This window comes from Dasypus novemcinctus, chromosome 13 (assembly GCF_030445035.2).
Source record: "Dasypus novemcinctus isolate mDasNov1 chromosome 13, mDasNov1.1.hap2, whole genome shotgun sequence".
Taxonomy (NCBI): Eukaryota; Metazoa; Chordata; class Mammalia; order Cingulata; family Dasypodidae; genus Dasypus; species Dasypus novemcinctus.
In genome coordinates, this window is record NC_080685.1 from 64,948,197 (window position 1) to 65,465,863 (window position 517,667).

The following is a 517,667-nucleotide window of genomic DNA, read 5'->3' on the forward strand; positions in this document are numbered from 1 at the left end:
TCTGCCAACGACCTGAATGAGCTTGGAAGGGGACAGCCTTAGATGAGAACCGCAGCATGGCTGGTGCCTTGATGACAGCCTGGCGAGGACCTGAGCAGAGGAGCCAGCGAAGCCATGCTTAGACTCCTGCCCCAGGGAAACCATCACGTTGTACATTTGCATTGTTGTCATCTACTAAGCTTGTGGTCTTTCATTTGCAGCAGTAAAAGATTTATCTACTACCTAGAATTAATCAACACCCTTTCTGTTTTCTTGCTGGGTCCATTTTTGTTGCTAATTGCTGTCGTCCACTGTGATACTTTATTGCACAAGCCATGGCAATGCAAGAATACAAGCAGTGCCCTTCTTCAATACATCGTCCTTAGGTGGTAAATATTCTCCATGGCTGTCTTTTACTGCTAATGGGCTGTGATGGTAAAGGGAAGGTGTGGTTTGTAGACCTCTGTGGCTTTAGAAACGATAAAAATATCATCCAAGCTGTGTCTTTCCTAGAAGACTCAACTCATTATGCAAAAGTCCTTTTCTTTATAGTTGTTTCCTGTTTGACACTCCATGTCTCTGTACTGTGAAGGGCTTATCAGAACTGCAGAAGAAATAGACTAATGATCTGTCAAATAGTGTTAGGTCCTCTCTAAGCTTACGGTGTATTAGGAAAAGCAGACATTAAGCATGTAGAATATAAAACCTGTTTTGTGCCTTAAAGAGGCACAGTGCAGCTGAGAAACCTGAGATCTGAAGGATGAACAAGAGTTAACTAGGCCAAGGCGTGGTAAAGAGCATTCTGGAAAAGGAAACAGCTTGGGAAAAGGCCCTGAGGCAAAATGGTCCTGGTCATTTTAAGGAACAGAAAGATAATTGAGCAAACAAAAGAGAAAGGAGAAGAATGCCAAGAGTTGGAGATGAAGAGATAGGGAGGAGCTGGATCCTGCAGGGCTTGTTTGGTTGTGCTAAGGATTTTGGTGTTGATCAAGTTTTGCCTTTAAAAAGGTCACCTAGGCTGCAATCTAGAAAAGGGATTATAGCGGAGCAGTCAGAGATGAAGAGATACTAGCAAGGAGACAATTGCGTCTATCCAAACTGGAGCTGAGGGCAGCTAGACTAGGGTTACATTGGGAGAGAAGGAGAGAAGTTAGATTAAACAAATGTAATTTGAGGGGTTTTAACTTTTGTGATTTAAAAAAAAATTAAGAAAACATTTTCCCATCATTTCTGCCATTCTTTTCTATATTCATCCTTGGCTCCTTTGGCAGATATTATGTCACACAAGATTTCTTGAGGCTTGGAACTGAAACATCAGTTTTGCCTTATTCTATTGGCCAAAGCAAGTCATAAAACCAGCTTCATTTCAAGGGATGGGGAAATAAACTTCACCTCCTTATAGGAAGAGCTTCAAAGTCACATTCACAGGATATGAATAGAGGGAGGAGTAGAGAATTAGAACCAATTTTTGCCATCAGTCTACCATAGTGAGTTAGAAGGGACAAAACCCAAGCGAGGATAGGTGTCTAGATAGTGCGGGCCTGCAGGCCGGTGTCGGCGCTTTGGCTTTCACTCTGCGATGAGACGCCCCTGGACGGCTCCCAGGAGAGGAGCAGTGCAGTCTGACTTCCACGCTGATCCATCCACTCTGGGCGCTGGGTTGAGCACAGGCTCCTGGGGGCCAAGGAGACCATCAAGGAAGCGCTTGCAGTGATCCAGGGAAGAAATGATGAACCAGGAAAATAGCCATGGAAGCGTGAGAAGTGGTCAGATTCTGGATGTGTTTTGAAGTACAGTAGCGAGGATTTCCTCACAATTCAAATGTGGAATATTAGAGTAAAAGACAAGAAATGGATGGCTCCAGTGTGGGTGGCTAAAGTAAACAGACCCCTTCATTACAATGTACTGAGATGATTAACACTACGGGAGGAGTAAGTTGCAGGGGAAATGGTCTTCAAAAATCCCTACTGCCTGCCAGATTTTTTTAGTATCTTTGGATGCAATTAATTTAGACCAGAAGATATGACTTCACCCAGAGCAGTCAGGGACTCTCCTACAGACAGACCTTTTCTACCTTCTTAGACTCAGGCTCTCACAGACCCAGAGCAGGTGTCCAGCTGGAACACTTGTACAGACTAATAAACTGTTTACAGCCCTCACCTCTGCCATTTGCCATGGCATCTGTTCCGATTGGGTTGTGGCACTCAGTCTAGTTGTCCTGTCCATTCTGATTGATTGGGGCCCAATTTGATTATCCTTCTCCAAGAGTCAAGAGAAGCACAATAAGAAAAAAGGTGTATCACTTTTTAAAAGGCAGAGACCATATCTTATCCACCTTTGTACTTCTAGATAAAAGAAGGTAGATAGAGCCTCTTAGATCACCCTATTCATAGCAAAATCTTCTAGAGGTGTAGGCTTTACCGAGGGTTGATGTTAGGTTATCTTTTTTTTTTCATGTGAAAAAAGGCACTTTGAAAGATATAAATGATTCCATGTGATTAGTATAACTAATCAAATACTCTGTGCTGACTTAAAAAGAAACCAATTTGGATTGGTAAGGGGAAAGTAACTGTTGGAAGGGAGGAATATTTGTGTTCCTTTTGTCTTCCTAAATCCCCATCTTGGCCCAGGAAAGAGGGAATCAGATCCACTCTACACTCTTCATATGAGGGACTGCTGGGGAAGCAGGTTCCATCCCTTCCCCATTAACAACTCCCCTCAGGCAAAAATGGCAAATCTGTTTGGTGAAAGTCATTCACTAGGCTTGCCTTACTAATGAGTAGGGATTTATTCTGCCCAGCAAAATCAGGCCAGTGTGTTCCCTTCAGTTGAATGTGCTACCAGTGCCGACTGCTCCCTGAGGTGGGTGTGGGAGGCAGTTGGGGTCCTCACAGCTGGTGCACGAGGGAACATGGGTCGGCTAAGCACACCGACTCTCCTCTCAGGTGTGTTGGATGACCAGACCCCAAGGTCTGGTTTTGGGTGGGACTAGAAGGCCTCATTTTGACCTCAGTTACATTCCCAACTCTTCACAATCACTGAGCCAGAACGCCATTTATCTCCCTCCATCCGGGTTCAGCCCAGTCGAGGGTCCTGAACTGGTGTTTGCTCTCCTGTTAATCCTCAGTATACTTTTCCTTCCTTCTTTTTTCCCCCTGCTTCTAGAATAATACTTGTTTATCCCTCTCTCCTTTTCTCTGAACCATGTGTAAGAGAATGTGAAATTGCGTATTTATTTACGATAACTCTAAGTAACAGAAACATGCTTAAATTCCCTTAAAGCAAAGAGATAGAATTTCTTTTAGGAAAACAGATTTGTCTCTTAGAGCCCAAAGATAGGTAGAAATAAACTGAACCCAGGGCCTGGAATGCAGTCAGGCCCTCCCTCCCCTCTCTAGGGTAGGTGACCACCTGTTCCGGTTTGCACAGAACTGTCATGCACAGCTATAAACCTGCCCCCCTGCCCTCCTCACCCTTGCATGGGTTCGGGTCCAGTGAAGAGGCAGAAATGACGGAGACACGTACACAGGGGATGTTTCACATAAAGAAGCATTAAACTATGGCAGAGAGCAGGACACCCAGCTTCTGAGTGCCTTGCACCACAAGAGAGCGAATCCAAACTGGAGCATGTTGAGAAGGGCGGGAAGATTTTTGTTCAGCTCTGTGCCCAGGCACATCATGGGAAAGTGAGGCAAGCACAAGACTAGCCCAGATGTGCATGGTCTGTTTGGGGGGAAGTCAGGTCAGGCACCTGGACTCTCTTTTGCAGGTGCCAATAAGAACAAAGGCATCATGTGGGGAGAGGAGACACTGCTGGAATAGTGGAGACTCCCAAGAAGTACATCCCTAGAACAAAAGTGATCTTTCCAGGCATTCAGAAGAAGGCAGAAAGGGCAGACTTGATAGCTTATCTCAAAAAAGCTACTAATGAGTAATAGTTGGCCACGGTGCTATTTATTACAAAACAGAAATGGCTTGTGACTGTTTTTACATGTATTATATATATATATATATATATATATATATATATCAATCATACTTTTTTAAAAAAAGAAACTTAGATTACATAAATTTTACACAAAAAATATAGGGGATATCCATATGCTCTGCTCCCTAGCCCTGCCACATTTTCCCACATCAACAACATTCTTCATTAGTGTGGTACATTAGCCACAATTGATGAACACACCTTGGAGCATTACCACTAAGCGATGATTTTATTTTACATTGTAGTTTACACTCTCTCCCGCACATTTTTGCCAGTTATTACAAGATATACAATGGCCTATATCCGTCATTGCAATGTTATTCAGGATAATTCCCAAGTCCCAAAATTGCCCCTAAATTACCCCCCTTTTCCCCTCTCCCTTTCCTCAGAACCTCCAGTGGCCACTGCCTCCACATTCATGCTAAAAGTTCTTCCATTGCTAGGATTCACAAGTCTACATTAGAACAACTGTAAGTTTACTCTAGTCCATCATCCATTCCCCAATCCTGAGGATTCTGGGATGGTGACGCCCACTCCACTTCTAATTGAGAGGGTGTTAGATCCCATGGGGAGATGGATGGGGCTTTCTTGCTTGTAGCTGCAGACTCTATCTGTTCCTTGAGATGGCTATTGTCAGTCATTACCTCCTTGTTAGTTGTCCTGGGTGAGTCCAATGAACTGGAGAGCGGGTGTTGCAAGTCTGTTGAGATTCAGGGTCCAACTGGCACATGGACAAGTCAACGATTTAAGTCTCTTGGACATACAACTATCAACTCTGGTACTAACCATAGGTTCAAATAGAGGGACAGCAGAACCATGTGTAGGGAAAACATAACTCAGTCCAACTCTGAGTTCACTCTGGGGAGCATAAATTCCAAAATAGGGCCCACTGGCACTGTGCCAAACTCCTGAGTTGTCTGCCCTGCCTATAGTGTCTGCATGTCTCCAGAACCCTCAGGAGCCCCGCTATTTGAGGTAATATTTTATGTACCATATTTAAATTGATCTAAAAAAAAGGAGATCTCATGCACTGGAATTCAGATCATGAATGACTGATAAGACATTTTTGTTGGATATTCCTGTGTTGCATAAAACTGACTTTTAGTTAAATGAATATGATCAAGCTTTTTGAATTGTGAAATTCTGGTTCAGCAAGCACTATCACTATTTCCCCCTTCTAAAAAATATAATTGGGCTTGAGGCTAGGTTGAATTAGTAATGTTCAACTTTTCACAAAGTTAGTGAATGCCAACTCACAACACATAGGAGATTAGTTTTATATTTAGATTTATATAACTGGTTTTATGAATATATTTAAATACTATGGGAATCCTTTCACTGTCTCATAGTATAGAACAAGACTCACCTGTGCTTCAACTGGTGTTCATCGGCCTGTTTAAAGGCAGGTGCTGAAAATAAGATAGCTATACCCACTTTATCTCTTTGGTCTTAACTGCATCAATCTAAGTAAAATTCCCTGTATCTAAAATGTTCCTTTTTTTCCCCCCAAATTGATTTTATGATACATATTAATACATCGTACAATTCATCCAAATAGTACAATCAGTGGTATCTGGTATAATTACATAGTTGTGCATTTATCACTTCAATCACTACTAGGGCATTTTCATTATTTCAATACTAACAATAATAATAATGAGAGAACAGACAAACAAGAAACTCCTTCACCCCTCAATCTCTCTGTCTCCCACACTGTACATAGTTGCTATTTCTGGTTATTCTTGCACAATTATGTATTTTATTAAGCAGTTTTATTCAGATAAATGAAATAATTCTAAAACTTTTTGTGATGGTGAATGCACAACATTGTGATTATACTAAAAGCCATTGATTATACACTTGAGATAGATTGCATGTTATGTGAATAAATTCTTGCTTTTAGTTAACAAAAGATATTTTGGTGTGGTTTGTGTATAATACCAAATAAAGAATGCTGAACACTTCTCAACAAGAAAAAAAAACAATCATTAAACTGTGATAAATGAGCAATTATAAGGTTAAGAGGACTCTGAATGGGTAAGATTGATGGACAAATATGGGAGGGGCACCCCTTCCCCAAGGCTGGGGTTGCAATCTACTGTATGATGGAGAGATTTGCTCATTTTTCCCAGCCCAGAGTTGTTCTGCAGTCACTGAGCAAACAGGAAGCTCCCTGTGGGACACAGGTGGGGCACCGGCGAACTGCAGCCAGGGGCCTGGCTTGAGGGTATGCAGAAGGAGGGGTGCATTGGTGCAGGCAGGAGGCCTAGAGCATGAGGCGTCCGTGCCAGGAAGGCCATTGGAGGGCCATGGCAAGGCTGCGCTGGGACTGCGAGGTCACTGAGGGACTGCAAGTTCTGAGCCTGTGATGGGCCAGTGCACCACTGCTGTCCTCACAGCCCCACTTCCACTGGTACGGTTGCTGGAATCAGAGAGGACCCCTTCCTCCTCCCATGCCCCTCCAGTGGCCTTCCTGGCACTGCTGAGAAAAGTTAGCGTGGTGCTCCCTGCGAAGGAGAAAGGTTTTAAGAATTCCGTTAATTATCGTGGAGCATGTATCGAAGGGTGAATTTGGAGCTGAGAGGCAATAAATTGCTAACTGGGACAACTCTCAGCAGTACCCTGGTAAGAATGATAAATTCATGGTCCCCTTTTCATCTCTCACCTTTGCTCCTCTCTGTGCATCTGTTTTTTTCCCTCTCTGTTTCTTAGGCCACCAAAGCTCCTGGCTCTACCTTGCCTTTATTAAGAAGCCAGCCAGCCAGAGTCTGGACTTTCATAATTCCCTCTTCCTAATTCCCCTGTAAGGTCTACAATGGCTTTTTAAAAAGTATTTTTAAATTTTCACACATCAATTTTATTACTACATATTAATAAAGCATTAAATCCATCCAACGTGTACAATCAGTGGTATCTGGTATAATCACATAGCTGTGCATTCATCACTTCAATCATTATTAGAGAATTTTCATTATTCCAATAATAGTATCGATAATAATAAAAAACCAAAAATAGACAAAAAACTCATCAGTGCTCAATGTCTTTATGCTCCCCCTGCTTTACAGAGCTACTATTCTGTTTCTGTCTCTCCAGTTCATTCTTGTTTATATTTTTGACAGTAGCTTTTGTCCAGGGCTCGCCTACATTGCAATAATCTTTGACCATTTGGGCCAGTATCATCTAGAATAGACCTGTTCTTAGAAAAGTGAGCATATGGTTTTGAGAGTGGGATGGAAAGGAGAGGGAACAGTACAGACACAATAAGAGGAATCTACTGTAGTTTTTCATGATTCCTGTGGTAGGCTGAGTTATGTTCCCTAACAAAGGGCATGTTCTCCATCTTCATCTGCCTTCCTCTGGGTGTGACCTCACATGCATAGGACCTCTTGAAGATGTCACTTTTAGTTAGGGTGTGGCACAACTGGATCAGGCTGGGCCTTCATCTGCACTACTGGAGTTCTTTATGAATGGAAGAAATTCGGGCACAGTTATCCAGAGAAGACCACAGGGAAAAGCCGGAAATCAGTGGAAACTGCGAGAGCGACAAAAGGGGAGAGTCCCATGTGACTAGACTTAGAAGTGCAAGCCGAAGAACCCCAAGCTTGCAGCTTGCCAGCACCAGAACACTAGAGACTTTGGGGGAAAGCGTGGCCTTGCCGACATCTTGATTTTGGACTTCTAGTCTTGGAAAATGTGAGGTAAATTCTTATTATTTAAGTCAACCCATTGTGTAATATGTGATAGTGGCCTGGCGAGCTAAGATAACTCTCCTTTCCTCCAGAGTTCTAACTAAATAGGGAAGTCAGGCCAAAAACAAATATAAAAAAATTCATATTAAGAGAGAAAACAATAGATAAAATGATGCCAGATCAGTCAATTTTTTTTTCTCATTACCACCTGTGTTAGTAGTCTAGCTTGATAAGAGAGGCATATGGCAGAATTATCATAATTATTTATCAGGCTAATTAAATTGAGATTTTTTTTTCCTAAGAGGCCACAAAATGACAGAAATCTTTGTGTATATATATATATATACACACACACACACACACACACATAGGGAGATAAAGACATTGCATTAAGTTGTATTAAGACACTTAAAATTAATTGTGGTTATTACAGTCATTGCCATGTTTTATCTTTGTAGTTTCAGCTCCTTCAAATGTTATATATTCCCATCAGGTGCTTCAAAGAAGCATTGGTCTTTTTCTTGACAGGCAACATGCATTTTGGCACTGGATTATTGGAAGGAAAAATACAGGCATTTTCCAAGCCCTAAACACAAAATGTGCCAGCTATTAGTTTGGATTTCTTCCTCAACTATCGTCATACCAATATGTGGTGATTTTTTTAAGGAGAAGTCAATCCAAATCTGTCTTTGGATCCAGAATCCAGGAAACCTGGGTTTTATCTCTGGCTTGGTCACAGATGCACTGAAAATGGGCAAGTCACTTCCATCTTTGTCTGAATTTCTCCATCTGGCAAATGTAGATTCTGACACTCACCATCAGATAATGTTTGCAAAATGTTTGATGGTCCTTGCTGGTAGACAGTATGTAATTGCAAATTGTTGGATCATTTTTTCTGTCCTAAAAATTCTCTTTCTCCAGAAACTATTTTTAAAATTAAAAATGTCACTTTTAAAGTACAGGCACATGGCAAAAAAGTTCAGTTGATACTGAAGAGTATTTTTTTTAATAAAGGGCTTTCTCTATGGCACTTCAAGGCGTGTCCACAATAATAATTTATTTTGCCTTTCTATTTGATGACACCCACCAACTTCAAACTTATACCTGATGGGACCTTTTATGAAAGATGACTTTTTATCCTCCCCCTCAATAGCCCTTGCCAGATATATTTTGTTTACTCTGTTGGATACTTCTACAGCTTTACAGAATACATTCAACCCTTTGTTTCTCAATCCGCCAATATTAAACAGTATTTCTTGACTTCCCTTTAAGAAAAGGAGGGATTAACATGCTTACCTTTTCCTCAACTGCCTCTCCCCTCCTGGCTTCTCCCGAAAGCCACAGCTTCAGTTCATCATATAAATAATTTTACATTGTCAAAATTTATAGCATTTATACTGTCTTCTATATAATTAAATTTTCTGTGTTTGGGGTTTTGACTTAGCCAGAATTTATATTTTAGATACCTATGTGTTTTTCATTATAGAATCAATTCCATTCAATTAAAAAAATATTGATTACATACTTTGTGCCAGGCACTGTTCTAGGTACTAGGAATACATCAGTGAACACAACAGATGAAACATACCTGCCTTCATAGGGTTTACATTTTAATGTATGTTTGGATTTATAGAAGAGGTGATGTGACTCTATGTCATTTAAATTGTGCCAGGAGAAAAACATTTCTACCTACCTAAAATGGGAGGAGGAGGGAGGAAGTTAAGGGAACAGAGAACTAAATATCTATAAATGTTTTATAGTATTTTTACTTTCTCACTGACATACCCCTGAATCCTCAGCATTTTAGAGGAAATTTATGTTCTTCCAAAAGATATTCTTTCCAGAGTCTCCTGACTTGCTAATCTGATTTGGTTGCTAGCTTTTGAAGCCTGTTTTTCTACTACTTCTCTAGCTTACTGGTTCCTTCTCTTTCTCTGACTCTAAGCATTACAGTGCCCAGGGCTTAGTCACTGCACCCTCCTTTTCTGTAACTATACTTACTGCCATTATGATTCCTTCTCGTCTAGTCTGTAACTATACTTACTGCCATCATGATTCCTTCTGGTCTTGTGGCTTTAAATATGATTCCTGAATTTATATTTCTAGTAAGGATTTTACCCCAGAACTCCAAACACAGATAGTCAGTTGCCTACTTGACATCTCCACTTGGATGTCTAAAAGATACCTCAAACTTATAACAAAAACCAAAGGTATGATTTCCCCTACCAAATCTGTTTCTCCCACAGTCTTCTCCACATCAGTAAATGACAATTCCACCCTTCCAGTTGCTCAGGTCAAGAACAACTTGATGCTTCTCTTTATTCCCTATTCCGTAAGAGCAAATCTTGTGGCTCTGCTATCAGCATACATGCACAGTTCAATGACTTCCCACCACACAATTATTACTCTAAGCCTACACCATCTTGTCTTGATTATGGTAATAACATCCTAACTGCTCTGTTCTTCCACCTCTGCTCCCTGTAGAAGCTAGAGTGATCTTTGAAAACATAAAATTCTCCAGTGGCTTCATATGCCACCCAGAGCAATAACTAAATCCTTTCAATGGCTCTTACTCTGTGTGCTTTGCAGGTTCCCAACCCCACCCCGACCTGTCTCTCCTACAACTTCTCTTCTCATTTGCTCATGCCTTTGGTCCTCTGGCTGATATTGAACTTATCCATCATGCTTACCTCAGGATCTTTGGAAATGCTAAATCTGGGTCTGGGACACTCTTACCCCAAATACATGTGTGGCTGGCATCCTCTCTTACTTTAGGACTGTGCTCAAAAGTCCTCTTATTAGAGAAGCCACTTAATATAAATAAAAATCTATCTTTTCTGCATTCCTGACCCCCTTTATCCTGATTTATGAAAGCTTTAACAATTTTGACCAATTGATTAATTATATGCTTATTTTTGGTCTATCCTATTTAGCTATAGGCCATGTGAAGGCAGGGATTTTGGCCATTGTTTTTCATCGTGATATCCCTAGTACTTTGAACAGTGCCTGGTACTGTTGAATAGATGAATGAATGAAGTTAAGTCAATCTGTTACATTTCAGAGGACTATTTGTAATTAAGACTTACCTGTCATTGCAGAAATAAAGGCATTCCTTCTGTCAAGGAACTTCAGGACTTAGATATGGTGAGGGCTTTTTCATGGGACACCCAACACTGCCTCCATATGGACCCATCCCAGAGAATTGTTCAAATGTCTCCTCCTTAAAAAAGCACACCACACATACCCACTTCTGGGTCATCCAACTACAATAACCACGGAGACCCAGCTGCATCACAGACCTCCTGCCAGATGCGCAGGCGGTTAAAGGAAGGAATCTGTTAAAGAGGCCAGGAGTTTGGTTTGTTAGTGGATGGCTTTTATAACCTTTGTCTACTCAGCTGTTAATAACTATTTTGTATTTCCCCTCACCCCATGGTAATTTGCAAGGTCAAGCTTCCATTAGCAAACACCTGACTTACATTGCCTTTTTCCTTGTTGAAGTTACTGTGGGTGGGCTTGAGTAGGGTAAACAGGGAGAAAAGTCAATCAATAGAAACAGATGCAGAGGAGGAACGGAGGACTCTGCCGAGACTCTGTCAAGGCCCCACCCATAACCCTTCTACCTACCCTGAAATTACCTGCCAATAGTTCCTACACCTCCCATGGCTTCAAGTGTCTCTCTTCCCAAGAGCATTCTCTAGCTGCAGGACTAATTTCTTATATGTCCTAAGAAATGGGGCAGGCCAGCAGAGGCAGGGAGCTCGTGCTCCAGAAGCAGCCCTCAGCAAATGAGGAATGGGAGTCTGAATAAATAACCCAGCGTTCTTTCCCCTCAGAGGCATCGCTCTGAGATGTGTTCCATCCTTTTATGTTTTTCAGAATGTCCTGCACAGGATTAAGATTCATTTACCCATAATGGCAACCAGCTCATTAACTCACTATTGATTTCACTCCCTTCCATGTCTCATTGTCCCATTCCCTCAATATCCTTCGCGGATTCACCTCCCAAATAAACTACCTGTACTAAAATTCTAGTCTCAACGTCTATAATAATTTTGGGGAACTTGAACACAGATCGAGCATCTATTGCCACCTGAAGTGGCCTGGGCCTAGGCCTGTTCTTGAGGCAAGTATGGACCTGACGCTGTAGAAAGTCTGAACCAGCAGCAACTTCCCTCTGCTAGAAATAGTCACTGAGCTGCATGAAACTGTTTGGAAGGGGTGAGACTGCTAATATTCTTAATCACTTGAATAATAATAACATTACTGATGGTTAGTAAGTGCTATAAGAGATGATACTCATTTCTTCCCTTACTTTATTGACTTAAATATACATATTATCAATATGAATTATCTTGCAATGCATGTTATCATATGAGTGGTAATCACATTAGTTGTTTACTATAGAGTAATTTTAAGAACTAGTGGTTACCTACGAATCTAATTTATTGAATTTTATAAATATATTCAGGGAGTTTCAGAAATTAAGGAGCTATGCAAAAACAAACAAGCAAACAAACTCCAAACTCCAGAAATCTGCATGAGAGTCCTCTTGAGTTTTTGCTTTATACTGGGCTACATACTCATAGAGTGAAGTGCCACACAGCTGGGCAAAGAATGTTGGAACTCCCAGTGATTCCATAGGGCTGGAGGCTTTCAAACTCTGATCAGCCAAGGTGGAAAATATTTGGAGATCAACCTGAACATTTAGTGGAGATTCCAGAGTAGTCATACCTTAGGAGTAGGGCTGAATTATTCTTGGAGAGCTATGTAGAAATGCTTTAAAAAAGTTCTCATGAGGATCATTTTGATCCAACAACATGTTAACTACCTACTGATACAAAGCCTACCCTCTTTAAAGAAAAAAAAAATCCAGACACCCAACCAATGTAAAGTCCAATCATTTTTTGAACTGGGCATGTCTACAAGGAAAACATGGCCTTTAACAGGGAGGAAAGTCAATCAATAGAAACAGATGCAGAAAAGACAGAGATTCTGGAACCAACAGAAAAGAGTGATAAAGCAGTTATTAATATTATGTTCAAATATACAGGAAAACATGAACATCTTTAAAAGATAAATGTAAGCTATAAAATAAAAAGGAATCAAGTAGAACTTCTGGAGTTGAAAAATAAAAAAGTAAAATGAAAAATTCATTGGATGGGATTAACAACATATTAACCATTACTGAAGAAAAACCTAGTGACTTTGAAAATATAGAAAGAGGACCTATCCGAAATGGAGACAGAGAAAAATGACCAAAAAAGGGAACAAAGTCTGTGGGACAATATCAAGAGGTCCAAGATACACTGGAATTTAAGAATAAGAAAAAAGGAGACAGTAAACATATTGGAAGGATCAATGGCTGAAACATTTTCAAATTTGACAATAACTATAAATCCATATTCAAGAAGCTCATGAACCCCAACAAGAGAACATACACACATACAAGCACATGCATAGTCATACAAGGCGCGTCATAAAGTGCTGAAAACCAGTGATTAAAAAAAATATCTAAGAAACTGCCTATATAGAGGAACAAAGATAAGAATTACTGGATAACTTGGTCAGAAACCATGCAAACCAGAAAACAGTGGAATGACACCTGTAAAAGACTAAAAGCAGGAATATACTATCAACCTAGAAATCTATATGCAATGAAAATATCATTCAAAAATGAGGTCAAATAATTTTTTGAGGCAAATAAATCCACGTATGTCATCAGGATACCTACACTAAAATACATGTTGCAAGTTCTTCAAAAGAAGAAAATGATATGAGATGGAAATTTGGATTTACACAAAGGAATTAAGGGCACCAGAAATGATGAATATAAAATTAAATATGAAAGATAATTTTCCTATTTTAAAATGTCTTTAAAATAATAACTTTTATAGCAAAAATAACGATGTATTCTGGGGTTTATAATATAGGTAGAAGTAAAATATGAAAAATAGCATAAAGTACATGAGGAGATAAGTGGACACATACTGTTGTAAGGGAATATGGTATATGTGAACTGATATAATATTTGAAGATAGTTTTGTTTGTTTGTTTGTTATAGGAGATACTGGAAATTGAACCCAGGACCTTACATATGGGAGGCAGACACTCAACCACTTGAGCTACATTCACTCAATGAAGATAGTTTTTGATAAGTTAAATATGCACATTATAAATCCTAGAGCAGGGGGAAGCGGACACGGTCCAATGGATAGGGCATCTGCCTATCACATGGGAGGTCTGCAGTTCAAATCCCGGGCCTTCTTGACCCATGTGGAGGTGGCCCATGCGCAGTGCTGATGTGTGCAAGGAGTGCCATGCCACGCAGGGGTGTCCCCCATGTAGGGGAGCTCCACGTGCAAGAAGTGAGCCCTGTAAGGGGAGCTGCCCAGCGCGAAAGAAAGTGCAGCCTGCCCAAGAATGGCACTCTTCACATGGAGAGATGACACAAGAAGATGACACAACAAAAAGAAGCACAGATTCCTGATTCCCGGTGCTGCCGGTAAAGATAGAAGTGGTCACAGAAGAACACACACAGCCAGTGGACACAGAGAGCAGACAACTCGGGGTGGGGCAGGGAGGACGTAAGGGAGAGAAATAAATACAAATAAATCTTAAAAAAAAAAATCCTAGAGCAACCACTGAAAAAAAAACAGAAGTACAACTAATAAACCAATAGTGCAGATAAAACTGAATCCTGAAAACATACTGAATTAATTTTAAAAACATGAAAAAGAGAACAAACAAATAAAGAATAGGCAGGACAAATAGGAAAAATATGACTATATTGTAGATGTATACCCAAACATATTGAAAATTACGTAAATGCTCCAATTAAAAGACAGATTCTCAGGTTGAATAAAAAAGCATGACCTACTTAAAAACTATCCACAGGAAGCCCATTTTAAGTGTAAGAACACAGATGGGTTAAAAGTAAAATGATAGAATTTATGACACCAAAAGCACAAGAAACAAAAGAAAAAACAGATTAATCAGACTTTGACAAAATTGAAAAATACACTCACAGCATGAAAGAACATATCTATAAGTTGTATGTTTAATAAGGGACTTGTATTTAGAATATATAAATACCTCTTTTTACATTTTAAAAGCAATTTATTGTAGCATGCATCATACATGAACATACATAAACAAGAGGTGTATAGTGAAAGTTGTGAAATACAAAATAAACATGCATAACATCATATAGGGTTCCCATACAAATATCTTGCATTGTTGTGAAATATTTGTTAAAAAAAAGAAGCATCATCGAAGCATTATTGCTACCTAGAGTCTATATCTTACATTTGATGTATTTTTCTCCAAAACCCACATTATTTTTTTTGTTTATAAACCATATAATTTATCTAAAGTGAACAATCAATGGCATTTGGTATAAATCACTGAGTTGTGAATTCATACTTTAGTCAATATTAGAGCATTTTTATTACTCAAGGAAAAAAAAAAAGACAACCCCCATCATACTCATGTTAGCACTACTAATTACTAAACCTATGATGTGCTTTCACAATTTCTATTCATTTCCAAACATTTGCGAATAACTTTTTATCAATTCTACACAGATTAAACCTCAATTCTCCATTCTCTAACCACATTCTATTTTCTGGTGACTTATATTCTAGCTATTAACTCCATGAGTTTCCTTATTAATAATTTAGTTCATAATAACAAAGTCATACAATATTTGTCCTTTTGTGCCTGGCTTGCTTCGCTCAACATAATGTCCTCCAGGTTCATCCATGTTGTCATAGCTTCATGACTTCATTTCCGCATACAGCTGAATAATATTCCACTGTGTGTATATACCACAGTTTGTTTATCCATTTGTCAGTTGATGGATATCTGGGTTGTTTCCATCTTTTGACAATTGTGAATAATATTGCTATGAACATAGTGTGCAGAGGTCTGTTCGTTTCACTGGCCTCAGTTCTTCTGGGTATATACCTACTAGTGGCATTGCTGGGTCATGTGGCAGATCTATCTAACTTCCTTAGGAACTGCCAAACAGACTTCCATAGTCACTGTATCATTTTACATTCCCACCAGCAAATAAGCTCTCCTATCTCTCCATATTCTCTACAACACTTGAACTTTTCTGTTTTGTTAATAGTGCTCATTCTAGTAGGTATGAAATATCTCATTGTAGCTTTGATTTAGATTTCCCTAATAACCAGTGATGCTGAACATTTTTTCATATGTTTTTTTCACTATTTGCATTTCTTCTTTAAAAAAAATTGTCTATTCAGATCTTTTGCCCATTTTTTAACTGGGTCATTTGTCTTTTTACTGTGGAATTGAGGGTCTCTTTATATATCATGGTAATAGACTTTTGTCATATGTGTGATTTCAAATATTTTCTCCCATTGAGTTGGCTGCCATTTTATCCTCTTCACAAAGTCCTTTGGGATAAAGAAGTGTTTAATTTTGAGGAGGTCCCATTTATCCTTTTCTTTTACTGCTTGAAGTTTGGGTGTAAGGTTTAAGAGATTCCCAACAACTACAAGGTCCTGTAGATGTTTCCCTATATTGTCTTCTAAGAGTATTATGATCCTGACTTTTATATAATATTTAGGTTGTTGATCCATTTTGAGTTGAGTCTTGTATAGGGAGTGAGATAGGGGTTCTCTTTCATTCTTTTGGTTATAGATGTTCAGTTCTCCCAGCACCAATTGTTGAAGAGACTGTTCGTTCCCAGAAAACTGGACTTGTAGGCTTATCAAAAATCAGTAGGCTATAGAAGTGAGGGTCTATTTATGAACTCTCAGTTTGATTTTATTGATCAATGTGCCTGCCTTTATGCTAATACCACTATGTTTTAACTGCTGTAATTTTAAGGTCAGGAAGTGTGAATCCTCTGACTTTGCTCTTCTTTATTTGATGTTTTTGGCTAGTCAGGACCCCTTTCCCTTCCAAATAAATTTGGTAATCAATTTTTCTATTTCTCTAAAGTAGGCTGTTGAAGTTTTGATGGCTATTGCATTGAATCTATAAATCAATTTGGGTAGAATTGACATCTTCACCATATTTAGTCTTCCAATCCATGAACATGGAATGTCATTCCATTTGCTTAGGTCTTCTTTGATTTCCTTTAACAATGTTTTGTAATTTTCTGAATACAGATCCTTTACATTATTGGTTAAATTAATGCTGAGATATTTGTCTTTTTGTTGCTATTGTAAATGGATTTTTGTCTTGATTTCATATCCAGCTTTCTCATTACTGGTATATAGAAATGCTACTGAATTTTGCACATTGATCTTGTATCCTGCCACTTTGTGAACTCATTTATTACCTCTAATAGCTTTGTTGTAGATATTTCAGGATTTTATAAGTATAGGATCATGTCATCTGTAAATAGAATTTTACTTCCTCTTTTCCAATATTGATGCCTTTTATTTCTTTTTCTTGCCTAATTGTCTTAGCTAGAACTTCTAGCACAATGTTGAATAACAGTGGGGACAGTGGGCATCCTTGTCTTGTTCTGATCTCAGAGGGAAAACTTTTAACTTCTCCCCATTGAGTAAGATGCTGACTGTAGGAATTTCATATATGCCCTTTATTGTGTTGAGGAACTTTCCTTCTATACCTATCTTTTGAAGTGTTTTTATCAAGAAATAATGCTGGATTTTGCATTATTTTGCATGTCTGCATTAGTCAAGATGATCATGTGTTTTTTTTCCCTTCAATTTGTTAATGTGGTATATTATATCAATTGATTTTCTTATAGTGAACCACTCTTATATACCAGAAATAAAACCCACACAATCATGGCATACAATTCTTTTAATATGCTGTTAGATTTGATTTGCAAGTATTTTCTTGAGAAGTTTTGCACCTATATTCATTAGAGAGATTGGTCTGTAATTTTCTTTTCTTGTACTATCTTTATCTGGCTTTCATATTAAGGTAATGTTGGCCTCATAAAATGTGTTGGCTAGTTTTCCCTCCTCTTCAATTTTTTTTGGAAGAATTTAAACAGGATTAGTTTTAATTCTTCTCAAAATGCTTGGTAGATTTCATGTGGGAAACCATCTGGTCCTGGTTTCTCTTTGAAAGATTTTTCATGACTGATTCAATCTTTTTGCTTGTGATGGGTGTGTTGAGTTCCTATATTTCTTGTAGAGTCAATGTAGATTGTGCATTTCTAGGAATTTGTTTATTTCATCTAGGTTGTCTAATTTGTTGGCATACAGTTTCTCATAATATCCTCTTATGATTCTTTCTATTTCTATGGGGTCAGTTGTAATGTTCTCCTTTCATTCCTGGTATTATTTATTTTCACCTTCTCTCTTTTTGTCTTCGTCAGTCTTGCTAAGGGTTTGTCCATTTTATTGACTTTCTCAAAGAACCAGCTTTTGGTTTTGTTAATTTTCTCTATTGTTTTCTTTTTTCTAAATTTCATTTATTTCTGTTATAATCTTTATTATTTCTTTATTTCTGCTTACTTTGGGATTGGTTCCACATTCTTTTTCAAATTTCTTAGCTCTTCAATTTTTAGATCTTTCTCCTTTTTAAATATAGGCATTTAGGGCTATAAATTTCCCTCTCAGCACTGCCTTCACTGTAACCCATAAGTTTTATTAAGTTGTGTTCTCATTTTCATTCATCTTGAGATACTAATTTCTCTTGCAAATTCTTCTTTGACCCACTGATTATTTAGGAATGTGTTGTTTAGCCTCCATATATTGGAAATGTCCCCCTTTTCTGCCTATTGTTGATTTCCAGCTTCATTTCATTATGACCAGAGAAGGTGCTTTCTATAATTTCAATCTCCTTTAATTTATTGAGAGCTATGTTGTGGTCCAACATGTGGTCTATCCTGGAGAACGATCCACAAGCACTTGAGAAGAATATATAACTGGCTGATTTGTGGTGCAATGATCTGTATATGTCTGCCATTTACCATATTGTTTAAGTCCTCTGTTTCTTTGTTGATCATCTCTCTAGTTGTTCTATCTATTGAAATGAGTGGTGTGTTGAAGTTTCTATTACTATAGATACATCTATTTCCCCTTTCAGTTTTGGCAGAGCTTGCCTCATGTATTTTGGGGTACCCTGGCTAAGCAAATAGATATTTATGTCTGTTACCCCTTCCTAGATTGTTCTCTTTATTAGTATATAATGACTTTCTGCTTCTTTTATCACTTATCCCATAACCTGTATGTTGGTTTCCTTCATGCTATTATTCAAATTCCTGAGCCCTGTTCAACATTTTTCCATTCTTTTCTCTCTCTGTTCATCTCTCTTTTTAAGTTCAGTTTGTCTTTCTTTTACCTCACTGATTCTTTCTTCAATGATTTCAAGTCTGCTTTTGTGTGATTATTTTTAATCTCACTTATAGTGCCTTTCATTCCCATGAGCTCTGTTATTTTTTTTAAGATTTCAATTTTTCTTTGTGCTTACCCAGTGAGTGTCTTCTTACAGTCTTTTATTTCTTTTGCTATGTTATCCTTCCACTCCATGATTTGATTTAGGTGATTTGTATGAACCTCAATGATTAGCTGTTTCAAGTCCTGTGTCTCATCTGGAGCTTTGATATGTTTCTTTGCCTGAGCCATATTTTCCTTTTCCTTTGTATGGCTTGCAATTTTTTGCTGATGTCTAGTCATCTGATTCTGATGCAGAATTAACTCTGATGTTAAGTTTCTCTCTCTTGACTATTAAGTAGCTGTGGGTTTTTGACTCTTGGTTCAACTTGCTCTCGATATTTAGGATTACCCCTGTTTAACTGCTCAACCAGGGCTGAGGACCCAGTAATGGAGCACATGCCAGTTTCCAAGAGCCTTGGAGAGGGTGGCAGTAAAAGGACCTACTTGCCTCTTTTATTTACTTATTTTTTCCCTTTTTCTATACTTTTCTGTTTTTCCAGCAGATTGTGCTCTTTGGCAGACCTCTCAGCTCAGACCTCAGTTCCTAGGGGAGAATGCATTCAGTGGAACTCCACAATGGGTGGTGCAGGAGCATTGTCCTTAGAACTGGCCAAGCTTCACAAACAAATTTTCTCAGAAGCTGTTCTCCTCCATTGACCAGATGCACCCTTCCTCCCTTTGCCTCCTCAGCAATTAGTCTGGGGCAGTAGAGAGGGTGTTTGAAGAGGCAAATTGTCTTTCACTCACTGCAATCTCATGGCCCCATCTGATCTGGAAGTATGGAACCCCTCCAATGCAACAGACCATGTTGGCTGGCCAACGTCTGAATTTGCTGTAGGCTGTGTCCCTTCCTCTCCCCTCTCTTGGGGAAGAGGACCCCTGCAAACCCCTCAGGCTACAGCCACTACAGTCCACAATTTCTGCAGTCTGCAGACTGCTGTTTGCTCTGTAGGTAGGGGGAGAGGTACCAGCTGCTGCTTTTACAGCCTTCCTCATGGGATTTTTCAGCTGGCTGAAAGTCATCCTTTGTCCTTCTCTCTTTTGGGTGGTGTCTCACCTTCCCCTGGTGTTCTGATCCCCATAGAAACCCTTCAGACCTGTCGTCTAGCTATTGTTTTCTGGGAGAGAAGTGATCCTTCTGCCTCTCTAATCCTCCAGCTTTCTGGAAGTCCTATATAAATACCTCTTACAACCAAATAGCAAAATATAAATAATAAAATTTAAAAATAGGCAATGAATGTGAACAGACCTTTCTCCAAAGATATATAAATGGCCCATAAGCACATCAAAAGACGTTCAACATTAGTAGTCATCAGGGAAATGCAGATCAAAACCACAATGAGGGGAGTGGATGTAGCTCAAGTGGTTGAACACCCGCCTCCCACATGGGAGGTCCTAGGTTTGGTTTCCAATGACTCCTGAAAAGTCAAAAAAATAAAAACAAAAACAAAAACAAAAACAAAAAAAAAACAAGCAAAACAAATGAATGAACCCTAGGGAACTGATATTGCTCAGTGGTTGAGCATCATTTTCCCACATACGAGGTCCTGGGTTCAATCCCCAGCCCCAGGTACCTGAAAAAATGAAAAACCCACAATGAGATACTACTTCATAGCCACTATACTGGCTGTAATAAAAAAGACAGCTATAATATATGTTGAGAAGAGTAAGGAGAAATTGGAACTCTTAGGTACTGTTGGTGGAAATGTGAAATTATGCCACCACTTTGGAAAATATACTGGTTTCTCAAAATGTTAAATATAGAGTCAATAGAAGACCCACCAATCCCACTCCTAGGTTTATACCCAAGAAAAAGGAAAACATATGTCCACACAAAAATTATTAACAATAGTTAAAAATACTGGAAATCACCCTAATTTCCATCAACTGATGAATGGCTAAATAAAACGTGATAAATCCATATAATGGAATATTATTCAACAGTACAAACAATGAAATACTGATACATGGTACAACATGGATGAACCTTGGAAGCATTATGCTAAACAAAAGAAGCCAGATCAAAAGTTTGCATACAGTATAATTCTATTTATATGAAGTACCCAGGATAGAAAAATCCAGAAAATAGATTTCTACTGTTTGCCTAGGTCTGAGGGGTAGAGGGGATGCAGAATGACTGCGAAAGAGTAGTTTCCTTCTGGGGTAATGAAAATGTTCTATAATTGACTGTGGTGATGGTTCTGCACATCTGTGAATATACTAAAAACTGTTGAATTTTACATTTTAAGTGGATGAATTATATGGTATGTCAGTTACATCTTAATAAAATGTTATAAAAAAGTAAAATGATGAAAAAAGTTATACCACACAGGCTCTAATAAAAAAAAGATGAAGATTTCAGAAGAAAAGTATTACTAGGGATAAATGGTATCATTTTTAATGATAAAGGGATCAGTTCATCATGAAGATATAATAATCCTAAATAGGTATGCATCCAGTAAAAGAGCTCCAAAATACATGAAACAAAATCTGATTGAATTGGAAGGAGAAATAGACAAACCCACAAATATGGTTGGAGATTTCAACATTCCTATCACAGTAATTAAGAGAGGCTGTATACAAAAATTAATAAGGATATTAAATTCCTGAGCAGCTTTTTCAATCAATTTGACCTAATTGAAATTAATTCCACCAACTAATAGAAGAATACACATTCTTTTCATATGTAATTGGAACATTTACTAGGATAAATAAATCTCAATAAATTTAAAAGGATTGAAAGGATATAGAGTATGTTCTGTAATCACGATGGAATTAAATCAGAAATCATAAAAAGAAAGTATCTGGAAAATCTCCAAATATCTGAAAATAAAACAAGCATTTCTAAACAACCTGTGAGTCAAAGAAGAAATCACAAAAACAATTAGGGGACATGGATGTGGCTCAACTGATAGAGCATCTGCCTACTACCATGTAGGAGGTCCAGGGTTCAAACCCAGGCCCATGTGCTGAGCTGGCCTACGTGCAGAGCTGCTGCACACGAGGAGTGCCATGCTATGCAGGGACGCCCCCTGCATAGGGGGGCTACATGCGCAAGGAGTGTGCCCTGCAAGGAGAGCTGCCCTGAGCAAAAAAAGCGCAGCCTGCCTAGGAGTGGTGCCACACACATGGAGAGCTGATGCAGCAAGATGATGGAACAAAAAAGAGGCACAGATTCCCAGTGACATCAAGAATACAAGCAGACACAGAAGAACACACAGCAAAGGGACACAAGAGTGCAGACAATGGGGCGGGGGGCAGGGGAAGGGAAGAGAAACAAATAAAAAAATAAAATCTTTAAAAAAATCAGATAAAAAAATTAGAAAATATTTGGAACTGAATAAAAATTAAAACATAACATTTCAAAATTTGTGAGACACAGCTAAAACAATGCTTAGAAGAGAAATTTTTGCTATAAAAGCCTAATATTAAAAGAGAAGGAAGGCCTAAATCAATGTTTGAACTTCCAATGTAAAAAGTTATAAAAATAAGAGCAAATTGAAATAATAAAGGTATAGAAAACAGAAAAATTCAGATAAAATCAGTAAGACCAAAGCTAGTTCTTGGAAATAATCAATTAAATTGATAACCCTTTAGCCAGACTGATCAAGATAAACAAGGGAAATCACAAATTATCAATATCAATAACAAAAGAGAAACCATCACTATAGATCCTTCAGGTATTAAAAGAATAGCAAGAAAAACTCTCTAGAAGAGAGTATAAGAGAAAATCTTCATGACCTTAGGATAGCCAGAGATCTCTTAAGTCACAGAAAGCATGGATCCTAAAAGCAAAAGTGATAAATTAGACTTTATCAATTCTAAAATATTATTTTATTTTCTCTGAATTGAGGCCCGCCCTGGTTCAGCTGGGCCACATCTTAACTAAAAATTGCATCCTCGAGTGGTTCCACTTGCAAGGGGCTCACGCCCACTGCACTGCGGATTAAGACTGAGAACATGCGTTTTTCTGGGTCTGTAACTCAATCAGCACATGGAGCTACAGGAATTCTTACGTATGACTGATGGGACAGTAAATGATATGAGCTCTTGGAAGACAGTTTGGCAGTTTCTCATAAAGTTAAACATGCACTTAGCATACAAACCAACCATTCTACTTCTAGGTAATTACCTAAGAGATCTAAAAACATATTTTCCCAGAAAAATTCTTACGTAAATGGTCATGGCAACTTCATCCACAGTAGCCAAAGTTAGGAAACAACCAAAAAGTCCACTAACCAGTGAATGGATAAACAAATTGTGATGTATTTACATAATGGAATAGTACTCAATAGTAAAAAGGAATTAACTCTTACTATACACAGCAGCATAAATGAATCTCAAAAACATTCTGAGTAAAAAAAGTTAGACACAAAAGAGTACATAGTGAATGACTCCAGTATACAAAACTCTAGAAAATACAAATTCGATCTATAGTGACAGAAAAATGATCAGGGGATGCCTGAGGCTGGAGAATTGGGGGCGGAGAAGAGAGACTGACTGAGAAGGGGCACAGAGAAATTTCAGGGTAATGGAAATCTTCTCTATCTGGATTGTGACAGTGTATACATGAGAATATAAATGTCAAAACTCATTGAAATAGACCCTTGTGTGCATCTTACTTCATGTAAATTATACATTAATAAAATCGATTTAAGAAATACAGTGGACAAAGATTTTTATGAACATGCATGTGTCCTTTCTAAGGAATCTATTCAGAAAACTAAATGGCCAGATGGATATTGGAATAAGAACTGAGTAACTGGAATATTTACTCACAGAACGAAGTCTATATGAGGATTTAAAGGAAAGATTATAGTGTGAAATGCTGATATGATCCTAAAATGTAGATATAGTATAATCATAAAAAATGAGGGAAAATAGGAATTGCCTATGAAAAACATTTTAAATTATATTTTAGTAATCATAATTGATGGTGGTTTTTAATATTGCTTTCCTTTGACTGTTATGTGCGTCATATGAGATAAAGTAAATTAATAATTTTGGAACATTCTAATTCTATTTTCCCTTGTATACTTAAGAGCCAGGATTTTTAGTAGGGGAAAAGTGAGATAGAGATGTAATATAGAAGAGACTAAATAAAAGGTCTTGTAGTTCTGAATTTGATTCAGAAATACCAGAATAAACAATATAAACTCATAACATATCTATCTACCTACCTACCTAAATGTCTGCCTATCTTTGTATCTATCCACTAAAAAGGCCTAGAAACAATGACCTACCCAATAGCATTGAGCATACCTATAATCGGATTGTAATCTTGAAATACCATTTTCTATTTACAGAAATCAGGGATTCTTGGAAGAAATGGCTGATTCCAGGTAGGCGGCAAGAAACAAACGAGATGAATCTGGAACATTCTGACTTACTAGATAGCAAGGAAATTATTAAAGATTAGTACCGTCCATGTCAAAAGGACTCAGGGGCCAACTAGAAGAGGCTCTTATTGGCCAAAGGTAGAGCAATTTGAGCTTCAGCAAGGATAAGAATTGCAATGGATCGAAACTCATCAAACATGTTTGTCTAGGCATTTCTGGTGACATTTTAAAAAAACTAATTGAATGACGTTTTCGTTTCTTTGTCTGCTCCAGCAAATACCATGAAATGGGTTCACTTAAGCAATTTAAATTTACTAGCTTAGAGTTTTGAGGCCGAGAAAATGTCCAAATCAAGGCATCACCAAGGTGAAGCTTTCTTCCCAAAGACCAGCTACCAGCGCTCTTGGCTCCTATGCCCCATGACAGAGCACATGGCATCACCTCCTGGTCTCGTCCTTCTCTTCTGGGTTCTGTTTCAGCTTCTTGCTTCCTGTGGCTTTCTTTCTTTCTGTCTGAATTTCATTCTTTTATAAAGGAACCCAGTGATAAGTTTAAGACTCATTTTGGTTGAGGTAGGACATACCTTAACTGAAATAACCTCATCAAAAGGTCCTACTTAAAATGGAGTTGTACCCACAGGAATGGATTAAGCTTAAGAACATGCTTTTCTGGGGTACATAAGCTGCGAATCAGTACAGATGATAAGGACACAAATAATTATCTTTAAAATAGCTTAAATAAAATGAAAGAATCGAATGTTAATTCTTCTTTTCCTTTATGACATCTACCACTGGAAAACAAAATAGTAGATGAGGAGAAGTGTCTCTTTATAAGATTATTCCAGTCAATAAAACGAAATAATTAGAATATCACCATTTTGCTAGTTTCATAGAAAAGGAAAAAACAACCATCATATGCTTATTGATGAAAGAACACACCATCCTTTGAACCCCCCAAAATCAAACCTGAGTCTGATCAAGTCTCTGGATTCAGTTTCTAATTTCTAAGACATATATGGGATAGAGGCCATGTAGAACTGTACCATGGGTAGGCAATTAGCAAAACCCAAACTGTGAGGAACTGTACAGTTCAAGTGGCCTGAATTCTTCAAGAAAGGCCTGGAGGAGTGAAGTCTATGCTCTAGTGTTTAGGGATGCATACTTGGGTAATAAAACTATAAAGAAATGAGGTAATTGCAATAAAAATTAGATTAGTAGTTACTTTTGAAGGGAGGAGAAAACTGTAACTGGAACATGGAGGGGTTTCTGAAGAACCCTGAATTCTACATTTAGTAAAACAATCTTTACAAAATAAGGGCAAAATAAAGACATTTTCAGACACAAAAACCTGTACTGCTTACGACGAACACACCTTCACAAAAAGAACTTCCGATGGATGTACTTCAAGAAGAAAGAAAATTTTGCCAGGAAAAAGAGCTATGACATAAAAAATCAAATGTATAACTGTTTGTACATTTGTACAAATGTTTGCACAATGGTAAAAATTATGTCTATTTTGTGAGGTTAAAATATCAAGAGAAGAATAAAGGTCTAGACAGTAATAGCATATAACTTAGGGAGGACAATGATTGGAGTGAAAGCACTCTAAGATTTTTATATAATTGAAAAGGAGAGTAAAACTATCAATATTAAACTCTGTTAATTATGCATGTTAAGATTTCTAGAGTAATCACAAAAAGAATAGAAATAGCTATAAATGTTAGCTATTATCTTATTATTGCTATTATGATTCTTATTATGTTCCAAGGATCTTTAAAAAGAAAGAGAAAAAGAGAAAATGGGAGAGAAGGACGGGAGGAAGGAAGGAAGGAAGGAAAAAAGGAAGGATAGATGGAGGGAGGGAGGGAGGGAGGAAGAAGGCAGGAGGGAGGGAGGGAAGGGTGAAAGAAACAGAATTCGTTAATTAAATCAATTTTGGAAACTGTGCTGAACCTAATTAAATGTATTTCCTCTTAACATGTCCAAGTTTTTTTCTGCTAATATGCTTTATAAATCTCTGAGTGTAGACTGTAAAGGGTGTACAGTATTTTCTTCACTTATTTTTATTTTTTAAAGATTTTATTTTTTATTTATTTCTCTCCCCTTCCCCCAGTTGTCTGCTCTCTGTGTCCATTCACTGTGTGTTCTTTTGTGTTCGGTTACATTCTTGTCAGGCAGCACCAGGATTGTGTGTCTCTTTTTGTTGTGTCATCTTGCTGCATCAGCTCTCTGTGTGTACAGTGCCACTCCTGGCAGGCTGCGCTTTTCACACGGGGTGGCTCTCCTTGTGGGGCGCACTCCTTGTGCATGGGACACCCCTATGTGGCGGGCACCTCTGTGTGGCATGGCACTCCTTGCGCGTGACAGCACTGCGCGTGGGCCAGCTCAGGACACAGGCCAGGAGGCCCTGGGTTTGAACCCCGGACGTCCTATATGGTAAGTGGATGCACTATCAGTTGAGCCACATCTGCTTCCCTCCTTCACTTACTTGATATCAGAATCCTCATTTCAGGTAATATCTATGAACATCTTGAGAAACTTGGCAGGTTAGGAAACACCTTTTATGTTTGAATCTGAATCTACGAGAACTTGATTTGCCAGTGTAAGGAAATACAACCAAGAGGTTTTGAAGAAAATGACAGACTAGAATATAATACAGCCTTAGAAATACCTCAAACTTAGAAAAATAAAATATTAAGAGACAGTTGAAAATACTATTGTCCAGCAATACCAGGAAGGGTAGGACATAATGCAATCTGTTAAATTGGAAGGTTAAAAAAAAAAAAAAGAAAGAGCTATCATACAGGCTGGAAAGCTTCTGCTTCAACTGGGCACACTGCCAAGCAATTCTGGGGAACAGATTTGGCACTGATTGTGGCCTTGTGTTCTTTATGAAAGAGAAAATATTAATTTATTTTATAAGCCATAATACATTACCTAGAAGCCAAATTGCCGGTTAAAATTCTATCTGCAGCAGGTGTAAGGTTTCAATATGACTTTCACCTAACATCATAGAATGTTGCCTCTTCATAATCAAATATAATGTGAACTATCTTTTCAGCTATATTTGCAGTGTTTCAAAATGTTCAAAAAAGTGGCAGGTTAGGAATGCATTTAATTATAATGGAATCTTATGCACCTGTTTTAAATGCAGTTGTTTGGTTTGCACAGTATTAAGAGAAAAATCACTACATATAGAAAAGAGCTTTTGTTTTTACAAATCCAATTAGTTGTTTCCTCAAGAAGTTGACATTTTAAATGTGTCCAAGCAAAGAGAAAGGTAGAAGGTATTTGCTAGTTTTTCTAACTCCATGTTGTTTAGAATATAGGATGCTATCTTTTATTCCAGACCATAATATTTTAATTGCAATTGATGTAATTTAATTCAATTGATGCCTTATGTAACTGTGCATATACCTCACTTGCTTTCTCTAGAGTCTTAAAGGAATGTACAGGCATTAATCTTCACAGTTCTCAAAGCAGAAGACTGAACGGGTAAGCCAAACCTGAGCAGGCCAGGAAACACGGAAGGATGAGAAATCTCCTACCTACTTCTTGGACATGGAAATGCCCTGAGCACACTATTCTCTTGGTCTCTAAATCCTAACAAGCTCAAAGCCTGCCTCCTCCATGAAGCTTCCCTTGAATCCTCTGGTCTACCTTAATTTTTTTGCTTCATTGAACTCCTAGAGCCCATATCTCTAATTCTCCTCAAGGTAGCTTTCAAATTATACTGCCAGGCATTGTCTGCTATTCATTAATCTGATCTCCTCTAAACAGTAAGCTTCTTGAAGGTAATTCTAACTCTTGTATTTCCAATTCCTGCTCAGTTCAATGGTGGGTAGCCCATAAATACTTGTTGATAAAGTGACTAAAGAATTATAGTCAATTCAATAGTTAAGGAAACAATTCTGGCTGCTCCTAGAGGGTGGAGTCCCTGACAGGAGGGAGATTTGGATTATCTGTGGTTCAGAGGTTACCTGTATGTCCTCATTCTTATCATCCATTTTCAAGGACCTTAGGAAGCACATTGCTTCAGAGAGCACCTAAACCCTCACATGCTTTTTTCTTCATCTATGCTTATGATTAGACCAAAGGCAAAATAAGGGATCTTTCCCTTGAATACAAAACTCTTATATGCAAGGAACTTCAGTGACCGGATGGTGGAAGAGAATCAGCTGGAGACATATACCCTTTTCAGCTTCCTCTTCCCTCCCCAATCACCACACCTTGCTGCATCTTTGTTCTTCCATTTCTCCCTGCATTCTCCTACACATTTTTATCTTAAAGGGCAGCTTTGAAGATAAGGATTTGGAAACGTATGTTTAGCACTTGTAAACTCCTCCTCTGAGGCTCTGCAGAGTCAACAGGAGGCATTTTGATTATAGCTATTTGTTCTGGAACACCCAGCGAGTTGCAGAAAATTAGAGATCAGACCCGGCTCCATCCTTGCAGCTCAGGACAAACCAGCTCAGCCAGGCCAGATGGAAGGGGCCTGGCTACTGACCCCTGCTGAGCATAGCAGCACAGCCCTGAGCTCTACAGGCTCTGGGAAGCCTTGATGGCCCAGAGGAGATCCCCCCTCCGTAGGGGGTGTGGATGAAGCAGGGGCTGCACTGAAGAACGTGCAGGCTCCCCGAACGTGGTGCTGACTAAAGCGGAGGATGGTTACAGCGGGAACAGCTGTCTGATTTATTTCAGTGGCAGTGTTTCCACGGAAATGACAATTATTTCGTCCGAGATCCTTAGCTGGTTTCCTTTTACATCACTTCTGTTTCTTTCAGTTATTTGCACAATTGGGGAGCTCTAAGAACCTCCTTGATAATACTGGTGTGTAATTTTAATGAAACACAATTTATGAACATCTGAGTCAACAAGTTGGATAAATTCTGGGGATGGATTATTTTTACCACAAAAAGATTTTGTGATCAAATTCAGGTTTCCTCTTATTAGCCAATAATTCTCCCAGTGTTCATAGTGTTGTATTTATGGAGTTCTTTCCCTGACTTCAGAAGTAATCCATGTTCCCAGCTACAGTATTCTAGGGTAGCTCAAACCCTTGCTTTAACTTCAGAGGAGACCTAGGTGTGAGATCAGGCTCTGCCACTTGCTTACTATGTGATTTCTGATCAGTTTTTTTAACCTCTCAAAAAATGAGTTAAGGTTTTTGCAAGGATTAGATGAGATAACCCATGGAGGCACTGGGCCTCTCCTACATTTAATGATTGGACGCCACCACCATTACTTGCCAAAAGAATCCAAGTTATGAATGATTCAGTTGGTTTAGGTCAATTAACACAGTACTTCCTGATAACATTTCCAATTTCTATAGATATAGATGTATATATAGAAACACACATGCATATGTCACAACTAAAAATTTCCCACATTATTTCTCTGCTTAATATCCTGGTTCTCATATTTTCATAGTATTCACCTACTGGAAAGCCACTGCATTCCTCATTTGAATTCCTTTCTGGCTTAGACTTTATCTTATTTATCTTTGGATTCCCCTCTGAGTCTAGCCTGCAGGAGGTCCTCACTCATTAAATGTTTGCTGGCTGGATTGTAATGAAACAAGCTAAATGAAGGACTAGGTGTTATCCAAGTCTTCCTCATGGTGAAGCTCCATCAGCCTTTGGGACAAGCTAATGCCAACAAGAAGGAGAAGGAAAAAGCAGGCTTGTCTCAAGGGAATGGGCCCAGGCCAAGAGTAATTGAAGACAAAACTACAGAACTGTCTCCATGTGGCTGGTGGTTAAGAGATGGAGTGAGGCCAGGATCTGCTGGGTCACAGGCAGCTTCCCCATTACTGGAAAGAAGGAGACAACCATGGAGAGGGGAAAAAATATACCAAGAATGAGCTTCTCTACACTAGATTTTTTGCTCTGGCAACCATGTATCTGTTAATAAAATGTGAGGTAGAAGGATTTCTGTTTGACCTGCCACAGATGAAGACTTGGCACAAAACAACAGTAGGTCATCACTGAGCAGGTGTTGCTGGGGGGAAGCAGGGACCCCTCATGAGCCCCTCAAGGAGGCAAGGTGAACCCTGAAAGAACTAGTGCATCACTGGAGCTGGTTCCAGAGGTGCAGAAGGAGGGCAGGTGAGGTGCAGATCAGTCACTGTCACCAAATGTCAGCTCTGCAGGGTAGGGCACTGTTTTGATTAAAGCCATTTGGGTTATACACCGACCAGACTGCCTTTAAGAAAGGAGGCCACTGGGGGAAAAGAGATAGGCCAGAAGTGCAGCCAGGCTCTCAGAGAGAACCAGGAATCCTGGTGTCATTAGCACCTATTCTTTCCACTTATCCAATGTGCCATGATCACACATCTGGGATTGCTGGTCCGTGCCCAGTGCTTCCCTATTCATTCTTCGACTTCTTGTTGTCCAGATTGGCTTAGCTTGGCTTTCTCCACTGTGAAAACAGCCTCTCACATCTGAAGGAGATGTTGTAAAGCCAAAGACAGTTCTCACGAGGGGGGGCTCGACTGTTAACCCAAGTCAACCTCTGGATCATTCTAACCTCCCTCCCCTCCCTAATCACTGCCCCCACCCCTTTACTGCTACCATCACCACAGCTGCCACCGCCACCACCAGTCACGTCATTGCACAGTCATTCTAGAGCAGCATTTCCTAGACTTGCCAGTGTATCAGAATCATTTGGTGATACTTATGAAAAATATACATCCTCAGGCGACCCCACTGGAAATTCTGGGGTGAAGCCCAGAAACCTCTATTTTCAATAAGCATCTGTAATAGGTTGAATTCTGTACCCCCATCAAACACAGGTGCTTAATCTTAATCTGCCTTCTGTGGATGTGAACTCACTGTAAATTGTACCTTTAGAAGATGTTATTTTTAGTTAAGTTGTGGCGAATTGAACCAGGATGAGCCTTAATCTGGATTACTGGAGGCCTTTTAAAGAGAACCCTGATGGCTCAGAAGCCAGAAAAGAGAGGACATCGCCATGTGGCAGGAGACAGAAGCACAAGCCAAGGAGCCCCAAGGACTGCTGGCAGTCAGTACCAGAAGATACAGACTCTGGGAGAAAGCAAGTCTTGCTGATATCTCGATTTTGAACTTCTTTTAGACCTTTAAAACTATCGGCTGATAAATTCCTATTGTTGACCCAACTCACTGCATAGCATCTGTCACAGAATCCCAAGGCCATTCTATAATTGGGTAAGCGTGAGGACTGCACTGAAGCAGTTATCAAACTTTAGTTAGCAATAATCTGGGGAGTTTTAAAAAATGTAGATTCTTGCCTCCCCTAAAAAGAGTCTGCTTAAAAAGCCCTGGGATCAGATCCCAGGAATCTGCATTTGAACAGACACTCCTAAGTGACTCTGATAGAGGGGTCCATGGGCCATACTTTGAGAAACATTATTTTAGAGATAAAGCCCATCTAGCATCAGAATTGCTGTCTAAAGCCAGTGAGCCCTGAAGGTACTTTTCTACCCCATCCTATGGTAGGTGGATGAGAGGACAACTTAGGTCCTCAGGGAACCCTGTAGCCATAGAACAAAATCCACCGGACAGGAGAGGCAATGGACAGGAAGGCTAGGGGAAGGGTCACAGCAATAAAGGTGGATCTCACACTTAAACAAAAGAAACAGAAGAACTGAGTTTAAGTCAGATGTGGGTCAACCAAGCTTTATCATAAATAATACAGCTAAGCAGGAGTCCATTTGAATAAACTTATTTGGAACTCACAGACAAAAGAGCAGATAATATAAAATTTGTTTCTGATATTCAACACCAATCTATTAAGAAGCATCACATTTTACCAAGGAAAATTACTTTACCTTGGTTCTAGCCAGATTCTCATCCTTCATCATCCAGATTTGTGTAGTCATTCATTTTTTTCTATTCATTCCATTGACCAACATTTACTGAGTCTCTCTTCTATAAAGGTGAATGCAAATGTCACTGTTCCCTAGAAGCCCCAAATGCACTGGAGGAAGCTGGCTTATAAATAGGTGCCAGAAGTGGGACTCCCATGCCATCAACTCAGGTTAGCAAGAATTGTAACTTTTCCTTCCACAGCCACATTTAATGTCTATCTTGAGTCCTCATTAGGCTTGTAATGAGTTTACTCCTAGCCCATTCAGTATCATCTCAGACAATTTAAAATGTCCCCTTTGGCCTTCTCCCTGGGGCCGCATTCAAATTCCAGTTTCCACAGCATCAGTGGGGACATCATGTGGGCATCTGCTCTGGTGTCTGTGCTTGTATCTGATTTCAGGTTACCAATTCCTGCAGGACACACAGTACCCTCCTATTCCCCACAGAAAGGCTGCTCCAGGGCGGCCAGTGCCCCGCCCCCGGGTGTCGGAAGTGAAATTGTTAGGTGTCCTCCTACTCTGACAGCCAGCTCTGCATAGCCCTCCTTCCTACCCTCACCCATCATCACCAGTTCCTTACTCTCTCTTGCTTCTACCTCCCTTGTCTTTGCCCTCAGTACATAGAACCTTACAAATCAGTTGTAGAGGGAATAAAATTTGTGCTGTAAGACATTCAGGACCCAGGTTTTTAAGATCCTCAAAAATCATCTCCTTTAAATGATGAACTGTCAACTGGAGTCTATTTGGAGAAACTCGAAAAAGTTAATATCAACTCATTTCCTGAATTTTTTATTTAACAGCCCCACTCTGAGGGGATGATAGACTGCCCTTCTGCCCTAAGTGGGAGGAAGGAGAGGAATATCAGAAATACTGGGGAAATATAGGGATCTAAGAAAATGCTAAGGAAAGGAGTACAGTATAGGTTAATATTTCTAAATACTTTCTCTCCGTACAGGCAATTCTGGTAGAGCGTGTGAAGCTAGATTTGACCATGGGGTGATATGGGAGCCTGTGAGAGGGGCTCTTAGAGCAGAATGGGAGGCTCAGGAAGGCCTGGAGGAAGGCACATGTATGTGTGTTACCGGCTTGGGAAGCTGCTGTCTCGAGTTTTTCTTGGGGTTTCATTATGTAGGTACAACTGATTGAATCAATGCCCAAGTGGTTGAGCTCGATCCCTGGAGGTCAAGATCACATCACAAGCCTCAGTGCTCCAACCTTTTAATCCTATGATTGGCCCTTCTGGTGCGGCCAGTCACCACCCTAAGACTACCAGTGAGACTGGCCCATCCTGAGTCATCTCCTTAGCAAAAACTATCAGGTGTGGTCTGGGGCCCACCATGAGTAACAAAGAATGTTTAAAGTTTACCTCCCAGGAGTTGGGACAAAGGCCAGATCTCTTGGGGAGCCCAAATTCCTTACTATACAGGTACCATTCTCCAAGAGAGAGAATATAAGGGACAGAGCCTATTTGGGGAGGGGGCAGGGAGGTCGAAATGGCAATATTGATGTCTGTGCCACATCCAGACAGAGGTGCCCAGCAGGATCTGGAGCTCAAGCAAGAAATCTGGGCTGGAGTTGGGATTTGCAATTCGGTTCCATTAAGATGGTGGCTGAAGTCATGGGAGTGAATTAAGACCATGGAAAGAGAGTATACAAAGTAAACAGAGAAGAGGATAATTCCAGAATTACAAAGATCACCAGCGTTTAATATTCAGTCTCATGTGTGAATGTATTCTCTTCTATTTCCCAAGCTAGTCTGCATCAGAATAGTACTTCTCTTGTTTCAAGAGTTTTAATGCCAATTGCACAGAAATATGTCTTTTTCTTTATGATTATTTTCACTCAGACTACACCTTCAAGAACTGTTTGCAATCAGATTCAAAGATCTGGTTGGAACATAGTTTTTCTCTTAAACCTATTGTTCATGAAAGGCCTGGCCTCGTGATTACTGGCATATGGTATTCCCCTCTTAGTCTGCCCTGAGTTAGGGGTGAGGGACAGGAAATGTTTATGGCTTTTGTGCTGCTGAAAAGATCTTCGTTATCTCTTCTCAGAAGTCCTTGATTCTTGTAATTTATTACATTATGAGGTGTCTCCTGGGCTGTAACAGGGCATTTCTTAAAGGTTATTATATATATGTATAAAACATATGCTTATAACTTTTTTCTTTAAAAACTCTGTTTTTATAGAACAACAAAATTCCCAAAGTAACTGGTAAAAACAAAATAGAGTCATTTGATCTTACAAGGTAAGGAAATAAATTGCCTCAATATTTTCTACTATCATCATAAGAATGGTTATTTATTGTAAGACCTGAATGGTTTTTTCCATTTACTAACAGCACATCTCTAGGTTGTTCACAGTGTTCCTTGGCATGCTACATGAGAAACACTTTTGAGGTGGTTTAATTGTGATAGTTCACAATTCCATGCTCACGGTGTGGGACTGGACTGTCTTGAAATCTGAAAGGCGATTACAGATAGGAAGAGGGATGGCCCCGGAAAGGTGGTTAGTTCTACCCTTCCACCTCCCATTTCCTTGAGCTCAGTGCTTTTTGGAGAGAGCAGGGCTCTGGAAGCCCATCAACAGATCCTTTGAAGGACCCAGCAAAGTAGGTGGCAAGGTTGGATGGTTCTCAGCAGCAGCTGCAGCGGCTGCAGCAGTGAGGGGTGTAGAAGCAGTCTTTAGGGAGGCCCCCCAGAGGGCAGAGTGGGCGTGCCTCTGACAGCACCCAGCGTAGTTAGCGCACCACTTCACGGACTGGGAGGAGGTGGATTGTCCTGTCCTCTTCTCATCTCCTGCTGTTTTCAGATACACCAGCAGCAACTGCAGCACTGCAGAGCTTTCTTCCTCTTTGTGTATAAGGGAATAAGCGTGTATGTGAAATATCTTGCTAGAGGATAATTTTTTTAAAAATGGTAAAATCATGACTTACACACATATAAAATGAACACATGTTGAATATTGTGCTTGAGAGAACCAGTAGGATTTTACAGCTGATTTAAAGATTTTGAAAACCCACACATAAATAGAGAATAAGGAATTCTGAAATGAATTTACAAATAGATGCAAGATAAATATACCCACAGGACAATACTCAATTAATTTGTATTTCTATGCACAAGAGTCATTTGAATTATTATCAGTGATTTACAACTTAAAGAGTTGTAAAAAAATCAGAGACATGAAAAGCAGAGACAACTTAAGTGAATGAGATACTTAGAATACTTTCTAGTTCATAGTATTATATAAGTTTTAGCTATTATGTATTATTATTACAGAAAGAGTGCCTTTGGAATCATGTAGGCTGGGGTTTGAATCTCACCTCAGCGACTCTCAAATTGGGTGACTCTAGGCAAGGGAATTGCTCTTCCTCAGTCCAACTTTCTGATCAGTGTGGACAATATCTATTTTGAGAATAACAAGGAATAAATAAAATAATTTATGCAAAGTACTCTGCACTACATTGTCTAATATTCTTAGTACAGAGTAAACATTCAATAGTAGCAACTACTATTCTTACTATTAATAATTTTGAGATTGGCAATTTTAACAAAGCTGAAACGTCTGTTTATGTAACCAGCTGTTACTGTTTTCATTAGGGGCATAGTCAGTTAAAATTCCCTTTGGATGTCGTTAAAGGTATATTCATAAATAGATAAATAAATGGACACCAAATATTGAGTTGGGCAAAGTGGTGCTTATAGCTTTTGTGCTTGTTTCCAAAGCTAATTATTTTTTTTTCTCTTTTTTTTTTTTATTGACTCTGTAATAATATTACATTAAAAATATATATGTGAGGTCCCATTCAACCCCACCCCCCCACCCCCCCTCTCCCCCCCCAACAACACTCGTTCCCATCATCATGACACATCCATTGGATTTGGTAAGTACATCTTTGGGCACCTCTGCACCTCATAGACAATGGTCCACATCATGGCCCATACTCTCCTCTATTCCATCCAGTGGGCCCTGTGAGGATCCACGATGTCCGGTGATCACCCCCGAGGCGCCATCCAGGGCAGCTCCACGTCCCAAATACGCCCCCACCTCTCATCTCTTCCTGCCCTTCCCCATACCCATCGTCCACCATGTCCACTTTTCCCAATCCAATGCCACCTCTTCTATGTGGACATTGGATTGGTTGTGTCCATTGCACCTCTATGTCAAGAGGAGGCTCAGATTCCACATGGATGCTGGCTGCCATCCTCCCATTTTCAGTTGTAATCACTCTAGGCTCCATGGTGTGGTGATTGTCCTTCTTCAACTCCATCTTAGCTGAGTGTGGTAAGTCCAATAAATCAGATTGTAGGTGCTGGAGTCTGTTGAGGCTCAATTATTAAGTAGACCTATGGTTGTTTTTTTTTGTTGTTGTTGTTTGCTTTTCTTTTTTCTTTTTCTTTTTCTTTTCTTTGTTTTAAAAATAGGCATTAGTGGATCCTTGTCCCGAGGCAGGAGGAAGGAAGGGCAGGAGTTGGTGGTCTATGCACTCTAGAAACAAAGCACACAGCACAGAAAGTTTTATCGATAATTATGTATGAAACTGACCTCTCAACATCATGATCCATTGACTTTCACTTCAAAAACTCATTGTTTTAGTTTCCTCGTTGGTAGAGCAAATATCATACAATGTGTTGGCTTAAACAATACATGGCAGAGTACATTATGGCCTCTCCTGGTCTTTCTCTACTCTTCTGGGTGCTGCTGACCTTCAGCTTCTGGCGCTCCCTCTGTGGCTTTTCTCTCTCTGTGACCTTCTCTATAAGGCCTTCAGAAATAGGATTAAGACCCAACCTGGGCCACACCTTATCTGAAGTCACCTCATCAAAGGTCCTATCTACAAGGGTTCACATCCACAAGAATGGACCAAGGTTAAGAACATGTTTTTCTGGGGTGCATAGCTCTAAACCATCATACTTATTTACTCATAAGATGATAAAGCAGGCAGGGACCTTCAGTTCCACCAGTCCATTCCTTTAATTTAGAGATAGGAAACTGTTCTTTAGAGAGGTTAGGTACATTGCCCAATGCCACACAGCTAGTCATCAGCAGAGTTGGGAACAGGAGACAAATTTCACTCTCAAGATAATACTCTCTGAATTTCCCCATATCATAGCCACCTCTGGTTGATGATAGCTAAAAATAGAACTGCTAGTCTTCATCTGTGCACATTTGATTGAGAGATCAAGGTTAGTGGTTCTATTTTCAGCTATTGTCAGCTATATCAGTATATGCTGTGGGGAAATTGAGAGAGAATTAACTTGGGAATGAGTTAATTTACATGCTAGCAAAGGAGGGTCCACTTGCCAGAGCTGAGCGGTTGTCCAGGGTGGGACAAGCGACCTACGTGTCTGCAGCACCTCATGATTTATTAACTGCTACTGGGGCCCATGAAATATTCATTCCCTCTTTTCTGCAGTTACTGCTCCACTGCATCAATAAACCATTGTTTCCCCATCTGTTTAGGTCTGCAGCTTGGAAAAGAAAAGCTCCACACAAAATTGGAAAAAGGATTCTTTTCATGTTTAGCTTACAGGCAGACACCAATTCACTTCTTGGTTTGTTGCTTTTTCCCCAAAAGCAGTCAGGGTGTCTCCTGAATAGAAAGAAGCCCTGATACCTAGGTAAGCAAAGGCTGAAATAGCTAGAGTGAAGGGAAGACTTCATGTGGTTGGCTCACTGTTGTCACACTTTCTGTTCCAGCCTGAGCTTATTATCCTTAAAAATAGGAAAGCAGGACACAGGGAGCCAGGGCTTGCCTGAAAAGAAGGATCCCTGTTTCTAAGGTCTAATGTCAATCATTGAAACTTGGTTGTTCCATGCAGCCTGCCCTTTTTGATCCATCTGATTCACCTGCCCATAATTTGATCAGAACTGTGGCTTGCCAGCATCAGAAAGACTAACCTTTATGTTCCATTTCTCTACTTTTGTTTCTTTTTAGGTTCCCATGTAGACCTCTCTTCTTCTGCATACCCCTTAACCATGAATGTTCGCCTTCAGTCCTCTTCTCTTCTCACTCTCTCTATATTACCCATAGGTGTTTGTATTCACGATCACACAGTCTTCCTCCATCAATAATCATTCTCAAATCTGTAGCTCCAGTCGAAATCTCTCTCTCTCTTTTCAGATTTAAAATCTACATGTCTAACTACACTATCTATCTACACCTGGATGGCTAATTGCACCTCAAACTCAAGATGTCCCAAACTGAACTTATTATTATTAGCTTTCAATCCCCCCTCCTCTTGCTCACCAAACCTGCTCCTTACTTTCAAGAAAGGAACTACCATCATGCTAACTAAACCTGGATACCTGAAAGTCATCCTCAAGTCTCTCCTCTTTCTTACCTCCATGTTTCAGTAATCTATCACAGCTAATTATTAAAGCAAAAATGAATGACTTAAAACAATTAATTTTGCTCATGAATTTGTAATTTGACCAGAGCTCTGCAGGAATGGCTCATCTCTCTTCATCTAGTGTCAGCTGGAATGGCTTGGATGTGGATCCATTTCCAAAATAGCTCACTCACATGGCTGGCAAGATGGTTTTGGTTGTTAGCTTGCTGCTCAGCCAGGGCATTTGGCCAGAGAGCCTCAAGTCCTCTTCATTTGGGCCTCTCCATGGGACTCCCTGGGCTTCCTCACAGCATGGTGGCTCATTCCAAGAAACAGAAAGAGGACACTGGTCTCTAAGGACTTAAGTCTGAAAATGGCAAGAGTGTTACTTCTGCTGTATTCTATTGGTTAAGCAGTCACAGAACCCACCCAGATTCAAGGGAAGGGAACAGTTCTACCTCTTGAGGGGGCATGCCAAAGGATTTAGGGCCATTTTTAATCTAATACACTCTACATCCAGCCGAACTTCATGCAATTATCTGTTTCTGTGCGTATTCACATGCTATTCCTTTGGTCTTGAATGCCTTTCTTCATCTTGTTTTATTTCCTGCTCTATCTTTAAGACTCTACTCAAGACTTAACTCCTGAACACTTTCTTGATCCTACCCCCTGTAAGGTATAACATAACATAATAATAAATGCTAATATAATCCTACATTAGCATTATTTATTCTGTACCATAACTATTCTTGAATATATGTTTCCTATTAGATGGTGAGTACCAGGAAGGCAGGGAATGTGCCTTATTTATTGTTGTATCCCTAGAACCAAGCATGGGGCAGGCAGTGAAAAGGACCTCAGCAAATGTTTATTGAATGAGTAAATGTTTTCTTACTTTAACCTCTCATTGGCCCTGTAAGACTGCAGAAGCTGGGTGTGATTCTTCTTTCATTGCTCCAAACATCTTAGATAAGAAGAAACAAACAAACAAGGCAAAGAGTAACTGAAGACATTACACCAGGTCTCTCAGCCAGGAAGATAACTTAATAGAACTGCACTTCCCTAGGTTAAGCACCATAGATCCAGGGACAAGGTTGGGAAGGCTAAGAAAAAGCCCAGTTATGAATGGACTCAGTTGTTGTTTAGAAAAAAATGCCTCAGAGGTAGCCCAACCTATTATTGTGTTTACTGGAGGAATACAGATCTCCTCTGTACACTCCCAGGAAATAGTTAAATAACTCCAGAAGAGATGCAGACTGCTATGTCACAGTCTGCTAAAATAGAAAATGAGAATGGTACAGTGCTTTGTGCAAATAGGAAAGGTGGTTCTAATATAGATTCACAAAATGGCAGTGGAAGAGTGAGAGTTTCCTTGTGATTCTCAAGTGACTCTTCAGGGCAGAGAAAGCCACCTGTTACTGGAAAGAGAGGCTGTGTCTAGAGGGCCAAATGCTTGGGTCAATTGGATAATTCATTGGAGTCAAAACCTCTGTGCGAAGATAAAACTTGCCTCAAGGACACCTGCCTTCCTGTGCTCTGATTTCATGCTTAACAAGTCCCTTCTGCTCACTAGTTTGATTTCTTATATAATTTTTTTTATTTGGAATGTTATCCTGATAGTAGATGGGGGTAATCCAGTCACTACAAAGAAATCTTCTTAATTCTAAATTCATACATTGGTGTTGAAGGTTTTAAAACAGTTTCTACACACATATGAATGGAATTTTGATTTGGGTTTTGATTACCTTCATGTGGTAAAATCACGTAAATAATTCATATATACTTTCTCACTGCAAAAGATCCAAATAATTGATGAAAAGTATACATGAGGTGTCCTTATTGCACTCCCATCCTCAGAGAGAATCATTGCTATGTGCTCAAATATGTGGCTTTCATTCCATTTTCTACACTTTTACTTCCAGAGACGTGCATGCATTTATATATTTATAAATGTTCCTTTTGATTTGTATACAAAGTGGATCATATTACATATTGTCCTTTTTCACATATGCCATATGTGAATATGCCATAAAGATACTTCTATTAATACATTGACCCACATTATTCTGTCTTATTGTTTTTAGGGCTGCATACTTTTCCTCCCATAGGATTATATAATTATTTCACGTTTGGTGGATGGTTAGGTTTTATTGCTTTTTTCAATTTTTTACTATTACAAACACTGCTGCAATGAAAAATCTTTGAGCATACATTTCTGGGCTCATGTGTGTGTTTCAATAGGACATATTCCTAGAATTGGCACCGCTGGGTGTGGGAGTCCTCATTCTCAGAACTAGTGAATATATTGGGGTACATGGCAAAGGTGAATTAAGGTTAAAAGTGGAATTAAGTTTGCTGATTGGCTGACCCTAAAATGAAGAGTTTATATAGGATCATCTAGGTCAGCCCAAGGTCCCAAGAAGTGGAAGAGGGAAGCAGAAGAATCAATGTCAGAGTGATGCGATGTGAGAAAGATTTGATTAGCCACTGCAGGGTTTGAAAATGGCCAATGAATGTGGCCTAGTAGGTGGAAAAGCAAGGGAATGGAGCCTGCCCTGCAGCCTCCAGAAAGCAACAGAGCTCTGCTGACACCTTCATCGCCGTCCAGTGAGACCCATGTCAGACTTAGGAGCTTTAGAACCATTATAAAAGAAAATAAGTGTGTGTTGCTTTAAGCCACTAAGTTTGTGGTGATTTGTTATCGCAGTCACAGAAAACTAACATACTGGTCATAGGGAATGCATATTTAAAATTTTGATAGATAAAGCAAATGGCTCTCACAGAAAAGCTTTTCCAATTTACAATTCTATCACCAGTGTACAAGAAAGTCCATTTCCCTACCCCCTCACCAACACTATATTTTACAATCCTTTTAATTTTTAGTAATTTAATGCATGAAAAATTATCACTCTGTGTTGAGGTTGATGATCTTTTTATATGCATACTGTCCTATTTATGAACTGGGCGCTTGTAATTAATCATTTACATTAGATTGATTTTTTTTTTTTTTTGCTTATAAGTGCTCTTCAGATAACAAGGCTTTTTAGCCTTTGCCTGATATATACATCGCAAATATTTTCTCCCAATCAGTCACATCTTTATTATCTTCGACAATGATGTCTTTTGTCATATAGTTGTCTTTTACACTTCTTTCATTTGTTCTCCCACACATGCCCTTTATGACTGGGTTTTGTTCTTGTTTAGGAAGGAAAAATGAATATCTAACTACAAAAACTGCAGACACTTCTGCCTGACATGAGCAATTAATTGTTTGAGTGACTAAGCAAACTCCAACACTCTTTAAGCCTTGGTTTCCTTTACCAAGTAACAACTTTATTCAATCAGATATTATTTACTGTGACCCATCTTATGCCATGCTCTGCCTAGATGCTGGGGAGGCATGAATAAAGACAACCCTTAAGAATATACAGTCTAATGGGAGAGAAGACGATGAAGCAGCCATAAGAATAATCGCATGTGCTGTGACTGAGCATGTGCAGAATCCCACAGGAGTGCGCCAGGGGGGACCCCTCACCCAGACCACAAGCTTTCACAGGTGTTGCCTGGGTGCGGTGGGCAAGCAGGAGGGGCACACGGGGCTGGTGGAGCTGCAGGGAAGAGACATGGAGGCAAGAGCAAGGGACTGCAAACAGTTCACAGAATGGGGTGATGATGGAGGTGAGTTATGAGCCTGGAGAGGTAGCAGGGCTATTGTAGCCTTTTTCCCAAGGACACTAGAAAGCCTTTGAAATTGAAGCCAGGGAAGTGAGATGATTGGACTGGCCTTGAGAATTCAGGTCTTTCTTGAGATTTCAGCAGAACAACTGCCCCTCCCTGCCCCTCTCAGCTCTGCTATTGGCCCCCAGTCATCTCACTGCTGTTCTCTGACTGGAAATCCTGGACCTGTTGATAAGAGGTTGTTTCTTTGACCAAGGAGTTAGTAAAGGTGTGAATGTGGGAGAAGAAAATTCTTTAATATTTTTCCATCCATTTCTTCTCTTCACGGCTTCACAAAGTGGTAGAAGGGCTTCCCACTTTACTGAAGCATTACATTAGCCAAAGGGGATTACAAGACAGAAGAGAAAACCATTAAAACTATAAGTGAAGTATGATTTTCACCTTGCTCCAAAGGACAAGTACTTCCCCCCACTGTGTCCCCATCCCCAGCTCTGCCTCCTGCTCCCTGTTCCTGGGTGACCAAACAACATGGGGGAGAAGACTTGCCCTTTGCTAGGAGCAACACTTTCTCAGCTCTTTGTTTCACTTAGAAATGGAAAAAAAATATTGAATGGCATTTCTCATGCCCACTGAGGGCTAATAGCATCAACTGCTAATGCTGTATAGAATCCACCCCAGCCAACGTGGTGCAATAGACAGAATCCATGGGTTAACGTTTGTGCCTCTTCCTGGTCACTCCTGCTTATGGAGCCTTCCTGCTATTTCATGAAGGAGCTTGTTCCGAGGACCCTAAGTTCTGTCTGTGCTCAGCGACAGTGACTGGAAAGGAGGGCTGCCTTGAGGCTACCTTTTGCCATCTGGGGCTGACATTTCGGTGGGCCTTCCAAAGCAAACAGTGTGTTTCCTGATATCATGAATTTGTTTAGCCCCCACTTCTCTAGGATCAAGCCCTGAGGCAGCCGCGGGTTCTATTTAGTCAACATTAGTTTCATCTATTTCTTTCTCCTGGTTAAAAACAGTGGTTGAGTCATCGGTCCTTTGGCATGAAGATGTCCACTCCCACTCACAGGGCATCTGGTCTTTGATGGCAACTTGTAGAAAACCAGCAGGTAGAGGAAGGAGGCAGAACTGAAAATTCATTCAGAAAAGTGGTGTTAATAACCATAATATACTTACATGGGCTGTCTTATTTGATCCTCAAATGAGGTGGTAGGTATTATTATTCCTGTTTTAAAGATGAAAAAGCTGAGGCTCAAAGATGTTAGTAGCACTTGGGGGGAGGCAGTGGATAGATTTATATGATTCAAGGCCTCATGTTTCAGTATCCCCAGCTGTATCCCATTATGCCCCACTGCCCCTAGCCAAGGGGATCCGTCAATCATGAAGGTCGGTGACCGGGTCCAGATGAATTCTGAGTTTGGGTTTCATGAAAGGGATAAACAAGTTCTGGCAAACAGGAAGGAACAGCATTCATCTTGGGGAAGGTGGGAACAACGACTTAAAAAATCCTGGGTAGGGAAGCAGACTTGGCCCAGTGGTTAGGGCGCCCGTCTACAACATGGGAGGTCCTTGGTTCAAACCCCGGGCCTCCTTGACCCGTGTGGAGCTGGCCCATGCGCAGAGCTGACACACGCAAGGAGTGCCCTGCCACGCAGGGGTGTCCCCGTGTAGGGGAGCCCCACGTGCAAGGAGTGCGCCCCGTAAGGAGAGCCGCCCAGCACGAAAGAAAGTGCAGCCTGCCCAGGAATGGCGTCGACACATGGAGAACTAGCACAGCAAGATGACGCAACAAAAAGAAACACAGATTCCCATGCCGCTGACAACAAAGAAGGCACAGCAAATAGACACTGAGAACAGACAATCAGGGTGGTGGTGGCATGGGGGGGGGGGGGGGTTGGGGAGGGTAGGAAGGGGAGAGAAAAAAAATCCTGGGTAATAAGTGCATCTGATGGGGAGGTGGCGTTAACCCTGAGGGGTCTACTATGGGATGAACTCCTGCATTCCCGGTTTTCCTTAGGGAACTTTAGCATTTAACTGTGATCAGCTCAGAATTAAGGACTATTGACCTCCAGGTCCCTCAGCAGCCGCAACCTCCAATAGAGTGGTCTCACGTTCCATTAGGGATTGGGAGTTGAGGAAAGACAGGACCGAAATGGACTGGATGATGGAAACCTGACCTTTTAACTTAGTGCTTAAAAGAGAAACCCATGTCACAACCAGGAGCATCAGCTGGCACCATTGGGCTATTTGCAGCTTGACAGCCTCTGCTGAATTATCGATGATCCTCACTACCCCAGGACCGCCCCCTCGTTAACAAATCATACTCCGTATTAAAATTTAAAGAGGCAAATGAGTGCAGTCTCTCTGCCTATTACTCCGCTCTTCTTTGCCATCTGAGCTCTAATTTTTAAGTCAATCACCCTGAAAGGGTTCTCCTGGGAGACAGCACAACACAGAGAACCAAGTCCAGGACAGGAAAACAAAGGTCATGAATGAGACCGTGACCCGAGTCCTGAGTCAATTCATGACATCCGAGTGACTCTGGACTGAGCGAGCGCTGACTTCTTCTGAGGCACTGAAACACAAAAGAAAAATAGGTGTTTGCTCCCATACTGGAGCAGCAATATCCTTGCCCAGTTTGCCACACCCCAGGTGTTTGCAGAATGTAATCTGTTTGATTGTGGGTCAAATTTGGATTTGGGATGTTTGCTTTGGCCTATGGAGCAAGTGCGTTTTTGTTTGTTGGTGTAAATGAAAACAGGTGCCAACTTTTTTTCTTTAATCAGGAGGGTTTCTATAAATATCTGATTTTTTGGCTTCGCTTGAGAAATCAGAGGACTTGGGCTTTCATTTGTACATGGTAACATTCACTGGAACTGATAGTGGTGGCTCTGTTACATAAGCTGTGGCTCCTTTGCTTTGCCACAGTTCGCACCATTCCCCATAAATGTTTTTTGTTTGTTTGTTTGTTTGAGGTACCAGGGCCCGGGGATTAAATTCCATATGCGGGAAGCTTGAGCAACCACTGAACCTCACTGGTTTCCCTGAGTTGGCTTTTTTGTTTGTTTTGCTTGTTGCACATTTTTGTTTTTTCAGGAAACACTGGAAACTGAACCCGGGAGCTCCTAAATGGGAGGTGGGAGCTCAACTGCTTGAGCCACATCTGCTCCCCTCCCCATAAATGTTTGATTCTGTGACCACTGGTCTCAAGCAAGGGTGGGAAAAAAGTTTTCCTAGGTGCTAACTCCAGGCTGTTTGTAGGACTACCTGTAGTGCCATATCGGATCTGAGATATGCTGTGGTAGAGTGCAATAATTTGCAGTTAATCATTCCCCTTCTCTGTAAGATTACACATCTCTGACCATTACCATGTGACTTGTTGTAGAGAGATTATCCAAGAAGAAGCTTTAAGAGGCATTATGGGTTCCTGCTAGTTCTCTGGCTCCTTTCCTCTGCTATGCATACCCCATGGCCCTCAGCCTAGATTCCAGAAGGAAAAGTACATATGGAGCTGACTAGCAGTAGCTTACAGCTTGGAGCTGAGCTACAGCCAATGCAGAGCCTTTGCTAACATGAATGAACAAAAAATGTTATTGTTAATCACTGAGAACCGGGCATTATTTGTTACTGCAGCAAAGTTGACTGGTACAGCAAGATTAGGCTTTGTAGGAAAGAGTTCTATGGTGAAAAAAGCAGTGCTTTTCTATATTCTGAGGCGAGAAAAAATGGTGGCATTAGGAAAATCCTAAATGTTGAACTAAATTGCCTTCAATTTAAAATAGCACTTCAGAGAATTCTGGGAAGATCATGGCAGTGGCCGCAGAAAAACTGTGTGAGTTCCTGAACCCAAATGTAAAGTCTATGTTATAAAGTTATGAATTATTTGCCTTTTATCTTAGAGCATTATCCTTGTTAAAATCATATGTATATTGAGGTTATATTATCTGATTATTTCATTTTGTGATTGTAAATAAAGCACTACAAATATTTATTATGTAAAAGGAGTCTAACATCAGATAGGTTATTAGCCGACTGCCTTATTGTGAGGGTCAAATGGCCTAAAATATTTGGAAATGCTTGTCACTGTAAAGTGGTTACAAATTCTAGCTTTTACTAGTTTTGTAAAGATGTGACATCTCTTTCTCACTTTCTTTATTACTATCCCCGATAGGATGCAGGTCAGGCATTATTCTCCCCATTTGACATACTTAGAGCCTGAGGCAGGGAGGACTGAAGGGACTTGTCAGCAAATCATCAACGGGAGAACTGAGGGGGACTCAGTTTATCTCACAGACACCTGGCCGCTGGCTCTGAGATCTTTGCCTTACACAAAAAGGGGGCCGACCAGGGGCTTTTGAACCAATTTGCTAATATGCATATTTATAGTCTAACAGTGTCAGTATAATATGATTTGACCTGTTCTTCTCAGAAGTAGTCAAAACCTAATTAATGATATCTACTTTGCTATTTACCTTCTAGTAATGCGTCCTTTGACCTATAGCATTGCTTTTAATTTACATTTTCAGTTAACAATGTTAATATTCACTAGCCCCTTACAATCCTTGATTAACCTTGTCATCCTCCAAACCATTTAGTGGTAGGCAAGATAGTTATTCTTATTTAAGATATTCAAGGTTTATTTTGCACGTGGATCATGTTTGAAAATATCAGTGGTATACAAAGTCAAATTCTAAGAGCCAGGATTTTTAAAGCTTGGTATCATTCAGTAATTTTGGACTATGTGGTTTGCTACAACCCTTTGGATATCAAGGGAATTTTTAACATCTGGGAGACATCTGCATATTGTTTTCCATGAGCTGCCAGAGTACTCTGAAGTGCATGGACCTGTACTGAGCGCCTGGAGCTAGCTGATGTTGCATCACCCTTTAGGAGATGTTGGTTTGAGGCCAAAGCTGGCTAACTGGTGAGATTTCTTCTGCTCTTGAGATCCCAGAAGTCTGCTGTTGCAGCTGTACACTGGCATCCTCAAGGGTTTGGGAATGACATGTCAGTTGTTCATGAGTCATATGGGCAGGTTATAGGGTACATACAGTCTTTGCTTTGGAACTTCTATAATATTTTGTTAATTTTTTTATTAGAGAAGTTGTAGGTTTAAAGAACAATCAGGCATAAAATACAGGATTCCCATACACTACCCCACCACCAACACCTTGCTTTGGTGTGGAGCATTTGTTTCAATTGATAATAGCAGTTTTTGTCATTGTACTGTTTTTTCACAGTAGTCATCATTGTTACATTTATTGAATGATTAATAAAATAATACTATTAATTTTGTCCATAGTTTACATTAGGTGTATTTTCCCCATACCACTCTATTATTAACAACTTATGTTATTAATAGTATCATATATTTGTTATAATTTATAAAAGAGCATTCTTGTACTATTAACTATAGTCCATCAACTGTAGGGTTCACTGTGTTATACAGCTCAATGTTTTATATTTTACTTTTTATTCAAGTAACACATACAACTTAAAGTTTCCCCTTTTAACCACATTCATCTATATAATTCAGTGCTATAATTACAGTCACAATAATGTGCTACCATCACCACCATTCTTTCCCAAACCTTTACAATCAACCTAAATAGAAATTCTGTACAAATTAAGGATCAACTCCCAATTCTCTGCCCCCAAGCTATGCCCTGGTAACTTATATTCTAGATTGTAACTCTATGAGTTTGCCTATTATTATCAGTTCATATCAGTGAGATCATACAATATTTTTCCTTTTATGTCTGGCCTATTCCACTCAGTATAATGTCCTCAAGGTTCATCCGTATAGTTGCATGCATCAGGACTTCATTCCTTTGTATGGTTGAAAAATATTCCATAGTAGGTATACACTACATTTTGTTTATCCCTTCATCAGTTGATGGACACTTGGGTTGCTTCCATCTTTTGACAGTTGGAATAATGCCACTATGAACATTGGTTTGCAAATATCTGTTTGAGACCCTGTTTTCCATTCTCCTTGGTATATACCTTATATATACCAGGTCATAAGGTAATTCTATAATTAGCCTTGCGAGGAACTGCCAAACTATCTTCCACAGCTGCTTCACCATTTTACATTCCTGCCAGCAATGAATGAGGTGTCCTATTTCTCCACATTCTCTCCAACACATAGTTTTCTGTTTTTATTTTAATAGTAGCCATTCTAGTGGGTGTGAAATGATATCCCACTGTGGTTTTGATTTGCATTGCTCTAATAGCTAGTGAGGATGAGCATCTTTTCATGTGTCTTTTAGTCATTTGAATTTCTTGTTTGGAAAAATGTCTATTCAAGTTGTTAGCTCATTTTTTAATTGGGTGGGTGTTTTATGGTTGAGTTGCAGGATTTTTTTATATATTCTGAATATTAAACCCTTATTGGATGTATGGTTTCCAAATATTTGCTCCCACTCAGTAGGTTGTCTTTTCACTTTCATAACAAAGTCTTTTGATGCACAAAATTTTGTAATTTTGAGGAGGTCCCATTTATCTTTTATTTTTTTCATTGCTTCTGCTTTGCTTGTAAAATCAAAGAAACCATTGCCTAACAAAGATCCTGAAGATGCTTCCTTATAGTTTCTTCTAGGAGTTTTATAGTCCTGGTTCTTATATTTATGTCTTTGATCCATTTTGAGTTTATTTTCATATGTGGTATGAGATAATGGTCCTCTTTCGTTCTTTTGGTTATGGATATCCAATTCTCCCAGCACCATTTGTTGGAGACTCTTCTTCACAATTGAATGGGCTTGGAAACTTTGTCAAAAATCAATTGGCCACCAATGTGAGGATCTATTTCTGAACTCTTAATTCAGTTCCATTGGTTACTTTATCTATCCTTGTGACAGTATCATGCTATTTTGACCACTATAGCTTTATAATATGCTTTAAATTTCAGAAATGTGAATCTTACAATTTTGTTCTTCAAGATCTTTTTGTCTATTTCAGGCCCCTTACCCTTCCAAATAAATTTGATAATTGACTTTTCCATTTCTGTACAGAAGGCTGTTGGAATTTTGATTGGGATTACATTCTATCTGTAAGTAATTTTGGGTAAAATTGACATAGTAACAATATTTAGTCTTCCAATCCATGAACAGGGAATGTCCTTCCATTTATTTAAGTCTTCTTGCATTTCTTTAAGAAATGTTTTGTAGTTTTCTGTGTGTAAATCCTTTAAACCCTTAGTTATATTTATTCCTAGATATTTGATTCTTTTAGTTACTATTGTAAATGGAAATTTTTCTGTATTCCTCCTCAGTTTGCTCATTACTTGTGTATTGAAATACTACAGATTTTTGAATATTGATCTTATACTCTGCCTCTTTGCTGAATTAACTTCTTAGCTCTAGGAGATTTGTTGTAGTTGTTTTTGTTTTGTTTTGTTTTTACTTTCTATTTGTAGGGTTATGTCATCTGCAAATAGTACAAGTTTTACTTCTTCCTTTCCAATTTGGATGTCTTCTATTGCTTTTTTGCCTACTTGCTCTGACTAGAACTTCTGGTACAGTGTTGACAGTAGTGACGGTGGGTATCCTTGTCTTATTTCAGCTCTTAAGGGAAAGCTTCCAGTCTTTCCCCCTTGAATATGTTAACTGGGTTTTTCATGTATGTCTTCCATTATGCTGAGGAAGTTTCCTTCTATTCCTATTTTTCAAAGTGTTTTTATCAAGAAAAGATGCTGGATTTTTCTAAATGCCTTTTCTGCACCAGTGAAGATGATGATGTTTTCTTTTCCCTTCATTTTATCAATGTGGTGTATTACATTAGTTGATATTCTTACATTGATACACCCTTGTATACCTAGAATAAAACCCACTTGATCGTGAGGTGTAATTCTTTTATGGTGCTATGGGATTTGGTTTACAAGTATTTTGTTGAGGATTTTTGCATCTATATCCATAAGTGAACTTGTTCTGTGATTCCCTTTTCTTGTAGTGTCTTTATCTGGCTTTAATATTAGGATGATGCGGACCCATAGAATGAGTTAGGTAGTGGGGATCTACTACACATTTAAACCAATAGCTTTCATTCCCTGTGTTTCTTGCCAGCTTCCAACTTCTTTTTGGAAACTGGGCTCATGACCCCTTTGCATTATAGACTTCCTTTCCACTGACTTCAAATTTTTATTCTTTTTTAAAAAAAGAGAATTGTCTGGATCAGAAACCTAAACTAATGAAGTAGGTCAGTGACCACCAGGTCATGGAGATGTTTCCCAGGGGTTTGAGAGGACTCAGAAGAGCTTTTGGATGGAAGCAGTGACGCCAGATGTTATCCCTGTTCCGCGGAGGATGCTGCAGCAGAGGCACCAAATCGTTCCCACTGGCAGGCTGAAATCTCTCCTCCTGCCAGCTGCACCCCGAACCAGTCTTGGCTTGTTTTGTGTTTGTGTATTTGTTGTTGTGGTGTTTTTTTAGAGCCTCCCTAAGTTAATGTTTCTTAAAGGCCCAAAACCTTTGGTCAATTTTTCTCAGAGGCAGAGCATGACAAGGGCCCGTCAAAGCACCACACACAGCACGGTGTGCCCAACCAGGAGCCGTCTTCCAACTCCTGGCCACTCTCCCCCGTCAGCAGGCATCGACAGTTTTCCATCCAACAGGAGCGGAGCTACTCCGTGTTCAAGAGGCCCCACTTGCAGCGTTTCTGATCACCTTTTCCCCAGGAGGCTTCCTGAGCTCTTAGGTGAGATGAACCAGTGCCTGGGCTGCCCGCAAGGGCCCTCAGCACAGGAAGCACATGGCACCTCTCCCAGCCCTCCCCCGCCAGCTCCACAAGATAAAATTAGTTAAAACACCGTTCCTAAAATTTCACGTACAGCGAGGGGTTCATACACCTGAGCATGGTTGGCTTTCCCTCGGCATCTTTCGAGGCAGAGATAATTACTGCCACCTTATGTATTAGAACACCCAGGCTCCCGCAGCACCTGCCTGAGGCTGCACCAAGAAGAACCGGAAGTGGCCGAGCAGGCGTGATGAAGCCGTGCCTTTCTCCCCCAGGCCTGCCTCTCCCTACTATGCAGGGCATGTGAAGGCCAATCTCCTCACATGCCACAAGGCGCTCTCTTCCGGCTGCCCTTGCCCCCGCTCTCCCATCTTCCTCCTTAGTCTGGCTTCAGACACATGGGAAATGTGTTCCTAGCGGTGTCTCCCTTCTCCAGGACTTACAGAGCTATGCCTTTTAAGAATTCTGTTTCTTTTCCAGTCTTCTCTAATGGAAGGTTAAGAAAGTGAAGGCTTTCTCTCTTCCCCCACACCTCAGGAAAGAAGCAATAATTTGTGGCTTCTTTTCCCCAAGAGTTTTCAATGACTCTTTGATGGACCTAATAAACCCATACTCTTTCGTCCACCACACAAGTCATTCTTCCTAACCTATTTCCATTCTTTCTGCACCTCCTTAGGATCTTGGCATTCTATTCGTCTTTCTTTTTGTTCCAGCCTCATGTTCAACTCTAAGTCCTTCCTACACATTCTTCAGGGCTTAGAGGACCCCCTCCTGAAGGGAGCTACCCTGCCCGTCTCCCTCTTCAGGGCTGGAGCACTTGGTTTGTGCCACTTCTAAGATAGCACATTCTGGGTTGTCTGGCTTTGTGTGTGTGTGTGTGCACGTGATCTCCACTGCGTGAGGACGGTCCTTGAGTGAAGGGGTCCTATCTGATACACCTTTGTGTCCTGCCTGACGTTGTCCCTTGCACACAGCTGATGCTGAGTAATTACTGGCTAGATGAGGGACTAAATCGTATTCACGAGGTCTGCTCTGGCTCTTGTTTCGTTGATGACCTGTCATTAGCCATGGCTCAGCCCGATGCCTCGTGCCCCAGGAGGACTCCCCCAGGTGCCCACAGGGTGAGGTATCCATTACAGAGCACTCAAGGCCCAGATGGGCTCACTTGCTCATGGATTATGCAAAATAGTAAGGAAAGCAAGGAGGAAAGATTTTAAATTTCCATTTGAAGATTGTCTGAGATCTGAGTAGGTACTCAGGAAAAAATAAGTTGTAGTTAAAGTATGGTATCATACTTTATGGTATCATATTTCAAATGTAGTTAATGTATGGTATAAACATGTAAAGTACAGTATTGTACTTTAAAGTATCATACTTTATAGTACCAAGATTGTACATATTATGATCCAGGGACAAAGTGCAAAGGCAAAGCCAAATTGAAAGGAAAACCACTTTCCACTCTTCCTCTTAATTCCCTCCTGCTAGGAAGGTAAAGGCAGAAGGAAACACATTACTTAGAGGAGGAAGGCAGAGAGGCTGAGAATAAGGCACAGGTACACACATGTGCACAATAATTGCCTCATTAATATCAAAACCAGTAGGAAATGGCTCATTCCCAGGGCAGGGCCTCCCTCCCTCCAGCATGCAATTCCTCTGAGGGGTGGGGCTGCCCATTTTGAGGCAAGCCTACTCTAAACCAACCTGAGAGACAAGGATGGACACCGGGAAATTCTGTGAGCTGCCAAAGCTGTTTTGTGGTACAAAACAGTGGAGGGGAAAAAAGTGGAGGAAATCAAGCTCTCTGGTATACGATCTGCCCTCAGAGGAATCCAGAGTAAACTTATTTTTTTTAACTCTTCTCTACTGTCCACTTCACTTCCTCAACTCCAGCCTGCAGGAAGGCCAAGTGTTCCCACATCTGTAGGGTAATCAGAGCCTGCTTGTACTTTTTCTATCAGACCATGCTGATTCCCTTTAATGAAAAGCTACCTGGAGGCCTCCTCACACAGATATGGGAATAGAGACAGGCTTTAGGGAGAGACTTGCTTAAAATCACCAAGCACACTGGTGGTCAAATGCTGCTGACAGAAAGATCTGTCCTCCAACCAGCAGCCTGGGTCAATGAGCATCTCTTTATAATGTGCTTTTCTCTGTGGCTCCCTTGGCAGTATGAAACTGATGGTTTCTTATTTAATTACTTGCCATGCAATCTGTTCTTGCAGACGTGCCCTCACTATTGCCAGCATTTATAGCTTCCTTCATGGATTTCCTAACACGTGCCCTGTCATTTGGTGAGCACTGTCACAGGTAGGAGAAAGCTCTGCTGTGTTTGTCAGTCTCCACTCCCACTTCACTACTGAATTTTCAAAACAAAATGTGTGTTACCAAGCGCAGGCTGAAGAGGCCACTTCATCTCTTGGGTTGTGCATTTCAGTTGTCTGACCTGCAAGGGCCAGTGGCAGTAGCTGAGGGGAAGGGATAAGCAGTGGGAGTGGAGGCAGGAGCTTTCATACAGGGAAGGTTAAGGGACTTAGGTTAGATTCTGCAGTGGATGTTGCATGGGATATTAGACAAACCCCGTACCTTGTCTCTACTTGAGTTTCGTGTTTGGTAAATTGAAGAGGATAGTAATTTTGAATTGCTTGCTTTGCCAGGAAGTGCAAAATGTTTTTTTAAGGCTTTGGATATCCAAGTAAATCCTGATGTGTGATTAGAATGGGTTTACAAGGGTGTGTTCTGTCTATACATCATAATAACCATATGACCTTGTCAAAGTACTTAACCTCGCTAAACCCCAGTTCCCTCAAGTAGAACAGCAGGATAATAATTACCTCATAGGGTGGTTGTATCTACCTCATAGGGTGGTTGTAAGGTTTAAAGGAATCACTGTATATAAAGCACTTAGCCCATGCTTGGTGTTTCTTGAGTGCACAGTATGATAACAGCTATCAGAGCAAAGACGAACTTTGTCCTGTGTCTAATGTTCCTGGGCTAGTCTATTCCCTGCCTCATGGCTTTGACAAGCTGATCCTAAAATTTATATGGGGGGCCAAAGGACAAAGGACAAAGAATAACGAAAGGAAATTTTGAAAATTACCTCACTAGGTATCAAAACTTAAAGTGCTATAGTAATTAAGTCAGATGGTAAATGGTGTGGGGATAGAAAAATAAACCAATAGAATTGACAGGGAAAAAAATCATACTATACTTAAGTAAAATTTTTGATCTGAGTAGGAAAAGGATGGACAATTAATTACCCATATGGAGGATAAAAACTCAAGACATAAAATACCCAATTCCCTGGAGTATGAATTAGACTGGACTTTCTGATATTCTATTCATGAACTATTGTGATTAGTAATCAAAGAAAATGTGACATTGGTGTGGAGAAAGTGGTCATGGTGGCTGCTGGGCGTAGGGAGTGGGAGGAAGAGATGTGATGTGGGGGCATTTTCGGGGGTTGGAGTTGTCCTTGGTGGTGCTGCAGGGACAGTTACCAGACATTGTATGTCCTTCCATGGCCCACTGGGTGAACTGTGGGAGAGTGTGGGCTATGGTGTGGACCACTGACCATGAGGTGCAGCGGTGCTCAGAGATGTATTCGCCAAGTGCAATGAATGTCTCATGATGATGGAGGAGGTTGTTGTTATGGGGGGAGTAGTGGGGTGAGGGGGTAGGGGGTATATGGGAACCTCATTTTTTTTAATGTAACATTAAAAAAATAAAGAAAAACACACACCCACACACCCACACACACACAAAATCAATTCCCAGTGTTTTAAAAACCTCTGAGTGAAAACAAAAACAGAATACTTTTAGAAGAAAATGCAGGAAAGCACCTTCGACTTAAGAGCTAGATAATACACGTATTAGTCAGCCAAAGGGGATGCAAAATACCAGAAATTGGTTGGTTTTTTTAAAGGGTATTTATTTGGGCTAGGAGCTTACAGATACCAGACCATAAAGAATAAGTTACTTCCCTCACCAAAGTCTATTTTCATTTGTTGGAGCAAGATGGCTGCCAATGTCTGTGAGGCTTCAAGCTTCCTGGGTTCCTCTGGGCTCAGCAACTCTGTTTTCTCCACAAGGTCAGCTGTAGACTATCAGGTTAATGGCTCTCTCTCCCTCCCTAGGTTTTCTTTTCTTTTCTTTTTTGTCTTTATTTATTTTTATAACAACAACCTCCTCCATCATCATGAGACATTTATTGCACTTGGCGAATACATCTCTGAGCACCGCTGTACTCATGGTCAGTGGTCCACACCATAGCCCACACTCTCCCACAGTCCACCCAGTGGGCCATGGAAGGACATACAATGTCTGGTAACTGTGCCTGAAGCACCACCAAGGACAACTCCAACCCCCAAAAATGCCCCCACATCACATCTCTTCCTCCCACTCTCTACACTCAGCAGCCACCAGAGCCACTTTCTCCACACCATTGCCACATTTTCTTTGATTAGTAATCACAATAGTTCATAAATAGAATATCAGTAAGTCCACTGTAATCCATACTCTATTCCTCCATCCTGTGGACCTTAGAATGGTTGTGTCCACTCCACATCTATATCAAGAGGGGCCTTAGATTCCACATGGATGCTGGATGCAATTCTCCTGCTTGCAGTTGTTGGCACTCTTGGCTCCCTGGTGTGGTGGTTGACCTTCTTCACCTCCATGTTAGATGAGTAGGATAAGTCCAATAAACCAGAGTGTAGGAGTTGCAAGTCTGTTGAGGCTCAGGGCCTGGCTATCACATGGTCAGTCCAGAGATTCAGGTCCCCTGGGTATACATTAAACCCCAACACCAACTACAGTTCCAGTAAAAGTAACAGGAGAGATTGTGAACAAAGATCACATCTGAGTCCAGTTCCATCACACAGAAACACAAACTCTAAAGTAGGGCCAACTGACATGGCACTGAACTCCATCTGCCATGACCACAGAACCTGTGGGTCTCTGTAGCCCTCAGAAGAACCAATACCTTGGGTTGTATCTACTTTATCTGTCTCTGGGACTCTGCTGAGGTGTGCATAAGGGTGACCCCTCTGATAACCTCCCAGCTCTTTTTGGAGACTCATAGCCATATAAACTCATTTGTCCTTTCCATTTCCCCCTTTTATTCAGGTCCAAAAGAATTTTTAACTTCTGGTATTATATGTAGGCTGAGATATTCTGCTGGTCCAAGTTGACTTTTATTCAAGGTCATTTTCTAGTTACATCATCAGCTGATACTTGGTAGTAATCCCTCGGTGCCAGGAAGGCTCATCCCTGGAAGTCATGTCCCACGCTGGGGGGAATGGCAACACATTTACGTACTGAGTTTGGCTTCAAGACATTTGAGCAACATGGAGGCTCTCAGGAGGTAACTCTTAGGCACCCTGCAGCTCTAGGCCTTGTTCTTATTTCTGGCACACAGGCTCACAAGCATAGTCATTAGTATCAAGGGCTCATTGTTGGACCTTCCTTCTTTTTTGGTCTTTGCCATTGCACTCAGGGGATTGTTGCTATTCCTTTAGGGACTGTGATAGAGCTCCCCTGGCTAGGAACTCAGCACTCCCTCAGTTGTTGTTTTTAATTGTAACCACTATGAAAATATCCAAACCTTTTTATTACCCTGGATGTATGCCCTGGAAAACTCCCTGCCAACCATGTGTCTCCTGTCAATAACATCCCACACCAGTATTCCTCCCTTGCCATTGTTGAACCTCTCTGTGATCCAAAACTTCTTCAAAAATGAAGCCCAATATATTGCCAGGTTCCATTAATAGTAAAATGGAATATAGTGATGAGTTTAAAGGTTAGATGTAGGATACATATTAATTTAGAAAAATTAAGGTAAAAATAAATTGGAATATCAAAAAATTTAAAAATGCAAAAGCTTTGTTTTTGATGTTTTGCCTTCCATCACTGCACTAAGTGTTGCCCTGTATGCAAATTGACAAGGCAACTTCTTCCATCTTTTCCTCAGTGTCTACATCATTTCTTTTTCTTTTTTTTCCCCTAATTATTAAGCTTATCTTCACAAAAGTTTTGGATCACAGTAATTCATATATACAATATACAGTACTACTACATATCCAACATAAAACCTTTTTCCCTTCCACAGCAATAATCTTTTTACATATTCATACTATATTTACTGAAACTGATGTACAGATATTGAGACAATAGCTTTCAAACAAAGTAACATTTGGGTTTACATTGTGGTTTATATTTTAGACTGTATAATTTTCTAAATTTTTAGTTATCTTATGTTTTACATTATGATTTACATTTTAGCCTATCAGCCTCTATATATTTTTGGTGTAATTTAACATGTCTTATATCCATCCTTGTGTAATCTTGTGGAACACTTCTGTTATCCACACAGTTACAACTCCCTAGGTTTTCTGCCATGTCTAAGGAGCCATCTCTATTCCTCTGTGTTCTCCTGGCTCAGGTCCTCTCTTCCCAGGGTTTGCTTCTGTTTCCTCTGTGAGCTTACTTCCCAGGGTTCCAACTTAAAGCCTCAGCATCAAACGCCAATATCAAAAACCCTTGCATCAAAAGCTCCAACTCTGTCTGTTGTCATGCCTTTTATCTGTGAGTCCCCACCCACCAAGAGGCGGGAACTCAACACCCTAATGATGTGACCCAATCAAAGCCCTAATCATAACTCAATCATGCCCAGGTACAGACCAGATTACAAACATAATCCAATATCTATTTTTGGAATTCATAACCATATCAAACTGCTACCATACACACACACACAAATACAAATCTTGAAGGAAAATAATGACAAATCTGACAATATTAAGTTTAACAAAACACCATAAACAAATACACTCTGATTTATTGGACTTACCCCACTCAGCTAACATGGAGTTGAAGAATGTCAACCACCACACCATGGAACCTAGAGTGCCTACAACTGAAAGCAGGAGGATTGCATCCAGTATCCATGTGGAATCTAAGCCCCCTCTTGACATAGATGTGGAATGGACACAACCAAGCCAAGGGCCACAGGAAAGAGGAATACAGTAAGGATTAGAGTGGACTTAAGGATATCCTATTCATGAACTATTGTGGTTAATAATCGAGAAAACATGGCATTGGTGTGGAAAAAGTGGCCATGGTGGCTGCCGGGTGCAGGGAATGGGAGAAAGAGATGAGATGTGGAGGCATTTTCGGGACTTGGAGTTGTCCTGGGTGGTGCTCCAGGGACAATTGCCGGACTTTGTATGTCCTCCCATGGCCCACTGGATGGAGAGTGTGGGAGAGTGTGGGCTATGGTGTGGACTACAGGCCATGGGGTGCAGTGATGCCCAGAGATGTACTCACCAGATGCAATGGATGTGTCATGATGATGGGGGAGAGTGTTATTGTGGGGGGGAGTGGTGGGCTGGGGGCAGTGGGGGTGAATGGGGACCTCATATTTTTTGAATGTAATATTTTTTAAAAAATAAATAAATTGAGTAGAATTTGAAAAAAAAAAGACTTGGAAAAAAATATCCAAAATACAAATAATTGATAAAGGTCTAGCATTCAGTATTTTAAAAGAAGTATAATTCTATAAGGAAAAAAAAAATAAAAAAGAGGCAAAATATAGAATGATAGTTGTAATTGCCAACAATCATGTGAAAGGATGCTCAAGGCCCCTGACAATGAATAACCTATAAATTAAAACAAAAATATGGTACCATTAGTCCCTCATCAGGTTGGCCAAAATTTAAAAGTCTGATCATAACAAGTGTAAGCAAGAAAATGGATAGATAAAAATTTTCCAAAACTACTATTGGAACTCATTATAATCACTTTGAGCAAAAGATCTTACTTCTAAGTAAATAATCTAGGGAAATTCTTTCACATCTCCACAGTAAGATTTATAGAAGGATGTTAATTACGACATTAATATATGAAACAAAAAAGAGAAAACTACTTAAATGGCCATCAAGAGTAGAATAGTCATGAAACAGAATACCAAGTAGGAATTCAAATGAATGGACTGGAATTACATATATTAACATGAATAATGCTCAAAAACAATGCTGAATGAAAACAAGCAATTTACAGAAGGTAAACATCATATGATTCCATTTCTATAAAAACATGTAAAACAGTCCTATTTGTTATTTATAGATTCTCACATAAGACACATATGTGAAGAGCTGAATAAAATATGAATAGGAATGATAAACATCACATTTAGGATGGTGACTTACCTGTGAAGTGGCTTATAAGAGAGGTACCTTGGAGGCTTCAATTATAGTTGAAATATTTTATTATTTTAAAAAATCTAAAGTAGATATGTCAAAATGTTAACATTGAATAAAGCTAGATGGTGGATAGACAAGTGTTCAATATGTTATTTTCTCTGACTTTATACATTTTATAATACATTTTAAAAGATTTTAAATTGGCCTTTACTTCCAATCCAATGGACGTGAAGGTATCACTGTTGGCAGTTGTAAGTGCCCATGTGTGACCTGTCACCTCCTTCCAACAAGCCTAGCACAGTACCCATCCGCACATGAAGACATTATGAATGAAGGTGGAAAGAATAAATGGATGAATGAATGGCCTCTCTTAGGAAATAGAAGCTTGGTCATACATATACCATGCTCTTTCCATCATTAAATCACATTTTCAGAGTACTGAGTTGCCATCTAGTCTAATAATTCATGAGCATTGCAAATAGAGATCATGGCTTGTGGGACAGCATGGAGCTGCAGTTCAATCCTGGTTGTGCTCTGAATTTACTAGTGTTTTTCTAGCATCATGTGCTGCTCAGAAGAATGATTCTCTCTCAGAGCATGGCATTGCTGTCTTTCTCATATTATCGTAATAATGGTAACCAAAAACAAACCCAGAGAAATAAAATCACCAGGGAAGCTTTTCTCTTTAATTAAGGAGTTCTAATAGTCCCAGTCCCACCATGCATGGACTCATTTCTCATCTCTAAATATGGAACATGCATGCAGGGTGTGTTCTCTTTAGCTGCCCTGCTGCCGTTTCTCCTTCACTTCTTTCTCTTGGTGCTGCGGCTTTCTGAACATGCACATGCACTTATGTGAAATATATAACATAAAGAGAAGCTAAACTTCTTTGTTCACCTGGCCAGCTTGAGGCACTGAGGTGCTTTGGAGGACATCCAAGGAAAATTAATATGACTAGGTAGTTCGACTTATTGAAAAACAGTACTTTTGAAGGTAAAAAGTCTTAGGTTCCATCCCCAAAGAGCCAGATTGATTTCCTCTGTTCTTCAGAGCCAGAGAGCATCTAAAATCCTAGCAAATGTGTCATTATTAATATGGGTGGTGGTGGTGGCAGTGTCAGACACGATAGGATGGCATGAAGCATGTCAAATGTACCACCGCCACCGGAGCTCAAAACTGCTGCCACCCTGATGCGACTGTGGATTCCTTTTATGAAGGAAGGAGAGTGTCTTACATGAGTAGAAAAGGGTTAGTAATGTCTCAGCTCACCTACAAAATGTGAATCTGAGAAAGTGATCTGGACTGAGATTCCCAGCTTTATTGCTAGGAGGAGGAAACAGAGACTTGGTCGTTCTCACTGTCATTTTTGTGATTTTTCTGAATCCGAGGGTATTTAATGAGGAAAAATGAGACAAGCTCAAGCAAAGAGAAATTTGGGCTGAATCTCAGGGAAAAAAAATAATCATGGCAAAATCCATTAGGCTGTGTAATAGCTTCCCAAGGGGCATGACGTAAACCTCATAGCTGCAGTCATTTAAATTTAGACTGAACCTTGCATTTGTGAACAGACCCCAGGGGACAGTCCTGCACTGAAAAGGGGCTAGGGAAGGTGATAGGCCAGATGACCTAATAGATCTTCTCTAACTTAATTTCTGGAATTGTGGGGTCCTAATTAAAATGAACTATATTGCCTATTATGAACCCATTACATTAATATTCTGTACGGTCTCCAGGCAAGCCAAGTGGGCTTTGGCATATTTTATTTCAATAGCTCCAGAGTCCACAAGCCACCTTAACTACATCACCCCTGCCCGTGCACAAGCTTCTTGCAGCTGACAGTGCTTAACTCAAAGGCTGTGAAAGAAGTTGGAGCACATAGTATGAACCAACATTTATTCAGAGTAATCCAGTGGAATGAGGAGAATGCTTGGTTGTCCTTTGAGATGTGCTGCAACGATACATATTTTTCTGGTTAATAACGCAATGGTGAACTGGCCCTGTGATGGCAGCAGTTGTCTCCAGGTAACCCCCAGAGCTAAGATCTGCTTTCTCATATGCAGCTCTGGCTTTTCCATTTTGCTTTGACTGATATTTGAAAGGGAATGTTGATAACTGGAGAAATCCTACCAGAGGTTCTGTCCTCACAGAGCAGCCCAATTCTCAACTGAGAGCCTTACTTTCTTGACCATCCTCTGAAAATGGGCTCCAGTGAAGTGATTCAGACAAGGCTGCTGGTGGGCCATCCAGACTGGTCTGAGAACCACCAGTGAGGCAGGGGGCATTGTAGTTCCCAAAATGACGGCAGTGTGGAGCAAGTGGAAGAGCTAGGTGGCTCAATTCCCCCATGCAGTGTTTCAGAAGAATGCAGCTGCTGGGTAAGAAAAAGCCTTGGTGAGATCCAACTGGGAAATTGTTTTATCAATCTTGTCCCACACTGAGCATCCCTAAAAGATTCTTGATGGACCACAGAACTCTGCCAGCAGGAAATAAACACTGACATGCATCAGAGATATCAAGCTCTACATATTTTAAATTTATAACCTAGACTCTAATTATCCTGCAGGAGTTTCCATGGAAATTGGTGATATCACTTTACAACAGTATAGGATTACAGCACCAAGTAGTCGAGAGGACCCCAAATCTTCCCTATTCCTTCAAGGATCCATTTGTGTTACCTCCACTATGACCTGTCCCCGACTCCAGGACGACTCCAGGTACTCTCTTTCCCATAATAGTGTTTCTAATGCATAATTGTCAATGTACAGTCTACAGATGGGAAAGTCTGTGTCATTTCATCTGTGTCCTCAGAGTGCAGCTCAGTGCCTGGCATAGAAGGCACTTCCTAAAAACCTGCTAGATTTTTAGAGTAATATCTTGGACTTCAGTTTATTTATCTGTAAAATCACATTATAATACCAAATACAAATGGCTGTCCTGAGGATTAAATATATGAACAAATAAAGTACCTAGGACAGTGTTCAGCACTTAAATAATGAGAAGTTTCTTTCCCTGACTTTTTTTTTTTTTTTTGGTATGAGAGGGTTAGCTGTTCTGATAGATATCAGACAAAAACTTTCTTAAAATAACAGTTGAAATATTGAGCCCAATGTTCCACCACACTTGTGCTCTGAAATTTGTGGTTTTGTAGGCCTCTGGAATTGGCCAGTGTTCTGTACACTGAAAGCATGGTGGAGATTATCCCAGCTCCAGCACCAAATTCCTGGGCATTAAATATTATCCTCATTGCCCACTTGGCCAGACATACACCATAAATGAGTAAGACTCCTGAGATGTCCAGACTTGATTCTATTGCAGACATTCATGAGATAAACTTGGAGAATGCGTGATTATCATCAGCAATGCTACAAATGAATATTGTAAGGTGGCCCTGTTTGTTGCTCATTAGAATTTCACCTCTGTTGTCCCAGAACACTTTCAGACATTCCCTGAAAACTCCTCTGGAGGTTCCTCAATTCTTCTCAACTTCTTTATTATTTGCAATTTTGCAAAACAGAAAATACCTATATAGTAACTTTTAAAGGGGGTTTATAAAGTTCAGACCCATCTGGAGGGTGAAGTTGGGTCTGCAGAGCCAATAGGAGAACTCATACGTGGAATTGCCTGCGGCCAACCAATGCCAGGATTCGACGTTCCCCACCAGCTCTGAACTGACCTCTGCCAGGTGCACACACATCGTTGCATTCCTTGGAGGTCAGTCCTTTCAGTTGTTCCTCGATTGCCATAGTAGGCACTGGACCTATCTAAAAAGCAGAGTGGAGGTCTGGGGACAAAACCCTGCCAACACCCAACTGCCACCTGAAGCAGTTCAGGGCGCTATTCTGCCCTTGCTCTCTGGTGAACCCCAGGCCCTGGCAGTGGATCAAGTGCTCCCACCCCAAGCCCTGTGCTGACGCTGACCCCTCATCCCTCAGCCTTGGTGTCCTGGATTCCCCAGTTCTTTCACAGTCTCATTTCTCTCCCATGTGTGGTCCTGGAATCAGTGAGAAATTGACTTCTTTATTTGGTGTTGCTGATTTCCAGTTGAACTCCTGGCCTCTGACAATAATGATTGTCATCTTTGGAAAGGCCTCATTTAGAAGGCAGAAATCCCCCGGTTCTTGCTCAGTCATTCCAGATGCCCCCTGCTGGTGACCATGGGTACTGCATTCAATTCCAACAGGTCCTTTTTTTAATCCATGACCTGTAACAGGAGCTGTTTCTTGACTCTTTCCTAATTCTCTTGCTTTTTTCCTTTTGCTGCTCTTTTAAAAAAAAATGTCATATTCTTTCAGTGCCTTCCAAAAAGACATTGAAGGAGCCCTTTTGTCCATGCTCCCACAGATCATCTCATGGAACTGCCATAAATCTTCCCTCAGAGCATATGGCCCTGGCCAGGCACTTGGTTAGGTAGATCCTTGATGACCGAAACGGGACCTTGCTGAAACGGTTCTGCTTTGAGTTCCCCAGAGTATTGTGTGGGGTTTGTGGGGATTGGGATTGCAAACTGGAGGGCTTTACATTAATTAGAGCAGGGTTTCTGATCTTCACTGTTGACATTTGGGGCAAGCTAATTCTTTGTTCTGTGGATCTCTCCTGTATGTTGTAGGATGTTTAGCAGCACCCCTGGCCTCTACCCTGTACCTGCCAGTAGCACTCCCTCTTCCCAACTTGTGACAATCAAAAATATCTCCAGACATTGCCACATGGGCCCAAGGGGGTTGGGGGAGGTGGGTGGGTAAGGAATGGCTCCCTGTTAAGAACCATTGCATTAAGGTGATGGGGCAAAAGACCCTTGTAACATGGAACGAGTCCTAAATGCTAGAAGGTGCAGGTCTGTTCTCTGGGGGCTTTCAAAGTATTGAAAGACACCCTAATTTATTTTCAAGATTGACACTCAGCTGCTGAATATGCTGGAGGGAAGGCTTTATGTGAATTGTCCTGTTCTCTGTTGCTACCATACTTTCAGCTTTCAATTCTGTTGGTCCTAAATTTTGACTCCCAAGTCTTACTTCTCGATCTTCTCCTCCCCTTACTTTCCTCTCTCACCACCCAGCTTTTGGTGCTCTGAGCAGCTGCTTCCCCCATCCTGCTTCCCCAGTACTGTGCCTCCACCCTCTCTTTCTTCCATAGCTTTGTTAAAAGTCCCTGATTTGAATGCACCTCTCCCCTTCTTTCCATCATTGTGGGTTTCTGTTTTCATTACTTCTGTTACAATCATTGGTTGTAATCCATTCTTTCTTTCCTGAGTCTCAGGAAAGAGAGAAGTCCACCATGGGATGTGGATCAGTCATCTTTATGTCAGCCTCACGTAGGCGCCCCTCCTGTTGCCCACAGCACCTGGAGCTTGCCTCTGCACAGCTACCCTGAACTAGGATTATCTGTCTCTTGTCTGTCTCCCTGTCTGGACTGCAAGTTCCTTGAATGCAGGCGACATATCTTTTTTATTCTTCACATCTCCAGTACCGAGCAGAGAAGAGCTCACAGTGCAAAGGATGGGCTTCATAAAGGGCTATTGAATGCATGAATAGCTTCAGCCTTCAGAGGAAAAAAATCCCATAATTTAAATTCATCAGAAATAGACTTTCTTGGACTTCAAGAGAACTGGGGACAAAAAGCTTTTGAACTTCTTATGTATGTTTCTCCCCAAAGAGCACAGCTCTGCCTTAATTTGTCAGAACCTCACATTTGGCCTGTAGGCTTTATCAGGATCTTGAGCAGTAAGGCTCCTAGACTGTTTATGACCGGCTGCCTTCCACAGTGGGGTCGAAGCCCATTCCAATGACATCCATTGGTGCATCAGGCTGTTATTCCCCCAACACTGGTGCTGTAGATTAATGGCATACCCCGAGATAGAGACTCATTTTTCCAAGTTGTGACTAATGGAGTATATAGATGGTGTCCCTTTAGACAGGCATCTAAATATAAAGCAGTATGAGCTAAGAGAATAAATTGAAAATATTACTCTCTTTGTGTAATGGCTCCGCAACCTCATCTGGGAACCAGCCCAACTTTATGGAAATCACTCAGAAAAATCAGACAAGCTTTTCTTCCCAGGGTACTTTCATATTTGCAAAACCATCGTCATTGTCAGCCACAATTAATATTTATTGGAATGCATCACAATTCATTTTATTAACTCTCCCCAGGACTATTAGCAAAGTCCAGAACTGTTATTTTACAGTCAAGGAAATAAGAGCTATACAGTTCAGTAACTTGCTTTAAGGCCACAGAGTAAATTCTTTGTAAAGCTAAGACCAGAACATTTAGATCCTTAATGTCCAGTTACCTCACTGAGAAGAGCTGTGTCGCTGGTGTCAGCTTTGTGGGATTCACCTCACCTTTGTACATCTGTCAAACGGAGCCACCTGGTAGCTGTTCCCAGACACTCAGCAAGAAGCAAGCTTTTGAAAGGAAGAGGGAGTCAGCTCGTTTCCCTGACACATGTCGCATCTCTCGCTGAAGAGAGAGACCCATAGCTGCCTGGATTGTCCATTGGGGCATGTCACAGCCTAGATGGCATATGAAAGACAAAAAGGCTCACTTGTCACCTGCCTCTCACAAAAGAGACAGCCCCGAAAATGCTGCCATCCTAGCTGTGAGACGCTGCGTCACATATTAATTAGAAAGAGCATATGTAGCACTTCTGAGCCAGAGGCCATTTGTGGCAGCCACAGAGGAGGGAGGGAAAACATAGCTTAAAGGAGATTTGATCAAGGTTTAGAAGCCAGATTCTAGGCTCATGTGCAGAGACTGGAGCAATAAGATAGCTCGTGCCTGTATCATTCATTCTTGCCCTGCTGCCCTCACCTTGTGCCTCACTTCCCACAGGTGCTCTCATTAGGTTCCCCACCCATGCAGAAGCTTCCTGGGCTGGAGCTAATGTTCTCATCTTCTGTTCTGTAGTACTCGAGACCCGCAAGGAAGCAGATGGCCTGTCAACAGGCCTCCACCGAGATCGTTTTCAAGATGGAGACCGAACTTATTATACCCCTTGTAGGAAAGAGCAGTGACTTTGCCCCCTCCTTCAACAAAAACCTGGGCATGGCCAAGGGAAATAGCATGTACCACTAAGCTGAGACTCAACACACACCTGGAAATGCTGCTAAATGATGAAACAATCACATCCCAACCCTTGCCCCATCTCCTCCTGCTCCCACCTGTGGATGTGGTTTTCCATGCTTGCTTCTGAGAGAAAACTTAACCAAGGTCTGGGACAAAAGTTGGAAGGCCAGGTTGCCCCTTACTACCTGTGTGGTCTTAGACTAGTCCCTTAACCTCTCTGAGCCTCCAAATCCTCATTACAATGAGAATGACAGTGCAGGTCTCACATATGATGCAGGATCCAATGACATGCTAAGTATTGTATAAGAAAACATGGCATACAAATACGAATGATGATGTTGAAGGTTTTATATTTAGGTTTCTCTCAAGCTGAAGTTAAGGGAAACAACCCCCATTAGGAACCCATGTACCATGATTATCCAAAGTTATCATGTTTATGGGAACAATTGCTGCCCTCTTTGGTGTTATGACTTCTCTGGAGGTAAAAAGAAGAAGGAGAAGGAAAAGGAGAAGAAGAAGAACTAGAATGTGCAAACCCATACCTGAGCAGCCCTTTACTTATTACCTCTGGTGTTCCTTCCACTGGGGTAGACCTTGTGGAGGATAAAAGTATAGACGGAACATAATCCCTGCCCCTGGAGAATGAGCAGTCTAGAAGCTAGAAAAGAAGTTTTGGAAAAGCCATATCCCTTAGGAAAGCTCCATGTCTAGAAAGTATATTTTATATTGACCTGCAACTCGGTCTCCTGTACACCACCTTAACAGAGGTGAGGCACAGTACAAGCCTCAGATCTCCCCAAGTCAAGTGACCTCCCATTCAGCTACTCAAGACGTCCCTGTGGATCCTGCTTCTCCTCATCTTGAAGCCGCATAACAAGTCCTTTCTCTTCCTCAGGTCCATTGTCTGGGCACTGGTGACAGCTCCCAAGTCTACTGCTGTGGAGTCTGCTGGTCACCAGGACCCTCCCAGATCCTTAAACAGACGCCCTGTCTGTCACACCCGGGGGTGATTTCTCTACTCTCTCTGAAGGTTCTTTATTCCAGCAAAAAGCTAAAACCAATAGAAGATTTACTCAACAGTAAGGACAACAGAGGATATGTCAGAAGGCAATATATGATTGTCAAATGAGCTGTACAGGCAGCCTCATTGCTATAGAGGTTGAGCCTCCTCAGGTCCGTTTTGGAAGCCAGCGGAGATGCATTATGAACAAGCACAAGTGAACAAGGTGGCTGAGAGGAAAGAGGATTGCCTCCGTCAGAGTGGACAAAAGGCATCTAAGGACTCTGCCTCTGATGGCCCAGAGACTAATTGAAGTATACAAGGAAAAACGGCCATAAAAGGATGTTACCATTTTAATAAGTCAAAAACCACTGAACACTGGCCATTTCTTGTGGTTGAACCTAAACATTTTGGGGTTTGGTAAATGCTTTTATACTTATATGAAAAGTTAATGTGGCTCTCTGTTTGGATTTGAAGATATATCTAGAGCATTGATATCCCTTTTGACCAGTAGTACTGATAGCTAACATTTATCACATCCTTACTATGTACCTTACATGCCCATGAATGATCTCATCTAAAACTCATAATAATCTATGAATTAGATATTTCTTATTTTCATTTTATATTGGAAACAGAGGCTCAGAAAGGTCAAGTAGCTTGCCTAAAGTTACCCAGCTAGTAAATGGTGGAACTGAGATTGGGACTTGACCCAAGGATTTATCAGGTTCCAGAGTCCACACTTTTAATACAATATGGATTTATAAAGACTAATCATGAGGGCCTTAGTGCTTAACCTCAGCCACTCAGCCAGCTTTCCTATTTATAGCTGATGTTCAACAAATATTTATCGAATTCAAAGGTCAGTCACTACATCTTCATCCCAAGCACATGATTCTCAGACACATACAATAATTGTCCCTGTATCCCGTGCCCCCCTCTTCCATTTCCCATACCCAGTTAAGGGGATTCTCAGTTTCCCAGACTGCTGTAGCAAAGTACCACAAACACAGTGGCTTAAAACAACAGAAATTTATTGTCTCAGTTCTAGAGACTAGAAGTCTGAAATTAACATGTCAGCAGAGCCATGCTCCTCCTGAACTTGTAGGAGAGAATCAATCCTTGTCGCTGCTAGTTTCTGGTGTTGGCTGGCAATCGTTGGAATTCCTTGGCTTATAGATGTAGCACTGCAATCTCTGCACCGCCCCCCCCCCCCAATGTGGCCTTCTCCCCTGTGTCTGTGTCCAATTCTCTCCTTTTAAAGACACCAGTCATATTGGATTAGGGCCCATCCTAATTCAATTTGGCTTCACCTTAACCAAATTTTCAAAGACTCTCATTCCAAACAGAGTCACAGCCATGGGTGTAGGGGTTGGTGCTGGAACATATCTTTTGGGGGTCATAATTTAACCCATAAAACTGGGTACCTCTGTCCTTTTATTCTTTCATTAAATAAATGCTTGCCAAAAACTATGTGAAAGGCCGTGTTCTATGTGCTCTTTCTATTCTTTACGTCCTTAGCTTATTATATATCTAATATAATATCTCGATACTCACTGTGTAGCCTGTGTCCTGAAGTAAAGGGATGAATACATTAGGTCTCCTGCTTTCCATGAGCTTAGGCCTAGGATACAAATAGAAGCAAATCCCTGTCCAGCAGCCAACAGTGTAGATTGGAACAAACCATAGAGGACCATGAGATACCAAGTAGCATATAGGGAGAAGTGACTAACCCTAGGGGAGCCAAAGGAACTTCACAGGGAGAGCTAAGCTTGGCACCTCTGTTACCCTGGACGCAGTGCCAGGCCTGTCATAGGCATTCAGTACACTCTTATAAACGGGATCACATTAACTAATCTGAAGACATCAGAAGGCCAGCATTTTCCAGATGGACAAGAATTAGGGAAATATTCCAAGCGGGTAAAATAGAAAAATCTCAGAAGTATGAAATAATATGATAGGCTGAGGGACTAGGGAATTTTAGGATTGTTGTGGCATAAATTGTGGAGTAAGGATGGCATGGATTGTGGCTGGAGAGTTTATGTGTCTTGATGGATTTTCTCCGATGGGGGAGTCCTGAAGGGGTTTAAATAGAAGAGCACAGGACATGTGGCTGATATGTGTGATGTGGCAAAAGAAGTGGAAGGAAATCAATGTGCCGAATGGGAATGCTTGCCAATCCAGAGCAAAGGCCAGAATTGGAGGAGAGTGGAGGGACTAGGAAGGGGGAGGAATTCTTCCAGGGCCAGCAGCCCGACCTGCCTTGCCTGGTTCCAGTCTAAAACAGTACCAGTGCTCAGAGCTAAAGGAAACATGTGCTCTGATTCCATGCCTTCTTGTGGTTAGAATTTAAAATTATATCCTCAGTTCCTGTCATCAGTGGATGTGATCAATGGCCTCTGTCGATCTTTGTGCATCTTCTGAAAAAGTGCTGTTGGAGTTGTCCACTGGTCATTCAACAATGCTTGTTGAGTGCCCACTCTGATCAGGACACTGTTTTAGGCAGGGCGCATTCAACAGGGAACCAAGCAGATAAAGTTCTAGTCCTCATGGAGCCATATTCTTGTGAAGGAGAGAGACGACCTCAACAGACATAGGTATTGTAGTACGTCAGGTAGTGACGGGCCTATAAAGGGCAAGTGGAGAGCATGGGCTATTATAGATGACCTACTCAGGAAACCCCCTCCTTTACATGGCTCAACTTTCATTTTTTGCCTTTTTATCTGTCTACATCACCTTTTCCTTAGCAACAGAACCCAGAATAAACATTACAGAGCCAAACACTTTTCACCAAGTTGACCACTGAGGATGGCAGGAAAATATTCTGCTACTATTCAAGGCAGAGGCTTTTGCCAAGTTGTTCATAACAAAAATAACAGTCCACGCTAGCCAAGTCATTTCAATAGTAAATCTAATCTGAACTGACACCACCAATTCCCAGCTCTTTCTGAATCCCCTTCCAGGGTGCCAGGTTAGCAGCCATTTATGCAGCACTTATATGGGCCCTGCCCTCAAATTACATCGGCTCATTGAGTTAGACTCCTGGTAACCACATAAGGAAAGAGGCAGTTGAGCAAATGGTGAGGAAGCTGGACTTTGGAGCCAGACTCCCTGGGGTTACATGCTAACCCTATGATATCCTACCTAGTTGGGTGATCTTAGGCAAGTTATTTAACCTCTTTAATACTAGTCTCCTTGTGTTTAAAATGGGAGTATATTAGTGAATACTTAACAGGGTTGTGTGAACGTTATACTAGTCTAAATGACATGTATGCCATTTAGAACAAGCTTGGCACATAACACTCAATAAATTTTTACTAATATCATACCTCAAGGCTACAAATGAGGATATCAAGGTTCCCAGAGTTTAAGTAACTTGCCCAAAGCTATAGAGGTTGTGAGTGACAGATTTTGGATTTGAACCTCACTTTCCCTGACTTTAAATTCAGACCTTTCTGCTATGACTACTTCTATCACCCTTAATAGAAATTAAAATAATGTTACCCATAGAGATCCAAACAACAATAGCATGACAGCCAGGAGCAGTTAGGGGAAACAGGGATTATAAATTGAACTGGTTAGTTGATCAATCGGCATTGTTCATCAAGTGCTATTGTGCTCGAGGTTTCCTACTCAGTGAGCAGCGGTAACTCGAAGCAAATGGATTTTCCCTTTATCTGATTATTCCCTTTGTTTCTTCATGTTTGTTTGTATAATATTTACTGAGCTGTGGGGGATTCACAGAAACTGATGAAATGATCCTGCTCTCAGTCTGGTGGAGGAGAGGGCAGAAAGCAGGGCAAACCAGGAGAGAATCTGACCTGATACTCAAGGCACTGGGCCCAGTCACACAGGCCTGGAAGGAGAAGTAAGTGCTTGGTTTTTCCAGGTCTGGACTGGTCACAAAGAGCTTGATCTAGGTCCTACAGGAAGAGATCAGCATAAAATCTGCAGCTGCCTAAAGCAAAAAGGTCAAATTTATGACCCTGTGAGGGCGTCCTGGTGAAAAATGCACCTGCTAAACATTACAAATTCAAGGAGATTTTGGATGTAAGTTTTAGGCAATGACTCTATGCTTTATAAAATGTTTTTAATCTATTAGTATCATTACGGGAAGAAATCTGAATTTGACTCTCTCACAATAAAGAATTTCCTCCTTTTTATGGCAAGTGTATGGGCTGGAATTCAGTCAGGAGACATAAACCATGCCAGCAAGTTTAACAGCATAAACAACATAAAGAATCCTTAATGAGGTGTAGTTGTTAACTAGGTAGCTAGAAATATGAACACAGAACTCTAAAATATCATTGAGGGTAGCAATTGCTAGAAGCAGCTCCCACCTTAAGAGTTGATAGAATAAGGGAAGAGGTTGGAATTTTGAAAATTTATGGACTTGGAGGAGGAGCCTTGAGGAAGTCAGATCTCTAGGGAACTGGCCTGTGCTGGTATCTCTTGGGGACACAATGAATTCATTTTGCAAAGGTGGGAGAAGTTTCAAACTGGATTCAAATGCTGCTGTGGGAAAGTGAAGAAGCATGACTGCAGTGATGCTCAAACAAACAAGAGACAGACAAGAAGCCCCAAAGAAGCAGACAAGAAGAGCAAATCTCTACTCCCTCCTCCAGGCTTGCAGCCTCTTTCTATCACTCCCTTTGGCAAAGACTAACATGCTGGCCAAACGGATAAACAGAGATGCATACAAATACAATGCAGAGACAGATATGGCATCATTCGTCATCTTTGGTCTAAAAAGGAAAACAGATCTGTAAGCCAGAAAGCACAATAGGCGTAGTGATACTGAAAGACTGATACAGGCTGTTGGGGTCCTGAATTCAAAATTTTTCTTCTTAAGGCTGCAGATAGGAAATATTTCTTAGATATTTCTTGAGCTGAGCTTTCAAAGATAAGATTTGTTGGCCACGTAGACATGGTCACGGAAGAGAACATTCCAGGTAGAATAAGCAGCCTGAACAAAGACATAGAAACAGGAAACAGTGGGATACATTCAGAGAACATGCAAATAATGTGGCATGGCTGAATTGTGGGGCATAATACATAGAGGATGTGTCAGGAGATATGGTTGATGATCACAAAGATTTTTCTATGCCAGATGAATAGTTTGAACCTTATCCTATAAGCAGTGAAAGATTTGTTAGGGAATTAACATGAAGAGAGTGGTGTTTTTGAAGGATAACTCCTAATTCATTTCACAGAATAGATTATAGGGGAGCAAAGGCATCCTGTTAGGAGATGTTGTGATATTCCACTTGAGCAATGGTGAGAGCCTGATCTATGACAGTAGAGTTAGGGTGGGGCATAGGAATCAGACTGGAAAAATGCTAAGGAGGAAATGAGAGAAATGGGAATGTGGTCAAGGGAAAAGTAAGGGATCTGGGATGAGTCCGGGGTTTCTGGCATGGCTCACTGGATTGGTGGTAGTGCCATTCTCCCGGACAGGAGATTGGCAGGCATCCTACAGATGAGAGAAGAAATAAAAATAAGATCATGACTTAAGCTTTGGAGCTTTGGATACATTACTTGAGCATTTCAAGTAATGAGCAGGTTATTACCTTAAAAGGCAGTTGAGTTGATGTTGAAATCATCTTTAATAGGCCTCTACCATCCAGATGGCATCATTTACTACCTTCATTAAGAGGTGTTGCTTATTAAGAAGATGGAAACCATTCAGCAATTCTGATCTCGGGGATCTTTGACACATGCAGGAGATGTCATCATCTTTTCCCGTATTATCTCATTTTCCCTTCTGAGTCCACATGACGATGTTGGGGTGTAGGTTGGAAATTGGCAGATGACAACACAGACAGACAACTTTATCCTGGAGCCTGATGACTAATTCCCTAATGTAATTTTCTGATCTGAAATCTTCTCCTAAGAAGATGTCCAGAAAATTCTTTTTAAAATGTTTTATATGGTACCTGAATTGAATTCAGATCTCAGATGCTGGTTTACTGCTCCTTCTTAACTTCATAGAAATGGCTGCTGTTGTGTTGCAGTCAGCTAATGCTACTATCATGACTAGAACTGATAGTTTCCTTTTTCCCCCTGTCTTCTGCATGGAGATTACAAGTCTACACATAGAAGTAGTAGAAAGCCAGCACTTCAATTGAATTGTTCTCTTTAAGGGTTTCTAGAAAGCCTCCATGGCATTCTTTTTATTCATTCAAATCATCTTCCTTTACATACAACATGGTTGCTTGAAAAGATGAGATGTGAGAGTAATTTGTTAGCATTCAGGTATCTGTGGATGTCCCAGAATCAACACAGAGCCACCTCACCTGTCCTTTCCCTTTAGCCCTCTGATTTCCCTTCACACACATTTTCACCCACCCAACCAGTTAGCACTGCACATTCTGCAAAGGCCAGCTCAAAACCCCCTCTTTAATCTCCTACTACCCAAGCCCACAGCAATTCTCTGAGCTCCTGCAACATCAGGACTGACTGTAACTCCTTTAGCATTTAGGTGTCAATATCAGGCATCGCATACCATCTCCTATGTGCGTAGCCTGTCTCCTAAATAGAGTATAAGTAATAGGGGGGCAGAGTTCCTCTCGTTACCTCTTTATGTAGTTTGTGTATGTACTGCCAGGCTCTTGAAAAATTACTTCAGTAAGAGCTTCCACCCGTGCTCTCACAGGGTAAGCCCTAGAGGTCACAGATATTTTAGTCTGTGACTAATCTCTGGCCTTTCTGCTGTTTACCTCCAGGTAGTGACACCAGTGCCTCCTTATAGCTCTTGAGAGTCTTGCCTCAACACTGACAGCTTCCAGTAAGCTGCTTCCTTTAATTACCCTGTTCATCTCATTTATTCCTCCCCATAGGTGAAACGCTTTCTAATTTGCACCATATTTATTAACTATCTGTCTCCCAGTAACACAACACAAGCCCCTTGAGACTACACATAGTCTAGATAAATAGGATGCAGTATTCCTCTCAGAAGGAAATCAGCCACCATAAAAGTTAATGAGTTCAGTCTATAAAGAAAAAGCCTTCCCCCCCACACACACACAATGGTAGCTTGGAAACTGGTATATCCACTTTATGACCTTGTTTATTAGATATTTACCTGGGTGGACATCAGAATTCATCCCAGTTATTTTATAGTTTACACTTAGAAACCACACTCTAGTTTCCTGTGTGCGAAGTTGCGCTGGAAGTGACTATTGGCTGAAGAAGGCCTGATGACCAGGCCTTGTTTGATTTCTGAAATTTGTTTAGGATCATTAGCAAAGGGCTCCTGGGTGTCACTCGCTGACCATTTTTCCACTAGCCTTGCACACGAATGAAGATGAAGAAAAATGCGGTTTTTATTTATTCTAAGGTGTCATTTCTTCTCTCTTATTCAGCGAGTACCCACTTAGTTCTTGAGTAGTTTGCACTTTCAGATTTTCCAAGCAACTCAGCAAGGTCGTGTTAGTTTATTATCCCCAGCTTGGTAAGGGATGGCAGCTACCAATATTTGAAAGAGACTATTTGAGGCCATGATGGTTCCTTAGAAGAGAGTCTCAGAAATGAGCTCTAATATGACACACATTATAATATTATTTTCCCTTTAAGGTAGTTCCTCTGCCCTGAAAAATATAAAGAGAAGTACATTAGCTTCTTCCTTGCTAGAGGGACTGATGCCAGAAATAGAAATAATTTGAAAGAGTGAACAAGGAAATGTGACAAAACCTGTGTACGTACCACTGTTTCTTCCTCCTCTGGTGCTTTTTGCTTAGACTGGTCACAGAAGGTAATGAGATGAAATTTTTCCCTGACTCCTTCTTCCCTCTCAGGGCTACCACATCACCATCACCTCTTTATTAACAATACAAACACATGGTATCTAACCCTGTTTTATAGCAATAGTATGTGTCCAGTGATATGAGAATTTTTTTCTCCATCCTAAATTTAATTGGGCATCTCATATATGCTAGGGGATATGCCAAGAGATTATTCTCTAACTGGGGAGCAGGTGGGAATCTGTACTCTTTATGCTGTTAATAGTAAAACGTTTAGCATAAAGCTAAACCAGCATCACTATCATTTTGTTGCTTTTTACTGTTGAGGTGGAATTTGGTAAGTCCACGCTTGTTTGGACTTCAGTGGAGGTTGATCCAGTGGTTCAATATTGTCCTCAGTGATCTGATTTTTTTCCATTTTGCCTTTGATGGAAAAAACTTCATCATAATACTATTTTCCCTCATGGTGTCAACATGGCTACAGCAGTTCCAAGTTTCACAACCATAGAGCATGTCATCCAGAAGGAAAGAGTACTTTTCTTTCCAAACAATTCAGTAAAAGTCACATGGCCATCTCTGAACCAATGATTGTGGCTTGGGGTGGAGTTGGGAGAGTTGTGCTGATTGGCTTAAGCAAACCAAAGCCCATCCCAGGAGCTGGTGGGGAGTGGGGAAGTGGTCAGCTTCTCCTGAGGTATATGACTCCCTGAGGGAAGGTGAACACCTGAATAGTAGTCTAGAATATATTTGGAAGAGATGATGGAGGGAGGGCAAACATTTATAAGTAGGCCGCCAAACAAACCAAATGTCTCTAGTAACTGTCCCTTCTTGAGCATATTCTAACACCTCAGGCCAGGCCTCATGCATTATGCCTAGGTTTATTTGAAAATTTCCCAGCTGAACTCACTGACGCCTATTCCCCACTAGGTCTGTATTAGTTTAGTTAGGTGTTGCTCGTGATTTTCTCAAATACTGTTACTTACTTTTCATCTTCCTCTTCTTTTATTTTCTGTCTTTTGTACTTTTTTTTTCCTTTTTTAAAAATTACTCATCTTCCTCTTCTTTGACATAGGATTCTATTTATATTCTAATTTTTTTGTCATACAAATTAGACCTTCCTTCCCCTATTGCCAAGTTTATCCTTCCATCTCCTTTTTTTCCCTCAGCCACCTGCCAATTCTGCCTTCCTATAATACTCCAAAAACATGCCTTTCCATCACTCCTTTTTCATCAAGATGAAATACAGATTATGAAGTTGCATGTCAGAAGACAGATAAATGGCACCAAGACTAGATGCTCCTTGTTTTAGAGCTGAATCTAAACTGCCTTGTGTCTATAAACAAGAAATGGCCTCGATGTGTTTCCTCTACTTTACCATCATTGCACCTAGAATTTGACCAGCGCTGGCTCAAAACATCCTTTCAACAAGAAAGCCCATCAACAAGAACCCAAATGCTTGAATCTTGAATTCAGGGCTTGAGCAAGAACCACAAATCTCATCTAGTCCCTTAAGAACCAAATGCAATTTGGGTATGTAAAATATCTTGGTTTTCAAAAAGTCCTGCAGGGTCGAAGTGCTTATCTGATGGTAAATATTAGAAGTTTCACTCTTAGGATATTAGACTCCTTCAGGATTTGGTGATCAGATGTGAAAATCTCTTTGGTAGTTTTCAGACATTTTTCAAAACCTAATATTGTTATTATCATCATCCAGGAAATGCTCCTTCTAGAAAATCATACCGTTTGGGGTCACTTCAGTCTGTGAATTTTTCCTGAGGACTCTTCCACATCATTCCAAAAGCAGTTCTCTGGGGGAAAAAAAAATATTTTAGAGACATAGCTAGGAATGATAGGAGTCAAGGAAGCTGCCAGAAAAAAAAAAAAAAAAAAAAGAAGGTTGTTTTTTGTGAGAAACAAATTCTTTAAAAACTTCCTCTATTCAAAGCATTAACCAAGAGAAATTTGTACAATAGGATCTAGGAGTTGGTCTTTTGTTAACATTAATAAAAAATATGTGGGTTTATTATAAAAAAAACTTTGTAAACTCATTAAGACAATGCTTAAAACAGGGGCTTAAAGATGGATGGATGGATGGATGGATGGATGGATGGATGGATGGATGGATGAATGAACAAGTATATGATAAAGCAAGTAAACTAAAATATTAATGAGAGAATCTGGATGGTATGCTTGTTCACTGTTTAATTCTTTCCAACTTTTTGTATATTTGAAAAATTATTGGGGTGGGGGAGAGGGAAGCAAGGTCTTAAACAACAGTGAGATGGGCCAGACCCTTGGAAGATGCCTGTGGGCAATAGAAAGGAAATCCATGTAAGCACCGTCATTGTGAGGCAGGGGCTAGCAACTGTCCCTCAGCAGAACAAGAGGAAAGGAAACATCAAACAGTTCCCATGAGAGACTGTCAGAAGGGAGGCAGTAGATGCAGCTATTAGAGGACAAGTTCCCTTACTGCCATTCCTCCTGGTACAATCAAGCTCTCTTTCTTGGAAAGTCCTGGGAAGAAGGAAGAAAAGGCCCTGAACCCTGTGCCAGTGCTTTCCCTAGATTATCTCCTTTGCTCTGTGCAAAAAGCATGAAAGAACATTTTGTGGTGTTTTTTCTTTGTTTTTGTTTTGCCTTCACTGCATCTCTTATCCCTTGCTCAGGTAAAAATCACTCTGATTTTCCTAGGGAGATAAACCCTGCATCGCTGAATGCAGTTTTGGTATCCTAACCTGCCTAATTAGGAAGGTGGACAAGTAACACAAGCAAGCCCAAGACACCCTTTCCAGGGAATCCGAATCTGGAGAACAGTCAGTCATGGATGGAAGTGGTTGGCACTAATTCATCTCAACGTGGAAGCCGGGGAGAAGCATTCACTAGCTGCTGCCACCTGGATCCTGTAGAACTCTCCTGACTCCTATCATTTTTATCGGCAAGTATTGCTTCTATTGCTTGCAAACAAAGAACTCTACCTGGCAGAGGCAATGTAATTCCCATTTCAGAAATAAGGAAACATAAACTCAGAAGGATTAAGTGTCTTGACTCAGGTCACCACTTGATATTTTTACCTGAGGCTCGCAGACTTCAAAACCTACCTTTTCCTACACTTACTCATGCTGCCATGCACCTTTAAGTTCTACAGGCTGGGTTCAAATCCTGCTTCAGGCACTTCCTAGCTGGATAAATTTAAACTATGTGTCAATTTCTAAATTCCAATTTTCTAATCTGGAAAATCAATAGTAACAATACTATTTATCCCATAGAATTTATGCAGGCACAGTGCCTGACACAATAAGTGCTCAATATATGTTAGCAGTGATGATAATGATGATGATTGAGGTGATGATATCACCAGTCAGGGTTCTGGCAAGAAAAAAAGGGGTGCTTAAAGAGAGTTTCATGAAGAGACTATTTACAAAGCGAGGGCAGGATTAAGGGAAACCAGTGAGGGATCAGCGAAGCATCTCAGGACTAGAAACAGCAGCAGGCTGTAGAAGAGGCCTGCCTGGCAAGGGCTGGATTCTCTGTCTCTAAATAGTGGCCATGACAGACACCGTCAACTGTGGCCTGGCAAGGAGGGAGCCAGAAAAATAAACACCCTGCTCTTCCTCTCGTAGCCAGTGCCTCTAATTAGCCAAATATAACCAGCAGGGGGAGGACAAGGAAGCCTGCGTGATGCGGTCCATACAGGTCAGCTCCCAAGGGCACAAAGCAGGGTGAAGAAAGGGGAAGGTTCCTCCTGGCGGCACCCCTCACCTCAGCATCCTTTAGACTGGGTAGAAAACTCGTCACCAATACAGAGGACCCACAAAGTCCCACCAGCTGCCTTTTGTCGTAGGTGTTATGAATTCAGCCATAATCCCAGCTGAACCTAAAATGTTAGCCACTACCAGTGCCTTTTATATATGATAGCAGGGAACTAAGGTAGAAAAAGGAACAATTGACATAAAACTTAGTCATGTTCCTGAGGCTGCTCATGGGAATTAAGTTGTAAAGCATAGCTCCCTTCATCCACCATCAATTTCGTGTTCTCCTTGTCATCTGCCTGCCTCCGCTGCAAGGGATTCTCCGTCTGCAAAAAGAATTTGCGGGTTCGAAGTTCTTAGTCTGATTTGTGTCACAGGGTGTCAAATATTCTCACCCCATGTCTCAAAGTCCCATTCCGTCCACTTGTCCTTACTTTAGAAAAGCAGACATTGGCACTGCAACTCTCAGCACCTGGACTGATTCTCTCCCATATCTACTTCATCCTTTTATATGAGGGAAGAATTGCATAGATTCATTCTTCCACTATCCTGGACCAAAAAGGAGTTCATCCCATTACAGTGATGATCCCACTGACTCAGAGGGTGTAGCCACAAAGGTACCATGATTTTCCCATCACTTCACTAGGAATTTATAAATAAACCTAGTGGCAGTCATCACATTCAGGATGAAATGCTAGTCTGGCAGTGCACAAAGGTTATATAATGCTTTGCTAGTGGTTACCTCAGACACAAACACAGAGTGCCACATTTTCCTGTAATGAAAAGGCAGATGCAGGTCCAAAACACAGAGAAAACAAGGGAACCAATATATTAATATATATGTCAGCCATTCACATGCCACAGGCATGAAAAATTACAAACCCACTAAAAACAACAACAAACCCTCACCAGTTTGGCTAAATGCCAGCCCAGGAAAGGAGTGTCCTTCACAGTGGAGACATTTCCAAAGAGAGACAGACACAGTTGTCGAGGAAGAACATTTCAGTAAACAAAAGACTCTTCCAGGGAAAACTCAGTGAAGGAGAAATTCTTTTTCCGTCCTAAAACCACAGAGGTCTCTAACAAGAATTCTTACCTCCAAGGTGTCTGGAAGGAGAGAGCATTGCAAAGAGTAGTTGCTTTCTCATTCAAAGTAAGAAATACCAAAAGTAGAAGCTGTTTCGGAAAGGACTAAGCAGCAACTAAGTGGGGATAATAATGAGTAAAAATCCAAGGGCGTTCATGATCAGCTACTAGTAAGACATTTTCCTTTCCAGAAATTTATTGCCCACAGAGGGTGCAGTAGAGTGTTCTGTTTATCTATTGCTGTGTAACAAATCATCCCCAAACTTAGTGCTGCAAACAGCTGCAATCACTTTATTAACTCTCATGGTTGGTTGAATGAAACCATCTAGGCACTGCTTGCTCTGTGGTCATGTGCATGCAGTCAGATGGTAGCTGGGGCTGGAATTGTCTTGAAATCATCCTCATTGGCATGTCTTGCTGTTGTTGCTGGCTGTCAGCTGGAGCCCCACTTGTGGCCTCTTAATGTGGCTGGGGCCACCTCACAGCATGGCTCCTGGGTTCCCCACTCAGTTGCTGCTCATTCTTTATGGAATATCAGTTTCTGATGGGAGTCCCGGAGGGTAGTTGCCTTCCTTTTTCTACCCTCTACTCTCCCCATTCAGGGAACATGCTCTTAGCTCCATCTGGGAAGGTTCCAGTGAGTCCACTTGGTTGTTCCATAGAGTGCTTAGTAGAAGGTATTTTTCAAATTGTCTCTAGAAGACAAAATTCTAGCTTGTTAACACATATTGCCTCTTATCCCAAAACATAAAAGATCTCCTTTCCTTCCTACCAGGAGAAAACCCTTCTTGAGTCAGAAATACAATAGCTGTCAGTAAACAGTATATAACCCATGCGGTTGTGCAGGGTCTGTTCTCCACAGACGAAGTCCTTGAACTAGTCTATCAGGTTGACATTAAATGTCACCTCCTATACAAAAAAATTCCCTGGCTCCCTATCCCTGCCCCAAGGCTGCAGCTGCATTAAGTTTCCAGCACAGGTTCCCCAGCACCCTAAGAAGCCCCTCCCTACAAGGTATTACAGTTGCCTTGGTTGTCTCTCTCCTTCACTGGCCATAAGCTTTCTGAGGGCAGGTCCTGATGTTTCAGGTATTCATTATATTGTCCAAACCAGGCATAGTGCCTAGCACCTAGTATGAACTCAATAAAATTTTCCCAATGAAATAATAAATTTTAGAAACCACTATGCCATTCCTCTCCTTTGGGTTAGGTGCATATTGGCACTAGTTTTAATGACCTCTAAAAGACATACTCTCATTTTGCTTGGTATATACTTTTGTTACTTTGATCCTAATTGTAGGATTCAACAAGACCAAAATTGCACCCAAACAAGAATATTCGCTGCAGAGTGATAGCTGTCACATCACTTTGCAAAGCACTGTCTACTATTTTTTAATAGCTCAGTTTGTTAAAAAGACTTTTTACATATTTGGCATGGGCCTTTCTTTACTGTCATTTCTACCCCATTGACCCCAATTCTGGTCTTTGAAGTGATAGAAATTAGGTCTCAGTCCCTCCATTTGGAAATGATTTCCATTAAAATGACAATTTACCTATAAAAGAATAATGGTCAAAATTTGGCTCAAAATTTCTAATCAGGGCAGGCACATTTTGGAGGGGCATGTATATGGTTGGTGGAGAAAGGGTCAATCTGAGGTATAGGTTGCTACAGAAAGAGGTTCTCCAAATGGGCAGAAAAGCAGGTGCCCCTGAAAATTTTGGATATCTCTAAAAGGGATAAGGAGTCACAGGAAGGGGAGGTGGACAGCTACTGAATACAGGCTTTATCTATAATCGTTTTGTTAGTGACATGCCTCATCCCCATCAATGGGAGGTTGACCAGCAGCTCCACTCAGTTTGAGAAGCTAACTTCAGGCCATCTCCTCTTCCACTGAGACCAGAGTACTATAGAAGCGCCTGTAAAGTAAGCCTCCAGACACTTTCTGATCTCCTGGTGTTCCTGGTCATTTCAGCCATTTTATGCTCATTTTATTTCAGTGATATTTTGGACAAATATCTGGTGGCCTGAGGTTAGCACCTTTGCTTAGGGGAGGGGGGCAGAGAAAAAGTCCTAATTCTTGTCTTTCTTATCCTGAGAACCCCAATCCTAACAAGCTCAATGTCTAGAAATTCACCCTCCCAAGTTCTTGGCATCCTGAGCGTACAATATTCTCTAGGGAGCCAATCCAATCCTGAGTACAGGAGAACCTTACCCACGATAACATCAAACATCCCCTATCCGTTTCACTTAGGTGGCTATAAGGAATAAACATCAGTCTTTTAAGAAACCAAACCATTTTGGAAGATACTATTCAAAGCTAAACCCCAGGGTTCCTGCTGTGGAGTACTTTGTGTTTGTGCAGGTTTTTCTTCTCCTCTGGGCTGTGCAGACTTGAAAAGAGGAAAAACTGCGTAGGATAGGAAACATACATCCATACGTAAAGTCCAGCTGTGTTCATTGACCTACAAAGGAAAACTGAGTGTGATTCAAGTCCCATGAGTTGATGGGTACCTGCTTTTTCCCTGTACTGGAGCAGGAAGGTATTGCTTGTTCTCCATCCTCCCTCCCCCATCAGGATTGTGTAAATTTCCCAGAGGCCAAGAAAGCTGTTTTCCACATCAGGGTCCTCTGGCAACTGCCCTTGAAGAACTGTGAAATCAGCTGTTTTCTTTCCCCACCAAAAAGAAGACATTGGAAGATAGTAGAGAAATTTAAATATCCTTTGTCTAAATACGAGTGCAAAGAAACATGATTCTTTTGTTTCTCTTCAAGTACCTTTGGTCTCTCCTCCAGAGTTGGACACTGAATAGATACTCCACAAAACTGTTTGAAAAAAGGCTTGGTACTAATTTATTGGGAAAAAAAGCAGGAGAAACTTATGGAATACTCCTAGGAAACAAAGCTTCTATTATCCTTACCTAGTGCATCAGGTCCAACTCAGTGCTGACTTGACTAGAATTTCAAAAGAAGTGAGCTGTCATTCTGTAAAGATGGCTCTTTCAGTATAGTGTTAAAGCTCTTTAATGTTAGTCAAAATGCATCACTGACATAGGGGAAGATAGAACTAGGAAGGCCAATTTCCTGAATGGGAAAGGAAGAGACTGTGCCAGGCTACAGATGGGGTAAAACACCCATTTAGTGCCTAATCAAATAGCAATGAAGGTCCAAAAAAGGAAGATTATCTATTTAAGGAAAGCAAAAAAAGTGATAGAGCATAAAAAATTGGTAGCAAATGGCTGACTAGTTCATACATGTTTTCCTCATTCAGTGACATTAGAGAAATGAGAAGTGTAGCACGTCCATTGATAGAAGGGGGAGGGGCATGTGTGTCTCTCTGTGAGAGAGACTTTTCCTAGATGGTTAGGTTCTTGGAATATTTTGGGTGCCATACTTTCCCCTCTTCCCTTTCCTGTTCTTTATACATCTTTCTCAAAACATTTAGGAATATATAAAACATAGGAGCAAGCACTTTTGTACTTTTGCCACAGAGGCAGCAAACCTGCCTGATTCCAAAGGAAGGATGAGTGTTGCCTTCCTTCTTTCCTCTCTCTTATCTTTTTCTTTAAGTGACCATACAATAATTGCTCGCCCATAATGGGTTTTATTTTCTCCAGTTAGACTGCCCAAAACATTTAGACACAGTCATTCTTTCAACTTCACCACTTTATGTGGTACATTTCTGACTGACACTTACATTAATGGGGAAAAAAAATAAATTGTTGATAGCTATTCATCTGCTAATTCTTTAAATAAAAAATAAATTAGAAATAAGAGGGTATATAATTCATGTTTATTTCTGTTTCCTGTGAAAGAATACCAAATCTGGCTAAAGCAAGGGGGAGAAAAAGCAAAAACTAAAGGATACTTAAAAGGTACTTATTGGTTTAAGTAATTGGGAATTCTTAAGGCAAAACTGCAACCAAGAGATAAAAATTTGTCAACAGAAACCTCTATCTCTTTGTAACTCTCAATTTCTCTTACATCTACTTGGCTTTGTTTTGTATGCAGTCTGTATTATCCAGGGCTCATGATTGCAAAAATCAGAAGATAAATATAGCTACGCTAAGCAAGAAGGTTTATTGGAAGGAGACTAAGTAGTCTCCTTCCAATATGAAGGGAAAGGCAGAGAAGCAGTCTTGGAACTAGGTAGCAGAAAGAGGAGGCTGGAAGGCAGAGAGCACTACCAGGAGCAAGCTACTCCCTCACCACTGGACAGTCGCTAACAAAATCTATTTCACATCTATAGTCGGGAACTGATAAACAACCATGATAGGGGTCTGAAGTTATTGTGGTGGACCTAGTTTGAGACTCATTTTATAGCTTACCTCTAAGAACCCCACTCTGACCAGTGGATAGCAGAGGCATTCTGGGTCCTCAGGAATGAATGTTCAGAGCCAGGGTCCAATAATCCCCTGCCCTGGAGAGTGGCATAATACTTCTCCTCTACTATTGTGGCAAATAACCATTACTCTTTCTGTATCTTCGCATCAGAACCTTCCTATGTGACACCTTGGGTGAATACTCAACTGAGACTTAGTCAGACTGACTGGATCATAACTTAGAGAGGATGGGGAGAGAGTAGATTTGGTCCCTGTTGCTAAATTGGGAGGCAGGATCTTGGCTCTCTGCCAAGGGTCACACAATAGGGATCTCAAATTGAAAGAAGGTTTGGCTCCTCGGCAGCCAAAGAGAAACAACATCCATTATACAGACTCTCTCCTTGTGGTGAGCGAGGTGTCTGTCAAGAGGTTCAGCTCATATCTTCTCAGTTAGCAACCCCAGAAGAATGAGAATGTCACTCGAACAATATCCATATTCTATCTGCAATAGATGCCCTATACATTAAAAATATACAAATGGGTTAAAATTTATAAGTTTTACCATGTAAATACTAATCATAAGAGAGCAAAGTGCCTATATTAATATCAGAGTAGACTTCAAGATTAAGAATGCTAAAAAAAAAAAACAAAACAAAAACAAAACAAAACAAAAAAAAAAAGAATGCTATCAAAGATAAAGCAATGACTGGATAACTAAAGGGAGAAAAAGACAAATCCAAGGGAAGTGGATTTGGCTTAACTGATAGAGCATTCACCTATGATATGGGAGGTCCAGTGTTCAAACCCAGGGCCTCCTGACCTGTGCGGTGAGCTGGCCCTTGCACAGTGCTGATGTGTGCAAGGAGTGCTGTGCCATGCAGGGATGTGCACCACATAGGGGAGCCCCACGCAAAAGGAGTGTGCCCAGTAAGAGCTGCCCCGCGCGATAAAAGTGCAGCCTGCCCAGGAGTGGCACCACACCCAGGAAGAGCTGACACAGCAAAAAGAGACACAGATTCCCAGTGCTGGTGACAAGAATGCAAGCAGACACGGAAGAACACACAGCGAACGGACACAGACAGCAGACAATGGGGGGGGGGGGGGGAGCAGAGGGAAGGGGAGAGAAATGAAATAAAAAATAAATCTTTTTTAGCATCTCTCTTTCAATTGATAGAATAAGAAATTAGAAAATCAGCAAAGACATAGATCATAGAATATCTGAAAAACATTGCCCACCAACTTGCCCTAATTGACATTTTCAGAACACTACATCAAACAACTGCAGAACATAAATCTTTTCAAGTCCACAAATAATGTTCAACAAGATGGACCATATGATGTATTATGAAATAAATGTCAATGCATTTCAATTAATTTAAAAGATTAAAATCATTCAGATACTTACCTGGCAGGGGAGGTACCATGACCGCAAAGGTGGTTTTCCCAAGGTGAGGCTTATCCATTGCACTCCAGATGTGCTGACCCCTGTGATTTCCCCAAATGCGGGAAACACGACAGCATAATATGTGGTAGTGAGAGACTGTATTCTCGCTTTCCCCTATTAAAAAAGTCATGCAGAGTTTGCTTTCTAGCCATAAGGAAATTAAGTTTAAAAATAAAACCCAAATGTAATCTAGAAACATTCAAAATAGTTAGAAATTAAATAGCACACTTCTAAATAATCCATGAATTTAAAAAAATCACAAGAGAAATTCGAAATTATTTTTAACTGAATGAAAAATGGAAACATAATGTATCAAAATTTGTGGAATGGGGAAGCGGACTTGGCCCAGTGGTTAGGGCATCCGTCTACCACATGGGAGGTCTGTGGTTCAAACCCCGGGCCTCCTTGACCCGTGTGGAGCTGGCCCATGAGCAGTGCTGATGCGCGCAAGGAGTGCCCTGCCACGCAGGGGTGTCCGCTGCATAGGGGAGCCCCATGTGCAAGGAGTGCGCCCCGTAAGGAGAGCCGCCCAGAGCAAAAGAAAGTGCAGCCTGCCCAGGAATGGTGCCGCACACACGGAGAGCTGACACAACAAGATGACACAACAAAAAGAAACACAGATTCCCGGTGCCACTGATAAGGATAGAAGGGGTCACAGAAGAACACACAGCAAATGGACACACAGAGCAGACAACTGGGGTGGAGGGGGAAGAGGAGAGAAATAAATAAAAATTAGAAATTAAAAAAATTTGTGGGATGCAGTTAAAACAATGCTTAGGAGAAATTTTATAGGTTAAATGCCTATGTTAGGAAGGAAGAAGGGGATAAGATCACTGATTCAATTTTTCACCTTAAGAAGTTAGAGAAAGAAGAGCAAATTAAACCCAAAGGATAATAAAAACAACTTTTGCCAATACATTTGGCAAATTAAATAAAATAGACATATTCCTTGAATGAAACAAATAACAAAACATGCAAAAAGAAATGGGAAAATCTTATTAACCTCATACTCATTAAAGAAATAGAATTTGTAATTAAAAGCCTTGCAGGAGAGAAAACTTCAGTTCCAGATGGCTTCAGCAGTGAATTCTGTTAAACATTTAATACCAAACCTACACAAACATTTGAAGAGATGGTAGAAACACTTCTAAACTCATTTTATGGACCCAGAATTACCCTGATATCAAAACTTGACAAAGACATTGTAAGAATGTTATAGACCAATATCCCTCATGAACATAGAGGTCAATATCCTCAGCTATATAAATTGTGAACATTCACATGTCATATTTGCTTTTTTCTCTTATTGAACAGCAGGCCTCAGTTTAATTGAGTTCACTACCCCCCCCCAAAAAAAAATCCACACAACTACAAATTTCTCCCATCAACAAATCTTTAATATCTTAATAGTCTTCCTCAATTTCTTCATTTAGTCACTGGCATATATATCCCTGCTACCATATATCAAAATGCAGATTTTTTAAAATTCCAAATAAAATGCTGTTTTAAACTACTCATGCATTATAAATGAATACTAACATGCTATAATAACAGCATGTTGTGTTTATAATTTGCCATTTTGTTCCTTGCCTAATTATTTTTAAAAAATTAAAACTTTGCTATTTTGAATATGATGCAAAATTTCATTTTATTTTAAACCAATGTGCTGAAAATTTTATCCAATACAGGTAAGTTTAAGGCAATTCATTTGAGAGTAAAATGTTTCAAATTACATAACAGCTATGATTGTTTGGAATAATTCTGTCCTTCCAAAGAAATGTGTTAGCTGTGGATGAAGGTAGATCCTAGTTGAGGCTTTGTGATGTAAAATTAATGATCAATAAAATGCTAATAAAAGATGGAAGAGATATAGTCCCACAACATAGCACAGTGATAGCAACTGAGCCTGTGAGGTTAATTTGGTTAGTTCTACCAAAAAAATTTTTTAAAGAAACGAGTCTATAGGAATAAAATAAGACAATAGTAGACTTACTGGAATTCTACTATAGACTTATTATGATTCTAGCAAATGGAAGAAATTTTATCATTGATGTGGAGACAGTGGCCACTTGAGGCTCTGGAGGTAGGGAAAGGGAAAAACAGGCATAATATGGGGGCATTTTCGGGACTTGGGAATTGTCCTGAATGACATTGCAATGACAGATGCAGGCCATTATATATCTTGCCATAACCTACAGAATTGAGTGGGAGAGAGTGTAAACAACAATGTAAACTATAATCCATGCTTAGTGGCAATGCTCCAAACTGTGTTCATCAATTACAATGAATGTGCCACACTAATGAATGATGTTGTTAATGTGGGTGGATGTGGGAGGTGTGGGAAGCAGGATATATGGGAATCCCCTATATTTTTTATATGACATTTGTATAATCTAAGTATCTTTTTTAAAAAGGAAAAAAAGGGAAAAAGGATAATATAAGCAAAGAAGAATGGTACACTTGATAATGTATCTTCTGAGGTGAAGGTCTTTCATGTGAGGTAATATAGAAGAAAAGAAAAACAATGATAAGCCAGACAAGACGGGAGGGTTTTTAGAGCACAGGATTTGGAACCAGGCAGATAGGCCTGAAGTCCTGGTTTCATTGCTTACTAATTGTAGCAGTTTGATATTATTGATGAATTCCAAAAAGAAATATTGGATTATGTTTGTAAACTGGTCTTTTCCTCTGGGTGTATTAGATTATATTGTGCCAGTAGGGCATTGAGTCCCCGCCCATGAGGCGTGGATAAAGGCATGGCTAAGGACAGAGTTGGGGCTTTTTAATGTTGGAGTTTGATGTTAGAGTTTGATGCTGAAGTTAGAGCCCCAGGGAGAGAGACAGAACCATTCGCATGATAGTCTACAGCTGACCAAAGCCTTGAGAGCCTCATAGCCTACAGTTGCCCTTGTGGAGAAAACAGGAGCTGAGCCCAGAGGAACCCAGGAAGCCTGAACCTTTGCAGATGTTGGCAGCCATCTTGCTCCAACACATAAAATAGACTTTGGTGAGAGAAGTAACTTATGCTTTATGACCTGGTATCTGTAAGCTCCTACCCCAAATAAATGCCCTTTATAAAAACCAACCAATTTCTGTTATTTTGCATCAGCACCCCTCTGGCTGACTAATACACTAACTATACGACTTCTCTAAGTCTCAGTTTTCATATTTGAAAAATGACTCTAATAATAGTTCTTGCTTCCCAGGATTATTAGGAAGATTCAATGAGATAATACGTGCAAACTGCTGAACATGGTACATGGCACACAGATACTCGATAAACGTTTATGCATCCCTCAGCAGAGACTAAAAGAAAATGTTTGGTATCCTTTTAGTAGATAAAATCTCAGTACAGTGTGTTGAAAAGAATTTCTTTTGTGCTTCTACAAAGTTGTAAAAGTCAAGATTTTTGGAAAGGATGACAGTCATTGTACTAATTATGCTTCAAATAGCCCAAATGCCCCAATGGGAAATTTATACTTTATATTTTCTTGGATCCAATCATTTATGGTGTCGGAAGAAGCCAGAGCAAAGTGAGCATCTTCCGAATAGTAGGGAAGCTGTTCTTATGTGCTGTGACGATGAAGTTAGCCATGGCACCGGTCTCCCTAACCAAGTGGACTAGTGACAAAAAGTGAGATGAAAACTATATATAGGGAAGCAGACTTGGCCCCGTGGATAGGGCGTCCACCTACCACATGGGAGGTCTGTAGTTCAAACTCCGGGCCTCCTTGACCCGTGTGGAGCTGGCCCATGCGCAGTGCTGATGCGCGCAAGGAGTGCCATGCCATGCAGGGGTGTACCCCTGCATGGGGGAGCCCCACCTGCAAGGAGTGTGCCCCGCAAGGAGAGCCACCCAGCATGAAAGAAAGTGCAGCCTGCCCAAGAATGGCGTCACACACATGGAGAGCTGACACAGCAAGATGACGCATCAAAAAGAAACACATATTCCCAGTGCCACTGATAAAGATAGAAGCGGTCACAGAAGAACACACAGTGAATGTGCACAGCAGACAAGGGGGGGTGGAGGGGAGAAGAGAAATAAATAAATAAATAAATAAATAAATAAATAAATAAATAAATGTTTTTTAAAAAACTATATATTTCTATGTTCTGAGAAGCCTGAAGAAAGTGCTAGGAAAAGAAACAGGCTTGAGATCTGGGTAACGTCCAGATCAGTGATTATAGAATACCTTCCTAATCGCTATGTCACTAGAAATTAACTTTAATGCTTACAATATGCCAATGTCTGCACATGTTTATTTCTGGCATGAAATAATTTAAATATGACAAGCAATTAAAAGTGGTGACTATTATATTTGTGTCTTCTTAAGAGACATGCCAATTTTCACATCCATTCTGGAATGTTGTGTGTATGAGAGAGAGAGGGGGAGGGAGAGAGAAAGAGACAGGAGTGGGGGAGTAAATGGGAAAAAATTGGACAGATGATTCACACAACCTTCTGCCCCACTGATGATGCCTAGAGACTGAAAATATTTAAAATCTACACTTCTATGAGTTATAAAATTGCTATGACAACCACTATTTCCTTAAGTGATATGAGAATTGAGGGGTTTCTTTTGTTTTTAATTTTAATCAAAACAATACTTGTACTTGGTAAAAATCAAATAACACAACAGAATTTATAAACAGGTATTTTTCTAAGCCTGCCCTTGACAGATTCTCATCTCTTTGAATGGTTTCTGTATTAGTTCTTCAGCTAGTTATTTCCACATGTATAGATAACATACTTCTATACCATTTATTGCCGTTACCAATCAACTCAAGAGAAGTGAACATTTATCTCACATTAACCTCTTCTCTCCCATCCTGTTCTGCTTCCCATGTTTAGTATTCATGTCATTTTTAATTCTTCTACTAGGTACTTTAACATTTTTTTAAAATTTTGAAATGTGCTCTTTGAACACGTAATACTTCCATGTACATTTCCTGAGAATAAAGATATTCACTTATGTAAAAACCTTAAGCTGTTGTCAAGTTCAAGCAATTTAACATTGATATATACCTTACAATCTATACTCCAGTTTTTTCATGTCCAATAATGTCCCTTTAGACCCATTAGCTATTTTTGTAACATTAAATAATATGATTAACATTATTTGTTTCCATCAATTTCCTATTGTATCATTCCAATTTGAAAAGTGACCCTAACCTTTCCTTTATATTTCCCCCTCTGCCCCACATTCCATCTTTGTCAGATGCATATCATTTTATAGTGCCAAGTGTTAATTAACAATTATGTTTCATCCTGCATTGCACCAATATTCCTGCTTTGTCCACGGTTTGACTCTGAAATTTGAAACTGATTAAATTGTGTTTGCATTAGTAGAAATATGTAAATATTGTTTACTGCTTAGCCAAGTAATATATTAGGACTACTTTTCATTCTGTAGGTTCAATGCCAGGGTTCTTGAGCCACTTGAAAGAGACTATTCCTAGCATCAAAGCAAAAATAGATTTTTTCCCACCTTATCATTTGCCTAAATCAATGCCACATTTTTGTTTGCTTCATATTGCACTGTACATTTTCTTATAGAGTTTTTATTTTTCCTAGATTCCCTCTTGGCCCTCCCTTATTTAGGGAGTGGATCTTATCAGTCTTTCATTACATCCTCAATTATCACCAGTTTCCATCATGTGTTATTCCATTAAGACCTAAAACCTGGTGCCCTCTAGCTTCTTACACCAATCATAACTGGCACTCTTTAGCTCTACTGTAAATGTCATTCCCATCATTGTTTTCCTTGGTTGAATTCACTGTTTCTTAAATCCCATGTTTTTCTTTTTCTCATTTTATTCCAGTTATGCTGGAGTACATCCTCCAATAGCTTTCTAAAACAAGTTGCTTGTGAATTACATTTTGAGTACTTTTGTGTTTGAAATATCTTTAATGTTCTCTCATTACTGGCTGGATAGAGAATTCAAGGTTGAAAATAACTTTCTTTAGGGTCGTTAAAGCTTTGCATCATTTGATGACAGTCTGCTTCTCATTCCTTTGTGTATGACCTATTTTATCTCCATGAAAGCTTTGGGGGTCTCTGTCTGTAGTGTCCATAATCCTATGAGGATGTGTCCAAGTGTAGGTTGTTTTTTTTTAATTCGTGGAGCTGAACAGTCAACATAGTTTTCAGTTCTGGAAACTTCTATTTTTCATATTATGCCCTTCTTTATGACTTCCATTTTTCTGAGACTCCTAATAATAGGATAATGAAATTCTTGGGTTGCTCCTTTAATGTCATATTTTTTATTTCATATATTTTACACTTTCTATCTCTTTAACTTCTTATTCTACTTTCTGAGCGATTTCCTCAAATTTAATTTTCCATCCCTCAATTGAATGTTGAATTCAGTAATCATTTTTAATTGTTCAGAGCTTTCTTTCCTTCTCTGTTTGTTCCATTTAGTAGACCATCGGTGCCAACTATGGAGGCACACCACTCAGATCTCACATCAAAGAGAAGCTGCTGAAGAGAGTACAGTTCACTGACAGCCACATGCAGTACTGTTGTAATCCACTACAGAATTTGAGCTAAAGCCCTGTGCTCCCTGGGAAGCTCCCAGCCAATGATTGATCATGGTGGAAATTCTAGAGCCTGACCATTTCTGCCGAGAAGACTCCTCTATGGGTAATCTTTGTACTAGAGCTTCGCATTGGGCTATCTGAGACTTTCTCAGAGCTGTACTATAGCCTGAAGCTCTTCCTATTCAATTCCATTTCCTTCCCCCTCTCCTTTGGAAGCTGTTAGACCAGCATCACTGTCTGAAAACTTTCTCTGACTAGTCCTGTTCCCTTTCACTTTTGTCTTCCATAAGCATTGCCTGTAATACACCCCTTATACTTCTAACTTCTTGGTTTCTGCTTCCCAGAGGACTAGAACTGACACAGCAGCCTATTCTTGCTTTATGAACACATTATCTCCTCATATCTCTCTGAATGTATTTTACTTATTCTTATAACTCCTAATACATCTAACATAGTGCATTTTACCTGAGACAGTGCCCACGAGTGGATGGTATTGTCACAAGCCAAAGTTAGCTAGAAAAAAAGGATGCTATCAATACATCAAAAAGGTGAGAGGGCAAGGTGCACTTCTCTCCAATTTTTCAGAGGAGGAAAAACTTTTAATAATTCTAAGAAATTAAATGGAATAACAATAGTATATGAAGGTATGATTCTCTTCCATCAGCTACTGCTTAAAATTGCCAGATTTTGTGGAGAGGTATACCACGACCTCTTCCAAATAATCTGCAGCAGGAATCATGCATTACCTTGCACTTTTAGTTATCATTTTGCATTCCCAAATCTTATCTTGCCCCTGCATTTTGGGATTGTTGAGAGTAGGGGCCATGTTTTCTCCTCAGTACCAAATAATAATAACAATAATAATTGCTGTTTATTGTGCACTAAGTATATACCAATAAAATAGTAAGCACTTTGTAGCCATTGCTTCATTTAATCCACGCACACACACTAGATTTTAGAGATGAGGACACTAAATCTCAGAGAGGTGATGGAAACAGCCCAAGGTCCCACAGCTGGGAAGAGGTATACATCTGCCTGCCTTCACAGTCCATGCTTTTACTCATTTCCCTATCCTGCTTCTTCCTGAGTCTGTCTCCTAGAGGGTGCTTAATAGCTTCTGGTTGGTTGATAGAGCTACCCATACAAATAAGTAAGAAAAATCTCATTTACTGTCATGTGATAGGTGTTCCATAATGGGTGATGGGGAGGGATGGAGATGAAGGGCTCAGGAAGGCACATACATTCTGAACTGAACTTTCCTGGGAGGAAGCACATTGTTTGCCAATATCAAATCTTTCATTTCACTTGAAATTTCCTGACCTTGTAGAGCTCTAATAATAAGTTATTTTTTTATCTTTGAAATACAAATGTTGATTAGGAAGCAGAACATAACAAGCCTCTTATCTTCCCTCTTATAGTAAGTTGTTTCGGGCCTCTTGTGGGAGAGAAAATAATGTATAAACCTTTGCATGCTTGCTCTTATAGAAAAAACAACTCTTTATTTATCTGCACTTCTCCTGATGCACCTGAGAAGTAATTGAACCAAATCATTGACCTCTTCTGGAGTAGCCGGTGAATCAGTTTTCTTTGAATGAAAGAAAAGGTTTTGGGAAAAAGAAAATGTCATTGGCCCATAATCATCATAACTCATTTTAGGCAGAAAATATACATAGGAACTTTGGCAGTGTTTTTTGTGTAATTTTTTCCCCAATATTTAGAAGCATGAACTTTTATAATAACAAATTTTATATCCTTTTAGCTCTTGGAATTCCTTTGTATGTTGCACATAGCTCATCAGGGATTGCTTGTCATGACAGATACACCCTTGCATTCAGTTGTTTATCAAAGGCTTAAGAATTAAATATGTGACTCCCTTTCCTCCCCCAGAAATAGTGTAGTTATTTGGAGGCAAAATTCCATTTGTTTTTGTCCTAGTCTTTTCAACTGCCAGCCCATAATGCTATAATATGGTATTTTCTTCCCTCAATTCACCCCTTCAGAAGTTACAAAGACAGTGGTCATAACTCCAGAATATAGAGTGGTGATTCCAATCTTTAGACTTGAGCTGTGACATGGCCAAAGGACTGGCATGCAAAGGACATTAGGAAACGGAGGCTGACTAGTACCTGGGAACCATTTCGGTTGGTGGTCAATCTCAGTGTCTATGGGAAACATATAAGTTGAGGATCTTTTGACTCCAGATATTAATGTTCAGGTTTTATCTTTCAGAGTTGCATGTCCCCTAATCCAGAACCACACAAAGTTTTCTTTTTTCTCACTTGGCTCAATACAAGAAAGACTTGTAAAAATCATTTTAAACCTTTTTCTGAAAGGTGGAATTATCTAAAGAACATGGAGTCATTTTTGTCCGGTGAATCTGAAATTTCATTCATTCATTACACAGATATTTATCAGCTAGCCACTGGGCTGGGCACTAAAGATACAGTGGAATAAGCTGAATAAGAAAGGCACAGTCACTGCCATATGGAGCAATGACGGAGAAATCATTGTGTCCATAAATGAATTAGAGTGGTTGTAGATGCTGCAAAGTAAGCTCCAGGGGCATATGAGAATTACCACAGCTCAGGGGAGGTAGCAAGGAAAGCGAGATTGCTTGGAGGAGACAGGGAAGTTTTCCCTAAGAAGAAGACATTTAGGCTAAGCTGGAGTTAGCAGGGAAGGAGTGAATGGTCCGGCCTATGAGGAAGCCCAGAGGTAAGAAGAAACTGAAAGGAAAGCCAGTGCATCTGGAACAGAGCAGAAAGCAGAGTCTGAAGTTCTTCCCTGAGGGTCCCCAGGTAGTCTCTGAAAGGCAGAAGCTTCTATGACCACACAGCATTAAATCCAAGTTACAAAACACTTGAAATCCACATACTATTAGACAGGCTATAAGCAACACTTGCCAAGGCAGAGCATAGTGGTTAACATATGGTCCTCTCTTACACATTTGCATTCAAATAACATGACATGTATCCAAGGTTATTCATTGCAGGGTTATATGTCCTAGGAAAAGATTAAGAAAAACCCAAGTGTCTATCAAAAAGTTGAAAAGAGTAAGGTCCAGAAAAACGTACACAAAATGCTCCCATGCATGTAAAAAATGTTAAAAGACTACATTTGCATTTGGTTATATTTTCACAAAGGAATTCTTGAAGGATACCCAAGAAGTGAACAAAAGTGGGCCTTTGGCATTAGAAGGGGTAGGGACCTGGGGCAGATGGAGAAAAAGGCGGGAGCAAGGCCTTACATTATCTCGTTCTGATGAATGAACCATGTGAATGTATCATCCATTCAGAAATAAAATCATATAAAGTGGATACACTAGAGTCAAATCACCTTGTTTTGATTCCTGGCTCCACCATTCATTACCTGTGCAGTGTTACCTAATTCTTCAGTGCCTGAATTTCCTCATATGTAAAATGGGTTTAATAATACCAATCTCAGGGGAATTTTTTGATAATTAAATGAAGTGATGTCTGTCTATCTATCTATCTAATTATCAATTCTATCTCATGTAAAGCCCTTATCAGCACATAACAAGGTGCTTAATAAATCACAAGATGATCATGGTGCTGGTGTTACATAGAAGTATATAATATTTCAAATGCTGAATGTGACTTACTCTGGTGATTGGGTAGAAAAATGGGTGATTTAAATTTTCTTTGTTGTGCTTACAGTAGTTTCCAAATTTTCTACAAAGATAATGCATGTGAGATGAGAGAATCAATGTTTCTAAAAATAAAAGCTAGTCTGTCATTGATCAGTTCTCAGCCCTGCCACTGGGCATTGTCTTTACCCGCATTCTCCTCCAGACCCTTTGAGTCAGCCTGACCCACCCTGCACTCTGGCTTCTGGAACAATTCCTCCTCCAGGCCACACCCTCATTTCCTGGCTCACCTGGCTACGTGGAAGTCCCTCTTCTGGCTTTAGGATCCCAATCTCAGCCCTGCCTCTGACCTTTAGGATCAGCATTTTTATTTCTTTACCATTTGAGCATTGACTGCCCTTACCTTTGGGTAGGAATTCCATCCTAGCTCGGTTCCCAGGAAATTACCCCTGCCTACTCTCACTTAACACCGTGGCAACATCAACCCTGGCTGCCCTCCAAGTTGGGGAAGGGGTTGGCAGATAAGAAGTTAAGATGATTCACATTTTATGCAGAAGACACAATTATTGGCATGGTAAAAGAGTTGGCATCTGGGCATGATTTCCAACCAAAGAAGTATAGAATTTACAGGAGAGGGATTTGACTTTCTAATGTGACATGCTAAGCATGCCTTCTTGTAGAAGCATTTTACAGAAAAGTAGAATGGGCCAACACCAGGCTGACAGTAAAGACAATTGCATCAACAACAGCTGGAGCAGTTCCATGCAGCATCAAGGATTGCTTGTTTCAGAAAAGCAAATGATGTAAAACAAGCTATGCAGAAGTATAAGGATGAGAGCACCATAGGCTGATTTCTCAGGAGTTTTAAGGAAAGAAGTGTGGTTGAGGGTACATTTCTAGCCAGAGGTGAACACTGGACTTGCCAACCAGGGAGAACTCGTGCCAGCCAGGAAGAACTCCTATCCAAGATCTCAGCCACATTCTCTGCACTTCCAAGAGGCAGGGTAAATAAGTTGTCATTACTGTGTTTTATGTTAAATATGTTGACCAATAGGCAGAATTTCTGCACCAATATGTGCTTAACATTCAGCATAGGTCCCTTTAGGCTGACATAGGAAAACAAAACGAAAGGGTAAAATTAAAAGTTAACATTTCTGCTGACTTGAGCCTATCTGTAGCTTGGTATTTCTAGACACCACCAAGAAAATATCTGCCTTTGTATTCCTTTGCATCATTTTAATGCTTACAGAATGTGCCAAATTTTCTAAAGAATGTTTAACTGTAAACTGATAATGGGATTTTCTTTTCCTATTGGTATAGTTTCCCTTGGCATAAATGCAAATCCAGACATTATGAAAATAAGTATGTATGCCTTTGTTTGTGTTTTCTTCTTCTTATATATTTTTTGTTTTCTTTAAATTTATTATAGAATAAGAGTAGAAGAAAGTATACCTAATAAGGGGAATTATGGTCAAGAGGATGCAAAGCCATAGAAATTCAAAATTTGATGCCCAACTAACAATAATTGTGGTAAAAATTAATCATGGGTTTTAATGTGATCTGAAAATACATGACCCATAAATGTGAACTGTAGTGGGTTTTACTTTGCAGCTATTTCCTGAAGGTCCTCCATAAAAAAGGAACAACATTAAAAGCCACAAAAGAGAAGACATAAGGAAATAACATTTACCAAATGCCTAATGTATACCAGCCCTGTACTAAATACATGATAAACCTTAACTTTTTTATTCTCCATAGCATCCATATAATATGTCTAGTATTCCCATGATGATGGTGGTAGTGGTAGTGATGACTACAAATTATTGAGCACCTTCTGTGCACAATCTTCATTGAACATTTATTCATTCAACAAACATGCATTGAATGTACTGTGTGCAAGGCACTGCTCTGGGCACTTGATATACATCAATGACTCCTTGCCCTCTGAAGCTACATTACGGGGTGAGGGTATCAGTGGAGACTACAAGGCAATATGAATAGGGAAGTTAGATCATACATTAGAAGGGGGAAAATGCTACGGAAAAATAATAGATCAGGGTACAGGGGATGAGGATGCAGAGGGAGCAGGATTTGGGTTGTAATTTTAAATCGGGTGGTGGTGCTGGGTCTTACTGAGAAGGTGACACCTGAAGCGGCTGAAGAGGTTGGCCACATGGATATCTTGGAAAGAGGGCTCCAGGCAGAAGAACAGCCAGTGCAAAGGCCTGAAAGCAGAAGATGCTTGGAGTGTTCAAGGAAGAGCAACAAGCCCAGCGTGGCTGGGCAGAGGGGAGAAGAAGAGAGCAGCAGGGAAGAGGTCAGAGCTGTTGGGGGGCCAGATCCTGTAGAACTTTGCAGTCCAACGGAGAGAATTTGGCTTTCATCATGAGTGAAATGGGAACTCATTGGAGAGATGTGAAGAATTAGAGAATCACTGTGGCTGTCATGTTGAGAATAATATTCTGTCTTCCTTACGTTTTTCATTTAATGTAATAGTTCTCTGAGTTGCCTGGTGGTGTTCTCATTTTACAAATGAAAAGCTGAGAGGAAGAAAAACCAATTAACTTTTATGTGGAAGAGCCAGGAGCTAAACCCAAGAATGTCTGACTTCCAAGCCTGGGTTCCTTTTATAATTGCTTTATAAGAATATTCTAGGTTTATATTAGCTAGTGATGACTGAAATATGGATTTCAAGTATTGAAGAAGCAATGTATTCTATCTGGCATGACAGATGAAGCACAGCAAAAATAACAAATTTATGAATTAATTCATCAAGTGACTATTGAATCCCTACTAGGCATCTTCATAAGCACCTTGAGAAGTATTGGAGGTACAAAGTCATCCGTTGGTAACTTATGGTCTAAAAGACAAAATATGGATGGGTGCACAATGCAGTATTATAGGAATCATTAAAGAAGAATCTATAAGCTTCAGTTGGGAGCCAAGATGGAAGTGGTTAAATTTTCAGATGGAGAAAGGGTTATGGGAAGTGGTTCTTTGCACTTGGTAAAAACCCTTTCTCACAAATAATGTCTAATTAACTAACTCTGAGTTTAATTCAAAAGGCTTGAAAAGGAAGTTTTATTTTTTTTTCCCCTCTTCAGGTGCTTTCCAGAAAAAAGTAAATATTTTCTCATTTGAGACAACTCCTCTGGACCTTCCCACTAACTTTAGTTTTGTCATTTCAGTATGTTGAACTTTTCCATATGGGAGACATTGCAGAGAGCCAGAAATCCAGAAAACAGAAGGGAACAAAAGCTGATCTGTGTCTTTGATGTCAATGACCTCTGTTTTATGCTGGATGTGTGTGTGTGTGCGTGCATGCACACATCTCAAATTCTTGGGGATCCTGTCACGATTTCATGCTCTATCAGAGGGCCTCCCCTAGGAAAGCTTTTTGTTTGAGAAGCTTAATTAGTATCGTGTCACCATGTTGGAGCTGGTGCCTCTGATGGATAAAGTATTCCCCTGTATGAACTCTTGACTGCTACTTTTCCATCCTGCTTCCTTGGTGATTCCTCTGGGTCTGACCCTCCCTAGATTCCCTCACAGCCATCAGGAAGGCAATGTTGTAAATGGGAGCATGATGGTCTTTGGGCACTTAGCTTATCTTGGGTTTGAATTCTTGATTCTATAGTTTATTAAAACTGTGTAACACTGGGAAATCTATGTACCCTCCTCATCTGTAACTTGAATATAAAAATACCTACTTCTTAGGATTGTATTAAATAAGATAACTCCTGTGATGAGCCTGGCTCAGAGCCGTTGTTCCATGAGTGTTAACTATTTGTAGGCTTATTTTAGCAACCTTATCTTCTCATATCTGAATCTGTGGCAGTGCTGAGCATGGGGATTGCTTTGGCCAACAATAATTGTCATCCCTTCCTTGGAGAAGGAACTCTAGAGAGTTAGGCTTCTGGCTTTATTTATTTTCACTGCTGGAAGGACTGGGGGAGAAGGCTGGAGAATCACAAGCCCCTTGCTGGAAATTCACCTCTTCTGGTTCCATCAGTAGCTTCACCCCAGGGATTACGTAAATATTTTGTGTTCCCAGAACCTCACTCTGGGCACTGTCCCAAGGGAACGCAGTGTTTAGAATGCTGTGTCCTCAGCAGTCTGGTTTTAGACTTTGCAAGGCAAGAGAAACTGCCCCAGATAGGAGCTTTCCTTCTAGTGATTCTAGGGAGATAATAATGAGGATATCATCATCACCATCAGCAATAAGCATTTACTGATGGTGTCCCATCTCCAGGGCCATTTGCTAGGTGCCAAAAAATCATCTAATCCTTGGTTTTGACTTAGCATCTACTTACTCCCCGCTCCACTTTGTGATCACAGTTGCTTAATATTTCACCCCATGGCCCTTTGTCCTAAGACAATAGGGACAGACATCAGCCCTTAGTGTTGGAAATGGCTGCTTCCTGACAGAATTGACCACAGATGAACTAGAAGCCTGGGCTTGAGAATGAAGCAGAACCCACAAGCTCCATAACAGGGGAAGGTTGGAGCTATGGAAAACACCCAGGTAAGCAGAGTCATGGCCCACACAAGCAGGGGCAGGGGTCTGCAGAGGGAGGCTTAGGACACGCATCCATTCTACACACCTGAATGGACCTTCCCTAGGTGCCAACCCTGTGGGCCGTGGTGCTCCTAGAATGGAGCCCAGAGTAGGGAAGGAAGTGAGTAAGTATAAGACAATGGAATATATGTAATAACAAAAGAGAATATACAAAAGGCTCAGGGAACACAGTGGACATGGCAGTTTTTCCTAGTCTTACCCAAAGGGGTCTAAAATCCCTTCTTTAAGAATGTAGCTTGGGAAGCAGATGTGACCCAAGTGATTGAGCTCCCACCTACCACATGGGAGGTCCGTGGTTCAGTACCCAGTGCCTCTAAAGAAACAAGGAAGACATAACAGACGCAGCAAGTACAAAACAACAAGAGGGTGGGGAGAAATAAATAAATAAAATAAACAGATCTTTAAAAAAAAAAAAAGAATTTAGCTTGGTGGGATCTAGAAAATAATTTCCCCTAAAGATTAAAAATTGTTGAATTGTAAACTCCTTCAAGGGCAAGGATTAGGTATCTTTGATTTGCTTTGTATCATCTCTATCATGGAATTGAAAGCATGTGGACATTGTAAATAGTAAATATTTACAAATATTTATAATTTTTAAAATATTACAGATATTTTTAAATGATTATGAATATTACTATTAGTAATTACTATTAGTAAAGGAAGTGAAAACCCCAGCTTGCAAACTGGAGGCTGGAACTGAGAGTAGTATGGACTAATTGGCTCAGTACTGACTCGAGATTTCTGCATCTCTCTGTTCTCCAGAATAATTTTCCTCTGTCTTCAAAGGTGACTCAGACTAAATCAATTAAACATTGGGCTTCAATCTACCTTTCTACAAAGTTAGAATTTGGCATCCCAGCCTCCCTTGTAGATGCACCAAGGTGGCTGATAGTCATAGAAAGGTCCTTTGTGTTTCTAGAAAGTTGTTTTAAAAATCTGAGGTGTTTTTCTTTTGCAGGGGGTGACTCAAAAAGGGCATTACACTTGGGGAAGAAAACCAAACCCCAGATATGGAAATGGGAGAAGATGTTCAGACATGTCAGAAATAAACTGGAGGGTCATCCTCAGAAATAACCCTCTGGAGCTACCGTAGTGTTGGAATGCATACCTAGAATGGAGGAATACTAAAACAATCATCTCTTAATACTCAGATAAAATCAGACCCCTCTGGGGTCATGTGTCTAATTCTGGGAGCTACAGCTGAGAAGGGCAGCAAATTTGGACAGGCTTCAGAGGAAAGTTGTCAAGATGATTGAAGGGCTGGAAAATAATATCTGCAAGTGAAGGTTAAAGGAGACTGGTCTGGCACCAACTAGTTGTGCAATTTTAGACAAGTCACTTCAACTCCAAAGAGCTCCATTCCCTCCTCTGTAAAATGAGGATAGTGGCTTGGCCGAATGCTCAGGTCCTTCCAGGTCTAAGAGTATTTTTTATAGTCCAGAAGGAGAGAAATCTAAGTAATAACTTCATAATCCATTTCAATTATATGACTCTCTTTTATAATCCCTCTCTTCCTTATGGGATACAGAATAAGAGAAAAAGGCTGGGACTACCAATTAAGATATTTTGCTGAAGCAAAAGCGATGTAGTAGAGGGTTTCTTCCCATCAAACACAGAGAAAGATGTTCAGAAAAATTAATGAGTTAACCTTTAAAGTGTTCTTTTAAAATGTTACTTCTGTCCTTACGTTTTCAGAAATTATAAGCTGATTCTTCCCCCTGGAGCCACCTTCCTCTTTCTCCATCCCCATTAGCAGGAGATCTTCCTGTTTCCTCTACTTGGGTCAGGTGAGATGGGAATGGTAGTTTGTTTTTGTAGGCACCCATGAATGCTCTCAAAAGAGATACCAGTAATCTGTGCCCACATGCACTGATTACAAGTCACTCTTAGGACACTAAATTCCATGTAAAATTGGGAGGAAAGAAGCACATACTGAAAAGTCCTTTCTTTCCAATAATGATGCAGGGTTAATCAGAGACTGCCTGTCAGCTGCTATCTGTATGTCCCCAAGAGGCCCTAAAAGGTGACACTCTTCCTTAGAATTCTACCTTCAATCCCTCAATCCTTCACCTCCAAGCCTCTTTGGAGGAGCTAAGGATTAGGAGGAAGAGCAGAAGAAAAGTGGAAGGGTCTGAGACAGTAGCTGGAAAATGGAACTCAAGAACCCATGGCTCCCATCCATCACTGCCTGGTGTGTGAGTGGCTCAGCCTGGTTCAAAGGCACAAGATCCAGCTGGATGTTGTATGGGAGCCCAGGATGCAGATCTTCCCTTGTGGGGCTAACACCCAAAGTCTAAATATCCACCTTCTAGAAGAGCTCTTGTTCTGAACCAGTGGTTCTCAACCTTGGCTACATATTGGTATCACCTGGTGAGCTCTTTTAACACCACTGATGCCCAAGTCCCAGGAATAAATTGAGTCAGGGTTTCTGAGAATCCAGGAAGAATTTCCTTACACTATAAACTATATCAGTGATATATAACTTAAAACACAAAACTTGGAAGAATCCCGAAAGAACAGAAAAACCCCAACTTGCAATACCACGTCCCCAACAAACATGACACTCCTTAAGAAATCTTCATCTTGTGGAAATGCCATGTTTCTTTATACCTATGTTAAATGTGTTTTTCTGAAATATCTTCTGATTACCTTTGGAACTTCTATCCTTGATGAATTGTCTGCAGAGTAAAAAATCAGTTACATATTGCTCTAGACACCCACTTACTCTAGCACTATTTCTCCCAACCACCGTGGTTTTTCACAGTGCCTGGTACATAGTAGGGGCTTGGTATGTTTGGGTTTTTTTTTCCAGTATGTTTTTATTAATGGATGGACAACCTCAATCTTAATCCCCTGGAAGTTTCAGCCCACTAGATGTTTAGATGGTCTGAGAGTAACTTAATCAGAACCTAGAATGGTGACACAACTAAATGAATAGTTCACATCCATAGGGGCTACTGGCTATGATGTAGATTTACAGTTTCATTTCCAACTATAGTTTTCCTGCCCTACTACATCTGTCAGACTAACAAAGAGCTCACATTTGTATTCTCTTTGCAGAATGTTTTCACCTTGTCTGTATATGCATCATTAAATAATTTAAGACCAATTGCATATGATTCAACTATCAATCTCTTTCACTATTAGGGCAAATTGAGGGCTGAGTTCTTTGATTCTATTTAAACCTGACTTTTGTTGTTGTTTAACATTCCTTTGGAGTCCTGCTATATGTACTGGATGATGGATGGGGCAGCAGTGCAATTTATCAAATCATGGTGCTGGCCTACAAATTGCAAAACATTATGCCAATCATCAATATCCGCTAAGAATCCCTGTTTCTCGGCCTTATTCATCTTTGCTCAAGCTTCTGCTTCTATCTGAAATTTTCTCTTTACAACTCCCCAGTTCCTCTCGCCATCTCCTCATCATTTTTAAGGCAACTCCTTCACAAGACCTTCCTTACAACTTTGGTGTCCTGATAAAACCTGCTCGTCTTCCTCTGACCACAGTTAGCACTGAATTTGAAGTCCTTAGGGGCAGAAATTGGACTTAGTTCACTTATGAATTCATAGCACTTAGCAGATTATAGACACTTGAAAACTTTTTGATGAACATATAAGCTCAATATTTAATTGCCTTGCGTTCATAGAAATATATAATGGTTCCAGAAAAGATATTTTCTCCCTATCACACCCCACCCTCCCAAAAAAACAGTCATTCTGGTTCCTTCTTTGACGCTTCCTTTGGAATGCCTTGTAGTCATACTTAACTCTCTGTTCCTCCTCCTTCCCCTCAAGGCCAGGATCTCTTCACCACCCCCTTTCAGCACTGCTTTGGTGTCCTCACTTGATTGCCCTGTTAGTAGTCTCTCTCTCACCTCCAGCCAATTTTGCAGTCACCTTCCACAGTAATCTTCATAGATGGAAAAGCTTGCTCTGGCCTTGCCCTTGCTGAAGAACCTACAATGCCTCCCTATTGCTGTTTATTTTCCTAAAATACTTCTTTTACTCATTATCTGACCATTTCCTATCTACCTATGCTAAACCTATTCGCTGCTCTCCTTCTTGCTCTGTCCAAACATCACAGACTGTCTATTGTCCACTCCAATTTTGCCAGTTATTTACTTTTCCATCACATCACCATACCCACACACCTCCTGTTCTATTTGCAGCAGATAAGCCAGGGTTAATTTTCAGTCGTGTGCCTTTGTCCACATTCCTCACTCAGCAGACAATGCCCTCACCTCTCTTGTTGGCCTGGTATTCTATCTAGTCCTCCCTCTTTCAGGTACTCTAGGACTTCTACTCCAGCCCCACTCAGCTCCTCTTTCCCTGATTTCTACATTATTAGCTGGTAACATGATTACTTTTCGTTCCTTGTTGCATGTTTTAGTCTTTTTCCCATCTTGATTGTAAGTCTCTGAGACAATGTCTAATATTTCATTTGTTTCCACATTGCCTAACATCTGCAAACTTGTTGATGCTGTCTCTTAAAGAAAATATACCTTATTCACTATGACTGATAGGAATGTTATATGAGGCCAGTTTGAAAGCATTTAAAACACTAAGAAACAAGCTCTGAATTTGTGTAGGGAAAATCAAATTAGTCCATGTAGAAAGATCATGCATATGATTATTTGATATATTTAAGATACTTATTAGATCTATTATTTTAATGAAGTTCTAAATAATAATGGTAGTAATAAACTATAACCATAATTTCAATTAAATTCAGCACTCACGAGATCATTTAATGAGTATATACCATGTGCCACCCTTGGGGTCAGATAGAGGTGGAGAATCTTAAAAGTTAACAAACTGTAAGCAAATAATAATAACATCAGGTAGACTGTGGGTGATATTATAATAGCAGTAAAAAACTTTAAATTTTATTTCTGCTTATAGTTTATGGAAGGATTCGTGGAATCAGGGCCTTGATACATGATACAGGATTTTGACAGGGAGAGGTAGGGCCTTACAGGGTATTGCGCAATGAGGGGAAAGGTAGAGTGGATTAATAATGCTAAGAGGAGCAAATTTCATGGCATTTGAAAGTACAGGATGTTTTTAGAGAATTGTCAATGCAATGCATTTAGTTGGAGCATAAAGTACTGGAAAAGGGGAGGGAGGGAATGGCAGAAAATGCAAGTATACAAAGGCTCATTGGTACCTGATAGTGTAGGTCTCAGGGAAAACATAGGAAAAAAGAAGCCATTGAAAGTTTTTGAGCAAAGTCCTGGTAACTGATTCTTGCCAAAAATGTGTGGCATAATTCCCTTTGGAAGGTTGGAAAAGTAAAAGGTTGGCCTAAGGCAACCAATTTCCTTTTTGCTTGAAATGCTAGACCTGAAAGAAATATGTCAAATAAAACTGAAAATTGTCAAACATCTCGGATAGCCAGGAGTTTGCTCCCTAATGTGTGGGATTTTGCTAAAATGTGTAATATTTGCATGTCTCCAGCGTTGTCATAGAAGCAAACAGTGTGTTTTTTTAGAATGCAGATTTCCGTTGATGTTCCTTGGCTAGTACAGGGTGTACTTTCATTTGGGGGCTTGGACATCTGGAACCCCCGTTGTGGTGCACTTGCACCTCCCAGGGTTGAAACGATGGAGGGTGAGAGGCAGCCATCATCTCCGATGTGATCAGGTCTTGCAACCTGTGGCAAACATCCCTGCTGGTGTAACAACAAATCAGGGAGGCTAGAATCAAAAGGAATGCATTTTTCACTGACAATTCCATTTGCATTTACTCATTCAGAATTAATATTCACTGGAAATGAAAACTTGTGTTCATCTTCTTTGAATCATTAAAAAAAAAAAGTGCTCATCTGAACCATAAACCAAGCCAGGGATGCCCAGGTATCAACTGGAAAAACTCAGTGATAATTGCGTCACACCTCTCCTGAGGTATTCCACAGAGGCTCATTTAATTACAGTTACTAAAGACAATCCTGGCAGCTGGAGGGACTGGACTAGTGGTTCTTAGTGGTTTCCACCTTCAGACAGCCTTGAGGGGGAAAGGTTGCTGCAGTGCTATTTCTCTACCTCGAAAGCACCTGAATTAGTGTGGAGAACAGGGTAAAATTATAAAAGTGTTAAGTTTTTAAATATATTCTGGCTTATGGTTTGTGGAAGGACTCATGGAATTGGGGCTGTAATACAGGACACAGGATTTTGACAGGGAGAGACTGGACCCTGCCTGGAACTGGGCAATGAGGAAAGAGCATAGCAGCAGAGTGCTAAGAGGAGCCAATTGCCTGGGATTTGAAGGTACAGGATAAAAGAAGCAATTACTTGTGTGCTATGAAAATGTATTGTTGTCTGATTTTAAGCAAGAACACTTTAAATATTGAGGAACTGGTCTTAACATCAGAGTCCCAGAAATTGTATTTTGAGAGCTATTTCTCAGGTAATTGAAAAATGAAAACAAAATGAAAGGATTGTATATAATAAGGCAAGAGGGAGAGGTGCAAGAATGGGTAAGAGGTGGGTCAAGTGTATGTTTTGGAGTGTGTCAACCCAGGGTCTGGCTTGAGGTGCTTCTTGGAAGAGAACAATTCTGGGCCCATGGGGACTAGAAGAAGCTGTTCTTGAATTTTTCAGATTCTTGGCTGGAAATGTCTTGTGTTAAGAGTCCCTGAAGTTCAAATATGACCTAAGGTATATCCTCTTTCTCTACAGTAACTGCACCCTGCTGTGTCATACACATAGCAAGTGTTCAAAGATCATTTATTGAAAGAATCTGTGAACGAGTGCTCACAGACACTTCAGTGTCACACATTTAAATGTATCTGTACCTAGAGGCAGAGGTGGCCACGTCTGCCTCTGGTCCTCCCTGTTTCCAATAGGAAGTAAAACTGGATCTTGACAGAGATTCTGTCTTTGTTCATTTGCTCGTATCTATCTGTTTTTGAAAGTTTGGTGTTTTTTTTGCCTTGCTTTTTATAATGTTGAATTAGTTGCAAAGGTAAAATAGGAATTTCATCTTCCCCCAAGGTTATGTCCATTCTTCCAAATTGAGCTGGAAAACGCTATTATTGGTTTTAACAAGGCTTGAAACATCTTTCTCCTAATATGTTGTTTGTAGAGGATGCTGGGAAATTCCTAAACCATGGTTAAAGATCTGGAAGGAATCAAGTAAACTGAAAATGTCTGAAACACCGTGTTCTCTTGAGTACATTGGTCCATCATAAGTACTAGGCATATTTTGAATAGGGGAGTTCCTTAATCTCTGCATGCCTCAGTTTTCTCATCTGTAAGTAGGGATAGTAAGCATTGTGAGAATTAAGAGTTAATACATGTGCATGCTTAGAAAAGAGCCTGGCACATGATAAGTCCCCAATAAACATTAGCAATCGTTATTTTCATTAACATTACTTTTCTGGGACTTATAAAATAAATTTATAAAATAGCAATCCCCTTAGTGATTTAGAAATAATACCCAGCATTTACTGAGCCTTTGCAAAGTTCCAGTCATTTGGCACATATCTAATTTAATCCTCACAACAATCCTTTGAGAAAGGTTTTATTTTTACCATGTTCAGTCAAGAAAAAGAAGGTCAGAGAAATTAAATAACTGGGCCACTCTTAGTAAGGTATGGAGCAGGAATCTGAACTCAGGATCAAATCACCCCAAAGCCCATTTCTCCACCCTATTGAGCTACCTCTCTAAGATACAAAGAAAAACTACTTTGTATGTCAACATAAAATCAACCTCGATTAAAGATAAACACTCGAGTCAAAGACCCCTTTCCCTTGACTCATCTGGCCCGGGGTGGAGTGCTTGGTGACTCTCGGGGAACTTGAGCTCAGCCCCGCCGTGAGCGGTTACTGTTTCTGGTCAGCGGTGGTCTGTTTAATTCAAGTCACGTGTGGGCACTTTCACCCCAATGGTAACGTCAGATCTAAATCTGCTGGTATGTCACCAAGGCACAAGTTAAAACCCAGGGAAGAACTTGATCTGTTGCCGTTCCCAACTAGAAACATCCTCCAAAGCTTATCTGAACAGAAGGCCAATCTGAAACCTTGGAGGCCGGCCCAGCAACCGTTTCCTGTTGAACAGAAAGCAGAGAGACCCAGACACGGAGCCAAGAAGTTCAAGCTTGTGGGATCAGCAGCCTAAATTTGAGAATTTGGATCAGGTAGGCCAAATGCAGCCTGTAGCCTGCAGCCAGAGCTGTGCTGGAGTCACCAGTCCAAAGGCCAAACAGAGGAAGGAAAAACTTAGAAGAAAAATAAGATGAGTATTATAAATGAAATAGAAATACATCTGTCAAACCAGCCTCCCAACTGGCAAAGTGGAGACAAATCCTCCTGGGATTGTTTTTATGGATTCTTATGTTGTCCTTGGCATCCAGAAAGGATTCTGGCTGTTGGTGATAATGCTAGTCTCTAACATGCACTGAGCGCTTAGCATGTTCATGATACTGTACTGATAAGCACTTTACACCTGTTATTTCAGCGGTGAGTGATTAACAACCAAGGTATACGGTTGTGGCTGAAAAGACTAGTAGGCAGTTTAAGGGCTTCCATGGATGGTGCTATTTTGGCAGAGTTTCAGCTAAAAAAGGAGTTGCCCCACTCCTCATTCTTATGACTGCCCCTTCTCACCTGTCTGCATTGTTTTCTATATCCACCACACAGTGACTTTAAGTCCAAATGCTAGTTGCCACCATGCCCTGGCCATGACTGCATTGTATGTCACCTAGCCTGGAAAGCAGAAGGTTGATGCATGTAAGTTCCTGTACACTCCATCTCCAGCAGATATTGCCAGCTCATCTCCAGCAGATATTGCCAGCTCATCTCTAGCCACTCCCAGTGCACATTTCATGCTCTGGCTATAATTTCTTTAAATATTTTTTTAAATTACCGGAGTTGTAGATTTACATAAAAATCATGCAGAAAATACAGGCTATAATTTCTTTAAATATTTTTTTAAATTACCGGAGTTGTAGATTTACATAAAAATCATGCAGAAAATACAGAGTTTCCATATATTCCCCCATTATTAACACTTCACTTTAATGTGGTACCTTTGTTACAATTGATGAAAGAATATTGTTATAATTGTACTATTAACTACAGTCCACAGTTTATATTAGGGTTCACTGTGTTGTCTAGTCCTATGGCTTTTTTAAAAATTTTATTCTAGTAACATAGGTACAACCTAAAATTTCCCTTTTTAACCACATCCAAACATATAATTCATTGCTGTTAATTATATGCACAATGATGTGCTACCATCACTACCACCCATTATCAAAATTTTTCCATTATCCCAAACAGAATTGCTACAGAGTTTCTGGCTACACTTTAATGCCACAATCAAACCACATCATGCCCCCGCTGAAAACCCTCCCATTTCCTTCCATGTACCTAGAACAAAACTGACAGCCTTGACATGGCCCATCATCTGGCCGCCGACCTCTGACTCATCTCCAAATAGTCTCCTCTGGACTTACCTTGCTCCAATGTACTGGTCCCTTGAACACAGCAAGTTTGTTTCCACATCAAGGCCCTGGGTCCTCACATGGCTGACTTCTTATCACTCAGTTTTCAGCTCAAATGCCCCATCCCCTTCCCTGACAACTCTGTGGTAAAAAGAGTACCCTCCTAGGAAAGTTGCCCTGTACAACCTTTTACTGTTTCATTTCCTTCAGAGCATCATCACCATATCTTGCATATTTATTTGTGTATTCATTTATTATCTGTCTTCATCCCCACTGGATTGTAAACTCAGGAGGGAAAGACCTGGTTTATCTTATTCATTCATGGTCTATGTGGCCCCACTACCTAGGATGGCACCTAGCAGCTAAGCGCAGGTGCTCAGAAGTGTTGAAGGAATGAGCAGAATTACTAGTGCACTGTCCTCTGGACATGCCATGCCTCTTGAAGTTTATATCAGTCAGGAGGCTTTCAACTACCAGAAAAGCTTGATTCCCAGTGGCTTAAAGAGTAAGGAAAGATATCAGCTCACATATTAAGAGGTTCAGAGTTTCAGGTCTGCTGCTTAGCAATTCTTTTGTATCTTTCTCCATGTATTAGCTGAAGTTCCAGGCATCATATCCTGACTCTGTGTTGCTTCCTTAGGAGTGAAGAAACTTTCCTAGATACCCCACAAGGGACTTACCTTAGTGCCTCATTGACCAAAATTTGGTCATGTACCCATTTCTATATCTAACAGTCGCAGGAAATAAGACTGCCATGATTATTTTTAGATTGATTGGGATCTGCACCTGGAGCTGGGGACGGGATTGACATGTAAGCAGAGAAAGATACCTGAATGAGGTGAGGAAGGAAGAGTGGGGCGGGGGTAGGGGTGGGGGTTGGGATTGGACATTGTGTGGCAGGCAGTGTCCCATGCAGGCCTCCGAATTTCACATATGTAGTTTCTTCAGCTAGGACTTTCCTTCCTGCCTTGCGCCCCAGAGGAAGTCCAACTTGCTGTCAAATATCACCTTTCCAGTGTTCCCAAGGAAAATGTCAGCCCCTCTTTATGTTCCAACAGCACTTTGTACCTACCTCTACAATAGCACTTACATTTTCTTTTTTATATATACATGTCTTCTTTTTATACATAACCCTTCCAACTAGACCATGAATCCTCAGATCACAGAGACCATATGTTATTCAATTTTGTATTTCTAGCACCTATTCTAGCACCCTAGAGCAAAATAGGTATTCAGTAAGTGCTGGATTGCAATGCTTTCTGAGTATCTTTTTAAAAGTCTATTTTAGCATTTACTAGAGGAGAGTTGTTCAGGTCTAGTTTAAGAGATAGGAGGGAGAGAAAGTAGAATGACTCCATTGTTCAGGGTTTGTTTTTTTGTTTTTTTGTTTTTTATTTTAACCTGCCTAATCCAAAAAAAAAAGGATGTACGGGAACAGGGGTAAGCTCTGTAATGTATTGTGCTTAATGTCACATTTCCTGTACTCCCCCAGCACTTAGGACATGGTGGGGGTGCAGGGTTTCCCACCTATACAGTCTATGCTCTAATTCAAAGACAAATACGTTCCCCAATTTGTCCAAGACTGGCAGGGAAAACACAGATTTCCAAACTCAGGTCATCCTAATACAGCAATAACCAGCTGGGATTTTAGCAACTTGGATGGAGCCATCTGTTTCCATTGCCCACATAAAAATATGCACGAGCAGGGTGCAAATCAGCAGATCTTCAGCTTCCCAAGGACCCAGCTGGGATGCTGCCTCCTTTTGGGTACTATGGAAAGGTAGATTCAGTGTGGAAAGACAAAGGGCCAGCAGCAGGGCTGAGGGAGGGGCTCAGTAAAGCCAGCCTCTGTTCTGTCATCCTTATGGGCAGTCCTTGGAATAAGGCCCAGCTGGCTCCTCAGCCACGTTGCCATTGTGCTTGCACCACGGAGCGTGCCGAGTGGCCGGAAAATCACCAGGGGCCCCCTGCCTCTCCCACCTGGGGCATGAGGAACTGGCTGCACAGGAACCCTATTCTCTGTGGCTCCTGGCTCCACTGGCTGCCTGGTCAACCCTCGCATAAAGAGCCTGGTGAGCCCAGGTGGTCCAGAATAGAGGGGCTTTTTGTTTCCTGGTCTTAGAGAAGGGAGCCCCTCAGCTTTTCCCACATGCCACCCCCTTCCTTGGCTGCAACTTCTGCTTTTCTACCACTCCACATCACAGAAGGGAATTTAGAGCCTTCTTGGCTCCCCAGCTAAGAAAGAGGACAGTGGATTCCACATGAAAAACCGAGTAAAATGGAGGTGCTGTTAGCCAGCCACCCAGGTGCAGATGGCTTTTGGCAGCCCAGGACCCAGCGGTGATTTAGAGGGGTCTGTCTTGATGTCATTACAGTTAATTGTCTCAGAGTTACAGACTCATCAACAGACAAAGAGCCAGCTCAAAATCCCAAGGGAATTTCAGATGGATTAATAAACTAAGTGGCATGCATGGAAGAAGGCTGATCTCTATAAAGAAAAGATGTCATTATTTCTTTATGCCTCACTCCCGGACCCAGTGCTTATTTTACACTTTTCTTCACGTTTTGGAAGGCATTGTCTAACAAGGCTCTAGGTTTTATTCAGAAAGGCAAACACACAAACCTGATACTAAAGGCTATATGGCTCCTGAGCCAGTTCAGAAAGATACATTTAAAACCTGGTCATTTCGTTGACTCAGTGGCATTCTCTGTTAAGTGGAAATTCTACATAGAAACATTGGTGCAGTTCTAACAGGGTAGCTTGAATGGCATCAATACCTGCTTACATTTAGTGTTTAGGAGCTGGCATCAAAAGCAGAATTAGGAGATCCCTTAATTAGAACTGGTGTTGAGGAAGAAAGAAACAACCACTGAGCTTAACTTCCTCTTCCAAGTTCTTTTTCTTTGGTTCATATACGTAGGTTTACATCTTTAAGCCTGAGAAGCAAGAATTCTCTCAGAATTCTCTTTGTAGAGGAAGAGAGCTGTGTATGTGTCAGTGCCCCTCCACCATCAATGATCTGTGCCTGGATTTGGTTTCCTTGCTTGTGAATTTCATTTCTTGTGAATTTTCATTTCCTTTAAGCCCTCGCGATTTTACATAGCTCCAAGAATTATGGATTAATGAGAAATGAAGAGCTTAACTTTACAAATGAAGAGGAAACTGCTTTTTTAATGCACAGGGAAAAAACAGTTTTTCTGAGCTGTTTGAGAGTAGCAATTTAATTACCCTGCTACCACTTGAAGATCTTCTAGTTTTGCTTTTGAATGCTATTTCCTATTTAAATATGTTGGCATGGCTGAAGACTCTATCATACCAAGTCCAATATTCCAGTATTTAAAACTGCAAGAAAATAATGAAAAAATAATTTAAGAGTGGAGTTGCTCCCAGGATTTAAACTGGTCAGGCAATACCTCTGAGGAATAATACTATATAGCAGGGATTAACAAGCTTTTTCTGTAAAGGGACAAAAAGTAAATATTTTAGGTTTCACGGGCCATGTGGTCTCTGTTGTAACTCTTCACCTCTGCCCTTGTAGCATGAAAGCAGCCACAGATGACATGTATAGGAACGAGCGTGAGCTGTGGTCCAAAAAAACTTTATTTATGAAAGCAGGCCACAGACCAGATTTGACCCACCGGTTGTAGTTTGCCAACCCCTGCTTTATAAGAAAGCTCTACTTTGGCTTACTAGCAAGTGGGAACTTGCAACACCAGATTCATCCCTGTATGAGATGGTAGCCAGCACATACTATCTGTTTTTTGCCTTCTATTTTATAACAATAATAGTAACTAACCATTTTACAGTTATTTTAAGCTTACAAAGTAGGTATTAGCCACTTGAACTCCAAATTCTGTGAATTAATATCATCAGTAATACAGATTATTTATTATCCTACATTTCCAGTTTCTGGTAATAGCAGGTAAGTTATCCAGGCCAACCATTTTATCAAAAACAAAAATGCTGGGAACAACCAGCAAAATGACAGTGGAGTAAGGAGCTTCTAGAGTCAGCTCCTGCTACAGAGCAGTTAGCAAACATGGAAAGCTGTCTGGAGCTAGCTGAAGCACCTATTTGAGGGCTTCAGAATGCCAGAAAAGCATCCTGCAACACCCTTGAAGGAATGGAAGGAGGAAACAGCCCACCTGCAGAGAAGACTAGTAAGTAGAGAGCACCATGCCACAGAGGCCGGTGCCCATCCTCCACTGGAGGCACAAGCTGCCTCGGGAGCTGTTCTGAGGCTGGAACTGAAAGCTCCACTTCCCAAAAACAGGGAAGGAAGAGATGGTTGGGTACCAACTTCAACTACTGATGAGCAAATTCGGCAGGCTAAAGTACAATCCTGAGAACAGCTGAAGTTTGAGCCTATCAGAAAGAGGCCAGTAGCCACCATCTGAACTCCATGCCTAGCACAAGGAGAAGCAGGGAGGACTGAAAATCACAGTGCTGGTGGGGACCATCTTCTTTCTAATCAGATCAGATTGTAGCTCTATCCTAGGCCCCAGTGCCACCTCTAGCAGGGAGGAGGCTGCGGGGACTGCACCAGCCTCTCCAGGAAATTACCGGCCAAGCCACAGAGGCTGGTGGTCATCCTACTCTGGTGGCACAAGCTGCCCAGGAGCAGTTCTGTAGCTGGAATTGAAAGCTCCATTTCCCAAAAACAGGAGGAGGAGATAATTGGCTGCCGATTTCAGCTACTGATTGGTAGGTTCAGCTGGCCAAGTATAACCCTGGGAACAGCTGGGGTGTGAATCTGCCCAAGCTGGAAAGAGGCTGGTGGCCGCCATTTTGACTCTGCCCCCCAGCACAAGGGGAAGCGGAGGTGAACAAAAATCACAGTGACCATAGGAAACAGTATCTTTCACCCAGATCAGCTTGCAGCCCTAGACTAGGCTTCAACCCTGCCTCTGGCAGTGAAAAGGCTGGTTGTCCCTGCACCACCCTATCCAGGTAACTGCAGGTACCTTTGGCTGACACAACTGAAAATTGAATGTGTACTGGGGCAACTGCAGTCATCTTGGACCCACACTGCATAGATTGCTGCCCACTCTTGTCCCAGCTTCATCAGTCTCTCTTGGCAACTATAGTCTATACCTGCATGACTTGGATTATTCCACACTGTGACTCTGTCCCTAACCCTGGAAAAGGAGAAAGTTGGGAGAAGCCTTGTTGGTCCCTGGCACAATGAGGACAGCCTGAGTCTCCACAGCTTATAGCACCAATTACAACCTTGGTTCCTACTGTACAATCATCAGGGGGAAAAGGTCAGGAAGCCCTAAACTTTAAAAACTACACAAAAATAAATAATCTAGTAATCTAGATGCCAAGACACCAACAAAAAATTATAATCCACACCAAGAAACAGGAAGCTATGGCCTAGTTAAAGGAATAAGATATGCCTCCAGATGACATAAAGGAGTTGAGATAACTAATCATAGATGTTCAAAAAATAATAAATTCAATGAGATGGCTAAAGAGGTTAAATATAGTAAGAAGACACTGGATGAGCGCAAACAAGAATTTGAAAGCATACATAGAAAAATAGCAGATCTTATGGGAATGAAAGGTGCAATTTAAAAAACATTGGAATCATATAATAGTAGACTTGAGGAAGCAAATGTAAGGATTGGAGAGCTTAAAGAAATGGCATCTGAAAGTGAACATACAAAAGAACAGATGAAGTAAAGAATGGAAAAAATTGAACAAGGTCTCAGGGAACTAAATGACAGTAAAAGGCATGTGAACATACATGTCATGGATGTCCCAGAAGGAGAAGAGAAGGGAAAAGGGGCAGAAGGAATATTTGAAGAAATAATGGTAGAAAATTTCCCAACCCTATTGAAGGATATAGATATCCATGTCCAAGAAGCACAATGTACTCCCATCCAAAAAAATCTGAATAGACTAACTCTGAGACACATACTCATCAGATGTCAAATGCCAAAGACAAAGAGAGAATTCTGAGAACAGCAAGAGAAAAACAATTCATAACATGTAAGAGATTCCCAATAAGATTGTCAATTTCTCACCAGAAACCATGGAGGCAAGAAGACAGTTGTCTGATATATTTAAGATACTTTAACATTATTGTTATGGGGGGAAGAGTGGGGTGAGGGGGGTGGGGGATATATGGGGACCTCATATTTTTTGAATATCACATTAAAAAAATAAAGACAAAAAAAAAAAAAAAAAAGATACTACAAAGAAAAACTTCCAACCAAAAATCTTATATCTGGCAAGACTGTCTTTCAAAAATGAGGGCAAGATTAGAATATTCACAGATAAATAGAAACTGAGAGAATTTCTAAGCAACAGACCAGATTTCAGGAAATACTAAAGGGTATGCTAGAGCCTAAAACGAAATGACAGGAGAGAGAGACCTGGAAGAGAGTCTAGAAATGAAGATCATATCAATAAAAGTAACTAAAAGTGTCAAAAGAGTGGTAAAAATAAAATATGACAGGTAGAACTAAAATCATCAGGAATAAACTTAACCAATGATGTAAAGCACTTGTATTCAGAAACTGCAACTCAATGCTAATGATGTTTATGTGTGATGAATCTGGACTCAGATGGGATCTCCCTTCATAAGACTTTCATGCTAATGTGCTGGAGGTGCAGTTAATGTTGGGGTTTAAGATATATTTAGGGGATTTGAATCTCTGGACTGACAATGTGATAGCCAGGTCCTGAGCCTCAACAGACTCCAGCACCTACAATCTGATTTATTGGACTTACCACACTCAGCTAAGATGGAGTTGAAGAAGGACAATCACCACACCATGGAGCCTAGAGTGATTACAACTGAAAATGGGAGGATTGCATCCAGCATCCATGTGGAATCTGAGCCTCCTCTTGACATAGAGGTGCAATGGACACAACCAATCCAATGTCCACATAGAAGAGGTGGCATTGGATTGGGAAAAGTGGACATGGTGGACGATGGGTATGGGGAAAGGCAGGAAGAGATGAGAGGTGGAGGCGTCTTTGGGACATGGAGCTGCCCTGGATGGTGCCTCAGAGGTAATCACCGGACATTGTAAATCCTCACAGGGCCCACTGGATGGAATGGAGGAGAGTATGGACCATGATGTGGACCATTGTCTATGAGGTGCAGAGGTGCCCAAAGATGTACTTACCAAATCCAATGGATGTGTCATGATGATGGGAACGAGTGTTGTTGGGGGGGGGAGAGGGGGGGTGGGGGGGTGGGGTTGAATGGGACCTCACATATATATATTTTTTTAATGTAATATTATTACAAAGTCAATAAAAAAAAAAAAAAAAAAAGAAATTTTAAAAAGGCCTAAATAACTGGAAGAACATTCCATGCTCATGGATTGGAAGATTAAATATCATTAAAATGTCAATTCTACTCAAATTGATATACAGATTCAATGCAAACCCGATAAAATTTCCACCAACATTTTTTTAAAAATTGAAAACATGATCATCAAATTTATTTGGAAGGGTAAGGGGTCCTGAATAGCCAGAAACATCATAAAAGGGAAAAGTGAACCCTTATCTCCAGACTTTAAATCATATTACCTAGCTAGAGTTGTAAAAATAGCATGGTACTGACAAAAAGCCAGACACATAGACCAATGGAACCAAATTTATGGTTCAGAAACAGACCCTCACAAGTATGGTCAAGTGATTTTTGACTAGCCTGTCAAACCCACATAACTCAGGCAGTCCATTCAACAAATAGTACTGAGCAAATTGGATATTCATACCCACAAGAAAGAAATAGGGTCCCTATCTAACACCTTATCCAAAAATTAACTCAAAATGGATCAAAAACTGTTGGGAGCAGTCAATACGAGTATACACTGAGCTCAGCAATGCTGGTAACATGGCCGCCAGAGCAGAGCCCACTTCCTTGTTCTTCTTCCTCCCTGCTCCTTTGTTCTCCGTTTCCCACCACTACCCAGACTGATAAGACAGTACGCAGGTGCAAGGCGCGAAACTGAAGTCTGCCTTCCACCCCAGCAACAGCAGCTACCAATCCCTGAACCCTGCCACTTACCCCAGCAACAGCGATAGCCAATCCCTAGCCTCCACCTCCTCGCCTACTGCTCCTCCCCTTCCCAAGAGTATATATGCTTTGTTCCCTCAATAAAATTTTGCAGCTTGATCAGAACACTGTCTTGCTGTCATTCTTTGTGTCTCTTGTCCCACCATTCTTTCTCGGTAGGTTTTGAGCCCTCGTTACCATCCTGCGGGCCGGGACAGACTGGCGCCCAACGTGGGGCTCGACGATTCCCTGTAATCGAGAAAAGAACACCGCTTCATCCAAGGAGGGGAGCGCTCCCTGCATATCGGCCGACGAAAGGCCACATCTCAGCGGTGGAAAGGAGGATCTCAGCATCAACCCGTGAATTCTTCAGTCACTGGCGGTGGCCAAATGGGTAAGTGAAATACTTCATTTCACTTCATTTCTTTATAATCATGGGACAAGCAGAATCTTCGCATTCATTGTTTATTAGCCAGGTAAAAGAGGCACTCAAGACATGAGGTGTTAAGGTCAAAAAGAAAAGTTTGGTTGAATTTTTCAAGTTTATTATCAAAACCTGTCCATGGTTTCCCGAGGAGGGCACAATAGATGCAAAGTGTTGGAGTAGAGTAGGTGACTGCCTGACTGACTATTATAAGACTTTTGGACCTGAAAGGGTCCCCGTCACCACCTTTAGCTACTGGCGGCTAGTACAAGATGTACTAGGAATCACCCCCCAACCTCCTGATATACAGAATTGAGTTACAGAAGGAGAGACTGCTTTAAAATTAAGTTCTCGACCCCCTTCGGGTTGCAGTAAAAAGTCCGAACATCACTCGCAACCCCATCACTCACGCCCAGACTCACCCCTCAGCTTAATTTCCTTTGATGACAAATCCCCCACACCTTCTGCCCCTCCCCCCGAGGATGAGGTCTGCGAAAATGACCCTGAAACTCCCAATGAAGATGCAAGTTGTAATCTTGAGCCGCTCTCACTTCCACCCTTTAAGCCCCCCCCACGTAACCTCTTCCAGCTGAGATCCCCCACTTGTATATCCAATGGCTTTAATGCCCTCTCTTGTTGATGCCAGAACTCTTCCCCCTACCACTCACTCTTATACATCAGAGGTTAGCGAACTTCGCGCCGAAATGCGCAGCATTCAAGAGCTCACCCAGGCTCTCATAAGTGTTTCGCTTCCTAAAACTAGAGACAAAAACCCTCAGCTCGCTTTTCCCATTCTTCGGAGTCAAACCCGGCACTCGCCCGCCACATCTGACCACACCCGCCAGCCGTTAAGTTCACAAAATGGCGGCGCAGAACAGCCTAGTCCCGGCACACAAAATGGTGGCGCAGAACAGCCCAGTCTCAGTTCACAAGATGGCAATCATACCATCATAGTCATAAGCGACTCTGATGATGAAAATAATAACTCCGATTCTGATGAAGAACGCAATCAACCCACCAGCAGTGTTACTATTCCTCCCTCGGTCCTTCAGTTCCGGCTCCAGCTCCCGGAGCCGCCGCTGCTGCCACAAACTATAAATCCCTCAGTTTTAAATACCTTGAAAAATTAAAAAAGGCAGTACACTCCTACGGTGCTACTGCCCCCTTTATGCTCACCCTCATAGAAGGCTTGAGTGACCAAGAATTAGTGCCCAATGACTGGTTTCAGTTAGCCAGAGCTGCCCTAACTGGCGGCGTCTTCCTGCTGTGGAAGTCTGAATACGAGGAAAACAGTAAAAATTTTGCCACTTGTAACAAAAAAAACTAAAAATAAAAGCAAGAACCATAAAACTTCTAGAAGAAATTGTAGGAAAATATCTTCAAGACCTGGTGGTAGGTGAAATTCTTAAAGGAAATAAGAGGAGGACTGAGATGGACTACTGATGTTTAAAGTATGTAGAAGTTTTAATTAGCTTTACTGTAAATTGTGGAAATGTATAGAGTGGATGGTAATAGATAGTGAGTAACAGCTAGTTTATAAATGGGGATGTGTCTGAAAATGGTAGTCCAGGTATGTAATTGACAGAATGCTAGAGAATAATCTAGGAACTGAATAGCACAGTAAACCAAGAGGTGGATGAGAATTGTGGTTGATGGCATAGATGCAAGAGTGTCCTTTGTGAGCTAGAGGAAATGTACATCACTACTGCAGGGTATTGGGAATGTGGAGAAGCATGGGGAAAATATAGCTGGAGTGACCTATGGACTGTCATTAGCAGTAATAATATAATATTCTTGCATCTATGCGAAGATGTACTGTGTTTATAATGAGACAGTATGGAAAATGTGAGCCAAATGTACACTATGGACATGGTAATAATCAGATGATATTATCTTATCTGTAGCAAATGTTCCACCAGTGTAGTGTGTTGATGGATGGGTGTTATTTGGGAATTTTGCATGTGTGCATGATTGCTTTATAAGTTTACAAATTCTGTCATAAAAATATATTTTAAAAATAATAATGGTGTGAGTTGGGGGGAAAACACACCAAATGAAAGATAAGAACTATGATTAGTAGTAAGGTTTTGACAGTATTCTTTCATAATTTGTAACAAACATCTCACAACAATGCAAGGTGTTAGCGGAGGGTTGATGTATGGGACCCCTGTATGATATTATGCATGTTTGCTTTGTAAGTTCACAACTTTTACTATACACTTAATTGCTTATGTATGTCCGTATATACATGATATAACGATAATAATAATAGGGTTGGTTGGGGGAAAAATACTTTGGTTAGTAGTAATATTTTAACAATGCTTTTTCTTTATTTTATTTATTTATTTTTATTTCTCTCCCCTCCCCCCCCTCAGTTGTCTGCTCTCTGTGTCCATTCACTGTGTGTTCTTCTGTGACCACTTCTATCCCTATCAGTGGCACTGGGAATCTGTGTTTCTTTTTGTTGTGGCATCTTATTGTGTCAGCTTTCCATGTGCACAGCGCCATTCTTGGGCAGGCTGCACTTTCTTTCATGCTGGGCGACTCTCCTTATGGGGAGCACCCCTTGCAGGTGGGGCTCCCCTACATGGGGGACACCCCTGCATGGCACGGCATTCTTTGCATGCATCAGCAGTGCTCATGGACCAGCTCCACATGGGTCAACGAGGCCCAGGGTTTGAGCCGTGGACCTCTCATGTGGTAGGCAGACGCCCTATCCATTGGGCCAAGTCTGCTTCCCGAACAATGCTTTTTAATCATTAGTTAAACAGGTTTAAGAGCAATGCCAGTTATTGGTGGTAGGGTGAGTTATGAGAGTCCTGTATGATGTTATATATATTAGTTTTGTAAGTTCACAACTATTATTATACACTTATTGTTTATATATGTTTATGTATGAGTGATATACTTCAATAAATTAATTTTTTTAAAATACAAAAAAAAAATGCTGAATATAATACAAAAAGCATCTACCCAAAAACATCCAAGAACTAACAAGGTAGAAAAAAATTACCATAAATAAATGGAGGAGAAAATTTTAAACAAGCACAGAAGCAACTTTTGCCCTGACTATATTTGCTGATCCTGGCAAAACTGAACTTCCATTTTGATGACTTTATGGGGTGAGCAGGACAGAAATCAAAGCCCAAGACCTGTACAAAGTAGAAAGTCTACTAAGAAATCCTTCTCGCAATAAACTTGAACCTCAAAGGAATACACCCTGGAGGGTAGGAAGTCTGGTTCTCTTCTCTCTCAGAAGAGAACCAGGGAAGTGGATGTGGCTCAAGTGACTGGGCTTCTGTCTACCATATGGGAGGACCCAGCTTTGATCTCCAGGGCCTCCTGGTAATGGTAGGCCTGCATGGTGAGCAAGGCCTGCACGGCGAGCCATGCAGCAAGATGATGTTGCAACAGAAAGAGAGACAAAGGGGAGAGTCAAGGTGAGATGCAACAGAAACCAGGAAGTGAGGTGGTACAAGTGACAAGGAACCTCTCTCCTCATCAAAGGTCCCCAGGATTGAATCCCAGTTAATCCTAGAGGAGAAAAAACAAGAAGAGAAGATAAAAAGAGAAATAGACATAAAAAATCACATGGCGAATGGACACAAACAGCAAAAACAGCAGAGTGGTGGGGAGGGAAGAGAAAAAAAATAGTATAGTTATAAAAAAACAAAACAAAACAGAACCAGACTTTCTGCAAATAAGCAGGTGAATGTCACATTCCCAAGTGAATCAAGGATCCTCAAGCCTTGAACTTGGTGTAAGGTGGTAGCTCGTCCAGTTATCTTTCAGAAGCAAATACAAATCCTCTCTGGAGGAAGGTACATACATCCTAGATCTCAAATTATTCCTACAATGATTTTTCAAACAAATGGACCCACAATATAGTAAAAAAGAAATAGGGGAGCATACACAGCTCAAGCAGTTGAATGCTCACCTCCCACATGGAAGGTCTGGGTTCGGTTCCCAGTGTCTCCTAAAGAAGACAAACAATGCGCTTACAACGAGCAAAACAGCAGACAATGATCAAAAACAAAAAAAGAGCAGAGAGGGGTAGCCAATATGGCTTAAGCAATTGAGCACCTACCTCCCACATGGGAGGTTCCAGATTTGGTTCCCAGTGTTTCCTAAAGAAAAAAAGAAAGAAAGAAATAGGTACACAAGTAAACAAAGCACCATGAAGTCATTTAAAACAGATTTCCAAATACTTCAACTATTAGAATTATCAGACACAGGCTATAAGCAGGAATGTTTACTATGACAAAAGGAAAATGTAACAAAAAGCAACAACAAAAAACAGACCTAGTAGCTGAAAACAATAAAAACTGACAGAGTGGATTTTTTAAAAGAAGCAATAGAAGGTCTTAAAAAGAAAATGAAACAACCAAAAAATTAAAAACATAATAGTTGTTTTTAATAGTAGGTTAGACACAACAACATAGAGAAATATATATTATTAATTCCATTTTTGAAAAGAAACTGTGCCTACTATCCCAGAAATAGGATATGACAGAGCTTAATAAATGTTAAGTTTATTTACTCTAGCCTAAAATCCCATAAATGTTTCAATATATGGCCAATTTTTAAGTAATATGCATGCAAAAAAGGAGAACTTATGTCTTTTTCTTCCCCATGTTAAACTGATAATTTCCAATCCACCTTTGCAGCCACATTCTGCCTCCTAACTACAAACTCCCCATGATGTAACTGGGACATTACTACCTTTGTCCAATCTGTCAATTTTGTTCCTAAGGTCAAATTCACATCTGCCACAATGAAATTCAAGTTCTTACCTTTAGTTTCAGTTTGTTCTAGATAAGGAAATTAAAATAAAGCTACTAAAGATCAAAGGGCCCTTGTGTTTAATAACCAAACATGAACAAAGTTGAAAATAGAGGGGGAAAAAAATTACAGGAGTATTAACGATAATACTTCTTCATTTAACATTATCTAAAATAATAATGCATGAGAATTTTAGTTCCGTCTGTAGCCCCACTGTTCAAGGAGAGAGCTTTTTATCATGTTTCCCAAACAGCCCTGGACACTGGACACTGCCCTCAGCCGGATGGTTTTTGTAGCTCCTAAGGTCCCCTAACTCCTCTTGTGACTAACTTCACTGTGTGATCTTGTACAGATGTCTTCACGAGGGCTCTCAGATTGGACTGAAGACTTCGATGGGATTCTTTTTTTGCTTTCTACTTCCCGTAATAGACTATACAAAACTTTAACTCTGATTGATACCCTCCCAGCTTTATCACCGTTTTCATGAATTTAAATTCTACATGTATTTGAACCTCCGTAAAACAGTGATTATGCACTATATTTACCATTTACTCTTTCTATTGCCCTACATCCCTTCCTGGATTTCAAGGATAACTTCCCTTGTATCCAAAGAACTCTCTTTAGTATTGCTTTTAGTGCAGGTCTCCTGGTGAAGAACTCACTGTTTTTGCTTGTCTAGAAAGATGATTATTTTACTTTCACATCTTAAGGTTATTTTCACTGCATAAACAACTCCAGGTTGGCAATTTTGTTTTTGTTTGTCTCTTTGTTTTTTCTTTCACTTTTTTAAAGATGTCAGTCCATTACCTTCTGGTTTTATTTCCCGTTTGAGAAAGTAGCTATTAGTCTTATTAATTTTTACTGCTCCTTTAAAGGTAATGTGTCATTTTTCTCTGGATGCTTTTAAGGGTTTGGTTTGCAGAAATTTTACAATTGCAAGCTAAGTTGGGGTTTCCATTGTATGTATTCATGTTGGAGTTTGTAGCACTTCTTTGAATCTCTCATCAGCTATATCTCTTCAAATATTGCTTCTGCACTACTATCTATTTCCTCCCCTTCTGTGACTCCAATTGTATGTAAATTGGACTTTTTCTCCCTTTTGCATATATCCCTTTTACTGTTTTCTGTGTTTTCTAGCCTTATGCTCTTTGTACTTCAAACATTTTAACTTACACATCTTTCAGATCTCAAATTCTTCCTTTTGTTGTGTCCAATTGCAGCTGAATCCTCATTTCAATTATTGCATTCTTCAGTCCCAGAATTTCCGTTTTATGCTTTCTTTCATAGATTTCTCTTCTCTGATGAAATTCTCTCTCTTGACATCTATTTTTCTTAAGCATATTAATCAGTATTTTTAAAATCCACATCTCATAATTCTAATATCTGGATTAACTGGGCAATCTTTTCTTTTTAATTCTGTTTCTTTGTATGTCTGATAACATTTTTTTAAGATTTATTTTATTTACTTCTCACCCTCACCCCCATTGTTTGCACTCACTCTCTGCTCTCTGAGTCTGTTCGTTGTGTCCTTGTCTTCTTTTTAGGAGACACTGGGAGCCAAATCTGTGACCTCTCATGTGAGAGGGAGGCACCCAATGACTTGAGCCATCTCTGCTCCACTTGTTGTATCTCTCATTATGTTTCCTCATTGTGTCTCTTCATTGTGTAATCTCTTTGGGTCATCTTGTTGTGTCAGCTCATCATGCCAGCCCAACATGTCAACTTGCTGTCTTGATTGTCTTCTTTTTCAGTGGGCACTGGGAATTGAAACCAGGACCTCCCATGTGGTAGGCAGGCGCTCAACTACTTGAGCCACATTCACTTCCCAATTTTTATTGGATACATATATTATAGTGAAAACAATTGTAGAGGTTCAGGATAATGTTATCTTTTCCCAGAGAAGATTTATCCTTTCCTCTGACAGGAAGCTATAGTAAAGGAGATCACCTCAAGGAAATCAGGGACTGAGCTGATCCAAGTGACTTGTTTTATGAGGGTTTGTATACCTCTGGCATACCAGTTGAGAGCATACAGTTTTAAGTAGAGATCATTCTCTTTGTCAGGTTCTGAGCTCCAATTTTTATCTCATCATCCCCATAATATTACCCCAAAATCTCTTGCTTCTTGCCTGCTTTCTGTTTGACTTTTTAGCTTCCTGCCCTGTATGCCTTAAGAATTTAACAAATGCCTCTAGGTGAAAACCAGAGACAATCAAGACAGCAAGTACTGCCCAGAAATTTTGGCCCCTCAGTTCCTGCCTCCTTTGGCAGTCCTGGACTCCAGTTTTTGCCTCCTAAGAGTCACAGCCCCTTTCCTTTCATGCCAAAAGCTGGCAAATTCCCTGAACACAGCACGGAGAATATTGACCTCACCTCAGTGAATTTCTCTCCTCTCTGGGCTCTTGGTCTCTCAAGTCTTATCTGTTTTGGCTGCTTCTTGATGCTTTATAAAAATAGTTTTTTAAATTTTGTGTTTTACATGGATTTTCTAGGTGTTCTGAACAGGAGACTTGGTCTGCTATGAGATACTCTGTCATAATCAAAGATAGTTTCCTGGAATAGAAGCAGATATTTTTGTATATCTCTGCTCCTATTTTTCTTCTTTTGCCAGGTACAAGACAATTTGGCTCTAGGTACCTTCTCAGATACGTAAGAATCATCTTCCAGTACCACTTAAGTGTCTGAGGGCTTCGTTACTTTCGAGCTGAACCTTCACAGCTCATACTTTGTAATATGCCTGGTCCTTCTAGTAAGAAAATGTGGCTTTCACAGGTTTCCTGAGCCATGAGCTTCGAGTCCAATGTTTAAGAAGACATATTCTTTATTCTGCGTTTTCAAGTTTCTAATTAATGTCTGCTAATTTTTAAGTCTCCCAGTTTAGTGAGGCTCTCCCTGCTGTCTGGGAGGGGGTTTCCTTACTTATACTGCACACATTTATGTATTGCCAATAGTGACTTGGAAATTTTCTTTTTGAGCCTGCTCTTTTGTTACAAAACACCTCAAAATGAGGAAACTATGAGAGGATTCTATGTAAATCTCTTTCTGTGTACATTGTTATCCTTCCCTTTCTTTTGTGGCTCCTTTAAAGAGTATCTTTTAACTATATTTACAATCCACCCAATGAGGCCCACTTATTACACCTCACATTAGGCATCATTAAATCAATTTAAAAAATCATTCATTTGACACTGCATTGAGTCTAGTTTAAAATGCATATATTGGAACCACAATGTATTGCTGTGTTTTCAAGATGTGGTAGCTCTTCATCCGTTGCCCATTAAGATGAAAATGTTTTTTTGAAAAAATAAAAGTCATGGGCAACTGCTTTGAAAGTTACCTGAAATTTTGCTAATTAACATTTATTTGCAGCAGTTGGATAACAATATCAAACAACAAGAAGGCATGAACAGTCTGAGGAATGTCTGAATGCTCATTTTGCCAGAGTGGGTGGCACCATTGGGTAGAGACCCAAGTAGTGAGTGGGTCTCTCACTCAGGTGGACCCACATCCTGGGGAGGACTAATGCCATCAAATAGAGGGAACTGTATCTCTCGAGAGAAAGGGTGGCTCCCAGGGCATTGGGGCAGTTGAGCAAGTTAGGCCCTGAACACTATTCCAACTATCTTTAGACGTTGCTCCTCGGGAAACGGAGGTTGGCTGTCACTGTGGGCACAAAGGTGGATGGGAAAATGGATGTTAAATGTGTGGAACCAAGGTAAATGGGGGGTAAGAGAGGAGTTTTGCGAGAATACACAAGGATGGATATAAAACATGTAATATTACACCATAACATATAGGAGATGACAGACTGATAATGTAAACCATAATGTAAAACATAGAATAACTAAAAAATTAGAAAACTGTGTATCCTAAAGTAAGCACCACAATGTAAGCACAGATGTCACCTTGTTTGAAAGCTATTGTCTCAGACTCTGTACATCACTTTAAGTAAATATGATGTGAATAGGGTGTAAGAGTATCGCTGTGGAAGGGAAAAGGTTTTGTGGTGGATGTGTGGGAGTGCTGTATATTATATATATGAATTGCTGTGGTCTAGGGCTCTTGTTAAGAGAAGTTCAATAATTAGGGGAAAAAAAAAAAGAAAAAGAAAAAGATAGGATGTAGATTTTTTTCCAAGTCAACTCGTATTCTATATCTAACCTTTAAACCCATCGCTATATGCCATTTTGCTAGTAAGGGATCCTGACATTATATTGGGCTTCAATTTTCAGGAAGTTCTGGATCACAGAGTGGTTCAACAATGGCAATGGAGGAATACGGTATAGGATACTATTGACAGGTGATATATGGCTGACAGGGAGCTATACAGGACATATGTCCAGGGTCCATGGTAATGTTTGGATATACTCATAGTGGCAACAATTAAAAACTACAGCTGGGGGGGTACTGGGTTCCTGGCCGGTGGTGCTCTGTCGTGGTTCCTAGGGGAGCAGCAACAGTCTCCCAAGTGCAGCGGCAAGGACCGGGAAGGAAAGAGGGTCCAACAGTGAGCTCCTGACGCTAATGACTATACTTGTGAGCTGATAGGCCTGAAATAAGAACAAGGCCTAGAGCAGCATTGTGCCTGGGAATTTCCTCCTGTCAGCCTTCATGTTACTCAAATGTGGCCAGTCTCGAAGCCAAACTCAGCATGTAAATGCAATGCCTTCCCCCCAGCGTGGGACATGACACCCGGGGATGAGCCTCCCTGTCAACGAGGGATCACTATCAACTACCAACTGATGATGCAACTGGAGAATGACCTTGAATGGAAGGTTCAATGCAGATCAGCAGAATATCCCTGTCTACATAAAATAACATGACTTTAAAATGCTGTTTGACCTAATCTAAGGGGGAAATGGAAAGGAGAAATGAGTTTATATGGCTACGAGTCTCTAAAAAAGAGTCTGGAGGCTGTCAGAAGGATTGCCCTTATGCACAACTGAGCAGAGTCTAAGAGACAGATAAAGTAGATACAACCCCCAGATATTGGTTCCTTTGAGGGCTAAAGAGGCCCATGGGTGCTATGGTCATGGCAGATGGGATTAACTGCCATGTCAGATGGCCCTTCTTTGGAGCTGGTGTTTATGCGTGATGAATCTGGACTCAGATGGGACCTCTCTTCTTAAGACTTTCATGCTACTGTGCTGGAGTTGTAGTTGGTGTCGGGGCTTAAGATATATTTAGGGGATCTGAATCTCTGGACTGACAATGTGATAGCCAGGCCCTGAGCCTCAACAGACTCCAGCACCTACAATCTGATTTATTGGACTCACCTCACTCAGCTAAGATGGAGTTGAAGAAGGACAACCACCACACCACGGAGCCTAGAGTGCCTACAACTGAAAGCGGGAGGATTGCATCCAGTATCCATGAGGAATCTGAGCCTCCTCTTGACATAGAGGTGCAATGGACACAACCAATCCAATGTCCACAGAGAAAAGGTGGCATTGGAGTGGGAAAAGTGGACATGGTGGCTAATGGGTATGGGGAATGGCAGGAAGAGACGATATGTGGAGGTGTCTTAGGGACTTGGAGCTACCCTGGATGGTGCTTCAGGGGCAATCACTGGACATTATAAATCCTCACAGGGCCCACTGGATGGAATGGGGGAGAGTATGGGCCATGATGTGGATCATTGACCATGAGGTGCAGAGGTGCCCAGAGACGTACTTACCAAATGCAATGGATGTGTCATGATGATGGGAATGAGTGTTGCTGGGGGGGGGAGTGGTGGGGTGGGGGTGGTAGGGTTGAAGGGGTCCTCATATATTTTTTTGTAATGTAATATTTTTACAAAATCAATTTAAAAAATTAAAAAAAAAAAAAAAGAGGAGCTGGGAAGCAGATTTGGCCCAATGGATAGGGCGCCCGCCTACCACCTTGGGAGGTCCAAGGTTCAAACCCAAGGCCTCCTGATCCGTGTGGTGAGCTGGCCCATGCGAAGTGCTGATGCGCACAAGGAGTGCCGTGCCATGCAGGGGTGTTCCCTGCATAGGGGAGCCCCATACACAAGGTGTGAGCCCCTGAAGGAGAGCCGCCCTATGCAAAAAAGTGCAGCCTGCCCAGGAATGGCGCCACACACACAGAGAGCTGATGCAGCAAGATGAAGTAACAAAAAGAGACACAGATTCCAGGTGCTGCTGACAAGAATATAAGCGGACACAGAAGAACACACAATGATTGGATACAGAGAGCAGACAATGGGGCGGGGAAGGGGAGAGATAATTAAACAAATAAATAAAATAAATTTTTAAAAAAAGAGGAACTGATGGCATTGTTTCTTTATTTGACATCTAGTTAAAAACAAATTCTTTCTGGAATGCAGAAGGGGAATCATTGAGGTCTGTTTAAATGTAAAGTAAACTGAAAAAGGGAGTGAGAGATTCCAGAGCAGTGGGGTTAAGTGTAGCTTTTAAGTCTTAGAATGGAACAGATACACAAACCATTAGTTGTGTGGTCAGTTAAGCAAAAGGGGAGGATAAGAACAAGTAGATGAAATTGTTTCCTTATTAGTGGCTTTTTAATACATACAAATCATCACTGGAATTTTGGCAGTCAGCAGATTCCAAATGACATGGATGATCAAATTAAGATTCACATTCAACCAATGTCTGTGCATGAAATAGGCAGGGAGTGAGGGGGGAAAGATGGCCTAATTTTATCAGAAATGTTCTGATGTATAGAATTAGACATCGGGAAGAAAAGTGCCCCCAGTTTTTATTTCTTTCTTATTTTCTTCCCTCCCTATCACACCCAGGAAAAAAGAATGTAAAAACTAAATGTGAGTGAGACACTTTCCTAAAAAACAGCCAGCAATATGTTACCAAATTTCCTGTTGATCTTAAGTGCTGTTATCAGAAAATAAATACATTTTTAACTTCACCATAACTCATAGAAAAACTCATTTTCCACCTCTTATTCAGCCCTTGTAATTAACACCAATGCTAAAAGTTTGTTGACAAATGAGAAAGAAAGAAAAAAAACTTCCACTAGTTTGTCTTTTAAGACAAAAGCCAGAGGTCTAATGAGTCAAAACTTCCATCTTGACAAGAAAGGCACAGAACTGTTTCCTCTCTCTTGAAAGTGCTGACAAGCTAGCTCTGCTCACACTTAGACTACTCTGTTGAAGCAGGTTAGATAGGGCATCAACAGACGGAGCTGGAACCTGGCAGAAAAACCACTGCCCTTGAACCTGTGTCCTTCAGGACCCCCAGATGGCTGCTGGAAGACCCTCATGAAATCCTGCCATTCGGAACGAGATTTCCTCCGGAAGCCAGGAGGAGCCCCAGATATTCTCCAGGGGCCTTACCATTGAGCCCTCATGGGGGACTGACGAGGGGGAGGTACTCAATCAAAACAGCAAACAGCTGGGACTCCTCCCCTGCCATTACAAAGGGGCGGAATAATTAATGGTTTAAAAGGCAAGCGGGAAAGCCAACTGGCCCTGGCCTGTGCCTGCGCTGGCGCTGGACCGTGTGCCTGTTCCTGCCTTCTGTGCCTGCTCTTGCCATTTTCCCCCTGCCATGACAACCACACAAGTAAAACCTGGGCACTTATAATCTATCATGGGGAACTGTAGTCTACAAATCAGCCTTCTTTATCACTTGGGATCCATGATCTGTTATCTTCTCCCATTTCTCTTCCCTCCCTACCTTAGTAAATTCCTGGCCTAATCAGTGTGGCTTGCTCTTGAAATTCATTTCTTGCAGTTTAGTCAAGAGCCTAGACAAAAATCCAGCTACATTGTAGTGTTATTACTTTCTTCCAGAAGGATAAGACAACAAAGCCTATTGCTTGTAAACAGTTAATGATTTCCATGATTGTAAGACTGCATTATGGAACAAAATATTTCTACAGAGTTGGTATGATTTTCTGACCCATCACTGATTTCACTCTGGGTAGGAATGAGTAATTAGTGATGTGGAAGATTGCCTGACAGTACTAGGTAGAATATGCGATTCTGCTTATCTCAAAGCTTGAGTATACACTAGGGATGCAGATATATAAGAGTTTAACAACAACAAAAAAAAATCTTTTCAAATTCTCCAGTTCAATCCCACTGGGTAAAATGACACTGACCAGTTCAGACCAGATGCTCAAAACTAGTTTTTCAAACCATCTGCCAGTTTGATGAGACACTCTAAAGTTCAGTTACTTTAAGAGTTTTCCCTCCACTGAAGCCAGTAATTATAACTTAAAAAGAAGTAAAAGGAAGCAGATCAAGCCTCCACCTACCACTCAGGAGGTCCCTGGTTCAGTTCCTGGTACTTCCTGGAGAAGACAAGCAAGACAGAGAGCTGGCGCAACAGGCAGGCAAAGTGAGCTGACGCAACAAGGTGATGCAACAAAAAGAGACACAAAAAGGAAAGACAATGAGAGACAACAAAAGCAGGGAGCTGAGGTGTCTCAAGTGACTGAGCACCTCTCTCCCACATGGGAAGGTTCCAGGTTCTGTTCCTGGTGCATCCTAAAGAGCAAACGAGCAGACACAGAGAGCACACAGCAAATGGACACAGAGGGCAGACAGCAAGTGCAAACAATAAGAGGGGGGGGAACGGGAATAAATAAAAATAAATCATAAAAAAGAAGTAAAAGTTTCATATTTTAATTATTTATCTCACTTTTACTAGATGTGTTCTGAATCAGTCCATCCAGCTGCTGGTGTCCTCAAGCCAAATGAGTAATTTCCTTTGCTCTGCCTGTGCAAAGTTAGTAAATAAAATATTTGTGCTACAAAATATTTCCTTTGTAAAATGTGACTAGTAATACCCATTAGTTTTCCTATAGATTTTAGATGTTTGTTGTTATTATTTTTAGGTAACCAACCTAAGTTAGATGGCAGAGTCGCATCTTATTTTGCTCATCGGGCCTCCTACATATGTTTATTTGGTATTAACATTCTTCTAGTGTCCCTTTTGTTTCAAGGCATGGAAAGGCTTAACTTTTTATCCAATAGTTCCTTTCCTTACCAGCAACTTCTGTCGAAGATCCACATAGACCTGAACTTGCTCACTTTGTTCTGACACACAGGAGACCAGTTTCTTGAAAATCGTTTTTTTCCACACTGAATTAACAACCACTTCATATTAAATCAAAATGCGTGAAACAATCTAATATATCTGCCTTCTTAAATGTAGTGCAATCCTTCGACAATATTTTAAATTAGGCATTTCTATTCCTGTTTTATATATTAGGGATCTGAGGCCACTGAGGTTGAGAGAGGAGTTCAAAGTGACACAATCAGAAATAGTGATTTCAGATGGCTCAACCCTCATTCTTACAACCCCAGTGCCAAAGCTTTTTCTACCACACTATATTTTACTCAGTTCATTAAGACAAGCAGGAAAATAGCTGTATCCCTAAATTTCTAATTCAGTTTTGAGCAGTGCTGTCTTTTATTTAAAGTGGTCTTTTCTCTTAAAATTGAGACTATGGCCAACCCCTCATTTATCATAATAACGGCCAGAAAAGGCCAGCTTTGGCCAGTTTAGGAGGTATGGGAATAAAGTAGGCGTATCTGCTCTTCAGCTTTCAAATTCAGAAGTCAAAGCACATAAGCAACCCCAAATAATCTCCAGGAACTAACAAGAACTTTCTTATCCTGACATACAGATTATCCTTCTCATTTTGTTAGACATAATTTCTTCCTGGTTTCCCTTCCCATAACCAAGCAATGTTTTCATTTTCTTAAAGATTCTTACTTTTGGAGTTATGATCTTCAGTATTTCAAACTCAATGATATCTGGCCCTTTAAATAAGCGCTGCATGCTAGAGGGTGTGGGCTCTGTAACAAACATAACAGGCATTAAATTCCTTCTCTGGCCTTCCCCCAGATGGTAAAAAAAGCAGCTACTTAACCTCTGAGCCTCAGTTTCCTGATATTTGCCCTACAGAGTTTTCCTGAATGAGGTAACATTAACATAACATATGAGATAGCCAGAGCCTTTCATAACGAAACTTACTCCCTTTCTCTGTACTTCCCCGTGTTATCTAGAGGCCCCTTACTTTTTGTGGAGAGTGCTCCACTGAAGCTCTCTCTGGCCTGTGCAGGTAGGTTTGACCACATGGGTGCTCAGGCAAAATGTGTCTGTGACTGGGACCACCTTCCTTTGGAACGCCACCAAGGGTGGACAAAGCTGGATCGTCCTCAAGTCCTACCTTTTTCCTCTCTCACCCAGCACATTTTTTTTCCTGCTTATTATCTTTTCCTTCTTCTGTATTGTGTGTGTCTTTTAAATAACTCTGACCTAACCTTAACCCTAAGCTTTTCATTCCAACATTAGACAATCATCTGGCAGCAAAGTATTTACTTTAAGTGTAGAAATCTTCCCTAAGCATACCTTAGACTTGGATGGTTCAGGGTTCACATGGCCCTGGAGACTAGAGCAAGAAAAGAATTGATCTTCATTCTGCTGTGTCCTCTCTCTCCCTTCTCCCCTCCTTCCTTCCTTTCTCTCCGTTGCTCATCTTTCATGCCCCAGGCTCATGACACTTCGTTTACTGCCATGATGCTCTTGACTCTACATTCTTTCCCTGATATGAGCGTGTTTATGCAAAGAACGTGGGACTAACCTAACAAAATAATTTTTCTACTTGAAAAATATTCCTGAGAAATTCTTCTTTTTTGTTCATTTTGTTTTATATCTCAAGATCCTCAGATCCTAGGAGAAAAAGAATAGCTAAGCACTAAATAACCACAGTGCAATATTGTGTAGTTCAATGGGAATGTGAAATAATGGAAAACCTGGTACCAAATACAATTCACTTACATTAAGCTTCCAAATTAGTCCTCAAGACATATATATATTTGAAGAATTGTTTCAACTCCAAATCTGCAGTAATATATATAGCACATGCGGGGGGAGGCAGGTGTAGCTCAGGGGTTGAGCACCTCCTTCCCATGTACAAGGTCCTGGGTTCAATCCCCAGTACCTCCAAAAATAAATAAATAAATAAGTAGCACACAGAGAGTCCATCCTTTTCTTTAGAAAATGAAGGAATGTAAATCAAGCCAACTCTCTTGCTTTCGAGCAATGTGAACTATCAGAGTTGGAAATTTGTGTTCTCCCAACCTGGACAGCTCTCTAATTCTTCCTTAAGAAAATTCCATAAGGGATCACTTTCACTATAGGGAATGAATGATTTTGTTCAGAAGCCGTTTAAAGCCCAGGTGCTAAAGCAAACTTTTGTATAACTAAACTGTCACTAAAAACACTCTCTTCCATCATGAAGGCTGGATGATCTGGATCCATGAAAAAGAATTGCAGAAGTTTAAAGATGAAAGGATGTTGGTCCAAACTTCTAATCAGATCTTTGTCTCTAGTTCCCAGGATAGAATAAATACCCCCAAAAGAGTCGGGACTGCAGCTTATGCAGCCCATGATCATTGTAGGATGCCAAAAGTAGGACCAATGGATGGGGCAGTAGATGATGGGATGAAAGTACGAGAACAGAAAGAGAGGGAAGGAAGGAAGGAAGAGAAAGAATGGAGGGGTCAAGAGAGGGAGGAAGGAAAGGGGTAGACAGGATGTGGAATTTATTGCCTTTTTTGAAGAGTGTTTAGAAACTTTATAAGAATTTTACAGAGTAAATTTGTGTTATAGATGTACAAAATTAGGATAAGTTTTTTTTAAATAGTAAATTTTATTTTCAGAGCAGTTTTAGGCTTACCAAAAAATTACACAGAAGTACAGAGTTCCTATATACTCCCCTAGCACATACATTTTTGCCAATAGCATTTATTCCTTAGATTATCTAATAGAATTATCTCTACAAACTACTAATAAAAGTACCACTATCTTATATTTGGAGTCCAGGACACTGAAGTTCAAAGAATGTAAACTCATACATCTTTCAGTACACAAGGAAGCCTTGACAGGACAGTCAGAATTCCTCTTGAATGGGACACAGGCCAGAGAAAGGATGTGTGCGACAGGTTGACACTTAGTAAATGCTTCCCACCTTTGACTAGAGGACTAGAGTGGAGAGATTATAGCTGTGCCAAAGAATTATACAAATCTGTCTGTGGCTCTGGATTAGCATGGACAGGAGTACATTTCTTCCTTATCTGTCACATTTGGCAAAGGTATAAGAGACAGTTGGACATGTAATGTTTTCTCTTCCACAAGTTCTAAGTATGACATAAATGTCTCCACTAATCCCTCACCAATTGTGTTAGTAAGCAGATTATAGAAACATAGTAGGAAATGGCCTAACAGCGTATGAGATGCTAAGAAGGAGAAAAGCATCTCCTGGATCCAGGCTGTGTTTGTAACACAAGATGTGAGTTGTGATTATTCTGATATATGCTTCAATTGTTATATGTCTGATTGGGCTAATAACTCATTTCAGGAGAAGAGAAAAGACTCCTGAGGTACATTATGTCTGAAATTTGTATGCAGAGCTTTGCTAACACACTATCTAAATAATTTAGAAGAAGTGAAATGCTCTCAAATTCACCAGCATCTCTTGCCTCAAGATGCACGTTTCTCTTTTTTTCTGTCTCAAATGTAATGTTCTGATGCTTCATGCAGACTTTCTGGAAAATTTTAGACAAATATTTAGCTTCTCTGTGTCTCAGTTTCCTTCACAATAAGTCAAAGAAGCAAGAGTGGGATCCCTAAGGCCCATGCCAGCGCTAGCCTTCTATACTTCTGTGATTCTCTGAGAGGCCATTGTATGGAGGGCTGGATTCACTCTTGATTTTTCAGTATCAGTTCAGAGAAGAATTTATACACAAATGTTCCTCCTCATCATCATCCCAGTCACTGTCACAGAGTAACAGTTGTGCATGAAAACTACATTTATATCATTGGTAGTTCTCACTCTAATCCTTAAGGTAAGCATTATCTTCAAAAGACTAAGGAAGAAACTGCACCAGCTCAAGAACTAGTCAACAGTGAGGATTCATTTGGGGATGAGTTTAATGGTATCTTTTCAATGCTGAGTCACCTCAAAAGTGTTTTTTTTTTTTTAATCTTAACTCTTTCTCTTTATCTAAAATTACTTCCTTAGCCAAATTTATGAGAATAATTTTATTTTCAAAGATATGAAGATGAACTCTTTATCGAGCCATTCCCACTATCATGGTGGACCTAAACTTATCTTCTCCCCCAGACAGAATGGACGCCCTTCTTGGTGTATCCCTTTTAGACTTTGAACATATTTCACTGTCACAGCACCTATAACACTTCATGGAATTGAATTGTCACACACCTATTTCCCCTTACCAGATTCTACCTGTGAATCCCTAAGAAAATTCTTTTTTATCTTTATTGAGAGAGAAGAGAAATTTTTTTTATATCTTTATTGCTCCCTCAACTCAATAGTGCTAGGTATATAGTAGGCATATAAAATATCTTGAATGAATATATAAATGAAATGTTGATAAATTAGCTTTCAAAATACTGAATAAACTTAAAGTACCAGCCAAAAAAAAAAAAAAAAAAAGGTGTGACCACATTACATTGTTATGGACTGAATCATATCCATGGCATGTGTCCTAAGCCCCATCCTGAAGATATAATCCCACTTGTAAATAGGATCTTTGAAGATGTTATTAGTTAAGGTAAGGTCAAACTGAACAAATTGAATTGGGGTGGGCCTTAATCCAATATGACTTATCAACAAAAGGAATTTGGACATACGTAGGAGGAGACGGAGACAAGGAGAGAGATGGCTATGCAACACAGGCATAGGTTGGGTTTTAGATTACTGGTAAGCCACCAACAGAATGATACAGATTTTGTAGAAAGCATGATCCTGCCAACACTTTGATTGTATACTTCTAACTTCCAACCAAAACTGTGAGACAATAAATTTCCTTTGTTTAAACCAGCCAGTCTGTGGTATTTGTTATAGCAGCTATAGCAAACCAAAACATGTATCTTTTCTATATTCACGTCAGTATACAGCATACAGGGAAAGTGCCCCTAAGAATTCCTTCCTTTTCTAGGTCCCACACTCTCTATAAAAGATTTTTGCAAGTACCCTCCTTTTCCAGTTCAGGAAACTCTCCCGCTTCTGCTTAACTTCAAACCATGTAGCTCTGACCTGGCTCCCAGTTTCTGCTTTACCCCTATCCTGTATCTCCCTTCTTTGCCTAATTTTTCACTATTGACAGCCAGTTGGATGGTTAAGTATTGCTCTACGATTTCCATTGACAAGATCATAGGCACTGGAGATGAAGATGCATACCATCATATCTCAACTTATATCATTATTTTCTTGATTGAGCAACATTGGACATCAGTTATATGCTTTCTGTTAAAGTAGGACTGTGATTCAGTTTAGTTATACCATCCTCTTAACCTCTCATCTTCTCTGCTTCCTATATACTTATTATTTTTACTTCCTCTATTGAGTATCCCAAATCAATTTTTACATATAGCACATCCTTAATTTGCTGGAGCACATCCCAAATAAACTTTCTAATAAGGATGTATGGGAGGTAGATTTTCAATATACAGGCACATCTGAATAATTTTTATTATTGGATTGATAATTTGTACATACAGCATTGTATTCTAGATTGAAAACATTTCCCTACTAAGTCAAAAGCATTGATCCATTTTCTTTCAACATTCACTGTTACTGTTTAGAAATATGCCAATCTGGCTCTCATCCATTTGTATGTAACCTCTTCCCTATCCCCCAATTCTGCACCCACTGCAGGAAACTCTCTGATCTGATATTCTGAACTTCACAAAGATATGTCCAGATGTGGATAATCTTTCATTAATCCTTCTTGGTAACCAATAGGGTCTTTTAATGACAGTGTTGATTCTCTGGTATCTTTGCACAGATGTCACCTCTCAGTGACATTTCTCCTGACCACAAAATTGAAAGATGTGCAACTGACCCACCACTTACTCTCTCTTCCTTCCCTGCCTTCTTTTTCTTCATAACTCATATCAACCTCTAAAATATGGAATAATTCACAAACTTATTTTGCTCATTTCTTTTTGTGTTCCACCACTAGTATGTAAGCTCAAGGAGGGCAGGGATTTTGTTTTGTTCACTGTTGTATTCCCAGTGCCAAGACCTCTGTCTGATACATAGTAGGTGCTCAATATATAAATAACTGTTGAATAAAACTTTGCTTTGTATTTAAGAAAGAGGCAATGAAAACTCCATCTGCATGTGCAGGGCTTCTCAACTGTCAGATTTTTTAAACTGAGAGCATGAGCAGTTGTCCGTGAGTGGAGCCATGGGGAATCCCCAGATGAGAGATTGAATAAGAAATTAACCTGGGGTTGTGCAAACACCCAAATTCTCCCCAGAGAGGTCATTCAGAAAAGCAAAAGCAAATGGAATGCGAAATTTTATTTAATGAGTAAATATCATTAAAAAGTAGTGTGTGTGTATGTGTGTATGTGTGTATGTGTATGTGTGTGTAGAGAGAGAGAGAGAGAGAATAGAAATCAGGAGTAACTCCATCTGTGATGTATTGCTTTGTGTTTCCAAGACTGGACATGCTCTTCATCTTGCTGTGCATTCTGGTGGGTGTAGACCCATTGTAAATAGGAACTCTTCCACAAGTTACTTCAGTTAAGGTGTGGCCCAACAGAATCAGGTTGGGCTTTAATCTGGATTATTGGAGTCCTTTGTAAGCAGAGTGAAAGTCATACAGAGAGAAGTCTACAGGAAGCACCAGAAGCTGGAAGTCAACAAAACCCAGAAGAGAAAAGGGAAGATGCCTCCACCTGCATTGCATGTGACAGAAAAGCCAAGGACCAAGGAGAGCCAACAGCCAGCCCCAGAAAGCCACAGTCTTCTGAGGGAAAGTATCACCTTGCTGATGCCTTGATTTTGGACTTCTATTGCCTGAGAATCCATGGGCCAATAAATTACCATTGTTTAAACCAACCCATTGTTGGTATTTGTTTTAGGAGCTAGGAAACTAAAACACCAATTAGATGATGGCATTTTTGGTGATTATTTTTTTATCTTCTTTTTATTTTTCCTGTACTGTTCAATTTTTATATGTATTATAAAACTTTATGAAATTTGAGAATTAACAAAATATATTTTCACTATGCCAGTGAGGTTTATCTCAGTGTTTATTGAGCAGTGTGAACTACTCAGTAGTTTCTCTTCATTCCACGTCACTACCAGATTCTCCTCTTCAGCTCTTTCCATGTCCTTTTAACTTTTTAAACATTTGGAAATACCACTTTAATTTAGGCATAGGAATCATTAGCATTTCTGCTACCCAGGCAACAAAGAATGGTACTGCCACTAAAATATGTTAGCAAAGTTTTAGCAAAGTGAAATCTCAACATCTCATAATAAATTTTTAAAAATAAAAGTCAAACTTAAATATCTTCTTTTCTTTTAAAGAAAAGGGAGTAAATATAAAGGGCTTCATATCTGAGTACTTCTTGGAGAAAACAGAATTTGAAGAGGGAGAGAAGAGTACATATTTCAAAATAAAACAAAACATTCTGACCTCCAATACAATCCATTTTTAATTTTCAAAGTTTTATTAATCCCTTGGAGTGCATACTGACCAACTAAACCAATTTTATCTTAAATATGCATTTATGCACACACACTATTTTTTAGATATGGGCACAATGCATCTTACTACAGAAAATATGAGAGTAGTAAAAATATAGAGTACTAAGAATCCAACTAAAATACCCTAACCTGAATACCAGAGATAATTTATCTAAGATGCAGTTTTGAATTCTACACTTGTACTTAAAAATTATATTCTGAATATTTACCATCCTTAAAGGTTTTCAAAATCAGAATTTTTGTGACAACAAATATTCCATCTCATCAATGTACCAAAGCTTGTTTAGCCATCCCAATATAATTTGTCACTTCTTTCCTGGTTGTGTTATTAACATTATTAATAGAATCCAATGAACATCACTGTGCATAAAGCATTGTCCACATCTCTTTTCCATTCCTAATGACAGACTTCTAGACGTGGAATCCTTCAAGCAAATGAGTCAAGGTTTTTAGGTGCCTGTAACACACCACCATATTAGGCAGCACTGGACACACGCCTGTGTCACATGACAGCATTTACCTCACTAGCCTTGAGCTCACAAGTAAATCAGTTCAATAAGATATTTAGATTTTTGAGATTATTAGGAAAATTGAATTTCTCTCATCTTTATTGACTATTTGTAATTTCTCCATAAATTATCATTTTTTTCTTTAAAAGTGTTAGCATTTTTCTTAGAGATTTTTAAGCACTCTGAAAATAAATGTTACCATCTCTTTGCTTGTCTTCAGTGGCAAATAGTTTTCCATTTTAATGTTCATTATGATATTTTCTTTTTATTTTAAGAAATGGCACTTTTCAGCTGAGCCCTGAATCTCAGAAGAATTGCAACACCTATTCTCCAGTTCATTGGACTTACCCAGGCCAACTAGCGGGGAGATGATGATGGACAGCGACCATCGCAAGGAACTGAGAGAGTCTACAACTGCACGCAAGAGAGTCCCATCCATTGGCTTTATGGGACCGAAGCCCCCTCTCAATTAGAGGTGGAGTGGGCACCACCATCCCAGAATCCTCAGGATTGGGGAGTGAATGATGGACCAGAGTAAACTTACTGTTATTCTACTATAGATTTATTGTGATTCTAGCAATGGAAGAAATTATATCATTGATGTGAAGGCAGTGGCCACTGGAAGTTCTGAGGACAGGGAAAAGGAAAAACAGATGAAATATTGGGGCATTTTCAGGACTTGGGAATTGTCCTGAATGACATTACAACGACAGATACAGGCCATTACATATCTTGCTATAACCTACAAAATCATGTAGATGAGAGTGTAAACTATAATGTAAACTATAACCCATGCTTAGTGGTAATGCTCCAAAATGTTTGCATCAATTGTATCGAATGTACCACACTAATGAAGAATGTTGCTAATGTGGGAAAATGTGGGAGGTGTAAGGAGCCGAGCATATGGGAATACCCTATATTTGTATGTAATATTTACGTAATCTAAATATCTCTTTAAAAATAAAATAAAAAATAACACAGAAGAGGTGGCATTGGAATGGGAAAAGTGGACATAGTGGACGAAGGGTATGGGGAAAGGCAGGAAGAGATGAGAGGTGGAGGCGTCTTTGGGACATGGAGCTGCCCTGGATGGTACTTCAGAGGCAATCACCGGACATTGTAAATCCTCACAGGGCCCACTGGATGGAATGGAGGAGAGTATGGGCTATGATGTGAACCAATGTATATGAGGTGCAGAGGTGCCCAAAGATGTACTTACCAAATCCAATGGATGTGTCATGATGATGGGAACGAGTGTTGTTGGGGGGGGAGAGGGGGGGTGGGGGGATGGGGTTGAATGGGACCTCACATATATATTTTTAATGTAATATTATTACAAAGTCAATAAAAAAAAATCTGAAAAAAATATATATATATTTAAATAAAATAAATGGTACTTTTGATGTACAGTGTTTAACACTTCATATAGTCAAACTTATTGATCTTTTCCTTGCTCTGAGGTGCATTGCCTAAGGGTCACTCTTATTTTCTTCTAATATTTTGTTGTTTTGCTAAATATATTGTGTTATTTAGACATATCTGGAATTGAGTATTATGTGTGACATCTGGGATAAGGTAAGGCTCTAGCTTGATATTTTTCAGATTTCCACTTATCCATATTACATTTACTAAATAATCTAGCTCTTCCTTTGTTTTATAGTATCACCTTGATAATATTTTAAGTCATTGTATATAATAAGGTGTTGTGTTTTTTTCAAGGCTATTCTCTTATATTGATCCTAACTTGTGCTAGTACCCTCTCACAAGTAGCTTTGCAGTATACATTCTATCTGGTAGAACAAATTCACTCCTCCTCATTAGCCTTCCTTTTCAGATTTTCTTTTACAATTCTCAGACATTTGTTCTTCCAGCAAAACTACCAAGGAAAAATCCCATTGGGAGTTTAGTGGGTTGCATTACATCTATAAATTAATGTGGGGATAATTGATATATTTATGAGTCTACACAGATACATTGCATATCTTTCCCTTTATCTAAGCCTTATTCTGTTTCTTGGTATGTTTTTGTGGTATTTTTTTTTTCATAGAGTTTTGAAAGTTTCTTATTAACTTCATGTTTGTGTTTCTGTTACTGTTGTGAAAGAGTTTTCCTCATTATATTTTCTGATTGTTGCTGGCATGTTTGATATCCATTGATACTTGCACTCATTCATCTTGCTGAATGCTCTTCTAATTATTTTTCAGCTGATTCCCTAGGGTTTTCTAGGTATATGATCATAGCATCTACAAACAATGCTAAATTTTTACCTCTTTCCTGGTAATCACTCTCCCTGTTTCTATTTTCTGCCGTGACCAAAATTTATTTTTTAAAAATTATCAAACAATAGGGAAGATAGCAGACATCCTTGTTTTATTCCTGATGGTAATGGAAAGGTCTCTTTTGGTATTTTTCCAATATATAATGATAAGGGCTGTCAGAGTAAGTCTTTAATGTGTTAAGGAATTATTATTCTATTCATGGGTAACAAAGACTTTTTTTCCATTAGAAATGATATAATACTTTTACCAACACCTTTCAAAGTTTAATGATTGTATAATTTTTCTTATTTGACCTAGCAATATGATATAACCATAACTTTTTCAATATTAAACAAATATATTTTCTACTTGATTGTGGAAGATTATTCTTTTCAAATATTTTGTAGTTCAATTGGCCAGCAAGGTATTTAGCATTTTAAAATATATTCATTCTTTTTCTTTTTATACTACAGTTTTTAATGGTTTATTATCAGCAATAGTAACAGTTATGATAATTTCTCAGGCTCATATAATGTTCCAAAAACTACACAACATACATGAATTTTCTCATATAACTCTTAAAACAGTACTACAAATTAAATATAACATTTTCTATATTCTGCAGATGAGAAACTGAGGCTCCAAAGGATTCTTAACTTGTCTAAGATCACCCACCCAACTTGAGAGGAGAACGTGTCACTACAGCCTGTGCTACAAATTATTGGGAAACTAATAATGAATTAGGTAGTTTTCCATGCTCTCAAATAAAGTACATAGAATAGGAAAAATGTGTTCCTTGAAAGTATGAAAACACTGACTGATATATGCACAGGAGGTAAAATGATGCTGGGAAAGTACATGAACTTTAAAACCAGACAATTGCTGACTTGAATTCTAGCTTTGCCTATTACTTATAGCCCTCAATAAATAGAAGCTATAAGCATTATAAGAAACATCTTGTCCCAGAGCCTTCTTTACAATATTTCCTGTCTATGCATGCAGTGGCTCTTTTTCCTAATAACTTTTCCATAACACCCTGTTGCCCCCCAAAATGAGTTCATCTAGATGATGAAATGTATTATTTCATAGTCAAATATACTCTCGTAGGCTTAAAATCTCCATATCTGTTGCTATATCCCTGTTGTCTTATTGTATGTAATTGTGCACTCCCTTTTGTCTTAATTAGATTTTTTTAACACTTGTTTGCTTCTTTGTTTTGCTTGTTTTGATAAACTTTCTGTTTCAGCATAGTGTAGGCTGAAAAGTGACTTTGCAAAAATTTCTACATCCTAATCCCTGGAAACTGGGAATTTTACCTTATATGGCAAAAGGGACTTTGCAAATGTAATTATATTGAGAATCATATGATGGGGATTGCCCTTCATTATCTCAGTAGGCTTGGTGTAATTTCAGGATCCATTCAGAGGCTAGCAGGAAGGTCAGAGAGAGAAGTCCATGTGATCACAGGAGAGATTGGAGTAAGGCAGTCAAGTGCCAACAAATGCTGGTAGCCTCTAGAAGCTGGAAAAAACAAGGAATAGAATCTCCTCTGGAGCCTCCAGAAGGAACCAGCCCTGCTGACATCTTGATTTTAGCTCCATAAAACTCACTTTTTTTTACTTCTGACCTCTAGAATTATAAGAAAATAAATCTGGGTTATTTTAAGCCACTAAGTTTGTGTAACTTGTTACAGCAATTGGATATAGTACAAATAGTTTTAGATTTACATTTAATATGCAAAGATAGCACAGAATTTCCGTATATCCCACAACCAGTTTCCCCAATTGTTAACATGTTACAATCCTAAGATACATTTGTCACAATTAATGAAACAATATTGATACAGCATTAATAACTAAAGTCCATACTTTATTCACATTTCCTTAGCTTTTACCCAGTGTCCCTTTTTCTGTTCCAGGATCTCATACAGGACACCACATAGCATGTTTCCTTAGGCTCTTCTTGGCTGTGACAGTTTCTCATACTTTCCTTGGTTTTGATGACCTTGACCACTTGCGGCATACTGGACAAGTATTAGTTAGAATATCCTTCAATTAGGATTTGTCCGATGATGATCTTTTTGACATGATTAAACTGGAGTTAAGGGTTTGGAGAGTGAAGATCACAGAGATAAAGTGCCATTCTCATCCTATCATCTCAACACATACTATCAACATGACATCACTTTTAATATTGACCTTGATCATCTAGCTAAGGTAATGTTTGTCAGTTTCTCCACTGTAAAGTTATTCTTTTCTTCCTTTTTTAATTGTTTTTCAAGCAAGGAGTTTTTTATTTATTTGTCATTTCTATTTTTTTCTGCATTATAATTAATTTTGGCTTTTATCTTAATTCCTTCTGTCATGCTTAAGGTTCCTTTTCTTTTTCTAATTTCTTGAGTTAAATAGGATTTCTTTATTTTCCTTTTTTAAAAATACTTAAAGCATTTAAGGATGTGTGACCTCTAACAAGGGTTTTTTTTTTTTTTTGGTTTAAACATTTGTATTAATTTCCACATTTACAGCATAGTGGTCAAATAGGGTACTTTATATAGCTTCCACCTTTTGAAACTTAGTCATTTTTTAAAATGTTTGGCCTATCATATGGTTACTTTCTCTAAATATTCCATGGATAAATTTGAAAGAAATTGTTTTCTGTTTCCAGGGTATAAACTGGACTCTCAAAGTTGTTTTGGACGGAAATGTATCTGTTTTGCTTACAATTGAATACCCAGTTCCTTGAACAGGGCCTGCTGTGCAGTAGGATTTCACTAAATAATTGGTAAATAAATTAGTGCAAAACTGTGACAACCCCAGTTGTCACAGCCAAAATGTCTCCAGACATGGCTAATTGTCCCCTTGGGAACAAGTTAGCCCCAGTTATTAACTACTGCTCTAAGATGATATGATTGTCCACGTAGAAAATCCAAAAGAATCTGCATGAAAACTATCAGAGTTATTATTTTAGTTCAGCAAAGTTAGTTGATAGATATAAATCAATATATAAAAATATTTCACTCGTATACAGCAATAATAAATATTTAGCAAATGTAGTTTTATAATAAATTGCATTAATAATAACAACAAAATTTTAAATAATAAAACCAATAAAAGACATGCAAGGACCTTCTTAAGAAAAGTACAAAAATGTGATGCAAGACATTAAAGATCTAAGAGTGGATAATTTTGCTATAATTATGTATGAGAATTCTCATTATCATTGAAATGTCATGTCTTCCCAAACTGATCTATAAATGCAATGCAATTCTAATAAAAACTCAACAGGGAGAATGAAAAGGTATGATGTCATCAACATGGTGATGTAAGCTATCCCCTGAAAAAACTTTCCCAGAGATTCAGCAACTAAAGGGAAAGATCCCACTTGTTTAGAACTTTGGAGAATGATAGAGAATGGAGGAGGACTCCAGAAATGCAGACCAAAGAAAAAAGAAAATTATCAGATAGGAAATTTCCATCCTGGGTCTGCTGATCTATGCTCCTTCCCCTCATTCAGTCCCATGGTTCTTGGGATTCACTCGGCAGCAGTGGCCTGGATCCCTCCCACCTCCCATCTCCCACCATGGACATAGACTAAAGAGCCACTCACAGCAGCAAAAGAGAACCCCACACGTATCCAGGCACAGGGACCCAAACCCAGAGAGACCCAGAGCAGAACACAAGCCACTAGGAGTGCTGCATGCAAAAGAGCCCCTGGGGGGGGGGGGGGGGGAATAAAAAGAAAGGGACCATGGTAGAACTGTGGCAGGAAAGTGGTGCACTCACTTAGTCCAGTATTTTATTGGATGGACCATCTAACACAGAAAACAGACATTTCTAGAATGACCTACCTTCTGGATTGACCCTATCTGGCTTCCCAGGGTGGGATACCCTAACAGGGAAGAAACCAGAGGCACAAAAGCCAGGAAGGAAGGGAGGGAGGAAAGAAGAGAGGAAGGGAGAAAGGAAGGATGGAAGGAATTGAACTGCTGTAAGACAGGAAGTTACCAGAATTGAAAAGAGTAAGGAAAATGGGGCAATAATGGAGGGAGAGAATTTAAACAAATCATAAGAGCTAGGGAGAAAATCCTGCACAGAAAGAAACCCAGAACAGATCAAGAGTCCCAGAGAAAGAACAGAGAAAAGGAAGCTTTCTTCTGGAGGTGAAACATTATGCAAAAAGTAGAATCTTAAAAAGTGTACTACATTTCCAGGGCAAGAATCAGATGAAGAAAAATTGAGAAACTCTGATCAGTTAAACAAAGGCCTAGAATAAGTTGGGTGAATATGAAAGGTCTAGAATAAGTTGAGTCAAACATGAAAGAAGAATTTTAACACAAAGCCAGTCAACAATAAATCCTAGACAAGAGGAAAAAACTGACCTTCAGCACTAACTCACTGAAATAATCAGATACCTAGACAGCAGCAAAAGATTACAGGTTGTACTAAGAAACAAGAAGATATGGCTCAGTCAAGGGGACAAATGAACACTTCAGAGAGACAAAGAATTTTGAACAACTAATCAAGGAAGTTCAAACAAATCTCCTGAATCAATTCAAGGACATAAAGGAAAATATGTATAAAGAAATAAAAGATGTAAAGAGGAGAGTGTGAGCATAAATAAAAATTTGAAAGTTTAAAAAGAAGCATAACAGAAATTATGGAGCTGAATGGTACAATAGTAGAGATTAAAATACACTAGAGGAATACAATAGTAGATTTGAATAGGCAGAAGAAATAATCAATGAACTAGAAGACAGGATAATCAAAATAATACTGTCAGAAGAACAGATAGAGAAAATAATGAAAAAAATTGAGCAATGTCTCAGGGATTTGAGTGACACACAAAGCATACACAATATACATGTCATGGGTATCCCAGAAGGGGGATAGAAGGGAAAAGGAGCAGAAAGAGGAAATAATGGGTAAACATATCCCAACTCTTATGAAAAACATAAATATACATGTCCAAGAAGCACAATGTATTCCAAACAGAATAAATCCTAATAGACTATGCTGAGACATGTACTGACCAGACTGTCAAATGCCAATGATAGAGAATTCTGAAAGCCACAAGAGAAAAACAATTTGTCACATACAAGAGACCCTCTATAAGACCAAGTTCCAATTTCTCATCAAAAACTATGGCAATTGTATGATATATTTAAGGAACTGAAAGAGAAAAACTGCCAGGCAAAAATCCTTTATCCAGCAAAAACTGTCCTTCAAAAATGTGTGAGAATGAAAAATAGTCACAGATAAACAGAAACTGAGAGAATTTGTCAATAAAAGACCTGCCCTACAAGAATTATTAAAGAGAATACTATTCAGCTGTAAGAATAAATTAAGTCATGAAGCACATGACAACATGGATGAACCTGGAGGACATTATGTTGTGTGAAGCAGACCAGTAACTTAAGGACAAATATGGTATGAATTTGCTATTATGAGCAAAGAAGAATGAGAAAATTCCACAGAACTAATAGCTAAAATATGTCACCAGAGAAAAAAATGTGTTAGATTTTGGAAAGTTGAGGTTCATCTGTGCAGAAATGGTAAAAGGTTGTTTGTAAATATTTGGAAATGAATAAAAATTTGAAAGTACATCATAGGATTTGTAATTAGTAGTGCTAACATATGGGCATTATAGTGGTTTGTTTTTTGTTTTCCTTTTTTGGAGTAGTGAAAATGCTCTAAGATTGGTTGAAGTAATGAATATGCAATTTGGTGATTAAACTAAATGTCGTTGATTGTACACTTTAAATAAATTGTATAGTTTTTGAACAAAAGAAAATAGGGTGGGTTGGGGTAAAAATACACCAAAAAAAAAAAAAAAAAAGAATTACTAAAGGGAGTTTTGCAGATTTAAGGAAAAGACAGGAAAGAGTGGCTAGGAGTAGTGTAAAGAAATGAAGGTTATCAGTAAGAGTAACTACAAAGGTAAATGCAAAACCTGATGTTACTGTACCCTCAATATTCAACACTAATCTTTAATTCTTAAAAGAGTCAGAATACAATTGAACAAGAAAAAGACATATTTTCAAAAAACAGAAATGAAAAATATAAAGTGTTAAAGTGGAACTAAAATGATAAACAGGGGAAACAGAGATTAGGACCAGAGAACATGTATGCTATTAAATCTAGGTTGGTATCCTTTCAAATTAGTAGATTATGGATGTAAGTTGCATAATATTAACCCCAGGGTAACCATAAAAAAAGTATTTTTAAAATATGAAGAAAAAGAAATGAAAAAGGGATTGTTCAGATACATCACGAAAGATCAACTATACAGAGAAGGAGGTTGTAAAAAAGGAAAAGAGAGAATATATATATATATATATATATAATGACATATAAAGAATAAAATAGCTGAAGTAAGTACTGCCTTTACAGTAATTCAACTGATTGTTTAATGAGTTAAACTCTTCAACAAAAAGACACAGATTGGCAGAGTGGCTCTAAAAGCATGATCCAACTATACATTGCTTACAAGAAACTCACCTTAGACCTAAAACACAAAAAGAGTGAAAGTTAAAGGTTGGAGAAAGTTATTCCATGCAAATAGTAAACAAAAAGAAGCTGGCATAGCTATACTAATATTTGACAAAACAGACTTTATGTCAAATGCTGCTATAAGAGACAAAGGACACTATATATTAATGAAAGCGGCAATCCACCAGAAGAAATAGCAATCATAAATATTTATACACCTAACTATGGTGCCCCAAAATACATGAGGTAAACACTGGCAGAACTGAAAGGAGACACTACTACAATAATAGTTGGAGACTTCAATATCCCACTCAAATCGGTAGACAAAACATCTACACAGAAGGTTAATAAGGGAAAAAAGAATGTGAATAGTATAATAAATGAACTATACCTAACAGACATATATAGAGCATTGTATCCCAAAACAGCAGGGTATAAATTCTCAAGTACACATGGATCATTCTCCAGGATAGACCACATATTGGGTCACAAAACATGTCTCAATACATTTAAAAATATTAAAATTATACAAAATATTTTTTTCTGATCACAATGGCATGAAACTAGAAATCAATAACAGGTGGAGAAATGGAAAATTCAAATATATGGAAGTTAAACAGCACACTCTTATACACCCAGTGGACCAAATAAGAAATTAAGTACAAGAGAAATCAGTAAATATCTTGAGATGAATGAAAATAAAGAACACAAAATATCAAATCTTATGGGATGCAGCTATGGCAATGCTGAGAGGGAAATTCATAGATTCAAAGGCCTACATTAAAATGAAAAAAAGAGTTAAAATCAAAGAACTAACTGCACACCTGGAGGAACTAGAAAAAGAGTGCCAAACCAGCCCCAAACCAAGCAGGAGGAAAGAAATAACAAAGATTAGAGCAGAAATAAATGAAATTGAGAACAGAAAAACAATAGAATTTTTAAAAGCATAAGTTTGTTCTTTGAGAAGATCAATAAAATTGACAAACATGTAACTTGACTGACAAAGAAAAAAAAGAAGATGCAAATAAATAAAATCAGAAATAGGAGGGGGGATATTACTACTGCCCCCAGAGAAATAAAAAAGATCATAAGAGGATCCTAGGAACAACTGTATGCCAACAATTCAGACAACCTAGGTGAAATGGATAAATTCTTAGAACACACAAACAACCAACACTGGCTATAGAAGAAGTAGAACTCAACAGACCAATTACAAGTAAAGAGAATGAATCAGTCATCAAAACTCTCCCAACAAAGAAAATCTGGAAGTATGAGTCCTCCAACTTTACAGGGAAGAGGGCTTCACAGGTAAATTCTACCATTCATTCCAAGAGAATTAATACCAATTCTATTCAAACTCCTCCAAAAAATGAAGAGGGGAGAACACTACCTAAATCATTCTATGAGACCATCAACACCCTAAAATCAAAGCAAAATAAACATACTACCAGAAAATAAAATTAACAACCAATTTCTCTCATGAATATAGATGCAAATATCCTCAACGAAATACTGCCAAATCAACCAACAGCACATTAAAAGAATTAAACACCATGATAATTGTGTTTTATCCCAGGAATGCAAGGTAGTTAAACATAAGAAAATCAATTACTGTAATATACCACATTAACAAAACAAGGGGGGAAACACATGATCATCTCCACTGGCAAAGAAAAGTCTTTTGGCAAAGTCCAGCATCCTTTCATGTTAAAAATAGGAATAGAAGAAAAATTTCTCAACATGAAAAAGGCAGTTATGAAAAACCACAACTAACATCATACTCAGTAGTGAAAGACTGAAAGTTTTCTCTCTAAGATCTGGAACAAGACAAAGATGTCCACTGCACAACTGTTATTCAACGTTGTACTGGAAATTCTAGTGCAGGCAATAAAAAGAAATAAAGGGTATGCAAATTGGAAAGGAAGAAGTAAAACTTTCACTATTTGCAGATCACATGATCCTGTATACAGAAAGTCTCAAAAAATATCTACAACAAAGTACTAGAGCAAATAAAAGAATACATCAAAGTAGTAGGGTACAAGATCAGCATGCAAAAATCTGTAGTGTTCCTGTACACTAGTAATGAACAATCTACAGAGGAAAAAAATTTTAAAAATTCTATTTACAATAGTGACTAAAAGAATCAAATATCTAGGAATAAATTTAACCAAGAATATAAAGGACTTGTACACAGAAAACTGAAAAGCATTAATAAAAGAAACCCAAGAAGACTTAAATAAATGGAAAGACATTCTCTGTTAATGGATTGGAAGATTAACTATTGTTAATACATAAATTCTACCCAAAACGACTTACAGATAGAATACAATCCCAATAAAAATTCTACCAGCTTACTTTGCAGATATGGGAAAGCCTATTATCAAATGTATTTGAAGAGTAACAGGCCCCAGATAGCCAAAAAACATTGAAAAAGAAGGACAAATTTGGAGGAGTCATACCTCCAGCCATTAAAGAGTATTATAGGCGGCGGACTTGGCCCAGTGGTTAGGGCATCCGTCTACCACCTGGGAGGTCAGCAGTTTAAACCCCGGGCCTCCTTGACCTGTGTGCAGCTGGCCCATGCGCAGTGCTGATGCGCGCAAGGAGTGCCGTGCCACACAGGGGTGTCCCCCGTGTAGGGGAGCCCCACGGCGCAAGGAGTGCACCCCATAAGGAGATCCGCCCAGAGCAAAAGAAAGTGCAGCCTGCCCAAGAATGGCGCCACCCACATGGAGAGCTGACGCAACAAAAAGAGACACAGATTCCTGTGCCGCTGACAACAACAGAAGCGGACAAAGAAGACAACGCAGCAAATAGACACAGAGAACAGACAACTGGAGTGGGGGGGAAGGGGAGAGAAATAAATAAATAAATCTTAAAAAAAAAAGAATATTACAAAGCATGGTATTGCAACAAGGATAGATATTTTGACCAATGGAATTGATTGAGAGTTCAGAAATGGACCCTCACATCTCTGGCCAACTGACTGATTTTTTAAAATGTTTTTTTAAACTTTGTTTCAACTTCAAAAAATAAAATAGCAGACAGAAAACAGCAAATTATGGAAGCATTACTTAAAAATTTCCTGTCCAAGCACTTTTATTTTATTTAATCCTAAAAACAAACTCAATTGTTTCTCCAATGTTCCAATTGACTTTTTACAAGGTTGCCAAGTCCACTCAATTATGAAAGATTAGTCTCTTCAACAAATGGTGCTGGGAGAATTAGTTACCCATAAGCAAAAGAATGAAAGAGGTCCCCTAGCTCATACCATGTACAAAAATTAACTCAAAATGGGTCAAAGACCTAAATATAAGAACCAGGGCTATAAAAGTCCTAGAAGAAACTATTGGGAGGAATCTTCAGGATCTTGTGTTAAACAATGATTTCTTGGATTTTACATGGAAAGCACAAGCAATGAAAGAAAAAAATAGATAAATGGGACCTCCTCAAATTCAAAAACTTTTGTGCATCAAAACATTTTGTCATGAAAGTGAACAGACAACCTACTCAATTGGATAAAATATTGAAAAATGCATATCTGATAAGGGTTTAATATCCAGAATATAAAAAGAAATCCTACAACTTAAAGACAACAATAACAACAAAAGAAAAATAGCCCAATTTAAAAATGGGCAAAAGACTTGAATAAACATTTTCCAAAGAAGAAATACACTAACTAAAAATCACATGAAAAGCATTTAGCACCCTGCCAGTGGAACTTACCTTAGAATATATGTTCCCCAATGTAACAGAGTTGGACTTATTTATAGTTTCCCTATACATGGCTCTTCTGCCCCTTTTATTTGAACCACAGTTGGTATTTTTTTAATTTATCTCCCCTTCCCGTCCCCCCTACTGTCTGCTCTCTGTGTCCATTTGCTGTACATTCTTCTGTGTTCGCTTGCATTCTTGTCAGCGCCACCAGGAATCTGTGTCTCTTTTTGTTGCATCATCTTGCTGCATCAGCTCTCCATGTATGCAGTGCCACTCCTGGGCAGGCTGAGCTTTTTTCATGTGGGGCAGCTTTCCTTGCAGGATACACCCTTTCCCATGGGGCTCCTCTAAGGGGGAACACCCCTGTGTGGCAAGAAGCACATGGGCCAGCTCACCGCACAGGTCAGGAGGCCCTGGGTTTGAACCCTGGACCTCCCGTATGGTAGGTGGACACTCTTATCAGTTGAGCCAAATTTGCTTCCCCATAATTAGTATTACACTCACTAAATACATGTTCCAAAGACTTAAATCTTCAGTCTGTTTATATACCAGTTGAGCCCTGAATTTCAACAGTGTTGCAATACTTACTCTCTGGTTCATTGGACTTGCCCAGGACAACTAACAAAAGGATAATGATGGACGATGTCCATCCCAAAAAACAGAGTTTTTTGCAATTGCAATTGCAAGGAAGACAGTTCCCTCCATCTGCCCCATGGGATCTAAGCCCTCTCTCAATCAGAAACAGAGTGGGCATCGCCATCCTAAATCCTCAAGATTAAAGAATAAACATAAGAGGGGAATGCAACTTGGACTAAATTAGACTTATTATTATTCTAGCAATGGAAGATCTTGTAACAGTGATAAAAAGGCAGAGGCTCTGAGGGGAGGGAAAGGGAAGAATTGGGGTAACATGGGGCATTTTGGGGACATTGAAATTGTTCTGAATAACATTGCAATGATGGAAACAGAATAAGAATAGCTTTTGTAGAAGAATTAGTTGTATTAGATCAATTTTTACACTAAATTTATAGTAATCAAGAATGTAGGCAAACAGAAAAAAGAGAAAGAAATAAGGAAAAATAAAAAAGAATGTAGGCAAACAGAAATAGACAAGTAGAAACGGAATAGAATAGGTATTTCATTTATAAACCTATACAAATATGGAAAACTGGTATATGATAGACATGACTTTCGAACAGTGGGCAAAGGATATAAGATCCTGATGTGGAGGCAGAACTGGAGGTTCTGAGGAGAGGGAGATGGAAAAATAGGTTTAATTTGGAGGGACTTAGGAATTGTCCTGAATGACATTGCAATGATAGATATAGGCCATTATATATCTTGTAATAACTTACAAAAATGTACAGTAGAGAGTATAAACTACAACATAAACTATAATTTATGCTTAGTGACAATGCTCCAATATGTGTTCATCAATTGTAATATATGTACCATGTTAATGAAGGATATTGTTAATATGGGAAAATGTGCAAGGGCTAGGGAGTGGGGCATATGGGAATGCCCCATATTTTTAATGTAACGTTTATGTAATCTAAGTATCTTTTAAAAAAATAAAAAAGTATATTTTTAAAAACTCATTATATACTTTAAAATTTTGTTTTTATTTGGTTGTTTATTATCTGTCTTTTTATATTAGAATGCAAGCTCTATGAGGGCAGGGATTTTGTCTGTTTTCTTCACAGTTTTATCTCTTATGTCTCAAACAATCCAAGTGTGTAGTAGATGCTCAGCAGATATTTTTAAAACTAATGAATGAAAAGATCCATTTTATTACCTTTAATAATTTTCCCTATTATCATGTAATACAATATGCAGTGTCTGTGAAAGTTTGGAAAAACTATTTCTCTATTTTTTAAAAAAATATTTCTCAAGAGCAGAAGGAAGTCACCCAAAGCTAAATATAGCAACAAGGTGCCTGAACGCCAGATGCAATTATTCAGCAAAAAGTCTTATATTTGTATGCCCCTTCAATTAAACTCTCCATGAAAACTTCTAAAATTAATAAACAAACAAGTGAGGAAATTGTAAATTATTTTATAGACTTTATTGCAAAAATCACAGGTTTCTTTTAAATATTCATACTAAAATATGATTCAACCCATAAAAACATCAGAGTATGTCTGATGCAGAGTAAAGTAGCTCACCTATATTTCTTTTTTATATAAAGACAGTTCTATTGAGATATTCTCATACCACACAATCCATTCAATGTGTACAATCTAGGGCTTTTGGTATAATCACAGAATTGTGCATTCATTACTACCCTCAATTTTAGAACAATTTCATTACTCCAAAAAGAAAAGCACCATATCCCTTAGCAGTCACCTCTCAATCCCTCTATCCTTCCCCAGCTCTACGTAACTGCTAATCTAATTCTGTACCTATAAATTTATTTATATTTACCCTTTATAAAAATGGAATCATACAATATATATGTAGTACTTTGTATCTGGTTTCTTTTACTTAGAAAAATATAGGGTTTTTAAATTATTGTATGTTTTTTAATTAGGGAAGTTTTAGGATTATAGAAAATTCCTATAAAAAATGCAACATTCACATATACCCCCCTATTGTTGATACTTTGCATTAATCTGGCTCCTATGTGAAAATTTACAGAAGAATATTACAATATTACTGTTAACTATAGTTCATAGTTTACAGTAGGTGTATTCTTCCCATATACTACACTATTTATTATTAACACCTTGTAATAGTATTGTATATTAGTTAGAACTCATGAAAGAACAGCCTTGTATTTGTCCTATTACCTGTAGTCCATCATCCACAACAAAGTTCACAGTTAATATAGTTTCATGCTTTGTACAATCCATCCAGGATATATAGATGGCCCTTAGTTTAATCACAGAGTTGTGCACTCATCACCACAGACAATTTAAGAACATTTTCACTACTTAACTATAGTCCATAATTTACATTGGTTGTATTTTTCCCATCTATCACAATAAGATTATATTAACACCTTGTAATAGTGATGTAATTTGTTGTAGTTCATGGAAGAATGTTCTTTTATTTGTACTATTAACCACATTCCTCATCTCCCACTGGGTTAACTATGTTATACAGTCCCAAGTTTATCCTCTAGCTTTCCTTCTATTGACATTTACAACCCCAGACTTCCCCTTTCAGCCACAATCACATCTATAAATCAGCACAGTTAATTACACTTGCAATAATGTATTACCTCTATTCATTTCCAAACATTTACACTCAATCTTATTAAGAATTTTATAGACATTAAGTATCAGCTCTCCCTTCTCAACCCTCATTTTATTTTTACTCCATGAGTGTAGTCATTGTAATTAGCTCATATTAGAGAGACCTTACAGTATTTGTGGGGTTTTTTTTGTGCCTGGCTTATCTTGCTCAACAAATGTCCTCAAGATTCATCCACTTTGTTTCTTTTTTTTTTTTTTTTTTACTTTACACGCATCTCAATTTATTCAAACTAGAATTTTAAAGTGCCATTGCGTTTACTAGGTTCTCACCTTTAGCAAATAATTAATAGCTTGTGACTCTAGGGTAGTGTTAACAGAAAAGGTTTGACTTTTATCTACATATTAATCTGCATAAGGTTGTTTCATTATCCATTTACAAAATTAAAAATCAATGTCTTAGTAAAAACAGATGATGCATGTATGTTTCCTTTCCATGTCTGTAAAATGAAGGGCTTCTTTTGGTTGATTTTCATTGTCAGTTTTTCAAAATTAACCTCATGGCATGAGCCTTCAGGAAGGAACTTCACAGTCAGCTGGCCTCTCGAAAGACAACTATTCCTCTTGGAAATGAAGCTGCTATTTAGTACATCAATATCCTCATTGGACGTCAATCAACCCAAAGGATGCTTTATTTTTATTTTTTTTAAAGATTTTTTATTTATTTCTCTGCCCCCCCCCCTCAGTTGTCTGCTCTCTGTGTCCATTCGTTGTGTGTTCTTCTGTGTCCGCTTGTATTCCTGTCAGCGGCACGGGAATCTGTGTCTTTTTTTGTTGCATCATCTTGCTGCATCAGCTCTCCATGTGTGCGGCACCATTCTTGGGCAGGCTGCACTTTCTTTCACACTGGGCGGCTCTCCTTACAGCGGGCACTCCTTGCGCGTGGGCCTCCCCTATGCAGGGGACACCCCTGAGTGGCAGGGCACTCCTTGCACGCATCAGTTTGAACCTCGGACCTCCCATGTGGTAGGTGGACGCTCTATTCATTGAGCCAAGTCCGCTTCCCCCCAAGGATGCTTTAAAAAGTGTCACGTCTTTACTAATTTTCATCAAATATTCTTCTGCATTCTGCAACTTTTGTTTTGCATCTATATATGCTAGCCACCAACATTAAAGTCCCTATGTAAAAGACCCCCACATTGCTATATACGACTTCATTTCTTCTTACAGTTGAGTAATATTCCATCATATGTATATACCACATATTGTCTAGCCATTCATCTGTTGATGGACACTGGATTGTTTCCATCTTTTGGCAATTGTGAATAATGCTGCTATGAACATCGGTGTGCAAATGTCAGTTTGCATTCTTGCTTTCAGTTCTTCTGAATATATAGCTATTACATATTTCTTAATATAATGTATTTCTTATCAGAATTTGGATTAAACTGGTACTATCATATGGGGGTTTATTTCTATGCAGATCTTCCTTGGACAATGCCAATGATATCATTCTATTTTTCAATGCCTTTAGCATATCAAGTATTCTTAGATGTGCTTCCTTTGTGACAGTCCAAAGATAGCCCTTGCTCAAAAAAAAGTCCTCTTGTCCTATTAGTCCATTCAAGGTAAAACAGCATAATATAGCACTTAAGGGTATAACTCTGGAATCAGAATGCACTTGCTCACTGTGTAACTGGCTAGTTGTTTAGCTCTCTGGGCTTCCATTTCCTTAATTCTAAGATGGAGATAATCGTAGTACCTACCTCTTAAATAATTGTGACGATTAACAGGGTAATAATACTCGCAATCCAGTATTCTAAATTCATGTTTAGAAAATTGCCTAGAATAAATCAAATGCTTAACCAAATATTAACTAGGAAAAAAGGAACAGTCATAACCAGATAACTACACTTCAAAAACAGGTGGAACTAAACAATAGTGGTGAGACAAGCCTTGAAAATGAAACTCCATGAATCTGTCACTAACGTAATAGTACTAAGACTGATTCATGCTGTGCTTACACAGTGTCAACATTTGATTGCAATTCCAAAAAAAATTCAGTCAACTACATTCCTTTTTCCCATATCCTTATGTATGATGTTAAGAAGTCAAAATTCAAACATCTAAAAACTGAATTAACATTTCTGTTGTCTTAACAGTTCATGCGAGTGTTTCCTCACAGATCCAAAAAGATGGTCTTATCCATGTTTTGTACCCCTAGCAACAAGCACAGTGCCCAGACATAAACCAGAGTTTGTTGTGAAAGACAGATCTTGCAGGTAGTAGCTATGAGGTGTTTTGCACCATTAATGCCTGCACTCATTCATTAGCCATTCGTTAGATGTTTATTGAGTATATATTCAATAAATACTCAATATATACCTATGCTAGGTACATACATAAACTTCCTATTTATCATGAATAGCTGGTTTATCCCTGTTGACATCTCACGGTGGGAATTTGAGGGGAGCTATGCATGTATGAGCCAACCTGATCCTAGCATCTAAAAACCTTGTAATCTCTGCCTTCAAACTATACCCAAATGGTTGCCAAAGGGTTAAAAGAATCTTATTCATTGATTGAATCACTCATTGACTCAACAGGCATTGGAGCATTGACACTGTTCCATAAATATACTGGGCGTGCTATAGATTCAAGGATAAGTACCAATGGGGGAGACAGACAAGAAAACTATCAGAGTGGGGAGGCCTTCCCTGAGGAGGGAACACTTGTGTTGATGTATAAAAAGAGTAGAACTTAGCCAGCTGAAGAGAGAGAAGGAATGATGGACAAGAAATACTCCAGGCAGAGAAAACTGTAGGTCTGAGAGAACGTGATATGTTCAGGAAGCTGAAAGAAGTTCGTAGCTGAAGAGTGGAGGATGGGAGACGAGACTGGACCTTGACTATAAATAGCTGAAAAGCTGGTAATGCATTTCATCATTTTAATGAGGAAGCCTTGGAATTATCAACTCTAAAGTATTGTATAAAAGTGTTGTCAGGGATAATTATTGTCCACTTACATGATAGTTCCTCAACGTAAGCAATTTGCTTTTATTTTTTGTGAGGGCTTATGGCATTTATTCTCAAGTATTCCTCACACTGTGGAAACCTAAGGAACAAAGTGTTACTCATTTAGCTCTTCTGCACTGCTTTCTGAGTGGGTAGGCCAGTGATCTTTTGACTGCATGAACAGAGGCACTTGGTTACTGACTGATTATGTCCACCTGCAGGTCTTCCACTAAGCTAGCTAGAGAATGGTAGTCATCAGACCATCACCAGGCTGAGCCCCTAAATGGGCCAGTCACTTCACACAGATAAAAGACATTCATTGTCACATTCCACCCTCTCAACGAGGCCCCTCTCTCACATGTATAGGTCTAAGAGAGTTGGCCTAGGAGAGCCAGGTGATATTGGATAGCCCAGGGTAAATCCATTAACTCTTCTGGAATATTGCATCAATCTACATGCCTCCCTGACATTATTTATTCATTTACCAAGGATTTATAAGTTCCTATTGCTTGTCAGGCACTACTAAATCATTAATATTTCTGATTCCAAGAGTTTTCTGTTACAGGGTCTGAGCACCTTAGCAGTTTATCAAGTTCATGTTCTTTTTTTTTTTTTTTAAAGATTTATTTATTTATTTAATTCCCCCCTCCCCCGGTTGTCTGTTCTCTGTGTCTATTTGCTGCGTCTTGTTTCTTTGTCCGCTTCTGTTGTCATCAGAGGCAGGGGAAGTGTGGGCGGCGCCATTCCTGGGTAGGCTGCACTTTCTTTCACGCTGGGCGGCTCTCCTTACGGGTGCACTCCTTGCGTGTGGGGCTCCCCTACGTGGGGGACACCCCTGCGTGGCAGGGCACTCCTTGCGCGCATCAGCACTGCGCATGGGCCAGCTCCACGTGGGTCAAGGAGGCCCGGGGTTTGAACCGCGGACCTCCCATGTGGTAGACGGACGCCCTAACCACTGGGCCAAGTCCGTTTCCCAAGTTCATGTTCTGAAGCAGTAAATAACAATACTGTGATTTGGCAAAAGTCTTGAAATGGACCTTTAAGCCAGGCCATGTCGGGTACAAGGATCTAGTACAAGCACCTAGTTGGGTCCTCCTTCATGGACCCAATAAATCCTCTCCTCATACTGCGTAATAGGCTTCTTACCTCTTCATTGGCTGCCGCACAAGCCAGTATCATTCCAGACTCCTTGATATGACTCTGGCTCTTCCCTCAGTCTGGAAGGGCCTTCAATTCCTCTGTGCCTATTCAAATCCTACTTTCATTCAGGTCCCAGCTTCCCAGTGTATCTCCAGTGAGAGGAGGACTCTCCACTGGCCCCCATCCTGAGCATGGAGGCTGGTGACCCACCTGACATCCTGTCTGGTGTCAGACTCTCAGTGCTTCAGGGGTGAGTCTAAGGACAGTAGAATGAATGTCCAACTCCTGGAAAGGAAACTTTTCATTTCATAGACTAGGAAACTAATTTCTAGAACCATTGAGTCACTCGTTTCAGGAAAGAAAGTGATGGTACTGGTAATAGGAGATAGTTGAGTCGGGCATAGTGGAAAGCACTTGGTTCTCTAAAGTTAAAAATCTGAATTTGAATCCTGCTTCAGCAATATAGTAGCTGAGTCACCTCAGGCAAGTTACTATACCTTCTGGAACAAACTTTTCCTCACTTTTAAATGGGGAAGGACAATATTTTCTTTGTAAGATTGTTGTGAAGATAAGAGAGAAAGTATATAAACAGTCTGACACATAATAAATTTAATTGTAGGATCCCAGGTCTTTCCCAGTTTTATTATACTGCCTCTGTTCCATTTTACAGCCTCTTTCTATAAGACTGTCATCTCCTTGAAAGTAGGAAGTAGGGTATATCAATCCCCTAAATCCTCCATAACACTCAACACAGTGCAGAGTATAGCGTGGGAGCTTTAGAAATACTCATTTGAATGAAAAAGAGTTTTCTGGACACACAAATTGACTTATGTGAACAATGAATTTAAGTCTATGCTCTTGTTTGTTTGTTTCATTCTTGCTGCTTTATCATGTCCTCATCTTTTATACACAGTTCCACATCACAAAATATTGCAAGAACAATTAAAATGTTAGTAATGACTGAAATTTCTAGCCTATAAGAGGGTAGCGTTCTTGAAGAAGATTCAGGGAGTTATATAATTTTGTTTGTTTTTTAGTAAGTAGTAGGATTTTTGTTGTCAAAACAAGTCTAAGGGAAATATGCAAAACATAAGACATAAATAAATTTTTTTTAAAGATTTATTTTTATTTATTTCTCACCCCTTCCCCCCCCCCCCCCCATTGTCTGCTCTCTGTCCATTCACTGTGTGTTGTTCTGTTGTTCTTGTCAGCAGCACCGGAAATCTCTGTCTCTTTTTGTTGCATCATCTTGCTGCATCAGTTCTCTGTGTGTGCGGAGCCACTCCTGGGCAGGCTGCACCTTTCTCGCACAGGGCAGCCCTCCTTGCAGGACGCACTCCTTGTGCGTGGCAGGGCACTCCTTGTACATGACAGCACTGCACATGGGGCAGCACACCACACGGGTCAGGAGGCCCTGGGTTTGAATATGGACCTCCCATATGGTAGGCGATGCTCTATCAATTGAGCCAAATCTGCTTCCCTAAATAAATTAATTAATTAATTGTTCTGATCATCCTAGACTCCCAGTTCTCTCTATGGGAAAGGTAGCTCCTTAGATAGACAAAATCCTATCCGAAACATAAAACAGCAGGTATTTGAGACAGGGTTCAAGACAATGACTGAACATATAGCAGTGGGGAGAAATAAATAGGCAATTTCCCTCTTTCCTTCCTCGGAAAGGTATGTAGCTGTATAAAGGCATGAGGCTCTTTTGCAAGGACAATGCTTTCATGTAGAAAAAAGTCTTAATTTTCTCCACACCCTAGAGAAAATGATTTAGGGTCCAGGGCTGAACAAGGAAATCAAAAGAGGATGAGAATAGTTTCACACTATCCAAGACTAATCTAACTGTAGGTACCATCTTCTATACTTCAAAAATGTTTAACATCCGTTTATCTATACCAAACCAGTACACTGAATGTATTCCCTTATGAAGTTTCCAGCCAAACTGGAGTTAAATTGATCTCACTCTAAAGTGCAAGAAAGGATATGGGAGACTAGTGTTTGCTCTGTGTGACACATCAAAGAGAGCATCCCTCCAACAGCACTGGCCCAAGAAGTACTACGTGAAGCACTGGCTGCAGGATGCAAAGATCAATTAGATCTGCCAAAAAAGGCGAGGAGAGTCCAGTTTCATCATAGGAAGAGCGGTCCCTTCCAAGTCTGGCTTTAATTGTACTGAGATCTCACACAGATCACAGGTCCCCCTCACTGGCAAGGCCAGAGCCCAGTACCAGCACAGCGTCAAGACAGCCAAGGTTGGTTGAGCTCACCGCTGAACACCACTGCTCCATGGTTTCAATGCCCATGTTGCTACTGGTAAAGGAATCAAGGAGCCTGGGTTTTGGAGCATCACAAACATCATTTAGCTAGCAAATAATTAAAGTTCTTGTCTACATCTTTAAGGACACAATACCTCACTGCTGAGATTAGTCTAACTTTAAACTAAAGCACTTAGTTTAAAATGGCTTCTTCCACACAATAAAGACAGGCTGTGCACTAACGTTTCTCAAAGACCAGTTGTATCTCCAGCTCCAGCCTCAGTTTAACAGGTTGTTTGGTTTTTTAGTATATACTTCCTATGTCAGAGCCAAGGGGGTGGGGAGCAAGACACCCTCTAGCCAGAGTCCCTGGAATAGAGAGCGTTCAGGAACCCAGTGGGCCTGAGCACCGTCAAGTCCCGGGGCCAGTGGTTTCTCCCCTTTCATCGCTAGCACACCTGCCTTGGGCGACTTGAGCACTGCTGGGTCCAGCCATCCACGTGGCCTGGACACGGATCAGCTCCATTCGTGACAGCTTCTGAGCTCCTCTAGAGGCCTGGTTGGCAAAGCCTCCGGATCAGGCTTCTGGATGGATCTGGTCCAAAGGGGCTCCATTTTTCTGACGAGTTTCTGTTCTTACCTCACTTCTGGAGTCCAGAGTGTTAGAATTTCAGTTAGGTAAAGCTGTAGGAGAACCAGAGGTGAACCAGCCTCGTTTGTGCCTAGGGAGGGCGTGAGGTGCTGCTTGGAGTAGACTGAGCTGAGGCAGGCCGATTTTCTTCTTTTATTTTATTTATCAGGTATTTCTGGTTGTCTTGAAGCTACTGAAAGACTGGGATCAAGATGCTTTTTCTAGATAGATCTCCAGAGCTGAGTCCCTGCCACCACAGTGTAATAAGATGATTATGCTGACAGACAGATAGCAATGAGAAGCATTGTCCAGCTACTGCAAATCAGCAAAGCTCAAGAGAAGTCCATTCAGAAGTTGTAATAAAATAAACAGTCAGCATTTGAACAGCTCTTCGGGATTGCCAAGCACTTTTCAAGACATTTTTTATTCACCATAAAAACCTTGCAAAAGAGGTATTATACCTATTTGATTTTTAAATAAATTAAGTCTCAGGGTCAAAATAACTTGACTCACAGCAAGAGGCCAGGTACCATAGAGGGCAAATTCATTCACTGACACTAATATATAAGCATTTAAACAAACAAACAAAAATCATATTTTAATCATCACAGCAACCCTGAAAAGCAGGTATTATTTATCCCCAATTTAAAAACAAATGGGGAGAAGATTCTTGGTTCCTCCTAAAAAGTCAAACAAGCAAACAAACAACAAGCAAACAAATGAAAAAATCAACTCAAGGGAGCTGATGTGGCTCAGTGGTTGAGTGCCTGCCTCCCAAATACTACATCCCAAGTTCAATCCCCAGTCCCGGTACCTAAAAAATAAAATAAAATAAAATAAAATAAAATAAATAAATAAAAACAAGGACACTAAAGTCAGAGGAGGTAAGTGATTTGTCCAAGGTTACCGATAAGTGGCCCATGTACAAGGGTGGTCATTTCATCCCCATTTCATGGGGAGTTAAAACAAGGCCCCGAGAAAGCCAAGTTATCTGCTTTTGAACTGGCTACACTGCCCCTCTACCCTGAGTAGAGCTTAAGTGGGCAACATGTCAGTTCCTCACTAAAGAGCCTCCCAGAACCCCAATGTAGCCATCTTCCATCCAGGGCACATTCCTGACCCAGACACCAGTGCCCGCTCCCACATCCCAGAGCCCACAGCTTACATAGTTTTAATCTGTGAAAAAAATTTAAGTTCTCTCAATGCTAGTGTCTGTTTTAGTATATAAACTCCAGATATGAGAACCAATGACATTTCCAGAATCACACCAGAGTGTAGCTTCTAAGTGTACTCTGGCACAATGCCACTTGCAGGGTGAGGAAAAGTTCCCATTTCCCATCGTGTGAAGTCCTGTGAAGTCATATGCACCAAGTTCTTTTGTCCAAGTGGCCTTGTCATGTGAGGCTACGAAATATTTTTCACTTAACCTTCCCCTCCTGTCCAAAGTGTCACACCCCTAGGAGCCATTTGATGTATGAATAATGGAAACTGGAACTAAAGTTCAGAAGTGTTATCAGTTTATGAGAATCGTAGTGTGACCAGTGAGCCAAATGTGTACATCTCCAAAGCTCACTTAGAATGTGAACACAATGAGGAAAATTCAAATTAAGATCCTAAGTCAATTCAGGGTAAGGGGTAAGAGGCTGGGTTATTAGAAGATAGTGAACATGTTTATTTTGTGTGAGAACAGATTTTGACTCAGAATAGAGTTCATGTCATTTTAGACTTTGTTCATTTTTACATAGAAGAAATAAAAGCAAACTGATAATTTATTAGAAAGTTGAAAGCATTTAATTTCTTACATGGCATGGGAATAAAAACATGTACCATTTCTCCTGTTTAAAAAAAAATCAAAGAGTTGTTTAGAAGGAACACTGTTTGATGCTGCATGGTTTTTGCCCTCCAGAGCAGTCCCAGCCTCTCCTACCAGAGCTGATTCTCCTGAAACCCACAAGGGCCTGTGCCCACGTATTTTATTCTGCAGATCCTCCTCCAGCACTCATGAATGGTGTTTCCACACTGTCCCTTAAACAATCCTGTGTGCACTATCCAAGCCCCTTCTTTCACCATTCACAAAACTTCATTCGACTTCAATTTTTAACCATTTAGACCCTGACTAAAATTAGTTGGTAATGTTCATGATAAAAGATACAATTATTGTGACACCTCCACCATTTACATGTGTTAAAGTGAGATTCTGCTAAGGAAAATATTGGCATTCATTTTATATAACTATCATGGAGGGGCAGGGCGTTGTTATTTGCTTTAAGAATTTCTTAAGAGGCCATGGTCTGAGTCTTTATTACATTCTCTAATAGAAATAGATGAGACTGAAAGAAAGTTTATATAGATGAAATGTTTCTCTGGTATTAATCAAAATTATTTTGGGGGCCCTGATGAAATCTACTCCATTTCACTTGTTTTCCTGGCTCATGGGATGAATAGATCCGAGGCCACTTTATGAATTGAGTGAAGGAAATGCAACACAGCTCTTCCACAAATCTTTAGAGGAACTTCCAACATTCCTAATCATCTAGTACTTTGCCGTTACCCAGGAGGTCTTTGAGAACTCAGATTCTCTTTTCAAGGTGCACTTCGAATATTGGTCCTTTTGATTTAAAAATGATGGCCTCATGATCTCTAAACAGAATGGTACCCTGGATGGGAAAAGCGGTACTTCCTAAAGCTGTACAAATTTTCAAAGAAGATTGAAAATTTATCTGTTGTCTACTTTGGAGAATGGTGTTCGAGAAGCTCGCAGAGATTATGGGAATACTAGAGACCCCGGTATCTCCCATGCTCATAAACTGGCTTTTATTCCTCTCCACTTATTTCTCCTTGATAATACACTACCCACCTCCCCCACAAATCAATCAGACTGAAAAAGAAAAACATGACTTCACCACAGTTCGAAGAACAGGTCATATCATATTAATGTAGGTAAATTCCAAGAATCACATATTTTTGCAGAATCCTGCTTTGCCCAGCTTCTAAAAATACAGCCTTTTCTTTTCTCCTTAAACTCACCACACAGAGCTAAGACCAATGTGATTCTTTCAATATTTGATATTTGAATCTTAACAATATGAGTTCTTATTACTTATTACAGTTGACAGCATGCTTTCTTCTTTATAGCCTTGTTTCTCAAACAGAGATAATCAGAGTTGTAACAGGGTAGATGTAAGACCAAAGAACAAAGAGTATCAATTTATTGCAAGACATTTAAAATGTTATTTATGCCTTAAAACAAGCATAAATCTATTATGAAGCATAATGTATAATTTACATGGGTTTCTCAGCTAAAACATGTGACTTCAAAAACTGCCATGCCTGAAACTTGTAGCTATGAGTTTTGCCCTCAGTTTCCTAAGAGTAGTAAGGCTGATTGGTGGATAAATTTGAGTAGCATAGGTAAGCATTTTCCTTATTTTATCTTCCCAACTAAATGTACAGTTAATAACGTTCATAATTATCACCCTTGCTTTACAAAACAGAAAACTTAGGCTTGGGCGGTTTTGTACTTCTCTGAGTCACTCTGACACTTTCTATTTGGCAGGGCCCTTTCTGGCCACTTCTCTGTGAGTAAACCCTTAGTCTATGCTGGTTTCTCTAGTGCATTAGGCTGAATAAGGGTCCCACAAAGATGTCCAGGGCCTAATCCCTGGAACCTGGTGTATTAGTCAGCCAAAGGGGTGCTGATGCAAAATACCAGAAATTGGTTGGTTTTTATAAAGGGTATTTATTTGGCATGGGAGCTTACAGATACCAGGCCATAAAGCATAAGTTACTTCCCTCAGCAAAGTGTATTTTCACATGTTGGAACAAGATGGCTGCTGATGGCTGTGAGGGTTCAGGCTTCCTGGGTTCCTCCCTTCCAGGGTCTTGCTTCTGTCTGGGTTGAGGGCTCCTCTCTTCCCAGGGCTTGCTTCTCTTTCCTCTGTGGGCTTACTTCCTGGGTCTCCAGCTTAAGACTTCAGCATCAAACTCCAACATCAAAACTCCAACATCAAAAACCCTCAACTCTGTCCTTTGCTATGTCTTTTATCTGTGAGTCCCCACCCACCAAAGGGCAGGGACTCAACACCCTAATGACGTGGACCAATCAGAGCCCTAATCAGAACTTAATCATGCCCAGGTACAGACCAGATCACAAATGTAATCCAATATCTATTTTTGGAATTCATAACCATATCAAACTGCTAGTTTATTTTATGTGGCCAAAGGGACTTTGCCAATGTGATTAAATTAAGGATCCTGAGATGGGAAGATTATTCTGTATTATCTGGGCAGACCTAATATAATCACAGGTGTCCTTATAAGATGGAGGCAAGAGGACCAGAGGCACAGAGAGAGATGTAAGGACTGACACAGAGGTCAGAAAGGAAAGACGATGACATGTTACTGGCTTTGAAGGTGGAGGAGGAGGCCACAAGCCAAGGAATATGAGTGACCTCTAAATGGTGGAAAAGGCAAGGAAACAGGTTCTTCTCTACAGTCTCCAGAAAAGAAAGAAGCCCTGCCAAGGCCATGAGTTTAGCCCATTGGGATCCATTTTGGACTTTGACCCCTAGAACTATAAGAGAATAAATATGTGTTGTTTTAAGCCACTTCATTCATGGTCATTTGCTAAGGAGCAATAGGAAATTAATATATCTGGTAAGTCTCTGACAGTCCCCAAATCCTGTTTTCTCACATCCTTGTGCCTATGTGGTTAATGTTATCTATCACTTTATAGTTTTATTTTAATAATTTTATTTTCTCAAGTACTACATATTCAGTTTTTAGTTCCATTAAATGCTCATAGGTTTTTAGTTCCACTGAAAGACAAATGGAACTGAAAAAAATGTTAAAGTCAAAATGTAGTAAAATATCAGAGCCCTACCCACCACTCTCTACCTCCCAATTCTGCTGTCTAGGGACTACCACTTACAACTATTTGATTTATGGATCCTTAATTATTTGGATATTTTCTGCATATTTCTAAATAACATGTGTATTGTATACTGTCGTCTATCGATTTATAAATTTTGCTGTAATCTATTGACCTCTAATATAGTAGATGATAATTTAGCTCTATTTTCAGAAAACTTTTGTGCTTTTACAGAATAATCCTCTTTTGAATAGATGCAATATCTTTTCTTCTCCCTATGAAAATGTAAATTGTAATTACTTCAAATTTTATTCTGTTCCCTCCTTGCCTCTGTTTCATGCACATTATTTTCTCCTGTTGATTTGCTTTCTTCTCCATCCTTCATGTTAAAGTTTTCTTCAAAGGTCTATGGCCTTTGACTGGCTGCTCATATTTAGGAGTGAAGCACTAATGTGTGGCTGGCAGGGCATATCATTGCAGGGTGTAGCAGTTTGATATTATTGATGAATTCCAAAAAGAAATATTGGATTATGTTTGTAAATTGATCTTTTCCTCTGGGCATATTAGATTATATTGGACTCATAGGTTTACTTGATTAAGTAATTATGTAAACCTTTTGTGCCAGTAGGGCGATGAGTCCCCACCCCACCAAGCCATGACAAGAGAAAAGATATGACAAGGGACAGAGTTGGGGGGTTTTGACGTTGGAGTTTGATGCTGAAGCCTTAAGTTGGAGCCCTGGAAAGTAAGTTCACAGAGGAAAGAGAAGCAAGCCCCAGGAAGTCTGAATCCTCACAGACGTTGGCAGCCATCTTGCTCCAACACATGGAAATAGACTTTGGTGAGGGAAGTAACTTAGGCTTTATGGCCTGGTATCTGTAAGCTCCTACCCCAAATAAATACCCTTTATAAAAACCAACCAATTTCTGGTATTTTGCATCAGCACCCCTTTGGTTGACTAATACAAATGGTAATAGGACTGTTTAGCCCTTCTGTTAGGGAAACTCATATGTCAGTATTGTAAAGTGGCACTCAGTTTTTGCAGAGAAAATATCTTCAAATTCCAACCTGATTTGTGCCTGTGTGTGTGGAAAGGATAGGGATAATATACCTGGCTGCTGACCATCTAGGTGTTTCACCATTAATTATTTCTCTGGCCCTCCATTGTGCACCTGTCTGGTTCAGTTAGTCCCCTGCAGTCACCTGGTTGCTAACAGGCCAGAAAAGGATATGGGGGCTTAACAGATTTTTCACCAGTCCCCTATTTCCAGCCTTAGCTTTCATTTCCACCTTCCACAGCTCCAGCCTTCCCAGAGTTCTACCAGGCAAACAAGCACATTTCTCAGTGGCATTCCCTTCTATTGGGAGTTGAGTTTCTGCTTTCTTGCCTCCATTATCCACTCTAGGCACAATTTGTTGGCATTTCTTGCTCACTTTTTTATTCCTTTACTGCATGTTAGTAGGGTTCCTATAGGGAGATAAGATAACCATGTGCATTTAATTCACTAGTTGAGATGGAGGTCAAATGTGTATGCCTTGTGTGGGGTGTACAGCACTCTCCTTATCCCACCTTATGTATTCTTCACAAAAATTCTATAAAGATGGGTAATTTGATTATCTGGAATTTCACCACTAAGGAAACAAAAGTTAAATAGAATAATTAACTTGCCCAAGACCACACAATCAATAAGTAGAGAAGCCAAGATTTGTCAATGATAGTAATAAAAACACAAAGAATACGTACCACATGTGGTAGGCAGAATAATAGCCTCCCAAACGTGTGCACATCCTAATCCCTAGAACCTGTGAGCATATTAGGTTACATGGCAAAGAGAAATTAAGTAAACTTAAATTAAGTTTAATAAACTGACCTTAAAATAGGGAAATTATTTTGGAATATCCAGATGGGCCCAGTTTAACCATACGGATCTTAAAAGTGGAAGAAAGAGGCAGAATTGATGCAATGTGAGAGTGACTCAACCCAACATTGTTGGCTTTGGAGATGGAGGGAGTCACAAGCAAAGAATGTGGGCGACCTCTACAAGCTAGAAAACCAAAGGAACTGATTCTCCCCTATAGCCTACAGAAAGGAACACAGCCCTGCCAACACCTTGACTTTAGCTGAGTGGGATCTGTGTGCAATTTTGACCTGCACAGCCGTAAGATAATAAATTTTTGCTGTTTAAGCCTCTAAGTTTGTGATAATTTGTTACAGGAGCAACAGAAAACGAATACACTATGTATCATAAATTGTTCTGGGTGCTTTAAATATATAAAATCATTTAATTCTTACAACATCTTAAAGGTATGTACAGTTACTATTATCACATCTCTCTGATGAGAAAATTAAGGCATAGAAAATAATAAAAATACATCTAAAATATTTCGGCAGACAATTCACAGAAGAAGATAGTGCCAATGGGCACATGAAAAGAAGCTCGACATCACTGGTCATTAGAGAAATGCAAATTAAAATAATAATGAGGATCCCTACACACCCATTAGAAGGGCTAAAATTTAAAAGACTGACAATATTAAGGGTTGACAAGGCTCTTTAGCCAATGGTGCTCTCATATAATATTGGTATGAGGCATAAAATGGTAAAAGTCACTATGGAAAACATTTTTGCAGTTTTTAAAAAGGCAAACATACTTACTGTTAACACCCAGCAATCCAATCCTAGGTATTTACAAAGAGAAAGAAAAACATGTCTACAAACAACTTGATCATGAAAGTTCCTAGCAGCTTTATTCATAACAACCCAAACAAAATAACTCAAAAGTCCATCAGTGAGATTTCAATATACCACTTACAACACTGGATAGAACATCTAATGGAAGATCAATAAGGAAATAGAGGACTTCAGGGAAGACGGCATCAGAGTAAGCAAGCAGGGCTCAACTCTCTCAAAGAAACAATGGAGAAAGGGCCAGAAGCCATCTGAAGGCCCTGCTTTAAGGGTCAGCAGACCAGGACAGTGCTGCACAACTCCCAGGAGGGTGAGGGACAGAGAGATGAAGAATCCAAAACAACAAACATGAGTTACAAAACACTGGTGGTGGCAGGAAGGGCTCCCACCCCCCACCCTCAAGACATTAAGCCTGTATAAAACCCTTGGCTCACTGCAGCTGGCTGAGAGGGCAAAAGGTGCCTTCCTCCCTGTAAGCTGCTACAAGGAAGAGGTAGGGTGAGTTGGAGGCTTCTCTTCAGTGAATTTGGCCAGCAGAGTCCACCTTGAATCTTGGCTCTGGCCAGACCAGAAACATCTGAAAGCAGAGACTGAAAGAAACACCTCCATGGAAGGGTTCCTTAAGGAACATCATCTGTTGGCCAGCCAGGAAATTGCAAAGAGAAAACTGCTTTCAGGTCTCACTTTAGCCCTACCCCTGGGAGAAAAGCTGAAACCCATTAGTGAGTCCCTGGCCTGATTTTTATAACTTAAGCTGGCTGATTTAAAGACTTATAATAAGCTAAACCAAAAATCAAAGAAAAGCTATGGGAAAAAGAAACACTAGGTAAGAGGAGAGAAACCATCAGAGTAAATTCACCAACATATTCAGATGTCTAGACCTTAGCAAAAATAAGGAAATAGAGGGAGTGTGTATTTTTAAAAATAAAATAAATCTTTTAAAAAAGAGAAAACATCAGACAACCCCAAATTGGGTTTTTCTACCAAAGAAAAGAAGTCCTTTGACAGGTATGTAACGGAATTACCTCTTAGCAATTAAAAGTAATATTGAAACATGCTACAAAATGGATGAATCTGAGAATCATGCTAAGCAAAAAAAAGTCAGAGACAAAAGAGATATACATTATAATTCCAATTATGTAAAACTCTGGAAGAGAGAAATTTAATCTATAATGATAGAAAGCAGATCTGTGGTTGCCTGGCTTGAAGGATGGGGGAAGATAAACTGGAAAGCGGTCGAGGGGTCATTTTATTTTATTTTATTTTATTTTAAAGATTTATTTATTTATTTATTTCTCTCCCCTTCCCCCCCACCCCGGTTGTCTGTTCTCTGTGTCTATTTGCTGCATCTTCTTTGTCTGCTTCTGTTGTTGTCAGCGGCACGGGAATCTGTATTTCTTCTTGTTGCGTCATCTTGTTGTGTCAGCCCTCCGTGTGGGTGGCGCCATTCCTGGGCAGGCTGCACTTTCTTTTGCGCTGGGCAGCTCTCCTTACGGGGCACACTCCTTGTGTGTGGGGCTCTCCTACACGGGGGACACCCCTGCGTGGCACGGCACTCCTTGAGCGCATCAGCACTGCACATAGGCCTGCTGCACACCGGTCAAGGAGGCCCGGGGTTTGAACTGCAGACCTCCCATATGGTAGATGGACACCCTAACCACTGGGCCAAGTCTGCCGCCAAGGGGTCATTTTAGTATGAAGGGAATATTACTTACTTAATGATATTGATTCTTATACTAGTATATAAAGCTAAAACTCATAGAAATGTACATTTAAAATTAACATACTAAATTGTAAGTTAACTCACTGAATGTAGATTATACTTCAATAAAATGGACTTAAAAGTTTTTAAAGTTATGAAGTCATGCAGCTGAAGTGGTTGGCCTGGAATTTGAAAATAGGCCAACTCTAGAGTCTCACCAATGTATAATGGTACCCATCAGTGTTTTGGGGGCACTGCAAAACCAAGTAATTGTCTGTGATTGTGAGGATTAAAATTCTTTTGCATGCTTCCTATCAACAGGTGGGCTCTGTTTTTCCTCTCTATGGGCCTGGGCTGGCCTACTTTGACCAAGAGTGTACAGCAAAAAATGAAACTATCCCAGTCTGAGCCTAGCCTTTAAGGGACTGGAAGTGTCCACTTTGGTTTCTTGGGGACTTGGGCTGCCTTATGAGAAGTCCAACTATCCTGCTTGAAACTTCACAGAGTGGGAGAGGGGCCCAGTTGAGCCCAACTTCCAGCTGTCTCCCAGAAGACACCAGGTACTTGAGCAAAAATGTCTTGAATCCTCCAGACCAAACCAGCCGCTGGATGAATACTACTGAGTAACCCTAGACAGGACCACATGGAGTAGTAGAACCATTCAGCTGAGCCCTGTCCATATTCTTGACCCTCAAAATCATGTATAATGGAAGGATTGTGTTGTCAATCACCAGGTTTGAGGGAATTTTTTACCCAGCAACAGTTGACTGATCAAAGGGCCTTTCCTATTTCTCTTGCCACTAGGATTTTCTAGTCTTCCACCTTTCTTTCTAATTTTCCAGATGTGATGTCATAATTGTCACACCCATGGGCTTAATAAATGATGAACAGCTGAAAGAATTATGGAGACCCAGTCTCATTGGTTCATCAAGTCTCTGAATAAAGAGAAACCTGAAATCAGAACCACCAGGATCTCCTGCCTAGGATACAGCATCTGGGCTTCCGATGGGTATTCTCTGCATTTAAGGTAAAGTATAGATGATCCATGGCACACCTAATGCCAACATTAAATAATCTCAAATCTTCACATAGTAACTAGGTATTTGAAGGATGACCGTTTCTGAAACACTGTCATTTACTGCATACAGGCAATCCACCGGATGTATCAGAATGAAGATCTTTTCTGAAATGCTGGGAAACATCCGAATTCTGCATCTGTGTTAATGCATTATGATAAATAGAAAGCACTGATGCTTCACTTTGTGGGGTAGGAATTCTGCTTAGCTACAAAATGCCAGCTGTCCCTGAGGCTCCAATTGCTTACTCCTCAAGAACAGAGTCAATGAACAAAATAGAGCTATGCATAAACTGGGAAAGAGGCCCTTGACAGTACTGCAGATTCAAGAATTGTCAGGACAATCCCTAATGCCTTTCAGATAAAAATGCTTCCATTTGTTATATTTCTAAGCCTATTCTCATAAAAAGCAAAACACAGGAGGGCTTTTGTTTGTTTTTGTTTTGTTTTGTTTTGTTTTTGTGTATGTTTATGGCAACCTGCTTATATACAGTCTGAAAAAACAATGTCAAATGCTAATATTTAAATGATCTACCAATGCTATTAATAAAGACAGATCATGTTGCTCCCTGCATAAAAACCCCTAATGGCCGCCTATTGTGAAATATTTACCAAGGACTAAAAATTCCAACAGAATATTCCCACTGCCAATATCTTTCTTCTGATGTTGTCTCTCTCTTCTCTATTCTCCACCCACAGGGACCTTTATTAAGCACTTACCATGTCCCAGGCTTCGTGCCAAGTTCTTTAGATGCATTATCTGATTTAGTATTCATGACAGTCTTAGATGTTAGAGATGTTATGATTTCCATTTTATAGATAAATAAATTGAGGCCCAGAAATTATGTAAGTTGGACAAGGTGACATAAATATTGAGTATTTGGCTCAGATATTTAATGCTCTCTGAGTACTGATTCACCACCCAAATGTATATCTTTACTGAATTGTAAATCATATATCTAAATATCTTTCTGATATCTCCACTTCAATATCTAATTTAGCATGCTAAGTAAGTCCAAATCATTGTATGTCCTCCCATGGCCCACTGGGTGAAATGTGGGAGAGTGAGGGCTATGATGTGGACCATTGGCCATGAGGTGCAGCGGTGCTCAGAGATGTATTCACCAAATGCAATGAATGTCTCATGATGATGGAAGAGATTGTTGTTATGGGGGGAGGAGTGCGGGGAGGGGGGTGGGGCGTATATGGGGACCTCATAATTTTTTTTATGTAATATTAAAAAAAGAAAGAAAGGAAAAAAAAAAAGTCCAAATCAGATGTTGTGAATTCTACCTTGTCACTCTTATCTTCCCAAGTATGGTCAATGGCACTGTCCAATTGTTGAAGACAAAAGTTTAGGACTCATCTTTTATTTCTCTCTCTCAACTCCCCCATCAATTTCTCAGCAGCTCCCATCAGAATTCTCCTCAAGATGCATGCTGGATCTACCCACTTCTCTCCATCTTCATTGTTACAATCTAATTTGAGGCATCCTCATCTCCCACCTGAGCCATTACGAGAGTCTCCTGATTAGCCTCCTTGCCTTCTCTCACCCTTCATTATACAGTGGCTATAGTGGGCTTTATAGAAAGAATTAATACTCACACCTTAAAACCCTCCAGTGGCTTCTTCATTACACTTAGAAAGTTATACTCAATCTAGCATGTCTTACCACTTTTTATCATCACGTAATCTGTGATTGTCATTTTTGTTATTGTTACTGCTATGACTTGGAACAGGGAACCCAAGTGGAGAGGGTTGAGTCCATCATATTCCTTACTACACAGTGACTTATCACCTTTGATCCACATAAGATCTTTCTCTTGTTTGTTAGTCAGTTGACTTGTTTATTTCCTTGTATCCAAATTCTCCACTTGCGTTTCCTCTCTCCAATGTAAACAGCCTATTCTATTATGTTTTGTTTGTATGTGTTTTTATCAATTGTGTGTTGCTATTTTGGATACATATATTTTTTGATTTGTATAAATGATACTGTGTAATGAATCTCATTCTGATTCTTGCTTTTCTCACTAAATGTCGTGTTTTGAAGATCCATCCTTGTTGCTGTCTGTCCATCTAGTCCACGACTTCTGCTCCTATGTGGCACTGTATGGGATATCCAACACCCTTTGAATTTCCTTCCCATGACTGATGGACACACAGATCACATTGTCTCCCACTCCCCACCACTACAGACAATAAACATCCCATTGTGGACTTGTGTGAAAATCACTTTGCAATATATACTGGAGTGAAATTTCTGAAAATTTTGAAAGCATACTCCCTGATTGCTCTCCAGAATGCCTGCAGCCTACATTCCCACCAGAGTGGCAATATTCCCACTCCCATATTATCCAGCTTTCTGAATTTGTCACTCCAGTAGTTGTAAAGTTTATGATAGCTAGTGAATTTGAGCTTCTCTGGTTCTCATTAGTCTTTTGTGTATTTATCTGTAAACTGCCTATTCATGGCCTTTGTCTATTTTTCCCACTAGGATTCCTGAAAATTTCCTGCTGATATTGCAAGAGCTCCTTGAAGGTGCTAGGTATTAGTCCTGTATTGGTATTAGACAATGTAGATGTTTTCTCCCAATTTTTCTTCTGTCTGTTGACCTTATCCATGTTATTCTTTATTGAACAGCAATCCTTCACTTTGATAAAATTGAATTCACCAATTTCTTTTGCTTTTTGGTTTGTACTGAACTTTTTTAGGGAGTTCTTTCTCATCCTTACAATGCAAATAATGAGTATTGTTTTCTTCCCTTTCAGTGCTTACACCTCTCTTTTTATTTTCTTTAGCATTGGAATGCTAAAAAGCAGCAGTGATGTTGTATATACTTTTCTTGTTCCCAATCTTAAAAGGACTGCATCTTGTGTTTCTCCAAAGTATGAGGTTTGTTGTGGGTTTTCAGGAAAAAAATCTTTACTATATTTAAGAAGTTCCCTTAAGTTCTTTGTTTATTAATAAATTTATCATAAATAGGTATTTACTTATTTATGTTTTATCAAATACTTTTTCTACATCAGTTGGAATTATTGTATAATGTTATTACTTCAGTCTACTAATATGTTGAATTATGGTGGTAGATTTTCTGATGTTAAACAATTCCTGTATTCCAGGAATTAAAAGGCTAGCTAATCTTTATTTAAGAATTTTGCATCTATGATCAAGTAAAACAGTCTTTAATTTCTTTTCTGCATATGTGTGTGTGTTATTCATATCTATGTATGAGTCAAAATTACATTAACTTCCCAGAATAAGCTGGGTAATTCCTTTCCTATGTTGTGAAAGTACTTGAATAAAAAAGAATAATTCCTTATAATATTGATAACACTAATGTGTAAAGCTATCTGTACCTGGGATTTGAGGAGATAGCTTGTTTTTAAATACCATTTCAATTAGTAATTATTGGTATTTACTGGTTTATTTAAGCCCTCTATTTTTTCCTGTGCCAATCTTGGCATCATGTATGTTCTTGGAACTTGTCTACTTCATAGAGATTTTGAAATATTGGAAAATATTCTTTTATTATTTTTTAAACCTCTGTTTAGTCTAATGTTACTCTGCATTTTGTTTTTGTTTTTATTTACATTTTCTCTTTTATCTTTTATTAAGTAAATCTTTTCTTAAAATGTATTATACAAGCAGAAAAGTATATGTATTGTGTAGCTCTAGAAATTTTTATGCATTTCTGTTAGGCACATATCAATGAGTAGAAAATCTGGATCTAGCATAGACAAGTACATAAAAAGGCATGTGCAAAACTTATCACAGCAACATAATTTATAATTACCCCAAACCAAAAATAACCTAAACATTTATCAACAATAGGATGGATAATGAAATATTAGCAATTCTATACAATGGAATGCTATATGCAATAAATTTTTTTAAAAAAAGAATAAGCTACTATTACATACAACAACATGGATAAAATACACAAACATAATGTTAAACCAAAGAAACCAGACACAAGAGAGTACATACAATATGATTTCATTTATATAAAATTAAAAACAGGCAAAGCTAAACTATGGTTATGGAAGTCAGAATACCAACTACTTTTAGGAGGGGAGAGGCTGGGAAGGGAGGCTTCTGGGCTGCTGATAATGTTCTATGTCTGGATCTGGGTAGTGGTTACAAAGGGTGTCTACTTTGTAAAAATTAAATGACGTATATTACACGTGATTTGTGCACGTTTTTTAGTGTATATTCTGCTTTCATAAGATGTTTACAAAAGAGACTATGGCCATCAAAATAGGATAATTAAAAGCCTTAGGAATATCCTACACATGGTAAGAGCATTGCAAACAAAGTGATTTCAAGAAGTTGTGAATGAAGACACGGGCAAAGAGTTACATGACAAATTAAAAATAAAAAGTCAAGAGTGGCAATATTAAGACCAAGCAAGGTGGAAGGTAAGGTTAAATGTCCTAAACAGGACGCACATGAGCATAATGTGATGCTATAAAGCATGGTACTTATGAAGAAGTTATAATGGTCATAAGCTTTTTACACCAAATAACACAGGCACCAAATACGTGACCCAAACTTATTAGAAATACAAAAGAGATTATATTTAAAAGGCAATTAGATACAGAAGGGCAAATATTGCATCATTTCCCTGATAAGGAATAATTAGAATAAGCAAACTCACAGAGTTAGAATCTAGAATATAGGCTACCAGGGGATGAGGTAGGATAGGGAATAGGAATTAAAGCTTAAAATGTGCAGGGTTCCCTTTTGAGATGATGGAAATGTTTCAGTAACGGATGGTGGTAATGGTAGCACAGCATTATGAACATGATTAACATCACTGAAATATATATCTGAATGTGGTTAAAAAAAAAAAGTAAGTGTTAGGTTGTATATATGGTAAAAATAAAGAATTTTTTTTAAAAATCCATAGTACTGCACAAAAAGTGAACCCTAAGTTAAACCATGGGCTATAATTAATAGTAAAATTATAAAAATGTGCTTTTTGTCAATTGTAACAAATGTACCACACAAATGCAAGGTGTTAATAATAGGGTAGCATATAGGAATCCTATGTTTTATGAATGATGCTTCTGTAAACTCACAACTTCTCTAATAAAAAGGGGGGGGGAGTGGGAGCAAAAAATTTTTAAAGGCAATTAGAGTGTAAAATTATAATATACTTTCAGAATCAGAGACTCTAGTACTCAAAAATAAAGACATGGAGAAATTGAATAGTTTATCAACAAATCTGAATTGATAAACATAAAGAACAATTTTAGCAAACTCTAGTAAAAAATACCCAATTTTTTCATACGACCATAAAATATTTACAAAAATCAATTATATACATAACCATTAAAAAACTATAAATTAAAATGTATACATAATCCAAAAAATAGGAATAAATAATGAAATGTGACTGAAATCAAGAAATGAACCCATGGGACACAAAAAAGATGTATTCAGAGGAAAAATATACATAACCATAATGCCTTTATTAATAAGAAAGATAAAAGATGAAGAAATTTGGTATCCATTTAGGAAATTCGAAAAAGAAAAGACAAATATTTCTTTATAATTTAAGAAGAGAGAATTTATAGAGATAAAAATTGAACTTAACCAATTGGGGAACAAAAATTAGAAGAAAGATAAATGAGTCCAAAAGCTGGTATTTCAAAAAGGTCAATAAAATACAAAAACCTTTTGCAAACTTGACTAAGGAACTAAGAAAGTAAAAATATAGGAAATTAAGAATGAAAAATCAACCAATTATAATGGAGGAAAGTTTAATTATAAGAAAGAATTACATGCTACACCATGGCAACAAATTTGAAGTAGAGAGGAAATGAATAATTTCTTAGTAAAATAAAATGGCAAAAATTAACCCAAGAAGGCATGAAAAGCTCTGAATACACCAATTTCACAGAACATATTGGAAAGGTCAAAAAAAATCTTTCACTAAAAATGGTACCTACTGGTTTTATATCTGAAATCTATCTAACCTTTAAAGAACAGCTAGTTTCTATATTGCTTAAATGATTCTATACCATAAAAAAATATATAGAAATTTCTTGATTCATTTTATAAAGCCTGAACAATTTTAATACCAAAACCTTGTAAAGAATGTACAGAAGTAAAAACTGTAGAGTAATCTTACTTTATATATTTAGATGCAAAAATTCTTTTTAAAAAATTAGAAATTGAATCCAGGATTATAATCAAAGAATAATACAGCATGAATAAGTAGGATTTATTCAAGGAATGCTAAGTAGTTGCCCATTAGGAAGTCTATCAAAGTAATTTATTAGAGCAAGAAGGGGGAGAACATACAATCATTTCAAAGGGTGCTAAAAGGCATTTGATAAATTCAACAATCATTCCTATAAAACTCTAAGTAAGAGTTGGGATCTCCAGAATGGCTGTGAGAAGCCTGGAAAATGCTCTCCCCCGAAAGCAATGATTAAACTGGACGAAAATGTCAAAAGCAATAATTTCTGGACTCTAGGAATTAAGCAAAAGCATACAAAAAACTGAGAAATGTTATTTACTCTTGTTAATGTTCCTTGTTGTGAAATCTATTTTGTCTAAAATTATTACAGCCATTCCAGAATTCTTTGGATCCACGTTTTTCACTTTTCACTTCTAACCTCTCTGTGTCTTTTTATTTCAAGTGGGTTTCCTGAAAAAATCTTTTATGTCATTTATATTTAATGCATTTCATTTTAGATAGTTTCTAATGCTATGCCTTCAAGATCACTAACATTTTTTCCTGTGGTGTCCAAGCTGCTGCTAATAATTTCAGCGTAATTTTCATTTTAGATATTACATTAAGAAAAATAAAATAGGGAAGGGAGATAGAAACTAGGTAGGGGGTTGCTAGTTGAAATATGGTGGTCAGGAAAAGCCTTACAGATAAGGTGAATTTGAGAAGGAACCTAAAGATTGTGAGGCTCATGAGCAGATTCAGGACTTTGTCACCCTCCAGACTTTTTCTCTTATACCTTTATGAGTTTTTTATTTTTTTCTTTTCTTCAAGTATAGCAATGATAGCTCTCCATTGTTCTCTTTATCTTCATTTAATATTTCTTAATTCTGCCTATTTTTTTTTCTTTTTTGTAGTTGTCTCTATTCTGTCTTCCCTTCCCTTATTGTGTTTTCCACAGGATTGATTCCTTTTTTTTCTGCTTCTCTTGTGGCATCTATATCTATAATGATTATATTTTTCTTTTCATTCTTTCCAAAGTTTTACTCATCTTCATCTCTTTTACTAATCTTTCCACCTTATATTTGACCACTTTTATCTTCTCTTTCAGTTTTTATTTCAAGAGACCACATTTATTTTAATTTATTTAGTATCAGGAGGAATCATATATTCTGTGGCATGTTTTCTGGTGAAACAGCTTTTTGCTTGTCATGTACCTTTTTCTTTGTGGCTATTTCCTGATTATTACTCAACTTTGAATGAGGCCAACCCTTTCTGGTCCAGTTATTTGTAAAAAATTCCTTGGAAAGGGTTTGGGAAGTGAGTTAAAATAGAAGGTAGCTTGAGTTTAGTTTATGGTTTTAGGACTTTTGCACATTTCCTTATCAGATACATGTTTCCACGTTATACTCTCAAATTACATGTTCTGGAGCCACCTTTTGGGTAAGCAGAAAGTTCTCTAGTCTTCTGTATGGCATGCTTTTTAATGGTGATTTGTGATTATTTTTTTCTTTATCTTTTATCTGTGGTAACAGAGCTGATTGTCCCTTACTTTTTCTAATCTGCCCTGTCAAACTGACTCCTTCTTTTTTCCAAAGACACAGATCCCCACAGATTACCAGTTAGCACCTCCTCTTCTGCCACTCTCTGATGTTAACCATGCTTCAGATATGCCTGCAACCCTCCTCCACCCAGCCAGGCCTATGATAAATAATGACTTGGCCCCTTAGCATGGGTCAACTACATTAAAGTAGTCCATATGCTCCCCAAGATCTATCAAGATATGTGTCCATTCTTGCTTTGCTCCTTGTCTTTGACCCACATAGTGCTGTAGTTGATTGCTACCCTTCATAGATTGTAATTTCCTGATATTGCTCATTCCTTATTCTATTTTCTTCTCTGTGGCTTGTTATTTTGTTTTGGTTGTTGTTGTTGAGGTGGTGGTTTAACAGAGAAGAGTGGAGTAGAAAAGACTTCATTTCAATCTTTATCTGGATGTCTGTACTATTTATTTTAATTCAGTTCAACTCAATAAGTGTTTATCAAGTGCCGGTAAAGAATAAGGTCTGAGCTGAATGCTTGGGAGACTACAAAGATGGAGGCAGAAAATTACAGCAAATATTTGAAGAAAACAAGCAATCCTGTTCAGTTGGTACATGGGTGTAAGGAAAGAATTCCTCACCTATCACAAGGCCAGAATAGGAGTGTTGTTTCAGCAGAAATGTCTATGTTCTTTGTTTAAGTGAAATTGTCCTTTTTATGTTCTAGGGGTCCTCAGAACCATTCTGATAATAGCAGTGCTTGGAAGTATTAATAAGTGGTACTGAATGTGATGGTTTGAACCTATATGGACCCCAGAAATGTATGTTCATAAAGTTAATCCATTCCTGTGAAATTCAGACAGGAGAAGAGAAAGCCATGAAAGCAAGAAGCTGAAAGCATTGAAGCCCCAAAGAGAAAGGAGAGACCAGCCATGTGCCTTGCCATGTGGCAGAGGTGTCCAGGATCTCTGGCAGCTGATCATTGAAGACATTGAAGACATTGCCTTATGATGCCTTGATATGGACATTTTACTCAACCTCAAAAATGTAAGCTTGGAAGTTAATAAGCCCTCTATTGTTAAAGCCAACATGATATTTCATGGTATCTACTTGAGCAGCTTAGCAAACTAGAACACTAAACCATACAAATAATTAATAGTAACTAATAGCATGTTCTTTGGGAGACACTTTCATATCAGAACTATTTGGGCCACTTAGAGTTGAATTTCAGTTGGAAAAAAAAAAAAAAAAGACCAAATCTAGGATAAGCAGTTCTCTGGAGGGGCTCCTTGACTAACTAAGAGTATGGCTATGCCCTGCAGACTAGATATAATTGTAATTGTGGTAATTAAGTAAAAGAAAGACTTTGTATCTCTTCAGGAGGTCAGGTAGAGAACAAAAAATAATTGGGATAAAAGGCTTTGGGAACCATGGTGATGCCCCAGGCAAGGAAGTGGATTTAAATACAACTAATCAGAAAGGGGAAATGGTAGCCACTGAATATTTTCTTTTAAGTCTGGGATGTTAGAACCAAGAATTTAAGTTTGAGAATTCATAGGATTAAATTGTTTCTTTCTTTTATCCCAAACCATGACAAAAAGTCTTCATCTCGCCAAAGAGTATTTGGCTCTCAAAGCAAACACCAATCTGATCCTGACCGTCCTGCCCATCCCCTCTTCTCTGACTCCTCTGTACCTCCCCAAGAGGCATAATTTGTCTGGTGTCCCTTCACTCTTGGTTCTGATCCCTGTGGGATGTCCTACAGATGGACAACCTATGGCAGCCCTGGAACTGGGGAGGGGGCCTGGCATGACAAAGTTTAAGACCTTGGCTTTCAAAAACATCAGTATATGCCCTTGTCAAATTGTTGATGATTCTGATTCAGAAAAAAAACTGTATATAAGCAAATCTCTAGAAAATATATTTTATCAAATTAGCAATAAGATTCAGCTGGATCCAATTTGGAGAGAGAAAAAGGAAGAGCATTGATAGTCATGGAGCTAAAACCTCTGAGGTAATGGTTCTCTGAAATGTATTCCCCAGGCCAGCAGCAGCAGAGTCACCTGGGAAATTGTTAGAAATGTAAATTCTCAGGCTTCTCCCAAGAGAATGAGAAATTTTGTGGGTGGGCAAACAATTTGTGCTTTAACAAGCCCTCCAGTTGATAATGATGCATGCTAAAGTTCAAGAACCACTATACTAGGGAAAGAAAAATAACTCAAGGTATATAGTTCAGCAGTTCTAAAGTTCATTTTGCTTCAGGGTCACCTGGAGAATTTATTGAAACAAAGATCACTAGACCTTACTCCCAGGAGTTTTTTATTTAGTGGGTATGGGGAAGGGGAAAGATCATTTGTATTTCTAACAAGTTCCCATTGATGTGAATGCTACTGGTCCAGGAACCACTCTTTAAGCACCATGGATATACATAAAAGATTTGCAGAAGCGCAAGCCTTCCTTGTCCCGAAACTAGAATATGGATTTTCTGGGCTGAATGGGAGGGAGAAGAGGAGACGTGATGACTACGTAGACATGCCAGCGATTTTTATAGAGAAAGGCCCTGTCCTCTGTGAGAGGCAGCGAAGCTCAGGCAGTCAGGCCCTTAGGAGGACTCACTGAGTTTCCTGCTCTCTGGGTATGAAAGTGACACAAAATTAGCAGAAATAGCAAACAAGCAGATAGGGCCGGGTGAACAAAAACAAAGGAAACTTCAAAGTGGCCTGCATGAATGAAGGTGCAAGAACCAACCACATCTACTGACACATCATTAGATGTCTACATGGAGAGATGAGAGTTCATGGAAAAAATCCCCCTGTCCAAACCAACCCCACTAAAAATTTAGCACCTTGGAAGGCTCTAGAACTTGACCGTGAATTGGGAAAAAGTCCAAATGGACTTAGACTGTTTTCATCATCATGGAGGAATAAGGCCAATGCATTTCCTGGAAAGGGGTAGCATCTGGTGGAACACAACCAAGATAGTTTATTTGGAAGGAAACTACCCTGTTAGCATCTGTTATAAGCTTTTTGGGATGTTGTGAAATACAAAAATTTTGAAATTTAATTTTAATGATGTTTAAGAAACATGTGTAATGTGCAGTGCCTCATGATAAACCATGCAAGCTTAAGCCTGAAACGGCCACCTCATTGTCCTACCCCATTAGGGGATCGGCCCGATGGGGGCATAAAACAGAAATTTAGTTATTATAAAAATAAAATGACTAATGGTGAGGAAACAATCAGTAAAACTCAAATTGAAGGATATTCTACCAAACAATTGGGCTACATTTTCATGTGTTGAGCACTTATTAGGTACTGGAATTGTACCAGTCATTTCCTATATTTGAACAAAAATGAATATGACTTTGTGGATTGAGATTTGTAGCCGCTATACCCATACCCATATTGTATTGGTCAGATTTGACAAGGGATATCTGAAAATAGTGTGAGATTTTATAAAATTCTCTCATGTGGCCATGGGGATGCACAAGTCCAAATTCTGCAGGCAGGCTGCAAACCAGGGGCTCCAAAGAAAGAACTTGAGTTCCTAGGGGACATTGGCTGTCCAAAATCGAGCTGGAAATTCTCTGTGAATGCTGAAATCACTTCCCTTTTTAAGGCATTCAACTGATTTGATAAAACCTCACTCACTGCTGACAGCAATCTCCCTGGTTGATTGTAGCTGTAATCAACCATCTATGCAATCAACTCACTGATGATTAAAGTCTATAAATGTCTTTGTATTACAATTAGCCCAGTGCTTGCTTGACCAAACAACTGGGCAAATTACCTGGCCCAGTTGACACATTAGCCTAACTGTGACAGTCATCCTTTGTTAACTTAGCAGCCATGCACATCACCTTAAACCATATTTAGTCTCTAAATAGAAAAAATAACAGATATATTTATATATTCCCACCTAACAATATTCAATTGTCATATGTACAAACAGAAACACATTAATTCCTTACAGAATAGGGTAAAAGTCCTCGGGTAATATTCAGTCTTACACTTGACATCCTTAAATATTATGATGAACTACTACAACTTATTTCATATGATAAGAGAAAAAGTTAGGGAAGAAAACAAAGATATTCATTTTATGTACATATACAATCACAATCATAAAAAAGCAAGGAAGAAGTATCCATTACAGTCCTTGTATCTATACCTAACTCACATGGTCGAAGTTCATGTTTATTGCTACCCTCTTCCACTACCCATTCCATGTTTCCGTTACCCTCAGCAAGCACCTCAGCTGGCCATGGTTCTTTGCCTGGTGGGGTGACCCAAACTTTCATTCCTGAAGATTCTGGTCCATTGTTAGTCCTGCTTGAATTGGGTTGTTGCAATTTTCCGTTGACTTTAATCACAGGGCATGGCAGTAATAAGAAACACGCTAGGGGATCTCCTGTATTCCAGGCAAACTCTTCTTCACCCACATTATGTAGGTGCAGTTCTATTTCCCCTTGATAGTCAGAATCCATCCCCCCTGCCAGTACAGTAATTCCCTTCTTTGCCTCTTGATTCAGAGGCATGAGCAGCCCAAAGTGGCCAGGTGGCAGTCTTAACTTTCAGTTCAATGGAATCGTTGTGTTTCCTGGTGAAAGCACCCCTCCTTTTGGAACTAATAACTGAAGACCAACAAAACTTAAAGTTGCAGGAACAGGAAGCAAAAATCTCCCTAGTGGATCACTAGGGGTAATAGTGAATGGTGTCACTCTCATTTTCCACTGCCTGATTCCTGATCCCATGAATCCTGGCTTTGGGAGAAATAGCACCATTGAGTGTTCACTGACTTAGAGCATTTACAGCCTCCCGGATTACATTGCCCCAGTCCTGCAAGGTATTACCACCTTGTTGGCACCAAAACTGAGTCTTCAAAAGGTCATTCCACAGTTTTCTCAATCCAGCTGTTTCAGGATGATGGGCAACATGGTCAGACCAGTGTATTCCTTGGGCATATGCCCATTCCTGCATATTATTTGCTGTGAAATGGATTCCTTGATCAGAAGCAAAGCTGTGTGGAATGCTGTGGTAGTGGATAAGACATTTGGTAAGTTCACGAATGGTAGTTTTTGAAGAAGTATTGTGTCAGGGAATGCAAACCCATATCTGGAGTATGTGCTTATTCCAGTTAAAACAATTTACTGCCCCTTCCATGATGAAAGTGGTCCATTGTAATCAACCTGCTACCAGATAGCAGGCTGATCACCTTGGGGAATGGTGCCATATCAGGGGCTGAGTGTGAGGTCTTTGCTGCTGGCAGGTTGTGCAGTCAGCTGGGTATTTAGCCAAGTCAGACTTGGTGAGTGGAAGTCCATGTTGCTGAGTCCACACATAACCTCCAACCCTATCTCCATGGCCACTTTGTTCATGAGCCCATTGGGCAATGACAGGAGTGGTTGGGGAAAGAGGCTGAGCACTAGCCACAGATCAGATGATCTTATCCACTTGATTATTAAAATTTTCCTCTGATGAAGTCACCCTCTGGTGAGACTCACATGGGACACAAATATTTTCATGTCTTTTACCCACTCAGAAAGGTCTATCCACATGCCTCTTCCCCAGACCTCTTTGTCACCAATTTTCTAATCATTTTCATTCAAAGTCCCTGACCACCAAGCCAAACCATGGACAACAGCCCATGAATCAGTGTACAAACACACTTCTGAACATTTCTTCTTCCAAGCAAAATGAATAATCATGTGCACTGCTCAAAGTTCCACCCACTGGGAGGATTTGCCCTCTGTCCTTCAGGAACATCCCCAGAAAAGGGCTACAGTGCTGCAGCTGTCCACTTTGGGTGGTGCCTGCATATCATGCAGAACCATCTGTAAACCAGGCCCAATTTTCCTCTTCCTCAGTCAACTGATTTTTTTTTTAAGATTTATTTTTTATTTATTTCTCTCCCCTTCCCCCCCTCCTGGAGCAAAGGATGGCAGGGCTTTGCTCCAAAATCCTAAGGGTCGGCATTGTCATTCTCCTATAAGGGCCTGCTAAAGGCTCCAGATGGCACCTCTATTTGCAACTGACACTTCCAGCACCATTGGATCTATTGGATCATATGGCCCAAGTAGTAGTGCAGCTTGCTGCTGCCTGGACCTGTTGTAGAGCCTCCTCTTATTCTGGTCCCCAATCAAAACAAGCAGCTTTTCTGGTCATTGAGTAAATGAGCCACATCCAAATGAGGAAAGTGTCTCCAAAATCCAAAGAGACCAACTAAGCATTGTGCCTCTTTTTGCTCATAGGGGGGACAAAATGCAACAGCTTATTCTTCACTTTAGAAGGGATATCCTCACTTTAGAAGGGATTCCACAAATCACTGGACATCTAGAAATTTTACTGAGGTAGAAGGCCCCTGTATTTTTGTTGGATCTCCTATTATCTCTCACACAAATGTCTTACCAATAAGTTTAGAGTCATTGTTACTTCTTGCTCACCAGGTCCTAGCAACATGATATCATCAATATAATGGACCAGCATGATGTCTTGTGGAGGGAGAGCTGAATCAAGGTCCCTGTGGACGATATTATGACATAAGGCTGGGGAGTTGGTATACCCCTGAAGCAGGACAATGAATGTGTATTTCTGGTCTTGCCAACTGAAAGCAAACTGTTTCTGGTGGTCCTTACTAATGGCAATTGAGAAGAAAGCATTTGCCAAATCAATAGCTGCATACTAAGCTACCAGTAGATATGTTGATTTGCTCAAGTAATAATACCATATCTGGGACAGCAGTTGCAATTGGGGTCACCACCTGGTAAAGTTTACAATAATCTACTGTCATCCTCCAAGATCCATCTGTTTTTTTCATAGGCCAAATAGGAGAATTGAGTGGGGATGTGGTAGGAATCACCTCCCCTGCCTCCTTCAAATCCTTGATGGTGGCACTAATCTCTGCAATTCCTCCAGGAATCCAGTATTGCTCTTTATCATTTTGCTAGGTAGGGGCAATTCTAGTGGCTTCCATTTGGTCTTTCCAACCATAATAGCACTCAATCCACAAGTCATGGATCCAATGTCGTCATCTGCCAATTACTGAGTATGTCTATTAGAGTTATTCACTCTGGAACTGGGGAAATAACCACAGAATTGGTCCAGGGACCCACTGGACCCACTATGAGATGGACCAGAGCTAAAATTCCATCAATCACCTGACCTCCATAAGCCCCTACTCTCACTGGTGAGCCACAGTGACATGTGGGGTCTCCTGGCATTAATGTCACTTCTTAGCTAGTATCTAATAATCCCTGAAATGTCTGATCACTTCCTTTCCCCCAATGCACAGTTACTCTGTTAAAAGGCTATAGGTCTCCTTGGGGAAAGCTGGGAGGAAGATTAATAATATAAAATTTTGGCAGTGTAACAGGACCCTTCCTCAAGGGGACCTGGCCTTCTCAATATTCAAGGGTCTCTGAGTCTGTAAACTGTCTCAAGTCTGGGAATTAAGAGGCCATGATTCTCTGTGTCTGTAATTCAGGTTAGGGTTTTGTTCACTTGACCCAGAACTCTTCTGCTTATACAGATCAACTAGGAACCTATTTCACTGCCAATCTATATCACTTCTAGGTATTCTATGATCTATTAGCCAATGCCATAGCTCTGTGTGATTCAGACTCTTTTGATTGCTGATTTGAGTCTGACTTTCATTGAGGTAGCCACACTCACCTTGTCTTTGTTGATACTTGACTTTTACTGGCATGAAATCCCATTATCCCTGTAATGTTAAAGGATTCTAGTTCCATTACAGCAGTTCCTATAGTAATATCTGGACTACAGAGAAGAGCAACTGTTACTGGATTTCATTTAGGTTCTTTGACTATGCTGGAGAAATGAATTTCAAGAGCATGTTGGGTGAGTTAGGCCAGTAATTTATTTAGGTAGGGAAGGAAGAGAAATGAGAGAAAATAACAGATCAGGGGTCCTAGGTAGAGAGGAAGGAGCTGAAAAGTGATAAAGAGGGCTGATTTACAGGCTACAATTTTCCATTATAGGTTATAAATGCCCAGGTTTTATTTGCGTGGTTATCTAAGTGGGGGAGAAGGAAGCTGGAGTCCAGGGTCCAGAGGCAAGAGCACAAGAGAGCAAGAGAGCTTGTTCAGGCCCTGTGCCTGGCTTTTGAACTGTTAATTATCCTACCCCTTTACTAATGGCAGGGGAGGAGTTCCAGCTGTTTCTTGTTTTGATTGCTTATTTCCCTCATCAATCTCCCAGGAGGACCAATGATAAAGTTCTTAGGGAATATCCAGGCTTCTCCTGGCTTCCAGAAGAAATCTTCTGAGTGGCAGAATCTTGGGGAGGGTTTTCCAGCAACCATCTTGGAGTTGCTGATGACCATGTGGACTTCTTGCCCAGTTCCAGATCCATCTATTGATTTCCTATCTTACTAGCCTGCTTCACAACCACAGAGCTCTTCAGGAAAGATGGAGTTAGTCTTACAAATTCATTCCTCACAGGCCTGGTTAAAGGTGTGTCCTCTGAGCATTCCTAGGGTAGGTGGGCAGGTCTTAAATGGTAAATCCATTCTAGCATTCCAATCTCTCTAAGTCTTTGAATTCTCTCTTCTAATGTATACAAGGGTGATACCCAGGTATCCCACCCTCATTCTAGGTCATCACTGGTCTATGTTTCTGTCAGCCACCCAAACAGTTAGAGCCCTTTCTATCCCCTCGAGCTATAGCATTGAATCTAGAATTTTGGCTTAGTGAACCCATATCAATAAATTCAGCCTGATTCAACTTTATGTTCCTTCTACCATTATCTCATACACTTGGTATCCATTCACACATATTTTCCTGATTTTTATCTATATAAGTTGGAAAACTCATGTAGTTCTTTTTGAGTATAGCATACTTCCTCATGAGTCACACTTTGTACTTTACCTTTGGGATTTTTTTGTGTGATTTTAGTCTCATAATAGATCTTGAAGAGGGTTGGTGGAAGTGGGTAAAGAGAAGGATTAGAAATACCTTGCAAACTACTGACCTCAGGACATTCCTTTCCATTTTCATCTGCTGAAACAGGATTAATCTCTTCAGGCAGAAGTTGGAAGGCAGATTCCTCAGGGCTTGGTGAAGGTTGGGCAGTACATGCTGGAGTTTGGCTGGTAACTGCCTCAGGGCTAAGAGGAGGAGGTCCAGACTCCCTGGGGAAGGCTGGAGGCTAGGTGGTACAAGTTTGTCATTGCATGCTTTCCATGGGGCAAGCCATCATAGGTTTATCTGGCAAAGTCTCAGCAGAATTAGTGTTTCAATGTCCCCATTGATATCATCATCAACCCATGTATCTCCATCCCAATCCTCAGGGTTCTACTCCTTTTCAATCAATGCCTTCACTTTAACAGCAGACCACCCTGTAAGTTTGAGATCTTGGTTTCCTTTGTAACTCTGCTATTCATACAATGAGACTCTGAATCTGGTTTTCAGAGATTTCAAGTCTGTGGCTACATGAAACAATATTTTCTCTCAGAGAACACATAGAAACTTTCACATAATTGATGTGGCATTTAAGTTGCAAATTTGAAGACTTTAAATCATCCCTTTCTTTCATAACTATATGGAGTATCTAGGAGGAGCCAGCCAACATTTTTATAACTTTTGATTCCACAAAACTCTGTTAAGGTGTTGAAAACACTCTCGCCCAGATCCTTGTCTCTTGTAAGCATGGAAACAGGGGAGTCCAGTGGTAATATTTTGTGTATCTCTGTTGCCAACTTACACCATGGACTGTTAGTGGCCTTTTGATTATTGGAAAGGGAGTCATTAGGAACCCCTGAGTCCAATTAGAGTGGAGAGCCAATTGTAAAACTCCCAGAACTACTTCAGAAATCCTGTGTATAATTTCCTGTTCTTAAGAACCACTCCTGGTAATCAGGGTTCTCTAAGGAAAAAAAATCAATGAGAGATACCTGTAAATAGCATGAGATTTTATAAAATTCTCTCACATGACCATGTGGATAAACAAGTCCAAATTCTGCAGGTAGGCTGCAAACCAGGAGCCATGATGAAAGTCCTTGATGAGTTCCCAGAAGACACTGGCTGTCAGAAGCTGAGCTGGAAAATTTTCTCTGAATGCTGAAAACACTTCCCTTTTTAAAGTATTCAGCTGATTAGATAAAACCTCATTCATTGCTGAGGGCAATCTCCTTGATTGATTGTAGATGTAATCAGCCATCTACGCAATCAATTCACTGATGATTAAAGTCCATAAATGTCCTTGTATTATAATTAGCCCATTGCATGCTTGACCAAAAACTGGGCACAATCTCTTGGCCCAGTTGACACATTAGCCTGACCATCATACATATGTTTATGCTTGATGCTTTCTACAGAATTGTGGTGACCAGCACTTGCTAAAGTTCATAACTCACTACAAAGAACTTATACACCAAGAATAAGAGTCATTCAATTTTTCAATTGTGAATGATTTTGGAACTTTCAAGAGTCCATGACTGATTTCCTCCTCTAAATAGTTAATGGATGTTCTTGGAGTTAGATGCTGCAATTGTCCAGGGCAGGTGTGCAATATCACACTGTATTGATTTCAGTCTTTCCCAAGGTGACAGCAATCAGAGTTTACTGCTGACACCTGAGACAGGAAGAGTGGCTTCTTTGAACTCCTTTTCAAAGTGACTTGATTTCTCTCCTTGTGTGATCTTTCCTGTCTCTGAATTTCTATAGTCCTTGCAGTCTGAACCAAACACCTTCACACTTGATTTTATCCTGCCTGGTATTGTTCAGCTGTTGTTTCATGTACATATCACTCATCTCTCAGCTCACATGCAATCTCCTCAGAGGCAGGAACTGTGTCTTCCATTACTTTTGGTTCCTGGATAGTGTTGTACCATGCCAGACACCTGTAAGCACAAAAGAAACATTTGTTTATTTACTAACAGACTGCAGTGAATGAATGAATGAATGATTAAATGAATGCATTACTGAATTTTAGTGCCCAATTCTCCTAATATGCAAATTAAGAAGCAAGCTTCCATAGACACCTGTCTATTAGATTTGAGAGGAGTTGAATAACAGTTTTGTTTTTTTACCAAAAAACTTAAGAATTCTGAATCTGCATGTGGAAAGGTCTCTTGTGTCATTAATAGTTATATGTATGTTCCATTTAACTCCTTATTAAGAATTACACTACGTCTCATAATTTAGGGCCAACAATGAATCACCTGAAAACTCACTCATTGCTTATCTCAAGAAAGCTGTTGGGGGGAAGCGAGGTCCGCAGTTCGAACCCCAGGCCTCCTTGACCCGTATAGAGCTGGTCCATGTGCAGTGCTGATGCGCGCAAGGAGTGTCATGCCATGCAAGGGTGTCCCTCGCGTAGGCGAGCCCCATGCATAAGGAGTGTGCCCTGTAAGGAGAGCCGCCCAGTGCAAAAGAAAGTGCAGCCTGTCCAAGAATGGCGCAGCACACATGGAGAACTGACATGGTAAGAAGATGCAACAAAAAAAAACACAGATTCCCGGTGCCACTGATAAGGATAGAAGCAGTCACAGAAGAACACACAACGAATGGACACAGAGAGCAGATGACTTGGGGGGAGGGGGAAAGGGGAGAGAAATTTTTTTTAAAAATCTTAAAAAAAAAAAAAGCTGTTGGGGAAGCAGATGTGGCACAACTGATAGAGCGTCTGCCTACAATATAGGAGGTCCAGGGTTTGAACCCAGGGCATCCTGGCCCATGCAGTGCTGCCACATGCAAGGAGTGCCATGCCTTGCAGGGGTGTCCTCTGTGTAGGGGAGCCCCGTGTGCAAAGAGTGCACCGCACAAGGAGAGCTGCCCCACGTGAAAAAAGCGCAGCCTTCCCAGGAGTGGCATGGCACACACAGAGAGCTGACGCAGCAAGATGACGCATCAAAAACGAGATGCAGATTCCTGGTGCTATCAAGTATGCAAGCGGACCCAGAAGAACACACAGTGATTGGACACAAAAGAGCAGACAACAGGGTGGGGGTGGGGGAGGGGAATGGGAGAGAAATAAAAATAAATCTTTAAAAATAAAATAAAATAAAGCCTTTGGACTAACCAGGCAAGACTGAAAAATAAGCAAAATCCAGCCCTGCTGTCCACCTTCTTAGAACTTTTCACATCTTCGCATTTAATACCCTCATCTCCACTTCCCCATCTCCTTCTTAACTAAAAATCAACCAATTGGTTAACTGGTAAGAGCTAAGTTATTACAGCTTTATAGGACTAGTTGTCTTTTAGTAAAGGACTCTTGAGGAGCTGGCTTTGAGAATCTAAAGAAATGAATCTCTAATTATAAGCCTTTATAACTTGAAAAACATATAGTAGGAGAGAGGTTTAGAGACCACATTCCTTCTCTAAATCAACCTCTCTAGAGAGGTCTGTTTTCACCTATCCTTGAAGGTCAGTGCTAGTGAGATTTATGAAAGATGCCATTTCTATGTGAAGATTAGACACTCAAATTATTCATTTTATGTAGGTATATTCTTGCTTTGGGAATGCTTTTAGGTTAACAAAACTCACTATTTTATAAGTCAGAAATTAATTTAACTTGTTCATGTCTTTCTTGTCATTAGAATATTCATGTGTTCTATTTAAGTCATAGGTGTCCAATACCTGAGCAAAATCCCAGTAACTTTTTCCTACCATGCTCAGGGCAGATGAGGCTAATTGAGTTTAGCACTGTTTCCTTCTGTGGCAGTTGAAATTATGAATCCCCAAAAGAGAAAGATTATCTGTTTGAACTAATTCATTCCTGTGGCTAAGATACCCTTTGATTGCATTAAATTTGGTTGAGGGGCCTTTGATTAGATCACTTGATAAGATTGCTTTAGGACTTTTGATTGGTCAGTGAGGCCTGAGCCAGCTTGGGTCTCCTCCCTCTTGATGGGTCTGATACAAATGAAGATAAAAAGAGAGACAGAAACAGACATAATCACAGGTAAAGGAAGCTGCCATATTTGATCTGGCCGTGTGAAAGAAAGGACAACAATTTTGCCCACAGCTGAGCTACAAGGAGAGAAGGCCTCAAGAGGCTCAAAGAGCTGACACCCAGGGAGAAATAAGCCATGTGCTTGATAGCTTATAGCTGAACTTGGGAAGAAAGTGGGGCTTTAGATACTGAGAGAGAAGGCTGGGAAAGAGACAAGCCCTATACCACGTTTACCTACAGGGGCAGAAAGGCAGAGACCTCAGAGAGATCAGTGGCCATCTTGCTTTACCACATGGCAGCTGACTTTGTGAGAAAGCACCTCTTGTGGTGCCCTGAGTTGGACTATTCACAGCCTTGGATCTTTAAGCTTTTACCACAAATAAATTCCCTTTACAAAAGCCAACCCATTTCTGATACTTTGCATCAGAAACCCTTTGGCAACTAAAACACCTTAATACCCAGTCCAGGTAAGCATCACCATCGATCTGTGCTGGCAAGCAAAATAAAACCTTTTCTGCCATTGTTGTTCTTTCTGATCCACCAAGGTGCCTGGGAAATCATAATTTATTAGAATATTATTTGGTGAAAATGGACTCAGAACAAATGACCAATTAACAAAAATAATGCATTTAGGAAATTAAAGTAACACAAGAGAAAATAAACTAGAATTAGGAAATTAGGAAAAGGAATAGGAAGTCAAGATGGAAGAGGTGCTTATATTTAATATCCTTAGGACTTAATAAGTTCTAAATTACTGGCATCAGAAGTTTAAAAAATAAAGAAAAGGAAAAGATTGAAGGAACAAAGGAACAAAAGAAGGAAAGAAAGTTTTCTGTGGAATGTCACATAAGAGACAACAAATGATTTGTTAGACAATGTCCTCTTTTCAAATTGAGCAATGAAATTCGTAAGGCTATTGCTTGTACTATCCCTTAGTAAATGCCAAGGGCATAAACTGTAGGCATAATTCAATGAAGGCAATTCCCATAGTAACTCAAGATAATGTATTCTAATTTCATCCACAAAAAAGAACCTAGACTACTGAGAAGTGTGGCTAGATAATCCCAAAGGGAATTTGACAGTTTTGCAGAATATTTCTAAACCTGGTATATTAGTGACAACCCACGATATGGTATAATTTTCTAATGACTGTAATGCCAAAAAAATACTGTCATCCTTCAGCAAGCCCTGACAAAATATTATTCTTCCTCTCTTCTATTTAAGTAGTCTTTAGAGTTTGCCAGACACTTCTATCATTTCATTCCCTCATAACTTTGCTATGTCCTGTATTAAGGCGTTTCTACATTTGTTATGTTTTAGAAGAATTGCTTTTTGCAAACATGTGAAACATATTAAATTGGCAATGTATCTCTGCTCCACAGAGTAGGCTATACCAGTGCTGTGTCCTCAAGCATAGCAACTGTAATTCCAATCCTTTCACAATTAAGAATAGTATCGGGCACACATAGGTGGCCAATAAATATGCATTGAATAAATGAATATCAAGGACCTTCTTGTATTATGTATTATTTTCTTACGCATACTCCAGATTTTGAAAGTTTGTCTGGTAAGCAATTTGCATTTGAATAATAATACATTTGCTTTTTCAAATCAGCATGATATAACTGCTTTTATTTTGGTTTATGATGTGAAGTAAGGATCCTGCGCATATCATTGAGTGAGGTGAAGAATGAAAGACACATTCTGGTTCTTGGAATGGTACCTTGTTTGGGAGCTCCTCTCTCAATGATATGTGCCTCACACTGTAAACAAAATACATTCCAGAGGGATTTAAGAAACTAATGTTTTCTAATGAAACAATTTTTAAAAACCCAGCAAAAAACTCAGGTGAATGTTTATCTTACCTACATTTGAAAAATAAATCTAAGCATCAAAACAATTGAGAAAAAAATTGCAGATTTTATAACACAAAAGTTAAACACTTTTGCACATAAAAATTAAAGCAAATGAAAAAGTAAGAATATGTTTTCTTAACACATAAAGATTTAAAAACGGTCATTTATAAAGCACTCATTAAATCACTAAGAAAATTAATTCCTCAAAAGTAAAGTTGGCAAAGGACATGGACAAATTTTAAGAAGAAAAGATAAAAATAGCCATTAAAAACATTTAAAAATTGTCAGCATTAATAGTAATAAAGAAATGGAAATTAAAATGAGATATTCAGTTGTATCTGCTGCTTTAGCACATATTTCAAAAATAATACTGGGAAGGGAATAGATCTTTAGGAAAGCACTTTGGCAATATGTACCAAAAACCTTTAAAAAGTTCCCAGTCAAACCAGGGCAAAGAGGTTTGTACAAAAATATTTCTTATCACATTATTTATAATGTCCAAAAACTGAGGAAGTATCTAGATATATAAAAAGAAAAGAAATGGTTAAAATAATTAAACCATATAATGGGAGAAATGGTGATGACATCAAGAAAATGTGAGAAAACTCACATGAAATAATGTTAAATGATTAAAAAAACCTTTGCACATAGCTGTATATACAGTGTAATTTCAGTTATCTAAAATCTATATATCTCTATATGTATAGAAATGTTTTTGAAAGATATATAACTTAACTTTTCAATATTTAGTGTGGGTTGTGCTAATATAAATGCTTTTTTCTTCTTTGTACGTTTCCTTATTTCCTAAATTTGCTACAATATCCACATACTACTATTCTTCAAAGTTTTAAAATGTACCATATGAAATAAAAACATGGAATGCCTAATCCAAATAGCTGATTTCTTTGGAATACTTCCATATGAACAGTCAACTTTTTCTAGATAAGTTCTCTCCCAGTACATGCTCTGGGTTCTTTGGTACTCTGGTCGCACACCCACAGACTGTTTTCAACTCACCTCCCCAGGGGCAGGTGCATTTTCAGCGGTGGGTGGTAAGATTCCTCTAAGTCTGTACCTAAATTACTAAAAAGCGGGGCCAGATCTGAGGGGTCAGATTAGTGGTCTGTAGTGAGTGAAAAAGGACACTCTGTCATAAAGAAATAGTCAAAGGGATCACCGTCAGACTTCAGAAACAAAATTTCTGCTCACTATGGTTGTTCCCAGAAGTCTTCCTTGAATGCCCCGCCCACCCGATGCTCAAGTTTCTCTTTTGGGCTCTGGGCTGCTAGTCTGACGTGACCTCAGCATTCCACTGCTTTGTACTGAGATAATCCATTGTGAATTCTTTGTGCACAAAAAACTGTTTTACTCATGTCTGCAGCCTCAGAAGACAGTTGGACAACCAGAAAAATTTTTCTTGCCTTACTGTTTTCCTCCAAACTTCAACCCTTAAAAGCTACTTCAAATGGGAAGTGAAAATATCAGTCTCTTGAAACTAGGATCAGTGCCTGCTTCCTCAATCCAGCATGGCAAATCACACACATATATAAATATGGTGGTTTCAGACTGTTCTGGCCAAAAGTGGCTGCGTGAAACCCAACCCTTGTATCATGAGCACATGTTTGCTTACAGTCCCTACCACCACCCCCCTCCACCAACAGACTAATCATTAACTTAAATAAACCCTTCTTTTAATAGTCGTGCTTGGAAAAAACTGCGCAGAGCCATGAAATAGCATTGGAAGTTTCTCGTTTCACTGAAACTGGACCATCCTTCCCTGGCACACACTAACTGCTGTGGTCACAGGCTGTCCTAGCCTCTCCAGCCAAGGACCTCCCCTTTGTGAGCTGCCTGGTTGGCTCGTAATGTACAGGCAGAGGTGATGTTGAGCTCAACTCTGAAGGAACCCCGGGAGACTCTTCAAGCAAATACGGTCCTTCCATTTGGGGGTTGCTTATATCGGAGCATCCGTACCACTTGTTCCACCAAGAAAACCTTCCCACGCCTGCTCCATCTAGACAATGGGCTTCCTTAGGGACCCCTTTCCTCGTGAAGCCCGGCCTGACCCACGTCCCTTCCGTGATCACTCTCTCCTGTGATCCCTACAGAACTTGTATGGGTTTCTTCCCATGTCTGTTTCTCTCACTAGGCTTTAAGTTTCTCGAGGGTAGGGAAACTATTTCACGTAATTTTTGTAGCACAGTGCCTAGCGTGGTGCCTGAAACACAATCAGTCAATAACGAATTCATTGAACCACTGAAAAAAATGGATGTTTTTAAAGCTTATTATATAATTTTAAATCACTCTGGGAGTTACAGCAAACTTCTGAACAGAACTTAGTTTTTCTAGGACATATGTGGTTGGTAGAAATAACTGAGTTTGAATCCTACTTCTATCACTTTAGTAAGTATATATAGTAAGCTATATAGTAAGTATATAAAGTAAGCTTTACATACTAGCAAGGTAAAGTCCCCCAAAATGGGGATAATAATAATATTGTTGTCAGGTTTAAATGAAATTATGCCTCTTTCCTGGTACTTGGTGGGGGTTTACTCTCTCAACTGTGTTTAGTTTCCCCTATGTCTATCCAGAACGACTTTTTCTCTTTTCCTTTAGGATTCTTACCTTTTCAGTCAGATACTCTAGAGCAGGGGTTGGCAAACATTTTCCGCGGAAGGCCAGGTATCAAATAATTTTGGCTTTGCCTGCCACAAGGTCTCTATTGCATATTCTCCTCTCTTTCGGTGGTGGTGGTGGTTTGTTTCTTTACAACCCTTTACAAATGTTAAGCCATTCTCAGCTCAGGTGGCTGTACAAAAACAGGCCTCTAGCCAGATTTGGTCCATGGCCTACAGTTTGCCAACTCCTGCTCTAGGCCAGCGTGGCTCAGAGTGTGGTTCCTGACCAGCGGCATCCGTATCACGAGGGCATCTGTTAAAAATGCAAATTTTTGCCCCCCTTTTCCCCTTCCTCAACCACAACCATATCAGAAACTCCTAGGTAGACCCAGCAATGTGTTTTGACAAAGTGGTTTTGATGCAGGTTCTCAACCTTGGCTGCACCTTAGAATCACTTGGGAAACTTTAAAACCGTCCGGTACCTCACCTTATTATACCGATTAAAGCAGAATCTCCGGGGGTGGGAGCCAGGCATCAGTGTTGTTAAAAGCGCTCTGGGTAATTTGACGTGTACCACACTTTAGAACCTCTGTGTAGGCCGCGGGGGATGGCTTTGGCATAAGCAAAGAAGGATTTCATGCTAATGATATTGCCAAGGTAGCCATTGTTTGGCAGCTTCTTCTTGTTTTGACAATTTCTTAAAGGAATCTCACTAGTCAATGAATCAAAAGATAGCTATTCTATGCTACATCCAGCACTGTGCTAGGTACACTGGGTTACAAAAAAAAAAAAAAGTGTATTAATAGGGCTCCTTCTTTCAAGTAAGTTGCAAATAAAAAAGGAAATGACTCCATTTTAAAGAAGGTCATAATTTCAGTTTTATGAGGAAGGACAAAATCAAGAAGTACCACCCATACTTCCTCTTTCACTGAAGTTAAATCTGAAGAACACCTTCAGTGGTCCCCATTATCTTACTTACCTCACTATATCACAAGCTAAGTCTCAGCACCTACGTCCCACCTGGAGGAAGCCGTACAGTGTTTTTGTTCTTGTTTCTAAAACACATTTTCAAAATAAATATTCTGTGGAAAAGCCTTTGTATGGTTTTGTACTGGTAAGATAATTCTAGTGTCACATTTTACAAATGACATCAGCTAGCCTGCCCTAGCCATAAACCATTTTAGATCTCTTATGCATAATTTGGCTTCAGGTCAAGGTGGTGTAATATGAACTGGCAAAATATATAGCACAGTGTGTCCTTAGCAGCTATCCTAAAGATCAGCAAAATTCATTCCTGTAAGAGGAGCTCACATGTGAAGCAAGGTCAAGCTCAGTGGTCATCAGAGAAAGATCCCCTAACTGGAGCTGCTCCTTGCCTAGGAAGCTTCCGCTTCTGTCTACCTTATATCTAATCCCACCTACCACCGCCCCTGGCCCCTCTTTTTTGTTACAAGCATTTCCATTTTGTTTAGGAATCATATAGCCTTGTTCTTCAGGGGAGGTTGGCCTCCTCTTCAGCCCCAGGGGTTGAATCTTGAAGGTTTAGACAAATGATGATAATTTCGCTTTTCCTTTGCTTGGGATGGCTTTAGGAAGAAGCATGTGACCTACAATACTGGCCTATGAAGTCTGCGGGGGTGGGGCAGGGCAGCTTCTGGGAAATTCTCCTTTCTGTCAAAAGGACACAAAGAAAAGCATGTTTCTTCTTAGGCCTTCGGATGTAGTTTTTTGAGGCTGCGACACGTGGAGCTGTTGCAGCCATCTTGTAATCATGTGAGAATACGTCTGTGGCCAAAAGCCAACACAATGAGGATGGTGTAATAAAAGATGGGAAGAATCCGGGTCCCTGATGAACTCGTTGAGACCATAGAACCACCTCACCTTCAGATTTCGTTGTTATATGGGATAGTAAATGTTCCTATTATCTAAGCCACTTTTGGTGGATTTTCTGTTCTTACAGCCAAAAACATACTAAATACATTTTTAATGGATGTGAAAGGATCTCATGGTTCTTTAATTACTCCAAGAACATGCATATTAGTACTGTGATTTTTCTGTCAGGAGAAAGATTTCTTAGTCATTCCATTTTTAGTTTTCTCCATTAATAAGACAGCTTTTCTCCAACAAAAGGTAATATCTTACTGAGTATATCTACCACTCTTACTCATTAAAACCTGATTGAGGGAAGCAGATGTGGCTCAAGCGATTGTGCTCCTGTCTACCATATGGGAGGTCCAAGGTTCGATCCCCAGGCCCCCCTGGTCAAGGCAAGCTGGCCTGCGGGGCAAGTTGGCCCGAGCAGAGAGCTGGCACAGTAAGATGATGCAGCCAAAAGAGACACAGAGGAAAGACAATAAGAGATGCAGCAGACCAGGGTGCTGAGGTGGCACAAGAGATTGAGCACCTCTCTCCCACTCCAGAAGGTCCCAGGATCAGTTTCTGGTGCCGCCTAGAGAGAAGACAAGCAGACACAGAAGAACGCATAGCAAATGGACACAGAAAGCAGACAATGGGGGGCAGGGGGGAGCAGAGAATAAATAAATAAATCTTTTTTTAAAAAAGACCTGATTGAGCCATTCTCCTGAAACAGAATGAAACAGAATGGTAATCACATCCACACAAGGCATAGATATAATAAAGGACCAGCCTTTACCCATCCAATTGCTAGCACTTTTGTCTGTTTGTTGTTAACACTGTCATTGTCATCACCATAATCATCGGTTTGTGCTCCTCAAAGTCTTCTGTGTATACCCAGTGGTCGGCCTATTATAAGCATCAATAAGTGTTTGTTGAATGATGCATGAATGAACTCTGATTATTTGCACATAATAATATGTCAAGGAGGATTTAGAGAACTCGAGGATATTTGAGGCTCCATTTTGAGATAGAAACCTAAGTACTAACTAAACTCTTGTCTGCCATGTCTAGCTAAAACTGGAGAGTGAAATGTATTGTAGCTCTAATTTTAAGAATGAAGTGCCCTCTCCTTTTCTCTGGTTCTGACTCTCATGGTTGCTCTTTCTAGAAATTTCAGAATCTAAGTGATCTATCTGATCCTGTGAATATTTTTAAGACAGGCATTTTCATGTCCACAAGATCTTTCTTTGAAGCGCAAAGAATTCCATCATTTCCATTTATGAGTTTCTGACACACAGTGTGTGTGTATGTGTGAGAGTGTGTGTGTGTGTTAAGAGGGATATTCAGTTATGTCAGTTCTATAGCAACTAGTTTATTGGATAACTTCAAAGGCCTGGCACTGTAGAGAACACTGCTTTGAAGAAGTGCCTTCGTCGAACATATTTCACCCAGCAGACTGACTTTGGTAGTTAGGGTAAAGAAAATACTGGCTTTATTTGCCCTCCTGTACCTTTTCCCAGAGAAGAACAGATTTGTGACATTCAGGGTGAGCCCCAGCAGGGGAAAAAATGTCCTCCTGCTTTCTTGTTGAAATTTCATCATCTGTCTCAGAAAAGGAAGACTGCTTCATGCTAAAATTAAATGTCTCCAGAACCAGATCCTCTTCACGGAGAGAGATTGAATGACCTCAACAGAGAGAAAGAAGCATCAAACTGAGACCAAACTTCTCCAAAGCTAATTCAGCTTTGGAAATGAGTTCCTTGGTGGATAGTAAATCTGCAATAGGCCCATGTGTGCAAAGGAAGGAAGTGTTAAGTGTACTTCTTGAAGTCCCTTGTCAGGTGTGCAAGGATATAAAACTTGATGACTAAATCCTATTGATTACTATTAATATCCCATCACGTCAGAGTTATTGAATCCCTTTTAATGCTTGCTTAATGTTTCCTTATAAAATAGTGACTTGCTTTTATGTCTGTTTCTTCCATTAAATTCTAAGTACCTTAAAGCCTGGTCCATGTTTCAAATCATCTTTGAAGCCCAGTGACTGAAATACTTACTTATAGTGAAGGCACTCTGTAAAGGTGTGGAAATTGAACTAAATCATTATATAATAGTGAAAAGGCCCAGATTCTATCAGTTGACAGGTATTTACTAAGCCTAGAAGATGTAAGGCTGAAGCAGTATATAAAGGTATTTTGCTTATTTAATGGGAAGAGGCTGGGATTTGGAATCAGACAGACCTTGTTTCAAATCTCAGCTCTGCCACTGACTGTTTTATTTTGATTTGGTCACTTAACCTAACTGAGATTCAGTTTTATCCCCATGTTTTGTGGGGAGGATTAAATGAGGTGACTTAAATAGTACATAGTGAGGGAAGCAGATGTGGCTCAACCAGTTGGGTGACTGCCTATCATATGGGAGGTTCTGGGTTCAGGTTCCTGTGCCTCCTAAAAGAAAATGAGCAGATGCAACCTCACCATAAATGAGCTAGACTCCATCCCTGCCACAATGAGCAGATGCCACAAGCCAGCAGATGCTGCAGCCCGGGGGAGCGGAGGTGGCTCAGGCTGTTGGGCATTCCCTTCTCATTTGGGAGATCCCAGGTTCAGTTCCCAGTGCCTCCTGGAGAAGGTGAGGAAACAAATGAGCAGACCAACCAGGGGAAGGGGAGGAATAAATAAAAGAAAAATAAAGTAAATAAATCTTTAAAAAACATAGTACATAGTAAAAGTAGTATCTGGGATAATAGATACTCAGATTATATACCTACTATGTTCTCTTTCTGTGTTACACTTTTATGGAATTTTATGTTTAAGAGTGACTTCAGCTGCAGGTAAGCATTTGATGATCCTAGGAAAACTTTTGATGATGGTAGGGATGCCTGAAACCAGTAGAGGCTTATGCTGTAATAATTTATGTTAGAAAACCAGAGATTGGCTAATATGAGTCAGAAAAAAATGAGAAGAAATGGCATTAGGTAGAGGAATGCTACATGGTTTGAGGAAAATGTTGTATTCCTCTTTCAAGAACCACATTTTTGGAAGTTATTAAAAGTTTCTTCTTTTTTTCTGTGTTTTTATTCTTCTTAAAACTAGAAGTAATGACAACTAGGAGCACTCTTCACAGTACATCCTAAGAGTCAAAAGATAACCAGCCAACCAAAACTGAGATCAAACAGAGCACAGATGTCTTCAAGGACTTACATTTTATAGGCTGGGAATAAGACCTTTTATGGCTTTTATGGGACAAGATAGTAAACTCTTCCTCTATTTCTCTAGAAAACAAGGGCTTCTTCTTCCCACATCCAAATTTAAAAACATTGGGCTTGAGATACATCCATTCGTTTATTCAGCAAGTGTAACTTCTACTCCATTATACTGGTGTGTGTGAAAGAAGTTGTGTTCTCCTCCCTTGAGAAGCTCTTAGGCTACTAAGAAAGGCACATGGTTGAACTAATAATTTCCTCACAAAGGGAAAAGAGCATTGAAAGATTCAGGAACATGATGCTGGAAGAAGCAACCCTGTTTGGGGAAAAGGAGGAGAGGGCTTCACAGAGTTTATGTGAACTCCATCATGAGGGATGAGTAGTAGTTTGTCTGTTTAAATGACAAAGAAAGCACAGGCAAAAGGTGTTAAGTTTAACATGATGAATTGGACATACTTCTTATAGGAGGAAGTCTGAGTTGAGATTTGAAGGAAGAAGGGGCCACGGAACCCCATGATAAAGGGAGGAGTGTTCAAATGCCTTATCACAGCTGGGCTGTAAAATGTCAGGATGAGAGACTCTAGAGATGAAGCTGGAGGTATCGACAAAGGTGAAGACATGACAGGTCTTGTTGGCCATGCCGAGAAGACTGGACCTTATCCTCTTGGCTGTAAAGGATTTTTAAGCAGAGAATGGGCATTTTTCAGACTGGTGGTGGGGGCAGGGGGGACTTGAGTAGAGAAGGTGAAAGGGCTGGAAGACTAATTAGGAAATTACCACGATATCCAAGCAAGAGATGGTGGGGGTCTGAGAGGAAACAGGATGAATGGAACTGAAGACTTATCTAGTAGGTACAAGCAACAGGATTCTGCGGCAGTGCAGAGAAGAAGGGGATGGAAGGAGGGAGAAATTTTGGGAAATGACTTCAATATTCATCAAGATGTTATGAGGGCCTAAATTGAGGGAACAGCAGTGGGAGCAGAGAGGAGGGACCAATTTTTGGAGAATTAAGTTCTCATTAATTGGACTGACGAAGGAAAGGGAGGAGTTAGCAGATGGCTCTGGTTTCTGGGCTTCTAGGTTCTTGGCTTATGACACATAAAATAATCTAAGGACATGTCACAGGATAGGCAAGGGAGTAAAGAGTTTAATAGGAAATAAGAAAACAAGAAAAGTACCTAGTCCTGGGCACAGACCACGGGCATACTGCAGAATGAGAAATGCACCTGTGTCCCCAGATCAGGCCTTTTTAAAGTCTTTCCTCTTCCCCCTTCAAAATTGCTGGAGGAGGGGCCCCAGCTGTTTGCTGTGCTGATTGGTTGCCCAACCTGTCAATTAGTATTTGATACAGACAAACCAAATGTGTTGACTCCTATACTAAGTTTCGACTGACCTGCCCTAAATTTTCCCTCTTATTCTCACTTTCTACTAGGCTTGTTTCTGTTTGAGTTTGCTGAAGCTGCTGGGAGTAAAATACCAAGAACAGGCTGGCTTTATAAAGGAAATTTATTAGGGTAAAAACTGTAGTTCCAAGGCATAAAAGTGTCCAAATCAAGGCATCATCAGAAATGCTTTCTCACCAAAGGTCAGGTGATGGCAGATCCTGGACTCAGGCTATAGGGTAAAGAAAATGGCAGCCAATCTCTGCTTTCTCTTTCAGGCTCACTTTCTCCCTGGACTCAGCTTGAGCGATCAGGCATATGGCTCATCTCTCCCCAGGCCTCCTATCTTCAGCTTCTGCTACTCCACTAATTCCTGTCTCCAGCCTCTCTCACAGCTTCTTAGGGTTTCTGTCTTCCTGCAGTTGTAGTTGATCCTTGAGGCCTTTCTCACGTGGCAGGGTAGAAGCGGTGGCTGTCTTTGTGTTTTTCTGCTTTCAGTTCTCCGCTTATATAAGCCTCCAGGGAGAGGGCAGAGGCCCAACCAGGGTCACGGCTCACTGACTTAGTTCAAGCAAAGGCCCTAAAATGACCTAGTCAAAAGTGATCTAGGGGAAAAAATGTGGCTCAATCAGTTGGGCTCCAGTGTAGGCAATCCAGGGTTCAATACCAGGGCCTCCTGGTGAGGGCCAGCTGGCCCACGCATCAAGCTGGCCCACACAGAGTGCTGGCCTGCGCGGGAATGCCACCCTGTGTGGGAGTGCTACCTGGCGCAGGAATGCTGCCCCGTGCAGGAGTGCCAGCCGATGCAAAGAGCTGGTGCAGCAAGATGACTCAACAAGAGACACAGAAGAGAGAAAATAAGATGTAGCAGAACAGGGAGCTGAGGGGGCACAAGAGCATAATCACCTCTCTCTCACTCCCGAAGGTCCCAGGATCGGTTCCCAGAGCCGCCTAATGAGAACACAAGCAGACACAGAAGAACACACAGTGAATGGACACAGAGAGCAGACAATGGAGGGGGGTGGTGGTAAATAAATAAATAAATCTTTCTTTAAAAAAGTGATCTAATACTTCCAAGAAAATGGAGCAGTAGTGTGGTGGAGTGATCAATTCTTCCCCAGAAAAAATAGCTAGAAGACAGGCAAAGACTGTCTGGAGGGCTGCTCTGGGGCTCAGGACACCATGGGAAGGCAAGACACCATCCAGAAGAGGGAGGGGTGAGAGAAATGAGGCTTATCTGGTGGAAAAATTCCATGAAAAGAGCTGCAAAAGTGGCAGTGGGCATCCACCCCTCTACCTACAGAGCAAATAGCAGCCTGCAGATTGCGGCAGCTGTGGAATGCAGTGGCTGCAGATTGAGGGGGTTGCAGGGATCTTATTCACCAAGAAGAGGGGGCGGGGCACAGCCTTCAGCAAATTCAGATTTTGGCCAGTGAACTTGGTCTGCAGCATTGGATGGGTCCCATACATATAGATTTGGGGTGGGGGTGGGGTGGGAGGTAATGCATTGTTTTCACTGAGAGCCAGTAAGGAGCTAAAGATAATTTGCCTTCTCAAACACAGTCCTTACTGCCTCAAGCTAGTTGCTGAGAAGGCAGAAAAAGGAAAGGTGTCCCCAATCAAGGGTGGAGAACAGCTTCTGAGAAAAGTTTGTGAGGCTTGGCCAGCCCTGAGGACATTGCTACTGTACCTCCCACCAGCCTTAGGAGTTACTCTGAATGTATTTCCCCCTAGCACCTGTGGACTGAGCTGAGAGGTCTGCCAAAGAGAATCATCTACTGGCCAGACCAGAAAAATGCATGAAAAGGGAAAAATAATAATAAATAAATAAGAGGCAAGAAGGTGCCTTTACTGCCACACTCTCTAAGGCCCTTAGAAACTGGCCTGCACCCACTACAGGGTCCATACCCCTGTTGTACCAGTTCTATGGGGGCAATCCTAAATATCTAGAACAAGTTGGACCAAGAGTCAAAGAACAGTGGTAGCCATAGCTGCTTAACAGTAAATTCCTAGGCAAGAAAGAGAAATTGAACATCAGACTAAACCCAGCATCAGAATCAGAAATCTAGACATCAGCCAAAAAATTACAAGCCATACAAAGATAAAGGAAGACATGACTCAGGCAAAGGAACAAATGAAAGCTCCAAACAAGACACAGGACTTGAAACAGCTAATTAGTGAGGTTCACACAAATCTCCTAAATCAAATCATAGAGTTGAAGTACAACGTGGTTAAAGAAATAAAAGACATTAAGAAGGTGAGCACAAAGAAAAATTGAAATCTTGGATTAAAAAAACAGCTTATTGGAATGAAAGACACAATAAATGAGATTAAAAATACAAGAGGGGGAAGTGGATGTGGCTCAAATGATAGAGCTTCTGCCTACCATATGGGAGGACCTGGGATTGATCCCTGGGGCCTCCTGGTGAAAAAGAAGAAAAGAAAGCATGCTGCATGGTGGCCAGTGCCCACACAAGTGCCCACATGGTGAGCCAGTGCCTGCTCAAGTGAGTCATGCAGCAAGATGATGACACATCAGAAGAGAGACAAGGGGAGAGTCAAGGTGAAGCACAGCAGAAACCAGGAACCAGGAAACCAATTGACAGGGAACCTCTCTCCATATCAGAGGTCCCCAGGATTGAATCCCAGTGAATCCTAGAGGAGAGAAAATGAGAAGAGAAGACAAAATAAATAGCAAAAACAGTAGGGTGGGAGGACAGGAAGGGGGAAAGTAAATAAATCTTTAAAATATATTTATAATAGAGGCATACAACAGAAGATTTGAAATCCTGGAAGCAAGAATCAGTGAAGTAGAAGAAAGAACAACTGAAATTGAAAAAAGGCAAAGAAAGAAAATAATGGGAAAAATTCAATAGGGGCTCAGGTTGTAAAATGATAAAACAAAGCATTCCAACATATGTGTTATGGGAGTTCCAGAAGGAGATGAGAAGGGAAAGGGGGCAGAAAGAAGATTTGAGGGCATAATGACTGAAAATTTCTCAACGCTCAAGGAAGACATGAATGCATGTGTTCAGGAAGCACAGCATGCTCCAGTTAGAATAAACACGAATAGATTTACCCAAAGACACATAATATGCAGAATACCAAATGCGAAAGATAAACAGAAAATTCTGATAGCAGCAAGGGATAAGCAAAACATCGCATACAAGGGATGTCCAGTAAGACTTAGTGCTGATTTCTCTTCAGAAGCCATGGAGATGAGAAGGCAGTGGTAAATACAATTAAGTTCCTGAAAGAGAATAACTGCCAGCCATAATTCTTTATCTGGCAAAGCTGTCCTTCAAATATGATGGTAAGTTTAAAATATTTATAGATAAACAGAAACTAATAGAGTCCATCAGTAAGAATCCAGCTCTGCAGGAAACACTAAAGGGAGTTCTGCAGAAAGAAAAAAAGAAAAGAGTGGCTTAGAGGAGAGTGTAGAAGTGAAGGTGATCAGAAAGGGTAAGCAAAAAAGTGAAAAGATGGACAGAAATAAGATATGACATTTAAAAGCCAAAGGATAAAATGGCTGAAGTAAGTAATGCCTTCACAGTAATAACATGGAATGTCAATAGAGTAAACTGCCCAATCAAAAGACATAGACTGATAGAATGGATAAGAAAACAGGAGCTATCTATATGCTGTCTGCAGAAGACTCACTTTAGACACAAGGAGGCAAATAGAGTGAAAGTGAAATGTTGGAAAAAGATATTCACACAAATAGTAACCAAAGGTGAGCAGGGTAGCCATGCTGGTATCAGACAAAAGAGACTTTAAATGCAAAAAAGTGATAAGGGGTACAGAAGGACATTAAATATATTAATAAAAGGGACAATCCACCAAGAAGTAGTAAAGTCATGAATAACTATGTACCTAACCAGGTGCCCCAAAATGCAAACTCTGGCAAAACTGAAAGGAGAAAAAATATCTCTACAATAATAGTTGGGGACTTCAACACGCCACTCGCTTCAATAGATAAAACATCTAGACAGAAGATCAACAAGGAAACAGAAAACTTGAACAATATGATAAAAGAGCTAGACCCAACAGACATACACAGAACATTGTACACCATAAACAGCAGGTTATACATTCTTCTCAGGTGCTTATGGATCCTTCTCCAGGATAGATCTTAACACAGCTCTCAATAAATTTGAGAAGACTGAAATTATACAAAGCACCTCCTCTGATCATAATGGAATGAAGCTAGAAATCAATAATTGGTAAAGGGAAATTTTGCAAATATATGCAGGCTAAACAGCACACTCCCAAATAATCAGTGGGTCAAAGAAGAAATTGTAAGAGAAATTAGTAGATATTGAGATGAATGAAAATGAGAACACAACTTAACAAAACTTATGGATACAGAGGGAAATTTATAGCCCTAGATAACTAAATTTAAAAAGAAGAAAGAGCTAAAATAAAAGATCTGGCTCTAGATCTAGTGTCTAGAGAAACTAGAAAAGGAACAGCAAACCAATCCCAAAGGAAGCAGAAAGAAAGAAAGAAAAAACAAAGATTAGAGCAGAATTAAGTGAAATTGAGAAGAAAAAAAATAAAGAAAATCAACAAAACCCAAAGCTGGCTCTTTAAGAAAATCAATAAAATCAACAAACTCTTAGCAATACTAACAAAAAGAAAAACAGAGAAGATGCAAATAAATAAAATCAGGAAGGAAGGTGGGGCATTATGACTGACCCCACAGAAATAAAAAAGATCATAAGAAGGTATTAGGAGAAGCTGTATACCAACAAATTAGACACTTAGATGAAATGTACAAATTCCTATAAATGCACAACCTTCATTGATTCTACAAGAAACACAGGAAATCAACAAACCAATCACAAGCAAAGAGATTCAATCAGTCTCAAAATTCATCCAACAGTGAAAAGTCCAGGACCAGATGGCTTCACAGGTAAATTCTACCAAACATTTTTAGAAGAATTAATACCAATCCCGTTTAAACTTTTCCAAAAATTTGAAAAGGAGGGAAAACTTTCCAACACATTTTATGAAGCCAACATCACTCCAATATCAAAGCCAGATGAAGATACTACAAGAAAAGAAAATTACAGACCAATATTTCTAATGAACACAGATGCAAAAATTCTCACCAAAATATTGCAAATCAAATCTAACAGCATATTAAAAGAATTATACACCATGATCGAGTGAGTTTTATTCCTGGTATGCAAGGGTGGTTCAACATAAGAAAATAAATTAATGTAATACATCTCATTAACAAATTGAATGGGTAAAAATGACATGATCATCCATCTCAATTGATGTAGAAAAGGCATTTGAGAAAATCCAGCATCCTTTCTTGGTAAAAACACTTCAAAAGATAGGCATAGAAGGAAAGTTTCTCAACATAATTAAGGGTGTATATGAAAATCCCACAGCCAACATCATACTCAATGGGGAAAGGTTGAACATTTTCCTCTAAGATCAGGAGCAAGGCAAGGATGCACACTGTCTCCACTGCTATTCAACATTATACTAGAAGTTCTGACTAGAGAAATTAGGCCAGAAAAAATAAAAAATAAAAAGCATACAACTCAGAAAAGGGAAAGTAAAACTCACTATTCACAGAAGATTTGATCCTATATTTAGAAAATCCTGAAATATCTATAACAAAGCTACTTGAGCTAATAAATTGGTTCAACAAAGTGGCAGGATATGAGATCAACAGGCAAAATTAGTAGCATTTCTATTCATTAGTAAAGAGCAAGCTGAGGAGGAAATCAAGAAAAAAATTCCATTTATGATAGTAACAAAAAGACTCAAATATCTAGGAATTAATTTAACCAGGAATGTAAAGAATCTGTATTCAGAAAACTCAAAACACTGCTAAAAGAAATCAGGGAAGATCTAAACAAATGGAAGGGCACTTAATGTTCATAGATTGGAAGACTAAACTTTGTGATGATGTCAATTCTACCTAAATTGATTTACAGGTTCTGTTCAATACCAATCAAAATTCCAACAGCCTTCTTTACAGCAATAGAAAAGTCAATTACCAAATTTATTTGGAAGGGAAAGGGATCCCGAATAGCAAAAAACATCCTAAAAAAAGTTGAAGTCAAAGGACTTCATGCTTCCTGAACTTAAAGTGTTTTATGTAGCTACAGTGGTCAAAACAGTGTGGTATTGGCATAGACACACTGATCAATGGAATTAAATTGAGATTTCAGAAATAGTCCTGCAATTCCATGGTCAACTGATTTTTTTTAAAGAATTATTTATTTCTTTATTTCACCCACCCCCACCCCCATTGTCTGCTCTCTGTTTCCACTCATTGTGTGATCTTCTGTGTCTTCTGGTATTCTCATTAGACAGCTCCAGGAACTGATTCTGGGACCTTCCAAAGTTTGAGAGAGGCAATCATTCTCTTGTGCACCTCAGCTCCCAGATCTACCACGTCTCATATTATCTCTCCTCTGTGTCTCTTTTTGTTGTGTCATCTTGCTGTGCCAGCTCTCTGTGTAGGCCAGAATTCCTGCATGGGGCAGTACTCTGCGTAAGCCAGCACTCCACATAGGTCAGCACTCTGTTGGGCCAGCTTGCCACACGGGCCAGCTTGTCTTTCACCAGGAGGCCCTGGGCATCAAACCCTGGACCTCCTATGTAGTAGATGGGAGTCCAATTGCTTGAGCCACATCTGCTTCCCTCAAGTGATTTTGATAAGCCGACCAAGCTCACTTTTCTGGGACAGAACAGTCTCTTCAACAAATGGTGCTGGCAGAACTGGATATCCATAGCCAACATAATGAAAGAGGACCATTATCTCACTCCCTATACAAGAATCGATTGAAAATGGATCAAAGATCTAAATATAAAAAACAAGGACCATAAGACTCCTGGAAGATAGCATAAGGAGACATCTACAAGACTTTGAGGGTATTTTAACCATATACCCAAAGCATGAGCTACAGAAGAAAAAATATGTAAATGGGACCTCCTCAAAATCAAACACTTCTATATCTCAAAGGACTTTGTGAAGAGGGTAAAAAAACAGCCTACTCAATTGGAGAAAATATTTAGAAATCACATCCAACAATTCTTCATATATCTATGATATATTATATAATGTGATCCTACAACTCAACAATGAGTAGACAAATGACCTGATTAAAAAATGTGCGAGAGTCAGAGAGACAGATAAAGCAGATACAACCCCCAGATATTGGTTCCTTTGAGGGCTAAAGAGACCCATGGGAGTTATGGTCATGGTCGATGGGGTTAACTACCAGGGCAGATGGCCCCTCTTTGGAAATGGTGTTTATGTGTGATGAATCTGGACTCAGATGGGATCTCCCTTCATAAGATTTTCATGCTAATGTGCTGGAGGTGCAGTTAATGTTGGGGTTTAAGATATATTTAGGGGATTTGAATCTCTGGACTGACAATGTGATAGCCAGGTCCTGAGCCTCAACAGACTCCAGCACCTACAATCTGATCTATTGGACTTACCACACTCAGCTAAGATGGAGTTGAAGAAGGACAACCACCACACCATGGAGCCTAGAGTGATTACAACTGAAAATGGGAGGATTGCATCCAGCATCCATGTGGAATCTGAGCCTCCTCTTGACATAGAGGTGCAATGGACACAACCAATCCAATGTCCACATAGAAGAGGTGGCATTGGATTGGGAAAAGTGGACATGGTGGACGATGGATATGGGGAAAGGCAGGAAGAGATGAGAGGTGGAGGCGTCTTTGGGACATGGAGCTGCCCTGGATGGTGCTTCAGAGGTAATCACCGGACATTGTAAATCCTCACAGGGCCCACTGGATGGAATGGAGGAGAGTATGGGCCATGATGTGAACCATTGTCTATGAGGTGCAGAGGTGTCCAAAGATGTACTTACCAAATCCAATGGATGTGTCATGATGATGGGAACGAGTGTTGTTGGGGGGGGGGGGAGGGAGGGGTGGGGGGTGGGGTTGAATGGGACCTCACATATATATTTTTAATGTAATATTATTACAAAGTCAATAAAAAAAAATCTAAAAAAAAAAAATGTGCGAAAGACCTGAATAGACTTTTCTAAAGAAAAAATACAAATCCTGAAAAAATATACATGAAAAATATTCAACATCACTGGCTATTAGGGAAATGCAAATTAAAGCCACAACGGAATATTTTACACCTACTAGAATGCCCAGTATAACAAAATCAAAAACTACAAGTGTTGGAGAGGATGTGGAAAGATAGGAATATTTATTTACTGTTGGTGGGAATTAGAATGGTAAAGCCACTGTGAAGTCTGGCATTCCTAAGGAAGTTAGATATAGATCTGCCATGTGACCCAGCAATACTGCTACTAGTTATATACCCAGGAGAACTGAAAAAATGATACAAACGGACATCTCCACAAGAATGTTCATAGCGACATCATTCATGACTGCAAAAAGATGGAAACAACCCAGGTGTCCATGAACTGATGAATGGATTAAAAAACTGTGGTATACACACATAATAGAATATCACACAGATGTAAGAAGAAATGAAGTTGTGACACATATGAGAACATGAATGAACCAGGAGGACATTATGTTGAGTGAAGCAAATCAGGCATAAAAGCACAAATGCTGAATGACTTTGCTATTATGAAATAAATATAACGAGTTAGAATATAAGGCACCAGAGAATAGAATGTGGTTAGAGAATGGAAAACTGAGGCCTAATCTGTGCAGAATTGGTAAAAAGTTGTTTGCAAATGTTTGGAAATGAATAGAATTGGTGAAAGCACAACATAGGATTTGTAATTAGTAGCATGCTAGTGTATGGGCATGATAATGGTTTGTCTTTTGTTGTTTTCCTTTTTTTTTTTTTTGAGTAATGAAAATACTCTAATATTAATTGAAGTCATGAATGGGAAACTCAGTGATTATACTAAATGCCATTGATTATATACATTAGATAAATTATATGGTTTATGAACAAAAAAAATAAAAGGGTAGGTTGGGGGAGATATACCAAATGTAAGATATGAACTATAGTTAATAATAATACTTGGACAATGCTCTCTCATTATTGTTACAAATGCTTCAAAACAATGCAAAGTATTTGTGGTGGGGTGATGTATGGAGCCCTGTATGATGTTACTTATGTTTGTTTTGTAAGTTCACAACTTTTACTATACACTTATTGTTTATGTTCATATATGACTGGTATCCTTCAATAAATTGTTCCTAAAATGAAAAATTTTAAGAAGTGACCTACTAAAAGTTGCCTTAACTGAATATAATGCAATCACAAGGTCCCACACCCATAAGAATGGATTAATTCAAAGAACATGATCTTTTCTGGGATTCACAGAACTTCCAACTGACACACTCCACCCTCTGAATCCCAAAAAGACATGTTCTTTCCATATACAAAATACAATCATTCCATCACAATATTTCAAAAAGACTTCAGTCATTTCAGTAGCAATGCTGAGTATAAAATCTCATAATGATCAGATATAAGCATGTAGTCTGTTTTGGGTCAAACTTCTCCCCCAGTATAGACCTATGATACTTAGAAAACAAGTTATCTTCTTCCAATATACAAAGAAGGGACAGTCACAGGATAAACATTTCCATTGCCATAGGAAGAAACTGGAATGAAAACAACAGGCATCATGGGTCCCAAACAGTTCCAAAAACCTGCAGGGCACGCTCCATTTCAAAGTCTGAGAGTCCTCTATAGAATGATGGTTTCTTCTCAGGACTTGCAGTGGAAGTCTCACACCTTTCAAAGGCTCACCCAGCAGCTATCTTCTCGGCTCCATCCTCATCAAGCATCTGGGTGATGGCCAAACTCTAGACCTCACCCTCCAAGTATATTGGTGTGAAGGGCACACTCACCATAATCTCTGGCAGACAGGTCCAACCCCCTCAGAACAGTGGTGTGGAGACCTAACTCTCTTCAGTCTCTTGTGAATGTGCCACACCGTCTCTGTAGCCTGGGGCAGCCAAACTCATCTGGAACAGGGGACCTGGAAACCAGCCATCTCCAAGCCCTGGGGTATACTTACCCTCTCTGCACACGTGGGTGGGGTCCCTTTCTTGGCCCAAGAAGGTGTCTTAAGTCCAGACCCCAGCTTCCACGGTTTTGCTCTTGAAGTCATTTTTCCTTCCATCTCTCCTTTTTCTGTCCCTTTAAATTCAGGCTGACAACGGTCTCATTCATACAGTTCCCGCAAATAGCTCATTGGTTTTGCATGAGTTCACAGGGGTCCAAGACATCAGACATAAGACTTTCCACAAATCCTTCCTGGATAACTGCATTTCCAATCCTGACTTGCAGGAAATATCTGCTTGTTTCCCTTTTCAGTTAAATTCTCACAGTGGGCACCATCCTCTGAGAACTTGCTTTCTGAAAGCTCAAAATTTCCCTAACCATCAGCTTCTGGTTTCTTTGTGCCCAGGGGTTCAGTGTTCACCTTATCCATTTCTTCTCTCATGTTACTGTAAGCTGTAAGGAGAAGCCACACTGCATTTTCTATATTTAGTTTGGAAATCTCCTCAGCTAAATGTCCTAACTCATCACTTCCATCTAAAATCAGGAGTCAATTTTGCCAAGATCTCTGCCACTTTAAAGCAAGGATTGGCTTTTTTCCAGTTTCCAATATGCTCATCATTTCCTTCTAAGGCCTCATCAGAAAAAACTTTAGGGCCCATATTCCTACTAACAGTCTCTTCAGATCTATCTAGGCCTTTTCCATCAAGCAGCTCACAATTCCTCCAAAATCTTTTCCTTACTCACATATAAAAACTGTTCCAGCATTTTAGGTATGTGCAGGCAGCAGCGCTCCACTCTGGTACCAATTTCTGTTTCATTTTACTAAAGCTGCTGGGAGCAAAATACCAGAAAGGGGGTGGCTTTATAAAGGGAATTTATTAGGGTACAAGCATATAGTTTTTTTGTCCCCCTGTCCCAAGATGGCTCCCTTGTCTGTTTACTCATTTGCTTTTGCTCCTTGTTTTTTCTCACTGTTTGCACTTGTCTGCCCATTGTTTTTGCTCATTGTCTGTTTTTTCTTTAGGAGGCACTGGGAACAGAACCCAGGATCTTCCATGTGGGAGGCAGGCACTCAACTCTTGACCCACATCTACTCCCTGCTCATTTGTGGGTGGTTTTCTTTTTTGTTCATTGTCTGCTTGTTGTTTTTGCTTGATGTCTGCTCATTGTCTGCTCACTGTTTGTCTTCTTTAGGAGGCACTGGAAATCAAACCTGGGATGTCCCATGTGGGAGGTGGGCACTCAACTGTTTGAACTGCATCCACTCCCCAGAGCATACAGTTTTAGGGCCATGAAAGTATCCAAATCAAGGCATCATCAGAGATGCTTGCTCACCAAAGGTCAGCTGCTGGCAGATTCTGGACTCCTGTCACAGAGTAAAGCAAAATGGCAGCCAATCTCTGCTTTCTCCTTCAGGCTCACTTTCTCCCCGGCTCAGCTTGGGTAATCAGGCATATGGCTCATCTCTCGCTGCGCCACCTCTCTTCAACTTTGGCTGCTTCACTGATTCCAGCCTCACCTCTTTCTCAGCCTCTCTGATTTTCTCTGTCTTTCTGCAGCCATAGACGATCCTTGAGGTCTTTCTCATGTGGCAAGGTAAAAATGAAGACTTTCTTTTTCTGTGAGTTTCTGCTTTCAATTCTCGGCATATATAGGCCTCCAACAAGAGGGCAGAGACCCAACCAGGGTCACAGTTTACTGATGTAATCCAAAGGCCCCAGCAATCTAGTCAAAAGTGATGTGATCAAAATTTCCCCTCACTGAATCTAATGTAATTAAAGGGTCCCACACCCACAAGAATGGATTATTCAAAGAACACGATCTTTTCTGGAATTCACAAAACTTCAAACTGTCACCGTTTCTTCTTATAAAAGTAGCTTCTGTGATTTATCACTGCTAACAATACCAAGATCAAACCCTTTTTGCAAGGGTAGGAATAATAAATAAATGTAAAAAAAATAAATCTAATTGGAGTGTGACTTTGAGTAAGTGACAACTCCATGTGCTTTCACGTCATTGTCTGTTAAATGGGTATAATAATAATACCTTCCTCATGGAGATGCTGTGAAGAGCAACATAAATGATTTAGGGCAAATACTTAGCACTGTGTCTAACACAGAGAAAGCCCTCAAAGCATATATACTGTTCCAGTCATTGCTAATCTACCTCCATATCCAATGGCAAAGTCCAACCGATCTAAAAAACTTGAAGGCTGTGGAGAAAGTGGGTTACAGCTGCAGTGAGGGAAATACCTGAAGGCTAGTCTCCTTCACCCAGTGACCATAATGAAAGAACCATAGCTCTGGAATTAAAAAAACCCAGGTTCAAATACCAAATCTTCTATTGTCTGGCTTTATGTCTCTTCTACTTAAGACTGGAGAGAGGGTGGCAGCAAGCCAGTCCCCGTGGAGTAAGGGCCCTGGTCATAACTCTCTTACAGAAGTTTGTCACAGTACTCTGTATGTCTTCAGGGGAGTTACAAAGAGTGGAACTGGCAGCTCCACTCACTTGGAGCCAGACCCGCAGAAACAGTGTGGAATCCCCACGCACAGGAATGCGGTCATGTCCACCTGGGTGATGCCCAGGATTGCACTCCAGAATATTTATGGTAGCAAATAATAGAACTAGCACATATTCCATATCAGAGCCCACTGATCATTGTGTATGTGTGTTGAGGGGAGAGGGTCTTTCTACAACGTGCATTCACTGTCACCCGTATGGTTGATGAGGGTGGAACCAAGAAGATGGCTGCTGGGCAAGCCCTTGAAATGTGGGAGACTTCTGCTCCAAGTCCTGAGAAGAAACCATCATTCTATAGGTGACTCCCCAACTTTAAAATCTAATGGAGCATGCCCAGAAGGTTTTTGGAACTGTTTGGGACCTGTGATGCCTGTTTTCCTTCCAATTTCTCCCTATGCCAATGAAAACGCTTATCCTGTGACTGTCCCTCCTTTGTGTATTGAAAGCAGATAACTTGTTTTCTAAGCATCATAGGTCTATACCGGAGGAGAATTTTGACCCAAGACAGACGACATGTCTATAACTGATTATTATGAGATTTTGTACTTAGCATTGCTATTGAAATGATTTAAGGCTCTTTGAAATATTGTGATATTTTAGTTCATTTATGATCATACTGTATATACAATTTTATATCCTCATATAAATAGTGTATCCCAAACATTTTTGCATATCATTTAAAACTCCTTAGCATGTCCTGTATTAATGTCCCTCTCTGACTTGTTTCTTCTGATAAATTCCAGGAAGGTGTTTATTGCAAAGGCAAAAAGTATACAAACAACTAATGCTTTTATATATATATATTGATAAATTACTCTCTCAGCAGGGTATGAAAGTACCTGTTTTCCTGAATTTTCCTCTACTTCAGACATAATTTTTCAAAATCTTTGCCAATTGGATAGGGAGAAAATAGCATCATTTTCATTTTATTTGCTTTAATTACTAGTAATATTAATTTTTAAAACTTATTTGTAAATGTTTTGTATTTCTTCTTCTATTTTTTTATTTTTTATTTTTTAATTTATTTCTCTTCCCTTTCCTCCCCCCCCTCTCCCCACCTGCCCCAGTTGTCTGTTCTCTGTGTCCATTTGCTGTGTTCTTCTGTGTCTGCTTGTATCCTTGTCAGCAGCACCGGGAATCTGTGTCTCTTTTTTTGTTGTTGTTGCGTTATCTTGCTGTATCAGGTCTCCATGTGTGTGGCTCCACTCCTGGGCAGGATGGATTTTCTTTTGTGCAGGGCAGCTCTCCTTACAGGGTGCACTCCTTGCACGTGGGGCTCCCCTATGCAGGGGACACCCCTGTGTGGCACAGCACTCATCATGCTTATCAGCACTGCGTGGGGGCCAGCTCACCACACGGGCCAGGAGGCCCTGGATATGAACCATGGACATCCCATTTGGTAGGCGGACACTATCTGTTGAGCCAAGTCCGCTTCCTTTTATTTCTTCTTTTGTGAATTATTTCCACATATCCTTGACTGGTTTTCTATTGAATTTACATTTTTTCTTATTGGTTTACAGAACTCTTTATATATGAAGTGTATTAACTATCAACAATATTGCAAATATTATTTCAATGTGTCATTTACTTTTCAATTTTGTTTATGTTTTTCTGATACAAAACTGTATCATTATGCATTCAAAACTAGCTATCTTTTCATTTATGGTTTCTGTTTAGATAAGCCTTGCCTATTTCAAGATTATATAAAAACTTTACCTGTAATTTTTCGTCTACTAAGAAGAAAATGAGAATAATTTTATTTTGTACATTTAAATATGACATCCAGCTGGAATATATTTTTATATATTGCTCAAGGTAGGAATCTAATTTTGTTATTTTACAAATTGTTACTGTTTTCTCCCTACACTATTAATTGCTTAACCTATCCTTTCCTATCTTATTGATTTGATATTTCACTTTCACTATACACAAGGATAGTGTTTTTAAATTTTCTGTAGGTTTTTTAAAATCCCTTTGTTATTCATTATTCATTTCCAGTTTTATTGCATTGTCATCAGAGAATGCCGCCTATACATTTTTCCACTTTGGGAATATATGGAGATTTTTCTCTGTTGCAAAGTACAATCAGTCTCAGCTACTATGGACTATTGTGAGTTGTGTTGCAGAGTAAATTTTTTCTTCTTCTAAATATTTAAATTGTGAATGGTGAACCTTTTTATAAATTAGAGTGTACTTGATGTGTCACCAATAATACTAATAACAGCATACTTATTCATTAGCATTGCATTTCACTTCAGTGGGACAGACAAGTGGAAGCTTTATGGAATATGTCAGTGCTGGGTTTTGTTTGCTGAAGTACCTTAATTAGTGTCTATGAAGTCTGGTCATTCTAGAGTTCCTGTTGTTGAATTTCCTGAAGGACCCTGCTTCCCAAGGTGCTTCAAAGAGTCTTGCAATAACTGTCCCTGGTTCCTCTGACTGGAGCTAGTATGATTAAGTCTCTAGTCCTTACAAGTTGAAAAGCATAACTGAAACACCATGCATATACTTCAGGGCTGAAAGAAGGGATCATTTCACATGTATTGTGTCAGATCAGTAGCCTGAGCAGGCTACATGTTTGAATAGCATGGAATCACACAGGTCTCTAAAGGAGACAGCCCTTTGTCATTTGTGGGGTAGCCTACAGTAAGCTGACACAGGTCTTCTCTCCAATGTGTCCTTTAGGTCATGAGCACTGCAGTGATATCTGCACTCTGAGCTTTGCTGCTGGGTACACTTCCAGAAGGCTTTCAGTAAGTCGTGATAAAGTATGGATTATCTCCCCCTGTCGGACGTTAGCTCCAGCCTCTCCAATCAGGTTTATAGTGAGATGCCACTACAAATGCCTTTCTCTGCTCCTGGGGTCTTCCTTTTGCGTTTAATGAATTGACGGTTGCTCTTCCTTGTTTGCAAATGAACCTCCCTTCAGTAAAAAAAAAACAAAAATCTAATAAATGTTCTTTAGATTTTCTGGAATGTGGTAGCACATTAATTGAGATTCTAGAATGGCTACAGAGTTTCCACCTATTATTTTAATTCCTTTGAAAATGGACCTTTGATGGGAGTTAAATCCCTGTGCTCCAAGTACCATCATAAGTTGAAGTTTAGATTTTTCCAGTTTGTTTTTTTCTCATTCAAAACCAATATGCCTTCATTTAAAAATAATATCTCATTAATAAATCTTTCCAAGTAATCCACAAAAATTATAATAAGAGAATCAGGTGGTAGAAATAGCAGGATATAATTTAATAGTTGAAAAGCATTATTAAACATATAACTTGGGGAAGCGGACTTGGCCCAGTGGTTAGGGTGTCTGTCTACCACATGGGAGATCCGCGGTTCAAACCCTGGGCCTCCTTGACCCATGTGGAGCTGGCCCATGTGCAGTGCTGATGCGCTCAAGAGGTACCCTGCCACGCAGAGGTGTCCCCATGTAGGGGAGCCCCATACTCAAGGAGTGCACCCCGTAAGGAGAGCTGCCCAGTGTGAAAGAAAGTGCAGTCTGCCGAGGAATGGTGCCGCACACACAGAGAGCTGACACAACAAGATGACACAACAAAAAGAAACACAGATTCCCGTGCTGCTGACAGCAACAGAAGCGGACAAAGAACACGCAGCAAATAGACACAGAGAACAGACAACTGGGGCAGCAGGGAGAAGGGGAGAGAAATAAATAAATAAATCTTAAAAAAAAATACTCATTGTGCTTTAAAAAAGAATTAAACATATAACTTGGGTATTTCAGAATAATAATATATCTGAACATTGAGCCAAAAATCATTTTATTATTTTTCTATTCTTGGCCTTGCTTTTATATAACTTAACACTTTTTAACATAACAAGATCGAAGGTGTCAGGAAAGTGAGATAAAATACATCTTTATATAATTTGAATATAATAGTAAACAACAGGACAACAGAAATTTTCAGACATGACATACAACTGTTTACTTTCTTTGTAATCTATAACTAACCTTTCATCCCACATATGAAGTGAAACCAAAAATTTCCTTTTTTATTGTTTAAAAAACATTAAAGTTCAGTAATTTGAACAATGTGCAAGATATATTGCCAATGACCACAGAAGAATTTTGAATTATATGGGGACAGATAGCAGTATGGGAGAATTGTAAAATGCCCCATACAGGTATATTAAGTACTTCATTCATGATTAGAAGTCCAGGGAATCAATTCTTAGTGCCTCTTTCTTCTAAATATGTCTTCCTTCTGGGTTGTTTCTTGTGGATGCTGAGCTATCAACTATCAATTTTGTGATCAGTTTTTAAACCTGAGCCATTTAAAGAGCTGTAAACTAATGCCTGATGAAAATGGACCAAAGATATATTACCAGGTTCTTGGTCTAACTAAAAGATAAACCAAACAGCGAGTAGCTAAATGAGATCATTTAGTCATCTCTGAAAATTAAAGTGTGCGTGTGTATATTTGTGTAGAATTTTAATGCTTGTAAATTTTAAATGATCATAGAGTTTCCAGAGCTAGTAATTTTCTGGGTTTCCCACTGTCTTTTGATGTAGAATAAGAGAAAAATTGAAATGTCAGAAAACTCTTACCTAGGTTTACTAATTATATTTAGGTAAGAAGACTGAGGAAAACAGGCAATTTTTATAGTTCACTTTCTCCTCCACATAAGCTATAATTTAACAGCAGGATAAAAATCGAGTGCATTCACATCTCCCTGGCTTCCCGCCATCATCGCCCCTCTATTCTTCTTGTTAAACTCTCATTTATCCAACAAGAATTATTTCAAATGCCTCCTTTTCTGTGATGAGTTATTCTCTTCCTCCTCTATACTCCCAGAGCTCTTTGTATAGTCATTCAATCATTCATTCATTCATTCAATCATTTATGAGAACAAGCTATGGGCCACATACCATATATTTTCTCTATTGTTGGAAGATTTTGTCACATATTTCTGCTTCCACCCTCTTGATTGTGAGCACCTGAAGCAGAAGTCCCATGTTCCCTCCTTAAAAGTTGGTAGAGTGCCTAGAAATCCGGAAGTTCAATCTTTGTATCAGAATCCATTGTTCTTATTGACAGTGAAAATCTGGGGTAAAGTAAACATTGGATTAGAGATCAAGAGCTGGGCTTGAATAAAGTTCTTAATGTTCCTGAGCCCTAGTTGCTTTCTCTCTCATGGGAAGTCTCTGAAATAATATAACTGAAAAATAGTTTGTAGTATAAGGTATAATTTTGCCTTTTATGTGTAAAATAACAAAGATTGTATATGGAACTACCAAACAAATGGAATTTAACACTACAGTTGAGGTTTAAATCATGATGTGTAAAACATTACTTCAATGTTTGGAATTAAATAACATCTTTAACCTGAACTACTTGCAATTTGTGTGGCTTTTTAAAGTTACGTTTTTCAAACACACAGCAAAATTGAAAAAGTGTTTTGTTCTGATAATCATGATACATCCTTAGATTGAGAAGTGTCCTGAAGAAAAAACACAACTCTTAAAAGTCATCACATTTTAAAACCAGAAGAAAATTGAGACCATTTGCCAAATGACCTTGTTTTTCACACACACACACACACAAACAACCACAGAAGTTGCATAATGCTCCAAACCACCCTGCTGCTTCCTAAGAGTGTTGAGATTCCAAACCAGAGACTCAGGTTCTTAGCATAGGCTATTTTCACTATCCAAGACAGACTCTTAACCAAAATCACATAACGCAGCAACATGTAGATTCTTTAATTAAGATCTAGTGGGAAAGGCAATAAGAAATACTCTATTAATAGTTCACACTATTCTTTTATCTCTTCTTTCTTATAGTCAATTCATATCAGGATACATAGTAAATGATATCAGGAACAAATAACTCATTCAATAAATATATTTTGAGCCCTATAATTTACAAAGTTTTGAGAAAAGAGTTGCAAGAGATGCAGAAGTTTACAGAGTGCTGGTTATAGTAACTCCTGTCGTTAAACTATAAGCAAACATCACAGAATGTATATGAAAAGATACTCAACATCATTAGACATTAGGGAAGTGCAAATCAATCAAAACATGAGATACTACTTCACATCCATTAGGATGGCCATAACAAAAAAGACAAACAATGATAAGGTTGGTGAGGATGTGGAAAAACCAAAATCCTCATACGCTTTTGGTAGGAATGTAAAATGGTACAGCATCTTTGGAAAACAGTTGGGTTCCTCAAAAAGTTAAGCATAAAGTTACCAAATGACTCTGCATTCCACTCCTAGGTATATAGCCAAAAGAAATAAAACCATATACTCACGTAAAAACTTGTATACAACATTCATAGCAGCATTATTCAAAAAGTGAAAACAACCTAAATGTTCATCAACTGATGAATGGATAAAGAAAATGTGGTATATAAATACAATAGGCGGAAGCAGATGTGGCTCAACTGATAGAGCATTTGCCTACCATATAGGAGGGCCAGGGTTCAAACCCGGAGCCTCCTGGCCCAGGTGGTGAGCTGGCCCATGTGCAGTGCTGCCACACACAAGGAGTGCCTTGCCATGCAAGGGTGTCCCCCATGTAGGGGAACCCCATGCACAAAGAGTGCACCCTGCAAGGAGAACTGCCCTGCACGAATAAGTGCAGCCCACTAGGAGTGGTGCCACACACATGGAGAGCGGGTGCATGCAGCAAGATGATGCAACAAAAAGAGACACAGATACCCAGTGCCACTGAGAATGCAAGCAGACACAGAAGAACACACAGTGAACGGACACAAGAGAGCAGACAACAGGGGGGAAGGGGAAGAGAAATAAATAAAATAAATCTTTAAAATAAATAAATAAATACAATAGGATACTATTCAGCCATAAAAAATAAGTAAAGTACTAATATATATATGCTACAACATTGATAAACCTTGAAAACATTATGCTAAGTGAAAGAAATCATACATGAAAGGCCATATATTGCATGATACTATTTATATGAAATGTACAGGCAAATCCACAGAGACAGAAAGTTGATTAGTGATTACCAGGGGATGGGAAGAGGGGAGACAAGGGAGTGACTTTATTTCTAATTCTAAACATCTATTTTCTATGGTCCCTTATTGCAGTTGAAGAAGCTAAGCCTCAGAGAGTTCAAGATGGCTTGCCGGGGCCACAGAGCTAGTGAGTGATAGGGAAAGGACTGGCTCAGAGGAAAGTTCTTGAAATGTATTGGTGCTTGAGTAGTCCCCGTGGAGAGAATAACATGTGCAAGAGCCTAGAAGTACAAACCTCAGAATATAGATGGGAACTAGTTGGGCCATCTATGGAGTCGAGATTTGGAATGCTGGATGATGAGCCTGAACAGGTAGGCAGAAGCCGGTTTGTGGAAGGTTTTGTGTGAGTGACCTGGACGTCTAGACTTCATTCTGTACTCACCAAAGCCTGGAGACAAGCCTCTGAGTCAGAGCATGAGATCTCTGCTTTAGAGAAAGACCTCTGACAAACAAAGAATGATAAGCAGCCACAGAGCAGAGTTAAGGAAACAAGTGTGAGCCAGAAGAGAGGAACTGAAGGCCTGGAATGGGGTTGGAAAAGTAAACAGGGAAAGAAGGAAACTAACAAAACCAGCATTTCAAAATGGGGGAATTGTGGGAAGATGGCATTAGAGTACACAAGCAGGGCTCAACTCCCTCACAAAAACAATGGAAAAGACCCAAAAGCTGTCCAAGGGACCTGCTTGGGGGATCAGCAGACCAGGAGAGTGCTACACAACTCCCAGGAGACTGAGGGACATAGAGACGGAGAACCTGAAACAACAAACAACAAATGTTAGTTACCAAACCCCCCATGGCAGCCAGGAATGGCTCCCCTGCCCCAACTGCAAGATATTAATCTGGGATACTTGGTTCACTGCTGCTGACTGAAAGGGGAGCAGATATCTTATTCTCTGTCAACTATTATAAGGGAAAGGGTGGTGAAGATGGGGTCTTCTTCCGCTTTGAAACTCGGCTCTGGCTAGACCAAAAAAAGGGGAGATTGATAAACCTCTGTGGAAAGGTGCACTGACAAGTGCTATCTGCTGACCACTCTGGAAATTGCATGGACAAAAACTACTTTGAGTTCTCTCTACCCTAAATGCTGGGAGAAAATATGTGCCTTATGAGTGAGTCCCTGGCCCAATTTTCATAACCTAAGCTGGGCAGTTTTAAGGACTTAGAATAAGTTGAACCAAATATTAAAGAAGAGCTGTGAAAAAAAAAAAAAAACAATAGAGAAGAGAGAGAAATTGGCCATCGGAGTAAATTCACCATATTTAGATGACTAGACATCAGCAAAAAAATTATAAGCCATAATAGGAAACAGGAAGAAATAGCCCAGCTGAAGGAAAAAAAACCAAATATCCTGTAGAGACACAAGATTTAAGACAATTTATCAATGATAACCACATAACGCTCCTAAATCAATTCAAAGAAATTGAAAGAAAATGTGACTAAAGAGATAAAGGATATTAAGAAGACACTGGGTGAACATAAAATGCAATTTGAAAGCCTGCAAAGAAAAGTAACAGACTTTATGAAAATGAAAGACATGATGGATGAGATTAAAAATACATTAGAGGCACATAAGAGCATATTTGAATTGCTTGAAGACAGAATTAGTGATTTCACAGACAGAACATCTGAACTGGAAAAGACAGGACAGACAAGAGAAGAGAATGGAAAAAAATGGAACAGGATCTCAGGTAATAGAATGACAATGCAAAATGCACATATACATTATCAGTGTCCCAGAAGAAGAAGAGAATGGAAAAAGGGGCCAAAAGAATATTTGAAGAAATAATAACTGAAAACTTCCCAACCCTTATGAAAGACATAAATATCAATATACAAGAAGGGAAATGCACCTCAAACAGAATAAATCCAACTAGACCTAACCCAAGCCACCTACTATTCAGAAAGACAAACATCAGAGATAAAGAGAGGATTCCAAGATAGACCATATGTTGGGTCACAAAATGAGTCTCAATAAATTTTAAAAGACTGAAATTATGCAAAACACTTTCTGTGATAATAGAATGAATCTGGAAAACAATAATGGATGGAAAAAGGGATAATTCATTAATATTAACAGAGATTAAACAACACACTCTTAAATGATCAACAGGTCAAAGAAGAAATTGCAAAAGAATTCAGCAAATATCTTGAGATGAACGTATATGAGAAAACAACCTGAAACCTATGAGACACCACAAAGGTGGTGCAGTGAGGGTAATTTATAGCCCCCAAGTCTTACATTTAAAAAGAAGAGGGAAACGGACTTTGGCCCAGTGGTTAGGGCGTCCGTCTACCATATGGGAGGTCCGCGGTTCAAACCCCAGGCCTCCTTGACCCGTGTGGAGCTGGCCATGCGCAGTGCTGATGCGCGCAAGGAGTGCCGTGCCACGCAAGGGTGTCCCCCGCGTGGGGGAGCCCCACGCGCAAGGAGTGGGCCCGTGAGGAAAGCCGCCCAGCGTGAAAAGAAAGTGCAGCCTGCCCAGGAATGGCGCCGCCCACACTTCCCGTGCCGCTGACGATGACAGAAGCGGACAAAGAAACCAGACGCAGCAAATAGACACAGAGAACAGACAACCAGGGGAGGGGGGCGGATTTAAATAAATAAATAAATCTTTTAAATAAATAAATAAATAAATAAAAAGAAGGAGCTAAAATTGAAGATCTAGTAAAAGAAAGGCAAACTAATCCCAAACCAAGGCAAAAGGAAGAAACAATAAAAATCAGAACAGAAATAAATGAAATTGAGAACAAAAAGCAATAGAGAATCAACAAAACTGAAAGTTGTTTCCCTGAGATCAACAAAATAGACAAACCCTTAGCTACACTGACAAAGAAAAAAATAGAGAAGATGCAAATAACTAAAATCCAAAATGAAAGGGAGGACATTACCACTGATCCTGCAGGGAGAAATGAGATCATAAGAGGAGACTATGAACAACTGTATGCCAAAAAACTAGACAATGTAGTTGAGATTGACAAATTCTTAGAAACACGTGAACCACCTACACTGGCCCTAGAAGAAATACAAGACCTTAACAGAAACCAATCACAAGTGAAGAGATTGAAACAGTCATCAAAATCCTCCCAAAGATGAAAAGTCCAGGACCAGATGGCTTCACAGGTGAATTCTATCAATCATTAAAAGATGATCTAATAACAGTTTGCTGAAGCTATTCCAAAATATTGGACAGGAAAGAACACTACCAAACTCCTTCTATGAAACCAACATCATCCTAAAAAAGAAAATTACAGACCAAGATCCCTAATGAACATAGATGCAAAAATCCTCAACAAAAAAATTTGCAGGGAAGCAGACTTAACTCAATGGATAGGGCATCCACATACCACATGGGAGGTCCGCCGTCCAAACCCAGGACCTCCTTGACCCATGTGGAGCTGGCCCACGTACAGTGCTGATGCATGCAAGGAGTGCTACGCAGGGGTGTCCCCCCCCACCCCGTAGGAGAGCCCTACATGCAAGGAGTGCGCCCTATAAGGAGAGCCACCCAGGGTGAAAGAAAGTCCAGCCTGCCCAAGAATGGCACCGCACACACGGAGATCTGATGCAGCAAGATGATGCAACAAAAAGAGACACAGATTCCAGTGACGCTGACAAGAATAGAAGCAGACACAAAAGAATACACACAGCAAATGGACACAGAGAGCAGACAACTGTGGGGGGGGGGGGAAGGGAGAGAAATAAATCTTAAAAAAAAATTTGCGAACTGAATACAAAAACATATTAAAAGAAATATGTACCATGATAAAGTGTGTTTTATCCCAGGTATGCAAGGGTACTTCAACACAAGAAAATCAATTAATCTAATAAACCACATTGATAAACTGAAGAAGAAAAATCACATGATCCTCTTGATTGATGCAGAAAAGGCATTTGTCAAAATACAACACCCTGTCTTGATAAAAAAAAAAAACTCCAAATATAGGAATAGAAGGAAGCTTTCTCAATATGGTAAAGTGCATGTAGAAAAACCTACAACTAGCATAGCATTGGACTCAATGGTGAAAGACAGAAAGCTTTCCTGCTGAGATCAGGAACAAGACAAGGATGCCCACTCTAACCATTGTTATTCAATAATTTGCTAGAAGTTTTCGCTACAGCAATCAGACTGGACAAGAAATAAAAGCACCCAAATAGGAAACGAAGAAGTAAAACTTTCTTTATTCACTGATGATATGATCCTTTATCTAGAAAATCCTGAAAAATCCATAACAAAGTTACTAGAATTAATAGATGAATTCAGCAAAGTGGCAGGATGCAAGATTACTATGCAAAAATCAATAGTGTGTCTATACACTAAAGATATGCAATCTAAGGAGGAAATTAGAAAAAAAATTTTCAATTTATAAAGAGTGACTGAAAAAATCAAATATTTAAGCAGAAACTTAACCAAAGATGTAAAGGACCAGTATTCAGAAAACTATAAAATACTGCTAAAGGAACCCAAAGTAGACTTAAATAAATGGAAGGACATTCCATGTTCATGGATTGGACGACTAAATATTGTTAAGATGTAAATATTGTTAAGATGTAAATTCTGCCTAAATTGATTTACAGAGTCATTGTAATTCCAACAGCCTTTTTTGCAGACATGGAAGATGGAAGAAATAATAATCAAATTTATTTGGAAGGGTTGAGGCCACTGAACAGCCAAAAATGTAATAAGAACAAAGTTGGATGAATATCTGTTCCTGACATTAAAGCATATTATTTAGCCACAGTGGTAAAACAAACAAACAAACAAAAACAACAGCATGGTTCTGGCATAAAGACAGACAGATTAACCAATGGAACTGAATCCAGAACTCAGAAATAGCCCTTACATCTACAGTCAGGTGATTTTTGACAAGGCTGTTAAGCCCACCCAGCTGGGGCAGGACAGTCTATTCAACAAATGTTGCTGGGAGAACAGGAAGGCATAGCCAAAAGAAAGATGGAGGACCCCTACCTCACACATTATATGAAAATTAACTCAAAATGGATAAGGACCTAAATATTAAAAGTGATAACCATAAAACTCCTAGAAGAAAATGTAGGAAAACATCTTTAAGATCTTGTTACAGGCAGTAGTTTCTTAAACCTTACACCCGAAGTATGAGCAACAAAAGAAGAAACAGATAAATGGGACCTCCTCAAAATTAAACACTTTTGCACCTCAAAGAACTTTGTCAAGAGGGTGAAAAGACAGCCAACTAAATTGGAGAAAATATTTGGCAATTACATATCTATTAAGGGTTTAATATTCATGATCTATAAAGAGATCATACACCTCAACAATAAAAAGACCAACTATCTGTTTAAAAAATGGGCAAAAGACTTGAAAAGGCAAATGTCCAAAGCAGAGATACAAATGGCAAAGAAACATATGAAAAACTGTTCAACATCACTAGCGATTAGGGAAATGTAAATCAAAACTACAATGAGATATCATTTCACACCAATTATACTGGTTGCTATTAAAAAGTCAGAAAACTGTAAATGTTGGAGAGGATGTGGAGAAATAGGAACACTGATTCACTGTTGGTGGGAATGTAGAATGGTACTGCCACTGTGCAGGACTGTTGCAAGTTGCTAACGAAGTTGAATATAGACTTGCCAAGATAATGAAGCACAAAAAAAAAGAAGAAAAAACAGACTTGTTGTGAGACCCAGCAATACCATTGCTAGGTATATACCCAGAAGAACTGAGAGCAGTGATATGAATAAACATCTGCACACAGATGTTCACTGGTGCATTATTCACAATAGCCAAAAGCTGTAAACAACCCAGGTGTCCAGCAACTGAGGAATGAATAAATAAATTGTGTTATATACACATGACTGACTATTAAGCAGCAGTAGAACTAAAGTTGCGAAGCATATGACATCATCGACGAACCTGTAGGACATTAGTTGAGTGAAGCAAACCAGGCACAAAAAGACAAACACTGTATGATTCCACTATAATAAACTAAATATATTATGTGAATTTATGAAATTAATAATTAGACTATAGGTCACCAGAAAATAGGATGAGGGTGGAAAATGGAAAGCTGAGGTTTAATTTGTGCAGAATTGGTTAACAGGTTGTTTGTAAATCTTTGGAAATGAATGGAAATGGTGAGAGCAGATCATGGTGTTTGTGACTAGCAGAGGTATTAGATAGGTATTCTGTGAGAGTGGTTGAAAGGGAAAGTCTAAGGACATGTATACTACTAGAAGGAAAGCTAAAAAATTTAACATGGAACTGTGACACAGTGAAACCTCATGCAAAATACGAATATGTGTGATATTGCATATATAAGACTGTTTTTACAAAGTATTTTACAAATAAACTTAGAGAGAAGGAAATAGAATAGCAGCTATGTATGGCAGGGGAAACAGAGATTGAGAAATGATGAGTTTTCTTTGTTTAGTTTTTATTATTATTATTATTACTGGAATAATGAGAATGCTCTAAAAATGACTGAAGTGATGAATGCACAAATAAGTATTATACCAAATACCATTGATTATACACTCTGGATGGATTTATGCTTTATTAATATGTATCAATAAAATTGATTTGTTAAAAAATCGTTCAAATCATTTTAAATGTTTACTCTGTTTACCTTCCATTGACATTTTGAATAACGCAAGATTGTTCTTCATTGACAGAGTAATTTGGTCCAGGGACCGAAATAATTAAACCAAGGGCTGAAGCGCGGAAATGGTACCTTATTCCACGCCACCTTTGCTCTGTAATCTCTCACCTGGGTTAATAGTCTTCTGGCTAGGAGAAGCTTCTGATTAGCTGGAGAGGTCATGCTCTGACAGTGCTAACCTCCTTTCCTCCTGCCCCTCACAGGTGAGAAAGACCACAGTGGGGGACCAAGGAGATGGAAAGTATACCCAGAATATCTACCATTCAGCAGATCCAAAGACAAAGTTGTTGTTTTCTATTCCTACCACCCAGGGTCAAAGTTTTTGTAGCCACCATCGGTATGGGGGAGTGCTTAAGCACATGGCCTAGGATCACATCCCAGCTCTGTCATTAGCTGTGTAGCCTTGGCCTTGGCCTAAATACTTATCCTCACTGTTCTTCAGATTCTCCATCTGTACAATGCAGACAATAATTACAGTGTCTTCATAGTATTGTTGAGAGGCTTACATCAGTTAAAACATGCAAGAGATTTTAAAACATGGAGATATATGTAAGTGCTAAAAAAATTAGAAATTCCTGTTCTGGAATTTTCCATTTCCTTCTGTTTCTCCATTTATGACACCATCTGAATAGAGTAGTTTGTTTATATTTCTATGGTAGCAATCTTTTCTATTACCTCTTAAAACGATTTAATTCTTTTTTAAAAAAGATTTATTTTATTTATTTATTTCCCCACACCCTTTTTCATTGTGCTTGCTGTCTCTTTGTCCTCCTTTTTTAGGGGGCACCGGAAACTGATCCAGGGGTCCTCCATGTGGGAAGGAGGCGCCCAATTGCTTGAGCCACCTCTACTCCCTGCTTTGCTATGTCTCTCATTATGTTTTCCCCTTGTGTCTCTTGTTGCATCATTCTATTTCAACAGCTCACCATGCAAGCCTGTTGCATCAGCTCACTGTCTTGCTCATCCTCTCTAGGGGACACCGAGAACTGAACCTGGGACCTCTCAGGTGGTAGGTGGGAGCCCAATCACTTGAGCCACATCTGCTTCCCACGATTTAATTCTTAATGATTATACCCGAAATCAGCCCATGACATGAGAAACATAGCTTTTGAAAAATATAACATAATCAGTGCTAATGACATATTGGGTATTTCAGGGGGTTTTTGCTTAACTATAGTGAATGGAGATGCAGAGTTACTCTTGATTTTACTTCTCAATATTGTTTCAGTTTCTGAAAGGGAATAGGGGAAGGAGTGGGCATTTTCAACAGGTAAAGTAGAGACAGAGATGAAAACAGTATTTTTTGCTGTTTCTGTTCCCCTTCAGTGGCAAAATATTGCTGAAAGCAATATACCAGAAAGGGGTTGGCTTTTATAATGCAGATTTATTAACTTAGAAGCTTACAATTCTGAGGCTGAGAAAAATGCCCAGGTTGAGTAATCAGGCAATGCTGTCCCTCTGAAGAGGCTGCTGGTGATCCTGAACTCCTCTGTCAAGTGGGAAGGCATGTGGTAATGCCACCCTTCTCCCAGTCTTGTCACTTTCAGCTTCCTGGATTCTGTGGCTTCCTCTCTCAGCTTTTGTGGGTTTCTCTCTGCTTCTGCAGCCATTTATTTCAGTTTCTGGCTTCTGAGACTCTCTCAGCTTTTGGGGGTATCTCTCTCCCTCTCTGTATTCGTCCCACTTATGAAGGAAGCTAGTAAGAGGATTAAGACCCACCCTGGGTCATGCCTTATTGAAGTACTCTAATAGAAAGGTCCCTCACTGACATGACCTAACTGAAAGGTCCCACCTACAAGAGGTTCACACCCCCAGAAATCAACCAGGTATAAGGATATGATTTTCTGGAGTCCACCCAGCTACAAACTGTCAAACTGTCTCAATTTATTTCTCTTTCTTTATCTGTATTTTCTCTGGCTATGTCGCAGTTACTAAAATTTCTGGATGTTGATGTTTATTTCCCATCACCACTAAGAAGAGCCCACATAGCACCTTAACTGATTTATTCATCAATTGCTTCCTTGCTTTCTACCCTGGGCTCTGTAGAAACAGCAAAACCTCCTGTCCTCATAGAGCTTACCATCATTGGGGAGAGAACTTACACATGAAATAACAATGCTAGTAGCACATATAAGCAATGAGTGGGACACTAAGCAGATCTCAGAACTAGATGATTTGAACGTCTGGGGCTTCTTCTATGGTACACACAGTGGTGAAGCTGTTGTGTAATCTGTAAAAAGAGGACCCTACACTAGAAAGCTAACTTTCCATCTCTGGGCAAAGCAAAGGCCATGAAATGAAAAAGGGAGGATACAGACAATAGGAGAGGCTTAGCTTGAGCCTCAGGGGGGTCTGCAATTTTCCCTCTGCTTCATTTTTCTATCTGTGGCTTCCTTCCTCCTTGATTATGAGTTTTTTCAATTCCTTGCTTCATGCGACGGCATTCCATATTTTTATTCCTAACTACCCAACTTTTGGAAATGAGATAAAAGAAAATACATAAAGTAAAGAAAAATCCAAGGAAGAAATAAATAGATGTAAGTAAGAACTGTAATTTTCAGACCTAGAAAGGCAGTCTACTGAGAGTAATTCACACATCATTGAGACCAATTAGAATTGTTAACAAGTTGTTAGCACTGACTTAAACTAGCTGCTCTGATTTAGGGAACCATTCATAAGGAACTTTGTGGTGTTACTGGAATTAACCATTATAAACAAAATATATAAACAATCTTCAATTCATAATTACTTTTTAGGTGTTTCACCTGTTAGGTCGGGAGCACATAAAAACACACACACACACACACACACTATCCAGTCTTGAACCTCTAGCTACCGATCTTTTGGTGGAGCTAACATGAAAGACATGGAAGTATCCCCAACTAGGTAAGGCCTACAAATTCAGGAAGTGAGGAAGGCTATGAATACTCCAAAAGTTTAGGAACTCAGGGGGCTGAGATTGCTCAGAAAGGTCTTTAAGGAGTTACCATTTGAGCCTAGCCTTGAAGAATGAATAAGATTGAGGCAGAAAATGGAAGAGATAGAAGAGAACATATTCCTACCAGTTAAGAGTGTGGGCTCTGGCATCTGACTAGTTAGAGTGAATCAATCTTAGTTCGACCACTTGCTCTTACACTGTGCCTTGTTTCTGCATTTCCACGGGAATGAGGATAATATTAGAATCTGTTTGTATCATTGGATAGAAAAAGTGAGTTAGTTCATATAGATTATGAATTACATAATCTCATGTTTGACACACAGGAGATAATCAGTGTTAGGTGTAACTGCATGGAGGAAATGCAAAGAAAGCGCATTTCAGAGTAGTGCTTATTTTGGAATTATTTATTTGTGAATAATGTTACTTTATTGATTTGATTATTCAGAAAAATTAACCTGATTGGAAAACCTTTAAAAAATGTCACATTAAATTTGATTCATTTAGATTTATGAGAAGATATAGTAGAAGGGTGTATGGCTTCTACCATCATTTTTCAATCAGCTTCCATTTCCCTTGGTTTTCTTTTTAGTCAATGGTAAAGGGAACCTATACTTAAAAGGAAAATAAGAAACAAAACATTCAAACTTAACATGTTAAGACTGGTCCTATAGAGCTAAGTTGCCCTATAAAACCTGCATTTCTCCTTGTCCACACTGTTGTTTAATTGTGGTACTATTTTCATGGGCTTTTGTGGGCTACCCTAAAAACCTTACCACCATATAAAATGCCGCTTCCAAGGAGTAGTTTCAACTGAGAAACAAACAACATTGACAAACAATAGCCAATGTTCTCAGCCTTGGAACATTGTCTGTTCTGTAACTAGGCATTCAATAAATGTTTACTAGTTGAATGATGATGAAATGAATGAAGAGAAAATGCAAATACTTGGAGCACTTATTAAATGCTTCTCCTTGAGTGGTGGGATTGTGATGATTTCTGTTTTCTTCATACTTAGTTGTGCTTTCCAAATATCTGCATGTATCAATTTTTTTCTTCCTTCCGCATGTATCAATTTTAAAAATTTAAAACTAGCTTTAAAAGTTCTTCGTATGACTGTTTTTTTTTTTTCATCTACACATGAAGCTCTTGCTCTGTGACCTTCTGCTGGTTCTGAGGCTACCAAGTCAAATCAGACCTACACAGTCCTTGCCTTCAAGAAACCTACAAATCCAAGCACTACTCCTCGCCCTGGAAGTATAGAATGCATCACAAGTCAAGATTTAGAGAGCTTGGTCTTGGTAGATGAGGAAAGGACAGAGCAGGGGAAAGATAAAGCTTGTGGTTTTCAAGGTTCCTTTTATGAAGCTACATGCACAATTTTACCAGAAGAGGATTTCAGATATGGCCTTAAAAACTTGACAGAAGGTTGACTACATTTGGATAAATCTAGCAGCTTCTCCTCAACCCCCAGCCCTGACTTTAAGAATGAATGTGAACAGAAAAAAAGAAGTCTGCTAAATTTTGGGCTAAATATTTTTCAAATAATAGATCATTTACCATGTGCAGGCACTATGCTAAATGTTTTACATACGTTGCTGTCTTAATTTTAGTTCCCTTTACACTCATCACAAGTCTATGAAACCATTATCATTCATCCATTTTACAGTCGAGGAAAGGAAGGCTAAAAGAAACCCAGTCGTCTGAGGATAAAAGAGATGGCTAGCAGCGTCTGAATCCAATCCCAATTTGCCTACCCTCCCTTCTAAACCACTCCTCTTCAATGCTAGACTACAAAGATTTCCGTTTCCAAAGAGAAAAATGAACTAAAATATGGACCATTTAAAAAAACGAAATAAAAATGAATGTCAAGAATAATGTGATATTGGTGTTTTAAGTTTAAAAAGGGAAAGCACTGGAAAATCATTTTTTTAAAAAGGCCGACTTCCTAGTCAGTAATGGGTAAATACTAATTTCTTTAAAATAAATTAATTTTCAATTAAGTGTCTCATCATGGTCACAGCTCTGGTGTGTCTTCTCCATTTTTCAACTTCATCTTGGAAGCAAGTGAGACATGATTCAGTTTGTGTGTAATTCCCGAGAGCTGGGGAAGGTCTTTTGCCCCTATTGTTTTCTTGAGTGTCCTCACTCGAGTTCTGACGTTCCTGCGTGTCTGGGGCAATGAAGGAGCAGCAAAGCGCGGGGAAGCCACACAAAAGACATTCAAATGCTATCAAGGTAGATTAGAAAGATCAGATCAGAGCTTCTAACGAAATACCCAATATAAAACAGGAAGAGAAGAAAAATATGGTGGGAAATAGCTTGACCACTTTTGAGGGTTCACAAAGAATTGGTGGTGGATAGCGATATTCCTGGACTCGCAACTATCCAGGACGAGCCCTGCAGGCGTGGCCTCGGCCCTTTGGTCCCAGGAGGCCGGAGAGAGGGGATTGAGGACGCAGGGCGCGAGGTTTCGACCGGCAACGAGTCCGGTCTCTTTCTGCCTTCTGCTAAGAGCCACCAAAGCTTCATTCATCCTGCAGGCGCAGCAGCTCTCGGGCAGGGCGGAGGCGGTTTGTTGGCTGGGCCGCACAGCTCAGCCGCTCCCGCCCTGCAGCCCCGCCTGGGAGAGGAGGGGCCACGCGGTGTGCGGAGAGTGCCGGCCTTGCCTCTCCGTCCCCGCAGCTGAGCCTAGGGGCTGCTCGGGGTCTCCTGCCTGGCCCCCGGGCGACGCGCCCTGTCGCTCCCACGCCACCGCCCAGGTGACAGGCCCGGAAAGGCCGGACAAAATGCAGCCTTCCCGCCAGGGTCTCCCCTCAGGCTCGCCTGCTGGGGCGGGATGCGCACACACGGGACCGCGCGCGCGCACACACATACACACACACCCTCACCCTCCTTCCTCCCTGCAGCCCGGGACGCCTCGAACCCACTGCTCTTCGAGTCCCTTCCTCCCCGGTGCGCAGCGCCCAGGCCGCCCGCACAGGCCCCGCCCCAGCGGCGAGGAGCAGGAGGCGCGCGGGAGCCCGGCGCGGGGAGGGGCCGGCGGTGGGGGAGTGTCTGGCTTCCCCCGCCCCTCGAGTGAGTGACTGGGCGAGGAGGTCCCCTCCCACCTCCCCTCCCTTCTTCCTGGTCCCCTCCCTCGCCCGCTCCCCACCAGCTCCCGCTCGCTCCCTGCCCACTCCCGGGGGGACGTTCCGTGCCGCCGCGGCCGCCGCTTCTTTCACACTTTAGTTGGGAGCCGCGCGCCGCGCTCAGTTACTGGAGAGCTGGCCTCACGCGGCCGCCTCCCGCACGCACGCACGCGGGCCCGGCTTCGGTGTTTTCTGCTCTTACTTCAAGCAGCAAGGAGCAGGGGGAGACCCGGACACACTGTGGGGAGGAGGAGGAAGAGGAGGAGAAGGGAGGAAGAAAAAAAAGGCGAGGAGGAAAGGGGCGGGGGGCGGGAGGCTTGCCACCTTCAGCCCCCCCTCGCGAGCACCCAAGGTAAGCGTGAGCCCGTCGCCAGCCCCGGGGAGGGGGGAGTTGGCGCAGCCCTCCCCGGCTCCGCTCCGCGGGCATCCCTAGCTCTGCAGGGAGGGAGGCCTGCGGGGTGTCTGCCGCGCGGAAGGGATGGGAGCTGCGATCGTGACGCTGCCGGCGCGGAGCCCTGGCCGGGGCTGCTGGTGCGGGTTGGTGGGGCTGATGAAGGGACGGAAGCAGGGGTGGGGAGAGCTGGTGGAGGGCGGGGGGTCTGCTCTCCGGGACTGTGGGGCAGGGATGTGGTTGGGGTTGCTGACGACTCTTGTCACATTTGAGGCCTGGGTGGCTGGTGTTAGACACCCCTCTCTTCCCACCCGCACCCCCGCTGCTCTCAGCCTTCCTGCTCCTCTCTAGCTTTGCATGTAGCGACCGTACTTTGCAAGCCAGAGCTTGAAAGGAAAAAGCAAAAATCAGAATCTTCTGCTAAGTCTCCAAGTCCCTTCAACCGCTCCAACTGATCGACGTGTTTGTGTGGGTGGTGTGATCCCCGGGATTTCTGAAGTTTTGACCTTTTTGGGGTGGCTTCTATGGGTGCATTTGTTTGCCTACCTCGGTGTACTTATTATTCGTGCCCATGCGAAGCAGCCGGAGGGTGCTTGGTGATTGTACGTGGTACAGATTTCACTCCCCTCTGCAGGCAGTTCGCTAAGTGCCGCGGCGGCGGCTGCCTTTGGTCTGCTGGTTAATGTCCTTCCCCTATCATCCACCCTGCCTCCTCCCTCCACAGAGGATTTTTTTTTCTTTATTTATTTTTCTTCCTTCCTTCCTTTTTCTTTTTCTTTTTGCACTTACTGTTTGTGTGGGCGAAGTCTCTGGGTTTAAGAGATCTCATCTTCCATTCATTCCTCTTCTAAAGCTGTGAATCGACTCAATAACATTGGTAAAATTTGGGTGGCTTTCTTTGCATCAGAGAATTACGTCGTCAAAGATGTAAATACATGCACATAAACACGAGTTAATCCTGGGATAGGAAGCACAGTGTGAAAGAGAAGTAATTTTGTTTTCAGTAGGAAGTTGACGACCTGTGAGGTACCTTCCATTGCATGAGTGTATGGAAAATTGTTTTAAAATAGATAGTGCTTATGTTGTGCGTGGCTGAAAGCTAGCCATAAGTTCAGCTATTGGAGCAACTCTGAAAGTGATACACAGGGGTCACCCAGAACCTCAGTAAAGACTCTGACCTGGGGGTGGGGGTGGGGCAGACACCATAGACTCCCTGCAGCCTTTTTTTTCTTTCTTTTTTTAGGAGACAGTAAAGAAGCTTTGGGGAGGTGACAAGTACATTACACAGACAGGTGTAAGGAACACCTGCTAGCAAGAGGGTGGGCTCACCTTCCACCTTACGAGAAGAACCTTTCAGTTTGGTAGAATTGGGATGAACTAGGATAGAACAAACAAACAGGCAGAGTGGGCCTGGGCTACTTCAGCTCTGTTATGGGGAGAAAGTGATGTTTTTGAAGGGTCTTTAAATCCATGGTGCTCAATGGGGGTTTTTCTCTGCTTTTTCATACACTTAGAGCCAGTTCGTACGGTCATCGAACACATTCGTGATGGCTGTTTGGAAATGCAGTTGATCAGACATGGAAATTAATTAGGGCTTGATCACCTAATTTTGTTCTCCTTCTTTTAAAGTAGAATGCCAATGATAGGACAACTGAGTATATTTATCTGCTAAATACAGATCACAAATTTAGCGCTGAAATATATCCTCCTGTGACGTTTCCTACACAGGTTCAGAGAACAGCCTGAGAGGGCTCCCAGAGCAAGCAACCAAGACAAGTGGTGCACTCAGCACTTGGGGTGGGTAGATGCCAGAGGAAGGTCGAGGTGCTTCTGTTGCCAAACATTATTTCCCATTCAGGCATTTTCCCCTCCTGGGAAAAACCTCCCCCCCTCAAAACAAATGACTTTGGTTGGTAGGGAGGTCTCATGTACTCTGAGTACTCAGGTTCTAGTTTCCCTTTGTCAACACTGAGTTTCACTGTGAGTTGAGACAGCTGATGATTTTGTTTTCCTGGCTAGTGATTTATCTTGCTCTCCTTTCCATCTCACTTTATCATTTAAGATGGGTTTCTGGGAATTGATAGGCTACTGTCTGAAGTGGTTTCATCTTCTGAGAGAAGCAAAGGATCTAAATTAAGAGCTTGCCAATTAATTGGTACTATTTGCTGGGACCGATTCGAAAACCCTACCACAGCAAGTCTTTTGCACTATGTTGAGGACCATTTCCGTGTTGATGGTGCTTCAGCACTGCTTTGGGTTTGTGACCCGGAGGGGCTTGCTCTACTCTCTTAGTGCCCCCATCTCTTGCTAGATATTTGTGTCAGAGAAGGAGACACCTAGGCTGGAAGAAGGGCTGAAAGGGCACCTCCAATTAGAGCAGGATATAAAGTGGGAGACTCCTTCTCATTGGCAGAGGATACTAAGCAGCTTCACCTGAACCTACCAGTACAACTTGGCGCCTTATGAGGCCCCTTCTGTGACCCACTCATTTTAGTACACAGGCAATGGGGCTCTAATCTTTGAGACTTCCAGCTCTCCTTCAAGGGTAAACTTAAGGAGATAGTATGAGAGTTATTCTAGAGCAGGGGTTTGTTCTTTTTGTTCCATGGGCCCCTTTGCCAGCCAGGTGAAAACCACAGACCCCTTACTAAGTTGGCACTATACTGTGTATTATTTGATAAATATATCTCACCTGCACCAACACATCCCCACAAGAATAATATTTTGAATTTCAATTCAATCTCTTATTAAGAACCCCTGTTCTAGAGGGAGTTGTAGAAGAATGCTAGTTGGCAGAAAAATAGGTTAAACCTCACTGTCTATGATATTTAGTTTTTCTCCAACTTTTTAGAACTAAACATAAAGGAGGGTGGGGAGAGAGGGCATAGATTTACATTTCATGTATTTCCCCTCTTACTGTTTTGCCAGCATCCATAGTTTCGGGGTATGGGTCCTGTATGTTTTAGGTGGTTTAAGTTATTTAATTCTGGATCTCCACAAGTAATGAACTCCAGATTTATCAGAGAGTTTTTGGGGATGGATGCTTGTACTACGATGGGCTGCAGTGAGCCCTTTGAACGGCACATTTCTGATGGAGCCTCATTCAGCAGGGAGGGTATGGCACGATTGACCTTATGATGCAAGTTTAAGTGAAAAAAATTTATATATAAAAGTTGAATTGCCTCCTCCTTTTCAGGAACACTTTGCCTGGGTAAATCAACTTAGACCACTAGTGAATAAGAATTCACTCAGAGGTATTGGATGATTCAGTCTTGTTTCATGAAAATATACATCATTTAAAAATACATTATTTTATAAGTGAATATGGCGTAGCTTTCCCCCCTCAGTGCTGAGGGAGGGTTATATGAGATAAATAGAGGTGTGAGGACCCAGACGGCGTATAGGATACTCAGAGGTTCCCTTAGAAGTAAGTGCTCAGTGATCTTTGCTTTTTCAGCTTTACTTTGTAAAGATATTTTTATTATATTAATATGTTTTTAGCAAGCAGGCGCATTTTTTACCATTTTTTGGCCCTTCTGTGAGCTTCAATTTTAGAAGTTCTATTGCATGGGGGAAGTAGAAGTTGTGTTCACTTGGGTTCTTATTAAAACATGAAAAGCAGATCACAGTAAACCAGTATAAATTACTTGTTTCGAAAACTGAGAAGACAGGGATAGGGCTTGTTTGCTGGAAGAATTGCGACATTGAACCAGTATTTTAAAAAGTAGTGACAGTTGTGACTTTAAGAGATCATAATTCAAGAGCTTATCTTAAGTGTCATGTAAATTATCTCTATACATATATATTTTTTAATGTACCTAAATAAAGCTTGACTATCTCTGTTCTGAAGTGTAGTTTTACAAGTTACAGTTGCAATAAGAAACTACAGGACACGCTATGGTTATACAATTATGACAAGAGTGGTCGGACGCAAACTGGGCGAGGATGCCCTAGTCAAGAGCAGTTAACATACAAGTGTCTGCCCTCACGAGATAGTAAGGAGTTCCTTTACTTTTTTATTAAATTATTTTCTTGGAAAATGTATTTCTTAAGTTGTAGTATATTAATTAATTTAGCATAAAGATTGCTTTCTCTCTACATTTATGAAAGGAGATGCAGCTTCCCCAATCTGAATGGAAACTGGGAAGATTAATTGACCAAGTTACTGAAAGGCAGGGCTGTCTTGCTCATCTCTGCAACTCCACAGCAGCCAGCACACTGACTTGCACTTGGAAGTCACTCACGGAGTGATTGAATTGGATGAAATTAACCTAATTAGCTTGGATCTCTAATGTGTCAGAAGCTCTTTGGAAATGCATTGGATGCAGACTTAATTTTTAGTAAATCTGTACAGTAGTTTATTAAGAGCTCCACATTATGCCTCATATAGGATTCTAAAAGTGTATACATATATATTTTTAAGTTTTGAATATTTTAAAGTGGTGTTGAAAAATATTTTACAGGAAGTAAGTATGCCACATGTGATGTCCTCTGAAATTACTGGAAGTTCTAGTTAGGGGCATCTTATTTTGGACAATGTATAATCCCCAAACTTGACAGGTATTCTGTGGAAACTATTGTCTTCATCTCAGTTGTTGGAGGGAATTAACAGATAGCAGTGCCTCATATTTGTAGCTGTGCTTTAGGGTTTTCAAAGTCTTTTCATGTTACGCTGCCTCCTTTGACATTCTGCTGCAGTCATAGGAATCAGGCTTCCATTCTAGGATTTCTCCAAGAATATGCCTGGGTCAAGGAGTGCTGGAGAGTTCCCAGAGAAGAGGCTCAGGTAGCCCATCTCTTGATTTATTAGATTTTCCCAAGAGAGGCAGTAATCAATATCCACTGCTTCTCCCTCTAAAAATCACTTTTTTAACAAAAGGAAAGTCAAGACTTGTCTCATGCAGTAAGTACACCCAAGCTCCTGGCATCCTGAGGCTCTCATTAAAAAAAATTTTTTTAATAGGTCTTCTCCTCCCCCACCTCCAGCCCCAAGATAGATCCCTTGTCTGTTTGCTTTTTTGCTCATTGTTTGTGCTTGTTTTCTGCTTATTGTTGTTTTGGTTTTTGGGTTTCTTTGCTCTTTATCTGTTTGCTTTTTCTTTAGGAGGCCCTGGGAACCAAACTGGGGACCTTCCCTGTGGGATGCAGGTGCTTAACTGCTTGAACCAGATCGGTTCCCTGCTCATTTGTTTTTGCTCATTGTGTGCTTGTTGTCTTGCTCGTTGTCTGCTCATTGTTTTTGCTCGTTGTTTTGTCTCATTGTCTTTTTTTGGCTTTGTTGTCTGCTCATTGTTTTTGCTTGATATCTGCCCATTGTCTGCTCATTGTTTGTCTTCTTTAGGAGGCACTGGGAACTGAATCTGGGACCTCCCATGAGGGAGGCGGGCACTCAACTGATTGAGCCACATCCACTCCCCTGAGGTTCGCTTAAATCTATTTTCTCTTATGCCTCCTTTGCCAATTGCCCCTTTTACCTTCCTGTCCTTTCTGAAGCGTTTTCATGGGTTTCTGTCCCATACATTTTCATCCGTAGACTCTCCTGCTGCTTCTCCTCTCACTTTCCTTTTGCCTGCAAGACTTAGGTTTGATGAGTGTGAATAACCTTTTCAAGTATTTTAACCATATCTCCAAACTCATTTTCTCTCTGTCTCCACCCACCTCTGCCCAATTGTAGACTCCTTACCCCAGCCCAGTTTCTCCCTTCTGCCCTCAGGACCCCTCTGCTTTTGTCCTACTTTGCCCCACACCTCCTCCTTTCTTACTCCCACTCACTTCTCTCCACCAACCTTTAGATCTTCCAGCACCACAGACCTGCCTCTGCCTGTTTCAGAGGTTCCTGCCATCTCAGCCAATCTGTTAATGGCATTATGAATTGAAGTCCATAGTCATTATACCTTGTAGAAAAATGGAATTAGGGTATCCCCAAGTTTAGAGCATTTTCTGTCTTCTTTTTTTTTTTTAATTAATTTTAAAATTTATTTCTCTTCCCTTCCCTCCCCCAGTTCTCTGCTCTCTGTGTCCATTTGCGGTGTGTTCTTTTGTATCTGCTGTGTTCTTGTCAGCGGCACCGGAAAACTGTGTCTCTTTTTTGTTGTGTCATCTTGCTGCATCAACTCTCCATGTGTGCGGCACCATTCCTGGGCAGCTGTGCTTTCTTTGTGCGAGATGGCTCTCCTTACGGGGCGCACTCCTTGAGTATGGGCTACCCTATGCGGGGGACACCCCTGCATGGCATGGCCCTCCTTGCGTGCATCAGCACTGCCCACGGGCCAGCTCACCACACAGGTCAGGGGGCCCTGGGGATCAAACCCTCGACATCCCATGTGGTAGGTGGACACTCTATCATTTGAGCCAAATCCACTTCCTGTCTACCTTCTTTTTTAAATCACGTTTTTGTACCGGGGGCTGGGGATTGAACCCGGAACCTCATATGTGAGAAGTTGGCACTCAACTGCTGAGCCACATCAGCAATGCTTAGTTGGTTTCTTTTCATTTGTATGCTTCTTTTGTTTTGTTTTTTTTTGTTGTTTTTTTCAGGAGGCATTGGAAACTGAACCTGGGACCTCCCACACATGGGAAGCAGGCGCTAAGCGCTTGAGCCACATCTGCTCCCTAAATCACTTTTTTTTTAAGATTTGTTTTTTATTTATTTCTCTCCCCTTCCCCACCTCCCTGTTGTCTGCTCTCTGTGTCGATTTGCTATGTGTTCTTCTGCATCCGCTTGGATTCTTGTCAGGGGCACCGGAATCTGTGTCTCTTTGTGGCGTCATCTTGCTACATCAGCTCTCTGTGTGTGCAGCACCATTCCTGGGCAGGCTGCGCTTTTTTTGTACGGGCAGGTCTCCTTACAGGGCACACTCCTTGCACATGGGGCTTCCCTACTTGGGGGACACCCCTGTGTGGCACGGCACTCCTTGCGCGCATCAGCACTGTGCATGGGCCAGCTCATCACATGGGTCAGGAGGCCCTGGATTTGAACCCTGGGCCTCCCATGTGGTAGGTGGACACTCTATCATTTAAGCCAAATCACTTCTCCCTAAATCACTTTTGATTAGGGGGGCTCTAAAACCATTTAATAATAGCTGAACTACCTTGCTCCTTCACTTAGCTAGTATATACTCTATTGGATAATAGACAAAGGAAATATCTTGATGATTATTGTTATTTTTAAAAGTTTGGATGACAAATCCTGGAAAGCATTTCAGAGATTTTCATAATAACACCATTATGAAAGGTTTATTGTATGCCAAAATCTGTTTACTACTCGCAGAAGTGGAATGGTTTATTTGATTTCAAGTGTACCCACAGTCATCCTTATTACCTTATGCTTTTATTCCCCTTTGTTAGATAATGTTATCTTAACTTGAACCAACATTTTTCCCCTTCATTTTTTGTGATATTTTATTGCTTTCTTTGAGACTTTTATAAGCTCATGGGATGCATTAATGCCAAACAGTTTTTTAGCTAAGAGCTATCATTGTTGGTTTCCCCTATAAGTTTATAGCCTATGTTGGCCCTGTCAATAGGGTCAGTGGAAAAAAGATACTACTACTGGAAAAACATATCCCATTGACTCACTACATATGAGTTTGGATTGGTCTTTTGTAAAACTGCCCTTCAAAAGCAGATCCAACACCAGTTATACAATATCCTGAGAGCTCCAGGGCTTCCGATAAAGGTGTTTTAAGAAAGAGAAAGGAGATGATGGCTTTTAAGTAAGAATTCTCTTTCTTTCAATTTGTATTTTGAGAGTGGTGGATTTTACTATAGTTTCAGTGAATTGTTAATCCTATGTCCAGACATATTCCAACTCACTTGGCGCCTTATGGTTTTGCCCACATGAGCTGGGAATGGGAGTGAGAAGTTGGTATCTTCACTGCAGCGTGGAGATGTTTTTCATACCCCCTCACCACAGATGCCAGTGGTGGGTGAGGCGCAGTCCACAACCCAAGAAATTCAGTGTGCATCACAGCCACTGTTCAAACTTCCCTCTGAAGCTCAGAGCTGACGAGGAGTTCTACACATGGCTGTTTACAGTGCGGCAGAGTCTCTATAGTAACACTAATATTTCCTTTGGGAGAAGATTGAAGGTCCAGGGGTGGAATAAGGAGATTGCTGCAGCTGCCAGGCTGTGGTTTGCAGGGGCCTCCACAAGAGAACTTTTCAATACACAGAGAGTTAATACTTGCCAACGGGTGACTTCAGCAGTTCTACCTGAATGTTCTGCCAAAAGCAATTTTCTTAAGATAATTTTGTGACAATTATTATAGTTAAAAAGTTATAAAGGAAGAAGGAACAAATATCTCCTTGTATGTCTCAGGCAGATACTATTTTGATGAAGATAAGAATCCACGAACCTCTCTGAGTTGTTTAATATTTGCTGAAAATTCATATGTTCTTGTTTCTGTGCCAGAAATTCACGTCTATCTAGATACAACTCCTAAAACAAGTCTGATGCTTGCCCTTGGTGGCCTCCTAACATCCACCCTCTTCTGCCTTATGATATCCTCCCTCTGCTTCTTCTCTTGGTCTCCAAGCCATTTCTCAAGTCTCAGTTCAAATCGCACCTCCTCCAGGCAGCCTTTTTGCTGTGGAGTGGTTCCTACCTCCCATGAACTCCTCCTGTAACTCTTTGATGTCTGCCCATTTTCTTTCATTATTAGTTTCAGTTTTCATCTGTGTATGTTACTTGTCCCCATCCAAACAATAAACTTTTCTAGCAGTTCCTCTTGGCTGTATGAGTAGTTTGTGTTGAATAAGTAGCTATTGGTTGAATGGCAGCTGGTCAGTGGCAGCTGGTCTGAAGCTTGGAACTTTTTTCTGTCAAGACCTTGGTCTATTTAAAACTCTCCTTTACCAAATGAGAAACTGTAGAGTGGAATGAGGAACGGTAATGGGAATTATTTTATTCCTTTGTTGGTCAAAGTTAAGGCATCTAATATTTATTTACTCACTCAGCTAATTTATTGACTATTTACTTTGTGCCATCTCTGGGTCTGGCACTGGAGGGATGCAGAAGGTACAGAGATGAAAACATGGTCCTGCTGTTGTGGAGTACCCAGAGAGGTGGGGGAACCGAAATATAAATACATGGTGTGTGGTAAATACTCAGAGGTGTGTCGGAAGTTGAGAGAAGAAAGCACCCAACTGTGCCTAGAGGTAGGCTGACCATGCATCCCAGTTTCCCCGGGACAGTCCTTGTTCGTGCCCATTGTCTGACACAGTTACTCTCAAAAAGGTCCCAGTTGGGACCATTTATGTTGGAGTCCAAGAAGACTTTAGAGAAGGAAGTATTTGGACTGACATTTGAAAGATGCACCAAAAATTCCCTAGGGTCCCGGTTAGGATTCCAAAAATGTTGAGGGCTGAAATTGGTTCCCTAAGTTTTTATTTTTCTCAGTTTACTGTGGGCTCAGTGACAGTGTCACTGTCCACAGACAAGTTCACAGACTGATATTTGGGCATGACGGGGTTTGGGGGGCAGAGGGAGGGAGGAGTAGGGCGTTTCGGGCAGATGACGCACACCGGTGTGGAGACACCTGGATATGGACCAGGGGATGGAGTTTCAGCATGTGATGAAGAGCGAAGGGAGTCAAGGCTGAGCGAACTTTGCAAAGCCTCATAGGTCATGCCACAGAGTCTGGTTGTATTGCCCAAAATATAAGCAGTGGGAGGGATTGAAAGACTAACAGGGAAGAGACATAATTTGCATGATAGATGATTCCTGTGTGAGTCATAAGAGACTGGGGGGGAACAGTCTTGAGTTCCCTCACTCTGACTCTAGTACCAATGCAGGTGAGAGATGCTGAGAGCTGAATCAATGCCTAGAAAATGGGGAAAAGGAACAGATACGAGAGGTAGGTAGGAAGCAAAATTGACAGGACTTGGTGACAAATTTGGCCTGGAGAGGAAAGGTTAATCCCCAAATTTCTGTGTGATCATATTGTCACTTTCTAAGTTAGGGAATCTGGGCTTTGGGAAGAAAGATAATTAACTCAGATTGAGTTTGAGTTTTATATTCTCTTAGATGGAGATACTTCACAGGCAGCTGAAATTCTGGGCTTGAATGCAGAAGAGAGGTTTGGGATAGAATTTTGGTTTTGATCTCAGCTGGGTCATCATATTCTCAGGGAAAATCTCCCTGTTCTATTCACTTACGGCACCACGCACCTTGCTTGCATGCACTTAAAATTGTACATCATCTGTGTGATTCTTTGATTAATGTTTACCTTCCTCCCTGCTCAACTTCTTATAAGCTCCACAAGAACAAACTTTATCTGGTTTTGATCCTCTGGTATTCCCAGGACATCTCCCATATGATAGGGGCCCAGGAAATATTTCTTGAATGAATGAATGAGCAAAGAGATTTCAGTATTTGTAATGCCTGTTTTTAAATTGAAGTGTTTACCTTATGAGAGATATCAAGGTGTTTCCTCACTGTTAAAAACAGCTTTTTATTATTTTATTATTATATTAGACTGCACTGCATTCAAAATTTGATGTTTTATCATGTCATTAGTTTTGTACTTTTGGAATATGAGTTTAGCATTATACAATTTATGCTAGTGCCAGATGTAGTAAAAAAATTGGGGCCATGCTTTGAGAGAAGGAAACAGCACAGTTTTTTGTTTTTTTTTAAAGATTTATTTTATTTCTTTCTTTCCCCTTCCCCCTGTTGTGTGCTCTCTGTGTCCACTTGCTGTGTGTTCTTCTGTGTCTGCTGGTATTATCAGGTGGCACCAGGAAACTCCATCTCTTTTTTGTTGCGTCATTTTGCTGTGTCAGCTCTATGTGTGTGTGTGGTGCCACTCCTGGGCAGGGTGTGCTTTTTTTTCATGCAGGGCGGCTCTCCTTTGTGGGGCGCACTCCTTGCGTGTGGGACACCGCTACACGGGCGCGCCCCTGCGTGGCACGGCACTCCTTGTGCGTGACAGCACTGTGCGTGGGCCAGCTCACCACATGGGTCAGGAGGCCCCGGGTATCGAACCCTGGACCCTCCATATGGTAGATGGACTATCAGTTGAGCCATGTCCACTTCCCAGCACAGTTTTTAATCATTGTGAATTTGTGAGTGTATATTAATTTGTAAAGGGATTAAAAGACTTGGGTATTTACATTGCACAGATGAAAAGGGCCATCAGCAGTTACAACAGATTAAGCTACAGTGTCGTGACGGAGGATAGCCACCTGTCCTGTTCTAGAAGTGGAGGTTGTGAAACAGTGTTATCCAAGGTTTTAGTACAGACTCTTACTGCAAAGGATAATTGTTAGCTGTCCTCAGTCTCTACTGGGAGACTCAGGGTAGAGGTGGAGAAGGCATTATGATGCAGTGGAAAGAACACAGGCTTTGGAGTCAAAGATTCTATTCCAGTTCTACCACTTCCTAACTCTAGTTTTATGAACTTGAATACCAGTGGCAACGATTAACATTAGTAATAACAAAAGTTAATGTGAAAAAATTAAAAAATAAACAAAACACCAAAACTAAAAGAAATGAAAACAAAAAGCTAATGTGTACTGAGTGGATACTCAGTGCTCAGGGACTGTGCTAAGTACATTACATACATCATTGTACTTTTGCAACAACCTTATGAGGAACCTACTACTGTTACCTCTACTTCATAGAATAGGGCGACCTGGGACTGTGTTTAGGTCCTTGACCAAGGCATGATAGCTAATAAGTGGTAGCGTTGAGACCAGTCTCTCGTTGGTCTAGGCTTGCAGACTCAAAGTCAGGGTTTTAATGATCAACTCATGACCAATCTTGATTTCTCTATATGCCTCCCTCCTCGCATTTTCCTTTACCACCTGGTTCTTTTTGAAGCAAATCACAGATATCATATCATCTTGTCTCTAATACTAGATTGTATTTCTAAAGTTAAGGACTCTTTTATTTTTAACATAACTACAATATCATTATCATTCTCACAGTAATGCCTTAATCTCAAATATCCAAGAGGACAAATTTCTCATAATTTTAAAAAATTATTAATTCACTGCATTCAGGATTCAAACAAGCCCCACACCTTTTATTTACAGGTTTCCTTCCCTATTTTCTATCTTCTTTCCATAGTCTGGGTGTCAGGGGTTTTCATTACTTGTCGACTGGTCATTATTTCTAGGTCTTTTCAATGGACAGAATTAGGGAAAGGTATGCATATCTATCATAGATATGTATGCATATCTATCAAGATATATAAATATATTTGTACCTTTTGTGGGTGCATGTGTATCTGTGATCCGTGTGTACGTTTATATGCATATATACTTATTACATTTAAAAATAATGCATCAAGAATTCTTCTATTTGCTATTTAAATTTCAGATTTTAAAGTTTTTACTTAACTTCTTTGATTTTATGTTTGAATCTTGGTTCCTAATGAAATTAACATAATTACTTATTTTGCTATTCGTCGTTCTATCTTTCTATCTGTGGCATAGTTTCCAAATAATAATGGCAATAATTTTGTAAATGGTATGATTTTGGATAAAAGTTTAAGATCTCTTTTCAGTTCTTTTTACTTTAAGTTATATCCCACTTGGATGCACAGTTAAATTACTAGGTTTTAACGTCATTTGAAATAATGCTTGTGAGGGTAGTTAAGCCATTGTTTGAAGACACAGTTAAGTCTATTTGTTTCATTTTGCTTTTGAGTTTAGAGATGTCTATTTTTTAAAAATTTTTATTTAATTTTTATAATTACATAAAGCATTTGGTTCTAAAATTAAAGTCTCCCAAACCAGGCACATCCAGAGAAGTCTAGCTTCTATCTCTGTCTTCTCTACCTTGTTCTGTTCCACATCTTATTGATAATAACAATAATGCATTATTAGTTGTTTTTGGTCTAGCCTTCCATTGTTTCTGTTTATTGTTAGTGAATGAGTCTTAATTTTTATTTCTTCCCTCTTGGAAAAAAGATAGCGTACTATACAAACTGTTCTACAGCTTGGCTTTTTGTTCTTAACAGTATATCTGGAACCCTATATAGAGAGTTGTCATTACTTTTTCCAACAGGAGAGACTCCATTGTGATATACCAAACTTTATTCATTTAGATACATGGTTGGTTCCAGTCTTTTGCAATTACAAACAGTGCTGTAGTGGTTAGGGTTGTGCACATTTATGTTCATATTCTTGCCAGTTTATCTTTTAGGTAGATTCCTAAAAGTGGGATTGCTGGGTCAAAAGATACAAACATTTGTAGTTTTGCTACATACTGCCAAATTCCCCTGTGGGTGCTGTAATACTTGGCATTTCCACCAGCAAAGTATAACAGTGCTTCCTAAAGCCACTGCCTCACCAATAGATAGATAAATTGCAAAACCTTTGGGTCTTTGTACTTCTTGTAGGTCATAAATGATCGTCTGTTGTAATTCTAACTTGTGTCTCTTATGATGAGCTAGGTTGAGCTCCTTTCATATGTTTCAGAGCCCTTTACATTTCTTTTTTCTGTGAACTGACTATAGTTTGCCCTTTTTTATAGAGTTTTCTGTCTCTTTTCTATTTAAAGAAGATTTAACATACTAGGAATATTAACACTATATTTGCCAGTTTTCTCCCAGTATATCATTTGTCTTTTTACTCTGCATATGGGGTTTTATATGCATTTTTTCCTTTGATATAGTTAGTTTTACCAGTCTTTTTCCTTATTGTCTCTTGGTTTTGAGTCACTGTTAGAAAAGTTCTCCTTCCTCCCAGGTTGTAGAGCAGCACTGTCAAATAAAAATATAATACAAGCCACATATGTACATATTTTAGTAATCACATTAAAAAAGTTTAAAAACAGGTGAAAATTTTAATAATATATTTTATTTACCCCAATATATCAAAATTATTATCATTTCAATAAGTAATTAGCATGTTTAAATTGAGATATTTTGTGTTCTTTTTTATATATAAAACACACCCAGGTGTGTTTTATATATTTAGCACATCTCAATTCAGTCACTAGATCTTCATCATAAATACTTGATCTGCGTTTAGGTTTCATACAATGTACAATTGAAAAAGTAAATTCACATTACCAAGTTGTTCCAAGTATACTTAAAAGTTTTTCAATAATGGAATTTTTTTAAAAAAATTTATTTCTCTCTCCTTCCCCCTCCCCATCCCACCCCAGCTGTCTGTTCTCAGTGTCCATTTGCTGCATGTTCTTTTTGTCCGCTTCTGTTGTCAGCAGTACATGAATCTGTGTCACTTTTTTGTTGCATCATCTTGCTGCATCAGCTCTCCATGTATGCGGCACCATTCCTGGGCAGGCTGCACTTTCTTTCACGTTGGGCGGCTCTCCTTACGGGGCGCACTGCTTGCGCATGGGGCTCCCCTACACGGGGACACCCCTGCGTGGCACAGCACTCCTTGCAGCATCGGCACTGCACATGGGCCAGCTCCACACAGGTCAAGGAGGCCCGGGGTTTGAACCATGGACCTCCCATTTGGTAGATGGACGCCCTATCCACTGGGCCAAGCAATAATAGAATTGAGTATCGTTTTTTCTGTTTTAATTTAAATTAATTAAAAATAAATAAAATTTAAAATTCAGGTCCTCAGCCACACTAGCCACATTCTAAGTGCTCAGTAGCTACATGCAACTAGTTGCTTCCATTTTGGACAGCACAATTATGGAAGGGAGTCAACCATAGTTATCTTTTAGTACTTGTGGTTTTATCATTAACATTTAGATCGCTACCCATTTGGAATTTATTCTGGCATATGGTATGAGGAAGGGATCTAATTTTATCTTTTTCCATATGGATATCTGGATATCACAATAGCATTTATTAAAAAGTCCATCTTTTCCCTACCGATTTGAGATATTCCCCTATTTTATACATACTTTCCGTAAGTAATTGGCTGTATTTCTGGATTTTCTTGTCTGTTCTCCTGGCCTGTGTCTTCATGTGTCAGTATTCTACTGTTTTAATCAGAGGCCATATAATTTGTTTTAATATTAAAGCCACGGTGAAATACCATTTTACAACTACCTGCTTGGCAAGATGTCCATCGATACAGTGTTGAGCAAGGATGTGGAGGCAGTATAAATTGGCACAATGACTTTGGAAAGAAGTTCGGGATACCTTGTGAAATGGTACTGGTCCCCCTTAGACTTCAGGGTAGTAGAGTGACCTGGAGTGGGAACAGTCTTGACTAATAACTTCAGTTTGCAGCACCAATATTACTATAGAAGTTGGGGTATGAAAAGGTGGGAAGCACTTCCTTAGAGAAACTCTTGGACACCAGTGCAAGAATGCTCGTAGAAGCACTGTTCATAATAGCAAAGCACTGGAAACAACCTATGTATCTGTCAACAGTATATTAAATAAAGAAGCCATGGTACCTTCATACTAAAGAGCACTGAGAGTGACCTATAGCCATGTACATCAACAGGGATGCACCTCACAAGCAAAATGTTGAGTGGAAAAGCAAAGTACCATTTATGTAAAGTATGATTCTATTTATGTAATGATTCTATTTGTGTAAAGCCCAAAAAATGCTACACTAAAACATGGTATTGATTAAAGATAGATTCATATGTAAAAAGACTTCTTTAAAAAGCAAAAGAATGATGAAAATGCAGGAAGACAGTGGTTACATCTGAGTGTAAAGGATAGGGTGTAATTGGGGAGGGCTACATATGGGACTTTAAGGTACTTGCAGTGTTTTGGAGGTAGATACATGGATGCTCATTTTACTTGTATACACTAAACTGTACATGTGTTATATGATTATTTAATAACAAAAGAGAAACAAAACAACCTCTAAAAATTCAGACCCAGGAATAAGCTAACCAAAGGTCAGATCATTAAATTTATGCTTGAGGGAAAACTTCAGTTAGCTAGGAAATACTTGGGTCTTTTTATTTATTTCATGAAATGACTTTTTAATTGGTTCCAAGAAAGATTGAAGCCAGATATTTTCTTTGAGTGATTGAGTTAAGCATCAGGAAATATGCTATTGTAAGGTATAAACAAACAAGGGACCATTATATCATCAGGCACAATTATAGGCCGAGTCTATAATTTTGTGTGTACCATTTAGGTAAAATATCATCATGGCCACATTTAAACTTTAGTCAGAGAGAGAACATTTTTGAAGGAACAGTGTCATAAATAACAAACACTTATAAAGCATACCTTATATGCCAGATAACATGGGCATTAATTCATTTACTCTGCATAATCACTCTTTGAGGAATTAGATACAGTTTTCATTTTATAGTGAATAAACTGATTACTCCGAGAGATTAAGCAGCTTGTCCAAAGTCACAAAGTCACACAGGAAGTACATGATGGATTTCTCCTATGAAGCATTCCCCAGTTTTCCATCATGATTACCCTGAACCCCAAAACCTCGCTTAGCCATGCTTGTGCAAAAATCCCAGCAGCCCATTTTCCTTCTTGCATTAAGATTTTATGCATCTATTTCTCAAACTTGTCAAAATTTGAAAACCTTTTCCTTTCTTGGTTCTTCAAGGGTTACCCCATGTATCTCAAACTGTGATATCAATAATATGAAACAGGGAATACCTGATCTGAGTCTTTATTTGGTATGCTACTATCAGATCTAGTGCTACTAATTCTTATTATGCTTTGATGTTACATCATGTTTATCTTCATAATTCCCCCATTCCTATTTCTCCTTCTTTCCACTGGTATTTTCACCAGAAAATCTATTTGATGAAAGGAATCGGGTGGGGGAAGGAGCATTCAAATAAGCATTTGGTTGCTAGGGAGCCCGACTTACTCAGGAATTGTGACTTCCCAAAATTAGTAGAAATGTGGCACAGCTCCTCCAAAGCTCTGTCCGATCACGTATGCCTCCTCAAGAGTGGTGAGCCTTCTGCTTTGGAACTTATAGAAGCTTTTAAAGCTGCTCAGCCTCTTTCCCTGGGGCCTGTGAGACTTGGCTGTTTCAAGTGTGTGTATGTGGCAAAATATTTTTCCTGTTCAAAATGAGGTCAATGTAACAGTGAAGTGGTGAATCCCGAGCTCCTCTTCTGATCTGTAGATTTTATGTGTGCCTCTCCAACCCCCAAAAGGATAGTTTTTATAATGATATGGAAGCCATCTTTATATCTTCCTTTTATTTTTATTATCTTTGAGTTTCTACCAAGTTTGCTCTAGGTTCATATGTCAAGAAAAATACTTTCTCTTCATAAAATCTACAATGAGAGTTTTATGATGTTCTGTCTGAAGGTAAACTCCCATACAGGTGTTTCAATTTCTGCACTTTTTCTTTTATATCATTTTATCTAATGCTAACCATGCTAAAAATATATCAAATAGAATAAACTTCCATGATGAGCAAGGAATAAAATGAGTATATCCAGAAGTGAAATGCATGTGAGACTCATCTTCGTTTTCAACTACTTGGTCAGATCGTGTAATAACAGTTTTTCTGGGCTCTTTAGGTCTTAAGTGTGGTTTGTCATAAAAGTGGGGAGTAGAGTGATGGTGAGGGAGCAATGCCTATTGAAGAAAATGAAAAGAAATACTGATATTTATGATCATGTGCTGTTCTTCGGAAAATTTATAGTACGTTTGTTGCATATTATTTGTTAAGTGGTGCAGAGGATTAAAATTTTAAGGGAAATGCAGTTTGGTTAGTGCTGCTTGTCTTTGCCATGCAGGCTGCAGACAACCTCATTATCTACAGAAATATATTCAGAGTATATCTTCCTGGTTGCTCCTTGAAGGGCTATTCAGGAAGGACTTAAACTTTTCTCTTGCTGTACCATTGTGCTTTAATGGCCCAGCTGCATGTGTGTGAAAGAGTAAGGGAAACATGAAGAGGCCATGGTCGTCTAAGTTTTGTGGCATTTGTGTAAGTGGAGTTTTCCTCCTTGTCAACTGCCACCCATCGCCATTGCTCTGTGGAATTGAGTTTTGTTGTGAAACTAACTATGGCGATCACATTTCATACGCCTAAATGAGTGGGAAAAAAATTAAATAGGTACCTAAATGGTATTTCCCATAATTGAATGAATATACAAGTACATTTGCCTGGTAACATTTAATATGAAAACCTTAGAAAATCTCTCAGGTAAGATTTTCTTTCTAACCTAAATGAAACTTTCCCCGTGGGCCACACATCCTGTGCCTCCCGCACATCTACTTGGTTCAGTATATCCATCTATTACATAAATGAATGCGCATTAGTTTAGAAATCCCCAAACATCTCTTTTTCCCTGCCCCCCACCCCCAAGCAAATAAAATACATCCTGTGTTATTTTGATAGCTACACTAAATCTCTTACCTGCTTAACTTTGAGGTATAACGTACCCCCCTGCCCTGTTGTTGTTGTTTTTAATGGAGCATATATATATATATATATAAATCTACCAGGTCTCTAGCAAATCATTCATGGCTGTTGGGTTGCAAAATGAAAATTATATTTGAGATGGCTGTTTATCATTTTTATTACATGTAAAGAAGTCTACAATGAAAAGTTAAATATTTTTCTTGCACTATATAGCCATGGTAAATAGGAAATAGTTTGAAGAGAACCCAGCTGCTGGGTATTGCGCTGTATGGACATAGGGATACCGCTGCAGATGTGCTGATATTTATCAGGTGAGGAAGGAGTGATAACCCTCCTCTATGAAGGTAAAAATCATCACGTGGGCCAAGAGGAGTCTGCATTCTCATTTTCACCTGGCCTCTTAGTTACCTTAGGTGATCGACACAAGAAAGAGCAGTTGGAGAATTCCTCACTCAATGTCAATAATACTGAAATGAGGCAGGTAAAAATGAGAATGGAAGTTGTAGCAATTCATTATTTCCTTGCTGAGTAGGTAGAGGATTTAATGAACTTGGTAGACCATTAAAATTGCTCTGTTAAAACTGGAAAGTGCTTAATGTTAGTGTCGTTTCCTTGCAGTTGGGGATGGTTCATTTTAGTTGGTGGTGACTTCTTTGCAAATCAAACATAAAGACTGAACTGAAACGTTATTCTTAATTAACTAGATGAAAGCTGAGTGAACAGAGAAGGTCAGTGAATTTATTCTGCAGCAGCAATCTGGGGGAGTAGAGGGTTTGTGCTTGTAGGCAAACCCTGCCCCCAAAGAGACTTCTGCATCCCATGAGTGGTGCCCATCCTATCAGGGAGAAATCACTGCGACTGAACTTTCTATTGCCTTGATTTTTTTCAGTCATTATTTTGAATCCACAGCAACAAAGTGTTGTCATTTGGATCATTTACTAGGACCTGGCATGAGCTTTGCCAAATTAAACTATAAGTTAAAATATTTATCATTAAGTGAGAATTTCTATCTGTGTTGAGCTATTTATGAGGAATGAGGATACCCTGATAAGCACTTAGAAATAGTAATGCTCACTGAGCTGCTAAATAATGACAGAATGTGAAGGCATATTCCCCGAAAGGCTTTGCCATCCTTTGAAGACAGTCTGACATTTGGAAAAGTGGTTGTGAGCTGGTCAGGTTTCACTGCCTTTTCTCTTCCATCCCAATCTGATGAAGTCTCACGCATAACTAAAATGGTAAGTTAGGGTCCTTTTATTTATTTCTAACAATGCCCCATCAGAAAATTTTAGAACAAAGTCTGTACCTTAATCACACAGCTATTCCCTCAGTGATCTAATGGGTTTGGATGTCAACATTCTTTCTACTAGACTTTCAAGAATTATTTCAGCTGAGAAGGTGAAATATGGGTGCTATTGAGCACTTTTTTTCATTCTTACTCAATTTTCAAAGAAAGTTTCCTTTGGGATGCTTTGTAATGTTGGGATAAGCTCAGGTCAGCAGTTGGCTAAACTATGATGGGATCTTGCTGTTGTTTCTTCTTGGTTCAGGTAAATCAGAGATGAGGGACCCTGAGATAAATCTGCTCTATTTTGTACTTTTTGATGAGTAGGTTCCTCTTATGTTTGAGGGATTCAGGTCTTCAATTTTTGCAGGAAGAAATGAACTCACAATACCAGCGAGGAAATAATTGAAATGAGGTAAAGATGTGGGGGCCTTTTCGGGACTTGGAGCTGTCCTAAATGATATTGCAGGGACAGATGCTGGACATTATATATCCTGCCATAACCCACTGAATGGCCTGGAGGAGAGTGTAAACTACAATGTGAACTATAATCTATGTGGTGCAACAGTGCTCCAAAATGTATTCATCAATTGCAGTGAATGTGCCACAATGATAAAAGAGGTTGCTGAGGTTGGAGGAATGGGGTGGGATGGGGGTGGGGTATATGGGAACCTCTTATATTTTTAATGTAACACTTTTTTGTGATCTATGTATCTTTAAAAAAAACACAATAAAAAAAACTTAGGGAAAGAAAAAGATGGCATGTATGAGGGGTATGAGAGGGTGAGCTTGAGGTGGCAGGTGGAAAGACTGCAGAAAGTGGTAGACAGGTGGGTTTTTTTAACACCAGCCCTCTTTCAGTTGTCCCATTGGAATATAGGATTCATAATGGATCTTGGTGAATTAAAACAGAAAGAATTAAAAGAAAAGAAAAGATCTTTACCATTAGAGAGTAACTTCAGTCATGAATTGTAAGTAGCTCCTTACAGACCATGAATTAGCAATAATTTACAGAGCAAAGACTGTGGTCCGTATGTCCTGTTCCATCTTTGTTTGCTTCATTGTCTACCTAGCACATTGTCTGGCTCACTGTGGGCCTTGGCAAATTGAATTAACTGTTATGGAGACTTCAGGGGCTCTCTATATATTCATTGTTTCATTTTCCTTCTCTGTGGGTTCCTGAATAATATCTTACTGTTTTAAGCTATAGACCCAGTTGGCTTTGCTCTTATTTATTTCTTTCCCTAATCAGCACTGTAGAGTCTTGACCAACAGAAAGGAATCAAAACATTTATATACATTTGTATAATGACAGGGACATATAGCAAAATAGAGATAAAGTATGAGAAAAATGATAGATTAGAAATGCTTTCTGGAGAAGAAAATGTAGGGACAGTAAGAAATTTATTATTTCAATATAATAGATATTAAGTGTCTGCTCTTGTATTTAAAAATATTGTAATATCTAGTAAATATATTGCATAGTTCTTATTTAAAAATTTATTGTTCTGGTCAGTGAAAGAAAAAAATAAGTATATTAGATATAGGATCTGTGATTAGTTTGTTTATCTAAGAAATATAACTTTGGAAGCAATGTTCCAGTAATTAGCTGTGTCTGGATAGGATAGATGAAGATGTTTCAGGAAGTTAGAATTTATCTTGGGTGAAATGGTTTTGCTAAGAGAAAGGATTTTTCAGGTAAATGTCTTGATTTCATACTTTCATCATAACTTTTTTTTTTAAGATTTGTTTTTTATTTATTTCTCTCCTATTCCGCCCCTCCCCCTCCTCCCCCCCCCCCAGTTGTCGCTTTCTGTGTCCATTTGCTGTGTATTCTTCTGTGTCCGCTTGTATTCTTGTCAGTGGCATGGGGATTCTGTGTCTCTTTTTTGTTGCATCATCTTGCTGCGTCAGCTCTCTGTGTGCGGTGCCACTCCTGGGCAGGCTGTGCTTTTTTCACGCTGGGTGGCTGTCTCCTTATGGGGTGCACTCCTTGCGCATGGGGCTTCCCTATGCGGGGGACACCCCTGCATGGCATGGCACTCCTTGTGTGCATCAGCACTGCACGTGAGCCACCTCATCACACGGGTCAGGAGGCCCTGGGTTTGAATCCTGGACCTCCCATGTGGTAGGTGGATGCTCTATCCATTAGCAAAATCTGCTTCCCCATCATAACTTTTTAAAAACATTTTTTTCTTTTTAATTAAAGTTAATAGATTACAAGGAATGTTATATTAAAAAACATAAAAAAACAAAAAACTTAAGAGGTTCCCATATAACCCACTCCCCACACCCCACATCATTTTTGTAAATTGTATTTTTTTGAAGATATATACATCACAAAAAAATGTTACATTAAAAAATATAAGAGGTTCCTGTATACCCCCCACCTCCCCACCCCACTCCTCCCACACGAACAACCTCCCTCGTCATTGTGGCACACTCATCGCACTCGGTGAACACATTTTGGGGCACTGCTGCACTACACAGATAATAGTTTACCCTATAGTTCACACTCTCCCCCAGTACTTTCAGTGGGTTATGGCAGGATATATAAAGTCCAGCATCTGACCTTGCAATATCATTAAGGACAACTCAAAATCCCAAAAATACGCCCACATCACATCTCTTCTACCCTCTCCCTGCCCTCAGCAACTACTGTGGCCACTTTCTCCACCTCAATGCTGAAATTTCTTCTATTACTGGTCACAATAGTTTTATAGTAGAATATCAGTAAGTCCATTCTAGTCCATATTTTATTCCTTTATTCTATGGACCCTGGGGTGGTGATGTCCTCTCCACCTCTAGATCAAGAGGGGTTTTAGATTCCTCATGGAAGATGGATGCAATTCCTCTGTTTACAGTTGTAGGCACTCTTGATTCCCTGGTGTGGTGGTTGACCATCTTCACCTCCCTGTTAGCTGACCTGGGGAAGACCAACAAACCAGAGAGTAGGAGTTGCTACTCTGTTGAGGCTTAGGGCCCAGGTCATATTACCACTTGACAAGAATACTTTATTACCCATTCCACTGTTAGGTTTATGCCTGATGATTACGACTCTATCCCTGGTGATTATCAGCAGGCCAGCAATGGACTTTCTTGTGTAAGGAACATGTGCATGAAGATATATATTATAGATTCAAGGTAATGCAAATATGTTTCTATGCTTGGGGAAGTTCCCACAGGTGGTGAATGCCTATTAGGGGAAACCTCTGAAAGGATAAACGATGCCTTGGTACTCAATTTTTTTTTAAAGAAGTACGATAATAGAGATGAAGAAATGATAAAAGATGGTAAATGGCTCAAACAGATGAAACCACAGGAGAGTTAATATCCAGAAATACATTTTGTAAGCCCTGCCTAATTATATGAAAGGTATTCTGCAAATCTGGCCCACGGTTCACTGTAGCAACTATCAGTTATGTGATTCACTTACAAGATAAAAATATAACATTGCTTTGGATAAGTGCAACTGTTCCTGCTACTCACACAGAGAGAAATTTTTCCTTGTGAAGGGGACACTGACTGATGACAGTTTAGCTTTGTTTAGAAAAATCCACATTTCCTCCTGAGCCTTTTCTAGAAATAATTCTGTTGATTACTACAGTCAGAGAGCAATGTAAGATGCTACACTTTATGCATCTAGAAGAGTTAATTCTTAGGACATATTCATTGTAAGACCTGGAGAGCAAATGAAAGAAATGCTAACCTCTGTTTACTTCCTGTTGCGTCTTGCATGGCCTCGTGTTGCTGGGCTGACCCTGCAGTGTCTACCATGAGTAATTTTTCTAAATTCTTCAATGAATGTCCCATATAATGGGGCTTCATGTGTGCAGCAATAAATACGTATGTTCATGTTTAACAAAATGTATGTGGGAGAAATTCTTAAAATGCTAATTTTATAATCAAACTCCAGATGTGAATTTCATCATCACATCCTAATAAAAATGACAGTGTATTTGCAGTGAGTTCTAGAATTTATATGAAGTAAATCTCACAGTGTTCATAGTGACCAAAGTAAGGGAGTGAATAGTTTGCTTTGGACCAGGATAGATGTCCTATATTAAGATGTTAACAATCACTTTGCTTTTTGGGTTCACAAATGTGTTTGAAGGCTGTAGACTATTTCTGTCATTTTAACTGGTTACAGAGGCTGGCAGTAAATCTCTGAAGTTGCTATGGGCAGAGCTAAGTTACCAGGGGAGTGTTTCTGAAAAACACCCAATAACCTGAGGCATGGAGTCTGTGGACGTGGTTGGCTGTTTCACTGACCACTTGTTTACAGAGAACATCCCTTAGAGAGGGATGTAGGAAATGAAGTGAGAGGATATATCAGCCTTGCCCTTATTCCTAGAGCCACGTGAGGAAGTGCCTCTGCTCTTGAAAATAGTACATGTGTTTATGCGTGTGTACACTTCCCAGGGAAGGTAAAGGAAAGAGGATGGAGGACTCCCAAGTCAGAGAGGAGGGGCAGGGAAGGTCATCCTGCCTTCAAATTTGTGTAGCTCTCTGAAAAAAAGTTTTCTTTGTAGTTTCATTGCAGTTGCTTCCTCCTTCCTCCCAGTTAATTCTTATTGACCATTATATACCTTCTTCTGTGATTTATAATGATGACATAATACTTGTATAAGCATTGAGAACTTTTGCCTTAGAAAATGTGGCTTGAGAACTGCAGTCTTATATCTTTTCTTATCCCTCTAGAGGCTAACACTGCTTCTAGAGGTTAATAGGAACTCAATAAATGCATATTGAATTAATTTGGTTTTAGTCCCTGGGAAAACTATGTTTGGGCTGCTTCTGGAAGAGAGGGCAAACATGACCCAGGAGAATACCCAAAAGCATTGGTCATATTATGGAAATTACTATAATGCCAAAGCTTGAGCATGTGAACCTAAACTAAACGGAGAAGCCCTTCCAATGGAAAAAATGGTATTAGAAAAGCAACATTAGAAAGCCTAACAAAATTATGGATTTGGCAATAGATGTCCCAATTCCGTGGTCTGTTATTTTTTATTCTCTTATGCATAGCGTTATTCAGCATCCTAGGCTGCCTTGCTTTCTGTTGATATTGTTTCTTTGTTAAAATCAGGGAAAATTTCTAAGTTTTGTGGTTTAGGAAATAAAAGCGATGCTTCTAATTATTAGCTCGTTGAGTCTTTTAGCCACCTCTGGATCATTTATATATTGTTTTCTTCTTAGGTTTGTGGAGGGAAAGCAAAGTATCTTTGCTTCTGTTATTTCATTTTTTGACCCTTCAAATAATTTGTTAGGTCAGAAGTGTATTTTATGACGATTAATTCTGATTAAACAGTGTGTTAGATGTTTGCTTGGCGGTATGTGTGATTTGGCCCCTACCTTCTTGGAATTTTCGTTTTGAAATGGTAAGACATGCAGCTTTATGGTTCTTGCTACCGCTCACCCACACATAGTGCTGTTCTTGGTACTGGATACTCAGCCATAAGCTTGACAGTCAATGTTCTTGCTACATGGAGGCTGTGATATGCTTGTTTGAGTCTAGGTTTCTTTGTTATTAATTACTTTTGGAATTCAGTGTGGCAGGAAAAGTATCTTGATGATGGAGTAAGGTAGTGGGATTGTGGATCAGAGATGGGCATGGGTGGTCTTATGTACTAAATATACACTGGCCAGGAAGATAGGGAGAGAGGATCCAGTGTTAGCTTGATACTAGGTATTAATATGAACTTGAGAAGTCACTTAGTCTCGCGACCTATTTTTCTTAAGATTCATGAGTAATGATGACGGTCTAGTTTACCTGATGGTTTTCAAATTTCAGTACACATCAGAGTCACATGGGAAATGTATTAAATGCGAATTCCTGGGCCCTACCAACAGATATTCTGATTCAGGAAGTCTGGGTTAGGGCCCTCAAATTTTTTCCCCCACATGTTCCAGGTGATTCTGATGCAGGTAGTCTGTGGGCCACACTGTCAAAAACACATGCTTGATGCTACTGTTTTCCAGACCATGTCAGGTAACTCATGAATAAGCCATGAAATCAACTTAGTGGGTTTTGAAAAGTCTTTTAAAAAATGAAACAAACAGAGAAAGTTCCAGAGACATCATGAGGTAAAGTTAAAAGCCATCTTCTACATTTTTAGGTATTTGTTGTAGCAGCAACCCATATCCAGGTAAATAGAAAAATCTATTATGCCAATTGATCTGAATGTGCTAATAGGAGATTTGAAATTCATCTTTCTCCCAGAGCACTGGTTATTTCAAGGAGGTGAAATTACCTGTGGTAGGATTTTTTTTAAAAATTGAGATAAAATTCACCTAACATAAAAGTAATCGTTGATGATTTTAAAATGTACAATTCAGCAACATGTAGTATATTCAAAATGTTGTGCAAATCATCACTCTCTCTATCCTAGATATTTCCATTACCCCAGGAGGAAAACTTGAACCCATTAATAAAGTAACTCCCTATTCCCCTCTCATAGTCTCGTAGTCCCTGGCAGCCACTACTCCGCTTGTTGTCTTTTATGGATTTACATATTCTGGATGTTTCCAATAAATGGAATTATACAATATGTGACCTTTTGTGTTTGGATTCTTTCATTTAGCATAATGTTTTCGAGGTTCGTCCATCTTGTAGCATGTATCAGTTCTTCATTCCTTTTTATGGCTGAATAACAAATATTCAATTGTATGTATTAATATATACCACATTTCATTTATCCATTCATCAGTTGATGGATATTTAGATTGTTTCTACTCTTTGGCTTTTTTTTTTTTTTTTTTTTTTACATTTTACTAAAGGTTTTATTTCAAATAGCATTATAGTTAGGAGTTGTTACTATTTCCCCTAAATAAAAATTTTCAGTACATTATATCACCTGTAAAATTAAAATCACATTATATATATATATAAACCATAAAATGAAATGTCATTGGCCAAATTGAGAGAGACAATTAGAACAGGTGGGGGGTGGGGGATGAATTGTTAGAAAATTCTTGAAATTTCTTGACAAAAATTTAACTAAGATTCTGCCTCTGATTCACCATCATTAACAACTGTGTCTTCGGTACTGTGTTTGTAGCTCTTTGTTTTAAAGATCATTAAAATGAGAACAGTGCCTTTGTGTTTTATACAAATAGATATTTTTTTTTTTAATTTTTTTATTTTTTATTGACTTTGTAATAATATTACATTAAAAATATATATGTGAGGTCCCATTCAACCCCACCCCCCCACCCCCCCTCTCCACCCCCCCAACAACACTCGTTCCCATCATCATGACACATCCATTGGATTTGGTAAGTACATCTTTGGGCACCTCTGCACCTCATATACATTGGTTCACATCATGGCCCATACTCTCCTCTATTCCATCATGTAGGCCCTGTGAGGATTTACAATGTCCGGTGATTACCTCTGAAGCACCATCCAGGGCAGCTCCATGTCCCGAAGACGCCTCCACCTCTCATCTCTTCCTGCCTTTCCCCATACCCTTTGTCCATTATGTCCACTTTTCCCAATCCAATGCCACCTCTTCTATGTGGACACTGGATTGGTTGTGTCCATTGCACCTTTATGTCAAGAGGAGGCTCAGATTCCACCTGGATGCTGGATGCAATCCTCCCATTTTCAGTTGTAATCACTCTAGGCTCCATGGTGTGGTGGTTGTCCTTCTTCACCTCCATCTTAGCTGAGTGTGGTAAGTCCAATAAATCAGATTGTAGGTGCTGGAGTCTGTTGAGGCTCAGGATCTGGCTATCACATTGTCAGTCCAGAGATTCAAATCCCCTAAATATATCTTAAACCCCAACATTAACTGCACCTCCAGCACATTAGCATGAAAGTCTTATGAAGGGAGATCCCATCTGAGTCCAGATTCATCACACATAAACACCATTTCCAAAGAGGGGCCATCTGCCCTGGTAGTTAACCCCATCGGCCATGACCATAACTCCCATGGGTCTCTTTAGCCCTCAAAGGAACCAATATCTGGGGGTTGTATCTGCTTTATCTGTCTCTCTGACTCTGCTCAGTTGTGCATGAGGGCAAACCTTCTGCCAGCCTCCAGACTCTTTTTTAGAAACTCGTAGCCATATAAACTCATTTCTCCTTTCCATTTCCCCCTTACTTTAGGTCAAACAGCATTTTAAAGTCATGGTATTTTATGTAGACATGGATATTCTGCTGATCCGCATTGAACCTTCCGTATAAGGTCATTTTCCAGTTGCATCATCAGTTGGTAGTTGATAGTGGTCCCTCGTTGCCAGGGAGGCTCATCCCCGGGTGTCATGTCCCACGCTGGGGGGAAGGCATTGCATTTACATGCTGAGTTTGGCTTCGAGACTGGCCACATTTGAGTAACATGAAGGCTGACAGAAGGAAATTCCCAGGCACAAAGTTGCTCTAGGCCTTGTTATTATTTTGGGTTTATCAGCTCACAAGCATAGTCATTAGTATCAGGGGCTCACTGTTGAACCCTCACTCCCTCCCGGTCCCCACCACTGTACCTGGGAGACTGTCGCTGCTCCCCTAGGGACCACGACAGAGCACCACTGGCCAGGAACCCAGTACCCCCCCTACTGTGGTTTTTAATTGTTGCCACTATGAGTATATCCAAACATTACCATGCACCCTGGACATATGTTCTGTACAGCTCCCTGTCAGTCATATATCACCTGTCATTGGTATCCCATACCAGTATCCCTCCATTGCCATTGTTGAAACACTCTGTGATCCAGAACTCCCCGAAATTTGAAGCCCAATATAATGTCATGGTCCCTTACTAGGGAATGGCATATAGCGATGAGTTTAAAGGATAGATAAAGAACTTGGATAAAGTTAGATAAAGAACTTAGATAAAGAATGTTGACTTGAAAAAATTCCACATCCTATTTTTTTTTTTTTTCCCCCCCCCCCCTAATTATTCAGCTTTTCTTCACAGGAGTCCTAGACCACAGCAATGTATATATATAATATACAGCACTCCCACACATCCACCAGAAAACCTTTTCCCTTCCACAGTGATACTCTTACGCCCTATTCATATCATATTTACTTAAAGTGATGTACAGAGTCTGAGACATTAGCTTTCTAACAAGGTGACATCTGTGTTTACATTATGGTGCATACTTTAGGATACACAGTTCTTTACATTTTTAGTTATCCTATGTTTTACATTATGGTTTACATTATCAGTCTGTCATCTCCTATATGTTATGGTGTAATATTACATGTTTTATATCCATCCTTGTGTACTCTCAAGAAACTCCTCTCTTACCCCCCATTTACTTTGGTTCCACACATTTAACGTCCATTTTCCCTTCCACCTTGGTGCCCTCAGTGATAGCCAACCTCCGTTTCCTGAGGAGCCACTTCCAGAGATAGATGGAATAGTGTTCAGGGCCTAACTTGCTCAACTGCCCCAATGCCCTGGGAGCCACCCTTTCTCTCGAGGGATACAGTTCCCTCTATTGGATGGCATTAGTCCTCCCCAGGATGTGGGTCCACCCCCACTCTCACTACTTGGGTTTCTACCCCATGGTGTCACCCACTCTGGCAGAATGAGCATTTAGACATTCCCCAGGAGCCCGTCCTGCATCAGACCCTCCCCTCCGAGCATTCTAAACAGGTAACCCTCTTTATTATATTTTGATATGATTTTCTCGGCATTTTACTCTCCACCAACACCTGACCCTCTCCTGGTTCGTATGCTACCCCTCCCTCCCCCCACTTTTGGGCAACGTTACCCACCCGTCCCTCCCCAGCCACCCTCAAACCCGCAAAGCCCCAAGCAAAGGCAACCCCTTGCCCCCCTTTTATCTCTTCTTTGTGTTCATACTTACCACCATCTCGTCTTAAATTCCACCCCTGCAGACATCGGCTTATATCCTTCCTCCACCCTCCGATTTCCTGCAAGCCTATCGTTCAGTCTCTTGCTATCTAGGGCAGCTTGTTTATTTCATATCATTGAGGTCATGTAGTATTTGTCCTTCAATGTCTGGGTTGCTTCACTCAACATAAGGTTCTCAAGATTCATCCATGTTATCACATGTGTTTGTAGTGTGTTTGTTCTTACAGCCGAGTAGTATTCCATTGTGTGTATATACCACATTTTATTGATCCACTCGTCTGTTGATGGGCATTTGGGTTGATTCCAACTTTTGGCAATAGTGAACAATGCTGCTATGAACATTGGTGTACATATATTGGTTTGTGTTCTTGTTTTCAGTTCTGCTGGGTATATTCCCAGCAGTGGTATTGCTGGGTCATATGGCAAATCTATGGCTAGTTTTTTGAGAAACCGCCATACTGTTCTCCAGAATGGTTGGATCCTTCTGCATTCCCACCAGCAGTGGATGAGTGTTCCCCTTCCTTCACATCCTCTCCAGCACTTGTATTCTTCTGTTTTTTTCATAGCTGCCAATCTTATGGGTGTAAGATGGTATCTCATTGTGGTTTTGATTTGCATTTCCCTGATAGCTAGAGATTTGGAACATTTTTTCATGTGCTTTCTTGCCATTTGTATTTCTTCTTCGGAGAAGTGTCTGTTTAAGTCTTTTTCCCATTTTTTAAATGGATTGTTTATCTTTTTATTTTCAAGATGTAGGAGTTCTTTATATATGCAGGTTATAAGTTTCTTATCAGATATATGATTGCCAAATATTTTCTCCCACTGTGTGGGCTCCCTTTTTACTTTCTTGACAAACTCCTTTGAGGTGCAGAAGGCTTTAATTTTGAGGAAGTCCCATTTATCTATTAGTTCTTTTGCTGCTCGTGCTTTTGGTGAGATATTCATAAATCCATTACCTATTACAAGGTCCTGTAGATGTTTCCCTACACTGCTTTCTAAGGTTTTTATGGTCTTGGCTCTTATATTTAGGTCTTTGATCCATCTTGAGTTGATCTTTGTATAAGGTGTGAGATGGTAATCCTCTTTCATTCTTCTACATATGGCTATCCAGTTCTCCAGACACCATTTGTTGAATAGGCCACTCTCTCCCAGTTGAGAGGGTTTGGTGGCTTTATCGAATATTATGTGGTTGTATATGTGAGGTTCTATATCAGAGCTTTCAATTCGATTCCATTGGTCTATATGTCTCTCCTTATGCCAATACCATGCTGTTTTCACCACCGTAGCTTTATAGTATGTTTTGAAGTCAGGTAGTGTGATTCCTCCAATTTCGTTTTTCTTTTTCAGTATGTCTTTGGCTATTCGGGGTCTCTTTCCTTTCCAAATAAATTTCATAGTTAGTTTTTCTAGTTCCTTAAAGAAGGCTGCATTGATTTTTATTGGGATTGCATTGAATGTGTAGATCAATTTTGGTAGGATAGACATCTTAATAATGTTCAGTCTTCCTATCCATGAACAAGGAATAGTCTTCCATTTATTTAGGTCTTCTTTGATTTCCTTGAACAATCTTGTATAGTTCTCAGTGTATAAGTTCTTTACCTCTTTAGTTAAATTTATTCCTAAGTATTTGATTTTTTTATTTACTATTGTGAATGGTATTTGTTTCTTGATTTCCTCCTGATCTTGCTCATTATTGGTGTACAGAAATGCTACTGATTTTTGCGCATTGATCTTATAACCTGCGACTTTACTAAACTCATTTATGAGTTCTAGAATCTTCGTTGTAGATCTCTCAGGGTTTTCTATGTATAGGATCATGTCATCTGCAAATAATGAAATTTTGACTTCTTCCTTTCCAATTTGAATGCCTTTTATTTCTGGTTCTTGCCTCAGTGCTCGAGCAAGTACTTCTAAGACAATGTTAAATAGGAGCGGCGACAGTGGGCATCCTTGTCTTGTTCCTGAGTTTAGAGGGAAGGAGTCTAGGATTTCTCCATTGTAAACAATATTGGCTTTAGGTTTTTCATATATACTCTTTATCATGTTCAAAAAATTTCCTTGTATTCCAATCATTTGGAGTGTTTTTATCAAGAAAGGGTGCTGTATTTTGTCAAATGCTTTTTCTGCATCAATAGATATAATCATGTGATTTTTTTCCTTCAATCTGTTTATATGGTGTATTACGTTGATTGATTTTCTTATGTTGAACCATCCTTGCATACCTGGGATGAATCCCACTTGGTCGTGGTGTATAATTCGTTTAATGTGTTGTTGAATACAATTAGCAAGTATTTTGTTAAGTATTTTTGCGTCTAGGTTCATTAGAGAAATTGGTCTGTAATTTTCCTTTCTTGTGATGTCTTTGTTTGGCTTTGGTACTAGGGTAATGTTGGCATCATAGAAGGAGTTGGGTAATGTTCTTTCTGTTTCGATGGTTTGGAATAGTTTCAGCAGGATTGGTGTCAGTTCTTTCCGGAATGTTTTATAGAATTCGCCTGTGAAGCCATCTGGCCCTGGGCTCTTCTTAGTTGGGAGATTTTTAATAACTGATTCTATCTCTCTGCTTGTGATTGGTTTGTTAAGATCATCAATTTCTTCTTTTGTCAATATGGGCTGTTTATGTGTTTCTAGGAATTTGTCCATTTCCTCTAGATTGTCATTTTTGTTGGAATATAGTTTTTCAAAATATCCTCTTATGATAGTCTTTATTTCTGTGGGGTCAGTGGTGATATCGCCTTTCTCATTTCTTATTTTGTGTATTTGCATCTTCTCTCTTTTTTTCTTTGTTAGTGTTGCTAAAGGTTTGTCAATTTTGTTAATCTTCTCAAAAAACCAGCTCTTGGTCTTGTTTATCTGTTCAAGTGCTTTCTTATTTTCTATTTCATTTAGTTCTGCTCTTATCTTTGTTATTTCCTTCCTTCTTCTTCCTGTTGGGTTACTTTGTTGTTGTTTTTCTAATTCCTTCAAATGTGCAGTTAGTTCTTCAATTTTTGCTCTTTCTTCTTTTTTGATATATGAATTTATGGCTATAAACTTCCCTCTCAGTACTGCTTTTGCTGCATCCCATAAATTTTGGTATGTTGTGTTATCATTATCATTTGTTTCAAGGTAGTCATTGATTTCTTTTGAGATTTCCTCTTTGACCCACTGTTTTTCTAAGAGTGTGTTGTTTAATTTCCAAATCGTGGTGTGATATCTGGGCTTCTTTCCCTTGCAAATCTCCAGCTTGACTCCACTGTGGTCAGAGATAATGTTTTGTATGATTTCAATCTTTCTGAATTCGTTCAGCCTTTCTTTGTGGCCTAGCATATGATCTATCTTGGAGAATGATCCATGTGCGCTTGAGAAAAATGTATATCCTGCTGTGTTTGGGTGTAGCGATCTATATATGTCTATTAGATCGAGCTCCTCTAATATACTATTCAGATGTTTTGTTTCTTTGGTGATTCTCTTTTGAGATGTTCTGTCCAGAGTTGATAGTGGTGTATTAAAATCCCCCACTATAATTGTAGATGTATCTATTCTTTCACTTAGTTTTTCCAGCGTTTGCCTGACGTATTTAGAGGCACCCTTGTCAGGGGCATAGATATTTATGATTGTTCGATCTTCTTGACAGATTTTCCCTTTGACTAAAATGTAGTATCCTTCTTTGTCTCTCACAATTGTTTCACATTTAAAGTCTATTTTGTCTGATATTAATATAGCTACTCCTGCCTTTTTTTGGTTATTGTTAGCTTGTATGATTGTTTTCCAGCCTTTCACTTTCAATCTCCATGCGTCTCTGGGTCTAAGATGTGTCTCTTGTAGACAGCATATGGATGGGTCATATTTCCTTATCCAGTGTCCCAGTCTGAATCTTTTGATAGGTGAGTTTAATCCATTGACATTCAGTGTTATTACTATCAAGGAATTATTTGTGTTAGCCATATTTTGATTGGATTTGTGTTTGTCATATTTTGTTTGTATATTTTTTTTTGTCTTTTTTGTTGTTGTTGTTGGTCTTATACTCTCCTCCAACTTTGCCTTTCCTGTTTTTTCCTTTCTTCCTGCAGAACTCCCTTTAGAATTTCTTGAAGGGGAGGTTTCTTGTTGGTATACTCTTTCAGTTTCTGTTTGTCTGCGAATATTTTGAACTCTCCATCATGTTTGAATGCTAGTTTAGCTGGATAGAGTATTCTTGGTTGGAAATTTTTTTCCTTTAGTACCTTGACTATATCATACCACTGTCTTCTTGCCTCCATGGTTTCAGAAGAGAAATCAGCACTTAATCTAATTGAGCTTCCCTTGTATGTGATGATTTTCTTTTCTCTTGCTGCTTTTAGGATTTTCTCTTTGTCTTGAGCATTGGATAATTTGACAAGTATATGTCTTGGGGTGGGCCTGTTGGGGTTTATGACTTGTGGAGTGCGCTGTGCTTCTTGGATATGTACATCTGTCTCTTTCAGTAGATTTGGGAAGTTTTCAGCCATTATTTCCTGCAACACTCTTTCTGACCCCTTTCCCTTCTCTTCACCTTCTGGAATGCCTATAATACGTATGTTTGAGCGTTTTGCATTGTCATTCAGGTCCCTAAATCCTAATTGGATTTTTTCTATCTTCTTATTGACCCCTTCTACTATCTGTTTGATTTCTGATGTACTGTCTTCCACATCACTAATTCTCTGCTCTGTCTCTTCTAGTCTGCTGATATTTGCTGCAAGTGTATTTTTGATTTCTTGAACTGTGGTGTTCATTCCCATCATATCTGTTATGTTTTTGCGTATGTCTGCAATTTCCCCTCCAAGTGATGTCTTCATGTTGTTAACCTCTTTCATTACTGCATCAAATTTGTCGGTGATAAATGTTCTGAGATCTTTCATTGCTTGTGCCAAGTTTTGCTCCCCTTCGTGATTATTGGTTTGTTGATTGGATTCAGCCATGTTTTCCTGATTATTGGTTTGGTTCGTAGATTTTTGTTGCTTTCTGGTCATCTCTTTATTTTGACGAATTTAATCAGTTCCTTAGCTTCTTTGTCTGCTCTTGGAGGTTAATTAGTTGTTATTTTTGCACAGGTGTTATATCTTCTCTTTGTCACTTTTTTCTTCTTATTCTAGTTACTTGTTGTTGGTTAAGTTCACTTTAGAGGAAAGTATTAGTGTTGGGGAAAGGCAATTGTGTAAGCAAGGGAAAAGTGTAAAGTTGTATTGGTGATGTATGTTAATAAAGCAGGAATATGAGATCTGGAAGGATGGAGGTTAGATTCATGTAGATTGTATAGAGTTATAGCTGTAGGTAGAGTACCTTTTATGAAGTTGATGACTGAATTTGGGAGGAATATGGTATGAACTACACAGCTATTGTTTTCATGAGAGAGGGAAAAAGAAAAGAAAGGTAATAGTTTCAAGAGTGGATAATAGACAGAAAACAGAACAAAGGTATTAGAAATTAAGAGTTAGGCACTTTGTGGATCAAAGAACGGGAGGTAGGGGGTGGAATATAGGAGAGACAGTAGATGATAGTGGATATCAAGATGCAGGGGAAGGGGGATAGTGTAGGTAGCCTAAATCAGTTCACACAGAAATGAGGCAGTGGAGGATGGGAAAACCCAGCAAATGTGAGGTGTTCCCTGTAGCACCTATTGTATACTTGAATTAAAGTAAAAATAAGTGGAAGATGAGGGACAAGAGGGAAAGAGAAAACCGAAAAAAAAAAAACAAACAAAAAAAAAAACACTAATTATAATAAAGAAAAAAGAAAGGCAAGAAGAAAGGAAGAAAGAAAAAGAGGATGGGCAAACGGTGGGGAACGGATAGGGAGAAGAGAGATACAGGTACACACGTGTCACAATTGCAACACTATCTAAAACAACAACTTCCCCCCGCTTTGCCCTAAAACCCCCCCGTCTGTCTGCCCAAATGGGTCTGCAAGCACCTCCCTTCCCACAAACCCCCAATAGGCCGCCCAGGGCCCACGAACTCCCCAGTACTGCAGATGCTCAAAAAAAAAAAAAAAAATTAAGTAAAATTAAAAACAAACAAACAAACAAACAAACAAACAAACAAACAAAAAAAACAGAAACCCCTCCGCAGGCCCGGCTCCGCCCGCCGCGGAGGCTTGGACCGGCTCTGCCCGGCTCCTCACGCCGCCTTGGCCTGGCCTGGCTCCGCCCAGCTCCGCTCGCTACAGCGGCCCAGCCGGCTCCGGCGTCCACCTCCCGCCACCGCGGCCTGGACCGGCCCTGCCCGGCTCCGTACCCGCCGCGGCCTGACCCGGGCCCGCCCGGCTCCAAACGCTACCGCGGCCCGCAGCCGGCGCCTGCACCGGCCCCGCCCGGCTCCAAGCGCTACCGCGGTCCGCAGCCGGGGCCTGCACCGGCCCCGCCCGGCTCCAAGCGCTACCGCGGCCCGCAGCCGGGGCCTGCACCGGCCCCGCCCGGCTCCAAACGCTACCGCGGCCCGCAGCCGGGGCCTGAACCGGCCCCGCCCGGCTCCAAACGCTACCGCGGCCCGGCTCGGCCTGGCTCGGCCCCGCCCGGCCCCGCTCACCGCCGGCGCAGCGCGGCCCGGCTCCGGCGTCCGCTGCTGCGGCCCGGCCTGGCTCAGCCCCACCGAGCGGGGCTAGATGCCTCGTCTCCGCCTACCCAAGAAGGGAATCCTCTACAGGTAGCTGGGATCTCCGTGTATATTTCACAGACGAATCCTCTCTGTTACCTTCCCTCCAAATCGATGTCCAGACACCTCCGGACCAGCAAAAATCCCGAAACAATCCGGTCCCAAAGAGTCTCCAACGCCGCCCAGCCGATTCCCTGCAGAAGACTCTAACAGGGATGTTCACTCAGCCGCCATCTTGCCCCCTCCTACTCTTTGGCTTTTATGAATAGTGCTGCTATAAACATTTGTATACAAGCATTTGTTAGAATTCCTGCTTTCAGTTCTTTAGGGTATGCACTGAGGATTAGAATTGCCAGGTCATGTGGTAATTCTATGTTTAACTTTTTGAGGAACCGCTGAACTGTTTTCCATAGTAACATCATTTTATATTCTCACCAACAGTGTATGAGGGTTCTAATTTCTGCATATCCCCACCACTTATTACTTTCTGCTTATTAATATTATGGCTAACCTACTAAGTATGAAGTGGTATCTCATTGTGATTTTAATTTTCATTTCCCTAATAGCTTATGCAGTTAAGCATTACTTCATGTGCTTATTGGCCATTTGTATATCTTTGGAGAAATGTCTATTCAAGTCCTTTGCCCAGTTTTTAATTGGATTGTTTGTCATTTCTGTTGCGTTGTGGGAGTACTTTATATGTTTTGGATATTGGACCCTTGTAAATATATGATTTGTAAATGTATTTCCCATTCTGTGGGTTGTCTTTTCACTTTTTTGATAGTGCTGTTTGATGCACAAAATTTTTAATTTTGATAAAGTCTAGTTTATTTTTTCTTTTGGTTGTTTGTGCTTTTGGAGTCATTCGTAAGAATTCATTGCCAAACCCAGGGTCATGAAGATTTATCCCTATGTTTTCTTCCAAGTTGTTTATAGTTCTAGCTCTTACATTTTGGTCTTAATTTTTATATATGATATGAGATAAGGGCCCAATTTCATTCTTTTGCATGTGGGTACCAGTTCTCCCAGCACCATTTGATCATTTTTTGAAAAGTCTATTCTTTCCCCCATTGAATGGTCTTGGCAACCTTGTTAAATATCAGTTGATCAAAAAAAAATCAGTTGACCATAGATTTACAGATTTATTTCTGGACTCTCAATTCTCTTCCATTAATCTGTGTCTGTCCTCTTGCTTGTACCACACAGATTTGATTACTGTAGCTTTGTGATAAGTTTTGAATTTGGAAAGTTTGAGTCCACTAACAATTTTTCAAGATTATTTTGGCTATTCTGGGTCCCCTTACAATTCCATATGAATTTTAGGACTGGTGTTTCCATCTTTTCAAAAAAGGCCATTGGGATTTTGGTAAGAATTGCACTGAATCTATAGATTGCTTTAGAGCGTGTTGACATATTTACAATATTAAGGCTACCAATTAATGAACATAGGATGTCTCTCCATTTATTTAGGTCTTCTTTAATTTCTTTAGCAGTGTTTTGTAGTTTTCAATATAAGTCTTACCCTGCCTGGATTAAATTTGTTCCTGGATATTTTATTCTTTTGATGCTATTTTAAATGGAATTGTTTCTTTGATTTCCTTTTCAGATTGTTTGTTACTGGTGTATAGAAATGCAACTGTTTTTCTTTTTTCATGTTTATTTTATATTCTGAATCTTGCCTTAAATTCATTTATTAGCTCTAAGATTTTTTAAAAATAATTTAAGTACATGTCATCTTTGAGTAAAGATAGTTTTACTTCCTCCTTTCCTGTTGGGATGCCTTTTATATCTTATTCTTGCATGATTGCTTTAACTAGAATTTCCAGTACAGTGTTGAATAGAAGTGGTGAGATGGGGGCATCCTTGTCTTGTTCCTCATCTAAGGGAGAAAGATTTAAGTCTTTTAACATTAAGTGTTAAGTTAGTTGTGGGTATTTCATATGTACCCTTTATGATGTTGAGGATCTTCCATTCTAGTTTGCTGAGTGGTTTTGCTTTTTCTGTATCAACTGAGATGATCATATGTTTTTCCCCCTTATTCTATTATTGTGGCATATTACATTGATTGATCTTCTTATGGTGAACTGCTCTTACATTCTGGGGATAAATCCCATTTGATCATGGTGTATAATCCTTTTAATATTCCCCTGAATTGACTTTGCTAGTATTTTGTTAAAGATTTTTGCATCCATATTCATAAGGAGTATTGGGCTGTAGTTTTCTTTGCTTATAGTGTTTTTGTCTGACTTTGGTATCAGGGTAATGCTGGCCTCACAGAATGAGTTTAGGATATGTTTGTAGTAGGGATTTTGATACTGAGAGTATGACCAGAACTGCCACAAGCTAGAAGTGGCAATCCCACCACTGCAGAGGAAACTTTTCTTAGTGTCATATGTAGAGTAAGATCATTCTGAAGTCTTTCCCTCAGGGATATAATAGGAAGCCCTGCTCCTTTCCACTTTCTAAAAACAACATAGATCATATGTAAATAATACTTAGTCCTGGGCCAAAAATATTTATAGGGATAACCTGCATTTCCACAGGAACAGATCATCTTCCTAAAGGGGCAATTTATTTAGAAATCTAGATAATTATTCCTGACAGACTGAATGTCTCTCTTTCTTTGCTAGTATTTGCTCAGTAAATATTGAGCAATATTTGAATGCGCTCTAAAGTAACTTCAGTTCTACAATGGTAAGATTTTTCTTTCATTTATTTAGTCATTTGTTCCATGAAGGAATCATATATTTTTTACAATATTTTGAATCTATTACAGTGAATGATTTTAATTCATGAGAATGACAATGGGAAAATAGTAAAGTTTTATGAAAATTAATCGAAATGTTAATTAGGAGGCAGTTGGCATAAATCATTTATTTTATATGCACATATGTGTGTACCCAGATATCTTTTTAAATTTTTTTTCATTATCTTTTTTTGTTAAAGATACATAGATCACACAAAATGTTACATTAAAAATTATAAAAGGTTCCCATATATCCCACTCCCCATACCCCCCACTCCTCCCACATCAACAATTTCTTTCATAGTGTGGTACATTCATTGCATTTGATGAGTACATTTTTGAGCATTGCTACACAATATGGATGGTAGTTTATGTTGTAGTTTACACTCTCTCCCAGTCCATTCAGTGTGTTATGGCAGGATATATAATGTCCTGCATCTGTCCCTGCAGTATCATTGAGGACAACCCCAAGTCCCCAAAATGCCCCAATATCACACCTCTTTTTCCCTCTCCCTAACTTCATCAACTACTGTGGCCGCTGTATCCACATCAATGACATAATTTCTTCCATTGCTAGAGTCACAACAATTCTATAATAGAATACCAATAAGTCCACTCTAAGTCGTATTTTGTTCCTCAGTCCTGAGGACCCTGGGATGGCAATGTCTACTCTACCTCTAAATTGAGAGGGGGCTTACATCTCACATGGCTGTTGGATGGAATTCTCCCACTTGCAGCTGTAGACTCTCTCGATTCCCTGGTGTGGTGGTTGACCATCCTTACTTCCCTGTTAGCTGACCTGGGTAAGTTCAACGAACCCAGAGAGTAGGTGTTGCAGCTCTGCTGGGGCTCAAGGCCCAGCTGGCACATGGACAGTCCAGAGATTCAAGTCTCCTGAGCATACACCAACCCCAGTGTCAACCCCAGGTTCAGTAAAAGTGACAGAAGAAACATGCATAGAGAGGTCACATCTGAGCCTAACTCCATCACACTCAGGAGCACAAATTCCAAAGAAAGGAATTTCTGACAAGGCACTGAACTTCAGAGCCATCTGTCATGACTGTATGACCTGTGTCTGTTCTCTGTAGCCTTCAGGAGTACCCCTACCTGGGGTTGTATCTACTTTGACTGTCTCTGAGATCCTGCTGAGATGTGCAGAAGTGCAACACCTCTGATGACCTCCCAACTCATTTTGAAGTCTCTTAGCCATATAAACTCATTTGTTTTTACCATTTCCCTCTTTTATTCAAGGTCTTTTTCTAGTTGCATCACCAGCTGGTGCTTGGTAGTAATCCCTTGGCACCAGGGAGGTTCATCCCCAGGAGTCATGTCCCATGCTGAGGGGAAGGTAATGCATTTGCATGCTGAGTTTGGCTTAGAGAGTGGCCACATTTGAGCAACATGGAGGCTCTCAGGAGGTAAGCCTTAGGCAGCCTGCAGCTCTAGGCCTACTTGAAATTTCAAGCACACAGGCTCTAAAGCATAGTCATCAGTATCAAGGATCCATCATTGGACCATCCATCACTGGTCTTCATCCTTATACTTGGGGGATTGTTGCTGATAATGTAAACCATAATGTAACCAAAAATTTATAAAAGTGTGCAATCTAACATGTAAACCATAATGGAACCATGGTTAGTAGCTATATTTCAATATATGTACATCAGTTGCAGCAAATGTAACATCCACTTGTAAAAAGATCATTGCTGGGGTTGGGGGAAAGGGGTTTGATGTTTGGTATATGGGAGTTCCCTATATTCTATATGTGACTTTACTGTGACCTAAAACTTTTTTGAAGTCATAATAATAATATAAAAAAAGGATGTAGACACTGAGGAAGAAACGGAAGAGATTGCCCAACCATTGTATATACAGGGCAACACCTATTACAATGATGAAAGGCAAAACGCCAAAAAAAATTTTTTAATGATATTTTTCATTTTTTTAATACTCTAATTTATTTTTTACTTTATTTCAGTTTTTCTAAATTATTATGTATTCTATTTCTAATCTTTAAACCTATCATTACTACTTCATTTTCCTATTAATTGAATTTGGCAATATATTAGACTTCATTTTTTAAGAAGTTTTGGATCACAGAGGGGTTCAACTATGGCAGGGGAGGAGCACTGAAGTGGGGTGTCTTTGATGGGGGATGCATGAGTGGTAGAGAGTTCTCCAGGGCATGTATATAGGGTATATAGATATGTTCGTATGTTCATTAGGTATTGACATACAGGGTAGAGCTTCCAGGTATCTTTAAGGTAGCTTTGGAAACTTTGTACTTATTCCGAAGATTCTACCATTATAAAAACAAGCAATGAAAACCAAGACTATCCATCACCAAATACTTTCATTTTTTTATTTTTATTTTTTTAAAGATTTGTTTATTTATTTCTCTCTCCCCCCCTTCCCCTCCCCCCCCCACCCCAGTTGTCTGTTCTCTGTGTCTATTTGCTGCGTCTTCTGTCCGCTTCTGTTGTTGTCAGTGGCATGGGAATCTGTGTTTCTTTTGGTTGCATCATCTTGTGTCAGCTCTCCGTGTGTGCGGCACCATTCCTGGGCAGGCTGCACTTTCTTTTGCACTGGGCGGCTCTCCTTACGGGGCACACTCCTTGTGCGTGGGGCTCCCCTAAATGGGGGACACCCCTGCATGGCATGGCACTCCTTGCACGCATCAGCATTGCACATGGGTCAAGGAGGCCTGGGGTTTGAACCGCGGACCTCCCATGTGGTAGACAGATGCCCTAACCACTGGGCCAAGTCCGCTGCCACCAAATACTTTTAGAACATTTATTTTATGATGCTTATAAGAAAACCAGTTTCATTACTTAATGGTTACACCTCATTTTTATGAAAATATGGTTACCTAATATGAAAATCCATCTTATTTGTCATACTTGGGTCTGAATGTCTGTTGTTTGCTTCCCTGAATCAAATACATCTTCTAAGAATGACTGTCATTGAGCAATTAAAATGAGGCATAGACCCTGAATGTAATTCAGAAAGAAAGTTTCAAGCATATTTGAACAGTAGCCATCACTGTGTTACTGGAAGGCATACTAGTTTCTAAAGGTGACCACTTGAAAGGCCAGTACTCCTAAATGTAAAATTCATGAAGCATTTGGTTAAAAAAAATTTGGTCTCACTTAGTGATGATTTTGACTGACAAGTTGCTAATGAAAGTTATAGGAAAAGAGAGATTGGAATTAGGCCAGTATAGCCAGGGATAAGACCTGAATGGGCCTTTTCTATGATTCCTTCAAGGAATAAATGATTGAATGAAAGTGTGTGTGTGTGTGCGCGTGAATGCTGATATTCCAATTGATTTATACTCTATCTTCATATTTTTTGGCTCAGCTAGAAGAGCAGTGTTTGAACTGTAAGAGGAAAGGATGACTGTCTAGGCAGGGCAAGGCAGGGCATGCTACAAACTAGTTGGATTACTGCAGAACCCTTTGAAATGAAAAGAAAAGCTGAATATAAGAATATGGCCTTTGCTAGCATAAGAAAAAACAGTCAAAATTTAGACCTGCTTCCATGGTGACAAAGCTATTTTTCAAGTACAGTTAGATCCTAAGTACACCCCTCCCCCAAAGACATCCATGTGTCAAGACAGCTCTCGAAGCAGTTATGGTAAACTTGTGAAATCTTTCAATTTTAATTTTGCCTTAAGGATGGCCTGTTTATTTTACATAACTAATAAAGTAAAATTACTGCAAATTGCGAACCTCAGAAATTAAGACCTTTGGATGGTTAGCTGATTAAAACAGTTTAAGCAGGATTTAAAATTTGTGTTTTTTTTAAACAGTTATCACAAAAAGAATTCTTGGCATTTATGTGTACTCTAAGTTTAGATTGCTGAACTCAAAATATATAGGGTTATCAAATAAAAGAGAATGGCTTCACCTAAATCAGGCAATTTCCAAACATCAGAATGCTAGATTCTCCTTTCTGGACATCAAGGTAGCCACCTCCCATCTCAGAAAGGTGAAAGCAAATATTGTCTCATGCAGCGGAGTTTTGAGAAACCACCAGCCGTATTTGGATGATAGGATGTAATGAGCTGTGGAGGCATAAGGTCCATTCTGCGAGGTGACGAGGCACTGGGCATGCTCCCTGTGTGGGAGTGAGCGGATCCTTTGCTTGGCCCTTCTCCCCTGTCTTCTCAATGCCTTTGGTTCAGGAGTTGGTGGAAGTGTTGACTGTAGCCTCTGGCCGGGCATTCCTAGCCTTGCCTACTTTAATTCAAACCAGTGGGTGAATGATTTAGATGGTTTTCCCCCTTTCCACCTCAGTCTGACAACATGCTGATCTTTCTGGAAAATTTTGCTCATGGGCCATGTCTCCTTTGTGGTTTGGTGTCAACTGAGACTTTGTTCCAATTTGTTCCACTGATAAAGATGTTATAGAGACAAGAACCTTACTCACGCATTCTACAGTATTTATTAAATATCTACTATATGCCGGGCACTTGAGGTACACCTTAAACAAGCCAAATCCCTGCACTCAAGGAGCATGTACTCTAGCTAGGGAAACAAACAATAAACAGTAAACACAATAAACAAAATCAATTATGCATTTTGTTGGAAAGTGATAAGTACCATATAAAAAAGAGGAACTTTAAAGGACATGTCATTTTAAATAGACCTAATTGGGAGGGCAACATTTGACCATAGACTTAAGGTGACAGCCATTGCAGATATTAGGGGAAGACCACTCCAAGCAGGGAGAAGAACCAGTGCAGAGAGAGCCCTGGGCATATGGGCGTGTCTGTGACCCACAGGAAGGTCACTGTGGCTGGAGGGCATGAACAGAGAGAGGAAGAACCAGGGTGAGAGCACAGGGGCCAGAATAGGTAGGATCTGGAAGCCACTGTAAGGCTTTGGTTTTTACTGAGTGAGAGGGAAGGTAAAAGGAGGGTTTCCAGCAGAGGAGTCTCATGACCTGACTGGGTTTTAATAGGATCGCTTTGCCTGTGGCTCAGAGATAGCAGTGGATGTGGGGAGCATGGTTCCCGGAGGTCAGGGTTTGAATCCTGGGTCTGCGGCTGCATCACTGCCAAAGTTCCTAAACTGAAGGAGATGTTGAAAATACCGTTACTCTTTGAGAGACAGGATTTAAACTGTGCAAGAAAGGGAAAAATTGCTGATATCACTTATTTTATTAACAGTGTGTCTTTGGGAGATGAAAGCTGGAGCTTTTGTGCAGCCCAAGATGGGTGTTTTTCCATAGATTTGGGTTTATAGATGGGTACTTGAGATAAAAGGTGGGATCTTATTAGGTTGACTGTGACTTTTTATGAGACTTAAATTCTCTGGGTTTGGTAGCTGTGAAGTTAGATGTCAAACAATATGGAACTAAAATACTTTAGTGGTGTTAGAAAGTGAGATTTATGATCATGTATCATTTTACCTAAAGAAAGATAGCATTGCCAAGGTGGCTAATTTTCGACCAATAGGAATTTTAGGAGGCAAAATAATTTAGTTTGGTAGGCTTGCCTTCCCATTAGCCCTTTCGTTTCTCACCACTGTCAGTACTCAATTACTCAATCCCTAAAGTTGTTCTACTTTATCTCTGCATTGGGGGAATCCATGAAAGATGTCTTATTTGGCATCAAAATTTATTTTTATCCTTCCCATTTCTTGACTGGAAGTTGTTAAAGGTAAGTTAATACCTAAAAAAAAAAAACATTTAACACCCTGAAGTTATAATTTTCTAAGTATTTTTAAGCTCAGGATTTTTTAAAAATAAGAGGACCTGTAATAAAGATTAGCCAGCACTCATAGGCCAAGTGAATTATTTGGGGAAGGAGTAGTTATCTAATATATGCATCATCTTGGTCTTTTTCCTTTTTTTCTGTCACTTTGTTTACTCTGTGACCACAATTCTGCTTGCCCTTTGATGACTGGGTTGAAAGAAGGAAAATACATGAAATTAATATATGTCCATTTCCATTCATGAACTTCATAGTTTGACTATTTGTTTGTACATTTTCTCTGCATATCCCCCAGACCTGCTATTATATTTCTATTTGTTTATAAGTTGGCCATGAGAAAAATAAAATTCCTGCAAAACAATATTTGACATATGCTGGCACTAGGAAATTTTTTATTTCATTTCTGATAGTTTTTAATATAAAATTCCTTCTCACTTTATTCTACCCCAGCTTTACAACTAAACCAAGAAAGCAAATATATCAGTTTCTGATAAATATGTATTGGGGAGGGTGGAGATTTTTTTTGCCTCAAGTTCTCTTTTTCTGTCTTTTAACTACTTAGATGGAGTTGCAGGTTTTAAATAATCACAGTTTACCTCCTCCATTGGTGAGAAATTCAAGATGATGAGTTGGGATGAGTAGGAAATAATGTTTACAGTGGAACTGTCTGCAGTTGAGGATGGTTTCTAATTTCAGCTTTGGACCAGTAATTAGTATAACAAATATCCCTGAACTTGAGCTGATGATCATTGTCAGTGGTGCTTTGTAAAGTATGCCATCATATGAGAGTGAGACATTCCAGCGGCATTGTGGATGTCTGTTCAAATGTGAGCACGTTTGCGTGCTTGTATGGATGAATGTGTGCAAATGCTGACTGTATACCTGAGACTAACCCTGAGAAGAGCCACAACAGGAACACTCATGAAAGAAGTCTGATGGGATCTTTGCTGGCTGATGGCTAGGATTTCAATGGGTCAAGGTTGCTGGAGAAGGAATACCAGGCAGAAAAAGGAGCGAGCAGCAATGCAGCAATAGAGCAATGTGGAATGTTGGCTGTTCGCTTTGCCAGCCCTCCCCTGCTCTTATCCATCTCTTATCCCGTCATCTACCTTTCAAAACTTAGCACAAGTATCACCTCATCTTAGGTGCATTCCTGAGCAAGACTTTGTAGTTTAGTGAAATGGATATGGACATTGGAATTGGACCCTTAACTTGCTGTGCTCTAGGGCAAAAGTTTCTAATAACTGAAATTTATATCATGCTATATGCCCGGCAGCATCCTTAGTGCCTTATATAGGTTTAGTCTTTTAGTCATTACAACAACCCGATAAGGTAGGAAATATTATTATTCCCAGTTTAGAGATAAAAACATCAAAGTGAGAAAAGGGTAAGTAACTTGCCTGAGGGTATGCAGCTAGAAAGGTGCTGATGGTTGGATGCTGGCACTTTGACTCTAGAACTGGTGCTCTCACATATCCTTGTGAGGTCATAGTTTCTTGATTTGTAAAGCCTTTTGTTGTGATTTTTATAACATTCAGCACTGTTCAGTACACAGTAGGTTCTTGATAATCGGAATTCATTGCTAGTCTTAATATTTCCGGTCTCTTCAGTTTGGTTGAGATGCTTTTCTTCTTATACATACCTCTCTGAAAACAGTCATTGTACTGTGACAGAAATGTTGATTTGTGTGTTTCACACCTTAGACTGTATGCTTCTTGAGGGCAGGAACTCAACAAGCAGTATCTGTCACTTAATGGCACAGTAAATGCTTATTGAATGTGTGAATGAATAAAACATTTTCACTGCAGGGAAAACAACATGGTGGAGTGGTTCATATCCAGGACTTTAAGCTATGCAGTATTAGGTTTGAATCCAGTTCCTACAAACTACTAGCTGTGTGTCTTGTACAGACTATATTTCTGAAGCCTCTTGGCCTTGTTTGCTACTGGGGATAATAGGATTTTTTTTATTCCCCACCCCCACCCCTTGTTTGTTTTGCTTGCTGTCTATTCTCTGTGTCCATTTGCTGTGTGTTCTTCTGTGTCTGTATTTATTTATTTATTTATTTTATTTCCCCTCCCCCCTTGCAGCTTGCTTGCTCTCTGCTCTGTGTCCATTTGCTGTGTGCTCTTCTTTTTTGCTTGTATCCCTTTTTTCTCTTTTGTTGTGTCACCTTGCTGAGTTGGCTTTCTGCAGCATTTGTGGGCTGGGCGGTACTGTGTCACTTGTGGGCTGGGTGGCGCTCCACAGTGTGTAAGTGAACCTGGCTTCACAATGAGGCCCTGGGACACGAACTTAGGGCCTCCCACATGGTAAATGGGAGCCCAACTGATTGAGCCACAGCCACTTCCCACAGTAGGATTTTTATAAAGATGCAAGGAGATAGTGCATATCAGGTAAAGAATAAATAATTCCTACTATTATTATTGAGTAACTGCTGGAAATCAGATACTTTGCTACATGTTGAGGAAACAGTGATAAAGATGTCTCACTCAGGAACAAGAACCATAACCAAAAGCATTTTAATTGTGTGCAATAATATGCAGCAATAAGCATAGCTTAGATAAAGTATTTTGGGGAAAGAGGTGAAGAGTGGTCAGCTTCTTGATGGTGGAGATACCCAACTACAGTTTTGAACAATGAGTAAAAGCCGTTAAGACAGTAGAAATGGAGCACTGACATTCCAGGCTTGTGGACTTAATTGAATAGGCAATAGGAAGGCATTGCATTTTATTGAGTAGGAGGGTGACATCAACAGAACTGTCCTTTAGAAAGATTAATCTGACAAAAATATGTAGGATGAATTAGTGGGGAGAGAAGTGAAGAAATAAATATCACATAGACCTTTAGTAGAACCTCCTACATGGGATAGAAATCCATTCCGTAATTCCCCTTACAGATGGTCATTCAGCTGATGCCCGAACACATCCAGCAATGGGAGATTTACTACCCCCTGAAACAACTCCCTTCCTTCCTTCTTTCCACCTACCTTTTGTCCTCCCTTCCCCCCATCTGTCTGCCCATCCATCCATCCATCCACCCATCCATCTATCTATCCGTCCATCCATCATTTCTTAAGAGTTTTCTATGTGCCAGTTTCCACTGGGCTAGGTGCTGGGATTATGAAGATGACTACAATGTAATCTTGCCCTTGAGAGTCTCACAAACTAGTGGTCACATTTGGTGTCCATTATTGAATAATTCTTATTTTTGGAAAGTTCTTTTTTCCCTAGTGTGAGCCTAAATCTGCTTCTTTTACACATTAAGTCTTCTCTTCTTTTATGTAGTTGGCTTTATTATATTTAAAAACGGTATCATGGAGCTTCTTGATCTTCTCCTATTTTGAAAAATCACCCCCAGATCCTTTAAATCCCTTGTAAGGCAGGACTTACAGAGTTTAAGAAGCTTTAGAACTCATTTAGAACTCCTTCCTCTCTCCTCATCACTTTACAGGTAAGATCTGAGTCATGAATAAGTTGTGACTTGCCCAAGATCACAGAGCTAGTTAGTGACAAAACTGGGACAAGAACTTGGGCTTTCAGGTATCCACACTTGTAAGACTAGTTCTTTCTTGAATCTTCTATCCTAATAATCCTTCCCAAGCATCCTGTAAATTGTTAATATCTCTCATAAAATGTGGAGCCAAAATTTGAGTGCAGTGTCTCACACCTAGCTGACCTTGGCAGAGAGCTCTGATGAAAGTTTATAAAGGCCAGCATTAACAGAATGTGCCCGGCTTCGTGCCAGCCTCATTACCTGCATTTCTCATTCAGTCACCTAGCAACCCTCTCCGGGTAGGGTTTAGTCCAGTTTCAGCATGGGGAAACTGAGCCTCAGAAGAGTGAAGTGATTTCCAGTACAAGTCTACACAACGAGTTAGTGGAAGTGTTGGAAATCAAGCTGAGGGCTGTACCACACCAAAGTCAGGGTGCTGCCTTCCTCCCCACCCAATGAAGGACCCTTATTTACTGTGGTCTCTGACTCTATTGACTAAAGCATAGTAGTTGTCAGCATGTGTGGTGTTTGTGCTCATCAGAACACCCAGTCCTTTGTCACACAGATGGGGTAAAGTTGGGTGTGTTATCCATCCTGCACTTCAGGATTTTTTTTTTAACCTAAATGGGGGTCTTTATTTTATTTCCATTTAGTGTCACACAGTTGGTTGTGCTCATGCTAACAGGTTAAAAGTGGAACAGGGCTCATGAGTCAAGTCAGAACAGTTGGGCCTGGCTCCTGGCTGTAGCCCATGTGACTGGGTGAGGGGGCATCAGGAGTCTTAATGTCAATCAAGGTCAATCCTTTGACCTCATTGTGCATGTGAGATTAAGAGACACTGTATGCAGAAGGACTTTGTAAGCCCTCAAGTTCATGTTAATCCTGACATTTTAAAATGTTGATCGTGGCATGCCTTGCCCAGGAGCTCCGGCTGACTTGCTCTTCTCCATTCTTGCCTTACTCAGGTTTTTCTGGGTGCAAGGACTGCCCCCTCTCTCCCCTTCTCCACTACTTATAATGTTACTCATTCGAAAGGGCCAAGGTCAGAGGTCAGTTTTGAAAAACCTTCCCTTCCCTGCCATAATTAGTTTTTCTTGCCAGTGTGGGTTTATAGAACTTCAGTTACAGCACTGTTACAGTCTTTATCTCAGTCTGCCTTGAATTAAGATTTGTTATGCCTAGACCTGGGAGTTCTTTGAGAACAGACACCATAGCGTTTTCACATTTACGAACCTTCTCTCCCCAGGGCCAATAAAGAGGGTCAAATACTGGTTCAGTTGGGTTTTTTATATTTACCATCCCTCCCAGATTTATGTAATCTACAGCTTTGCCAGTTTCCGTCCTGGCGTCATCCTAATCAAGATAAAAATGTTGGAAAGGACAGAGATGGAGGGCTGAGCCAAGGAGAAAGTGTGGCCCTGTGCTATGAAGCTCTTCCTCCAAATTGTTGCCCAAGTATGAATTAATGCCTGGATTGTTGTTATGCAATGGTGAATCCTCAGAATAGCGCTATTATCCATTTGTCTAGCCATTCACAACTTGCCAGAATTACTGCAGCAGTCTCCTAATTGGTCGTCCTCTTCTTCTACTTTTCCCCTCCAATTGATTCCACACACACAGCCAGAGCAACTTTTTTTAAAAAACCCATCTGATCACATCATCCTGTCCTTGCTCAGTGCAGGACTCCTCTGTGAGGTCTTGCTAGTGCTCACCTGCTATCCCAGGGCACATTCAGCCTTATTCAGCCTCCTGGGCTTTCTTTCATTTCTCTGAAAATTTTCTCTTGGCTGCCTCTGGGATTTCACACAGGTTCTTCTTACTGAAATATTGTCCCCCTATCTTTTAGTTTGCTAACTCTCTCTTAACTTTTGCTTCTTAGTCAATGTCATTTCCTCAGAGAGGTCTTTCTGAAGGCTCCCTCTCATAGCATCTGGTACTTTCCTTTCATAATACTTAAAATCAATTGTATGATTCTTTGCTTATTGTCTGTCCCTCCCATTAGACTCTAAGCTCCCTGAGGGGAAGGACCAAATCTACTTTGATAAACAAGACACACTGGGTGCTTAGCACAACATTGGGTGCTTAGCAAAGTGCCGACACATTGTAGATGCTCAACAGATAATGCCTAAGTAAATGGAAGCATGACTTCATTTGACCAACACTAACAGATCTCTTCTGGGGAAGGAAGGGGTGCGGACAGGCTAGGGATCCTCCAGCTCACGGTCTGCTTAGGGGATTCCAACAAAAACCGTAGGAGGATGTTATAGTCGCTACCGGAGTGTTCCATCTTTTGGGTCTGGAGCTGATAGGGTGTCCAGATCTGCCTTGGTGCTGGCAAAGGTGTCATAAGAAGGAGCTGAATCTGTCTCTTATTTTGCCATTTTATTCAGGTATCAAGACTGGCATATACACTGCCAAAATCTTGATGCCCTAAGTGGACCAGGCTTTTCTGCTTACCAAGAGCTCTTTCAGAAACAGGATATAACGTTAACTTGACATAATATTCTTTGAGAATCCTTGTTAGTGCCTAATGCTTACAAAAATCTGCTAAAGCCACTTTTCAGGTTGGTCAGCAATCTGTCTACTGGTTTAGTTTCCTGGATCTACCCCCATTTGAAAAAAAAAAAGATCTGATGTGTCTGTCTTCATTTGTTTGCAATAAATTCTCTTATTCTTTGTGGATTCCCAGAGATTTCTAACAGAGGTTTTAAGGTCAGGATCTCCTTATCTGTTCTGGATTGCATCTTTTTTTTTTTTTTTTTTTTTTAACCTATTAGTTATTTTGCCTTTTGCTTCTTACAACCACTCTGCCTTACAGAGTCCAAAGACCATTTGATTGGAGCAGGCTCAGGGAGGCAGATAGGGGTGGGAAAACAGCACTGCAGTGGAGTCTGGATATGTGGGATAGTCTTCGTCTGGGTACAACAAGTTATTTAATCTTTCTTGGCCTTGGAACTCCATCTGTTAAATGATGTGATCAAAATAATGCTCCTGGCATTTGGAAGCTAAAGTTCCTCATATCGTGATCTTCCAGCTCCAAAATCTAGGCTAAATACCTGTGCTTTCTCTTTGAGGTGGGCACACCTTATCTTTTCCATCTTTCCATCCTCCTTGCTTGGAGAAATCTGATTTAGTTGTCTTGCCCCCAAACTTGGCTCATACTGGGCATGACTATTCTAACATCGTTACGGGTTTGAACCACTCCTGAAGGATTCAGTCATCACTCGACTCCAGTACTGGCATGCTCAATTACTCATCTCAAGTGGAATCAGAAGGCCCAAGTGTAAATCCTGGCTCCACATACAGTGATGTGACCTTGGGCAAGATACTTAACCTCTGAATCAGTTTCCTTATCTATAAAATGAGGCTAATGAACCAATTTGAGCATGTGTTGTGCAGTGTCCCTATCTCACTGAGCTTTGCAAGTGGTGAACACTTTCTAAAAGTTAGCTGTTTTTAGTATTTGTGCCTCTTTTCCCTCTCCAACCATTGGAACTTTTCACAGCAGACCTACACTGAATTCATTATATGTCCCCCATGGTACATCACTGTGGGGGACTAGGTTTAAAACTTTGCAGGTAAACAAACTTGCTTCATGAAGAGGCATTTAAAACTCAGGGTGTCACAGTAATGAGCAGCTTTGAGGAGCAAGAGCATATGATGGCTGGGAGGCCCTGGAGGAAATGATTCCTGTTGCCAGAGGTGGTCCCCCTTGTCATTTGCATTGTGACTAGAGCAGCTTAAGATGGGAGGAAGAAAAGAACGTGGACAAGTGGACAAGGCTGGTCATGCCTCACATTGTTTCAGAATTAATGAAGTGCTCACATCCCACATTAATAATTAGGATTTATATTTAACGATTTGAGCATAGGGTTGCAGTTAACTCTTGGCATAAAATAATATTTTGTAGACATTTAAGCAAATATTGATGAATTTTCATAGTTATGATTTCCTTTTGTATCCTGGAGCTAATAGTTTGACTTTTTCCCTGGGTCCTGAATGTTTCTCTAAGTTGTTGAAAAGCCAGTGTTCTGATGGTCCTGTGCCTGTGCCCCTGGTGGGTAAAATGAGTCCCAAGAGGGGAAGAAGCTTAGTCTGAGCTGAATTTCAGGCTGAGATCAGGTTGCTTTCCTGAGGCTTCAAAGGGAGGAGGGAGGACGCTATGACATCTCTGTATCATGGTTGGGAGGTGGGAGACAAAAGATCCTGTTAGGGAAATGGACTGAGGGAGGGGCTGTGGACACCCTGCTTCTTCCCTGACCCTGCCCTCAGATCTCCTCTCCTCATTGGCTTTTCTTCATCTGAGCACTCCACCCTCTGCATTTGGTCTCAGTGTCTGAAGACAATACACACAGTCACTCAATCATTTCATCATCAAACATTCATTAAGTGCCAAACACTTGGGTTACACAGATGAATTCGATACCCACTCTGTCCTCGAGGAGCTCACAGTCCATTTCTTTTCTATTTATAGTCTTCCTTGTAAAGATGGTCCTTAAGTGGCTAACATTAGAAGAATATATACAGTCTGTGATTAGAGAGGCACTGGCTCTCCCTATATTTGCGTGTGGTGCTTGCCTCATTCTCTTTGTTTCCACTTGGTAACTCACTGTAGAAAAGTTCTTTGTGCTAGCAAGTGACATATTTTTTTTCTTTAAAAAAAGAATCTATGCAAGTCTCCAGTTATAAAATTCTAGGATTGTATGATTCTAAATTAATTTAGGAAAGCAGGCAGATAATTTGAATGTGTCTCCATGGACACTGTGGATGCTGGGTTGAGGTGCCTGCTTAGTCACATTTGGCACCATCTGGCATATGAGGACTTCTGGATTTTTGGTCCTAGGGCAATTCAAGGTACTTAGAAGGATCTGCTGTTCTCCTAATATCTAGTTGAAAAATGTTCTTAGCAGCTTAGCATAACTATCATGCAACATTACAACAACAACAAAAATGGCTTTTTGTTTTAATAACAAATAACAAAAGCTTTTTACTTTAAATATGTCCCATGTGATATATTTGGGATATACTTATACTGAAAAATTAACTGGTTTTCCTGAAATTCAATTCAACTGGCTCTCCTTCCTTCCCCCTTTTCCCTCCTCCTTCCCCTCCCCCTTCATTTCTTCAATCTGGCAATCCTAGGTAGCATCCATCTACAATCTGGGATCTCTATGATAAAACTGAGAGGCACTGAGGGTACACTTTTGATGGATTTTATAAGACATGGGACCATATAACACAGTGGACCCCTTAGTGAATGATGGACTAGAGTTAACAGTATAAATATGGAAACATACTCTTATGAACTACACCAAATATACAGTACTTAATACGTGGTATTAATAATAGGATGGTTTGTGGGAAAAATACACCAAATAAAAGCTTTGGACTATAGTGGCAGTAATATGATGATGTTCTTTTATGAGTTATAACAAATACGTCACAACAACATAAAGTGTTGCTGGTGGGGTAATATATATGGGAATCCTTTATGTTATTCATGATTGTTTTGCAAACTCACAGCTTCTCAAAAGGAAAAAAAAATCTCTCGGATGGTAAAGAATTCCTTTAGTCAATTAACCCTTTGTGATATTGCACTACCTCTCACTCAAAGCCACCATTCTGGATCTGAGGACTTGCTATTAAAAAGTGTACTGATAGTTAAACTTTGATTCAAATGTTTCTTCTTCACCCACTATTAATGAAGTGACAAACAAAATTTTATTAAAATCCTTCAAATGTTCAACAAGTATTGTGTCTTAATTAGTAGTCAGTTACTTTTGTTTTGGGGGAAAAAAAGCTTTCTTGATTAAATATGTTTGGTGAAATTTGAATTTACAGTAATTCATGAGTGCTTTTTTTGGCTTTTTTTCCCTACTTGATAAAATAACTCTGGAATTTATGTGGGTCCGGACCTTTTAACTCAAGTAAACATCAGGATCTGTACCCAGAATACCAGATTTTTATACTGTTCATCATTGGTTTTTATTAGCCTTGGAGTATTTTTTAACTATACCCATTCATCATTCTTTCTTTTGAGATCTGTTCTGTCTGAGGAAGAAGGAACACACAGTGCCACATCCTTGCAAAATGTATAGGCTCTTCATGAGTTAAGATACTTACTGACGTTCTAACTGGAGACTATGAGAGGTTTGCAGAATCCTTACGATTATTAGGAACACCTCTGCTTTGCTTTTGCTGGATTGGGTGAGAGGAAGGAGAATGTAGAGTATGAATTTGCTGTTTTTCATATTGTAGTTGATATCAAAAGGTAAGTCCCAGCACACAGAGGACTACCAGCTCACCCCCGCACACTCCAACCCTTCTACTGGGAAGGGCTGCCAGGTCACCGGAGGCCAAGAGGAGATGGCCATACCCTGCTCCCTCAGGCAGCACCTGCCTAAGGAATGCCCAGAGTGAGGGAACTCCAGGGCCCTGAAAAGGCCCACTGACCTCTGCATGGGACAGCTCAGAAAAAGGTGCTACATAAGGTTCTGCACTCTACAAACTTGCAAGAACAAAAGCATGAGCTTCTTGGGTCTGGCTTGAATACTAATGCTCCTGAATTTCACTGTCAAAAAATCTGTGATTGAATGAAGATTTAAAAAAACAAGATTTCTGGGACTTATCTTTTAAAGTATCACCTCTCCTGAGAATTCTTTCCTGAGACTCCCTCACTGCTCACTCTGCTCACCAGGGCAGGCAGACACAGTGCTCCATCCAGTGTTCTTACCACCCCTTACTCTCCATCGGGATTCCTTTTCCTGTTGTGCAGTTACTTTTCTGATTCTGGATCTATGCCTCACTAATCTTGAACATCTTCATGCCAGGGACTGCTTCCTATTTATTTTTGTTCAACTAGAACCCAGCCCAGTGTTGGAATACAGTTGGCATTCAATGACTTGAGAATAAATGCTTGGGTAGAAGCATCATTGTGGCTAATGATAATGTTAGGCATCTGTTGAGCATGTAACAAGGACCTATGTGGAGTCAAATACTTTATATATATTACCTGATCCTGACATTACCCTATTGGGTAGTATCTTAGTTTGCCAGGACTTCTGTGATAAGTACCACACAGTGGATTGGCGTAAACAACTAGAATTTATTATCCCAGTGTTTTAGATGCCAGAAGTCCGAAATTAAGGTTTCAATAGGCCTTGCTTTCTCCCAGAGTTTATAGCCTTTTGGTGCTGGCTTGCTGTGTAATCCTTAGGGTTCCTTGTCTTGCATTTCTGCCTCTGTCACATGGCAGGTAATATGTCTGCTTTGTATTCTCCTGTGTTGTTTTTTTTTCTGACTAACTGTATCCAAATTTCCTCCTCCTTATAAGGACTTGAATCGTGTTGACTAAAACCCCCAATTCAATCATCTAAATAGGATCTCCAGAGATCCTATTGACAAATAAGTCCATACCTTAACTAATAGCATCTTCAGAGATCCTATTTACAAATGGGTTCATACCCACAGGAATGTGGATTAAAATTTGAACATGTATTTTATGGGGTATATGATTCAATCCCCAGCACGTAGGTACTGTTATTTCCACTTAGACAAGGAGACTGAGGCTCAGCCAGTCAGTAAATGTTTATTGACCATCAACTAATGCCACATATTATTTAAGATATGTGGGGATTTAACCGACAAAAGAGACAGAGTCTTGATGGTTTGGGCGCTTTTATTTGGTTGAGGGAGGCAAGCTATAATCATGTAAAAAAATGGGATCATTTCAGGTAACTGAAAAATGCCAGGGAGAAGATAACTGGTAGAGTGAGGTGTGGCTTTGGTGGCCACCTAAGGTCTCTCTGAGGAGGCAACATTTGTTTGAGACTTGAATGATGAGAAGGAGGCACCAGACCTCTGGGTCTGGAGCAAGAGACAGGATGAACAACACACGTACAAGATGTTACGAAACAGGCTGGGCATATCTAAGGAACAGAACTCAGGCTTTCACTCCTGGACTGTAATAAAGAAGAATAAGAGTGGAGGGAGTAAAGGTCAAAGAGACAAGGCCTGGTAAGAGTTTATTGGAAGTGTCTGGATTTTAATCTAAGTGAAGCCGTTGGTGCCTTTTGAACCATGGAATGGCATGATCTGATTTAAGCTTTAGAAAGATCACTCTCCCCATTGTGTGGAAGATGATTTATATTATTAGGTGGCTGTTGTTCTTCACTATATGAGAGATACATAGTAGCTTAGACCAGGTGTGGAGCAGGGGAAAAGGTGAGAACTCATTGGATTTAGGATATATTTGGAAGGGGGTAAGGGGTAGAGGGTACTTACAGATGGGAAGTATGAGGAAAATCAAGACTAACTCTCTAGGTTTGGACCAGTGTCATTGGATAACTTGATTGAGATGAGAAAGGTTTAAGGTGATTTTGGGGGAATGGGAAGCCATAGCTTTGGTTTGACCAGGTTAAATTTGGGATGGGGAGAGGTTGAGAAGGCACTTAGATGTTCCGTTGCTGGACTCAGGGAAGTGGTCCAGGCTTGAAGGATACATTTAAGAGCCATGCATGTATAGATGACTTTGGAGCAAGAGACTGGATGCAGTCATCCACAGGTAGGCCTGAGCCCTGAAACCCTCCAAATTTGAGAAGTTGGGTAGAGGATGAAGAGTTAACAAAGGAACCTGGAAGAGCAACCAGTTGGGGTAAGAGGAAAATCAGGGGAATGTGGTATCACAATAGCTAAGTAAAGAAATTGGTTTAAGAAAGAGGAAGTATACTGAGAAGAACAGGTCTGAAATCTGAAAAATGTTTTTCCAGAAAAAAAAAAAACCCAAAGAAAAGGTGATTAAATTGCAACTAACTAATGTGCATAAAGGTGGAATAATGTGATAAAGAAGCGCCCATTGCTGTTGGTAAATGGTAAAAATTGTTTTGGCAGTGTGGTGGAAATCAAAGCCAGACAAGGGTATAAAGAGAAGAGAAAAGGATGTGTAGATGAGATTGATCCAATAGAAAGGGAAATACTGATGAGAGAGGAGAGAAGTCCTTGGTAGGTGAGAAGGGACGAGGGGTTTAGCTGTAGCAGCAGGGACACTTTTTGCATTGTAGCAGATCAGAAGGTAGAGTTATGGAATAGATGCAGCTAGGTTGGTGGATTATTGTTGGGAAGACAGGATAGTTCCCATTTTATATCACCTGTTTTCTTTATGATGTGTGTTTTGATATCTGCCAATAGCGATATCTTTGAGATTTGAGGGTTCAGGGTGGTCAGCAGGGAGAGTGGGAATATGCGTGCTGTTTAAGTTTCCTAGGCTGCTGAAAGCAGATACAAGAAATAGGTTGGTTTTAAACAACGGGAGTTCATTAGCTTACAGTTTGAGGCCTTGAGAATGTCCAAAATTAAGATATCATCAAGGTAATGCTTTCTTCCTGAAGACCGACTGCCAGCATGCCTTGGTTCCTCTGCCATGTGGCAAAACACGTGGCAGTGTCTGCTGGTCTCTCCTTTCTCTTACTGTTTTTGCTGGTTTCAGCTTCTTGCTCCCATGGCTTTCTTTCTGTCTATCTCTGAAATCATTTTTTTTATCCATTTTTTTATCCTTATTTCCAGTAAGAGCTTTAAGACCCATCCTGAATGAGATGGACCTCGCCTCAACTGAAGTAACCTCCTCAAAAGATCCTGCTTAAAATGGATTCACACCCACAGGAATGGATTTCCTTTAAGAACATGATTTTCTGGGGTACATCACAGTTCCAAACCACAATTTACATACATAGGGAGGTTGCTTAGTAGAAGTGTGTGGTAATGTTTAGTACCCATGGGGAGTGTTCAGCAAAAAGAAAAGTCGGGACTTTCCTTGGTCTGAGGCAGAGTGGTGTTGGAGCCCAGTTTTGCTACCCCAAGGAACACATGGTTTAGCAACATGCCTCCCTGAAAGTCAAAAAGAAAATCTGATCTCTGCCATACTGCTTGTTCCCTACTGAATCCAGTAATTGTTAGAACACTTATTGTCTTTTCCTCTCCTTTGCCCTTCCTGTAACTCTCCCATTCTCTTACCCCTCTGGCTTTCTCCTTTATTCACTTTTTCCACAAGTGTTGGTTGAACACACAATGAGTGGCAAGCACTCTTCTATGTTCTCGGAATAGAGCTATGAGCAAGGCAGACAAGATAAGTTCCCTGTTCTAAGAAGTGGCAGCGGCCATAACCAAGTAAAGAAATAATGCACACGATAATTTCAGTCAATAAACAGGCATTGTGGTCAGGGGACTGGGTCTGAGGAAAAGGGATAGTTTAGAATGGTCCCCTGGAGGCTATAACATTTGAGTTCCAACTAAAAGGACAGGAAAAAGCTAGCTCTGGGGAATCTTTGACCACCATCCTTTTCTGTTTCGTTATGGAGATAGGAAACTAGGTGAAATAGAGGACCTGTTAAGGTTGAGATAAGGAAATCCTCCTGACCGGTTTTTGTTGAGGTGATTAAGAAGTTAAAATATTTTAATCTAATCATAGAAAGAGCTCCCTTCCCCCCACCTCACCTCCCTTTACTTCCCCTCCCACCCCCATCCCCCCTCTTCTTTTTCTCTCTCTCTTCTACATTTCAACAACTTTATTTCAGGAAACAAATCATCCAAAGGGGTTTGGTAGCTGATCTGACCCACCCCAAAAAGAACTCAGAAAGTTGAAAGTTGATCTGAATCACAAAATCAAGTCTCTTGTTTCAGCCAAGCAAACAAACAGCTATAAATAAGGAAATCTTACTCTTGCAAGATATTTCACCCAGACCTTCCCTTAGCTCTTGCTTTTCCTCCTGTCTTAACTCTATATGTTTTGGTTCTTATCTTACCTGAGAACTATTTTTTTCCTGGTGTCACACCCCCTGTGTAAAGACAGCAAGTGGCCCTGGAGTAAAGGTGGGCAGGAGAGATTGCCCTGTCAGATTGTTTGTGTTCTTGTTGGGTGGGGCCTAGCAGTCATTATATTTAATCTGAGGCCATAAACCAATTTATGAACCTTCCCCAAAGGAAAAAAGAGGAAGGCTAAAGAGGTCAGATTCCCAGGAACCATAAAAAAAAATCTACTCTCCTCCTTATTCCTGATGACTATGATGTAGAATTGAGCTCATTTCCTCTTCTGGTTGCCCTGAGAGTCCTGAGCAGGTGGCATTCTTAGAAAAGGAGGTGCATTTACCAATTTTATTTCCCCTTGAGGAATATGAGAGCCTGAAGTGATCTTAGAACTCATGGGGAAGGGGAGGTTTACCCAGAGAGGCCTACTGGTTCCTCCTTCTGTGACCGTGCTTTATCTACGTGACTGAGGGCAGGAAGAGTTGTCTGACCCCACTCAGTGTGCAGCTCCCTCACGGCACACACAGAAAATGATCATATTGGAAAGGCATACTGGGGTAAACAGACAAGCTGTTCAAGACCAGAAGCAAAAGGCTGGCAGACTCATAACGCAGAGGGGATAATCTCTCAGTACACCTCCAGTCTATGTGGTGGGCCCCTTGTTGGTTGGCTCTGCTGATAGATTGAATTCCTCCACTGGACTGTAGGCTCCTTGAAGGTAGGGGCTATGTTTTGGTCACTCTTAAATACCTCAGAGGCCTTTGAAGAGTTCTCTACATCTGGTAAGGAACCCATGAATATGGAATATGGCAACCAGGATACCTTCAGTGGGAATTACCTACAGAAAGTTCTTTCTAAGTTTCATTGATAACTGCAGATACATCTGCATTCTGCCTGCTCTTCTTTATCTGTCCCTGTCCTGTTTGTTCATTTTAGCTCTGGAGTCACAGTGCTGGAGTTTGGGTCCTGGTACTGCCAAAGACTGTTCAGCCTTGAACAGGTTGCTTCATCTCTCAAGGCCACAGTTCCCTCATCTGTCTAATGAGGATAATACTACCTAATATGTGAGAGCGCCTAGACCCAGCCCTAGGGCTATTGAACTCCAAAACCCTTGTTCTAAATCACTCCATCCAACTCTTTGTGTGGAAGCCTTTTATCATCTCCACCCAATTTATAAGGTACTGAGGAAATCAGAATGACAATTTTTGAAGGAATTTGTGATTTATTGGACAATGCCTGGATTTGGAAGGCAAATCTACATTTGTAAAATCAACTTATATTACTGGGCTTTATCTTAAGTTTTAGAGTCATAAAGATGTCCAAAACAGATGATATGAAAAAGTGAGATAAAAAGGTGAACCTAATGATTTCTTAAGGTTTTTATGATTGTGAACTTAACAAACATGAAAATGATATAAGAATTCCACTTGGTAATGAATAATTTCTCTAAAGAAAATAACACCAGTATTATTAGACATGTTTCTTGCTTCTACTTCCCCGATTTTGACTGGGGCTGAGTCTCATGAGAGTGAGGAACAAGACTAAAACAGTTAACCACTAACTTGGGATTGAGAAGGATTGTTCACAAATAATTTCCCACTTCTCCGCAATAGATATTGATTGCTTTGGTAGAAATTAGCATGATCGAGGCTTGCTTTAAGATTACTAGCACCAAAAAATATGTTGATTTCCTTTTTTTTTTTTTTTCAATATTTGAGGAATCTGACTGAATATTTGCTTTGGGGAAATCTGATGATTCTTAAACCTTTTTTGAAAGAATTTTATTAAGAAGTTGAGCAAACGTATTTCAGTATAGTAAGTTTGTAAACGTCTGTGATACTTTAAAGGCCACAATATGAAAAGCAAACATATATATGGAGAGAGAGAAAAAGAGAAGTTTTATAAAGCTTGTAATGTGCACATCACTTAAAAAGTATTTTAAGGTATGCATTTGGCATTCATGTTAAAGAAATAATGTTAGGACACCTGACTGATATTTTCCAGTTAAGGGAGATGGAGAAGCCACCCAAATTCTGTGTTTTACAATAATATCAAGTCCTAGAAAAGTGGCATTTCCTTTTGAATGTTGGTGCCAGAGATACATGAAAGGAAGGGGAGAAATCCTACAATTCTTTCCATATTTTGAACTAACACTTGCTATCTGGTGTCCTAGGAAAACTGAAATTCCACCTCTTTTTTGGAGAGGCATCAGGGGAGAAGTATACCTCCTTAAAATTCTAATTAGTCTTCTGATAGAAGAACCCTTCCTCTTTTGGTTAGTTGAAATTTCCATTTCCAGGATGCATATGCTTTTTTACCTCAATACATAACTCTTGGTTTTTGTGATTATTTTTAGTGAGTTACCAGGTTTCTCCTCATTCCCTATTTATGCTATATTTTTTATTTCTTTTTCTCCGTTAGTTGATTCCCACAGCTCCTTCCTTAAAACTTTCCTACACTGAGAGTATTTTGATTTTTTTAATGTTTCTTTTTTTAAAAAAGGGGGAGGGAGTGGGGACATATGTGGTTTGTTGAGAAATTAGACCAGTCCCCAAATCAGATCCTTAATTCAGGCTTGTCTTTTTGTGTCTTGTAACACAGCACAGATTCATTAGGTAGTTGGTTAATTCTTTTTGACCTTGGGACCCAATTCCAAAACAGGGGGCAATAACAATGATAGTAATTAAAACTATAGTATTTATTGTGTGCTTACTACTATGTGCCAGTGTTCTGCTAAGGATTTGCATTACTTCATTAATCCTCACAGAACAATCCTATAAAGTAAGTGGTATCATTACTAATTTTTATCTATTTTATAGATAAGTAGGTGGAGCTAGTAAACTTAACCACTTTGTTTATACTGCTTGCTATGTATATTAACGGGACAACTCTGAGCTAACTGGAAATTTATCATTGTGTTTAAGCACCAGATAATCTTGCATTTTTTTACCCAGTTTAGAAGCATGTCACAGAATTCATCAATAATTAAAACCACGTTTAGGCCCATTTTGCAGTGGTCCATGCTGAGCAGGTGTTAATGTTTATAGGGCTTGATATTTGGTGGTAACATTATGAGTGGGTAGTGGTGAATGTCACCGTCAAACTCTTAGACGCCATGTTGTGGTCAAAGAATGGAACAGTCTTGAAATTAAGAACATATTGGACTTTTGGATCAAACAGAAGTTGATTCAAATTAGGACTTTTCCCCTCTTATATGACTTTGCAAACTATTCAACCCTTCTATGCCTCAGTATATTCATCTGAAATGAGAATCAAAATACCTTAGATATGATTAAACTTAAATGGGAAAATGTATGCAAATTACTTAAAGCCATAACACATAATAAATACTCAATAAAATGGTAGCTGTTAGTAATTGTAATCATAGAATCTCTGCTATGGGAAGGATCTTAAAGTCAGATAGACCTAGTATAAGTTCAGATTCTATTAGCAATATAACTTTAGCCACATCACTTTACCTCTCTGAGTTTCCGTTTCCTCATCTGCATCATGGAGATAATATTTAACACAGGTTACAATAATGATTATATTAAATGTGACATTTATAAAGTGTCCAGCACTGTTTGACCCTCATAAATGGTGGTAACCCCATATTTTGTTGACAGCCTCTAGGGACAGGGCAGCTATAAGGAGCTATGAATTAGTAGAAAGATGTATTTACATTGAATATGAGTTTCCCTGTGACATTTACCAATTTGGCTGTAATCCTATGATCATGGTTAAGAAAGTTATTTTTCCTCTCTGGGTCATGATTTCGATTAAATCTAGAAATACTATAAAGGTCCCAAATCACTTAATTGATTGTTAAGATTAAAGTTCTTTTATTCTTCTACGGTTGATCTTTATCTTCACATTCCTGGGTACATTCTGTGCTGGACAAAAATATTTCTACAGATGGAACAGACAGGTTGTAAATCAAAGGAATCTGACAGTATACCAGTTTACCTGAACATGTGAATTGGGTTGTTCAGCCCTTTGTATGGTTGTTGCAGCAATTTGAAATTTAGTATTGAGATCATCCGCATTTTAAATGATTTCATGTTAATTTATTTTACCTCTCCTCCCTTTTCCTTCACTGTCCAACTTTACATGAAGCACTAGAGTTTGAAGTTAATAGTAGCAGTAGAAATATACTGGGCTTTAAATGTGAAGAAATTGCAAATGAAGCAGTTAAATAGATTTTTCTGTACATTTTCCTAAAGGGATTTTCCCTGTTTGCAGGATCTTACCTGAGGTTTAGGTGCAAAATCCCTTAATCATATAGTTAGCATTTCTGCTCCTTATGTGCAAATTTATTTTATTTCTATGGACAGCTCCTGTATACCCTGCATAAAAAATCTCTGGGTGAGATTATTATAGATTATTATTATCTAATGTTAGATCTTACCTAATCTTCTTTTCACTGTTTTGGAGCTGGGAGTATACATGCTATTTTGATGTGAATACTTATATCTGGTTAAAAACAAGTTTTGTACACTGGTAGATGCCAGATTTTATATTCCGCTGGCTAACAAGTCTATAAATACCTTGTTAATTTTCTTCCTTTCTCTCTTAGAAGGAAACTTCACCAAATCTAAAGAGAAGCTTCATCTCCTGTAGCAAAGATCATGAACATAGGCCATGTGGTGGGCTGCTGGTGGGCTACTGGAGTCTTCAAAGCAAGATTTCCTTTAGAAACATAGTAACTATAAAAGAGTTAGTCTATTTGGTGGTACTTAAGGGCTTTGGGGAAAATTCTTGACCCCAGGTTATCTTCCCAACTAATTACAGTGCTGGAGATTAATTCCCCTGGGATCTGCTTCTCCCCTACCACTTATCCCCTCTACCTGCCATGTTTCTCTTAGATAGAACTTAAGACTTTGGTGCTCTGTTATTCCATTCTCTTTAACCAGCTCTCCTTTCTAGAGCTGCAGAAGGCATGGCAGGGCAATGGGGTTTCCTGTTGGTGTGGAGTCCCTGAAATGGGGTATCAGGTACAGAAATATGAGCAAAACCCAGAAAGTACTGGGTTACACTGTCTTTGGAAGCCTCCTGTCTTATGTGGACAGAAAGTGAGAAGGCATAGTCTTGTAGCATTTTCTATATAGACTAGAAGTAAATCACGACCTTTTAGAATGAGCTGGTAATTGAAACTTCTTGCAAATAAAAAAATTCTTGCTTCAGAGGGAGTCCAGCCTCCTAAAATGCCTTTTATCCCAAATTGGTTAACCTATATTTCCCTGTAGGGCTCTCCTTCCCACCAAGGACTGTCCTGGAAAAAGATCCCAGCAAAGGAGGATTTTGAGTCTCTTCTACCTTTGTCCTTTATCGTCGGGGTTATTATATTAGGTACCCTAGTCTCTTGGCCCTCTCACTCATCCACTCTATAAATCGACTGGATTCCAGAATGCCTACTAAATAGCTACTAAGGAGACTTTGGTGAGGTCACATTACATTCAAACCCTGATTTCCTTATCTAGAAATGAATATATAATACATATCCTTCCCATCTACCTCACAAGGTTGTGAAAAAAGTGCTTCACCCAAGCATTCCGCAAATAGGCAATAAGCACCAACGAGGGATTTATGCTAAATACAGAGGCATGACCTTGTCCCCTGTATAGGGAGACAGAAAAGGGGACCTTCCAGGGAGATGACATTCTCCTCACTTGTATCCTCAGAGCCTGAACACCAAGAATGACTTTAGGAATTGTTCAGTAGTCATGAGTTGTGTGGTTTGTGCAGTAATTGTCTGTGAAGCAATATGGGAAAAGAGATACAGTACTTTCATAGGGTGTGGAAAGAAGAGGAGGTAGTGTTTGAGTTGAGTCTTGTTAGATGAGTAAAGTTTAAGGAAAAACTTAATGTGTTGCCCTTATTTTTGTTATTTCACAGTGGACTCTGGATTGGCATCTGGGAACCACTCAGTGACTTTTTTTTTTTCTTTGTTCCCTTCCCCTTCCCACTCCCTCCCCCACTCAGCTGTTGTGGTTTTTTGCTGTCTGTGTCCATTCACTGTATGACCTTCTATATCTATTTCTCTCTCTCTCTCTTTTTTTTTTTTTTCCTGTCTTCTCTTCTCATCTTTCTCCTCTAGGATTCACCAGGATTCAATCCTGGGGGCCTCTGATGTAGAGAGAGGTTTTTTATCAATTGCACCACCTCAGTTCCTGGTCTCTGCTGTACTTCATCTTGACTCTCCCCTTTATGTCTCTTTTGTTGCATCCTCATCTTGCTGCGTGACTCACTTGCACAGGCACTAGCTTACTGCACGGGCACTCAGCTTGCTGCGCAGGCACTCAGCTTGCCACATGGGCACTGGCTCGCTGCACGGGTATTGGCTCACCACACAGACACTCACATGGGCACTCAGCTCACCATGTGGACAATCGCGCGGGCACTCGGCTCACCACATGAGCACTTAGCTCACTGTGTGGGCACTGGCTCACCACGCAGGCACTCGTGTGGACACTCGGCTCACCATGTGGGCACTTAGCTTGCCACATGGGCACCCACATGGGAACTTGGTTTGCCGTGTGAGCACTTGGCTCACCGCACAGGCGCTTGGCTCCCCGTGCAGGCACTGTCCCACCACATAGGCACACTTTCTCTCTTTCTTTTTCACCAGGAGGCCCCAGGGATTGAACCTGGGTCCTCCCATATGCCTTGGTGGAGGCCTTATCACTTGAGCCATATCTGCTTCTCCACTCACTGACTTTTAATATGCCAATTCATTCCAATAAAATCACCTCACAGTTGTGTTTGTAAGTGTATTACAAACAGGTTTATTTTCAGATTAAAATTTTTAGAATATGATATTTTAGAATGAAAACTTAGTAACTTATCTGGATCCTTTTTACCTGGTATTACTGTACTCTAAATCAAAAAGTGGTTTGTTTTTGGACTCAGTGTTTGTTTATAAGGACAGAGTAATTATGGTATACTGGAACACTCAGTGAGTTGGAACATATTTGCTACAGATGTTGAAATAAAAGTTGTTCTTTTCAGGGGGAAAAGCCACAGATAATGAAGGTGGGTTTTCCAGAGAGGGGGGCAGATTGATGGGATGATGTGTCCTAGGGTAGTGGGGGAAAGAAGGGCATTTGTGCAGACTTGTGTTTCAAAAAGGTCCATTACGCAAAATGAGAATTTGGGTCCCCAGAAAAAAATGTTATGTGGTGATCATGGTGAAAATTATTTTTAAAAGGCTACATAACGTTGGCTATCCTTTACTGTTTTACTGTAATAATTATGTTAATTATTAATTAACATTAATTTGTTAATTAATTTGTTAATTAACAAAATAATTATGTTTTGTTACTAGCTAAATATTTCCCTTGAAGAGTAGAGGGTTGTGATTGTATGAATTCTGCTTATAAGACAAAATCGTTATTCGTAAGGGAGATATGGTCAAGACTTGGCTTCAGTGAATTTTCTAGGGAGCTTTTATTTCTTTAAGGATGGAAACTTAATTTTGACAATTTTTAATGATAGACTTTTTAAAATTCAGGAAACAACATCACACCATTGTGATCAAAGTAAATTGAAATAATTTAGCCTTTTTTCTTGATGCTTTTAGGATTATTGTTATGAATACCAGTTATTATTTCAAATACCATGGAGTCATGGTAGCTTGAAATGGGCCCATAGTGTGGTGCTTGAGGAGTAGAGTACTAGTTTACTCCAAAGGAATTACAGTTTCAGACCGTGAATTTTAGATCATTATAACTGGGCTAAAACACATTTTTATTAATCAAAATAGGAACCATTACAATCAACACATTTTGGCCAACGAGAAATAAGTGTTTATTCCTATAGCTTGAAAATCCATGCTTTGGCATTCAACAAACTCTTGGAAAATGTTCTCTGCATCCTGCTGGTTGTGGATGCGTTTTCCTGCAAAAAGTTGTTGAGATGCTCAAAAAAGTGGTAGTCAGTTGGCAAGAGGTCAGTGAATATGGTGGATGAGGCAAAACTTTGTAGCCCAATTTGTTCAACTTTTGAAGCCTTGGTTGTGTGACACACAGTCAGGCATTGTCATGGAGAAGAATTGGGCCCTTTTTGTTGACCAGTGCCAACTGCAGGCTTTGCAGTTTTCAGTGCATCTCATCAGTTTGCCAAACATACTTCTCTGATGTAATGGTTAAGCCTGGATTCAGAAACCTGTAGTGACAGCAGATCGCTGAACATTGATCATGACATTTTTTGGGTGCAGTTTGGCTTTGGGAGTGCTTTGGGGCTTTTTCAGTCCAACCCTGAGCTAGTTGTTGCTGGTTGTTGTATAAAATCCACTTTTCATCGCACATCACAATCCAATTGAGAAATGATTCGTTGTTGTTGCGTAGAATATGAGAAAACACTTCAAAACAACGATTTCTTTGATTTTTGGTCAGCTCATGAGGCACCCATTTATCGAGCTTTTTCACCTTTCCAATTTGCTTCACATGCCAAATGACCATAGAATGGTTGATGTTGAGTGCTTCCACAACTTCTTGTGTAGTTGTAAGAGGATCAGCTTTGATGATTGCTCTCAGTTGGCCATTGTAAACTTCCGATGGCCAGCTACTATGCTTCTCATCCTCAAGGCTTTCGTCTCCTTTGCAAAACTTCTTGAACCACCACTGCACTCTACATTCATTAGCAGTTCCTGGCCAAATGTGGTGTTGATGTTGCAAGCTGTCTTCACTGCTTTACGATCCATTTTGAACTCAAATAAGCAATCACTTGAATTTGCTTTTTGTCTAACATCATTTCCATAGTCTAAAATAAATATAAAATAAAAAGCAAGTAATAAGTCATTAGCAAAAAAACATAAAGTGAGCAATGCACATTAAAATGATGTATAACCACATTTATTTAAGAATGTATTCCAGTATCAAATGACAAGTCTCAACAATGCAAAACTGCAGTTATGTTAGCACCAACCTAATACATGTTTTAGTTTCTTTTCTTGCCATCCACTGTCTTTTACTGCTGTGCTTTTTGCTTATTCTTCAACCTTACTGTTCCCATTGGTCCCATCATATAAAAAACCTTACTTTTGTGTCTATTGATAGAACTAAACACCACCTATGAAGTAAGTATTCTTGCCAATATATTGAACTTGAATCTGATCAACCTTCTATATCCAAATACCAATTTAGAGTATCTAGAGAGATAAAGTGAACATATTAAAGATACTTCAGGGAAACAATCAGCAAAATACAGAAAATGCTTTACAAGACAAATGACCAAGAAAAAAAAAAAAGATATGCAGGGAGACTCTGTAGACTAAAAGAGACTAAAGTCACTTATCAAGCAGTTAAAAGTTACAGTAAATGGACCTTTTTTGGATCCTGACTTCCACAAATTGAAAACAAAACATATTTATGAGGCATTTGGGAAAAGCTGAACATTATCTGGGATATTTGATAATTTTGAGGACTTAGTTATTTCTTAAAATATGATAATGGTGTTGTGGTTATGATTTTAGTGGTTCTTTTAGAAATAGAAACTGATATTTAGGGATGAATCTATATGGGTTGGTAATTGTTGATGTTCAGAGATAGATACAAGGGACTTCATTTTACTCTTCTCTCTACTTTTGAAAATGTTTGAAATTTGCCATAATAAAATTTTTTCAAAAACAAACAAACCAGAACTCTGCTCTTAACCCCAGTCATCTGTCTATACTGACCCTTATTTCACATACATTTCTAGAAGAGTGTGTGGCTCTAATCCTTGGTGACTCGTGTGGTTTCTTCTTCAGTACCTGTTGGTCTTCTTCCTAAACCCTCTCTTGTCTAGCCTTAGGAAGAATTCTTAACTCCTGAGTTCATGGATGAGCTTCAGAGAATGTGTAATTCCTCTGAAATAAAGCACCTCAATGTACACGGCCTTTGAATAATCACATTCATGGCTTTTCCTTTCTTGCATGTTTGATACCTCATATCTGATTTCTAGTCCACACCTCTGTCCTGTTTTTCAGCCCTGTCCATTTAGGTGTCTACTCTTTATCTCTACCAATACCTCAATTATGACATGTTTCAGTGAATAGTTTTACCATTTACCCAAATACTCTTCAAGCCAGATATCTCTGAATGAGCTTAGATTTCACTCCTACTTACCTAAACATCCACATGTAGGTAGTCATCAAACTCTGATTATTTTACCTCCTGAATGATATCTTTTGTGTCTTCTTTTTATTTGATACCAGCATCCTAGTTTAGACCCTCACCATCTCTTGGACAACCACTGTTAACCTTCTTATCAATTTTGATGTGAGCCCCTGGCTCTTCTTTTGCCAGGATTCATGGCACTAACACAAAGATCTGATTGTTTTACCTTTTGCTGATATCAGTGGCCTACAAGGTCTTAGCAAGGCTCTTCATTATCCAGGCCCTGTCTACTTAAGCAGTTTCATTTCCTGACACTCCCACCTTAGGTATATTTAGAGCATGACATGTTTGTCACATCTCCCAGGCTTTGCTTATATTCACTCTGCCTAGAAGTCACCACCTTACCACCCCTTACCACCGTACCCTACTGTATTAGCCAGAGGGGTATTGATGCAAAGTACCAGAAATATGTTGGCTTTTATAAAGGGTATTTATTTGGGGTAGAAGCTTACAGTCACAAGGCTATAAGGCATATATGTTACTTCTCTCACCAAAGTCTGTTGCTATGTATTAGAGCAAGATGGTTGCTGGTCTCCGTGAGGGTTCAGTCTTCCTCTTCCTCCCAAGGCTCCGTGGTCCCAGCTCCTTCGGGTCTCAGCTGTAGGGTAGCATAAGGCTTGTCTCTTTCCCTGTGGGTCTCTTCTTTCCAGGCTTTCTCAGCTGTTCAGGGCCCTGGTCTGTTCATCTGCAGACTATCAGGTGAATGGCTCTGCTGTCTTCCCAGGGCTCCAGTGTCCAAAACTTAACTCTCCATATTCTCCTTCTCCATGTATTTACTTCCCTGTCTTTGATTGAGCATGCGTTTATATAGCCACAGCTGTAGGCCAGCTGTAGGCAGGAACTCAAACTGAATCGTCCTAATGACGTGGTCAAATAAAAGCCTAATCTTGATTTAATAAAGTAAAAGTGAAACCTCTGAGTCTAATACAATCTAATATGCCCAGAGAACAGACCAGTTTACAAACACAATCCAATATCTATTTTTGGAATTCATAAACAATACCAAACTTCCACACCTGCCCATATTGACAACATGAAAAATACCATTTTTCCCTTCACATCTCAGGGATGGATGACCCTTCTTTCTGAGGCTCCTTGATTATTTCCCAGAGCACTTAGCTGTTTGTTTTTAATTGCCTTTTTCATTATTTGCAGGGCTGAAACCTAACCTGTTCATTTCTTTTGTGGCATCTTTGAGAATGCCTAGCTTTTGGTCAGTACCGAGGGCATGAACATTTAAAAAATGTTTGCTGAATGCATGTTGACCTGGGCCTCTGGACAGTCCCTCCCCCTTCCTATCCTTTCTTATCCAGTTCTTCCACTTCTTTCCTTTCCTGCTCGTGGATACCACCTGGTGCTCTCTCAAGGAGATAATAGTAGGGAGACTAAGAGCCACTTTTCCTCTCAGATCACAGTTCCTGAAGAGATGAGAGGTGTCCCAAGCGGGGCTGGGAGGGGAAGGTGAGAGACACTTATCCAGCAGAAATTTTCTTTGTTAATTTGATTACGTCTCCCTTTCTAGGTTCCTCTACTTCTACTTCTTAGTGACCCCTTTAAAATATGTGAGTAAAGATCTGGAAATAAGGCCAATCCTAATCCTTCATCCTTCTGCCTAAATATATATGTTTTTAAAATGAATTAAGGTGATCAAGTTTTATCTTTAATTTATTATGTAGTCCTTTTAGTAATGAAAATAAGGGTTCAATAGATTTCTTAGTGCTTAGGAACCCCTGAACTCTTAATATTGATAGTGGACCTTTTTTTCCAAGGAAATTAAAATTTAAATATTCTGAGAATAGTTTTAGTCAGAAAAGCTTTTGTCAATGGTCTCAACATTATAGATATAATACTAGTCAAAATGAAGACCTGTATTGCTAATATATTGATAAACCCACAGATTAGCAACAGGACAGTTTGTATCTAAATGTCTGACTGCATATCTCCAGTCAGCCTTCCTTCAGTGTTTAGTAAACTCATCACGTCAGGTCTGTGGTTGGAAGGCAGGGTGTGCTTGCCCTTGTTAGTCCTGAAAATAGGAAAGGAAGCTTGCATTTTAGAAGTCACAGGAAAATCTCCCTGCCAGATGTGCAGAGTATGGGTAATAGACAGAACAGAAGATGGAGGAAAGTATTTTTATGGTAAGATGGTTGTGCGTAGTGTCTTAAATTTCAGACATATGAGTCAGTGGTTTGGATACAACACAAGGAGGCCGTAGGTAGATCCCTGGTAAAGTCTTTGAGAGGATGATATATGGACCAGCCTGCAGAGAAGTTGTATGAAGGTTTTGTCACTTGGAGTTCAATCAGAGAAGCACCTCTTTCCTGGATTCACTGAGTTAGTGAAATGGAGAGGACAGCTACCACACTGTGGCAGGCTTCTCAGAACCCTCCAAGCCTTGAGTCCCCTCTAGCTGGGAGCCACAATCTACCCTTTGCTGGACTCCCCTCACCCCAGACAGAACTTGCTAAGTGACTGACCAGCTAACTTGTAACCCTAAGTCAGGGAAGGGTGTTAATAGGCCCTATGTTGTCTACCCAATAAAATAGGCTTATTAGCGGATGTCATCAGTACCTTACTACAAAGAGTGAGAAATCTGTGAGTTTCATGGTGACAGGTAACAGAGCTGCTGTTCCCTGTGAGGTCCCTGCCTTGTAGATTATGGTGTGCCCAAAACATGTATGCCTGTGCAAGCACACACACACACATGCACACAAAGGGCCAGATAAAGGTTATCAAAATAAAAATAGAGCCGCACATTGTCTGTCCTTTTGCTTTAACTTTCCTGTCCTCTGCCATGCCTGTATCAATATTATCCCTAATTGAATTTCATGTGTATGAAAGGCTTTATAAAGGTCAGGGAGAGAACCTAAGTCATTTTATGTGTTAATGAATTATTTTATTCTTTAAAATTAGAAATGAAGATGGAGAAAAAAGAAATTTCAGATGATCTCTGAATTCATCAATATAAAATTGGCTAATTCAGCTATAATTTAAAAAAGAACACGTAAAAATAATTGCTGTGTGTTTTTTTTAAAAATTTTATACTTTTACCCAATTTTGGAACATTGGTTTTACCCTCAACCTGTCCATTAACTGTTGTACTATTATGCTTTTGGTTCTAAGAATTTTGCATATATGTGTGCATAAACATATTTATAAGCACATATATACACACATATGCACTCCCATACATACATACATAATTTCTCTAGAGACTTAGGCATGGTTGACTAGCATGCTCAAAAACAAATGAGTTGGGGAGCAGATATGGCTCAAGTGGTTGAGCTCCCACCTACCACATGGGAGGTCCTGGGTTCAGTTCCAGATGCTTCCTAAATAAAGAAGAACAGACAACAAGCAAAATAAATGAAAAAAACCAACTCAGGGAAGCAGATGTGGCTCAGTGGTTGAGCGCTGGCTTTCCACATACGAGGTACCAGGTTCAAACCCTAGCACCTCAAAGAACCAAAACAAACCAAAAAACCCCAAATGAATGAAAAGTTAGCTACAAATATCCCCACAAATAATGTTTGTTATAAGAGGTGAATAAAAATGCTAATCCTTTCCCAAATGATTTTTTGCTTTCCCTGGGAGGCAACATATTTCGTGACGTTGAAATCTGAAGTCAAAGCCAAAGCCAACTACTTACATGAAAGTTCCCACTGGATAGCATATGGAACACTTCTTAAACTCCTGACAGGTGCGTTTGTAGAGCAGAAGTTGCATGAATGTTGTGGAATCCTCTTTGGAGAAAATGTCTTTACCTCTTGTTTAGGGGATAGAAAGTTTGGGTAGATATGGTATCACCATGTCTCCTACGAAGGGATTATTCAGTTTGAAAAGATTTTGGTTTCCAGAGCCCCCAAATCCTGGTGCAGAGCAAAATTTCCCTTCTTTTCAGGCATGGGTGTAGAAACAACTTGCTATCAGTTAAAGGGAGAATGTGCTTCTCATCTCATCAATAGGGTCACCATTAGCCGTTGTATTTGTCAGAAACATCAGAATTACAGATTGCACCAGAAATAAGCTCTGTGTTTTTCTGCCTGTGAAAGAAGGTCATATTTGCCTCATGTAATATCAGCCAGACCCCACCGTGACCTTGTGGTGAGAAGAGGGTATAACCACTTACCTTTGTTCATTTGCATATAGAAAGGTCATGGTTTGTGCCTTTTCTTGATATGTCCGTGTGGCTGATGGCTCAGAAACAACTTTAGTTAGTATTTTTTTAACAGGTGAACAACAGAGTCTGTGGATCATTTTTTCATGGCATTGCACAGGATTGGTGAAATTATGCAGGATATGCAAGGTAGGAGCACAATCTCCATCTGCCTGGTTTATCCTCCCTGCTTGTCCCCTTTTGTGCTCTGTCTTTTTTGTGATCCAGAGTAGATTTATTATAAACTGCTCTATTTGATGAGAGATTTTTTAAGGACTTCAAAAAATGTAGTAGCTTTGCCTCACCTCTGTTGTTTGTGCCTCAAAAGCTTTCCCTGGCCTCATGAATGGAAAAGTTTGGGTCAGAAACATCCAGCCATTCTTGGGAGGGTTACTGTGTTCCAGAGGCAGTTGGTCTCTTTTCAGCCAGGACCATTTCCCTCGTAAACAGTAAACAAGCTGGCGGATGAGGAACCACAGCCTGTTTCTAGAAAGACCCTCTAGCTAAGAAGCACACTTGAAAGAGCTCTAAGTATCCAGGACCACAAACTGCATCACTTTGGGTTGGGAAAGCCAGGCTTGTGTTTAAGAACTGACCCCGTTCCCTTCTTCAGGGAATCTGCTGTGCAGTGGGGAGAACCCAGAATTAAGGGACTGACTTCCATGTTCAGACTTTTGCATCTGTTAAGCCCCAGGTAAATGCAGTGTTTTGCCTCTGGTGCAACTAGAACAGAAAGCAGTGTTTCTGACTTTGTTTTGCACTTTTTTTACTCATCATAAACTTTAAATTTAAGGTATTGACTAATACATAGTTTTGTTATACATTTTTTGCTAGATCTGCCTTTATCAGGAAATGACTGTTTCACTTTCCTAAAGGAAGTAACCCAGTATAAACACTGGGCTGTGTTTCAATGTTTAGCCTTTTTATTAGTTTTCTGAATGTGCTGATGTTAAACTCTCTCCTGTGTCCCAAAGCCTTGACTTTGCTTGATACTGCCACCTATTTTAGTTTCTAATCTCTGAAGAAATCTCAATCCGAACTGGTTCTTCATTAGGTTATTTGTTTATAACAGTTGTGTATTACTTGTTCTTCAAGAAATAGCTGCTCATTTTCATGTGTGAAACCTCAGGGACTAAACAACAGTGGGTGCCAGATATTTTACAGCTTTCGTCTGTGTAAGTTAAGAGTTTAAGGTTGAATGAAGCTGTTCTCCTGCTTTGCCCTGAATGTACTTTTAAATTACAGATTTATAAAGTGGACTCTGAAAGAACAGAGAGATTATATTTAATCTTTTTTTCATTTGTTGGAGAGCTTGGTTGAAATTTGTTTCTAAATTTGAAAACAAGAAACAAAATATTCTATGGACAGAAGGGTAACCCGTGGAGCCCCTTATTGCTGTATGCTAAATGTGTATCTTGGCAGCACATCCATAAGGATGACATTAAAAAATACATACAGAGAATAAATTTATTTTGTTTATTTACTTTGGGAAAATAGTGAGTGAGGAATTCTGTATGTTTAAAACCTAATCTTTATCCAGTTATTGCACCTGAGAAGTAACTTGATTTGATATGGTTGAATAGATTAGAAACTTTTTTCTTTTGTATGGATAATCTATTTATGATCAAAGCGAGTATAGATAGAGTTAGTAATTATAGAGACAGATACTTAGAGGTAAATTTAATGGTTGAATCAATAGCAGTGGGGAAAAATAACCCACTGACCAGTAGCATGTGGAACAGATAGAGTCTCTCAAAAGGTTTCCAGCACCACAGTGTGGATTCCCTAAATTCCTTACAAATTATAAGCCACTGATTCCAAGCTAGTGCAAAACTTGCAAAGGTGTGTTCTGTTGTTTCAGACGTCTGCATTCTTTGGAGGAATTAGAGGTAGGAAATGTTTCTTTTATATAGACCATTGTAAATTAATTATATCCTTGTTTCAAAACAGTCCAAATTTTAGAAGTAGGAATTAGAGTTTAATGGAGTGTGACATGTCATGTATGTCCAATACGTTTATTATGTCTTCTGAATTTTTAAATTCTTAAGAGTCCACTGTTAAAGATAACAAAGATGTTTGTAGGTTCGTCCCGAATCTTATGACCTAACATTTTAAAGGGCAAACAAGTCCTTCAGATCTTCTGTGCCATCATCTGAACGCTGTGCTCCATGGAACTTGGAGCTGATCCTTGGTGGTTTTTCAGGTTCCTTTATGTTACTTCTCTCCTTACCTCTCTGTTAATGAGGGTCAATTCTGTCCAAAGTGAATAAACACTTTGGGCCCTTTGGAATGGACATAATCATACCAGGGTCCATGTGTGAACTCACTTCGCAGTGTTTCTATAAATAGACTCATACAATATGTGGTCTTTTATGTCCACATTTATTCACTTAGCCTAATTTCAAGGTTCATCCTGTGGGAGCATGTATCAGTACTTCATTCCTTTTTTTTTTTTTAAGGTTTATTTCTTTATTTTTTAAATTTCTCTTTCCCTCCCCCTCTACCCCCCAGTTATCTGCTCTCTGTGTCCATTCACTGTGTGTTCTTCTGTGACCGCTTCTATCCTTATCAGTGGCACCGGGAATCTGTCGCCAAGTAATGTTCCATTGTATGGATCTATCATATTTTGTTTATTTATTCACCAGTTGATGGACATTTGGGTGTTTCTACTTTTTGGTTATTATGAATAATGCTGCTTTGAACATTTGTGTACTAGTTTTTTGTGTGGATAATATGCTTTCATATTTCCTTTTTCCCTATGTACCTGGAGTGGAATTGCTGGATCATATGGTAACTCTGGCTTTTTGAGGAACAATCAAAATGTTTTCCACAGTGGCTGTGTCATTTTACATTCTAACCACAGTGCATGAGGGTTCCAGTTTCTCCACATCCTTGCCGTGGCTGTCTTTCTTGTTCATACCATATCTTGAGCTCCTGGAATAGTGCCAGTTCATGGTCAATTTTTTAATAGTCCCTGGGAACACATTATAAAGCATATAATTCTCTGTGTATAGAATTTATACACTAAACCCTGGTTATTGCTTACTGTGGGTTGTCAGGTTGAGACTCCATCTCTCTCTTTTTTTTCCATAAATAGGACATACTGGAGATTGAACCTGGGACCTTGTTATGTGGGAGGCATGTGCTTAACCAGTAAGCTACACTGCTCCCTCCATCTCTTTTTAATGCTTCCTGCTTAAATCTAACTCTTTCTAGTTAATCAAGTTAGATAATTTTATTATCATAGTTAACAGTATTGATATTTTCCCTGGTAGGCTTTAGATTAGAGAAAAGGATTAGAAAAGTTTACTTTTGAGATAGAAACTTGATGGTCTTCAAATAGGTTTTGGTGCATGTGTATTCTTCCATGGTAAAGATCCTCTCGTTCTTTCTCATTTGGAAACAATTATGATTGCAGAAGTCCAAGATTTGATATTTTTCACTTAAAGTTCTCTGAATTTCAACTTGAACCCCTGCCTTCTCTGTACAATCTTTCTTGAATCTATCCAGGCATGCTTTGTAATTTTATCTTATTTGATTTTATGTTAGCTCTATCACTTACCTTATTGTATTGAAATTCCTTACTGGCTCATCTTTTACCCTCCAATTTTCCATTCATTGAAGACATACATTTGCATGTATACAGATGGGCCTAATATAGTGCTGGGTCATAGGCCCAGTAAATGTTGACTGAAAGAAAGAATGAATGGTTTGTGCATTTAGGAAGAGGGAAGATCAAACCAGGCAGAAGAAGGTATCTGGGGCAGCTTCATGGAGATGGTTTGGTTTGACATTATCTCTTACTCTCTAATTATAATAGCATTGCTACGATATTTTAGAGTTGTACATAAACACTCCACAAGAAGATGTTCTTGCTGTGTAAACAGTGAACTGTGAAGATACAGAGTATTCTGAACTTAATTCTTAACTCACAAGAAAGAGCTTGTTGGGGACGTAGAAATGACTAGAATTGTCTCTGTCATCTTGAAATTGGTGTATTTGGCAAATACTTATTGAGCAAAGATTAATGAAACTGGTTCTATGCTTTCGACGGGCTTATACTCTATGGTTAAGTAGTATATAATAAATAAATGTATTAATAGTAAAAAGTACGTGAGCTGTTGTGGTGGAACAAACAAAATGCTGTGAGAACCAAAAGGAAAGAAACATGAATTCGCACTGGCGGTGGGTTAGAAATGTATTTTACATAGATTCTGTTGCTCTTGCCTTCTTAAGTGGAATCAATCTGCCACGGGCAGTTTGTCACTGAAAGCTGCTGTCCTGTAGCGCCTGACCCATCCTCTTCTGGGCTCTTGCTTCTGATCGTAGTTCTTTTGGGCCTCTTTGATGGGTGTGCTGCCAACTGTCAGTGTGCTTGCTTCCCCATTCTCTTTCCTCAGTCTGTTGTAGGCTGTAACACAGATAAAGGGAAATTTTTTTGGTAGTTAAGTTTAGTATATCATTTAGGGAATAGTAGCCATTTTTTACCATTTGTAGGCATGCTTACTTCCTAATCATTTATTTATTCATATGTAATCATAGTGTCCTCTGTTAAGTGCCTACTAAGTACTTGGCTTCATGTGACTTGCTTTAAAGACATTGTTTTAAATCCTTCAAACTATCCTATTAGGTAATTAGAGTTATACCCATTTTATAGAAGGGGAAACTGAGGTTCAGGGAGAAGAATTGATTTTCCCTGAATTTCATAGGTGGTAAGTAGCAGAGCTTGATTCTGCCCCAATTTGTCTAACCCAAAGCCTAGGTTCTTTCAGCTGCCCAAATCTGTCTCCCTTGGAGATGGTGCTGAGCATCCTGTACTAAGTGTGGGGTAGGGGTGGTTGAGGGGACACTGCTCCTGCCCAGAACTGTGGTTGGGGACCAGGTATTTGAGGGGCTGGATAACTGATCTCAGAAGAGAAATATTACTATTTTATGATGCAGTGTACAGATGGTTCCAAGGATGTTTGCCCTTTTATCCATCTTCTGCTAATATGTGCCTCTCTTCAGGAGTCCAACCATGGATAGGTGGAGGAAAAAAATGTGTGACATTCTCATAGTCATTCATCCGTCATCTGACTAAACTTACTTACTGAGTCTTGTGTACAATTTATTGTGTCGGTTCCCATTGGGGAAACAGGAAAGAAATCTTCCCTAAAGAAGTACATATAACTTCAAGATTATTTAAAGGAATTAAAAGCAATATATTATGCCTGGCATATGCCAACTAAGAGGAAACTGAAATGGTTTTACTCTGCTATAATTTGAAACAACTCCAAAAGTGTATCAATTGAACATTTTTATTCATTTACATCAACTCTGGATTTTACAACCATCTGACATGTTGCTCATTATCACAAGAGACTGGAAAATTTCTCATAGCAGGGTTAATTTTATTTATTTTTAAATATAAGCCATAAAAAGATCTTTACAAGAATCAAACTTAAAGAATTGTGTGCTTAAGGTGCATCAAGGTTTGTGTCAGGAAATAAAATGATGTTAGAATGCTGGAACTCCAAAGAAAGTGAGAAATTAACTCATGCATAAATGATTTTGAGGCAAATTCAGATAAATGAGAATTAGAATAGTATTCATTATTAACATCATTATTAAGTTTCTGTGTTTTAGATGTAATTCTATCAAAGGTTTTCCCTATTCCTTGAATAAAGTTTTTAAAAACTAGAGTATCTTAGTAGTAATCATATTTACTCAATCATAATTTAACTGCCTTCTTTATCGCATTTTGCTGTTTGTTAGTACTTTGGTTTCTATATCTTGATCCATGTCTGGAGAACACCAACATTACAGAGACTTTTCCAGGCACCTAAACTTTTCTTGTCAGCTACCACCATCTTCACTAGAAGAGTAGATTAGAAAGTAGTCTAGAGAGTCATTTATTCAGCAAATAGCCTGGCAGCCACGGAGTTCATCATTCTAACATAATGGGCTATATTTTTCCAATGTGTAAGTAGTTCCTGGAGAGGGCCAAGGGTAAATCGGGCTCCTTTAAAGTTTGCTGATTTGCCTTTAGGGCCAAAGAGGACTGAGTATAAATGTGTACCTGTAAGGAATGGGTGTCAGTTATGAAAAGTGCCTAATGTGGCCTTGTGGAATATTGAGAGAAACTGTCCATAGCTTCCCTACTTCATTTTCCAGTGACTGACTAACCTTCCTTTCTTATCACAGAAATGTATTACTGCTTGCTGTGCTGTGTATGTGTTTAAGGTCCCAAAGCTACCCTAGGGTTGTTATGGCCAGTATCTGGTGGCGTTCTTCTGCATTTTTTAGGATTCATCTCTTATTTGGCAAACATATTTTGAGAACCTTCTATGCATCAGTCATTATGCCAGGAGTTGGGTATAGGATTTTGTGGGTTTGTTTTTTTTAGAAGTGAGTGAATAAGACACACTCCCTGCTTTTGCCACCCATGGTCTAGTTGGGGAACAGACCCATAAACAGACACGGAAGAGACATGGGAGGTGCCTGAAGAGGCCAAGAGCACCCAAGGTGGGGCAAGTCACCAGAGAGATCACAAAAGGCTTTCTGGAAAATCTGAGGCTTTGAGCTGAGACTAGATGTTGAGTTGACCTGGCAGGGAGAGACCGCATAAAAGCTTTTCCATCCATTCCATCCTCTTTCATTTTTATTTCTTTCACTTTTCCTCTGGCTACCTTTAGTTTTCTCAGCCTCCACAGCTGCTCAGCATGCCTTTTCCCCTTCACTCCATTTTTTTTCTGCTCTTTTTGTTGTTCTTCAGGATTTTATGGTACAGGGACTCCACACACACATTCTCCTTCTACCCCAGGGATGGCAGAGTGAGCAAACACCCTGAGGGAAAAAAGACTTTTCCTCTGTGTAGAACTGGCAATCAGCACTACTTTTCTTTAGACATCTTAGTCACAGATTTTCTTCAAAATCCTGTTGGTAGGTGGTGATAGAAATGGATTAGGTGTAGGGAGGCTGGCAAGAGATAGGAGGAAAGTCATTCAGTGCCCAAAACCCAGCATTCACCTGCCATTCAAGTAACTGCTACTACTGTCAGGTGACGCAGGATCCTTATGGGGATGCAGCTTCAATTGCTATTCAGTAGAAATTGAAGTGTGAAAGTACTATCAAAAGGACCAAGGCTGGAGAGGATATAAATACCACTGTTTATTGATTCTTGCTTCACTAAAACCCTGTTATGCTCTAAGCAGAGGAAATAAAAGTAGGGTAACCACCCCCTATTCTAAAGGTAGTACTTCTCCTTTTTTATCTACCCAGGGGCATCATAGATCTGGATTACCTTTATTGACATCGAGAGTTGGGATATCTGTGTCTTCCAAGTCAAGTTAAGACCCTGGCAGATCCAGGGATAATGTGTGTGAAAGGCTCTGCAAATGGTTAAGTGGTGTCTACATACCAGTTATTTTTGCATCTGTGATGTCAAACAGAGAGTACCCTGAATTCCCTAGCTCTCCATCACTGTTGGATGTTCAAGACAGGTGTGTATTCCTTTCATCTGTGGAGAAAATGCTGATGTTTGGATGCTTGCAGACATCTTAAAGAGTCCTCTGAGCATCCCTGCTAGAGGCAGTATTTTTTTGGTGTCAGCACCTCAGCCCATCCCTCTGGCTCTGGACCATCCACTCCATCCATTCTATTGGCCAGGTCTCTTGCCAAGGCCTTCAGAGCACTTGGCCAACCAGGGCTTGAACTGACCATTTCCTTATATGCAATGTGGGCCCTAACCCATCTGGTGGGAACTTCTAACGCCACTGCAAGAGGCTCCCCAATCTTTATACCTTCTGTTTTTAGTCTTCTTGACAGAATGTCTACCTTCTAATAATGGGTGATTGACAGCAGGGGAGGGAAGTACCGCAAAATTCAGTGGGTCTGAGATTTTTGACCTTAAGCATACCAGCTAGGTAGCCTTCTTATCTTGAAAAACTTTGGCAGGTTTGGGTCTCCTTGTCCTAGGGCCCTGTAACTGATAAACCTGCTCCTGATCATTGGAGCCACCCAAGACATGTCTTATGGTTGAGCCCATTTTCTGCACAACAGAGGCAGAGCCACCAGCCAGGAGTCAGCTAATGTTTAAAAAAGATGCAAGTCTGCCTGCTGCATTTCCTGTCTTGTAGATTGATGATCTTTGGCTGTTTTGCTGATGTCATTAGACATCTGCTTTTAGTTTTTTTTGTGTGTGTGTGTTTTTTGAGTGAGTATAACAGAAAAGGAGAATGGTTAATCTAGCAGGAACTCATTATACCATGAATGATGAAGGCTAGGTTCCTATTTTATTCCTTTTTGATTTGTTTGCTTCATTGGGGAAAACAAATGAACATGTCACCCTATGGAGAATTTCACTTTCTTTTTGACATACAAATAAACAGCCTCCCACGTTTCATTTATTTTTGCCTCTGCTAGAAGGGTTGATTTTTTTAAAAGCCACATTCTTATGCTGCTTTCCTATATCATGACCTTCATTATTGGATAGGGAAGGGAAATCAATAAACTATGTATATTTTTTATGAAATGAAGGACTCTTAACTACAAATACCCATTAGAAACCAGAGCCCATTAGAGCAAGATGGATGAGCTGATAACAAAACAAAATAACAGGAAAGAGGACATGTGCCTTTATTTTTTTGTTTGTAGTGCACATGGCAATGAGGAGTCAACTTTCATTAATTCGTTAAAACAAAAATTAGTGTCTTCTCTCCTTGTCTTTTCCATCAGATGGAACATACCTACTAATGGGTATATTTGTTCATTTCCATTAAAAACGGGGCTTCAGACTACGACCTATAAAATATATCTTAGGTATTGGTTATTAGAGGGTTATTGATGTTGGCTAATTTAGGCTTCCCTGGGCAAAATTTTAATTGACAGCTCTGAGGCCTTCAGTCCCAAGTAATGTGAATGCTTCCATTTTAGGTTCCTTAATAGTCAGGTCTGGGAGCCTGGCAAAAAGGCTCCTAGGTGTTGTGATTTTCCACTGCAGGCCAAATTGATTTGTAATTAGCTAAAGCTGACTTGGGCAGTGTGTTTGCAGGCGCGTGTCTGGTTGGGTATGTGGGTAATTTGGCAAGCAAGGGCCTCGCGTAGGAGAATCTGACTTTCTGTGGCTGGGTTACTGATCCCTGAGTTACTGAACCCTGAACACAGCGTTTGTTTTCTAAAATTATTACTTGTGATTTAAAGCAATTGCTGTAAATATGTTAGTGGGCTATGGTGAGATATAAAATAGACACAGCACATCAAAAATTATGGAGAAACATTTATGGCAAATTAGGTAAAAAGACTGATTACCTGCCCCCTCCGCCTCATTTTCCCCAGCAAGCAACAGTGGGAAAATTATTGCATTCATATTCAGGAGAGTTGAATATTATGCACTAGGCTTTATAATAAAAGGTCATCCGATACAATTGTGGATGCTACAGGCCAGCTGTCCTGCTCCAGGGCTGGGCGGGGGGGGGGGGGGGGGGGGGGGGGGGGGGGGAGGCGGTGTCAAGCATGGGTGTATATTTTTCCTTCTTTCCCTTTTTATTCCTTTGCTAAATTTTCTTTGCTATTCATTAATTTTTATGGTGCGGACAAAAGTTTCTATTTAAAAATAACTTATTCAAAGAGTATTTTTACCAAATTATGGTGTAATTATACTATCAGCATTTGACCTTTTTACATAGCCTCTAATAATCAGAAATTTTCAACCGTACTTTTGGCAAAAAAGAATTTTTTAAAATAATTTCCATAGTTCTCTCATCCCGCACACTTTTGCTTTCTAACCAATGTCAGGTAACAAATATTTACTAAATTCTCCTTTGGGCAAAGAATGGCACAGGGTCAAAGACATGGAAAGCATGGCTTACCTTGAAAATTATATAAATGAATTAGAACAGCAAGACAAAATCACTCCAATGCTAACAATATGAAACAGTGGCACAGGGGTGTCCCAAGGCTGTGTATATAATTATTTCCTAAATGCTAACCTCAGAGGGAGAGGGACGGGGCCAACTTAGACTGAGATGAAGAGATAACTGCAGGCCTGCAGCAATACGCGTAGGTGACCAGTGGGCCACGGGGACACATGCTCATGGATGTGTTTCCCCTTCCAGAGAAGGGGAAAACCTGGGTGGCCCGGAGCAAGGCCCTTAGAGGTGGTAAGACTTGTTCTGTACCTGGTAGGATGGGGAGAATTTGAATAACAGGCAGCGATTAATGGGGAAGGCTTTCTGTTTAAGTGGAGACTGTGAGTAGAGGGAGGTAGAATTTGAAAATATATTCAGGGGTTATAGCTAGGGACTAGACTGGCTAGAGCAAGGGGCCAAAAGAAAGCTAGATGAGACTGGAAATATAGATGGAGGTCATGTTTTAGAAAACCTTGAGTTTCATAAGAAGGAGTTTAAAGTTTCTTCTGAAGGCATTCACTCATTCGTTCATTCATTTATTGAGCATATATTATGAGCTAAGCACTGTTAGAAGCAGGGGGATACATTAAGGAACAAGAAGCAGTATGTCATAATCTAGGCTTGTGAAAGCAATAGACAGTGTCCTGCACTGTGATGAGGGCTATGAAGGGGTAATTTTCAGGGGATTTGGAACCTTTTGGGGAGGGACAGCTCACCCAGACCGGAAGCAGCTAACTTCTACACAAAGGTAAGAAGGAGCACCTTCTAGGGAAGTGGTACATATGACTCTATAAGAGTTTAGGAAAGAGAAAACTGGAATAGTGTGAAGGCTTCTTCCTGGAAAAGTATAGGCTTAAGCAGAAGTGGAGAGGTAGGAATGTAAGTGGAGTATTCCAGGAGAAATGTGTCTGTGAGACCTACCTGGTATGACAAAGAGGATGCTGCTACCTGGGAGTGGTAAGAATAGGGGAGGTAGATCAGTAGGTCTGGGTCTTGGCCCTGAGTAAGTCACATAATCACCTTGGTCTTCAGTTTTGTCATTTTATGATATTAGGAACCTTGACTTCACTGGTCCCTAAGGAAATGGCTGGCTTGAAAATCTAGGATTTCTCAGGCCTTCCCCTCGAGGCATTCGTGAATCATGGAGTATTTTGGACCAAGGAAAGGACCCAACAGATGTTGTGGAAAGTTCATGAGATAAATTAGGAATTTATGAGAAGTATAACTTTTGCCATAAACTTTAAACATGCCCTAATGCTTTTAAAAACGACCAGGAGTCTACCCTGATGTTCGCTGAACATTATATGTGAAAGTATTTTTCATCTTTCAAAAATGCAAAAAACAAACCAAACAAAAAACATTGCATAAGGAAGCGGATGTGGCGTGAGCAGTTGGGCACCTGCCTATCACAACGAGAGGTCCTGGGTTCGGTTCCCAGTGCCTCCTAAAGAAGACGAGCAAGGCAGGGAGCTGATGGAACAGGCTGGTGTGGCAAGCTGACTCTACAAGATGACACACCAGTGAGATACAATGAGGAAACATAGTAGAGAGACACAACAAGTGGGAGCGGCAGTGGCTCAAGCCACTGGGTCCCTCCCTCCCACATGGGAAGTCACTGTTTCAGTTCCCATTGCCTCCTGAGAAGATGAGCACACAACAAACAGACTCAGAGAGCAAATAGTGAACGCAAAACAGGGGTGGAGGTGGGGGATAAATAAAATAAATCTTAAAAACAAAAACAAAAACATGGCCTAGAAAAAATAGCTGATGAATAGCTTTTGAGGCCAGGTCCAGAAAATGTCTATACATATACATTTTTATTTGAATCATTAAAATTCCTTAAAAATTTTAATGAGATCTTAGAATTAGAAAATTTATGCCTTTTATTTTATTTTATTTTTCTGTCCTCTTCCTGGGGTGGTATGACAGTGATGTGATGGAGGTAATGGGTGTGGGGGTGAGATGGGGGACAGCAGTCCTCCCACATTCAGGAATACTAAGCATTTTTTCGGATGCACTATGTGATACCAAGTCTGGCCACTTAGAGAGATCCCACAGAAGTGACAGTCTGGGCAAAGGCCTCAGAAGAGTAGAATGTGGTCAGATCTCAAGTTTAATTCATTTCTGCTCTACCTCTTTTCTCTGAGTTTATCATCAAGCCATGCATTTAATACTCTGTTCAGTTAGAACTTCAGACTTTTATGTCTGACACTAGAACTGAATGCAGATCTGTTGGAGAGTGTCAGCACTGTGAGGCCAGGGTTTGATGTGTCTCACGGCTGAGCTGTGGTCTCCTGTTGGTCAGCTGCTTGTGCTCTCTAATTCTACTGGCTTGTCACTCTGGCCTCTTTCTCTAAGTGCAATTTGCTGGACAAGTCAGAAGGAACACAGTGTTCACTAATTATGCTACTTTAGTGGGGGAACATTGGGTCGATTTAATTATTTTAGAATAGACTGCAATTTTTGGTAACATTTACGAGGTCATAGTAGCTCATAACCTGTAACCCTGTATGTTCTTTAATAGCTTTCCAGGGACCGAAGAATAGTAGCACAGTGGGAGTAGAACATGTCGCCCTCATTTTTATGTTTTTATCTTCTCAAGACCCACTGAGATTCACACAGATGATGGTAGGTGCAGTGGAAAGTCCCTTCAGTCGTGAGCAAACATACCGGGGCGGGAGAACAGAATCCGCTGGTGCTTTAGAAAGAAGAGGCCGTTACTCAGCTGACTTTGCTTTGTCCTCCTCGGTATGTTCTCTCAGCTTCTTACTTTTTGTTTCCTTTAAGTAGATGACTGCACAGAATGTGTTTTTGGCTGAGCAGTATAAAATCGATGGACGTTCCCAAGAGTCTTGTGTATTTCTTGAGAGCAGCATGAGAACTTGAGGTGCCTGTTTTTTTCAAACCCAGTAGGTTAAAGGGACATTGATTTGTACTACCTGCAAATGATATTTATAATTCCCATTTGTTTGGCCTTCTAAGGAAAGCATCCTGAGTCATGGAAAGCTAATCACAGATTTAAATTTCAGCCAAAAAAAAATCAAACCCTTAAGTTTTCAGATGGGGGAATTTTTAAAGCACTGCTCAATATCTCTAGATTGAAGATGCACATCAGGAGCAGGATGTCTTATCAATTTTGGAATTTCTGGTCCCTGGTGGAATATTGAGAACAAAGTAAATTTCCCCAAAATGATTGTTGAAGTAAATAAACAGCTCAATTTTCTGGAGCCAATCTTTTAAGTGCCAAAAATGTTCAAAATTTCATTATGCTATTATAATATTACATATTACTCTATCCCTGTCTTTGTAGGAGATATATACTCAACGTAATTTTAAATTTCCTATGATGACTGAGATTAACATTTTGAACTTTAGTTATTGGTGATGTGCTGCTGTCATTGCCCACGCAGGTGGCCCTGTGTGTGGGGCTGAGTGATGTTCACTTCCTGAAAAGTCCTCCATGTTTCCTTGTGAAAAGAGGCCTCTAAGAGACCTACTGTGTGCTTGGCACAGTGCTGGAAGAAAAATAAAATAATTAGGATATGGTTATGACCTTTGAAATCTGCCTAGTGATGGAGACAGATACAAACACATAATTGCAGGAAAATGTCAGCTTCATACTTATTAAGGCTCTGGCAAAGCTTGGAAGAACTTACTGACCCTCACCTTGTCCACAGCAGCTCCAATCTCCCTACAACAACTACGGAAACCAACATTAGCCATGTGCTTCTCTCAGCTATGGAACTGCTTTCTCCTTGTTACTGTCCCTGTCCAGGCTGTTTGCTTATTTTTGGTGCAATTCCTAAGAACCACCAAGCAACCACACCTTCCATCTCTCTGTCCTCTTCTTTCTAGTCTTTTTGCCGCTTTGCTGTTAAGGCTCATCACCATGCTATTAAGTAATAATGACAGTGGCTTTGGTGATGGTAATGACAGTAGCTCTGAGAGAGTGATTGCATTCTGTGTGCCAGCTCTGTCCTAAGCACTTCACATGTAATAGCTCATCTACTCACAATACTTAGAGGTCTTACCCCATTTTACAAATGAAATGCATAGGTGAAACATACAGACTCATTATGAAGTTAGTAATTTGCCCAAGACTATACAAGTTCTTTCACTTCTTAAAGAGAATGCATCAGTTGTGAAATAGTGTTTAAAATTGTTGCATCTTTAGAATTTTATGGTGTGTATATGTATGCATGTGAGAGAGAGACAGACAGACAGACAAAGTCCTTCTCCAGCTGGTTTCATCTGTTTGCTTTCTCTAAGTTTTCAGGGCCCTTTCAGATCCTGAGCATCTCTAGAGCTTGAGGTTTCAGGTAGCCAAGGCTTTTCCCTATAGAGGCTCGTTTCAGCCAGCAGCCCTCTGCGCAGCAGGATGGTGGCAGGTTGACTGAACCATCTCTGACCTCTCCCAGCTGAAATAGTATGGCCCGAGGCCGAGTAAGGGGGAGAGTGAGCTTGGATCAAAGTTTGCACTTGCCTTTCCTTGTGATTTTATTTATTTAATAGGAAGTGGGGCAAGGAGAAAAGAGGTTTTTGTGGGTTGTTTTTGGCAGGGGGAAGAGGGATGTGTGTTAGATTTCAGGGTAGCACTGTTTTTCACTTTCTAGGATTTGTATCTTTTCAAAGTGTTACTTCATTGTTTTGTTAGTAGTATTTAAAAGTCTGAGAATAGTAAATATTTTATCTATGCTCAAATGTCAATACCAAAGTAAGTCCTCAAAGAAAACATGAGCAAACTTTTTTCTTTTGTTTTTTAACTATTCTCACATTTGCTCCTCATTGGTTAGCTTAGATAATTCGTACCTTTCATGACTATTGGTTATATTTTTTTTTCTGTCTACCACAGTAACCATCTTAAGGCTGAGGTACAGTTCATGCCATCAGTAAATTTAGGGACTGACTTGAATAAAAAATGCAGAACACGCTACACTTGTCGTAAAGTCAGGACTTTTTTATTCAGTGGTGAAACCATCAAACGGGCTTTTCTGAGGTGTGCACGGGCAGGGGATCGATGGCATGAGCTCTTATCCTCTGGCACCATGGAAGGAACATTCAGCTTGCTGAGGGATTAGCCCAGCTGCAGGGTATGGTATCTAGGGGGACCAGTGGCGCAGAACTGATGGGATATGTTTCACTCTCCTCATCAGCACATGCATAAAATAAAACTGGGCCAGCACTAATTTAATTGGCTTGATCTATCCTCTGATGCTCAAGAACATCTCCGATCCTTTCTTTTCCTGCAGGGTACATTAGTCACTGGGATTTTCTCTTACTACATTGCATGTATGATGTGTTAGCTTGATCTGAATGCTAGCACTTCATGGACAGGAATCATATCTGTTCTCTCCAGTATGTCTCAACACGTGGAGCACCTGGGATGTACTTCACTGACTACTCAGGAACGAGGACTACTTATTTGCCGAGATTAAAATCCGATTGTGCTTTTTCAGTGATTAATACCTATCCCACTTTCACTTTCTTTCATTTATTGATTTTACCTCTCCCTTTCCAACTGCTCTCTCTTATTTTCTCTGTCATTTCTGATTGCCAGTGGTGGGGATGTGCTTGGGTTGGACCAGCAGTGCTGCGTGTAGGAGGCCCCTTTCTAATCAAGGCTAATGAAAAGCCTTGGGGCTGGCAGAAAGTGTTTTGCACCTGGCATAGCAGAATATGCACAGAAGAATATTACCTTGCATTTATAAATGTTTTCAAAGCATTTTCATTATCTATTTAGATTTTCAAAACAACCTCCCTGAAAAAGAGGGAAAACAGTTGCAGCTATGATTAGTGTTAGGACACCAACAAGGGAATACCTGGATTTGTCCTGAGTGACATGGTGAACCAGCAGCACAGCTGTCAAGACATCCCAGACGAGGGTGTCTTCCTGTGAAAAGCACATGGTGCAGCAGAACCCCCAGTGACACAGGTTGACACTTCCTGCAAATACCCCTGATATTCTGAGTCTCAGCAGGGGAAAGAAGAAAGAGAACTTAAAGTCCAGATATATTCTGCCATTAGCCTTGATCACTGAGGAGCAAATCTAGAAATGATGTAACTGTTCTGCATAGGGTTATGCCATTATGCCATACACTAGTATGGTGGGTGACTTTTTTTTTTTTAATAAATTGTCTTTTTTTTAAAGAGACATGAATCACAAAAAATGTTACATTAAAAACTATAAGAGGTTCCCACATGCCCCACCCCCCACCCTCTATGTGGTGGATGACTTTAATCAAGAACTGGTGTTTTCCTCTCGTGGCATCCTAGAAATAGTGTCTGCTGTGCTTGAAATTATGGGAGCATATACAGGTAATACTAGAGTAGAGTTTTAAGGTACGGTGTAAAGGCACCAGACTCTTAAGTCTTTAGCTAAAGAACAATTATCCAGTGTATTTCCTCAAATGTTTTTTAACCAGCTCCCTATGGAAAGCATTTTAAAAATTAATTTTATTCATTAAAGTTGGGATAGAAAACAGGAAATAGAGCCAAGCTTTGCTCATTTTTCTCACTTCATGCACAACTGAAATCAGTGTTCTCTGGACAAATCATCCTTTGTAATAATCTTTGGACCTCCTCAGGCTTTCTGAAAACTGGAGTTTTGAGACTTGCAACTATATATCTGAACTGGGTAATTGCTGAAAACAAAAGGTATAATCTAATTGAGTCCAGGTAAGAAAGGGCCTTTTCGTGAGTGGTAATTTCATCCTTAGAATCACTTCTTGTCATATGTTCAGGTAGATCACAGAATCAAAGAAAGGGGCTCAGAAAGGTGAAGCCCCAGCCTTGGTACTCGCGCAGGCATGTGACAGCTGAGACCAGAGCTCTGGGCTCTTACTCCCACTTCGGTGCTCTTTCCACACCTCATTGCAGAAATCCAGCAGAAGTATATCATCTGGCATAGAACTTATTGTTATTTTTCTGAGAGATACCTCAGTGTAATTATTATCCTCAGAAGTGAGAGTTTTCCTGTAAAGAAGACAGAAGCCAAAATTCACGTTTCTCTGGCATTAGCATATAGTCGATTGTCATACCGCTGAATGAGTGTGAGGCGAGGAGTGACTATGTTCCATAATGCCAGCAGTTGCTGGGTGACAGGGAGGTTTGACTTTTCCAGATTATCCTCATGTCAATTGTGACATCTCTTAATGTATTATTTTTAACATGCACAATGAAATGTGAAATGGTGTTAATAGTAGCCCAAGGATACCAAAGCTTCAAGATTAGAAAATGCTTTTAAGCTGCCTTTCTTCTTCCCCCCAGTGGGCTGCTTATTAACACTCATCATAGCAAAGCAGAACAGATGGGCAAACAGACTGGTTAGTTATTTATATATTTATATTTTTCTTTATGGAGCTTAGGTGTTGGCTCTTCAGTAAGAGAAAGGAGATTTTAGATGTCGCCTTGTCTTAATTTCCTTTTTAATCAGAGGAAGAAAGGAGCCACTTTGCTCCTGATCTATTAATAATGTGGCTATATCCTTTTCTTAACTGCTGACTTCATAGCTCTCTGTGTACCCATTGCAATCAGAAGTTGAATTCTTTCCAGTACTCTAAGCCACATGTGGTATATTCATGCTCTTTCTGGCCTAGAATTAATTTATGGAGTTTATGACTTTTAATTCAGTTTTTCAAAGCATCATTCCTAATTATCACAAGGAATTTTCATCAGTATTGGCTTTCCCATCCAATACGAAAAGGTTTATGACTATTTAGTGAAAATTACCTGTAATGTTATGTAAATAGCACTTACATTTTCCTGTAGATTTTTTTAAAAAGGTCAAGTATCTCTTTGATTTTTCTCAAAAGCATATTTTATTTTTTCCTTCCCAGTTTTATAAAAATAGGTCTTCTGATAAAACAATGACTGCACACTTCCAGTTCAAAAATTAAGGTAAAGAAAAAAGTCTTTATAATCTTGCCTTATTAAAGGGCAAAGAGGGAAACGGACTTGGCCCAGTGGTTAGGGCATCCGTCTACCACATGGGAGGTCAAACCCCGGGCCTCCTTGACCCGTGTGGAGCTGGCCCGTGCACAGTGCTGATGCAGGCAAGGAGTGCCCTGCCACGTGGGGGTGTCCCCCGCATAGGGGAGCCCCACGCGCAGGGAGTGCGCCCGTGAGGAAAGCCGCCCAGCGTGAAAGAAAGTGCAGCCTGCCCAGGAATGGCGCCAGCCACACTTCCGGTGCCACTGACGACAACAGAAGCGGACAAAGAAAACAAGATGCAGCAAATAGACACAGAGAACCGACAATTGGGGGAGGGGGAGGAATTAAATAAATAAATAAATCTTTTTAAAAAAAAGGGCAATGACATTATATACATGTAATATATATTCATATGAAGTAATGTACTTATATGGGAAGAACTCTCTTGTCTGTAAGATGCTGTAAGAACTCACTTGTTCTGGAATAATAATTCCCCTAATGTTAGCCTGCTATGGTGTGATACCTAAAGTATTGCCTAAAGTATGTGTAAAGAGGGGAAGTATGTGTAAAGAGGGGAAGGATAAATACATAGGTGTACGAATTTTTTAATCCTTTTTTTTTTAGTGTGAATGAGATTCACGAATCTGTTCATGTATTTTATCAAAGTGGGAAAAAAGTCCCGTGAAAATGGAATTAAATTATACTAGCTCCTGACATTGTTACTAGGGTTACAACTTCTAATTACTTGTTATAGGATAATGTAGCCATGCAACCATTCTAGGCGAGTTTTACAGAAAGCCGTGGGTGATTAATTGGATCACATTTCTTTAGAAGTGGCAGGTGATCCTATCAAGTAGCTTATTTAACTGAAAAAAATAAAACATTTTTGATGGAACTTTATATTAGAAGATTCCATCACACATCAAAGAGATGCTTTGGTTAAATTCTCACACTGTGATCTATGACTTCACAAATAGCATGCTGTTAATAACAATAGGTGAAAACGAGACTCTTAGATCTGCTCCACGTTGCAGTGTTTGCATGCTCCTTTGCACCATCAGACTTACCTCTCTGAGTGGCGTGGTTTCAGGAAAGCAAATGAATAGAGGGTGAGGGGGTTGGGAGAGAAAAGCTGAGCAAATGGAGAACAGAAGATGGAAAAACAGAAGATGAAAAGATGCTAGGGTTTATGTAAAGAATAATGCAAAAAGGGAAACTTTTTTGAGTTTCAGGGATACATTTTGAGATCTCAGTTGGATTGAGGTCAAATGAGAGAATTTTCAGTAGAAATGAAACTTTGACTTTATATCAGGCTACAAAAGATATGCAGTTCAGGGGTGTTTTAATAACATTTCTGTAGTTGTGGTTAAACTCCAACTCAGTCTTCAGGTCCTCAACTAGACTTTCTTTGTCACTCTCCTCACCCCACCAAAACTGGGTCATGTACCTGTGGGGTGAACTCTCATGGCACCTTTATTAACCTGTATAGCTATATAGCATTGACATATAACTGGTCTTTTTTTTTTTCTTTTTTTTTTTACTGATTTTGTAATAATATTACATTAAAAATATATATATATGAGGTCCCATTGAACCCTACCACCCCCACCCCACCTCTCCCCCTCCCCCAGCAACACTCCTTCCCATCATCATGACACATCCATTGCATTTGGCAAGTACATCTTTGGGCACCTCTGCACCTCATGGTCAATGGTCCACATCATGGCCCATACTCTCCCCCATTCCATTCAGTGGGCCCTGTGAGGATTTACAATGTCCAGTGATTGCCCCTGAAGCACCATCCAGGACAGCTCCATGTCCCAAAGATGCCTCCACCTCTGAACTTTCATATTTTGTGGGGGTAGGAAGAGAGACCATATCTTATCCTGTTTACTATTACATGCCCATACCTCCCAAACACAGTGTCTGTCACATAGTTGTTGCTCAAAATTAATATCTGTTGGGAAGCAGATTTGGCTCAATTGATAGAGCATCCGTCTACCACATGGGAGGTCCAGAGTTCAAAGCCAGGGCCTCCTGACCTGTGTGGTGAGCTCGCCCATGCACAGTGCTGAGGTGCACAAAGAGTGCTGTGCCACGCAGGGGTGTCCCCCAGGTAGGGGAACCCCATGTACAAGGAGAGCTGCCCCATGCAAAAAAAGTGCAGCCTGCCCAGGAGTGGCACCACACACACAGCTGACGCAGCAAGAAGATGCAACAAAAAGAGACAAAGATTCCTGGTGCTGCTGACAAGAATACAAGTAGACACAGAAGAAAAAACAGTGAATGGACACAGAGAGCAGACAACTGACAGGAGAGTGGGGGGGAGGGGAGAGAAATAAATAAAAAAATAAAATAAAACTTAAAAATTAGTATCTGTTGATTAAATGAATGAATGATTGGATAAGTGTTTATGTGTAGAACCAAAATGACATGATAAAAAACATTTCCCTTATTATCTATGATTAACTTTGTGAATTGGAGATCTTTTTTTTTTGTTAGAGATGTAGATTTACAGAAAAATCATATGGAAAATAGAGTTCCCATAAACCCCTTCCTCACCCACATAGTTTTCCCTATTAACACTTTGCGTTAGTGTGGTACCTTTTTTACAATTACAATTATAATATTAACTATAGTCCATAATTTACATTAAGGTTCACTGTTTATGTTGTCCTATGTGTGTGTGTGTTTTCTTAATTTATTTTAGTAACATATATACAGCTTACAATTGCCCCCTTTTAACCACAGTGAACTGGAGATCTTTTTCTCTTAAATAACTTCATATGATTACTTTCAAAATGGGTTTAACTTGAAAATGTCACTCTTAAAATTAAATTACTGATTTAAAAAACCACATGACCATCTCAATTGATGCAGGAAAAAATTTGACAAAATTCAACACTCTTATGTGAGAAGAACATTAAAAAAACAAACTATTGAACTCACCCAGGACAACTAACAAAAGGATGATGAGGGACAGTGTGCATCCCCAAAAACAGTATCCACAACTACAAGCAAGACAGTCCTATCTATCTGCCCCATGGGATCTAAGTCCCCTCTCAGTCGGAAGCAGAGTGGGCATCACTATCCTCAAATCCTCAATATGAACAAGGAATGAACAAACATAAGCGGGGAGTGCAACTGTGGACTAAAGTAGGCATCATTATTGTTCTAGCAGTGGAAGAACTTGTATCTTTGATATAAAGGCAGTGGCCACCAGAGGTTCTGAAGAGAAGGAGAGGGAAGAATAGGTGTAACATGGGGCATTTTGGGGACATTGGAATTGCTTTTCATGGCATTGCAATGATGGATATAGGCCGTTACATGTTTTGTCAAAACTTATAAAATTGTGCAGTGCAAAGTGTAAACTATAATATAAACTATAGACCATATAGACCATGGTTAGTAGCAATTCTTCAATATATGTTCATCAATTGTAACAAATGTAACACACTAATGAAAGATGTTGTTAATGGGGGAAAGTGGGGGAGGTGGAGGGGTGGGGTATATGGGATTTCCCTATATTTTTGATATAACCTTTATGTAATCTAAAGCATCTTTAAAAATTAAATTAAAAAATTTAAAAGATGAGCACCCCCCAAAACAAATAACCAAAACAAAAACTAGGAGTAGAAGGGAACTCCTCAGCTTGGTAAAAGCCATCTATGAAAAATGCCCAGCTAACATCATACTTAAGGATGAAAGACTTAAGCTTTCCCCCTAAGATTAGAAACAAGACAAGTTTTCCCACTTTTACCACTTCTATTCAATATTGTACTGGAAATTCTAACTAGGGTAACTTAAGCAATAAAAATAAGTAAAAGGTATCCAGATTGGAAAGGAAGACATAACATTACCTCTGTTAACAGATAGCATGATCTTATATGTAGAAACCCCTAAAAAATACACAAAAAATTATTAGAAGGCATTTAGCAAAGTTGCAGGATGCAAGATCAATATAAAAATCCATTGTATCTCTATATACTAGCAATGAACAAACCAAAAATGAAATTAGGTAAACAATTCCATTTACAATAGGACCGAAAAGAATAAAATACTTAGGAATAAATTAAATCAAGGAAATGCAAAACTTGTACATTGAAAAATATAAAACATTTTGAAAGAAATGAAAGAAGACCTAAATAAATGGAAACATCCTGTATTTGTAGAATGGAAGACTTAAAATTATTAAGATGGCAATAGTCCCCAAATTAATCAACAAATTCAATGTAATCCCTATCATAATTCCAATTTCCTTCTTGCAGAAATGGAAAAGTTGATCCTATAATATTCATATGGAATTTGCAAGGGACCCAGAAGAGCCAAAACAGTCTTAAAAAAGAACAAAATTGGAAGACTTACACTTTCCAGTTTCAAAACTTTCTACAGTGCTACAATAATCAAAACAGTGAAATGCTAGCATAAGGGTCGGCATATAGATCAGTGGAGTCGAATTGAGAGTTTAGGAATAAACCCATAAACCTTTGATCACTTGATTTTTGACAAGATTGCCAAGACCATTCAGTGAGGAAAGACTAGTCTTTTTCAACCAATGATGATTGAACAATTGAATATCTACATGCAAAATAATGAAATTGGACCCCTACCTCATGCCCTATGCCAAAATGAATTCAAAATGGATCAAAAACCTAAATATAAGTTCTAAAGCTATGAAACTCATAGAAGGAATCAGGTGTAAATCTTCGTGGCAGTGGCTTCTTAAATATGACGCCAAATGTTCAGGCAACAAAAGGAAGGACAGATAAGTTGCACTTCATCAAAATAAAAGCTTTTGTGCATCAAAGGACACTATCAAGATTGTGAAAAGACAGTCCACAGGGTAGGAAATATTTGAAAATCATATCTTTGATAAGAATCTTGTATCTAGTATATATATAGAACTGTTACAACTTAACAGTAAAAAGACAAACAACCCAATTTTAAAAATAGGCCACAGACCTGAGTCAGTATTTCTCCAAGATAAGTAAATGGTCAGTGAGCACATGAAAATATGCTCAACATCATTAGTCAGGGAAATGCAGATCAAACAATGAGATACCACTCCACACCCACTAGGATGGCTAATATAAAAATCATTTAAAAAGTAACAGATGTTGATGAGGATATGGAGTAATTGGAACCTTCATACATTTCTGAGGGGAATGTAAAATACGTAAAATGGTGCAGCCAGTATGGAAAATAGTAAACAGAATCACTATATGGTCCAGCCATTTTACACCAAGGTATATATTCAAGAGAAATGAAAGCATATGTCAACACAAAAACTTGCACAGGAATGTTCATAGCTGCATTGTCTATAATAACCAAAAAGTAGAAATGACCCTAATGTCTATCAGCTGATGACTGAGTTTTAAAAAATGTGGTATATCCATATAATGGAATATTATTCAGCCATAAAAATGGAATAAAGTACTGATACATGCTATCATATGGATGAACCTTAACACAAAGAGGCACCTATGTGTGATTCTATTTATATGAAATGTCCGGATTAGGCAAATTCATAGAGACAGAAGGCAGATTAGTGGTTAAGAGGTCAGGTGATGGGGGTGACTGCTTAATGTGTTCAAGGCTTCTTTTTGTATTATGAAATTGTTCTGGAATAAATAGGGGTGGTGGTTATATAACCTTGTGAATTTACTAAAAACTACTAAACTGTACACTTTAAAATGGTGAATTGCATGCTATGTGAATTTTATTTCAATAAAAATTTAATTACTGCTGTGTATGTTTCAAAACAAAATTGCAACCTATTTATGGTGGAGAGAACTCATTGAGCAATAGTGCTTTTAAAATATATATATAATTAACTTGAAATTTCCCGAGTCATCATTTGAATTGGGAATAAATCTGGACTGATCTGCTCTTTAACATGCCTTTCACCCCTAAGTTGGGATCCACAAAGAAGTCTCTTGAAATAAAAGGTCCTTCTTATATGGTTTATTTTATTTTTTTATTTTTTTAAAGATTTATTTTTATTTATTTCTCTCCCCTTCCCCCCCATTGTCTGCTGTCTGTGTCCATTCGCTGTGTGTGATTCTGCTTCTGCTTGCATTATCCGGCAGCACTGGGATACTGCGTCTCTTTTTTGTTGTATTATCTTGCTGCATTAGCTCTCCGTGTGTACGGTGCCGTTCCTGGGCAGGCTGCACTTTTTTCATGCAGGGTGGCTCTCCTTGCGGGGCGCACTCCTTGCATGTGGGACACCCCTACATGGGGACACCCCTGTGCGGCACGGCACTCCTTGCGTGCGGCAGTACTGCGCGTGGGCCAGCTTACCACACAGGTCAGGAGGCCCTGGGGATCAAACCCTGGACCCTCCATCTGGTAGGCGGATGCTCTATCAGTTTAGCCACGTAGCTTCCCAGTGATTTATTTTTGTTAGTCTGCTGCAATAAATTTGGTTTTCAGTAATTTCAACTTTTAAATTCAAGTAAGATTTTTTGATACAAACTCTACTATAAAACACGGAGAGAACACCACGAAACATTCTTCAGAGGTAATGAAGCCTAACTCATGTTATAGATACTTTGATTTACCTTGGATAGCATATGAGGCTATAAACACAAAAATTGGAATGAGGGAGAGAAAAGTGAGAACACTCCCAAAGAGGATGAATTTAAGTTGTTTCTTGATTCTCAGTGTACTTCAGTGATTTTATGCCTTTCTATTTTTACCTTCTCTGTTTATTCTGAAGAGGTGGTAACAGAAAGGGGGGACAAGGAGAGGCTTCCCTCTTGTTTAGGTCTTCTGTCCTGTGTACCTGTGAGGTTGTTTTCCCACATTTCCTTTGAGAAAGGAAGGAACTCCTGTCTGGGAGCCCACACATGTCACCGTACTATTCTAAGGATGTAGGTGCTGGAGATGAGGAACAGGGGAAAGATGCTTCTTAGGAAGAGAATTTAAACTCTCTCAAAGTGTGCTCAAACTTGAATCAGAAAGATTCCTGCATCTTAGGATGTTTTATAATGTATCTTTATTAGGTTAGATAAAGCCAGCAAGGTCTACTCCAGGCCCTTAACCGAGGCGTCAACGTTCAGTCCTCTTCCAGCTCCCTTCCCAATCCGCCTTGACCCTTCTGAAAAAAGTCACACGCCAATGTGCCAGGCTTAGGCAGTTCCTTCCACGTGCATGGCAAATTTCTACCAAACCTTTGAGATCCTGCAAAAATACCACTTCCTCTTTTAATTCCTGCTTCTGCCCTCTTATAATTTAAACTGACTTTTCGAATTTTGCATTGTAATAGAGCCCAGTGAGACCTCTGTTGTGGACTGACTACCTTTTATTGCCTGGATCTTTCTTAAAATGTTTGCCCCTCATCCACATCAGGCCCCTGAGCATTTTTAGTACAGGTTCGAAGATTTAATCTCATTTTTCTGCTACTAGCACTTAACACAGTACCTGATACACTCCAGCCACTTCACAAGTTTTTGGTGCATAAATCAATAAATGACTGTTTTTGGAAACATTTGTGCAAGCATGTGTGTGTGTGAGCGAGTGTGTGCAGTTGAATTTCCAAAACACATTTTGGGCTGAGAATTTGCATGTAAGTGTAATAGCAGGTCACTGTTGCATAGATGTCTTATACTGCTGGTGACACAAATGTGTGGTTTGGGCAGTCACTTCATTTATAGTTCTTACATGATCTAGTTTGAGTTGCCAGTAATCCAGAAGTGTACAGTCTGGTTTGGTCAAAGGTAGTGTGATTCCAATTGGGAATCACTGAACGGTTTGCTGCACTAAAGTGGCCTTCTCCTCTTTGGTTTCAGGGTTTTGTAACTTCTAACATTTGCCTTTGCTTTTTAAATAGGCTGGCCATTGATATCTTTGAGTGAATCTTAGTTTACTTATCATCTGCAGGTGCTTGGAAAAGTTGGTAATCTACGACTATCTATACCCAGTCCACTTTACCTGATGTTATTTTTATCCTTTACCTGAATTTAGAATGGGTGACCTCTGCCACCTAAAGACATCTCCTTCCACAACTACACTGCTTGTAGAGGTGCTAGAATTTTACCTAGCAAACTGCGGCTTTCCCTTTCTTCCTTAGTCACAAATTGCAAAGACTGTAGACTTGAAAACAGCATTTGGTATGCAAATCATATAGGTCTCTGATTAAAACACTGAACCATTAAGTTGCATTATATTACATAACCCTCTGAATTAAAGATTATGGGACAGTATGAATAGACTATCAAATAGAAATACTGTAGCTTTAAAAATATTACTACTAAATTATCATCTGAGTAGTTGTGTGCACGTGCATGAGTGTATGATGTGTTCATGTGTATCCACAGACCTGGGTTCCATAAGGCTTTAAAAAGATGAAAATGTGTTAACATGAGGGTACCTAATATTGTAGTAGGCACAAACATAATCTAGGAAAAACAGTTTTCCCTATATGTAGAACTCTACCAATCTACTCTATACTTCCTATTAATGACTTAATATAACCAATGATAGAGAACAGCCTGAAGAACCACGCAAATACCTGACTGTATCATAATCATAGATTACTAAAATTTTTATTTGTGTGGCTTTAAGGTCATTACCTTTGTATCTAAGTGATTTAAAATTACTTTTTAAAATTAGGCTAATACGAAGAATTCTCTTTGCTGAGATTTTACAGTTTGACGTATTGAATTTCTACATCTATAGATGTTAGTGCTCTGAAGAAGAAGGGCTTAGGGGCAGCAGTCTTGATGGAAGAGAGAAATCCTGAAGCTGCATTTTGGGGTAGCCCCATCCACAAGACTGAGAAAATAAATGCCAGTTGTTCATAAAAAGGGGAGCTGCTGGATGTGGGTGGAAAGGAAGATTGAGAGGCCTGAACTTCCTTTGTTCATCACGGGTGTGAGTTGAGGGCCTGTTACAATGGCCTGGATGGGGAGGAAGGAATGGCTAGGAGAGACATTTCAAGACTGGATGAATAGCTGGAGAAGCACGATGAAAGAATAAATATAAACAAAAACCGAGCAGGTTGAGCCCAGCAAACCCTGAGAACTTGGGCAGCAGTCTCGGGTGCGGCAGGTACAGTTAGTTTGCTTCAGTTAACTTGAGGATTATCTCCTTGGTAGTTGATCCATAGATACTCTAAACTTTTGTGAGAGGTCAGTAGAGGCAGGAAGGCTCTGAGAAGAGGCAGACAGTGGCTTTATTTTCATTTATTCATATTCCAACATCTTCTGCTCAATCCTTAAGACATTCCACTAGTTAGAGAGAAAATGGACCAAAGGAAATGCCCCCCTCTCCTTCTCTTATCTTCAAACCAGTGCCACCTCAGGTAAAATAAAATATTGATTTACCAAACCACCATGGATGTATAGACTAACCCACAGTCTGAGGAAGAAGATCCCTTCCCCCTGGCAAAATGTGGGACATTGAGAAGAGCTGGCCTGCAGGTTAGGATGGGGAAGACGGAGAACTTTTCCCTGGGCTACTGAGTTGGGCAGACCTGTCAAATGTCCTCTCTTTATTCAGCTGTCTTGTGATTCCAAAATATTGGCAAACCTGTATGCAGGTTAAGCCTATGTGTGGTGAGTAGTGCTAAAATATTTATTTGAATAAATAAATATATATATTTTTTGTATCATCCTCAACTAGTTCATCCTTCAGGTGTGTGTTCTGCAAGGGACATGCCTTCTGATCTTAATTTCTAAAAGGAATCAAGCGAGAATGGGCCATGCTGTGCTTTGTCCTTCAGCGCCTGGTCACACCATCAGTGCCGCGGAGTTAGGCTGGTCACTCAGCACAAGGGGATACTACAGCACGGGTTTTTGCTGGGGCCATACATTCTGACCCAGCTTTCTGTTCTTGCAGGTGCACATATCTTGACCAGCTCAGCAGGAAGGTGAATTTTCTTTGTCTTTGAAGAAGAAAAAAATGTCCTCGTGTCTGTAGAGATGATTTGCTGTTCAGCCCGGCTGAAGCTGACCGAATGAGACTATGGGCTGTGCCTCCGCCAAGCATGTTGCCACTGTTCAAAATGAAGAGGAAGCCCAGAAAGGGAAAAACTACCAGAATGGAGATGTGTTTGGCGGTGAGTGCCATGGAACTTTTACTTGTGACCTGTTGATTCTGGGACTTTCACTCTCACAGGAGTGCAAAGTTGTAGTGATTCTTGTGCTGTGCTGTTTGGGGGTGCTGGTAAAGGGATCTCAATGCCGATCTTCTACCTTGGATGATGTATGTCATAATTTATATCCTGGGGACTTTGGGCAGGATCAGGAAAAGTTTTATGAAGGAGTAGCGTTTAAATCGAGCTTTAAATGGTCATGTGGGGCAGCAGCCAGAGTGGGCAGGTAGTGGAATGGGGAGTCCTAGTGAGAGAGAACTGTAAAACTGAAAACACAGAGGGCCTTAGGTGCAGCAAGTGAGGATTTATAAGTGAGGGAGTGAGGTCTTTTTAGAATAATAGAGGCTTATTCTTTGTGGGGGTTAGAAATCTCCAAATTCAAGAATACAAACACAATGAATTTATTAATGTCTTTTAACCTTTCTGTGATGATTCAGAGTGACTTTAAGATCTAATGCAAAGGTTGCAAATTGTCAAGTCATGGCCACATCTGGCCTGCAAATATGTTTTCTTTGGCTCCCACAGAATTTTTTAATAAAAAGCAAAGCAGCCTTTAAAAACCAGAATGTTTCACAATAAAACCTCACACATCTAGCTTCTCTCGAAAAGTCAGAAGATCTGTCCACACTGGGTCTTCATTCCTTGCAGCTGCAGTCCTGTGGCAGGGGGAATGCGGGTGAGGGTAAAAGAGTGAGGAAGTGGGGGTGGAAGTAACGTTTGCCCCTTCTGTCAAGCTGTGGGCCTGCAGTGGACTGCTGTCCTTTGCCAGTGAATACACATTAAACCCATCTCATTTATCTTACCTGCCTGGCTGCTTACAGTCAATTAAGTTTACCTGAATTTGAGTTTACCCCTTGGCAGATCAATTATTGCTCTCATGAAACATGGATATGTGTTAAGTACAAAATCCCAGTGTATATGAAACAGATAGGACCGTTTTTGCTGTATTACATTAACGATAATGCCTATTACTTGACATTGGCATGGTACTTTTATTCACAACAGTACCTCTTCATCTCTTATTATATATGGAGCCTCATTGAGATGATGTTTACATGAGAATGACCAAATTTGCACTATTCAGTCACTGTAAAATAGTTCTACCGCATTGAGAATGTCCAGCTTTTGATCCATTGTAATAGTTGTTTCAGTCAGCTAGTAAGTTGGATACACTGAGAAAGGGCTAATGTTTCTGTTAAAGTGGACTAGAATATTTGAGGAGGATTTTATTTGGTTTAGTTTGGTTTGAAGGAGATACAAATTTGCCTCTAGTGGTGATTTCTGATAGAATTTAGAGCTATGGAGAAGATTCATATGTGAATGTCTCTGTAAAACTAGAAGATTCATATGTGAATGTCTCTGTAAAACTAGAATCATTGAAACCACAGTTTCCGGGAAAATGACTAATTGCAATTTATGCTAACACTTAACTTTTGAGAGAAAATAATTGGGTTTTGAACAAACTGACTTCTATATGATGCTCTGTCATTAGTATTTTTATAACAAAAGCTCTGATTTATTGAGCTTCTACCATATGTCAAATACCATGAGATATTTAACATTCATTTTCATATTGGATTCTCCACTACAATTGTGAAATATTATACCGATTTTACATAAAAGGAAGCAAAGCACAGAAGGACCAGCTGGCCCAGTACTGCCCAGCAGTTAGGGATAGAATCCAGGTCTCCATTTGTTTCTCTATTTCTACTGATACTCTCCAAAGTCTCCATTTGTTTCTCTATTTCTACTGATACTCTTTGTCACTCATTCTTTTAAAGCATGAAAGTTTGATTAGCCTTCTGCTAAATACTATAAAGGATACAGAGGTAATTAATACTTAAACCATACCTTCTAGAACTTTATGAAAGGGCAAAATAATGCTGTGAAACAGTATAAGCCAAATCCCATAAGAGAGAAAGTCACACATCATGATCAGAGTCAGGGAAATGAGAGAGTACCTTAAAAGGCAGGATCAGAAGAGATTTCAGAAGAATCAGAACTGGGCCTTAAAGGACTGGGAGAATTAAATCTGTTGAATAGAAGTTCCAGGGAAGAACTGGATGAGGAAAGGCTAGAGGTAAAACAGTGAGAGGCATATTCAAGAAATTAGAAATAAATCTGGTTTGAATGGAATATAAAAAATACAGTGAGAGAAAGTTGGCAGGAAAACAAAGTTAGGGCCAAGTTATGGAGAATTTAGAAAACCAAATTACAGTCTTTAGAAAGATATCAGAATGTAAGAGCAAGGCTCCATGATAATTCAATATATTATACTTAAAGTCTTCTTGGCAGTGGGACCACCTAACCATTGGTTTCCTAATTAGTTATGATGTACAGGGCCAAAAAGATTTTCTGTTGTTCATGTGTACCATGTGTATTTTGGAAATTTTAGAAGCTTATAAATGAGGCTTGTGTTAGTCAACTATTGCTGTGTATCAGACAACCTCAGAATCTCAGTGGCACTCAACAATAAGCATTTATTTCTTGATCATGAGTTAGCAGTCAGCCGGGGCTGCTCTTCATATATATCTCTTATCTTCCTCCTGGGACCAGTGAGCTGGTGGGGGCATGCTCTCCTTTAACAGAAGGGCAAGAGTGCAAACGGATATGCGTGATGCCTCTTAAGCTTGGGCTTGGAACTAGCGTGCTGTCACTCGCACTCCTTTTTCGTTGGCCAAAGCACTTGAACAAGCCCAAAGTCTAATAGTGAAGAAAAACACTCGGACCACAGTGCATCCATGACAAGGATGAGGATGCAGGAAGGGTCAAGAATTGGGGTCAGTCATCCAAACTACCCCAAGCCTGCCCCGTCATTACCATCCACGTGGCCCTACTTACTTGGTGCCACAAAATGCACTAAGGCCTCTGCTAACTTTAGCACATCCTCCCAGTATTCATAGTGAATCTTTATTTGCTCCAGCAGTCACCTTCTTGTTAATCTTTCTAAAATAAATATTTGCAGGTTTGTGGCATAGTATTAGTAAAGCAGAAATACAAGAAAAGAGAAAATTTGACCAATCAAGGGAGATATTTTATCTTATCCTTCTGCATTCTGGGGCTGGAAATGGCAAAATCCAGTGTTAACCTCAGCTGTCAGGCAGCTGCGTTCAGCTGGGAGCTCACCTGGGCTCAGCTGTGCAACATGGCTTCAAGCCTCTCCCCATGAGGTCCTCTTTCCATATGGGTGGTCAAACGCCTCATATGGTGGCTGGTTTCCAAAAGAGGATGTGAAGCTGCCAGGTCTTCTAAGACGTGGCATCCTAAATCCAAGAATGTTACTTTTTGCCGCATTCTTTTGATCAAAGCAATTCACAGGACAAGTCCAGATTCAAGGGGAGCAAAAAAGGCACTTCATTGCTTGATAAATGTTTCCCTGGGGAGGCAAGAAATTGTTGGAGGCCATCTTTGGAGACTGGAGACACCCACCGAGAGAAGAAATTAGAAATCCATGTATGGATTATATCTAACCTGGACAGTTACATTCTGCTTTCTAAATCACTCCTCTATTTTTCTCTGAGTAAAGTGGTATCATTCATTGTTTTAAAACTAAATGTCTTGGGAAACGGATTTGGCCCAGTGGTTAGGGCGTCTGTCTACCACATGGGAGGTTCGCGGTTCAAGCCCCGGGCCTTGACCCGTGTGGAGCTGGCCCATGCCCAGTGCTGATGCGCGCAAGGAGTGCCCTGCTACACAGGGGTGTCCCCCACGTAGGGGAGCCCCACGCGCAAGGAGTGCACCCATAAGGAGAGCCGCCCAGCATGAAGGAGGGAGCAGCCTGCCGAGGAATGGCGCCGCCCACACTTCCCGTGCTGCTGACGACAACAGAAGCGGACAAAAGAAACAAGACGCAGCAAAAAGACACAGAAAACAGACAACCGGGGGAGGGGAGGGGAATTAAATAAAATAAAAATAAATCTTTAAAAAAAAAACAAAACTAAATGTCTTAAGAATGTTTTTAAGCTGTTATGACCACGTGTTGTTGAAGAGTTGACAAAGTCTGTGAAGGGTGGCATATTTGGGGACGACTTTGAAGTATGTGTCTCTGGGTGTGTGTATACACACACATTCGATCCTTTTCCTAAAGGTGTTAATTTAATTTCATAGCTTCTAAAGACATGCTGGGAAGCGTCCATAAGCAATGTGTTTTTACAAATGGTAATTTCCATTTGTACAAAGCAGTTTGGTCTCAGTGATGTTTTGGTTATTTAGGAGACAGGCTACTCCAAATGTGTGTGACAGAATTTCTGGAGAATGTTTTGTTGTTGAGGATTAAGTGACAAATGGGCATTCTGACTCCTTCAGATTTTGGAGAACTTAGTAGGTGATTGATGAGAAACTTTATCACTGATATTCCCCTTTAGATTTTCTTTCCCTTTAAATGGCAAAGCATAAATACTTGTAGATCTAAAGTCCTACCTCACATACTGTGGCCTTTTCAGAAATAAAGGCAGTCCAGAATGTTCCATCTCCAAATTGGAAATTTCCTTCCTTCCATGGCCAGTGCAGATATGAACAGTGGTCAGCAGATCGACTGAGGTCATTCAGAGGACAGTAGAGCAGATTGCCAAGACAGCTTGCAAAATGTAAGTGACCAACAGGTTCAAGTTATCATGAGCTAGTTAAGTTCTAAAGAAAGCCAAGTGCTTACTGGATTTCTTTCAATTGCTATTCACTTTAACCATGAAAGAAAGTTCATAGAACACATTCAGGCATTATTAGGAAAATTAATATGTCAAAACCTGAAATCATTATTTCTTCTGTAACCCGTCCCCACGATGGAAAAACACTTTAGTTACATTGACTTTCCTATTTGCATGAAGGTCACTACCATTCTTCCAGTAATGTAGGCTTCTAATTAAATCTCCCTTGGCTATTCCAACTGGTTCCCAGATCCTGAGATTCTTCTCTCATAACATGGATTTTCAAATCAGTCTCACAGTTTAGGTTATTAATGATCATCAGTCATCTGGAGGGTTGCAGTGTCCTCTGAATTGATCTCCTAGTAGCCTCCTCCCACCTTTCTGTTGTTGTTGTTTGTTTGCTTGTTTTTCACTCTCCATTCTTTGCACCATTTTCAGATTGCGCTCCTCTGTCAGTGTTAACTTTTCTGCTCAGGAATTTTCTGTTCCTTCTAGTTCTTAGCCAACAAAAATCTCAGATCCTTAATTAATATTCAAGACCTCTGAAGATGGCTCATCCCTATCTTTGCAGCCTCACTTCATACTCTTTTTCTTCATGTTCCCTGTTCTTTACCCAGACTGGACAACTCACTGACATGAGCTCATCACACACCTTCTGGCCTCCAGCTCCTCCTTGTATCCCTTGACTTCTGCTCTCCATTCTCCCACCTTCATTTTACAAATGTAAACTGTTTCATGAAGTCTTTTCCTATACCTTCAGAAATTATCTTTCCTGCCATGCCAGAATACATTTCTATACATTTATATATTTGATTTATTTGTTTATACATCTAAACTCGCATTATTTGCTAATATGTGTTATCACTCTTATGAACTGGCAAGCTCCCTGAAGGCAGAGACTTGAGACAGCACAGGGTTCTAGAAATGCCAGGGAGCTGGAGGTGAAGTCAGGGGGTGCTGGATTCCTCTAGGTTCTCAGCTATGTTGCATAGAAGAATTCAAGAACATGCCAGTTTAGTTGAGAAATGAGACAAAGAACAGAAGTACACACCCAAGATTTGGGAGCGGGCCCCTCCAGACAAAGAGAGAGCATTTGGGGTCAGGGGAGCCTTTATTAACATTGTTCTTGGCTCTTTCCGTTGCCTGGTGTTGGGGGAGGGGCCCCAGCTGTTTGCTGTTCTGACTGGTTGCCCCATCTGTTAGCTCTCAGAGGACCAATGATGAGGCCTTTTGTTTGGGGTTATCCAGGACCAATGGGGAGCCTCTTTGGAGTTACCAGGGGTCTCCCCTTGACCTTGGAAAGAATTCCAAGTAGACCTCATGGCCAGGGTCTCACAGGGTCTTCCTGGCCTTGTTCTTAGTAGCAGCCTTCCCTCAGGGAGCTTCTAGGTGGGGTCTCATGGCCATGTTCTTTGCCTGGTCCCAACTGTGACTTGTGTTTTCCTCTTTTCTCTATACTACCCTGCCTCAGAGGCAAAGAGATTATTCAGGGATTGGGTTGGGAGCTGACCATGCCATTTCCCCCAAGATGAGTAGGTGGCTTGGTTGATGCCAAGTTTGCCTTAAAGATCAAAAGAGGGAGGCAGATGTGGCTCAAGCAGTTGAGCTCCCACCTATCTTGAGAGGTCCCAGGTTCGGTTCCCGGTGCCTCCTAAAGAAGACGAGCTGGACAGTGAGCTGATGCAGTGGGCAGGCGCAGCGAGATGATGCAACAAGATGACACAGCAAGAGACATGGGGAGGAGAACATAATGAGAGATACAAACAAAAGTAGGGAGCAGAGGTGGTACAAGCAATAGGCACCTCCCTCCTACATTGGATGTCCCAGGTTCGGTTCCCAGTGTCTCCTAGGAAAACAAGGAAGACAAATAGACACAGCAAGTGCAAACAATGAGGGGGTGGGAAGAAATAAATAAAATAAATCTTTTAAAAAAAAGATCAAGTGAGTCTAGTGTTTGTAAACATTTCCCTAATTGGAGGTGCTTAGAATATTAGGGTAAATTCTGGAATGGTGATGTAAGACCGAGTATAAAAGAGCAATAGTAAAGAATTTGGCTGCTTTCTTTTGCTTGTGCTCTAAATTGCCATGTGGCTTCAGTTAAATTCTCTATCCTTGGCTACATAAATTGATAACATATAACAGGGGTGTGTGTGTGGAGGGGGGTGCTGTGCCAATCTGTTGTCCTTTTGAAATGTTATAGGGACCTACTTTCCAGGGTTACGGTGAAAATCAAACGAGAAAATACATCACATTCATTCAGAAATTCAAAGCAGCTGGAGGAAAAGTAATAATTCTTTGTTTCTTCCTCTAGTAATTTCTGGTTGCATGAAGTGAAGATTAATTAAAGATACCTGTGTTTGTGAGTCAGTAACAAAAAATGTTTAAGTCTGTGTTGTCCTTTACAGTAGCCATCAGCCACGTAGCTATTTGAGCATATGAAACCTGGCTAGTCCTAATTGAGATGTGCTGCAAGTATAAAATACAGGTGGGATTTTGAAGACTTAGTATGAATAAAGAATGTAAAGTACCTTGTTAATAATTTTTTATTGATTACATGTTGACATATGTTTTGGATTAAGTAAATTATATTGTTAAGATTAATTTCATGGGAAGTGGACTTGGCCCAATGGATAGGGTGTCCGCCTACCACATGGAAGGTCTGCAGTTCAAACCCCAGGCCTCCTTGACCCATGTGGAGCTGGCCCATGTGCGGTGCTGATTCGTGCAAGGAGGGCCCTGCCATGCAGGGGTGTTCCCCCTGTAGGGGAGCCCCACGCGCAAGGAGTGCACCCCTTAAGGAGAGCCACCCAGCGCAAAAGAAAGTGCAGCCTGTCCAGGAATGGTGCCGCCCACACAGAAAGCTGACATAACAAGATAACGCAACAAAAAGAAATAAGATTCCCAGTGCCGCTGATAAGGATAGAAGTGGTCACAGAAGAACACACACCGAATGGACATAGAGAACAGACAACTGGGGTGGGGGAAGGGGAGAGAAATTTTTAAAAAATCTTAAAAAAAAAAAGATTAATTTCACTTGTTTCATTTATTTCATGTCACTACTAGAACTATTACATACAGAGCTCACACTGTATTTCTATTGGACAGTGCTGGAAGTTAGTGTTGATTTAGAATTCCCTTCCCTGTCTTTCAAGTTGCACTTTTGGCGTTCACATATTATTCAATCTAAGAGAAAAGGTGTAGGCTGAGGGAGCAGCTTTTATTTACTACTTTGACCCTCTTCACGGTGAAAGGTGCCTTAAGCAAGCACCGGTCCTGTGCACTCAGTCAAGCTGTGTTTGTGGGAATCGGAGGAGCACACAGAGGACGAGAGGAGAGCCAGAGATTGGGAGGCAGCGGGCACGACGTGGGGGGAGCGAAGTCAGCTTGTTCATCTCTGTGCTATTTAGTGGTAGTATTTAGCGGCCTCTAAGGTTAACCGATTTTTGCTGGCCTAGGGAAATGTCTGTTGGCTTCTGAAGTTGTTGTATCCAAAGGTCAGAGAAGAAATTTTTTTTCCCCTTTTCTGTTTCCAGCGAGCTGTGGGGTATGGCAAAGAAGCGAAGGGCATGACAAGCGTCAGATCCCTGTGTGATAGGGCCAGATCGCAGTCATAAAAGCTGAAGAAATTTCAGTCAAAATGAGTGAGGAGCCTGGCTCTGGTTTAGTCTTTGAAGACTAGATGATGTCTTGAGCTGCGCTTCTGAAAGGTCTTAATGACTAGAGGTGCCCCTTGGGCTCATGAAATTATAGATGTTGGGCCAATTTAGTTGGAGTTTAACTTCACACTCCCGAAATATAAGCGCTTAGCCCAGTGTCTGAATCAGAAAAGGTGCACAAAAAGTTTAGTTTCATTTCCTTCTTTCTGCTAGTTCTGATACAGAAAAGATGAGATTAGTGCCTCCTTGAACAATGTAATGCTGTGATTGCAGGTTCAAGATTACAAGCCAGGGTTTGGTTCAGCTTCACCACTTACTGCTGTGTTGTCTTTGACAAGTAACTTAACCGCATTTGTGTCTGAATTTCCTCATCTACAATATGGAGATAATAATGGTTTCCACTCCTTGAAGTTGTGTGGAGGATTAAATGAGCTAACAATGGAATGGGCTTAGAACAATGTCCGGTGCAAGCCTTAGTTGTAAATGAGTAGATTGGCCCAACCTCCTCACTCCTGCCCCCTTTGACTCCACTGTATACCGTGCCAGTTGCCACTTGATGCAGAGTTTTGGTCTAGCTGAGAAAGACCCTCATATAAAAGTTTTCTGTAACAGAAGGTCAAGAAATGCTCTGTAATTTTCTATATTAAAAAAAAATCTAAGTGCTACTTTTACTTCCCTTGCCAACTGATGTCATGAGCCTGTTATTTTAATGGTAGTTATAGAGAGAAATGGAAAGTAAGACTGTCTGTCATTCACTGCTTCGAGACAGCCTGATGGCAAGATGAGGGAGCCTCGAATTCTCCGAGGCCTTTGGTGGGATCATCCTGGAGGGCCCTGAGAGTCCCTTTGGTTTTACATCTGGAGCAGCCCCTTCAGCTGAAAGTGCACCTTCAACTGAACGTGTACCTTCCAGGTACCTGGTATTGTCTGTAGCTGCCTGGAGCCCTTCCTCAGACAGATAATGGGAATAAACTAAGCCCTGGAGAAGTGGTGGAGAAGTTGCTGAGTGCGCCTCCCTGCGCCTTTAGCACCATCCACTGAAAGACACAGAGGCTTGGGGCGGCCGGCAAGCCTTGCTCTGTGCTGCGGCAGAGACAGCTGGGGGAAGGCCTGAACAAGTGACTCGCAGCAAGCCGGGAGGTGGGAGGGTTTCTGTACCCACAGCATTTCTCAGTTATTTTCTCCTGAGCTGATGTCACGAAATTCAGAAATTCAAAACAATGTCTTCTTCCTGGAATTCTGACTGGTGTTTCAGAAAGGTCCTGCTTTGTTACAAGCGGCTGCCTGGCAGCCTCCATCTGGCAGCACCCGCCTGGCTCACAGGCCCTGGCTTCCCTCCGCAGAAGGCAGCACAGCCACTGCCTTCTGCACCTGGAGCCTGAAACGTGGCTGTTGCTTTTGCCCCTGCACTGTTTGGTGCCAAAAACTTAACTATTTGACTCTTGCTCAGCAATTTATAAGGCACCTGCACGTGTGATTATTATTATTATCTCCACTTGATAGATGAGGAAACTGAAGCACTGTATGCTTGTGGGGTTGTGAAAGAAACAAAGTAAGGTGCCCTACACTCAACGAATTAACTCTCTTTTAGAAGAGAAAACACTTATACACAGGAAATAATTAACAAGAAATAAAGATGTGAAAACCTATAGTAGAGTGTTACATTGCGTGTCTCTTGTCACAAAAAGTCCACCAGTGCTGTAGGCAATGGGAAAATGAATGCTTTAAGGGTGGAAAAAAGGGTAAAATGTGATGAGAAAATAGACATTTCCTCCATAAAGAACATCTACTCATTTTTCAGTAAATCATCATTATTTTAGATTATTGAGCACGAGCTCCTTGAAGATAGTGTATATAATTTAATCCCACATCATCACTACCTAACATAATGCTCAACATTAGTGGGCCAGTAATTTAATGAACTGATATTAATAATAGTAATAGCTGTTACTTGTCAGGTGCTGTTATGGCCACTTTATAGATGAGGGAGGAAGGCTATGAGAAGATAAGTAACTTGCCTAAGTTTATACAGATAATATGTTGCAGAGTCTGGTTGGAATCCCAGATGTGACTGACTTGAAAACCTTAGTGAACCAGAGAACAGATGTGTGCTTTTGAAGGAGGCACAGTAAGAGATTTTAAAAAAAGAAAGAAAAAAAAAAAAAAGCACAAGATACAGGCTCTCTGTTTCATGAACTTTCAATCTAATGGCAGAACCCAGAACCAAAACCTCTGATCACCTGCCTCTTCTTTTCTCTGCTGGGTTATTGATTTATCAAACACTGCCTTACTGAGCGGCCCTGGCCCCACACTGGAAGGCAAAGCTTCCTGGCTCTCACCTCTAAGTGCCGACTTCATCATCCAGGTTCATCTGCTGACTGTGAACTTCAAGGCTGTACTTCAGCCTTCTCTGAAAGAGCATACAAATTTAATGGGCCATGTTTTAAACGGGATTTTTTTTTTCAATTTGGTAATCTCTAAATACTGGAGGGAAAACACCCTGTCATATTGTATCCTGCCTCCTGAACTAATGCTAGTTGACTAAGACCTGGAGAACTTAAGTCTGAGCCAAAGGAAGGTCAAGGGCACCTCTGTTTTAGAGACACATTGCTGGGGGGGTCCTTTGCATGTATGATTTGGGGAGGCACTGGAGGTCCTTGGTCCAAATGAAAACCTATGTACATCTAATATCTAATCTCAAACTCTCTGGACTTTTGGAATGGGAATTCCACAGTGTAGCTAATGTTGATGCCTCCTTTTCTTTTTGAGGCTATTTCTACTGGTTTGCTTTCATTGCGTTAAAATGCTCTACTATTAAATAGAAAAAAAAACTGTTTATGAAGCATGTACATACAGAATGACTTCATTTATAAAGTGATAATATATTTTCAATGTACATGTGCATGGACTGAAAACAAAGCCTACAGGTGTTTATCATGGAAGGTGGAAAGCAATTAGTGATTATCTCTGGGTGGCCAGGATTACCAGTAAGTCTGGGTTTCTTTTGTATTTTCCAAATATTCTACACCTGTTTTTCTAAAGGAAGTGTTCAAAAATTTAAATAAATGTTATTTTTATTAAAACACCATGGGGAGCAGATGTGGCTCAAGTGGATGAGTGTCTGTTTCCCACAAGGGAGGACCCGGGTTTGGTTCCAAGTGCCTCCTAAAAAACAGAAAAACAAACAACAAGCAAACAAATGAAAAAAGCAACTCAGGGTAGCCGACGTTGCTCAGTGGTTGAGCGCTGGCTTCCTACATGTGAGGTATTGGGTTCAATTCCCAGTCCTGGTACCTCAAAACAAACAATTATTAATAATATGATGAACTTTACTCTTTTAGAGATAAAGTATGCTATTTATGAAGGAGAGAATAAACTAGAGAACTTGCTATAAGGTATTCATTTATTTATGCATTAGTACATTTTATGTGCCAGGCATTATTTTAAGTGTTTTATTATTTAGTAACTCATTGAATTTTTATGGTGCCTTATGAAGTAGGTACCAGTTTTACAAATGAGAAAACTCATAAGTTTGTTCTCAAAGTCTGTGTGCATTTAATCACTCATCCATGTGACCTTACCTTCAAGTGCTTTCTTAAGGTTATCCTGTGAATGGATTGTAAAATATGAAAAGTAGTGTGGTTGAGCCTTTAGTTTACTGAGTAAATTCGTATTTTCATTTATCTGTTGCCACTGCAAATATTATTAGCACACAGTACTTCCCTCATTTTTAGTAGTAACCATTCATAATTCCTCACAGAACACCAGTGAAACAGTTCAGTTTTATTCTGACTGTATTCAGCCAATAGGGTTGCTAATGATCTGGGAACAACTAAAAGGTAGGAAATAACTATGGTATAATTGTATAGCTTAAGTTTATTTTTAATTATAGGCCTTATCTTGCTCTTCATTCAAAGCATAAAGTGTCTTAGGAAGAAGAAAAACCAGAAGCAGGATGTGGGGTTGACAAATTACTGATTTGAAATTGAGCTGTACTGAGATATTTCCTTTGTGATGTGGGTCTCAGTTTCTCAGTTTTTCTCACATTTTCTACTATAAGTAGTTCTTCCATTGCCTAAGGAACTTTGAAGAAGAAACTTGTCTTATAGATCATGGTGGGCTACACACTGTAAGATTTTATTATTAGAAAACAAAGTAAATAAATAAATGACTGTAGCCTAGTCATCCCAGTTTATAGAGAAGCTGTGACTTGCTGGCTGGAGATCTGGGTTCCATTTGGATTCTGCCACAGAGTAACAGGGTGACCCTGTGAGCTTCAACTTCTGTATCTAGGGAGAGAGTGGGTTGAGCTACGTGAGTGTTCGAAAGTTGTATTTTACTTATTCCCCTAACTGTGGACAGTTCATTCACCTCCATGGCCTCAGTTTCTTTCAAGTCGTGGAGCCATTGAGAAGATTATATATGGTATTGTTTTAATGATGTGGGTGTATGGAAAAAGGATGCTGGTGTTCAATAATCAACAGCTTTACAGTCCAAAGTTGACCGAGAGGCTTTTTGCTTTGTAATATTTTTTTTCTTCTAAAAACATAGAAAGAAGAACCACCAGTATCTGTGGTAGCTTCAGAACATTGCCATGAGCTAGAAGGTGGGAAAGCCTGAAGGGTGTGAGGTCCTGACCCTGCTTCCCACTCAGCTGGCTGGGTTTTTTTTCTTTCATGGAACTACCCTTAAATTGGTGTTATACAGCTGCTAGTCAGAGATTGAAGTTACTGAGTTTCTGCTTTTAAGTTTGTGTTAGAAGCAATGGTAAGATAGATGGTTCTGTTATATAAAAGGGGTGATGAAATTTCTAACAGAAGACAACTTTAAACAAAATCTAGACCAAAAGGGAATACCTTATTTCCGAGACTGCTGACTTCCTTAAGAACGTCGTTAAGAACTACTGTACTGTAATATAGTCATTTTCATATTGTTATTTTGTTTATTAACTTATGTTGCTATACTATATTGGTCCAGTCAGACTACAAAAGGCAAAAGGGTATGAGAAAGCTAAACTTAAAGAAAGTCCAATTCTAAATGGTAACAAAGAGAATGACACAGTTATAACATGCATGCATACATATATACACATATATGATTTCCTATTATGCTAATGTACACTCAGCAATGCATTTTAAAATTATGAAGAAAAATTGTCTTTGAAGATTTTTAAAAGGAAAAATTTTAAAGGTTACAGAATTAAAGTTTCTTTCGTAGAAGGGCCATAGCAGAGGAAGGGGGCTTTGGAAAGGGAGGGCAGCCTCAAGGGAAACAATGTTTTAGACCACTTTAATAGTAACAGTCCATGTTTAAGCTATAAGGTAAATGAATATTTAAAGTATATTTTCATTTAAAATATATTTTCAAAAGCTTATATACATGGTCCTTAAGGATTGAGGGTAAGAGATTAAGGGGGAAGTGGAAAGGATGGTGTTAAAATAGCAGATTTCTATAACTTAATGAATATTTTTGAATTGCAAAATAAAGCCAAACTGGTACAAATCTCTATTTAGGCAATGTTTCTTTTCCATTTTGAAAACCACCTTCAAGACAAGCTAAATTGCATTTAAATTCCCTTCTAGCTACAGGCATCCATGCCTCACTATATAAATGTCACTGTTGATTTTTATCCGTAACTGAAGAAGAAATTGTAAAATTATGTATGAAATAGGATTTTATTTTTAATATGTTGCACCGAGTATTTTTACATTCATTTTGTCAACTATTTAATGCAGTTTTTTTGTCATTTACTTTTCATTCTCTTCTTTCACTCAAGAAACATCTTTTTATTTCTAACTGTTTAGATTTTGAGTCTCAATATGCCTTTCCTTTCATGTTCTTTTCCTTGTTTCCCTGATACAATTGTAAAATTGCCAAATGTCAAAATGGAAAATAAAACGTTGTTACCTCTGATGGGACTCTGAAAAATCACAGTTATTCATTCAAGAAATATTTACTGAATGATTACCATAAGTCAGCTGTTACTAGGGAACATAATAAGATCATTTTGCCCTCATTCTGTTTACAAGACAGGCAGTAAACGAGAAATATATTATGCTGGCAGGTAGGGAGAAGTGTAATGTGAAAAAGAAAGAATGGAATAGAGAGTGACAGGATGGCTATTTTGGCCTCTGAGGTCGAAGAAGGTCATCTGAAGAGCTGACGTTTCAGCAGAGACCCACAGGAAGCAAGCTCAGAGAATATTAGAGGAAAGAGCGTTTCAGGCCAAGGAGCAAGAGCGAGGCCCTGAAAGAGAGCCACTGGTGTGTTCCAGGAAGAAGCCAGAGGCCCATGTGCTAGGAGGGTGGTGGGTGATAAACTAAGAGAGGCAGTGCGGGGTCAGGCAAGGACTCTGGAGTCTATTCTAAATGTAATGGAAGAAGCCAGGGGAGTTTTGAAAGCTAGAGAGTGATGTCTGATTTTGGATTTTAAGTTAAAGGATTACTTCTGGCTGACAAGGAGGCAGGAGTGGAAACAAGTGACCGGTTGGAGGCTGCTTTAGTAGTCCATCAGGACTTAATGGTGGCAGATATCAGTAGAGATGGAGACACACCGTCAGATTTGGGGTATATTTGGAGAATGAATAAATACACGCTTCATTAACGCATATCCTACGCATGGGTTTCTGAGTCCGAGTGGGGGCAGTGGTGGGATTTTGTACCAATAGAAGCTCCTCTTTAGTGGCTCTCAGGATGCAAGTTTTTTTATGTTCCAAAGCAAAGACCATTTGCTGAGGTATGGCAACATGGCAAGAAAACAAGGCTCTAGCTTTATGAAAGTAAAGACTTAGTGTCTGTAATGCTTAATAGGGTCAAATTCTACATACATGTTTTTTGCCTTATTTTTTTCATTCTAGAGGCAATTCCTGTTTGATTTTAGCAGGGACGTGGGGACATAAAGGCGCAGTGTGATGACTTTCTTACTTCAGTTGACTAAGCTCGGATGGTACACAGAGCGGGGCGTGGCCCAAGTGAGGAGAATTGCTATAGAGTTCTAGAACTTCCAGGAATTGAGGTTTCGACTGTGCTTCTGTTAAGCATTTCATCTTCTCTAATAGAAATCAGTTATGTTTCATACAACCAGTATACGAAGAAGTTTTAGACATGACTTTAATTTTTTTTATTTTTAGGAGTTGATAAGGGCCACGGGTGCCTGAAGAGGCACATTTCTGATCCTACCTCCCTTCCTCTAGTAGCCACTTCTGTCCCTCACAGGACTTACACTGCAACCCTCTCCCCCTTCTGCCTCCATATACAGATTCTTATTCCAGTACTTTTTTCTTCCTCATGTAACTCTGAGCTCCAGTTTCTTCTCTCCCTGACTTGAGATTTGGTCCCTATTCCTATTCTCTTTGCCTTGGATATATCCACCATCCCAATTCAGTTATCTCTTCTGTCTGCCCAGGATAGGAGTGATGTCCTATGACATGACAGAATTAAAGATCAGAGAAAGGGAGAAGCTGTCTGCTTTATGATTTTTATGATGCACAAATAAAACATAGATTTCTATGGAAGCAACCCAAGCCCCAGCTAATTTGCCATTGTGAATCTCTTTTCTAATTTGCTTGGTTACCTTTTTTTTTTTTTTTTAAGGATGTATCAAGGATTGAACCCAGGACCTTGTACATGGGAAGCAGGCACTCAACTACTGAACTACATCTGCTCCCCAGTGAGAGTTGGTTTTTTCGTTTGTTTGTTTTTAGGAGATACTAGGGATTGAACCTGTGACCTTGTACATGGGAAGTGGGTGTTCAACCACTTGAGCTACATCTGCTCCCTATGCTTAGTTACCTTTTTTTTTTTAAGATTTATTTTATGTTTTGCCTCCCTCTGCTTTGTTTGTGCCTGCTGTCTGCTCTCTGTGTCCATTTGCTGTGTGCACTCTGTGTCTGCTTATCTTCTCTTTAGGAGGCACCAGAAACCAAACCTGGGACCTCCCAATCACTTGAGCCACCTCTGCACCCTGCTTTTATTGTCTCTCTCATTGTGTTTCCTCTTTGTGTCTCCTTGTTGCAGCCCATCGCGCCAGCTTGCTGCTAGCTTTCTCCAGGAGGCATCGGGAACTGAACCCGGTACCTCCCATGTGGTAGGTGGGAGCTCAGTCACTTGAGCCACATCTACTTCCCTTGGTTGCCTTTTAAGAAAAGAATAACATTAATACATATGCTCATCCTCCGTCCCCCACCCCCAATGTCTAATAGCATTAGTATTGTTCAGGTGCTCTGTAAAAAACATTCTTGTGTGACCAGTAGAATCTTACAGAAGAAAATATTGCCCATAACAAGAAATGGTAAAATGTGTGACCTTCATTGTTAGGTAGTTTCACATTTGGTTGAAAATTGGGGAATTTAGTTTAAGACTGGGGAATTAGAATGGAACAGATTGTGGGGAGGAGAGATGATGATGGCGATGATGGAAGCTAGAGCTGGAAGATGAAATCATAAGTAGAAGGTATAGAGAAGGGAACAGGTAACAAAGGGATGCTTTGAGTGGGGCCTGGTGTAAACCAAGGCTGGGTCTGCCCACAGAGCAACCTGAAGGAGACACAAATGAATAATCTCGGACTGTGGAGGCCCAGTTGAAGGAGATGCTGAAGGCCTAGCACAGGAAGGATTTCCAGGCCTAAAACCCAAACCTTTGGGGGTGGAGGGGTGGCATTGCCTGCTCAGTGGGAAACGGTGGCCTCAAGGACAATGTGGACTCTTTCTTGGAACTGACATCTGGGGATATAAAAGGAATGAGCTTGCAGTTCTTGGTCTTCTTATCTGGCAGATATCTCACTGGGTGTGGGCCTCCAAGAACCAGACTTGGGGTGCACCTTCGTCAGATCCAGTGGGAACAGTGGGGAGCCATATTCACCCACTAGCCTTTATCATGTGAAGGGACTTTGCACAGCGTATTGGCTGCATCAGTTGTAAACCCAAGTAAAAGAAACTTTGGACCATGCCTAGGTCATCTGTCATGCCTGAAAATCCTTGAACTCTGGGATTTTACTTAACTCAGGCCTTGGGCATAAGCAGCATCTCAGAAGCGTGGATCCTCCTTTGAAAGAAGGTGTTGTAGAAGATCGGCTAAGGAACTCTCATCTGTACCTTTGGTATGAGTTGTCCTGAATCCTCCTTCAGCCTAATTGTTTAAGAATTCTGTGGACCTTTCATAACTTTGCCATAGGCTGAATATGTCTGATTTAAATCAATCAAAGCCTTGGAAAATATAGCAATTTTTTTTTTTTTTGCTACTACATATGCCTTTTAAAAGAGCAAAATGGAACTCTCACTGTAAGAACTTTCAGTTCGTCTTAATCTACATTTAAATAGCACACTTAAAAGAGATGGTGGGTGAGGACTCCTAAGGACCATGCCTTCATCAGCTTTGTATCATCAGGTGCTCAGTACAGAGCCTGCCTCATAATTGTTGCTCCAAGGGATTTAGTGTTGGCTGATTTGATTTAACTGAACTACAATACCCTTATGTATCTTCATCCCCTCTTGCCTAAAGGTAAATATTCAAAACAGCTGCTGGCTTTTACAAACAACTGTAGCTAAATTTGTTACTAAAATCTCCTTTTTCCAACCACCCATGTTGTAGAAGATGGTATATTCTTATTTACTGTACTTCTCACGGGTAAGCTCTCACTCAACGTGCTGTTCCCCCCACTCGCCCAGGCACATTACGCGTAAAGAGCTACTCTTTGTTGTCGTCAGAACACACTTTAGTCTCTGAGGGGGAAATAACTTGGTGCTTCATATCTACTGGAAATGATCTTTTGTTTTATGTGAATGAAGCTCTTGTGAAAAGAGGTACTTACTTGTCAAAAGGGGAGAAAGAGAGCAGGAGCCGGCTTTCTTCACAAACGTGAGCGCTTCTCTCATGAGATCTGCAGGAAAGTCAGGTCATGAGTATTTTTCGTAAGTAGAGAAGCTGTACTATTTTATCATAAATAGTATTTTAGGATGCATTTTTCCATTTTAAAAGTTCAGTGGCAATGCTTTATACTAAGGGATTACTATAACTTAAAATGACTTGATTCAGTTTCCTATCCGTGTTCATGATTTCGCTGTCACTGAACAGTTTCTAATGGCTGTGTAACTCAGGTAAAAGTGAGGCCCTCTTGCCTTCCCCCTAGAAGACAGCTTCAATCCAGAGACAGTTAAAACACCAAAGATAATTGAAAAGCAATTTAAACCTTCACTGAATTTCCTCAGAGAATTCCAGGGAAGCATCCATTCACAGACCACAGCACTGCATGCTGAAATCCACTCTCCCCAAGAATCTCTAGCTCTCTGCCATTCTCATGCCTTTCTCTGGCTGTCTCTCCATCTGTCTTTGGTGCAAAAATCTCTCCTTCTCTCTCTTTCATCTTATGTAAAACTCTCCCTCCAGCCCAGCCCTGGAGTTTTCTGCTCCTGACTTTATCTGTTCTGTCCTTAGTTCTGCTCTTCTGGTGCCAATCCAGGGCCAGAGCCCTCCCCTAACCTCCTCACCCTTTGCTGATCTGCATCACAAAAGCACACCAGCCCATCTGGTCACACGGAGGTCTCCTCAGCTGCGAGGTGGCTTGGGGGAGGAGGGTGCTGGGAAAAGCTCATATGCTAATATTTTTCTGGGTTGTAATAATTATCAGAGAATCTTTTCCTTCACAGAAATTCACTTAAAGGAATTAAGCTAGATTAACATCAAGATATGCCTCTTCCTAACACACACACACACACACACACACACACAGACCTTCAACCGGATTGGTTGGTGTTTGGGGGGGGTTCTCTCTGTGGCAGCCATACTAAGTGAGCAAGAGTTTCTGCGATGGTGATATAATTTCTTTATCCTGACCAGTCACGCTGTAAATGCATGCCCATTGATCCTGGACAGCAGTAAAGAAGAGGCTACATATGAATCGGCAGAAATTTATCTTCAATCCTGGAAAAACAACTCACATTTCTGGCCCTTGTGATAATGGCAGAGTTTTATCAGCTTCATATACAAAGGAGGGCATATAAGACATTCTATTAATATCTTTTTATATTTGGTGTTATTGTCTTATAGTTCACCCTGAAAAGAATAATACTGTTTGTGTTTATTTTAGATCTTCTTTTATGATAATATATTTTTTCATACGAGACCTGAAAAGGTTTTATCTTTGTAAGGATGACTTCCATCCAGGGAGTGAATACATTTTGTGAAGCATAATAATCCTGTAGGTTTTGAAATGGGAATCGGGGTACAAAGAGAATTTCCATTTTTTCAGAAATTCACTTTACTACATATTTTGTGGGAAACTCAGATAAGAGCATGTATTCTGAGTCACACTGCCTGGTATAGATAGTCCTGACCCCAGTCCTACCACTCATTTGATGTATGGCCAGAGGAGTGATGGCTCTGTGCCTCAGTTTCCTTATCTGCATGATGGAGACATTAATGGTTCTGCTTCATAGGGCCATTGTGCAGATTAAATGGGTTGTTGTAAGGATTAAACTTTCAGAACTGGAGCTGCAGCATTAAAAGAACTCCAAAATATTAACTCTCCTCCTCCATCCCCTCTTCCTCCTCACCTCAATGAAGGAAGAGATCTTTGATTTTAATTTTTTTGCCTTAATGCTAAAATCATGTATAAAAGTTATAGTTGTATAGCTTAAGGCTGTAAGAGTTATCTTTTGAAAATAAAAGGTTTTTGTGAGGATATTGCATTAATTACTTTACTGTTAGAGAAAACTTCAGTTTTCTTCTGTTAGATGCACCGGTGATCAAATGCCATTTCAATGAAAGCTTGCACAACATTACTCCCCCACGTAAGGATGGGGAGGTATTCTTCCAAAGATGAAGGTTCCACAGACATGAAAAGGGAGGATCTAGTAGTTTTCCTGATGTTTACTCATGGAGATTAGGTGTATTTATAACTTTTATCTATAGCTCTGTGATTTATAAATCTGTCAAAATCCTTTCTGAATCCATTCCTACTTCAAGCCTAGATCATCTCCTGAAGAATGTATTTCCTGTTCCAAAATTGTGCTTTGCAGTTTAAAAACAAAAAGCATTTTGAAAACGGACTTGATGGTTAAGACCTGGCCCTGGACCCAGACCAACCTGGTTTTGAACCTACATTTCCACTTGACCAGTGGGCCAGGGACTAATCTCTTTGTACTTTGGTTTCCTCAGCTGAAGAAAGGGGATTCTCATAGAGCTGACAGTGAGGATTAAGTCAAAGCAGGGGAGAGGATAAGATGGCTAGACAGGCTTTATCTTGAATAGTTATCAAGGCTAACAGGAATCCTACTAAGAATAGCAGAGCAGATTTAGCTGGCCTCAAACTTTTCAAGCATCCCAGCAGCTTTGTGATGGATGGAGAGCCAGCACTATTATGGGAGTCAGAGCAAGACTCTTGAGAAATTAGATTAATCCAGTAGAGAACAACCACATGTGCCCTTGTCTCTCTGGGAGAGGCCCTGGTTCCTCTTAAGCCCTTTTCTTCCATTTCAGGAGAGAGTGGAAATTACTGTATAGTATAGAAATCGGGCCCCCTTACCATATGAAAAACCTTGGTTTGTGATATGCACTTCCAGAGCAATCCGAGCTGGATTTGCATCTGGTTGTATGTCTTTTGTCAGAGCTTGTCAGAAGATGAATGTGCTAGCCTCTTTAATGACTGGATAATAGTGCCCTGGTCACTGAATAATGAACCCCAAATGATTGAAGACAATGTGTTGTCTGGCCTCTGAGATGATTAAATGATTTGGGAATAGGGCCTGCAGGTTCCATCTTAATTATTAAAGGTGATGTAGTAAAAGAAACTGTCATTTTCAAGCCTTTCTATGTAGCTCCTCCTTGCAGCTGTAGGTACCTCTCACCTTGACATCTCAAAAACATGGGCAGGACCCTAAGAAAGCTAAAGACAATAGCATCCATGCATATGCATGTCATCTCACTCAGTTCACTCAGAAAGCTTAGTGCCTTACCTCCTCTGCACACAGCTGGAAAGGCACTAAGTCAGGTCCAGACCTGTAAGGCCTTTTGAAGCCAGTGCTTTGTCCACTAATGTCCCGGCTCAGTGCCAGTGAAAGGAGAAGAAGCTGGGATCAGGATTCAATGGAATTTTCTTTTGCTCATAGGATAGATTATAAACTCCTGTCTCAACTACCCTTCTTCCGAGTGCTGCTACACCTCCCCACCACCAGCAGAAGGCGTACCTGTTGGGGGAGGCATGACACAAGGTTCTGGCAGATGGAGTGTCTTATGCTTCACCCCTCACCGTCACTGACTGGCTGACTCCAGGATAAGGATTCCACCCTCTTACAATGGCTTGTTTGACTCCTTCCCAGTCTTTTCCACATGCTCTTCCTCAACCATCTGGTCCGTCTCAGGATGTAAGTTCTGCCTTTGCTGTACCTTCTTGCAGACAGAGGCAGGAAGTCCAGATTAAACGGGCTGATGTCTCTCCAGAAGTGGCTGAGGGCAATTCAGAAGACAGAGGCTGCGCTGTAATAGTGGCCTCGCTGCCCGGAAATCCTGGAGTCTGGTGTCCGGAGGGTTCAGATCACCTTCAGGTTGGAGTCCTTCAAGCAGTACTTGCATATGAGGTCTTTCTGGACTGGCCCTTTTGGCCTTTTCTTGTTTTTCTGTATTTCCTTGAATTCTGTGTCTGCCAGGTTAAGCTATTCTCCATATTTGCCAAGTTCTCTTTGGCCTTTGAACTCACTGTTCCTTGGCCTGAACCTCTCCTTCCCTCATTGGCGGGTAGGGGAGGGGCCCTTCTTTCCTTTTCTGTAGCCACCATTGTGTGCAGGTACTTCTCATGGCCCTTAACACACTGTTCTCTACTAATTTTTTTATACCCTCCCCTACTGATTGTAAGCTTCTTGAGAACAGGGACTGTTTCCTGTCCCTCGAGGGAACCCCAGACTGACCACATAGTGGAAGGCTTTGGCACATAGTAGGTGCTGAATAAATATTATTGACATGAAGGAAAGAAACACAGGACAGCAGGGAATAGCACAGTTTTTGACTCAAGGGCAGAAAGCAGGTAGTTCCTTCTACTTCCTCATGTCTGAACTAAAATTAAAAGAGTTTTGCCCAGAGTTTTTTGGGCCCAACCTGTGTGCATAGAGTTACGGGTAATTTTTTGAGCACTCATAGCTGTCCATAAGAAAAACACTACAACTCTAATAGGAAAAAAAAGGGTAAAGGCTATGAATAGACACATCACAAAGAAAGCAATACAAAGGAATAATAAACACATGGTCATAATATTCAGTATCACTAGTAAAATTTCACACATCAAACTTAACTAACAGTCAGATACCATTTTCACCTGTCTATTCATTGAATATTTTTTTTAAAAGATAATATCCTTTTTAGTGAGGTTCCACTGAAATGGGTCTTACATCAGCAAGGGAAGAATAAATTGAATCAGCACCACCACAAGGCTTTTTACCTCTGGTTTTCAAAAATAAACAAGCATAAGGTTTTACTGGTGAATAAGGGTACGAAAGACATAGGAGAATTGCTGTCTTAGTGACATTAACACTTTTGGATTATGAGGTATCATAGAGGGAGTCATGTACAAAGATGTACAATTTTCATACTTCCCATAGTACTAATTTTGTGGCTAGATACTTCTCATGTCTAATATCCACAAATTTAAAGTTTAAAAAAAAGTCCCTGCTTAATTTTTTGAACAAGTTGTACTTTTTGGTTATTAGAACTAAATATATTGAACAATCTTATTTTTGAAAGTAATTTTACTTTATTAGGTTATTTTGAGACAAACTCTGGAAAGAACTGAGAATATTTTATATTAAATGCACCAAAGAATTGTTTTTAAAATATTCAAAACCTCTAGAATGGGCAGTTTATAATTATCCCTAGAAATTGCTTAATAATAACCATTACTTGGAACTGGCTAAATAACTTTCTACAAGTGAGGATACAGTAATTACCATTAAGGGACTGCCTGACTCAGGGAATTGATCATGGTATACAAAGTCCTTCAGCCAGATCTCTCTGCATAAGGTTGTTCCAGATTTAGAGTCAGCCAGCCCTGTTGAACTGTGGCCAAGTGAAATGTGAGTCTGTGTGTGCTGAAATATGTGTTCCAGGTAGAAGAGGGGTTCTCAGAGTGTGGAACTGTCCCCTCAAGACAACTAGTTTACCTTGGGCACTTCCTCTTGGCCTCCTCCATCCGTTCCCCTTCACATTCCCTGCTTGCTTATCACAAAGCCCAGCACATAGTAGGTACTCAGATTGTACTGAGTAAGCATTTTCCAGATGGGAATAGTTCAGAAGTGATCCAGGGTTAGATATGCTGAAGTAAGCAGAGCCTTCACTATTTTCTGCCCTTTAATGCCTCTGCAACAAGGTTCTGTCCAATCCAAAAATATTTATTAAGCACTGGCTTAATGCTGCAAAAATGAGAAGGGCACAAACAGTATTTTGGAGATTAGGACTATAGGAGAAGAGAAACAAATTCAGAAGTACAGCACATGATGTAATAGTTAAGAATGTGGATTCTGAAGTTGAACTGCCTGGGTGTTGGTCCCAGCCGGGTGACCTTGGGCTGGTTATCTGAACTTCTTTGTCCTTCAGATCCCTCTCTTGTAAAGTGGAGATAATAATGCTACTCACCTCGTAGAATTGTTTTCAGAATTAAATGCGTTGAAACCTGTGCCTGGTGTTTTGTGTAAGTCGTTGCTGCTGTCATCATCACCACCGGCACCATGACCATCATCTAATTAAAATGACAATAGAATGCCAATTTAGGACAGTGATTAAGAACTTATGCTCAGTAAAAAGGATCTCTACTATCTGTGTTTGTTTGGGCGAATTGCTTAGTCTCATTGTGACTCATTTTCCCCATCTATAAGACAGGGATAATAGGAATATCTACTTATAGGATTGTTGTGAGTATTAAATGAATTAATATATGTGAGTACTTATTATCATGTCTGGTACATATTAAGTGCACAATAAATGTTGCTATTACTACTAATTACTGATACTTATTGCTACTTAAGTGCTATATGAAAGGGATAAACAGAATGTCCTGACAATTCAAAGGAAGGAGAAGTTTCACCCAATATGAAGATCAGAAAACTTCATTAAGAGGCTGGACTTAAGAGGATCCCAAAATATGGGAAGATGGGCAAGATTTCTTTAGAGAAGGATGTTCCCCATAGAGGGATTAGTATGAGCAAAAGCACAGATGAAGTTGTAAAATTCAGTGTTCATTTGGGGAGCAGCCATTGAGTTTCCCTCTCCTCCTTCCCTGTTGTTTTCTTAGACCTAGAGTGGGCCTTTGGCTCTTGATGGACCTTGATTCACTCTGAATTCTGCCACACATTAGCAGTATTATCTTGAGAAATTTACATAGCTAAACTTACTTCGCCAAATACAATGCCTTACCAATAGTAAGGGTGGTATAAATTATTGTTAAATGAATTATCTTGATTTTCTAACAACCTCAGCGCATTTGTTTGGCCTCCGTTTCTGTCGATGCATGATAGAGCACTTAAATGTGGAAGCATAGAGCCAGAGAAAGTGAAGACAAGACCAAATACAAGAGCGGCTTTTGAGTGAAGCAGATCTGGTAATGGTAGAGTAGCTTAATGTTAGACTAACCCTCCTGCCAATAGCAATTATGAACTCTGAACAGGGTATTTAAAGTTTTAAAACTGTTGAGGCTTTGATCTAAAACTGTTTGAGGCTTTGGCCTCAATTAGGTGCCTGTTGGACTGTCCTTTTGAATTGTGTAATCATCTCTGAAGGAAAAAAAATGTGTAAAATGCTGGAAATTTATTGTGTCTAAATTATTTTATAACACTCTCAACTCTCAGAGCCAGAATCAACCAACCCTTGTATTGTATAAATCTCTTAATAATAGTAAATAAAAAGCATGTGTTACTTGCTTTCTTATATAAATAACAACAACAACAACTATTTGAAGGCACCACAAAGCAATAAAAGCAGGGAGAAACTGGAACATGACTCTTGAAAGAACAAATAACACTGGGCATATCTAGATATAGATCACTTTTCTATCTGCTAAAATAAAATAACCCTCTCCAGAGAAAGGTAGCAAAATCCAGAATCTCTACAAATTATCATTCAAAATATCAAATGTTATTTTTTTTTAAATTGCTAGCCCACTTATGGTCTCAGTCAGCAGTCAACATCTACTGTCCCACATGTGAATGGGTGAGCCCTTGGATGATTCTAGTGAGCCTAGCCTTGGAGCTACCCCACTAGATGCTTAGTGGGGCCAAGTTAAGCAGATTCCTGCCCAAATTGCAGATTAGTGAGCGAAACAAATATTGTGTTTTAAACTACTATTTTCTGTAGTAATTTGATATGCAATCTAGTAGCTGGAACAGATTTGGTACCAGAAGTAGGGTGCTAAATGGCTTTGGAAGTAGATGGAAGGCAGAAACTAGAAGAGCCTTGAGAATAGAATTAGTGAAAGCTTAAAGGACCTCAAAGAGTTTGTTAGCAGAAGTTCATTGTCCCTGAAGGAGGCTATCAGAGAGGGTTTAACGGAAGATATTTTTGTAAGCCAGAGGAAAAGGGACACTTATTATAAAGTTTAGCAGTACTGTCACTGACAAGAGCATGGAAAATAGAAGATGTACAAAATGAACTGGGTGATTTAGCTAAGAAGATTTCCTAGCAGAATGTTAAAGGTGCTACCTAGTGTCTTCTCAATATCTATAGTAAAATGCAAGAGATAAGTTATAAAATGATACCAGTTGGTCGTGCTTTAGAATATTTCTATGACATTTTTTAGAATGGAAAATTAAGATTATGCAGCCATTAATGATTTGTGGTTTCTTATTTTCCAGGTTAATTGCTCTCATTATGTCTTACTTTTAAGTAAACTCTATATTTTACATTCTTTAAAATAAAAAAAAAAGAGACAAGCCAAAGAATACACTCTAAGGGAACCTAGAGTTACTGAGTTTGAAAAAAAAAACAAAACTCTTTCTCATTCTCAACTTTTCCAGAGGACAAATAATGCTAAAGTTAAGAAATGCTTGGGGAAAACGGACTTGGTCCTGTGGTTAGGGCGTCTGTCTACCACATGGGAGGTCCGCGGTTCAAACCCTGGTCCTCCTTGACCCGTGTGGAGCTGGCCCATGCGCAGTGCTGATGCGGGCAAGGAGTGCCCTGCCATGCAAGGATGTCCCCCGCGTAGGGGAGCCCCACGCGCAAGGAGTGCGCCCGTAAGGAGAGCCGCCCAGCGCGAAAGAAAGTGCAGCCTGCCCAGGAATGGCGCCGCCCACACTTCTGGTGCCGCTGATGACAGCAGAAGCGGACAAAGAAACAAGACGCAGCAAATAGACACAGAGAACAGACAACCAGGGGAGGGGGGGATTTAAATAAATAAATAAATCGTTAAAAAAAAAAAAAAGAAATGCTCTTTTTCAGAGAATAATTCTGAGGTGATCATACCAGGGAAATATGATCTAAAGATGAAGCCAAGGTTGTGGCTATAAAATCCTTTGTTAAGAAATCAGAAAGATGCCTCTGTGATAATTTTATGTGTAAATATAGCTAGGCTATAGTGCCAGGTATTTGGTCAAACAGTAGTCTGCTGCTGTGAGGGTATTTTGTAAATGTGATTAACGTCTACAATCACTTGACTTTAAGTAAAGATTACATTCAATGTCGTGGTTAGACTTCATCCAATTAGTTGAGAGCCTTAAAAGCAAAACAAACAAACAACAGCCAAAAAAATAATAATAAACAGAAAAACTGAGGTTTCCCAGAGAAGAGAAAGTTCTGTCTCAGGACTGCAACATCAACTCCTGTCTGTATTTCAGCTTGCAAGGCAGCCCTACAGATTTCAGACTTGCCATCCCCTATAATCGCATGAGTCAATTCTTTAAAATCTAACTCTTGTACACACACACGCATGCACACATAACCTGCTGAATCTGTTTCTTTGTAGAACCCTGACTAAAACAGCCTCAAACAGGAAAAGTCCCTCCAAGAATTTTAAGAGTTTACCTTCCAGATCTTTTCTGTTAATAAGAAGCCTTCCAAGAATCTAAATAACATTACTTCATAGCAGCCTCATGGGAAGCCCAAGGTAGAAAAGAGAGGCTTGTTTTCATGAAATTTGTGAATATAGCATTTGTCTCATGGAGTCAACCCCAATAAGAGTCATAGGACATCTACAAGACTTTCAAGAAAATTGTATTTTCTGAATTACCACCAGCTTGGATTAAAAGGCTTAGAAATAGTACAAAAAGAACAGAGCTTCTCTGAATTACTACAGGCAGGAAGCTGGCTTAGAAGACTACTTACTTGCAGAAACCACCATTGATTATGGCAAAGGAAGGATGATACAGACAGCAGGCCCAAGTGCTATGGAAAATCATGACCAAGCAGTAGGACTGAGCCCTAATCAAGAAACTGGCAATTTGGGCTCAGCTGGATTGCAGAATTCTATGAACAATGACTCCTCTCTGCCTCCCCTTCATCCCCTTTTGGAAAGGGAATGTCCACAGCAGTTATCCTATTCCTGTCCCACAGTCATGGGTTGAACATATAAGGAGCAGCTAATTTGTCTCTTTCACAGATCTTCTATTGATAGAAGCTGTATTCAAGAGCTATACTTGAGAAAATATACCTAAGAAGTCTCATTCACAACTGGATCTTATTTAGACGATGTATCCCTGGACCCTGAGTCTTAGCCCGATGCTATAATTGGATGAGAATGTACATATGGAAGGGAAATGAAATCCTGTAGTCAAAGGATAGGTTGTGGCAGATTATATTTTCCAAAATAGCCTCAATATTTCTGGTCGCACATACTCTTCCAGAATCTTGCCATTTACATGTAGAGTTGGAGTCTGTTTTCCCTTCCCATGGACATGGTTGGGTTGTGAATGCTTCAACCAAAAGAATAGAGCAGAAGTTATGCTGTGTGACTTTGGAGGCTAAGTCATAACAAGGATACTACTTCCACCTGGCTCTTTCTTTTTGAGGGGATTCTTGATTTGGAGCCCATCCACTATCAGATATGTGAATGGGTGACCCTTTGGGTGATAGCAGCCTCCTACCTCCAGCTCACCGCTGTTGACACCAAGTATTACATGAATGACCTTTTCCCACTAAACCCTGACCAAACTGCAGGATTGTGAGAAAAATAAAGTCATCATTTTAAGTTATTGAACTTTGGGAAGGTGTATTAGTCAATCAAAGGGGTGCTGATGCAAAGTACCAGAAATCTGTTGGCTTTTACAAAGGGTATTTATTTGGGGTAGGAGCTTACAGTTACTAGGCCATAAAGCATAAAAATTACTTCCTTCACCAAAGTCTTTTGCCACGTGTTGAAGCAAAATGGTTTGATGTCTGCGAGGGTTCAGCCTTCCTCTTCCTCTCTAAAGGCTCTGTGGTCCCAGCCCTTTCCAATATCAGCCACAGGCCAGTACTTTCCTGGGGCTCATTTCTCTCTAGGCTCTGCTGCTCAGGGCTCTGGTCTCTGCAGCTGCAAACTGTCAGGCAAATGGCTCGTCCTTTCTGGGGCCTCTGCTGTGTCTAAGGAGCCATCTTATTCCTCTGTGTTTTTCTCCTGTGTGTTTACTTCCCTGGGTTCCAGTATCCAAAACTCCTACTCTCTTCTCTGCCATGTAGTTTTCTCTGGAGCGCCTACCCACCAAGGGGGTGGGGACTCAACGTACTACTGATATGGCCCAATCAAAGCCCTAATCATAATTTAATCACACCCGGAGGAGCAGACCAGTTTACAGACATAATCCAATATCTATTTCTGAAATTCATAAACAATGCCAAACTGCTACAGGTGGTTTCTTGTGCAGCTATTGTAACTGGAACTACAAATTAGTAGAAATCATCCAAACTGAAGCATAGTAGGAGGGGGGTGGGGAGATTAGAGGTAAAAAGTCTCAATAGCCTAAGGATAGGATCAAAGAGTCTAAAAGATGAATAATTAAAGTCCCAGAAGGAGGGGGAAGAGAGAACAGACCTTCCCAAAAATAATAAAAAAGAAAGAAAAAGACATAGAAATATTGGCTAAAACTTTTCTCAGTTGGATCAAAAGCAGCAACCAACAGATCCAGGAAGCTAAGGGACTCCAAGAAGGAAAAAGACTGAATAAGACTGGTCTGCCTATATGCTGATTTTTCTGCCTTAAAAAGTAACTATGGATCCCTTTTCCCAGTACCATTCAAACACAAATCCAGCCTCAATTTTTTTCCCTTAGTAGTGCACCAGTTAGGGAGTCCTAATTTAACATGAATCATATTTTGATTAATCATGCAAGAATGAGAAGATTTAAGTTTGAAAAAGTGACCTTTGAGACCCAGCTTAGTAAATGCTACAGTAGGAATAGGGTACTAAGGACACTGCAGAACAGGGAGAGCAAGAGATGATTAATTTAGGGGAGAGGCTGTGATATAGAAGAGACAGTCCAATGATATTACCTCTTCCTCAAAGGGTATTGAAGGTTATCTTGAAGATCATTAAAGATGATAGTCTCTGGACCATATCTACATGCCTTTAGGATTAAAAAGAAGAAAGCCCTCCCCCACTTTTTTTGTGGGGATATAAAACACCTCGGCTTAGAATGTCATAACTTTCCATGTGCTTAGGAGGTTTTTGCTAAAATTTGAACCAAGCTACAGATATTATTTTATATTTGTATTATGTCTTTTCTGTATTTTCATAGTTATACAAATACTATTGTAATTAGTTTTATTCTTACTTAGAAACTTACAGTTTATACAAAGCCTTCACTAGAGTAAACCAGAAGACTTTTATTAGAGGAACCCTAATTATAAAAACTTTTTAATATCATTTAATTCAAGTATTGAGCTAACATGTGAACCTACTTTCTATAGCTCAGTAATCTATGAACAAGACGATAGCCTAAAATATTCCATATCAACGTCCAAAAACAAGAAATTCCTCAGAAAATTGTTACATTCTAAGCTTAGAGCAGTTTACCATTTAGTCTAAATCTTCTCACTTAAGAAGAATGTAGCTTAAAGGGAGTTTTTGGCAAATTTTAGAAGTAAAAAGTGGGAACTTTAGAAATTTGGAGGCAAAAGATACTTATAGACCAGAGAGATTTTAAAAAGTTTCATGAAGATAGTGAGACTTGGACTAAAATAGTCTTCAAATTGACTAAGAAAATGGGAAAGAAACTCTGGATAGGAGAATAATATACATTTTAGATCAAAGCCTGAATATAGTTCAGCTAATAATTTCACACTGGGGATATCCACAGACCAAATGTGTATTTGAAAGCGCAATTTCCCACCCATTGCATTTCAATGCAAAAATGCAAAAAAAAAAAAAGTGGTGGTTGGTATTTCCATTTTCTTTTTTTTTTTTTTTTTTTTGAGATCTTTCTGTTTTTTCTTTTTTTTCCATTTTCCTTTGATGGTCTAATGGGGGGGGAGGGGGGAGGAGGGAATGAATTTCTGAGACAAGCAGGACAGACGGACTGATTAGCGGAAGTATCTATGTGTGAACTGAGGCCAATTCTTTGAGTTGCCCTCAGAGAGGGGGAAAAGTTCAATTTAACAAATATTTCTTGATTGCTTCCTGTGTGCAAAGCATGCTTTTAGAGAAACTTCCATTTTGTGATAGGTTTTATTTAGGGTTTCTTTCTTCTCTTTTTACTGAACACCTTCTGTGTGCCAGACACTTTAAGTAAAAACCCGGACATTCAGAAACCAAGTGTAATGAACAGCACCACGGTGAGTCCCTGAGAAAAGGTCAGATCTTAGCCACAGCAGATGCTGAATAAATGTTAGTTGAATGAAAAAGCTAATGGAGGCATGAACTACAGATGAGCTGGAGTTGTTCAAATTAAGAGGCCACATTTTCCCAACTAAATTGACCCTACTATCCAACTTTGGTTTGCGGTGCCTGAGAGTTCTGCCTCCTCTGAGTTTCCAGAGTTCAAGGGTTATTCTTCCACAGTTGCTGTTTGTACAGCAACTTCTATCCTCACTCTAAAACAAGCATTCTGCCTATTTTAAATGGGAACCTCACCAGTTCACTCTTACTGCACTCTCAAAGTAGGCATAGACCAAGAGCTTTGCCAATGCCAATAATTGAGTGAGGAAATAGATAGTGAGTCATTATTTTGTTGTACCTGAAATTTCATTTAAATGATCATTTTTCTCTTTCCAATCATAAAAGTTATTTATTATACTTTTAAAATTATTTTCTACTTTAATCAAAGTAATGTAATATAAGCAAATATATTCGTTATAAAAACACTATGTTAAAATAAAAATAGTAAGTTAAAATACTGAGATACTTATTGTGAATTATAACATGTCGTTCTTACTTCCTTTCTTCCCAGTCTCTAATATAGTTAAATCAAAATCTTTGGTTAAATTAATTATCAGTGTCTATATTACTATGACCTTGGAAATAGTGTTCCCTGGAAAGCCAACAGAGTTTTCTAAAGTAGCAGGTAATATTTATTGAGCATTTAATATGGATTAGACACTATTGCAAACATTTTCATATATTAATTCCTTTAATCCCAATTAAAAAATCTGAGGTTAAGTACTGTAAATATCCTCATTTTTACAGATGAAGGCTGAGGCACAAAAAGATTAATAACTTACCCAAGGTCTTGTGACCAAGCTGTCTAGCCCTGGAGTCTAAGCTCTGAGCCACTATGAAAACTGTCTCTTGAAAGAGTCCTATCAAGTAAGGAAATAAAGATCCCAGACAAGAATTTGAAGCTATACCAGGCTTTTGGGAATAAAACTTTAGTTAACTCAGGGTATATAGGATGTCCAGTGGGAGAAGTCCAGGGGCGATGAGTTTATGATATAAGGTGGAATGATTTGTTTCTTTTAGATGATTTTTCTGCTCATGTTTGCATATACTTAGTGCTTCTCCTTTCCCAAGATCGCATATTATCCTGAACATATAATAATTAGTCCACCAGAGAATTTTCATGCAAAGTCTAGATAGAATCGGCAATCCAGAGCATCCAGTTAAGAAGCCTAAGCTGTTGAACCATTGAGACAAGAGGACATTAGCACAGAGTTTTTGAAATTAGAACAGTCCCAGAAAAGATGGGACTTATGATTATCATACATGTGTCATTGATCAGAAGATGAACAAGTAAAGAAGTATGAAAGTAGATGTAAATTCCTCCCTTTTACTGGAAAGCAAGTGTAAGATGTCTTCTTACATTTATGGGCTAGAATAGCATTTATAGGGCTATTCTGCCTCTCTTCCGCCTTTCCCATGTAATATGTACATTTAATAAACTTGCTAACTTTTTTTATAATCCTGTCATAAACTTGCTCTAGCTTCCCATCTCTAATTGATTTCTTTTAAAGCCACTTCTATCAATTATGAATATAACCTTGTAGCAGATCTTCTATCTGCAAAGCTTGGAAAAACTGGAATAGGACCAGTGAATTCTTGATAATGGAAAAATTGACAGAGTTGAGAAAATGGAGATGCCTAAAAGCACATCCAGCCAATTGATCCCTTGAGATCCCCTGATCCCTGGTTCTAAAATCTGTAAATGTGTGTGTGTGTATTGCTGTAGGTCAAAAGTGAGGAACAGAGATCAAAGGCATAGGATGGTAAATTCTTCAGTGTGATAGAGCTGCCTCCAAAATACTCTTGGCCTGTCTCTGATGTAATCTAAGGAATAAAATGCTAAAAATATCACCAAAGCATTGCTTTTACCCTAGGCCTATTTTGACTAGCACAGCCTGTGACTGTTTACACGCAGAGAACAGGGAGCTGGTTCGGAATGAGGAGTCAGCCTACTGTTCCTGACGTGCATTTTAATAAGCCACCTGACAAGATCAACTGGAGGAAAACAAAAACTGAACAGGTGTGAGGGATTCGGAGGAAGACGGTCCTGCTTCTTCTTCCTCTTAATCAAGTTGGCACATTGTTCTGCTGCCAGGACTCTCTGGCTTTTACCGAGTGGCTGTGCTAATTGCCTTCAGTGTGGACTCTAATAAAAGGGAACCCCAAGTCCCAAATTGCTTCCCCTGGGCTTTAAACAAAAGGAAAACTGGATTTTTATAATGATTGTTTCACTGTCATAAACTGAAATGCTCCTTTTGTCTACACAGAGGCCCATTGGTGAGTGCCATTTCTTATGGCTGCATCACCATGGAAATGTGACACGTTTGTTGATGAGTTGTCTGTTTCCAGATGGACATATTCGTTCCCAGCATCAGCCTCTGAGAAATTTGACAGACCATTTTTAAGTATTTGCTTTGTACAAATTGTGGTTTATCTGAAGGTCTTGCTGGCTTTTTTGTTTTATGCCATGATGGATTTTGTGCAGTGTGTTGTGTAAGAAATAATGATAGGTCTGGTTTTGTAGTCTTGGCTGTTTGTTTTTCTTTTGTTGTATCCAGTCATACTGTGTTCCTCCAACATAGTGCTAGCTAGCCAGAGTGGTTGTTAATGATACCCTAAAACCACCCTCCTAAATTAGTGGTGATTTTGTCTTGATGTAAGAAAAGTCTGTGTTTGGCATGATGCTGCTTTAAAAGTCGTGTGGCCAGTGGCTTTTCCATTTCATCAAAGGAAAATATTAGAAAAATATTAATAGTTTGTCTACCACCTTCAATGCAGTTGCAGCCCCCGGAAGGATAAGAAGTAAATGAAAATTCAATACTGGTAGGCTGCCCAAAGAGCATCTGCCCTGGACTGTGGCTTGGTCAATGGGGGTGGACTGTGGGCAAGGCAAGAGTGGCTTCTTCCTAGGGGAGACCTTTTGGTTTGCAGAGGGTAAAGAGCCATCTGGGTGTTTCAGAAAACTTTACTTAGGTCTTAAAATGTTGTGCTTTTCCCTAGCCTATCATGCAAGGGCTTGGGTCCTATGAGCAAAAGCATAGAATCTACAGGAATTATGTTAAATATAAATATCAGGATTCTTTTAAATTAAATAACAGAGGCTCTCCATTAGCAATTAATATCAAAATTTAGTTTAGTTAAATGTTAGTAATTATCCCAGTCAACAATGGCTTATAAATATACTGTCCCATCTTTAACTTTTATTTTATCTTTATTTTTATCTCTGCATAATTGAATTAGAAGCATAATTTGTCAGTGTCTTTATTTTTTCTAATTAACAATTGCTTTTCCAACTTCTGAGTAAATGATTTTAATTAAATGAGTAGATTTTATTAGTTTACCTTCATTTTTTTCTCTTGTGAGAACTAAATTGTACCATGAAATTCTTTCGTGTTATAATTGTAGATACAAATCCATTGATTAACTTTGAATATATTTAGGACTTAGTAATCCTAGCTCATTACTATATCATCATAAATAGAATTAGTAAGTACCTTGAATTGTCAGGTGAAAAAAAAAAAACAATTGGCTTAGCCACAACATGGAGTCTTTATTCAGACATTCAGATGTTAGCAAGGATGATAATTTTGAGAAACATTTGAATAGCATAACTTCTTGGAGAAACGTTACTGTAACAAACAGCCTTGGAGGTAATGTGTTAAGGGATAGTAGAAGAAAGCTTGAAGTGACATTAGTAAGTGGTGGTATAAACAGTAAGGCAAGAAATTATCTAAGAATATCCTCATGGTACCATGTGAATCATAGGCAATAAGAAAATATATTGCAACTTCCTGAACTGAGTACAAATTCTTTTAGTGACAGACATTTGTCTTTCAAGTGGCCTACATCAGGGTTAGACATCACCCAATAGAGTGAGATAAGTAATCCTCAGTTTATTGTTTGATGAATATTTTTAAATTCCATAGCTCCTGTCATCTTCCCCACAAAATGGACTAAAGATGGCCCAAAGTCACACCTATTTTTTATCTTAGTGTGCCCAAGTCATTTCCTGTTGACAAGAATCTGATGAAAATATCATCATCATTACCAAACTCTTAACCTGGAGAACGTCAGCTTCCTGAGTTTGTGCTGTGATATATATCAATATAGGGATTTATTGTTATCTACAGGGGGATTGTGAGATCTAGGTGTATGATTCTCCAGTCTATTAGATATATCGATTCATGCCTCTTTATGCTTGTATGTATACAGAGAGATTAAAGTACGTGTTTGTAAGTCTATGTGTGTGTGTTACATATGAAGAGGTTGGAGACAGCTCCAAATTTAACATGAAGATCTCAAGAAGGAAAATATCCGTTTCCAATTGTTTCTCTCTATGTGTTTTTCATTACAACATCTGGTTTTGAACAGCATTTTATTTTTCTAAAAGAGAGAAATTAAAACGTGAATACACTGCTGAAAATTGCTGCCATGGACTAATATTCTCACAGGGAAAAGTAAGAATACTCTTCTCATCTTCCAGTACACCATTATGTGATATGTCCCAGTGTGTGCAGATTCCAAACAGGTCTTTAAAGGTGCAATAGTCTCTGTTTTCCACTACCAACCTTTGCTCTCTCTGTGAAAGGACCAGACAGTGACATTTTTATTATGTGCTTTCATAGTGCTGAGCTTCTCCCAGTAGATGGAGGAGACCACCTCGTTAAAAGATCCAGAATGCCAGATGAAGTTTCTTCCACATTGTTTCAAATGAACTAAATACAAAGGCAAAAGGGGAAAGGTTCTTATATGCATTGGGCTTTCTAACTGACTCTTTTCTCCCACTGTGACAAAAAGTTATAAAATGTGTTTTCTTTTTTTGTTACTCAGATGAGTATAGGATCAAACCGGTGGAAGAGGTCAAATACATGAAAAATGGAGCAGAAGATGAACAGAAAGTAGCAGCCAGGAACCAAGAAAACTTGGTAAGAGTCGAATTTCTCATATAACAATGAATTTCAGTGACACTGTGGTAATAAAATCTGCACTGCATGTTTAAACTGCAAGTTACACACTGACACAAGATTTCTTGAAAATGCTATAGCTATTTATAGCTTGCCTGGAAGCCGCACCATTTCTCCTGTATCCTGTTTGCCTTTGAAAAAGCCCTTCTTTAATCTCAATAGAGAATACTCCAGGAGAAATACAGCAACATTATTAATGTTGTAAAATAGTTAAATTTAGAGGATATAGCATGAAGCAGGAGTGAGATTTATGGAGGAAGGATTTGGTGATTTTTTTCCCTCCACCACTCCTTTAACTCTTATCCAGGTCAAGATGAATGGTTAAGTTTCATTATTCTGGGCATGCAGTGTTGTTGAGGAAGTTCAATAACAAAGGAAAATAATGTACTGTTAAGTAGGTCTTAAGATAGGTCTCTATTCAAACAGTCAGTACTTCACATTCACAATGCTAAAGATATTGTGGGTTTTGAGTTAATGTTAGAATGGTAATATTCTGAAATAGGAAGTTAGAAACATCTTTTTTTTTAATATGAATCAGTATATATGTTCCACTTTACTATTCAATCTCTATAAAAAACACTTAGAAAATTTTCATATTAGTTGGTTTCTTAAGAGTTTACAAATTGTTAAGGATATATTTCTTCAGTTGGGTTAGAGCAAAATTGTTTTTATATTTTTTTGTTGGATTATTTGCTGTCTTTTTTCATGTTTGAGTGAATGTGTTTTTAAGAGGCTTGCAGTATCATAGGTTATTTTCTCCTTTACTTGAACTCCTTTCTCCATTACGTGCTTTGTTTTGTTTTGTTTTTCAATTTCTGCCACAACAGAGGAAGTTAATGGTGCCCAGGAGTATTTAAGTTTGTCATGTTCCATGATATGCAAATGAATATAATATGCTAGTTCTTTGCCTTTATCCTTTTCTGAACATATGATCTACAACTTGAAATACTTAAGTTTCAACAACTGAATGGTTTAGATCATTTTAAAGATGTAAAAATACTATATGTCATATAATTTGGGTTTGGATTTTAAAGTATCACTCAAGTCACAGCAATTCATTGTACCTAGAGTAATGATATTCTTTAACATTAAAACTTCAATACAGGAAACAGCAACTATGACTAAATAAATATTATCAGATTTTTACCTGAATTTTTTTGAATGGATAAATAGAAATCTCGAGCAACCATTAGTAGTCATTTACTTTATTCCACTGAAAAGCAGAGTTTATCCTTTCGTGATATACTTTAAACTTGAGTTATAATCTCATCATTAATAATATTTCCATTAAGGTTAGAAAGATATTGGTGAGCAGTCTGGCAGTGGTTGTTACTTGGAGCTAATGCCTCACGTGTGTCTCTACTTCCTAAGTTTGTATCTCTGGGATCCTAAAGGAAGCAACTATTGTATCTCATACTCTGGTTTTCCTCATTGTGTGCTGACCATATTTAGCCCAATACAATCATTTTTATTTCTCTGTCAGTTTCACAGTCTGTCAGCTACTTGGTGCTAGTATAATTCTTTATCGGCACAGTGGTCAGAATCAGCACAGGTGCTTTTCTACGAAGACTGAAAGTTTGGTTGTTCTAATTTATTTGTGGATTATCTGTGACAACTCCGTACCCCTTTATTCTGCACCCCCAGTCAGGGTCCAGGTTACCAGCAGAATTGCAAAATGGTTTTCATGGGGAATGGGGAAGTAAAAGCTTATCTTTGATTCTGAATGTCCAAGACTGTTTTTTCAAAATTAAATGCTTTTCATTTCCTTGGCATAATTGCCTTCTGCCCCACCTTCTGGGATGCATAAGCAAATATTGACCATTCATGTTGGTTGAGAAAACTAATAGCCTCCCAAATTTGAAGCTCACATTGAAAGGTGGATGAAATAGATTTGATAATTCTTTTTTCCCACTCTAAAATAATCAAAGTCAAGAAGTTCTCATCTTACAAAAAATGACTTTTAAGTATTAGTTGAAATCTTTTAAAAGACATTTTTTTTTAACTCAAATTGCTGAAATATGGTGCTCAGTAAACATAGCCAAGGCAGGATGGATGGCATGATGGTTAAAATGGTGGGCTCTGGGTTCAAATCTCAGCTCTGCCACTTGCCATAATGGAGTTATTTAACCTCTCTAAACTTCCCACCCCACCAAATTGGGAAAGGGACAGTGCCTCATAGTGCTGTTAGGAGGATTCATGAGAGGATCTCTGTAAGGCAGACTATGGCGCCTGGGACATGATGAATACCTATTAAGAGTTAGATATAGCATTTTCATATAACACAAAAGGAAAGAATAAAGAATGTTAGTCTGTGTTTTTTCCCTTTTCCTTCATGTTAATTGGTCAGAGATTTATGAATGAAAGCTTTAGGTTAATGCCAGTATTATATTTATTCTGAAAACCCTTAACTCTGACACTCTTAGATTATTTAAACAAGTGTGTTTTGGGCACCCATAATATACAAGGCACTTACTCCATACTGAGAGACATGCATGGTACTTTAAGTCACTGAAATCAAGAAGCAAACAGTAAAGTTATGAGAACAGTTCCATTCAACATATGTTTATTGATTGCTTCCTATGTGCAAGACACTGTGCTAGGCTGTGCATGGAAACACAAAAATAAGGAAATCACAGCCCTTGGCTTAGGGGTGCTTATATTCCAGTAGGCAAGAAAAGTATCAAATGACTGTAAATAAAACAGGGTAAGACTGAGTCTAAGATAGAAATGCAAAATACTGCAGACACTCAAAGAAAGCAGAGATTGTGTCTGTTGGGGTGTCAGGACCTATTTCATGAAAGAGTTGACTTTTATCATGGGCCTCTAAGGGTGGAATAAAAGAAAGTGCCCCAGGCAGAAGTAACAAAAGATGGTAAATGCAAAATATGTTTAGCCAAAAGCAAATAGTCCGTTTTGATTGGGGCGTGTGGGGAAAGGGGAGAAGGAATTGGTAGGGAAACAGTGGAAAATTAGAAGGAATGTATAGAGCCTTCTTGTCCAGGCTGAGAAGTCTGAAATAATTCCTTTTTATTAAAAGGGAGCCTTTAAAGGTTTTTAAGTGAGGGATTGGCAGGATGGGATCATGATTCAGGAAAATTGATGTGGCAGCAGCAGATGTAATGTAGATTGATGTGGGGAGCTCAGGTGGGAAACTAACAGTGTTTGCAAGAGTCAGTGAGACCTGACTCAAGGTGGTGGTGGGGAGAATAGAAAGGATTTGGGGAAGGTTGCAAAAGTAAAAGAAATAAGCTCTGACAACTAATTAGCTATTAAATACAGACAGATGAATCAGGAGATAATGGTCATACTAACAGATTTGACTGCCTCAAAGACTGACTGGTTAGTGAAAATATATACTGAACTCACTGAAATGGTGAAATCAGTAGGTAGATTATGTTTAAGGGAATGGAAGGTGTTCATTCAGTCCTCCATTCTTCAGTCTTGTCCACTCTTAGAAAGTGCGTAAGAGAGAAAGTTAAATTGTTGATCACACAGCAGTGTGATAACTGCAATCATGGAACATCTGGGACCACCAGGTCCTTACACTCCGTGCTCTGGGGCACTCAGAGGAGCTTTAGACACAGATCCCATCCCAGGGAGCGAACCACCTGGTGGCAGATGGCGTGCAGCCTATATGACCATAATTCAAGGTATGATGTGAATTAAAGGTTGGTTTTGAGCAAGCACATTTTAGGAACTTGCAGACCATCCAAGTGGAGAAATCTAGCAAAGGGTGAGAATGAGGAGCTGGAGCCCAGGAGCATTGTGAACATAGTTTTGTTTGCTTGAATGAATGAATAAGTGAAGCTGGACCTAAAGGTATACATTTGGATTGAGCTGATAGCCAAACACTTGGGATGAATGTGGAAGCCAAAAGAAAGAGAAGAGATAACGACTAAAGAAAACACTTTGAGTTCCAAGGTTCACCTGTGCATAGTCTGTGGCCCCCCCCAGAAAGCTTGTCTTGACACTGCTCTCTTTGCTCACAATACCCCATTGGTCTTCTTTCAGTTCTTCTAAGCCCAAATGCTTCCAAAGACTGGGCCCTCAACACTCACTGTTCCTTCAGCCTGGAGAATACCTCATTCCCTTCACACCTATCCTCCACCCCTCTCCCTCATGCTTCTTCCTTCTGGAGACTGCAGCCTGTTACTCTCTTATGGAAGCCTCTCTGGACCTCACCAACTAAGTTAGTTCTTCTTTATTCATTCTTACTATCTTTGTGTTCACCTTTAGAGTACTTGGCATGCTATTTTGGAATAATAATTTGTAAGTAATTTAATGTTCATTCCTCTTTTAGGTATAAGGTCATGAGGTCAAACACTTTACCTTTTTTGTTTATTATTGAATGTCTAGCACCTAACAGTACATGGCACCTAATTGTTGCTCGTAAACACTTAAGACCTCCAATCACTAGAGTCCTTTGACTGCTGTTTCTGTGGGTGGAGATCATTCTGGTTTTTTGAGGCTACTGATGAATCATTTATGTGACAGTCATTTATGTACTCTCAGGGCAAAGATGTGTGTGTTCATCCCAATTTTCATCATTGCTTAATATTCATACATTTCACTTTATTTCTTGCAGACTTTAATTCCTACTTAAGGCAAGTGGTGTGAGTGGTAGCATGTCTTTGAAGGTTATTTGTAGATATTGGTATTATTCCCATATTAGTATGGATCCCAGCTTTCCCATTTCTAACTTTTTATCTCAAACTTCTGGCTTTCCTGTTCCTCATCTGGAACCTGGAGGTAAAAAAATTAAAGTGTTAGAATTAGAAGGAAATAGTGGGAGAGTATGTAGGAGAGTCTTCCTTATACAAACCATAGAACGCAAAAGCTATATATTAAAAAAATAACGAATTTATTTTATTACATCAAAACTAAAAGCTTTTGTGAAACAATATTCCACAAAAAAAGTAGCAAATAGATAGGCAACAGCCGTGGGGAAAATATTTATGAACAAAGTTAAAGAATTAATATCTGGGATTTATAATGAACATTTGAAAACCAATAAGAACAGAAAGAAAACATCCATTAGAAAAATAGGTAGATGAATTGAGCAGATGGTTCATAATAGAGGACACTGGGCAATAAGCATATGAAAAGATGTTTCACATCACTAGGTTAAAAGATTTTGTTTCCCAATCTGTTTATGCTGCTTCGATGTCATTGTAATTATGTATTTTGGTTAAAAAATATGTAAACCAATGAAACATGAGTGTGGAAAGAGCTGTTTGGGTGAAAATTAAATGGAATCATTTGGAAAGTCTTGATGAAGGTAAATTACTAACAGCTTGCTGTTCAATTAAATTCTGCACTAAGATTATTTCATAAGAGTCTTTACATTCTCACTTCACTTAAGAAACCAAAACAGGGAATTTTTACTGCCTTAAGGGTAAGGTTAATGTAGTAAGTGGATATAGAGCCCCAATCAGTGGTTCCTTATTTAATGCCTTGTTCCTATATAGAAAGATTGGAGAAGAAATATACTTCCATGTATTTTTAAATAAAATAATATGCTTAATGTGTGTACTCATTTTTATCATGCCCTGCTTTAACTGACTTTATTGTTTAATATCCAGTCTGGATCATGTAGTCTAATATGAATTGTAATCAGAGAAATGCAAATTAAAACAAGATCCCTTTTTTCACCCATTAGATTAGTAAACTTTAATTTTGGTAATATCAGATTGTGGCATTGTAGGAAAATATAGAGTCTTATACTAATGGTAAAGCATCTTGGAGGGCAATTTAGCAGTATCAAAGTTTAAACATATACAACCATGACCCAGCACCTCCACACCCACGCACCTGCCCATGCACATGAGGAAGTTTGTACAAAACTCTTCACTGTGGCATCATTTATAATAGTGAAAAATTGAAAATAACCTTCATGCTCAATAGTAGGGTAATGTACAGTTGTACTGTGCAGGACAGCAATTAAAAACAATGAGTAGATCTATATGAATGGTCATAGAAAAATCATGCAAATTATAGAGTGGATATCTAGAGTATGATACCATTTATGATTTTTTAAATGAAAGAAAACTGAAATACTGTACATTTTCTGTGGTGCCATATATATATGTGTGTGAATTTATAGAAAAACCTATATAGATGTGTCCCAGACTAATAATTGTGGCTACCTGAGTTGTTGGGGAACTTAAACACTCTGAGACCCAGTTTCTTCCTCTGCAAAATGCAGGTAATGATCAAATTCACCTCAGCAGAAAGTTGTGAAAATTAAATAAAATTGCTTGTAGAGATATTGGCATAATCCCTGGCATAGAAAATGCCATTGTTGGCTGTGGTTACTGTTAATTTAATTAGTGGAGTTTGGATGGTTGCAAGGTGAGGAGAGAAGAATTGCATTGGTGATCAGAGGACCTTTATCCTTAAACTTAATGTTTTTAACTTTTTCAATAAAAATATATGAGTATATTTTTTGTGTGATTTAAAATTTATTAACAAATTTACTTTAAAGAGGGAGATACTCCAATTTTGACTACTTGAAAACCTAAGAAGGAACGTATAAATACCCTTAGTTTTCAGTCATTCTCCTGTGCCCGATTCATATGAGGGACGAGGCAGCTAGAAGGAAGCCCAAGGATTACCCAGCTTCACTTTAAGTAGGTTAACAGTTTTACATATAAATAAATTAAAGGGAGATTGCTCCAGACTTGGCAGGATTCAGTCCCCTTGGTTTTGCTATTTCTTTGACTTATGTATATTACAATGATTTTTGATTTGCTAACTCAGAATACAGTTGTATAAATGAGAAGGCTCTTTTTGAACAGGATGGCATATGTCACACTTGGGTGAGCTCTTGGTTTCAATCTTATCCATAGAGTTGAAGGCTGATTTGAAGCTCCTATCTACTTCATTAATTCCTGAGTACAATCAGATGACAATTTTTTTAAGTGCTTTTATAAGGAAGAATGATGGAATCAAGCTTAAGGTATGACTGAGTCCTCCTCCTGTCTGTTGAGTTTATGAGAGGTCCCATACCTTTGTGTAGTACATTAGATTTCCAATAAATGCCAAGACATCTGGTTGTAGAGATGAAGACCTGGAGATTAAGAGCCATCTTTGTGGAGAGGGAATGTTCCAGAGACCCACTAGAGTTCAATTTGGAGCATTGGCATACAGCTGCTGAAAGCTGGAAAGCGGCCCTTTCCTACAGGAGTTTGCCAAGGTTGAAGCAATCTCTAGTAAGGGGATTAATATTTTCCAAAGTGCATTGAACTGATTAACAGCCTAAAACAGAAAGCAGAGAATATTCTGGAATTTTATTTAGGAACTGTAAGTAAAATGGAAAGCTAAACACTGAAGGCCAGTCACCATATCACTCTAATGTTACAGTTTATCTTGTGAAAGATGTGTGCATGTGAATAAAAGTTGTAAGTAGGTTAAGATATTTACATTCCTAAAAGATGTCCCATAATTAGGAGCCCTCTATGTCAATTGGAACTCTCACCTTCTGTTTTTTAAACAAATACTATATTATTTATACATACTATAAATAATATGTATTTTAAACAAATACATATTATTTAAACAAATAATATGTGTTAAGTCCTCTAATAGAGGCCCTCATGAAGTTGTATGAGAGAATGATGATGGGTTGGTGAACCATAACCTGGAGATCTGAGAAGGTTCACAGAGTGGCTGACGTGGGAGCAGGGCCTTGAATGAGAACAAGTGTTCATTGACAGATGAGGTTGGGAAGAAGATTTCAAGCAGCAGGAACAGTGTGAGCTGAGAAAGGAAATGTGGTATGAATAGTGAGTGGATTGGGGAGACTCATGGCCTACAAAGTGAAGGGGTTTTTTGGTTAGTTCATGTGTTTAGCTTTTTTTAAGTTGACGCATTAATTTTTAGTTTACAGATAGGCATATTCTTTAGCAAGCATGCAGCATTCGTAAATACACAATAAAAGAACAGACCTCTCCTGGATAATTTGAAGATTTAGGGTGTTGATAATGACTTTCCTTTTCCCAGCATTGTTGCAAAGTGTGAATGATTATAAACATGTGTCCCTTGAATGCAAGGTGCTGTCTAAAAGTTGCTGAATATGTTTACTCTCGGCTTTCTCTTGCCCAATATGGATAATTTCTGATGCTCTCCCTGTTTGTTAGCTTTTGGAAATACAGCAAACACAAACAATAATTTAGAGTTCACTTTTTGGCCTCTTCCCCAAGTAAACAGCAATACCCTGATGTTTAAGGAAAAAGTGGAAAGAAACCTACTACAAAACTTGATTTTGTTTGTCTCACATGCTCTTTGTAGATACTGGATTTATTTATTTCCTAAAAGATGGGCATTTTTTATGGAAGTGGTTGAGTGGGGGAAAATGAATGACAACTGAGAGAGCCACAGAAGGTGTACTGTCATTAAAGTACCTAGAACAATAACATGGTAGTATGCCTTTTCTGCAGATTGCTCATATTTCTCTCTTCTTTCCTGTGTGACCCTAAAAATAAAACCAAAGCATGTAAGTTTCACTCATCTGTTGGCATACACAGTGAGGTAGCCTCACTCAAAATTAATCATTTATTCCCTGCAGGTGAGAGTATCAACACACTCTGTAATGTTTCCAAGAGTCTGCTCTGGTAGATGTGTTGTTGTGGACTTCATTTGTGAGCAAATAATGCACAGTGCTAACAGAGATGCAGGATTCACCAGCCACATTATGATCTGTTTTTAAAAGGTTCTTGGCAATTCTGAGAGCAGATTTTATACCTGTCATTCAGAAAAGATAGAAGTAAATAACCAGGCATAAAAAATTCATTCACATTCTTTAGAGGGAGGAGGAGGTATTGCTTAGTGTGTCAGCATTATAATAGATATATGAAGATGTGAGTGTAACTAACGACCTGCTTCATATTCACAACAGGGCTAATTTAATTTATTTACCCAGGGCACTATATGATAATAGGTGCCAAATTTCTCCTTCCTTTGAAAAGTAAAATACTTGATAATGGCAAGGGTATTTCCAGAACTTAATATAATAACTCATTCTTTTGTCCTGTCATAGTGTGGTGTTATACTCCAGATTTTCATTTACAGACAAACTTCTGCCCTTTACTCAATAATTTGAGGGCTCGCTTAATTTGAGACAAAAAAAAATTTTTATGCTTTTATAGATTTTTACTGCTGAGGGCATTTAGCCCAAGAAATTGGGACTGGAAGAAGACAAGAAATTGGGCTTGGAATACGAGGTAGAGTTTGATTTCAGAAAGAAAGCAAAAGGTTCGTCATTAGAACTATGTGCAGTAGGAATGATAGGATTCTGGGTCTCCCAAATATGAACCCATGTTCCTTTTTTTCCCCCCAAGTTTGAGGCAGGCTGACCCTAAAAGGAAATGTCAGTTTTACAAAAAGAGAATGGAGAATCTCATTACAGTCAAACACTTCACAATCTCTGATGCCTTATAAGCTCCATGTTTAAGCTCATATCAAATAAGCTCTGCTGGCCAGGAGCTGGCAGTCCAGTGAAACAAGATAAACAGCAGATAGCTATTGGATTTGGTTTGTTCCTGGTATTCTCTTATTTAACTGTATTTTCCCTTATTATAAACATATTTCATGTTTGAATTACTTTAAAATGCACTAGGGAAATACAGAAATGAATAAAAACACGTAAATCAGCCATTAATCTCAGAACAGCCTTTTATGTTTTTATACCTAACATTTATAGAAATATATCTTTTTTTCCTAAATGAAAATGGTTCTAAATTTCTACAAAACTAAGCATAATCATAACATATGATCCAGCATTCGTGCTCCCAGGATATTTACCCAACTGATTAAAGAACTTATATCACAGGGGAGCAGATATAGCTCAGTGGTTGAGGGCCTGCTTCCCATGTATGAGGTCCTGGGTTCAATCACTAGTACCTCTTAAAAAACAGAATAAAATAAAACTTATAGCACAAAAACCTTCATGCAAATGTTTATATACACTTTATTCATAATCACTGAAAACTGGAAGTAACCTAGATGTTCTTCCATGGGTGAATGGCTAAACAAACTATGGAACAACCATATAATGCAATAGTATTCAGCAAGGAAAACAAAAAGAGCTATCAAGCCATGAAAAAACACTTAGCTTATTGCTAAGTGAAAAACAGCAATCTAAAAAGGCTGTAAGCTTTAAGATTCCATTTATATGACATCTGGAAAGGTAAAACCACAGAGACAGTAAACAGATCAGCAGTTGCCATGAATTTGTAGAAAAGAAAGGATTGAATAGGTGAAGCATAGGGTTTGTTTGTTTTAGGGTGGCAAAACTATTCTATATGATGATAACTATGTAATTGTCAAAACCCATAGAACTTAACAGCAAAAAGAGTGAACCTTATTGTGCAGATTTTAAAAATAAACAATTAGGAGGTCAAGTGACTCCGGGATAGAATGCAGACTGTGACAAAAGGATCTAACAGTATGAGATAACCTCACTGGAATGGAGTGAGGATAAAAGTGCTGACCTCAGTAACCGAAAATGAATGGTGCCTGTAAGACTAAAGGTAAAAGGAACTGTACATAGCACTGTACTTCATTTATTCGTTTTATTATGGGGATGAGAGTTAATAACTCTGAAACTACTATACATGTATTCTAGAACTGAACAATGAGGTATATATTGGTGCATGGTAGAAAGGGCTAACAGTTTTGAAACCACTATACAAATTAAGTAATGGATGGTGAAAAGTTAAGTAGTTAAGTAATGGATGGTGGTTGGTGGGAGCCAAGTTTCTCACGGTTGGGAGGAGTGGGAGGTTACAGGCATGCAAGAGGAGGAGGCTAGAATGATTCTGTTAGAATGGGTTAGAGCTGGAGATGTCAGCTTAATACAAATACAGGTGGCTACATATATAAATATTGATAGATGTCTATATATGTGTGTGTACATTCACATGCACATATTTATTTGCTCTATCAGCTAACAAGGCCTAGAAGCATTGATATCCCAGTAGCAATAAGCACACTCAGTACCCACATCTTGGTTTCTAATATTCTCCAATAAAAGGCCCAGGGCTCCTTGGAGAAATGGCTGATTCTAGAGCTGAAACAGGGAATATACAAGATGATCCTGGAAATTATGGAAGTGCACACAGACACACTAATACAGGTATGTAAAAGAGACATAGGAGTCAATCAAAGTGCTCCCAGTGATCATAGCTGCAATAATTTGAGCAACAAAATAATGTCAGATTATACCCAAAGTATAAAATAAATATCCATGAGTCCATACTGATGTGAGTAAATGATTGAATAAATAAATGGAGGAGAACTGAGAAATCTGTGCTTAAGAATTTCAGTAATTTGTTTAGATATCCTGCCCTCAAGGAGGTGGGATGTAACTTCCCACTTCTTCAGTGTGGGCTGTAGATTCTTTCCGAAAAGTAAGTATGGAAAGGTGGGGGTGGGGGGAGGAGAACAGCTTTATAATGGAGAGATCTGACAAACAGTACCTCAAGCGATCAGGTAAAAATCGACAGTGTTAAGTCATGTTGCTATCATGTACATTTGATAGGATGTGATGCAAGTATCAGTTTACTTCTGTGACCTTCCTCCCACACACCCATAACCCCAGTCTAATCATGAGAAAAGCATCAGACTAATCCCAATTGAGAGACATTCTATAAAATAACTGGCCAAATTATTATTCTACAAAATAACTGACAAGATAACTGACCCAACTCCTCAAAACTGTCGAGGTGATCAAAAATAAGGAAAGCATGAGAAACTCTCACAGCCAGAAAGAGCCTCAGGAGACATGCCAACTAAAATCTGGTGTCCTGGATGGGATCTTGGAACAGAAAAGGAGCATCAGGGAAAACTAAAAAAATATGACTATCATATCCATATTGGTTCATTAATTATGACAAATGTCAGTCCCAATGTAAGCTGTTAATAATAGGGGGAACTGAGTGTGGGGAATGGAAACTCTGTATTATCCTCACTACTTTTTTTTTTTTTTTTTTTAAGATTTATTTATTTATTTAATTTCCCCCCCTCCCCTGGTTGTCTGTTCTTGGTGTCTATTTGCTGCGTCTTGTTTCTTTGTCCGCTTCTGTTGTCGTCAGCGGCACGGGAAATGTGGGCGGCGCCATTCCTGGGCAGGCTGCTCTTTCTTTTTCACGCTGGGCGGCTTTCCTCACGGGCGCACTCCTTGCGCGTGGGGCTCCCCCACGCGGGGGACACCCTTGCGTGGCACGGCACTCCTTGCGCGCATCAGCACTGCGCATGGCCAGCTCCACACGGGTCAAGGAGGCCCGGGGTTTGAACTGCGGACCTCCCATATGGTAGATGGACGCCCTAACCACTGGGCCAAAGTCCGTTTCCCCCTCCTCACTACTTTTCTGCAAATCTGAAACTACTCTGAAATATAAAGTTTATTTAAATATAAAAAGATGGATCTGTACTATACACACTGTGATCATACCATTTGAATATACCATAATTTAATACTTTAGTGAGCAGTTTTTCATAATATTTTGTACCTCCAACAATTCTCTTACAATAAATTCCTATACATAGGAATAATGAGAAAAAGAGGTTTCTTTTGATATATATATGCCAAATTACCTTCCCTCCAAAAAAAAGAAATCTTTTACCAACTTGTCTTTCTACCACCAAATTATAAGAGTGCTATTTCTCTTAACCCTTTACTACTCTGGGTAATTTTACAATTTTGATTTGCATTTCTTGGATTACTAATAAGTGTGCACTTTTTGATATGTTTTTAAGACAGAATGTAAGAGCCACAAGAGTGAGATCCTTGTCTCTTACTTAGTTCCTGACATAGAGCAGGTACTAAAAAGTATTTGTGAGGAAATGATTATTTCCCTTTTGCTGGAAAATTATGTTATTTCTCTTTTATTGGAATCTAGAAGAAAAGCAGAAAAATAATATGTTTTTAAAGTTTTGAAATATGCATTAGTTATTCCAACAGCATTGAATTAAACATACATGTCCAGCTGGACATAATTGCTTCACTGGCTGTTAGTCGATTTGGGTCGTTCAACAGGCATCACACTCCTGAGGAGAAGCACCCTTACTTGATGATGTGTACTGGGAGCCTAAAAACTCAAAATGTTACCGGATTTCTTGACTATGCTGCAGAAATGAATTTCAAGAGTACCTTGCGTGAGTTAGGCCACTAATTTATTTAGGTAGGGAGGGAAGAGAAATGGGAGAAAATAACAGACCATGGGTCCCAGGTGAAGAGGAAGGGGCTGAAAAGTGATAAAGCAGGCTGATTTACAGACTACAGTTCCCCATTATAATATAAATATAAATATAATATAAATGCCCAGGTTTACTTGTGGGTTGATCCATGTGGGGGAGAAGGCGGCCAGAATCGGAGTCCAAAGGCAAGAGAGAGCAAACTCAGGCCTTAGGCCTGCTTTTTGAACCATTAATTATTCCACCCCTTTGCTAGTGGTGGGGGAGGAATTCCAGCTGTTTGCTGTGCTGATTGATTACCCCCCTCATCAATCCCCCATGAGGGCCCAATGATCAAGTCCTTGGGGAATATCCAGGGCTTCTCCTGGCTTCTGGAGGAACTCTTGCTCTGGATGGCAGAATCTTGGGGAGGGTCTTCCAGCAGCCGTCTTGGGGTTATTGATGTCCACGTGGGCTTCTTGCCAGGTTCCAGGTCCGTCCGTTAATCCCCGTCTTACTGGCCTGCTTCACCAAGGCTCCTGCTTTCCCTCAGAACAGCTCAAAGGTTGGAACTGGGTCTTATTATTCGTCTTACTCACTTTGTGTTAGAAAATGTTCTTAAATGTCACTTCTTAAAAAGTATCCATCAGTTTGAGGGATACATTGAGATTACCTACTTCCAATAATAATATGTTCTGAGTTGAAGGAATGGTTAATTTTTTATTCCTTAAACAGGAACTAATCTGTATCTAAGTTTCCACAAGATGGTACTATTTTGAATTGTTCTAAGGCACTAAAAAAAAAAATCTGTAAAGATGAATGGGAAAAAATAGCATTGATGTGAAACTTAGAATTAGCTATTAAAACCTCCTTCATTTTATTTTTAGATAAATTTTGGTTATTGTAGTGATTATTCTCATATCATTGGTTTCCATGGAAAACTGACTTTCTGCTGTAACATCTTAATTTGTCATCACATTATCATAAAATTTACACAGTGTATTCTTCCTAATTTATTTCAGAGCTATTTGATCATAAGCTTCCAGTGTTAACTACTAGTTTTAATTTTCTCGTTTTCTTTGGTAACATCATTCTTTTCCATCATTTGGGTATTTCATTTTGTTCTGATTTTTGTTTTTTAACCAAGAAATCATCCATATCAATATCAAAAAAGATTGGCTTAGTGTTCCAATTGTATAAGCAAAAGCCATATCAGTGCTGCGATAAAAAAAGGAATTTTCTGATCAGACCATGAAGTGCATCAAAGAATAGCCTACAAGAGGTTTGCTAATGTTAAACTGACCAAAAAGGTATGGAGAATTTTCTCTGATTGGCAGAGTTATAGAAGATTATTGTTTTCTTTTTATTCTTTCCTGCATTTAAATGTTTTTAGGAATGTGTTAAGGAAAAGGAACTTATACAAAAAGCCACTAAAACATAAGGATTTACGGCTGGGCAGAAAATCCTTTACAGCAGCATTTATGCTCTTACTCCTATTCAGAAGTTAGTTGCTTTTTTTCTTGTAATGGACATCTTTGTGAGAGGAAGGAAAGGGCCATTCACCAAATTTCCAACTCAGTTGAGAATTTACAGTGGAAAATTTGCTCTGCAAGAGGGGGCGTGGTAAATTAATGAGTGTAGCGGTGTAACTTTTCAGGACTGTAAACTAGGAAGGTAAACACATTCACCATGTGGACAAATTGCTTTAGCTTTTTAGGAATCCTTTAGATGCAATAAAAATACTGTTGGGTTACTATTCCCATTATTTAGCAAAGTGGCGGTCATTTTTATATTTATTATTAGAGTTAGCAAGAGAAAACTTGAGTTAATCAAATTACCCAGCAAATGGAGTGTGCTGATCAAGTACCGTAATTCCTTTATTCTTGCCTTGTTGTTGAAAGCCTTTCTGAAATATATTTCCTTCTCTTAGTAAATACAGGATTTCAAATATTAGTAAATTTTTCTTCGGTGATTCAGCATCTTGCATTGCCTTGAGGTCATTGTTAAAAACACCAAAATTGAAACAATAAATCCAGAAGTTGAGGCGATTTGGCTAAATCTGTGCTAGCTTTCTGACATCCCCTAAAACAGATTTTATTTTTTATCTAAATATCGTTTTCTGCTTATACTTGAACTACAGGTATTTCTGGAGTATCCTTCTCTCCCTACCATTACATTCTTTTACATGTGGTCATTGTTGTTGAGTATTCTCTCTTCGACTTGGATAAAATTTGGCAGGTAATACAAACACAAATCAGGTTGTTGGCATTTTGAAACAGTTCAGGGACTAAATCATGCTTGGTTATCGCATTTCTTTTTTTTTTTTTTTAAGTAGAATTGTTTGACAGCCTTATGGCAAACGAACTCCAAATATATTTAATCATTTTGCTGAGAACCCACTCTTGTTTTCTGGATAAAAATAAAAGCATCAGTTTTGGAATATAACACCTCCCTATAGTCTATTCATTGAAAAATGCCCAAAATGTAAGTAGAAAATTTATAAGGCACAATTTTTATAGTCCCTCAATTCCTTAAGGGAATAGCCCTCAAGAAGATAATTTGCTGACTTCACCAACAGCTTAGCTACTGCTTTAGGTATGTGTGGTATTTTAATATGTGCCCCCCAAAAGCTACTACCAGTTGCTTCACCCCAGAAGAAAACCACCACCAACAACAAATCTATCATTGAAAATAAACCACTCCAAAACATAGTCACTTAAAATAACAAGTTATTATTATATCATGATTCTGTGGGTTAACAGCTCAGCTAAACAGTTCCTGCTGAGGGTCTTTCATATACCTGCATTAAGATGTCAGCCAGGGGAAACGGACTTGGCCTTGGCCCAATGGACAGGGCATCCGCCTACCACATGGGAGGTATGCGGTTCAAACCCCGGGCCTCCTTGACCCGTGTGGAGCTGGCCCATGCGCAGTGCTGATGCGCACAAGGAATGCCATGCCACACGGGTATCCCCGTGTAGGGGAGCCCCACATGCAAGGAGTATGCCCAGCATGGAGAGCCGCCCAGCACAAAAGAAAGTCCAGCCTGCCCAGGAATGGCACCGCACACACGGAGAGCTGACACAAGATGACGCAACAAAAGGAAAAACACAAATTCCAGTGCCACTGATAAGGATGGAAGCAGTCACAGAGGAACACACAGCAAATGGGCACAGAGAGCAGACAACTGGATGCGTGGGTGGGAGAGAAATAAATAAATAAAATAAATCTTAAAAAGAAAACCAAGCTCTATGAAAAACAGTATAAGAAGGATGGGTAAAAAATTGTCAGAACAATATGGTATATGTTGACTCATAAGTATATATTGCAGTCTAAAAGAAAAGCGCAGCAGATAGGAAACAATTTATTATGCCTCAGGAGGTATGGGAAGATGGACCCTTGAAGGATGAATATGAGTTTTAAGGAAAACCAGGTGAGGAACAGCAGGAGTAGAAGCCAGGCACTTAAAAAAGTTCATAGTGTCTACTCAGAACTCTCCAGGATCTGGTTTGAAGAGGGTGTGGGAGAGGTTCAGGTTCTGAAGGACTTTGTACCCCATCCTAACAAGAGTTGAGCAGGCTATCATGTAGTGTCAAAGTACCAAGCTCTGAACTCAGGCAGACCCATGTTCAAATCTTGGCTCTCTCACTAACTTGCAAGTTACCTAACCTCTCTGAGCCTGAATTTCCGGAAGACACAATAATAGTACCTTCCTTTTAGGTTTATTGCCAGAGCTAAAGAAGATAATGCAAGAAAAGCATGTAACCCAATGCTTGTCATTTAGCAGACACTTAATAAATGTTAGCAGTTTCTTTTACTGCAGGATTTCAGCCCGTGGACATTGGAGAGCTATTGGAATTTATTATTTTGTTTTCTTGCTGTTGTCACTGTAAATTACTGAACCTCTTTGTGCATCATCTTAAAATGTTTTGATGATTAAACAAGTTAATATTTGTAAAGTGCTTAAAACAGTGCCTGGTACATAGTGCTTTGCTACATAATTTAGTTTAATGTAATCTACTAAGGAACAGCCATATAGTTTTCCCCCATTTTACAAATGAGTAAGCTGAAGTTCAGAGAAGTTAAGCTGCTTACGTAAGGCAGTAAAGCTAGTACATGTCTGTGTCTGTTACTCCATTGCAAATAACTCACTCATTATTTTGTAATATAGCAGCTGTGTCTTAAAATTTGATTTGAAAAGTCATAAATAGTCTGATCATTCCAGCACATTTTTCATTTTTGTGAATTTTTGTTAAATGCTTTCTGTCTTTGCCCAGGTGCAAGTAAGAGTTTTTACAGAATTACAGTCATAGCCAGCATATGATTTGTATGCCAGTCTTTTCTCTGCATTATATCATTTTCCATTTTCCTTTATAGATGGACATCGTGTTAAATTTTAATGGCTGTGTAACCGTACATCAGATTGATTTTCTTTAGCTTTTATACTGCTGGTGAACATTATACTATTTTCTGGTTTTCATTATTATTTAGTTTATAATGCTTCTGTAAAGCGTAACCCCAAACACAGCCCTTTTCTTCTATTGATTTATTTCCTTAGATATGTTTCCAGGAGTGGGATAATTGGGTTGATGGTTATGAATAACTGTATTGTTTTTGACATATATTTCCTCCTGCCCTCCACCAGCAGTGTATGGAGACTGCCGATTGCAGAGTGCTATAAGAGACAAAAGTGATAGCCTCACCAGCAACGAGCAGGTTATCTTCAAAACTCTTGCTAATTCAATTAAGAATAAACATCATACCTCAAGACCATTTTACTTTTTACATGTTTTGATTATTATTTATATTCTTTAAGATGGATTGTCATTTAATTTAATGTTCTCTTTTATGCTTTCTCCCTACTCTTTTAATATTTAATTAACCAATATTTCTTGAGTAGCTCCTCCATAGCAGACCCTGTACTCCATGTTTTGGATATAGAAGTGAAGAGTTTTGCAATTTTGTGGGGGAGATATATGAGCAAATAGATATTTCAGCTTCACATGATTAAGCACTCGGATAGGTGTCTACATGGTGATGAGAATACAGCAGGCAGGGAAGAAGAAACCAAACGGAAAGTTTCTAGAATGGTATAGTTGTTGAGTTATTTTGAAAGATATATAAATGCTATATGTATACACATATGTTTGAGTGTGTTTAGTAGGCAGATATGCACATATATGTGAGTGTGTATATAGAGTGGATGCATAATATTTGGTCATCATTTTTGTGGAATGACGAGGAATGCTTTCCCAGAGATAGGAGCAAGAAAATGGGCAAAGACAGAGCTATCCAATAAAGGAGAATGAAAAGAAGTCCAGTCAAGTGGAAAGAAAATCGAAGACAACAGTGGAAGGAAGGGATTTAAAGAAGGGAGGAGTGGTCATCTCTGCAAGATGCTTGGGAGAGAAACACCTGTTGAATTGGGCTACTAGTTGGTCATTGGATAACCTTGATAGAAGCAGTCACTGTGCCTTTTAAAATAAAGTCGACCTGATGGTCTTTTCCCTTGTAATGCCATTCAGAATGTAAACTCCTGTCCTACATAGGATGAAGCATTGCAGGGAAGGAGCCAGGCTTCCAGGTCACACAGATACTGGTTCAAATCATAGTTTTGCAACTCACCAGCTAGGTGACTTTAAGCAAGAATCTTAACCCTTTATAATCTTTATAATGGCTTTACCTTTACAATTTTAATCTTTACAGTGTCTTGCAGGGTTATTAAGATTAAAGAAGCCGATGTCTAAAATGCTTAATGCAGTGCCTGGCATATAATAGATCCCCTACAAATTATAGTTGCTCTAGTGATTATTATTTGCTTTAAATATAATACTGATTATTTTTAAGTGTGTCCTGTACATGCTCTGTTCTTCTAGTCCTGACTAGTCATAGAGAGGCAGGAGAGTGTAGGGGTTAAGGGCTACACTCTTAAGTTAACAAGTTCTGGGCCTTAAGCAAATTACTTTATCTTGCTGGGCCTTAGTGTCCTAATCTGTGAAATGGGAGGGGGGGGGGACAATAATAGCATCTATCTCATAGATTTGCTTTGAGGATTAAAACACTTAAAATGGGGAAGCAGATGTGGCTTAAGCAATTTGGCTTTTGTCTACCATATGGGAGGACCCGGGCTTGATCCCGGGGCCACCTGGTAAAGGCGTGCTTGCCCGGCGAGCGACACAGGAAGATGATGATGCAACAAAAGGGAGACACAGGGGAGAGTCAAGGTGTGACACAACAGAAACCAAGAACTAAGGTGGCACAAGCAACAGGGAACCTCTCTTCCACGCTGGAGGTCCCCAGGATCGAATCCCAGTGAAGCTTTGAGGAGAAAACGAGAAGACAAAACATGAAAGAAACACAGAACATCACAGTTAATGGACACAGACAGCAAAAACAGCGGGGGGGGGGGGGGTGGAGGGAGGAGGGAATACTTAAAATGGTGCCTGCCACATAGTATATGTGCTAAATCAGAAATAGCTTTGATAATGATGGGGATGGTGCTGTGATGCTGATCTGATGATGAGAGTGATAGCTGCCTCTTTGGACAAAGTAATTCTTTACTCCATTTTAAGTATGTAAGTAATTCTATGCCTTTTGACTTTTTCTCTTTACTCTTTCCTTTTCCCATACTTCATTAATTAATCCTGAGGGTCTTAAAAAATATTTTTTTCTTTCCTTTGAGATTTCATTTTTATTTCCCTTTTGTTTCAACAATATCCTAAAGTCTTAGATTTACTGACATCAATACTTATGACCACTGGTCATAATGTCCTCCTTTATCACCAACTATCCTCCCCTGGATATCTTGCTTAATTATTGTTGAATGGAAAATTGATTCCAATGGTCATCCAAACTTTTCTCAACATTGATAATCTCCCCTTTAAGAGATTTACCCTTTATTCTGTTCCTGGTATTTAGGGCAGCAATCTGCATTTGTAAAAGTACTAGAGAGATGAGCTCATCTTTTTAACAGGCGGAAGCATCTTGAATTACAGTCATTTAAATAGGGTGTAGGGAAAGGGGATGTAGCTCAAGCATTTGAGCTCCCGCCTACCACATGGGAGGTCCTTGTTCAGTTCCCTGTGCTCCTAAAGAAGATGAGCAAGACAGTGAGCTGACGTGATGTCCTGGCGTGGCAAGATGATACAAGAGACACAAGGAAGAAAGCATAATGAAAGACACAACAAAACAGGGAGTGGAGGTAGCTCAAGAGATTACATGCCACCCTCCCACATGGGAGGTCCTGGGTTTAGTTCCTGGTGCCTCCTACAAGGAAGACAAGCACACAATGAACAGACACAGCAAGTGCAAACAATGAGGGGGTGGGAGAAATAAATAAAATAAATCTTTAAAATAAATAGGCTATAGATTTTATTCCCCACCCTCACCCCACTCCCACACATTAACTATTCTCCTGTGTCCTCCTTTAGATTTTTATAGAGAGAATGACTAAAGCCATCCTAATTTTCATCTATCTGAAAGTAATCTGGTTTCAAGACTTCAGAATACTTTTGTTTACCTTTATATCTTTAAACTGGTATGCCTTAGTGTTTCTTTCTGCCCACAAATACAAACATTGAGTATTACCAGTCTCTCATCCATAGGTTTTTTGATAATTTGGCCTTGGTATTGGGTCCTGGAAAATTGACGGTCTTTCATGAGATGTTCTTCTCCCATTAGAAACTCCCATTGCTTGTATCCCCATACTCCATTTTCCACATCTACCACCTTCTCGCACATTCTTTTCAATGTCTGATTATTTTTCAACCTTCCATCTATGTTTCTTTTATCTTTTTCTGATTCACTAACCCAATTTTCTATGGCCTTGATTTTAATTTTTACTGTATGCAGTGATGATCTTCTCTCTTCTATCATATAATATATCCTAGTCTGTTCTCATCTCATAATGGAGGTGTTTCTTTATATCTCCCTGAGAGTAAATAACAGCTGTTTCCTGAAAATTTCTTGCGTCATGCAAGGTTTATTTAAGGGGTTTATAATTGCTTCTATAATATTCCTCGTTTTTCATTTTCTTTTGGGATAACTTTGTCATTAGAGAGGGCTAGACTTTTTCTTTCAATTTTCTTATACTTTCTCTCCAGTTTTTGGAGCATTCACCATATGGAAGCTGACTTTAAATTCCATTTCCTCCAGTTTGAGGTTTCAGGAACAGGTCAGTCCGAAATTATCTCTTTTTTCTGTACTTGTTCCACTCTTTCAGTAATCAGCAGTACTCTGCACATATTCAAAGTTGTACATCAGACCATTTGAAGGGGATTTTTTTTTATCCTGTCTCAGTCATGTGGTTATTAACAGTGTTTATCTCCTGAAACAGGTTGGAGGAGCTTTTTTTTTTGAAATTTTTGCATTATTAGCATGCTAGATTAAAATTTTTCTTCTGCGTTTTCTTAATTTATGAGTTTTCTTAATACATATTACTCATTGTGACTGTATATATATTTTATTTTTCTGACAATTTCATGCATATTCCAAAGGACTTTAGGTAGATCCCGTTGTGATTTTCCTCGAAGCCCAGAATTTAGTATTTGTTAATGGTAAAATCTGGAGTCAGCATAGTGGATCCTGATCACACAAGTACCGGTGTGACGTTGGGCAGTTTTTTTAAAAAGTATTTCTGAGGCTCAATTTTTTCAACTGTGCAAAAGTAAGAATATTATCTGCCTAACAAGATTGTTGTAAAGATTAGAAGTAGAAAGCACCTAGCAAGTCTGGTTCCTAATAAATGATTACTAGTATTATTATTAAAATCACTAAGTTCAAAGTAGTGGGAAAGCAGAGTCTATGTTCTATGATTATTTAGATGTGAATCAAAGATTAAGAAAGCTATGAATCCAAATTGCAGTAACAGTGGAAGGTGACTTTATGGGGAGGAAAAACACACACTAAACCAAGAGTCAGAAAAATTAGGTCCTGTCATTTGGCAGATGTATCCCTGTGTGTAGTCTTTGTCAAATTACTTGACTTTTCAAGGTCAATATCTTCATCCTTGAAATGAAGGGTTATGTAATAGAAATGACTCTCTACTCCCACCCCTGCCCAGCTTCTCACCACTACCCTGGAGTATTGAAGTCATCTTTTTTTTTGGTATTGTTTATTTTTATTATGGTAAAACATACATCACTTAAAATTTACCATCTGAGCCATTTTTAAGTGTACAATTCAGTGGCTTTAAGTACATTCACCATGTTGGTATGTAACCATCACCATTATTTCTAGAACTTTTTCATAATCCCAAACAGAAACCTATTAAGCAATAACTCCCCAACTTCCTTCCCCCTTCTACTTTTTGTCTCTATGTATTTAGCTATTCTAGATACCTCATATTAAGTTGAATCATATAATATTTGCCCCTTTGTTCTGACTTATTTCACTCAGCATAGCCTTTTCAAGGTTCATCCATGTTGTACCATGAATCAATACTTCATTCCTTTTTATGGTTGAAAACACTCCATTATGGATATACACATGTTGTTTATTCATTCATCAGTTGATGGATCCTTGGGTTGTTTCCACTTTTTGGCTTTTGTGAGTAATGCTGCTATAAACATTTGTGTGCTTGTTTTTTGTTTTTGTTTTTTAATGCATAACTGACCACGTTCCTCCCTGCTTAAAGCACTTGTGGCAGTCGCTTCCCTGCAGGATGCACCCCACCCCACCCCCACCTCCCCACCCCCACCCCCCACCCCGGGGCTCCTCTCTCCCCTGGCCTGCAAGGTCCCGCCCTCCTAGAGCTCACAGGCTTGCAGTTCCCTCCCTGACTGCTCTCTCCCTCCATCTTCCCCTGGCCTTCTCAGTCTTTGCTTTGGGTCACAGCCTGAAAGTTCTTGTCTCAGGAAAGCATCCTCTGATTCCTCCCACCCACCTCCCTGCCCCTCACAGAGTACACTAGAGCAGGGAACCCTGAGGGGCTCCTTTTGTAACCTATGTCATTACTTGTGTAACTTGGCTGTTTCCCCAGTACCTGCCGTGCCATAAGCACTAAATGCATATTGTGGAATGAATTAATTTAATCTTTAGCATAAGGCCAAAAGAAGTATAATCTTTGACTTTTAAAACTTCCTAAACTTAACCAGCCTGGATGCTAAGGAATAATCCTTGATAAACAATTTCAGAAATAAATGTTCTGACAATTTTTCCTTAGCTATTGATTCTTTCATACAAGAAAAAAGGTTAAGTTAAATTATATTGCAGTCCTCATTTCAAGTAAGCAGTGTCCAGCTCAGCTGTACCTGTCAGATTGCAAATATCCCAACGGCAGGAACTTGCTTGGCACAACCACCAGTAAAACTTCCTTAGGAGGAGGGTATGAGTGAGTGAGTGATAGGACACCAGGCAGAGAGTGTTTGTGGAGCCTTTTCTTCAGTATTAGGTGTCTGTCCTGGCCTTGGAGGGGCACCTGTCCTTTTGCCATGTCCGTGGGGACTGTGGTTGGTTGGTAGAGACTGTGAAGAGAGTGGCTCTGAATCCAGCTGAGAGCACACTGGGATCCTGTCTGAAGGCTCACCCACAACTCTCCAGTTTTTCTTTAAATCTCTAATACCTGTTACCTTGCCTGGCCCAGTTACCACTCAGAAAAGAATTATCTAATGAAAGATATACTTGTCCTTTTCTTTCCTTTCTCTAAAATAATGCCTTTCATTTACATGTCATTGTATAGTTTATAGAGTGCTTTTTGGCCACCTTTGGGCTTCACACACTGTGAAGCAGGTAAAGCAGGTATTTTCATCTCCATTTTAAACTAATTTAAGAAGGGAAAAGAAAAGTTCACATGACTGTTTGCCAGCTCTTGCTTAAGATTTACTTTGTAATGAAGTCAGATGTAGATTTTAATTTTGTATATGTAAATTGTCCAGAGTTTAAAACAAAGACTAGCCAAGCATAAACTCATGTCTGGGTCTTCTGATTTCTAGTAAAGACATCAGTTGTCTGTCTTCCACCTTTTCTGTACCATCAACTCTTTTGCTTCTTTCTATCTCAACATAAAAGGCAGAATAAAAAGACACTATTATAAATTATGATTTATTTACACATTTAGTTTTTTTATTATTTTAATGATTTAGGGTATGTAGTTTGTGTTTTCTTCTCTTTTCTTACATTCCTGTAGTCATTCAGCAAACATACTGAATATCTGTCCCAGATGCTAGGAATGAAATTAGGTCATAATCCCGGGCTTTGAAGTACTCACTTCTTAGCAGGGGTCATGGATACATAAAGAACTAAAATCATTTTAATGGGGGGAAGTTGTAGTGATAGAGAGTCTCAGGAATGATCCTTCTACGTGGGGGTAGGAGGCAGGACAGGCAACAAGAGCACTTCAAGGACATAAGTGGGGAAGAAGGATGGGCCCTCCACACCAAGTGTACAAGAAGGGTGGGGGGTGGGGAAGCCCCTGAAATGGAGAGGAGTCCAAAAGGTCATGGCAAAGGGGAACAGTTGTGAGAGATGGGTCTGGAGAGGCAGGATGGGGAGATGTTTTGAAAGTCTTTGGAAGCTTTGCTCCAGTGCTCTCTAGGCAACCTGAAGTCCTTGATATTTTTTAAAAAGATATATGACATCAGATTTAAAACAACTGGTATTAATGTGTTCCCTCCTGGAAATTCTGCGTTCCGTCCTCAAGATTTTGAAAGCTGGAAATACAGTGAAGCAGAGAAGCAACATTTTGTTGTAGGAAAGTGAGCCCCACTCACACTAGCTGTCATTTCTGCTAGTAGTAAAAATGAATCGGGACAGCTGTTCAGGAACTCAGAAAGAGGGGGTAGGGAGTAAAATCAAGTCCAGTGGCTTTGCATTCTGATGGTAGGTCCTCTGAGGCTTTAGTTGTTCCTGATTCTGCGATATTGTGACTCACTGTCAGCCCTCGAAACAGGAATACCCTATGTAGAACCTAAAAGAAATGCTTCCAAAATATATTCCAAGAGGGGAGAGAGAATCCTTATTTTCCATAAACTGTATCCAGCACTTAAACCAATAGATCAGATGATTCTGCTCTCTGAAACTGTCCCAAGCCATTTCGCAACTCCTTCTAGCATCAGATGCTTGAAGTATGTCAAACAGCATGATTCCTATTGAATACTATTTTAAGACAGCAAATGAGAATACCAAGGAAATGATGGCTTGAGAACATTTTTGCCTCCTTTCCAATGAAAAAGTTAGCTAAAAGCAAATGTGGTACAATGGATGGACTTCATTTTAGTTATTAGGCTGTGGTTTCTTTTATGTGTGCTTAAAGCCGGATGCTTATACCAGCAGAGCCAAAAACCTTCTCAGAAGGAAGTACAAATGCCATACAACTCACTGATCATCTTCCAGTGAACTGTAGGAAGTGTATTTCAAGAATATCTTTCAGCAGTTTGGCTGTTTTCTCAATTAAAAAAAAAAAAAACCTTCAGAATTTCCCATTGGCGCTGAACTAGGCAGTCTACACTGAATTAAATAATTTATAATAATAGGACATGTTGACCATGCTAGGAAATTTGAAATGGTGTAATTCTAACATTCAATTCTATTTTTTCCTACATTGACTGTAATAAATCAATAAAGAAGGAATTTTAAGAAATTTCACTCTTATGGCCATTTATATGAACAAGAGGAGTAATTTTCCATCATTTTGATGCACAGTCTACAGAGAGGATAGCTGTATGACTTTGGACATGTCTTTTAATTTCTCTGGCCTCAGTTTCCTCATCTGAAAACAGATTTGAGCTGGCTGACATTGGTATAATTATCACTTTGTTATAGATGCTTGTTTCTCACATACAGTCCTAGCATATACATTCCAGGACTGTGATGGAAGCTCTGTAGGTTTGAAGACCCAAATTCTCTCTAGTTGGTCTGCCATGCTCAAGACACAGCTTCCATCCTATGGTAAAAAAAAATGTTCCACCAACTCCCAGCATTATGTCCGCACATCATCCAGTGAGAAAAGGGAAAGGACCATGGAGACAATGCACTTCTTCCTTCATATACATGATCTAAAAGTGGCATGAAACTTCCATTTATACCCCTTTGGCCAGAATATAGTTATATGGTCACACTTAGCTGAGAGAGAAGTTGGAAATCGCTGTCATGTCATATCGTATCATGCAACTGTCACACACAACTACCTCAGTAGAAGGAGAGGAAAACAGATACCTGAAGACAACCAGCAGTCTCTTGCCATAACATCTGAGGGCTTTCTCATTTTCAAAAATAAGTGATAATAAGTACAAGTTCTAGTCTATTTTTCCATCAACCTGGGAAAACAACTCAGACAATGTCCTGTTCTGCAGCTTGCTGTGCTTGAAGGTGGTGGTGCAGAGGACATAGGCAGATGAAAGCCCTAGAGAGGTGGCATCGTAAAACCCTAGAAAGCAGCCCGATGTAGAGGATTCTCTGTGTGTGTGAGGAAAAACTGATTATTTCCACTCAAAAAAGGGAAAATAAGAAACCTATTTATTCCTCCTTACACTTACTCTGTAACTCAACAAAAAACAAATTTAATAGGACCCTGACTTCTTCTTACTACTTTCACAGCCAAGTTGTTGTTTTTGTTTTGTTTTGTTTTGTTTTGTTTTGTTTTGTTTTTTGTTTTGCATCAAAGACAGAATCAAGTTAGTTTCTGCTGGATACAAATTATTAATGCCCTTCCTTACATAGCTCAGGTTATAGATGTAGAACAAGGGGGCATTGTAAAGGCAGACATGTGTTATGTCTGATGTTTGAATTAGGTACGGCTGATTTAACCTTTAAAAGAATCCAGCAAATCTCCTATAAACAGTATGGTAGTCACTGGGCCTCTTTACCAGTATTTTAAATTTTATTCTGGGTATGTAGAGCATTTCCTTGCTTCTTTGTAGCCACACAACTTGTTTTTCTTAATGGAATATGAGTGGAGGTAGTAAGTTTTACATCTAGGGGGAAACCTTAAGAGCCAAATGCAGAATTCTGTAAGTTCCATTCTGCCTGTCATAGTGATAAGCAAAGTACAAGGTTGTAAAGTCTCTTTCAGTTTATATCTCTTAGTGGGGCATGGAGCAGCATCCACTGCTGGCCTGTGATAAACATGTAGCACGAGTGAGAAAGAAACCTTTGTTGTTTTAAACCACTGAGGTTTAGGGCTGTTTGTTATCACAGCATAACCTCTGGCTGATACAAATGGAAACAAAAATATACTATCTATGGATGATACTCTATTTCTAATTATGGTTACATGTCAAAGAAATTCAGTGTTTAATTGTGGTGGTGAAGTTCATGTGTCAACTTGGTCAGGTTGCGGTGCCCAGCTATTTAGTCAAGCAAGCTTTGACCTGATTAAGATATTTCATGGAGTTAAATTATCAATAAGTTAATTGTCTCTGTGGCTGATTACATCTACAATCCACTGAGGAGACTGCCTTCAACAATGAGAGAAATCTCATTGTTGAATGAGAAAAATCTCATCCAATCAGTTTAAGGCTTTAAAAGGAGAAGTGATGGTTTCAGCAGTCAAAAGAGAGTATTTCCATCTCTACCTCAGTCAACCAGCTTCTCCTGGGGAATTCATCAAACACCTTAATTGGCATTGCCAGATTGCTGCGTGCCCTACATTATTTGAACTTGCCCCTCCCCTGCAGTCATGTGGAACGATTATAAAAATCTCATACTATTTACATTTATCTCCTGTGTGTTCTGGTTCTGTTTCACTAGGGAACCCTGCCTAATACAATAACGCATGCATCTTTTGGTTCCTTCTAAAAGTTCTCACCCAAATGCTGATAACTGGTTCCTAAATTATTAATTCAATATAGTTGTTGTCATCTTTTTATGGTAATTAATAATAGTGTAAGTGAATGTTTATCCCTAAACTCTCATTTTACCATAATTTTTAGGCTATAAGATGTAGCAGATTTTTAAAAGCAGTGACAGGCATGATGTATCCTTGAGTCTCATAGTTTTCAATATTGTGGACTTTAGAAGTTTCCTAATCTAGTTTTGGGGAAAGTGAATTATGGTAAAATGTTCTATTTATAGTTCTGATGCTGTAATATAATGAAAAACTTGGCTGGTCATTATCCTCAGTTCCTGGGGAAGCAACTGCTGACTCTTTGAAAGTGTCATTTATTCCTCCATACCAGGAGGTTCACATGCTAACAAGATGACAGGGAGGGGCCAGCCATCCCTGCAGTTTTAGAATGGGGACTGGCCCCACCAGAAAGGCCAACCAGGTGATTGGGAGGGTGAGGCTTTGAGTCTTGTCATATCAGCCCCATCTCCCCAATCTCTGTTCAGCTGTAGTGGGCATTGATTTTATCAATCATGCCTACATAATGAAACACCACGTAAGTAAACTCAGGTTACTCAATGCCACCATGAGCTTCCTTGATTGAGAAAATACACTGTCACTGTGTAGAAGGTGACTCTTCTGACTCCATGTGGAGAGGACATGGAAGCTTGCCTTTGAGACCTTCCCAGGTCCCCCTATGTGTCTTTTCTTTTGGCTTCTTATTTGTGTTGCCAGATTTTATCTAGGTTCTCGGCTATGCTGCAGAAATTAATTTCAAGAGCACGTCGGGTGAGTTACGTCAGTAATTTATTCAGGTAGGGAGAGAAAAGAAATGGGAGAAAATAACAGCACAGGGGTCCCGAGTAGAGAGGAAGGGGGTGAAAAGGGATGAAGAGGGCTAATTTACAAGCTACAATTGCCCATTATAGATTCTAAATCCCCAGATTTACTTGCGTGGTCACATGGCAGAGGAAAAATGGTAAGGGTGACGCACAGAGGACAGGGACCGGTCCAGAAGTAGGGCAAGAGCTCTCAAGCCTTGCGGTTAGCTTTTTTAAACTATTAATTATTCCACCCCTTTGCTAATGGCAGGGAGGGGTTCCAGCTGTTTGCTGTTTTGAGTGATTACCCCACCTGTCAATCCCTTACTGAGGACCCAATAATAAAGTCCCTAGGGAACATCCAGGGCTTTTCTTTGCATCCAGAAGAAGTCTTTGTTCTGGATAGCAGAATCCTGGGGGTGGAGTCTTCCAGCAGCCATCTTGGGGGTTACTGGTGTCCACGTGGACTCTGCCAGGTTCCAGATCCATCTATTAATTCCCTATCTTACTGGCCTGCTTCATTTGTATCCTTCCGCTGAGTCCAGCGAATTCTAGAACCCGAGGGTCAGTGGTTGGAACCCCCACATTTGTAGGTCAGAAGTGCTGGTGGGGGCCTGCGCCCCCTCCCTTGTGACTGGTGCCTGAAGGATAATCTTGTGGAGGACTACCCTTAGCTTGTGGAGTCTGGCCTAACTCTGGGTAAAGCCAGAATTGATTGGATTGAGTGCATTCTTTGCAGTTGGTGTCAGAAGCTATTGTGGACGTAGTAGAGGTTTTTTAATAGCCTTGAGAGATACCCTGCATTTTGGAGCAGAAATGATGACTTTCTGATGTGTAACTTGTGAATGGTATTGCCACAAATGATGTAAATGCCATGATACCAGTCTTTTCTCCAAATGTTTATACTTTTTTAACCATTAAAAGAAATATCAAGGTTTACTTGTCCTGTACAATTTTAAGTAATTTTTAAAAAATTATTTAATTGTTTGAGAGTCAATTCCAAGGACAAATAATAATAGCTAACATTTGTTGAATGTTTTCTATTTGCCAGGTATTCTATGTGTTTTATGTAAATTATCTCATTATCTCTTTATAATAACCTTCTTTTACAAGAGAAAATTGAGGCAGAGAGAAACTAGGAAATTTGATGAGGGGACTTGGATTTGAACCCAAGCAGTCAGGTCCCCACGCTTACATTTTTATCCACTGGGTGCCATGTTGCCTCCAGGAGAGCTGCAGGAGCCAACAAGTTCTTGTGTCCATTGTTGATTTTTCCTAAGTTGGTATCAGTGTAGTTGAAATATAGATTACCTTCCTTTCCTCATTTTACTACCACTACCAGTGTGTGATCTTTTCTTAAGAACTGCTGGGTTTCTTTGTTTTAAGTAGAACACTTAAAAAGATTAACTTGAAGCATCATCCTAAGTGAATATGCTTCCTGTCTTTATTAGGAGTAGCATCCTTGACATAGTGATCTAACACATGGACAGCCAGCCCAATCTCCTCCATCCCAGCAGAGAGAATCATAAATTAACCTCTTCTTAGGTCTGGGGCTAGGACTGTTTACAAGTGGCCTGTCTTCAGTTGACAGGATAAGGATGTAAATCTTGTGCTCAAACCTTGGTAGAAATGGCAAGGAGAAAATATCTGATCCTTAAAAATATTTACTAAGAGGTTTCATCAAGGTCCTCTAATGATGTTAAGGGCCCAGAATGCCTAAATTGTTTATAGTGCTCTCCAGTTAAAACTTTTAAAGCAGTGGCCTGGCTTTCTTCTTTTGAATGATAAGCGGAGCAGAACTGACAGTCCAAATGGGAAGCTCATTCTCTTGGTTGGTTTTCTGAGAAAGGTGTGCCAAGGAGTGCATCTTCATTGAATAATCTGGAGACAAGGGGATATCACATGCTGGTATTTAGAGTTGCTCGGGCAGACTGTCTGAACTTGAGTGGGAAGTGACAACGTTCTGCGTGGCTTCAAGCCGGTATGGCGTGTCAGCTTGGCAATCTACCCCTACTATTTTTTAAGTACAGAATTTGCTTAAGTCGAAAGTTCTGGGAAAGGAGAGATGAGGGTGATTAATTGCCCAAACTGTGCTCTTGTTTTTGCTTTCAGGCAAATTCCTCCTCCATACAGGGTGCAGTCATTTTTCGCGTGTCAGCATGTTATTGTCACAACTTGTTGGGAGGATCATCAGCTTAGCCACTTACACCTGCGTAATCAGTTGAGTGAAAACCCCAACCCTTCTACAGGAGCTCACAGTCCCAGATGTGGAGATATTGAGGTACAGGACAGGGCCATTCGTGTAATATGACTAATAACAAACACTACATGCCTGCATGCCTGACATTGTTCTAAGCACTGAACATAGCTCACGTAATACCAAGAGCAGCTGAGGGAAGAGGTGTTGCTGGTCTGCCCACTGTACAGATAAGGAAACTGTAAGCACGGAAGTACCTTGCCCAGGGCCATTGAAGGACGGAGCTGAATAAACCCAGGCCCCATAGCTGGAATGACCCAATCAGCATTCTCACTAGTATTCATTCGAGGAGGTTAAATTAAAGGATCAATAATGATTCAGAAGTAGGAATTCCTATTTTAGCAAAATAGGACATTATTTTTATCGTCTGGTAGTAACAAGCAGGTCAGGAATCTGAACTTGCTACTGGATTAAAAGCTCACATTTGGGAGAATCCTTCATCCGCCCTACATTGAGAATTAGCAGAATTGAGGATATAGTACCAGATACTGGTTATGCAGAGATACACTATTAAAAATATTTATGTACTATGTGCCCAGTATTGAGCATGACCCAATCACAAGAGACTGGGAGGAAGCAGATCGCATCGTGTTTGCCTGAGGATCCAGCAGACCTTTGGGGAGAGAAAATAAAGTTCATTTTAGTGGGCACAGAACTCCTGATTCTCCCAGCCCCTCAGGGACTATGCCCATGACCACAAAACCCTAAGGAAAGAAAGAATGGGTCAAGGTTCCATGGTCTTATCCACAACCCTCTTTGACTGTGAGCAGGGAAGAATGCTTCTGGCGGATGATGCTATGTAGTACCAGTGACATCCTCCCACCCAGCCTTTCAAAGATATGTTCCATATTTCTCATGAGACAAGTAAAGGAGAGTGGGAAGCTTGGCACCTACCTTACTTTAGGAGCCACATAAGAGGGCTGTAATCCCAAGGGTCAGCAGCAGAGCAAGGCCACATTGGTTGGTGGCCCAAATGCATCACTTGCAGGGGGAGAGCCCTCCCTCAGCACGGGAGAACACTTGTGTGCTGACTGAAGAGGGCAGTGTGTGGGGAGTGGCTGGAGCCTGGCGTGACAAAGGCAGGACCCACCAGGCCAGATGAGGTGGGGGCAGTATATTAGGTGGGCTCCCAGGGCCCCCTGGATTTCTCTGCTGGGAAAAACTGGGGAGACGGAAATGGGGGCTCTAGTACGTGCCCTGAAAGGAGGCCATGATGATGTTTATGATTTTACCCACACCCTTTGCTTTTCCTTTCTCAGACCGATGTAGCCTGGGAAAGGAACAGCGATAATTAAATGATATTTTCACTTACTTGTCAAGTACTATCAACTGGTTTAATAACCGTATACAACCTTCTAAATTGCTCATTTATATGCTCAAAGTGATAATTTAATAGAATCTGCAACCAATTTGTCTTGGTTTTTGGCCCTGGATATTTAGAAAATTGTGTGTGTGTGTGTTGTTTTGTTTTGTTTTTAAAATATCCCAAGTGCGATTATGTCCACTGTATCTTCCCAAGAGGCAGGTTGATTTTTCTAAAAAAAAAAAAAATTTTAATGACTCTGGTAGTAGAAGCAGCTGTATTTAGTAATTTAATAAAATGCCATCAACAATAACATTTTTAAAATGCTAAATATACATTTGTCTTCATTATGTGGAACTTGGGTTGGCTGGCAGTGAAAGACATAATGATTTCAGGTGCTTTTCTCTAGGGAGGAGTATTATTTTTGCTTTTCTCAAATATCACTGAGTTCCAGTCCTCTTTATAGCCTCTTATAGAAGGTAAAGGTTTTGTTCAGAACATTTTTTCTCATCAGGAACTGAAGCCAAATAAAGAATCAGTTGAGTTCATTTTTGGTTTGAAATTATGATGTTTATTTAAATGGTTTTAGGAAATACAGACATTTAGCTCCCATTTGATCCCAATCACGCCCTCTGGTTTTGTTTTTAAGCTTCTTGTTCATCAATGTTAAAGGGAATTTATATTAGGATTTAGATCACTTCTGGTTTGAAGTTCACAGCTTGAGGTTAAAGGTCATACTTCTTATTAAATCATTTAATGTTCTGTGTGTTTTGGAAAAGGTAACAAAATGAGATGCTTAATTCTGGTCCCAGTCTCAACTTTATCAAATTTATCATTTAATAGAAATTTTAAATGTTGAGGCAGTGGCTTTCAGATTGAGGAATGGTAGCCCACAGTCTCTCATTTTGTAATAAATCATTTGGAACTTACCATGCACCTTTTCTTTTGCAGCATTGGTGATGCATGGTATGTGTCCAAAAGGACTTGTGAAACTAAAAAACACGAATCAAAGTAACCAGATGCCATTTTTCACTTATGAGATTAACTGGATTAAGTTTGATAATACCTAATACAGGTGAGGGTTTAAGGAAACAAGCTCTCTCTCTCATGCTTTGTTGATGTATTATGAATTGCTGTTAACTCCTGGGGAGACAATTTAGCAATATTTCTCCAATTTTTAAATCTAGGCAGTCCACTATTAGAACTTAACCTATGTGGTATTACCAATTCTCTGTTACTGCATAACAAATTATCCCCAAAAGTTAGCAGCTTAAAATAAGTATTATCTCACACAGTTGCCAAAGGTCAGTAATCAGGAGTACTGGCTTCTGTTTCTGCCTGAGTGTCTCGGGGGTTGCTGTCGAGCCGTCAGCTGGGGCGGCCGTCCTCTGAAGGTTCGACTGGGGCTAGAGACTTCAATCCCAGGCTCACTCCTGGGGGTTTTGAGAGGCCTCTATTCCCAGGCTGCCGAGCATCTTCAGAACCTAGTGGCTGGCTTCCCCAGAGCAGTGATCCAGGAGAGAGAGAGAAAGAGAATAAGCAAGCAAGCGAGTACCCAAGACGGAAGCCATGGTCTTCTCTAACCTCATCTTGTGACACACCACCACTCCTGCCACTGACTGCTGGTCACACAGACCAACTGAGCACAGTGTGAACGGGGACCACACAGGGTGGGAACACCAGGAGGCGGGGATCCTGGGGGCCGTCTCGAGGCTGCCTGCCACATGGGACAACTCCAACACAGACAGAAAAACCTGAGATATCACCAGCTTGACTGGCCATCTATGTGCTAAGTCCATTATGATACATCACACTGTGGAAGGTGCTGCAGTTATGAAAAAAGAATTGTGCAGCTATGAAAATACCTTTGAAATATATTAAGTTTAACAAAAAGAATATAGTAGAGAACACTATTTAGTATCATATTTATTTTTTTAAAGATATATATATATTCTGGCATAAGCATACTAGTTTTTTTTTTTTTCCTAAGTGAGAAGCAGTGATAACCCTTCATCCCTGCATTTCCCCTGCAAGTATGTTTTGTTTTTCTAATTTGGAATTGGGCCACCTGAGCCCACGTCCCTGTTGCCCTACCCCCCCCCCCCCCCAGGCCACACAGACCCTCCTTTGCAAAGTCCCCAAGGACTGCAGGAGGTGCTTAGGCTGAAACTACCCCTGTGCTGGCCTCAGCTTTTCCTGTCATGCCATGTGTTGGCTGAGCGGCACACAGAGATTTTCTGCCCCAGTATCTTCAGCCAACTGGACAAGAATTTTTGTTTCAACAAGTTTTGCAAGTTCCAAAATGCCTGGTCTACTTGGAATCTCATGAATCATTCGATTCAATTCCCTCCCAGCTTGCTATCCTGTGTAAACTCCCTTTATTCCTAAGTAGGCTCTGTAGACACTGCCGGCCTGACTCTGCTTCTCCGGAAAGCCGCGTGTGTCTTTCTAACCTGAGGGTGAAAACGCTTCAGTGAAAATTTTATTTCAAATTACGAAATTATAAAGTCTGCCAACTTCGACTGCTTACCCTTTGTTGAATCCTATTTATTCAGTAAGAATAAGTAAATATCCTCAACACTGCCAGCATGCCCCAAGTCCAGTTATTTGTTTCATTATAATATCTCCATTTTTATTAATTCATTTCATATTTATGTCATTAGCACCTACTCTGTGCCAGGCATTGGGTTCAGGACAAGAGATATAATCGTGAAAAAGGGTATGGTTCCGGTCCTCATGGCCCTTCCCATCTACTAGGAGGCACACACGCCCTGGATGGAACAGACAAATCAATGACCACAGTTTCCCGTAAGTGCTATGAGTGAAAAGTTCGGTTGTGTTTGTAAAGCAAGAAGACCTACAAGGCCAATACTAGCACCCACAGTACTTTGTGCAACTTAGGAAAAGGCCTCCTCTCTAGATGGACAAATTAAGAGGCAGCCCCTCCAGATATATGCACACCAGCAGGCACACATTTTGCCAGGCTGATGGAACCTTTTTCTAGATCACAGAAAGAAATACCTTCAAGGTGGACACACCCCAGCTCCAGGGCACACGGCTTTGCCAATAGTCCACCCCTAACCTGTTCCACTCCCATAGGAGCCCTACTTTTTTTTTTTTTAAGATTTTATTTGTTTACTCCCCCGCTCCTCCCTCCTCCTCCCCCTCCCCCCCCCCCCCCCCCCATTTTTTGTGCATGCTCTCTGTTCTCTGTGTCCATCCATTGTGTGCTTTCTGTGTCTGCTCATCTTCTCTTTAGGAGGCACAGGGAACCAAACCTGGAACCTCCCATGAGAGGTCCTCAGTCGCTTGAGCCATCTCAGCTCCCTGCTTTGTTGTGTCTCTCAGTGTGTTTCCTCTTTGTGTCTCTTGTGTCAGCTCGCTGCACCAGCCTGTCATGTCAGCTTGCTGTCTTACTCATCTTCTGTAGGAGACACCAGCAACCAAACTCAGGACCTCCCATGTGGCAGGTGGGAGCCCAATCACTGGAGCCACATTTGCTTCCCAGGAACCCTACTTTTTTTCTGCCCAGCTGAATTCCATAGTCCTGGGCACCTGCCTATCTGAAGGATCAGGGAAGGTTGAGATGAAGATGAAGGATGAATAAGTGTTAACTAGGTGCTGGGAGAGGAATGATGGTGAAGACCACTAAGAGCCTTCCAGGCAGAGAAAACTCCATGTTGAGATGCTAAAGTAGGAGAGAGCCTAATGTATTCAGGATCTGAGACTAAAGAAGGCTGGGGGCGAGGGGAGTGATAGCAAATGTGAGTTGAGATGAAGCCAAAGCAGCCAGAAGAGGCCAGGGGCTGGAGCTTGTGGTCCCAGTAAGGATTGCTTCTGGCAGGACTTCGTTATGGTGAATCTGGATGGATAGTCAAGCTTAGTATTTTTAGGAAATCATGAGCTTCCCCTTTTCTTTTCCTCAGTCTTCCTGTGATTCCTTATTGCACGGTGGCAGTGGCGTCAAGTCTGCCATCACATCCCCCTGCTCCTTACTTTCCCAACCCTCTCTCTTCCAGCACTTGCAGCCCCAGTATCCCAAAGAAACCTGTTGCCTCACTAGCCTCCATCTCTTCCAACCTAAGCAACTTGTATGTAAAAATAAAGCCTGTGGTTTTCTTGCTATAGGGCTTAATTTCTAAATGAACTCTTAGGCTCAAAGTAATAATACTCTCTTATTGAACTAAAATCTAAAGGAAACTACCTGCCTGCCTACAGCACACTAAAATGTTTGCAGCATCAATGCTAATGCTTCATTTTCAAGCCCCTTTCTTCCTGGTGGCAAGTTGGCAATTAAAGAGGTTTTCAAGGGTTTCATTCAGCCAGAACTGAAACTTTCTTGAGTTATTGCACGTTATACTTTGCTATGTTTCTTGTCTTGCAGCAGATATAAATCTAACAATCCGTGGCTCTCTTCTTTGAAGAGAGCAGACAGAGCTAAGCGTACACTACCACAGCTAGCACATGTGGTCATAAAGAAGGGGGCGGGGCTTCCAACCCACCTGTGCCTGCACATACCTCCATGCCCACGCCAGCTTATTGCCTGTGCCCACCGTTCATGAACAGACCCTGGAACATTCAGGCCAGAGTGTTTTGTATTCAGGGATAGGTTGGAGTATGGAGCCAAGAAAGAATTCTGCCTTTAATATGCCTGGCTTGTTTCCCTCCAAGCACCTTCCTGCTACATCAGCTGTTGGAAGAGATACAGAAGAATTAGACACAGCTTCTGCCTATGTGAAACAGCATTAAAACAGTTGGAGATTAATAGTATAAATATAAGAATGTTCTTTCACAAAGAATAAGAAGGCGATACATGGGGAAATTACAACTAATGTACGTTATGGACAATACTTAACAGTAATATTGTAATATTTCTGCAGCAATGGCAAAGACGATATATCAGTTTTAAGGTACAACAATAGGGGGATATAAAGAGACATGGGATTTTTACTTTGGGAGTAGTAAAGATGTTCTAAAGGTTGACTGAGGTGATGACCGCATAACTCTGTGATGAAAATGAGAGCCACTGAATACACTTTGAATGGGTTGTACAAAGTATGGGACTTTATGAAACAGGGAATCTAGTGGTAGAAGAAGGACTATGGTAAACAGACAAATATGAGAATGTTCTCTCATGAACTTTGACAAAATATAATACTAAGACAGGAGTTAATTGGGGGAGTTGGGGGGAAAATACACCAAATTTAAGATATAAACTATAGTAATTTCATAGTTTGTAGCAATTGTTTCACAGCAATACAAGGTGTTGGTGGTAGTGGGAAGATGTATAGGAGCCCTGAATGATGACATGCATGTTTTGTTTTGTAACTTTTACTATATACTTACTGTTTATGTATATATGATATATTGCAATAAAATTCTATTTAAAAATATATATAAAACATTTTAGAAGGAAAAGGTCCTGGTTTGTCTTTTGTGGACCCCGGAAAACTATGTTTCTAAGCTAACCCATACCTGTGCTTGTAAACTCAGTGTACATGGGGACTTTTGATTAGATTCAGTAAGAGACCTTTGATTAGATCACTTGATTAGATTGCTTTTATTGGACTTTTATTGGACTGTGTCAGTGAGGCATGACACAGGTTGGGTCTACACTCTTTTGCTGGGGTCTTATATAAACTGAGAACTGGAAGCAGAAACACACAGAGAAAGGAAGCCACCATTTTGACCCTGCCATGTGACAGAGAAGACTTCAGGAACAGCAGAGATCAGCCATCATTTTGCTTTGCCATGGGCAAGACTCTAGGATGTGCCAGCAGCTGACCTTTGGTGAGAAAGCATCTCTGATGGTGCCTCAGTTTGGAAATTCCATGGCCTTGCTTTTACTGCAAATAAATTCCTTTTATAAAAGCCAACACATTTTTGGTATATTGCATTAGCAGCCTTGTGGCTAACTAAGCCAAAAGTTCATTTGTTTTAATTTTGTGGACTACACAATTTTCTTCACCCAATCCAAAAAAAAAAAGAAGAGGCAAATTATAATGCTGTGCACAGCACTTTGGCTGAATTTCTCTTAACTCCCTTCTTAATTTAATCTGGCAGAGCTGATGTGCGTGAGCTATGACAGAAGATACGGTCATCCAGAAAGAGTTTAGTCTGTTCTAGTTTTGTAGAGTCAGGTTCACTAAACCATAGCTGAATGATGAGAGCTTGAGATTCCAGTGAGTGACATGTAGAAGAAAAAAACATCTTCTGATAAAATATTTTTGGAGAGGAGAGCTATGAAAAATTTTAAAGAGCAATGAAGGAGAACTTGCTATCTCAAATAAGATAAAGCAACAGTAATTAATACAGTGTATTTCTAGCATAAGAATCAAATGGAACAAAATAAGTAGCCCTGAAATACACACGTGCACAAATATATGTTCATGGAATACAGCAAGCCAATAGGGAAGAAGTGGATTATTCAGCAAACCATATAAAATAAACTGTAAATGAACTAGAGAATTTGTTTTTAAAAGTTTTATAAAACATCATGTTTAAAAAACCTAAGAGACAAAATAGGTGAGTATTTAACTAATACTGGGATGGAGAAGGATTGAAATTTTTAAAATGGTAGAAGAAACCACAGAGAAAGAATTATTTGTTTCATTGTATTTTAGTAAAGATTGTTCCAAGTGCAAGGAATAAAACCAATTTAAGTTACCACTAGTAAATGGAAGAGAGCTTTCTGTAGTGGGTTCTCATGTAACCCAAAGGCAGGAACTCTGATTGGGCTGGGTCTTCCTGAGGCTGAGTTGGAGATATGGAGAAGCCTTTCTGGATTCTCAGAGGACCAAAGAACTGGTTACTGGCTCTGGAGATCTTTCCTCCCTGAGTCCATCATTAATGTAACTCACTTACAGAATCTGTGTCTGCTTCTTTCTGGTTAGGTGTCCATCCATCCCTGCGTCAATCAGCCATGGTTGGTGGGAGGAAGGGTGTTTTAGTTTCCTAGGCTGCTCAAGCCAATACCATGAAATGAATGGACTTAACCAATGGGAATTTATTCACTCACAGTTTTGATGCCAGGAAAATATCCAAAGCAAAGCATCATCAAGTGATGCTTTTCTCCAAAGAGTGGCATTCTGGGGCTGGCTGTTGGTGATCCTTCGCTCCTCTGTCACATAGCAAGGCACAAGGCAGTATACCTTGGTCCCTTCCTTCTCTTCTGGCTTGATGTGGCTTATGATGGGTTCACACCCACACAGGAATGGATTAACTTTAGGAACATGTTTTTCTGGGGTACATACAGCTCAGACCACCACAGGGGACTCATTGCTTCCTCTGGACAGGAGCAAATTCTCTTCAAAAATGATACATTTTGGATAGAAAGAAGCTCTGGACCAGGCAGGGATGAATCCTCAGATTATACAGTCTGAAACTCTTTAGATAGCAAAGTACAGTAAATACTTAAAAGGTAAATACCACCCAGGAAAAATATTTGTAACAAATATTATAGAAAAAAAAGATTGATATTTTTAACATAGCAAGTGTTTTTGTCAGACAATAAAGATATCAATTCGAATTTTTAAAGGGCAAAGGACATGAATAGACAGTTTCCGAAAGAAGAAAATTTTTAAAAACTTTAACGTAGATTAATCTTAGTAGTAGTAAAATAAAGATTTCAGAGAGAATAGAATTTTTTTGTCTAGGAAGTTGGTGAAGTTTTTTGTGTGTGTTTTTGTTTGTTGTTTAAATATTTCTGTCAGTACTGACAAAGGTAGCATGAACCAGACACTTATATGCTGGTGAGGGTATAATTTGATACAACTTTTCTGGAAGCAGTTTGACAATAGGTAATCACAAACCATAAAGAGGCTCATGTCCTTTGATCCAATAACTGTTCTTACAGCAATTTGTCCTATGGAAGTCAAAGCATGTACAAAGGTAGTTATTGCTGCTTTATTTGTAATGGTGATTGATACACTAGAAATAACCTAAATCCCCAGTGTTACTCTAATGGTTAAATTAATGACTTATCCTTAAAATGGATCCAGCCATCAAAAACCAGTTTTTCAAGAAAGTTTGATTGCATAATCCAATTTACAGCATATCCCAATAAGCAGCAGAGAGGGGGGTATAAAACCAACATAGAAAATATTCCAAATTGTTTTTGGAACTTAGTTGGAGGATAATAGATATTTTATTTTCTACAATGAAAATGCTACTTTGGTTATCAGAAAAAACAGCAGCATATTTGGCATTTGTTTCAAATATCAAAGTAAACTATACATCTTCATGCTTTGTACTAGAGAAGGGGCATACCTGCTTAGAAGTTAGGCTGTTTCCATATATGCCATATGTTTCCATATTGGTTAAAGAGGATTAAATTAGAGAATCTGTCTAAAGGTCTTGGTTATGCCCGGACTCAGAGTAGGTGCTCAGTAAATGTCAATTATACATTCAAATCCTGAAACTCTGTTTGCACATATACAGAGGGCGCTAAAGCCTGCTAAATAAATTTCCTTGATTCTTATGAAATCCAGATAAGACTTTTCACAGATGGTGGTGGTGTATTTGTTGTTTTTGTTTAGGAAAAAATTTTTAGTTTTAAATCTTATTTATTAATAAATCCAAGAGAAATATAGCTGATTGTATTTTTTCTCAAGAATATCTGCTGAATTTCAATGAAAAACACAAGTTATTTCACAGACTGTTTATTAAAAACAAAACAAAAATTAGTTTATAACTCACCTAAGTAACATCCTATTCATTTATTATTTTTTAAGATTTATTTTTTATTTATTTCTACCCCGCCCCCCCCCAGCCAGCCCCCATTGTCTCCTTTCTGTGTCCTTTCACTGTGTGTTCTTCTGTGTCTGCTTGTATTCTCATTAGGTGGCTCCGGGAACCAATCCTGGAACCTTCTGGAGTAGGAGAGAGGCAGTTACTCTCTTGTGCCACCTCTGTTCCCTGTTCTGCTATGTCTTCTTATTTTCTCTCCTCTGTGTCTCTTGTTGCATCATATTGCTGTGCCAGCTCTCTGCGACGGCTGGCACTGCTGGGCGGGGTGGCTTTCTTGTGCAGGACAGCATTCCCACACAGGATGACAAATCCTGCATGGGCCAGCACTCCTGCACAGGGTGACATTCCTGCATGGGCCAGGACTCTGTGTGTGCCAGTTTGCTGCATGGGCCAGCTTGCTCTGATCAGGAGGCCCTGGGCATTGAACCCTGGACCCCCCTATATGGTAGACAGGAGGACAACTGGTTGAAACATGTCCATTTCCCTCATGTATTCTTCCCAGAAAAAAATCATTGTCTACTTATTGTCTACCAAGCTGCCTTCCCTGGAATAAACGCTCTAGCTGAGTAGGAATTTTCACTCTCTTTTCTCCCCCTGCTGAGCACCTAGAATAATGCCTAGTACATAGCTAGTCTTCAACTCCATTTTTTGGAACAATTGAATGATACTACCTCTATCTGCCATTGTGGGACCTCCCTCTCTCCCATTTTGAGGATCTCAAGCCATTTCTGGGATTTCCAAGAGGATTTGTTAGATGACTTTGAACAGAGTTCCAACACTACCATGTGGCACTACCACCCACCCTGCTCTGGCTTCCTGGGGGATCTGCTGCGGACTTCTGATAATCAAGAAGCCATCAGATGCCAGACAGAGGCCCCTCTGAGCTGCTGCTCAAGTCTGCACCAGAGCAGCCCCTCACTGCCCGTGCCAAGCACCCTGACGTTCTTAGCCAGATGCTGCTGTCATGGAAGGAGCCTCACCAAAGTCCACTATTCTGAGGAACTGTTCTGTGGGTATTCTTTGGAAACCTCCTAAACTGTCGGTTTAGCTCACACACACACACACATATACACACGAAACAGCTTATTACCTTCCTTTCCCAGGCTCCTGGGCCAGAGCTGTCTTGTGCTCCCAATTTCTTTGCCTGTTTTTGGTGAAACCACTTTGTTTTTTATCCCTTGGCCAAAGGGTTGGCTTAGGGGGAGGGAGTGTTGTGGGGTGGGGTCAGGGGTGTGTGGCTAAACCAGGAAGACCTGGGCCAGGGAAACATCATCACCGCTCCCGACTATGCTGAACATTTCTATCTCAGGAAAATTAATTTCCCTAAGGCTACTTGGTGCCTCGGGCAAATTGTTAATGAGTGCAACAGCCCATTGGCCCTCATTCCAGCAGGACAAATGGATCACTGAGGTGAACCCAATCTAGCTTCATACTAGGACTTCTGCTAGAGTGAGATAAAGTTTTGTTGCTTCCTTTCTTCTTTGTTTTGAACTGTACTCTAAAAAAATCTGTAAGATGTTACCCTAATTAGCAATTGCTTTCTACTCTGCCCTCCGGCCCACCCTGCCAACACACACACACACACACACACACACACACACACAGGTATTCACAGTGGCTAATGGTAAATATTTTCACAGGGTTTTATTTAGCTTCTTGGCTAGATAAACTGTGGCCGATGAGTATTGGGTAAAGTCTCAGGGTTTGTCAGGAGCAGTGGTAGGATTTGAATAAGGTTCCAAGTCTCCAAACTTTAGAAGAGGAACCAGCAGTGACTGTCAATCCGGCCTTGTACCGTGTTTGCTTCCTGCATGTTAACAATGCATATCCAGAATCCTGTTTGCACTTCCAGAGCAAAGGAAAATTAAGCCACGGAGCCTCTGCCGATAAAGGAGGCTTTGCTACGGGAAGGCTCGCATCACTCATGGGCGTGGACAGAGGAGAGGAGTGGGGCCTCTGTCAGAGGCTAGACCAGCCCAAAGAAAAGGAACCCGGAGATGACCCCTTATTTAATAAAAAACAAAACTGGAAGGAAAGTACCTCCCATCATCACTGCCATTGTGGCCTTACTCATGAATTTTTTCAGGTTTGTGTATTTATTATTCTTTTAACCTGAAAATCTCAAAGCAGTTATGTTTTCTTTTGAAATAATTCAGCATGTTAAGGAAGAATGAAGGAAGGGAAAACAGAACCAGAGTTAGAAATAGCAGAAACTTGTATAGGTCTGGGGCCCATAGGACCAGGCCCACGGGAAAAACATAGTCCGCTCTTTGTAGAATCATGATCCTTATTGTTAGGAGGATGGCTGTAATTTTAGATAGGAAAAGATGAATGGAAACTGTCTGGCTTAGAAAATCCATTTCTATTTTTTGTCCAACTGAGTCACTCTGATAAAAGCAGCCTGAGCATCACAAGACTTACTAACCTTTATGTCATTTCCCCTCCCACTCTGTTCCCAAAAATGCTAGCATTTTTTTTCCCTATCAGTTTTGTCTTGCAAACAGTATGTATTTCCCACATTAGCAAACATTACATCAATTCGTGAATTATCGGCTGACTTGTTTGCATGCGTACAGGCTGCCCTCTCCTTCCATCCCTGCACTCTCAAATTGGAATCCTGGCCGTCTATATCTTAGCCTCCTGACTCTCATGCATGGCAGTGTGGTGTGTCATAAATTAATCTATTATTGCTCTGATAGTGTTGAGTTAGCCTGAGAAGCTTAGTTTAAAAACACCACACCTTTCAAGTTTTAATTTCAATTTTGGAAATAGTTACACTGATTTTGCTGCTTTTTGTTTATAAATAAGGTCTGGGTTTTTTTTTTATTACATAGTTTTTTTTGTTTGTTTGTTTGTTTTTTCATTTAAAATACCATCATCAGTACTACCACAGAATGTAGCTGATAGAGCCTTGCGTTCTAGATCATATCATTGTGATTTGGGCATGGCTGTTCAGAGGTGAAGTCAAGAATTCCAGGGGACTTCACCAGCATGCAGTTGCAATAAGTCTTCACTGGGATAAACCTCTATGTTTCTGTAATGTGAATTAAGGCATATGTCTATATATCAATATATGTCCTATTTTACCTGCTTGGAATTCAAAATGATAAGAACGAAGAACAGCTGGCTGCAGATTCCATCCGGCTCTCCTGGGGGTGGCTTACCCAGTTTGTCTCCTGTCTTGACTTCCTTACCGCTGCCCATTAATTCCTTAGCATCTGTGTAAAGTCACCTCAGCTTTCTGTTTTCTTTTTCCACCAGTTACCTCTTCACATCTTCCCAAATAATCACCCATAAAAAGCTTTTACCACGTATGTCACAGAATATAAAATCTTTTATATCTTATGAATTCTATGGCCTTGGTCTAGGTGAGTGATGACTGCTAATTTCACTCGGGCTTTTAGAACATTTGATCTTGGCAAGGTGACAAATTGTGCATTCTTTCTTTTATTTCCTAGAGTAGTTGCTAGAAAATTTTTTTCCACCATCCACTTTGTATGCCAAGAGTCCTGAAGTCACAATGTGCATACATCATTAGGTTGTGGACAGAAGATCTAGGCCTCTTTAGCTGGAAAAGGGCTGGAGATAAGCGCAACTCTCTCCATGGTGTAGGAACCTTCTCCCAGCATCCTTGAGCCAAGGCCCTTCAGCAGCCGACAGCCACCTCCAGGGAGAGGAGGAAACGCCCAGGTCATCAGGCTGCCCACTCTGGTTATTGGGCGTCCATCTGGAGTCAGCTCCTTTGTGTGAACTTGGGCCATGTACCTAACCTCTCCATTTCTTCATCTGAAAAGATAATGATAATATTAATAATAACAGTACTTCCTCATAGAATTGTTGTGAGCATTTAGTCAATTAATGCACTTCAGTCCCCTTCGGACAGTGCCCGGCAAGAGCCCAATAACTGCTAGGTGGTCGTGCTGCCTCTTTAGGTGGAACCATGGAAAGGAGGAAAGAGGAGAGACCTGAGTCAGGCTGACTGGGGTAGAGTCCAGACTCTGCCAACACCTAACTGTGAACATGAAAATTAAGTTGCTTAATATTTTCTGAGCTTGAATTTCCTTATCTGTAAAATGTGGGTAACGAGTCCCCAGTATGTACTTGCCTAGAGCAAGCAGCCAGTAAAATGCCAGGTTATTGAGAGAGTTAGCGAGAATTCATGCACAGTGCCCAGAACTGAGGAGACATGCAGAAAACAATCACGATTAGTCACATTCTCCACTTAGTTGAAGAGGCCTAAATAAGGTTGTATTTGCTTTGCCTTAAGAGATGATACAAGCACTGTGCCTGTAATTAGTGCTTAATAGATGTTGGGATTATTTTACTCGAAGAAAAGTAAGAGATGAAATTGGCAAAGAATTCAGATTTGGAGCTTCTAAGAACCAAAGACAGAACACTGAAAGCTTTTTGCAAGCCTGGAGGTTAAAAACATTTTACATTAGAGTGTGTAACATGATGTTTATAAACCCATAATTTCTAGTAATGTTTCTCTTTGATGAGAGCAAAATCACACTGTTTCATGTGAGCCAGAAAAAAAAGGCAAATTAGAATATTTTTAAGGGGATTCAGATTTTTCCTTTCAAGTATTACAGCAACCTCCCTTCCTGGAAAAATCTGTAAATTAGCCAAAAAAGTCATTGGAAGATGTGTTTTCTGCAGATAAGGAGGAGGTAGCCAGGGACAGTCAGCCTTTTCCCAGTCACCGGCTCCAAACACTCCACTGGCAAGCCATGAGCTCCTTGAGCAGTTGCTCCAGAATCCTCACATGTTACAGGCATGCTCCACTGGTCCCCACCTCTAAAAGGTGCAGGTCCCTGGCAAAGGTGCCCTGATGAAATTAATTCTTTACATTTCCTTGAATTATCCCCTGATGACCATAGATTAAGAAGATGGTGGCCAATGGCGGCTCGTAAATGGCCTGATTTATTGAATAGGTAGGAATTATTTTTAGTGTTTCCATTGTCTATGTGTAAATGATGCTCTGATGTGTTAAGGACCTTTTGAAAATAGTTTATTTCCTTAAATCTTTTAAACATCACCTTGTTTACAATGCTACTCGTGTTCTCTATAAGAACATTTCTGCTAAGTAGAGGTACATTTCTAACCTTTGTGTAATAATCCAATTTTAGTGGAGAGCCCATTGACAAAGCCATTTATCATACTTACAATTAATTGCAGGAGTGTGCTTGCCTAGCCCCAAGTGAGCCTACCAGTGCCAGAGTAAGAAGGCATTTTTATATTTCAGAGCTAGTTCTCTCAACCGATGCTGTACTTTCCTCAGAGACACAAGTTTGTGCATCCTCCCCTCATTCCAACCCCAATTTCCATGATGGCAGGGTGGGAGGTGGGGAGTGGGGCCGATGATTGCCGAACCTTGCCAAGCCATTTAGGAGGGGCCTGAAGCCCCTCCTGGCCTGTATATAATCATAGAGATGTCCTCTGGATGACAGCATAGATTCAGTAACAAGATGAAGCCAAAATCTGACATTGTAGAATCAACAGATGTGTCAAGTCAATGAAAGGACATAAGCAGATCATGTGCCTTAAGCCCAATACCATACCAAAAGTGTTTTCTCTCCTAGATCCTTTAGTTGCTCCCTGAAAAGTAACTTTTGTTTACAAAAAGTCAGACTTTGTCTGTTGAATATATTTTTAATGTTTTTTTCTTTTTTAAAAAAGTTTTCTTTAAATAAAGGTTTCTTTAAAACGAAAAATCCAGGTATCAGTTTTCAACCACCAAAAGGCACTTGGGGTTTTCTTTTTTTAGTCTATATCCCAGGATAGTAGTTTCAGAGTTGCAAATTGAAAAGGACCTGTGTTGTGTGTGCTGCTGAAAGTTATTTGTAAGAACAAACCAAATAGTTCTAGAAACCTAGTATATGGAGTACCTCACATGGTTTCATGTACAACAGGAAAATCCACTTGGCCTTGCTACTCCTAAAGCTGTCATGTTTTCTAATCTTAATTAATAAACACCTTAGACTGAAAGAAAAAAAATTATTTGACAGTAATTTTCAAGGAGGTAAATGTTTCTTTTCAAATTGGTGTTCACACTGTTCACCTTTAAACCACAGTAATAGCTCTCCCTTTATTCTAGTATTGCTTCCATCAACTTGGATTAACTTCATATGAATTAGCTCACATTTCCATGTCTGTACCATTTATCCAGCAGAGTCCTGTTTGCCTAGCTCTGCCGCAGCAGCTGCAGAAATATCAGAGTAGTATGTACAAGGCATTGCCTCCTACTTCAAGTCACTCACCATTTGGGAGAAGTGGTGCATGTAACAGTGAGTGGCTACTCAAGGTGACAGCGATGTCTTAGTAAGTTGTCATTTGTTACCCAGCACCCTTCAAAATATGCAGCTAATCACTTACTTTTTCCCCCTATAGATTTTTTATTCCCTTTAAAATGAAAGCTCTTATTCACATTCTAAATTTTGTAAATGCCCTTTTTCTAATGGGCAGTTAAGAAACAAATATGTAAGTTTGGACTAATTGTATTATTAGTATTAGCTTCTCTTCATTTCCTTTTAAGAAGCACATATAAAATGATTGCAAACTTGTAAGTTTTATAGCTAATAGATTATTTTTATTCATTTAATAAAACTTTGTTGAGCATCTACCACTAAAATTATGCTGTGTAGAATTAGGCTCAGGTCTACACAATTAATTTTTTAGACCAGTAGTAAAGGTTCAGAGAAACCTTTATATTTATACATGTGCATCATTTCTAATCATTTGGCCTTTGGGGATGCTTCTGCATGTTGTTTGGCCTTCCTCATCTTTCCTCATCTTTTTTTTTTTTTTTTTTTGTATTTTAGACTAAGCCTGTGTGGCTAAAATTGTGTCTGTTTCAGAATAAGCACTGCTGTACTTTCTAACCTACCTAATAAGCCTATTTCTTATACCCTGATTTTTTAACAGATGTGTAGGTAATTTAACTTAATTGTGGAACACAGGGGTTAGAACTAAGATTTCCTGATTGCTAATGCTTTGCTCCCACTAATTTGATTTTGTGCTTTCTTTAGATCACATATTCTATTAACCACCACAAGACACAAGTCTTTACACTATCAGCAATGCTCCAGAGATAGCACTACCTTCTTCTTTGGGTTTAACACCTACATTTCATTATCTGTTAATTATATTCTGGGATATGCAAGTAAAAAAAAAAAAAAAGATAAGTGATTGTTTCTCCACGAATAAGCATCTAACTCTATGTATAATGAATATAACTTATTTTAAAGTTTCTTCTACAGTAAGATACTATTTTGGTTAACAGTTACCAGGCAGAGGTTAAACAGATTTTAATTAAAAATTACAAACCCACCCTACCCCCAGGCACTATAGATAGCAAATCTGAGAACACAAAATAAGTAGAAAAAAACCTTAAAATTGTTCAACAGCACCCCCTAGCAAACATAATTTTAGGCTGTGACAGACTTGGAAGCAAATTCTAGTTGTCATTTCCTCTCTACCAAAGTATGTTTTTATACATCTAGTTATATGGGTCCTTTCTTGGCATTACTCCTGAATTCAATGTCTGAAGGTAAGTATAAACAGAAGATAGTGTAAACTAGCAGAATAATTTCCTGCACAAATATTTGCAAAATGATTTTACCTTAACTCTGGCTGTCCTCTAATCATTGTCTTAAGCTTGGTTGGCTGGTTTAAGGGGATTTTTGTTTTCTTTTGGAGTAAGTCCTCTAGAAAAGAGGGAGAGCAGAGCTGGGGAAGGTTCCTGAAGTAGATCATGCTATATCTAACTCCCTGACTTTGGTGAGTGTGAAGAGCATTCTGGTTTAAATCCCAGCACCACCATTAACAGCTTTGTGATCTTGGATGGACTCCTTAACTGCCCGCCATCCTAGTTTCCTCACTGAAAAAAAAGCTCTTTAGAGCTGTTTTGGTTCATACACACAGAGCACTTTGAAAGTGCCTAGCATGCCATGAATGCCCAGCAACTACCAGCAGTCACCGACACCGTTATTTCACCACTATCTCTTGGATGTCTCAAGACCATCTCATGATCTAGAGTTCAAGCTCTCGCATCAGAGGGCCCTGAGTTCAAAGCCGCTGTAAAACCCTGGGCAAATTGCTGAAATGTGGTTTCCTCATCTCTGATTGGGGATAAGAATACCAACTACTTCAGATATTAATAGCATTGAACAGTGAATGCAAAGTGCCTAGCATAGATTAGATAGAACTGGTAGAACACGGGTTAGTCTTCATTTTCTTCTGAGATGCCAGTAAGTTAAAGGGCTTTTCACAGTAATAATAATCCTCTGTGGCTGAGAACAAGATAGGAGACAACAGTACTAACCATTCTGTACAATGGAAAGCAGAGTGGAAAGACTTAGCATACCGAAGAAAGCTTATTTATGCTGTAGAATGAACAAAAGACTCAGGAATTGCTAGCTCTGGGTATCTCTGGAAATGGAGATGAGGGTAGAGCTACAAAAGGAGGATTCCCTGAAAGTCTGTTTCAGAAGCAATTAGACTCCCAGGTCACCTTCTCTGTTCCTTGAAGCCAGGCAGTGCCAAACTGGGGTGCCCCCAGGTAGGGATACCAAACTGACATCAAGACTATTAATTGAAAGTACACTCTGAACGCCCAGACCCTCAGTTGCCTTCCCCCATCCAACTCACGAAAATGCCAGCAGGGAAGTTTGGCACTCTCCAAGCCCAAGATGGCATGTGCCTTCTTTGGAGATTCAGACCAGCCCTTAGAGGTGATAAAACTAAAAAGCCCTGTCAGATCCCTAATGCCCCCAGTCTACAGCCCCTAGCCTTGTGCACTAAGCTTCCAGTCAGCTGTCTAGTGCTCCACTCTTAGCTAGGAGTAGCCAGGGATCTCCAGACCCAGATGACCTGGGGGTGGCTCACAGTGGCATGCCCAAAAAGGCACATTTTCCGATTATACTGTACAGGGTGTCTAAGATATGTTTATTTATGTTTTAGGATCTGTTGGTTACTTCTTTCCTTGTATGTTCTGAGTCCTGAATATCTCCCAAGTTTTATCTGGCACATAGCTAGCACTCAGTAAATGGGAGCTGCAGTTATCCAGACGCCTTCACAGAATAGTGCATGTGATGTTTCATCTGCTTCTTACAGGGCATACTGTCCAAAATTAGAAGGCAAGGTTTGAACACTCCGCTGCTTTTGTTACTCTACCATATACAGAAGTTCCAAAGTAGAGAGGAAGGAGCTTGGGATTTAAAGAACAGGATTTTTATTGTCACTACCAGTCTGATCTTTATCAAGTCCTTTAATCTCTTTAGACTTCAGCTACCACAGACATAAAATGAAGGGACTAGATTAGACGTTTATTTATTTATTTATTTTAGGAGGTACCAAGGATTGAATCCAGGACCTTGTAAATGGGAAGCAGGCACTCAACCACTTGAGCTACATCCACTCCCCATTAGACCTTCTCAAGGGTGACTTCCTTGTGCTCAAACACTCCACAACCTTAGGACAAAAGTGTTTCAGGACAAAACTTTGAGGTTGGCCTTGTTACTTTTCAAGTTGAAATGGCTCAGTGGGTATATATATTATTACTAATAATAAATTTAAGCCAGAATAATATAGCATGGGAATAGATTATTTTAATATTAATAATAATATCTAAGAATTATGGAGTATGTACCATATACCAAGTGCTTGCATTATCTTCTGTAATCTCATTGCATGGGAAAACGGTACCTGATGGGATAGATTCTGTTACCCTCTTTTACAGAAAAAGACACTGAAGCTCTGAGAACTTAATTTACTGGAAAATTGATAGTAAGTGGCAGAGAATGGTGTTTGAAGGTCTGGCCACCTCCAGAGCCCTGGCTCTCTGGACTTCGCCATGTACCTCCCTCTAACTCTGTTTTGTGCTTCTCCAGTAAGGCCATTGCAGACATCCCAGTTCCCTCAGCTGCTTTCCGTTTTTAGCCTGATCTTATTGCCTCTTACTAAAAAATTAGGTGGGGTTTTCCCCCTCTAAAGTGGAGCACCATAAGAGTCATAAACAACCCAAGTCCCGTATACTCTGATGTCTCAAAGTCCATGGGCATGTAAAAGACTCTGCATGTGTGAAATTGCACTTGGTTAAATTCCCACATATCCAGCCCCCTCCCTTTTATGGACTCTGAAGTTTTTTCTAACAGAGTTAAATCTGCAGATTACTCTTGTTTGATGGATTATGTGACATGACAATTATTTTTTAAGCTGTATTAGAGACTATAGACCCTTACAAGTAAATATTTTAATAGCTCTTTATATATAAAGTTGCTTTCTGTTTATGTTTAACATTGATTTTAGGGTGTATAAAAATAAGGCTAGGGCAATTCAGAGGTTTATGAAGGAAACAAGAGAATCTTTTAAAAGATGCTTGGAAAATCCTGGAAGTGAAAACTCCCCCAGTCTTTGCTCTGCATATCTCGCATGACATGATGAGAATTACGTTTGAGAGAGTAACTGTTGACATCTATTACCATTACTAACAAAACGTTTCTGGGGAAAATATCGCAACGGTATTTAGAGTTTGTTCCTTGAAATAACTTAAAATGAAAAACAAACAAAAAACACGCCTTCTTAAAAGTGATGGTGCCCATGGGCTTGGATGCATGTTGCTCCTTGCTTCCCACTTCTCCCACGGGAGCAAAATGCAATTTTGGTCAAGGCTGCTTAAGTAGAATTAGTCTTTCTTCCCTTTGATAGCCCTTCCCACGTACTAGGTCCAAAGTACCTTCCTATAATCCTCCTGTCCTTTCTGCACCTGGTTTCATTTTGAGTGGAATTGGTGTCGCTGAACAGGGTAATGCATGGGTAAGGGATGGCAGATGCTCATTCCTTCAGTCCTCAAACAAACCTTTTGACTGTCTACTGTGTTCACTAACTGGATATAACGATAGGTAAGACCCTATCGCAATCTATAAGAGACTTACATTCTGCAGGAATGGTGAGGGAGCGAGTGGTTCCCCCAAGGAGGTTGAAGGATGTCATCAGGGTGTTTTTTCTTGGCTCACAAGGCTAATGGTGAGTCTCCTGCTCCTCTGACTTGCTTTGCAGTTCCTGTTCATAGTCTCTGGATGGATCTGAAGTTGTTTGGATAACACAGAAAGTTGGTGGTTCATTAACTTGGACAAGGGAGCAGCAGTTCCCACTGCCACTTGTCTCTGATATCCCTCGTCAGCAATCTTTAAATGGAAGTGTGAGAATTTTCTAAAGCAAGTATAAAGGTCCTTTTGTACATGGATTAGCCAAATTCTGTCATTTGCCTCACATTTGGTTAGAAGCTGAACTCTCATCTTCTTTGGAAGGTTGGACAAGGAAACGCTAATCCATTTCCAGACTATAGTGTTCTCCTTTCAAAGAAAATTCCTAAACATACAACTCCCTTGTTTGTAGGGGGCAAATTAGAACTTTTTACAAAGCATAATGATGCTAGAAACTTGACCAGGTGCTTGTTTGGAAATTGGGTCTGGGGGTGACTAAACACTGAGCTAGGGATGGCGAAGGATCTCATTGCCATTAATGCAGGAAGAGGCCACATGGAGAGGACCACACTGTGGAGAGGACCATGGCATATCAGGTTATCCTTAGACATGAGCCTTGGGAAGCCAAAAATTTAGGTCTCCTCAACCCAATCTTTGAAAAGCAGATGTGATACCCCACCTGGCCCATCTAAAACCTTCCCCTAGAGTGTGGTTTCCTCTTGACCACAGATAGAGAGATTTATTTGAGGAAAAGCTGCCACCTAATCATGTAAGAACAATCATGGTCAGAAACACTCTTTTCAAAACCTAGAATCAGGATTTAGGTAGAGGTGGCAAATAAATCTAATTCATATATACAGAGTGGTATGCTGACAAACAGGCTCTCTGGTTTTTGTTTTTGTTTTTTAAAAAAGCCCTGATTTGTTATGTTTGCAAATTCCCATAGTGTAAATGCTCCCACCCTGGATGATTTCATACTACCAACAATTGATTGCAGAATTCCTGAACACTTAACAGTTGTCTCCCACAAGTATGAGCCAGCTGCAGCCTATCACTGGATGTATGTATAGCTCAACCAGCATAAATAACCTTATAGAAAATTTGAATTGGAGTGCCTTTGGTAAGGGCATGTTCTTGCCCTTTATTCTTGGTCCCACCATTCCCTCTCATTTGCTCACTGCCACTTCATACCTCCACATTCCTGGCCTGGCCTTGCCTTGCTTTGGAATAAGATGGACAGCTGCTGTTTCTCAGTAGTGGCCATGGGGGCAATTCCTGGGCTCCAAGAGCCACGTGCATAAGACTATATTAAAATTTTATAACTTTGTAGTACTTTTCTAAATGGCAAGTTGTGTTTATTAGCATTATGTGTGCCTTCATGATCTCCATCTTACCTTTAGGACTGTCTCCTAGGTAGAGAATATGCGGACTGCTCCTTACCCCATTCTCATGAACTTCTATGATGTAGTTGTTTTTTAAGGATGCAAAATCATTACTGAAAGAGAGGCAGATGCAAAAGATCCCGTTTGAGCCAATAACTCTCTGACCTTGGATGACTTACACATCTGACCTTGGATGACTTAAACTCTCTGTTTCCTTAATATTCTCATCAGAGATCATACTTACTCCATATAGTTACTGTGAGGACGAAATGATAAAAAGTTACTATTATTCATCATAACAATAATTGCCAACAGTTCCTTGGCAGGGCCTGGCTCGGTGTTCCATCTGTACTACCTCATTTAATGACCATGAGTCTAGTGTAGTGCCTGCACCTGAGAAGGTGACCATGCAGCTGTTATTTTTATTGTTATTGTTGTTAACAATTGTAAGAGACTTTAAGTGTCAAGGGATCAAAAGCTGTATTTCTCCATTGTCAGATTATCACAGGAGCATCCATTAAATGCTTGCACGTAAGAAACAAATGAAGCATGATTGTCTCTCTGGGAGCTCATCTTTTGTAACATGTAATTCTATATAAAAGAGAGAGAAGAGAGAGACATGCAAATAAGCAAGTGGGCCAGTGGACATGTTTTTTGGCTTGATTTGGTTTTTTGCTCTCAGCATGTTGTCTAACTAAATCACTGTTAGACAACAAATGTGGCACTCACTTTTGTGAGCTTTCGTGTCAGTAGCATACTGAAATGAAATTTTGAGGAATGGATAAAGCCTTTAATGTTTCTACTAAATTTTGTCAGGAAACCTTGGAATATGGTAAAAGATAAGCTTTAAATCATCTTTCACATAATAAGAAGTTACACTGTGGTATATGCCAGAATACAAAAATTATCTTTAATAAAGGTATTCGAGTCACTTGTGGTACAAAGCCTTCTCTCCTTTTCTTTATTTTGAATACAGTGTTGAAAGAGACATGTCAACCTAAAACAACTTTAGTCAGTGATCATTTTGGAGGTTGCTTGATGTGGCAGTTTGAGATTATTTATGAATTCCAAAAAGAGAAAGATTATATTTGTAAATTAATCTGTTTTCTGGGTGTGACACTCTTTGATTGTATTAAATTCAAAGGATTTGAGTTAACTTGATAAAATCAATTTAGGGCTTTTGATTCGACCACATCGGCAGGGCGTGACTCAGGTTGAGTCCCCACCCTCTTGGTGGGCTAGGATAAACGGGCACTCACTCAAAGAGAGACATGGAAGAAGAGAGAACTTGGTCATTTTTGATCCTGTGGCCCCAGGGGAGATGAGCCTGTCACTTGATAATATGCAACTGATCTAGAAAGCCCAGAACGACAGGAGCCCTGTGCCAGCCTACAGCTGAGATCGGGAAGAAGCTGGGCCCACGGAAGCCCAGAGGAGAGACACCAGGCAGAGATCAGCGGCCATCTTGCTGCAACACGTGGAACTGACTGGTGAGACAGAAACCCTGAATTGAACTCTTTAGGGCCTTGTAACTGTAAGCTTTTACCCCAAATAAATATCCTTTATAGAAGTCAACAGATTTCTGGTACTTTGCATTAGCACCCCTTTGGCAAATGAATACACCTGACAAAATCAGTTTTGCTTCTAAATGAGAAAAAATAATTCAGTCTAATTTAGTCATTAATTCTATGTGTCATCATAAACAGCCCTTTAACAGTTTATTTGAAAGAATAGTAAATGGTAAATGGTGTGAGATCACCACTACAAAGTGGGTATTTGTGCCTTAGAATTAGATTTTCAAGATTGCGACATCCAAAATTCAAGCTGTATTTTATTTTAAGCAAATCAAAAGGAAAGATGATATGCCCTGGAAACGTTAGCAGATTCAAAAAGTTAGTGATTTTAAGGTTATGAAAACACTGATGTCTGATGCATCTGAAAAGTTTAAATTTCATACTGAAATTTCAGTATGAAAAAGTATCATTTCTACATTAATATGATTTTTATATAATATATGAATTTAAATATATTTGTGTAGCCAAATTAATTAACTATAAGTTATGAGTAGTCATCTGATGGATTCAATCACATCCCTAGAAGATTCAATCACATCCCTAGAAGATTATATATTTAAATTTGCTGAGATACGTTTTTGAGGATCTTCTCTCTGGGAAAATGAGAATCACTTGATATTCAGGGTATATGATCCACCAAAACCCTTAAACATATACTTTGCCATATTTTACCAAAGTAGTTCCACCACCCCACCATCATTTGTTTATGTGTGTGTGTGCGTGCCTTTTATTGTGATAAGTAGAGCTTTTCACTTAAGTTGAAAAGCAGGCAATGAAGGCACAAGCAACTGGAGCTAAGACATTTCCTGGTAGAACATAAGAGTGAGAAGCCTGGAGAAAATGAGATGAAACATTAAGAATTTGAAAGAGCTCTATAGCAGTTTTAATATTAATGATGAATTCCAAAAAGAAATACTGGATTGTGCTTGTAATCTGATCTGTACCTGGGCATGATTGAGTTATGATGAGGGCATTGAGTGCCCGCCCCTTGGTGGGTGAGGACTCACAGATAAAAGGCATGGCAGAGAAGAGAGTTGAGAGTTTTGTGATGTTAGAGTTTTGATGTTGGAGTTTGATGCTGAAGACTTAAACTGGAGTCCCGGGAAGTCAGCACACAGAGGGAAGAGAAGCCAGCCAGGAAGAAAGGAACCTTTAACCCAGAGAAAAGCAAGCCCCAGGAACATAGGAACCCGGGAAGCCTGAACCCTCGCAGACATCGGCAGCCATCTTGCTCCAAATAGACTTTGGTGAGGGAAGTAACTTATGCTTTATGGCCTGGTATCTGTAAGCTCTTACCTCAAATAAATACCCTTTATAAAAACCAACCAATTTCTGGTATTTTGCATCAGCACCCCTTGGCTGACTAAGCTTTTACAAACTCTCATAAAAGAACTTCAGACTGAAGAGAAATGAGAGAGGCAGGGGATGGAGATCATGTGTTCTAACCATTGCTCATCTGACTTGCGGTGATGCCAGGGAGTCCTCACATCAACAACGAGTGCTCTGATCAAGCAAATTGTGAGTATTTACACCAAATTCAGGGGCAAATTAGAGAAAAATCAGTATGGACATTCTTCAAAGAAGCTTCTAAGAGACAGAAAAGATAAGCAAATAAACTCACAGTAAGCTACACTCCTTTAAAGCATTTCAGGATCAATTCTGTTTGCAAAGCTTAGAATGAAGCTATTTCTGGCAGCACATTTCTCTAAAAGAAAAAAAAAAGTGATGCTTACTCTTTATTGCCTAAATACCGTATTTCGATTTTAAAGAGCACTTTCATCCAAATTCTAGCTGCAACCAGTCTTTTCGTAGAAGCCTTGGGCTAAAAGTGCATCAATAATGGAACAATGCCAGATTTGGTTATTGACTGTCAAGACTGTGTAGAAATCTAGTGACCGACTCCACATTGTGAAGCAGTCATACCATGACAGCAGACACTTGTATTAGCTAAAAAGCCTGGAGGCACTATTAAAACATTCATTTCTCCACATTTACTTGACTTCTGACTTATGATGGGTAGAGGTTGCACAAAAGTATAGAGGAGAGTGTATGGGCAGGGAGTTAAATTTAGAATTAGCCAAGACTCATCACAAATGTGATGGAAGAAATAATGAATGACCAAAAAAATCAGTGTTTTCACTAGTCAAAAACATAAAATCCCTGTATGTGAAAACATAAAAACGCTTAAAAAATACTATTTCTTTTTTTAAAAAAATAAGATACGCACCAGAATTTATATTTTATCAATCTGTACATTAATAGAAATTCCTCTTTTAAAAAGAGAGTCTATAAGCAGAATAACGGATGTGATAGCTATTGCTTTGCTTCTCCCAGAAAGCTACCTTATTGGTAACAGACCCCAACCCCCTTTCCAGGTTAGGTTCATGACTTTTCCAGGTTAAGTTCATGATTAAAGGTAAGCTAATCAGGTTTCCCTGGATTCTTGTAATTGGGGCTAGCAGGGAAGACCTGATCGGTCATGGAATTGGAAGGATTGAAATTGGGGCTGCCAGGGAATCATGAAAAAATGAAACCAAGGTGACCAGTATAGACAAGAGACAGGGAGAGAGTGGGCATTGCTTGACTACCCTGATTCAATCATGCCTGAGATCAGATTCACTCCTATTGGGTAAGTCAATGAATTCCTTTTTTTTTTTCCCTTGAGATAATTTGAGTTGGGTTTCTATATCTTCTAACTGTATCCTGTCTTAGTTTGTCAGGATGCTATTACAAATGCCGTGCAATGGGTTGGCTTAAGTGATGGGAATTTATTGACTTATGATTTTGAGACTAGAAGTCCAAAATCAAGATATCAGCAAGTCTTGCGTTCTCCCCAAAAACTGGTGTTCTTGGGCTGGCTGTAGGCCTTGCTTGGGGTTCCTTGGCCTTCCCATCACATAGCAATGTCCTCTCCTTTCTCACTTCTGGTCCCAGTCAACAGTAGTACCTGGCAGTTTGAATCATGCCATTTGTTAAAATCCAGAAATTCCAATAGAGTGATGGTGGCCCAGCTAATCATTTAGAAATCATTTAGAAATCACTTAGAAATCATTTAGAAAATAGATGATAAATATTCCTTTCTCTTTGAAGAATGCTGTGATGGTTTGAAGCTGCATGGCCCCCAGAAAAGTATGTTCTTAAAGTCAATCCACAGGAATTGAAAAAAAAATAAAATAAAATAAAGTCAATCCATTCCTATATAACCCTTGTAAGTAGGATTTTTTGGTGAGTAGGATCTTAAGATGTGACCCACTTCATTCAGTATGGATCTTAATCCTCTTACTGGAGTCCTTTTTAAGAGAATGAAATTCAAATAAACAGAAAAAGCCATGGAAGCAAGAAACTGAAAGCATCAAAACCCAGAAGAGAAAGGAGAGACCAGCAGATGCTGCCATGTGCTGTGCCATGTGGCAGAGGATTCAAGGATCGCCAGCAGCTGATCTTTGGGGAGAAAGCATCTCCTGATGATGCCTTGATTTGGACATTTTTCTCAGTCTCAAAACCGTAAGCTTATAAGCCAATAAATTCCCACTCTTAAAAGCCAACCCATTTTATGGTACCTGCTTGACCAGCTTTAGCAAATTAGAACAGATGCTGTGTCCTATCTCATGTTAATACTCTTGAGAAATCAAATATAGGACAGGAAATGAGATTGCTTCCTTAGAGAATACACACACCTTGTGGTTACTCCCCAAAAGCTAGAATGATTATTCTATTTACTTTATAGTTGAATGTGTTCCTATTAAAAAATATGGAGGAGGGAAGCAGCTGTGGCTCAATCAGTTGGGCTCCCATCTACCATGTGGGAGACCCTGGGTTCGTGTCCTGGGACCTCCTTGTGAAGCAGGCTCACCCGCACGATGCAGAGAACCGCCAGCCCGGGCACCACGGACTGCCACCCGGTCCACAAGCACCATAGAGGTCTGCCTCAGCAAGGTGACGGAACAAAAAACGGAGACAAGCAAAAACGCAGAAGAGCACATAGTGAATGGGCACAGAGAGCTGACAGCAAACAAGCCACAAGGGGGGCAATAAATAAAAATAAATATAGACACAGAGAGCAGACAGCATGCAAAAAAAGCCACAAGGGGGGATAAAAAATATATATATGGGGGAGCAGATGTGACTTGAGCAGTTGAGTGCGCGCCTCCCACATGGGAGGTCCTGGGTTTGGTTCCCAATGCATCCTAAAGGAAAAAACAGACAACAAGCAGACAACGAGCAAAACACAACGAGCTGACGATGAGCAAAACCAACAAGCAGACAGACTAGGGAGCTATCTCAGGAGGGGGCAGAAATAAAGATGTTCTTTAAAAGAAAAAAGCATACACACAATCAGTGGTGATTTCCAGGAAATAACTGATGTTAGGGTACACTTTTTATTTTTGGCATGGCAGTCTTGGTGCTTATATTCTTTTATGGACCATGTATTTTAGTTTTTTAAAATATCCTCTCCCCAACCCTCAAAAATAAAAAACAAAATTCCAGCATCAGTGGAAAAAGCAACTATGACCTGACAATTAAATTAAATTAGAGTTTCCATTTCATAGATGTCATCATGGACTACATCATCTTAAAGCCTGTCTTAAATATGTTTTCTTATCTAGAGAAGATTGTTTGATTACAGTTGCCTGGGTCAAATCAAATCCCTATATTAAAGATGGAAACTTGTAGGTCAATAAAAGAGAACTATGCCTCCTGCCCCACCCCCAAAAAATCTCCTGAGTCTAGTTATCAAATTACTTACCTTTTCTAGTTTTTGTAGTTTCTGAAATTCGCATGCACTCACACTTGTAGACGCTTACTGTATAGGAAAGACTTTGAGGGCTCACATTTAGTGCTTTTGGGTCCTCACTCTGGGCAGGTCCCTCTTTGGCAGTCCCAAGAGCTATTAATATTATTCCAACCCCTGCTATGTTCCTGGAGGCCTCCAGCTTCCTGCATTCGTCTGACTGCTGGGATTTCTCTATACAACAGAACTTCCTACTGCTGGTTCCAGAAAAAGGAAATGAGATTCCTTCCCACACTTCCAATCCAGAACCAACTTGTAAAGGGAACCATACAGCTGCCTAAATCCTCTCAGAGTCAGTGGGACAAAAAGGCAAAGAAGTGAAGGGAGAAAAGGAGCGGCTTCTCTTGCAAACAGGAATGATGTCTTCTGCCAGCAACCTCAACATGTGGGGTTGCTTGCTCTTGGTATTCTGAACTTCCCTTTGGGGAGTCCACCAGGCAATGGGTGAGCTCACTGCAAGAGCAGTAATACAGCTGGTTTGATGTGTCTTCAGCATCCAAAAAAGAAAGAATGGTACGTTTACTTAGTCTCTGTACTGTTGGTAAAGAAATAAAATTATTTTAAATAAAGGAGAAATTTATTTGATTTGCTATTTAAATAAAGCTGTCATTACCTGACACTAGTTTGCAAACATTTTTAAGAAATGAATAGATGCTTTTTTCAATTAATGGCTAAAACTTTTTAGAAGGTTGGTTTTCTAGGAGCCTCCCCATTGACCCTGAAGGCAGTTATGCAGAACCCCCAGATTCATTTTGAGAACTGCTCCATGGAAGGCCAAATAAGGGAATCCCTAAATACAAAGATATTCCTTTTTCTGGAATGTAAGTTTTCAAATTTTTTAACTAAGAACTCCCTAGGACTCCTGTTTAAAATGCAGATTCCTGGGCCTCAGTCGCAGAGAATCACCCTCCGGAATCATGAGTGGAGAGGAAGCTGTATTTTAACAGCACTTCAGATGATTCTGATGAAAATGTGGATGCATCTTAATTTGAAAAATACTGGGAAGTGGATGTGTCCCAACTGATCGCCTACCATATGGAGGGTCCAGGGTTCAAACACAGGGCTTCCTGGCCTGTGTGGTGAGCTGGCCCATGTGCAGTGCTGCCACACACAAGGAGTGTCGTGCCATTCGGGGGTGTCCCCCACATAGGGGAGCCCCACACGCAAGGAGTGTGCCCTGCAAGGAGAGCCACCCTGCGTGAAAAAAGTGCAGCCTGCCCAGGAGTGGCGTCACACACACACACACAGAGCTGATGCAGCAAGATGATGCAGCAAAAAGAGACACAGATTCCCAGTTCCACCAAGAATACAAGCGGACACAGAAGAACACACAGGAAATGGACACAAGAGAACACACAGCGGGGGGGGGGGGGGGGGGGGAAGGGAGAGAAATAAAATAAATCTTGAAAAATAAAAAAAATTAAGAAAAAAACTACTCTAAAAGCTGCATGAGAGCTCTTTGGATGGCTTCAGCTTAGCCCTAGTTGGTCCCAGTTTATTTTAAGTAGAGTACTTAGTTTACAAGTGTCAAATACCATTGTAATAGTTTTGGTTTGCTAAGGGAAACAGTATCTTAGTTACCTCTTCCATCATCTTCCAATTTAATTCCTTTCTTCTATTCCTGGAACTCCCCTGTCACTGCATGGCTCTCTGCCCCTTTATTGAGTTTTCTTCTTCTGAGCTGCTTCTAATAGTGAACACATGTCCACAGATCCTTCCACCAACCTCCTCTTTCTTCCAGCCCTTCTTAGTTTGGTCTCTTTATTTCTTCTTAATATTTTTTTAAAGAGGCGGATCTCTTTAGCCCGCCTCTTCTGCAACAAACAAATCCAAAGTAGAAGTTAAAAGATGGTTATAAACAAATATATAACCGACTTCTTCATGCAAATATAGCCAGAGTAAGTATATGATGCTCCCATGAAGTAAGGTGCTAGGTGCAGTGGAGGATACAAAGAAAAATGAGGGCGGCGGACTCGGCCCAGTGGTTAGGGCGTCCGCCTACCACATGGGAGGTCTGTGGTTCAAACCCCAGGCCTCCTGGACCCATGTGCAGCCCGCGTAGGGGAGCCCCACGCGCAAGGAGTGCGCCCCGTAAGGAGAGCCGCCCAGCGCAAAAGAAAGTGCAGCCTGCCCAGGAATGGTGCCGCACACACAGAAAGCTGACACAACAAGATGACGCAACCAAAAGAAACACAGATTCCCGTGCCGCTGACAACAACAGAAGCGGACAAAGAAACAAGACGCCAGCAAATAGACACAGAGAACAGACAGCTGGGGTGCGGGGGCGGGGGGAGGTAAGGGGAAATAAATAAATAAATAAATAAATCTTTTTTAAAAAATGATATAAATCTAAATAAATAAATTTAAAATAAAGTCGACAATAAGACACCACTGCCCACTCACTAGAATGGCAATAATTAAAAAGGCAATACTAAGTGTTGGTGGGGTTGTGGAGAAACTGGAACCCCTGTACATTGTACATCCCATGCTCATGGGAATGTAAAACAGTGCAGCCACTTCAGAAACCATTTTGGCAGTATCTTAAATAGTTGAACATAAACTTACCACCAACCCCAACAATTCTACTCCTAGGTATCCACCCAAGAGAAATTATAAAATATATCCACACAGAGACATGTATGTGAATATTTATAACAGCATTATTGAATAATAATAGCCAAAAACTAGACCCAATCCAAATGTCCATCAACTGATGAATGAATAAACAAAACGTGTTCTGTTCCTATATTGGGATTTTCAGTGATTGAAGGAAATGAAATACTGATACATGTCACAACACAGATGAACCTCAAAACCATAATGCTAAGTAAAAAATGCCAGTCACAAAAGATTGCATAGTGCATGATACCATCTATATAAAATGCCTAGAAAAGGCAAATTTATAGAGGCACAGATCCATGGTTGCCAGGGGTGGGAGGTGGGACCAGGGATTAACTGCACATGGGTGTGAGAAAATTTTTCACGATGATGGAACTGTTCTAAAACTGGTTTGTTACAAATTTACTAAAATCATAGAATTGTACCTATACAATAGGGGATTTTATAGAACATAAATTACACCTCAATAAAGCTATTGATTTTTTTAAAATTTAGGCATATACCATTATGAAATAATCTATATCTATTTATTTTCTATGAAAAAAAATAGAGAAATACTATCGTCAGAGTACAGTCTGTGCACCTCTGGGGGTCGCTGAGACCTTCTCAGGGAGGCACAACATCAGAACTATTGTCATAATAATGATGACAAGCTACTTGTCTACAAATGTGTTGACATTTGTTCTGCTGGAGTAAAAGCAACAGTAGCTTACTGATCTGTTTCCTTAGCCTAAATCAAGGCAGGGGCATCCAAGCCTTACTGGAAGTCATTATATTCTGTATCACCATGCACTCATAATAGAAAAAGAAAATCCTCGTTTCACTTAAGAATGTCCTTGATGAAACAGTAAAAATTAATTTTGTTAAATCTTGTGACCTGGGTGTATATATTTTTCATATTCTATGTGATGGAATCAAAAGTACGCGTAAGTGAAATGGTTATCTCAAGGAAAGGCACTTCTGCAGTTGTTTGAGTTGCAAGACGAACTAGCAGTTGTTGTTTTGTTTTGTTTTGTTTTTTATGGAATACCATTTCTACTTTTTAAAAAATAAGTGGCAGATAAATTATGAGTATTCAGACTTGGGAATTTGACAAACATTTTCTCAGAAATGAACAAAGCTTGTTGCTTCAAGAAAAATGGAAAACAATTGACAGTATTTGTTGCTAATGATAAAATTCAGACCTTAAACTGAAAATTAGAATTCTGGCAAACTTTTGCCTACCATGAGTTTGACAGCTTCTCAATACTCAAATACTTTTCTGATAAAATGATTTTTAACAAATGAGATTTCTTTCATATTGTGTGATGAAACGTGTCAAGTATAGATGCTAAAAAGTTTGAGAACTCTGCCTAGTGGTTGATAGCCTGGACCCTAGAGCCAGACTCCTTGAGTTTAAATCCCAAAAATACCACTTATTACGTGTATAATCTCAGATAAGAACTTTACCTCTCTATGCCTCATCTTCCTCATAGTAAGATGGGGATAATAATAGTGCCTCTCTCAGAGAGGTATTGTGGACATATATATGAGTTAATAAATGTCAATAACTGAGGATTAAAATGAGTTCATATGCCAGTTACTTAGAATAGTGCTTGGCTCATGGTCCATGTTACTGAGTTGTTATGTTGCTCTTGGTGAGTGGTAATTTGTGAGAACAAAAATTACATTACAAATGTACAATAGATAGAAATCTCTACATAATTATAGACTCATGCCTCTTTGTTTTTCCTTAATGGGAAATTTGGAGCTGTTTTTCCTTTTTTGCCTCTGCCTCACCTTCAATTCTCTGGCTTCCTACAACACACAGGCCTGTGGCTGATGTAATGAAGGTTGACTTTTTCTTTTTTCTTAGGAAGGACTGCTCTACCCATGAGCTGATTCTTTTTTTTTTTTTAAGAATTATTTATTTTCTTTATTTCTCCCCACCCCCTCATGGTTTGCATATACTGTGTCTGTTTGTTGTATGCTGGTCTTCTTTTTTTTTTTTTAGGAGGCTCAGGATTCGAACTTGGGACCTCTCATGTGTGTGGGAGGGAGACACCTAATTGCTTAAGCCACCTTCGCTCCCTGCTTTGTTGTGTCACTTATTATGTTTTTCCTCCATATGTCTCTTGTTGCATCAGTTCCCTGTGCCAGTCCATTGCATCAGCTCATTGTCTTGCTCATCTTCTTTAGGAGACACCAGGAACCAAACCCAGACCTTCCATGTGGTAGGCAGGAGCTCATCACTTGAGCCACATCCACTTCCCGATCCATTGGTTCTTTGTTGTTTGTGTTTCGTTCTTTCCTCAGCAATCACAGAAATGGTTTCTAAGGAAGATTTGATGAAGTAATGTAATTATGAGGGTACTGTTTAAAAATTGATTATAAGGAGAATATGATTGTATATCATTGGTATTGGAATAAGATGTTGCTTTACTGCCTCAGCAATGTTTAAAATGAGTTGTTTCATTTAAGCTCAAAGAGTTTGGGAAATTATGTGATAAGAGAAAAAGTACAAGATTCTGTCAAATCAAATATGTTCATTTTCAGTGCTTAATTCAAACAGACACAAAGTTTAAGGGACAATATAACTAACTAGAAGGGAAACTCCATCTTCAGTCCTGCAGAGGACATTTGAACCATTCTCATCTCTAACTTTTAAAAAGAAGTTAATCATTTATTGGCATTATTCACTTATGCCATCAATATTTGCTGAGCACCTCCCACAAAATGCCAGACTCTCATGAAGTGGTGGGGAGAGGCTGTGGGCCCTCCTGGAGTTTATAGTCTAATGCATGAGAGGCTTTCTAATTTCTCCCGCCTTCTTTATAAAAAATAAAATATTTCATCTGTTGTTCCCTGTACATCAGCAGAGGGAACAGTATATATACTATACTTTTAAAATGATCATAAAAACATCCTTGAGTAGTGTAGGAAGATGAGATAGATGGCAGGAGAACTCTAAAGATAGTTTCTTTCTTGAGATGAGCACAAACAGAATTACCGTATTTTTAGAGCACTAACATCATACAAGTAAGCTCACATTCAATGGTATATTACAAACAGCCCGTAAGTTATTAGAGTTTCACTGACTTAAATGGTTTCTGCTGTCCTAGAGGAAATATGAATTCAAAAGGGTTCATTTTGAAACCATCTGATTTATGTATCATTTCACGTCATGAGAATACCGGGTCAGCCCACAAGAGTTTTTATGCCTTGCCCTAGAGGCATAAAAATTATTGACATGCCACAGGTTCCTCAGATTGTATAGTGTCACCTGTTTAATAAGTTTAAAATGAAAAACTCCTTTTATTTTAGGGGTATGTTGTGCAAATTATAAAGCACCTTGAATTTGTTTTGAAAGATAATGTAAAAATACAGTGATTGTATTCAAATAGTGTACTAACTAATATACTGGTATTTTAAGATTCAGTAATATTCCCCTCCCATGAGAAAGGGATTTCTAGTCAGGTTAACAGCCAAAGAAAGTGCTTCTTGAACTACCATTGAATTTTTTTAATTCAATTGAATTCCGTTTCAGCATTTAAAAGAAAGTTGTAGGTTGAAAATATTAGTTAATTTTACTCATGGTCTTGTTCTTGTCACTCTTAGGGGCTTATGCAAACTTTATGTCTTCATAACTGCAACTGTCTTTTGCAAATAAAATGCAAAGATGTCAGTTAACCTCGGCAGGTCAACAATGACCGTGACTCGACCAACGATGCTCTTTTTCTCCTCAGTTTGACACTAGAATCTTCTGTTATTTTCAGAAATCCCACCTAAGAATTAAATATTAGTACATTGGTTTCTAAACAATCATAACTGTTATAACGCTCATTCCTCTTTTCATGACGTAATGTTCTCCTTAAAATGTCTGGCAGGTTCTACCTGTGCTGTGTGACATCTTTACAGGGACTTTTGTCCTTTTAAAGTAATCAGCTGTGGAGAGTCCCAAACAGATGTAACAGCTCTGTGATGAAAACTCAAGGTCTTATTTAACTGCTGATTCTAAACTTGTCTTTTACGTGTGTTGTGCTTATGTGTTTCAGGAAAAAAGTGCCAGTTCAAATGTAAGACTTAAAACTAATAAAGAGATTCCGGGATTAGTTCATCAACCCAGAGCAAAGTAAGTTCTAGTTCCTATTTTTCTTATATTCTTTTTAAAGCTAAAAATGTTTTCAGTATGAGTTCCGTTTTTGCCTATCAGATATCTAGACTTATTATAAAGCTTTAGTAATTGAGACAGTGTGGTTTGTTTTAACAGAATAGAGAGCCCCAAAACAGAAGCATACATCTATGGAAAGCAATATTGACAAATCTGAAAATGAAGATCAGTGGAAGAAAATAGAGGGGAATATCTTTATGACCTCAGGGAAGAGAGTAACTTTTAACAAGGCACAAAGGATACAAATCTTAAGAAAGAATTAATGAATATGACTGCATTAAAGTTAAGAACTTCTTTTTATCAATATACACTCTAAAGAGAGCAAAAGGCCAAAAAAATAGAAGGAGATGTTTACAACACATATAACTAACAGTAGATTTGCTTCCAGAATATATAAAAAACTGTACAAAACAATAAAGTAAAAGACAGAGAGGCCATAGAAAAACAGGCTTAAGACGTGAACAAGCTTTTGACTCAGTAGGAAATGTGAATGGCTAATATATATGAAAAAATGCTGAACTTCAATAGTAGTCATGAACTGCAAATCAAACCCACACTGAGATGCCAGTTCACACTACAAGACTGGCAAAAAATTATAAGTCTGACAGTATTAAAGTTTGACCAGGATATGAAATAACAGGCACTCAGCCACTGTTGGCGGATATATCAAATGGTACAATTACTTTGGAAAGTAATTTACATTATCTAGTAAAATTGAACATAGGCAAAACTCACCTCCTAGCAACTCTACTCCTAGATATATACACTAGAGAAACTCTTACACCTGGGTGCCAGAAGGCATACTTTAAAATGTCCATCAAAGCATTTTTTATATGAACTTTTAGAGGTAAAACCCAAATGTTCATTAATAATATACTAGATTACAAAACTGTATATGGAAATACTACATCAGTGAAAATGAATGACCTGCAAAACTGTTTTAGTCTCCTGGCTGCTAAACCAAATACCATGCTTTGCACTGGTTTAAGCAACAGGGCTTTTTTGGCTCATGGTTTTGAAGCTATAAGAGGGCCTAAATCAAGGTGATGCTTTCTCTCCAAAGAAAGTGGTATCCTGGAGCTGGCTGCCAGAGATCCCCCGTCCTTGGTTTTTCTGCCACATGGCAATGCACATGGCAGCCTCTCCAGGCTTCTCTGCTGGTTTCCTTTAACCTCCAGCCTCTGGCTGCTCACCCTGTAGGTTTTTCTCTCTCCATGTTCTCCCATATAAGGCCTTCAGCAATAGGAGCAATACCCCTCCTGATTCAGTTAGACACACCTTAACTGAAGCGACCTCATCAGAAAGTCCAATTTAGAGTGGGTTCACACCCATAGGAATGGATTAAGTTTAAGAACATGTTTTTCTGGGGTACATAACTTCAGGCCACCACAAACAGCTACACAGATCAATAGTCCCATAGTATAAGGTTGAGGAAGTAAAGTTAAATTTTTATTCTGTGCCTACATATGGTTCCATTCATATAAAGTTTAAAACCAGACAAAACTAAGCAGTGTATTGTATATAAGTGCATTGTAAAACATGAAAAGCAAGACAATGAAAAGAGACAAAATTCAGAATGGTGGCTCTTTCTGATGGGAGGAAAACAATAGGATCAGGGGCTCTTTTTCTTAAGCTGGATGATGCGTGCACAGCTTTAATTACTATTATTCAAAAATGTACAAATAAAAGTTTATGTTTTCTATGTGTTATATTTTTCACAGTTAAAAAGTTAAGAAATATGAGTACCACATTCCAGTGAGCTATAGATTTCTAGATTGTTCTAGAACTGAATCTCTCTTAGCAATGAAATAGACTTTGTATGCCTCTGAAATAAGCCTCCCTTTCTTCAAAGAGGCTGTGTTATCCCAGAGGCTACACCTCTTTATTATAGTGTTCCACTTCAATATATGAAATTCCTGGTAATTTTAACATGGTCACCTCCCAACAAACATAAATTTGACTATTACATATATGTAACCGTAGCCCGTAAATCAATAACTTATGCAGAAGTTGTCAATTCTCTGGGTTCTTCCCAGGAAATTGAAATAAAAATAGCCCATTTCATAATCACTTCAGACTGGCTCATTGTGGAATGGCTACAGTTGTGACCCCTGAGATGGCGGTTAGGGCACTGAGGGAACAGGGAATGAGATCAGTGATTTAACTTTCACTTTCCAAGGAAATGAGACATCATAAAATCCACTTTTTTACAACATCCGTGTGATGTTACAACCAATTTTTTCTCCTTAGGTATATGTTACGCTGTAATAACTTTCATAGTCAGTTTCACTGATAATCTCCTTTAGCTACACTAACTTTATCTGCCTTTGGGGACAACAGATATCTGATGATACAGCCAAAGCATCTTTACATCAAAGCCATTTGATAAATGCTATTCCAAATGCTTCCCTTATATCCAAGTGATAAGGAGAGTCTATATTGAGGAGAATTTATTTGTCCCTTTAGAGAGATTTATCTTTGACACAGAAATAGCACACTTTGCGAACTGGCATGTGCTGGAGCTTTCAGAGGAGTTTATTAAAATTGCATTTGTATTAATATTGTGAAGAAATCCCATTGTTTTCCATAAAGTGGCATGCTTATGTATGGGTGTGCATGTGTGTTTTAAATTGTGAGTCAGAACATTGGATGCCTGGAATTCAACTAAGAAAACTTTTCTGAGGGGCCACGAGAAGAATTTTACTTTTCCTATTTATTGACATATAGGATCAAGAAAGCTGTCATTTATTATGTAGCTGTATAAAATCAGAAAATGAAGGGGCTTTTTCCTGCATGAGTAGGACAATCCCATACCATAAAGGCAGATAACCCCACACCTTCCTTACTAGTTTTAAGGTCTCAGGCAAGTGACCTAAGGTCATCAAGCTTCAGTTTTCTCAGAGTAAAATGAGGGTGAGAAATACTGTCTCTTAGGACTGGGGATTAAAGAAATAATGCATGTCCAATTAAAACAAACAGTTAAAACGAACAAACTGCAACAATGCACAACACTTCATGGGCCTTAGCAATATAACATTAAAAGAAAAGAGTGTCCCGAAAGATTACATAGATTCAATACACAATATTGAAATAAGTATTGTGCTTCTTGGACAAACGTAGAGAGGCAGTGAAAGTATAGAAGGAGGGCAAAGGAGGGAGGGCCACCTTGGTTTGGGGGAAACACAGGCTTGGGTTGGGAGGTATGTTAGCTAGAGGCTATTGTCAAGGTTCTAGCTTTTGTTTTTAGATTTGGTTTCACGAGTGTTTATATACTGTTTTTTAAACTAATGAATTAATTAAAAAAATAAAAATGAGTCATGCATGGACAACTAATAAGAGTCTGTCAAGAAACAAGAATCAGAATTAATCCACTTCCCTGAGATCCAACTGAAAATACTAATGATGGTCTTGAAGAAATAACTGTTCAGGCCAAGATTTACCAGGAACACATTAGATAATTGAATTTCATTTTTGCAAGTGAAGTATTAGGGAATTAGGACTGTGACTTCTCATTCTTCTGTGACATAGGTTTTTGTTATTTGATAGCCATGGTTTTCTTTTAAGTCACTAAAAATTAAAACCAATTAGGTCTAAAGCTCCTTTCACCACCATTCATTAATTTTATTTTGTTGCATTAAGATTCCATAGTGTTGTCATCCCTAGTTTTATGAAGCTGAAAAGTAACAGAAAGAGCAGAACTCACAGGAACTTGGCCAGCACTAACTGGTGGGTGCAGGAGAAGTGCTTGCAACCTTGGTGCACCGTGTTTTTCCAAGGTTGAGTTTCAGTTATTACAAATGAGTTACCAAAATGGTTAAGTTTTATTAGTTAAATCTGGTATGAACAGACTTTTTTTTTTAATTTTTGATATGAATTCCAGCATGGACTATTCATACTATGTAAACTGTCATAAACATTCAATTATCTCTTTCCAGCACCTTGAGGAAAGATAGAAAACCATCATGCTTTTTGCCTCCTCCCTTACTCAGAATGGATTGTATGTCAGGAAGGATTTAGGAGTCAGCTTGTTACCCACACTGCAATTTATACTCTTTTTTTTTTATTATTCATTTTTTTAAAAATATTACATTCAAAAAATATGACGTCCCATTCAACCCCACCGCCCCCACCCCCCACTCCCCCCACAGCACCACTCTCTCCCATCATCATGACACATCCATTGCGCAATTTATACTCTTGAAAGTAAAAACTAGTATTAATGCCCCTGTGTGGATAGGGCTTCCACGTGGGAAGAGTGGATCTGTGTTTATCTAGGTGGGGGTCAGTTGCTATGGGGTAATTTATTCTTCAGAGTAAAAATTCCATCTGCCTATGTTGAAGAGAGTACAGTGCCTCTCTCTGGAACACTGGAGTATAAACCTCTTGCTTTCAGATTACACGGAACCTAAGACAATGCATGGGTGATGAGGAGCTCTTGTGGGCGTTTGCTCCATCTGGCAGCGTCTGCCACACTCCCAGTGACAACGGAGTTTATCTGAAAGAGCTAATTTAGTGCATCATGCTTTGATAATAAAAAAAGTCACTCTTCCATTCAGTCTTTTCCAGCTAACACAATTCACATACTGCATTTCAAGGTTGCAGTTTGTGAAGAGGAGTGACTCCTCTTGGAAAAATGAGAGAAGGGCCGGCTGTCATGGAATAACTCTCTTAGATGACGAAAAAGCAGGCAGCATTTCTGTATTATGGGTGTACAGTCTGGGAGATGCACCTGATTGAAGGACTGGTTGCCCACGTTTGGTAAGAAGTGACTCCCACATGTGTAAATGCAGTGTGCTCCGAACCCATAGTAGGGTACTACTTAGTTCAGGATCCAGATGGGGCTGAAAATACAGTCTTGGCTAAGTACTTCTAGGCTGGGTATCTTTTGTTCGGTTTGTTTTAATCAAGGGATACTTTTTTTTTAAAGTGGTTAGAAAGTATGTAGTTACTCTTCACAGAACTGAAACCAGAGGTTCCTGTGCTTATTTGACTAGAGATGCATCTAGAGGCCCTTGGCTATCTCCTCCAGTCTCCAGCTTCTGATGGAGAAACCCCTTGAGACTATGATAAGTGCATTCGTGACCACAGAGATGACAAACACATTTTCAGAGTCGCTTTTCCTTAAGACTTCCCCTCTTGTCCTTCTAACACGTATATGTATGAATATTAGCCAAGCACTCCAGGTTTCATGTTATGATACACAAATAAGGGAGTTCCTGGAAGTTCCTAACAATATAGAATGTTTGCATTGAAAGGGACCTCAGAGACCAACCCACTGGTTTTACAGATGATGAATCTGAAGCCCTGCAACCCACCCAAGCTTACAAAGTGTACTGCCTTGGTGAGGGGTCCTGAATCACAATAAGTATAAACAGAGAGCACTTTGTTGATTAATTAACAAATATTTATTGCCCTCTGTTAGATGTAAGACAATATAGGCTAAAAACTATTACCTAGAAAATTGCTACAATGAACACCACATCCTTTAATTGTCCTTTTTATGAGGTCTCTTGGAATTCCCAAAGGGATGTGTGTGTGTGTGTGTGTGTGTATTTATGCATTTATACTTAAATACATGTTCTTTTTTTAATTTATTTAACACTTTATTTTAAATTAAAGTTAATAGATCACAAAGAACGTTACATTAAAAAAATAAGAGGTTCCCGTATAACACACTCCCCACCCCTCCACCCCCATCATTTTTGTAAATTGTATTTTTTGAAGATATTTACATCTCAAAAAATGTTACATTAAAAAACATAAGAGGTTCCCATATACCCCCCCACCCCACCCCACTCCTCCCACACCAACAACCTCCTCCATCCTTGTGGCACACTCATCGTACTTGGTGAGCACATTTTTGAGCACTGCTGCACCACATGGATAATAGTTTACCCTGTAGTTCACACTCTCCCCCAGTACATTCAGTGGGTTATGGCAGGATATATAAAACCAGCCTCTGACCCTGAAATATCATTTAGAACAACTTAATGTCCCAAAAATGCCCCCACATCACATCTCTTCTTCCCTCTCCCTGCCCTCAGCAACTACTGTGGCCACTTTCTCCACATCAATGATATAATTTCTTCTATTACTAGTCAATATTTTTATAGTAGAGTATCAGTCCACTCTAATCCATATTTTATTCCTCCATTCTATGGACCCTGGGATGGTGATATCCTCTCCACCTCTAGATCAAGAGGGGGCTTAGATTCCACATGGGTGATGGATGCAATTCTCCTGCTTGCAGTTGTAGGCATTCTTGATTCCCTGGTGTGGTGGTTCACCATCTTCACCTCCCTATTAGTAGACCTGGGTAAGTCCAAGAACCAGAGACTAAGAGTTGCAACTTTGTGAGGCTCAGGGCCCAGCTGGCACATGGACAGTCCAGAGATTCAAGTCCCCTGAGTATACACCATCCCTAGCACCAAGCACAGGTTCAGTAAAAGTGACAGAAGAGGCAATACATGTCCTTAATACCTTTCTAATTTGGGACGCAGAGCTATCCAGCAGCCTTATCTGTTGAGAACTTGACCAAGAATAGGAAGGACATCTAAAGGTACCTGCAGCCAAAATGGGTAACAGAAAAGTCATGTGCTGCACTTACCAGAAAGTGCCTGTTTATGCTAACTTTAGACACAGGTCTAATAAACTTGACTGTTTCCAAGCTTGGAGTAGAAGCCTCAACTGGGAAGAAAGCTGAAACTTCTCTACAAGAAATGATACAGAAAAATGTCAAAAGCAGTCCAAGGACATAAGCGCTGGAGTTTAAGGTCATTTTGTATAGAGAACCAGCTATAGCCCTCTTGGCAGGCTCTGGGAAGTTATCACAGTATTACAGAAGAATATGATGACTTAAGTTCATGATAATGGCCACAACCATTGAGTAAAAGTTAAGTAAATGTTTGTGATGATGCCTCTATTATAAGTATGCTGTTTTGAATGATATGCATCCAAAGTGCTAAATTTAAAAATGTTTTTGTGCTTAAAGAAGTAAATCATAAGAAACCTGGGAACACTCAACTATACCAAAATGGCTTCTCTGCCCAGGATTCTACATAGATGAGGTGGTTTAATATATTTTCATTACCTCCAATACCATCCTTGCCTTTCAGTCTTGCAGTAAGAGAGGGGCTGTTTCTCAACAGAACATTTGCCTTACTCTCAACAGAACACATGGGATCATTTAAAGGATGGCAAAATTACATAATACGTGTGAAAGTACTTTGTGAATTGTAAAAGTTGATTACTGGTATCAGATATTTTCATTGTTTTCCTTTTAGCTCAAAGCTGATGTCACTGTGCTTGCAGATTTTAAATCTTGGTTTTTTTCACAGGAGAAAATCTCCCTTGAGCCCGTCTGTCTGACAGGAGACCTGAATAGTGTGGGGTCGCTTGGGGGGATGTGGCATGATGCTAAGGGGTATGTCAGGTGGACTTTTCACCACACTTGGGTTTGAAGGGAAGAAGCTGTTCCAGAGCCCATTCTCCACCCTCAAACCCCTTGTAGCCGCCGCAGCCAATTGGAAATTGTTGTAACTGAAAGAAACACTGTGTGATATCTCTTATCCCAGCACTCTCAACCTCTTGAAACACCCACAACTATTTGCCAGGTAGAAACTACCGTCATTAAGATAGACCATATTGCAAGGTGTTGATTTTAGGGTGCTATGTGGGAACTTTGCATTTTAGGCATGATTTTTCTGTAAACCTACTTACTACTTACCTAACTGAAAAGAAAAAGGCGGCCATATTACCATGGAGACTTTCATCCCCACGCCCCTTCCATCTGAGATCCTTCCCTGCTCTCCTTACCAGCTTATGTTCTGTCCCCACCAACCAGGTCACTTGTCTCCCAAGTTTGCTATTAAATGATGTAGGACAAGCACAGGTCCTGCTCAGACTTGCTTCCTGATTTATTCCCACATTCCAGGGGAATTTCATTTCCAAAGAGGTGCAGTTGCTGTCACCAATGCAGAAAGCGTTCAGGAGCAACGTTAAGTCATTTGCATGTTCTCAGCTCATTTACCACCAGCATACAATGCTGATGCTCACAACCTTTGTAAAATACACATTCCAGTGTAATAACCAGGCTATATCTTGTTTTTATGGTTACACACAGAGTTGAAATATGCTTTGTGCTGCTTGCCTGTGCTTTTTTGTGGGGGGGGGGGGCGGCAGGGAGAAATCATGAATGTGTGTGTGAAGACAAAATTTGGCACACACCTCCCAGTAACATAACTATAAATACCATCTATACATTGAAAAGGAAAATATGTTTCTCAAATCATAAGTGCTGATAGACTATTAGGAAACATATTTATAGGATTACTAGTCTACAGTAAATATATGTCTACCCCAAAGTTTAGAGACTCAGCATTTTTCATTTGAGGGAAGGTTTCAGAAAGCATTGTTTAAAAAAAAAGAAAGAAGAAAGCGCTGAAATATGCACTTAACCACGCCTTTTTTTTTCAGCATGCACATCTCTGAAAGCCAACAAGAATTTTTCAGAATGCTGGATGAAAAAATTGAAAAGGTAAGAAGTAAAATAAACAAACTCCTTGTTTCAAGGGAAATATAATAGTTTTCTCATGAGTTAGGGTAGCAATATTCTTGTTTCTATACTATGGAGCTGTTTTTGTAAGGGGATAAGTAAAGAATTAAAACAAAAGCTTCTACCTCTGCCCCCTGCCTCCTCCACCCCCCCAACTCCACACACACACACACACACACACACACACACACACACACACACACACACACACACACACACACACACACACATACACACACACACCCCGGTGGAAAAAAAGGAAAATGTGACCATGAAAATGCTTCTGGTGGAGTGGAGTCTCCTGGGATCCTGGGCTGCCCCCACCCCTCAAAGAGGCTAACCTTTGCCTAGAGGCAACGTTCCCATCACTGTGTATCCTTGTGTGCTTGAGGCTGTGCTCTGACGTCTGTGTGACTGCCAGGAGGCTCTTAATGCCTGCCAGAACCTTAGGAGTGCTTACATATACCTGGGACTGCCAAAGTTCTTTACAAACATCACATACACATTTCAGTGAATACCCACCTCAAGGTAATGGCCACAAGATGGGAATTTATCTGCATTTTACAGACAAGGACACTGAGGCTCAGAAAACTTGAATAACTTATCAGCTTGCAAGATGGTCAAATTGCTATTTGAGCCCAGGTTTGTCCAACTCCAGAACATAACCCCAAGGTGCTTCTCTAGCAATATGTGAATTTACATTGACAGTAAGATACAAAATTGATCCTTGTAGAAATAGAATCCATAGCTGAGATCTCAGTAATGCCATATGCTAATCAAGTGAATGAAGTGAGGAATTAGGACTTACATACTTGGAAAATTTAAATCCATCACTGAAGAAGGGTGACTTTTAAATGTTAAAGCTATAAATCTGAGTATTATAATTTGTGAACTTTATCCTAAAGAAGAGTAAAATCCTCAATTCAAAACATATCACAGTGATAAATTTTACCTTTGAAGTAATCTCATGTTTAATTTTTATTTCTTTTTTTTACTTTTTTGTGGTCCTTTATCTGAGCAGTTCTTGGTAAATTGCAAGTTATAATATATGTCACTCAGTGGAAGATGATAGAGGTCTTAAATTCGTCATTATTTCAGCAGCACATTCCATTCTGAGGTGCATGCCCCGAAAGAATGTGACTGTTTAATTTTCTGATGCACCATTAAAAGAACAGCAGATTATCACCAATGAGAAAAATAGAGATGAGTAATGAATTAAAATTTGTAATTTCATCTATAGTGTTCCCAGTGGTACACAAATAAGTATTTATTTGATGTAGTGAAATATTGATTTTTAGTGAAATTTTGGCTTTTTCTTAGTGGATGATGCATACATTTTCAGATTAAAAATCCCATTTAGGAATCATTACCAAGTTTCACTTACTTGTTCAAAAGCTGTTCAACTAGCCGATAACATTTCGTTTTAGTAAGGAAACTTCTAAAAAAAATATTTTGTTCCCACTATAATTGTGAAAACCTTTCCTTTGTTTGTTTGTGCCTTTTCACCCCACTAGATTTTTAGAAATAAACAGATCTGCTTAGTATTTAGAGGTAATGAGTAAAATTTGAAATCTGAATTTCAAGTTATCTTTTAAACAATTTACAAACCCTGATAAGGCACTTAAGATAATTTGATCCCTCTCCAGTATGTTCCCATAATCAACACTGAAATTCATTGCTGCCATCTGAAGTCCAATTTCCCTTTTTCCTTTTGAACCAGGGTATATGAATGATGGGTTGATTGCAACAAAAACAAAGCTGAAGACATGATAATTTATTGGATGGACTCTTTCCCTGGGTAAAGGAACATTTGTAGATTCAATATAAACTGTACTCCCATTATTGACTAAGAAGAGCTTAATTATATAATCTGTGATAAGACAAGCACCCAACTGCAGATTCCTAAGGGAATTTCCTATCCTCTCTGAACTTGTTTTCCTGTTCTTCCTTTCTTTTCTGAAGCTCATGTTTTGAATATTTTGAATATGCTGTCTTATAAATCTTTTAAACATTATTCCTACAAAACTTAAAATTCTCTCATTATATTTGTATTTGGCTTAATGTAATCTTTCCCATAGTTTATATAAGCAAAATGGAAAATTGGATACTTACAAATCATTTTCCTGGTTTTTACCATTGCTAAATAGCTCTTTGGTCCAACCTGGCATGAAGACAAACATAAATGCAGTTGAAATCTATTCTTTAGGTTGTAAAGGGTTCATTTTTTTAAATGATGAAACTCATCTAGTGCTTTAACCTGAGAAACTGGGCCTTAAATTTTAAGATTTCAACTCTCCCAGAAATGTCCAAGAATTCAATTTTTCTTCCTTAAATTAAGAAGAAGCAAATTGACTGAATCTGTGGAAATTTAAACTGCCTTTCCTAGATGCATGCGTACCCTTTGTATTTACTCAACATCTGTGGCTCACAGTTTGAATCGATTATTCAACTCTCCCCTCTGGATACTAAAAGAAATGTCTCCTGTCTCCCTCAAAATACCTGTAAAAGTACTGCTAGCGCACTAAGAAACTAGGACTGAAGTTGGGATTAACATTCATAGTAAACTTTAATTTTGACTACTCTAACTCAGAAATCGTCACAGTACACACCTTTTTTTTTACCACAACTGGACAAGTAGTTTGCTAAGAAGTTAATAGTGGCAAAGAAAAGCAAGTAGCAAAAATGCATTTAACAATTCCTTTTCAGATTCAGCACCTACTGAGTATCAGAAAGTTAGTTACAAAGTATGCAAAAATGAATAGAAAACATTCCCTTGCCTGGAGGAACTCAATTTTAAAAGTGAATTTCTTTTAAAATGTAATTGTTTTACCAATTGAGGGTTCTTTCTTCCATCACCTACTGCCTTCCCTCAACATTGTCACTGTGAGTAATGTTTTCCGATATTGAACACAAGCATTTGTCTGCTAAATTGGGTCTGGTGTTTAAACTTTCAGTCCAGTAGCTGGGCTATTGGGACAGCTCCGTGGACACTTGACACCATTTCACCGTGTTAGCACGTAGAAGGCCAGCACTCCATGCTGCTCCTGGAGATGACGAAGGGAGGAAGGTTGCCCGTAGAACAATGAACGTTCAAAGGACCGTTACAACCTTCTGTTGATTTATTTTTGCATTTCCGTTTGGAGAGTAAGTACTCTTGAGTCAGTGGAGGTTGCCTCATTTATTTTTACCTCAGATATTTTACTTTGATATCTAACCACTATTTCATTTGAACCTGGAGTTGTTGTGCCTGACAATTCACAGGGACCCTGAGCCTTATGAAAAGCGGCATTTGCTTGACTTTACAGCTTTAAGAAAAGTCAGAGCAAGATAACCTTTTGAAATCTCTTTGTTCACGTTATCTAGAGGAGAAAGAGGATATCCAGATTATTAAACTCAGTCTCATTGAGTTTCTGAACGTAGCACCAAATACAGGTCACATCATATTTTAAAGATATGCTTTTTACTGTAGGTTTGAGTTACATGTAAGAAGCAGAAAAAGTAAGTACATTTCTTTTAAGGGTCTGCAATAATAATATCCTCCCCAGGCAAGAACAAGGATTTAAATTTTGCTTTTTGAGGATGTAAGAACAGCAGTGACCAAGGAGTGTTTTGCCCTCCCAAAGTGAACCATGAATATCCAATAAATTGATGTTTCTGTACAGTGCCATATGCATCTGGATAGTTTTTCTGATGCAAGACTTTTTAAAACTTTGCTGGGTCATGGGCATTTTTTAGACTCATATAAAAGCTTTGGAGACTCTCTTTATAAAAATGCACAAAATCACATATGCACAAAATTTTTAAATAAAATTTCAGGATTTTATAAACCCCCAATAGCCTGTCCCTGGACCCCAGGCAAAGAACTGATATGTTTGTTTAAAATGAATTTTCCCTCAGATCCAGGCCCAAATTGTACCCCTGAGCCTAGCCAGCAAACTTCTCCATATATATCTTGGACTTTAAAGAAAAATAGGAAACTGAGTGCAGATGGCTCCACACAAACCTTATCTCCTTCCTTTCTTTTTTGCCCCAAGGGTGAGCCTTCAGCATGCCTGCTTTATTTCACATACTCCAGTATGATTTTGAGATTTTACCTCTCTTGACTGGAATTATTCAAGGTGATATTTTGAGGAATTGAAAACAAGCAGTATACAGATTTATCTCAGCTGATTTTTTTTAACTTTATTTAATTTTTTAAAAGATTTATTTATTTATTTATCTCCCCTTCACCACCCCCCACCCTCGCCCCAGTTGTCTGTTCTCTGTGTCTATTTGCTGCGTCTTCTTTGTCGCCTTCTGTTGTTGTCAGCGGCACGGGAATCTGTGTTTCTTTTTGTTGCATCATCTTGTGTCAGCTCTCTGTGTGTGTGGCACCATTCCTGGGCAGGCTGCACTTTCTTTCGCGCTGGGCAGCTCTCCTTATGGGCGCACTCCTTGCGCGTGGGGCTCCCCTATGCGGGGGACACCCCTGCATGGCAGGGTACTCCTTGCGCGCATCAGCACTGCGCATGGGCCAGCTCCACACGGGTCAAGGAGGCCCGGGATTTGAACCGCAGACCTCCCATACGGACGCCCTAACCACTGGGCCAAGTCTGCTTCCCAACTTTATTTTTTAAAAGAAGTTTTAGATTACAGAAAAGTTACATTGAAAACATAGGGGATTCCCATATACCTCACCCTGTCCGCCTCTCACATTTTTCCCTATTAATAACATCTTTCATTAGTGTGGTACATTTGTTACAGTTGATGAACAAATATTGACACAGTGCTATTAACCTTGGTCTGTAGTTTACATTGTTGTTTACACTTTGCATCATACAATTTTGTAGGTTTTGACAAAAGTCGGTGTGCTTTTACCTGTCTTTATCAATCTTTTCAGACTCCACCAAAGGGAATTCTACATCATAATAAGGAAGTCCAAGTTCATTTTCTCAGCAGCAAAAGTGATAATAGTTTATCCAACAGCTACTGTGAATTAGCATATAGAGTACTGACTCTAGAGTAAGAGGAACGAGAATTAAATACCGCTTCTACTACTGAAGTTTCCACCTGGAAAATCTTTAACAACCGACAGGCTTACTTTTTCCCCACCACTAAAATAAATATGTTAGCAATAACATTTGCATCACCTTACCACTGTGAATTTCTTAAAAAATCATATAGGAGGAAATTATATGAGTATTAGTTGCTATTATCCTTAAAAATTCCTTGTTTCTCTCTTTTTACGTAAATATTGACTCTATAAAAAATCAGGAGAAAAAATTAAGTGAGGGTGACAAGAATATTGAATTTAAAAGAATGACATTTTAACACAAAAATTAACCCAATTAGTAATATAATAAACATAAATATAATTAAAGAAGGAAGATATATTTGAATAGAGCTATTCTGGTTCTTGAAAGAATTGTTCATATTGGTCAAAGAGAAAAGACATCCAACAAAATTATGTTTATCTATAGACCTCTGCATCCATTTAAAAATCATTTACACTTAGGAAAACATTTGGGTTCCTGAAGTGATCTGATTCCCTGGACCCCAGAACTAATCTAGTTGGTGAGAAAGATCATGGCAAGTCTGCATTTATAAATTGATTTCAAGGGCTCCTTCTCCTAATGCTGCATCAGTTCCATCTGACTTACGTTATAAATCAACGTGCCAGAGAACAGAAGGTGTTTGCTTTTCATCTGGTGAAGAGAGTGACTTGTATGTAATTATAAACTATGATGTTTGATTCCATTTTAAAACTATTCCTGTAGTAGACTAACCTCAGAGCTGCTAGCAATCCAAATGTAATATTTGGCAGATTTTATTTGGCAGATTTTACTTTCTGGTGGTGTCTTAAAAGGCCTCCTCAGTGCCAACAAGCAGTGAGAAACACTGGGACTGTTGCATCGAATTGTTTAGAATGTTCCGTGGCCTGCTCCATGCTGTGCAAAGGAAGTCCCAGCCTGTTCCTCCCACCTGTAGGTTGTCCCTGCCAGTAACACCAAGGCCTCCCCACTGGTGGGGAGTGCTCTTGCTGGCCCATGTGTTTTGGAAGTGGTCTGGGCTGCCAACATTCCACTGCAGAATTTCTTGCTCCGTGGTAAACATTTTATGCGCTTGCTTTAGTTAATAACCAAACCCTTCCTTGGGTCTCCTTTCCCTTCTGCCCTTGCCTTGAGTCTCTCCTTTCCTCACCTGTCAGCCAGTTAAAGCTATATTTGCAAAGGATAAGGATATGATTCGGCCTGTTGTGTTTTTATCCTTACTGAGTAGCTTTATGCAGATAACTTCTTAATAGTCCATGTTGATAACACTGGTGGAAGAACTCCTCACACTGGCAAAGGGTGAGTATTTTCGGGGCTTAAAGGACCCTGGCATTGCCATCCAGCTAACAGTAACAGGCGATGGAGCCATGGAAAGCAAATCAGGCAACAAGCCTAAAAGAAATGCAACACACTCAGCCTCTGCTCACTTTCTCTTTTCTGGAGGCCTTGTTTTTCAGAGAATTGTTGAGGTTCTATGAAAATTCTCTGAAAATCTATTGGGAGCAACAGGGGAAGAGGGTTCTGGTGTTAGAGCAATCTAGTGCATGAATGCAAATAAGAACCATGCCATTCGTATGAGTGAGTTATGTCTCCGAATGCTCTGAACTCAACAGCAGTGTGGCATACAATGAGTGAATGGGGTCATTTTGCCATACATGCAGGCACTTGAGTAAGGAAAGGCAACTCCAGGTATCCCTGTGAGCAGCAGAGGCAGGGATGTGCTCTTCCCATTCAACTTCTTCTTTCCTTTTGCTTCTTCAGCTGTCTACTCACCTTCCTCCCCATAGCCGTGCTACCCTTTGGGGTTGGGTTTTAGCTCTACAAGAGCACTCTGAGATAGAGATGGTGCTAACCTCTGTAACTACCTGCTTTTCTATTTAAAGAATATCTAAAAGGATTGGGAACTCCCTAAGGATGAGAAGTGGCCACATGTGGTTTTGTTTCCCCAAAGCTTAGCAAATGCCTGGGACAAAACAAGTGCTCAATAAACCTGATGAGTGAATCGTGCAAATAAGACCACTGGGCTTGAAATAGAGGCAACCCTGGACCCAGAACTTCCACCCTTCACTGCCACCAGGGCCGTCTCTCCCTTTTCCATTGCTATTCAATTGCTCTTGCCTTCTTTGGGCAGGGACTGCCCAGTCACTAGCCATCTGAGGTCCACAGGCCGGATCCTGACCACCACTTGTTTTTGTGCACCCCACAAGCTAAGAATGGCTTTTACATTATAAGTGGTTAGAAAAAAGATCGAAAAAAGAATATTAGTTTGTGACATGTGAAAATAATAAGAAATTCAAATTTTAGCATCTACAAGTAAAGTTTTACAATTAGAACACAACTAAGTTTATTCATTCACTTTTGTCTATGGCTGCTTTCACATTTACAACAGCAGAGTTGCGTAATTGCAACAAAGACCATATGGCCCACAGCCTAAAAGAGGTACTACGTGACCCTTCACAGAAAAAGTTTGCTGAGCCCTGCTCTAAGCCGTCAGTTCCGTGTGGCCTGTAGAAATTGTACATCCCAGGCCTTGGCCAAAAATGGCATTTCTTTATCCTCACCTCCGTTGTGGAAGGTGCACCATTGAAGTCATCCAAGTGTTGTCTTTCGATAAAAGTTTGAGGAATATCTGCCTTTGAACTTCTAAAAGATCCTCCTTTCTGTTGGTAGAATGGGGAATTGGGGTATAATGAACACTTTGCAGAGGTTTAAGACTGTTTAGTTAATATTTATTCTCAAAAATGAAAAGCCCAATATACTCTGATTGTTGTCACTGCTCTTATCATGGTGAGCATCCTATATATGATCAAAGAAGCAGTCTGAGGCTCCCACTTCTCATTAAAAATGAGACCTTTTTCCAGCTGAAATAGTAACGTGTGAGTCTAATTAGAATAAAGCTCATTAGAGATGGAGACTGCCATTAATGCCTTGATTGATATTTCTAATGAAGAAAGCCATAGGAGGAGACTTTAACACCAAAGCTAATTATTTTTGCTTTTCTTCGTCATTTCCTCAAAACCGTTGCTATAAATTGTTGTTGGACTATAAACGACAGTGCTCCCTGATTGAAGAGGACACTCCAGCCCCGAGGAAGGGATGGAGGAGTCAGCTTCCAGCCCTGCAGCCCCACAGAAGGAGAAATAGAGCCACAGACCCTCGGCATGTCACTCCGTCTACCATTCCTCCCATTTTCAGCCTCCTCCTCGTCCTTCAATTCTGTATTTTATCTAGCCAGTCACAGATGCTTAAGCTATGAAATGCTATTTCCCTGCCCCTGTATTCCTGGCTCCGGGACCAAGCTTATATGTTGGGTTCACGTAGGAACTTGAATCTGAGGTTGCCTCTGAATGGTGATACTTGGGTGGGCAGAGAAGAAGGAAGATGTCCCATTGAACCTTGGAATCAAAATACTGATAGTGTAATTGTGCTTTGTGAATCACGATGCTGTTTGCCTCTCAGAAGGCTGAGCAGGAGGGATAACGGTGAGTCGAGACATGGAGACTCAGGAAGCCCACAGTTTGGAAGGGAGAGGAGGAGGAAGAATTGTGTAAAGGAAGTAGATATGATTATAGTAGAACCAAAATAATGCCCGGGCCAGAAACTCTGAGTTTCCAGGTGTCATTCTACAGAGGTGCAGGAGTAGAGGGTAAGTGCTTCAGTTGGGTCGTCTAGTCACCAAACAACACAGGCCTCCTTTGTGACAAGTGTCACAACCCACACTTCCAGGCAGAACTAAGCCTCATTAAAGCAAACTTCTGTAATGAGACTTCATTACAAAACTTCCTGTTTGCTTTCTCCAATTAAAATAATGTTGATTATTCAGAATATTCAGATATCTGACTCCATAGCAATAACTGTGAGAGTCTTAAAATGTTAACAAAAGACTGAGTTTAAGTACCTGACTGGATCTATGGAAAGAGAACTAGTGATGATTCCATATGTGGTTTATATTGGTATTCTCTATAAAAATGACCAACAATGGACAAGTGGATTCTAGTATCAATTTTTCTTTCTCCTCCTTGCAGCCGTGCTGCTCTTCACCTAAGTTCCAGGCTGTTTTTGAAAGCAACCCTGTGCTGCCCCCCACTCTCTGTTTATATTTTTGCTTAAAACTTACTCTTCATCAGTTGTATTGATAAAGAGGGCTACTTCTTCCAGTGTGGTCTGCAAAATGTTGACAGCTTACTTCACTTACTAAAGCACCAAGACACTTTCTCTGTAACCCTATTAAACAGCCTCCCTCATGACACCCCCACCCCCAGCCCCAGCACTGCTTTCCTCCAAACACAGGGGTATTTATGACCTTTGTGATGTGGAGCACAAAAGAGATTCTATTAGGTATCAAAGACACAAGAATGAATAAGAGACATTTCCTACCAACCCCCTGTAGTTGGGGGTGGGGAGGAAGGGCAAGCATTTAGGCTAAAATTTTTGCCAAACATGGTGGTGTGATAGAGAGAGTGCTGAGAGGAGAAAAGACTTAATTCTCTTCTAGAGCAACTGGGGGAAATTTCATTTGAAGGTGTGACACTAGAACAAGATCACAAAGACTAAGTAGCCAAGTAGAGACTAGGAAGAGAGGAATAAGGGAGGGGAACAATATGTGTGAAAACACAAGGAGTCTAAGGAGAACCTTCCTGTTTGGGACACAACGGGTGATTAGTCCTTTTGTTTGCTAGTTTCTTTGGTAGTAGAGATTCCACAAACCATACCTTAGATAACTATTTTCTCTTTGGGATAGTAGATTGATTTTATTTCCTGCCTAATAAAAGGCTACAATGAAGGTATTTATCCATTTTTTTTTTTACCTTTATGGAGGTATAATTATGATACCATAAAATTTACTCAGTTTAAGTGTACAATTCAATGATTTAAATTTACTGAATTGCACAACTATCACCATATTCCAGCTTTAGAACATCCTCTCTCCTCAGTTAGACCCCTCGTGCCCACTTACAGATAGTCCCCATTCCCACCCCTAGCCCCAGGGTTCCAATGCATATATTTATAAAATATGTATTTGGGGTTTTATCTTCAATACTGATTTCTACAATTGCTGTAATAAAGGTAATGAACATTTTTATGACTTAGATACGTATTACCAAACTTTTTTAAAGCATATATGCCATTTTATACTGCCATGTATGAGGGCCACATATAACCATACACTCTGAAGAATGGAGTATCACTATTTTTAAACAATGTCTCATTAATTTGTAATTTTTATTACTGATCGCACAATTTTTCCACTTGTATGTTTACTGGTTTTATTTTGTTTTGTTTGAACTTTTCACATTGTGCCCTTTCCCTCTTATTGGGATCTTCTTTTTGTTAGGTTTTATTTATATGAGCTTCTCATGTAACACTTGTCATTTGATATTATTGTCTACTGCTGGTATTTTTCCCAGTATGAGGTTTGCCTTTTTATCTTGTTATATTTATTTTTCGGCATGCAAAGATTCATTTTTTGGTGACCAGGTGTTTTCATTTTTCTTTATCTTTGTGTTTTTTGTCATTTTTGCTCCTTCAAGGCTTATAGAGTTATCACCCTTTCCAAAGCTTTCAAAAAAGTTTAATGTCCTGTTATATTATCGATTTTATTGGAATATTGTTTTTGTCTGGTGAACCCATTTTGTCAGAAACTTAATTCTTACATGTCTTAGGCTCTATTTCTAGGATGTCTTATTACATACTGGTGACTTTTATAGTAGGTATTTTTAAAGAACATGGAAGAACTGATGCACATCCAAAGGAGAGAGATCTAGATGGAAGCCGTGTTATTTGACAGTAACAGAGCCAGGATGCTGCAGGTCTGGAAAGGCTTGTCTTCTGGTTCCAAAGGCCAAGACCAAGCCACTATGGGAGTTACAGAGCGTCAGGATTTGGGCTTAGCAGTTTAACAGGTTCATGGGTTACTTGGAAAAATACCTGACATATTTAAGCAGAAAAGAGAAAACTCCCTGACCTTTGTATGATAGATGGAAACCTGTCCAACATCAACTGGAAGATTAAATAGGAGAACTTCTGAGTCCTCTCAACTCCAAAATTTCAGAATTGTCTAGATATTTTTCAGCCACTCAATGTTACAGACACTGTTCCAAGTCCTGAGGATGCAGCAGTGAATAAAACAAAGTTTCTTCACACTCAAAGCTTCCATTCAACAGGGAAGACCATCAGTAAAGAAATTAATTAATATATTAATAATGCTAGGTATATTAGCCAAAGGGGTGCTGATGCAAAATACCAGAAATGGGTTGGTTTTTATAAAAGGTGTTTATTTGGGGTAGGAGCTTACAGATACCAGGCCATAAAGTATAAGTTACTTCCCTCACCAAAGTCTGTTTTCACGTGTTGGAGCAAGATGGCTTCCAACATCTGTGAGGGTTCAGGCTTCCTGGTTCCTCCCTTCCAGGGTCTTGCTTCTCTTTCCCCTGTGTGCTTACTTCCTGGGGCTCCAGCCTAAGGCTTCAGCATCACACCCCAACATCAAAACTCCAACGTCAAAAGCCCTAACTCTGTTCTTTGCCATGCCTTTTATCTGTGAGTCCCCACCCTTTGGTGGGCGGGGACTCAATGTCCTAGCACAAGAGGTTTACATAATTACTTAATCAAGTAAACCTATGAATCCAGTATAATCTAATATGCCCAGAGAAAAAGATCAGTTGACAAACATAATCCAATATTTCTTTTTGGCATTCATCAATAATATCAAACTGCTACACTAGGTAATGATGAGTAATATGAAGAAATATGGAGCAGTTTGCAGGAAGTGCTATTTGTAAAGGGGTTCAGGGAAGACCCTCTGATCAGGTGACATCTGAGCAGAGATCTAGAAGATGGGAAGTAATGGATGGGATGGGGATGGGGGAACTGACCAGGAAGGAGAAAGAATAAGTGCCAGGCCCTCCGGTAGGAGCACTTCTGGCTTGTCTGAGGATGGTTCATAACCAATGTTTCCGGGTATTTACCCAATTCTTACCTAGGTGGTTTATTAATTGTTGAATCTGTTGGTCTCAATTTTTAATATACTGTAATAATAAGAATTATAATTGATTAAGCACTTACCATGTGACAAACTTGGCTAAGTGCTTTATATATATTGCTTCTAATTCCCATAACCACCCCAGAAGTTAGGTCTCATTGTCCCCATTTTACAGATGAGAAAACTGATACTACTTCTCCCCAGTAAATTTTCTCTAGTGTTCTCTAATGGGAAAATACTCTTTTCATAGCTGTGTGCTATATTCTTAAGATGTGTGCATTATGCGAAATGCACACACATCTACAGAAATGTATGACCATTTGCAAACTATTTTTCTCTTTTCAACCTGAGGAGAAAGAGTACTTTATGTCTGGAGGAAGAGTTTCTGTATTTGAAGTTGCTCTTTGAGCTGTTCCTCTTTAAATGAGCATAATTTAAAGGTAGGATAATGTCCTTTCCTTTACCATTCCTTAAACTCTCTAATTCTCAGCCCTAGACACTTTAAAAAACAAACGAAAACATCCTTACCTTGAAACCTTAGAAATGGCTGTTCTGAGTTGATGTACACTTTTTTATACTTACAGGAAAACAATACAGATAGCTGAAGAGAATACAGAAGTCTAAACACAGGGTAGGGCTGAGTCAGGGAAATGTGGGTAGACAAAAGCTCCTCAAGGGGTTTTTGAGTCTGCACCAAAATGCCCCCGTGGTTCTTTCAGACAACCCTTCCTTGTCAGCGTCATCAGACGTTTCCATTCTTACAGCTTGCTGGGACCTCATGGGAGCTTGCTCTCTGTAGCTTTCAGTGTGCCCTTTGCACAAGAGTGGAATTGTATCTAACAGTCCCTAGTTCTCATTGCATAAAAGCGTATTTACAAAGACTTCCATTTTGTGAACCCTTTAAGGGGAAAGGGCGTGCTTCCGCTAAGGGTATTGCTGTAGATCTCCCAAACCTGGTTCCCTCCCACTTCCTGTCTCCTGACAGCCTCCAGGCTTTAAGGTTGTCTTTTTAACATAGTTCTTTAAAAATTTAAATGACACATGAAGTCATGCTGCAGAAGCCAGCTTCCCGTCCTGCCGAGTAGGGCCAGTGTGAAGATGGAACCCCCACGTGATGCTGAGATTATAGTTTAGGCAGCCGTCCTTCAGTAACAGGGTTTTGTCATCTTAGAAACTGCATTGGAGAGCCATATGGTAACTCTTATATTCAAAGTGTTTTTGAGTTCAGTGTTTTCTGTTACTAAAATATTTGATTCTCAGAGCTGCTGGCAAATCTATAGTAACAAAAATGCAACTTACTTTCATTTAAATTTACTTAACAAGTCATTACCCATAGAACAGAAAAGGCAAGGACCAGCCTTGTCTTCTTGGGCTTCCCCAAAGGTTCTTCAGGAGTAGCACCACTTCTCTACCTGCAGGGTTGTTGTGAATAGTAAATGAAATACTGTCTGTGAAGCAACAAAGAGTGTTTCCTTCCTTCTCATAGTAATTTCAGGTGATAATTTCAGAGGAGCAAATGCCTGGGAAATGAAAGTTGTAGAGTCTTCAGATTCAGAAGGCTTTTTAGAGACTTGTCCCTCAAAAGGGGGGCTTTCTCGTAGTAGCAGGAAACTGGGAGGATCTGAAATGCACCTTCTGCTTCATAATCCTGTACATCATTTAAAGAGCTGGAGCCACTACTTTATCAGTGAATAGGCCAGTTTTTGTGTGCTTGTGTGTATGTGTGTGTGTCATTTCTTCTGAATTCCGCCTCATGAGTGAGGTGTCCTCTGCACCCCACATTGGCTTGCTGAGCCTTTGCTTCTATTTGCGGCCTCGTTTAGACCTAAGAAGTGAAGGGGCTTCCATTTCTGCCATAGAAGCCTTATCCCTGTCTGCGGGGTTCCAGATGATCTGTAGTGCAGACAGGTGGGAGAAAGGGCTCCCTGATACTGTCACATCATAGTGTCTGACCACAGTCCTCATGCACCTGACAGCCATGAGGAAGGAGGCCCCTGTTCCCTTGCCAGGGGCTGAACAAACGCAAGGTTCATAATAACAACAGGTACAATAATAGTAGTGGTCATATAATAGTAATAATAGCAGCAGCTGACATTTATTATGTACCGGACACTATATTTTCCTCATTTAATCCTGATCACAGCCCTAATGGGACAGAGACCATAATTATCCCCAGGAAACCAAAGCCCTGTAGTTTGTCCAGTGTCACACGACATGTCATATACCTTCACTAAGAATGTCCTCTTTAATTTCCTAATAAAACCTCCATGAAAACTCATGAGCCTCTACCCTCCAGCTGGACACCAAGCATCACTTTGCAAGTCCGCTCTCTAAGCCTCATGAGTTGAGAATATGTGGAGAGCATCGTTTGTATTTTTGTTGATATATTTGCGTGCCATGGTTTCCTCACTGGAGAATGAACACCCAGTAGACAGGGACCATGAGGTTCTCCTTTGTTCCAGCTCTACATCATGTGACCCCTGAGCAGATTGGGCCGAGGCTGGGGTTGGCATCTGCTTGGGCGCTGTCACCAAGGAGGCTGACCTTGGGGATGATGGCTGAGAGCACGCTCCTCTTCCCAGGAAGACTGGCTACCCAGTTTCTCTGCCCAGGAGAAGCTATATACTTCAAGGAAAAGAAGCCTAGAGATGACACTGGGCTCAGACAGTACAAAGGGTCAGAGCTGGCAATCTGACAATGGAGGACACCGAAACAGGCAAAACCAAAAATTAGTGAATCACACTCTAAAAGAACTAGCCACTTGGGGCCATTTGGTATAGGAGCAGCACCCCCTTCAGGCTCGACAGGCCCTGAAGACTTCATTGTGTTGCAGCACGTTTAATTTCTCTCTCTCTCTCTCTCTCTCTCACCACATATAAAACTATGTGCCAGGCACTCTGTAATCACTTTACATCTTCACAGCAACACTATGAGGGTAGGTACTACTGTTATCCCCATTTTACAGATGAGAAAACTGAGCTACAGAGGTAACTTGCCCAAGATCCCACAGCTAGTAAAAAGTAGAGCACACATTCTTATGGTACAATAATTGGCCTAAATGGCTTCCTAACCTTCCATTAATAATCTAACAAGTGTTAGCAGGGCTTGAAGTGGTGAGAGGAGATGAGGGGACATTCCATGACTTTTTAGGAGGACTTAAAATGCCCTGGTATCTTTTATTTTATTGGCAAATAAACCATCCTATTTCTCTATTTCCTCCCTTCAGATGACACTTAAATATAGGAAAATGTGAAATATTTCAAATATGAGGTAATGTGACAGAAACGTGAAACACATTTGCAAAATAGTTACAATGCAAATTTATTATTTTCCTTTAACTTCTGGTACTTTTAGGAATAAATTCCAGTTAGCTAGGAAATTCACTTTTTTAAAAGGAACATTTTCCCCCAAAATTGGAACATGTAATGTGTATTTAAAAAAAATTGAAGAGTACAAATAGTAATACTATTTAACTTTTTGCAAAGCCCTTCATCTATAATGTGATCTCCTTAGAGCCACACAGCAGTGCTGTTGGTGCAGACAGGGCAGATCCTTTTATTCCTGCACTATATGTGACCGATGACAGACCGAGAAGGACAGGTGCCTTGACCAAGACAACTTAGCTAGATCCAATATAGAGTCAAAATCCTAGTCCCCACTGTGCCTTCATAGAGCATATACAATGTGTTTCATTCTCTCGCCACTAGATTATATAGTCCTTGAGTCTTCAAGTAATCTATATGGTTAGCAAATGAATCAGAAGCATCTTTGGGGGGAAGCGGATTTGGCTCAATGGATAGGGCGGCCACCTACCACATGGGCCACCTACCAAGGTTCAAACCCAGGGCATCCTAACCCATGTAATGAGCTGGCCCACGCGCATGCTGATGCGCGCAAGGAGTGCCGTGCCACTCAGGGGTGTCCCCCACGTAGGGGAGCCCCACGCGCAAGTAGTGTGCCCCATAAGGAGAGCCGCCCAGCGCAAAAAAGAAAAGTGCAGCCTGCCCAGGAATGGCACCGCAAACATGGAGAACTGATGTAGCAAGATGACGCAACAAAACAAGACACAGATTCTGAGTGCCGCTGACACAAGCAGACACAGAAAAATACACAGCAAATGGACAGAGAAAGTAGACAACAGGGTGGGCAGGGAAGGGGAGAGAAATGAATAAAAAATAAATATTTTTTTTAAAAAAGCATCTTTGGGGAGAGAATGTGGCTTAAGCAGTTTAGCGCCCACCTCCCACCTGGTAGGTCCCAGGTTTGGTTCCCAGTGCCTCCTAAAGAAGAAATGGGCAAAGAGAAAATAAAAATCATCTTTGCCTTTCTTATGCATCCCACACATACCAAGCATAGCACTAGATATGTTATACAGATTCAATGTATCTTCTTTGTTGATTTTTCATCCCTGTCTTAACTTAGAATGGCTTTAAAACTAACACATCCTGGATTATGCCATCTTCCTTTTTAAAATTGTAAGCTCCAGGCATAGGATTGTAGCTTTAGAGTGTGAAGAGCCCTGGCTCTAACTGAAAGGTATTTGTTCATTCTTCCGAATGAGAAATTGGTCTCCTGAATGGATTGTCCTCTGGTGAGAGGCTGAGACTTGTATGTGCCTCATGTATTAGAACTTCTTACTAATGTAATGGTGGTTATGTATAATCAACAAAAGGCAATTATATAGTCATCCAGCACATATTTGTGAAGTATCTACCTTGTTTTCTTTAGTCACTGGTAAAGCATAGATTCTGTCTCAAGGACACATTTACTGAGAAAATTTATTACAAGTACTGATATTTTCAAATTCTGCTTTCAATTTCTCATTCGTACATTGTTCTTTTCTTTCTCCAAGGGTCGGGATTATTGTTCGGAAGAAGAGGATATCACATAGCACCAATTCGACCACTCAAAGCAGGAGCTACTACTGTGTAAATAGGTTACACCCCAGTTGAAATCTTTGCAAAGGTCGGTTCTCTTCAGTGAACAGTGCACTATAGCAAAAGAAGATCGTTCCATACCGTATGCCCCATTAAATTACAGTGTTTCTTAATGAACTTGCAAAGGAATATTGCTAAAAACAAACAAAAAAAACTTACCGAACTTTCTTTGTTGCTGCTAGTTAAAACTTGTTGCAACTTTTCACTTCTCTTGTGTCCAGGTATGCAGCAAAATTCTGCAGTTTCACCTTAAAGATACTGTTGGTTTTACAGATGCTCTCCAACCTATTTTCTATGAGATGAGGTAGTGGTGAACTCAAATATCAAACTTCTATTCTAGACAGGTTCTGCTTCTAAGACAAGCATCTCCTTCCCTCTCTCCTTCTTCACCGTCTCTCCCGAGCAGTGCAGGGACGGACTGAGCCTTGCTTCTCACTGGCAATGTTGAGCTTTGGAGATGGGATGGTTGCTATGGCAAGCCTTGTGTCTCTGCTACGAAGAAGTAGAGAAGCTATTCTCAATTAAAAGCATGTTGTGACATGACTTCTGGGAGTGACACAGGAGCAAGCAGCAGGTCGTTTCATTTAATAGGTATCTTAATCAAGGATAAGCTTGCAACATTGGCTTTGCTCAGATTCAAATGGAAGTGTGATCACAATCGATTTGAATCCCTCTTCCCCACTTTTTTTTCTAAGAAAATAAACATTTTACTGTTTTTATGTATCCTTGTCTTCTACCATTCATCCAGCTCAGTGTTTTAAAATAATCCTGGGTACAGAAGTTGAACCCTCCTTTGCAGTGACACTGATAATTGGCCAAAATGGCTTCCTAACCCTTCCATTAATAATCTAACAAGCATTAGCAGGGCTTGGAATGATCAGAGGAGAAGAGGGGACATCCCACAACTTTTTAGGAGGGCCTGAAACCACCCCATATCCTTCATTGTATTGGCAAATAAACCATCTTATTTCCCTGTTTTCTCCCTTCAAGATGTGACACGAGCCTTGCCACTTCTATTTTCTCTTACTTCCAGCACTGGATAGTACAGCGAAAAGTGTTTGCCAACTAGAAAACGTAGTACATGTACACTGGTGATGTTATCTGAAGATGCGAAAGCCAAAAGCACCTGTGCAGTGGTGAGGAAAGCTGATGGTGTGTTGTGTAGAGTTTATTTTTCCATATTATATGAAGAGAATGATCTCTTCTCAAAGACAGAAGTAATATTTTTAACAAATATTGTCACAAGTAAATAGTGATCAAAAGAAAAAAATAACTTTTGTATTTTTTTAACAAGTTTGATAGCTTTGACGAGGGTTCTCTTTGTTACTTTCAGGGGCGAGCACCCTATTAGATGCCATGCCAGCATTCCAGGTTTGGGTTTGTCCCCAGGGCGGGTGGGGGGGGAGCCTATAGGAGCACTGTCTGTTTCTCTCTTTGGTATTGTGGATTTGAAGGGTACCTATATCAACCACACTGCCTCCCTCTGGTGGTGGTTAAAAATGATCCAGGTAGTCGAGAGATTGCCTGCCACAGAGTAGAGTAAGAAACTAAATTTGTTCTTGCTGAGAAGAAGAGCCATGACTTCAAAATCTATCCACATAATTGATGATACCGCTGACTGGCTCGCAAGATGACATCTCCTGTTAGGCATGGGGCAGCAAAAGAGAGGGAAAGGAAATTCAGTTGAGTCCTATAGAAAATGGACTGAAATGCAGCAAGAAAAGCCCTTAGTTCTTGCAGCCAGCAGCAGCTATTTTGAGAAGCAGCTGTGGTTGTTACATAAATAGAGATGTAGCCAAAATTTAAGGCTTTTTATCCTGCTTCGAGCAGAAAAATGCAGGGAGAGTCAAGTAGGCTAGCATTTTAGGATCCCTCCCCATGTATGGTTTTTGGCCAAGTGACTGAAATAGTCTCCCCCAACTGTAAACGAACTGCTAAGCTCCACCTTAAACTTGTTCACTAGGGACTTTGTTCTTTTTCTGTGGATGCCCCTTTTTCCTGAGATTTGTTGTTCTTATCAAGCAAGAATGAAGTAAGCCCTAAACGTCTTCCGTTTGACAACACTACTTGGGCCTCAGATAGTGTCACCCCCTCCTACCTGGAGAAGACACATGCTCATATCAATTTTCCTTGGAGTCACAGTTAACATTTTGGTGTGTTACACATGTGCGCAGAACCAGGTGTTTTCTTGGGAACCTGATTTTTGAGTGTTTAATAAAACCAGATTTGTTGTTTCCATGAACCAATGGCTTTTCACCTGGAGTTCTGTCTTCCGTGTCTAACCCTGGGTATATCTTTGATGTGCAAAAGTGATTTCATCTTCAGACACATTTGGTTCTGAGAAATGGGGTGATTGAACTGGTTAGCATGAAATGTTTGATTATGTTAGCAACACTCAAAACTGTCTGTTTTCCATTTGTTGGTTTTAATCATAAAATTGTCAAGTGACTTGTGTTTGTACTTTCTTTTTTTCTGCCTTCTGAAAGGATCTAACACAAAAATATTTTACCTTTTTTTTCTGTATCCAAATGGAGCAGATTGTCTCAGATATACAGTGAAAAGAAAAAACCCTATGTACATGCTGGTAAATTTTGGTGGCTGTTATCTCTGTAGGACTCAGGAGGAAAGAAAAACTGTGAGAAATGGAGTGAGACACTCTGGGGAGAGAGTTGATAGGACGGCTATGTGGAGTACAATTGGAAGTACAGCTGCATAGCAGCCAGTGGGTGGGGCGGGACTGTCAACAGGATTTACAGCTGTACTACACACGCCTTCTGTGCTCTTCATTTGTAGAGTTGTAAAAGTTCAGCGGTGTCTACGCAGCTTTCTTTTGGTTGGCGGGGATTCAGGATCTTGGAGTACTGCTCTCATAATTGAATCCGTGTTTGTTACTGGCAGAAAACCTTAAAAGAAGCTCTTACCTCAGCGATGCCTCTGAGCCCCAGACTTGAGCACAGAGTGATGTTATGGTCTATTTAGAGACAAAGGAGGTGCAAAGTCCAGAGATCAGAAAACTAGATCAGCCCTCAAAAACAGCAGCCCCCAAAAACAGCAGCCCCCACCCATCAGCCTTTCCGGTTCTGCCTTGCCGGGGGGTCTGAGACAAGGCTTTGATGACTGAATTTAGGCTTTGGCCTGCCTGAGGTGTACAGCCTTGGTTCTTTAGCGCCCTGCCCTGGCCCATGGGTCTGGCCTGGAAGCTCCTTCACCTCAGCGGGTCAAAGCGCCCACACTTGTGACCTGACAGGCCTTAGGAGCATGCCTGGGACAGAAGGCGGGCGCTGCTTGGTTTCCTTGCTGCCAGCGAGTTTTGAGTTACTCCCAACCACATCAACACTTTTTTTCTTAGGGCCAGATTCTCCCATAATCCAGGACCTGCCTGCTAAAAACAGGTTATACCTCTTACAAATTTTACCTCAGTAACCTGTGATGCAGGTTGGCCTATTGATTAGAAGTCCTTCTTAGACCTTGGACAAGAATTTAAAAGAGTACTCCAACTCTACTTGTTCTGGAAAAGAGACTTGTTTAAATATGATGATGTTGTGGGAAGAAAATTTGACAAATTCTTAAGCCAAGAAAATACTAAGTCTTCAACTCTAAGACTTTAATATGTTCTTTAGAAAGGCAAAACCACTGGTATTCAATGTTCTCGTCTTCCTCCTCCCACTTCCCTCCACCACCACCCCCAAAAAAGTATTAGATTGTACTCTATAATTTTACATAAAATTTGCCTTCCATGCTTTTCTCTCTGAAAGGCATTCTCAGAGCTTTATTTCTTTGTGCCTCTCAAAAATTGGACTTTTTGCAAAGTTGCTGAAAACCCCAGTAGAAAAATAAGATAAGAATATGCATTTAAGAATATAATGAAAAGGTGGTTTGAAATAGGAACTTTGGCCTCATGATGTTACGGTGGATTATGGAGCCCCAGTGAGCCGGTGTGAAGTGGGAGAGACCATTGGCTTTCACACTGCAAATATCCCTGCAATAAACCTTTTGAAATTTTATAAGTGAGGTCTATGAATTACCTTTTGTCAATGAATGGACATGTTTTTCAAAAGGAAAAAAAAAATGTCCTTAACTTCAGCAGTCACCTTTTTGTATGTCTCTGGAAAAGGGTCAAAAATCTATGGTATAAAAATGAGGATTGTGTGTGAATATATTTAATTTTTTCACAAACTATAGGACTCACTAGCTATGCTGTTTTTCAGATGACTCTTGCACCTTATCTGAGCTCTAACATAATCTTAGGGAAAGAAGAAAAGGAACTAATGATTATTACTTACTATGTGCCAGACCCTGTGCTAGGCATTATATAATTGTTTTATGTAATCCTCACAATAATTCTGTGACATGAATCTATTTCCCCTGTGTTCTAAGAAGTGTATCTTAAGTGTAGGTGCATCTATCCAATTGAAATGCCTATGTTGAAAGAAGGAAATGTCATTTAAATATTTTCCAAAATTTTGCTATTATTACTATGTCCTTTGCAACACTGTGAAAACAGTCCTTGGGGGCAGCTACCTTCCAGAATCTCTCTTTGCCTATCACCAGTTTGGCTTCCTCTTGGGAAATGTTTTGCTTGGCGGTCTGGCCTCTGATGAGCTACACACAAACTAGGAGAGGCCACTGGCTAACAGGAGGGCGTGCCCAAAAGGAAAGGGCTTTGGGAATTTAGACACTTGTCCCTGCCCTTGGAGAACTTTCAGTCCTAGGAAAAAGAACCTGTTACTTCTGTGGTTAAATACCAGATGTAGCCAGAACAGGCTTTTGGGTGCTGTGATTTCTCTTCTGGTTTCCCAAGGCTTGTTGTGTCATCAGTCTGCATCTGTGACTTTCAAAAGCCTTAGCCTTGCATAAAGGTTTGAGAGAATCTGATCTCCAGACATCCAGGAGAAATAGCGGGTGGACCATTGACTTGTATTGAAATCCTCAGATAACCACTGCTTGTTTCTTGTGGGCTGGGGTTGGATATCTTCTTTTTGATCTTTGGACTGGGGAACAGTGTTTCGGATAGTCATGTAGGGATTTGGATAGTTTTTTTAAATAACTTGTTCCAAGGTCAGAAGAGCCCAAGAGCTCCCCAGAGGTCCTCTTCTTGCTTCTTAAGGCACATCCTCTCAAGAAAGTGACTCACATCTCCATAGCAACTGTTAAAGGTGCTGCCAAAAGGGGCTCCCGCCCCCACCATCACTTACATAGCTTGAAAGAATCAAAAGAATTTCCTTGTGTAAAAGGGGTGCCAAGTCCAGTTTTCCTATGGAAACTCTTCCCCAAATCCTGCCTCTTTCTAATCTGGCAGGTGCCAAATTCCTTCAAGATGAGTGGGAAATGACTCTTGTCTCTTGGAAGCCAGAGAAGTACTTTAATTCAGCAAGATTCACCCCTGAACAGGAGACCCCATTCAGATGTGTTGCCTGCCTTCTTTCCCTGAATTCTCCCATCTTTCCTTCCCAGGGGTTTTTGTTTTTTTTTTAGCCAAGAGCTTTGAACTTGGTTGAGTAAAACTTGGAGGCAGTAAAAAGAATACCATAAACGTGGCCAGAACTGCCTTAGGGTCCCTAGGGTTAAAAACAGCTCTAGAACCTTGGGGGGCAGCTTGACCTAGACCCAGAAGTGATAGCCAGCCCCTGGATTCCCAGCGTTTCAGTCTAGACTGGGGGGACTCTTTTCATTTGACAGCCAAGTGAGCAATGGAAGTTTTGCTATAGATTTTAGGCCAACTTTTCTGTTCAAGACAAGATGCAAACTCATTAAAATGTGTATCTGTTTTCCTGGAGTCGAACCAGGCAACTGCCTTATTTGTAGTCTAAATTTGAATCCATTTCTTTTAATACACACACACACATACACATAGATAAACAGCAAAATAACACATAACCACTTTGTCGTTAAAACACTTCAAGAAAGAGCTGTATTTTTCTTTCCTATAGTCTCAGAGATGATATCTGGGAAAGTATTAGGGTAATTATTGTAATACTGAAACAGGAAGCGCTAATGATCACACTTGCCAAAGTTGGACCTGAGACTCAAATGGGAGGATCGAGCCTGCCAGTCGGCTCGCCTTGTGCCCCTCTGTACCAGGATGCCCTGCTCTAGCACCTGCTTGGCATCTGGGCCTCCAGCCTAGGGATTGTGGCAGGCATCTTTTCCCAATCCCAGGCACATAAGGACAGGTCCCTCGGGATACGCACACCAGGCACAGCCATGTATAACCAGAGTGTTTCTCACACACTCCTCCTTATCCATGTGACCCTGACTGTGCCATTTCAGCAGATCCACAGGGACACTCCCACATCACTGTGTGGAGTTGCAGCCCCTTGACCTCGATTGGCCCAGGGGTAGCATTTTGGGCACTGCCTTTCCCAGTCTCAAGGATTCATTCATTCAATAGATTTTTTTAGGAATACCTAGGGCACTGCAGGCTAGTGGCCAGCAGTGCAGCATTAAACCAAACCCAGCTCCCACCCTCAAGGGGCGGCAGCATGGAAATGCTGCTCTAGGCACTGTAGGGAAAGCCTTCTGGGTGCAATGGGAGTTCTCAGTGCATTTTGGAGTGGCTTTTGGGAGAACAGGGCAGTTTCCTGAAAGAGGTGACCTCAGAGCCCAGGTTTGTCAGGTAGAGCGTTGTGAAGGGCCTTCCAGGCCAAGGGCAGTCGGGACTCATCCCAAAGGAAGGCGCTTGCGGTCTGTCCAGGGCCTGCATGCAGTGATAGGCTGGAGCTCGGAGTTGAGGAAGGAGGAGAGAAGAGCAAGGAGTGAGGACAAGACAGTCAGTGGGGCTTCACTGTGGAGTCAGGTACTGGAGCTTTAGGTGATGCCTACCCTCCTCCACCTACCACTTACCCAGAGAGGTAAGTGCCAGGATTTCACTCTTCACTGTGGAAATGCAAAGCGTTGCTTGCTGAGAGGATTTAGTCTGTTGCATGCACTCTCCCTACCCCAGCCCCAAACTCCTCTTCCTCTGGCCATAAACTGTTTGTATTCAAGGGCTTTAATCTGGGTGGGCTCTGGTTCAGATATATAAAGGGGACAACTTCTGGGTCATCCTCGCCTGTCTTCAGAGCCACCAAGACTTAAAATACCTCTTGGGAGCAGGCTAACCTAGACCCAGAGACAAGGGTACACCCTGAAATAAATACATGAGAAGCAGCAGAGAGCTTCCCTCTTCAGTGTGTGATGCCTTCATTTGAACCAAAGCTAGCTGCCCTGTGACAGCACTCCAAGTCCAGAATGCACAACTGAGTCCTGGCCAAAGAAAGGGAGATGTGTAAAAAAAAAAAAAAATTGAAAAGCACACATGAAGTGTACGCGAATGAAAAATACCCACAAACCTAGATGGCTGCCGTGGACCTCATGATGGGTGTGCACCCAAGGCCTGGGTGGGAGTGGGGCTGCACCAGAACTCAGTGCGCATGAGCCAGGGAGGGCTCAGACAAGTCAAGTCCCTTTATAGAGACAACTTGCAGTGCTTGTCAGATTTTCCAAAGAACCTATTCAGAGTTTCAAGCATTGGATTTTTTCCTTCCTTTTTTTTTTTTTTTCCCCTAGAAAAATAATTAGAAAATTCTATGAGGAGGTAGAAAAAGAATTCCATGCATTAAAATACTAACTGAGCTGATGCAAACTCAAGAAAAGGCTCAAATAGGTGACATAAGTCCCCTGCGACCTTGGAGGAATTTTTGATTGAATGCAGTTTTCCCAGCGGAGTCGCTCTGGTCCTCTCTTCCGGTACCCCAAAAGGCCCTTGCTGCTTCTTGGGGCTGACCCCCTTCACCTGCCTTCCTGGGTGCAGCCTAGCGTAGGCAACAGGGACCCTGGCTTTCTGGTCCCATGCAAATACTTTAGCCCAGACTCCCACTCTTTTCCTAGCTACTGCTCTGGCTCCTCACTGAGGAGTTTCTCGTTCTGGGTCTTGTGCCCCCCCCGCCCCCCCCAATATCCCACAGGACTGTTTCAAGTGGCATTTGGCCTATGGCAGTCCTGATGCTGGAAACCAACAGCGCATTGAGGTCACACACTGACTTTAAGTAAGAACCCTGGAAGGTCCCATTGGGGACATGTGGTTGAGGATTATAGACACAGTTTGCCTTCAAGCACCCCCTTTTCTGCTCTGGTCAGTTTCCCACTCCCACCCGCCCACCCCCAGGAGTCCTTTGCCCCTTGCTTACTCACCCTCCACCTCATGACCTGGGAGGATCAAGGACACCCAAGGGTATTTCCATTTTATTTAGGAACTAGGCCTTACATTCTAGGAAAATCTAATGGCAGGGATTACAAGGCATCCATTCCCAATCAGGTGAGGGAGGTATCTTGGGGCATCCCATTTCTCAGCACCAGCAAATGCTTCATCAGGTGGGCATGTGAGCACCAAGGCGGCCCCCCTCGTTGTTCTGCCTGCGCACGAATTCCTTAAAGTGGTGGGCGCCCGTCTGTTTTGATCGCACACAACTCTCAGTAAAATCTCTGTGAGATGCACCCCCTGTAACAAACTGGGTGTGTTGCTTTGTTTGTTTGTTTGTTGTTTTTGTTTGTTTAAAGCCTATATTCACGCACCCCTGTACTATATAGTAGGTACATTATAGAAAGTATACAACATAGAAATCCAAAAAGAATAAGATACAAAATACTAGAGAGAGAGGTTCTGGTGTTTTTCCTCTCTCAGCCCCTGAAGGAGGAACCTTGGGTACCCTCCTGTTCCGTGCACACCCCGCTTTGGCATCACTGCTTTAGAGCAGATCAGCGCCCCTCGGTGGCATCCCAAACGCTGGGCCCGCGCTCGGCCTGCCAGGTAGGAAGGCAAAACCCCAGGAGCTTCTCCTCCTGGAGACAGGTGAGCAAAATCACAAACCACGTAACTTTAAGTCATTGAAAGCCCCAACCGGAGAGCTATCCGTGGCCATTAGCAGCTCTGGGTGCTAAGGAAAGGCCAGGGCATGCTGCACACAGCACGGGCTTGCCCCTCTGGGAGGAGGGTGCAGCTTCCTCCCTAGGTCTCCAGAAAGCCTGTGCTGCCATGCCTCCAGCCCGCTCATGGTTTGAATTCTTTGAACCCTCTAAGTGCTTCAGCAGTACAGCTCCCCACGGCACCGTCGGGCCCACCCAGCTTGAATATTATTTTTGGTTTGACCACCAAGGTGTTCTGATGATTCTGTTCCATTTGGAAAAGGGTCTGAGAAAGTGTACAGGTCTAATTATATATACATATTTATACATGTGTATTTTTGTTTATTGTTACATTTTGACATTGAACTTTCTATTAAATAATTTTTAACAGTTGGCCTGGTTTTGTTCTTTTTAATGCCATTCTTTTCTGGATCTCGGGGAAGCGGGAGAGTTTCTGCTAAATTGCTGGAAAAGACCTTGCTGATGTGCTTCTTGCCCCTCCTCTCCTCCTTTCCTGTTCTATGTACGTACCGGCTGCTCCTTTCCCTTCCTTTATGTTCTCCTATTCTGTTTTTAAGACTTTTTGCTACATCTGGCACCCATGTGGAAGGCCCACCCTTCTTTTCATCTGCTCTGACTTTCAGGGACAGCCCAATCTGTCCCATCAGCTTCCTCAGATTCACACAGTTGATGAAGCTGCAGGAATGGACAGTGAGAAAGAAACAATGCTGTTCAGAACCTTTTCAGAACCTTTTCCCTTGTATCTTTCTCTCTCTCTCTCCCCTCCCTCCTCCTTTCCTCTCTCCCTCTCTCTCTCCCTCCTTCCCTCTCTCCTTCCCTCCCATCCTCCCCCGCTCCCTCATGCACAGGGTCCTAGCCATGGGCCTTGGGACAAGTTACTTAATCTTCTGAGCCTTGTGTGTCAGTAAAAAAAAATTTTTTAATTTAAATGCATATTTGTTTTGAGGAGATTCCATAGTAAATGCTTAGTAAACAGACATCTGTTTTATTTCCCTTTCCCCTCTTCGGGGTCTTTTTGTCCATTCATCCCACTCATGCATTCAGCCAGTCAACATTTGTTCAGAGCAGTGTGTGCCAGGTACTGGGGTGGGTCTCCCAAATATGGGTCAGAGATGTGAAGAGAAGTAATTCCCCACTCCACAGTCAAAGGCCACAGGGCCAGTATGAAAAATGATGTCTCTACCCTCAAATTCTGTGACAACCTACTCCCCTCCAGACCTTGGCACGTTTTGGAGGCTGAAAACAGTTCATTCGCCTACTGCACTGACTTTCCAGAATCTACTGAAGAGAAACACACGTGCATACACATTCTTAGAGCACTTTATTAAAACATGAAACCAAAAGCAGTTTCCCTTTGCTCTGTCTTCCCTGTCGCATCAGCTGTTAGTCCAGCTTTAGTGTGATGAGATAGCCTTCCTCCCTCCACCACTGCTGTTAGGAACATTCTCTTCTGGATTTCCTATCGGTGTGTTGGTGAGCGAGGGTGGGATGGTGGTGGGAGAAGGAGGGAGGGCCAGCCAGCAGGGGGCAAAGGAGCTGATAATTCCCAGACTTTCTCCCAAGCACTAGAGCTAGAAGTTCAGATTTGCTGCTGAGTTTTATGGGCTGTCAAACAAGGCAAAAAGCCCAGACTTCTGCCCAAAGTAAACCCTGGGCCCAAGCTTATTCTTTTGAAAAAACAACAAACCTGCCTTTCCCAGCAAAGGCTCACTTGAAATTACAAAGACCAGCCAAGCTTAAAGAGGTCCTAACTCTCCCCACTCCCCCACGACACACACATGCACACACAGGTCGCTTGTATCCCCGATTAAGACTTTGGGAGCTTCCTTTAACCACATGCTGAAGAGCCGTCAGACTCACAAGAAGACCGCTGAACCCCTCAGTGCTTGCTCCCCAAGCTCTTGTTAGAGAAAACAGCTTACAGTTTATTGGTAATAGCTGGAGTTGAGCCCGCGGCCAGTTGCCTGGCATTCTCTTGCTTGGAAGCAGGAGTGATGGGAAATAGGATGTGAGTGATGGAGGAAGGGGAAAGCCCAGCTTAACAGAGGCTCAGCACTCAGTGGGTTGGAGAAAAATGAGGGAACTCACCGTAAAAGCCCATGAGTGAGCCAGCGCTAACCCTCAGCCTTGTCAGTGGGATCACTATTGGGGGATGGATGTTTCTGCCCATATGGGGTCTCCAGACCATCATCCCTGCCACTGGCATTGCCTGCCCACCATTTCCCTTCCTGAAAGCTCTAAAGAAGTGATCTGGCAGTGGAGACACAGCTTTAACTTATTCCATGCATACAATTTTACCAGTCCCATCCCCTGCTTTCCAACAAAACTCAGCTTCCAGTCCACCGCCTGCTCTTTGCCCCATCCTCACCCCTACACTGCTCTACAATGTTTATTTCCCTACTCTGGTTCCTGCTATTCCCCCTCACTCAGGAAACTCTTCCTTTCCCCCTCACCGCCATAAATTCAGTGTCCTTTACTATCCAGTTAGAATTGACCGCTTGCACGAGGCCTTATCCTGGGACCCCAAGACACACCAACCTTTCCTACCAAAGAACATTCCCCTACAGGAGGGTCCAGGTGGGGGTGGGGAGGTGGGGCAGCAGGAATCCCTGACAAGGCTTTTACCAGACAGAGTTCTTGAGTAAGAGGCCCAGAAGCCAGGCCAAGTTCAAAGACTTACTAACTCTGACAGCCAAGTAATCCACCGCCAAGCTGACAGAGCTGTGGAAGGGTGACCACACAGCAAAGCCTAATCCAGGTGGGTGGGGGGCCCAAAGCCATGACGGTAATGGAGCGGGGACATGGGGAGACAGCGGAACACTGTGCACAAAGCATTATTATATACATCATAAATAATAGTGTAGCATTATTTACAATAGGGAAAAGTTGGGCACAATCTTATCCATCAAAAGGAGAATGGTTAATACAATAGTCAATCACATATTAAATGGACAAACTTCAAAACATAACTGAAGTAACACAATATGATGCTACTTATGTAACATCTGAAAATGTGTAAAATCGTATTATATATTGTGGAGAGATATCTACTCATATAGTTAAAAACATGCATGGGAAAGAAATACCAAATTCAGAAGAGGAAGGAGGGAGGGAAATGGCATGGGGAGGGTTAATGCTGTTTTATTCCTTTAAAAACTCAGCTGAAGCAGATGTGGGAAAATAGAATATACATTTGGAAAATATTCTCTATACTCTTCTGTATGCTTGTAATGTTTTATCATTTTTTAAAGGAACAAATGGAGCATCTTCATGTCAGTAGCTTGCTATAGCTGGTTTAGATTCAGGGACCGAAGGCTACCACGAGTGAGAACATTGAATGTTCCAGAAGGGAATGGACATAAACCTTCCTAGTGCTCTGCTAGCATTAGAACCTGTGCTTCATCTAGTGTCCCATCCAGATGAGAGAGTCCCAGACGTCCTGTCCTGTGCCTTCTTTTGAATCCCCACAGCCATGAGCTATGAGCTGTGTGTGGAAGAGAATCACCAACAAATGCTTTTTGAGAGGATTTCTCATAATTTTTGCTGTGGCTGAGGGCCTATCCAATCTCCCAGTTTGGCATAAAACCCCTTCCCCCAGTTGGTCTCCCCTCGGGGTTTATCCGCCCACCTGAACCCTTTCATATATATCACCCTCAGGTTTGCCCGTGACCACTTCCCACAAAGTCTTAGAGGCCTCAGGGCAGAGAAGTTCCTGAGCTTGACAAAAGTGGGCCGGCCAGCTAAGATGGTCTAGCACAGTGGTTCCCACCCTGCAATACATTATCAACTGAAGAGATTAACAACAACAAAATACTGACTCTCACATCTGACCCCTGGAAATGTCTGATTTGTTACTCCTGGAGTGGATGATTCTGGTAGGCACCAAGTATGTGAGGCATGGTCTGCAGTGGAGAAAGTGCTGAGGAAAAGGTTTGGTGGGTGTAGAGTGAGCCTGGAAAACAAGTGAGAGAATATGGTCTGTTGGGGGCAGGGATCTCAGAAGACTTAGTGAGTTGGTCAGTGCAATTCCAAACACACCAGAAGAGAAGTGACTGCCAGTAGCTCTCCTTCCAGAATTCCAAGAGTTGTATGATCCCAACAAACGGTATGGACAGTGGATAAATGCTAGGGGTAGGCAGGTGTTGAAAGCCCCAAGAATGAAAAAAATAGAATGTCACCTGGACCAAGCTGCCTCACTGGCTCTTTACAAGAAAAGATTTCATTGAAGATCTGCTGTGGTGGGTCTCAGCTAGAGCTGCACGTTAGAATCACCCAGGGAAATAATGCCCTGGAACCTCAGGTCAGTTAAATCAGAATCTCTGGGGGTTGGGTCAGGCATTTTTAAACATCTCTCCAGGTAATTCTCAGACCCAGTAAGAGTTTGAGAACACTTGCAGTCTGCTGCCTGGTACTGAGCTGAGTGCCAGCAAAGCTAAACTGCATAGAGTAAGCCCTACTTTGCAGGTTCATAAACAACACTCCAAGGGCGATGAGAGCCTGGAAAAGAAAACAACTCCACCTGGAGAGAATGACTCAGGGAAAGGTGGTGGGGATGGGTAGGTCCTGCATGGGGACTCCTCAGCGACACAGGTGGGACAACAGAAAAAGTCGCACTCTGGGTTCATCTGGTCTCCAGCCATGATTTTGCTCATGCCATTCTGCAGAAAGAACTCATGAAACCTACAGTCTCTGCTGGCCCCTGGGCCCAGGTTTTTTGTGTGTTTTTTCGAAAGATTTATTTTTTATTTATTTCTCTCCCCTCCTCCCCCCAGTTGTCTGCTCTCTCTGTCCATTCGCTGGGTATTCTTCTGTTTTATCTTATTTCAAAGAGCAGCCTAACCCAGGTCCTCCCTTGCCCTGTTCTGAATCAACTGCTCCCCATCCCTCAGGACACCCCTAGCTGTAGGAGGGCACATTCTGGGTAGAACACAGCGTCCAGGGAATGAGCCCCTTCCCCCCAAGAAACATTGACAAGTCTTAGGGAAGACAGTCCTGTTCCCAGGAAAGCCTAAGTATAAAGGGACTGAAGAAAGTGGCTGCTCATCCCCTCTGCTAGGGCACTCTCAGCTGAATTTTGTTAAAAAGCAGGATTTTCACCAAGTGCTTTGGCGGGGCGTGAGTGTTATAAGTATTATAATTGGGGTTGCAGAGGCTGAACTCCAGGAAACCCTGGGAAGATCATCTGGCAGAGTTTGGGAATTACCAAATAGTACGTTACCAAGGCCTGAGCCTCTCCCCAAAAGGAGCAGTCAGGCTCCTGACTGGGAATTCCAAGCACTTGCTTCAATTGTTCACTGAGTTCTAGTCATTGGTATGCTCACGGTGGTTCCACTTGGTCATTGACCTGACGCTGGGTTCTTGTGGTTTGCTGTCCTATTGGGGACTGAGAGCCTTGAATACAATCAATGCTGAGAAGATCAAACAAAAAACAATTGTAAAGACTGATATGCCACCGTCCATCTCCCCAGGGGATCAGCTGGTATGGGAATGTCGGGAAAGATGCAGGCTGGTTTCCCCAGAGTCTTTTTGTGTCAGCTGAACACTCACTCCCCTGGATGTTTCTTGTCAGCCACACACCCAGGCTGGGGCCCAGGGGGATACAAGTCTCCCATGATCAGACTGGAATACAAATGGGGTTTTAGATGTAAAGATCAGGTCTGATAGCACATAATAAGAGGCGCACAGGAGGTGAAATCCCTTCCCCAAGCTTCATCATTCTGCAAGTGAAAATTCAAATCACTAACATGGTTCTGTCTGTTTTTAGTTTCCGACCCACATCCCCCAGGTGTTTGCCCAAAAAAGGAAGAAAGGAAGTTTAAGTCAAGTCATCCTGAACCCTCTTTTATCCTTGTAATAATCTGTCTGTTTCTCTGCGGATGCAGTAGGATTCTGATGTCCCAGCTCCCCTCTGGCTCCTGCCACAGGCCACAGAGGGGGCCTCAAATAATCTCCCCTCCACAATTGGAAGGAAAACACTTGAAGACCCTTTAGTGTATAAGGAAGTAGGGCTTCTTCCTCTCTGGCTACCTGAAGATGAAGCACCATCATGTACAGCAAATGATAGCCATTCACAGCCTACCTTCTGGTGTGATGGGAGCCTGTCTAAAGACCAGCTCATTGACTCACACTGAAACAGGGTACATGTTGTGCCTTGCTGTGTATTTCAGTTGCCTATTGTTACCATTCAAATGACATTGTGACTATCCGGACCAGGAGGTTCATGACCAACAGACTACTTCAGGGGAAACAAATGGTCATCGACATCCTTACACCCTGGGAAGGCAACTATAACTAAGGCAGGAAGTCGGGAAAAACTAGCGGAAATGAACAAGACCACACCCGATGTCAGCTTTGTAATTGGTTTCAGAGCTCACTTTGGTGGTGGCTGGACAACTGGCATTAGCATGATTCCTTGGATTATGCAAAGGAAAATGAACCCAAGCACAAATTTGCAAGACATGGCCTGTATGAGAAGAAAAAGACCTTTAGAAAACAGTGAAGGGAGCACAAGAACAGAATGAAGAAAGTCAGGGGGACTGCAAGGGCCAGTGATGCTGCTGGCAAAAAGAAGGAGTAAAGATTCTTCAGTGACTTGATCAGTGATTGGGCAGATTTTTTACCAGAGACGGGTTAGTATAGTGAAAGGGGGAAGGCAGCTGAGGCCCTACAGGCAACATGGCCGGCCAACAACATGGCTGACAGACAACATGGCAGTGAGACCCCAGAAACCTCCTGAGGGGAAGGCTGCTGGAAAGATGCTGTGAGACCCTTCTACAAGATCCCATTTGGAATTCATTCCCAGGTCAAGGAGAAGCCCCAGATAACCTCAAACAGTCTTCCTCATTGGGCCCCTGGTAGCTAACAGGCTGGGATGGTAAGGCAATCAGTCAGAACAGTAAACAGCTGGGGACCCTCCCCACATTATGAAGGGAGAGGAGCAGAAGTTTTAAAAAGGCCTAACCTGGGGCATTTCTCGCTCTACATGCATGTCTCGCTCTACAGCAAGTTTGTATACTGTTTTGCTTTTCTTGTTTCTTAATAAACTCTTTAGTGCGTGTCCTTAAATTCTTTATGCTACATAAGCCAAGAATCTAGAAGCCCAGAACCCAGAGCCTCCTACGAGCAAGAGGATTAATAGAACTACAAAAACTTTGATATGTTTGGTGGCTTAAAGTATATTTGAAATTTACTGGAAGTGTTATAAAAGCAGTCTGCTATTATGACAGATTTAGATTAATGCTCAGGGTTCACATATTGTCCCATTAAACATTCAGTGGGGGAAAAAAGTAAGTAGGGCCATCAGGAAAAGTCAGGAAGACCGTGACAAACTAGAGCCCCGTCATACACTGAAACATGGTTGGAGTCAGCCCTGAGTTCTGGCCCTTGAGCTCCAATGAAATGGGCTCCTAGGCAGAAGCTGAGTCTGCCGAATGCTGGAGGGTCTATATCATCCAGAAGTTTTAACATTAAAACCATCATTTGTCCCCCAAACTAGCTCCCCTCATAATAGTCAGGGCCAGTTATTAAGCACCGACTAAGTGTTCTCTTGCGTAATCCTCCTGAATTCCTCTAAGGTAAGTGTGATTCCTTCACTTCAGGTTGAGGAAACTGAGCCCCAGAGAGACTAATTTGCCCAACGTCCCACAACTGTAAGTGGTATATCAAGGATGCCGGTCATGTCCAGCTGATGCAGAGGCCTGGCTCGTAACCATTCTGCTGTACTGCACTCACAAGCCCATATCATCTCACCTTGGTTACCCTCTGCCCCTGTAGAGCCACCTTCCCCACCTCCCTTCCATTATCCTCTAGACTTCCCCTCCCCAACTGAAACAGCCATCCTAAATTTGTCTCAACTAGGTTGACTCCTGTAAGAAATGGAGATTGGTTTAGTTTTCACATAAAGGAAGAAAATATTAATTAATGTAACCTGGCAGCCTACTGCCTCAGTCCCCCACTCCCAGGTTAAGCAGGAACAAAGGAAACCAGTTTAAGCCAGTCCTATACCCAGTAAAAAAGATGCACAAGAAAGAGCTAAGTCAATACCAATTCAGCCTAAATTCCATTCCTTATTTGGCAAAAGGGAGCAGGTAAAAACTAAAATGGTTGGAATGTAATGGGGAAAGCAGTTAATCAAAAACTTTTGTGCGAGAAAGGTAGACCTTTTCAAATAGGCTGTAACCTCTGAAGTATCCAATCTACGGAGAAACAGAGGAAGGGCTTGTGTGCTAGGCTTAGGGATGTAAATTGTGTCATTTTTCTTTGTTCAGGGCGCCAGCCAAGTGTGCTGGTTGTACACCCCTTCTTGCAAGACTAAGAATAAATTCTTTTCTTCTCCACGATCGGGTGAGCCTTATTTTCTTCCAGAAGATTTCTTTCTTACAACCCCTACAAACCTCTCATAGTAGAGGCAAGGGGCTGCAAGGCATGTGGGTAGATACGGCCAGTCCCTGCCCCCTGGCCAACCAGGTGCCCAGGCAGCCCCTTTCCTTGCAGTGGCTGCCTCCTAGTGATTCCATGCTGGCCTTCCTCACTGCCTTCCTAAGCTTTCAGCTTGCTTCTCACCAGCCAGAAGTCCTGGAGGCAGTGGGGGTCTGAATTAGTCATCCCAGGGGCCTCGTGAGTTCCACTCTCTCTGCCCCAGACCAACCCAAGAAGGCTATTTCCCATATCAGAGTCGAAGTAGATCTCCAGTCAGCCCGCGGCTTCCTTCAAGCCTCAGCAGACCACTGCCTCTGGGCAAAGGAACTTGGTTTGCAGAGACTGGTTAATGTGTTGCCACTGAGTTTGTTTACATTTGTCATACTGACCTGAGGGACGGTGAGGACTGACATCCTCTGCCCTGCGCACTCACGGGTGCTCAGTTCACACATTTGATTGGCTGAGAGCAGGCAGTCAAATGACAACTAGTAGCCAATCAGTTTGCCCACACCTCAGTGGCCTGGTGTTATTTCTGGGACAGAAGAGAGTTGGAGGCAGGTACTGGAAGGGAAGGTCACTTTACCAGATTAACCCTGGTTGATTGAAATTCTCAGTCTCCCAGCCCATGTGAGAGAGACAGACCAGCCTCCTGTGTACCCTGTGGTTTCCAGGCTGGTGGGTGGTTGTTTTTCCTCCAAAGCCCTTTGCCAGCCCTGCTTCTCACCCAAGGGCTGTGGTCTGGGGAATATTTTGATTTGAAACATTCAGGCCTGTGGTGGTGCTCAGAGTTGTGAGACCCTTCTGTGCTAAAGGGAATAATGAATGGTCTGTTTAGAACGTGCTAACAATTCACAGTATAAAGTACAGGCAACAATTATGCTGCTGGAAAGCGGGTTTTCTGAGGGGAGCTGGCTGTGTGGCAATCATGGCCTCTGGGCTGGATATTCCATATGGCACCCCCCAACTGTGGTGACAATACTCCCAGGGGGTTGTGCCTTTGTCCTGGCTTTTTTTTCTGCCTGTACTCAAACTCTTCCCCTAGAATACTCTCCTCCTGGGGCCTGCAGTGTTCTTGAGCTGTGAGAGAGACCACTTTTTCTAAACCAGATGAAATTTGCTGTAGGCAAATGAAGGAAGGGTAGATTTTGGGAAGCATGAAACAGTTTCTCTTGCATCTGGGTTGTGAGGCTTTACCTCACCTTCGCAGACATAGAGTACAACCGAGGGGGGAAACTGGACAAAGTGGCCTCCCTTGGAACCTTGGATATACTCCAGGGCATGTCTATCCCCAGAAAGCAATGTTTCATTTTATTATATCCTAAGATCAGAAGAGAAGGTAAGAATCATAGGCTTCCAAACATTCAAAACGGACCTAACTAAAACTGACCAATTTGCTGAAAAACTAGAAGCTTGTTTCAAAGATTATCCAAAAAGATGTTACAAATATAATTTATTGAATATCCAAAAAGATGTTACAAATCTAATTTATTGAAATAAACTTCCTTATAAGATACACACATTCCCAAAGCTTCAGTAAGCTTTTGAGTAGAAATTGGCAAAATTTATATGGAAAGCTTGAGAACAGCCAAAACAATTTTGAAGAAGAAAAAGTTGGGAGACTTTCTCTACCAGATTTGAAGACTTAACTAAAAAGCTATAGCAATCAAAACCATGTGATACTAGAATAAGGAAGACATATGATTAATGGAACAGAATAGATGGTCAGAAATAGACCCACACATATATGGTCAATTGATTTTAGACAAAGGGGAAAATGTGTCAAAGTAATTCAATGGTGAAAGCGTAACCTTTTACAAATTGTGCCAGAATAATTGAATATCCATATGCAAAAAAATGAACCGGGGCTGTTACCTCATGACACTCATAAAAATTAACTTGAAATAGTTTGTAGTCTTCAATGTTAGAGCTAAAATTAAAAACTTCTGGGAGAAAAATAGAAGATAAAACCTTTGTTAACTCGGATTACATAAAGATTCCCTAGCTAAAACGCAAGAAGCCCAATAGAATCTAAGCTCCCTGAGGGCAGAGACCTGGTCTTGCTCACTCACTACTGTATTTACTACACCTAAGGCTGCAGCTGGCACATGATAGGCACTGAAGAGATAACTGTCGAATTAATGAACATCGTAAGTTCATTGCCATATCACCAGCTCTTGCCATAGCACTTGGCTCAATAAATTCTTACTAAAAGGAGAAAGAATAAATAAGGGAGGGTCAGGTCTGGGATTTGAAGAATGAATAAGATTTCACCAGATAGGGCACATGAAAGGGAAGGGGCAGAGAGCAGATGTAGCTCCAGTGGTTGAGCACTCACTTCCCATGTATGAGGTCCCAGGTTCAATCCCCAGCACCTCCTGAAAACAAAACAAAGCAAATCAAAAAAACCAACACAGGAAAGCCGGTGTAGTCCAGTGGTTCAGTCCCCAGCCCTGGTACCTCAAAAAAGAAAGGGAGGGGAGGGGGGCAGGGAAGCCCAAAGGCAGAGATGGTGACATTTACAAAAGCAGGTGAGGGGGGGCGCTTTCAGGAAACAATGACATTTTGGAAGTGGCCCATTTTCCGAGAATGAGTTCAATTAAGGTTTTACAGGAAAGTGGCAGAAGATGACCCAGGCTTTCTCACTTTTCCCCGCCCCCCTCTTTCTACCACCACTTATCTACTTTAGATCATTAGCAAAGCCACAGGGCCCTCTGTGTTTCTGCTATATTGATCTCAATTTTTTGTTTGCAAATGATGGAAACTTAATTTAAACAAGTTCAAGCAAAAGAACTGGCAAATGTTGGGGCTGGTTCTCTTATCTCTACCATTCTACCTAGCTTGGCTTTCCTTCCTTCGAATGTAGTCTCATTCACTCCCACTTCTGACTACTACCTCTTTCCAGTAGGGAAATAGGCTTTGGACCTCCATAGGGAAAACAAAAAACAAAAAAAAAATTACCCCTACAACTGAAAGCAGGAGGATTGCATCGAGTATCCACGTGGAATCTAAGCCCCCTCTTGACAAAGATGTGGAATGGATACAACCAATCCAAGGTCCACAGGATAGAGGAATACAGTAAGGATTAGAGTGGACTTACTGATATTTTATTCATGAACTAATGTGGTTAGTAATCGAGAAAATGTGGCATTGGTGTGGAAAAAGTGGCCATGGTGGCTGCTGGGTGCGGGGAATGGGAGGAAGAGATGAGATGTGGAGGCATTTTTGGGACTTGGAGTTGTCCTGGGTGGTGCTGCAGGGACATTTACCGGACATTGTAGATCCTCCCATGGCCCACTGGATGGAACGTGGGAGAGTGTGGGCTATGATGTGGACCATTGACCATGAGGTGCAGCGATGCCCAGAGATGTACTCACCCAATGCAATGGATGTGTCATGATGATGGGGGAGAGTGTTGCTGTGGGGGGAGTGGTGGGGTGGGGGCAGTGGGGGTGAATGGGGACTCATATTTTTTTAATGTAAAGTTTTTTAAAAATGAATTTTTAAAAAATAAACACAAAAAAAAAAGAAAGAAAAAGAAATTACCATTCCTAACACCCATATAAAAAGTCCCACGAAAGGACTTTGTTCTGTTTGGGTCCCATGACTCACCCCAGACTAATCCCTGTGATGAGTGCCCACCCGTGATCGACAGACTATGACAGACCCAGGAGAAGGGGAGGAATTTCTCCAAAGGAAGAGATTCTGGGCAAAGAAAAACCACATTTTCCAGCACATCAACCTTGCAGATGTCCTTGGTACCTGGGGGCCGTGTCCAGACACATTTTAGATATAGCCACTTCTTTTCATTCAGCATTGGAGAAGGTGAACTTTGAAAATGCATTGTTCTTGTCTTACTGGAACCTTTACTCTGGGCCTCAGTTTCTTCATCTGTAAAATAAATATGTTGGGCTAAATTCACCTTTAAAGGCCCCTCCCAAATATGACAATCTAGTATTTCCAATGAACTTCCATTACATTTCAAAGCTCACTAATTTATCTTGGATAATGGAAATGTCTCTTTCCTTGGTTGATTAATTCATGAAGTAGGTTTGGATATTAATCTATGTCACTCAGTCATTTCAAAAACACTTGATCTATTCAACAAAGGAATCCATTCTATTTCTCTCGTGCTTTTGTCAGTCTAATTCAGAATCTGGATTATTTGATTTTTTGGATCATCCTCTTTGGAAGAATGAGTCCGGTTGGGGTGTAAGAATTTTAGATATCAACCTTTAATTCTCAGGTACGAACATTTCATAATTCCTAAACTGATTCTTGAAGCTGCAAGAAAGGATATCATTGCTCCCTGAAGTTACTTAACTTTAGTAGAGAATATTCCAGGTTGACTTCTCTGAGCCTGGAAATGTTGCTATTATATATATATTGAGTAACCACCACGTGCTTGTAAGTGCAGGGATATCAAAAGAACTGGTAGCATTAGCCTTTCACAGTGATGTAAGACTCTGTGCCTCTTCCAAGCTGTCCTTCTGCACCTCCACCCCAAGAAACCTGGGCCAGAAGTTTCAGAAAAGAGGGCACAATCACAGTCAGCAGCTAAATTTTAAAATCTAACACTTCTGACTTCCATTCTTGCTCTCCTTTAGCATGATCATGCTCTATCTTCTCTTCAGTACCACCCACATTCAAAGTCTCCTTCCCAAAGACATAAATCCAAGCCTCAAGCATTCCTTTTCCCCAGCTCCTGAGACCTCCAAGAAAGCATCAAGACCCTGACCACCAGCCACACTGAGCCTCTCCATCTTGCCTTCTCATGTGCATCTTAATTTGGCATGGGACTTCCGGGCACCTATTCCTCTGTTTACTCAGAAAGCCTCATAATCTAAATTTATGGATCTGTGAGGGGTCCTCTAACACAGCCAACCTTTGTTCAATGCTGGGACCTATCTTCCTTCATATGTGTCTGAGGCCCACTACCTGCAGCCCCACTCACCCCACACAATAGAAGACTTGTGTCTCTCTTTCACAACCAAGGATGTGAAAGTGGATGCTGTGGCAGCCTGCCAGCCCCTCCAAAGTCTGGCTGGTGCGACTGGAAAGGTCAGCCGGCGGGTCTGGCAGAGTCACAGGAACTGACACCTGCCTGGTGTCTCCAAGATCATTGGCTCAGGCCAGGGGTGACCAGACTACTCCCTGAGCCCCTCACCCCCAAGAGAAGCCATATTCCTCAGAGATCTCAGCTTTCTTTGACGGGTTTGAGTGGCTGAGGCCTGACATAGCGACCAAAAGTTTTCCGACTTGAGAAGAACCCTGATTGTCCCAATCATATTTCCAAGAAGGCTGGTACAAGCTGTAGCCATCCCTCCATCCATTTGTTCATTTATCCTTTTACTCATAGAAATATTTTCTGGGTCCTTACAACACTCCTGGTAAACTAATAAAGCTGGTATGCTTTTCTGGAATATTTATTTTTCCCATCCCACCCATGCCTCAATCATAAATGCTCCCTCACCCAAGAAACCTCTCCCAGAATTTCTATTTTAATTCAATTAAGTATATATTTATGCATACCTACAACACACATGACATATACGTGTTATATAAACCTATATGCTATATTTAACATATAACATTCAGAACACACTAATATATAAAATATATTCCCTTCCCTCAAAGTGCTCAAAGACAGGTGTGTACAGAAATAAAGTATAATTTGCTGTGCATGAACAAGGACAACACATGCAAATGAAGACTTGGGTACCTGATGTCCAAAGTTAGCACATACCAACAAAGGACAAATTAGCAAGATGGAAAGGAATGGTCATGGAAGACTTTTAGAGGAAGTGGTATTGGAGATGGACTTTTTAAAATCTATTTTTTATTTTAAAAGATACTTAGATTACATAAAATGTTACATAAAAAAAAAATAGGGATTCCCATATGCCCCACTCCCCACACCTCTCACTTTTCCCCACACCTCACTTTACCCCACATTAGCAACTTCTTTCATTAGTGTGGTACATTCATTACAATTGATGAACACATTGTAGAGCATTGCCACTAAGCATGGATTATGGTTTACATTGTAGTCTACACTCATTCCCACTCAGTTCTGTGGGTTATGGCAGGATATACAATGGCCGTATCTGTCTTGGCAATGTCATTCAGGACAATTCCAAGTCCTGGAAATGCCCCCATATTACACCTCTTTTTCTCTCTACCTGACTTCAGCACCTCCAGTGGCCACTGTCTCCACATCAATTATATAATTTCTTTCATTGCTAGAATCACAATAAGTATATAGTACCAGTTAGTCCACTCTAGTTCATATTTTATTCCCCAGTCCTGAGGATTCTGGAATGGTGTTGCCTACTCCACCTCTAACTGAGAGGGAGCTTCAATCCCATATGGCTGATGGATAGGACTTTCTGGCTTGCAGTTGTAGACTCTCTCAGTTCCTTGGTGTGGTGGTTGTCCACCCTCACCTCCTTGTTAGTTGTCCTAGGTGAGTCCAATGAACTGGAGAGTAGATGTTGCAAGTCCACTGAGGCTTAGGGCCTGGCCAGCACATGGACAGTCCAGAGATTCAAGGCTCTTGGTCGTATACTTACAACTGCAGCACCAACTATAGGTTCAAATAAAAGAGACAGAAGAGGCATGTGTAGAAAAGTCACATTTGACTCCAGCTCTGTCACCCTTGGAAGCACAAACTCCAAAATAGGGCACACTGACAAGGCACCAAACTCCAGAGCTATCTGCCATGACTGTAGGATCTGGGTGTCTCCAGAGCCCTCAGGATCTCTACTCTTTGGGTAGTATCTACTTTGGCAGTCTATGAGATCCTGCTGACACATGCACAAACATTACCTCTCTGATGACCTCCTAACTCACTTTGGAATCTCTTAGCCATGGAAACTCATTTGTCTCTACCTTTTCCCCCTTTTACTCAAAGTTTTTTTCCAGTTGTATCACCAACCAGTGCTTGGTAGTAATCCCTCAGTGCCAGGGAGGCTTATCCTCAGGAGTCATGTCCCATGCTTGGGGGGAAGGTAATGCATTTATATGCTGACTTTGGCTTAGAGAGTTGTCACATTTGAGCAACATGGAGGCTCTCAGGAGGTAAGTAACTCTTAGGCACCCTACAACACTAAGTTGAAATTTCAAGAGCAAAGGCTCATAAACATAGTTGTCAATATCAAGGACCCATTAATGGGCCATCCTTCTTCACTAGTCATCGCCCCTGTACTTGGGGGGTTGTTGTTGTTCCATTAGAGGATGTGGCAGAGATCCCCGGGATGGGAATTCAATATTCTATCAGTGGTTGTATGAATCTTTACCCACTGTGGCAATGCCCCAAGAATATTTGAACATATTTATATACCTTATATGTATGCCCAAGTGAACTTCCTCACATGTATCCCCCATCACTGACACCCCACACAATGATCATCCCCTGCCATCATTGTAACCCTTCTGTGATCCAAAACTTCTTGAAAAAGAAGCCAAGAATATTGCCAAATTCAATTAAAAGGAAAATGAAATAATAATGATAGGTTTTAAACATAAGAAATAAAATATATAATAATTTAGGAAAACTAAAGCTAAAATAAATTTTAAAAGTAAAAAAAATTGGGGTATTAAAAATTGAAAAATATTTTTAAAAATTAAGAAAAATTTTTTTTTGCCGTTTTGCCTTTTATCATGGTAGTATCTGTTGTCCTGTATGTACAGTGGCATTTTCTTCCATTTCTTCCCCAGTGTCTTACTTTTATTCATTTTGTCTTCAAAGAAGTTTTAGGTCACAGTAAAGTCACATACAGAATACAGGGGATTCCCATATAACCTACCCCCTTCCCTATTAGTAACCTTTTCACATGTGGATGGTACATTTGTTACAACTGATATACAAATATTGAAACATAGCTACTAAACATGGTCCATGGTTTACACTATGGTTTACATTTTAGATCATACACTTTTATAAATTTTTGATGAAATTTAACATGGCCTGTACACATCATTGCAAGATAATGCAGAACACTTCCATTGTCCTCTAAATACCCCCCTCTTTCATCTATTCTATTTCTCCCTTCCCCACACCTAAGGGCCCAAGGCAACCACCAGGCTTCTTTGAAGGACAAGATTCATAGATACTTGCAACGACACTGAGGGCTTGACACACTAGTCTGTCCTCCCCTATTAGGAACCACCCCTGCTCTCCAGAGACACCGTCCCCTCTGAGAACATATCAGGCCTCCTCAGGATGGGAGTCCAACTCCTTCCCCCCACTGACACAATACATTATAACAAATGATCACTCACACAGTCTCTAGAAGACTGCCCCAGATGCACCCTGTCTCAAATGCCCTCCCATCCAACACCCTAAACCACTAACCCTTCCTTGTCATATTGCCAGAAGAGCTTTCACATCATTGTAGTTTCAACCACGTACCTACCAATCCCCAGTGTTCACCTGCTACTTCCCCCAACCCTGCCCCCCGCCCAGTTCCATGGAGCATCCAACCTGTCCTCCCCACCCTACCCCCTGTCAAGCTTGCACTGCCCAACCCAATAGTATTCCTATATCCTTATACCCCTGTCATATCCTTTCAATGCACAGCTACTCACTTCCACCTTATCAGAGATTTTGCCCATTTGGGTGTTGGCTCACAACCTTCTTCTCTCTTTCTATTTCCTGTAACCCTATCTTCCAGACTCTAGCTCTTTGAGTCTGCTCGATTTGCTTAATTCATATCTGAGAGGTCATGTAATATTTGTCCTTCAGTGCCCAGCTTGCTTCATTCAACATAAAGTCCTCAAGATTCATCCAACTTATCCTGTGTGTTAGTACTGTATTCCTTCTTACAGCTGAGTATTATTCCATTATATGTATATACTGCATTTTGTTTATCCATTCATCTATTGATGGGCATTTGGGTTGATTCCAACTTTTGGTAATAGTGAATAATGCCGCAATGAACATTGGTGTGCATATATCTGTTTACGTTCTTGCTTTACAATTCTGGGTATATACCCAGCAGTGGAGTTGCTGGGTCATATGTCAGATCTATAGTTAGTATTTGGGGGAACCGCCAGACTGTCCTCCACAAATGGGTGGACCATTCTACATTCCCACCAGCAGTGGATGTGTGTTCCCTTACCTCCTCCACATCCTCTCCAACATTTGTAGTCTTCTGTTTTTATAAGAGCAGCCAGTCTAATGGGTGTAAGATGGTATCTCATTATAGTTTTGATTTGCATTTCCCTAAAAGCTAGTGGTGTTGAGCATCTTTTCATGTGCTTTTTAGCCATTTGTATTTCTTCTTTGGAGAAGTGCCTGTTCAAATCCCTAGCCCATTTTAAAAATGGATTTTTTTGTCTTTACTGTCAAGATATAGGATTTCTTTATATATGCTGGATATTAGGCTCTTATTAGGTATATGGCTATCAATATTTTCTCCCACTGGGTAGACTGTCTTTTCACTTTCTTTACAAACTTTTTTTAAGGTGCAGAAGGTTTTAATTTTGAGGAGGTCCCAATTATCTATTTTTTCTTTTGCTGCTCATGCTTTGGTTATGAAGTTCATGAAACCATTTCCTATAGATGGTTCCCTACATTATCTTCCAATGTCTTTATGGTCTTGGCTCTTATATTTAGATCTTTGATCCATCCTGAGTTGATTTTTTAAAATTTTATTAAGCAATGTTTATTTATTTATTTATTTTATTTATCCCCTCCTTGTGGCTTTTTGTATGCTGTCTGCTCTCTATGTCCATTTGCTGTGTGTTCTTCTGTGTCTGTATTTATTTATTTTATTTCCCTTCCCCCCTTGTGGCTTGCTTGCTGTCTGCTCTCTGTGTCCATTTGCTCTGCGCTTTTCTGTGTTTTTGCTTTTCTCCCTTTTTTGTTGCATCACCTTGCTGAGTCAGTACTCCACAGTGCTTTTGGTCCAGGCAGCTCTCCACAGTGTGAGGGTGAGCCTGCCTTCACAAGGAGGTCCTGGAATGCAAACCCAGGGCCTCCCATACGGTAGATGGGAGCCCAACTGATTGAGCCACAGCCGCTTCCCTTGAGTTAATTTTTGTTTAAAGTGTGAGATGGTGTACCTCTCACATTATTTTGGATATGGGTATCCAGTTCTCCAAGCACCATTTGTTGAAGAGGCCATTCTCTCCTGGTTGATTGGGCTTGGTGTCCTTGTCAATATTAGATAACTGTATATGCAAGGATCTATATCAGAACTCTCAATTCAGTTTCATTGGTTGGTATGTCTATCCTGTGCCAATACCATGCAGTTTTGACCACTGTAGCTTTGTAGTATGTTTTAAAGTCAGGTAATGTGATTCCTCATGGAGATGGATTTTGAAGGACAAACTGGGGTTGCCAGACAGAGAAGGATGGGGGTGATAGAGAGGGCACCCCAGGCAGAGGAACCAGCATATGGAAAGGCACCAGGGTATAATCTCTCCCACAGCTTCACCACACAACACTTCACTTTCTGGTTTTTAGAGGTGACTGTGGCAGATTGTACTATTCAAGATGGTTACAGCCAGATCTCCCTTCTCACGTGCTCTGCTTAGGATGTGAGTTAAAGCTCCTCCCATCCAGAACTGGGTCTGTGATCTGCACGAGCCTACAATGACAGTGGAAATGTTGCCATGTATCTTCTGAGGAGAGGTCATAGAAAGCAAGAGAGCTGCTGCCTGGTCCTCTTGGGACTCTTACTCTTGGAACCCTAAGGAAGCAGAGAGACCATATGGAGTGGTCACATGTAGGTGTTTTGGCCCAAACTGAGGTCCGGCTGACAGCCAGCACCTACTGCCAGGCATGGGAGTGAAGAAGTTTGTGAGCTGACTCCAGCCCCAGCTGCCACCTGACTGTAATTATATGCAAGACCCCAGGTTAGAACCATCAAGCTGAGCCAGTCAGCCACAGAACTATAAGAAACAGTAATAATAAAATGAATGTTGTTACTTTAAACCACTAAGTTTTGCATGATTTGTTATGGAGCAATAGGTTACAAGAGCAATAATATTCTATCTTTAGTACTGTCATGTATGCCCTGTTCTAACTCCCACTTAAATAACTTGTAAGTTATCTAAGGGCAGGAATTATATTTTTAATATTAATACTTAATATTAATATTTTTAATATTACACAGTTCCTGGCCATGGGTTCGTAATTGGTCATTGTCTATGAAATCAAATTTCACTGGGTAGAACTTTCTGTTCACCCAGCCTAAACTAACTCACACTGTGGGCTTTAGTAGAATGCTTATTGGCTTCTCTTCTTCCTGGACTAGACTTTGACTGAGCAATTGGGTACCCAAATGCTGACTTCTAGATCTATCTCCAGTCTTGACTTCTTTTCCACGCTGAATTCCTACAGCCTTGACTGCTTGGATAGCTCCTTTGGAGGCTCTTCAGCATGCTAGACTAAGAGGTTCTTGCAGCTGGGAGGCTCCTAAAGGTCCTAGAGCCCATTGATGCCTGAATCCTCTTCAGCTGCCCTGCTTGTTGCTCAGAACCCAGCAAATTCCAGAGGACCCTGGCTGGGAGCCATCATGTCCTCTCCTCTGAATCGCTACAGCACTAATCCATCCCTCCAAGCTTTGCTGCTCATTGCTGTCTCCTTCACTCAGGCTCACCGTGGTGAGTGGTACTCACCTGACACAGCTGAGTCAGTTCAGAAGCATAGTTTCTTATTTTCTGCTCCTCACCCAGACCTTCTAAGCCATCAGCCTTTCTGTGCCCATCTCTTTCCTCACTCTTCAAATACTTCAGAACCTATTCAGACTACTCCAGCCTTCTGAACATTATAACCAGATTAATCTTCCTAACTAAACACTGTGACCATGCCTTGCACTGACTCAAAAGTGTACCTTAGTTTTCTACTGTTTATAGGACTCATCAAGTATTTGTTAACCAACTACCATTACCAATTACTCCCCAAGGCCCTGGGAATATAATGGTGAGCAAAATATAATCGCAACCTATCATCAGTTATAACAAAGTTACCATACTAATGCAAGGTGTTAATAATAGGGAGTGTATATAGGAAACCTGTACTTGTGACGTGTCTCTTATGTAAACCTACAACTTCTCTCATTTAAAAGATTATATAAAAAAGAAACATATATATATATATATATATATATATATATAATTGTATCTTAGGTGGGAAGGCAGAAGTACGTATGTAAAAGCATTGTGATCAGCACTGTGATGGGAAAAGCACGTAACGGGAGCTCTTCAACTGGCCTGGGAGGGATTTGTCAGGAAATGTTTTCTGGAGGTAGAACAGTTAAACCAAATAAAAATTCCCTTGCCTGGTGGTGAAGCTAGCACAGCACTGTGAATGTGATTAATGGCCCCTGAATTGTATGTTTGGGAGTGGTTGAGATGGGAAATTGTATGTTTTATATAAGTCACCACAATCTGCAAAGAAAAAGAGACTAAAGAGACAATGAAAATTAAATACAATACATGATCCTGGACTGGATCTAATAATGAGAGAGAAAATGTCCAAAAGAACATTATTGGGACAATAGAAAAAAATGGAGTATACACTGCATGCTCTAAATCAATGCTACATTTCTTGAACTGGATAATCGTACTTAGTATGGTAAACATCCTTGTTTTTAGGAAATATGTATGGAAGTATCAAGATGGCAGAGGAGTATGATATATGCAATCTGCTTTCAAATGTTTAAAAAATAAATAGGTAGATAGATAGATAGATAGATAGATAGATAGATAGATAGATAGATAGATAAATAGACAGATAGATAGATAGATAGATAGATAGGTAACTATGGATAGAATGATAAAACAAATGTGACAAAATGTTAAAAGTTAACCGTATCTAGGTGCGGTGTATGTTGGAGTACTGTGTATTATTCCTGTATTGTTTTTGCAACTTTCCTGTAATTCTGAAATTATTTCAAAATAAAAAGTTCCAAAAAAAAAATCCAACCAAACACCAACAGCTCACTTGCCTGCATTCAAGGTCTAAGCCCTCATTAGTCTCCAAACTGCACCCCTTAAGAGTGTTTTCCCTGAGTTTTCCCTCCATCAGCTTACGCCCTAATTACCCACGTTCTTCCAAACTCCACTCCACTACTCTGAATTTTTTCCCCAAGTGTGAACCTTAAATCTCCACCTAAATGATAAATTCCATCCCAGCAGGACTGGCCATCTTTAAGCCAAGTTCAGCCCCATGGTCTGCACAGGGTGGGTAGGGGCGGCATGGTCTAAATATTTAAATTCAGTGCTTTAACACAGACCATCAGGCTGTCGCCGGACACATGGTCCCCAGCTGAGGACACGACCCCGCCAATCGCAGGACGTGAGTGAAACTGAGGTGGGTCACCTCTGAGACTAGGCTTTAGTAACGTGACAGGTGCCCTCCTCCCCCTTCTACAGACAGAAGCCTGGATGGGGGGAAGGTGGGCTCAGCCTTGACCGTGTGACCTTTTCTGTAATAATCATGACCTGTAAAAGAAGTAAACACCTTGGTCCCTTAAGCCGCTGCATTGTTGGCTCTCTTAGAGCAGCTGAGCTTACCCCAGCTAATCCAGATGCCGATAGGCCGGCTGTCTGACTTCCACTGAAAGCACAGAAACTCTCACAGCACTGACCCTGCACTTCTCCAGGGCACCCATCAACAGGCCCCAAGTCTCCATTTGCACAGACCCCACTGATGCCCCATTGAGGCTGGGAACCTGTATCCCTGTCACAGCCCTTGCACTGTTGCTTTTCTGACCCTTCACTCTTCCACACTCTGCCAGATTCTTATAAGCAGTTGTATTTTCAAAACTGCCCTGAAACTTATTTGAAGCATTTGAACCTCAGAGCAGAACATGACTCAGGGAGTCCAATTGCAGATGACCCTACTGGCTCTTCTCTCAGGAATCTGGGCGATTTTAAAACCTAAACACTGGTTTAGGATCTGGACACACCTAATGCCTTCCCCCCTAACAAATATTCTCTAAAGTCTCCTTTATATTCCTGAAATTAAACTAATATAGCCCACCCAAGGACACAATTTAAAAAACCAATTTGGGGGGGGGTGCATGTAGCACAGTAGTTGAGCACTTGCTTCCCATGTATGAGATTCTGGATTCAATCCCTGGGTATGTCCTAAAGAAAAAACCAATACTAATGTCATTGGAATATAAAGGAGACATAAAAGTCATTTATAATTATATCTTATGTTTCAATATATAAATGTTTGGTAGGATGGCATTAGAAAACATCATGAAGTAGTCAGATGCTTGCATCCAGAAATAGAATCACCATGAATCTTACAGCTTTAAATGTACACTGATACAGGTATGTAATTTTGGTTGCTCATACACTGCAAGTGGCATTGCCATCACGGATATGATTTTTTTTCAAATGTGAATGTGATGGTTAAGTTCAAGTGTCCACTGACTAGGTTATGATATCCAGTTGTCTGGTCAAGCAAGCACTGACCTGATTGTTACTATGAGGGTATTTAATGGATTTAAATCATTAGTTAGTTGATTGCATCGATGGCTGATTACACCTACAATCAACAAAGGAGATTGCATTCAGAAATAAGAGAAGTCTCATGCAATCATTTGAAGGCCTTAAAGGAAGAACTGATGATTTCAGCAGCAGAAGAAAGAATTTCTCTCTACTTCAGTCAGCCGACTTCTTTCATTGAAACCTTCATCAGAGTCTCAGCTTTCAGCCACCTTCTGGAATTAGGGTTGGCAATCCCTATAGTCCCATGAGCCAATTCCTACAATCTCTCTCTCTCTCCCCCCCCACCCTCCCCTCCGCCTTTCTCTCTCTGGTGGGTTTCTTAAATGCTGTATTCCCTCTCCTTTTAATAAAATGTTTCAAATGTGCTTTTAAAAAGATACACACACACACAAACATCCATCCTATTGGTTCTGTTCCCTGGCGAACATGGAGAACCCTAACTGATAGAGTAATACAATGAACGACCCCTGGTAAAGTTCCCACTTCTACAGCAATTGCATTCCTGGAAATATTTGTGTATTTGAAAACATGCAGCAAATATTTTATGTTTGTAAGTGAAATGGAGCTGGGTTTCAGGCTCAGTTCATTCTAGACATGCTCTGCTGCCTCAGAGGGGACTCAGCAGTTCTTGCTGGATGCCACCCTCCAGGGTCTGGCAGGCCATCCAGCATCTCTGCCCTTTTCCCACTCCATGAGGGGACCCCCCGACCACTGACCACTGAGACAACCAAATACACTGCCCATTTCCAGAGGCCACCTTGGGCAGAAGCTCCACCAGAAAACTTCTGCTCCAAATCAAAAGGACGCACAGAGAAGAAGAGGATATCAAGGGGCTAGTGGAGCTTTTTCTGAACAGGACTCTAAGTTCTTGTTCACAGCTTGGTGAAAATGAGGCAGCACCTCAGGTTGATTTTCTGTGGCTAGGTGGACTTTTGAGGCTTTTAGCATAAATGTTCAGAAGGGGCTGTAAAGAACCTGCCAGGTGAGTCCAGTTACTGCTCTTTTCCCTTTGGGCTCTCAGAGAAGAGGAGCAGATGTGCAGCTGCTGGGCACACAGGCCCTGCTCTCCTCACTCCGCTTGACTCCCGGCAAGACACTCTTGACCTCTTGGTCTGATTTTTAAAAAGAGGTATAAATAAAGTAAGAGGCTGAAACGGAATGGAATTCTTTTCTCCTATCCCTCTCCTCTCCCACCTATTAATAGCCTCTTTGAATAAGTCACATTGAGACATTTATTCATCCTTTTCTGAAAGTTTCTTACCTAAAATAGGTCCCAAGCCATTTTTCTATGCTTCTTGATGCTGAGGCAGCCAAGACAGACACCGTTTCTCAAAGAAACATGTAGTAAAATTCCATTTCCCGGGGCCGGGGTGAGGTCCCGAGTCAAACCACCAGTCAGTCCCCCGCGGACTCAGAAAGCCTGGGGCGTGGTGACCGCTTCAGCCTCTGCGCTGTTCCACAGAGGCCAGTCTCCTGGCTTCTCCTCATTGAAGAAACACCCCACTTTCTCAGCAGGCCGTGGTGTTGTCTAAACTCTTACATATTTCAGAACAAGTGCTATTGTGCTTAGAGAAGTGCATACTGAAGGAACAGGGACAGAGAGAAAGAGGGCCAGATGTGCTTTCCCTCAGGACCTGAGGGCCAGGGTCTACTGCCTCCTTGTTCTTCAGATGTTTATCCCGTCGAAGCAAGCACGCTGCTTTCTTCATTTCATCTCGTTCCACAGCCTCATTTCCTCCTCTGTCCCAAGCCATTTTTAACTATCTGACTGGGAAGGATCTGACCTGACAGAGCGATTAAATATTAATACCTTGATTGAAGAGTCTGTGTGCAAATCAATTTAAAAATAGGACATATGGGCCTGAGACATTTTAAATCTATTTTTTCTTTCTGTCAGGAAAGCTCTCGTATATAGCTCAGATACTCGCATCATGGCTGGGTTTGATCCTAGAAGTCAGGGAGGGGAGAGGAGGTGTGGTGGGGTGATAGGCGGGAACTGAATTTCCTTTTCTGGTCCTTCTCCTACCATGAGGACAGGACAGGGATTCCAGGAACAGATCCCCTCCTCTATCAAAGTCATCCTGTTTGGGCTCCCATCCTATGCCAGCTCGCACCAGACATTCATAGTTATTCGTTTTTTTTTTTTTGTTTGCGACACATCCTTGAATGTGAGGGGACACCTTAGGTGCAGGAACCATCTTCTTTGTCTGTCCACACAGATCCCCACCACCTGAAACCCGGTGGGTATTTAATAAAGATTTGTGCAATGAATCCATGAGACAATAAAATCTGCCGCTTTGTTACTGCCTTATTTCCAATGATAAATCTGTTGAATGGCAGTTAAAGCTTAATTCTTCTACCTGCTTCCAAGTCAACTTGAGGTGGCATGTGAGTGAACACACAGCATACGCTGAGAAGTCCAGGACACATGAGAAATCTACTGATTCTATAAGTGAGCAAGGTGGGCAGCTGTTCCCAGACCTCTCAGAGGAGCCAATTACCAACAATCAGTGGGTAAGAAATTTTGCTCTAAGCCTTCCAGAAGCCCAGGCCAAAAAAGGAGACAAAAAGAACACAAACTGGTCTACAGAGACAAAGAGTTCCTGAAACACTGTATAACTCAGGAGGGATTTATTTAGTGAATCCTTATGTAGAAGTCACAAAGTATCATTTCACTGTTCCTCAAATAAGCCACACTTGTTCCTGCCACAGAACTCCTCTCTCTGCCCGGACTGTTGTTCCACAGAGCTTCTCAGCGTTCACTTCTGTGTCTTAGCTGCCATGCCTGCCTTTTCTATTTCTCTCCAAGCACTTCCCCTCCCTTTCATCATACTGTCTCTTTGCCTTCCTTTACTTCTCTCCATTGCACTTATCCCTCCTAAAGTATGTCACTCATTTGTTTACTTGCTGGTTGTCTGTCTTCCCCATTAGACTGTAAGCATCATGAGGGCAGAGGTCTTTGTTTGTTTTGTTCTAGGTCCCCAGGCCCTAGAGTAGCACCTGGAACCTAGCAGGCATTAAATCTTTCAAAAATCCTGGTTGAGAATTCATCATTGATCTCAATTCAACTAATATTTATTTAATGCCTGCCCAGATAAGATTGGAGAAGGCATCATGATTGTGTTAGCATACTAAAGGTTCTGGGACATTCTGAAGTCAAGACAGCCATTTAACATCCTTTAACCTGGCAGTTCCCAAACCTTGCTTAGTTGAAACAAGTGTTAACATCCAGTAGAGTTAGGCTTCCTCAGTATACACTTGGGGGAATGTTGGCCCAGATCTCTAAGGTCCCTTTCAACTCAAGGAGTCCACGGCTCTAGGTCTTCTTAAAGACAAGAGTAGGAGCAATAAATTTGAAGTAAGTATGCCTAAAGTAGATGTTAAGCTCTGCCACTGGTTAACTGAAAAGACCTTGATAGACTCAATCTCTCAGAGTCTTGCTCTCCCTATAGTAAAATAGAGATAATGATAGTATCTTCATCATGGTGCTACTGTGAAGATCAAATTAGGTAATTATTTCATGCTAAAATAATTTATAATTTTTTAAAGATATTTTATTTATTTTTTAAAATTTATTTCTCTCCCCTTCTCCACCCCTCCCCCCCCCCCAGTTGTCTGCTTTCCCTGTCCATTCACCCTGTGTTCTTCTGTGTCCACCCGTATTCTTGTCAGCGGCACCCAGAATCCATGTCTCTTTTTGTTGCATCATCTTGCTGTGTCAGCTCTCCTTGTGTGCAGCACCATTCCTGGGCAGGCTGCACTTTTTTCGCTCTGGGTGGCTCTCCTTAAGGGGCGCACTCCTTGCGCGTGGGGCTCCCCTACACGGGGGACACCCCTGTGGAGCACAGCATTCCTTGTGCACATCAGCACTGTACGTGGACCAGCTCTTCACATGGGTCAGGAAGCCCTGGGTTTGAACCTTGGACCTCCCATGCGGTAGGCGGATGCCCTAGCCGTTGGGTCAAATCCGCTTCCCATAATTTATAAATTATAACTCAGCATGCCCATATTAGCTATTACTGTCACCAACTAAAACCAAAACAGCAACAACTACCAAAAAAAGATCTAGAAGTCTAACCTGAAAAATCTCTAATCACCTGGTCATCTATCGGGAAGTTGTTTCTCACAGTCCTGTCTGTACTTAATTTTTTGGGGAGAATGATGCATATTTTTAAGATGGAGCAAATCCCTTAAATTCTCTCTTCCCCTTCTTCCAATTGATAGTTGTCAATTCACTCCAACTGAGTGTTTGGATCAGGAAGGGAATTTTGTTTTAAAATGACAACATTGTAAATGAAATTAATGCCACTGAATTATCACTCAAGTGGTTAAAATGTCAGCACAATGTAAATAAATGAATAGCCCTAATGGTTTGTTGCTCTATGATGGTTCATTCAATGCTGTGGGCTGGTGGTCAAATTAAAAACAGAGTACAAGTCAAAGGAAGACTCCTAGAAAGAAAGAATTCCTTGACAGTAAGTCAGAAAACTGTCCCAAGACAAAAGTTTTCAGGAGAAAAAAAATATCCTAATTCATACAGAGTAGCTCTCTTCCTGGGTACAAATAATGTTTCTCTTTCACCTCTAATTCTGGTAACTGGTGAGATGGTCATGCTGACCCAGACAACACTTTTCTGTCCTCTGCACATAATACATAATGTGTATTTAGTCAAGAAAAGAAATCACACCCCAAATTCGTCCATGCTATGTGTTTATTTTCTTTCTTGGTCTTTACCCAAGCCATGACTCTCCCTCTCAGCCAGTTCAAAATAACATCTTCCATTTGTGCAGTGTTTTTTCTCTTTTTCTTAAATATAATTTTTTATAAAGAAGTTGCAGTTTTACAAAAAGAAAGTCATGCAGAAAATGCAGAGTTCACATATACTCCCCTTCTCCATTATTAACAACTTGCATTAGTGTGGTATATTTGTTATAATTGATGAAAGAATATTATTACAATTGTGTTATTGACTAGAGTCCATAGTTTATATTACTGTTCACTATGTTGTACAACTCTATGTGTGTTTTTAAATTTATCTGGTAACATACATACAACCTAAAATTTCTAACCACAAATATATAACTTGGTAGTGTTAATTACATTCACAATGTTGTGCTAACACTTCCACAATCCATTATCAAAATTTTTCCATCACTCCAAACAGAAACTTTGTACCAATTAGGCATTAACTTCCCATTCCCTACCCCATCCCAGCCCCTCATAATCTGTATTCTAGTTTCTGGCTCTATTAATTTACATATTCTAATTATTTCATAATAATGACATAATGAGATCATACAATATTTGTCCTATTGTCTAGCTTATTTTATTCAACAGCATGTCTTCAAAGATCCATGTTGTCTAATCTATCAGAACTTCATTCTTTTATATGGCTGAATAATATTCTATTTTATGTATATAATATTTTGTTTATCCATTCATCTGTTGATGAACTCTTGGGTTGCATCCATCTTTTGGCGATTGTGAATAATGTCAATATGAATATTGGTATGCAAATATCCATTCGAGTCCCTGCTTTCAATTATTTTGGGTATATACCTAGAAATGGAATTGCCAGGCTATATGTTAATTCTATACTTAACTTTCTTTTTTTTTTTTTAAGATTTTATTTATTCATTTATTTCTCTCCCCATCCCTCCCCCCACCCCTCACCCCAGTTGTCTGTTCTCTGTGTCTATTTGCTGTGTCTTCTTTGTCCACTTCTGTTGTTGTTAGCAGCATGGGAATCTGTGTTTCTTTTTGTTGCGTCATCTTGTTGTGTCAGCTCTCCGTGTGTGTGGCACCATTCCTGGGCAGGCTGCACTTTCTTTCGCGCTGGGCGGCTCTCCTTATGGGGCACACTCCTTGCACATGGGGCTCCCCTACGCGGGGGACACCTTGCATGGCAGGGCACTCCTTGCGTGCATCAGCACTGTGCATGGGCCAGCTCCACACGGGTCAAGGAGGCCCGGGGTTTGAACCGTGGACCTCCCATGTGGTAGACGGACGCCCTAACCACTGGGCCAAATCCGCCGCCTACTTAACTTTCTGAAAAGCCTCCAAACTTCTTTCCACAGTGACTGCACCGTTTTGCATTGCCTCTAGCAATGAATGAATGTTCCTGTTTCTCCACGTTCTCTCCAACACTCATTATTTTTTAATAATAGTAGCCATTCTAGTAGGTGTGAAACAATTTCATCGTGGTTTTGATTTGCATTTGCCTAATGGCTAATGATGTTGAACATCTTTTCATGTACTTTCTGACCATATGTATATCTTCTTTGGAGAAATGTTTATTCAAGTCTGCTGTCCACTTTTTTAATTGAGTTGTTGGTCTTTTGTTGTTGATTTGTAGGATTTCTTTATATATTCTGGATATTATACCCTCTGGTTTGAATATGTGGTTTCCCAATATTTTCTCCCATTGTGTAAGTTGTTGTTTTACTTTTATGACAAAGTCTCTTGAGGCACAGAAATTTTTAATTTTGTTGAGGTCCCATTTATCTATTTTTTTCTTTTGTTCCTCATGCTTTTGGTGTGTAGTCTAAGAAACCTGTACTGTACAGTGTTTTCGTTTTTTAAAAAAGATTTTATCTTTAATAATAAAATCAACCTGAGGGCCCAATAGTGAGTCTACATGTTGACACTTGTTTCTTCTTATGAATATTTCAGATTCTGACTAAGTCACTGACTTAACTTTGAGGGCTTTCTCAGACAGACTCATTCTCAGTAGTAACCAGCCTTCATCACAGGAAACAGTTATTGAACAACGAAGTAGCTTTCATTCCAAGGCAAGATGCAATCCTGAAAGAATAATATGATGGCAGCATGATGTGGAAAAGATAACTTTCTGTATTTTATTAACAGTGTGAAACCTAAAGACCAGGTTCTGCATTTATAAGATGTCCTGGTTGATGAAATTTCGCCCATGACTTTTTCTTTTATTTTTATGGAAAGTGTGATGCATCAGCATAAGGAAGAAAATGTAGCCTCTCTCCATTTTGCATAAACTCAGGAAGGTTTTATTCTGCTGCATCTATTTGGATAGCTTATGACAGTCTTCTCCAATATAGAGAAGTTCCATTAGCAAACAGTTCTGGAAGTAGTGCTCAGAAACGTGCAAAGTTCTTCTGCCATTTCATCAATTGTTGATTTCCCCCATTGAATTTCATATTCTAATATTATGCTGTTTCACCTTAATATGACAAAGCAGTCCTTTGGATATTACAGAGAGTCCATTACTTTAATTTTTAAATTAAAAAATAATTTGTCTCTTTATTAGCTTTAGAGTAGAAAGAGAATGCTACTATGTAATCTTTAGTGGTGTTTAACATATATTTTCCAGTTGATCCTTACAATTCTATACTATAATTATTATTTCCTCGTTTTTCAAATGAGGAACCTCATTATTAGAGAGCTAACTCTTCAGACCAAGAACATGTAGTAATAAAAAACTTGCTACTTAACCTCAAGACTGTTTGATTCCAGAGCCATAGTCGGTTTCCTGTACATCATTTTGAATTTCTTATAGATAACAATATAAGAATATCAAAATCTGGAACAGAAGGAACCTCAGACATGATCTACCTAACCCCCATTTTATGGGAGGAATTGGAAGCCAGAGAAGTGAAATGACTTGCTCAAAATCACAGTTATTTAAGTGACAAGAGTCATCACGTCTCAGTATCTTCTGACTTTCAGTCCAGACCTCTACCCGCATTGTAAGCACTCAATGTGAGATTTTTATTGGGATTTCCCCCAAATGAAACTAGTTTTATTGAGTTTTCTGTATATGTGAAGGAATGCACGATAAAAAACAGCATTCACCTCCTCTACATAAAATTGAGAATATAAATATAGAGATGTATGAAGCTGGTATCAAAAAGGCTAATGGTGATGATCTCCAGATGATGGGATTTCAAAGCATTTCAGACCTCTTCCTTATACTTTTTTGCACTTTAGTTATCACAAATACATATAGTCAGAAAATACAATAAAGCCAGAAAAATCTATTAGCGACTCATCTGTAGTCTTTCTAATGTTCATGTAACAATAAACACACACACATACTTATATATATATAAGTTGTCCATATTTATTTTACACACTGTTCTTTCCCCCAGTATATCTCTCTGAAGTTTGCTTTTATCACTTAAAAATGTATTGTGGAAATCTCTCCAAGTCAACAAGAAAGTTCAAAGTCTTTCTGCTTAATGATTGCATAATATTACAAAGTTGGAAATGTGCTATAATTTTGCTCAATCATTCCCCTTTTGATGGGGTTCTCTTTCTGTTTCCTGTTTTTTCCCATCACAAACAATACTGCAGGGGACATCTTTACAGGCTCCATGTACCAGTGGTTACAGGATAGACAACTAGGAGTTGAATTGCTGAGTCAAAAGTTATGCAGATTTAAGAGGTTATTGCCAGATGGCACTCCAAAAGCAATGGTGACATTGCATATTTCTACCAGCAATGAACCCTTTGCTGTCGATTTTCACCAGCACTGTAATGTTTTCCAAACTGATGGGCAAGGAGTGCTAATGAACTGTTCTAATGTGCATTTCCCTGACTCATAATATTAATAAACACATACATAATGCTTTACTTTGTACTGGGCTTACTATGTGCCACACAGTGTTTGGAGCACTTTACATATCTTAACTCTTAATCCTTACAACAATCTTGTGAGACAGGTCCTATGATTACCCTCATTTGTAACATGATGAAACTGAAGCACAGGAAAGCTCAGTAGCTTGGCCAAGACCATAACACCAGGTAGTCTGGCTCTAGAAGATCTTAAACATTCTTACTCACGACACTGGACTCCTGAGGCTGCACACTTTTTTGTGTGTTTATGGATACTTTGGAATAGCTTTTCTATAAACTGCTTATTTGTATCTTTTACCCACTTTCTTTTGGAAAGTCTTTTTTCTCAATTTGAAGAGCTCTTTGATATTATAGATATTAACTATAAACACTTTATTTATAATCTTTGTTGTAAACTCTTCCTAAACTTATCATTTCTCTTTTGATTTTATTGTATTGTTTTACTGTGTGGAAAAAGAGCTCTTTCTAACATACACACACATGCAAACATACGTACATATACATTGTATAATATATTGAATATAATATAATATACATGTACCTAAATTTATTTTTAAAATTTTTAAAGTTATTTTACATATTTAATCAATCAGAACTTCCTTTCTGTGAATGCTGTGAGACAGGATCCAACTGCTTTTTTTTTTCCCAGATAGAGAACACATGGTAGCAGTACCATTTATTACAATATATTAATCATCCTTTTCCTATTGAATTGTAATATTATCTTCTTCATATATTACTGTATATATTAAGGTAATTTCTGGGTTCTTTATATTAGTCCACTGATGTTATTTTTTTTTTGTATGCTACACTGTATGTATTATTAAAGTGGCATTAACAAATCATATATTTTCTGGAAGGAAATTCCTCCTTCACAATTCTTTCCTCATCACTTTTATGGCTATTCTTTCACAGGAATTTTAATATTATGTATCCATTTAAATAAAAACTCTACTTAGATTCTAATTAGAATTTCATTAATTATGAATGTAACTATTGAGGAGAATGTCATTTTTATGGTTTTATTTTCTCTTCTATACTATATATTTTGATTATTTTTCTGATCTTGCTTTATATCCTTTCATAAAATATCATTTTCTTCATATGACTCCTGTGTCCTTCTTATCTATATTTATATCTATCCACCCTACAAAATTTTCTTATTAATACCAATAGTTTTATGAAATTTCTTGGATTTTCTAGGTATAAGTTTATATTACAAAATATACATTTCATATCTTCTTTTCCAATATTTATACAAAATATTTCAATTTATTGTCTTTTTTCATTTATTAGAATCTCAAAGTAACATTGAATTATAATGGTGACAATTATCATGTCTATTTGTTCCTGATTGAATGGAAATGGCCTTCTCGTTTCACTATTCTAGTGAAGTTTTCTATTAATATTTTATTATCTTGATCATATTTACATACTTTCTCTTTCTCTTTCTATTTTACTTAGATTTTGTGGGGCTTTTTTGCTAAAAATGTGCCCTAATTCACTGATATAATGAATTGTTGATAGGTTTACTGATATCGACCCATTCTCCTATTAGTAGAATAAAGCTTATTCTAGGATTTGGTCAAAAATATTATTATGACATTGTTCTAGTTGCTCAGGTTTTCTATAAATTTTTTCAGTTATATTTATTGGTATGATTGGACTATAATTTTCTTCTTTAAACTTTGAAAGTTTCCTCACGCACATTACTTTTGTTTTATTCATAATTTTTTTTTCTTAATTTACAACTTATTTGTAGGGAGCAGATGTAGCTCAAGTGGTTGAGTGCCTGCTTCCCTTGTATGAGGTGATGGGTTCAGTCCCCGGTACCGCCTACAAAGCAAACAAACAAACAAATGAAAAAACCAACGCTCATCAGGGAGCAGATGTAGCTCAGTGGCTGAGTGACTGCTTCCCATGTTCCCACATATGAGGTCCTGGGAAAAACTTATTTGTATTTGTTATAGCATCTTGTAGCCAGATTTCAGTCCCTACATTTTTGTTGTTGTTTGGTAGATAAAAGCTGGGACAAACAATGATTTTAAATTGTAAGTCACTTTTTCCTGGAAAGATTGAAACTCAAATTCACTTCTTTAGACTCTCCTTTCATGCGGTGAAAATAACACGAATAGATCTTTTAGGTTCATCAAATCTCATTTGGAAAAAAAAAAGTGAAATCCCATAAGTAGATATTCCAACTGCAAAGCTAAGTGTTTTGCAGGGCAATGCAAATACAAGGATCTGTGCAGACCAGAAGTTTTTGGAGACATGGGTATACTTTTTTGTCCAGAATGATCGGTGTTTGTTTTATGGGAGGGAGGGAAGGCAAAAAATAGGATAAATGTTTCTCTTTCCTATATGAATTTCGAATGCATCTGTGACAAACTGCTGGGATTTTTAAATTTATTTGTTATATCAATGTTTCAAGTTACTCAGTTAACACAAGGTAATAACAACAATAATAAATCTGCTTTAGTCAGCAGTTACATGCCCCTCCTCCCCCCACCACCACCTTATTTTTGTCCATTCCTCGATTTTGAGAGATTTGGGACAATGTCTCCTCTGATTGCTTTAGGCTGAGAAGGGACATAGATACTTTGGGGCAGAGAAATATATAGGAATGGCTTGCTTGCACTTAAAGATACCCCTTGCTTTGGGGATGGGGCTGGTCTACCATCATTTTGTTAGTTGTGCAGGGCAAGCCCGAAGAACTGGAGAGGAGGCGTTGACCTTACATCTGCTGGGTTTAAGGGCTCAACTGGCATAGGAACAATCTGAAGGCTTTAAGTCTCTGAGAAATAAATTTACCAGGCAAATTGAAAATTATAGACTCAAATACTAGAATAGAAGAATCAGGGGATTTATAAATGAGTATAACTATGTTATATTGAGGAAATAGCTTTTCATATATACCCAGACAGAGCCCGCTGAGGGGATGCTGGTTTCCTGAGGCCCCGTGCCTTGCCTCCAGTGTCCAGACGTCCCTAGGGCCCTCAGGAGCACTTTTGTTTGAGGCTTTGTTAACTGTGGCAGTTGGTGAAGTCTGGCTGACACCTGCATGAGCATGGAACGACCTCCCGACTCACTTTGAAATCTCTAAGACATAAAAACTCTGTTTTATTTAATACTTTCCCCTTTTGGTCGAGGTCTTTCTCCAGCAGATTTTCTTTGAAGCATTGTTTGCAAGACACGGAGAGCTGAGAGGAAGAGGTGCTGTGGAAATGGCAGGTTCAAGTTTCTCATCATGCTTGAGAAAAGACAGCGGGATGACACACTCAGTGAGATTGAATGCCAGCATCTGCTGAGGAGAAACCCTTTTCAGCTGGATCTGCCCCTCCACGCCTCCAACCCCCCAACCCCCCAGCCTACAGGTGTGGGAGTGAGTTCACCATGAAGGGGGAAGAGGGGATCAGTCCCACGCTGAAGGCCGCCAGGAAGAGATAGGTCCTAGGACAAAAAATGGAGCTTGGGTCGGCTGGCCTTACGGTGATGAGCTGGTGCGGCAGGGAAAATTTTGTTGGCTACTGGACCTGGATCCTAGACAGGAAGCGTCACTCAGGCCCAGTCTGTGGTGCCACCAAGAGGCCCTGTGAGAGCCCCAGGGACAGGCCTGCCAGGGCCTGCTGCTCCGAGAGCAGCCATGTCTAACATTACTCACTGACGCGTCTATTTCCTTCTGGTGTTCCCAACCCTCCAGAAAGACCTTCCACACTCCAGCACAGCAGTGCTGTGGGGACTTAAGGGGGCTTCTCCCTGACTGGGGATAGAGGAAGAAAGGGGAGAGCTGCAGCTTCACCACCACCCCTGAGGCAACTGACCATGTGAGTGCAGCCTCCAGCTCTCCGCTCCTTCAGGATCTGCCTTAGCACAGTAGAGAGCCGCAGCTTTCACCTGGGCTCGAGGGGAGCAGTTTACACAAGTCCCGCCCTATCAAGCTGACCCAGGACAGCTGGAGGGCCACACTCCCCCAGAGATTCCCCGCCTGGTTCGCTGAGCCGTCACTGGGCCTGCTCTGAAGTTCTTCTTCTGCACTGTCCTTCCTTCTCTTCCTTTCACAAGTGTTGCTCTCTACTAAATATCTTGAAGTGCAAACTTCTGTCACTCCTGCTTCCATAGAATACAAAGTGCGAGGGCAGTGGGCACAGAAGCAGTGGTGTGTTGGCTGAGGCGGGAGGTGGGAAAGGAAGAATACAGCTGCTCCCTGAGTACCTGGGGGCTCTTAGAGCTAATCAACAGGGTGAAGTTCCTCTAATCAGGTGGGTGGGGCTGGAGGTCTTCTTAATTTGAACATTGATAAGATGTTATCTGATAAACCTGCATCTAGTTTCCAAATTTTCATTCTTTTCTCTTCTCTTGTTTCTTTTTTCTTTTTATGGTATACCTTTCACCAGTTCTCCACCTATTTCATTTCCACTGTCCCACAGAGTATTTAAGCTTTTGTTTTTCTGCTTTAAGGTCCCTTAAACTCCATCCATTCTTATAGTCACATATATATTTCCACAACAAACTGGGTAGTGGGCAGCTCTGGAAAGGGTCTTGTGCTGGGAATCCATTGTCTATGGCTCTGGATCTGGGGAAAATTTCTTACCTGCTCTGGGTCTTACTTCCTTACCTGTCAGATGAAAAAGGTGGACTGGTGATCCGCCAGACCTTCTGGAGCACAGACCTATGACTCTGATCCTTGCCAGCTGGCTCCTGACAGTGGCTGGGAAACGTGACTTCTGCATCTCTCCATTCTTCAGCTCCTTCCTACAGCCTTACCTTGAGCAAGGATGACTCTCCAGTCCTGAACTTGCTATTCACTTACACTAATAGGTCCTCTACACTCCAGGTGGCAAGTCTTCCCATCTCAGGCAGTCTCAAGCCCTATTTCAATTATTTCTATTTTAGGAGCATAAACAAAAACTCCCTTGTTTGGCCCTTTTAGGTTCCCCAATGCTATGCTTCGTTCTGCCACCTTCCAGTTAAAACAGTGGCAATGAGACCAGGATTTCAAGTCCTGTTTATCACTCACCATCTTAACAGTCTACTAAGGCCACACAAACCTTCAGACAAATTTCCTGCAGGGCTCCACCAATTTGAGAAGGAGCAAAACCCGTCTTTGGATGATCCCTACCAGTGGTACACTGATAGACCAGCTCTTGGTAAAATCAGTTAATTAATTAATTAGCCCTGGTTTGCAGCATTTGCCAATTTCAGATCTCTGTCGTATAAATATTTCCATTTTGAGAGATTTGAAGCTACGAAGGGTTTAACAGCCTTTAACAAGCAGCTTGTAAAGTTCCTGGGTAGGGAACAATTGGGTTTTGAGAGGCTGTATAACTGGCTCAGTGCACTACGGGCAGAGCTGTCCTCCAGTTCTCCAGTTAATTCCCAGCCAGCACCCATCTTACTCTTCTTGATTTTTTTTCTATTACAAAAAGTAAGGGAACACTTTGCAAAGATAACTGGAGAGCAATGACTAAATCTCATTTGAGATTATCTGATGTCACAGCAAAATGTTTATAGTGTATTACATTTTAAAAGTCTATATCAGGCGGCAGACTTGGCCCAGTGGTTAGGGCGTCCATCTACCACATGGGAGGTCCACAGTTCAAACCCCGGGCCTCCCTGACCCGTGTGCAGCTGGCCCATGCGCAGTGCTGATGCGCACAAGGAGTGCCGTGCCACGCAGGGGTGTCCCCCGCGTAGGGGAGCTCCACGCGCAAGGAGTGCACCCCGTAAGGAGAGCCGCCCAGCGCGAAGAAAGTGTAGCCTGCCCAGGAATGGCGCTGCACACATGGAGAACTGACACAACAACAACAAGATGACACAACAAAAAGAAACACAGATTCTCGTGCCAATGACAACAACAGAAGTGTACAAAGAAGACGACGCAGCAAATAGACACAGAGAACAGACAACCAGGGGGGAAGGGGAGAGAAATAAATAAAATAAATATTTTTTTAAAAAAAGAGGCTATATCATATATAGGATATACAAGATGAATTCTGTGAAAAGAAGCAAATATATTCATGAAACCCTGAAAATAAAGAAAATGTTTTTAACAGTAGTTGTCTCTATACAGTGGGAAGTAAAAGTTTTTCTCACTTTCTTTTTTTATAGTTTCTATTTTTTCCATAGTTAATACATCAACCTGAAATACAATTATAATGAGAAAATACATCTTGTTTTTATTTGGAAAATGTAAAAATAAAATAAAACCATGGTCTCATCATTCAGACTAAACAATCGTTCTACTTTTATTTAACCAAATGTTTTAAATAGAGATTTAATTTAAGAGAAATAACAGCCATAAGCACGGGCTCTTCAGTCTGCCTAAGTGACTGAGAATCCCAGCCTCACTGAGTTGCGCGTAACCCACATCACTTTAAGTGCCCAGGCTGGAAACTCTCCCATGTGCTGGTCCACAAGGACCTTTTCCATGTGCCTTTTTGCATTATCACTAATCCTCACAAAAGCCCTGCATGATGCATATCATAATTCCTATTTTAGAGAAGATGAAACTGAGGAATGCATTGTCTATGAACGCAGGGACAGTCTTATATACCTTGTCCCCCTACAAAGCACCGCTTTTATGGGAGGCATTATGGTTAACAGCGTGGGCTTTTGTCAGGCAGAACTTAGTTCTAGGCCAGGCACTGCAAATTCTTAATTATAAAATAAGGATGAAAAGATGATTTTCCTTAAAGGATTGTTGTGAGCCTGAAAAGATAGAGTAAGAAAAAGACCCATAGCACAATGCTTACGGGGTAGCTACAGTCAAGAGTCACGCAGTCAAAGGCAGAGCCAAGATTTGAACAACTCCATCTGGCTCCAAAGCTCGCAGTCTTGTCTCCACCGTGCTACTTTTTGTCCCAACCGGGGCTCTCTCCTCCGTGGGGGTTTCATTGCCCTGGTCAAGGAACTTTGCCTGTGACTGAGGCACAGCGCCCCCACCGTCACCAGGCCCCATCCTCACTCTTGTCTTCATGAGGCAAGGGTGCCTCCTGGGGACCTGGAGTTGCCTGCTCCTCTGTCCTCCCTACTGTCACCCAGCAACCTGGGGCATCAGCACTCCTTCTGCCAACTCGGGAGGGGCCTGGCGGGTGGCCAGAGGCCAAACTCTGCTCTGCCTCTTCAGTGACTCTGCCCTCCTCCCACTCTGCGTCTCCTGCTTGCTGACAAGCCTCTGGAGCCGCTAGGTTTCAGCTGTCTTCCTTTCTCTGGGAGTTATCCCAGCCAAGCTGTCAGGACCTGACTTTCCGTGTGTACCCTTCTTCAGACACGTGGCCTTGCCCAGGCCCCAGAAAATGCCAGGGCGCACGCTGAGAACACGGGCCTCCCACTGGTGAGCAGGCAGTGCCAGCGTTCCTCAGTCCGTGGAGCAGCCCTGCCAATTAGCTTGTACTGGGCCCACATGCCCAGGACTGAAAGGGAAGCAGGCCAGGGCTAAGCAAACTGCACAATGGGCTCCCAGAACACCGAGGGCGGCCGGGAGCCCCTGCTGTCCTCGCCCCTCTCGGCTGCAAGTGGGGATGGGGTTGTAGCAGGAGAGCTTACAGGGAGGGGGCGGGCTGTGCATGTGCTGCAGGAAGTTCTTCCTCCACCCTCCAGATGGGGGCCCTGGCGCTGTGACTGTGGCATCTCTCCAGGCCCGGAGGGTGTTGGCGCTCATACTGGGGACCCGTCATATTTCTTTCGACCCGGAAGAATGCCTTCAGGGCAGGACTGTGGCTTCTCAATCTTTATATCCCTCACAGTGCCTGATACAGGGCTGGCCGCTGAAAGCCTCTTTGTGGCAGGCAGGATAGTGTAGTGGTTGAGGCCAACGAATTTTGGAGAGAAGCGGATGTGGGTTCTTATCTACCTCTCCCATTTACACCCACTCTTAACCTTGGACAAGCTACTTGTCTTCTCAGTTGATGTTTCTTCCTCGAAAATAAAGGAAGCATCAGAATTTCTGTGAGGATGAAAGGAAATGAAATGTTGAAACCTCTGGCACATAGGAAGCAGTCAATAAAACTTGACCATTATTTTTATAGAATGACTGGACCCTCCTCAGGAATGAAGAAGAATTTAAGCCTTACGGAGGTCTTATTTTGTCTCTGAGAATAACTAAAGCACTAGAATGTGAGAAGGCAGAGGCAGAACATTCCTCAAGGACTTCCCAAGTGCCATGCTCTGTGTTAGTGTTTTATGTGTATTTTATGTGTATTATCTCATTCTATGGTGCAGGCACATTTTACATCTTTCTGAGAAACCAGGCAGTTAAACGTCAGACAGCTTTCTGGCACATTAAAGAAACAAAAGAAATGTTCAAGGCTGGAATGCCTGCTGTGTCAAGACACCTCATTAGAAAACAGCATCATAGAGAATTAGTAGAGCAAGTCTCCAGCTCTGCCAGAAGAGCTCAAATAAATGCGCCAACAGCAGAATCACAAAGCAAAGTCAATTACCGTCCTGGTGAATCTGGGGTCTCCACGTGTATTAGTCAGAGATTTGACAGAACTGGGTATGTGTTATGTCTCAGTGTCATGCTAAAGAGTAGTGCTTCCAGACACGCTTGTCATATCACAGAGTGAATCCTACTCCAATCAGAGATCTCCATGTCAATTGAAATTGTCTAGTGATAATGAGGAAACATCAAGGTAACTTGCACTACCAAAATAAAACCCTTCAATAATGACTAAGCAATAACAGAATGTTGGATTTCTATAGAGAATCTTTCCTTCAACTTGCTGAGACATTTCACAAAGGAGGATTATGGATTATCTTCGACTTCCACATTGTAACTCAGAAATTCATTGTTACAAAGTCAGACAGTGTTGGTTTCATTCATTCATTCATTCATCCCATCTCTCGCTTATTTTTCCATTCTTTCAGCCATATGCATTGAGTGCCTATCATATGCCATGGGCAGAGGTAGGGTGACACATAATGTCAAATAAGAAATGCTACATTTCCTTAAGAGACGCTATCTGTTAGGGAATAATTCAGTGGCAAAGACTGGCAGTTAGGCAAATAACTGTAACCGAAATTTTTGGCTAGAGTGGGGTGAGAGCTGTCTTTGCACTAAGAAGTGTGGCATTTATTGTGGAGGTGATATGGTGCTATCAATGGATTTTGAGCCTATGCTCAGAGTTAGTGGTGTAAAGGATGAGGCAGAGGCAAGGAAGCCAGTAAGAAGGTAAGTGCAATCATCCTTCAGGGAATCTACCCTCACTGCCCTTGCTACCTCAGCACCCATTTCCTCCTCCATCCACAGTTCTCCAAGCTTCCCCTCCATCTCTAAGTTGAAAGTGTTCTTTCCAATGTCGTGGATGAATTATTAGCTAAAGCCCAAAGAACACTTCCTTTAGCTCATGAGATCTTTCTATTTCCTGTTTATGGTGAGACACTAATTCTGGCCAGGAACTTTTTTCTTCTGGGTTCTGAAAAACAACCTGTTGCTGGTATATACCCTAATCCTCTCACGACTGCTTCTCCAATTCGGGCTCCTCATCGACCTGCCTACCAGTAAGTGCTGGTGCTATTAAAGACACATCCTTAGCTTGCCTCTAATCTGAAACTCTCCTGGCTCATGTCTTGTTTACTTGCAACTTCTACAGCTAAAATCTTTCCTCCATGGCAAATAAACATAATTTCAAAGTAGGGGACTCTCTGGGGGAAGTTTTTATCATTACTGTTGGTGTCAGTGTTATAATTAATCCATCTCTACTTACTTATTTTAGGGTGAAGATGTGGGGTCAGAAATATTGTCATTGTCACAGCTGTGCTGAGGCCTATTTGTGCCCACAGTCAACCTAGTGGGATTAGCAACTGAGAAGAGTAAGATGCAGAGAAAGAGAGTGCTAATCTTCTGGGTGGCTTTTTGCCAAATGAGGTTCTTTAGAAACACCATCTCAGGTCTCTTAAGAGACGTTCTGCTTTTCCCTTTACTCTGTCAGTACCTTGTCAACTGAAACTAGAAAAGAGGTTCTATGGGGGCAGAACCTTTGCTTTGTGCATTGCTGTTTGCCCCAGACCTAGAAGAGTACCTGGCATAGAGTAGGAATTCAAATATTTGTGTGAACTGGGTGTATAGTTCCCTCTGCTTTATGTTGGGTGAATGTAGGTTATACCTACACATTCCTGGTTTGTCAAGACAGGAAAAAAAACAAAACCAAAACTTGGGCTAAACTCTTGAGGTCATGGATTGATAGATTTTGGAAGAGGTCACTTTAGGATTTATCAGCTTCAAATCTTATATAAAATTCTTACTGCATCCAGAAGACTCGACTCTTCATAGGAGGACTAGCATTTGGCAGTTACAGTTGTGGAGGAGGTAAGATTTTGGGACATAATCAACCAGGAATGAATTGGCTGAGTATGAACATGAAAGCCCAAATCCAGAATGGCACCCTTCTTTTTCACCTCTTCATCCTAAACACAAATGTCTTAAAAATTTGTAGATCACAGCCTCCCATCTAATTGGATTCAAGTCATGTTTTCTGGTATAGTGTAGTTCATTTTAAAATCTCAAAAAAAATTTTTTAATCCTCTAATAAAGACTTCCTCCCTCAAGAACTGTTCATGGTCTGCTCTGACTGGAAGGTTCCAAATTTGCTTACCAGTGTAGTCCAGTTCCTTCAAATTACTGCCCTATCATTTTACTGAACATCTTACCTAAATGGTGGTTCATTTCCTTCTGGGCGAGGGCCATCCTAAAGTTTCCAGGGGGATTCAGGCATGATTCTAAGCCCATGGACAACTGATAACCATTTAATCAATTCGTGCAGGGATTTCCCACGAACAATATGTAAGATGTTTTTGTTTTCACCATATTGTACTTTTCTCAAACTTTGACTCTATGGATTGAACCTAACTTTGATTTAGCTGCTTATACTCAAAATTTAAGCCCAATCCTTGATCCCTATAACAAACT

The 517,667-nt window shown here is 40.1% G+C and overlaps 1 protein-coding gene, 1 long non-coding RNA gene and 1 other non-coding gene across 4 annotated transcripts; all 3 read left to right on the forward strand.

Annotated features, from left to right (window-relative positions):
• Window positions 1-85,535: 85,535 nt before the first annotated feature.
• Window positions 85,536-85,699, forward strand: LOC111766716 (U1 spliceosomal RNA). The gene has a single exon (XR_002798679.1). It is a non-coding gene; the product is annotated as a U1 spliceosomal RNA (small nuclear RNA).
• Window positions 85,700-106,311: 20,612 nt separating this feature from the next.
• LOC139436234 (uncharacterized) lies at window positions 106,312-141,258 on the forward strand. The gene is made up of 3 exons (XR_011645320.1): window positions 106,312-106,580; window positions 117,958-118,171; window positions 140,291-141,258. It is a non-coding gene; the product is annotated as an uncharacterized lncRNA (long non-coding RNA).
• A 95,481-nt stretch (window positions 141,259-236,739) lies between these two features.
• Window positions 236,740-468,802, forward strand: C13H1orf21 (chromosome 13 C1orf21 homolog). Of its 2 annotated transcripts, none has more exons than XM_058274853.2 (6): window positions 236,740-237,216; window positions 337,951-338,170; window positions 374,153-374,247; window positions 440,736-440,812; window positions 449,327-449,387; window positions 466,270-468,802. In XM_058274853.2, the coding sequence occupies exons 2-6, from the start codon at window positions 338,077-338,079 to the stop codon at window positions 466,306-466,308; spliced, it is 366 nt and encodes a 121-aa protein (XP_058130836.1). In that variant the 5' UTR covers window positions 236,740-237,216; window positions 337,951-338,076; the 3' UTR covers window positions 466,309-468,802. The 2 variants fall into 2 exon arrangements, with proteins under 2 accessions (XP_058130836.1, XP_058130835.1); XM_058274852.2 differs by lacking the exon at window positions 236,740-237,216 and adding an exon at window positions 237,243-237,395.
• Window positions 468,803-517,667: the final 48,865 nt, after the last annotated feature.

Excerpts from the sequence above, each read along its gene's own strand:
- C13H1orf21 (XM_058274853.2), top strand. The coding sequence starts at position 338,077 with ATGGGCTGTGCCTCCGCCAAGCATGTTGCCACTGTTCAAAATGAAGAG. Across the intron at positions 374,248-440,735 it reads CCAGGAACCAAGAAAACTTG|GAAAAAAGTGCCAGTTCAAA; the intron begins GTAAGAGTCGAA and ends TATGTGTTTCAG. Across the intron at positions 440,813-449,326 it reads GTTCATCAACCCAGAGCAAA|CATGCACATCTCTGAAAGCC; the intron begins GTAAGTTCTAGT and ends TTTTTTTTTCAG.